The sequence below is a fragment of the Rhamphochromis longiceps genome, linkage group LG12 (genome assembly GCF_057381845.1).
Source record: "Rhamphochromis longiceps isolate RC_006_pf linkage group LG12, R_longiceps_female_GT1.1, whole genome shotgun sequence".
Lineage (NCBI taxonomy): Eukaryota > Metazoa > Chordata > Actinopteri > Cichliformes > Cichlidae > Rhamphochromis > Rhamphochromis longiceps.
This window is the reverse complement of record NC_140568.1, coordinates 6,628,359-7,205,074: the sequence shown is the minus strand read 5'-3', so window position 1 is coordinate 7,205,074 and position 576,716 is coordinate 6,628,359. Positions and strand designations below refer to the sequence as shown.

The 576,716-nt window shown below is 42.0% G+C and overlaps 19 protein-coding genes and 2 long non-coding RNA genes across 32 annotated transcripts; 8 read left to right on the top strand and 13 right to left on the bottom strand.

Annotated features, from left to right (window-relative positions):
- Positions 1-96,185: 96,185 nt before the first annotated feature.
- On the bottom strand, positions 96,186-112,812 carry LOC146656749 (transcriptional activator MN1-like). The gene is made up of 3 exons (XM_085424521.1): positions 111,949-112,812; positions 108,228-111,833; positions 96,186-97,683 (listed from the first exon to the last, which is right to left on the bottom strand). Exons 2-3 carry the CDS (start codon positions 111,763-111,765, stop codon positions 97,472-97,474), a joined length of 3,750 nt encoding a protein of 1,249 aa, XP_085280647.1. The 5' UTR covers positions 111,766-111,833; positions 111,949-112,812; the 3' UTR covers positions 96,186-97,471.
- A 5,713-nt stretch (positions 112,813-118,525) lies between these two features.
- On the bottom strand, positions 118,526-135,717 carry LOC146656748 (phosphatidylinositol transfer protein beta isoform). Its single transcript, XM_085424520.1, has 11 exons — positions 135,609-135,717; positions 133,438-133,468; positions 131,972-132,117; positions 131,646-131,737; positions 131,516-131,523; positions 131,335-131,409; positions 131,172-131,255; positions 127,248-127,325; positions 123,961-124,071; positions 123,439-123,561; positions 118,526-120,316 (listed from the first exon to the last, which is right to left on the bottom strand). Exons 1-11 carry the CDS (start codon positions 135,626-135,628, stop codon positions 120,269-120,271), a joined length of 816 nt encoding a protein of 271 aa, XP_085280646.1. The 5' UTR covers positions 135,629-135,717; the 3' UTR covers positions 118,526-120,268.
- A 1,578-nt stretch (positions 135,718-137,295) lies between these two features.
- On the bottom strand, positions 137,296-322,753 carry LOC146656747 (tetratricopeptide repeat protein 28-like). 2 transcript variants are annotated; one of them, XM_085424517.1, is made up of 25 exons: positions 322,481-322,753; positions 319,675-319,971; positions 211,216-211,363; positions 202,763-203,035; positions 200,874-201,004; positions 177,632-178,139; positions 165,741-166,537; positions 165,057-165,601; positions 163,275-163,798; positions 157,661-157,770; positions 154,435-154,564; positions 154,084-154,302; positions 152,289-152,448; positions 148,981-149,121; positions 145,537-145,681; positions 145,202-145,381; positions 144,537-145,081; positions 144,024-144,271; positions 143,789-143,913; positions 143,469-143,700; positions 141,610-141,686; positions 140,873-140,896; positions 140,020-140,149; positions 139,816-139,923; positions 137,296-139,635 (listed from the first exon to the last, which is right to left on the bottom strand). In XM_085424517.1, the coding sequence occupies exons 1-25, from the start codon at positions 322,508-322,510 to the stop codon at positions 138,023-138,025; spliced, it is 7,440 nt and encodes a 2,479-aa protein (XP_085280643.1). In that variant the 5' UTR covers positions 322,511-322,753; the 3' UTR covers positions 137,296-138,022. The 2 variants fall into 2 exon arrangements, with proteins under 2 accessions (XP_085280643.1, XP_085280645.1); XM_085424519.1 differs by lacking the exon at positions 140,873-140,896.
- A 2,245-nt stretch (positions 322,754-324,998) lies between these two features.
- Positions 324,999-327,445, bottom strand: LOC146656746 (L-serine dehydratase/L-threonine deaminase-like). The gene is made up of 8 exons (XM_085426837.1): positions 327,397-327,445; positions 327,122-327,278; positions 326,941-326,980; positions 326,711-326,850; positions 326,395-326,486; positions 325,779-326,006; positions 325,561-325,685; positions 324,999-325,477 (listed from the first exon to the last, which is right to left on the bottom strand). The coding sequence occupies exons 1-8, from the start codon at positions 327,408-327,410 to the stop codon at positions 325,284-325,286; spliced, it is 990 nt and encodes a 329-aa protein (XP_085282963.1). The 5' UTR covers positions 327,411-327,445; the 3' UTR covers positions 324,999-325,283.
- Positions 327,446-330,161: 2,716 nt separating this feature from the next.
- LOC146656745 (putative E3 ubiquitin-protein ligase HECTD4) lies at positions 330,162-371,510 on the bottom strand. Of its 2 annotated transcripts, none has more exons than XM_085424515.1 (76): positions 370,842-371,510; positions 367,227-367,780; positions 365,057-365,146; positions 364,843-364,970; positions 364,050-364,158; positions 362,818-362,956; positions 362,365-362,535; positions 362,067-362,265; positions 361,814-361,975; positions 361,324-361,437; positions 361,094-361,234; positions 360,775-361,010; positions 360,539-360,681; positions 360,348-360,418; positions 360,146-360,251; positions 359,937-360,057; positions 359,700-359,828; positions 359,226-359,350; positions 358,704-358,857; positions 358,502-358,605; positions 358,160-358,358; positions 357,913-358,032; positions 357,723-357,827; positions 357,453-357,616; positions 357,055-357,300; positions 356,629-356,821; positions 354,846-354,950; positions 354,597-354,689; positions 354,351-354,519; positions 353,510-353,645; positions 353,273-353,417; positions 352,991-353,157; positions 352,662-352,808; positions 352,386-352,570; positions 352,109-352,262; positions 350,868-351,148; positions 350,552-350,738; positions 350,372-350,453; positions 350,065-350,267; positions 349,772-349,907; positions 349,502-349,684; positions 349,206-349,370; positions 348,947-349,116; positions 348,601-348,716; positions 348,403-348,506; positions 348,149-348,310; positions 347,839-347,987; positions 347,620-347,699; positions 347,162-347,325; positions 346,809-347,046; positions 346,564-346,700; positions 346,351-346,477; positions 345,786-345,923; positions 345,197-345,333; positions 344,954-345,114; positions 344,690-344,871; positions 344,391-344,596; positions 344,163-344,293; positions 343,828-344,033; positions 343,541-343,720; positions 341,811-343,204; positions 341,510-341,717; positions 341,207-341,430; positions 340,639-340,784; positions 340,444-340,547; positions 339,573-339,696; positions 338,723-338,913; positions 338,471-338,617; positions 338,253-338,372; positions 336,465-336,620; positions 335,673-335,776; positions 335,260-335,481; positions 335,003-335,169; positions 334,650-334,845; positions 333,636-333,858; positions 330,162-331,766 (listed from the first exon to the last, which is right to left on the bottom strand). In XM_085424515.1, the coding sequence occupies exons 1-76, from the start codon at positions 370,986-370,988 to the stop codon at positions 331,630-331,632; spliced, it is 13,359 nt and encodes a 4,452-aa protein (XP_085280641.1). In that variant the 5' UTR covers positions 370,989-371,510; the 3' UTR covers positions 330,162-331,629. The 2 variants fall into 2 exon arrangements, with proteins under 2 accessions (XP_085280641.1, XP_085280642.1); XM_085424516.1 differs by having other exon boundaries at positions 362,073-362,265.
- Positions 371,511-372,672: 1,162 nt separating this feature from the next.
- LOC146656744 (uncharacterized) lies at positions 372,673-386,944 on the bottom strand. The gene is made up of 7 exons (XM_085426836.1): positions 386,359-386,944; positions 377,886-378,018; positions 377,113-377,247; positions 375,797-376,752; positions 375,056-375,185; positions 373,127-373,246; positions 372,673-372,974 (listed from the first exon to the last, which is right to left on the bottom strand). The coding sequence occupies exons 1-7, from the start codon at positions 386,849-386,851 to the stop codon at positions 372,794-372,796; spliced, it is 2,148 nt and encodes a 715-aa protein (XP_085282962.1). The 5' UTR covers positions 386,852-386,944; the 3' UTR covers positions 372,673-372,793.
- A 524-nt stretch (positions 386,945-387,468) lies between these two features.
- Positions 387,469-406,294, bottom strand: LOC146656743 (rabphilin-3A-like). 4 transcript variants are annotated; one of them, XM_085426832.1, is made up of 18 exons: positions 406,023-406,294; positions 395,754-395,843; positions 395,623-395,634; positions 395,336-395,461; positions 395,098-395,227; positions 394,882-394,965; positions 394,622-394,790; positions 393,527-393,709; positions 393,255-393,437; positions 391,777-391,856; positions 391,559-391,633; positions 391,227-391,336; positions 390,959-391,085; positions 390,812-390,868; positions 390,550-390,704; positions 390,389-390,470; positions 389,731-389,827; positions 387,469-389,637 (listed from the first exon to the last, which is right to left on the bottom strand). In XM_085426832.1, the coding sequence occupies exons 2-18, from the start codon at positions 395,825-395,827 to the stop codon at positions 389,507-389,509; spliced, it is 1,875 nt and encodes a 624-aa protein (XP_085282958.1). In that variant the 5' UTR covers positions 395,828-395,843; positions 406,023-406,294; the 3' UTR covers positions 387,469-389,506. The 4 variants fall into 4 exon arrangements, with proteins under 4 accessions (XP_085282958.1, XP_085282959.1, XP_085282960.1 ...); XM_085426833.1 differs by lacking the exon at positions 406,023-406,294 and adding an exon at positions 405,194-405,284; XM_085426834.1 differs by lacking the exon at positions 395,623-395,634.
- A 773-nt stretch (positions 406,295-407,067) lies between these two features.
- On the top strand, positions 407,068-408,820 carry LOC146656742 (uncharacterized). The gene is made up of 3 exons (XR_014913964.1): positions 407,068-407,205; positions 407,468-407,724; positions 408,492-408,820. It is a non-coding gene; the product is annotated as an uncharacterized LOC146656742 (long non-coding RNA).
- Positions 408,821-408,922: 102 nt separating this feature from the next.
- Positions 408,923-453,623, bottom strand: LOC146656739 (uncharacterized). 2 transcript variants are annotated; one of them, XR_014913962.1, is made up of 3 exons: positions 453,471-453,623; positions 437,249-437,443; positions 408,923-409,276 (listed from the first exon to the last, which is right to left on the bottom strand). It is a non-coding gene; the product is annotated as an uncharacterized LOC146656739 (long non-coding RNA). The 2 variants fall into 2 exon arrangements; XR_014913963.1 differs by lacking the exon at positions 453,471-453,623 and adding an exon at positions 440,733-440,862.
- LOC146656741 (vacuolar protein sorting-associated protein 33A) lies at positions 424,424-431,583 on the top strand. Its single transcript, XM_085424510.1, has 13 exons — positions 424,424-424,619; positions 424,916-424,981; positions 426,153-426,280; positions 426,398-426,584; positions 426,680-426,796; positions 426,906-427,080; positions 427,470-427,663; positions 427,957-428,083; positions 428,235-428,302; positions 429,583-429,720; positions 429,835-429,972; positions 430,064-430,232; positions 430,923-431,583. The coding sequence occupies exons 1-13, from the start codon at positions 424,464-424,466 to the stop codon at positions 431,114-431,116; spliced, it is 1,857 nt and encodes a 618-aa protein (XP_085280636.1). The 5' UTR covers positions 424,424-424,463; the 3' UTR covers positions 431,117-431,583.
- Positions 440,958-449,061, top strand: LOC146656740 (serine/threonine-protein phosphatase 2A 55 kDa regulatory subunit B alpha isoform-like). Of its 2 annotated transcripts, XM_085424513.1 has the most exons (10): positions 440,958-441,172; positions 441,552-441,629; positions 442,876-442,973; positions 443,170-443,335; positions 443,472-443,584; positions 444,331-444,508; positions 446,101-446,265; positions 447,083-447,252; positions 447,436-447,527; positions 447,861-449,061. In XM_085424513.1, exons 1-10 carry the CDS (start codon positions 441,166-441,168, stop codon positions 448,138-448,140), a joined length of 1,347 nt encoding a protein of 448 aa, XP_085280639.1. In that variant the 5' UTR covers positions 440,958-441,165; the 3' UTR covers positions 448,141-449,061. The 2 variants fall into 2 exon arrangements, with proteins under 2 accessions (XP_085280639.1, XP_085280638.1); XM_085424512.1 differs by lacking the exon at positions 440,958-441,172 and having other exon boundaries at positions 441,539-441,629.
- On the top strand, positions 453,309-457,538 carry LOC146656738 (BCL2/adenovirus E1B 19 kDa protein-interacting protein 3-like). The gene is made up of 6 exons (XM_085424514.1): positions 453,309-453,462; positions 454,539-454,809; positions 454,903-454,984; positions 455,070-455,176; positions 455,285-455,434; positions 455,733-457,538. The coding sequence occupies exons 1-6, from the start codon at positions 453,411-453,413 to the stop codon at positions 455,779-455,781; spliced, it is 711 nt and encodes a 236-aa protein (XP_085280640.1). The 5' UTR covers positions 453,309-453,410; the 3' UTR covers positions 455,782-457,538.
- A 960-nt stretch (positions 457,539-458,498) lies between these two features.
- LOC146656737 (dihydropyrimidinase-related protein 2-like) lies at positions 458,499-469,149 on the top strand. Its single transcript, XM_085424508.1, has 15 exons — positions 458,499-458,587; positions 458,686-458,850; positions 461,270-461,358; positions 461,446-461,630; positions 461,802-461,966; positions 462,260-462,321; positions 462,455-462,535; positions 462,617-462,685; positions 462,777-462,897; positions 462,992-463,148; positions 463,409-463,550; positions 463,678-463,848; positions 466,675-466,854; positions 466,941-467,127; positions 467,211-469,149. Exons 2-15 carry the CDS (start codon positions 458,809-458,811, stop codon positions 467,300-467,302), a joined length of 1,743 nt encoding a protein of 580 aa, XP_085280634.1. The 5' UTR covers positions 458,499-458,587; positions 458,686-458,808; the 3' UTR covers positions 467,303-469,149.
- Positions 469,150-475,679: 6,530 nt separating this feature from the next.
- Positions 475,680-487,155, bottom strand: LOC146656736 (alpha-1A adrenergic receptor-like). Its single transcript, XM_085424509.1, has 2 exons — positions 485,611-487,155; positions 475,680-476,221 (listed from the first exon to the last, which is right to left on the bottom strand). Exons 1-2 carry the CDS (start codon positions 486,506-486,508, stop codon positions 475,680-475,682), a joined length of 1,440 nt encoding a protein of 479 aa, XP_085280635.1. The 5' UTR covers positions 486,509-487,155.
- Positions 487,156-501,825: 14,670 nt separating this feature from the next.
- Positions 501,826-505,015, top strand: LOC146656735 (transmembrane protein 230-like). Its single transcript, XM_085424506.1, has 3 exons — positions 501,826-502,139; positions 504,082-504,204; positions 504,302-505,015. Exons 1-3 carry the CDS (start codon positions 502,044-502,046, stop codon positions 504,440-504,442), a joined length of 360 nt encoding a protein of 119 aa, XP_085280632.1. The 5' UTR covers positions 501,826-502,043; the 3' UTR covers positions 504,443-505,015.
- Positions 505,016-509,060: 4,045 nt separating this feature from the next.
- LOC146656734 (uncharacterized) lies at positions 509,061-535,403 on the top strand. 4 transcript variants are annotated; one of them, XM_085424502.1, is made up of 23 exons: positions 509,061-509,663; positions 514,720-514,774; positions 515,189-515,284; positions 517,589-517,795; positions 524,113-524,259; positions 525,140-525,291; positions 525,484-525,601; positions 525,880-526,021; positions 526,295-526,440; positions 526,549-526,691; positions 526,780-526,920; positions 527,016-527,132; positions 527,211-527,361; positions 527,461-527,572; positions 527,651-527,826; positions 527,925-528,163; positions 528,287-528,371; positions 528,462-528,632; positions 528,781-528,817; positions 529,052-532,468; positions 532,618-532,775; positions 533,536-533,747; positions 533,959-535,403. In XM_085424502.1, the coding sequence occupies exons 3-22, from the start codon at positions 515,224-515,226 to the stop codon at positions 533,733-533,735; spliced, it is 6,120 nt and encodes a 2,039-aa protein (XP_085280628.1). In that variant the 5' UTR covers positions 509,061-509,663; positions 514,720-514,774; positions 515,189-515,223; the 3' UTR covers positions 533,736-533,747; positions 533,959-535,403. The 4 variants fall into 4 exon arrangements, with proteins under 4 accessions (XP_085280628.1, XP_085280627.1, XP_085280629.1 ...); XM_085424501.1 differs by lacking the exon at positions 514,720-514,774; XM_085424503.1 differs by lacking the exons at positions 514,720-514,774; positions 533,536-533,747.
- A 1,868-nt stretch (positions 535,404-537,271) lies between these two features.
- Positions 537,272-541,748, bottom strand: LOC146656733 (ES1 protein, mitochondrial). Its single transcript, XM_085424505.1, has 7 exons — positions 541,464-541,748; positions 541,329-541,381; positions 541,131-541,244; positions 540,909-541,040; positions 540,687-540,779; positions 537,609-537,774; positions 537,272-537,504 (listed from the first exon to the last, which is right to left on the bottom strand). Exons 1-7 carry the CDS (start codon positions 541,578-541,580, stop codon positions 537,370-537,372), a joined length of 810 nt encoding a protein of 269 aa, XP_085280631.1. The 5' UTR covers positions 541,581-541,748; the 3' UTR covers positions 537,272-537,369.
- A 1,095-nt stretch (positions 541,749-542,843) lies between these two features.
- Positions 542,844-545,493, bottom strand: LOC146656732 (transmembrane protein 127). The gene is made up of 3 exons (XM_085424500.1): positions 544,750-545,493; positions 544,487-544,651; positions 542,844-544,393 (listed from the first exon to the last, which is right to left on the bottom strand). The coding sequence occupies exons 1-3, from the start codon at positions 544,985-544,987 to the stop codon at positions 544,083-544,085; spliced, it is 714 nt and encodes a 237-aa protein (XP_085280626.1). The 5' UTR covers positions 544,988-545,493; the 3' UTR covers positions 542,844-544,082.
- Positions 545,494-545,899: 406 nt separating this feature from the next.
- Positions 545,900-548,623, top strand: LOC146656731 (putative cytosolic iron-sulfur protein assembly protein ciao1-A). The gene is made up of 7 exons (XM_085424499.1): positions 545,900-546,314; positions 546,423-546,571; positions 546,664-546,775; positions 546,864-546,952; positions 547,047-547,248; positions 547,337-547,403; positions 548,178-548,623. The coding sequence occupies exons 1-7, from the start codon at positions 546,176-546,178 to the stop codon at positions 548,410-548,412; spliced, it is 993 nt and encodes a 330-aa protein (XP_085280625.1). The 5' UTR covers positions 545,900-546,175; the 3' UTR covers positions 548,413-548,623.
- On the bottom strand, positions 548,608-562,494 carry LOC146656730 (U5 small nuclear ribonucleoprotein 200 kDa helicase). The gene is made up of 44 exons (XM_085424497.1): positions 562,217-562,494; positions 561,835-561,998; positions 560,773-560,944; positions 560,491-560,683; positions 560,339-560,394; positions 560,159-560,257; positions 559,898-560,050; positions 559,708-559,807; positions 559,484-559,620; positions 559,326-559,403; positions 559,034-559,207; positions 558,764-558,901; positions 558,523-558,678; positions 558,261-558,431; positions 557,981-558,174; positions 557,755-557,878; positions 556,806-556,955; positions 556,463-556,705; positions 556,180-556,368; positions 555,888-556,085; positions 555,644-555,796; positions 555,480-555,560; positions 555,233-555,316; positions 554,979-555,085; positions 554,777-554,895; positions 554,534-554,688; positions 554,142-554,331; positions 553,878-554,051; positions 553,589-553,749; positions 553,247-553,474; positions 552,908-553,099; positions 552,606-552,784; positions 552,351-552,502; positions 552,121-552,229; positions 551,902-552,010; positions 551,634-551,823; positions 551,383-551,547; positions 551,157-551,278; positions 550,914-551,057; positions 550,008-550,184; positions 549,759-549,919; positions 549,562-549,643; positions 549,376-549,468; positions 548,608-549,294 (listed from the first exon to the last, which is right to left on the bottom strand). The coding sequence occupies exons 1-44, from the start codon at positions 562,259-562,261 to the stop codon at positions 549,145-549,147; spliced, it is 6,411 nt and encodes a 2,136-aa protein (XP_085280623.1). The 5' UTR covers positions 562,262-562,494; the 3' UTR covers positions 548,608-549,144.
- Positions 562,495-568,353: 5,859 nt separating this feature from the next.
- LOC146656729 (AN1-type zinc finger protein 5-like) lies at positions 568,354-575,455 on the bottom strand. 2 transcript variants are annotated; one of them, XM_085424495.1, is made up of 6 exons: positions 575,139-575,455; positions 571,819-571,980; positions 571,304-571,406; positions 571,107-571,192; positions 570,450-570,578; positions 568,354-570,353 (listed from the first exon to the last, which is right to left on the bottom strand). In XM_085424495.1, the coding sequence occupies exons 1-6, from the start codon at positions 575,167-575,169 to the stop codon at positions 570,205-570,207; spliced, it is 660 nt and encodes a 219-aa protein (XP_085280621.1). In that variant the 5' UTR covers positions 575,170-575,455; the 3' UTR covers positions 568,354-570,204. The 2 variants fall into 2 exon arrangements, with proteins under 2 accessions (XP_085280621.1, XP_085280622.1); XM_085424496.1 differs by having other exon boundaries at positions 575,217-575,455.
- Positions 575,456-576,716: the final 1,261 nt, after the last annotated feature.

Genomic DNA, 576,716 nt, shown 5'->3' with positions numbered 1-576,716 from the left:
TACCTGTCAGAGTAGACCCCTTCTCTGTGATTGATTAACAATTTATTCATGTTTCCTTTTTTGCCACAGGTTCAGGTGATACAGCATGACACCTAGCACAGACTGTAGCTGATGATTGGATTAAAAAGGTTACGATCTCATAATTGCTTTTAAATTACACTCCATGCGAGCGCGCGTCATTAATGTAATGATTATCCACATCGCACCAATCTTATCCCAGTGAATCTTTAACCATTTAATCTTGATAAGGTGACATGTCACACTCATCATCAAACACACACCTAATCTTCAAAAGGGAAAAAAGGATTTGGAATTTCAGAGAAACCAAACTACTGCAAAAAAGAGATCCAGAGGCATCCAGAGGGACAAAAAGTGCCATTTCTCCCACCTGCTGGTCATTCGCTGGACATTTTGGTGCAGCACTAAAGCCACTAACTTCTGCAACAGTGAGGTAAAAGTGCAAACCGTGTAATCAATTTGGCCAAAGCCACCATCAAGCTGACAGGCACTTACGGAATTAGCCCTTGGAATACAGATCGCTGTTAGCTAATTAACTAAATTGTTTTTAATGTGGGGCATGTACAAAGGCCACCACTCCCTAATGGCCAACCTGCTAGAAATGTTGCTGTTTTGCCCGCTACAAAGCAGTCATAACTAAGCCTGTTTAGTGAAACAAAAGTTGGATTAGTAAGAAGAGAAGGACGTGTATTCCTTTACAGCTCATTACAATGTTTATTGTTAATAAGAGGCATGAAAAAAGTGATATTTTCTGAATCTATTTTAAAACATTTGCAGATGCTTATTTTCCCTTTCACTGCTTTGTGCCTAAAAGACTTTTCTCCTCCAGAGTCCTTTTCACAGTTGCACTACTTTTCAAATGCAGTGTATTTCCCATTGCACGTTTTGCTGTTTTTTTCCCTCATCTCTCGCTCATTAGTTGCAGATCTGTGGCTTTGGCAGAAACAAATTGAGAACACATTTCCATCCTTATGTGAATGTAATATTATTTTGTAAACAACAGTAACAGTTTATGAACTCTCAGAAAACAAGCAGGAAATATAGAAATACAATTGATATGAGCTATTCTGCTGGCAACTTGTAGAAAAAACATTTTGCAGCCTTTTCCACTGCAGTAGAATATTTTCCAAAAATTTGTGTTTTGTTCATCTGATAAGTTCAAGGAAGAAGAAGTGCTTTGTGATCATGCTACTGCTATAAAGATGTCAGGAGAGTAGGTTTTTGGCTCAGTTATGGACAAAAACCCCAGGACTCTGACAGGTAGCAGAGTAGAAGGCATTCTACTCTATTAAAAGGTAACTGGTTCAAATCAGAAAGGACATCTTAACTGAGGACAGTCTGAGGAATGATTCAGTAATGAAGTCTCACAAAGAACAGGCTCACTCTGTATTTCTAAAACTATGATGCAGTTTTCTTTATATAATCATAAGGGTCAAAAGACCAAAACAGCAATAATAATAATAATAATAATAATAATAATAATAATAATAATAATAATAATAATGGATTGGATTTATATAGTGCTATAACCCCTTTCTTTCTCACTGATTACAGAACACTGCAAAGATTTTCTCATTGGTGGCTTTTCCACTGAATCTAACAGAGAATTGCACTGTTTACTCTATGTCCTCTGCAATGCCTGTTTTTCTTTGCGTTGTTGCTTTATTAAAGTGGATGGTTTCAGGTGCAAACACAAAATTTAACACGTTACACCCCATGTCAAACATCGATCACTAGAGGAAAATGTTTAAGATACAAACATCCTCTGTTTCGGGTTTTGGATTACACTCCAACAACTTCATTACAGACAATAGGCAGCTGTGGTAATGTATTAGTGACCAAACCGCTACTAAAGAGGTTTTCAGTGCAGCATTTAATGATTTTTTTTTAAACAACAGCCAGCATCCTCTTGCAACCACTTGGCAATTGGTTGGGGAATGCATATTTTTCCCTAGTAAGGTTCCCAAGGGTTGCCAACTGGTCTCTAGGCCTCTAGATGGTATGCTGTCTAGTTTGTTTTTTAGATATTATTGCTTTCTTCCTTTCTGCTTCCTCCCACACTCTAAAGACCTGCAGTTAATGGCATTAGGTTGATTGGTGATTCTAAACTGAATGGTTGTCTGTCTCTCTGTGTTAGCTCTGCATCAGATTAGCGACCTGTACGGGGGTGTTACCTCGTCTCATAGGCTCCAACCACCCCACAACCCTGATAAGCATAAGAGAATTCATAGGTAGACTGATAAATGAAAAATGTGGAACATTCAGAAGAAGAAGCAAAACTGTGTGGTGTGGTCACCACAGCAGGTAGCTCCACATGTTTGCTTGAAGTTTTATACTAGATTCCCTTCCTGACGCAGTCCCAAGGGGGATTTGTAAGCTGACCAACCTTTTGTTTGCTAAATGTGTTACCCACTACATCATTTGAGGCACTTCCAAAGTGAAATGATTATGAAAAAACAATATTTAAAATGTATGCCCCACCTTTTAAAATTCACAGCCAAAGGCAAATGAAGCACTCCTTGAATCAGCACTTGACCACGTGCCTGCACACAACAATCACAGCTGTTCCCTGCCCCGCAAAGCTTTAAGTTTGCTGGACTGGTAATAATATATTAAAAGACAGATAAACAATAAAAATCAAATGTCTTGGACAGATGAATGTGAAGACCTTGTCCCTCGAACAGGATCTTCATCCGCTGCTTTGAAATATTTCGGAATCACCATAAGTGACACTAACCAACTTTGTTGTGTCTGCACCGTGAAACAGCACAACTCAACTTCGTCAACCACCTGAAAACATACTACAAGTTTAGGCCAAGAAAAGCAGTGCAATGGCTGCTAATGTGAATTATCCAACATCAACCCAGCTCTCCGCAAAAGTGAGAATGTTCAGTGCGTCAGTGTATCCACCCAGCTCACAAAGACGCACTGAAATCGCCAACGGAATCACACAACGTAATTTGACCAAAGACATAATGAGTCATGAAGGCTTCAGGGAAAATAACCTGTGCTGCATGGAAAAGGTCGCGGAGGGAGGGGCGGGGGGGGGGGGCTCACAGTGGCTAATGCCTTAGCTACACGTTATTTAGCTCAGACTTTTTATTTATTTTATTTACTTATTTATTTTACTTTTCTTCCACTTCTACTCGTTACTCAGCAAAATAATCATGACAATCATTTCAGCCAATATCGTGCAGCCCTAGTAGGGACATTTACTGTGGCAACACATTAACTGGCCTGCATGGAAGCCAGGTAGATAGATCTGTGTCCAACTGGCTTACATGTGTGCTCAAACAATATATGTATGTTTATACCTCCATTTCTGAAGTGTATTTTTCAGTGTATGATCCTGAATATTATTAGCTTAGCCGTGTTTGTGCTTTGAGCTTGTGAATGTATGTGTGTATTTCTCATCCAGAGCAAGTAGTGAAACCTAATTGCTTGCAGATGGAGGATTTTCAAGTGTTTAGAATGAAGTTGGTTTCCAAAATGGGATAGGGGGTGCTGAGCAGTCTGCAGTTAGAGACAACCCGCCTGCATCCCTCCCTCTGCTGAAACCAATGCCTTTCTCTTTCTCTACTCACAGGAGTAAAGGTCAAGGGTCGCAGGAGAAGATCTCTGTGATTGGACACAGGCCTGCTGTATCAAAAGTGGAAGACATATTAAAGCTGCTGTGTGTAACGTGACACTCCCGTGTGTCTGATCAAAGTAGTATCATGAATGAAAAAATGCCATAGCTAAACATCTCCCTTTTAATCAACAAATGTATAAGCAAATACAAAACAAATGAGGGAAAAAAGAAGAAGAAGGGGGAAAAAAAGACAAGGATAAATGCTTGCATACCACCCAAACCTTGCCCTACCCCTCCTCTTATCCCCCAATCCTTCTTAGGGGGAGATAAAGTGTTCCAGAGACAGAGAAGCAAGCACAATTTCAAAGATATATCAGAGGGAAAAGATGGAAAAGTGCTTTTAATCTTGTGTAACCCTATAGGGCTCTAAATGTGACGGGCTCCGGAGAAAGGATCCTTTAAAGAGGACATATAATCCTAATTAAAACACAGAACAGAGGTACCACTTGATCTAAAGGGAGCATACAACCATCTTCTAGTTCAGGATCTTTTATTGCTTTGGAAGCCACACTAATGAAATAATGGTTGCAGTCTAAAGAAGCAAATCAAGCGATCACATTTGCTCTAATGAATACCTTCACATTATGCAAAGGTCTATATGTGCCATGTGTAAGCTGATGGTCCTTATAGCATTTAATGTGAGAAAGACAGAAATTGTCTGATTTATTTCTGCTAAATGCAGTTCTGTATTTTTAATCTATTTTGCAACCAAAAAACTTTCACATGTATGGTCAAAAAACGATAAAAGAAACCCTTTCCTATTTGAGCTGATAGTTTAGTTTAAGCTCTTTGGCCGAATATTTTAAGTCTGCCTTGCTGTGCAGTCCTGCCCCCTGAAACACACAAACATGCACACACGCACCATTCCCCTTTTTCCACTGATCAAGGTAATTGAGAACAGCCATGTCACCCAACTTCTCTGTTGTCCACTCCCAGTGCCCCTCCCCACGCTCATGAAAACCCAGACATCTGGTCCGCATACACCCCAAGTCTTCATCCCCCAGTCACCTCTGAGCCCCTGTCCTTCTCAGGAGCAACCAGACAGACTCCCAAGACATTTGAGTGTTTTTAGAACAAGAACATAGAAGAAAAAGAAAAAAAAAAACAAAGCCCAAAGAAAAAAATAAATACGGAGAATATCCTAAAGAAAAACCTACTGCAATGCATAAGTAAAGATGCTGTATTTATGGATGATGGGAAGTGAAAGTCTAATTCTAAGTTTTATGTATATGTGCATGAGGCTGTGTGTGTCTATGTGTTCATCCCACAGCAGCAGCGGCGGCGGCAGCAGCAGCGGAGGCAGTGTAAGTTACGTGTTACAGATAGAGATCAGGCTGGGACAGATTTAATTAACAGATATCTCTCCTTAATGTAGATTCTTTTGGCTCCCTCAGATACACCCCTTGCGCTTATCCAACCAGAAATAACTTATCTTAGCTCTGCACTAGTCTTAATGTATTTCTTACAGCGTTTAAGGAAATGGAACAGGGGATTCGGCAGAGAGACTACACCTTCATGTTTACTCACCGCTAACAGCAGTGGACAAGATTAGCACTCAGGGAATTGTCTCAAAAATCTGCACTTCTTATTACATTCACATACATCCTCTGTGTCAGCTTTTTACTCGCTGTCTTCGGAAAATGCGTGCATGCATGTCTGTATGTGTGTATGTTTTAATTTGCCCCCCATAAACTAAAGCTAATAGAGATTTGCCCTTTTAACTATCTCTCAAGGTGACCAGATTACTGACATCAATTAAAGCAGGTCCGGTTGGCTGGAAGCCCATAGCACACACTCACCCTGAGAGGAAAAGAGGGGATCATCATCCGATAAATCACCAAAGGATGGGAAAGAAGGGGAAGAAAATATAGGATAAAAGTGACTGAAACTTGAAAAAGCAATGGAGGGATAAGCACTCAGTATTCTCATAGAGCATATTTGCCCTACAGCAGGTTACACAAAGCCCATTTCACCGATTCCTATAAAGTAAATAAAGAAATTAATTTTAACGCTTATGGATTTCATATATATACATATTCAATGCTAAGTACAGTCCTTCTATGTTCCACAGTTCAGCGATCTGGAAAAGTCAATGGGATGGAAGAAGGAGAATATGAAGTAAAATTGAAGACTATTATTATATGTCAATTATGAGGTTCAAGATGAGAAAGGTCAGGGGCAGTCTGGAGAAACTGCACTGAAAATGTCCTGATGAAATGATCAACAAAGCATGTCTTTTGTTTGTTTGTTTGTTTTTGTGCACAATATCTTCACTGTTATTAACAATTAGCAGTGCGCTAGTTGTTGGCACATGGATAACCCATGTTGTGTGTCCATGTTTGTTGTCAAGTGTCTGACGAGGTTCCGCCTATAAGTGTAAGTAAATGTGGGTGACAAACTGACAACTGGGTTTAGATGTGCATGCGTGCGTTTCTCTGTTATTGTATGTGCGTGTGTGTCTGTGTGTGCGTACTGGAAATTGAGTGTGTGCATGTTAATCCTTGCACATGTGTCTCCAGACTTCATTTCTGATAATTGTAAGCTAAAGTTTCTATGGTGTGAGTCATACTCTTATTGCAAGCCAGGATTATAGTACCTTGCAGATGTGAGTGTGGATAGTTACTGTAGACACACAACCTGTGAGAACCTGTTTTTATTAAACTGCTTTCTAGTCCTTCTGGAGTACACTAGAGGATGAGTTTCACACAAGCACAGCGAATCAGCATCTGCACTCAGATGTGTTCTTCTCTTTTAAAGGTCTGGCTAGTTTCCTCTGCAAATTATCGTACCTTTGATTATCCTTAAATTCTTTTAAAGTCAAATTGTATAAATGTCTGTGACCTTTTATCAACACATGAGCACATGGAAAGTTGTTCCCTTTGTAGCCCGTGCACCAAAAGGTAAACCAAAGTCCACACAGAGCCTGGTGCACCCCTGGTTGTGACAAAATTTACATAACTAGGACCCTAACTGAGCATTATGAGTCAGACAAGAAGCAGCCTATTTCTCTCATACTTAAACTTGTGGATACAAAGTAGTTCACATCATAACAGAGGAATGTGAGAGCCTGTGGTTTGTTGGCTTGTTTAAGAGACATATCCACAGACTGAGCTTCCGTATTTACTCTCAGTCTCTTCTTTTCCACTAATTCCCATTTGACGCATTATACAGGTGATGTAGCATCATTGTCACTGCGTGGGTGAAATTTTTACTAACTCCCATGCAGACAAGGAAAATACTTCAAGCACAGATTCCATAAGGTGATCTGAATTTGGAAGATATTTTCAGTATCCAAACAGATATTCCCGCCTCACATGTGCAACCAGATGACAAAATTAAAAGCATAGCATGCCCATTCAGTCACACCCATGCGCACATGCACGATAAGTCCTTCATTAAATGGACTGAAATACAATCCAATGACACATAGCACTCTGTTTAAAAGCATACTTTGAGGGGAGATGAGGAATTTTAATTAACCTGTGTTGCAGATAGGAGGGAAAGAGCAGTTATCCTGTGGCCTCTGGCATAGCGCCTGTCCAGTGCTGAAAGGTGAAATATATTCATATGGATCTTAAACCACCACCACGAACACACATTAACCTTGCAGGTGTGAACACGGGCAAAAATTGGGAGCGAACGTAGACAGAAGGCATGCAAAGATTACAGTGGCCGATGAGGGAGCAGGAGTGAGATGGAGAGGAGAGAAATTTTCCGCCCGCTTCACAGTCAACAATCCAATCGATAGTGCAGGAAACATACAGTGAATTTTCATACATCTGCTCCAGACAATGTGGGGAGAATCAATTTAGGACATTGTCCGACGCTGCCCTTTCTCAAATGCGGCACGCAACAGGAAATAGTCCACTTCAGATGTATTCTTGAGACAGGAAATGCTCATTTTTGTTTTGAATGAGGGTGCTGTTTGGGTAGAGTGTGCAGAGAACGGGAAATAAGACATTCACTTATTTAGCGGTGGATTCAGTGGACAATTACCTGCTCTCATTCTTGGAGATTTGCTTTCTCACACATAGCTCAGCTGGGCAGTGTTGAGAAAAGGTAGGGTTGTAGTGCACGTGTGAAAGCAGTTTAAAAGAATTTAAACTTACCCCTTTGTTTTGTTTAGTGTTTTTGTATTTAAGACATTTTTATTTGATTAAATAAAACTGTACTCCTAATCTTGTCAGGTTGTGACGCACCTCGTGGCCCTGTGGCCTATTCCATCTCTGGTCCGCCCTCGTTTAAACTCTCCTTGTCTCTGTGACTCTTTAGACCTTTGGTCCAGCTTTCCCAGACGGTGATTTAAAATAACAATTGCGTGCATATCAGGTTTCAGGCCTCTGAAATAAATGTGAGATGAGGTAATAGGATCAGTCCAGAGCCCCATCTAAACTTGTCTCTCCCTTGTGTGCGTGCATGCATGTGTGCACCTGTGTCTTAAATATTTGTATGTATGTTTTATGTTAAAGTCAAGCAGCAGTGTGTTTGCAGTGTATGCAGGCATATGCATTTGCTTATAAAGCCTTTATTCGATTGTATTGTTTTGCATGTGAAATACAGTGTGTGAAACATAAGTAAGAGCTCAAACCTTTTACAAAAAACCTATCCACATCATATTGGGCAGTAAGCATGAGCCCTTAGTGCCTGTTTTCAATTAGATTGAGAGTTAAAACAGCATTAAACTCTTACATGGTTTCATTGAGTCAAAATTACTACTCAATTAATACCTCATAAAGTGGTCACAGAGTTAACGATTGAGCAAAGAGACAGAGTCATAACGTTACCCATAACATTAAAACAAGAAGTCAGGGTTGCCTCACTGCACAGGGAGAGACACAGGATGCTTGTTGACCCTGTAAGTGCCAGTGAGTAAACACTAATAATAGCTTCCATAAAACCACTCATATGGCACTGTGGGCCTGGCCTATGGGGAACATTAAAATGCAGTGGCTCAAGGCACCCCTTGAAAGATCTGGGCAGAAGTGTTATGGTTTGTGTGACAGTGGTGAATAGGCAGCATAGTGAGGTGATAAGAGCGACTCGTGGAAACAAAGAGCCAGAGGGACAAGCAATTACAGAGGAGAATAAAAGCTGCCATAATGCTGGAAAAGAAACTAGCGGTGGAAGCGCTGCAGTGATCAAGCAGGGCCCTGATTAATTGTAATAGCAGGAAAATGTTCTTCTGATTGGGAGGGAAAGCAGGTGAGCAAGGTGTTTCTATTCTCTGGGATGATTTGTGGACTTCTCAGCTACCTCTGGATAAAATGATACAAACTCAATCTAACTACTGGAAAAGACGACAAAGTTCAAAAAGTCGAGCAGCTGAGTTTCCTCTCATTCTTTACTCTGTTCAGAGCTTTAAGTTCTTCCACCGCCTAACCCCGGTCCAGCTTTCTCTCAAATTCCACCCGTTACCTCCCCCTCTGCATGGCTTTATTAAACACAAACCCCGGGTTTAATCTCACAATAACACGTTTGTCGCACTGCAGAGACAGGAGCGAAATCGCTCACTCCTATCCTCCCACACGTCCCTTCTATTCTTCCGGCCGCTTCACTCGAATGACAGGTACCTTTCAGTCTGGTAATCATTGGTTAAGTAGCCATTTTCCATTTCTGCCCCCTATTGAAGGCTGGCCATGTAGAAAAGGCAGGGCCTTGTAGGGATGGCTGCTAATGGGGCGACAGACAAGGCTCTCCCATTTTGTCAGAGGGAGCTGAGAAGGAGGGCCTCTTATCAGCAGGCCACAGCCACCAATTTTTCATCAAATTGGCTTCTCTTTAGCACCTCCCTCTTTCTCCCATTCCCTTAAGAGTACTTGCCACCATCCCCCTCATTCTTGTAGTTCCTTCCCAACATCCATAACTTTTAATCTAAACGAAGAACTGAGAGGTAGCCTTCTTTCCCCTTAAGGAGTGATGATAAGTTACTTTGCTTACTTCACAGGTTGTTCAAAAAAGGCAATCTGCTCTTCTGGAGAAGGCCATGAAGAAGACTTCTGTGTGACAACTCCAAATTTTAGCACTGACTCCAATTTTTAAGTGAAAACACTGAAACACCCTGTGCCATAATATGCAATCAACCATTATGCATCGCTCCCTTTTTTTTCTCAGCATTTTTCCAAATATTCCTACACATTCGCTTTTATCCAAGTATGTGTGCAATTAAAGTGTAATCTCCTCTCATGCTCCCCCCTCAGCCCCATATGTTGTTGAGTGGTGAAGCTGTTGAGAAAGAGAAGTGTTAACCTCCACTCCAAACCGCAGGCAGAAGGGCTGCATTCCTCCCTGAGTACTCAACGTGCTGTTTATCTGCATCCATGCACTCTGTCACCATGGCAACCCCAACCAAATACACTGGCCTGTTCAACTCTGTTTAATTTTTTCCTCCCTTTTTTGATTTCATCATTGGGCTCCCATGCTCACTCTCACTAAGATAAACAGAGATGGAGCCCATACTCAGCCAAGCCTACTTGAGTTTATTTTGAGTCTCCGCCCGGTTCGGTCCATGACGCTGTTTCGCCATCCCTCTCACTTTTCACAGCTTGAAAATTGGAAAACGCTCAGCATTTGTCAGGCAGAGGAGACTGGAGCTGTGGTTTAAGTTGGCTCGGCTCATCTGAGACATAACGCCCCAAATAGTTTCTGAGCAGCGTGTTCACTGCATGGCTTACGACATGTCAAATCCAGAAATGAGACTAGTCTAAAAAAGCGTGGCCTCTGGGAGCAGTGAAAAATTCATTATTTATCTGTTTACAGACTGTCACCACTACCCGAAATAAACATTTTTTTCCCCCATTTGTTACACAGAGTACACACGTGCAATCGCACACAACTGGTCATATTTAGGAATCAAGCGATGCCAATGAGATGAGCCCTAAAAGTCACATTAATGGAGGGAGCCTGTAAGACAACACTTTGTTCTCTTAATTAGCACTTCTTTTTTCCATTCAGCCGGTGTTCCAATGGTTGACTATTCCTTTATTAGGCAGGATTCCGTCTCCAGCTTTCCAATAGGCACTTAACTCCTGCCTAATAGAGGATTTTCCCACACTTCCTCTGACAAGCCATTCAACTGAGAAGAGTTAATTTGTTTCTAATGCTTGGCTAATGGAGGATTCTGATGGCAGGAATTGAGTGCTATTTTTGGGGGGGGAGGGGGTGGAAGGATTGACTTCCTTGCCACACACTCATCTTAAATTAAGTCTATAAGATGAAAATTTTTTCCCCATTTAAACCGCAGAGAGTCAGTTTACCTCAAGCTCTTGAGAATAGAAAAAGACGGCAAAATGGAAGTCAGTGTAGCACAGTTACACTCTACTAACCTGAACTGAGGGCTGAGAGCCCTTAAACTCTCATCAAGAGACACACAGTTTTTCACCCAGAAAGCATCTCTCCTGCAGTGGTGCATACATTGTTGCTTTTTTCCCTCCCCCCTCACTGTGGATGTCAAAGGAGGGAGTCTAAGGGACTATCTCAGCTCTGCAGTGGCCAGTCAGTTAGCGTCTGATTGACAGCCTGTGGCGCTATCAACTGTCCTGCTGCACAGCAGGAGTGTCAGGGAAAGAGAGTAGGGGGTGAGGGTGAGGACGAAAGCAGAGCCATGCCTGGCAAAAGGGATGAGGCTCACCAAGGGCTATCTGGAAATAGCCCAAATATGGCTCTTCTAATCAATCTAATTCCGTCTGCAAGCTTTGGCCTTCTCTCTCAGACGTTTCACAGCGTCAAGATAACCTTATCTTAACCTGCCACATCCTTTACAATTAGCGCTCTCTCTAAAGACACTCACAAACACTCACACAAACACACACGCACATAGATGCTCTTGTGTTTGCACGCACAAATCTTAAACTGGCCACATGCATGCTCTGCAAACTGCTACCTTCTATTAATTATATGTTGCTTTAAATTTAGCCTGTCTGCATTTAAATACAAAAACAATGTACTTATGCATAAACATAGCAAACCATTTGAAACCATCTTTTTTAATCCTCACTTTGGCTACATATCTTAGTTAGTTTGTATTAGCTGTCAAACATTTAGCATGGTTGGAGAAGTGGAGTGCATCCACTGGGATGATGCATGACAATAGCGTGAAAAGCCGTATCACAGGAAAGCTTCAGCTCTGCTCTGCTTATATTCACACCTGTGTTCTGGAAGAGCGAGCAAGCAGCGCGGCGCATCGTACACCTGTGACAGATGATTGGAGCATTTTGGTGCGGCTAGCGTGTTGTGGGGAGGGGTGTGTAGTGGGTGTCTAAAGTCTTGTGGATTATGTCGTGACATTTCAGATGGGCGGTAGTGAAAGGCAGAGGTGTGGACTCGAGTCACATGACTTGGACTCGAGTCAGACTCGAGTCATTAATTTTATGACTTTAGACTTGACTTGAAAAAATGTTGTAAGACTTGTGACTTGACTTGGACTTTTACACCAATGACTTGGGACTTGAATTGGACTTGAACCGGTTTACTTGAAAAGACTTGATATTTCACCCCAAATATAAAATTTAACATGCATATTATATAGAGATTGAAAATGTGACGTCATTCACGGGTAGAACCGCAAAGGATTCTGGGAACTCGTGGCAAGCGGTACTAGCGCACGCAGGCTTTCAATTAAAATCAGTCACACAGCGATAAAAAGAAACACAAAAATGTCAAGAAGCTGTTGTATTATTAACTGCAATAGCCGGTCGCATGACAGCCACGGGAAGCCGACGGGTAAAGAGATCGGTTGTTATCGGATTACGTCGTTGAAGAGAAATTGTTCGAGCCATGTTTCCGAAGTAACAAAGAGGCGACTGGATTGCAGCCATTCAAAGATCAAATATAACGTCCTAGAACACTCCAGCTCACAGGTTAGTCTGCTCCAAGCATTTACACAAAGGTCAGTCTGCTGTTGTAGTTAATGCGTCATTTTTCTTAACATAATTGGTGATATAGGTTACAAGCAAGTCTGGCGCTGAACAGAAATTGTCGCGCTATGCTCCTTTATTTATTGTGCATAAATAGTAAATTATCCTGACACAATATTGCGTTTCGCTTCTGTTATTATGGTACACTGACAAAAACATATACTTTTATTCACAGGATAAAACAGGTTTTTTGTATCACTAATTGCCCAGTACGATTACAGCATACAATATTATTGTCACTGCTACATTTCTGTGATGCTACCAGAAATTATTTCCACTACTAATTAATTACCGTTGAGCTCAAAGGTTATATTAATAAACGGTTAACGAATGTGTATTTATGACGACGATTTGTGAGACTGGTAAACTTATGATACGTACGATGGTCTTTCGTTCTACACGGTGCATTTCAAGGTCCTGCACCCATCCGTCGGTAAACTGTACCTGGGCTTGTTGCAGTGACCGGAAGTTACTAAACTTCATGAGTGTATGCACTCACTCCAAGAACCGTATAATTATAAATATGCATATAAATATGCTAAGATGAGATAGCTGACTTCATCTAACTAGCAAATGTTTTCCAGGCTACGTTGGTGATACAGTTTTTTTTAATGGGTATGATATTTTTGTCATGCGATTTTAAAGCTGGTCCTACAACCGCATCCAAGAATAACATGCAGCGTATCTCAGAACTGTCGGTGAAAATTATTCTTGGAGCTAAGTTTAATTGAGCTGCATTTTAAAGAGGTGCAATTTCACAATTTGTCACGGCTGGCGGAGGGAGCCGTGTGGTGTGGAGGAAAAGGAGGACCCAAGATGCAGCGAACTGATGACAGAGTGATGTTTATTTACAAGGTGGTGGTGGTGGCAAAAACAGGCAACTCAACATGAGCAATTACAAACCTAAACTGGGAGAAACTAAAGACAAACCTGAGACCATACAAAAGGGGTGCGGGGCAGAGAGACGCAGAGACAGGAACGAAACACCATAGAATGCAGAGCTACACGGAGGAACGCAGTGATACATGGATGAACGCAGACGAGCCGACGAGGAGCACAGGCACTATAAATACACACACCAGGTAATGAGGAAATGGCACACAGGAGGGGACACAGCTGGAACTTAATGGGCATAACGAGACACAGACCTACAAAGTAAAACAGGAAATCTAGAACCCGAACCGGACACAGAATAACTAGAACAGAGGGAAATAGTCACAAAACACAAAACGCTGGGTCAACGACCCAGGACCATGACACAATTTGTGTATATTTTCTAAGTTCACTATTTTGTATGTGTTGAGAAAAACACAGATTTTAAAATTACATGGTCTAATATTTACATTTAGCATAACTGCAACATTATTTTTTCGTTTGTTTTTTTTAAAGACTCGAAAGGACTTGAAATTCAAAGTTTCAGACTTGTGACTTGACTCGGACTTTTACACCAGTGACTTGAGACTCGACTCTGACTTGCCTGACATTACTTGAGACTTGACTTGAGACTTGAGGATAAAGACTTGAGACTTACTTGAGACTTGCAAAACAATGACTTGGTCCCACCTCTGGTGAAAGGCTATGAAGATGAGACTTTAATGAGGTAGCAGGCAACATGGCGACATGTACACCTGCTCAGCTCCTGATTGGCACAGTAATCGTCCACTCAACGGTCCTGTGGGAGGGAAAGCAGAGACAGCAAATCTTGATGGAAGTATGGGCAGATGAAAGAAAATCTGTCAGGAATTTATATGTTTATGTTAGCATAAAAGATAGGTACATGTCGCTTTCTTGTATTGGAGGAGCTGGGGGGGGGGGGGGGGGGGGGGGTCCTTTTACATGCTTGGTTTTATCCTGGCCAATCTTAAAATATCTCGGCAGAAGATAAATCTCAGCAAGGTCATACTAACAAAGACTTTACCTCCTCCCTGTTTTTTCTTGCCTCAGATAACTCTTTGGATTTCAAATACCTTTTCTGCTGCCTTCCATGAAGTCAGGGACACAAGCTGGCTATTGATCCACTGCTTCACCGTTTAATGTCTGTGCATTCAATGTATGTTTGTGTCTGTGCCAGGAATAAATGTGTTGGTGCTCGCACAGCTTTGTTTGTGTCTGCAAAATCAAGCACACACACAGAGACACACACATACAAGCTGGTGGTGACTTGTCAGGATAATTAGGACTAGTAATGAGATGTTGTGGGTGGAGTGCATTCACTTTACCAGTGCTGATGACCAGTGCCCTTGAAGTCTATCAGAGGGACGAGGCAGTAACAGAGAAAGCACAAATACCACAGTGTTTTAGAGAGCATTCAGCAGACGTTTAAACAATGCTTCCTGTCTGCATAAATAACAGAACGTTTAGGAGTTATATCCGATGTGGAATAGGTTGATTAAATAGACTCTACCAGCGACTACTAGCACCACCCAGAGCTGTCTGCCCCTCATTTGACACCGCATAGCAAAAAAAAGGGGGGAAAAAAAGATTAAAATAATTGATCAATTTACTCAGGGACCAAACTGATCAATGAGATACATTATTAAAAGAAGGCTATTGATCAGGATGGAGGCAAGCCGAGTAAAATGTTTACCGCAGCAGAGAGGCCGGGATCAATTGTGCGGCCAGTGCAGTTGAATAGAGCTCCATTTGGATCAATCTGTGATGGAGCAATAGGGCGTATGGATCTGCCCACTGTTCACTGTCCCTTTGTAGCAGATGAAGAATGAAAGACCTGAAATACAGTGAAGATCAAAGCTGGGTTAAGACAGACATTTTTGTTGCAACAAAAACAGACTTTCATCAGTGAGAATGTGAGAAAAGATCCCACTGGGAGCTGGCTTCCTTGCTCACTGTTTTTATACAGAGTATACAACGTGCATGTTTGCATTACAGACTTTTACGTCATCGTTTGCTTACCCTCATTCTTTCCAATAATTGATGTTTAAAAGTGAGGCATTTTAAATCATGTCCAATAATATGATGTATGGCCCGACCCCGCTCTTGGGCAACACCTAAAACGGGAAACTAACCCTACACAAACTGTTTCTGCGTGTTCCCATAAACGAACGCATGTCGCATGTGTGAGCCAGTTTAAGTATGCATGCACAGCTGTACGTGCACGTGAGCATACGCGTGCGCCGAGCGTGCGTGCGTGCGCACAGAGTGTATGTGTGACTTTAGCGGCTATTGATTGTGGGCAGGAGCATTTAAAAAAATGTCAACACACACCACTACTCCACCATCAGTTCAAGGAGCTATTTTCCACACAAAAGAAAGCTTTGAGGAGAGAAAAGAGAAGGGCAGAAAAAAGAAACAGATTTTAAAATGTGCTCTAAAGAACAGCAGACCAGCAGACTCAAGGCTCCTCTCTTCCCTCCCTTCTTTTCTGGCTGCTTTCTTTGCAGCTATAGAAAGGAACAGAATGATTGTGGGCTGCGATCGGAGGGAGACGGGGGTTACTGAATAGACCTCAACTCTTTTACAGATTTCCTCTCTCCCCACCATGGAGGACATCTGACCTTTGAGGGAGGGGGAGAATAAGAGAGACAGGGGGAGACAGAGATAAAGAAGGAGGGGTAGCTGGGAGAGAGGGGAGGGAAATCATAATGAAAAGTGGTAATTCCTTAGAGAGGGAGCGAGAAAGAAATGTCTAAGGGCCAGTAATGAGATCGTCTGACTAGCGGGTTGCTATAGCAACCACCACAGTATTACTATACACTACACTCTATGAATGAGAGAAAGACCATCCATTGTGGCCACAAGTGGATGGGTCAGAGAGAAAAAGAAAGACAATGGGAGTATGAAGCAAGGGAACCAACTCAGTGTTAAATGGGTGATACATTAAATGTCATATAGTTTAAAGGGCAAACAGGAATAGGGAAATGTAGGGATGCATAATGACAGATACATAAAGTAACTTTTTAACAAGCATAGACAACTATAATGTGCCATAATTTCTTTTTTAATTGGTCAGTTACATTTAGGGAGGCTGATTGCTGAAAGCTCCACCTCCTGAAAGGTCCAAGACAGTGACTGTGGGTCTTGCTTTTTAGCCCAGTGTTTGTAATGTCTAATTGGATAGCCAGGGATCCAGGTGGGGGGAAGTTAACCCTTTGCAATTGTTAGGTTGGTTGGTGGGTCTGGGCTGGGCTGGACTCCCCCAGCTCTGTTGAGTTGAGCTGCAGATCTGATTACTGTGGTCTCTTCACAAAGCCTGCTTCCACCACCTGCTCCCACTCCATTCCTCCAGCCTCTGATAAACTATCATCAGTGCAGATTGAGACAAATGATCTCCCTCTCTCTCGCAGTCCCACTGCCCAACTGTTTGTGCACGTACGAGTGAATATGTGCGCGTTCAAGAAAAATGTAGGGTTGGTGGTTGAGTGGGATGCATGGGCTGGGGCGATCAAGAGAGAAGTCGTTTTGTTTTTTTGATTAAAATATGTTTCTGAAGTGGATTGCGCTCACGAGTCATTATGTGATTTAACTTGGAATAATTTCAGTTCCTTGGCGGGAACACAACGTTATCTAGGGAGAGAGCAGAAAAGATCAGTTTACATGCACATTTTTTTCAGTCAAACTTGCCTTTTGGGTCTGTACAGCGTAATCGTGTGACACTGGCCCATGGGTAACGAACATTTCCTTCCTTGGAGGAAGTACTGGTTCATGTGAGCCCCGGAGACAGGAGGCAGTGTGGGTTCATGATAATCATACTGAATGGACAATGCCGTAGATAGGTTTGGGCGAGCTAACATGCACGCATGCCTGGTTTGACAGGCAGGGCCTGCAGGAACTGGCCATGAATACACACTCACGCTATGGGGCCAACAACAAAACAGGCAGATAAGAAGCCTAGACATCCCACCTCCATTTTTTTTTTCCATTGGTTTGTGAGTTATAATGAAAAAGGTACACAGGGATGCTATACACACCAACATGTGTCTGTTTGTGAATTAGGGAAAAGGACCAAAGATGACCCTTTATGTTGAACATTGCTGTTAACAGGCTAGCTAATATTATGGTTTGTCAAGATTAGATCAAATGTCTGGGTTTGTTTGTTCTTTTTGCAAACTTGTATTTCTAACATTTAGACAGACATTTTCCCCTTTTTTTGAACCAATGAAGACATTTATTAACATTAACACAACATTGACACAGAATGAGAATATTTTACTGAAAGAGCTCGATGGGCAAGGATCAGGGGAGGAGGAGGAAGGGTGGACCCGTCACTGATACTCTGTCAGATTTACAGCTAGACATGCTGACCTCATTGTGCTACTTTTTTATACTAGAAGCCAACTTACATAACAATTCAATGCCCCACAATGGCCTCTAAAACTATTGGGGCAAAATGTAATTCCATATCTTTTTATTTCCAAATCATATCAACCTTAGTTGGCATTTGGAAATATATAATAAGTGTATGTGTAAGTTCTTTTTTAACCTGTGTTGATTAGTAGTCCTCAGCTGGTGATGCTTACCTCTAACACTGCAGTTGCAAAAGTATGACAGCCATCATGTTGGATTTATTTCTTCTCACTCTTTATTGTATTGATTTCAAAAGATCATGGGAAAACAGCATCAACATTTAAATGCATACCTAAGTGCTGTAAATACATCATCAACTAAAAGAATAGAATTGGCCTTACTGCTCAAAGGGCAGGTGGTGCAACAAGGGAAGGATCGCATTCATAAGCTGCAAACATTAAACCTTTGTCAGAAGAAGACCAAGTCTGCAAATCCTTTAATGTAACCTATATTACTTTTCTATCCTGGTGAAAGTGTTAGTCTTTAATCTGTCAAAAACAAAGGTGCGAAACGGTATTTCAACTCCTCGGATGTGAGTCGTAACTTTGAGATGAATGTTTCACATTTGCTTCTTAATATTAAATGAAACAGTAACCATGGCAACATCAGGATGTTTTGCTTTCCCAAAACAGTAAGACAGACATAAATGCCATTTCTATCTATGTCCTTATCAGCACTAGACCAGAGGACACAGGCTGCCCTTCCTTGTCCCCGCAACTACAACCTCTTTTAGGAATCTGGGGCCACCACTTACCATTGTGCTGTCCTACAGGAAGCACAGCTCACTGCTCACTCCCAGCATTCACTGGGTTTCCTGTGTCAGGTTACCACATCCTGTGTTTATTTTCTTTGCTTTTTGTCTGTATCCACCCTATAGGATTTTTCTAATATCCACTATCTCAACAGTTGGAAAGAGGTGTTCCTCACTGACAACTTCTTTTTCGCGTCTTATCTCTTTAGAGATATATACTCTCCCTCTGTGAAGAATTTTGATTTGCTTTGATTAGACTTGGATCTTTGCATAGTTTTCCTTCTCAAGTTAGCAGAAAACAGCTAAACCAAAAAGAACCTCAATCAATTTCAAATGAAGCAGTTCATTCAATGGACATTGTCTTTGACAGATAAGCTTGTCACACCTTGAGAAAAAGGCTAAAGGAAAGACTTTAAAACAATCTCTTCAAAGTAATTATTGCTCAGCTTGTTTTTTTTCCCCTTTCTACTCTTCTAAAACAAACAGCTTTGGAAAACTTAGAAGGGTGTGATTGATAGAGAGCATGAATGATGTATAAAGTCTATTTTGCTGAGATCGATACTGAATTTCATTAGGACACAACTCGTGTGATTACACACACACCACTCTTACTGAGGGCATTGCAGGGTTTCCACCGTTGCAAACCTTCCACTGTATTTCCACTGATGAACATAAAGCTGAGTATGTGCCTGTTATCATCTTATATCAGCGCCTCGTAACAAGGTGCCCTGTCTTATGCTGACTTGCATTAGTTGCACTGATATGGTTAGGCTTTCCATGTCCTACCACAAAGTGTTCACTTGCATGCTAAACACTGACCTCTCAACCAAAGTAACACAGCTCTTCTTCATTTACCTCTTTGAGAATCCCCACGAGTATAGCTCACCTCTATTGTCCTTCCTCCTACTCTTGTATGCCCGGTGTGATGACTATGCTGTTACTGCATTCATATCCAACATCCATCTTAGTGTCCATCGTGCACCTTGATAAGCAAAGTGAAAAGAGAGGGCAGACATACAGTTTTGAAAAAAGTGAGTATATCCCATGGAAACTGACTATATTTTTTGTAATGTCTGTACAGGCAAATATGTGATGCTATTTGAAGACCGGCAACAGCTAAAAGCAAAAACGTCTTCTTTGGAAAATGCAAATATGGCCTTGGGTTTACGAGCCAGTATTGCTTCTGTTAAACAGAAATGACATCATGAAAGGATTTTGTGTACCTGTCCACTGGTCCTCAGGTTTTGGCTTTATGACATTTTTGACCACTTTTCTATGCAAAACGCCTTCAGTTGCAAAAAGTTCCAATGTGTAATTCTCCACATAACCTTTAAATTTGAATTAAATCTGAGCTTTATATTTGAATTAATTTTATTTCATTTAAGGCTTTCCTTGGTGTTATCTTTTGTGTGTGTGTGTGTGTGTGTGTGTGTGTGTGTGTGTGTGTGTGTGTGTGTGTGTGTGTGTGTGTGTGTGTGTGTGTGTAGCCCAGTTCGGCCTTAACTTCAACTACTGGACAGATGGTCTCACGCTATCTCCAACCCTTCCATATGATGTAGAACTTCTTGCAGAATCAGTGACTGCAAGCTGCCCACTCCCTGACGCAGCAAAGTGACTCCCAAACTGTAACATTTTCACAAGCCAGCTTCACAGTTTGTATGAGTTTCTTCTTCTGAAAAGCTGTTTTTTGTCTGTGCCAAGCATGTCAACTGTTACCCTCGGCAAACAATTCAACCTTTGGATTTATTTGCACATTATTCCAAAAGCACTGGTCTTTGCCCATATTGTTTAGCATATTCGTTGCAATCTCATACTGTTTGTGCATTCATGCACTTTGGCACCGATAGTTACCTGCAGCTTGCTGAATGAAATATTCTTTTAAACTCTTTATATCAAACATTCAGGTTTTGGGTTGTATTTGCCAGGTTTGTGATCTCGAGACATATTGGCTGTCATTGTAAGCTACACCATTTGTTGATGACTTCATTTATAACCGAATGATTTGCTTCATATTATTTGTAAAGTGTCTTACCAGACACGTGGGTATTCGCATTTTTCCTGAAGCTCTGCTGAGAGCCAGGCATCATAACAAAATGTATTTCTTCACTTCATCTTTACTCGCTCCTAATCGGGAATCCCTAATTTTATGGATTGGCCCTGCTCACTTTTTGTAACTAATCTTTTTTTTTTTTAAGGACAAAGGAAGACTGAGGCTACGTCTCGGTATTAGGGCCACATAAAGAAAAAAAATGATATTGCTCATTTCGACAATTAAGCAGAAATTTTGAGACTAAACTCAAATTACTGTGTTGAGTTTTAAAGTTGAATTGTGTTGATTAAGGTTGTCATTTCAAGTAAAACAACTGCGATGACTGCTATAACCTCTACACAATGTCTTGTGTAGATGAGTTAGTGAAACAACCTAATCTTGGTCCCACTTAAACACTTTATAAAGAAACTGCATTTGGACATCATATCCCAACACAGCATTTCCATGAAACATGGGATGAACACATGGATATTCATTTCAGATGCATGAGCTCAGCACAATCTGGTTTCATTGAAATATGAGACACAGTCACTTAAAACCACTTTATGTAGTTGTAGTAAGTAATGTGCTCAAAATACATGCTGGCACCACGAAACTTTGTTGTGGCTAACAAATTAATTTCTCTTAATCACATGAGGTAGCAGAATAAAGGACAGAGTTAGTTTTAGGCTGATGAAGACAAACCACAGAAGCAGCTCAAAACCACATTTTGCAGTAATGCAAAAGGTGAATGTAATAGCTCTCTCACACAAGAGCCCTATTCGCACAGGACTATTATTACCTAGGGGCATCTAATAAAAAAAATGAATTTGTAATAAAGGCGTCTTTGGTCTTAAACCCATGCAGATCAGCCACGTCTGTAATTTGTAAACTGAAGTGAAAATTCCAAAGCAAATTACCCTCCGCATTCTCCAAATGAGGCCCTGAGAGAATATAAGGCCTGTGGAAATTGGCATGCCTTTGATTTTGGACTTTATGTTTCCCGTTTTGAACATCTTCTATTCTTTTCAACTTTCTTCTGCCTTTCCTCTAAATCCTCTAAATCATAAATTGCCAAAAAAAAAAAAAAAAAAGAAGTAGTTTGGAGAGCATTTTTGTCCCAAATTCAAGAGGGCTCAGATCCATTCATAGAAAGAGCCGGTTCAAATCCATCAGAACAGCAAAATCTAGAAGGATGATGACACGGAAAACATGCATGGCAGCATTCAGTAAAGAACATTTAAGAGTTATTACGCCTGTAGCTGAAGACCACAGAGCCAATAAATTCCAGCGAAACACTGACTTTGCTTATCCTGTGCAAATGAGTCGTACGAAACACAGACGTAAAGGGATCATTCTAAATCACAAGAATACCCCTGGTAATACTAATCCTGTGCAAATAGGTCTGAGAAGACATTATAAAGAAACAGGTTTAATATACTTAAAACAGAGTTGTCAGTGTACTAGAATTTCAAACTCAATACAGATTCCCAGGAAAAAGCTTGATAACATTTTCAATACTGTGGAGAGAAACTGACAAAATTAAGGAGCATATTTTTGCTACAAGAAATTAGAACAATTCTAGATTGCACATATCCACCCTGTTTATTTTCTGTGTTTTTGGTAACTTGGCACCATATTTTTGTTGCTGGTCAATTAGAGTTGTTAAGGCAGGCTGCCAGAGTTTCTGTGTAGTTGCTGGTAGACTTTCTTCAGCTCCAATCAGGACTTCAAGAGAAACATATCTCTTTTCAGACATAAATAATTGTGTTAACTTGTCACAGTAACACTGTCTATTAATGCTACATAATGTTTTCATATTTAATATTAGCCACTACCTTAATAACAGCAAAATGATAAGGTGGCTACTGTGTGTGATGGTAGTTAAACAGCTGATGTTAACACGTGTAACACTGAGGGTAACATTGATGATGCTTTGCCAAATTTGTTGTGCTAGAGGTGGGCGGATCAATCCAGATATCGACAGTATCAAGAGCAATGATAGTCAATAGGATTAATATTTTGTTTCTCTCTTCTGAGATCAGAATGTTGCCCACTGAATTGTATATTACTTTTTTGCTTGTTTTTGTTTTTGGAAATAAAAAAATATACCTCAAACACACAGTGTCTGAAGCTTCTTTTGTTGACTGTCATGTCCATTTTATGTATAGCACATAGGAAATTTAAACAACAGAAGCTGACCCAGAGTGCTTTAGAGACAGTCACATTTACATTTCACGTGTTCAAAAAAACCTCAGTTCTTAAATACATGATGTGTTAGCTAATTGCTGTGGAAAATTAAAATCACAGTTATTTAGTGGTCATTAGAATGTGTGCAAAATTTGTCCTGTATTTAGTATCAGATCATTACTAATATTTGCAGGATCACAGACTGCGGTGTGTTGCTGTTCATGCATTTAATTGTCAGTGAGGGGACGGGCTGTGTACCTGGCTGGTGCTGTGTGAAATTTTGTGTCAGCCAGAAAAACCTTGTTGTTGGTATCAATAATGTTGCAAATGGGTGTGTAATCTGATTGTAATATTTAGTATCAATTGTATCTTCTTTTGTTTTTGACGTCCTACCCAGTACACATATTGCCTATGGTACCTATGATTCTTAAAAAAAAGAATTTGCTTTCAGGTACCCTAAGTGACATCACTACTTAATAACACATGTAAATAATCTAAAGTAACTAAATATGTGGAGAGAAAATGTTGTTATTTGGATCAATCCAATGAACAAAGAATATGAAATTAATCACAAACATAATGTACAATGTTGCGAATAGTTAAACAGTTCATACCATGTACCTGTCTGTAAATACTCAGCATCTCAGCATGTATCACTCTTGACACTGTAAACAGAGGTCAATCACAGTGACCTCTTTAGGCTTGTATTTCATGGCAGGACTCAAGTGCTGGTGGAAGAAGGATGTTGCAACTCGGGATCTAATCTCATACGCTGTAGGAGTCAGTAGAGAGCAGGAAAATGCATCATCTGCAGTTGAACAACGGTGCTGCTGCAATAGCATTACGCTACACTGTACTCTTCTTGCAATGCTCATCTGTTACTGCCCAGAGCTCAAGTGCTGGTCAGAAGTCTTTGTATGCCGCGAAGTAAATATGCACAAAGGCAACAATGCAAGCAAGGAAAGAGCATGGAGAGGCGTGGGTTTACACACGTAAACTCTAACATCATAACCCCCACCACCACCTCAGCCACCCACTAACCGTTTTCTGGGAGTTACATTCCACACGTGAAATATGCAACCTAACAGCCTCTGGGCCCCCTAAGAAAAAAAACGATGACTGTTACCGTGGCAACCTTAAACAACAGCGGCACACAACATCTCGCTGATGGACAGCACACTCCAGGAGGCCAGTGCACAGGTGCTATTTTCTTTCAAAACATAAACAAAGCAAAAAAAAATTAAAAGGGAAAGCATATATGTATGAAATATGAAATCATCTTGCCAGTAATCTCTTTTTTTAGGGTTTTAGAGCACAGCACATCATTTGTGCTTGATCAGTAAAAAGAAAAGAAATCGCCATTTCTCTTCACATATCAACATTAGAGAATTCTGAACACCATTTATGGTGTTCAGAATTCTCTAATGTTGATATGTGAAGCATGTTACCCCCTGTGCATATTTACAAATTATTTCAAAGCTGAAAAATTTTCTTGTCGTAATTCAAGATTTCCTGTAAAAATAAGCAAACTTAGTCTTTTGATTCTCCGATGCAGACAAAAACTCATGACTTTAACGCCATCGTTTGGCAAAATATGAGGGTAAGTGTAACAAGTGTCCCATGTGATGGAAGAAGTAGTTAAAGACCCCAAGTGGGAATGTGTGAAGGATAAAGGCATACGCAGAGGGAGTAGGAGTAATGCTTAAGGATGTGTTAGTGGCATGGAGCGTGGGTCCGGTTCCCACAAAACACTTGATCGGCCTAATTAAAAAGAACCTTGGCATGATACTTTTTGAACGGTGGGGAGTCAGGCCACGTGCCAGGTCTGTACTCACCTCCTCCCTCCCACACACATCCAGGCACTGCCATCAGCTACAACAACATGATGCAAAAAACACGAGAGAGAGAGAGAGAGAATGAAAGCAAATTCTGGGCAAATCCTCAACACACTGTTTAGTTATACTGCAAAAAAAAAAAAAAGAGGCAGGAAACCCAATTTGAAGCACGGCTGAAGCTTACTGTCAAAGATGCATCTACTGTCAGTGTCCACTGACTCTCCTGTTTGTCCTCATAGTCTGAAAAGCACATTCAAGCTTTCAGCAGCAGAGTGTCCTGAGTGCAAAAGTGAGTCATCTTCAGCAACTTCCAGAACAAAACCAGTCTTTTGGAGCAATACTGTACATATGAATCAAACTTATGCATGTGGAAAGACTGCCAGGACTTAATATGTAGCACATTTCTGTAGCATGCAATCACATATGCACTGTATCCCAGCACACACACTCACACACACACACACACACACACACACACACATATCCTAGGCATACTGCGCACACTCATACAAACAGCTATCCATGTTTGTTTAAGCATTTTTCTTCCTTTTCTCCAAAATAGACACACCAGGGTTGCTACAACGGTAGGAAAAAATTCTACAAAACAACTTCAACAAGTTCAGTACAAGAGTATCAACTTACACAGTAGAAAAAAATCTATATTTTTCTTGGGTAGGAAACTGGAAAATATTAGAGAGTACTTTGTGGACATCAGGTTCTTTCTAAATTGAAAGAGAAGACTTTATTGTTGTCAATAACTGTAAAAAAAATAAAATAAAATAAAATAAACAAAGGAATTATATTTCTATTATATTACATTGTCTGAAACAATCCTCTTGTAAACCATATTGTTAGTTCCAAGAGCATTTGTCCTACTGTAGGCATCAAGTTACAAGCATATGTTTTTTATATACTGAAAAAAAAGCTTGTTATTATTAAAGGCATTTTCAGTCATTTTGATTTTCTCATGCGCAATAAGCAGTGAGAATGCATTCTGGTGCTCTGCAAAAACCTGTGAATCGGTCAAAATACTTCTAGGACAAAGTGCATCAGTACTTTGTACTAGAAGTACAAAGTACTGATGCACCATGCTGCATGTACCGTATGACCTCTATAATCTAAACCCCGTACCTGAACTGTGAAACAAACTGCTGTAATTCCGATGGTAAGTGGATTCACCACAATGTATATTATGCCTCTGGATGTCACCTTGCCAACAGCACCACCCATCCGTTTAAAGTGCTGCTCTTCCACCGTGTTACAGTGAGGAGACAAGCAGGTAATGGGATTGCCACACCCTGTTTGGGTTCAAAGCCTCAGGAGCTCTCAGCTGTAGGACAGCGAGCCGGGATGTGTCTGGAGATCATCACCTGCGTGTTGGAATTGTTCAACCTGCACAAGCTCATTGTTCAGCACTGTCTTAATCTATGTAGGAAAGTGAAGAGAAAACTGTGTTGAGAGAAAAGAAAGGATAAAAGAAAAAAGGAAACCCCCGAACAACAGCGAGTCTGTGTGCCTGCAGTATGTAGCGGTGGTTTTTTTTACCCGTGTCAGCTCTCTGAACCTGAATCTTTGAGATAAAATAAAGGAGAGGAAGCGTTTTTCTGCCTGTTCTCTAATCCTTCACACACATAGTGCCCCTTCTCTCTTTAGTCTTCTCTGTCTCTTACGTTTTCAGTTCGACCATTAAAGACTACCTGTGCTGTAAAATAATGAGCCTCTAATTTATTTTGTTACGTCTATAATAAACATCGAGAGAGGATATTGAGGTAGGGGGTTGATTATTTATTAAATGTGTTCAGTATTTCACACAGCCATTGCGGTACCAGCAAAACTTAGACAAGCACCAGATGCACCAGGTTTAGTGCTTGAAGAAAAATATGAATTTACAATGATCTCTATAAATTCAACATTCAGGACACATGCCTAATAGTATTTGAGGTTGTTATGAGAGGCATAATGTAAAATAATGGCATTTGGAGAGGTAATTAGTGTAATTAGGAGGACCTTCTCTCTCAACAGTTAACAACAAGAATATAATATTGACATCAAACTGCATCAATGATAGTTTCCAAATTTCATCTTCACTTCTGTACCTCTGAGTGTGATGATACTAGGAAGCAGAGATTGAGCATAATGTTAGAAGAGAAATTATTACTTAAACTTTTTATCAAATAACTAGAAATAAATTTCATCTAGGCCTTTTTCAACATTTTCCTCCTCTTTTCATGCAGCCCTGAAGTACTTTTAAGTTAAGAACAATAGAGTTAAACTTGCTTTCTCTGCTCTGCTGGTGTAGACTTGAGTCTGAGCGCGTACGGTGATCCAATGTGCTGCTGCACTCCACTCGCCGTGGATAGCTGCATAGCCTTCCAGGATGTTTTGATTTGAGCTGATATTTGTGCTGACTGGACTTATTCTGGTCTTACAAGATCCAAAGAAGACAGCTAGTCTTTATGTCTCTTTCCGTTGGGTGACTGGCTGCAAGAGCGGTTCACACAGCCGCTGAAGATAATTGCCCAACATTTGAAATGAGTGGAACCCTGCCACAGGGAGAAGAACTCATAACACATATTCAATTTTACTTTTCATTAACTTCCATGGCTTTATTTTCCTTTCAGAATCAGAGGTTGAGGTGTAAAACGCCCACTATAAGTAGCAGATGGTACGCCATTCATCGGTGGGTTTACGGGCTGCTGGTGGCACATAATGCATTGCGCATAAAGTTCATTCACATCTAGAGTCTGCTGTGATCATTTATAAGGTATTTGGTGTTACTCCTTAATTTTTGCTGAGCGTGGAGAACGCAGAAACAAGTCTTCAGCAAGTATGAAATAGCATGACTCCATGGTTTGATTCTTGACTGCAACTGCTGCACTTAACCAATCACGGGTCAAAACAATGCTAAATTTGCCTTAATTATGGAGAGTCGTTTGACTTTTGGCTCTTACTGCTAAGCTGAGCCAAATAGGACCCTATTTGAATGATGAACATGTGCTCTGGGTGGGTTTTCAGCTCTTCAGTCATGCATCATTTTCTTGCTGATACTCTACCTTCTATTCTGTAATAAGTTCAACAGACCTATATTGCATGCAGCACCGTTCTGCTCTCTCTACCACCTAAAAAAATGTAAAAAAATACATCCATCTCGCATATACCTTCATCCTCAGCCTACAAGTTATTTCCGCCACTCTAGATGTAATCCTGGCCCCCGGCAGGAAGAGAGAGAAAGAAAGAAAGAGGGAAAGAAACAGACATGGAGACACAGGCAAGAAACACATTGGAGAAGGGCTAACATTCAGAGTGAAACAAGAGGTATGGAGACACACATCAATGCTGTTAAGTGGAGCAACAAGAAAATGTAAACACCTTCCCTTCTCCAATAGCCTTTGCTAGGAGGTTGTGTGTTTGGGGGGGTTGCAGACCTGTCAGCGATTGTTAACACATGTGTCCAGGCTTCCTTTAGGCCGTTTACTTGAAGAATGAAGGAGGCTCGGTACCAAAGATTTATGGCTCCTGGGGAAGAAGTGGAAGTGTGTTATTGATAAGTTGCTGAGAGAAGGTGAGGGGCGCTCACTGCAGTAATTAGAGGATGAACTTGCAGCCCATTGATTGAACAGAGTCCTGGACAGGAACGGACTCAGTTCATACAGTTCTACAGTCACGGTCTGACCTCGCTTTGGGCAGGTGACCTCACCTCTGGTGCTAAGAAAATTGCCTAAAGATGTGACTCATCATATCTAAGCACTCTGTGTTGAAGTGTTGGACTCGGTCAACAAATGAGCCTCTACAGCTGGTGTTGCATCAGAGCTCAGCAATATGGGAAGCAATGATGAGCAGCCAGGCCCATGTCGTAGCATCCGTGTGTGCATTTGCGTGTGTGCTTGCGTGGGCGCATATGCTCATAGCGCGTACATATGGGTGGAGGGGGTGAGAGTGGTGCTTCTGTTAAAGCCTAGTATTATCCCAGCATTCACCAGTGTTTCCAGTGACCGCAGGCTTGGAGACCCGCCCAGTCTTTCTAGACACTGCTTAGCAATGGGACCCACAATTGTTTGATTTGGCTGCATATTCCAGTGTTTTCAATGTTGCCTAAAAGAGGAGGGGTCAATGGAAGCGGTGAAGAAGTCTAAGCTGGAAGGAGGAGGAGGAGAAGACGCAAGGCTGCAGTCGGCCTTCCCTTCCATTCCCCCAGCTTTCCTAGAACTTAGGAAAAAACAGCAGATTCGGAATCTGAGTGCGAGTTCTGTTTTGTTCATTTTTTTCCTCTCCATTTAGTACCAACAGAAATTCTCAGCTTGTTTCAATCCACTGTTGAATCAGATAGGCTTACTTCATCACGAGGACTAGGATGTTGATATGTATCTTTAATCAAGGAAAACTGCATTCCCGTGATGCAGGCAATCTTTGGACCGTCCTATTTCTTTTAAGTTTCCATGTGCTTGACTTTAGCTTGTATGAGGGAACTGTCTTTCTGGCAATGAGGGCATAAATCAACCGTGTGAACAGGATTAAACTTCTGTTAATAAAGCAAATGAAATCACCAGTAATAATTTTTGGGGGACTTGACATTTGCATTTCATCCTATTATCGGTATTTCTAGTGATTATAAAAACAAAAGACAAGACAATTTGTTATTTGTCACTTTTTGAAAGACAGAGGCACAGATTTAAAATGTTTCATTACCTGGTTCATTGTAACTAACACTGAGGAACTTACAGGACATGAATCTACCCGGATCCTTTTGTCCCTCAGAGTCAACATTTTAGCAGTGCACAGCTCCCATGTGTAGGTAGGAGCTGATCTGGATATCTGAATCCCTCCATCTCATTAATAGTAGATGCCCTCCATCCAGGATTGAACATGCTTGAATAATCCCCTCCTGGGTTTTTATCATTCAAATATATTCCACCCAATGAGACACCTGTTCTGCATCTTGGGTCTCCATGACTTCGCCATGTACCTTCCAGCCTGCAGCGCTGTGGGGACTCTTTTTGCTCCTTACAGTAGACAAACTTTCCAAGGAAGGCGAACGGGATGATATGTTACTACTAGAGTGACTGCTTTTCCACATTCGGGAAGAAATCGCCATTTGGTACAACAAGACAAAAAAAGAAAAGAAAAGAAAAAGAAACAAATGGATCCACTCTGACTACAAAATAGATTTCACTAACAGAAGTAATTGAAGTATACTCCTCTTCCTTTTACCAAACATACCAACCCCCACCCTCTCTGCAACTCCCTCTCATGTCCGCCTTACCCTCCTCTGCTGCCCAGGTGAGTGTTGTTCAAGCTGCAGCAGCATTGGAATTACACAGGCAAGACGAAGAAAGCGGACAATTATCTTCAATATCTGTCAGACACATGACAGCAACCCCCACCCCCCCACCCCCATTCCCACCCACTAACACACACAAATGCACACACACACACACACAAGCCAAAGAGAAGTACAAAGAATGGGGGTGTGCTGCTCTTTTGATTGTTCAGAAGCATAGACATTTTCTCTCTCTCTTCGTCTCTCCCGCTCCCTTTCTTCTATCCCCCCTCCTCTCAGTGCCTTTTTCTGCTCATTACCCACCACATTTGCATGCAGGCTGCCAAAGAGCAGGCAACTATTGGGAGGGAAATAAAATAGAAGGATTAGAACAATGGTAATCACTGGTGCTATGTGTGTGTTTAAGTGTGTCTATATGCCAGTATTAATGCAAGTGTGACAGAAAGTACAGAAAAAGCACCCAGTATGAATACATCACGCACTGCGTTTTGAAGAACACCTGGGAGCCTTTTTGTGGCAAAGTAATGTATTAATTTATCTAACTCCAAAAAGATGAGCAAATTATTTCATTAGTTTCATAGTTTTGGTCTGAAAATTAAAAGAAAATGAGACCATATGTTGTGCAAGTGACTAAGATGCAACCTTTCAATCCATGGATTAGGTAAAGAACAAAAATAAGGTTTACAGTTTGTACCAAGTATAATTAGTGAAGAACTGCATCCAAGCTTCCCAGCACTATACTAAGAAAGAAAGTGTAATAACTTACAGTAATTTTTAACTTTTCAGTATGTCCTTTGGGTCTATACTTGCAACGCCTTCTGGGTATTCCATAAATGACACGAGTTCACACATGCAGGCAAGACCTAATAGAGCTGGGCCATATCAGCAGAGCTGGAGGTATCGCAAGGAATGGCCATATTGCAGCCCAGGGTAAGACCAGCAGGAAAGACTTTCAAAAAAGGGAAGGTCGATGAAAGACCCCCATGAGCCACAGAATGGATTATGTCTCCTTCCCTCTCAGCAAACTGATAACCACATCAGCTTCAAGGACCCCTCAGGGCCAGTGCAGGTGAGGCTGGCTAGCGCTCTCACTTACAATCATGAATCCTTGATGCATTAACTGTGTTTCAGATGCATGTGTACACAGAGGGGTCCGAGCTAAAAGGAACAGATGGGAATAAAGGATGGCATGTGTTAGTGTGGAGGAAGTAGAAACAGGAGACCAATCAGCAGAAGCACAACAAAGCAAGGGAATGCTAACCTTTAAAAGGACTAGCAGTTTGAAAGAGGCGGGTGAGTGGGGATCTGTGATAATAGCACACACTTGATCACGCCATTACCTCGAATTAGGGATAATTAGCCTCGGTAAACTGGGCACGAAACACGCCTATGATGTTGGGCCCAGAAGGCATGCTGTGGTACCTTTTACAGCCCGGTGGTTGATTTTGGGCACACACAACTGCTGCTCACAGCACGGCGAGGAAGCGATAAAGAGAGTGGGCCCGACTGGCTGGTAGCAAACTGGGAGTAATTATCAAAGAGAGCTTATAATCAAACATCTGAATCACAAACATGGACTATAAAACCCCTTTGGCATACATCCAGGAGTCGTTTTATCCAATTAGTTAAATGGCTGTAATGTGTGTGTGGGGGGCTGAGGTGGCAGTGAGGGGAGGGGGTCGGAGGCAATAAATGAATGGAAGTCCACAATCATACATAGCAGGGGATATTTGTCAATATTTTTTTTTGTCTTTCATTTATTATATCATTGTTTTCTGTTAAAATAACCCAAGAATCATGCAGTGGAAAACCTGTTTGTTTTGTGCAAATTGTAGTCACTTCAAATCTGGCTGCCGCACTGCTGGACTGAAACAATAGCTTTTGGCAGTGTTTTCTTATTCCAATTAGCATTTATTGTATGCATATTTAATTGCCAAATGCTAGAAGAGGGGAAAGGTAAATACAGTATGAGGTTAGGTTTAAAAGCTTGGCTTTGCGCAAACACCTGGTCGAGACATGCTAAGCAGTTAATTCCACATGATTCAGTCTCCCTCTGTGCACATAAAATGCGTGTATGTGGGCATGACTGGTTCGAAGTATGTGTCAAGTCTGCCTATTCTCACTACACATTCTTGCTTTTTAAATTCCAGTTTATGTGTGAGAAAATACATGTTCACTGTTTTACTGTGAACACATCGTTTGGTGGTTTAAATCTTTCCGAACGCTTATCACACCTTCAGAAGTCTCCATTTATACTTTTTGGGGCTTTTCCCTGTCCTGGAGTCTGTTATCTAGCTTTTGCATCCAAAAAGCTGGTAAAACTACAAAAAACATGTTCCAAATATACTACTAAATTACTACTGAAATTCCACAAACTCCTCCTACGTATTTCTATCAAATACTTGAATAAAATACAGTTTTATTTATATAGTGCCCAAATCACAACATCAGTTGCCTCAAAGCGCTTTAGACTGTAAGGTAAAGATGCTACAATAATAGAGGGAAAACCACAATAATAAGACAACCCCCTGTGAGGAAGGCAACAGTGGGAAGGAAAAACTTCCTTTTAACAGGAAGAAAGCTCTGTCAGAACCAGGCTCAGGGAGGGGCAGCCATCTGCCATGACTGGTTAAGATGAGGGGAGGAAGACAGCGTAAAGACACTTATCAATGTCACTAACAAGATCAGCTATGTCACTGGCTAAAGCTAGGAGTTATTTAATAACAATCACAAGCTCCTAAAGGGCTACTGTAGTTATAGGCAAACAACATTGCCTTGCTTTGGTGGTGCTAACTGACCAATCGGGGCAGACTGGGCCTCAAGACATGAGGTAAAAATCGGGGCATCTGCATTTTAAAGTATGAGAAAAGTAATGTGCCAAGTAAAATTGTGAGCCTTTAAATGAGGATAATGCGAGCCCTTTAAAGACCAGTATTTAAACTCGATTAACTCTCAGTTTAACGAGTTCTTGCCTCACTACCTCTCTATGGGAGTTAATTGGGAGCAGGATTGCTCGGTGATGATGAAATCCAGATACATCCCAGTGAGTATGTGCAACAACTCCTTACTTATACCACACTAGAGAGGAATGTACCAGGCAGCATAAAGGGAGGAAAGACGGAAAGACCTGTGTCCTTCAGAGCTTTTTTTTTTTTTTTTTTTATGATTAATATTTTATTGTACTTTTTAGAACACTACAGTCCACTGCGGAGACAGATTACATCGCATAAAAAAAACATCAGCATAGCAGCAGAACAGTAGAGAATGCTTTTTTTTTTTTTTTTAAACCTGAAAGTCACATTCCACATTGTCTTGACACTTCATAGGCTACTGAACAATCTAGAGTTCCCTTTTTGTGAGTGACAAGCTTTGCACTGTGGGCTGTTGCCATGCACTTGTTAACCCTGCTCCTCTTCCCTTCTGCCATTCATGGCATGGCTCACACTACACCAATACTATGTTAAGAGTCATGCAAATAGCAATTTCAGACACCACAAGCAAGAGCAGGATATTTATGGAGAAGCTTCAGAGTCGTGCAGAAAAACATGTGCAGTTAACTTGCGGACAGCATGAAACTAATCCGAATAGGCAGAACAAGTGTTGATGTGTTGTGTTACAGGCCTATTGTGACAACACAGAAGCCTAGTTATATACTAGGATATTAAAGGAATATTCCAGCAAATGAAAACAGGCTTTTATTTTTGCTATCTTATCTTCAGCTTGTTAAATAGATCAATAGCACATTGCATTCACCTCTGAGATGTGATTTGCCTTTAAGACACAGAATGTAAGCGATAGAGAATGTCAAAAGAACATATACTTAGTTATACTTAGTACATTATTTTTAGTGCTCCCTCTCACTTTGCTCCTATCTGTACAGATTTTATTTTTATGTTTTTGTCTGATCACAGCTTTGTTTGTTTGCTTTTCTGCACAGCGAAGCAATTCAGGTGTTGAGCCGTTTAAACGTTTTTTTCCTTTGTTTTTAGCATTAAGAAATGTCTTAAAATATCTGTTGTAGCTAAGCTGACTGATGAGAATGGAGTGAAAAGTATGCTGCAAAAAACAAGTGAGCATTAACATTATAGTACATTCTGTTGCATGCATTTCGTAAGCATGCATAGGCATGTTTGCATATGTATGCATGTGTAAAAATGCTATATGGTTATTTATGTACGCTTTTTTTTTTTTTTAAGAAAAATTAAGACACCAGAGCACCTATGCTGCCATCAGCCTCCAATTCCTCCATCAGTAAACTCCAATATTAGCTACAGCCACTAAACTCAGGAATGTGCCACTTTAACTCTTTCATGAACACTCCCAGTAAGCAGACTCAGTCAAGCATGAGATGCTGGCTGTGCATTCATGTATGGGGCATGTCCTACAAGAGCAGACACATACAGGGCTGAGTCAATTGTTAGGTGGCCTCTATCCCCTCAGGGCCAGTACAGGCAAACACAAGAGCAACAAGGATGGTGGGACGGTGTTTCCTGTAAACACCTTAGTGTTACATTGCAGGTGTCATTCAGGAGGATTGTGACTGTGTGCAGGTGCTGGTCAGTCATAGGATAGTGAATGCATTATTATTTTTTAGCTCAGAGAGATAGCACTGGCTTGTTTTCAGGGAAGGAAAAAAACCTTTAAAAAATTGTCTAAATAGTTTTTAAAATATGGCTTAAGTAGAAAAGTTCTCTCTTAATCAGCTGTTTTCTTGGCTCTACCATGCTTTAGGGTTTGTCTGGTCTTTTCCCCCGGTCTTAGTTTGTGGTCAACCAATCTCATCATTTTTCTCCACCCTACATCAGTTTGTCATTTGATGAAAATCAAAGACCCAAGTGATGACTGATGTGATTTACACAACCTCAGAATATGAAATCATTAAGCTCATTTCCTGCTGTACAGGAATCTAAATTATGTACACTAGATAGCAGCACTACTGTCTTACGCAATAACTGGTGGGTGCTTTGGCATAACTGTGGGTACAAATTATAGACTGGAGGGGAAAAAAACATGCATGTATCATCTGTGCTATCACTCATAGGTTTATGATCTGATATTTTCAAGCCTGGGTTTGGGTATAATGTCCCCACCACCACCACCATCATTTTTCTGGAGCCACACAGGAACCACAAAATCCAAACAAACTGCAGAGACCACAGCCAAATCCGTTAGAGATGCAACACCTGTGAGTCAAGCAGAAACAAACACAACACCATTTCTTTAACCCTATAATAAAGACACCTTCCAAAACCAAGACACCTTTAATGTGTAAAAATGCAGTCATTAAATCTACCACATAAGTATGGAGTGCTTAATCATGTTTATGTTCTCACACTAGACAATTACATACATGCTCTTATCAAAACACTAAGCATACGCATCTGCAATATATACATATATGCAAATATTTTCACTTGACTACTTCACATGACTTTAAAAAAAAAATTCTAACTGCGTGTGTCTGCATGCATAACACAATAAGAGGTGCAAGCCCACTTAATGAGGTCATTAATCCGCAGACCAGCCACGCAGGCAACAGATGCAGCTGCAGGCAACTTCTCTGAGAACTGCACAGATGGGAGGGGGAGACTGGATCAGAGACATTTTGAAATGTAAGAACAAATGAAAGAAATATTACATTCAAGATTTATCCTGTTGGTTTCTAGTGGGAAAAAAGGATAAACATAGAAGATGGACAGACAATAGCATTTGCGAAAGGTCAAACAGAAATTGCATGTCAATTTTTTAAACTTTTTTCTTTCTTGTTTACATGTGTGCATCTGTCTTTCTCAGAAGCAAACAAGCTTCTCTGCAAATTTGCAAAAGCATTAAACAAACAGAACATGCCTGAAAATTTTCGGGTTGACATTCTCCAAATCAACTAACTCCACCCTGAAGACAGGGAGAAGAAGGATGCTCCTCTTTATAGCAGAAAGAGTCACATTATGACTCAGCTATCACTTCCTCAGAGGTGCCAGCCAATCTGTGGGTTGGTAGCACTGTGAATCAGGACTGTTGCACCCCCCCCCCCCCCCCCCCCCCCAACTGACTCCCACACTTTGAGACTTAAAATGTGTCTTTTGGATGTCAGGTATGTGTGATTATCAAGGCTTGAGCTCTGAAGTTTATTTCACGTTTCTTCTAACATCAAAATACAAGCGCAACTTAGAAAGAAGAGAATAATATTCTACTTTCAAAACAGTGCTCAAGATTATATTTTCATTAATGCAGACTGAAAGAATGAATATTTTTAATAGTGTCTGAGACTTTTTCCTTCTGTAAGTTCTCTTTTTATTTACATTTTCAGAAGTTCTCAAAAATGTCCAAGGTATAGCAGTATTGAGAATTTCTGTACTGTAACCTAACTCACGCTTTACCCAGCACGTGAAGAAGCAATGCCCCTGTGCAGACATCAATAAGCCGTTCTTATTGTAATATTAGAACTAGGGTTTATGTAAACAGTCACATTTAGATTACACGAGCCTATTCATGCTCAACGGAGTGCAATGTGCATGTGCTTTGTAGTAGTATTTAGATGTCAGGTGAATTGAGTGCGTCCTTTAGAGCAGGCTCACAGTGTTAAACTGCAGGGCTGCAGCAGGGCAAAGGGCAAAAGCATGACTGACTGAGAGGAGCATCAGTGTGAATGCAGTTGTGCCTCCAATCAATATCGTCTCATTTGTTTGTGTGCACAGAAGTGTAAAATTGTGTGTTGTCTCTCTCTATCTCGACTTCAAGTTGTGTAAGTTAGAGTTTTGCATTTAGGGAGTGAAAGCGAAAGACTGAAAGGGGAGGAATGAAAATATAGTTGGCATTTCAATCCCACACTGAGGCAAGTGAGTAGGGTATTCATAGATTCAGCTTGGCTTCATTCACAAATACAAAAGCCGTTTGCTCGTTCCAGGGTGACAAAGAGGCCAACTCATTCTTTTCCATTTACCTGCTTAGCATCAGGATCATATTGCTTTGGTTTTATTCAGTCAGCACTATCAAGTGCCTTCTCCTGTGTCACTTCAAGACTGACGCTTTGAATGAGGATGAGCAGTCAGGGTGCAATAACTGATGCCAGGGGATCCTTCAGTTTTGTGTCTGGTGAGATGAGAACCTTATCCACTTCACAGGTTCCAACCCCAAACACTAGATGTGGCCAAGAGAGACAACTGGCAAGCTTAACTAAGGACTTTCTATCAAGCTCTCTTCAACCATAAATTGGATTAGTATGAACACTTATTGCACACATAAATTTATCCTACATTACACTATTTTCTCTCATTAACTGTAACACACACAGAGTTTGAATTAAGTCTTACCAAATGTCGTGATTTTCGAGGACTTAAATGAGTTCTTTGCTTTCTGCCTGAGGCCCATGTCTAACAAAGATTCCTTGTAAGCAACATGAATTCACTTGTTCAGATGAGGTAATTTAAAACAATGGTCTTTTCACAGTGGCAGTACGCTAACAGGAGGAACTGTGTTCCAAGGTAAGCCAAATTATTGATCACAGAAATAGTTTTTTGTTGTTGTTTTTTAATCTATTCGTCATTGCATGTGCAGTAGCATAAAAAATAACAGAGACACTTTTTTATATTACTCATGTTTTATAGAGCAATCTTTTTTCTGATTGTTCAGGTAAGATTTTATCGTCATTCGACTTTGTAATATGATACTTTTTTCTTCTTTTTTTTTTTGCTTTTCAATTAAATCTTAAACATTTACAGTATGGCAACGTGTTTGGTACACTGGAAAGGTTTAAGACATGGCTTAATTATAATTGTTTGTATCATAATTTTTTACTGCTAAAATGTGGATCCATGTTTCTAGCCCCTACAGATGTATCACACAAGATAGCTTCATTTGCTTATTTTAAATCAATGAAATGGTGAGCTCAGTGATAGTGAGCCGTCCAGATGTAGAGCCGGCAAAGCAGCCCTAAATCATGATGCTCTCGTCACTGCACTTTATTTCTGAGATCATGTTTTTATCCTACTGTATGTTCTTTTGACATCAACCCACAAAATATTTCCAGTGACATTGTGAAGTGTCAGTATGGCAAACTTCTTTGCCAGAAAAAATACTGTAAAATAACAGAAGTTTACCATCACATAAAATTACAAAGGTCTTCCATGATTGAAATACAGTTTTTTAGCTCTTTTGTGTATTTTTGCAGATCGCTTATGTTGAGGGTCTCTGTTTTTTTCTCAATGCATACCTGTAAATAACTGTTCATCAAACAAGTGAGCAAACACCTTTGAAAAAGTCCAAATCTTGCAAATATGATTTCAGATTAAGTCATGTGTATTTAATGGATATCAACCTTGAGGCATTTGCACTTATTAAAATATTAGCTTCATTACAGAAATACAAAAAGGCAATACAAATACACGGGTACACCCTGGACAAGTCACCAATCAAGTCCCCAAAAGGGCTCTTTATGCATTTTTAGCAATTAAATCTAGCAAATAAATCAAAGTAACTTAGAATCACACTGAACATGACAAGAGAATTTAAGACTTTAGCCATGTATAGCTCACTGCTCACTGATTTCACAGCACAGTCTTATGGTAGAGGTACCAGGAGACAATCCACTGAATGGATAACTCTACCTAAATTCAAAGACACATCTATTGTGCTATTGTGAGGTCTTTACCTGACTGTATAAAGCGCCTTGAAGCGGCTGCTGTTGTGATTTGGTGTTACACATTTTTTTAATGATTACAATAATCATTGTAACTATAATTACAGTCATTATAATTGTTTTAACTGTTACATTTTTATTTTGACAGTTCAATACTGCTCATAGAAGTATTACAGTTGTAGAGGAAAAAGAACCTGCTAACATGTTTGTAGTGAAAACAAACAGGTATATGTTAACAGAAACTACAGCTCTTTTCATTCTCATTGTGTCAGATTTTAGATATATATTTACAGTATTAAACTTGAACTTAACAGTTTTAAATATACAATTCACATTTGTGAAATTGTTACGTTTTTACTGTATTTGTACACTATTTTTATGTGAACAAAAAATCTTAAATTAGGCTTAAAACCATGAACCATCCTTTAGTCATGCTGCTGTTTGCTCAGGCTGTTGGGGGTCTTTCCATTGATGCACTGAGTTATTCTCCTGCCCTCTTTTCACTCCTGATGTTTTACATGCCACTTCTGCATACCATTAACTTTTGTCTTCACTCTTCCAGAGTTTGTTTTTTGTCCTTGTTTGGCTTTTTTCTCTTTTCTTTCTCTTTCCCCTCACCCACCACCTGGTTGCAGCAGATGGCTGTTAAAAAGGAGTTTTTCCTTCCCACCTTCACCAAGAGCTTTCTTATAATGGAATCACAGGATTGGTGGGTTTTCTCTATATATTGTAGGATCCATACCTTACAATATAAAGTACTTTGAGATGATTGCTGTTCATTGGTGCTATATAAATAAAGCTGAATTGAATTGAATTGACACAAGACTGAATTTTCTCCAACATCAAAATTATATAAGCAAAGTATTTACAATAATTTGGTAATGTTAACATATCGCTTACATCTAACAGCACTCATACCAAGGAGACCAGTACTGCAGTAGATATGCTACTGAGATGACAGCCCCATGATGTGAGAGGCTCAGTGTTGTAGAGCACAAGGTAGTCAATGGTAGCATCCTGTCAGTCAATAGGTGTTGCTGTGGGATGCCGTGGCTGGGAAATGACAGTTGGCGAACTCTAGAAAACTGAAACTTAAACCAGGCCCACGAGAGAGAGAGAAAAAAAAAACAGGTGTCCAGCATGAGGCGCTACTGATGGTGATTTGGGGGGGTGACTGTCAACCCTCATTATGCACTGTCACTGGGCTCATGAGCAAGTGTCCACTGAGGAATAGCCTTGAGCTGTTAGGACACAATGTTGCAATGAAATAGCACAGTCTTATCAATTATATGTACTCCAGTAAAAAGAGAGTCATAGTGACCCACCTTTTGATTTTTTAAAGTATTTGAAAGACATGATTTTTATGCACTTTCAGAAAAATGATGTGCTGCTACTGATCGATCTATTTTAACTACTCACATTCCAGCTGAAATCACAGAAAACAGTAGTACAACAGGTCAAAGTATCGCTCAGCAACGTGCTGTCAGCCCCTTGGCTGTTGTTTGGTCTCTGATGGAGAAGAAAGGGCAACTGTGGTCAGAATCTGCCTGACCTGTGCACACATGACTGCTCTCTCCCAATCCACATCACAGCAATACAAACAGCACAGAACATTTCTGTAACATTTAGGGGTTCAAAGACAAAGCACCTGTTATTGGCATAGTGGTATGACCTTGCACCTGTTCATTGTGGCATTAACGGAATGAAGGGGCAGCTGCTGCTGTGGGCGCCTGGTTTTCCACCCCTGTGTTTTTCTCTTTTATATATATTTTTGGGGGGAATATTTTATGTAATTGTATCCCAAAACTGTATTTTTGAGTGCACTCTTACAGATTTTTGTTATACATGTGCAGGATTTATGTGTCTCCCATCATTGGCACTTGCGTGTGTGGTCTTGTGAGTGAAATTTGTGCATGCGATGTATGTGTGTGGTGCTCCCCCATCGGTAAAGCTTCACCCCACCACCACCAACACCACAACCTCCCCCCCCCCCCCCCGCCTCCCCCCCACAGGGACAATGCAATCAAACGTCACCACAGGAACCTGATATAATGATCGCTGTGGAGTGTGCTAATTAACACTGAATAGAGCTCATAAGCACAGTCCCTTTGCCAACAAATCAGCCGACAGCACAGAACACAGGCGATTGTCAATGAGCCGAACAGGGACAGGGTCTCACACACTCTACCCAAAATTCAGTTCACGCCAAAGAAAGCATACTAGCACCTACATACACATGTGTGCCACGCTGAAAATACATACTCCTTTATTATGGGTGTAAACAGCATGACAAGGCACAAGACTTTGAGGGAATCATGTCCTTATTCAAGTGCCCTTAGGCTGTTTTCACTCCCTGCTGCAGTAAACAGTATCATTATTTATATCACCATTGCCCATGAGGTTGTGTGCACTGAGAAAGCACAATACTAGCTGTTAGCGGCACAAAAACTCAAATACACACTCATACACAACCGCCGGTCTCCTTTGAGATGTCAGCGATCTGCTCACGGTTTGTTGGAGCCATTGTTCAGAAGGGCTCATATTCTTTAACGGGGGGCCTTTTGTTGTTGTAAACAGCATGAATTTTTAATCCAGCCCAAGATTCTGGACTGGTAATGAATGTGTCTCGGCAGCCAGCCTCTCTGGGGAGGGAGGCCCCTGGCTCCTGTTGCTAAGTTTCAGCAATGCCTAAGTTCTGCAGGAATCAGCCTGTTACGCCCCACCAACCTAGCTCACACATATATACACTAACACACTCACTCACATAAGGCCAAGTGAGTACACATTAGTGCACAGAGTTTCTCTCAAGTACATAATGCCAAGAGTCATTTGGACACACAATCGCTGGCTTGTACAAATACACAATAGCCTTTAACATTACATACACAGAACTTAAATTAGCAATTTTAATAAAACTATGTATATCCTGTGCAGTAGAATTTAATGTGTGCTCTATGTACACACAAACGAGCTTGCAAAAATATACACTAATCTCATACAAAGTCATGCTCAGAAAAGATGGCAACGTTTTTGATGAGCTCAGTCTCTTTCCATTAAGTCTCTTTCACTGGTCAAACTGATTTAAGGAATGTGTCTCTGTTCTTCCCTCTTCCAGCTGCCTTTTTTTTTGCTCAGAAGATCCATATCTTCGATTCTGCACCAGAGGCTGTCACTCATTTTATTAGCGTAAGGGTTGCTAGTTCAATAGTGTCAATTCCGAGCCTGAGCCATTGACCTAAAAGAGTTCCTCCTCAACACCCAGCCCCGTAACCACCACTCCTTCCACAGAAATGCTTCCATCATCATCTTCAATAAAATCCTCATTTTACCTTCAGCAGCCTAAAAATCCCTTAAAACTTGTCCCAAACGATCAACCTCCAACCTCACAGTTCCAGCATAAGGAATATGGCATATGTTTAGGTGCATATTATACTGAAGTTGAAGAAACTTGTATATTACGCATATATCTGCGTGCAGGTTTTGACAAATGCATGAGCATAGAAGCTAAAGATCTACAGTGGAATTTCTCATATATGGCATACTCTATTTCTGAAACATTAACCAAGTCTTGTGTGAGACTGCAGATAGAAACAGTGGTTGTCTGATCTGATGTCTCAAAATAGATCTGCTCCCTCTAGAGCCTCTCTTGTCATAGAGAAAAGCATCAATAAAACTGGGAGATGTATAATATATGTCAAAGGGTTAAATCAAAGCACTGCTTTCTTAAGTAAAAAAAGCTGTGGAATTCTCTCCTGTCCGCTCTTTTTTTTCTGTCTTCCCCTCCCAAAGCGATTAAATTGCTGATTGATTTTTGTATCTCAGCTCAATTCCTTGCCCCTCGCTCTCCGTCTCTTGCCATTGATCCTCACAAGGCTGCTGACTCCAAAGTCAGAGGACCCATCCTCTCTGGCCTCCGGAAATGAACTTGTTAGATGGGCTGTGCGATTTATTGCTCATGAGGCTGGGGTGTCTCTGTGTGCGTGTGTGAGAGTCTATAGGGGCTGAATGTCAGTGTGTGTGTGTGTGCGTGTGTGTGTGAACCAACACTGCTTTCACAGGAGTTGGAATTTATTGCATGTCTGCATTTCTCTGCACAGGGGTGCATGGACGTGTCCGTGTGAGGGAGCAAAGTGTTGAATTTATACTGTTTCTCAGTGTGTGTACATGTATGTATTGATATTTTTCATGTTTGACGGTCGTACACATTATGCTAAGAGGTGTTTTCTTATTTTAATAAATCTTTGCAATAATAAATCTTGTCTTTCATGTAAACTTTGTTGACCCATGGTGTTCTGCTTAACTCTGGAATATTCTTGGTTGCAGACTAGGTAGCAATTTAACATCCAATATAAGGAGTCACTAAAGATTGGGGAGCTTTTTCTTTTTTGTTTTTTTAGTGCTATTATGCAGAGCTCTTCCTGGTATTCCTCGGTCTACTTCTCACTGCCCTGCTCCGTCTACCTGTATGTGACATCAGACACAGCCCTGTCCTCTGCTGCAGCCTCCACTGACATATTGATTGGGTTCCATTTAAAAGCCCTGTTCACCCACCGTTATTTACTCCAATAGTAAATCTTTACAATGCTGTAAAAGACTGTTTTACACACTTGGGTTATACAGTCTCCCTGCTGCAGGAGCCAGACAGGCGTGTGTCAGGTGGAGAGGAGAGATGAGAGGAGAGGGTTCTGCACGTCCTCTTTCCCTAGAAGCAAATGCAGTGCAATGGCACCAGAATGGGCATTGGCACTACTTTAAAGGACGCTCCAGGAGAATGAGCTGCCTGCTCTCCATTAACTTCTTTCTTCTCTTTCTGTTTTGGACCTCCTCCATTCTTTTGTCTTAAGCTACTAGATTTTTTTTTCTATTTGGTACAGTGGCATTAAATTTGTTTAACATAAGTGTGCAGTTTAGGTAAATGGTATAGAAAGCGCTTAAGCAACAATACGTGAAAGAAAGAGATTAATATAAGACCAGCTCCAGAGACGTTGTTTAAACTGAGAAAAAGAACAATTTTATGAAAAATATTAACCCTAATTTTGTTTTGTGTAGTTTACCCTCTTCTTTTAACAGCAGCCTGTAAACATCAGGGAACTGAGGAGACCAGTTGCTGGACTTTTGCGAGAGGAATGTCGTCCCGTTCTTGTCTCATATAGGACACTCGGCAGTCCCGGGCCATCTTTGTCCTATTTTTGGTTTCATGATGTGCCAACTGTTTTTAGCTGGTGAAAGGTCTGAACTGCATGCAGGACACTTCAGCACCCAGACTGTTCTACTATGAAGTCATGCTGCTGTAATAGATGTAGCATGTGGTTTAGCATTGTCTTGCTAAAATATACACTTCCTTGAAAAATCTCCTCTTTAGTCCAGAGGATACGGTGTCCATGTTTTCCAAAAACTTCAAAAAAATTTTTATTAATCTGACCACAGAACAATTTTCCACATTGCTTCAGTTCATTCTAAAAGAGCTTTGGCCCAGAAAAGACAGCGGTGTTTCTGGATCATGTTCACAAAGTCTTTGCATGACAGAGCCTTAGTGAATGGGGTTTTTTTCTTTTTTTTAGATTGGTGAATTTCTGCCCATATTTACTTCTGAAGAACTCTACCTCTGTCAGATGCTTTTTTGTACCAAATTATGTTAGTCCCACTTAACCTAATTAGTTGCAAAATGATCCTACACATGTTTCTTTTTAGTACCATTTACTTTTCCAGCCCTTTGTTGCCCGTTCTCTACTTTTTTTGAGATCTGTTGTGCCATCAAATTCAAAATAAATGGTAAATGGCCTGCATTTGTATAGCGCTTTTCTAGTCCCTAAGGACCCCAAAGCGTTTCACACTACATTCAGTCATTCACCCATTCACACACACATTCACACACTGGCAATGGCAAGCTACATTGTAGCCACAGCTGCCCTGGGGCGCACTGACAGAGGCGAGGCTGCCGGACACTGGCGCCACCGGGCCCTCTGACCACCACCAGTAGGCAAACATGGGGTTAGTATCTTGCCCAAGGATATTTGGCATGCAGCTAGGAGGCAGCCTGGGATCGAACCACCGACTTTCTGATTAGTGGCTGACCTGCTCTGCCACCTGAGCTACAGCCAAAATAAACTAATATTTTCCATTAAATTGTAAAATGTCTCAAACATCTTAAGCATCTGATGTGTTTTCTGTGTTCTGTTGTGAATAAAATAGGGATGTATGATATTTGTTTATCATAGCATTCTGTTTTTATGTGCATTTTACACAGAGTCCCGTCATTTTTAGCATTTGGTTTATATTTAGAAGACATATGCTTTGCTCATTCCCCGTGTCTGTCTTTACTGCCTACCCAAAGACTTCAGCCCTAACCAGGCGCAAGGTGGTCCACATGGTCAAGTCACACCAGTAGTAATAATTACTTAATTTAGGAGCAGGGAGGCGGGCCGTGCTTGGCGTTTATTGGTGTTGATGCCGAGCAGACTTCAAAAAGCCACTCAGCCCATAATTTATCTCTCTCTGCGGACCCACAGTGTTTCAGGAGCAGAGTGGCAAAGACATAGAAAGTAAATGAGTGTGAAAGAGAGGAAGACAGAGAGTATATGTCTTTCAGTGAGTGTTTAATACTGTTTGGCTGTTGACTTTGGTGTACTTATTCTTTGATGTCAGTAACACGATCATCAAGAATCATTTCCCCAACCCCCTGCAGTACTTTTGCACCAGCAAAGGCACATACCCCTTCACAAACTCATCCAAGATGAACTTAGCTATCCAAATCATCTGGTGCCGCAAGCGTTCACATGGGATACCCAAGCTGAAAGTGTACACTCCAAAAAAAAAAAGAAAAAAAAATCATTTGGAATAAACAATAAATAATTCATCAATGTGGTTAAATAAGTAATAGTGTGATATCTATTTCTTTGGTGGCGCTATTGCCTTGCTTTATTTATTAATGGGCTTAATAGACACCATGTCTTGCCATGAAGTGTAAAGTCTAAAAAGCCTATAGAGAGTCTTTTGAACTGAGTCCTTCAGGGAAAGAGAAAGTTATGACTTCGTTTGTCTTGTCCAACCCAACATATGCCTTTTTGGCCTTCCCTGTGAAGTGGTGAGGTGAAAAGTACAGTCTAGACTTTTATTTTGTGGGGAATATGTGGGGGAAAGGGTAAAGAGTGACATGAGCCAGCTGTGGAATCCTGATCACAGCGGCTCCCCGATTCTTTCCCTCCTTTACTTCACACACATACAACCGTACTCCCATCCCCAATTTCCCTGTAATATCCATGAGATGCTCCATAAATACCCTCCCCCACCATATCCAGAGGAGGATATCTGCCCTTCTCTGGAGAGATAGAATGTCTCTCTCCATATCTGGCAACCATGACCACATTTTAAGCCAGGGCTTCTGTGAAATATTCCCTTCGTGTGGCTCTGGGTTTAAAAGCACCCAGAGGGATACAGAAACTTCTGAGACTTGAAACAAGCACACTGAACTATTTTCAAATCATAATTAAGTAAAATAGAAAAAGAACCCTTCTTAAACCTTTGGTAACTACAGGGTTTATTGTCTCTGAGCTACCCAGCTTTTACTCACAAGGCTGCAATAGGAGCATTGGGATGAATCCAGTTATGTGGCTCATAACTTTCGCTGCACCATATTCAAGTTTCGAAACACCTAATTACTTTTGGCAAATTGACAATTCATCTTTTCCAAGTTAACACAAAACAGCAAAAAGTAACCTCATTACTCTGTTCCCTCTTATTTAAACGTGTTCCCCCTTCCTAGAACTTTTGGGTTAATAAAGGTGGAACTATGCACCTGGCACTGAAATAGGTTGGGTGGGCTTAATGGTGTGTTGTTCAAGTGTTGACACCTTCTAATATGTTGACAAATGTGCGCTTTAGTGGCCAGTCAACAACTTGCTAATATACGACCACTACACTTTCTGCTGCTGAGGATGATTGAGGCGGTAGAGGCAGTGTGGTGCAGTGCTATGGAGTGTAAGCGTTTTTGCAGATAGGTGGACAAGAATACGCTGTCATCCTGAAACATGGCTGGCTGCAGCCAGACGCTGTAAATCAAGCAGCGCCAAAATTTCAGCACAGGCTACAGTGTCACCATGCACCTGCACATACTCTGCAGTCTATGACTGCAGAGCAGTACTCTGTTGAAATATATACTACAAACTACATACAGATATATACAGATAATATTGTGTTGTAATATTACCAGCAATATTACCACCCCCACTTCTCCTTTCACTCCAAGTTGTTTCTGCAATTTCTGGTCATTACATAAAAACCTGCCTGTCAATGCATACAGGTAAGTGTATGCATGCAACACACACACACACTCTCTCATACACACACACACACACACCTCACTGTCTTAGATTGCCAAGGGTGGAGAGACAATAAAAAATTATAGCCAGGGCTGCCCCCTCTGGCCTGTGGCCATTGGAGAGGAGAATGCCTCTCACCTCCCATTTCCTTTGGTCCACAGGAGGCCCATCTCAACACAGTCACTGACCCATCTGTCCCGCATGGCTAACTGGGCTCCTGTGTATTCACCACAGCAGTGAAATAGTGAAGGGAAGGAGGGGTGAAGGGGGCCGACAACATCTGGGAACTATCAAGCCAAAAGAGCCTTAGATCCTGAGATTCCAGTCTCTGACCCCTCTCCTCTTCTCACCCCCCTCATGCCTCTTCTCATCCCCTCCACCACCACCTTTCCTTTCCATCTGTCTCCCTCCTCCTCACTTCTCCCCCACCTCTTCCTCTCCTCCTATCGTCCCGGCTGCCCATCATTTCCATGTCTCTTCGGCAGTGGGCCTAATCCAAACAGATTGTCTAACTGTTTTAAAAACATACTCCCTTTCTCAGCCCCCTCTTTGCCCCCTCTCTGTCCTGTGTTCATCCTGGGGAACAGACACTCTCTTTCATAGTGGAGGAGGTGCTGGTGTCAGTCTGGCCTAGGTTAGCAGGTTGCTGCTCTGCACAACCATTTCAGGAGCAAAGAAGCTAGCCAGGCCCCAAAGCACTTTGACAGATCCCCATTTAATACTCAATCCTGACACATTACATGCCATCCAACCCATCCTCTCCCTCCAACTCCCCACTAAGTCTCTATAGGAATGACTACAGCTGGCCACATAGTCACATCGTGTGTGTGTGTGTGTGTGTGTGTGTGTGTGTGTGTGTGTGTGTGTGTGTGTGTGTGTGTGTGTGTCTCTGTGTCTGTGTGGTGCAAATCCCATTGTTCCAGGTATATTGTCCAACCTTGCCATGCTATTCCACAGGCTAGGCCAGGAAAAGCCTTTGGGGGAGCATCCCAGTAGGGTGCTTGAGAGCAGAGAGGTATCCCAGGAGACCACCAGGCCTCCCACTGGGTAGCCTGCCTACATCAGAGCCACCCCCCCGCCACTGCCTGCTGAACTCCTGCATACTGTGTTTTGTTTAGAAGGAAGCTCTGTCCCTATTTACCATAATTCAATTAAAAGGATTAACATGGTTTCAATGTTGCTCACATCTGTGTTCTCTATGATTCCACCTCTTTGCTTCTGTCTTGAATTCTTGACAGAATTCAAGGGGACTGGGGATTTGCAAATGCTTAGAAAAAGGTTTCCCATGAAATAAATGCAAGCCTTTAGATCATTAAAGCCCACTTTACAATGTGTCAGATAGCTATTTATGGATTGTACTAATCTAAAATCTTCATATTAAAATTTGAAAAAAAAAAATCATGCTTTATAAATAGATGGAAGACACTGTAAAAATCTAGTGGACCGAAGTGCTGAGATTCTCTGTGTAGATTTTAACCCACTTGTGTAGTTGCTATCCCAATTGGGTTGTGACTGAGGGTCATAAGAGCAGTGGCCTACAGATGAGAGGCTGGATTAATTGTTGACACTCTCCTAGTCCAAACAGAACCTTCACTACCCCCATTACACACACGCACACACACGCACGCACACACACACACACACACACAACGCTCCAAACTACATCGAGGCCCTGACAGACACTTTGATTTATGTCTAGCCACCAACAAAAAAAGAGAGCAAAATCAATTGGCTATTACTGCACTTAGCACTGGGCTGTCACCACCTGGGAGTAGGGTGTTGAAAATAAAAGACGGAGTCCATACAACACTTCCATACCACTCCATATAGCCATTCCCACTGGGAAGACACAGATCAGTGCTCAATCTCCATATACACAGTCTACAAAATGACTGTCTGTAATACTTGTGCTTGGGGGCAGCAGCAGCCCAGAGGTCAGAGAAGCTGGTTTGAGAATGTCCATGGGTGAAATTGCCAGACGGACTAGAAAAACGTAGGTGGAGAAAGCTGCAGCCAGACCTGCTGAGAAAGTCTCCAACTTCCATCTGGTATATAGAAATGTACCTTGGTTGCATGTTGATGCTTGCAGGTCTGCCTGTTTATCTGTGCACTAATTTACAGTGTGAAAGCAGTGCCAATGAATTAATTTAACATAATACTTGATTTTTACTCATTATTGGTTGTGGACAAGCACTGGCCAAATTTAATGTGTCAGTAAACTTTGACCCAAGCTCACTTAATCTTTCTGAGCTTCTGATGTTTTTCTCTCTCCCTTTGTGGCTCTTTCTTAGTTGATTGTTTAAGAGCATTTAGTGTAAAGGGCTCAATGGAGCATACTGGATCACTATGTACTCTTTGGGCCTATTCCCTGGTATAGCACAACACAATTAACTGTGGTAAGGTTAGTGAAAACAGTCTCTCTTTACTGTCACTGTACCCCTATGTCCTACACTCGAAGTTTGTCCTGCTGTATTTAAGTCTTTTCTTTTTCCCCAGTGGAAGCTATCCCAAGTATGCATCATTCAAGCAATAGAGGGATATTTTTATGGTAAGGCTGTTGGGGGCGGCGCATAAGGAGGTAGGGGCTTGTGACACTGAAAAGGGCAGGGATTTAGGGACCTGTAATGTTGCAGGAGTGGAATGAAGTTTTCACTCCAGGACTGTAAGAAACAAAGATTAGACTAGAAAAAAAAATAAGAAAGAGTAAGGAGGTATAATTACAAACTACAAAACAACTTATCTGCTTTCCACTAATAGGGCTGTGTCGAGTAGAGAGCAGTTGTCAATGGTAAAACAGCCCCTCACCCCCCTACTCAGCTTGTCCCTTGCCAGCACAGGAACCATGTCTGACCCAACAACTGTGTGTCTGCCATATGGAATGTGGACCAGGGTCAGTGGCTGAGGCCTCACAGCCTCCAAGGGACTATTCTGAGAGCAGGAGCTCATCTCTGTTCTAACCCTATACTGGCGTCTTGTGACTGTGGTTATAAATGGCCCTATGCGCTCACTGATTCGAAAACACAATCACTCTCTCTCTCCCTCTCACGTATACACACACACTCACAGACATAGTGGAAAATAGTCGATATGAAACCACAAAAGAAGAATGGTCATTTGGAAAATTAATAATGTGATTATAAGGTGTTCTAGTAATCGAGCTCAGTCAGCATCTGTGGTGCGTAAGTGATGACAAGATAGTTTCACATTACACGCTCACACCACAAAGGCAAGCACACAAACATGTTGTAACAGACTTTAAAAAGAAAAATAGTGTTCACACATGTAGTGCTGTTGCAATGTGCAAATCATCTTTGTGTCCATCTAGAGCTCCAAGTTCCTGCCCACGGACCATGTGCTGTAATCACAGTGTATTTAGCTTTATCTTTAGAGACTTGGCATGCGTGAGTCCTCTTTACGACACTGTAAACTTTAACTGCGTAGGTCTTAGTGCTTTAACTCCAATCCAGCCACCCAAGGGAGCCAGAGAGCTTATGGGACAGAATAGGAGAAAGCCACTATTGTCCATTTGAGCTGGAGTAGTAACACCATGACAGCACAATGCCTGCTGTCCTTAAACTGCCCTGTAGACATTAGGGTACAGTGATTTTAATGGCATCCAGAACAATACGATAGGAATAATTACTTATTACTATAAATACAGTCCTGACGATGCCACCCGATTCATATCAAATGCATGTTATACACGCACACAATTTTTTAATTCAGTTCAGTTGGCATTGTTTGTGTATAAAACGTATGCAAAAAACTAATGTCCATTCCTTTAAAAGGACAGCCTCCTCCCTCTTCTGCTCCAGTTGGCATTTATCTCCACGACTGCGTGTGATTGTAGAGGCTTCTTGCTGTTAAATCATCTATTTCATGAGTCGCTGGCACCGTGAGGGGGGGAAAAAAAGTTAAGGAGGCTATTAGAGGCTGCCTGCATTAATGTAGTCACCCATTAAAACTCCCTATCAAACTGAGAAAGAAAGTGGACTCGTGCACCCTGCACTTTTGAACACAAAACACTGACAGATAAATATTCACTGACACACAAAAACATGCTATTAAGGGCACAGATTTGTACGTAGGTGTTTGTGTGCATTATAAACATGTGACATTACACATATCCTTGCATCCTGAATTACACTTCAAACAACATTTCCACAACATGGTTATTAGTCAATTAATTAACTAAATATTAGTCATTCGTAGATGCAGGAGCATTACAATCATAAAGTACATATCCACAGGAGTTGCACAACACATAGCCTTACAGACACCTGTTGTGACGATCACATTGCCATAGCCCCAAGATAGTTGGTCATCCTGGGTGCTCATTCACGTGAGCTCTTGGGGGCTGAGACAGAGCCGCCTTCTGGTGCAATACAAACAGGACTTTTATAGGCATGTTTACGAGCAGGTTGTCGTAGTCCCCCTTTTTTGGACAGGCTGGGCTGAGCTAGTCTGTCTCGAGCTGGGCCGGGGCGGAAGGCAAGGATTGATGGCAGGCGGGACAGCACAGCCCTGTCTGGGCGTCTGGGTCATATACCATGGCCTCTGCTCTCTCTGGTTTCAGCTCAGGTTGCTGTTTCATGTGGGCTCTCCTACAGGGGGACACTAACTGTCAACATAGCTCCTCTGAGAATGGCATAGGTCAGTGCACATATGTGGTTGTAGGGTGTCTAGTTGGTGCATACAATGGATCATGTGGAGAAAGCACCCCACTGTGAAAATGAACCCTATAAATAAGAGTTAAACATGCTGCTCCACAAAAATGTGATCCCACTCAAACACAGTGATGTTGCTTGGGTCAGTGCATTGATGTTACAATTGAGTCAAGGTTTAGACTTCAAGAAAGGATGAACTTTTGGTCAAGGTGTGTGCACTCTCTAAGCTTCTGTATTGTGTAGTATTACCACAGCTGTGCAAAAGGCCAGATGAGGCTTTGACCCCCATGGGCCAAGGAATCATTATGGGCTCATAAAGGGCCCGAGCCAAGCCTCCACTCAATAAGCCTAGATCCACGTGGAGCCAATGCAGCTGATTAATTAGTCAAGCAATCAATGAGCTGTGCCTTCTATCCACTGATTTTCTCCCGTATTTTGCCCAGGTACTGCAGCAATTACTACACATGTACAAACATTCACACATGCACCCGCAGGCAGATACACACAAATGCTGCACGGAAGATAACATTCGTACAAACCCACCAATACACATACAATCCATCACACACTTGACTACAAAATGATAATGAGATACAAAAACAAAGAAAAACACTTTGAATTGGGGATAAGAGGCGACGGAGGGAGAGAAAAAAAGCTGTGGGAATAAGTAAGGAAGTTCTCACCTTCAAAGCAGTGAGAGCAGACTGGCTGTCAGTCAGGAGAGGGAGGTGCCATATGAAGGATCAGTCATCCTTGACAGTTCTGTCATGGAGAGCCTTAATTAACCAGGATTACTTCCTCACTTAATGAAGCATGCGCTTCTTCGTCTCGGCCCGAATACCACTCTCCCCTCTCCCTATTTTCCTTCCCTCAGGTTTTCTCCTCTATCTCTCTCCCTCGCTCATTCTCCGTAGCGCTTCCTCTTCCCTGCGCCTCTCTCCAGGTAGGCTGCTCAAATCACTTTTTATATTGGAGACTTCTCACATCCCATATCATAGGTGCTCTGTCACTTCCACTAACTCAAGTGGGTGTGTGTTTATTCCACCCATCTACCCTCTCTCTTGCTTAATGCGCACACAACTTCTGCTCAGCTGCAGCTTGCACTTTGACTGTTTTACTCAGTCAGCACCATCTTTGAGCCAGACCTTCACACTACTAAAGCACAAATGCATTCAAATATTTTAAATTCATATGAACGTAAATATTATGAACCAGATGCGGGACTGCAGAAGAAAATGGAATACTTGGGCAAGAGAGTTAATGGGGAGGGCAGGGTGGGGGGGGGGGGGGGGGGGGGACTGGTGATAGAGAGGGCTAACTAATAAAGTAGTGAGAAGATGAGCAGAGTATGAAGAGAGGAGGAGGAGTGAAAGTGAGGTGCAGGCTTGAAGGAGCACGGAGAGCAATTTGCCGCCACAGCGCACACAATGTCCCCTCCATGCCTGTGGGCCATGTGAAGACTGCTCCTTCAATTACACTTCACACTGGTCAGGGAGAAAGAGACAGGGAGAGACGGACAAACAGAACTGAGATGAAGGCGGAGACTGAGACAAATAGAGGCATGGCAATCTCGGTGTAAATACGGACGCCGTGTTAGAGAGACGTCACAAAAAGGCGAGAAAGTATCATGCACTAAGTTTTAATGGGTCCAAAGAGTTAATGCTGTGCCTTCTTTGCTGGTTACCATCAGCAAAGCAAGGAAAAACAGAAGATTTATACAAGAAAAATCCACCAGTGAGTTTTTTATTGTACTTCCATCAAGTATGAGGAATAATCAAAATCACTACAGTAGAGGCTATAAATATATATATGTATGTATATATATATACATACATACATACATACACACACACACTGAAGAAAACATCTTCTATATATAATAAAATCTTTATGATAAGTAAAAGAGACAGCATTGAGCAGGACAAAAAACACAGAGTGATCTTCAGCAGGCTGCTTTCAGAGAGTCAGATGATGAGATAACGGGACCACAGGTTAGTGGCTAACACGGCTAAAATATGATGCCAAACGGGAGGCTGACTCAGAGTGACAATTGGGCATGTTCCAGTACAGCCAGGGTCAATATGTAGCCTTGTCCCCACTCTTCAATACGTCTCTTCTCAAACATGCCCACCAGGCATGGGCTGGCTGCTGAAGAGGAAGAGGAGGAGGAGAGCAATAAAGGGCTGGAAGGACTGAGGGATGGAGGTAGATGTTTGGGAGTGTTGGGGTGGAGGCAGAGGGGTGAGGGGTGCCTGTATCAATCCGTCAAAAGCTGACAGCTGACTCCTGTGCTCGCCATGGCCAAGGGCAACTGACCAGAACCAAGCTAGAGCTGGCCAGCTGTTTGTGTGCATACGACCGCGTGTGCGTGAAAGCGCATGTGCATTTCAACAGTGCAACACACCAACGCACAAACACACATGTGTATATGTCTCATCTTCCACCAAACAGTAGCCATATCTTTCTCGCCATCTCTCCGCTTCTCTCGCCCTCCCTGCCTCCCCAGCCTGTCCATGGCATCTTACAAGTCAATCAATCAGTTCCAGCGTGCTGGCATGAGAGCACTGCATTTATACAGAGCGCACCCTGCCTGTCATACTTGCTGAAGTATTTTTATTTAAACTGACCTTCAAACCAGTCCACTTTTCTTCCTCTGTAACGCCTCAGGTATGTGCAACAACACACGAGAGTCTTCAGAGAAAAAAGAATGGCAGAGAGCAACATCTGGTGTCTTTCAGTTCCACCCTCAGCAGCTTTTACCTGAACCCCTGGTATCAGTAAACCTCTGTCAGTGGTATGAGCGCAGAAATTAAAGCAATTGTTTCACCTGCATCCACTGGTATCTGTATCAGTACCGTGTCTCGTGCACACATGAAGATTCACTAATATATATAATATGTATATATAGCATAAACAATGGCATTTTAATTAATCCTGTTTTGTTGTCAGCTGCAAATTGTTGGAATTCTTCACCACACTCCCACTTCCACTGAGATTCATGAGTTCCGCATGTTTCACTGTTTGCTCCTGTTTATTCACATGTTTTTGTATTTCAAAGCTCTTTGCTCTAATTACTCTTACACAGACACACACACACGTGTGGAAAAACGCATTTTTTTCCTTTCCCTCTTCCCCTCAACTTCACCTCAAATTTAGGTAGACTCTGACTCCCTCAAGTCTGTTTTAATTCCCCTCAACCCCAACCATACAATTGAACAACCCCTCACCCTGAACATCCCTACCCCTGCTCTATCATCCCACAACCCGCCTCCCCCACCCCAGCTTCTGACAGTACCTCAGTGGGAGAGAGTGGCCCTGATGGATGCTGCAGATGGGCCCTTCCCTTGGAGCTTCCAGCCTCAGCAGGGTCAGAAACTAGGGCTCCACGTGAAATGCATGTTGTAACAGGAAACAAAAGAAGGGCCCCTGTCTACGCCAATAGGCCCTGCACCCCACTTAGCCACCTCACCCACCCCGGCAATGTAGGGGAAACTGAGGAGTTTGCAAGAGAAGGTGAGAGAGAGAGAGAGAGATATGCTTGGAGAGATGGTTGAAAATTAGCGGGGGTGATGGGCCTCGGAGAACAAGGAGCTGTACATTGAAAAGAAAACAAGGTGATCAGATGGAATGTTTTGAGTTGGGCTATAAGAAGGATGAGTTGCTGTCTTGCACACTGCATTGTCTTTTGCACTTGGCATTTTTTGTTTCTCATCTTAGCCACTATGACAGACAAGTAGACAGATACACAGACAGTACATAAATTGACCTCCAACCCTCTCTGTATCTCCCACTGAGTGAGTGAAAAATGTGTGCTTGTGCGTGTGTGTGCGCGTGTGTGTGTATTGAGTTGAGCTAAGTTGATCCTAGTTAAATTCCAGCCTGTTGGAGCTGAGAGTTGCACCAGGTAGCCAGCCTCTGGCTATCCACTAAATTAAAGGCCTAATGCACAATCCTTCGTGCAGGCTGACAAACTAATGAAATGGAGAGGTAGAGGCCCCCAGGAGGATTGGCCGGCAGATGAAGACGCTTCCAATGAGGGATTCAACCCAGGAGCAACCTCCCCACCTTGTCTTTTTCATCCACATCTCTCTACCCCTTCTCTCACTTTCTTGTTATTCTCCTGCTGTCTCTCACTTTCTTTTGCTCTGCACAAGACCCAGGATGTCAACAGCATGTCTAAGTGCGTGGGAAAGGTGCAACAGTTCAGCAGTATATAGCTATAGCTATATCTGCATTTGTGTGTGTGTGTGCACTGGATTTGGGATGTGCATATAAAGAGATGGGGAGGTGATGCAGGTTTTTTGGTAATGGTCTGTTTGTTCCCATCAAACATAGTTGTCCCCACAGAGGACTGAACAGACTTAACCCACTAACCCTGGAAGAGGTGCTTTGTCTATAAATAACTCCCACCAATTAAAGCTGTTTTTCTGAGTCCTCCCCACTGAGCCCGGCACCTCTGAGTCTCTGACGACTCGTCTCTCGAAGCAGCTCAGCGCAGGAGCCACCACCCTGTTAATTAGACTTGCAATCATTCACCTGCCCTTGTCTTGCTGCTTGGCCGTACTGTATCTCTCTCTCTCACACACACACACACACACACACACACACACAAATTATTCACCTGATGAATAAATGCAAAATAGCAACAAAAAAAAGTACTATATTACAATATCTTAAGCAAAGGATTAGCCCTGAGGTGATGACTCTGTAGTTTAGCTATTTGCCTTCTTGTTTGACATGGGTGTTTTATCAAAACTGCCAAAAACACGATAAATGAAAAAATGTAACATTTAAAGAACAATGTGTCATAACTCTCCTGTGCTTTTGGTACATGAAATACACAGGACATAGTTTGGGTTAATTGCTATTGCTATTAAAAAGATGTCATGGAAATCTATTTTGGCTTGGGCGCCCCCCACCCCTCACCCCCACTTTGTCATCCTTATGAAGCTAACATCTTAATTGCAGCCTGGTTAACTGGCAGTTACAGTGAGTTAAACACACCCGCCCTGACATCCAGCTTCTGGCTGACTAGCTGGTTCATGGAATGTTTTTAACTAATTCGTTAATGCAAACAACACATTATCCAGTCAGCAGGCTTGTTTGTGTAATGACCATCACTTACTGAAATGAATTTAACATTTAAGAAACAGTAAAAGGCTATCTATTAGCTGAAAAAAAAAAGGGAGCGCTAAAACGTTTCTTGGTCATCTCTCTCTTCGCGTGTTCGTCATTGTCACGGGTGTGAAATTGGTCAGTCAGAAATGTGATGAATTCTATCTAGCCTATAAGTGGTTGAGCCTAGGGTTGATCAAAGGTTAACAGCGCTTCACCTCTAAGACAGGTCCCATTAGCAGTTATATTGGGCTAATGCCAGAGTGTGTACATTGCCTTACAAATGTGTGTGTTGGTGTGTGGAGCACGCCAAAATGAAGCTGCGTCCACACAGGGAGCGATGTGCTCACTGTGCATCACTTTGAAAGTGAAGGTTGGTCACTAGCAGACATCACAGGCTCCGGTTGCCTAGGTAACCCTCTAATGTATTCACTACCCTGTCATGTGTCAATTACCGGTATAAGGCACTCTCACTGGTAGTTGCTTCAGTCGTTCGCATTGAAGTTGAGAAAAGTTTATCTCGGGGCCTAGACAGTGTGCTTTTTAACCAGAAAATCAGTTGAAGTCGCTAAATTTCATCAATATTCTGTGGTCTCTGGCAGGCGTGTTAAATTGCTTTCTGTGTCCTTGCAGCTTTAGAGGACAATTTAGACAAAAAAGTGACTGTCAATGCATTTTATAATTACTGCAGGATCTTTACCATACAATATTAAGTGATTGTTGTGATCACACCATAGTTTGAAATTGATATTGCTTAAAAAGATTACACATTTATTTATTAAAGCTAAAAGAACAAATTTAATCTTCTGCTACATGAAAACACAATCGTTATAAAGAATATTTTAATAAAAATCATGTGTTTACTTGTTTAAAATAAGAGGAGAAGAGCTGAATAAACTAGTTACAGTTGATTGTTGATGACATCAATGTAATGGTGGTAATCACTGCAAATGTTAGCTACAGTAACTATTGTATGCAACTCTTATGGTCAAGAACAAACATTAACTGGCCACTTTATTAGGTATACCTTGCTAGTACTACGTTGCAACCTCTATCTGGTCGTTAAGCTATGACGTGACGAATCCTACTTCCGGGCCTAAAGTAGTCTGCGTTTAATATGGCTTTTGTGTTGTTAACATGTTTAAAGTTATATATTTTCTTCTATTTAATCTCAAAAAGCTCCTAAAACAGTCAGTGATCCAGGTTGACCTCCCTCGGCTTTTATTACCGCTAATCATTTATTTAAGCTCAGTTTTTAAAACCTTAGGATGTAACTACAGCCCAGCCCATGCAGCAGTATATGAATGACTAACCTCGTATTGTGGATGGATTATCTCAGTTGTTCTCCTGAAGTTTGGTCCTTTTACAGCATCCCGCCATGCGATTACATTTGTTCCTGACCACCGAGAACACTCACGTTAACTTTTATCGAGTGGAAAAAAAGTTAGCTTGTTTATATTATGCTAACATAGCTGTGTCGCTAGCGGTCACGTAGCACATCCTTATATACCAGCTAGCCAAACTTCAGTAAGCCTACAAACGTCACTGCTGTTTAGTTTTCTGTCTTCATTTATGTTGTAAGTGATAACAGAGCTGTACGTTTGAATTTGTTTCCAAAACCCCGCAGTCAGGTAATGCTATATTGTATTTAGATAGAAGCTAGTGAGCTAACTTCCTGCTAACTTCTAACTTCGTTAAATGTCATAAATTCCATTTTCATGGATGCCTGGATGTTAAACTCAATTGTTACACCTGGTAGAGCAGAACGCTGATCATTTTATTAAAGATGAAAGACTTTAGACAGTTTTTCAACTCTCAGTAATGCCACAGTGATCGTTTGATATATGGACCTGCAGCGGAGTTTAGGCCCAAACACGGCTAGTGACGTCAGACTTAACGACCGGATTGTCTTCAGAGCTATCTTACTTGTACACAATAAACAAGGTGCTAGAAACATTTTTCTGAGGTTTTGGTCCACACTAACATGATAGCATGACACAGCTGCTGCACATTTGTTGGCTGCCCATTCATGATTCAAATCTCCCATATGACCACATCACAATGGTGTTCTTAGATTGAAATCTGGTGGAGACCATTTTAATACAGTGAGTGTGTGGTATCCTTCTGCAAGCAGCCATCAGAAGATGAGTACACTGTGGTCAGAAAGTGATGAACATGATCAACAGCAATACAGATAAAACAGTCAGGACATTTTTCCAATCTTCTGTAGTTCAATTTTGGTGAACCAGTGCAAACTGTAGCAACTGCGATGAAGCTGAAAACCAACCCAAAAACGCTTTGAAGCAATCCCCACAGCAATTCTACTGTAGCAACCTGTACAGGTATAAATGACGGCTGCAGTGCTCCAAGCCTGACTCCCCATCACTGCCTTTGTTACCTGTTAAAGATCAGGGTCTAGCTGCTGGGCTTAAGTCTGCATATACTCAATCTGGCCTCTTTGCTAGCTTTGTGTTAGCATGCCATCTCTGCAGATGCATGCAAAGAGCCAATGCCGTGTTAGCGGTGTAATCCAATTGTTTCTGTCTTAAACGAAGTTTACACTTCACACCACCATTGGCGGTTTGTTTTGTTTTTAAAGCCCATATCCCCACTCCTCAAAAGCTATAGACCACGCCACATTTTCATCATCCTTGTAAATGAACTGCAATCAGCTGACTGCAGGTGGAAAAATCCACGTTTGACTTTTTTTTTCCCTTTCCATCTGCCCATCATGGAGAAACTGAAGTACATTTGTAACACAAGTAATGTCATAACTGCAAATTTAATGTGATTACTAGATTTAATACAGTAATGAGTAACAAGTTATTTTGCAGTGTGTTACACTCAATACTGCACACCGCTCTTGGTGACAGCACAAATCTGCATCATCTAGACCAGGGATATGAACCATAAGGCCCGGGGAACAGAATCAGCCCGGCAAAGACTTCACTCTAGTTCACTGGATGACTTTGGAAAATATGAAGTAAGGCATAAATCTGAACTTATGTTTTTATGGTTTTTCCCACAGATAAAGACCTCCCCCCATGTCATTCATTCTACACCATAGTAAATGAGGAACAGATGAACAGAAGAGAAGATCCTGTTTTTTACTATCTACAATAGACATTTCTATTAAACAAAAAAAGACAAAATGCGCATTATGATAACAGAACTATTTCTGTAATTTGAGATTTATTTCTTGTAATTTATGCCCAAAGCGTCATGCTGGCAGATTTCTTCTATTTTCTGCAGCAGCATTTCTTTATCATGCAGAACAACTGGGATGAATTTTTGAAATTGCACTTCTTATTCTTATATTAAAATATATCAGGGTTTAAATGTGTAATAAACTTCTTTACACTGACAGAAAGGGGACTTTCACTGGTCCGGGCCACTTAAGTGGGCTCACCATGTAAAATGAGTTTGGCATCCCTGATCTACATATGGGGTGCAAAGTTCTGAGTAGGACCAGCGCACAATCATATCGGTCCCTGCAGCATGAAGACAGGCTTGTGTGTCGTTAACACCCACAGACAGGCCACAGCCAGGAACTGTCAGTCAAACCCTATCAGTCTATCACTGTCTACTAACCAGCCTGCAGTCAGAGTCGCTGTGCTAAATGGCATTTTTACACATTAATGCATTTGATTACACTGAGAGATGCAGAGACTGCTATGGCAGCTACAAAACATGATGTATCCTCCCAACAACATGCAACATACCCGAAACACGCACCGCGATAATAGCCCTGCCTTTGACATTTGAAGTAACATTATTATAGGGCTCATTTGGAGCACAGAAGCCCCAGGCATGAGGCTCTGTTCATCAGGTAGGCAAGGGCAGCTGGAAACTGGGGGGGGGGTCAGGTAGGGTGTTAGAGCCTCTGGGTTTTGACATTCACAGCACAACAGACAGCAGAGATGGATGCTGGGTAGTATTCCATCTATGCATGCATGACAGAGCCACTCCCTGAACACAGCCACATTCAATCCCACACATGACCTTTCAAGAAAACTGGGGTCAACTTCAGGCGTTTTATTTTATTTTATTTTATCACTGTGCTCCTTTGGCTCTACCCTGGATACGCTGGTCTTGACAGTAGGAGCAGTAGGCATGCTGTCTGGATTAATGCCAAGCTGAACACTATTACTAGGGGATCTAAAAACTGGCAACAAGCTGGGTTTTCAGATCGGGATCAAGTTAATCACCTGAATGCGGCTCCCCATGATCCATTCCCAGTCTTTAGCCTTTGGACAGAGGTGTGAATACATATGATACATTACTGTGTTGTATGGCTGCACAGGTTCTGAGAGTTCATGTGTATGCAAAAGTATGTCTTTTGTGTGTTTCCTCGTGCAGGTGCTTGTGTGTGCACGCAGGTTAGATGGGGCCCACAGGGTCAGGAGATGCTGCAGGGCTCTGCTGACGGCTGCAGGAAACCAATCAACCTTGTCTGTGTATTCCACGACCCGTCGTTTTCTTAATGACCAGCCCTGACAGGCCTGCTGCAGCCCCGGCCAAAACCTCCCCACACCGCTCAATGGATGACCGGCCCCCATCAGCAACATGCTAATGACCCAAGAAGAGGCAGAAAGGAGGCGGCAACGATGGAGGAAAGAGAGCAAAAGGAGGCATAGAGGTAGAGAAACAAAGATAAACAGAAAGATAATTAAAGGATGGGGTCACTAACAGAACAGATGTTTTCCTCTTTTATAAACAATTGAGACACAGCTGGAGGTCACAAAGGCAATGTCTACATGACCTATATAATATATGTGATAAGGAGAACTTCACTTATGAACCATTACATGTGTAACTTGGGTTTTAGCAACCCAGGAATGTTACGTTACAATAAAGATCTTTTTTTTGTTGTATTGTTTGAAACCAGTATCAGTATCAAGCTCCCTGAGGGATGCAAAACAGTAAAATCATAATGCAGCACAGCCTTCTGAACTACAAGATGGCAGTGTTGTGATTTACATCTTTGATAGCATTCTTTTTTTCAATCTTACAAAGGCTAACAATATGAATGGCAAAGTAAGGGGCTCATCCATTTTATTAAACGGCTCATCACAAGAACCTGAACAAAAACAGCATTTTCTCTTTAAAGGACACGTGCAGCAGTTCAGCTGTCTTCTTGGACCATTGTGAGCTTTCACGTACCTTCACATTAGGTTTAGGCATCCAAGCACCTTGGTAAGCGTCAGGAAAAGATTATGTTTTTAGCAAAAAAATAATAATAATTTTACATTATTAAATGCATGTTAGAAAGCCATGTTATGAAGGTGCCGAGGTTTACAGAGTTAATGATGTCACTGTATCTTATAGCCCACTTAAAAGCTTGCATGATCGACCTTTTTCAGTCGACTATAGCCCAGACAAGTTTAATGGTGGTGTTCGTTCTGCAAGCAAAACTTCATTTCTTCTAAGTTGTGTGAGCCTCACATTTACAATATGTTGCCCAGAAGACATGCAATAAATACTTCTTCCATTCTAATCATGCCCAAAATGAGAATGAGTTTCAGGTTTTGTTTCACATGTAATTTCAGAACAGTTAGGATTGGATAAAAAAGAAGGTCTGTGTTCCTATCACAACATCTTACTGAGAAAGAACCAAGGTTACAGAATCTTCATTAAGGCCTGCAATTACATTGATGTAGCTGTGCTGTCATTTACAGCCATAGTCAATGCTGTATATGTTTAAGGAGTTTTATATATTTTAATTAATGTCTTTCTCAAAGCTGCCTGAATGACCGTATCACCTATTAGGATCAAAATAGGGAGCAAATTTAGAAAAGCATCTTTAATCATTGTGATCAGCACATAGCAAAGAGAAAATACATCACGTAGATGAACCTTGTTGCACTCCAGCTGTAAATGTAATTATAGCAAAGCCCAAAGTACTCACTGACATTATGCATGAACATCAAGGTCTTCACCATAATGTAACCACAGCTCATACTTTTCAAACATGTTATATTTGCCCTCGATGCACGGCCGCCTTAAAAGCTCTCTTTGCTTTGTATATTTGAATTTGTTCTGAAACAATTAACTGAATGTCACGATATGTAGAGTGCAGCATCTCTCAGACTGATTTGTTCTCAGCAAGTTTTAATCTAACACAAAACTCTGTTGTTTAAAATGCAATGCCACAATATTTACTGCACTCTGTGAGAAAAAAGTCCTTCCTTAATGTTATTAATATAAACAGAATTATTGCGCATAAAGATTTAACTGTTATCTTTTCCATTTTAGCTTTTTTGTTGCTTATTTTTTTTAAAACAAGTATTTTACTTGCTTTTATTGAGACTACCGACATAATAACACGATGAATAGTGTCCTGATATACGCTACCTCTGAACCTTCGACAGCTCCGACCCTTAACTTGATAAGCAGTTAAGCAAATGGATGGATAACTATTATTAATAAAAGCACATTGAAAGTCAATTAACTTTTAATTATTGGTTTTGCACCAAAAATTGTAAAACTTCGTAAATAGTTAATAAATACTGTTTTTCAGCCTCCAGAAACACTGACTGGATGTCCTTTCTGAAATTGTAACTGATGTTTATTGTTTTGGGGTTTGTTTGTTTTTGTCAGAATAATAGTAATATGTTTTTAAACACACAACACACTGATACACAAGCTGACAGAAGGGGTGTGGTGGCGTGACTGTGGTGTGAATTACAGTGTAAAAGACACTCTTTAGTGTCACTCTGTTTTGCTTTCACTCTTCATTTACTTTTGCTTTTACTGGCTTTTTGTTTTGGTTCAGACCGAATGATTTGCATACAAGCAAAAAGTACTTTTTTGTGAAAAACTGTAAATAGTTTGTTTGCATGTGTCAGTTACAGTGATTCATTTCTATGTGCCCATAATTGTCATGACGTTTCCACATTCTGATGGCGTAAGGTTAGTCTCATTACTGATGATGACTTAGACATCAGAGAGTTAACAAACCGCCAAAGACATAAGACGAGATATAGTATGTATTATGTATTATTATAGTCCCTTATCTATGCTATAATACAATACATAATGTAATATATTTATAAAAGTATTTAATGACAAATTTCAATTGTTTCCAATGTTTTTTCACCCAGGATGACCTGACAATACCTATTTTTGCCAATTCTAATTTGACTAACAGAGTAATACCTAAACATATAGAGAGCATATATAAAGAAAAAACAACTTTTCTTCAATGCAAAATATTATTTTTTATTTACAATTTCCCCCAAACTGTAATAAGTTACAGGATCGTGTTTCACTTTAAGAACTGACAGATTCACTTCAATTAACTTCAATTTTATTTATACAGCACCAAATTACGACAGTCGTCTTTATATTGTAAGGCAGACCCTACAATAATACAACCAAGAAGACCCCAACAATCATGTGATCCCTATGATCAAGGACTTTGGTGACAGTGGGAAGGAAAAACTCCCTTTAATAGGAAGAAACCTCCAGCAAAACCAGGCTCAGGGAAGGGCAGCCATCTGCCACGACTGGTTGGGGTGAGACGAGGAGGACATGACATGCTGTGGAAGAGAGCATGTACAGGAACAGGAAAGAGGTACAAATTTAAACAAATGAGTTGCTGTACACCCACTTTTACCTGTATTTGACCTTTTCCAACAAAAGCAGGTGCAACCGATTTATAGGACAAAACATATCAGTAACATCATTTTCCAGTCTGTTTATAATCAAATAAGAGGATGTCAACCCTTGTCCCTTAATATCATTATTATAATGTACAAATTAAAAAAGAAAACACTTAAAATGCTTATTATTTATTTCAGAAGTATGTTTTATACAAACCAAGGCATTTTCCCCCTATATTGCAAAGCTATGACATCACAAGAATGTGACTAGTCAATCAGGATGTTGATCCTGGGCAAACATTATTATGATGATGTAGGAACGACACTGACACAGGGATATCAGATACATCAAGACATATTCTGATCGTACTTTTATGGATTGAAGTTGTGCTCCCTTATTATTCAACAATATTACAATAGCAAGAGGAACATAAGATTATGTCTACAAATTACTCATATTGTTAATCCAGTAATCTAACTGATGCTCTTTTAACAATCCTGCATACATTTTTTTGTTAAATGGTTTTTGCAATAGCGGTAAAACCCACCAATTATCTACCAGATAGTTCCCCCCGATCCCCAATACCAGGCATCTATTTAGCCAACCAGCATACCAACGACACTGGTGTTCATTTCTCCACTTTCCGTACCTGCTTTCTGCTGCTGTCTGGTCATTTAGGTCATTGACCTGAAATCTGATAGCAGTCAATGAGTTTACCAAATGAGCTACCCAATATCTGAATCCTGCTCCAAGCACAGACACTCTCAATAAGGCTGTGTGGATTAATAGCATTAACACAGAGAGGAGGAGTAAGGGCAGCAGGGGGGAAACGGGAGAGAAGCAGCAAACTGAGGATGAAAGAAAATAAGAAAGCCTTATCTACCACTGAACGCCGAGATGTTTTTTTCCTGTTGTATGAGACACAGCTGCACATGTGATTCATCATCTGTTATTTAGAGAATGTACGGAGGCCCATAAAGCCAGATGAATTATATCTCTTGAATAAATTGCGAATATTCTGTGTTTTCTGTCTATGATAGAACTGTATTTCAATCCCTGTCATTGTGATGCTGCCAGAATCCCCTGCCAGACACAGGGAGGTTTGGGACTTTTAAGCTGTTTGTTTCATCTCAGGTATATTAACCCCAATTTTATACTACGCAGTGAGATAATCATGGTTTCAAGCTGTTCGCGTTTTCTTCACTTACCAAATCTGCACACTTTTAATCCCTGGAAACTAATTAAGATTTATATAATTATCATTTTCGCCAGTTTAGTTAAGTCACTTTGTGTTCGCCTGGATTTTTGTGCCTGTGTGTGTGTGTGTGTGTGTGTGTGTGTGTGTGTGTGTGTGTGTGTGTGTGTGTGTGTGTGTGTGTGTGTGTGTGTGTGTGTCAAGCAAAAAAAAGAAGAAAATGGAGAAAAGGATGTGGAAAGCAAATGTATGTATGTAAGAGGAAAAAGAATGAAGTTAGAGTGTTAGACAAGGCTTTCTTTATGTGTGTTGGGAGGCATCATGCTGCTGCAGTGCTTTGACTGGGCACTGACTGACCACCCTCCTGAACCGTTCACCACACACACACACACACACACACACACACACACACACACACACACGAAAATATCTCACATTCCTTCCACTTCTCTGACTGCTTTACAGCCAAGCAGAGATAACAAAGGAATGGGCAGGCATTGAATACTAGCCTGCAGTGTGTGGATTTAGAAAGCACTTTTTTTTCCTTGCTGAAATTCATGGACACCAAACTTTATCTTGCCTATCCCATAAAGAGAGGTCTGACTGTTCTGCTAATGAGATGGGGTGCTCTGTTCATCTAAATAAGCAACCCGCTTGGCTCACCTGTTAATCCCACTGAAGTGAAACCTCATCCTACTGTCTCAGCAGCGTGCTGGCTCGTCCTTGTACCTGGGCCGTGTCTCATACCCTGGCCGACTCCAGCCCTACCACTCTCCCCTGGGATGCGGTTTTCTCTTTCTCTTGGGCTCAAGTTGCCAGCTCAGGTATCCTAAATTCCCTGGGTCTCTCGCTTCTTGTTTCACCTCCTGTAACAAGCCTCCTTTCCTTTTGCCATGCTCAGGTCATCTATACTATTCACCCCATGAGTGTTCATCGGAATGACAAAAAGAGATGGCTAACAGATGCACTGCTACTCATTGACTTGAATGTTTTGGTCCACTGATGCACAATCAAGATCAACGAGATGATATTGCTTGAACAAGAGACAGAAGATAGGTTTCCAGGGCCGGTTCATTACAGTGTAAGAGTAGAGCTTCACAGTCAGGTGATGTTCCAGCTGGTGTCTCTCAAACCTTCAGCTGTATGTTGGCCAGAAAATAGCATGCTTCCCTACTAGAGTGGCAGGTGGAAGTATAATGTGATTCAACCATCACTTCCAAGCTGAAACTTTCTCTCTCTCTTCACACTCTACCACTCCATGACAGCTGCCTAGCCGTACACTAGTGATAATAAACTGCCAAAAGGTGTTGCTATTATCCAGTTTATGTTAGTATAAGACCAAATTTAAGTTTATAAGGTTATTAGAAATCAAAATATTGTTTTCTACCATCAGAAAAACAATTTCATATATGTCCCTGTATGGAGAATCTAAGCTACTATGACATTAAAAAACCCACAAATATACAATCGAAAATACCCATATCGCTAACAGTTTATGAATACACTTTTAAAATGATCAGAAAAACCCTTCTTTCAGCAGACAACTCGCCATACATCCCCAAGGCTGTAATCTATATCTATACCTATAATTTCAACAATTGACTCAAAGCTAACCTTTCTAACAAACAGTCAATCACTGCCAGTTCGCAGGACCTATGTTTATGCTTCCTCAATCACATATAAATGTAGCATCTGACAGCTTTAAAAGACTTCACTAGGAGGGACAGCGACATCAGCAGAAGCCAGTCCAGTGCTGGAGAAGAAGAGCCAGTCAAGGTGCAGATAACAAACACAAACATGTGATCATGTTTAATAATCATGCTTTATATTGGACGTGAAAAAGAGTTAGTGTATTACAAAAAGGGAAACAACTATTAGTGTAATGGGTCAGTGCAATATCAGGACAGTCAGGGCATGTGCAATACTGGGGTTTGTGCAATATAATTGATGTGTTTCCGTTATTGTTATCTATATTGTCCTCTGTTGTCCACTCTTCTTGTCATTGTTTCTTCTAGTATAATGTGATCACTGTTTTTGTCCTTGTCACATGACCTGTAAATAGTGTCTCTGTGTGTTTTTACTAACTTGTGTTTAACACCAACCTGCCAGAGGGTCTGCAGATGGAAATTAGTCCAAGGCTATAATCTGGCATATTTACATTTGTTAAAATGTTCATTAATATGTATTGGCCCTCTTTCTAAATAAAATAAAATAAATAAAAATAAATAAATAAAGACGAGCCATGGAAAAAGAAACAGTCCCACATCTGCGCACTTTGGCTTCAGTGAATGCAATAATGGAAAACAAAAGTTAAACAGCCTTTTACTATAAAGGCGTCTGACTGCTACTGTCCTCTTAGAGACCTCCAAGTAGTTTTGGTGCCCATAAACTAGTCCAAAAAAGCAACTTCGGTGAAAACGAAATCTGCAAATGGACACAAATGAGACGCAAACTACAGTTTTCTGTCAAATGTCAGACATGACCATCCTACTAATGCTAGATTTGTGGAAGCGGAAACACTCTTGAGAAGGTAAGAACAACCAACCAACAGGATATGCAGTGCCTGTAATATGCTACATGGCTGTGCATGCAGCTTTTTCACCCCTAAATATCTGTAACGTTTTACACACGTGTGAACCAGTGAATAAGAAACAAAGTTAATAAAGGATTCAATGATTAGAATATTTACGACATTTTTATTTATTTTGCAGTTGAATACACTAGCTTAATCATGGATTATGTGCAAAATGGTTATAAATTAATCACCAGATTTCTCATTACCAACCTAAGTGGGAAAGTTAATTCCGAGAATGTTTTTAGGTTAAAAACGTCCTGTTAGGAACTATTGATAATAGTGTAACAGCCTCCATTCCTACCCGAGTCAACCAGCCTACCCAAATGTTTACATGTTAAGAATCCCACGATAAGGCTAACAAGAATACATATCTCATCCATTTAGTGCTCTTTCCCCATAGGGTATAGTTAATATAATTTTTGGTCTTGATTCTTAACTGTGTGTTTCAAAACAGATTTTACATTTTTGCTGTCTTCTTTTGATGCATTTAAATTGCATTACATCTTATAAGCTAGATTTACATTGCACTGTTGCCCTGTCCTTTTTTAAGGACATTACCCAGAGAAACTTTATTTTATAATGCAAAAGTCTGAAACAGTCGGGCCAGACATCAAACTGACTTTGCTGTTCCTATCTTGAACACAAAGTCTGTGTTATGTCCGAGTGAACCCATGTGTGAATACAGCAGGCAACTGTCCAGAGCATTCATAGCAAGCAAGTTTGGAACTGCTCATGATGTTTCGATTATGCCTTCTGAATGCTGTAGCCCCATAATACATGAATAAAAACAGAGGAACTTCACGTGTGAACTTTGGCCTTGATTCTCAAGAAATGGTCCGAAGTTTATGTGTGAAAGCAGTCTATGCTGACGTCATGCGACACTAAATGCGGCCTAATATCCTCAGGTAAAGGTGATCGGTAATTCCAAGACTTAAAACCTGAGAAGACTGAGCCTCTTTGTTCTTGAAATGACCTGCCAGAGAAGTCAATGCAGACTTCTTCTCTTTAATACTATTAAAAACACTATTTCAATGTCATTTTAGAGTACCATTATTTTTTTTAGAGATTATGCAAAAAAAAAAAAAAAAGCAACGGATGACGTGATCATTTTCTTTGCATATTAGAAACTCGTGATGAGAGGTAGACAATAATACGTTTAAAACATGGCATCCAAAGAAAATTATGTTGAGGAAATAAAGTACACACACTGTAAAATACGCAAGCATTTTCTTTGTGACCATGAAATTGACATTATTCATGACCTCGACCACGAAAGATTTGAGGAGACAGACAGAGAGGAGGAGACGCTCAGATTTGGGTGAATTTTGGTGGCATAAGAAGAAACTGGGAGGGGTTAGCATACTGGGTGGGGGCTGAGCTGTGAGACCAAGTCCACCCTTGGGAAAGGTTTCCAAGCATGGCACACCCCAGGGCAAGACAAGCAGACGGAGCCCCATAGGGTTAACGTGACAGTAACGTTGGTCGGCATCAGCCTTGCCTTCTCTCATCGCCATATCCTTGCAGAAATGCCAGACGCTTGGGTGGGGTGGGATTGTTTTTTGGGAGGCAGTGGGTGGGCAGTATGGCACTAACGTGGTCGAGTGGTAATCCCAAATGGCACATGAAAAGCCCCAGGTAGTGTCATAGAAGAGCAGTGGCGACTCTGCGCTATGAAAAGCCCGGGCTAATGTGTCAGCTGGGTGTTTCCCCAAATCAGCCTCGTACTCCACCAGGACAGCCCTCAAACGATATGGACTACTGAAGATGACATATGCTGAAGGCAGAGACTGACTATGTGTGCTTGTGTAATTTATGTCACTTCACACGCGCACAATCTTTTTCTCATAAACATCGACATGTATTCAAATGGGTGTGTGTGTGAATAAGCATCTGACTGCTTTTCTGTCAGAATACATCGTAGTGTATACAGTGCATATGTATAACCTGTGCGTACAGCGTGGATTCAAACTTGTGGTGGGTCCAGACATCTTTATTTAAACCTGATGTGGTTAAAGTAGCCCGTTAAGCCGCACTTTCCGGGGCTTCTGTGGTCTAAGCTAGTGTGAAGAGGTGTGCTAATCGCTCTGCCATTTCTGTGTGCGAGGTGAGCAGGAATGTTCCCTGTAGCCCAGCAATTTGATCACAGCTGATTAGAGAACGCGCCCACTGCCCACAAGGCGAACGGGTAGACGGGAGATTAGCACTGAAAAGTACCGTATATAGGAACAGAGATTTTGTTGTTAGCTCAGAAGCAGCAAAGTATCTTAAAAGATACCTTTAAGTGGAAACCTGAGCCACACATAGAGCTTGGGTTTTGGACTGTAGAGAGGAGAAACAGCAGCTCCTTCCCCTGCTCTCCTGCTTCTCCCCTGACAGAGCCGCTGCTGCTGATCGCGCTGCCTCAGGCCTGTTGTGGCTGGATGCTGCCGTCCAAGCCTACATGTCAGTGTGAGACAGGCTCTATCTGACCTCTCTAGCGCTGGGGGTCTTCCAGCCCCAAGGAGCGGCCCCCCGCTCCATCACATCCCTTCCAATTACTGACATCCTGCCGCTTTTGAACACACAGGAATCATAGTGAAGAATAGCAGAGGTCAGACTGCAGATGGAGAGGGGTGGAAACTGCAGGGCCTAAGTAAGAGGGAAAGAAAGAGAAAAAAGGGGGAGGAAGAAGAGTGAAAAGCTATTTGTGTCATTGATGCCTCTGTAGCCCCTCCACACTTTTTTCAAGTCTTATGACTCAACCATAATCAGGAGCAACTGTTTCAACACCAAAGATGGAGGGGCGGTGAGACTTAAAAATGCCCTCCCTTTTAGTAAAAACAGAGAAAACAAAGCACATCCCCCTGTGACTCCCAAAAGAGAGCAGTTTGAGTTTATACTGTTAACAAGTTTTTTATCCATGATTTAGTATTTAAATCTGGGAAAAACTTGAGGATTTGATTAACATGGAAAGAAAATTTACAGAGTAATAGGCAATCATGGGCTGAATGAGTGAGAGATTTAAGTAAATAAGCAGCATTGAGGGTGACAGGAGACTCACAAGCTAAGAATGATTTCAGTGCAGTGTATTTCACTGCTGAACGAACTGATGTTCTCAGGGAATGGTCCTTGGGTGGGGGCAGGGTTGAAGGCTGGTTGCATGCTTGTGCATGTGTGCATGTAGGCTGTGGCCATCATATAATAAATGGCATATGAGATTGGTTGGTGTGCCTGGCAAGGGCCCAGTGCCCTTAAACGCAAATTAGCCTTTCCAAACCCATATCCCCCTGGCACAATGAAAAATCACACACACACACACACACACACACACACGTATGAGCACACACACTCGCAAATACAAAACCACACTCATACATGCACACTCACACATTTATTTAAAAAAAAAAAAAAAACACACACACACACACACACACACACACACACCGGTGACCTCACTCTCCCAAACTATGCTGAACACTGCCAGGCCAGAAATCCCTCTAAGGCCTCCCTTTCAGACTCTAAGCACTGTGCTGCTGAGTAGCCATATCATGGGTCAAAATGGGGTCATCACAGGCCGCTATTAGACTCCAGCAATCCCTGCATTTCAAGCATGTAAAATGAGCATCACATTTGCAGGAATACTATTTCATCAAATTAGTTTTGACGTGTTTATTGTTGTGTGGAAAGTATAAAAATAGTTTCCCTTTATTAAATAAACTTACCTCGCGCTCTATGATTTTTGTTGGTATTTTAGCCCAAGCGAAGTAATTCTGCGAGCTCTCAGTGTGTGTGTGTGTGTGTGTGTGTGTGTGTGTGTGTGTGTGTGTGTGTGTGAGAGAGAGAGAAAGTAGAGTTTAAAGGGTGTTGAAAACTATTAGCCCGCTGCAGAGAGGCACTGTGCAGAGAATGAGTGATGAATTATTGAAGTGGCTCTTTAGTGTGAATGAAGTGTTGAAAATGTCCATTGCCACGGACCACTCCGACGTTCCTGCACAAGCCTTTCAGTTGCACTTGTTAAAATGCACGTGTTGGTTCAGATGGCTACTGTTCCACGCCTATTTCTCTGGAAACATTGAGAAAACAGCGGAAAATGGGCAGATATCGTTTTCTTGTTTCATGAATCTGAACATCCTGCTCTTCGCAAAAAATTTCACCTCTAACTGTCACTCCTCTTGCAACTTTTTCTTTTTTTTCCCCTCCTCCAACGAGCACTTCAGAATTTTCTCTTGTTATATCACATTCACTGATCAGTCTCTGTGATTCCTCTCTTTCAAGTCTTCCCCTTTTTCAAAAAGCAGTTTCCACTGGGGGTACAGCAAACAGGAATCTGAACCCAATGCGTTTTGACAGCGGGGCTGCTGCTGTATGTTACACCCCAGTAGCACCAGCGGAGGAGGCTGGCAGGGGGAGCTGCAAAAGAAGAGGAGGAGGGCTCTCAAACGCACATCACACATGAAAGTCACCTCACTCCAACCGGGAAAAAATCACGGGTCCTGACGGAAAGGTAACAGCCAGCCGCAGGCACTCGGTGAGTTGCTAGGAGACAGGGAAGCACTGTATGGTCGATGGGTTGAGTGAATGGCTGGTGTATTCGCTCAGATGGAGCTCACTGACACATACAGACGTACTGACAGCATACCGCTAAGCATAAATAAATTGAAGCTTCAAATATAAAACAAGCCATGATTACTGCGCATAATTACGATATGTCAGGAAACAACCAGAATTTCACAATCCACAGTTTGCACAAAATAAAAACAGTGTTGCATTTAATTCAGTGGCACCGGTGCAACCTGGTTGCCCATATTATCCCAAACCTCTTGAAGTTGAGCACAAAGCGTTGATCAGCACTGTCCCCAGAGCTGCATGGATGCACACATACAGTTGTCTTTCATATACTAAGGTGTTTTATGGTTGTGGGTAATAAGATGGCTGCCTTTGTCTCTCCTTGACCCATTGCTGAACCTGCCATAGTTGACACCACCACAACAGAAGAGACGGGAGATGACGAGAACCAAGCAGCTACACCTTACTGTGTTCAGTCAACAAGAAAAGCTTCATTCCCGGCTCATCCAACCTCTTAATTTCAGTCTCTTCCCTTCACCAGATTTTCCTCCCCATCACGCATACATTCCTACGAGGAGAACATCCAGGGCATCATGTATGCCATGAATGTGTTTCCAGTGATTTAGGTTTCTCACTACGCGGTGAGAGATGCTCTATGGAATGAGCCAGGCTGCCCACAGATAGCCTCCCCACTGCTCCGTCCAAAACCTCCTAACTCGCCTTATCTAAAGTATTTGAAGGGGAGGACACAGGCGCCCTCTCTCCCATTATATCATTATGTAAACACAGGACTTTGCCACAGGTTGACAGACAGTATTTCATAAATCAGCAGAGAACAAGTCCACGTTGATTATAGCTTGCTTACATCATTGTGAGAAATCAATCTGTTTAATTGGTCAGCTTTTGTCAAATATATTAGATTAAGACCTGCGCGAGACCATCATATTGAAGAGTGTAAATGAATAAGCTTTCAGCTGTTAGGAGTCAGGGCTTGTTGTTATGATTTAATGTGCTTACTAAACATGTTTTTCCTCACTTGACCACACTGGGGGCTGATGAAAGAAGAAAAGATAAGGCCAAAGAGATGTAGGACCAGTGCAACTCATCTTTAAAGTGGCTCATTTTATGATTGCAGTCACAATGATATTAATAATGAATTGACTCGAGTTTGGCAACACTAGCTGAAGCGCATATAAAATGATTGGGGGGGGGGAGGGGGGGAGGGGGGAGCCATTTGATAATGCCGAGGAAGACTATCACCTGTGTTTGACACATATACCTGGCCCATTTTGCATATGATTTTTTTTTTCCATCAAAGCAGGCTCGGTTTATCTTCCCCTTCACCGTTTCTTAGTCACGTCGACCACTTTAGCATTCATGGCAAGCCACAGCAAGGCACAAAAACAAGTGGTCTATTCAAATTAAATCAGTAATGGCATTGTCCATATTTCAGGCAGGTCATGCGTTTTTATTTATTCAAAGAATGAAGACAGGTCGGTTCCTCTCACAATTATCTCTTTTCATTTAAAGAATGAATGTGCATGTCAGGGCTTCTTTTACTCCCTTTCTTTCTATTCTAAAGTCCCCACATCCTCACTGCCCCCGCCATCACTGGGCGACAGTAGAGGTCGTTAGTGGAAGAGGGATGATGCCAAACTTGAGTGGAGTCGGGCCTTATCTCTATTCTTTACACTCTCGCTTTTGTTTCAAGGGCTTTGTTTACACACGCCCCATTAATCACCTTCTGCCTTCCCACAATCCCACAGCATTTAAAGTGGGTGCTCGTCATGGGGACAATGTGCAGCACAGGTGCCAGTGTAAATATTCTTCCTTCTCTTAAGGAAGGGAATGAAGTTCCCCAGAACTGGTCACCTTCTCCTCCCCGGTTTTGCCATTTTCTTCGCTTAACTCTGCCCTTGGCCTTGATAACTATCTCGACATCTCGCTCTCAGCTGGTGCAGGAGAGTCCCAATTGTCAAGACATTCAAGCTCTACCCAGCTGGGCACCAGTCTATTAGTGCCACCCTACACTACTTGATCCGGTCCCACCAGCTGACTGACGCTGCCCTCGTGTCTTGACAGGGAAATGTGAATGTATGCAGACTGGATGTTGTTGAGCAAACATTAATCACACCACAGGAAGCCATGGTGAGAAAGGAAGATGGACAGAGGGGAAACCACCCACCAATGGCTTCAAGGACTGCAGGGTCACCTTTGTTAAAACACTTCTCTGCACAGCGCCGTAAACCCAAATGGTATGCAGACAGCTCTTCATCTGCCTCACTGTAGGTAGGACGCCGCAACATTGTCATGTTGTGCAGCATCCTTGTCCTTTGAGGCATCTGGATGAGAAACACTGCCTCTGTCTCTGAAACGGCGTTGACGCTGATAATTTCAGTGAATGGTGAAAATAGGTGAAAACAAAAGGGGTTGTTCGCTTTCTTCTGCATGTGTTTCACTGCAAAGTATGGTTGCATTACAGCATTTAAACACTGGTCCAAGAGAGTATATGTGCGATGCATGTGTCGGAGCTTACTGAGAGTGCGCTAATGCATAGCCCTGTTTAATTGCATAGTCAATGCATTCATCATTCAGAATGCAGAGCCCGGCTAAAATGAATTATCTGGCGGGGGAGAACAAAAGAGATGTACATTGAGTTTGTGCGTAATTTATTGTTGCAGAGTGAGGCGAGCAGAGAGCAAGAGAGGCTGGGAGAATTAGAGGCAAACGGGTAAGACAGAGAGACACGGAGGAGGACAGGAGGAAAGAGGAGGGGAGGGGGGGAGTGGAAGGAGAAAGGCAGACACCGAAAGAAGGGGGAGGAAAGGGAAGATAGAGCAGTCTGGGGGAGGAGGAGAGAGAGGCATGGAGTGAAAGGGAGAGAGAAATGAGTAGGGGGGGAGAGGAGGTCAAAAAGAGTGGAAGAAAAAAGAAGGGAGGGCACAAGGGAGACGAGGAAGCAGAGAGATAACATAAAAACTTGAGATGGAAAAAGAGTGGAGAGATGGAGGGAAGCTTGTGTGTAGAGCAGAGATGGACCTGACACCTTCCTCCAGATTCCTAAGGGGATAAAACACAAGTGTGTGGATGTGTGTGTCCATTTCCATATGCCTGCACAAGTGTGGAATGTGACAACAGAGGGTCTAGGAAATCTGTCATGTTGTCATGCATGTAAATGTTAAATGAGATGACAACAATACCTGAATTACATCACCCGTCTTCCATGGTCACTCTAATTGTACACACAAACAGACAATTTAGTTTTGCAAGGCTCCATCGCTCTCTGGTGAGTGCCAAGTAAATTTAGTATTGAAAAGAAAGCTTGTGGAAGCCATTGTTGTTTGAGGGGCGGGGGGCGGGGGTGGGGGGGTTAAGGAAAATCTATTTCCCAATACTATCTAACTGCAGTTTTCCTCCAAAGGACTCGCATTCCTGGTACTGGCTGTTGTCCCATTGATTCCTTACCAACATCATCTGAAAATCTATGAGCATAAAGGGCAGCCCTGCAAAGTACAAAGCACATACGTGTCACGTCATGTCCTATAGGGTCACAGTGGAGGGAAACTCACTTTCATCTTCTCTTATTCTGTTGCACCGCTCTCGCTGTTCCCTTACTCTGTGTGTGAGAAAGGATAGATTCAGACAGAGGAGGAGGAGGAGAAGAAGGAAAGTAGCTGAAAAACAGAGTGAAGCTGAGGAGAGAGGTGGCGGGGGGCGGGGGGGGGGGGGCATATGGATTATTCTGCACAGGTTGTGACATCTCCTGATAGTGCATTATACAACAAGGAGCTAAGCAATGCATGTTCACATCCTGTTTCTGTGGGATAACTCACTCCTGGAAACCTAGCAGGGGGCTTAAAAAAAAGATTATTGGCTGAGATTTGCTGATTCTTCTGTTTTTTTTTTAAGTGTTCTATTGTATTTTATTGTGTCTATTTATGTCCAAACATTTCCTGACAAATGACACTAATTGTTTCTCTTACAGCAGATAAAGTGTATGAGTGCTTCTTTTTTTCCTTTTTTTAAATAGACCTAAGCCCTTAGAATGTGATCACGGCATCAGTACAGCCTTCCTTGGACTGATCCATGCTGTCCTACACAGATTCAAGCAGATGGAGGCTGTGCCAAACAGCTCAGTGCTTAGACTGGGAGTAGACAACCCAGTTCCTCCTACTCCAAACACTTGCCAAGGATTTAAAATTAGACTGTGGAGAGATACACACTGTACTGTATGGTTTAGAGCTACGGCTGAGCATAACACAACCTTTTGCTAACACAGTCTTGATATAAATTCAATATTAAGTTAGGAGGAGGGCAAGAGAAGAGGGTGCAATCGGAATTCTGGAAAACTCAGCTGCCAGAAAGAGTTTCGAGGGACTTTAAAAACATTAGCATGTCAGTCAGATGTACAGCTATTGATTACCCGTGCTGCCTAATGATGATTATTTCCTGACTGCAGGCTCACTCTAAGGCATTATAGGAAAAAATATAAAGACTTATATAATATTTATGAGTTAAGCTGGTAGCAGTTGAATACCTTAGCTTTGGTTAGCTGGTCGACACAGCAGTTTCCATCTCATCTGCTACTATTGTAATAAAGGGTCTGCTAAAATGTTTGTGTATCTAATATTTGCTTAAAATTTTCCTTCAAGTCTGCCAGTGTATTGTCTAAGATTGGCACTTAACATGGAATTAACATATTTAGAATTTCTTTTTTACTGCTTGGGGGGAACCACTGACTTGTTTTACCCTTTTAGTCACACTAAAAGAGATCTCACTCCCAGAAATACACTGTTCAAAAAACTTAAAGGATCACTTTTTTAATCGGAGTACAGCATCAAGTCAAGTAGCAGAGGGGGTTGCTAGTCAGGTTCACCTGCTTTGGTGTTAATGAAATTAAGAAGAGGTGCACTAGAGGGGCAACAATGAGACAATCCCCAAAACAGGATTTGTTTTACAGGTGGGAGTCACTGACAATTTTTTCCCTTCTCATATTTTCTGACAGTTGTTTTCACTAGTTTTGCATTTGGGGAGGATCAGTGTCACTACTGGTAGCATGAGGCGATACCTGGACCCTACAGAGGTTAGGTAGTCCAACTCCTAATGCATGGCACATCAATACATGTTATTGAAGAAGATTTTCTGTGTCTCCCAGCACATCTCAAGCGCATGGAGGAGATTCCAGGAGAGAGGCAGTTACTCCAGGAGGGCCTTCTACAGGGCTGTAAGGTCTGTAACCCATCAGCAGGATTGATATCTGCTCCTTTGTGCAAGTAAGATAAGGTTGAACACTACAGAGCTACAAAATCACCCCCAACAGGCCATTGGTGTGAATGTCTCTAACAAAACAACCAGAAACAGATTTCATGAGGGTTACCTGAGGGCCGACATCCTCTACTGGGCCCTTTGCTCACTGTTCAGCAACATGGGGCCCGATCGGAGTTTACCACGGAGTCCCAGAATTGGCAGCTCATATTCACAGATGTGACTAGTTTAACCCTGAGCATGTGACAGACTGCCTCTAACATTGTTCAGCACGATCGGTTTAGTAGTGGGTAAGTTACCGTTATCTCGCCTCTACAGGTAACAGCTCCTTGACTGCCGGTAGGAATCGAGATGAAATCCTTGGACCCTCTGTTAGACCCCATGCTGCTGCAGTGGTTTCATGGGTTTCTCTGGCCTCATGAAGTGAGTGTATGCAAGCAGTTCCTGAGGATCAAGGAATTGATAACATTCACTTTGATTTTCATGGGGTCTTTGAATTCAGCCCTTTGTGTGTTGATAATTTCCATCAAATGATGTGGCATCCTTTAACTCCTAACACATGACCCAGTGCATATCAGTATAGATACCCAGCATGAGAGCTGATGTGTTTTCAGAGTTCCTTTAATTTTTTTTTGAGCAGCATTTTAAATTGTATTTAAGAATAGTGTGTGTCTAAGTGTCTCAGTGTAAATTTGCCCACTGTCTGTAAATTTCTGCATCTATGGTATATAACGTATTATAAGATTAAGGAAAAGACTCACAAGTATATATAAGTGATTTTTTTCTACCATGAAAAAAAAAAAAAGAAACAGGTCTAACCAACATCCACAAATGCTAACTTCTTCTCTTGACTCATCACTGAAGATAGAAGGCATCCATGGTGGTATGGGATTGCAGTAATGCACATGAAATGCGTAGCTTACACACACCATCATCCAGAAGCTGTCTTTCTCAAGGATGCTCATTTCATTCTTCACATTCCAGGAAGACAAACAAATCCATTCTATATTCTGCATGTACTGGAACAGTATGGCTCTGCATTCTGCAAGAGCTGGCTCCTGGTAGGTTACAACTGCCACACTTTAAAACGTTTGGTACATTATGAAATGAAAAATACAATGAACGACGGTGTAAGCTGTTTAGTTACTATCCTAATCTAATAAAGAACAGGAAAACATTTCACAACAACAGCTACAATGCCTCTACTCAGCAGTGGTTTCTGGCTTCATACTTAAAATAAGCATCTGCTTTGTTAAAAATCAAAATATTGTGAGGACCAGTCTGTTTACACAGATGAATGGGACTCATCTTCTTACCAGGGACAAAAAAAACCCACAAGTCCCATCAATCATTCCGTTTTAAGGTGAAGGCACGTTTTTAAGAAGCTAATTTTAGGATGGAGTTCAGGTTTACAAAGTCGCAGTTGTGGTTAATGTCAGAGTAAATCTCCAGGAAATAATCCAACTCAGTCTAATGTTCTGTGAAGTCACGGAAACATGTGTGTCTGTGTGTGTGTGATTTATGTAAATTAACCCTTTAAGATCCTTTCTGTCTCTCACAGCAGATTGCAGCGTGAGAGAAACATGAAGGGTTTACTGTAGTTTGAGGGTTGTGTCGCTTCAAATTAGGGCGCCATGTTTATGTTTAATCGAAGTAAATGGAAATACAGGAAATGTTGTAGCTGTCTTTTAATATTCTATGTGTTATATACCTGTACTTGCTAACTATAACCTAACACCATTTGGACTTTACACAGAAGAACTTTTCACACAAAAGGTTTTTTTCAAATACCCATAGACCACCCTGTTCATCACTTGATGAACAGGGTGAGAACAGGAATCAACAGTTCAGTTAATGTTCAGAGTTCATAGTCCGTCAGCAACATGAGTCACTGGAGCTGGAAGCAGTGTTACAGGTGAGGCCACATTCCCCTTTACCACCACACGGCTTCCTGCGTCTTCACCCTGGTGACTCAACTCAACTCAACAAAACTGAAACTCAAAAAAACCCATGTAAGCGCCCGTTTTCAGAATCAAATGTATATATTTTGTCGGCATAAATGTGAGGATGCGAATTCAAATGGTTCAGTATTTATTGCCTCTTGTGTCTGCAGTACATCAACGGCACTTTACTATGCTCCACGTTGAAACAAGGGGTTTAACTTCAACCCAGTAAACGATTAAATGAAAGTCACTCCCACGAGTTACACGATTATAGCTAAAATGCCTCTGGATGTCTTCCAACCTTGTTAAATACTTGTTACCACCTCAAAAGTGTGAGTGATCCATTTTTACACCCCCACATAGAAGAACGTGTGATTAAATGAGTTTTGACACACCCAACATGCCTACAAAATAACTATCATACCTAATAGAATTGTTATGTTGCTCTGCCTAGCACATGGGCACAAATAAACAACGTGCAGCAAAACAAAACTGCCCCCCGGCTTAACAAAAAAAAAAAAAAAAAAAAAAAAAAAAAAAAAAGCAGGCATGGAGCCACAGCTGTGTCCCACGCGATCACATCGACCAGAGGCCTCAAAGACAACATGTCTGTGTCAAAAAAAAGACAAAGTAGTGTCATATGTGGCCGCAAACCGGAATAGGGAGATATGAGAATCGCGAGTGGCGTTAAAGCGAAGAAAAGCAAGATAGAGAACAAAAAGGAGAGAGGAGGTCAGCAGGGGACATAAATACCACTGGCCCTGTCACAAGATTTTAGCCACACAACCAAGATCACACGCTGCATTTGTGCTAGATGTGTTTAGTTCGCTGCTTGTGCAGCTTACAACAATCCTGCAGTTTTTACTTGAAGAAAACTGATGTTTTCACAGAAGCTTAGATGAGAAGATGAATGGGGAGGAGAGAAAGGGGCCGGAGAGGATTGTGGGCCCAGAGGAGGAATACACAGAAAGGATGAGTCCTTTCTGAGAAGATGGGGGACAGCCAGAGCCGGGGCGCAAAAAAAAGAAGATCCTGTTTGCTGTCCCTTGATACAGTATACACACTAAATAGTCTTTGCAGCAGATTTCAGAGACAGACCCTTGTCTTTGTTCAGCTAATAGGCAGACCACTCTAAATGGGCTGTTTTTCAACCCTCTGACACAAAGACACTTTTTCATGACTCCTCAGTGCCATCGTTTTCCTGCTCTTCTTCTTCAGATATCTGGAACAGAGCGCTCTCTGTGTCTTGATGTGTAGCTCCCACAGCACAGGAGCTCTGAGCAAACTCTCACACACACTGCTCCCCACTGCCAGGCTCACATCCTTCGTGAAAACTGCACTGCGCACACAGACACAAGCCAGGAGTGAGTAACCACAGGCGCCCTCACAGGGTCCCATAGATTGAATATGTGAGCCATTAAATGACCAAAATGGTCAGTCATAATATCCAATTGCTGAAATCAACATTTTACAGCAGCCCATAAAGTTTTTGCTCATGAAAAATAGAATCAATAGTACAAAATGATCTCCCTATGACAGCCTAATATGAATTTGTACCGTTTATAGAATGGTTCCACGACTGAATCATCACTCCGTATAATCATGATGTACATCTTAACGAAGTGTGTTGCCCTTTTCCAGGATGATCTGTACATGTTGTCAGTTGCACTGTATACCCAGGAGTTGTTGTTACTTGACTACTCTGAACCCTCAGGCTGTTTGGCACCTACTGGAGGAGAACTGAGGTCATTATCTAATAACAATTTCCACTGGTGCTTTTCAATCTGTATTCCTGCATGCAAACATTAAACAGCAGCTTCAAATAAACACAAAAAAGGGGAAAAAAAGACCAATTACATCTGTATTTTCAACCGCCACTACTACTCCTGTTAGTACTAGATCCCTATATGTCAAGTTTTGCATGTTTGTATATCTCAGTTTTAGTAGATTTTATGATCCCCAGAGTCATCAGCTATACTTACCATGTAAAAATCCAGAGTAGGTTTAATCCCTAAAGCTCGTCAGAAGTCAAAAGTTCTCCTCGTCATTCTCAAATTTCTTTACCTTTGCATTTACCCATTAAAGTTTAAAACCTTTGTCAAATTAAACAAGAGAAATACTTCTCTCTCTGTGGAAGAAAAACAACACTGTGACAAAATGACTGCTAAGATTTATTTACCATCTTTCTTTGCATCTCCTTTTTGTGAGGTAGGCATCAAATGTCACATAGGCTGTCTGTAGACTTTGATGGATCAATCTCTCTCCCACCAGCCATCCCCAGGGCTTTCATCTGCTTATCTCTGACCACTGTCTGTCTGCCTGACCGCCTCGCTGCTCATTCACACTCGGAGGCTTCCACACAGCCCTGCAGCTCTCACTCCGTACCCCCAAAATCGAGGGGGGGAAAAAAAACCTCTATACATAACATAGTCAGTGATCTCAACCATTAATGGAAGTGGGTTTTAAAGGGAAACATCTCTCACTTCTCATCTTTAACCACTTTATTCTAAAAATGTACGTCTGTGTTAAATACTGCGTATGAATCATGCCTTGGTGACTTAGCAGTCGCTATTGTTGGGCCTCCTTCAAGCCCATTAATCACATGTGTAAAAGCATATAGACACCATGCTTCCCAAGTTGCAGTTGTGAAAATACTGGTCATTGCTATGATGTCATCACAGATCCCTAACCAAAATGCGCTGAGAAAAATATCCTGGAATAGCAGTAGAAGAGGTAATGTATGAGATGAACATAAACACTAGGGTTTTTCTTCTTGTTATTGCATCAGTCACCCTCCATCTGGGAATCCAACAGAACTTAAGCTAAACTTCAAATCATTATTTGTGGCATTCCTGTGATTTTAATCTGTGTTTAACAAATACTTTTCAAGTTATATGTTTTTGGTTTGGGGTTTTTTGGGCTAATTTGTTGCCGTTTTCAGCTTTACCTGTTAGAATAGAATAGAATAATCCTTTAATTGTCCCACAGGGGGCAATTTGGGTGTAACAGCAGCAAGAAAGGCACATATACAAACAAACAGTAAACAAGACACAGAACAGAAACATACACAATTTTTACATATTTGTAAAAATATGTTGAATGCAACTAGTAGGAAGCTCGAGCTCGTGGTCTGTCTCTGTCTCACACGCTTATTCAGTTTTTCCACTCTTTTTATAGATCTTCACATACAAGCTTATTTACATTAACTACAGAAGCATATTTTAAATGTGACTGCTGCTTCTGGAGGCTTTCCCACCCTCTCCAGAGGGTCTTTTCAGCCACAGGGCTGCTGTAGTGATGGGATTAAGGGAGACCTGGAGCGTGTCCATGTCTGGAGCTGAGCCGGACCATGCTCCGACGACCCACCAACCTCAGCGTTATTGTTCTGCTTCCCAGCGACCCACTCCAGGTGCCAGGCAATAGAGAAGATGCTCCAAACTTTCCCAGGAATGAGGCCTACTGACTAAAATAGTTCATTTAGCACCTTTAGCAACCTTTGCTAACCCCCGCCTCCCCCCCCCCCCCCCAAACACAAACGCCTTCACTTCTAACACTAACTCACTGAGAATCTGAAAAGAAGACTATCATCCCAACAGAAGCAGAAGGGATGTCTTTCTTGCTCTTTCTCTCTCTTGTGTTGCTTGCTCCTTCACTCTTTTAAATCTAAATTCCTCTTTTTTCGGTCGGGTGTGGGGGGCCAATGGGAGGACAGTTGTTTTGTCTTCCTCCATTGGCTGATTTACATCTCCACAGCTTCTCTATCAAAGTGGCCATTGTCAGTTTTGACCTATGAAAATTACAGAGGACACTGGGGGCCTTTCTCCTTTGACAGGCTAGCTAGCACACAGACAAGCGTGAACACACACACACACACACACACACACACACACACACACACACACACACATATATAAACACATAAAGACACAGTTTAAATACACGCCCACAAGATGCACACTATCCCATTTTATTTATTTTGATTCAACACAGATGATCAGCCAATAGCTGTCCTCTCTACTGTTCTTCCCTTTCTAAACCTCCCGGGACCACAGAAACGAGGGATAGAGAGAAGGAGGAGGAGAAGAAGGGAGGGGAATCATCCAGGAATAAGGAGAGGAATCCATTTGCACACCAATTGTTTTTCCTTCTCTCTGAGCCAGGGAAAGGAGAAAGACCACCTCTTTCCCTCTGTGACCACGGTCCCTCCTTCTCCTCCTCCCTCCTTCCCTCCCTCCTCTGTGAAAGCAGCATGAATGGAGAGCCACATTCAGTGGGGATGAATGGGATGGGGTGGAAATGGGTAGGGGGTCATTCTGACCACCCCAGCCCTCCAATACCAGAGCCACATGTGCAGCATATTAGCATATGAAGCCCTGTCACTGCTGTGTCCACCTCCCAACTGACCCGATTCGTATTCGGGCGCACACAAACACACACATATGCATGCACACACAAACACGTAGATCTTTTGGGTCAGGTGGATGCTGTTTTATCACCAGAAATCTCTGAGCAGTTTAGAGGGATTGTGCATCAACAGGACAGTAAACTTATGGGCAACAGGAGCAGCAGATAGTTAGCAAGACCTGTGGCAGGCAAGCGGGCCTCACACTAAAAACATAGCTAAAAAACAAAAAATGTCAAATTAGCCTCACAATAGCTATAAGAGATGACTCTTCCACCTTTCCACCATCAAAATCAATGGGGAACCCGTACAGCAATCTGGAAATCCACAAACCATTGAACTGTAGTTAAGCAAATTGGAAAAACAAGTGCAAAAAAATGTGAGAAGAGGGCCAAAGAAAATGTACCTTGGGCCCTCGCTGCACAGGGACCTTTTTTAGACTGCCTTTCCTGTTAGACTTTCCCTCATCGAGACAGTGCGTCACACGCAGGGAGTCTGCAAGCCCAGCAGATGTTAACCCTTTGCAAGCTAAACAGCAGTCTTTCCTGAAGAGCGCTCCTCGGGGCCAGTTCACACACTGTCTGCTGGGTCCGGTATGTTTGGACGGAGCCTCTTGCTACTCCACTGTACTACCCTAAGGCTCTAATCTGTTTAACAGCACAGCGGATTTACATGATCATATTACAGCTTCTACCACTCCAGAGTGCTTGTCCACCATTAAAAAACAAACAAACCAAAAAACAGCTCTGGTTTGCGGCCAACTGGCACATGTTGCATGTTGAGTTGTCAGAGCCTTAAACAGTTGCATGGTAATATCATAATATGAAAAATGAAAAAAAAAAAAAAAAAGCACCCCTCACCTCTGTGTTTACGGCCTCTATGTGTGTATGTGTGTGCCTGTGCTGGTAGGGGGCTAGTTATTAATCACTGCTTGAGAGCTGACATCAGGCAGCCAGTAAACGTTAATTAGGACCACCCAATGGCCGGGCCAGTGTCATTAGCTAATTGAGTTTGTTTATGTGTTTGTGGGGACAGAAGAAAAAGCCAAACACAAAAAAAAAAAAAAAGAGTTAAAAGAAAAAGTCCATGGAGGGAGGAGGCAAGGGAGGGAATTTGGAAGGCTGAGAGGGGAGGAAGGAGTGAGGGAGAGATGTGGGCTTGTCTCATCCAGCGCACTGTTGTAGTGACATGTCCTTCAGCTCAATCCATAGGGAGAACTAGAAAGAAGGAGGAAGACAGGGATTATGGAGGAAGCGAAGACAGAAATACAGCCACCCCCTCCACCATCATCCCCACTCCATCCCGGGAACCTGAGGCCTCAGTCATGGCTGGAAACTTACTCCGCAGACAAGCTATGGAAAGAAAGACTTACAAAAAAAAGGCACAGCAACATGATTTTCCCCACTTTTTCTCAGAATCTTTTCACATTGTGTTCTAACCCTCCAAAACCGCTGATTTCAGCAGGCTCTTTTTTTTTTTTTTTTTTTTTTAAATCAAACACATGCACCCCACACACAAACATATCCGCATGTATACAGTTTGTGCACACGCACACATCAACAAGCATGAGCTCATGCACCCTCCAGCCTTTCCCCCCATGTGTACGTTTCACACGCCACTTCTGTTGCCTCCCTTGGGTGTTTAGAGTGATGCTGTGTGTAGAGAGCAGCCAACCAAACAGCCCTGCATGGTCTCAGATGGCTTGGTGTGGCTGGCTGTGGTTATGCCTGTTGAGTTCGCCTGACCGCCACATGATGAATCACATCCCAGCTCCATCCAAAACGGCACACAGAGGCCGATACACCGGTTCCCTCACCAACACAGCTCGTAGCAGTGCAAGGCGGGAAAAACAACTGTCCTCTACCCGCTTTCTGCATGGAGATTAATTTTAACAAGCCAAGTCAGAGCTCTCAACAGCAGCAGGCTACAGAGAGAAGAAAGAAAAAAAAATCAAAATCCACCAAGGAGCAAAGGGGGGAGGAGGGAGAAAGCTGAGCCACAGCCCTCTGCTGTCAGGGTCTCTCTTCTTCCCTCTCTGTGATTTGTGCCCTTGGCCAGGTCCGATTCATGTCCCACAGATAGCTCAGCTCATGCCCCAGTAGGCTTGTTAAAGCAGTTGAATGAATGCCTACATGTAATGATTGGGCCCAAAAGCTAGGACAAAAACAACAACAAGAGAGCAAATCTAGGTGGACAGACGACAAAGTGAGACATTGCCCAGTTTGTTTTGTAACTTTCTGGTGCAGGATTTATTTTTTTTAGGCAGCTTAGCGGTCATTGAGATCATAGTTGTCTGCTGGTGAAACAGTTCCGATTTCAATTACAGTCAGTCAGTGACACAAAGGGGGAGGGGGGGGGGGGGGGGGGGGAGAGAGAGAGAAATATGAAAGAAACAATTCAATTTAAGCAAAGTATTCACTCTTCCACTGTGCTTTGGGGCACATGGCCTTTCTGTGTTAGCTAAATTTAAAGAGAAACAAAAAAAAGTCACTGTTGCAAAAAAATAAAAAAATACAATTTTCACATTTTCTGTGAAGCCTTATTTTTCCCATCTGCGATTTTAAATAAATTCCAAAGTAAATTCAAAATTTATTTTTAAAAAAAAATGTGTTTTATGTAAAGTGATTGATTTACAGCTCTACAGTAGAGCTATCATTCATTTTGAAAGGGGAATTTTATTTATCGACAGCTGCACTTCTTGATTTTTTTTTTTTTAATACACTCCTGAATTCACAGTAAATTCAGGACTGTACACAGAGTGTTCAGAATCACATTGCACATGGTGCTGCAAGCCAATTTTACTCATGATCTGTGGAAAAACTGATTTCATTTAGAACATTAAAGGCAGACACTCCACGCATGAATCTAAACTGCACTTCTGGGGTGTGCACGTTCAGTTACATGTGTCTTATTTGAGTTTGTCTGACAGAAAGGTGCCTGTTAGTGTGTTCAGAACAGTATGTGTACTGTCTGGCTGCTAATACGTCACCAGGGATTCTGCTTAGCCAATCACCTGTGAGCTTGCACTCCTGAGTGGAGAACGGCACTCTTCCAGTGAATAGGGTGAACAGCAGAGAGGGGGGAACAAAACAAAAGAAAAGAATGAGAAAAATAACCCATTAACGAGGTAGATTGCTGTTACCATGGCATCTTGGCATGGTTAAAGAGCATGGAGCTGTAGCTTACCTGCCTCCACCCCCACTTTCCCCAGTGCTCAATCTCCCCTCCCCTCCAGCACACCTTCTACATGCCCCAAAGGAGCACTGAAGCACTCTGTGGAGCACATCCATGAGCAAAGCTTCTCAGCTAGGCAGGGGTGGAGAGACAACCACCTGCACTCTGGGATTCAGGGAAGAAACTCTAAAATTAGCCCCAGCATGGGGTGCAGGAACAGGCGAGAGGGTCGAGGAAGGGAGTGCGGAAGAAGAGGAGAGAGAATGAGGGTGGGAGGAAAAGGAGTACGATGCAGAGACATGGCAGAGAGGGTGGTGACAGCACACATCTACTGAGACGCCTCTCTGCACATTCACTAGGCTGTGGCAAATTAAATGTCTGATCTAGCACTTCATAAATATAAAGGCACACACACACACCTCTCCACACACAATTATGCATGCTCATAAAACCAGCTCTCACACATCCACACATTCCTGCTCACAGGTGCTAAACACATACAATATCCACACACACACACACACACACACACGCATCATCATTAAAGGAGTTGCTCATTGTGAGATCGGGCTGTGGCTACACTGAGGCTTAAGCTCCCCGAGTGGTCCAGTGTCAGTGGGCATCTGTGTCCCCATGTCCCACTTAGTCCCCTGCCGAGGAGCCCAACCTGCCGCTCAGTGTGGAAGAGGAGAGGGCAGATGGGTAGAGTCCGATTATAGAGTTGTCTGACCTCCCTCACAGGCAGCTCTGTGCTCTATGCCCAGGGCCAACACAGAAAGAGTGTTTGTTGTTGGTATTAGGAGCTAAACGGCTTAACGGTTAGCAGACGTGCTTCCAGAGGGTCGAGCACACAGTTTTGACTTGCTGCCAGACCCTGAGAGCCAAAAGCGATTCAGGCATGGTTCACAAAAAAAAAAAAAAAGTAAAGAAAAGGATATGCAGGGTTTTCTGGAGAAAGAAGAAGAACTTAACTGTAATTAAGAGACGTGAGTGTGCAGAAACTGAATCCTGTGCTTTTGCAAGAGCAACTTTCTGCATTTTGTTTTAAAGCTTACTTAGCCATTCTGTATCTTGCAGCCAACTTTGTGTAGCAACACAAGATTTTTTATTAATCATAGGCCACTGCAGCAACAAAACACAATAAAGACGGCTAAACAGTTATCCGTTATTTACTCCCACTTGCACATTCTGCTGAACTTTTGCACCTCTCTAGCTCAGAGGGGTAAAACTCCAGTGACTTCCTGCTGGACTCTCCAGTGTCTGTCTTCAGAGACACCCTCTAAAATTAACACAAAGCAACAAACACATGTTAGTGTTTCCGGCAGCTAAGCCGCTTAATTATATGTGTGCTGCATGTGTCTGTGTGTGTGTTTATTAATCTAAGTTTTGTAAATGAAAAGCACACACGGCCAGTTTTTTCTGTGGACTTCTTCTACAAGTCTATGTACAAACCATTTCTAACATAAATACACAAACTAAAAAGTAAACTGCACTCAGATTAAGTTGAAGTACTGCTAATAGATTGTGTCAACTGTGAGCACAGGCCGAGATGAAAAGGGCTACAGTAATCCCCTCTAGCCTGTTGATTTCCCTAATCTCCTGCTTTTGTTGTTGCTGGAGCACAGAGGAGGGTGTGACAGGGTCAGGGGTGAAAGTTAAGAGCCTATATGGCTAGAGGATGGGGACAGATGAGGTTTCGTGCCCCGAGACGACTCTGTGCCTTTGGCTGAAACCACTAACTTCCTTTTTAACCTCTTCACTTGTCCCACCAGAAAAGAGATAAGAGCAAACAGGGAGGCCCCGTTTAGAAACACAAACATGTTTCTGACTCCCACTGTTGGACAGCTAGCCCTGTTGCACGCCTCATCCACAAGCACACACATGCTCTCCGACTAAGCGCGCCTTCGGCTTTTTTTAAGTTTTGATCCACGCAGAAGAAAACATCTTTAAAATTCCTTCACATGGGAATTCCTCCCGCTGGATTTCTTTTTACTTGTCTTTGTTTTTTTTCCGGTCAAAACAATTACGAACTTGTTATGGAAACAGCAGAGATAACAAGTTAAAGGTCATAGCGCTAGAAAAACTGTGACCGGTTTGAACGGTTGTACTACACGACAGAAAAATCTCCTGAATGTAGACTAACTGGAAAAGTTTGGACAAATGCAGCTCAAAAAGAAAGACGCAGAGAATGACGTCTGAGTTTACACACCTGCCAACACTCTTTTTGCCCAACATTATTTTTTTCTTTCCTTTTTTTTTTTTTTTGTGGAGGTGTGAAGGTCCCTCCCTGAGGCCAAATACCTGTGGGATTATTACAGCACAGCCTGAAACACGCTCGGCCAAAAGACCTACCCACTATCTTGGTAAAAACAACATCCAAGCCGGGGCGCAGGAGAAATCCCCGGCCTTTATGTGAAAGGCGACTGGAGGAGATGAGGTTGCACTAGCATGTCTTCTCCTCTGTGACCCCAGGGGGTGATAGGTTGAGAACAGTGGCTTGCATTGTTTGCCTGTTCTACCCCACCCCAACTCCTCCACCCTGCCTTCTCTTCACCTCATACCCCACCCAGCTGAAGATCGAGTTAACTCTTGCCTGCGGTCACTCCACCTTGCAGAAACTGAATACTGTGCCGTTCTCCATTTCTCTCGCAGGCCAGCTTGTGAGAGGTTAAACTTTCAGCCCCTTTTTCCACATATGATTCATTACCACCAGAGCCTCACTGAGGAGAATAAAGGCGGTGGAAGAGACCTGTTGCACCGCAGCATGCAGATATCAATCAGCCAGCGTGCTGATACTGTGGGCTTTGAGCCCATGGGCTCCTCTGAGATCTCGTGTGCAAATGTATTCCTTAGGATCTGTGTAATTATCAGTTTGTGTGTGTCAGTGCTACAGAGTTTGCACTGGTGATAATGTACATGTGGAATTTATGAATGTGTTTGTAGAAAGGGAAGAGGTTCCTTTGTCTTGTTCCCAAAGCTAAGGGGCAGAGCAGGGAAGCAGGGCTGGCCAGTGACTCATAAATCACAAGAGAGGATAGAGAGTAACAGCTCAAATTAAGATAAAACCTCCTTAATTATCAGCTAAACAGCCTGGTGTCCCCTCTCTCCCTGGGCTATCTGTCACCCAGCAAGCAGGCCCAGTCACTGGGGGACAGGCTTTACTGCTCCTTACACACAGAGTGGAGCTGACACACACACACACACACACACACACATCTGTCGTTCTCTATTTTAAAAACACACAATCTTCCTGTTTTTCACAAACACATTTAAAAAAAAGTTGTGCACCCATATCGCCATCTAGCACGCAGCTGTCAATCACAGTTTCTTGCAACACCGCATCTGTTAACCCCCCCACCACCACACACACACACACTCAAATGCATATATATTGTCCTCCTCTTCTTGTCTCTTTGCTTATTCACTGCACCAATTATCATTACCCTAATGATTTCTCAATGGCCCTCAGTCCTCTCCCTCTTCAAAGGCTATCTCTACCTTGCCCTCCTCCCTCTCAATTTAGGGCCCAATGAGATGTCCTGACATCCTTGTGTGCTATCATTGGCACGCACACAAACACACACTCGCGCACACGAGCAAGCCCTGTTGCGTGCCCCAGAGGTGCGTAGCGAGACAGTAGGTGGGGAAGTTCGGCAGCACGGGTGTACTCAAAGCTGGAGAGAGTGGTTCAATTTGTGCGTGCATGTCTCGGCTCACATATTTGTGTCAGAGAGGGGAAAAAAACAGAATGAGAGAGAAAAAGAGGAGAAGAAAGAGAGAGCAGAGAGAAAAGGAGAGACCAAAGAACTATTTTGGCAAATTTGGTGTTTAAATGTTCTTTTTTTTCCCCACTAACTCTTCTTCTTTTTTTCTCCACCTTCAGTTCTCTTGGAGGCAGTGTATTGATTTTATATTAGGCCTGAGCTACCATCTGGCTGCTTTTCATTCCTCTGTTTTTACAAAGCACAGAGAGCACAGAGAAAGACAGAGAGAGAGAGTGATCGAAAGAAAGCCGGCAAAAAATTCATTATGCGTTAAATAAAGACAGTCAGAGCATGCAGAACAGTTTTTGTGTGTAAGTGCGGGACAAAGTGTGTCTGTGCTTCAACATATCAGTTTATGTCAGAGAATTATGTGTGTGATGTCTTATATACAAGCATGTGGGTAAAGAATGCAAAGCTTACTAAATGAACTGCATGGAATTTTCTGAGTTTTCTCAGGGGAAACTCTTCACACCCCCACCCATAAGTTCCTTTATCCTTTTCCTCATGGTTGTCCCTTATTGACAAAAAGAAAAAGACAAACAAATAGTACCCAAGAGAAAAATCTCAGCCCCCGAGAGCCACAAATCTTTGTCTCCCTCCATCGTTCCCATTCTTTTCCCTCCCCGTCTCTTAGGAGCTAGGTAAGCAAGCACACAGCTCTGTCTCATTGCCTCCTATCACCCATTGATTTGTTTCATCAATGTGTGATCGTCTGATGACAAATATTTAACATCCTGCCACAGTATTGATCTGAATACTCTGAGTGAAATGGGAATTGGGGATATACTTTCCCCTCAAGAGGTCAGGTTTGTGTTTGCTGTCTGTCTGCAGTTCGTTCCGCCAAAAGCACGTATTGTTTTTCATGACTTCACTGGTGTACATCGCACGGGCTGCAAAGTTCATGTGACACTGCAAAGTCGTCTGTGGGATTTCAGTTTTACATCCGTGCATATTTTACATGCTGAGAAGATCTCGTGTGGTGACAATGCTGAATAAAATACAAGATATAGCATCAGTTCAGTGAGTTCTTATACTGAAATGCAATGTTAGACTCTATGGGAGAAGGGGAAAAAAAACAGAATATGTTTGGTTTCACATAGCCTCGCTGCGTTTGAGGATGCTAGCATAAGGCTGCTGATGCTGAGTAAGTTGTCAGTAAGTGTGGCTGTAGGGTACTGAGATCCAGGACTGCTCTGTGATTAATGGTAGGGGACGCGCCCCACTAATTGTGGATCCTGACACAGGCACACGTCCCCAGACAAAGCAGGACAGGGTAGAGCAGGGTGCCATGCTCAATCACCTTCCAGTGGAAAGCTCGTGTGCTGCTCTGATGAGGGGGGGGAATCAGTGCTAGGAAGGTCACAGGATATCTAGTGATGACAGTGAAGGAGAGTTCAGAAGAGCTTTTGGTATCTAACCAACTATAGGAAGTATAGTAATTGGAAGTATAGTCAAGGGTCTGTGTACAGCCAGGATAGGGATTTACAGAGTCGCAGAAACTTCAAGTACTAGTAATCTGTCCTTACATGCAAGTGATTACTCATTAGGTCTTACTTCATCCGCATTACATTATCCTGATTGGATCTGAAATAAATCTGCATGAGGTCTGTGTAACTAAATGCACCTGTTGCAATATGGCATCACAACAACTTTATTGCTTAACTGCATTCGGTTCTGCAAGGACTTCATCACAATGTAAAGTGTGCTACTTCTCTTTGCTTCTCTCGGCTGCACCATACGCAGGTCCAAAGTCCTTGCATTTCCCAGGAGTTAGTGTTTTTAAACATACTTCAACTCCATAATTTTACAATACAGGCAAGCTTTTTACTGGACTGACCCATGGACTCTGAAGAATAAATGAAGAATAAATGGGCCCCAAAATGCAAATGCTCTGTGCTTTTCTTCCACCTGCCGGCATCTTTTGAGAGCGAGGACAGATGGATGTCATGAATTGGCTGAAGCGAGGGACTCCAGACATTCAGCTCTATTAAGAAATCCCTTAATAGGGGGAGGGAGCCGGGCGGTTTTCATATTGTTTCTATCAGCAAAGAAGTTACTACAATGGGACAGTTCTCAGAAAGACTCATACTGTTAACATTTTTTTGAATGTTAATAGAGTTTTGAGTGCATTGGGTTATTTTTTTCCAAGCATGTGTGGGGAGTTGTATTTCCATGTGTGTGTATGCATGCATTAACATTTCTTAATTGTACCTTGGTGCCTCCACAGCTCCATGTCCTGGGTCTAAGTCATTCAGGCAGCGCCCCCCTTGGTCCCTCCTTGGCCCCCTAGGCCCCCAGGCCCCTGTGAGCTTCCCACAAAAAGTCCACAATGCTATTCAAACAATAGGCCAAGGGACAAAGAGCACATTTACACAAGTAGAGGGGTTTTTTTGAAAGCAAAAAGGCACTGTTTGGAAGATTTCCAAACTTCTCTCCCCTCCCAAAAAAAAAAAAAAAAAAACGACCACCCCACACCCCACCTTCCAACTCCTTAGCTTTAAAAAAAAAAAAAAAAAAAAAAAAAAGTTCACCATTCCAGTGATGGAGACGTGGGAGCCAAATATACTACATCCAGCCCAATCCCACCCGCCAATGCACAAGCACCCCCAATTTAGCCAAACCCCCTCTTTACAGGACAAAAGCCCTTTAGAGCCTAAGTGTATGTGAGGGCTCTGGTGGATACCATAGTGGTTTAAAGACCGTGGAGGCCTCTAAGAGACACTTCTTTTACTCTCAGTCTCCCTCCATTTCTCTTTCCTTCTCTCCCTCACTCTCTCCGTCTTTCTGACTCTCTCTCTCCCAACCAGTGAAAGGTTCAGCAAGGGGTAGGAGTTTAGAGAGAGATGGGAGGGGGAGGTGAGAGTGTAGAGGGTGCTCTTATGTCAACATTGTGGTATTTTCCCAAAGATGCATATCGCCTCTATACAAATAGGAGATGTATTTATAGGAGTACATAGAAAGCTGCGTGAGTGTGGAGTGTTTGGCCGAGCTTTCTGGCCACGGACCCCACGGCTCCATGGATGGTCTTCATGGCTAGTGAAATTGTTATTCTTTAGATGCACGTTGGCTGGGAAACACACAAGTTCTCAGGCGACCACACAGTATTCTCCCTCCCAATATGGCTGCCATGCAGAGGCGCCCATTGATGGAAAATGCCCAGTATCAAAGATCTTGACTGGAGCCAATATCCCAAGGCTTCTTTGTCGCTGTGTCACACATGGCATGTGGCTGGGCAGCTATGGTATGTTTGAGAAAACAGAGCAAGCGAGCTGCATTTCTATGCTTCTATGACACACAAAACCCAATTAACCTGTTTAGAGCTGCAATAACTGCTGGATTTAGGTCTATTACAACAACAAATTGACACAGAGGAAGATCGTGAGACTGCATGTCAGACTGTGATACAGTTTTCTCTTTGGGATGGCAAAAATAGAGTTTCAGGTAGATACCAGTTGTTTGTTATTCACAAACTGTGAGCTCAGAAAAACCTGTGAGCACAAGCCCTTGTCCTGCTATTTAAGAGGTCAGCCAAACCAGACAGGTAGGCAGGTAGCGTGTCACCACAGGAGTCTCCTGGCATGCACAGACTGCAGTGACTCTCTAGGAAATTTAGCACCTTGGTATGAGCAAACACAATGCCTAAGCATAGCCTAGATTTAGCCGACAATAAAAAGCACTTGAACCTGTTTTGATCAGTAAGCAGACACCCAGTCTATCCCTAAAAAAAAGACATGCCTTTTGATTTAAGTGACTCACTCCTGTCAGCTCTATTGCATTTTACTAGTCTAACCAGTGTCATCCACGACTTTGAACCTGTTGTCCTTTTGTACAAAATGTTCTGTGAGAATAGACACGTGACACACAAAACTGCCTTATTATGAACAAATGCACTGCATGCTTGGAGAGATTAAATGCTTACAATGCGCACTCCGCGTCGCGCTAAGGCAAATAAACGTGTTGGAGTATTAAAACCAGACAATCTCCACCTTAAGTTTTATAGTGAACAGAACGATCAGCATTTATTCCCCATCTATCTCACACTCACAGTTATTCTCCCGCCCTAAACAGGCACTCCCGACTTATATGACAGTCCCTCACATAACCAGTCTCTGCTGTTTGCTAACGCTGCAGCTCTCTGTGCTTCACGCTCACAACAGGCTGTGCAATCCTACACAGCAGGCGCCAAGTACAGCAGCAAGCACAAACACACCTGAATGACACAGACAGGGTCCTGGAGGGAGCTCCACTTTGTGTGTGTGCGTATCCTAGACCGCAGTGATGAAGGTTGATCGCTGGTCCTGTTAGGTAGCATTGACGTCTCCACCTCAGAGCTGGCACACAGGGGAGTTATTGATTAGCATTAAGCATCCATGCAGATGGCCAATAAAGAGCAGGTGAGCCAAAGAGGGTCTGGGGAGTGGAAAAGGGTGTGTGTGCGTGCGTGCGCGCGCGCGCGCATGCTGAGGCTGCTGGAAGTAGTGAGACAGAAAATTGGAGAATAACTGATTTATTAATTTACATTTCTGTTTCAGTTATATGCCTTTTAACATTATTTGTATCAAGAACTAATTTTATTGTTTTTCTTTTTTTTTATTGTCATCACTGCTGATTTATTAGAGATGTATTAGAGGATGGGAGCAAAGATGTCAGGGAAGTTGAGGGAATAAAATGCAACACATGTCGTAAGCAAGTATACATGAAATGAATTGTCTCGGCTTCTAAATCCACCAGGAAGCCACATTTTCCAGCATTTCTCATGCGCCTGCTTCAGGCTTTAATATGACACCGGTTCCAGCACGCTTGTCAGGTGTTATGTATCAGTCCACAACTTTCCTGTCACATCTGTCGCTTGGAATATACTCTAGATTTCCCTGATCTTCAGAATACGCACACGGTATTTCACAGTATTTATTATTCATTAAATAGACAATCTGTGTTTAGCTTGTTCTTGTATTTAGTGTGTGTGTGTGTGGGGGGGGGGGGGGGGGGGGGGGTTACTCTTAGAAAAAACAAACAAAATGAAAACACCAAGGCCACCTTTAACGTCATATTTATTGTTATTCAGTTACTCAATAAAACATATACAGATATATACAATATGCAGGAAAACAGACGACTGCACTTTACATATTATTAAAAAAAGGAAACAAAAAAATCAGTTTTTAAATTGCCGTCACAGTCCTCCATCTATTGTTTGAGAAATTCAAATTCAACAGAAGCTTTATTTAAAGATTACAAGATTGCCTAACACACAGCAAATTTTCTCTTATTATACATGTGCAATACCAATAATCTTTTTTTCAATTCCCTTATTTATCAATCCCTTGACCTCCATTTTTTTCCCCTTTTTTTAGTTTTCATTGGCTGAGTTGTATACAAGTGGTTGAGCTCACAAGATCTACAGAAGAGAAAAGCAGAAAAAAGTATAGAATAGAATAGAATGAGGGAAAGACATTCTCAGAAATGCAAATAATAGAGAGCTACAACAAACCTTATGATTTAGAGCAGCAAACGATAAAGGTTAAATTTCGCGTTGACAAAGAGGAACAACTTTGTGTTCACAAGGAAAATTGCTGAGTTACATTCAAGCGTAATCCCGCCTTCCTCTCGTTCTCCTTTTTAGTATTTGGGGTGTTTCTGAACCACTGGGCCATATTTAATTGTAATACAGGAGTGAAAGGCCAGGATTTTATTTTATTATTTGGGGGGGGGGGGGGAGTTTTAACTGACATATGCCGAAGTTGCCATACACATTACAAAGGCAATCTTAGCTAAGTTTAAGAACAGGTAGTAATATAAGTCATAAGACTAAACACTGGTATACAATCAAAGCCAATGACAACTTCACCTCTCTCCTTATGCTTCTCGTTTTTGCGTTCTCCTCCTTTAACATTTCTTATTTTTCTTCAACCGAGAAAAGAAAAGAAAAATAAATGATTTGAGGTTTTCCAGATGTGGGCATCGTCGAGTAGAGCCCCGTGCTGTTATTGTCCAGCAGTTTTCTTAAGTGTGACTGCATGTATCAGAAAACAAAACATGGTGTTCGAGTGTCTGTGAGCATGTGTGTGTGCGTGTGTGTGCGTGTGTTTGTGTGCGTGCACGTGTGCGTGTGTGTAGCTGTATTTGTGTTCCATTTGTGAGTGTAAATGTCTTTCTCTCCCTGAACAGGCAAGAGCGGCACACAGTCGTTCCATCCACAAATTAACATAGTCGCATCCTTATCGTGGTTAAATGTCTCTGAATCTCTCTTTCTTGATATTTTCTGATCTTCTTTAATTCGTCCTGCTGGGTCATCGTCTTCTTCTCTTCTTTTCCCCCCCTCAAGTTAGTGCCGCCACAAACGTCCCAAATCGGTTTGAGATATCAGAGTGGAGAGAGCGCCACGACGAGACGGGCCCCCCTCGGCCTTTACTGTCCCCGAGCTCGTCTGTGCAGTGGACAGACAGGCACTGCAGGTGGGTTCCTCCACTGCTCCCACCTCCTACAGCCCCAGGGGCTCCAGCTCCAGGCTTACTCTGGGTGAGCTCAGATTCTGCAGACAGACAACAACAGAGAGGAAGCGGTTAATTAAGACAGCAGAAAAATGGAAAAAACAACTTCAAGCAGTTGGCATTCTCTGATTCAGACGAACCATTTAAAGTACACACTTTTAATTAAACAAGTGTCATCTTCACATCCCACTCTAAATCTGCACTGTGAAATTAATTCAACATTATTCCACCACCCATCAATAAGACCCGAATAGGAGGATACAAGCAAAAGCTCCCCTCTCCTCGCATCCGCCTCCTGTCGCCTGATATAAACACGTGAAAACACGGGCGTACGTTAAATGTAAGCGCATATATTTTGGCTGCGACCAGGCATGCAAATGTGGAACCCTCCTAATGACCTCTGGTCAGTGGGCCAGAGAGTACCGAGACACCTGTCCTTTAGCCCCGCTTGACCCAATTTACTGGTATAATGATCATGCCCCAGCATCGACCCTGTGTCACCAATGTGTGAAGCGTCATAATAAATGGTTGCAAAAAGCCTTGTGTTCTGTTCAGTGGAAAAATTAGCCAGGAGAAGATTTTTTTATTTATTTTTTTAAATGTGGCACATCACAATTCATCAAACATATCTGCCAAGATGCAGACTGTAGCAATCAGAGAGAAAAGAGGCCAGAAATAAGGAAAAGTTGGGAAGCAGGCACATAAAAAACTAAAATAAGAGAAACACTAGCAAAGAGTTAGTGCTAGGGCTAGGTGTTATGACACAAGTGTTGCATCCTGTGTTTTGGGCTCTGCCTCCAAGCGAGCCCAGAGCAAAGAGAAAATGCGTATAAAGATGTTAAGGATCCTTCACTTAAATCAGTCCGATTAATCTCCCATCTCCTCCCCACACAAAACATACTCTGTGCGGATGGTTGAAACGGATCGGTGTGCTGCACGAAGACGAAGACCTTTGAGGTGCAGGGACAACTAGATGTCTGAGTGTAGAGACAGGTGGAAAACAGCGCTGACAAGCTGAGTTACATGCGTCAGAGAAAGGAGAGGCTGTGATAGACGACAGTCTGGGCACAGAGGCTGCAGATCACAACGCACCAGTCAGGATAGCGCTCACCTAGGAGAAAAGAGAAGCATCGCGCCAGCCCCTTTCTCATCCCTTACCCTGTGTTCTCTTTTTGCTCATCCTCCTTTGCTTCTTAACCATGTTTTATTTTCGCTTTGCTTACCATTTCCATCTCCCTTCCTCTCTGCCCTCATAAAAGGCTTAGGCAGCAGCGATTTTATGCAGGCAGAGAGAAGGCCGAGCTAGACTAGATAAGACCATGCAGCTAGGACAACCAAGAAAGGCAGGAAGACATGCAGGCGCTCAGGCGGGCTTGCCCCCCAGCCCATCTGGGCTGCGACCACTGGAATGGAAAAGTGGGGGGATTTGGTGAAAGGTCAGGCAGCCAAGCCTCCCCGTTGTTCTCCATTTCATCTGCATCTCTGACTGCCGGTCTCTGTGAGCTCTTCTCTCTGTCTCTCTGTCTCCATCTCCCTCCCAAGGACTACAGACGTGGTGTAAGTGGAGGCTGAGGGTGCAGGGGGTAAGGGAGAAATGAGGATTTAGAGCGGTGTTGGTGGCAGTTGTGACAAGATCTCACATTTGCCAGAGGGTCCAGTCATACACCTCAGCACGGCTGATCCCCAACCCCCTGCCAGTATCGCCCCCCCTCTCCACCGTAACCACTCACACTCCCTCTTCCCAGCACTGTGCCCTCCAGCACCCGCCAGCAGCTCATGCTAGCTGGGCACAGCAGGGTCCGCACCGGCCTGAATAGGCAGCCAAGCGTTCCCGTGGCTCACTGCTGACACACAGCAAACTGACAACACACGCACCCAAAAAAAAAACCCAAAAAAAAAAAAAACCCCCACACACACACACAACACGCCAACCGCTGCTGCCACTGCCATACTCACACAAGCCCTCAGCTGCTGCTCCACGTGCACACACATACGCCTGACTACATACGGACGTGCACGCAGAAAGACACACACACGAACCCGGCTACACACATTACTCAGCTTCAACACAAGGAAAAAGGTGGAAAATACACTAACAAAAAAATGTATGCATAGTCTAATACAACAAAATGAATATTTCCCACAAACATAAATGCATCCTTTTCATATTCTCACAGTTTATTTTACACATATACAAGCATAAGAAATGCTTTAAAAATACTACTAAACACAGGAGGAAAAAAATGGGGTGATTGCCATTTAGCATTAAAAACATGTGCAAAATCCAACACACAAACACTTGACCACCACATGATCAAATATATTAGTCAGTATGAGTATTATGAGAGAGACTGTGATTTTATGGGTTGAGGGGGGTAAAAAAAAAAATCCTGACACTACATTTAAATCGCAAGCATTATCCATGCCGACGGATTTGTTCAAAAGGTGGAAACGACGGTGTGAAATTCTAAATCACACCAGACCAAATCCCAAATCACCATGACATTTTACAAGCAGGAGAATCTTTTTTTTTCTTCTACCCCCCCCCCCCCCCCTCAATAAGATCTATCTTGTTAGGGTTGTTCACTGACGAAGGTAGAATTCATATCCACGGTAATATCTCAATAATAGCCAATTCATCTGAAGAGAACAAGTGCTTAGCTTCAACAAGCACGCGGGGAAAATACCTAATAAAACGGAAACGGCACAAGCAGCTGCGCCGAGCCACAAATACACCTAAATATCCTTAACCACATTACAGCCACAAAAGATTACCAAAGTGATGTGTTAAGTAGGCACTGAATTTAACGTGATGCTCTTATATCACCATATCTCTTACCCCAAGTGCAGTACATTTTTATTTGGTACCTGGTGATGATGCTCCCACACACACACACAGACATGCAGGCACAGCAGCAGCAGGGTTGTGGAGCTGTCTCACAGACACAGCCAGAAACAATTTACAGAGATGAGTAGAGCTCGAATGCCATGAAGGCAGGGAGCACAGCGCACAGCTCTGGTTGTCTGGATGACACCAATGTGTCTGGGAGCTGACGGCCTGACACGGGTTTACATGTCATGCCGCACACACTCAACACACCCGAAGCAACGCAGGAAGATAAACAATGGCTGCTCCGAGTCTGTATCCTCCACCCATTAAATAATAAGTATTACAGCGGCAATTCATTTTTTTCACTTACTCTTAAAAATAATGACGACTGACGCACGTATTGCATGTTTTTTTTAAATTAACTGATAGAAGGAAAGAAAAATAAATAAAAATCAATGCATGCCACATATTTGAATCTACAAAAAGCCTCCATCACACACATTTCCCAGGACTCGGGATCTCATGCGGCACACGCATGTGCAACCCCCTCCCCCCCCTTTTTTGTTTTGTTTTTTTAAATCCCGAGCTCTAGACTTCCATGACGACACTTCACCTTTAACCTCACGCTCCTGAGGCTGTGACCCCATCCTCTCTGAACACAAACCAGACCAATCAGAATGCTCCACTCACTGCGAAAAGAAGAAAAAAAAAAAAAAAAAAAAAAAAACACCCAAAGGCCTCCGCTCCTATGACAGTGTTTGACATCAGGTCAGATTCCTTTAGCATAACAACTAACACTATGGTGTTGTGTGAGGAGTCTGTCTTTGTCAGCACAAAACACCCGTTACAATCCACAGAGAAAAAGCCACAGGAAAAGACGTGCAAGAGTAAAAGTTTTGCATCTCTTCAGGAGTCAGACATAACCAAAGATGAGCAGAACACTTTGCAATCTTCATTATATGGTTTCAGTGAAACCTCAGAACATGCCAAAAATGATCTGAAGCGTCTAAGCCAAATAATATCCCTAAAAACAAAGAAATATGTTGAGTCAAGCCTTAATAAAGATCAGTGGGGCTAACAAAGGTACTGTCCCAGGTATCCATGCACCGGGGGGGGGCGCCTGCAAACTCCCCCTCATCTCCACCCAACTGCCGAAGTGTGACCTTTCCCTCAGAGCAGAGAGGATATCTGCGGGGAGCAGGGGCACATTTCTCAGGCAAGGGCACAGAGGTTATTTTGGTTTGAATTTCCTCTCTGTTCTCTGGCCTGAAACATAAAGTGGGGGGAAAAAAAAGAGAGAGAGAAAAACTTGCCCAGGCAGGCTCTGCCCCCAGCATTTGTTACCTTCTCACCAACAACACACCCATTGCCATCTCCTCAAACTCATACCCACACAAACGCACGCACACACACACGCACACCTCTGCCTCTGGCCACAAGAAGCGCTTAGTAAACCAGACACAAATCAGAAGTGATTTAATGCCTCTTTCATAACTCACAACCATGTCCGGGACCTGTCCAACATGTCATCCAAGTCAGTGACATATTGATCTACTTCACTGTCTCTATTTTGTTTCACAGCACAGTACTGCGTGCTTCGGTCTTTTCGGAAGGGTTCGCGCACACATGAAAACAAAGGCTACTCGAAGATGTTTCTCATGCCTTTGGTTTTTGTTTCGAGCTAAAACAATAATGTGCCCAATTTCATTTTTCACCACAACCTGCCACACACACAAAAACAAAACAAAGAAAACCCAAATCAACATGTACAGTGTAAGGAGTAAAATATAGAATATTATACTGTTTATTTAGTATTTTTCTAATTGGTGTTAAGTAGGGACAGTTTTATGGACAGACATATTTGAAGAGCTATAGATACACAGCTACACTGGGAAAAAAAAAAAAAACTCCTACACACAGACTAGAATGAACAATGGTTGTGGTGCATGAAAGTGATGGAAAAATTGAATTATTTTCTCTTCCATAAATGCAAATGGTAGCTATTACCTCCTCACTCACCTCGTGAGCGAAACCACAGATGTTCTTTTAAGGGGAAAAAAATAAAAACACACACACACACACACAAAACTTCTCTCTATCTCTCTTAGTTTCTCTTGCCCGCCATCGGTTTCTACTTCTGTCTCCCAAGAGAAACAGCTCCAGTGTCATAACTCATTTGTCAGTTCCACAATACAAATTAAACACTGCCTGACGACTACCTGTATGGCACATAACATAACCGCTCCTGGCAGCATGACAACATCTACACCTCTGGAAAAAAGAAAGTAAAAACACACACACACACTTTTTAAAAAGCTGCACTTGACTAACAGTGAATACATGAACCCAGGACATCTTTCGGGACCTTTGTATCAAACTGATTTTTGGGGTTTGGTTTTTTTGAAATGCGTCTGTCTTCTTTGGACCCCTGTGTCGCTAAACAAGACACGTGGACATTTTTGGAGGCTTGCCACTTGCACCCACATTCAAATGCTTGGAACTCCTCCCTCTGTGCATCGCCTAGGTATAATCAGCTTTCCATTCCTTGCTGCTTCCAAGGAGAATATTTACCACATGCTGAGACAAGTTTCATTTTATTCTAACACTTTTCCCCAGGGAAAACAAAACACCGGATCCAGGTTCTATTTTGAAGAGTTGAAACTCCAGCAACGCAAAAAAAAGTCTTGACACTTTGGTTCGTCTTTTTCTCTCACTCTCTCATCATCAGTCACCAGCACGTGTCTTTAATAGGCTTCCTTTGACTGTCTTGCAAAGATCCCAAGGAACATGTCACACGCAAACAGAAACTGTCTTAAATCTAGATGCTTTAAATATAAAGACGGATGCATTTCGATACTGTATACTTTACACTCAGAGTAAATACTCTTAAATGTTTTGTTAGGAATCACTGTGCACGCGCTCCAACGGGAGAGACACCTGAGATCTGAGGCTGAAGCCGTGGGCATGACACTGAGTCTAAATAAATCAAACTTTATGTCCACAGCAGGCAAATGCATATGCAAGTTGCAGTGCCAGTGCACACACACACACACACACACACACACACACACACACACACACGCTAAAGGAGTAAAAGAAAATTTGACATTAAAATATTTTAATGCATATTGTTTGTTTGTTTTTTTATGTCCACACTACAGACACTTTTTCAAGTGTTGCCCTTTTCTTGCATTAATACATCTGTGCTGCTAAAAACTAACCGTCCTTTGCAGCTTGGATGAACCTGTCAATAACCAAGTCAGCTTGAAGTAGTCACTGGAAGATGAATTATGACTTTCGGAAAACAATATTAACAATGCTAATTGCTATGATTATCATAATGATGAAGTGCAGAAGTGTGCGGTGGATGTGTGTTGTTGGGAGAAAAAAAAAAGTCGATATAAAACACCTTGTAATGACAGGTAAAGAACACAGACTGCCCCAAGCTGTTTTTTCCCCTCCCCCCTCCATATTTCAAGCACGTGCCAATCACTTTCTTCTATTTTAGAAAAAGGAAGCACAAATTACTGGCGTGATTTGAGGAGCTGTTGTCGTACCGAAATGTCAAAGCCAGGTAGTCTCGCAGGATTGTTCTCCATGCTATCAATACAGCCTCCTTTTGTGTGCTTTAAGTACTTTCTCGTAGGTGTGATAAAGACGAAAGCTTCTTCTTTTCAAAGCTGTCAAAGTCAGAGTGACAGATTTGATCATTATTAAAGCTGTTTAAGGACTGATTACTGAGCGTGAAGAGTGAAAACTATTCTAGGAGGTCAACTGTGAAGTGTGAAAAAAAAAAACTGTGTACGGGGCAAAAAAACAAAAACAAAACAGTGAAAAGTAAAAATAAAAATAACTGAATCACTTCCTACGCCTGCTGCTCGCCTGTTATCTTGACTATGCACGACTTTCCAAATGAGCGGTCAGCTTCTGGCAAAGATATACAGAAGAGAAGGGAAGAGGAAGAGCGTAAAAAAAATGCTTTTAGAAAAAGGAGAAATAACATTAACTGACATGGGAAAGTTGATCGTGTACACCTAAAAACTTCTTCCTCCTTGCTAAACCTCCTTGAGAGTTCGGGTAAGCCGAGCAGCACACCAGACTCTGCAACTGGTATTGCTGTGCCTGGGCGAAAGACTTGCGCTGCACAACGTCACTTAGATAGGAGGCCAAGTATGGGGTCCAGTGGGGGACATTACTGCCACACGCATCACTTTAACAGGCACAAAGAGACCACAGAGATGCGAGCCGGGATGCACAGATATCAGCACTCAGAATAAAGTTCCTATAAGCACAGTTTAGCTTTTATCTGCATACTCAAGCATCCAGTAAGTTACACACTGCTTGTAAATATCAGCACTGGGGCTTATTTAAAGCATAGCAAGATATATAGCTCCTGAAATCCTCCTGAAAGACAAATACACACGACAACAGCAATTATTCTACACTTCCCTACTTTACATTTGAGTGAAATGGTGATCAAGATTGAAAAGCTTCAACTTCAAAGGAACTAAAGTGATCCTTGACCCCCAACGCTGGTCATTCTCACCTCATCAGATACAGATATCCAAAGTACACACAGCCTGCTGATTGCCCTGGTCCACTTCTCAAGGTAAATTTCTTGACGCAACTGAGTAAAAACACTTTGAGCACAAAGCCTCAAGTTTCTCTAGAAATAAGCCATTTTTCATATAGAGATACATTCTCTGAAAAGATGAGCGCCAGACAACTGAACTAAATTTCAAAGCATTTTTTTCACCTTTAAAACAAGGCTTTTATCTATTACTGTTCATCATTACTGAAGTTATTGATCTGACACAAGAATAAAAAGAATCTATGCATAATTCTAAACAAATACTAAGACATGTGCTGTGTGTACATGCTGTGGTGAGGAAAGAAGTGTGGTTTTTTGGAAGGGGTCAGAGAACTATTTGACCTGCAAGGAAAAAAAATGTAACATGGCTGCACTTCTTTTTAGCCAGCATGTACGACTCACATGACAGTTATAGTTCCACAGCATAGAAATATCTTAACAAGTCATGTCATCTTTGAACATTCGTTAAAATGTCCAGATACGTGAGGAAGAATCATTTTTACTGGAATTACACAAATTAAGTTCTTTGTAATTAAAATGGTCATTTTTCTATGACCCAGTTAAATTTCGTTAAGCCTAATGGACTAAAGAATCGCCTTGATTTATTTTACATTAGTGTCACTGGCATTATCTTGCCAGTGGCAGATTTTTGTTTACAAGGCTGAGGACTTATAACTCGACTCAGTGGTGGAGATGGATATTTTTTGCAGTGTGAAAAGCCTGTGGGATGTTATGGAACTACACTCTGGGCTATGATTTATCTTAAATTATTATGTTATTTTGCTCCCTTCTGTGTAGCCTAAGCATCAGATTCAATCTTAAAATCCCCCTCCCCCCTCTCAAATACACCTCCACCCTTTTTTCATCTTTGCTGTCTGAAGCACTCAAATGAGAAACTGTCAGGAGCCGTGATTTGTGCTAACTAGCTATCGATCGCTCCAGAGCTGCATGCCTTGTGTCCATGCAGGGAGGGCTGAAAGAGGAAAGGAGAGAAGAGGAGGAGAGGGAGGAGAGGAGAGGAGAGAGGAAGGAGAGGAGGACTATTCTGCCTTAAATTACTGATTTTTGCCTATTGAAATTTTTTTTAAATGTGCCATCAGCCCCAGAGGAATTAAAATAGTAAATGCAGCAGGATGAGTGTGGCTGACTGCTCATCATTGTTAGATTTGCTCAGTAATTATAATCAAAATGAGTTACCATGTATACATCTCTGACAACAGAAGCCTCTTTAATTATGAGGAAGCACAGGGATAGGTGAGCAGAAATGCACCAGTTTGGCTGATTGTGGATCACATTAATATGCAGCACACCGCTTGTTACAGTTACTTTATGACCGGGTGAACACAAAAAAACCTAAATGGTGAGTCAGAGTGCTTTTTAGATGTAATGCCACCACTGCTACAGCGAGACGTCCTGTGCTCAGTCTCATAAACAAGTGTGCCTGGACTCCAGAGTCCGCGCGATGCGCGTCCCCGCCCCTCTCTCTGCGCTCGCGCCGATCAGAACAAAGAGGCGTTCGAGACGCGCGAAGCCACTCGCGCAATTATATAACCTATCCATATTATTATTATATATCAAAAGACGCAGGGGCCTTTCAGCGCAAACCCGCCACTGTTCAACCATTTAAAAGCTTGTCCGTCTGCTAACACCGACAGACGCCTCCGTACAACGCTGTGGTTTGAAATGAGCGACTAAAGAACCCACGCGAAAAGGAAAAGGGAAATAAAATGAGAATGAAGAGACAAGTAAAAAGAAGCAATAAATATAACACCAATAATTAAAGTAGCATATTATAATACACAAAGCTTGTCTTAATGATGCAGTTACGCTCCAAAAACGATGTCATTATGACTAAAGCACGTAATGACAAATCATATTGAAGCATCATAAATTTAGGTTTTTAAAATAAATGTAATTTATTAATATTATTAATTTCATTATTATTATTATCATTATCATGGCTCTAACAGCTAAATAGTATATTGGTTTGTCTGCATTTTATTTATTTAGAGCCACTAAAAATACAAAAAAATAATAATAATAAAATATTAATATTAATAATAATAATAATAATAATAATAATAAAGAAGATAAATCGCATTGTATCCATAAACCACGTCTGCAGACTGCAGTTTAAAAAACTAATTCTGTGCCTTAGAGTCAGTTTCTTTTTCCAATTTCATTCAAAAACAAAACAACCAAAATAATGTTCTGTAAATAGTAAAAATATTTATACTTTGACTGTGTGAGACAATTATTTTACATTATTCAAAAGGGACAGGGAGCAAGACGAAACAAACATTTAACAATTAAAAAAAGCATTTAACTCTTTCATCTTTTTCGCCATTTCCATTTCTCACGTAAAACAAAACTGAAAATGAATGGCATTAATATCACCATGCTGTCTAATCTCATGTCCAACAAATGTTTAAAAAAAATCCTCTTTCAGCAGCTCAGTATTATCTCATGGTAATAACAAAAACAAACACGTAACAAGGCGAGGGGGAAACCCCGCTGCGAAAACGCATATCCTCAGAAAGCTATTAATCTTACAATGTAGTTGTTCACCCTGAAAACCGAGATAAAGAGCCACAGGAAATGTTTACTTTTCTTGAGCTGTTCTTTTGAAGTGCCTCTGGACTGAAGAACCCTATAAAATACTTTGCATGAATGCAAGTTTATTTTGCTTATTGTTATTTCGGTTTATATATAGATATATACTCGCGTGTGTGTGTGTGTGTGTGTTGTTTTTGTTTTTTACATTTCGTACTACAGACCCAATTCAAAAAAGAAAATATTTTTTCTTTGTCTTTCTCTCTTTTCAAGACTATGAATGGCTCTACTATTAAATGTAGTATCCTCCTATAAACGTTAGACCTCTAAAACCCAAAGGCCCCAGTAAACGGAGACGCTGCTTTCTGCCTGCGCAATGTGGACAAAATGTTTTCTCTTGTAAGTGTCACCTGATTATTTTACATATTTATACTGGTGCTGTTATCACTGCATTTCAGATTTTGAAAATAAATAAATGACATTTAAGAAAGAAAATCTGTTCATTTGCATGAGCATGAGCTGCTGATGTAATGTGAGTGGCGTATGAGAGAGACTGTGACGAGGGTGAGAGAGATTAATTAAAACTTAAAGAAAGAGACTGTTTCATTTACCTTCTTTACTGCTGTTCTGGCTCTTATTTTTTTCCCAGGGTCCCGTGGCCTTGTCATCCTCTGACCCGTCCATCATAACCTTGTCACTGGGCACGTACCAGGTGGCGTGCTGCTCTGCCATGAGGGTGTCAAGGTCAATAGTGCCCATTGAGCCCTTCCCAGCATCCGGGCTGCAGCTCGCCAGCTCATTGTCTCCGTTCTGTGAGGGACAGTCGCCATTCTTTTTGCCTGTCTTCATGGCCAAGGGCTGGTCTTCAGAGATACTGAATTGCTGCCGCTGTAGCTGGATTTGGGCCTGCAGAATCTCCAGAGGATGGATTTCTTCCTGGCCAGAGGTGCTGGATGGGGTGCGTACCTGTTCCACCCCAGGAGTGCCCGGGTGGCTGACCCCACTGGCCCCTGTGCCCACACCAGCATTCAGTCCATAGGTGTCTGGCGTCGAGGTAGTATGATTGTTAATGCCCATGCCAAGGGGCTTTTGTCCATTTATCAACCCGTGGTCACTCCTCTGCATTTTGGGTGAGCCGTTGATTATAGGGCTGCGATTAGGTTTGCTGGCTGAGGCCCCTCCTGCATCTGAGCTGGAGGACACCTCATCCTCATTGCCATAGTGGGTGCTGACATCTTCAGAAAAGTCCACTCTTGGTGAGCTGCTGTCAGACTTGGCAACACTTTGAATGCCACTGTCTAAAGAAGACATAAGGTCAGCCTGGTCCCCCAACATTAGGTCACCTCCTTTCCCCCAAGAGGGCGATTGGAGTTGTTTCTCATGGGGCGTGCCCCCACCCCTCTCCCCAACGCCAGCCGAGGGGGTCTGCTGGCCTGGACTTACAACAGGGTTACTATTATCAGAGGAAAAAAAAATTCCAGGGCTCACATGTCCACTGTCTCTTTTTCTCCTCCCTCTCCCTCTCCCACTCCCTGTTGTTGCCTTCCCCTCACTGCACGGGGTAGCGTCCATGTTGTAATTTGGGGAGAGGGCACTGGCTTCCCCCTGCACCGTCTGGCTTTGACTTGCAGGCTTAGGGTTGCTATTCCCAGTGCCAGGCATCTGGCTGTTCTGGGAAGTGCTGCTCTGAAAATATTCAGGACCAGCACTGCCAGTCCCATTAGATGTGCTGCTATTAATGTCCTGCTCAGTCTGACTCAGTTTTCGCTTGCCCTCGTTTTGGTTCTTCTTGTTGAATGTTACGTTAAGATTGGGGGCCCCTAGGCTAGCGATCATGTTCTGGCAGGCTGTGGAAAGGGCCGCTAGGCAGCTCTGGCCGAAAACACTGTCTTTAGAGCTGGTTTTGCTGAAGTTCCCGAGGGACAGATTTCCAAGCTTACTAACAGACGACCGCTGGCCCGAGGGGAACTCAGACTGAGGAGGGTAGTTGCCAGGTGAGGTGCTCACCCCCTGGGGAGCACTGTGAGCCGGCCCCTGACGGTTAGCCCCCCCATAGGGAAAAGCTGGCTGTGCACCCATTGAAGGTGCAGGGAAGTCAGCTGGCCGTCTCTCTGCTGGTGCATTTGGATGTCCTGCTCCTGCTCCCGGAGACTGCATTTGTGTGAGGTTGCCCATGTTGCCACTGAACTGTGAGTGCATGCCTGGGGAATGAAGGTTCTGCACATGTCCATCTCCTGGTATTCTCATGGGCTCCTGCATGCCGATGCCCGGCCTAAACATTATCCCAGCGCCGTTCTGTTGGAGCCCCATGTCATGAGGCCCTGACTCATTACCCGCTCCACCCATACGCCGTGACATCATTTCTCCTGGTGGGTGGGACCCCTGAAACCAGGAGTTCTCCTGAGTTACATGAGGATTTTGCCCATCAATGTTGGGCATCCTGCCACTATTCTCCCTGTCAAAGCCAGGATGAGGCATGCTCCCGACTGGGCCTCCGTGAACCATTGGGCCTGGAGGTACATCGCCATGGTGACCCAACTGCTGTAGACTCGGCTGCCTCATTCTTTGCTGTTGGTTGCGAGAGGCCATCTGCTTTATCATCATAGCTGCATTCTGGCGCTGCTGCAGAGACTGCTGCTCGGGCCCTGGATGCTGCAGCGGACCTGGTCCAAAACCTTCATTCACGGGTGGGGTGAACTCTCCAGGAAGGCCAGGGTAGGCAGATGGAGAGAGGTGGTTGTCCATACCGCCACACCAGCCCTCGCCGCCATGTGCATTAGGAAAGTCAAATCTAGGCCTTTTCGCCATGTTCATATAAGGAGAGTCAAAGTGTTGGAGCCTCTGATTTGCAGGCTGTTGGGAGGGAGGAGGAGCTGGCTGTTGCATATTAAACATGGGGTCCCCATAGGGGTGCAGGCCCCTGTTTTCCAGTCTGTGAATGGGATATTCAAACTGGTTGTGTTGGCCAGGCATCATGACCCCTCCATCCAGAATGTTAGGGTTAGTAGTGCCGGGCTCAGCCTGAGGGGGTCGAGGGAGGCCAGGGGGGCATGAGTTCTGTCTGGCTATCAAGCCAGCCTGTTGTTGTTGCTGGATGAGAGGATGTCTTGGATTGACCCCAGGCTCCATTCCCACGGGCACTTTCCGGCCATTTCCAAAACGTTCAAAAAACACTCCGTGCTGAGGCTGCTGGGGCTGGGGTGGTGGCTGGTGTCCCTTAGAGATGCCCGGCATACCTGGTGTCCGTGGCATGCCAGCGTTCCCTGGGAAATTCCCACCGGGAACTGGTCTTCCTGGCCCAAAATGTGGTAACTGAGATTCTGATTCTGAAGGAGAGAATACAGGTACATCAAAATGTCCAGATGGAGGTTCACTTGGAAAGTTATATTCTAATCCCTCTACGGCTCCTTGGTTTGGCAGCCGCCGAGGTTCCAAACCATGAGACTCAGATGAAGAGGATGAGGAAGAAGGAAGACCATGAAAGGATGCTGCTCTATTAGGTGACTGGTCCAGGGGGAGACAGGGAGCAGGGACAGCGTGGTTCCCACTTGGAGGGCCATGATGCTGAAAGTCAGGCATGTTACCAGGCCGCTGCTGCGGTTGCTGTTGCTGCTGCTGGGGAAAGCCATCACCCGTCTGTCCCTCAGCAAGAGGATCAAATCCTTCTCCAAAGCCCTGCTGTGGTCCCATGCCGTTATTGTTGTTGTAGCCCATCAGCCTGCCGCCATGCAGGCATGATGACCCTGGCTCTGGCCCTCCAAAATTCCCACCGAAATGGGGGTGATGTTGGTGGGGGTGGGGTTGATGGCCGTGAGGATGTCCTTGATGAGGTTGCTGGTTGTTAAAAAATCCATGCATTGGTCCTTGCCCCTGCTGCTGCTGAAGTCCACTGCCTGCATGCATGTCTGAGTGTCCCCGCGGGTGAAAGCTACCGTACTGCTCACCATTCATGTTCATATTGAGCCCGAGCATTTGCGGCTCGCTCAGAGGGCCCATGCCGGGTTCCACGGCTCCCGGCGGGCCTCCAGCATGAAAACCGGGGCCTTTATAATGGGAGCCCATGTTCAGTCTCTGTTGGTTTATGTTTCTCTCTGACTGGCCAGGGTTTCTGCTATTAATTTGAGAACCAAACTGCTCCAGCCCAAACATACTCCCCTGCAATCAATCCCACATGACGGCCAGTTTGCCAGACATCGGCACACTGTCTATTTTTCCGTCTGTCCCCAAAAGGAAAAAAAAAGTAAAAGAAAAAAAGATACAGAAGAACTATTCAGATATTTTTTTGAATCTACTGATTATGACAATTTATCTCATTTAAATGTCAAAACTCACCAAATAGGTTCTCATTGCTGTGAATATTTATCCAACTTCTCCAAGGACGCAGAGAAGGGACAGACTGTGTCCAAATACGCACGTAAACTGTGTCCCTGTTCCCGTGTGAATGCGTGCAGCACACTAGTCTTTTTGATTAAACAAACGAATAGAAAATCCGTCTAGTAAACTTGCTACACGAGCGACCTATGACATTCCGAAGTTTTCTGCGCGCATTTCTTCGGGGCGAACATGGCACAAATACAGCTCGCTTACAAACTAAAGGGTGAGCGCAGAGGACTCGAAGCAATCAAACGGGCAATAACTGCTTCTCTCAGCTAATTCATTATTCCAATCTGATGTCAAATGTCCCAGAATGACTTTCTGAATAAGGTCCCATGCTGGAAATAAAGGTGGGGGAGAGAAAAAAGTCCAGGCTTTGAGTGAAGAAAATCTTTCTTTAAATAAATACTGCCCACCGACGTCCTTCAAAACATCAAAAACGACCAAGCAGGCATGTAGCCAAAAGTCCAGTGTGATGGACAGTCCACAAACACGACTCTCCAGCCCAGCCGCGGGTGAACCGGGGCGTCTGTTTATGCGACCTAAAGCCGGAGGAGCAGCACGGCGCGCGCTACCCGCACTCCACAACTACGGAGTGGCTTGACAGCATCCTTCACCCACTGTCGGTCATGCGCTTTGCAGCGAGGCGCAGGTCCCAAAGTCCTTTCCGTGCGTCTCGATCCTGATGCGTGCGTCCCCTCCGTTTACCGAGTTTTGTCTGGTGTGGTCTGAGTGCACTTGGGAGCGATTCACAGATACACTCGCTGTCCGCTCTACCGCTTGGCGCTGTGTGAGATCAACGAGTCCAGAGGAACCAGCAACAAGTTTTGCATTTCTACAGCCACTGCCATCCACGAGATTTCAGCCAATCACAGAGAACACGGAAAGCTTGAGGGCGGGACAAACGCTGTTAAGGTGGTCCGCAGAGTAAAAGCGATTGTAAACTCGTGCGTGTGCGTAAATTCGACTTTAAAAGTAATGTTTTGCCCCAAAAGAAAGCACAAGTGGGGATTTGCACTAGATGGGATATTGCGGCTGAAAACACAACATTAATAAAAAATAACAGAGACTTTCTGCCACACTGGCGTATACCATAAAATTATATTCTGATAAGGAATGGGAAAATGAACTGAATGAGACTGCGTGAAGTTAAATTCTACCCAATGCTGTTCTCTTTGCTCCTTTAGACCTTTCCACTCACGGTCAAATACATTTTTTTATGAATTAAACAGAGTGATCCACGCAGTATCCAGTGTGCTTTTAACAGTTTACGCTAGAGTGCAATGACAGAAAGCCCGACTGTAAAAGGATCTAGTTACACCAACTAAGGGGTTAGACGAGTAAGCAGGAGTTCACAGATTTTCTAGCCCTACATTAAAATAATAGTAATGACGACGATGATTTGAGAAGAACTGGTATGCATCCTTAGTGCGGAGCTAATAATCCGAAGGTTGGATTTGCTCTCACGTGTAATCAACTGCGTAAACATTCAAAATCTCAATCTGAAATCTATCAGGGATAATGAAACTTCCCAGTATTGAGCTCCGTAGATTGATTTATGACGCCTAGTCGGAAATACAGACAGAAATTCGATGCAAGGATAAAAAGTCAGTCAGACTAATATTATAAAGTGTCGATCCACACCTCGACGGCCAATCACACTGTCCTCATTCCACATGTTAAAAAAAATCCCCCTTAAAAGACTATCTGAACTAAATTATATGGACGGTATTGGGCCGCGGTTCCGATAATCAATACTGTTCTCTTAGTATTATAGTCTTTAAAAGGCAACATTTTTGTAAGAACAGATAAGCCTGATTTGTTTTTAAAGGTTAATTAGAGGCCTGCAACAGCCTAGGCTATCTGTGTAAGGTTAAGTAGCGCCATATCCAAAGATAAGACATAAAACTGCCAGAACAGCCCATACTCGTGTTTTGAGACAATAGTCACAGCATAACAAACAGAATATGAGCGGTTATCACCCTCATCTAATGTCCGAATAATACATTTGTAAGAAGTAGAGCATATCTGAGTATATTTCACACAGTGTTTTTGAGGCTTTTCTCAAATTTATTTCGTGTTATGTGTTATGTAATTCTGAATGTGTGTTCACGCGTGCAGCTCACATATTTGCTTATAAATGTATTTGGTTTGGGATATTTTACACCTCTTGGACACGGTACTTCTCGTGGATTTTATTTATCCAGTGCATTTGTCTTTTCTTACCAACTTACAAAAAGAACAATAAATGTTTAAAAAAGCACACACATATATATATATTCCACACGACCTTCCTCCTGCATTTAATCCCGGTGTGAATAGACAAGGAAGTTTTTCTTGTCTGTAGATTCTTAAGTAACCCACAGTGAGGTTACTATAACAAAGGCAAGCGGGTATTTAGAACAAAGGGAGCGTGCTGGTAACAAAACGCACTTTTAATTCACCAAATGTGGAGAGTTTTTTTGGTCAGAGGAGAAAACCATATCATCTTTTCTCGACACTGTGGGAAGTGGGAGAATTTGGTGTTAATACAGCTCTATACCTTTGGGGTATCCATGAGAACTTTTACCAAACAGACACAGTGCCACCTAGCGGATGGTGTCAAAGACGGAGGAGAAGACTTGGTCAGAGTGAAGCTTTTAGATATTAGTTTTTACAAACTTGAGTGTGTAATGCTCTAAACTGCTATACCGACGTAGATTTATGCACTAATTTATTTGTCAACAGCAAATATAGTATTTTCAAATGAATTATTTCAATACTCAGAGGTATACTTTAACTGGGAAGATGGAAAGAAAATGTGCAGCTACTGTAATGTCACATGGTCATTCAGTGGAAAGTGCTGTTTTAAAAAAAAAAAGTGATATTTTTAATTCTTTGTTCAGCGAGGTCAGTGTGTTGCCTCTCTTCAACAACCACAACACACAACAAATACATGATGGGATGTATATAATGTTCAAGCCTATTACAATAATGCACATGCTACATTTCTCCTCAGTGTTGTGGATCATGAAGAGGACAAGCTCTGTGTTCTGAAAAGAAATAACCAGCTCTGTATGGCGCAAACTTTGATTTAACAGAAGCAGACAGAGTGCTCAGCTTTGCACCTAGAGAAAAAAAAAAGGCTGAACCTGGAAGCAGGTCAGAACAAGGCACTCAAATATACGTGTGCAAATGCACTTCTTGAAGCTGGGAGAACGGAAGCTCGTGTTGCAGAGGCAGTGATGGGTAGTGGCTGTGTTCTGAGGGAGGCTTGGAGTGAGAGGGGGACGGGGAGGGATGCTAAGTTGTTCAGATGTGCTGAATGCTGTTGTGTTATTGCTGCTAATTCACGCTCGTGTTAATCGGCTGCCTCCGTATTCCAAAAGCCATCTGGATCTATCATGACAAGAATTTTAGTCATGGAACCTGAAAGTGTGAGCATCACCCTGTGCTTTAGACATTAGGATTCATGGGTTTGTTTGTTTTTTAAATGTGTAAAGACTAGACTGTATCCCAAAACCCAATTAAGAGCATTAGAAGCAAATATTCTGCAGCTCAACAGCAACAACATCAAGATATTGTTCTGTCTGACAGTAATACTAATAACTCTGTGATACAGAGCCTGCTAGTTCTGTCTACACTGTCTTCTCAAATGGAGACAGACAAGTTAAGTATGACAAACTGATGGCACGGTCTCTTTCCTCCTGAGTCCCCAGTAATGATAAATGCAGCCCAGAGCTACTGCTGCTGCTGCTGAGGCGACTTCATGACAATGGAGAGTCTACAGGCTTTCAAGCACTGTCACAATACCACTCTTTTCTACAGTGATTTAGTACTCAATTTGTCTCAATATTTTACTCAATAGGACAAGATAGCATAAGTGGGTGCCCTTTTCTACCCTTAATTCAGAGTGTTAAGCTTTCCTCAGCTAGACATATATTACTGTGGGGGGTTGCCCAAAGAGACAGTTACTTCCCTTGTTGGGGGTACAGTGTCCTGTGCAGCTCAGGCAGTGAGCAGCAGAGCATCAGTATGTCCTCTGTGGGCCTGTCATTCAGATGAGGCATCGCAGCTCCCTGGGTCAGGATGGGTTAAGCAGCATCTGTCATCCAAAAGAACCACCATTGTATTAAGGGGAGGGTGGCAACAGCCTCCTCCTCTCCCCATCCCACCCCACACGCATCGCTCGACTCCGCACCTCTCTCAGAACAACAGGAAAGACTCAGGAGAATCTCTGGGGCTAAACTTGACCCGAGCCCGGAGGATGAGGAAGCGCTCGTGACATCACTGCTAACCCGTGTAGACCAGAAATAACTTTCCTCTCCAAGAAAACCTGCAGCCACTGAGCAAATGTGGGCCCCCCCTGGGGAGGGCCACATACACAAACACGGTAGGCGTGGACCAAACTGTGAGTTTAAATCTTCACTTGTGCCACTTCCTATAAAAACAGAAGTTCTACCAGAGTGTGTTGTCTTGCGGCAGGAAACGCAGCCATGTGGTGCACAAACACTAGAGCAACTTTTTTTTCCTAGGTGTCGCAGGCCTACACGACTCATTTTGACAGATTTCAGGATACTGTGTGCTTATGCAATCAAGCGACAAGCCGCTATAACAAAGTGTTTGGAGCTGTAAACACCGAGGCTTTCTTTGGTAACGCGCCTGGATGTCCTGCTGTGTCAAGTCTCGAGCCTCTCTTCGAGATCCATTTCTTTCCTTCATCTGTTGCAGTATCTATTTAAACGACAGGGGCTCACTCATGACATGTCCCTTCATCTTCCTCGGGAGGGAGACACATGGACGGATGGATGCATGCCTACAGTAGACTACTGTGAGCTGCCACTTAACAGGAGGTGTGTGGGCGAGTCTGCCCATCTCCCCTTTTAGAAACAGCATTATTTGCTTGTTCTGTAGCAGATATAGCTGGTTTCCTTGCAGCAGGCACATGTGACTATTCCTCCACAAACAATAAAAAAAAAAAAAAGAAAAAAAAAAGGGCAGCTATCTCAGGCAGCAGACTGGTGGCTTTTCCTGCTCTTTAGCACAGATTCCGCTGTTTATTGTGCGACTCTCCTGACCTGCAGGTCGTAGAGAGCGCGGTCCACGCTGGAGTCACCAAAATCTGTAGGAAATTTTTGTCTTATCGGTAATCTACAGTACAGAACTGTCATTCAAAGAGCCAAAATGAAAGAAAGAGTAACATATAGCACAAATAAATAAATAAATAATAAATCTTTTATAGTATTTTAGCAAAGATTGTGACCATTTAAAGCTTTACAAATAAATGACAGCTCTCTCCTTTGCCCTGAGGACTGATCAAATCCCCCTCAGGCAAAACCTTTATTTTCTAGGAATCAGACAAAAACAGCACAAACTGAACTGCAAGAAACTTTGTCAAAAAAAGAAGAAAAAAAAAAGAAAATGTATTTATATTTAGATACAATATATAGACTTAGTAGCACAAAAAAGATGTGCAAAAAGAAAAAGGCACAATACATCATACATTCGTTACCACAACCCCTGATTTTTAAAAGCTGATCAGAACCTTTAAACACTTTTGTTAACATCATTGTTTTGAAGAATAGCAAACGACTGATTTAAGATTTTTCCTTTCCCCTCTCTCCACTGGGTTCTTGTTTTTTGTTTTTTTAAATTCATACACACATGAGGAATCATTCAAATGAACTTTGAAACACTAATTACACTGTTTGCTCAGAGACCTATGCATTCATGACCGTAACAAAGACAAAGGTGGCTCTAACACATAAAGACGATAAAAGCGAACAAGCTACATTATCTTTGCAGCCTCAAATCTTTGTCTTATTGTTAGCCTGAGAAGATTCTGTTATTGAAAACCGATGCTTCTGACAACAGTTTTCCAAATTTTCCTATATTAAATCAATATTTGCTGAACACATAAACACCATTTATTCTCTTTGGAAAAGCCAATTACCGTGGACATGGTCAGATTTGCCCTCACAGGATTGTCATTAACCAAACACACTAGAATACTTTCCTGAAAGTATTTAATCATATAATCTGCCTTGAGAAATAACGGGAAACCGATTACTAAACACAAATCCCAAATTTATGTTGGGCAATTTAAAACAGTGACACGCAACCAAAACAAACAAATATTCAAGAACATTACAAGGGAACACATGAGCAAACCACACATACTGTATACATGTAACACAAGCATAATTAATATTCAAGGCTGATGTGACACAATTCTGAAGCCTGAAGAAAAAAGAAAAGAGAGAGAGAGCTGGATGCAGAGCTGAAAAGCCAGAAAACATTAATATGGCAGCTCTTTCCAATGGCTGGTCTGAGGTAAAGATTTACATGACAAACGGTGCACGCTGGCTGTTATAGTAACAAAGTTCTGCTTGCGGGAATGGAAAGGAATTGCACTTCCACATATCAGGAAACAAAAGAATAACATACAAGTCTGCGCCCTGATAAAGCTCTTTTGTCAAGACTAGAATCAAGAATCCTAAGAAGTACCAGCTAACAGCTAATGCTAACCCTTACGAGGTGTGTGTCCACCAAAGTGTTTTTCCTGAGCACGAGTGTGTCGTGTATTTACGCTACGCAAAAAATAAAACGACAGCAGCTTGAAGTGGCACTGAGCTTCTTTTCTGTGCTCAACTTTATATAAGTTGTTTAGAGCTGTAAGAGCATATCTACAGATGACAACCAGACAACCACAGTATTGATATAAAAACAGTGCTTGGAGGAACATTTTATTTGTAAACCGGCTACCAGGCACAGTCGTGTATTTGAACCGCTTTGACATAAAATATTGTGTGGCATACTAATAGATCCTCTCACATGGGAAAAACAGAACAAAACAAAAAAGAACCCAAACCTATGTGCCTCTTAAGGGTTCAACTGGGTGCCTGACATTTTCCAAAACATTTGGTGGACACACTTTAGGGCATCAGGAAAAATGGCCAGTCAGAAATGAGAGAGGTAGCTAAAACAATGGCTGGCAGCAGAGGTTCATTAAGTGTAGTAGCTCTGATAGGTGTAAAGGCCTGGACACATAAGCAACTCTACATGGTACTGGTATCCACTAGGCACTGATAAGGCAATTGCAAATCTGTAAACACAGCTAGAATGATGCAGAGGAGGGGAGGCCTTCTGGAAACTGTCTACCTCAGAGAGCCGGAGGAGCGAGAAAGGCCTCTGGTGGTGGGTTGGGTGAGTGCAGCACAGTTTGGCTTGTGACAGAGGCTGGAGGGGTGTAGCACCATCTGTGGCTGTTTTTCAGTGCAGTTTGTTTTCCTCTAGGGACATCTTTTAGAGAGGTGAATGCTGCAATGTATGTTATGTGCGACTGTTTTCAGTATAGGGTGGGGGAGAGAGTTGTAAACATATTCAAAGTAACATCCTTTAGCTAAAAGAGCTCGCGAGGATCTGCCCCTGCTTGAGTTTCTCAAAGATCAGTCAGCACAAAGGTATCCACACCTGTGAGTGAGTGTGTGTGTGAGTGTGTATGGGTAAGAATGAATTCACATGTTTATGCTCTCTGCACACTGCATGTGTCATATGACTGAGTGCGTGTGTGGGCTTCCTGTTACCTTTGCATGTGGGAGTGAGAGTGAATACCTGTACAGACATGATTGTCAGTGTTAATAAGATGCAGTGCTTCGATAAGGTGAGGGGGGTGATGGAAGAAGGATTACAACGGGCCAAGGCTGTTAGTAATCACTTAATGGAGGTTATGGCAGGAAGGAACAAGAGCATGACAAACAGTCTCCTGCCAGGGAATGCAAACCACACACTGAGCCACAGTGTGTACAGTGAAGACTGGGGAAGAGACAAAGAGAGGTCACAGAGGGCATCATTCTGTGAGGAATGGGGGGTTTTTTGGTAGGGAAAAAACAGGAGGTTGGGGGAGCTGGAAATATTTGGTCCAACACCTGCCACTGTGGAATCAAGCTGATGAATTTGCTTTTGTTTTTTTCTTTAAAAAGTAAATAGCTTTTCTTTGCATCTCTGCAGAAGACTAGGTCTCAATATCCTGATGGCCATAGCCGGCCTTTCTCTGTCCAAGATCAAAATTAACCTGAGTCTCATCAGCCAGCATCGTATCGGTGGCTATAAATCAATTCCTCACTGGATAGAATGACTATGATTGGGTTAAAGCCGGGGATCTGCTCTATTGATTGCAGGTAGCAGCGCTCCCTCCTCCACAGCGTGATTCAGTTAGGGTAAAAAAGTGGCACCAAAGGAGCCCGCTTAGCAGTCTTCACAACTGCTGTCATTGTGGGTGTGGTGTTTAAAATCCTTTTCATTCATCCGCAGCGCTGGTTCCTCGCACATCACCCTTTTTGCGAAGCTGTGGGGAAAGGGAGAGAAATAACACGCGTTAGATTTATGCAAGCTAAACACGTAAGGGAGAGTTCAGATGACGGCTTCAGGAGTCGCTGGTTACTGGGAGGGGTCGGACTTCTTTCTATTCATTAAATCTTACTTTTGGCTTTGCAAACCAGTAAAAATACATTACATTTCTTTTTGTAAACTGGAAAAAGGGCAGCTCCAAAAGTCCTTATCAAGCCTCCTGTTTGTCTTCTAGGTAGATAAAAGCATCACTTTCAAATTCTCCCACCCTGAGGCTGATGGCTTTGGAAAGTCAATTAGTGTTAGAATCTGATAGCCGAACACCTTAATGGAACAGTTCAAACCAACACTGGCTCTAAACAGAGGAATAGACAGATCTGATGAAATGGCACGAGGATTCACCCTCCCACTTCTCCATCTTTTCACCCCCCAATCCTCCCTCCCTTTCTCCTCAATCACAGCACAGACTCCTTCTCAACTGCAGAATTCCATTTGTATGTTAATGAGGAAAAAGGAGCCATCTTGAAACCCCCTCGTACACACCCCGTCCTCGCATACCTCCTCCTTCCACACCATCAGCACCCAACCACTATACTTAAAGAGTTCAGATATGACTATTAGTATACAGCTTCCTTAATGCTGGGTTTTTCCATTCACCCAGTGCTGTCTTTGTCTAGAACGTGAAGGGCAGTGACTTGTGTGTAGGCTGTTCTCACCACCACCCAAATGTGACCCTGGTAACCCCTTGAGCTTTGAGGTTCAGGCTTGTTGCCCTGCTTGCCGCAGCCGTCTTTGATTGTACCAACCTGTTTACTTACTCCGAGGGAAAACTGGAAACACATGCTCAGCTGGGCGAGATGTGCGAAGGCAAATCGCAAAAATTCTGCATGCTGGTAGCGAGCCAGGAATGTTTGAGACTGGCCCACTTTGGCCGGTCCAGCCCAGATCCCTCCCTTGTTCTCCTTGTACGGCCAAAAGCTCCCAGACTGATATTTGGAGAAGTTTCAAGAGCAAGGCAGTGGAGAGGTTTAGAGTGAATGCAAGATGCAGAAACTGAAGCCTGTGATTTAGAAGTAGACTATTTTTCTATGGGGATTAACTGGACTGCAGGAACTTCTGTGTACATATATAACTACTTGTGTTAAACTTGTATGCTAGCCTTTCATAGGAGCTCTCAATTTGCAATAAAAGTAGGTTTTATTGCACATGAGCTATCAAATCGAACATTATAGCTCCTTCTTAAAACGAACAAAAGCAGTGGCAGCTCAGTAACCCTAAACGGCCTGGAATACCACAGAAGACAACTAAGAATGGAGGAATTTTTAAAGAAAAGGCCTGTTCACAACATCTAGCTACCTGAGGAGCACTCTTGAGGAGGTTGGCACACCACTGTCGAAGCCTATAATCAAAAAATGCCTTTATTAACATGAATATAGACAGTATGTAGTACAAAGAAGGAATAAGACTAAGATTAGCAAATCATTTGTCAGACATGGTGGAGGCAATGTTATGGCATGGGCTTCTGTGGTTGCCAGCAGAACTGGGTCACTGGGTATTTACTGATGATGTGATTACTGACAGAAGTAGCAGGATGAACACTTGAAAAACACATCTGTACTGCTGAGATTCAGTCAAACACTGTTATCCTGTGTTCAAATTGCACAAAGAGAAACATTACAAAAATGCAACCGAAGATGTTTTTGTGGTGAAGAAATGGATGCTTTTCACCAGTGTTTCCTCTTAGATGACTGCTTTTGGACCTCGAATGTGAAATGGCATGTGCACACACAAGCACAAACACAGTGGAGTAAAGCCCTTTCTCAACACCGAAGAGCGCAGAGTGAAGTCGCACCATGCCATGAACAGCTGCAATCAGCCAAGCCGTGCTGGCTCGTTCCACTGCACCGCACAGAAAAACTAAAGTCGTCTAAAGTGAGCATCTAACGAAGCTCTGTCAACTTAAAACATGAGACAATATATTAAGACTTTTCACACATAAAAGGTTCCTGCAAGCAGACACTGTTTACTGTGAAGGTCAACCCTGAACTGGATGAGCCATTAAAATGGACAGACGGATGGAATAATAATACGAATGGTTAGGTTATATAAACTACTCCAACTTAGTGATTGGTTGTTAGAAAAATAAAGAAAATGATGCTGAAGTGTGCAAACATGGACACAGAACGTAAACTAATCCCCCAACTATAGAGACTCATGCAGAGTTACGGTTGGGGGATAAAAATACCCTGCACTTGGCAGACATTGTTACACATCACAAGCTGAGGCGAGACCATCATGCACTAGCCATGGGATACACTGGAACACAGGCGGCCTACAGATGACGGTGGAAATGTTTCGAATCATAATTAGCTATATGGCACGATGCGGCACAGCCTTGCCAGGCTAACAGAAACCCCATTAAGATGCTGCCCTACCAGTAACAACAAACAGCAGTACAAAGACCTACACTTGGCCTTGCTACTCCTCTGTAGCCTTTGTACAGAACCATTCTTACGCCTCTGGATAAAAATACAATAAAGGCAATCATAGAAATGGGATTATGAGGAAGAACAAACACTGTTCTCACAGTCATCCGTTTTGTGCTGATTACCAAACAGTTTAAGGAAGTTTAGTAACAAACAAAATGCATACATGAAAAGGAAAAAATATGACGATTGATCTTAAATGTAATATTATTGATATTGAAAATATTGATTTTAAAAAAACAAAACACTAAAAACTATGAGGTTTTGAATTCACATATATTAATAAAGGGCCTTTTACTTGTGCACTCGGTAAATAACACCAGGATCCACTCAAAGAAAGTCAGCTAGATCGCACCACTAGGGGTCAAAGACTCCACAGGGAGCCCTTAAGCCACTACATTTACTCCAGCAGTCCTCCGGCTTTATCACATTAGCACACTCTACTTCTAGTGAATGGAAGACAACAGCTGGATAACTAAAATTGGTGTTACACGGATTTTGCACAGCGAATAAGAGAAATTTAACCAAAGAAAGTGCTTAGGGTTGGGAAAGTTTTATTTTCTCTTGCACCAAATCCATCACTTACCAGACTTAAAGTTAAATTTTAACTGTGATTTTCTACTTATACACTCACCTCATCCAGTTCTCTCTGCGTTTCTGCCTCCATACGCCGTATATCATCCATATTTAGCTCCACCCACTTATCAATCCAACAGAAGAGCTGGCGATGGAAGTTAGTGAAGATCCTCTTCTCTTGCTGTGGTAGATAGCAGCAGTCTTGGTTAGGACTGGGTGATGTTTAGCATCAGTCAAGTGTTTATAAGTACATTTGAAACTTGAGAAACTCTAAATACAAATTACTCTACTGTATCCTACTGGCTTAAGTTCCATTTGACTATAGAGCCCCCAAACATTACCTCATCATGTTTGCAGTTACAGCTTGCTTATAATAATTAAGCACTAATTAAGCACTGCCCACCCAGACAGAAGAGGCACAGTATTGCATGCGCAAACTTGCAATACTCTCAATCTAAATATAACTCATGAGCCAACTGTGTAAATGAGTTTTTACGTCTTCTACTATATTTCGTTATCCTGTATTTATACATGTGTAATGCCAATAAAGTTGAATCCTAATCCCAAATATGTCACTAACCTCGTGGATGAAGTTCTCCACTTTGGTCTGCAGGCCCCACCACTTGAACTTGACTGTGACTAATTTGTAGGCACACATCCTTGGGTATTCAGGATTACTATTCAGCTCTTTCTGTTGAGAGGAACAGGGAAAAGAATCCGACTTACAACCCGTCACTATATCAGAATAACGCGCTGCAAAAACTTGACAGAAACTTTCCAATGAGAGAACAGTTGTAAAAGCAGCAGAAGGCATTATTTTTGACAAATCTAAGATTCGTTCATTAATGCATAATGCTTTGGGCATGAAGGTTGCTGAAATAATTATCAACATGAAGATGTGCTGTGCACAGATAAAAGTGCCCTAATCTACAGCACACTTTCTAAATCTATCCGCTGCTTGCACTCTGCCGCGCGCTCTGAAGAAGAGAAGAAGAAAAGAGGCTGGGTGTTGGGAGGGGGGACCACAGCAAAGTGGATAAACTCCAGATGAAGGGACCATTTCTCTGCCTCCACCCTGACAGCGACACCGTTCCCGACAGGCATGTCTTTGTGGCCACAGAAGGCAGATAAAACGGTGCTCACGAAGCGATAAGGGCGCCGCAGTGCAAATCCGGTTACATTATTAACACCTAGGACCTGCTCGCCCCCAGAACACACACACTCTCCCTCTGAGAACACCTGTTTAATTAATCACTTCATTCTGGCTCGGCATTCCAAAAAGAAAATGCCACAGACCCGCCTCAATCGCCCTCATCCCACTGCCGTTTGATGCTACGATCATGGAGAAGCGTGAGAGAAGGGAAATGAGAAACATTTCTAAATTTGCAGTGGGTTTAGAAAAGTTGTCATCGCTAAAGGAGAACTTCACATGAAACGGATTCTACATCAAAACACTTACGGTGACATTTCTTCTCTCCCTCTCTGTGCCCCACTCAAAGGAGCAGAAGTTTTCAGAAATACAAAGGGTACCGATATGCAAGCATGTGTGCATGCAGAGATAGACAAGAGTTTTATTGCTCTGAGAAGCTGGCAGAAATTGTGCCTCTGTTGTCACATAACTACTTTCTCCCCCCACCTTTTCAAAAACAGTCTTTTTCCATGTCCACAGCGGACGGGAAAGTGATCTAATTAAAAACACAAAATAAAAGTTGTGCTTCTTTATTCATACTTTTTAAAGCTGTTTGGCTGCCTTTGTTCTGCAAAAATTCTTGAAGCAGAGGAAAGTTTCCCATGGTGAACTTTGAGGGCTCCACTGCAGAATAGAAATCCTCTGTGCTCCAACAGCGAACAGGACCCGGTCGTGTGGCTCCGGGGTACGGCGGGGTTTACAGGCGAAAGTTTCTCTGTGGATGAGCTACTTTTTGACTTTTTACCCCTTATCAAAATATGTCCCTCTTTATACAGAACTGCTGTTTGCCAATTTAGACTCTGAGTCCACAAACGGACACTTTACTTCCATCTGTGGACGAAGCCTGAGTGTTCTTGCAGCTCTGTAAGTTACCTGTAAAAGACTTTTAATGCCTAGATCTCATCACATAAACCTGCTATATAAACCTGCTGCAGGCACATCCACACAAAACACAATCTTTGGCTGACCCAATATGTCCAAGCTGCACTTAGACTTTGGAGATCAAAACATTGCAGCAACTACATACAATGCACATGACTGTACAAAGTCATGAAATATAGAAGCAAAATCCATGAGAGCAAGACTACTAATCCAGGTCTTGATTAGGGATGGGTATCGTTTAGGTTTTATCCGATACCGGTGCCAAATCGGTACCTTTGAAACGGTGCCGGTGCTCAAACGGTGCTCAAACCGGTGCTTAAAGAACGGAGAACACAAAATTGGTCCAAAAACCTCTCATGTTCAGCTGGTTTTTTGTAAAAAGATAACAATGTGTGCCTTTTCTGCAGCTATGGGGCATATATGGTATCACTCTTGGCTGGAAGCAGTGCTTAAACAATGGAAAAAACACAAACTTTGTCCAAAACCTCTCATGTTTAACTGTTTTCCACTTTTTCTTTGGTCATTTTAGCCTTTTTGGCCAGGGTGAAGGGAGTATCTGCCATCAAACAAGAAGACAGCCGCATGTAGCTATGATGAGGTTTGCTAGTTCACTTTACATGCATTAATGTAATAACGTGGTTAGCCTACTCAACGTAAATTACACACTAACAACATTAAGCTACTCACGCAGAGAAGAACGGCTGCTGCTGCATCATCATCCGTCATCATTTCTGCTACACTGGCAGGGCTAGGGGCCAGGACTCTCCTCTTCGGGTTTTTTGAGGGATATTGCTAACTCCGGGTCAGATAACAGGCAACCCACGCACAGTAGATGCGCTCGGTGTGAGGTCTCGCAGCAAGCTATCATACGGCGCATTTCTGGGCTTTTTAAAAAAACGCTATGCGTCGCCAGGTGTTTCATCGGATTTGAGGTGTTACCTCCTTTGACAGTATCACAGTATCAGCTTAAAGCACTTGTTGCAGGCTGCTGAGTTTGCATCTTTTGCTGTGAAGTACAGCCAGACTTTTGACCGCTTCGCCTTGGGCATTTTTAATCCGTAGCTCTGCATAAAAGAACGCACGTACCTGGACCTGCCTACTATCCTCGGAAACGTAAAATTATTGGCTAGAAGTGAATCACAGCTCAGGAAAAAAAGCACCGAAATGTTCGCTGCTTTTCGGTCTGGTTACTACCGTTTATGTCAGATGGCACCGGACACCGGTACCCATCCCTAGTCTTGATGGCCAGATATATACCCATTTTCCTATAACTTGGCAAATGGGTCAAATGTTTGCCTCCGTTGTTGTTGTTGTTTTTTTTGTTTTTTTTTTAAAAGCACCCTGTGGCCTAAGGCCGTGTTCAAAACTCTTAGATGCATCGCATTTCATTTAAAAAAACGAAAGCGAGAAAGAAAGAAAAATCCACTTCTGCTGTATTTACATTGAGCATCCACACTAATTTGCCTTTTTAGGGCTCCCAGAGAGGAAACTTTTGTCAAAACTGCCAACCCCAAGAGGGCTGAAATAGTTGACACAGATATTAGCATTCATCGCCTAATTGAGTTTGATTGGTAACTACATGCTACCTTGGATTTATACCACCCAAACATGTGATCCTTTGTCAGAAGAAAGTCAAAGAAATAAGAAAGAAAAAGCCCTTATTGTCTATGTAAGCAGCCACTGTGCAGTTGAAGTCTGTATTTTATCAAATGATTATTTCTGAACTGGTGCTGAAACAGTCACATGGATGTAGACCATTTTCAGTTAAAAATATATGTAGTTTACAACAGCATTACCTTCCAGTTGGGACCAAGAGGTCCTCTCCCAGTCTTGACAGACTTGAAAATGGCAGGATCCTCATCTTCCTTGTAGTCCTACAATGAAACTTTCAGTTACTTTCATTAGTAGAATATATAGCACAGAATATTTAACAAAGCTGAGGCAAGCTTATTTATGAATACTGGTATTTGTTTCATCTTGCAACAAGAGCCAAGAAATCAGCAGGATTTTACCCCAATTTAAAAAAAAAACAAAAACATAGACACCGTTTTTAAATGAAAAGATGGAAATGTGGGACAACTATTCAACGACGAGAGTAAGGGAACAAAGAGCAGAAACAGCTTAGCTACAAGAAAAGTCAGAAGAGGGCTCCTCCCTTTTCACAAATCCTTCCATCTCTGCAGATAATGTCACAAAGCAGGACTAGAACACAGCTGTGCTCACAAGTGGCTTGAAGATAAGACCGATCTGTGTATGGGGGCTCTGACACTTGTTTAATTAGGGTGAGGATGCCAGTTAACATAAGTGAATGTACTTGCATCTACCTGTTGTGTGCTGATGAGGATTTGTGCTGCTTATTTAAGTTTGTATGTCTGCAGCTCCAACTGCAAAATAACCTTTTACCCCATATACAGTATCCAATTCAAAAGGTCATGTCCTGCCAACATATTCTGGTGAACTAAGCACTTTTGCCCTTTAATTTTTTCCCCCAATGCACCAAGATCTTTTTGTATTAAAGGGTATAGTAAAATGTAGAGGGATACTGAGCACACGTGACGAGCACGAAAAACTTAACAGACCTGACTTTCTCATAAAAAAATAAAATTAAAAAAAAAAGACAAGAGAAATAATAATACAAATAAATGAAATGGCTTTAAAATTATCAACAGCTCAAGGGCCCAGCAATTTTAAATAAATCATGATGCGCCTGAAGCTAAAAGCTACTTTTTCAGGGCTACTATCCAACAGGAGGGTGCCAAACGTGTGGAAAGAAATAAAAATGCACCACTAAAAAACACACACACACACACACACACACACACACACACGCACGCACTCTCTAATTTGGGTGTTTTAATGCTGAGAGCTCCATCACTATAACAATACACTGTGCTGCACTAATGAGGTCTGTGAATCGATGTGCCGTGGTACGCGAAAAGAAGCCATTTCTAAAAGAGTGTGTATTAGACTGCAAGTGTGTTTACGTCGAGTGTGTGTTTGTCTAGTTCCGGCACACGCAGCACTGTGAACCTTAATTACACTAACAAACTCATCTGTGCTGGCAGTACGCCCCAGAGCCTGCAGTCATGCCCGAGGCTGAGGGCTGATAGGGCCCTCAGACACAACACACTCCTCCAGCAAGGCAAACACGTCCGCCTCGTTAACTACCCACCGCAAACAAACATGTACACACACAGAAACTAGGGCTTCTCGGCCAAATAGCCACATGTATGCTTGCACGCATACCGGCAGTCACATTGAAATGAGGCAATGTGATGTCAAATAAGAGCAATAACCTGCAACATCTTCAAATATGATTTCAGAGATTCCAAGCAGTATTCAAATCTTTAATTTATCCTCAACTGGTATGTGTACGTTTTTAAATACAAAGATCTCTCCAGTCAGCTGGCTGTATTGGGACACACTCCTGAAATCAACTATTTTTAATGCACTGTGTTATTACAGCACAGCAAACACATTTTCAAACGGTGCAAAGAAACAGACCACAAAAAACACAAGTAAACAAAACAAAACTAAGAAGTAACATAGCCCAATAAAGCAGAACAGTCAGCCAAGTACACGATAGCCCAGAGAGCAATTAATGTTCTGTGTCTTTATAAAGAAATACAAAGAGAGACTGGGGAAAAACTCACAGACAAACCAAACCAAAATAAAAAAATACCAAGGAGATGGGCTGGACCTGATGCCAACTTCAGTAAAATATTTATAAAATGGGTCAGGATTGACTAAAGGTTTATGAAGATTGCCAAAGATTCTCTTCACTTGCAATGCTCTACTTATCGTCGATGCCACGAGCACAGGCAGCTTTTTCAGCTCCATGAATGCATAATCATACCTGAAAAATCAAGTATGTTGCTGTAAGAACAACATACACAACTGTTTTGAAGCTCATGACAGCCTGTAAATAAAATCCAAATGTTGAGTTAAGTACTAAAAAATGTGCTCCAGTCTCTCTCGTGCTTTTTAAAGTGGTGCCTGGCTGACATATGACTTGGTGAGTTACAAATCTGAGATATCTGCGAATAGTTTTTTCCTCACAGACACACAAAACATCAACATACACATTAAGTAAAGTGACTCTAAACTAGTCGTAGGTCTAAATGTAAATGATTGTCTGTGGCTCTGTGTTAGCACCATGGCCCTGAAGCAATTTTTAGGAGGGAAGAAGAAGGGGAAAAAAAAGGATGGATAAGCACTGTTTGTGAACCTGGAAAACTAAAAAATATATAGACACAATATCCTTATTTTTATTATCTAAAACTGAGGATATTGTATGACTACAATAGGCTTTGATAGACGCGTTTATTGTGATTCTGGATGTCTACAAGACTAAGTCAAGTACTTTCAACAAGTTTTTTGTTTTTTTGGGGGGTTTTTTAACTGTAAAATCTGTAATGATTTTGCCAAACCTATTCCTGACATATGCCTGCCAAACAATAATAATTTTAAAAAACCCTAAAACTAAAAGTGAAATTAATATAAACTACACACATTTTCAAACAATAAAAACAAAATTGAAACGAGAAACACACTTTGGAAACTAAAGCTAAAGCCCAGCAAAAAAGTAGAAGAAAAAAAAAAAATCATTGTGAATAAACAGCTTAGCAGGAGCTAGAAGATACTGAATTCTAATCTGTCTAACAGTCATTATAATTTTCAAAATATTTTATTAGCCTCCCTGAAACTGTAGTAATAGTCAGTGAATATGCACAGACACATTAAGTGCTACTTCTTCTTTAACTAGGACATCCGGTTGATTACCAGTTTATATTAACTGAAAAAAAACAAAACAAAACAGAAAAACAGATGCACACAGCTCTGCTTGTGTTAAAGCCTTGATCACATCTTGTGAGTCCAATAGGTTCCACTCAGGTCCTAGTGATCAGTTGTTTATGAGACAGAGCACAGTGTCTGCATATCTGCCAGTTTTTCCTGTCCGCTGTGGATTTACACTACAATGCACCAACTACAAGTACACCCCAAGTGGCGGACTTCAAAGAATGACTACTTGGCTGTCAGGACTTTGGCTGTCTGTGTCCGTAGCTGAGAATAATCAATGCTTAAGAGCAAGACAAAGTTGAGCAGAGAAACCACATGCTGTGACATGTGATTTATATGGACGGCGTGATTTCTGACCAAACCAAGAGCAAATCTTTACTACATAAACTAAACCGATTTAGCCAAAAGATTGTTCCCTGAAACTCCACAGATGAAACGACCATGTGTCAGTTAGCTCGTCTGTATTGTTTTCATGAATTAAACTCTGACTCTAACAGTTTGAGAGTGCTATATAGGCAAGAGAAAGGATCGCACAAACACCGTTTATTCTGGATTTTAAATTGGACTGCAGTAATATCACACCAGAGAAACATGCAGTAAGTCATAAGTCACACAGACTGCTCAGTAGTAACAAAATGCTCTTTCAGCTACTTTCAGATATGTATGCAATTCAATAAATTGGTTAGACGAGAATAGAAAGAAAGTGCTGTTTCATTTCATCAGTGTTATTCATCTGCATCCCTATTACATAGGAAAGGCTAGATGTCGTTTTTCTCTCTCCCTGGAAAACGCATATATATTCAAATTAAATCATAAACAGAGCCATAAAACACCTGCTTACGAAACATTCTCATGACAAAGAACTGTAATAATCAAAGTTGTCCACATGAAGGCGCCATACTGTGTATGAAGCTACTTACAGCATGGGCCACTTGACTTCTGTCTGCAATGTCAATGGGCACCACCGTTACATTCTTCCACGTGGAACTGTCTAGTTTGTGCACCTGAGCAAATACAAAAAGATATGTTAGAAAATAAAACTCATGATTCATACTAGACATCCGTTTGCTTTGATGTCCTCACATTTTCTTGCGTTCCAAGGTCTGGTTTGTGCCATGTCTCAATTTTAATGAAGAAATTATCTTTCATATATTCATTCTAGAATAAAGAGAAAGAAGAAACATAATGAAGAAAAAAAAAATTATGTAATTCTTTTCTTATTAACTTTAATCTTAGCTAATAAAACCCATTTAGGGTTACATACCGTCACAACTGTTCCAGGTTAAGCATGAAGGAAAAAAGGGGGGGAAGAAAGACAAGACATGTTAATTTAAAAGTGAGAAGAAGAGTTTCAAGGCAAACCTAAACTAAGTGGTGCTGGGAAGGGGACTCACTGGTTCTGCAGTAGGGGTAGGCATTCCAAGCCTTTTCATGGAAAATCAGGGCACCTTCAGGAGCTAGGAGTCTCACAAATCCTGGGACTTTACTGTAGGGTGTGGTGGAGGGTAGGAGGTACAGGTAAGAGAAAGGAAGGAGGAAGACTTATCACCTATTTTTTCTATAGCAAAGATTGCACAGTTAGCAACTGAACTGAAAATGCTTCACAGATAAGACAACACTGACACTGCCTGGTAGCACTGCACTATTACACTATAAGAAAGAATCAATGAAGCCAACAGTGGAGTTCTAAAAAACAAGAAATACAAAGGAAAGCACATACCTCTTTAGGTGGTAAATTTTGTGTGTGTACTGTCCTTTTTCTCCATCTTTTTCATATGGCTCATTCTTGAGTACCTCAATGCCCTCACCACCACCCGTCTCATTTTTACTCGCTTCAGCCACAGAAAACAGCTGCCCCACTTGATACTGCAAGACAAACATCATAATATAAAAACATGATGCTAGACAGTAGATTTAAGTACTTTTTACTGTGATATACATCTAAATCATAAACCAATTCTTTCTCTTCCTAACATTTTGAAAGTTTCCATCTAATAAAATGATATAGGCTTATTGTGAACACAGCAACGCTTTTTAACCAAACAGTAATCAATGTACATTACTCCTGAGAGCTCAAGGGCAACACAGGAAATCTAAAACTGTCAGAAAAGTAAATCAAATATTTTATATGGATGACATTTTTTTTAATTCATTCATTTCTCTCTGTCTTTCCCATACAGTGAAATTGTAGGAACAGAACCCAACCCATGACCTGTTTTGTAAAACTGTGCAAAAAAAAAGTAACCATAAAATTCTTAAGCTCTATTATTGTCCTGCTGCCACTCTAGTGTAGGTTAGATTTCTATAACGTGCAGAGAAAACTTGCTGAAGAGCTAAATGTTTAAGCCAGCTTTTTCAGTTCTGCTGCTGTGTTCCCCAATTCCACCATCTTAAAGCTAAATTAACTTACTTATGATGTTTGAACATCAAACAGCAGAAGAAGAGAATGACTAATAATCAGCTACCATAAGTCTTGTTAACATTTCTTCCACAAAGACAAGAATTACTTTTCAAATATTTTGAATTTGGATATGCAGCACTAATTGCCAAGAGATTGTATCCCAGCAGCTGGCTGAAAGTCTGGGATTTATTACAGAAATGTCTCTAAACACAGAGAACGATTGCTGGCTCAAACAAACAACATCTGCAAAATTAAGCTTTTTCTTGGTTTTAGCAGCCAGCAGCCAAAACAACAGAAATGATACAACATTGCCATGTCTTTATTATCAGCGAGTGGAAAAGAACTGTCTTAAACAAAAGGCACATGTCAGAGACTTGCAACATTTCCTTTTGGCCACGCCACAGTGACACATTAAAGCCCAAAAAAGGAACTGAGGGTTGACTCAGTTTAAACAGTCAGACTAACTGAGGATGGACTTTTTTTCAAGCATCAATATGGGCTCGTTTACAACCACACAAACAGTACAGGCACTATAGAAAAGAAACTACATATTTGTAAGTATGAAGAAGTGCATTTCATATCCTTTAACATTATTATGACTTTTTCCTTATTTAGTTATTATTAATTTATTGTAACTTTTTATGGCTGTTAATGTCATTATTTTGTTATTGTCAACATGATTATGTGTCAACGGCATCAACAAAGAAAATATAAGCAGACTTGACAAAAAGTTAATCATTTACAACATCTTAATAGCATAACAAGCTATTAAGCCACTTACTCACCTCTTCGACACTACAGGGTAAAACCACACGGCTGCAAAAGAGAGAAACATATGATGAGTAACTTTCATGAAGCACGCATTTCTCAAATCCGCTGTTTCATATTAGACAATTTCATGAGATAAACTATCATTCCACATCAATCTAAAGCAGCGACCCATATATGAGAAGGAGTATTCTTCTAGACGTATGCCGACATTTGTATTTTTAAGAGTGAGTTAGAGCACATACTAATAGGACAAAAAAAAGAAAACACTGCAGATGCATGTGGCATAAATAATACAGTAATAATACATCCTAAAACAATAAAACTGACTCTGGAGCCTGAAATGTCTCTACATCTTGGCAGTAAAGCCTGTATAGCCTTTGTTATTGAGATTATTTATAAAAAGGTTCAGTCTCTAAATATTACTCATTACCATGCCAAATCAGCATGCACATTTACTCACGCCTTATATTATTGTCTGTATTCACAATGAATGCAACATGACAATTGCCTGTCAGGTCACACAGTATGCAGAAAAGTCCAGAAGAAGCAATGAGAACATAACTACAGGGACTCCGGATTACAAAACCAGAAGAACCACGATGACACACAGAGACCTGCTCACTGCCAGGAACAGGAAGACACTCAAAGTTACTCTTCCTGAGGGAAAAATACTTCTAGAACCACCCATAGTGACATACTGCTGACATCAGCAAGATGAGAGGAACCTATTACTAGACCTGGTTGAAAAAGTTAGAGCTGAATTAAGACAAAACTTTATGGGACTACAGAAAGTTTATTTTGTTGTTGTTGTTTGTTTGTTTTTTAATAATGTGAGTTAGGTGGGGCCAGAAATACAGTGAGCTTAGCCAAAGCAGTTTAATTAAGAAGACAAAACAGATCTGAATCTATTATTCAAGATTTCTAACCATTAAAGACCATCCCTGGTCAAACAAGGCTGAACTAAATGTCATCCACCATCAGATGTTTTGTTTCAATGCTGCTAGGACTTGTAATTAGTGACGTTTAAGTTTGAAGCAAACACAATGTGCAGGCAACATCAGAAGATGTCAAATTTATCAAACCATGTGAGCCTGAGTGCAGTGAGTGATTGTGGGGTGTTAGGGATGCGGGAACAGTCTTCCTTCACTCCTGTAGGCCAGTAAGTGGCCACATGCAATAGTGCAGGTAGTGCCAATTCAGACTTCCAGTGCTTCTTTTTGCTTACCACACAGGGACTTTCATGGAATTAGGGCGCCACAGTGCTGAGGTGCATGCTGGCAGCAATACTGTGTTATATTTAAGGAATAAGACAATGTTGTAACAAGGTTTTTACATAAGTCAAATCTAAGTCAATCCTTATTTTCAGAATTCCCGTGCGATGCAAAACATGACCCATTCACATCCTCCATCTACCCATTTATATTCACTTTCTTTATCTCTAAAAACGTTTAAGTGTTCAGTCTTCCTGCCTTGAACCCAATTCATTTGGTAAGATGTGAAGTAAGAAGCCTGCTTACATATTCAGCCTAACCCAAGGATAGCGGTTTTACAAATGGAAACTGAAATCTTTTATGCAATTTCAAAACCCAGAAGGCTAAGGCTAACAGCTGCTAGCTTCGTCTTTACTACATGCAAAATGATTGATGCTTGAAACAGACAGGAGTGAACAAACTACCAATTCGTTAAGTAATCAAAATGTGTTATGCTGGGGTGATTAGCTGGCGCCGACAGTTTCTGAGTCAATACTGCAAAGACAGCGAGAACTTACAGCTTCCAGTTAACTTCCCCTCAGGTTAGGCAGTTAGCTAAATTAGCGTTAGCAACTCGGGTGCCAATTCGAGGCTTTGAAAAAGAAAATGTCTGCGCTTTAAAACCACATAACAAAAACCGCAGATTGAAGCGTTTAGAAGCCATCAGCTTGGCGATAACATATGAGAAACTACAGGAAACCAGCAGCTGTCAGAGAATGACAATCTGCTGTCAAAGCCGGTAGGCCAGAGACGCTCTTGGCCAATCCCATCCTCCCCTCGTGTGCCTGACGCTGACCCCGAGACAAGATGAAAAGTTTGCATCAGCGCACAGGGACTGAAAAAAACTGCCGTGAGTGCACGGATCTATACTAACCTATAGAGTGCTTTCAGAAATAATAAGAAAAGTACAGTTTAAACAGAAACCCCGCACTTACTACTCCTTGATGAGAACCATCTTAACTTCTTCCTCTCAGTAGTGCCCAGCTACCACTAACTGACGTCATGGGCTACTAAGTGAGGCGGCAGGTCCCTCCTTCTGCAGCGGTGATTTGCGGAATGACGGAGAGGTGGGCCTAACGATTGGCATCATCCAATGAAATCTCTCTTTGGTGACTTTAAACCCACCCACTGTATTTGAGGATGGATTACTTAGAATCCGTTATTCCACACTTGAACGCGTAAAAAATATATAAATATACTAAATATACTAAATATATAATATATTAATAATTTAAAAAGTTGAGCATGTGGTTCCATTAATCTATAAATCTGTAAATAATAATTACTCCATATTTAATTAAAGACGGTACAAAGACACAAACACTGAAACCGAAATGTAATTTTCTTTTGTTGTTACTGAAATAAGCAAGGTATTCCCTGAAAAAGATGACTGGATAGTAGCTTATGTTATCCCAAAACCTATATATACTGTGTAGGATTAGGTGTGCAAGTTACCCATGTCTTGTGCATCAGTCCATATTTTTCCATATTTGTTGCACCATATTTGTTTCAGGTCATCAAACAAATTGTAATATTTAACAGAGAAGTAAATATAAACTGCAGTATTTAAATGATAATTTCATTTAAAAGCTACTATACCTATCAGGCCCTGTTAATAACCAGACCTGGGTGTGACTAGTTTAACTGGACTAGCTTTCCAAAAACATAAACACAACCCAAAAAAAAAACCCCATAGAAGTTTGACAAACATACAAAAAGAAACCCCCGTAAAGGGCAAAAAGTGTCAGGGCACTGTCTGTGACCCAGTGTTTTCTAGTTCTGGACATCATGCTATTTGCTTTTGAATATTCATTGCGATTCTTAGGTTCATGGTTATTCTTTCATCATGTTTTAAGTTTGTTTCTGTTAGCCTTCAGTTCTTAGCAATCTTAGTTCTCTCTCAGTGTCTAATCTTCTTCTGTGTTTAGTCAGTCTTTGTCGCCGTGTTTACTCGTGTCTCCCCAGTCACTGTGTCAAGCTTGCGTCTGTTGTTTCCTGTCCTATTTTGATAGTCTCCTGTCCTGTATCCAATGTGTTCACTTTGTTCAATCTGATTTGTTCCTCCTGTGTTGTCCAGCTGCCTCTACTTCCCTGATCATCCTTTTGTGTATTTATTGTGTGAGTTTCCTTTTGTCCCTCGTTATATCATCTGTTCATCTAAGCTCATGTTTCTGATCTCGGTTTCCATGTTTCAGGTTTTCACATTCCAGGTATCTAGTGTTTAGTATATACCTTCCTCCAGTTTAGCATTGTTAGTTTAAGCTTAGTCCCCGTCCATCTTTCTTTTTAATTTTTTTGTACAGCCAAAAATAAACTGTTTGCTTTTCGTTAAGTCCAGTTCTGTCTCCTTAGTCTGTATTTGCGTCTGCTCTCTCTACTCCAGAGGATCTGACGTGACAAAAAGAGGGCAAATATTTTTCTCATTATATTGTTCATATTACTTTCAGCTTTAGCCATGTTATATTTGTACTATATTCAAGTAAATATAAGATTTAAATGATATGCTAATCATTTCTCTTTTTGCGACAGCCGTCCCAACTTGAACTGGAATAAGGTCTCTATAGATGTATGAAGCCACACAAAAGAATAATGTCAAGAATACAAGAAAGCAAACATGATGCTTTATTGAAACAGTTTACTGATAAATGACAGATGGTTGTCATGAAACTTTCATGTTTAATCTAAAAAAATCATGGGCTAAAAAGTCATACATGGTACTTAACACTGAATAGCAAGAGAATCCATGCTTCAGAGCAGACACTCAATTCACAAAGAAATCAGGCAAAATGCCCTTTTGATTTCAATAAAAAATATTAAATCTTTTTCTCCACTCTATCCATCTTTACATGGTACAGGTTTGTTCACTTTTTAATCATATAAAAACGCTTAATACTGATTGTGAAACACTGGAATTAATTTACAAAACATAATAATAATTATTATATTAATAACAATAACAAACAATAACAATAACCATTAAATTTAAAAACAAAAAAAAAGAAGGAAGAAATCAGTCATAGCTGTTGCATCTTGGCCCACACGAACAGCAACGTTTTTTGGGGGAAAAAATACCAAATGGCATTTACATCTACCTGACACACAGTTACACACAAACACAGTATCAGGTCGTTGAGTTTTTTTCATTGCCATTTACAGTGTTATGGGCACAAAGACTAGACGCTCTCTAAAGCACTCATGTGCCTCTGCAGAATCAAACTCACAACCAAAGAAATCCTTCTCGCTGTCAGTCAACCTTGATGGACCAATGGCGGTCCCCAAAAAGTGCCCTACCCCTCCAGCACCCAGGATAGTAAATGATAGATAAAAGTATTGGACCGTTTTAAATGTCTCAGCATTTAGAGGAAGGGAAAAATCTTCCAGGTGACAGGAACTTGTATCCATTGCCAGCAGGTAGTCGGATAGAACGAGCACCAGGGCTACTGCTAGTGGAAATAGTAGGTGATGGGGCCACTTTTCTGGGGTTGGAACAGTGATGTCCATTGGAAGAGTTCTTGCTACCCCTATCCAGTGACTGCAGCCCCAGCTCCCGCAGCTCCAGGCTGTCTTGGGTGTCGTTAGGGGAGCAGTGGCGCGGGGAGAGGTTCAGAAGACTTAGTACATCTCTGCTGGCAGAGGCGAGAGGACCGGGTGTGCTGTGGACAGCTTTGACAGGACCTAGATGTTGCTGTTGTTGGGCCGCAGCATTAGCCCAAAAGGTCTTCAGATTGTGGATAGCTTGTACTTTTTCATCAATGACCCCTCTTCTTAGTCGATCCAAATCCGCCGTGTCAGCTGATGTAGAGCAGGCAGAGCCTGTAGAGGAGTAGGAAAGAGCAGGAGATGGAGCACTACCAGCAGGGGACTGGTGACCAGAACTGGGAGACACGTTGCTCGGGGAACGAGAGATGTGGCCACTGTACGGGGAGCTCGGGTACTTTAATTTGAACTGTGCGTGAGTGTCTGAAGTGGGTGAAGGATGGCTGCCCTCCTTTTGGGAAGACTCAGAGACCGCAGGGCTATTGTAGCCAGAGCTTATCTTCTGCAGTGAAGAAGATCGGGAGGGAGGTTTGGGTCTTGGGGAAGACTGAGCTCGACCACTAGCGCCGCTGTTAGGACGGCTGAACGCACTAGTTTCAGAAGAGCGGAATGCGCTACTCCGTGCTGAGGTTCCTCCAGCTGTCCCGGCCTCTGCACCAGCCCTCTGAAGACTACCCACAGCACGCAAATGGCTGTGAGTCTCTTCCAGAATCTTCTGGGCCAGTTCCTGAGGATCTAGAGGGACAGTTTTTTCTTCCTGAGACTTGACAGTGCTGTCCGTCTCAGTACTGGACTGGTCAGATTCTCCTGTATCTGAGCTGCTCACCTTACCGACTTTCTGAAACGGTGAGTTTGGGCTGGGCACCAGGTTTGTTTTGACGGGAGATGTTGGGGTGCTGACACTGCCCCTCGATGATACAGAAACAGTGTACCCTCTCCCCGTTCCTGTGCTGGAGCCACCGACGACACCCCTGCCTCCCCGGTGGTGGCGCTGGCTGTGGCCTGGTGGCAAAGGCAGAGAGTCACAATGACTTCCCAGGGGCTCACTGCTGATAATGGAAAAGCCCTCATATTCCTCCTCATCTCCGCGGGCTCCCGCCACTGCAGCAGCTGCTCCATGGGGAGACGAGCGGCTGCGAGGAACATGAGGGTGTTTGTGGACCGAGTAGTGTGCTGTGACCCCACCGCGCTGCCGATGAGCAAGGAAATCACAGTCTGACTTGGAAGCAAAGCTCATAGAGGAGGCTACAGAGCTAAGGCTATAAACAGAAATGGCATCAGATACTTGATTGTCCAGGCAAGGAGGAGAGAAGGGAAGGCTTGAGTATCCCATGGGCAGGGGGTTTGACACAGACTGGGCTGAAGCTAGGGACTCAAGGGAGGATGAGCTGTCCAGGCTCAAGCGTTTGGGCAGTTCTGTGGAGTCTGAACATAAAAGAAAAGAGATGATGAAAAATGTGACATGAGATAAACACAGGATAAAAACGGGCTGTTAAAAAGTGCCAATGCACAGTTCAGATTCCAGTGTACAGGGAATCAAGTTAGGAGCTCAACAACAATCAGCAAAGAATGAAAGTGCATAAGCAAAAAAATACATTTACTTACCAAAGAGTGCCAGCAGAGACTGGAGAGCAAAGTGCAAGGTGCGGCGGTTGGCTAGCTTGCCTGTCTTCAGTACTACTTCTTCTTGGCCTACCTCACATAAGTCAAACCCTGCACATGCAAAACAGGACAACAGCTGTAACTTAAATAGACATATGGTAGACAATAGGATAGGGACTTTTTTTTTTTACATAATAGATGACTAACCAAGAGCAGCCAGAAATTCATGGCATCCTGGGAGTCTCCATAGCTGCACACTAATGGACACCTGAATGGGCAGCAGGGAGAAATCCTGTTCTTTCTCTCCTGTCTGTAGTTGGACTAGCACCTGGTGGAGCTGAAAGAGACAGGGGACAACATTACAATAAAGTAGTGGAGATGTAATTAACGGCTTAAAAGTGAACTGGGTGATCAAAGCGTTGCATCAGTAACTTAAATAACCCAAGTGAAAAAATTATACAGCTTCTTCCTTTTAATAATGATTTCATTTTCTTCTCTTTAAGTCGTCCAATTAAAACATATTCATGTATCTTGTATAAGCCTGTGTCCTAAAAAAATATGTCTGAGCCCAGTGCACGAGCAATCTTGGCAATAAAATAACTGTAGGTAAGCTGAGCTGGAAGGGTTTGGGCTTTGTAGGGTTTAACACGCGGCCCGAGAGCACACTTACGTGTTTTGTTTGGGGATTACTTTGCTTTGAACAGAGACATCTTTGTCAACTTGACGCAACTGTGCAGAAACCCCTTCTTCTCGTTTCACCCGACACGATTGAGAAAGGGTTTTTTACATCACAGATTTACCCCTGCTTCCACCCTGAAACATTCCTTTGACCTGAACCAAACCCAAGTTTTAAATCTTATATACCCCCAAATCCCTTAGATTTGACTGAAAACTAGCAAAGGAAAAACTATGAACAACACAAGACAGTAAACTTTGCATGTGGAGAGGAAAAACAACATGCATTTTCGCCAATACAAAGAGAGTTTAGCAGAACAGACAGTAAAGAGTGATTTAACAAGATAGCTATGGGATGGAGTGCTGGTAGTGAATGCACACTTACCATCGCCACCATATTTTTAACAGCCTTCAGACCACACGTTAGGAGCAGGGGAGAGAAAACAGGTGTTTAATGGCATGCACACAGGCCATTCGCAAAAAAAAAAAAGAAAAGGAAGAAAAAGAAAAAGAGTAAAGTACAAGGATTTATGGCAACAAGAGGGTACAGCAACAAGTAACATTAGTGGTTTAACAGATTAAAGTTTATTGCTTGCAGCATATATAGATTAGATCAAGTGTTTCCACTGACACACACACACTTACATTTTGAGGCTATGAAAATTGCCAATCACAAACTAACTTGATGACTTTAAGCATGTGACAGCCACATGTTACACGTAAACAGGGATAAACTACGTCAGTCCCAGATTAATTCTCAGGTGTCATAAGCTTGGGGAGGAAGAGAACAGAACTCAGACTGTAGTTAAGACTTTGGGCAACTAGTTAGAATTCAGTGCTGCATTTCAATGCAGATTAAGCTCCAGCTTGAGTTGCCAGTTCATTAGAGCGTATCCAGTCCTGACATTACCAAATTACACAGTGATAAAATCACTGATATGCTTCTTCTAGCAACGCACTTATAATACAAAGGTGTGGCAAAGTTTCAAAGAAAGTGAAAGGGGACTGCTACAATGCTTTTTAACTCTAAGTAACAGGAATGGTATTTGTCATTTGAACCAAAGACCAGTGGGTACTGGGTGCAAAACTCAACAGCATTTGTTCAGAGCTGCAGGGACCTACCCGGTTGATGAGCTGCTCTCCTGCCTCTGAAGCTGTAATGAGTTTGCACAAAGCTTGCAGAGCTGGTGGTGGCAGACCTAAGGGATTGGATCAAAGGAAGTTCTTCATCATTCATTAACAAGGCACACTGGTTTAAATGGTAGTGGTAAAAAAAAGTGCTAAACATGGGGCGATACATAGATCAATGAAATGGCGCAAACATAAATTGTGTTAAAATGTTCTGAGATTCTATCAGAGTGATGCCAGGAAGGTGTCCTGGGCCCGTATCCCTAAAGAATCTTTGTGCAAAAAGTGGCTCCTAGCGGCCAAATTCTAAGAAAATTCTCAGAGTCATGACGTTTTCTTAGAATTTCCCCTAAAAGTGACACGACAATCCCAGTTAATATAAAAGCTATTCCTCAAGATTCCTAGCGCTTAAAAGGGCTCCTAAGGCGAGATCTGCTAAGAGCAGGGAAGAGGACTTTTAGTGGCTTAGGAGTTCCCCTAAGCAGCTGCACAAAATGGCCAACAGAAGAGGCAGGAGAGATGTCCTGCAAACACTGGATGACAGGGAATTATTGAGACGCTACAGATTGGATCGTGCAGGAATCATGTTTGTGGTGGATCTCCTTAGAGATGCAATTACTTCACCAACTCGACGCCACAACGCTATTACACCGGAGACGAAAGTAATCACAACCCTGAGGTATTTGGCAACCGGGAAAATGCAACAATGCAGCAGTGATGACTTGGGTCTTCAATCACAGACATTGCTAAAAGCTGAGCCGTGTTACCCTCGTTAAGACCACACTGGACTTGTAACGTTGTGATTTCTACTTCATTAAGGACAGCCTCTTGAGATAGGCCATCTTGTTTTCAACGGGGTCCATATGGGAGTGAAAGTACAAAATATGCCAGCTAGGATATTAATATGAGCAAATAAGACACGAATCATTATTTGAACAGGGTGTAATGAGTTTAAGTTTTCACATATTTTAGATTCTAATGGCTATAACCCCTACAGCTTACTATTCATTTTCCAGATATTTTCTTGAATGTGAAATATTATTTACAATTACAGTCAGCATAAGATTAGAGTATATAATATGTTTATTGATTTGAGGGTACATCCTTTGCTCATTATCACCAAAAGCTCATTTCCATCAAACTTGTAGGATCAACCAATCACGGCTTTTGAAATGATGACTCATACCTAGCAACGGGGTCAACCACACCTCCTCACTAAGATAGGATTTTCCATCCATTCCTTGCTCAGAGTTCACTGAAAATGTTCTGGAATCACTTCTAAGCTAAAACTCCTGGCAAGGAATTTTTAGGTTAAGTTAGGAGCTCTCTGAGAGGATTCTCAGAATCTTTAGGGATACGGGCCCTGGTCTCAAACTCATCCTGCAGCACGACAACGACCTTGCAACTCCTGTTGGGGCTATAATAAGCTATGTTTAGTGACAAGCATAACACTAAATGCTCCCAGGATTTAGAGTAATCTTCATGTGCATTTTTTAGTAAATAAATTGTGTTTTCTCATTTAATTGGATTATTTGACATCAAAATGTTATGGCAATGTTTTGGTTGTTGTTGTCATTTAAAAAACAAAATGTTGAATCAGGTAGGAATCAGTGCTGCTGTGTAACAGAAGCTTAGCATCATAATGATGGCAGCATTATAGCAAAGACAAACAATATCAAATACAAACAGTATTTAAACCTTTAACTTTATTCAATGAGAAATGTTCAATTTCCCAACATTATAAGCCAGATAAGTTGTCGTAGCACAGGGATTTGCTAGTATTTATAAATCCATAACCTTGGGCACATTGTAAACAACTTGGTTTGTTTTAAATAGCTACATTGTCTACATACCCAGCAGTGACTGTAAGGTGGTGCTGCACTGCTGAAGCCTGTCTCCTGGGTCAGCAGTGGGAAAGAAGACAGCAGCGGGGATACCGGTGCCTGCAGAGTCAAGACGGAAGCCCACAGCTGTCAGCAGAGCCTGCCAACCAGGGACACCCCCTACTTTGTTCTCCACACTCTGCTGGGATGTATACATGGAATTACGCTGGCCATTCTGTATCCTCTGAAGAGACTTTTCCACCTGCAGTGAGCACAGCAATGCACCATCAGTGTTTTTGAGCAGTGCTGACTGTGACATCTTGTAAAATAAGTAACGGTGTGTGTCTCACCAAGTGAAGTAAAACCCTCAGAGCATCGCGAGCCCGATCTGGATACTGTAGAATCTCAGCTAAAGCTTGGCCAATTAGGGAAGATGGGCTGTTAAGCTTCACATCATTGCCAATCAGCATGTATCCTGAAAAAAAGAAATAAAGTAAGAAGAGCTCAGTTTCACAGCGATCTTCTTTTAACTACTTTGTTTATTACTAATGTTGAAATAATGCATAAAGGAATTTCATCCCTGACCTGCCCAGTTGGAAGGGTGTGAGTACTGCTTGCTGCTCTGGACAGTCTTCATGGCATCTGCCAGTGCCGCACTAGCTTTGGTCCCGTTGAGAAGGGCGGAATAGAAGGCATGGACAAAAACCTTGGAGGCAGCAACTGGGACAGGCCACAAGGACACAAGTACACACTGAGCCCCAGCAGCCAGGAAAGCTCTAGTCAGTCCCACAACACCATCTGCTGTGACCTTGCTGCTGGACTCTTGGTATGACCTGCAGCCACGAAAAGACAAGGCTCAAATGTGAAAACTGTAAAACTAAAATGTCAAGCTTGAAATTTGGTATTCTACCCTGTGCTTATCAAATAAATCATGATGTACATTTTAAGTACATTTGTGTGTTTAATGAATTTCATGTCAGTCAATCAATTTTGAATTCAGATCTTCAATATGGTTAATCTCATGGTTTTTTTAATGACTTTAAATCTACATTAAAAAAAAATCACTATTTAGTTGTATCGCTTTGCCAGTCTACCTACCCCAGCACAACCAGCTTGACGGGCAACCTCAGATCCAAAATATCTGCAGCTGTAAGCAGGAACTCCTGAAGGGGCGGGCTGTCACAGATGCTCTCCACATCACTGCTGTCATCCTGCATGTGGAGAGACTCTGGGATGGTGTAGCCACTTCCAGTGGAGCCCTTTCTGCCTCGGCCACTGCTGCCTGCTCTCCCCCCTGCACCTCTTCCCACTGTTCCCACTCCCACATTGGCGCTTGCTCCCCCAGGCACAGCTTCAGGGTTTGGGGTGAGCACCAGAGCAGCTAATTTCCAAGAAATGTGGGTGGCGAAGTGGGCGCATTCAGCCTGTGTTAGAGCACTCATGACCCTCTCCTTTGTGGCAGAAGAGCCAGCAAGGGGTTGGCATCCCAGCAGCTCAGCCACCATTAGTGCTTCCTCCTCTGCAGACGGCATAGGTCCCCACAGCCAGCGATCCATCACAGGTGAGGGAAGTCTCGGGTTACCCACCACTGCTGCCATTGAGACGCCGCCGCATGGGGCTGGTCCAGGACGCCGAGAATGAGCCTTAGAGGACATCAACAAATTTTACCTTGTAGCACAGCAAAGCTTAGGACGGATGGTGAATAGTTTGTTATAGCATTACAGATTGTAAAAACGTGACAAAGTTTAAATAAGAAGCTGTACCTTTGCACTGGTTCCAAGGCCATGAATGGAGGGCACAGCAATGAGGCTGAAACGCTCATATAAGTATTCATTAGAAGAGCTTCCTTTTAGCAGAGCAAACGGGATGAGGTACAGTTCTCCCTCAAGCACCATCACTAGTTGCCTGTGTCTGCCAACAGGCCCACTGGAGTGCATCAAGCCCTGTGAGGCAAGGATATGAAAACACTTAATCATATAAAGGAAATTCATTTTTTTCTGCTTTTCTGTTCCTCTCGAAAGCACCCTATTGTGTTTTCTTCTCTCTGTCACACAACTGCCTCAACAGACAGGCAATACCCCGCCGAAGTAGTACTTACCCCCTCCATAGGTGCGATGAGCAAATCATAAAGTGCCCGCAGTGGAGGTTTTCCAAGGTTGCTGGAGCGACGGGGCAGGGAAGAGTTGCCATCTTTGGCAGGAGACATTGTGTTGCTGAACAGGCTTGTCATACTCTGGCAACTCCTGCAGAGACACAAAACAAAGTACTGTAGTTTTCATTTTAATCCTGAAAACCTCAAGAAAGTTTCAGACACTTAAGATTCTTCATGATTTTTGAGTTAGGAGTCTTTGCTGAGACTAAACCAACTTTAAACTGTTCAAATATTTCTTTGGGCCTTTCTGGCCTTCTTGTTAATTCCAAAACGCAGTTTTGCCTGTGTGTTGAGAAAGTGGATGACAAAGTCCATTTTTAATTTAATAGATAATGTGTCGCAGAGGATCATCACATTCATATATCTGCTCAAACGTAGAACAAATTTATTCCAAGAGGAGGTAGATGAGGGTAGGATATATTAATTTGTTGTTACCCCTTGGGAAGGCAAGTATAATACAAAGGCTGTTTCAATTCACTCAGTTTACCATGTCAATATGTACACCTTCACTAGATGGCAGTATTGCACTGCTTATCTAGCACTTATTGGCCTAAATAGGGGCCAGACTGGCAGAATCACCACAGAAGGAGAGCACCATTCATGCATTTTCTTCAACATTTTAAATTCAGAACATCCCATCATCTGTTAGTTTTGTTGTCTTCAATCTTTATCAACAAACCAACTCAAGATAACAGCACAATGCGTTTTGGATGCCTGTCTGCTGTGTGAAGGGAATGACAGCCCTCAGCTCACATAGAGAAAGTCAGCATACTGAGAACTGTGCTAATGGTGGCTGAGGGGCTAGAAGCCTTTTCCTTTTTCCTAGCAGGGCCAAGCTTTATAGTCACACTTGTCACTACTCCTCCATCTGTTCCACCAGCCAGAATTTCTTCCGGACCCAGCCAACAGACATCTATCCTGCCCTTCTGGTAGCCCCAGGCCACTGGCTTTCCTCCAGCCTCCCGACTCTCTGTCTCTCTCCCAGGCCTTGGCATAAGGCTCCATGGGAAAGCAAAACAATCGTTTGTTAGCCTGACAAGAAGAATGAGTGAGGAGACAAGGGATAAGCCAAAAGAAGGTGAGTGTCAAGTGTAAAGGGAGACAATGAAAAGAAAAGACTGGGAGCTGTAGAGAGGCTGAACGTGAAGATTGCATTCAGTGGTTGTAAGTGAAAAACGGGTCTTTAAGTGTCATCTGCGTGGTAATCAGAGATAAATAAATCATCCTCTAGTATACATTTAAAGGTGCAGTGTGTGAAATCTTACCACTAGATGTCAGTGGATTGCAGCTTGCTCTGTTTTGTTATCCATCCAAATTCAGGTGTGTAACCCTGGCTACGGTGGCTAATGTAGGATAAAGAACTCTGGATGTCGTTCATCTGTGAGTGTAGGCTGTCAATCTGCTGTTTACCTCAGCTATCAATATGCATGTCTATGTATTCTGGAAGAGGCTGTCAGACTTTGTGAATGAAGGCTGGGTCTCACTCCTGTCTCATGTCAGTGATACTGAGACGAATTGTTGATGATATCCTGAACTTAAGAGCTGATCTTTTGCCACAGTTAGCTGCTGCTAGCCAGCGTTAGGGGAACTTCATTTGAAGCGGATCCAACACTGCTGGGCTCGGACGCCTTGCAAATGAACTCAGGAAATGTGTGAGACGATATTTTTAAAGGTTTATTTTTAGGACATTCAAGCCTAACATTGGCATCTAATTACCCGGTGACAATGTTTAACTGCATGAATAAATACACACGTTTATTCAAATTTTTGTGTGTTACAGCCCTAGCTGCTGTTCAGGAGATGAAGCTTGAGATAAGGAGGAAGAGGATGAGATGAAAAGGAGGAGGAGAAAGACACTATGAGAAAGAGATGATGAAAATATACATGTACAAATGTTAAATGGTCGAATATAGTTGGAAAGAGCTATTGGTGATCTTTAAATTCAAAGTTACGTATAAGGTGTGCTGCGTATGAGGCTGGTGAAATGGCCATGGCATGACAACGTGACAGGGCAACACGGCGGCTTCAACAAACTGGCACTCGCTCCAGTTTGTGTATCTGTAACAATTAATTCGAAGTTTACGAGAACGCATGATTTTGTTAGAGCATGTAATTACACACGAATTCATGTATAACTATGAATACAATATTCTTTTTTTCTATTTAATAACCTAAAAAATAACTACTGTACCTCTAAGCTTATTATATTGGCTGTCTTTGTACTGCTGATAAAATAAACCTTGCATCATCCTTTTGGCAGAATTTTACAGAGAACTGCAAGATCATTAAACAATCTCATCAAGTTACACAACGAAGACACAAAGAGACTTTCATTATCACTTTCCCACAGTAATCCTTCCAAGCTCCGTACTGAAGACGAGATCTCAGTGCCCTGTACCTATTTGAATTTAAATGTTATTCAATTAAGGTTTCTTTTTGAAATAAACGTATCCTTTCTCTTTGTAATACATAAATATCAAAATCCTGAAGTATTCATATAAATTCATTCCATTAAATGGTAATAGCCTAAACATGTAAGGAAAAATAGCAGGAGAAAGTGAATTCAAAAAGAGCTCTTGAATAACACACAGATTATCTGACACCAAACCTCAAGATGTATGGAGGACAAAGAGGTTTTCTCAATTTTCTCTTGCTTTTGGTATTGTGACAGACGACAGGCTCCTAAGCATGATGAGCTTTATAATTCAGATTTTTTTTTTAAAGGCCCAAAAGAATGAGGGGATTATTACCGGCAGCCCATTAAAGGGGCTTAATGAGCACCAAGACTCAATTAAAGCTGGAATTACCCTCTCATCAAAGAACAGCTCAACTGTGGATGAGGACAGGGAAATATGACCCAGACACACAAGTATGCACACACATGCACGCACATTGTCGGTATACCTTACCAATCAGCCCAATGTAAATGAATACTCTGCATAGTGTCAATAAATAACGCTGTGAACAAGCCAGTGGCGCTCTCACTAAAATCTCATAAATCTGCATAACAAACACAGACATGGCAAACATTTTAAAACCACATTCATCTCCATGTCTGCGCCTGGCAAACAGTCACACGCACATGTGACCACATTCACGCACACACAGGGCTTCCATCAGAGTAGACAGTTGATAAGGGCTTTAGCAGCTTTGGCTTTACTCAGTCTATTTAATAAGGAGGATTCACATGCTGCCTCTGCGCTGGCTAAACAATGGAGAAAAGAGTCCTTTCACAGATGAGCCACAATACCCACGAATCTCCTTACTCGAGCAGAGACTTTTAATCGTCTTCTTTGTGCAAAAGTGGGTCTAAGTAGCATTTGGTGATTAACACTGCCACTCATTAACAGCCAAGGAACACTGAGGTGATGTGCATCAAAACCCCCCTACCTGTTGAACAGGTTGTTTCTGGACACCATGCGCAGGAAGCCCGTTGGATCAGTGACGGAGTTAAGCTTGTTGTTGAGCTCCTCAAATTGTTGATCCAACAAATCTCCCGCCTCACTCTCAGTCTCACTGCTCGAGCACCCTCTGAAAGAGAGAAAGAGATGGAGTGAGAGGCATCCAAGGCCACAGAAATGTTGCCAAGAGAAAAAAAAGCATGTGAGCACAGCAGACAATACACTCTTATATTGTTTCGCTGCGGATAAATCAAGTACTCACAGAAACACACACACACAGACACTTCTGACCTGCCAAAAAACACACACCGTTCAACCCTCACACACTTGGCCTCTTTTTTTCAGCCTGGATCCAACAGCCTGATTGTAATCCTTTCAATATAATGCCAGTAATGCTGATCCAGTCGCGGGGGTGTCATCCCCCCCCAATCACTAGCTCGCAACCACTCTCTCATCTCGCCCTTCATGCGTGAACCTCTCCTTTGATATCATGCAACTCTTAGAGTATCTCACAGCAGCTGTATGAACTTCTTGGAACCACCATGGGATCTCTGATTGCCTTGCGCACCTACCACTGCAATTCTTAAAGCCACAGTACGTGGCTCACACTGAGATTCGCTCTCCGGGAATGTACATGGTAACAGACCTATTCAGACTGGATTTTCAAAAAGATGGAGAGATTCCACATGTTAATACGCAGATTTCGACTATCACAAAAGCCGTGTCTTCCGCTCTCTTTATTATCCTGTCTTTCACACACATATGCTCCTCTCCATTTTTCTCCATCCCATTCATTCTGTAGACACTCATTTCAGAGTGCTGCCTCCCTTTCTCTGCACTCTGGAGACTGAATGGGCTGGTAAGTGGGGCCATATGGTGCCCATCCAGGCGCAGTGGTGTGTATGCAACTTCCCATTGGAGAAGTAAATGAGCTGGTAATGGGGCAGGAGGGCCAGACTGCTAGGGGTGGAAGAGACTGGCACTGGGTGGAGCAGCTGGTCACTATGGATCAAACTCCAACTAGAGAAACATGGCACACGTCAAGTGCAGTGTAGCTCCAAGGATGTCAATGGGTGATTTGAACTTTTGATACATCTCAGAACACTTTACATGCCCTACACATATGACTACATCCCCTGTGTGTGTTAGATCTCTATTCACTACCAGCCTCTTCTTTGACTTTTGGCTCACTGATTTTAGCGTCTCCTCTGAACCTTCCTCCCCATTCTTCCTTAAGGTTACAGTAACCGCCTTCTCTTTTCCTTGGGTTGTCAGACTGGCTGTGTGTTAGGTGGATTCAACACCTCGAGTTATATCAAGAGCCATTATTCCATCTCATTTATTCCCACTGGGGGGGAGAGCAAAGCCCTTTAAGGAGGTAGTGGATGTCTGTCATCACAGGAAGCATCACACTCTTTTACACACACACTCACAATAAAACAACCCTTCTTCTGCTAAGGCCTGATTTAGACTGCTGAGGGGAATCTTTATAACCTACTTATGCTTGTTCTGGTGCATTACATGTTAATTGCCATGTGGTCATGACCCAGTGTTTTATATGTGGTAAAATGCTGGGATTTTTTTTTTTTTTACCTTGTGTATCCCTGCACTTTGTTGTGGAGAGTATTTTTTGGGTGCAAAGATGTTTGTCCCTGTAGTTTTACCACTTTTTGGAACATTCCCTGAGATCAATTACAATCGTTTCAGCAATCTTACTTTATCGCTTTAGTGTAGAAAATTATATTAATAGCATCAATATAAGGAGTCACAAATGTCAGCAAATTCCTGGAGGGAGTTTGCTGAAACTATCATAACTGACTTGATGGAAAACTAGAGGGAAGCTTCTTTGCACATTCCCGTCACGTCCCTCTAGGAATTTGCTGACATTTGAGATTGCTTATATTGAGCCTGTGAGTATTATTCCTTATAACTGAGGTGATGACTGGTACTCTGTTACTGATAGATTAAAAAACTAAAAGTAGCCAGAAATGCACAGGATGAATTGATGGTGTTGAACAGGCCTCACAAGAGCTGCGGAGAGAGATTTGCAGGTGATCTTCTAACAGTGTGCTGATTTAAAAACAAAGATCGCACCAGTTCATTTCAGTAACGACCAAGCTTAAAAAAACGAACACACCAGCTGAGGGTGGGTGAAGACGCAAGTAACGTACTAACAAAAACTAACAATAATAACATAAAAAGCAGGTTTTATGCGTGTTTCTCTCTGAAAACAGCGTGGCAATTCAGATAACTGAGAGGCGGAAGAAGAATGAAAATGTTTTGATATAAGGCTGAACTCTTGTGACAGACATTGCTGGCGGCTGCGTGTGGTCCTGAGGACTGAAGTGGAGGATTTATTACAAACTCATCCACCGTATAAATCTGAAATATGTGTTTAACAACTCACCTGTCCCACGCGTAAAAGAGCAGAAGAAATTATTTAGCACCAGTTCCCGAGCCGTCTGTGTGTTAATAACGTTAATAATACTGCGCCGTGTGCGTAAATGCACACATTGCTCTTGACTTTTTTTCTGCAGGCTGTCAGGCTTTAGGTATTTAATAAAGTCATTATTAGATATAGTAACATTCATACATTAATCTAATATGTCAACACAGTTCCGTAAATAGCTTTGTTTTCACAGACATTTCAATAAGGCATGTAAAAGCTGTGAAAGCACACAGCGATTAAAAGCCTGAAACACTGCAAACCCCATCAGCTCAGTGCAGAAATTACCGTGGCTGTTCATAAAAGAAGACACACCCTTGCATGAATCTAGTACCTGAATTCTCCTTCTCCATCTAACACTCTACATTAAGCTCAGTTTAGTTTAATACCAGTATTATTGAGGACAACATGCAGGACGAGGACTGAATGTAGAGCTACGGGACAGAGCCAAAGTTTTGGCACTGGACTCACAGCTTTGAGCCATCCACCCGTGCCAATTATGCACTTGTTCTGATAACTTCTCCCCCTCTCATTACAAATAAATGAAGACTGCTAGCGGCAACTATCTCAACAACATCGGGTGCAAAATAAGACATGCTTTTTTTTCCAGCATGACATGCAACACAATTTGCACAATTTGCAGTATGTCGACTTGGTAAATCAGCTTTGTGCAATTCATTTACTTGATCTACCTAAAATGTGGCTCTGTTTAAGGGAAACTAAAACAAATGCATGTGCGACGAGTGTACGCTAAGCCATAATCAACAAAGTGAGTTATTAAAGAGGGAAAAGGAAGTGACACAGATTATGAGCTAACTAAATAGAGTTTTCATTTCATTGTTACACCTCACCTGCTATAATAAGACTCTACCCCCAGAGCCTCACGGGCACTGGCGATGTGCTGCTCCAACGAGGAGCCACTGACCACTCCGCCGACACCTCCCTCTTGGAATTCCGACCCCCCTTCGGCTACGCCCTCGCCCAGGTACACCTCATGAAACTTCAGGATGCCTGTGGAGAGAGTGAGAGAGAGAAAGGAGGGGAGTGTAAATATGACTGGCTGCTTTCAGGTGGTTATGAAGTGTAATGACAAAACAAATGAAAGTGGCTATTTTCCACCCTCTCTCTTTCCTTTTTTTTTTTTTTTTAATATGTTCCTATTACTCGCTCTCGACGGTGGCAATATTGGATTATTTCAACTGAGAGCTGTGGGTGAGGGCACGTGCAGCAGTGCATCTGCGGAGCAAAATGAATAAAACAAATATTGTTCAATAAAAGATAAGAGTAGGCTGCCCGTGCCATCTGGTGCCTGCCGCGAGAGCTCGGCTAAGTTTCAAGCAGGTGGGGAAGAGCACATCGGGCGAATACGGCTGTTTGTGTGTGTCTGGTTTGTGGGTGTGTCAGTGTGTTTCACCATTTCGTATTAAATGTGTTTAAATAGACGGGTAAAGTGATTCCGGTGAATATGCACGTGCATGCTAATTCAGGCCAGAATGTACACTAGTGGAGTAATTACAGCATGACATTAGGAGCCCCATTCATTGACTGCAGACTCTTTAGAGCTGGACATGTTTGTGTACCAGCTGGATGCCAGGGAATGCCAGGAAGTGACAGACAGGCGATTAGTGAGCAAGTGGCTCCCTCTTAGCCTGGGGCAATATTCGATGCTTTGAAGATGTACTCCGGTCCCTGTAGTGTTCCTCCCCTCCTTATGACTAGTGCTTGGAGGTCAAGTTCATCTGGTTGCCTGGGAGCTGGATTTGATCAAATGTTCAGGCTCTTGTGCCTTGGAACATGGGTCACGGCTCTCATTTCCTTTCTTCACACGAGAGTCAAAGCAAAGCCAGCAGTAGGGCAGCCACAGCAGTCGGGCGACATGCACCGTAGCTTATTCTTTGTACAACTGGAATTTTACAAGGCAAACAAAAGGGGCTGCGCTAGCATCAGCACTACTCAGAGTGTAAACAAAAGAGAGAAAGATTTAGGAGTGTATAAAGAAGTGCCAGGACAAAGCAATATCAAGAAAACGGATGAAAACAAAAGCAAACATGAAACATAAAAGCAGGGAAGACTTTTGCTGTTGACACGTGTGAAGATGACGCCACTGGTGTTTTGGCTGTGTCGTTATCGGTGACACAATCAATTAGCATAGTTCACAGGCAGATGCCTTCTGGGGGTGAAAAGCGAGGCAGGGGGGCAAATCCTAGCAGTGGAGTGGCAGGTGGCACTGTCGCTCAGTGTTAAAGCTGGCCTTCCTACCCCTGCAGTGCAAAACAAGCCTCTAGCCTCTGGGCCTTTTATGTGCTTTAATTTGAACAAGCAAGCGTGAGCATGGGGCTGCTTTTGCTTTAAACCAAGTAGCTTCTGTACAGACAGAATAATTTCATATTATTGATCGCCTTTGCACAAATCGTGCCACTTCAACATTTCTAAGCCATTTTTTAATAGTCATTTTCTGTGCTTTTGCCACATTTCAGGTTATTAAAGTAAAAAAAAACCAAAATGTTGCATTGGAAGTACACACACTTAAATGTTTTGAATAAAAGAACAAAGTAAAACAAAGAGATTCAGGAGAGCAGTAGTCAGACAGACATGATGGGATTTCAGCAACTCATTAAAAAGTTTTCAGCTAGAGTCCAAACCTACCTGCTCCTGGAGCCAGCAGCCAGCTGTACAGGTAACCAGCAGCCATAGAAAAATAAAGCACCAAAGCCCTCTGGCTGTTCACGGTATCCAAGATGTGCTCCACTGTTACCGGCGTGTATGGATCCGACTCCTGCTGGCCCGTCTGCCTCTCCACCAAGAGATCAGCAAAGGCTCTTGTACGACCCCTCTCTGCCACTGCCAGGGCCTCATCGTGGTGGCCTGCGGAGTTCAGAGGTCAGCTTTGATTAGCGGATGAAGTCTAAAATCGTTCAGGTGCACACAGAGGCAAAAGCAAAAACAAGTCATAACAGCGTGCAGTACTGAGAGTGTGAGTAAAGTGTGTTGACGTACCGAGGCTGACAAGGACCCTTTGGAGAGCCTGGTAGCAGGAGGTTTGCAGGTCAAACAGAGAAAGCTTGTAATCTGTGCTGTGTTGGGCTTCGTGGCGGATGGTCTCAAACAGCGCTGATGCTCGGTAAAGCTGAGGATAAATAACGGCAAAAATGCACTCAGACATTCCTGGATTGCTCATTTACCAGACAAGAATAGTGTACAAAAACATAACAAGAAATAGTCATCGGCACCGTCAACGATGACCCCGAAACAGCAAGGCGTTGCATCAAAATACCTTTTCTGGAAAATAAGTTAAAATGAATAAACTGTGTTTAAAAAAAGGAAGGCAGTTGGGATTCTATGAGAAAGACAAGTTGGTTAAATATGTCTGCATCTTACTAAATTGGGCATGATTAGGCCTTAGAGGATAGAAAATGAACATGGCCACTAGATGGTAGCATTCCACCTCACAGGTTATCACTGATCAGCCTCCTTTCTTCTTTTCTCTCTCACAGCAGAATAAAGTACTGTAATGTAGCTTGATGAATAACCATTAAACACAGGTAAACCTCTCCTCAGCTCTCATTTGCCCAGAAAGGGCTGCGAGCAGCTAAACCATTACCCTGAGCATCTTAGACAAACACGGTTCAGGAAAATAAATGCTTTGTGAATTCAATAGGCCCGTTTGTGTTGTTGGATCTTTCAATTCAGGGCCAGACACCGGATTGAAAGAAGAAGGCGAGACAATGAAAAGGTGGGGCGGCAAGGACTGTTGCACACTGGCCAAGCAGAACCGGCCAAGAGTGCTGATTCATGGGAGCCTTTTATTGATTTCCTATTTCTGCACCTATATAGCAGCCCTGTAGAATAACTGGGACTGCTATAGAGTGACTCTCCAGGAGTCTGGGGCCAGCAGAGAGGGTAAAACACTCTTGCTGCTCGACCATAGTACACGCAAGACAAAGAGCTCTGCAGTGGAAAAAGGGTTGTTGGTATGGATTAAATGGATTTTATCAACCCTGTGGCTTTGACAAGAGGAAGGAAAGGGAGAAAGTGTGTGTGGATTCCTGGTGAGTACATAGGCATAGAATCTAGCTCGTCAGGCATATCCCAAGGTCAAAGAGGAAAGTGTGTCAGAGGGAGTGTAGGGGGGAGAGTAGAGAATCTGTGAGTTCTGCTGCATTAGTCCTAGTAGAAGGAGCTGCTAGTCTCAGGCTGATTTTGCTGATAGGGCTGTGGGCTGATTGCTGCAGTGCTAGTTTCATCTGTTAGGCCTGCAGATATCCCTTTAAGAGTGTAACTAATTTCTCACAGCGCCTTTCCTCTGTCTTCACCCCTACTGGCACAGATGAAGGGGGGGGGGGGGGCACTGCATCTATAGTGTCTTTTTTGCCGCGACACAGGTGCAGTAAAATCTGCGGCATTCTCAGGCCGCTACCTATTCAGATAGCGCTCACTTGTTTTACTGACACACTAACATGGCTTTTATCTGACATGTTAAGTGAATGTCAGTGTCACACTGTATCAGTAAACGTGAGCAGACTTGAATGCACACATACCTCGAATGATTTTTCTAAAATAAAATCCCCGGGGAGCTCTCATCCCCCTGCGGAAGATGATATCAGAGGTAAAGGCTTAATCGACTGTAGACCGCTGATTTTTTTATTATTTTTTTTAAGCAGGTACAAATGTATCGATTCACGTTTGCCGAGATATGAATGCTTCTTAGCGAGAGCAAGCACTGTTCAAATACCTGATTAGAATCAGGACACGTCAATCTGTGTGCCAGTACGAGCACCGGGATCACAGCTAGGGTGCTAAAATACAATTCGGTGCGCAGATAGAGAGAAATGAGGAACATGAGGTCAAGTACTCTTAATCTACACCTATGAACGCTTTATAAATTTAAATACAAGCCTTTAAAATAGCAGTATAAAGTGGGTCAGAGTGTTTACCAAGGTCAGCTGTAGCGACAGGCCAGCTCATGAATAATCATTTCATCTATACTCTGAGGACAACAGCGTCCTTTCCAACCACCAAGTCACTGCAGGAGCTACAAGCTGACAGGCAGAAAAACATTCAACATAGCTGTGGTGTACTGTATGTATGCAAACGACTGGATTGCAGTTAATTGCAACAAGGACAACACAATGTTAGCATGGACTATTAGGGTCTTGAAGGTGAAGCATTAAGCTGGAAAGCAAACATGCAGTGGAAAATATGTTGCATTGGCTTGTTAGAATAATATTTTGCTTTAATTGAACACAAATTCCTCAATATGAGTCACAAGCACTCAGCCCCTGCTCTAGCCATCACCTTGGTTCAGTCTTTCATTCTCAGCTCTTGTTACAGATAATTGCAAACAGACAAAAATAGTTTTTTGAAAAAGTATGATGCAGGGCCGACGGAAAAACAAAAGCTATCTGGGTCGAATAAATGCAAGTTGTGCGCGTGTGTCATAACAAAAAAAAAAAAGGGAAAGAAAAAAAAGAGTCTTGGACTAGATTTTAAAAATGAAAGCAGCTAAAAAACATCCCCACAGACGCACGTGACAGCCACCGCTGCTGACTGACTGTTCACAAACTTGCATGTGGATACACAAGCCAAAGAAAGGGGGAAGAAAAGTATATATATATGTATATATATACTTTTTTATATATGTATATATCAACTAGTGAGCTGTGGTGTGTGGACAGACTGCAAAGAGAGATGTTAAGGGGATATTCCATGCTTGCTAGGTGGGCAGTGGGCTGAAGAGGAGTGAATGTGTGTGTGATGCAGAGGCTTGGGGGATCCTGAGACCATGCACGCAGATACAAAAAAATATTCACTCATCTGTCGCCTGTCTGCTGAGATGACAGCATTTACCAGCTCAACAGACTCCATAGCATACTGCCAGCACCAATGCTCTAACTCTACAGCCACCTCGCCTTCTTTTCTTTCCTCCTGTTGTTCTCTCTCTCCTCATGGCTCTTTTTTTTTTTTTTTTACCTCGAAGGCATTGCTGAAAACGTATATTTCCCCATGTGTTTAAGACAAGTACTTCCACCTCTCATTTCTAATCCTTGCCAACCTCAAAGCCGACAGATGTGGGCTTACTGGCGGTCAGCCTTAACTACCAGAGGTCGAAGGAGCCCAGATGGAAGGGAGAGGAGAGAGGAGGTGAGGTGAGGAGAGAAGGAAATGAGAGGTCTGAGTCAAGGTGATCCATAACCAGAAGAGGAGCGAGCAGGAGATGCTTTACCTGATGTTGGGCCTCCTCCAGATTCCCACTGGCCCACAGAGAAAGCCCAAGACGATGGCGGATCTTCGCCTCGTCCTCACGTCGAGCAAGCTGCTCCGCAAGCCGCAGGCCTGTCAGAAGGCAAGGAGAAGGGAGCAGATGAGAGGGAGAGGAGGGTAAAAATTATTCAGAGCAGACAGACTCTTAGGTATCTTTCAGAGGAACAGATGTAAGCATAGCGTGGTACTGATGTTCTGACAGCGAACAGGTTTGGATATTTGGCCTCAGTTGTAAGATGCTGCTTGCACTGGGGCTAAAACACACACACATGTTTTGGCCATAGCGGGAGATTCTTAGAGCACTAATGGGTCTGCATAGTAATCAATGCTCAGGATTGATTGGCTGAGCAAACACAAACACGCCGCATCACTAGGACATCTCCAAATATTTGCAAACACACTGATGAGCTAATAACAGACAACGTGCAAACACACAGAGTTTACTTTGTGATATTTGTTTGAGAGACCTTCAGAGTTGTTCGGGAGCCAGCAGAGGTATGAATGTGCACGTGCACGTGTGCTCGTTCGCTAAATGTGCCCGTGTCAGATCATCTGGTTTGTTTTTCACTTCCAATTTCTCAGGCACTCGTCACATCTTAGCATGTGTCCTCAGCCTGCCTGCCGAGCACTTGGTTCAGCCCAATTACTGAGTTGAAAATGCCACTCCTCAGAGGACAATAATGAAAAAAAAAACCACACACACAGTCGCTGGGTCACACATCATCCACAAGGTACAAAATACACAGCAAGCATTCTGCTGTTTGCAACAGGCCACCGCACATGCACAGTCTCACTTTACACGAGCTCCGTATTTGCAAGTCTACTCTCTCCACCCCGCTCGTGTGATACAGGGGTCTAGACGTGCTTTTGGTCAGGGGGGAGGAGAAAATGGGCCAAGCCACCCTTGTCTGCTTTTTTTCTTCATTCCTGGAAAACGGTCTGTGGCTGAACCAGATAAGCCAAGAACAGAGAGCGTGACCTGAAAAAGCCAGCCTATTCCGCAAGACCAGCACACCACAGAACCATAGACTTCATGGCTCCTCCATGGCCACGCTAGCCGGCAGCCTTTGAAGCCTGCAACAGTCTCCCCTCTCTCTCTGTATCCTTATCTTTCTACACACCCTCCCTCTGTCTGACTGCCTGCCCTCTCCCCCCAATGCATCTGCTGTGCTACTCTCTCCCTCTACCTCCTATTCATTTTCTCATCTCTGTGCCTCTGTCTCGGAGCGCCCCCCCTCCAAACTCTCTACCTGTTTCATCTTCACTGTGGTGGCAGGGACTCTGCACTGCTTAGGGCTCATTAGGCGCTGAAGTAAGAGAGAGGAAACAGATCTAAATTATCCTTTTCATTCTCTGACAGCCTCACCCCTCACTCATCTCAACTCCAGCTCTGAGTCTTTCATGTCCCCCCCACTCAAACACGCACAAATGTGCACACACACACATACCTTTCTTTCTCTGAGCTGCTCTGTGATAGTTTTTTTTTTATGATCAAACCTGAATGTCAACCAACCTATGTTTTCTTTATTCTCTAGCTGACAGTGAAATAATACATGTGAATTATGACTCATGCCGATCTCTGTCTTTTCCCTCCACTCCGCTGCCATCCTCTTTCTTCCTCTCTGCTCCTCCTTCCCTCCCTAACTCTCTCATTCCCTCTGTTCTCCCGCTCTGTATCATTCAGTGTCTGTCACTGTCACCGTGCGTGCCTTTGGTGCACCCCGCAGGCACAGGCACGTAGCAGCGGCTGACATGAGGATGTGGCCGTGGCTGGCTGCACCCTGAAGAGCAACTAGAGAACACTTTAAAGGCTGCTTGACAGCTGGGTGAGAGATCCTCTGCAGCCCCTGAGGCCCACGCACCTCTGCCTTCAAACAAGCTTTACATGCAGACTCCACATTCACATCTCACGCACTGCATAGCCGCAAGTGCACTGTGCTGCAAATAAACATCCCGACACGCATGCACGTGACACACACACACAAAAAAAGGCCCTTTGATCATGGCCGCATGTGGAACGGTGGACAGTATGTTTGATATTATTAAAAAATTTGAGATTAAGCACACTTTTTCAGGCAATCTCCCCCAGGGACACTGCTCTGATAGTGTTGCACTATATTGTACAAATAAAAACTGCAAAGAGTAGTTTAGTACTGGATGAAAAAGGAGAAGTAGAAAGAGAGGGTCCAGAGCCTCACTTCTCTCTCATCTCAGCGCAGCTGGCCAGTGCCATGGAGTTATTTGTGAATATCAGGAACAGAAATCGCCAAAGAGATGCTGCAAAGATTAGCAGGGAGGGATCGCTGAAGTTATATCCAACGCACCGATATGCTGCTAGGACGGGGCATAAATCACACAAGCACATTTTGGGGAGAAGAAAGACAATAGTTACAATACTGACAGCACATATACTCTGTATGTATTCCGTAGAAATAAATAATTAATCAGACTATTGCTATATATGTCTGTTTGCACCATATCTCCTCATTAAGGGGTGGGCCAATCTGAGTGAAATGTTGCACCAACATCATCCCACATGCAGCGATCATCGCCTGTTAGTGGGTGGGATATTTAAGGAAGCAAGTAAGAATTAAGTAAGGATCACAACATCTCCAAAACTGCAGCTCTTATGGGGTGTTCCCAGCATGCATTGGTCAGCATCTATCAAAACTGGGCAAAGGAAGGAACAGCAGTGAACCAGCGACGGGGTCACGGCGACCAAGGCTCAGTTATGAAAATCAGGACCCAATGCTGCCCCGTGTGATGGGATCCAACAGATGAGATATTGTAGTTCAAATGCTAAAAAATTTAATGCTGGTTCTGATAGAAAGGTGTCAGAATACACAGAACATCGTAGTTTGTTACATCTGAGGCATAGCGGTCTACAGGAGTCAATGCCTTGATAGGTCAGGGCTGTCTGGGCAGCAAAAGGGGGGCCAACACAATATTAGGCAGGTGCTTATAATGTTACGCCTGATCGGTGTAAATATATAGGCATTTATATATAAAAAATATAAAGCAATTACTATGAAGATACCAGTTTGAGATTAAATAATAAGACTACGAGGAAATTTAGAACAACAGCCAAGACACAAAGTGTATTACAAATGGGATCTTAAATTACTGACCAAAAGAAATCAGTACATGTACTCTGCTCATCAAAATATAAATATAACAGTGCACATGTTTTGGTGAATATCACCTGCCATAACAAAATGAAAGTGTTTTATATAAACATCAAACCCAAGGTTAACAGGTTAGGTTTTCTTTGTCTTTAAAACTGAACAGGTTTCTATGTAGCTTGCAAAGAAAACCAGTAATTATATATTAGATTTTTACATTTATATATTATTCTGTAGTTAGGTGTTTATAAACAACCAACATTTTCTCATATAACGTGTAACAAAGATGCATAAGAAATGCTAATGATGAAAAGAGTCTTTGTGTAATTTATCATAATTTATGATTTATAGAAAACAAAGCTGGGCTTTATTGTGACGTTTACACAGACATTTGTAGTTAATGTCAAAGATTTTAAGCCAAAGTAGAATAATATGGAGATTAAAACTAAAATAAAGAATATCTGTAGCTCCTTAAGCCACCAGCTCAGCACTCAGCACAACTAACTGCAACCAACATTTAATATTAATGGCATAAAATATTAGCACCAAAAATATGAGACACATGATGATAACTGGTCGAGAGTTGTGCAGAGATCCATATCATCCAGCTCTATTTAGTTTTAAATGCTTCTTGACAAGCCCTCAACAGCCTAACAGCATGAACACGCTTTAAGGGAATTTCTAAGTTGGTCCTGTCCTAGAAAAAATTCACGTGTCACAAAACTCGTTTTCCACGGTGAAGGCCGAAACGAAAATGCTTATCTGATGTTTAGTTGTGTATCTGACCTATGATCAAGACCCCATCTTGATCAAAGATGAGTTTTTCATATGATTTTGTCTTCCTATAAATGTTTTGCGTCCAACATTCGCCACAAATATTATTAATTAGAGTGTAGCTTATGAAATGTTTTGTGCAGAATACATATAAATACACTTGCAAATTAAATGATGTAAACACAAGAGGCTTCCAGTACATTTCCAACAAATAACTGCCCTTGAAGGTTAATATTGTTATCCCTTTAGTTTGCTTAATAAGCGATTCTATAAGTCAGGCATGGAATATCTCCATTAGTCGCTACAATGACTGCATTGATTTAATGACACTATTGATTGCATCAATCGTTGGAAAGTGCATCTCGGTGTGTAATGATTCTTTGTTTAACATTTAGAAAGTCCTGCACAATGCTCTGTAATATTACAGTGCAAGACGAAGAAAAAAAACCCCAAAGCTTGTTATCGGGCAGCCTTATCTTTGCATAATGTACTGCACAACAAAGTATAATCATCTGACACGCAGACACATACAGATACACGAGCAGTGGTTTGGAGGTCACATGCTGTCGACGATATCTGCTAGTTTGGAGCTGCTTTTCCTTTTCCCTCTTACTAATTAATCTTTTTTGGAAACAGAAACAAAACATAAGCAGTGCAGCATGAAGATAAAAAAAACTAGAAGTGGAAGCAGAAAAAACTGAAAAACTAAATGGGGAAAAAAAACCATGCCAACTTTTTGGTCTGGGCAGGTTGGCCAGAAATAATTGGCTGTCAAGGCAGCACTGTTCTTTTTCACAGCCAGACCAAGGAGCAATACAAGGACAGTGCGCGGGACAGTAAGAGGACGGTGTGGAGACAGAATGGCCTGTCGCCTTTGTTTCCATTAAAGCTCAACGAGCAGGCCTGCAGAGGGTGTATGGGTCACCGCAGGAAAAGTGAACTCGAATACAGCCGGCAAAGGAGAGATAGAGGAGATTTATTCTTGCTCCCCTGCATTCCGCTCACTCCAGAGCAGAATATACAAATGTCCTCTTACACAAACTCCAGCTTCATTGATTCAAACAGGGTCTGGGTTGTGACACGGTGGGTGGTGCCTGTCAGTGGGCACGGGCAAGTCTGGCGCTTTCCCATCCATGAAAGATGCAACTTATCACATCCTCAGGAGCGAACACTTTGAGCGGTGCCACTGACATAATGAATTTCTGAGAGGCCAAGCTGCAGTTTTTTATTTCGCCATAATCTGCGGGGCACAATGAAGCGTTAAGAGGCAGGAGTATGACAGCTACGGTGTGAAAAGATTCTTTTGCAGCTTGCTGCAAAGAACCCTCTGAGAAGGTAGATACAGAGGTGTGAAAAACAGCTAGGGGTGCACGGGAAAAATGCCTTGGCATGCATTCTGATAGGTTTGCATAGACATACACACAAATGCTGGTATACATATACAGCTCAGAAGACAACACAGACGCATAATACACACACAAAATTCCCTAGTGCACTTATAACACATAAGCACACACACACACTCACACACATATACATGCACACAGCCTAATAAAAATGTGGCAAAGGCTTAGCAACAAATAGGCTCTGCATTTCCTATTCATGAATTCACAAACTCTAAGCCTATCAGCTCAGACAACAAAGGCAATCCTCTCTCCTGTTCCCCCCTGACTCACTCACCTTCCTGCAGGTACATGACAGCTTGTGAGTAGTTTTGCAGTGCGTGGTGTGTTCTCCCCAAGCTGCCATAGGCCAGTGTCTTGGCAGCCAAGTCATTAGTCTGAGCAGCCACACTTAGGTGCTGTTCTTGGAACACGACCGCCCGCTCGTAGTTTCCTAGCGACTCATAGGTAAGGCCCAGGTTGCCATAGGCGCGGGCCTGGCGTGTGGTGCTGCCCGCTTCCTCTGCGATCTCCAGGTCACTTTGGTGGCACCGCAGGGCCGTTTCGTACTCTCCCATGGCTTGATATACAGTCCCCAAACCACAACTGGCGTCACCCTCCAGTAGTCTGTCCTGGGTGTCACGGGCGATGGCCAGCTGACGCTCCAGACAGGAGATGGCCTGCTCGTAATTGCCCAGCTGGCTGTGGAGCGCGCCCAGTTCACCGTAGGCCTGAGCCTTGCCTCCACACTCGCCCAACTCATGAGCCACCACTAGCCGTTTCTCAAAACACACAAGTGCCTGTTGTAAATTTCCCATAGCCCTGCAGATCAAGACAAAAAACAGCGATTGTTAGTGTGAAGCAGATTAGAAGTGAGATACGTGATGTAACCTAGCAAGAAAATTTGGAAGAATATGTCACTGACAGATTCAGTTAAAGCTGAAACAATCCCAAAATGCCTTTCAAGTTCACAACACTCAAAATCAAAAATCTATTTATAGCACTTTGTTTTATCTCATATCATTCTCTTACCAGAGAACTATTAGAACGCATCGTGCAGCACACATTGCAGGAAGACTTTCATTTGCAAAGTGCCAGATAATTTCAGTATTGGAGTCAATGAAATATAGATTTTTGCCTTTCATTTCAGTGCTGAAAGCTGCTGATGTCGACAGACTAAAGAGCGTGTGAAAGTATTCCTATATGAGGAATATTTGAGGCATGATATGATATTTCAAGTGCAGACTATTTTGCAGTAGAACACGGTTAACCGTGTAAGATAGGCCACCTGCTCCCATCCTCTTGAGTACGTATTGACAGAGTGGAAATCATCCCATGTGAACATTTTATTCGCCTTCGCAGCCTTCAAACAGACTTTTATCACATTCTCAGGAACAGCAACAATTGCTGGCTGCTGGTTCAAATGGTGCATTAAAAGAATAAAAGCCTTTGGCTTAATTAATCTTGTGTGATAATGTATTTGCCTGACTAAGAGCCGCTGGAAGATGAGAAGGGTTTATGTGTGATGTCTATTATTCCCTTCTGAACTCATGCATGGCTAATACTGCTGTGTGTGATTGCTGCCGTGCCATGCTGATGACGCACAATAAGAAGAAAATCATCTCTGAAATGAGGATTTCGGCGAGCCTTCTCGTGTTTTATTTTGCAGTGTAGTCTCCCAGGTTGCTATCAGCTCTTTGAGGCATGAGGAGAAATAGAACGGCGAAGAGACACAAGATGTAAGAGGTTGTCTTGAAATAACTGTGCATCCCTCCGTTTCAGACATCTGTGTGCCAAAGCCACTTTGCATACAGATAAGGCCAGGGCCGCTAGGCTGCTGCTACTGAGACGGCTAGCACCACATCCAAGTGCTGTTCACTACAGCGAGGCGTCTCTAAACTATGGTGGTCCATAATTGTGAGAGCAAGGAGACAAATTATATGCAAAGTACTGTCATTAGTACTTAAAACTGAGCCGATACAAGTATCTGTTGCCGTAACAGCAAGAGGATATTAATGCTGAAAAACAGTGTTTCTGATAATATCAAAAAAGTACATTTGAAACAAATTCCTAGATTCACCTGTGTCCATTGCCTAAGCCTCTATAGGCTTTCTCCTGGTCCTGCATGCGGTTGAGGCTCTGAGCCACTGACAGATACTGGTCATAGTATTTGATGGCTTCCTCGAAGTCTCCAAGAGCCTCGTAACAGTCTCCCAGATTACCATAGGCCCTGCCCCGGTCCATTACTGCTTCGTTTCCACTCAGCTGCTGTAAAGTGGCCAGCTGTTGTTCAAGGTAGCCAATAGCCTCCTCCATCACCCCTACATTCATTTTCGTGATGCCCATGTTTCCATACACCTGAGCCTCCACAACAGGATCCTTCAGCCTCCGACCGAGTTCTAACTGCTCTTCGTAGCTCTTGAAAGCCATCGCGTACTTCCCGAGGGCCATGTAGACAGCAGCCAGATGACCATGGGCTTTGCACTCTCCTGACACATCACCGAGCTCTTGGTACACTTCCAGCTCCTGGGTATGGTAGCCCAAGGCTTTGTCATATTTCTGTACAAGTCTATAGGTGGCCCCGAGGGCAGCATACGCACAGGCCTCCATCCTACGCTCCTTAACCTGAAACAAGAAAGAATTTCACTATATTGGCATAAAGGACATAACAGAATAATTATAAATGAATAAATAAACAAAATAAACATTTTCATTTTAATAAGAAGAATTGTTCTAGAACAATATGTGTTATGTGGGGCCACACCTGGTGAGCTAATGCCAGTTGCTGCTCATAAAACTGAATGGCCCCGGCCACATCCTTTTTACAAACAAATATGTCCCCCAGGTTCCCCAGAGCTCTGAAGCGAGCCTGTGCATTGTTCAGGGACTGGGCCAGAGACAGCAGGTACTTCTGACACTCCTCTGCCTTAGTGAAGTCTCCTAGAGCCTTGAAAGCCAAACCAAGGTTACAGTATGCCTTGGCCTGGCTCAGTTTGTCATGTAGATCCTTGGCCAGAGCTAGGTCCTGCTCATAGTATTTGACAGCATCCTGGTAGTTGCCCAAGCAGTAGTGGGCATAACCCAGATTGTGACAAACTTTCCCTTCGCTCTCCATATCTTGGAGGTCAGGAGACAACCGGAGGTACTGCTCATAGTATGGTACAGCCTGAGGAAACTCTCCTCGAGAGCAATGGAAGTTGCCGAGGTTTCCCAGAGCCCGCGCCTCACTCTGGACATCTCTGAGCTCACGAGCTATGTTGAGATGGTTCTGATAATGCTGCAGAGCACGGTCGTGAGCACCCAGAGCTTGGTAAGCCACAGCCAGGTTGCCATGGGTGGAGGCCTGTGAGGCTCGGTCGTTGACCTCCATGGAGATCTGCAGCTCCTGACGGTGGTAGCGAACAGCCTGGTCAAAGGCTCCCAGGGCGTTGTAGGCATTACCCATGTTGCCATAAGCCCGGCCCTGAGCAGCATAGTCATTTAGCTCCTGAGCAATGGCCAGGTGTGTTTTGTGGAGTTTCAGTGCGGTCTCATAGTCTCCCTTCATCTGGTGGATGATGCCTGTGGAGAGAGGGGGAGAAAGCAAAAGGATGAAGTTAAAGACCCATTTAGGGGAAAATTGTAATTGAGTAAAATTCGAGTGCCTCGTCAGCTCTTCGTGTACAAAACAAGTCATTTGGTTGTTAAAATAGGCTCTCCGAGCCATCTGTTCTCTGCTTACACAACACACTCTCCCACAGAATTATGGTCATTAAAATGTAGTGCAATCAAATAAGAGTTATTATAACACTAAAATAGAATCTTTTGAATGTTTAAGCTGTCTTTGATGATCGTGTCTTACAGGGATTTTACCAAAATCAACAACTTTTCCACAGGGTTGAAAATAGCTACGAGTGAACGAGAAAGAAAGACAGGGGAAGTAAAAGTGCGGGGGAGTGTGAATAGCAGATGGAAAGCTCAGCAAACAACTTTAGAAAAAAAATTTGATAAGTGTGGAGAAACAATAAATAATGGAGAACCCAATCTATTGAGCATATTATCACAGATAAAATACCATCCTCTGAAAAATAATAGCTTTACCCCACAGCCAGGCAGCTATCTGGCACACAGACACACACACGCACACACACAGACACAGGCACACACACATCCAAACAAATGCACACCCACACCTTTGTACTCATACAAAATGACAAATACACAGCAGAGAGTAAAGAGCCGTAGTGGCAAATCGACCATTCGTCTCCTCCTTTCCTTTGAGCTTTTAAGACTCACTGCTAATCTGTATGGTTCCTCGTTTGCTTTGTCACCTAGCCTTCAATGATAATAATGGCAATGATAGAATTAAAGTAAACTGAAATTGTAGACAGGGTGGCTGCGGGATGGAGACGAAGAAAACAGCTGCAAGGCAAATAATTCAGTCTTTCATCTACCATACCGCCTGACCATCACGGCTCTGCTGCATCAGCACAGAGACTAATGGGCCAGTAGGAAGGGGGTTCAGCCGCTGATGGGACACAAGGGATGGAAACAGTTCTGGAGCCAGAGTGGGTGGGAACTGGGGATGGAGAGGGGCTCTGTGGCTTGTGGTGAGTGTGTGATGGTGCCGCTGGGATTAGTTACCACCATGTGTGTTTTCCCATTCATTTCATCCGAAACCTGCCACATTATGAGCCCGAACATAGGCTACGTAAACAGTGGGATTGAAACTAAACAGAAGGCTCAAACGACTGCAGAAGTTACACAGTAGATGTGGAAACGCATTCTGATGCTGGCTGAGTTAAAAAGCAGCACATCTGGCTGATGCCAATGGAAAAAAGCTTTGGTGTCGTTGCAGTGTGAGTCATTGGACTGCACACCGGTTTGACACATCGCAAGTTTTGTCTATGTATACATACGCATACCCACAGTGCATGCATACTTCAGAAAATGTTGCAAGACATTTACATGGTCCAATACACACCAATATTTCAGTCTCAATTAAGTGTAAAATAGGAGACAAATTAAAATACTAAACCTGCCTGAATTGGATGTTTTAAAATTAGACAGAAAATAAATCCACCAGCCTTTCCTGCAAATAATTTAGATTTATTTGGGGAAAACATAATTAAAGATCCCCTGCCTGCTTAATTCAGACCGTGATTCAGCATGCGGCACACACCCAGCGACAAATCAAACCTGATATGTTGTTCTTTGCCTGCTTGTGTTCTCGGGTGTAAGTGATACAACCTGAACTGACCTTCTAATCATCAGGTCACGGCCCTGAGGAATTGGTATGCTAGGCATGCCACACAGCAGAACCCAAACAGAAACAGCGCTGCCAAATGGGAAAGGAAGGATTCAGAATCCAAATGATGACTTTCATAATGAGTCAAATGCATGTTGCTGTATATACTGCGCGAATAAGAATAAATATGGGGCTTTTAAGTTTGACAAACTTCCAAGTGCTCCCATTCCTTAGAGTCTTTTCTCAGAGTGAAAGCATGTTAAGATTCACAGCAGGCTAGTTGGAAGAGTACGGATAGTTGTAACCACAAAGTCACTCCCAAGGTTATGCTTTCCCCAGTGGAGGCTGATCTTATAATGCCTACTGATGTATTACCAGCAAACATGTTCCATGCTGCAGGCTAAAAATGGATCCAGGGCTCGCTGACGGATGCAGGGGTAAAGGAGGCAGGAGACTGGACAGAGGCTGGGGGAGTATGGCTAGGTTTATGGCTGGACTTGGAAGATGCAGCCAAAATTGCCATAAGCCTCAGGCTATGCCTGGAACCACACTTGAAGCAAGAAAATATATTCTCTGCCCCCCCATATGGTAAGAGGATTATGAGGCCCTCTGGGAATAGTATCCAGCATAGCAGTAAATAAAACCATACCAGATATGATGGTAAATACTGCTGCAACACAAAATTTGGGACTTAGTACAACGAGGTTTAGCGGATGAGGCCATCGTTGCATACTGTCCAAATCAAAACATCATTCTTACCCCTCAATTTAACGTCTGATTTTACTGCAAGTCTGTGAAGCACACTAAATGCACTTTAGTAAAATGTATTAAAAATATGGTTCAATTATTGTTCTTTTACACAGCTTTAGAAAAAAAATACAGTGGAAAAAAACCCAGGATAAAGCAGACACTATGCAATCCAAATACTTTTATACAGAGCCCTATCCATCCCCCCATGACCAAAGACATTAAAAGCATGACAATGTGTTGTCACTTTTCATTACACAGCTGGCTGTACATAGAGGGATATGCTGCAGTGATGACTTTGAGGGATGGTGTCATGTTCTGAGTAAGTCACTGTGTCATTCTTCGAGGAGCTAGGAAGGTCCGGAGCGCTGCTGCCTGCAGTCAGCTAAGAGGATTTTACAAACAATGCTGCTGCTGCCACTGGGCTGATACCAGGAAAAGAGGTGACCAGTCTGTGTCCAAAAAACAGAAATAACTGGGGTTCTATATTTTTATTTCAGAATGAGGTCAATATTTTAGGTTACATGATGGAGAAAACCAGGACACAATCGTAGAATAGTGTCTCTCTTTAATATTTCGGTCTTTGGTTTCCGCTTCAACCAAGAACTATTTGAGAGATACGATAATGAGTTTGGACAGTATTTACAACACATTCTACAGTACCACAGCTGCCATAAATAGCTGAATAAAAAGCTGAATATATTTTAGTTTCTAGGGAACCAATTGTGAAATTCTGGACCAATAAAAGCTTAGTTTGGCTGTTCCCTTATTCACCAGGGGTCACCATAGCAGACAGAGGTGCATATTTTTCAACCAGATACCCTTCCTGACCCACAACTCCTGGGATTTGCATCTCACCCCAGTCTTGAATCGGGGATCTTTTGCATATTAGGTGAATGTGTTAACCACTATCCTATGGACCAATACAGATACCTATTCAATACCATGAATTAATTAATCATTTAAATAAGAATAACAATAATAATTAAACAAATTCAACTTTACTTTCTTCTTGCTCTTCATCACAGTATTCTTTAGCACTGATGTGGCACCACAGTCAACAAGGCCAATATACTTTTGGACGTGCTAAGTGCACAACACTGCTACTTTCTGACAGCCGTCCTTGTCAGCTGGATGTGTGCTACGTCTTTAACTTTATCTGCACTCATGTACTCAAGAGTTATTGACTTTAGTTTCTAAGCTGAGCAGCCTTGATTGCCATCTGGCTGCCTGCTTGGTATCTGTATTACTACTGCATTGTTTTGTGGGAAATTAGCACAGCACAGAGCCTTGTGCATACTGTAAATGCAGTATAAAAAAACAAGCAAATAAAAGATGCACTACTATTTTAAACTACTTGATGCTGTTAGTATAGAATTTCCAAAAACAACCAGCCATTTAAGAAGGCAAAAGAGGATAAAACATCAGTAATCATTCTTTTCTTAAAGAGGCCCTAGTTCTAATTTCATTCATATTTTAAGCCATTCTTTAAATGATAAGTCAGTTCTTCCCCACACAGGATACAGTGTAATTATAGATGGCTAATGAGAGTCTCTCTGCTAACACATTTTTCAACTTTAGGGATCTCTTATGAAGTTAAAAGAAATATTGCACTGAAACAGCATTATTTATAGCCGCCGTCTGAGTATGACACTCATACAGAGGATGTGAAACTTCCAAAGATGATACAGATGACTGTATGATAATAGCAACGGTGCAGGCAGCCCACATATCAAGTGTATGGAAATTAAAGGGTGGATGAAGGATGAAATGCTACATTATATGAAGCATTTTAAAAGAGTTGCACAATACACAATAGCATTGTAATGATCTGTTGGGGGAAGCAGTGAGCTGAAGCAGACATCAGATCCTCCTGGGATCTACAGGAAGGGGTGGAGCTTGGGGGGGGTTGGACTTAAGGTATTTAATCCTCACCCGCAGACACAGACATCTCCTACAGTCTGACTGACAGAGGCCAAGGAATGACACGATGTGGATAGATGGCTGCGTGCTTAGAGGGCGGGTGGCCTGCCAACAACAACATGCAGACAGAGCGCTGTGCTGTGCTGCGCAGCTCAGCCACTTGCCTGTGGCTGAGCTGCGCTCCTTTGTGCTCCAATTGACCCCAACCCCTATTTCAGCTCACTAAACCAAGTACTCTGTACTCTCTGTACTATACACGACTGACACCTGACTCATCCTGCCTCTTAACCAACAATGTTCAGTCTCAATCATCTGATCTTTTTCGGTTGCACTGCAAAATCTCCCGTCTGTTTAGGAATAGGTCACATTTCATGCTGAATTTGCACATGTGCTGCAAAAAGGGCACAGTCGTTCGAGGCAGAGCAATGCTACAGCTCTTTTGTTTCATTTATTGGCTCCACGGTGAGTCAAGTACTAATTCTGCATGGTGAGCTATACTTCAGTGTAAGAACAAGGATCATGAAAGTGTTTCACGAGGCCTTTCGTCCGGTTTCTGGCTCGGTATTTGGTCATGAGATTAATGGGGCCATGCTAAGGGGAGACAGAGAGCATCTGCTGCTTTTTGGAACAAAACAGAAAAGTGGGGCCAGGCTAGAAAGACACTCTCTTTCAAAAACCTCTCCAAGAGAGTAACGTAAGCCTGACATCATAATAGGCCCATCACCACTTGACCTCTTCTCCAACCACTGTTCCTTTTACTCCTTTTTCTCCTCACTTACTTGCAGGCCTGCTAACATTTACTTAAGGCATTTACCTGGCCATTAGTGGAGAGTTTAAAAGTGTCACAGGACTTAGATAAATTCACTTTTAAACATTTGCTTGGCTCCTTCACAGCCCTATTCTTGCAATGTGCATTCATTCATCCTGTTTGGCCAATTAGGCCCACTAAATTCCTCTGTAAATTCAGTCCTCTCTTGCTCCCGCCGCTTCCTGGTCAGACTTCTAATATATCCACAGTTACCACTTTTTCCAAAGGCTTAGGTACAAAAGTGAATAATCCGCATGTATCGGTGCTCCAGGCAAGTCTGGTCCCTGTCTGTGCTTTGCTCCAGTTATGGTCAGCACTCGAAAAGTACTGGATTCATGTCCACACAACCACAATATTATGATGCTGACGAGGAAGATGAGAGAGCATTCGGTAAAATCATTTCACAACGAGCAACATCTTTTTCTCTTCTCTTTTTAAATAAAATCTGCTAATTAGTTGTTTATTCTTCCTGTTTATGGCACTTACTCAAAAGGTTACATCAATTTAACTCCTTCCATAATTGGGTGCCAATGAGCTCCTAATCTCAGGGTCAGCATCAATTTATTTCAACCAACAACTACGAGCGCTTAAAATACCAAGTCCGCTGCCGGTGCTACTGACACATGCAATCCATTCTCAAATGACTTGCAAAAGGGAAAAAGCTAAAAAGCACTAAAAGTGCAGACAGTCTTTATTACAGCAACTTCAGAAACTCTTTCGTTATACAAGTTATGTTTTGTTTTTCTGAAGCAAGTGACAAGATCTAAATACAGAGCACAGCAGTACACACTGTCTGATTCCGTGTTGTTTTGCGAACTCCTCTCTCTGTTGTTTTCCTCTTTCTGTTTTTGCGAACATCAGCAGAAAGCTCTCCCTGAGGATGCACAATAAAAGGAAAGAAGGGGGAAAAAAATGCTTAATTAGGAGTTTCACGTCCAGCCTTTCCAGCTTGAAGGAGCCAACGTTTCCAGTGACTCCAGTGCGTCATAATGGTCAAAGGAGCAGGGTGACTAAAGAAAAGCAAGCAGCAAAAGGCCGAGCTAAGAAAGCACAAACACTTCCAAACAAACTTATTTGAAGTCTCTTTGAAGTGAAATGCACAGGAGTGGGTGGGTGGGCAGGGGGAATAATACAATTTACATTCTGTTTCATGAATACCACAAATGTGAAGTACATGGGGTCCCCCTCCGCCTCATTCCTCTCTGAGATATTAAATATTGCTGACTAGGGGGTAAGTTGGCCAATTAATGAATAATAAATGGGGCAGGAATGCAACATTTTCATATCCTTTATAGGTCAGAGTGTGCTGAGCCAGGGCTGCTGGTACCGCCGGGCATCGCGGTTAGATATTAAAGCACAGCAATCTCTATACAACTGTACCTCAGAGCCATGTCAACTGCTGCCGCTCCACCCACACTACACGCAACATTAACGACGAGCTGAGAGGGCATAATAAAAGTTTGCGCGTTCCTCTTTCTGCAACTTCTGCCCATCCCTCTCACGATGTTTTTTTCCGCTTTTATCACTGCTCGTTAATCTTCACTCGATCATCCACTCCCTCTTTGTGCACAGCGTAAAGGCAGTATTTCTTTTTTCTTTCTTTTTTTGAAGTCTGAGACAGCATCCTGTTAGTTTTAGTCCATATCTTCTTGTGCTACATAAGCAGGCTCGCGGGCACCGATGACGGGGAAAAACAATGCACGGCGCAGTGGCGCAAACAAAAACAACAACAATGGGGCAATTACGGACTGATGCTTCACAACCTCCACTTCATTCTCTGTTATCTTCATTATTCAGCTCCTCTTGAATCAGCTATTAAAGGTAATTAAGCGATTCATCAAGTCAGTTTCAATTACTGGGAGCTTGACAGCTGCAGATTACAATCAGTAGGGGTGAGCGGAGAGATGGGGAGACCGAGAGAGGGAGGCATCAAAAAGTGAAGAGAGAGAGAGAAAACAGACAACAAGTGCTAACCAATCAGGCACCACGGAGATGGGCAACAAGCTCTCCTGGGTGTCGAGTGCTAATGTATCCACATGCCGGTCCAGGCATGTCCAGGCACCTGTCCACAAAGCAACAGGCTTCATAGTTACCACGCACTCACTTAGCTTTTGCTCCGTCACCAGCTGGCGGTCTTTGATACCACATCAGCTACACTATCATTACTCTGTCATGGACTGGAAGAACTGTAATGTTAATAATGAATAAAACTGCTCTTGCCATCATAACAGCAATCACACTACAGACAGGAATAAATCTGCTGCCTAACATACAGTGCCCACTCGTAATAAAGCTCACATGTAGCATCATAAAACGTCCTCACAGGCACCCCTAATTTATGGGAACCGGTTACCAGCTTGCTTTTTTTTTTTTTTTTTAAGTCAGGTGTGTGTTGGAGCTAAGAGCAAGACAGAACGTGCAGCCATTAGGCTGGTCAAAGGACAGCTTCAATTTATGTTTGGCTGATTAACCCTGCACTCTGCTTGCACAATTTTGCGCATTAGGTTCAGGAATAATTTATCTGGAAGGAACTATTATGCCTCTTAGTTGTCCATTAGAGTCGGGTTTACTACGGTCTTGATGGCTATCATAAGTCATCCGGCACAGGTTGTAATTGCTGGACTAAATACAGAAGAATTGCCCCTATCATAGACTGCTCATCGGGTGTTGAAAATCCAAAAGGGCACCTTTATCCCCAAGCTTCCCTTCATCATTATATCAGCACACTCCGCAAGGTTACTTTCTAATAATTTTAGCAGGATTTAAATGTGAAACACTGGATTGTAATTACATTTTTAAGATCCGGCTCAATCAAATATTACATTTTCTCCCACCTAACTTCTATATCTATCTCACATTCACATTTCAATGGAAGATGTGATTAAGTCTGAACCATTCTGAAGGTGAGAGCAGAGCAAATTTATGTCAGGGAATTTCCCATTAAGAATTACATACTTGCATGGGGGTCTATTTACTTTCTGACAGTCTCCAAGTAGAAATGACAGCTGATTTTAACATGCACCATCCTCCTTGCTCTCAGTGTAGACTTCTTGCACTTCACTTGCCTTATATCACATTATCTGCTGTGCACTGTCCACTTGAGACATTCATTTATGAATTAAATATATATTTCTGCAAGCAACGTTCCACAAAATAGTAATGATAAAGTAACACCACAGCATATTTTCAGTGTATAATATACTGCTTGGCTTTATGAGTCGTAAATATTCAGTAAAACAATAATAAATAAGCAGCGCATTTAAAGAAGACAAAGGAATGCAGCCTGCAACATAGCCAAAAGCCTAAGACGAGGCTCTCAAACTCATAATCAGCCTAAAACAATGCAAAGAGCAGTCATTAAACACTCATATTCCATCTCTTTAGTCTCCTCCATTGTTCTGTATTAATTCAAAAAACGCCTTAAACCAAGAAAGCTTGGTTTACAGCAGCTACGTGTAAATATAGAGTAACTGAAATGTTATCTACTTCCAGTCTACAAGATTTCTTGCTATCAAACTACCAGATGCTTCCTCATTTTGGAGGATGTGCTTTGAAATAGATCTGTCATTGAGCTCCTGAACAGGATGGCATTTGAAGTGAGGGATCGCACCATATGGTGACTGACGGTTTTTAGAGAAGAAGTAAAAACATTCAAACAAAAACCAACAACAACATAAAAGTTTACCTCAACTTCTGACAATGCAAAGCAATATGTCCAATAAAGTGCAAGTATTCGAAGTCTTGGTAGAAAATTTGAAATCAAATTTGAAAATTTGATCTATTTTTGAACCTGAGCCCCAGTTTTACATCTTTCTAGATTGAAATTAATTGTAGGGACAAACACGTATGTGGAATAGTTCTAGTGCTGAACAAGAACACTAACCAGCAACTGCAAAAGAGCTGCAATGCCATTCCACATGGCAATTATCCACGTAAAAGTGATTGTTTTTGCCACTAACTACTTTCAAGTGTGTGACAACACATAGAACAGATGCATGTAACTGAAGTCTCAAAAAGTCTTACAGGAGGTGACTTGATGGAGGATGTGTGTGAAATAGTTGTGTTAAGTGACAAATGCGTGAAAACACTGGGCATCGCAAACTGTCGTGTTAGCAGTGACCATTTTGACACGTGATCACAACTTCCACTCAGACAAGAGAATTCATCCTTAAATAAGGTGCATTTTCCTGAAGGGAAAGGGTTTTATAAGAACAGAGAAACTTACAGATGTAAGTTATTTTGTTGATCAAACTTCCACCGAGCAAGTGAGTATTAAGGGTTTAATGGATTAAATGGTTTGTCTGCAAAATGTCAGTAAATATTGGAAGCTGTCAACTAGGGCTGCCACGATTTGTCGACTAGTCACGATTACGTCGACTATCAAAATCGTCGACGACTGATTTAATAGTCGACGCGTCGTTTGAAGCTTTGTAAGATCACAAAAGACGCAGGAATAAGTGGCAGGATTTAAGAGTGTAATAACGGACTGAAACAGAAGATGGCAGCATTGCATGTACAAGGATGTCAGCTACCGTTAAACCCCGAAGAAGAAGAAGAAGCAGCTGTGTCCCAGAATTCATAGCGCGGCCCAGCGCAGTTTCCAACAATGGCGGCAGCTGGTTAGTTTTAATGTTACTCTTATTATTCTTTCTGGGTCACAAAATAAACGTTTAACATATTTTCAGGCGAGAATGTAGCTGTGTAAACCTCAAATATCTGCTCAGTTTATCAGGACACCACATATTTTCAAAAGCGCTCCGACGTTTTCGGAGACATCTGTTACCCACTAGCTCGTTAGCGAGCCGGGGGCTAGGCTCACTAGCGCCGTGAGAACACCGGACTCCCCGCAAATCGTTTTCAAACCCACCGCCGTCTTTCGCTACTCAGGTTAAATATATATGAGTCACTTAGATAACTTAAAATGTTATTGTTTGGCTTTTTTTTTTTAGTGTTTTATTTGTTCCTGAGTAAATCAGTTTGTCTGAGATTAAAGTTTTTACACAGCTGAATAAACGTCAAGCAGACAACTGATTATCAGAAGTGTGAGATGCTCCAGAATATACTCCAGTGTCCTGTTATATTTTAGATAGCAAGGAGTTTATTAAACTTCACCGAAACAATCCGCAAATTTCATTAAAATTTAATAAACTATCATCTTGTCTTTATTTTTAGTTAGCACAGACCTTAAACACTTAAAGCTGTAAGCTAATGATAGTTATATAAGAGCAGATGCTGCTGGTGCAATAAGCTGTAGTTTTGCGTCCAATGGATGATGATCTGATTAGTCGACTAATCGCAAAAATAATCGGTGACTAGTCGACTATCAAAATAATCGTTTGTGGCAGCCCTACTGTCAACTGTAATTGCTCAAAGTCGAACATAAATTAATCCGATTTTTTGTTTTTTATTCTCCAAAACACAACAAGACACAATCTATAATCAGACAAAGAAAAGCTTGTTTATCTCCTGTTGATTAACTAATCAATTTATTAACTAATCCTTAGAGCTCTAAAGGAGCAGCATGATTATACAGTTTACCTCGTGGTTGTCAACACAGAGGATAACATGATTGCTGCTGCTGTAAGAGCATAAAAACACATAAACCACCGAGGGCTGTCTGTATGTCTTATGGATGAACTGCTTAAACAGTGCGATCAGTTAACAACCAGCTGACCCAGTACATCAGTTCAAACGCAGCCTCCTGATTGTGAATGCAACACAGCTTTTGGTCTCCAAGCATAAGACGTCACCTCTTATAGTTACAGTATTATCTTTCTTTCTTCTTGTTAGACTCTACTATGGATTCAGATTTAGATTAATTAGAGATAAATGTATAGATATAGGAATATGTATTTGTTCATCATTCTGTGTGTTACAATTGTGAGAAATTGCCTAACAGTATTGAAGACCACAGTGTACATTACACAACATCCAACCTAAACTTACATACCTAAATTGGAAGAGGCCCTTCCTTCTGCAGCCCTGTCCTTCAAGCCCTCGGCTATAGCCAGCTGCTGCTCGTGGTACTGCTTGGCCCTCTCCAGATCCTGCATACAGCGGGCAGCATGACCCAGTCCTGCGTAGGCTCTCATCTCGATGGACTTCTCCTCCAGCTCTTGCGCGAGCTCCAGAACGTGAGTATGGTAGGACATGGCCTTGTCAAAGTTGCGGTGATAGTGGTAAGCACTGCCCAGGTTACTATAGGCCCGGGCCTCCTCACGTTTATTTTCCAGGGCCTTGGCGATGCTCAGGTGCTGCTCGTGACACTGGACAGCATTATCAAAGTCTCCCATGGCAATGTAGACGGCTCCCATGTTTCCCAGCTCGCGAGCCTCAGACAGTTGATCTTTGGACTGCTTGGCCAGAAGGACACACTGCTTGTGGCTGGCTAGGGCATTCGGGTAGTCCCCTATGGCTGTATATACATGGCCCAAGCTGCTCAGTGCCATTGAGGCCGCCTAGAGAAAAAGAGAAAGGCAGATACTGAAATAAACAGCAAGATACTAAAATCTATGCAAATGTAAAGAAAACACAAAAACAATTAATTACACCCACATTTGAGCAACAGTGAGTTTTTGTTTTTTGCTTCTACTTCAGACATTCCCCACCCACACCAATATGTCCCTTTACCCAGATGTACTGTAGATCAAATGAGAAAAAGAAAGGAAAGAAGGAAAATCTAAACTCCCCAAATCTCATAGGAGGCTTAGTGCTCAGAGACTGAACAACAAACAAAACCTGATTTGATTTTGTCTTTGGCTGAGCGAGGAGGGGGGTAAAGTGTGATGCAGATCAGCGCAGCAGCAGGCTTGTTTTAAAGCCGCCAGTTTGCCCACTGCAATCACGCTTCGTGGCGCGCCACCACCAACGGAACAAAGACACTGCTAATCAGGAGGGAGAGAATGGGTGTTTTAGCTTCACACCAGAGCTGCGGGCGGCCAACTGACTGACTGCTTTCAAGCTCTCACGCGCTAAAAACACGGAGAACAGAAATAGACTCCAGGCGTTGCCATTTAGTCAGTCTTTCCATTTTTATAACCAACGTCCATCTGTGAAAATGAAATTACAGAAAACACTGGTTATACCTGCAAAATAGGAGGCATTTCAGTATATAAATATAGAGATTTCTAAAAGTAGATTTTTGACCCCCTATATGGCACATTCACTGCAAGCTTATTAGCTGTTTATATGGAGGATAAACAGCTGGGAATTAGGGTCAGTTGTCTTTGTGTGAACAGATGTTCAATTACTCATGCAGGGGCATCTAATAAAGCATCTCCTTCCTGAGGTCCCACTCTGCATCCACCAGCCAGGAAGAGGGTTGGAGGGAGGCCAGAGGAAAGGACAGACATCCTGACAGTTAAGGCCACATTAGAGCCCATCCTGGCCTGCGTGCAGCCTCAGCAACAGAAATGACCTGGATCATAACATACCCAGAAAGTCAAAACTGGAAAATTAAAAGTTACAGTTATAGCAAAGGCTGAACTACCCAATGTAGTCGTGAGAAAAGGCAAGGGACCTCCGTGAATTCAATTCGCTTTAACCATTTCCATATTGCTTAACAAATACAAATACGGATGCGATTTAAAGAACTGGAGAGCAGGAGATGGGGTTTTTTGTTTTCTTTTTTTTGCATCGTTCCAGCACCACTTAATGAAAATATTGAGCGCTCTGAATAAATATAAAAGCGAAGAAGATTGCTGAGAAAAAAAAATCAATACAATCGGACACTCTTGAAAATGCTTATAAAGACAAACATTTTTCTCTGAATCTTTCACACATTCTTTTTTTAATGCACCAATCCAGCGCTATTGTTCCGTCATTTCACATAGCTGCTGATGCCTGGAATCAATTACCTGCTGACATAAGGACTTCCAGCAGTTTGCTCAAGTTTAAAGACTCGACAAGGCATTATACAAGCTCAGGGAGGCAATTATCCCTCCGTCACAACTGTTGCTGTTTCATGTTCCCAGATAGCCTATCTAGAGCTGCTCAATTACATGTGCCTTTTGAAGCTTCCCTCCATCTCTCCGATTCAAACTTCAACTCTTCTGAGCAGAAAAACAGAGAGGATTCCTCATTTCTGTCTGTCTTCAACCGGGCGCAGTGGGAGACGGGGGAGAGAAAACGGGGAGTGGGAGGGGGGCACAATCATTCTCCAGTTGAGATGAGTTGCTCTTGTGATCAGTGTCCCTCTAAAGTGAGACTGCAACGCTGCATTTTCTCCTCAGATGGAAGCCAAGATAGGCAGATAATGAGGAGCCAGCCTTCCCAGTTACAGAGGATACACAGCGTTTGGCTCGGTGTTTTTGGACAGTGCTTGGGACCATATGAATCTTTCTCACTTCTGACTGCAGTCCTCCCCAACACTGCTCATTCTGACTCCCCGCTAGTTACAAAAAATAACACTCAGTCGGGGAAGAGGAATAATGCTGCGTAATTTCTGCCAAATTGACTTCATTCTAATTTGAGTCCATTTCTTTTCTGCACTTATCTTTCCTCCCTCCACATTCTTACGCTCGTCTCCCCCGCTCCGCTCAATTCGTCTGGAGAGTCAGATCTGATTGTGTTTACAGAGTCCAGCCCTTCTCCGGATGTGTGCTGATTTGATTAATCCCAACGCCGTCCATTATAAACTGTTGATAAACCACTGGCTCTTATCAGCAAACACATTTTGCACCAAAGGTCTGCTAATGAAAGGTAAACTAGTTCTGCCGGGGAGAGAGGAGGGAACGAGAGGGATATAGAGGACGGGCTGAGATGACATGTTAATCAGAAATGCTTGGCTCCGTTTTTTCCCCTAACAGGGACAGTAGTTTAGGATTTCTTGCTGGTTTTTCTCTCTTTGACTCCACAACTAAGTATGTTTATATTTTGTAGCACATAAGAGAAATGGCTGCTTTCATAGAACATGCTAGAAGTAATGCATTATACTTTACATAATTAGCCCCTTATGTCATGCAGCGAGGCTGCTTTTGATCACTGGCCTTGGTGGTATGCACGTTGTGTGACTCTGAGCCCCTGGTGTGTGTTTTATTTCTTACACTGGAACAGACGAGTGCTGCCCACCACTTCACTGCAGCACTGAGCTGTGTGGTTATGCCTCGCCTTGCAGCTGTGGGACTATGGCTCTTTGAACATCCTCCTTTTTTTCACTTTGGACCTATGAGGTCTGATATACTTTAAACAACCAAGGCTATCATCACACACTGGCAGAGCTTATAGGACAAGCCTGGTTGCCATGGAGATCTAAATAGTTGGATTATGGCTGGCCTTGTAGAGAGACTCCCACTACTATTCGTATAAACATAGGTGTGGGACCTCCTTCTGTGCGAACAAAAATAGGCAAACAAATACAAGGGCGAGTGTACAAACAAGCATCCACTGCTCTGCCCTTTGCTTCTTCAGCTGAACCTGGTGGCTGTATCTGTGTCTGGTCAGAGACACGCTTCTTCACAGGTTTGAGCTAAAGAAGAAATCACAAAGGTCTGAAGGCTAAACTTGCTATATTGGCTTAAACATAAGTGCACATAGCATAAAAGTGATAGAATTAGAGGTCAGTAAGGTGTAAGATGTTAAAGTTTACCCTCTGTCCAAAAGGCATGTGCTGCAGCAGGGCAGAGTAGCTCCTATTTTAGTAAAGTCTTATTAATGGTATTATACGGAAGAGGCGAGGAGTAATCAGAAGAAGAAAAGTAGTCCAATATGCCCATTTAAAAAGCCCAATGTTACGTATTTAAATGACACATTTGAGTGCTTGCCATTCATTATATGTGTAAAACACAAGTCAACTTTATTTATATAGCACCAAACAACGACTTGTTAGAGAGGGAACCCCAACAATCAGACAACGGCAGCGACAGCGGGAAGGAAAAACTCCCTTTTAACAGGAAAGAATGTCCAGCCATCTGCAGTGACCGGTTGGGTGTGAGGGAAGGGAGACAGAACAAGAGATACACAAGCTAAATAAACAAATATTCATTTTAAAGAAGCTCAAACCAGCAAAAATCTGTGTCAGCTGTGTTTGATAAAAGCTACCATGTATCGAGTATACGCCATCATTAACTTCCTGGGTTAACCCAGGCATGAAACAAGCATCTGAAGTGATACCAGTCACTTCAAAAAGGTGACTAGTGTGACTGAGAACATTTGCAACACCACACGCTCGCACCTCAATGTATCCTCCTGCAAAACGCATGCACACAGGAACAGCTGTCTAATTAAAAGGCAGTGCAGAGGGAAGGTGAGGAGGACCATGCACCAGTGTTTCCCTTAACGAGCTGGGCTCAGGCAGCAACAGGAGCCTGGCTGGCAGGGAACAGAACCACACACTGGAGGGAGCGGGGGGGTGCAGGGAAGAGTAGAGTGGGAGGAGGAGGAGGAGGAATGGGGCCTGATAAAAGGCTATGGAAGAGATTGTGTTTGAAGGATGAGAGAAGAGAATGCTGGAGACGCCCCCAGGGCGAGGATGTCTTTAGATCTGAATTCACCTGCAGAGATGCATTTTGACAAAAAAGAAAACATCTCAACAGTAATAAACGGAACAGACCAGTCACAGATGCTCTCAAAGGAACTTGAACGAGGCTTTTTAAAGGTGAGCGTTCTTGTCTATGCATGCAAAAAAATAAACGAAACAAAACAACAACGAAAACCAAAAACACATATATGCATGTATGAAAAAACAAGAGAGAAAAAGGGGGGAACATAAAGGAGGCACGCTGGCGACGTCACTCTGGAGGACTGGGGGTGGGGATTTGTATGATAAAATATTCATCTGGTTTTATGGGTGTATATTCCATTCTCTTTCCTCGCTCGGTGTTTGCACACAGATATGGATCCTATGGGAGCCACCATTAGATCAGCCAAATGACTGCCTCTCTGCCATAGCAGAACCTTCTGTTTTTTTAAGCAGGCAAATGCTCTGCTTTGCCAAGCGAGGGCAGGTACAGCTGTGCCTGATTGCTCGCTTTCACACACGCATTTGTGAGCTTACACAAACAGACACACACACACATATCGAACGCACACAAGTCCACGGTGGCTGATAAACTCGCTGCATTCCAAGCTCAATTCAACGTTGCATCTTCGGAGGCAAATTTCAGCCCCGTTTCTATTTTCCTTTCCAACTTTGAAAATAACATTCATAAAAGTCATAACTCTGTTGCTTCCAGAATTGCAAATCAATGAAAGACGGGCCGTATCATCAACTGCGCCTTTGTGGGAATGTTATTTGTTTTTGTCTGAGAAGAAAAGAAATACAGATATAATTTTGGTGGCTGCCAATTACGTTAATCAATCACCAGAGCTGATTTGATCTATTCAGACTGAAGAGATACCAGCGGAGCCACTTGTTTTTCTCTGACCTGTGTAACCTCCAGCGTGCAGATGAATGACGCCAGAGGTAGGAAGGTTAATAATTCCTTTAGCCTTCAATGGACATGTGCACAAAGGATTGATTGTCACTAAAGGTCAAGCAGTGGGCACTCATTACAGCTACTGTGCTGCCTGTCAGACTGACTACTGCAGTCACACAGAGCTGCACACTCACTGCAAACATATAGACACAAAATAACGTGTATCATTAGCTAACGATAACGACATGGCAAGCCACATTTTTACTATCTCACTATCTCACAACCTAACGCACAAATATTCTGCATGTATCCCTGAGCTCTGTGTCTTCTGTCATGTTTGCGCATCTGTGCGTGTGTGTGTGTGTGTACTTCTGTGCTTAGCCACATTTTTGCAACGGTGTTCTGGAACATGCTTCTACTCATATCCACTCGTTTGTTTGAGGCTATAGCCTGTGAGTTGGTGGCAAACAGGCAGCTGAGAGGGAGGAACACTAGAGGCACAGAGTAAAATTGAACCTGACAGTCTCCATTGGTGTTGGTGGAAAATTTGACTGTTCCCTTTAAGTGGTGTGGGGGTTTGATATTTCAAGCTCCCTCTCTCTGACAATATGCTAGACAAAACAAGGCTTACAGAAATGGCCAAATGTTAAGTGAGGAAAAGAAAGAGAGGGCAGCACGGTAACTGAGCTTCCCAGCCCCCCACCCTCAGCAGTCCCCTACCTCAGAGTGCCCGTCCCCTGTGACAGGATGTCAGCATTGTTCAAATGCAAAAACAGCCCTCCTGCCTGCTGATATAAACACATGAATCTAAAGTCTGGTTGAGGAGGAAATTGAAGAGGTGGCACACAGGGGAAGTGGGGCACTGTGAATGAATCTTAATGTACTCTAAATCAGAGCAAAGCCTTGAAGGGTTGCACGACACTGCTGTTTATTTCTGTGCTAAAGTCAAATCTCCACAGGCATAGCTGTGTGTGATGCCTGCTGCTGTAGGGAATCAATTCTTGAGAGACCTTGTGGTGACAGAAGGGGAAATCACAGTGGTGTTTCAAAGTCATCTGAGAGCAGGGGGGGCTTGAGGTAAACATCAAGGTTTGCAAAGCCTCAAGCAAAAGGACACAGAACAGAGAAATGCACGGTGCTTTGAAGAGCGGAAAACACCTTCTTTAAACTCTAATAATACTGAAGGTAATTGAAAATGACTACTCTAAGTTAATCCAAAGGTACTGCAGGTGGGATAAGCTACTGGGGTGGCTGCTGACATGATTTTATCGATCCACGTGTCATTATCAATTCTGTTTATAGGTCCCTCTCTTTATCCGTTTGCTATCGATTGATTCCTGATCAATTTTATGCGCAAGAAAAAGACAGACCCACAATAGTTTTCAGCATCACGGCAACTTGTCTTTATTATCTCCGGAAGGTGAAAACAATGTCAAAAAAGGCTTGCATGTGTGCAAAACCTCCAGTGCCCTGAGTTTCATGTCATTCAAACACTGATAAAAGAAACTGCAAAAGCAACACAACAGTCTAAAGTTAGATTAAAAGGGGTGTGCCATGTCATCATATAACACTGGTTTCAAAGTCTATCCATTAAAAGCTAATTAGCTGCCGTTACGGTTTCCTGCTGCGGCTGAGGACATGGTGCCAAATATAGCGTAGCTTGTAGGCCTCCACTTCGCATCTGTTAGCATTCAGCAGGATACCAGGCAGTCAATCCAAGGACGCACAAGTCATGGGTTATTCAAGGGCATTTCAGAAGCCTAAAGATGGGAAGTGGTGTGTCTCTGTTAGTCTGCACAGCTGGACAAATCAGGCCTGGCATTTCGAACTACACAGCTCAATCTTTTTAATGGTGCACAAGAAAATTTGGTGTGCTTGTGAGGAGAGGAGAGAAGGACCCGGATCAATATGAGCTGGCCAGAGTTGGTGCTTGGAGCACCCTGACACAAAGAATGAAATGAAGAGTGACAACCAAACGTCCAGACTATCACCACCTCACAGTTCTCTTTTAGAGGGGAGATAGGCGCTCCTGCACTGCTCTCCTCTAATCCACTAACACTAACACCTAATGGGTTTAGACCACATCGGATTTCTGTGAAACAGAACTTGACTTCTATCAAGTTTTTTTTTTGTTTTTAAAGTAGCATTCTCACAATCTAGATCAATGCTGAAAATAGTAAAGAGAAGAAAGGGGTATTAAAAAGTAAAGATGCACTGGCTTAATTAGTCATGACAGGCAGTGCACATCTTTAAGTTTCCTTCCTCTGTCTTCTCAGTAAATCAGCAGCAATGAAACAGAGTTTGCTGCTTTCTGCTTAACAGAAAGTGATCCCAGATCAGAAGGATCACATTTCCTGGGTTATTATTTTTGTTATGATTATTATTAGTAGTAGTAATCGTATTATGAGCGGACTAGTTAAATGACTGCTTAGAGGTACACTTGACAGACAGAACACAATATCAAATTTCTATTAAAATATTTAAATCTACACAAATAAGTCTTTTTTCATTAACAGTGGGGCAAATGAATGTTTGAAAGACCAAACAAAACATTGCTTTTTGGCCCCTTTTATCTCACTAATCATACTGTCATCAACCCTGTTTCCACAAGAAACAACAAAATACTGCTGTCAACAAAAAAAGCTCTGATAAACCCACCGCACAATATCTGCACAGCAGATAGAGTAAAATTGGCATGAGCTGATGAAATACCTGCTGGTGAAAATCTAGCAGCTAATGAGCCACATATTTTTAAGGAACTGGTGGTGACCATGAAAGAGAGAATGAATAATGATTTTTCAGGTAGCCATAAATGCCAACGTTGGTCTGTGTCCGCTGGTCCTATAAATACTCTATGCAGTCCTGTGAAAAAAACAGTACAGCTTTACTACTTCCATAGCAATTAAAAGGAACGGGGGTAAGGAACAGTTAGGTGCTGCAAGTGATTACATGATCATCTGCAAGTGTAAGCAACTCTATAAAAGCAGAGGTTCTGAAAGGTTGCTAATTGGAGCATTCAGGTGTGTGTTAAAATAATCCCACAATCTTCCCAGGAGTGGATGTCCCATCAAATTCCCCCAAAGTTCCACAAACAATGTTCAAAGAAACTGCAAAAAACCCAAGAGCTACATCTCAGACTCTACAGGCCTCAGTCGTCCTGTTAAATAACAGACAAGACAATATAATGACAAGTGGAAACCACACACAGCGCATTAGCACAAACACCTCATACCAACTGTCGAGCATGGTGGTGGAGGGGTGCTCATTTGACATTTCTTTGCAGCCACAGGACCTGGTAGTCACTGAGTCAAATATGAACTCTGTATACCAAAATATAAATCTGAAAATATAAATCTGAAAAATGGCTGAAAAAGAAAAGAATCAAGGTTTTGCAATGGCCCAGGCAAAGTCCAGACCTCAAACTGGCAGAAATGCTGCAGTTGGACTGTAAGAGAGCTGTACATAAATGAATGGCCACAAAACTCAATGAGCTGAAGCAACACTGTAAAGAAGTGTGAGCCAAAATTCCTCCACAATGATGTGAGAGGCTGATAAGGTCATACAGAAAAGGATCACTTCAACTTTTTGCTGCTAAAGGTGGTTCGAGAAGCTATTAAATCATGTGGTGTACTTTCACAGGACTGTAGAGAGTCTTGTTATGTTTTTCACATAACTATATAAACATTTGGGGTATTTCTGGGTATTTTTTTAGGTATTGGACGTATTATTTTCATGAAAAAAAAAAAGATCTGACTTTTGTTTTCTTGCTTGTTATGCCCTGGAGAAGGTGAACTCAAATGTAAATTTTAAGCTGATTAGATTACATCACTAATGCATCACTAATGAACATTGGAGTCCGTCTTGGGGAACAATGTGCAGTGGTACATGATGCCAGCTGCTCCTCTCCAAAAGCAGCTAAACATGCAGTTTCAGTCCTCTGTACAAACAAGGAATGCCACATAATAATAAAATCAAATGCTCCCATCAAGAAAATCTCTCACCTCTCGTGTGCAAGTTAAATTGCTAGCTAAATCATGCTTAATGCTGACTCTTGTCATCATGCTTTGCAGTATTAGGAAAATAAATCAGCAAAGACATGCAGCTGAGTGAGTGAAAAGGCCTTGTTCTACCTCCAGCCAGGCACACAAACCATTTAAATCTCTTCCTCCCTCTGTGCTTTTATTCCCCAAATGTAATTACAAGCCTGGTGGTGGTGGCTACTGTGGCCTAGGCAGTCTGCAGAACACGGCATCAACACCAGCACTTTGCGGCTATCCCTCCAAAGCACTTTCGCACCTCACTGCTCCATAGAAAGTGGCTCCTCCGAGCGACACCAGACTAACCCCATGCTTTCAGCACCACTGGGTGCTTTGCTTCAGCCGCAGGTGGACAGAACTGGTCTTCCTGATAAAGACTAAAAGGAGGATTTCAGCACTGGGCTGTATTACACATTCATAAAAAACATTACCCACATATGCACACAAATACACGTAGACTCAAAACCACGCATGTGCACACTACCTCCCACTGTGACAGAGATTTAAGACAATGAGGATGGTAAGCTCCCTTAGTGCAACATGATGGAAACCAAATCCCAGAAACATTCCATTCTCCGTCCCATTTGAGATGTGTGCACCTCCTGGGGTGACGCTGTTCCTGTTTTAAATGTGTGCGACTCCGCGAGTGAAGGCAGAACAATCAAAACCAAATTGCCTAATTAGTTTTCTTGAGTTGGAAAATTCCCCAAGATGAGCATTACTGACGGCATTCATTTGCAGGTAATGCGGACAACTAAGAACAAGGCTGACTACAAAAAAACAAAAAAAAACACAATGGCAGATGAGAGATCAGCGGCATTCCAGGTTTAGCACTGGGATGTGGTGCAGAGGACACAGGAAGGGACATTCCAGAAATAATCGCCGCTTTTAAAGGCATGTTTTGTTGGTGACGCTGGGCTACCTGCCAGTGGTGCCTTCAGCTGTGAGCACGTGCCATGGGACTCTGATTGACAGAGAGGGTAAATAGTTGCTAGCGGGGGCCCTGATTGTATCTTTCGCCTGTGGCAGAACAGGAGCCAGAGTAGAAGGGTGATTGGCTTTTGTTACAGCCCTTCAGCCACGAATTAGGCTGGCATCTCAGCCAAGCATCGCACACACACACACAAGTAACCCCCCCCCTCTTGTAAATAAATAAACAAAATAATAGAAAAAAGCACATCTATTTCTTCTTCTTTAGCACAGGCGTTCCTAGAAAAATAAAAGAAATCACATCACATTTTGGTGAAAAACACACTGAAGGAATTTAAGGGAAAAGCGGGCGCTCGGGGAATAAGGAGGCAGAGCTAGAAAGAGAGAGAGCAGAGAGGCGAATATGTTTACCAAACACTCTGCAGGGACTGGGTTGGAATTTGAAGGCCTGATTTTTTTCTGGAATGCCTCTTGTGTTCAGGTCACGCAATGTAAGAAGGGGGATTCGCCAACGTAGGAGGAAGACTCCACTAAACTCCCTAAGCACGAGTCGATTTCTACTTCCATCAGTCATGGGCAGGAATGATTGGGGGGGGCACACGCCAGTGTGGCTTGAAACAAAGTGGATTTTTGTCCACGTTCGATTGCCCACTTCACACTGGAGTGACGGAGCAATCACAGGCCACTTCTGCACTGCCATTTAGCAACAGGATGGAGGCTTCACAGCCATAACATATGCCTTACTGCTGCTTAATAAAGGCAAGTTCCCTGCTTTAGAAGACGAGAAGAAGAGAGCCACAAGGGGACGGAAATGAAAAAGGAGGGGTGGAAAGGAGGATGGAGTTAGAGCTACAGCTGAGCCAACACCAACAACTATTACATGACTCATCTCACATCTGCAGCAACAAATGGCCAAATGAAGGTGGACTGTACTCAGTCTTACACCAGCCTACTGAGCAATATATCCAATAGACACACAGGAGAATAAATAAGACTAGATTCTTTAAGTAACACTTCCTGTGTGTTGTATTGCTGTGTAACCTTTGAATTTTCTTACTGTATAAGATCTTGGCATAATGACACACCAGCCGGCACATACATTTTTTTTGTGCAGTGTCCACAGTTCTGACACTACATCAGCACACACAGTCTATATACAGTATATGGCATCCAATAAACAAGTGAAGTACACACTAGAGACAAGCCCATAGAAAGCTTATCATCTCTGGGAACATGGGATTCCTGCACAGTCCGGGTTACAACCATAAAGTGATTTCTCTTGTGCATCTCATCTGAGCTCCAGGCATACATGTGCAAACACACAAACTGCACACACATACAAAGACAACACTGAAAAAGGTCCCTTTTGTCTGCTCAACACTGATGAAAAGCTACCCACTGCGAACTTCAATCACATTCGAAAATGAGTTGGAGACATGCTGTAACCCCGACAGCGTCATTAAGCCTGTCAGTCAGTCCCGCAGAGTGAAGGGAGGGTGGGGAAAACAGCCAACGGCCTTCTTCAGTGTGGTGTGTAGCCCCGAACGAGACCCGGAGGTACCAAGAGCCCCTCCTGTGCTGGATCTATGTCTGGCACTGGCATAATGAAGCTATATGATTATGGATTCTTCATTGTATGTCCATAAACCCCCAAATGCCAAACACCCAGACAAAGAAATCATGCATATTTTTAATGGTGTTCATGGTAAATGATAATACACACTATCATGAGAAATGATAGCTAAACCCCATCAAATACATGTTCCCACGCATTAGAGCCCATGTGGTGCACACACACAAACACACACACAAACACGCAGTCAGAGAAACACACACTGCATAGAGCAAGATAAGCCTCCGTGTGCTGTCAGAGGCTAGTGTGTGATTGGCCTCCGCGGAGCTACTGCTTCTCTCATCATTAACTCTTCAGAGGATCACGCAACTCTAATCACGCTAAGCCTCTCCGAATGGCGATGAAGTCAAAAACGTGCCCGTGCACATATTCACAAACACCCAGCTCACACATATGCATGCGGGCAAATGCTTTCACCGCAATCACAAAACATAGCGCACACAAACAGCTGTGTGCAGTCTGTAAAAGCAAGTCTGGTATCAAAAACAATATGAACCAATTATGGCCAATTTGCAGGAGAAATATCAAAAACTAAAATTCCCTTTTCCAGTCAAGGATGTAATTTCCTCCGAGTATGGGAACAATATGTGCACCTCACTGTTCAACGGCCTGTTTTTGTTACTCAGTTTTTACATTTTGCATTTAATTAAATAGGTAAATTACTACTACTTTAAGTTGTGTTAGCTCATTAATAATGCAGGACGGTTAAACAGTACTTTATTTACTATGAAATCAAAACTTACTGCTCTGTCCACCGTAATTAAATCTCAGGATAAATGGTCCATCAGTGTACTTGTGTGCGTCTGCATGTCTGATGAGAGCCAATCCAACCTGAGATGGACACACCTGGTCAGAAGCAAAAGCCAACTAACTCTACCGACAGCACCAGCAATAGCAACTTAGTTCTGAGTAAGGAAGCAATAAAATGAACCAGACGACTGTTTACCTCTGAGACTTCTACTGAATATGCTACACTTAAGGCTGCACATTCAAGAGATTTTTCCAAAACTGATGTGTAGCCAGCTAATTCCTGACTTGACTGTTATTTAGAGACCAAACCACGTGTGCTGCAAGGTCAAGTATAAGCAGAACCCAGAGGGCTTCATCCCCTCCTAAGATGGAGTACTTTCATTTCACGCACTTGGGGCATCGTATTTTCTCTCCATTTTATTGCTCTCTCTGATGGCTTTCCACAAAGACACAATCCACCTCCTCATACAGAAACCGGGGCTCCCGTCCAAGAAAGCCTCTGGAAGGTCTGGATACCGTGCCACAAGGACAAGAACGCTGACACTGCTGTAAGTCGGGACAAAAGCTAAAGATAAGAGTGGTGAGAGACAAAGCGACAAAGAGAACAAATCTCAGCGTATAGGAGTTGTGCGGAAGCTTGCGCCAAACCAAACTGAGGAGCTATAATCCCCCGTCTTTGGCGTGATGTCAGGGAGTCATGCAAAAAGACCATTTCCTCACTGTGCAAATATGCCGCCTCCTACATCCCTGTGTGTGCAGCAGCTATATATAATGTAAACATCAAATGCTTGTAGCTGCACTGACCTCTCTGACTCCCACGGGAGACCTCTTGTTCACGTGTAGCACAGAAACCATTTGGAAAACACACATGGACTTGTCCAAAACTCTGAATTTCACCTTATCTCTAAGGACAAACTCATCCTTTTTACAGATGGCTGAATAGCGACGTCCTATTTTTGGCTTTACTCTTTAAATACAGGAGAAAAGGAAAACACAGAGGGGAGGGAGCATTTCTTTCCAACGCAACCTGTTTCAGTGAAAGAAGAAAGGGAAACTTTTTACAGCCACAGGATTAAAACATGGATAATATTGTAAAGTTCCTCCTTGTGCTACCAAAACAGGTCTGACCCATAACGGTGCTGACACAGGACCTCTTGCTGTATCCTATAGTGTCACCAGTGGATCCTTTGAGTTGTGGGGTGGGGCTTCAGAGGTTCTGGTGTGTTTCAGCACAGCCAGAGGATGATGCTCATTCACATTGTTGTCTTGGCAGTTTGGAGGCTGGGTCAGTGTGTCAGGGTCTTTGTGTTGTTCATCAAACCATTCCAGAGCAGCTTGAGCATCATAGTCTCACTGGGAGAGGCCACTGCCTTCAGGAACTGCCATAGAGGAGTGGTGGTGGTGGTGGTGGTGGTGGTGGTGGGGGGGGTTGTAGAGTGTTTAGGTGATTGATACATGTCAAAGTATTGTTCGGATGAGTTTCCAAGCAGAATATTGCCTTTTAACAAAATCCCCTGTTCAACTTACTTGTCAGTGGCCTTATAGATTATTAGAGATTTATAACAGTAAAATGAAATATAGAAACTCGTGTATTTATTTCATGCCATGAGGGTTCTGTCAACTTTTTGGCTGATGACAGCAGGCACTTGGTTATATTTATAAATGGCCAATCATTTTCACAGTCGCACTGACTAATCAAGGGCTAGTAATCACTCCAGTGGGTTTAGCTGGGCCACTGCCCAGAAGAGATTGTTGGTCTACACCACTGACTGTGCCTAACCTCGAGCCTCTACCGCTAATGACCAATTAGCATGTATCCTTTTCTGCATATTGACGCAAGGCAAATGGTATCAGCTCAGAATGCCTGTTAAAGGGGCTGAAAACAAGCACCGCCAACAGAATCGTATGCATCAAATGTCCGCTCCAGAGGACATCTTCTAAATGCAAACGTGCACAGATCTGTTGATCTGCCAGTGTGTAGGTAGAGGGTGGCTGTGGAGGGAGTTTCCTTGGATTTGTAGCTCTCCCTTGTCACAACAATGTCTTTTTACCCCAGGGCTGCTGACATGATTCATGAGCCAGACTTGATGTGGTGTTGGTGTGCAGGCCAGATAAAACTAATATAGGTTTCTGTGCTGGAGTGTGCTTTACAAGTTACTGTAGCTAAGCAGCCATTTCACACTGCTGAGCTAGAAATAGGTCTTACTGTAGCTAAATCAACCCAGCCCACCCATCACCAACCTTCAATGCAGAAGGTATTACACAGCGCACACATAATTTTACACACACGTTCAATAAAGACACACACACACACACATATTCCTGCTCTGCTTCTCTCCTTTTCCCCCTTTCCTCACTCTCTGTGTTTCTTTATTCCTTTCATAGCTACTTTCAGTGGACCTCCACCTGTCCTTTTGCCCCCACCCTTTTCCAAGTACCTCTCTTTCCTTTGCTCCTTCTCCTTCATTAAAATGGACTTCCTAAAGCCTCCATTCGTCTTGCTGACAGCTCCACTATCGATTGGGCCGGAGAAAGGGATGCAGTTCCAGAGCTTTAAATGGCTCTCTGGCCAGCCTGGATGAGGGCTGGGCTGGACTAGGGCCGGAGGGAAGGAGGAGGAGGGAGTGCCAGGTTTAAGTGGGAGGTCTGTCCAGAATCTAGAGCGTGACACATTTCTGGTCACCGGTGAAGAACACTAAGATTGACCCGATGGCATTTATCCGAATTTACATGAGAATGACTCACCGAATGTGTAATAAGGATTACACCGATGTGACGAGATAATGAATTAATCCCTGACTAAAAGACAACACATTATCCAGGCTGCCTGGACCACTTGAAATCTCCCCAGAAAGCAAGCACTACAGTGGGAGTATTCAAAATATTGGTAAGGAGAGCTAGGAGTTTTTCTGTTGGGTACTCCAGCATCCAATTTATTTCAATCAAAGCCATGTAGATTAATGGTGCACTGGCTGGCACCTTTAATCAGGCTTCATCCCTTATTGTTACACATTTTCTAAGGGAAGATGAGTTGGCACCTTCCATCTTCATCCCTCTTGCCGTGCGACATCAAATCTCTCTGCACAGATTAATGAGCGGACATTTGATTTTCCCAATGATTAAAATTTCTACGGCGTACTCAGTGTCCTGAGGCGCAGCGGAAACTGCAAGGAGCACGATGGATTGTCTCCGGAGTGTCTGACGATCGCTATCTGCGTATGTCAGTGATGATCATAAAGTGCATCACAACAGCATGTCAGGAAACACTGCTTATTTGTTATTTAATCACTCGCCACTGATTGGAGCAGCAAGGGATGAAAAGATAGACAAGGTTTGTTGTTTAAGACAAATTGCTCAACTTCCCAATTCTGCGAAGTTCAATCCACACAAGGAACTATAGAGTTTAAGTCTTGTTAGAGTAGCATTAGAGACAGGGATTGTGATGCTTCTGCATTGATTCTTTAACCAGTAAATCAAAGAGACCATGCAACATCCAGATTTGCTGTCAATTTAAAAAAGCCAAGCCCATGATAGCAAATAATCCTGCAACACTGCACTGTCTCTGCTCTTTCTAAAGGCAATGCTCACAGAGAATATAGTGATATGGTGTGTGATTCTATAAAAGCAGACATAGAGAAGGAAAGAAAATTACACGAAGATGGGGGGAAATGGAAGAGAAGAAACGAAAAGAAGTGGAGGTGATGTGGAAGGGTAGAGGAAAGGAGAAATGGAGCACGGGGCACTGAGGAAGGAAAGAGGGAGGAGGCGGCAGGGAGCACTAGTCGATATAACGGCAGTCATTCATCTCTCTGACAGCCTTCCAAATGCTCCACTGGGGGAGACACAACACTGCGTCACCTCGAATGCAACAAATGCACAGTACAAATACACACGCCTGCATACGTGTGCATACATACACATGGTGATGATGCCTGGACTCTGGTGTGCATGAAAGTCCATGTTCTGGGTCAGTAGTGTGTTAGGGGACAAATCAGTACACACACCATAATACTGGAACAGTATAAAGGTGGAAACCATCATTCCCCCCCCCCCCCCCCCCCAATCTTATATTGTGCTTCATGTTTGTTTGCACACTGAAAAGCTCCAAGACAAACATGCACATGAACAGGACATGACACACTTACATCACACTAGAATATGGGAGCACAGATGTGTGCTGAAAATAAAGCACACACACACGCAATCCTTGTACCTCGGCTCTGGTCACGGCCCATTGGCTGATGCCTGCCGTCCATCTCTCATGATTCATGGCTAAGCGAGCGGCTGCAGAGCAGTTCTAAACCAGTGGGCCGAGGAGAGCCTGTGTGTCATTAAGGCAAAGCGAGCTGGACATGCTGCACTACAGCCAGCTCTGTGCCTCAGCACAGCACAGCAGGAGGTGAGGAAGCAAATACTTCTGTGCAAGGTAGTATTGCTCATAGTGGTTTTAATATCAACAGTTGAGTGCCCTCACAAAGCCACCTTTCCCTGTGAAGCGTGCACTGTAAGAAACAGGTGTGTTGTCTTTTATTTAGTTAGACAGCAATCTCTTCCTGCCCCCACCCAGCATTTCTGCTAAATTAACCCCTCTAATCATCCCCAAATCCTTTTTAATCAACAAAGCAGTGAAGGTTACAGAAAAAAGACAAGGGTGCCAAGCTGCCCCCCTCCCCTTCCATCCTCTATTAGCGTGGGCCCCAAGACGAGTGGTGGAGGCACACGTCCATACACTAATGACTCCTTAATGATCCCCTCCTCTGCTGGAGTGCTGACAAACACTGACAAACCCAGACCCTGACAAGAGGAACACCCACACTTAGTCCTCTGCCTCACCCCTTATTTAGAGGCTCATCTCTCAGCCCTCAGCCTCATTATACCAGCTAGGGTCCAGCAGGATCCATACAGCCCCAAACAAGCAGCAAGATAAACACCCATGACGAAACAGTCCGTGTCACTTTCAGCGTGAGGGGCAAATTCCTTGCAGCAGATGGCGTGAAAGGGAAGGAGAGCTTAGATGAACAAAGCCAGAATTAAAAGGAGAATGGTGGTGGAAGATGAAGTAGTAGTGTGGGGGCCTATGGAAAAAAAGGACAAAAAAAAACATTGTTTATATCCTTCTCTGATTGTGATTTCCATTTCAGTTTGGGGTTGGGGGAGTCAGCAGTGGAGACTCTTTTTAACATCACACAAAACATAATTATCGAGTGCACCACTGCCAGCCCGCCTCAGTTTCTCCTAAATACTCACAGCCCAAATTAGGGGTTACCTCCTTCTAGTTAAACCTACTATTTAAGATGAAAACGTCACAGACAAACAGAAGAGGCGGCAAACAGGAGTATTGAGAGGAAAGACCTAGTTTAACAGCTTTGTTTCACAATGACAGAGAGAGCCTTTGTTAAATATGGTTACTGGCAGGCCTTGGAAAAAGCCAGGTGTGGAAACTGGGACAAAACAAAAGTTGGAAACGACACAGACACAGCTACAAAGACTAGCAAGTTAGCTTATGTTTTATCTGTTCTGCATATATCTGACAGCTTAAATTCTGCTTAAGGTTATTTCCAAAAAGCAGTGAGCTAAAGAAAAACACTAACTTCACGCTAGCCAATGACCTCACTGGTTTGGACTGCAGCTCCTGTTCCCATTCGTGGATGACAGAGCATTTATTCTTTGAGCCTTTACCCCGCCTCTGCTGTCTTTTCTGTTTTGTTTGCTCTTTTCCAGTTCTTCATCATTTCAGATTCATAACGATGAGCTATTATTGCCACACTGGTCAGCCGAAAGCAGGGATCTAACAGGATGCCTGACTTTTCTGCTGAACTGTGCCATAAAGAGCCACAACAGAGATTTTCCACTGTTATTAGAAGATGAAAAGACATCCTAGGCCTGGCGTCTTTACTGACATTACAGAATCCAGGTACTGTACTGCCTCTTGAGTTATAGACAAGCCTCATATGGGATCCCTGTTTTCTGTCTGTCGCTGCTCCTTCATCACAGACAGGAAACTGTGCACCATGTTGCAGAGAACAGTAGCTACTGTGGCACAGCTTTGATTTATGTCTACTACTGTCAGTTGTGTTATTAGTACCACTATTAGCACACATACGCGATGAGGTATATGTTACCTTGTCACAAACGTTAAGCCATATAACCTCTTTACGTGATTACGAGTTTACCCATGTTCATAACAACTTATTGAATTTTTGCATGCGGTAGCTATAACTTCTGTTTGTTAGACTACTCATCAGAGTTATAGAACCATGGTAACAATGCTACTGCAGCATTCTCCAAAAAAGATATTTTATTTCAAGGCAAAAATAAAAGTGAACAAGTATAACTGTAATGAAAATGATGAGTTATTAATTCCTCATTGTACAAAGAACCAATAAGGCTAAGAATAGTAACCATTAAAGTCCACTTTTAGCTCCCCCCCTGTACCATATCTGGCTACATTTGATTTTTTGAGTTGTTTGACTTCTCCTAATGATATCACCACATGCTCAGATGTCAGTAATTAACTTAATGAGTGCAATCTTACTATAATCTGTATCCATAACGACTTAAGAATGCAATGTTTTGGATATAACCCTTGTACTCTGATTAGCTTGGGCGAGCATCCCACTATGGGAACCTTTCTGTGAGCCCTAATTAGCAGCTCAAATACACCAGCCATGACTGACTGGCACTTGTGACACCAATGCAGGAAAAGTCGGGATTCCCCTACTATATATTAAGCTGACTAACAGTCAGTTCCTTGTTTCTATAGCAAAGACACTGGCTATTAGATTTTCACTACCTAACTATCCATAAGTTTTAATTATATAGCATTCATTTGAAATCTTTCTACGGGGAAAATACTGATTCCTGGATTATCTCCAGTTACACTTGATAGAGGAGGGTCCTCATCCTAAAAAGAGCCTGCATTAAGGCTTGGGTGCACTGGGGTCAGTGACCCAATCCTTAAGTGGACATCTTACTTAAAAACACTAGAGGACAGGCCCAGCATGCAGCTATGCATGTTGTTTGAGAGAAACTCCCTTTAAGTGTGTGGACAAGGTTGTCAGGTCCCTGGTGGAATGTTCACACAGGCCATCAGGACACTAAAGACTTCCTCTACAATACACTATTTTTTATTTAGTAGAAATAATTCTGTATAGACACAAGTTATCCCATGTGTGGTTTTGACAAAAGAAACAAAACAAAATCCACAGTGCACAGACTGGACACTGACGACTATGTGAACAACAGTGAGAAAGAGGAAAGGGCAGCGAGCTGCATGTGTAAACACAAGCTTATGCTTTCTGTGAAAAATGCAGGATTAGGCTGCATGCTGACCTTGATTTTCCTGAGGGTAACTGCGTGTATGTTTGATACACAGAAAGTACATGAATCTCCGCTATGTGCTGAGCTGTTGCCTTAGCCTTCTCAAAAAAGGTCCTGCAAAAATGACAGCAAACGTCCCACAGAGCACTGAAAAGGACAGGTTTTGATTCTTAGCACCAGCCCAAAAACACATACCAATTACTTTTATAAAGCATCCTAGTTAATGACGCTCTGTTATTGATACTTAGAGGTAGAGTAAGTAGTTGTTACAGGGTATTTAACAGGAAAAAATAATATTCTATTCATAAATAAGCATTGAAAAGTGTGTAATTATATCTGCCAACAAATTGATGCTTTCTCAAAAATTTAGAACTAATACATTAAAAATACATAGCAGTGGTGGAACCGCAGTGTTGCCCAGCAAACTTGTATTCGTGGACTGAGATGGAAATTGCTGTTTTACCTAATCGGGTTTTATGTATGTAGCTATAGACCAGCCATACAGAGAGAACACCTTATGAGTTACTTTGAATTTAAAAATCACAAAAAGCACTGTCAGACATTTGTACTTGTATATTTTCATGATCGTTTCTCGTGATGTCGTTCTCTTGCACTTCTTCATCTGCCTCCTCCACCACTGCTCTCTCTCATCCCTAATTACCACCTCATCTTCCTCATCTTCACCTCAGCCTCATCTCCTGAATTGAAGTTTATTTATTTCCAATATTGCCGCAATTACTTATTGTCAGCAGACTAGACCAGTGACCCTCCCATCTCCAAACAGCTGACAACTCGCTGGCTAAACAACAACAATAACTGGTTATAAGCAAACAGCATACCAGCTAACATCAGGTCTGAGTGTCCTAAAAATCACACATTTTCACATCATATGAGAGTTTATACACTAAACTCATGATTTAGTCATAACTAACTAATGGCTTATGGACACTATCAGGCCTTGCTAGAAAGCTTATGCAGCTTGTGAAAGTCACTATTTTCCCAGGCCAGCAGCACTGATACCTGCTGAAAGGCTTCCCTAATACCTTTAGCACAGATGCTGATAGGTTTCCGTGATGAAGAAGAAGAGGTTTCTGAGTAGAGTTGTGTTAGTCTAATATATAGGAGGAGTCATTCCTGACATAGCTATCACTAATGCCAACTAATCAGGGCCGGTATAATCGGATTTGGGCTTCTGATGTCACCCAGGACCAGTTCCCATGGTGAGACAGAAAACAAATACTATGGAAAAGAAAAACCTCCAGGAGCTGCAATGACCTGAATTTGATTTTGAATATAAGAGTGCTATCAAACGTAGGAAAAAGAAGATATAAACACATGCATGTCCATATTAGATCCAAGCATTTTAGCTTCATGATTAAAACCTTAGGCTTAACGCAATCAAAACCCACATCCAACATTAACTCAGTTCCATTGTCCGCAACATTTTTTTTCCTAAATGAACCATTTCACCAGATGATTTCATTATTGTCTCCAGGAAATTTACTAAACAATTCAAGTTGTTACAAGTCACCAATGGCACAAATTCCCAATGTTCCCTGAGAATCTATGCATCATCTCCTGCTTGAGGGCCTTCATAACACCCTTAGACTGCAGGCCAGACACTGGAAATCCAGGCAGCAACAACATCCTTCCTCGGGCCTCTAGGAAGTGACCTCAGCTTCAGAAAGGCCAGATAAAAAAATCCACATCAGGAACAAAAACACCAGGCTGACTGTAATGAGCTCTCCACTCGGCTCCAGTGTGTTCTGAGGGAGACCAGGTGGTGTGACACACATATGACTCTGATTAAGGGGCCTTTAGATGAACAAGAGGACAAGGGGGGCAAGTAGGGCTGGCTGTGCAGGGGGCAATCGAGACCTTGCGCATATGAGGCAACGATTAATGCTGTTCAATGACCTCCAATAGACCCAAAGATGTTCCTGCAGACATGAGTGGTCAGTTTCCCACTTGTGTTTCACATATAGAAGCACTGTTTCTGCACTGTTTTCTTTTAAGAAGCGACAGTGAAGTGACAGCACAGGCCTTAGTGGCAGATAGTCTGATATACTTCTCTGCAGTCTTTAGATGTCACTACAAACTCTGGCCAGAAGAACTATCTCATGTCTATATCTCATATAATCAAAACATTTCTTTTTAGCAGAACAGTCAAATAGCTGAGAGCAGTCAACGCCTTACATGTGTTGCCTGTATCCCTCACTAACATCAAATAACAGAGAGGTTTCACTCTGGCGTCTGTAGGCTTATAATCTGACTTGTGCTCTGCACATGTCCTCAGAATGTGAGAGTGAAAGATGTCAAGGGCACCTCTGGCCTCATTTTCAACAGTTAGTTTCATCCTGGCGCATTGTGCCACGTCTGGCTGGACCGTTTAAATGTCTCCCGATATCAGGCAGCATAAACAAGCAGGCCTGCCTGTTGGGAAGGATAAGGAATGAAGGGGAAACAGAGGCCATTCTTCTGCATGTGCGACAGGAATTGTGTTGGAACAAGCACCTGTCAACCCCCACCAATGACCGCAGAGAGAGGGAGAGAGAAGCAGATGACAGAGCAAGGAGAGAAAGAGGGCACCAATTGAAAGAAAAGTGGACCAGTCTGTCCAACTTTTTTCCTCCCTCTCCTTCATGTTCTTCTCTCCTTCCAACTCCTCCTTTCTCTCGCTGCCTCAAACAACTTAATCTCTCTAAATTACATTCCAAAGCAGGCATATGCTCCAAAGTCCCAGACTTACTGCTTCACAAACCAGATACACATCTACATAATATCTGCATAAATACTTTGCATTGATAATAAGGAGAAACAGCTGCCAAGGCTATCCTACTGCCCTTTATTACAACTTCCTCATTCTTCGTCCTCCGCCATCACCTTCACTTGTTCTCTACATTAACTTGACGCCAGTTTTTTCTTTTTTTTAAATAGACAAAGCGGAGCAGCATCTCTGTGACCTTCAGCCTCCACCTTCAAGTACCCTCTAAAAGACAGAGCTGAAGAATGCTTGGCACAGCACAATTTCACACCTACAACATGATAAGAGACTCAGGGAGAGAGAAAAAGGGAAAGAATGGTAGTAACATCAATTTATCGCCCTCTGAGATGACAGCTATTCCGCTCTATCCGTTTCAAGACTGCTGCAATTTGTGCGTTTCTTACCTCTCTGTCCTTTAACTTCATGGCCAGAACCAGCTGGTTGCGATGGTTGGTCAGCGCTTCACGGTAGTTCCCCTTGGAGAAGAATGCCGAGCCCAGATTCCCGTGAGCACGGCATTCCCCTGTTTGGTCACCTGAAGAGGGAAAACCACAAGGGATGAGAATGAAATTTCAAGAGTTAACAAATAAAATTTACAGTATAGCTCAGAGGATTGCAAACCAGTCGGTGATTATTTCACATCATTCCACTGTCACTGTCAAACAGGGACGTGATGAACCACATCTATGCCACTGACATGCCATTACACCCTTAAAAGGGAAAGTGCCGTTATAACCCGTTATAAGTTCTCCACAGTAGAGTGCCTTTTCTGACAGCTGGTAGTGTTGATCTCAATGCTCCAGAGGGTGAAAGGGGAAAGCCTTATTATTTCTTCCTGACAGAGAGGCCCCACAGACAGGGCCAAAGTAAAGCACAAGTCTCTGTGCTCTACCTGAGAACCACAGCTCCTTATCTGCAGCTGTGCTGCCCAGTCATGTGTCAAACTGTGTGGGGGTAAAAAGAGTGGAGCCAGTCTGTGCTACTCCCTGTTTTCATTTTTTCCTATCTTCCCTTCAGAAGTTTTTTCCCTTTCCTTTCCTGTCTTTCTCACCTTTTCATATGTTAATCCCAAACGGGCAAATCCATACTTACTGCAGGCATTATTTATTTTTGAGCAAACAAAATAGAAAATTCCCAGCAGCGACTGGAATTTGACCATTTTAGTGGAATATATTCAGATGGAAAGATACACAAAAGAGACAAAAAAGAAATAAACTTCACTGGAAGGTCACACTAACAACTTTTATACTAGAACTCATCACGATACACAAGAATTAGTCTAAAATATTTGCTACATTGAACATGTACAGACTACTTTGTAGAGTGCACGTGCCTGTTATGCGTTACCGGGCAAAACAAGCTCTTCAGTTTTTTGTTTTGTTCTGAACCTCGAATTTTTGAACTGTGTTTGTGTGACATGGGTAAGTTAAATGGACTGGTACTTATACAGCGCCTTCCTTCTCAGCTGAGTACTTAAAGTGCTTTCTACTGCAAGTCTTATTCACCCAATCACACACACATTCATACGACGCTTTTATCTTTGCCTGAGCACTTTCTAACATTCGCACGCACGCGCACGCACGCGCACACACGCGCACACACGCTCCGATGGATGCATCAAGAGCAACTCAGGTATGAAAGTAAGCAGAGACGCAGTACATGAGTTATGTAAGGCTGGAGTTGAGGACAAGAATGCGTTTTGATTAGGGCTAGCATTAGCATGCTGTAATGCTTACAGTGATAATCTATGTGGCTAAACATACTGACAAGGTGATCGCTAACAGCCAAAGCTTAATGCTCAAACACTGTTCAGACTGTCCTCGTGCTTGCATCTACTTTAAGCACAAAATATACTGCGGCTAATGGGATCATTTTATTTGGTCACAAACTAAAGAAACAAACAAATTAGATCAAATCTTTCGTAATTTCACAATGGCACAAATAACAAAGTTAGAAGATTACATAAAACCACAGTGTTCATTCTCATTAATAACCACCCAACAGCTGCTGACTGATTGACAGACACTGTCATCACCAGTCCAAAATACTGTATGATGACTGATCACAAAGATTTCACTCATTTATTAGCTGTTTACATAATTTAACAAGAAAAAATGACAAAGGGCTTATGAGGATCTGAGCATTTTCTCTCTATTATTTATAGTTCAAGATTGTTTCATTTTAAACAATAGGGCACAATAATGAAATGCCACACTCTGGGAACTTTTGTGTCTAAGCAATCTATATTAACCTATATTATCTGCATCCAGTCACCCCGAGTCAGGGGTCTTACCTAAGGTTTTGGCCACTTCCAAGTCCTGCTGCATGTAGCTCGTGCTCTTCTCTGTGTTGCCCAGGGACCAGTGAGCGCTGCTGAGGGCAGAGAAGACGGAGCCGCGTAGCTTGAGGCTGCATGTGCCGATCTTCAGTGCGGCTTCTAGCACCACAACAGAGGCCGTGTGGTGGCATGCTGTCAGCAGCTCCTGGCCGATCACAGAAACCACCACAAATGGACTTTTGTCCAGCTTCATCTTTTGCAGCTGCTGATAGGTGGGCTCGAGAGACTCTGTGCAGGAGAGACACAAGCAAGCCAAGATTAGAAACAGACTACAGATTATTCCAATGGAGAAACTTGTTCTGACACTCTGATGGGCACCGATATCTGACACTGACTGCAATAACTGTTACGTGTTTAACGTCTCCGACAAAGGTGACTGTTGTCTGAATTTAGATTCTACTTTTCCTCCAGTAACAGTTGTGTTTTGTCTGCCTCAGTAAGCATAGCCTGCAGCCTGACTGACTGCTTTCACTGACAATTTAACAATAACTCAATATACGAGCCATTTTTCTGTTCTTCCACTCTGACTGGAGTGATCAGAGGCAATTTCCAACAGTTCTGTGTAGAAATAGCAACAGTTTAGACCACTGGGGGCAACTGTCTTTACAAACCACAGAGCAAAACCAAATTTGTGCCTTTTCCTTCAGCTAGTACGGATATTTGAGGGAATTTAAGGGAATGGCGCACGATGAGTAGGTTTTGAGACAGTTTTAAAAGTGATGGGGAAACGACTGCAGCTGAAGCACAGCAACAGCATCGGTGGAGAAATGCAGAGCAAAGGAGATGCAGAAAGGTGACCTCCGAGGCTGAAAATACACACAATGACATAAATCAATGGTGGGCCACGTGGGATTCGGGATTCAAAGGCCCCTCCAGACTTGCCAAGTCCTCCGGCAGATATGAGCATCAAACCACATGAAGGGTGAGTAAGGGAGGCTTACCCAGTTATCTATTTTTTCTGCCGTCTACTGATGCATTAGCGTTCTTCTGTTAAGTACGCATTTGAATTCATCAGAGTAAATTCACACGGCCCTGTATTTGCAAATGTCCCGAGGAGAATTGCTACTAATCAGGGCAAAGCGCTTCACAGAAGTCCGTGCCTGTACAAACGGGTACACGTGACCAGATGTGTAGTCTACAATTCGTCGTAACTCAGTCTGAGAAACATCCACAGATGCTAATTCACCTAGACACACACACACGCACAATATGAGATGCATCCTCACACAAGCACTCAAAAGCATAACTGATGATGCTCTTTCAAGAGCGTCGCTTCTGTTCCAGGACTTGGCAGAGTGTCGTGCTTATGGAGACAGTGCGTGCATATAATATCCATTCATAGCTTGTAATTGCTGTCGGAGTGACATCAAGAGCTGACTCATAAATCAAACACTGAGAGAATGCTTTTTTAAAAAGGTGTCATGGTTGCTGCATTCATTCGTTAAACAGGTAGTTATGACAACATCTGACTGGATTGTTTCACACACATACACGGGCTTACAAACAAACGCTTAAGAGAATAGAGTCGTGGGCCAATAGAGTGCTGTGAAAAAAGGGCTGAGAAAGACCCCGTTCTGATTTCTGATTTTTTTGCATATTTGTCACAAGTAATTGTTTCAGATGATGACATTAGTTTTATTATTGTACAGATAACAATTGTAATTTTTTTTTAAAAATGCAGTTTTTAGATGATTATTTCATTGGTTAGGTAAAACGCCTATCTAATAACGGGTTGTGCCACCCCTGGCAGCAAGAACGGAGGTCAAGTGTTTGCAATAACTGGTGATTCTTTAAGTGTGGATTTTGAATAGACCACTCCAAAACCTGCATTTTGTTCATTTTGAGCCATTCAGAGGTGGACTTGCTGGTGTGTTTTGGATCATTGTCCTGTCACAGAACCAAGGTCTGCTGGAGTTTCAGGGCACAAATCGATGACATTTTCCTTCAGGATTTTCTGGGAGAGAGCAGAATTCACTGTTAGAGCAAGTCGTCCAGGTCCTGAAGCAGCAAAGCAGCCCCAGACCATCACACTACCACCACCATGTTTGTTGGTGTGATGCTCTTTTTATGAAATGCTATTTTAGTGGGCTCGCCACTCACGAGAAGGTTCACCGCTGCTCCTCGTCTCACTGTCTCAAAGCCTTAGAAATAGCTTGTGTAACCTTATCCAGACTGTTTCTTTAGATCTGGGCATGATGTGTGTCATTTTGAGATCATTTAGTCTACTTCACTTTGTCAGACAGATTCTATTAAACAGATTTCTTAATCGAACAGGTCTGGCAGGTCTGGTGTGACAAGTCGAATTAAACTCAGCTTTCCAAAAAATGAAAAGAATGAAACCATAATTTAAGAACTGTATTTTTTATTTACCCAGGTGATCTTTACCCGATATTAAAATTTGTTTGATGATCTGAAACATGTACATGTGACATATGCATATGCAATAAAATAAGAAGTCAGGAAGAGGGTGAATATTTTTTCCACAATACTGTATATGAAGCAAGAATAACAGCCCTCGTGTCGCAGAAAACATCTAACAGAACATCATAACGTTGTACCTCTTTCTCGCCTTTTGCCTTTTAATATTGCTTTTGCAGCCAGAGCCATACGTTCCTTTAGTGACTGGATATGTGCAGAGCATGACTGCATACAGTATCACTAATGCACCATAGTCTGCCTTCCATTTCATGTGAATAAAGATATAAGGCATGCACTCTCCCTCCTGCATTAGGCACACGTGTCATCAGCGGGACTGGTGAAGCTATAAAATACTCTTTTTAATTTTTAATCCCTCGATTTCATGGAAATTGCCTCTGCGATACAATATCACTCGATAAGATTATCTTTACCATCCTCTCCCTTTGAAATTAATGTAAATGTTTGCTGCCAGCTGGATTTCATTTGTGATTATGACGAGTTAAATACAAGTCGTGGAAGAAATCTCATTAAAAGACTAAAAGTAAAATATTTTACCTGCACTGTCAATGCCACCCAGCGCTTTGTTCGTTAGGCAAAAACGCCCCCTGTGAAGAGTTGTGTTTCTTTTTTTCCAGCAGTGTATTCGGTTTGGAATCAAATATTTTGGCTGCTTTACTTTCTTTGAAATTAACACAGCAATGTGTTAACTCGCTGTGGTTTATCGGTCAACAATGCAGTTTTTACCCCTAAAAAATAAACTATATTAACAACTTCTGGTAGGAACAGTTCATTGTCTGACTTGATCATTCACTGAATCTGTTGAGAAAAAGAAAAATGCAGAATAAAACTAACTAATCCTCTCAGCAACAAAAAAAATTATTATAAATACATAAAAATCCTCCTTCCTTGCTCTCTCCAGGGAGGTCAGCTTGCTAGGCTGCAGTGGTTTCCAACCTTTTCCCTCTTAGTACCCACACAGCCTTGTCAGATAAACTGAAAGAATAGCATTCCCTTTTAATACCTTTCATGTTCAGAAGAGTAATTTCAAAACTGTATTTGGACAGCTTTCAGCTTACCATTTCTAATTTATTGCTTCATAGTTTTTTTTCAACAGACCATCACTACTGGCACACTACTTTACCCATAAGTCACTACTTTTGGATACTATTTTGTTTAACATCTCTTCATTTCTTTATGCGCCGAGATCAATTTCACCCACATACCTTTCACTTATTTCCTGTTTCTTTAAGAGGAATGTCATTATAAAAAATATAAGAAATGTATACATAAAAAAGGGCGACTTTTAAAGATTAGAGACCAAAGTAAGACCAAGATATTCAAACTACTTTATAATGTTAAGCTCCTCCCCTTGTAGGAAGACGTTAAAATGCACCACATGACCACGCGTCAGTGCCTATGTAAGAATTAAAGATGCTTCTTGGAATTAATGATACTGAATTAATCATACTGCCCACTTCATGTTGTGGTCTTCTTCTGTTAATACTTTAGTAATGTTAGTCGTGTCAAACAATGTGATTTTTGTACTTATGAAGGTTGTTTTTTTCCAGAAAATATTAAAAAATATTAGTTTCTAGGTACAAATTTGCAATTTATTCTGTTCATTTTGTCAGATTTCTTTTAACTTCCATTTCTCAAACAACCTTAAGTTATCTAAGCAAATTTGCTCTAGCCTTTTGTATGGTCCGTATTACTTTGTTCATTATAAAGACTATTTTTGGTCACTCTGTAAGACCAAATTTCAGTGATTTTCTAAGCAGCCTGTCCGTATTTTTCATTAGTTTCCCATATTAACTATGCAGCCAGAGCAGGGTATTCACTTTCCTTTTGAGTCCTCGCACTACTGAACGATGCAATCACATTATTTTTTTAAGCGTTCATATATCACATCCACTATCTGTGTCTTCATCTGTGGAGATTTCACTCCAATCAGTCCCTTTTATTTTGCTGCTGGCTCTTTGGGACTGCTTCATAATTAAATGTGGCTCTGAGCGATTTTTTGGTTTAAATGAATTTTTAAAAAGTTGTTTTGGAAACTTTCATGAGAAAAAGATAGCATTACTGTCTGACACCTCAGTCAAACGACAGCTGTCTTAACATGCTTTTATCTTCCTCATTCAATGGTTAGGTCATTCATTTAACTAATACTTAAACTGCTAGCTGTACTTGAACCAAAAATATTTACAACTTTTTCTATCTATTATTATTTTTAAGATGATGCCCATGGTATAAAATCAAGTGTACTTTGCATTAGCAGGTATTCTGCTTAGTTGCCTTAAGACACACAGTGCCCAGAAACTCTAGTTAAATGAAAATCTTTTAATAGCAGCCTGGGTCAATAGCTGCCACACCATGTCCTTCATGGTTCAACTGGACTGAGCTTCAAGTGAAAAACCTTTTTTAGTTAGCATGTGTGTAAAATAACCCAATGATTAACAATTAAGAACTAATGGATCCTTAAGATTCTCTCTGGCCCTCGAAGAAAACAAACAAGACACAGAATGAGAACAGGAAGAACAGCAGGAATATTCTCCACGGGACCGAAACACAATAATAAATTTCCCACGTGTGGGACTAATAAAGGTTATCTTATCTTATCTTAATAACACACTATTTCCCCTCAGTTTAATAAAGTATTCTGATTCTGATGACATTAGCGAAAACATAAGAGGCTGCGTTGTCACTGCTCATGCCACTCAGTGCAGGGCTCGCAAAATTGCTAGCCCGACGTCCCGGGGCTAGCGATTTTTCCAGTCGGGTTACCAAAATCCATCTCAGCTCTGCCCGTCGGGCTATCATAGGAAGGAAAGATATGTCAATGCTTTTGCATTCTTTCGCAAATGTAGCTGAGTAATTATGTCATCGGTGAGCCACTGTCAATATGTGACACATTGAAATCGCGTTTGAGTTTGCGCTTGTTTTTTGCTTTCACTTTCACTTTGCGATCGCGCGAACTGTGTGTAGAGAGCGGCAGCACTGATTGGTGAGTCACAGATTAATTGCGCACCAATTCCTCTGGCATCGTCTTATCAATCGTTAGCTTACTATCAAACATGACAAGTGAAATCTCCTGCAGCAAACTTAAACATGTGATAGATGTTGATTGCGCAGAGAATTGCTGATCGTTATGTAAGTATGTGTAAAAGCAGATGGAGTTACGCAGGTATTTTAGTTCTGCAGAGCCAAACAAGACAGGTCAGGGTGAAGAAGGGGCAGCCAAAGAAAAGCCTACCACAAATCGGAGAAGTTATGACAAATCAGACTATGAGGCAAAAGGAAAGCGCAGCTTTTTTGGTTTCATGGACAAAAGAATTTATGTGGCTGGAGTATGACGAGCTAAATAACATAATGTTCTGCCCGGTGTGTTGTGAGTTTCCCTTGATTTCTGAGTCGACAAGCGCCTTTGTTACTGGGACCAGTCATTTTAAGAAAGACCCCATCAGAACCCATGAGAAATGTAAGAAATGCATCATTGCTCAGTCTGCAGTATCTTTCCCAGAACAAACACCAATTGCAAAAAACATACTAAAAACAGACCAAGCATAACAAGAAGTCCTGAAAAAGCTGTTTAGAACAGCGTACTATGTTGCAAAGAGTCAACTACCATTGGCAAGATTTAGCAGTCTTTGCAAACTTCAAAAAGCAAATGTACTAGATCTTGGTTCCACTTGCTTCTTACTGAACACTGATTCATGTTTTACACAGTTCTTGCAAGTTCATAGAAATTTCTGTTCAATTAGAACCAAATATTTGAGTTGATGATTGTAATTTGTTGTTGTAATTTGTGTTTTAAATATTTTTAGATTGATGTTTTGTTTCCTTTACAATATTATACTTAAATGTATAAAATTGTCCTCTTTTTTTATTCGGGCTACTTAAATTTATTTTGGGCTACCAAAAACTGAAGAGTGCCTGCCCGAAGGGCTACCAGGGATTTTGAAATTTTGCGAGCCCTGCAGTGATATAGGTGGACAATGTTGATGTTATAGGAAAAAACGACAGGAGATTCTAAACTGCACGTGTGCAGCAAGCCTTTGTTGGGTTGAACTGTACATAAAACAGTATCGTTTATCAAAAGACAAACGCCTTTATTCAGTTCTCTTTGGTCCCTTCTTCTTGTCTCATTCAGGGATTTGTTTATTTTGAATAAATGTTATCGGCTGGATCTCTTCACCCAGTGGCAAACCATAAACCTAACAGTGATCTGAGCAGTCTGAAAATAAGTTTGTTGAGACGACAGCGGTAAGATAAATGACCGAGCTAAGTGAGCGCTGCAGTCACAGCTAGATATAATCAACTGTTTCTTGTCATCAGCTGCATGGTTTATATGCTGATGAGGAAAAAAATGTATCCAGTTTTCACCAAAGACATTTGTACTACGATAAATTTGAGCCAACCTAAAGACTTTTCATAGTTATAACAACGTTGTTACCACCAAAGGCAAGCCAGCAAGAAACCTATTACAATGATTATATAATTAGGCTTTTACACAACTAACAAGCAATATTTTGATAAGTACTTTGATAAATGCTTCTTTAAAGTGTTTAAAGTGGTTTTGATAAATATAATTTGGCGTTAATTAGTTCCAATTAAAATGGCAGCAGAGGTAACGAACTCTGGATCCTGAATTACTGCACGGCTATTAAACGTGGCAGACAGAAACATGGCACTTTCTGCTTGAAGGAGAGAAAGCAATGCTCGCCTACCTTTCTTTCACTTATCAGGGGACTTTGGCTGAGTAACACTGATTATCCTCCCTGTTTGCTGGCGTAACATTGATTATCGTCCCCTTGTGCCAGGAGTCCCTCTGAGAGGATCATTGCTCTTAATCCTTTGACCTAACTACCTCTCCTCAACACACCTTGGATTAGGTCCTCTGGTGGTTGCCTGGCACTCTGGGAAATAGGGTAAACAATTAAGAGATTAAGTGGCTTGGGCTAAATGTTGGTCTACCCCTACTAAGAGGACCCATTCTGGTCCATAATGCTGAGGTCTGGGCTCACACCCAAAGCCTTTTTTTGTTTTGGTTCCAATGGCAGGCTTATATGCTCACTGTCGTTAAGATGGGCTTTCCATTCTTTTCTCTCTTTGCAATATTTTTTGTCGCATTTGCACAAGAATATTCAGAGGAGCACGGTATTCAATCACGGAAATGCTGATTCCTCACTGAACAAAGGCCTTCTGAGCTACTGATCCACTGCACAGTGCAGTAATTTTTGGATTATAAAAACAAGGCCACATTTATTCAGAGGCACGGCATCAGAGGAGTTTGGCAAGGAGGTGATGACAAAGCGAGACTGCAGGATGACTCACAGTCTACGCTGGCAATCTGTGCCATCTAGATCTGAAGCATATTAAATTCTCCGCAGTGGTCATCTAAAGTAAAACTGGTGCCAGGTTTGTTTGAGGCTCATTAGGCTGGCCCATACGGATTACTCATGGACAATCAGGTCGCTGCAGTTGTTTGATACAACAGATAACAGTGCGCAACAAAAAAAGACCACATTTTAGTGACAATCTTGGCCTGAATACGCTACTTATAAATCCACTCAGCTTTAAGAAGAAAAAGGCTTACACAGGGGCAGACACAGACAATGGCATTAGTGCTGGATGCTCATTAAGATAACAGGCTATCAATGTGTGTCAGCCTGACTGACAGTAAGATATGCTGAAGCTGCAGGCGTCATTCCTTAGAGTCCGAAGGTAAGTGCTTGACACCACCAGTCGCTCACAAAGACAGGAAGATGGGCAGATAGAGAGATGGCCTGCCCACAAAACAGGTACAAAACTGACAGGTAAAGTCACCTCAACGCATTTATTGACTGAGCGAGGATTATCTCCGAGACAGGCTTTTAGGCTGCTGTAGGACAGAAACGTGAATAAGGTGAAGCAGAAAAAGAGTGACACACACACACGAAGACCTGCTGACACGCGCGCACAGAGTGCACGTGTTCACCTGCCACATTTCTCACCTCGTAAGGGCGACTTCATGGCGGCTTCTACCATGCCCACCAGTAGCTGTAGGCTCTTGGGGTCTTGGGCCAGCCCCGAGGCGAAGGCGGCCAGCGCGTCGGCATGGCGTCCAAGGTACTGAAGGGCAACACCCTGTCGGAAGTATGCCTGCAGAGAGAAGGAGGTAAAAGAGCTATCAGTGCTCAAGTCTTCTGCCACAGCATGGGGCTTTATTCAAACACATTACCAGACACACTCATTTCACGCCATTAGCATTTTTTCCACATGAGCAGTTTTCTGAACATGGCACCTCTCTCCTTTGTATTCCCATAATAGAGTGATCACTGGCTTTTTTTGTACTTGTTAATTGGATTATAAGTTTTACATAAATGCACATGTTACACTCTGGCTGGCTGCCTTCTCAGGAGCAACGATTGTTTTTCTATTCAATTTTTTTTTTTGCTCTCTGTCTCCTTGCTGTGGGAGTAAACTGCACAAGTCGAGCGCTGGGATTTCTCTGGCTGTTAGAAAAAAAAAGTGATGGGAAAGAGAGAGGGGAATGAGACAGAACTACTTACTCAAGTCTGCCTGTAGTTTAGAAAATAACACCCATAAATACTTCAGATTACTTATTCTCTTTGACAGTACACACTTGTAAAAGAGTAACCCAACTGCCCAGTCTGTTTTTGCTATACTTTTTTTTTTTTAAACTTCAGATATGTATTTGCGTAATGTTTTGGACACATGGAAGAGCCTTCAAAGAGACAGAACTCAAACAGATTTGTCATCCAGTCATTTATTCACAGAGCTGGGAAAGTCACATTGTTGGAAGCATAATAAATCAGTACCATGAGGCAGATACTGCATGCAACTTGTAACATATTGTATCTTTCTGTTAGAGACTAATTCTTTTTTTTTTTTTTTGGAACATTGTGCACACTGAAACCTAAAACAGACGCTGTCTCTGCGATCCAAAGCCCCAACAATAAGTGTGCTTTCCCCCCCGCATGTCTGTTTGGAATCACTAGCTGCAGAGAGATCTTTCATCCAGGCAAGTAACTCAGTATGTTTGTGTCTAAGGCCCGATCAGACAGAAATCCTACTGAGTTGTTAAACCTGACTCTGGTCCAGTCTTACAACACCAGCAAAGAGAGATGAAACTACGTTGCGCTCATTATTCACAATCCAAACCGATAAATCCCCTTCAGGAGAAAGCAAAGTGTCTCCCAGAATAGTCATATATGGGCTCGTGTCGCACATTTACAGCTACAAAGCAATAAGAGATAAGAGTCCCAAAGTCTCCCTTACGCTGGTGTGTTTTTTGTGCGCTGGTTCGTGTGTGAGGGGTAGCAGCAGCGGTCCAGGCTACCATCTGGCTAACTTCTCGCGCGGTAGGCAGCAACTCCACTCATAGCTTCCAAAAGTGACACACGGGCTAATTTGCCATTAGCATCTAAGAGGCCTTTTCATTAGCCTTCCCAAGCTTCTCTGTTAGCACGACTAGCAAGTGAGAAAAGCAGAGAGGATTAGGGAAAATGAGACATGACATCGAATTTACAGAGACCAGTAATTAATTTCGCTTCCGGCCGAGACCCCCCACTGACTACCAATCTCTCTCCAGACCTGCTGCCCCCCACTTCAACATTTCCGCCGCCCCTCACTTGCATCACATCTCCAATGAAAATGACGACGACAGAGATTAAATTCAAAGCATTAACCTTTGTTCTAACACTGTTATTATATGAGTGGAGCACGGTTCAGGGAATCCGCTCAATATTAATTGCATCTAGCAGCAGTGGAGTTTGGGCAGGATGCACTGGCTAGAATTGAGAGACCCCACAAACGTTTTGCCCAAGGGAACAAAAGACATTTAAAACCACTTCTCCCTTTGATTAGATTTAGCCTACAATATGACTGCTCTCCCTTTCATTCTCTTAAGCGCCGTACCCTGACCGAGACGACCGGGGAAAGAAGATGAAGGGAAAAAGATGTATTTAAAAGGAAGGTTTGAGTCAAACCAAAAAAAAAAACGTCCTCTTCTTTAATCACTTCATTGTAGCTTCTCTCGTCCTACATAAGGTTGAAAGACTAGACCGGCTAGAAAATACATTGAAATACTGGAAAACAGAAGCACAACACTGAATGCATCACTGCAAAAGTGACAGAATCGATGTGCCATACAGCCTTATAAGATTTCTTCTTCCATTAGTCTCCCATGGGCTTCAAAATACACCATATGGCTGCACAAAGACATAAATGTCACATAACCTCAGCCTCGGCATAATCCAACAAGTCAATTCAACCAAGTACCGCTGTTAAAACAGAGGGCTCCACTGAATTTACATTGCAGTGGCTGAATACTAATTAGGGACAATGGTGATCGTGATACTGATGAGAGCTCAAGATAAACCGAAACTGACGTACAAGTAAAAGACTGAATAGCACGCAGCAAAATCAAATAGTGCTGCAGAGATAATGTCGTCAGGTTAGCGATGCTGTTAGCACGGATTGAAGCATTTTGGGTGAAGTAAAAACAAGATGTTTACCCCTACACATTTTTATTTGAATCCACGCTTAAAAGGATCTTTTCTAAAAACACAGCAGCATCTGCTCAGAGCTGTTGCTACAGTGATTAGCACAGCCTCTGTAGCTCTTAGCCAGACAAGAGAAATAAACAGAGGTACGGTACAGGGAGCATTACAAAGAAGGAGGCAGCATCGCAGATTTGCTGTGACCTGTCAATGTACAACATTGTATGCACAACTGAGTGTCAGCGTCTCATCTTTCAGCCAAGAAACAGCTCCCTAAACAGGAAAGAAAGAGAGTCACTCCTGCCAAGTTCCCATGCAGCACATGCCCTCCTGAAACGTGACACATCTGTTTGGCATCTTTTTACAACATGACATCGACAAACCAAGACTTCGAATAATGTGTTTTGCCAGAAATTCAATCCGGGGTGAATTATTGAACCTTCTTGCATGTTCGGGTCTTGTACTTAATGCAGCAATGTGCTGATACCACAGAAGAGTGGATAGAGAGGGGAAGGTTTGTCGTTCGTACCCGTGGGTGAATTCTGAGAGGGCTTATGTGCATGTGTGCAAATGCGTGATTACGTGTGAGTGTGTGTGTGAGAGCAAAAGAGAGAGCCTACAAAACACATATGAATAAGAGACAGGGTAAAAGATTTTCTTCTTTCTCGAATATTTTAATATTTCATGAATCCTTGTTTGATGTAGTTTTAAATATTCATGCTTTTATGCTTAGGAGGAAGAGGGAAATGATGCAAAAAATCACCGCAATACACTGTGCTAGACACTGTGGGGAACCAACATTCCCTGTGCATATACACAAATAAGCTCACGCACACCGCTGAATACGCTCTTTCGCTCTAACAAGCCACTTACAATGAAACATGGACAATATTCTTCAAGTGACAGCTCTGTTGTTCACAATAAGGCTCACAGTCAGAGCAAGTGAACAGAAAGTTGACAAGATTAAGACTGTGAATTCGGCGCAACACCAGCTGTTGGAGGCTCTTTTTCTATTAGGAGATTAATGTCTCAGCATATGTCCTTGCCCCCTTCTTAGGCTGTACACTCTAACCCCAGAGGTGTCCTCAGTCCCTGGGAACATGTCTGTGTTTCCACTTGTCGAGCTTTCCTCAAGATCTCGGGGTTAAAGAAAAAAATCTAGTGAAAACATATATACGACTACCAAATGGATCAGAACACCGAGCAACAATTCAATTCAATTCAATTCAATTATATTTATATAGCGCCAAATCACAACAAAAGTTGCCTCAAGGCGCTTCATGGATACAGAGAAAAAAAAACAACAATCATATGACCCCCTATGAGCAAGCACTTTGGCGACAGTGGGAAGGAAAAACTCCCTTTTAACAGGAAGAAACCTCCAGCAGAACCAGGCTCAGGGAGGGGCGGCCATCTGCTGCGACCGGTTGGGGTGAGAGAAGGAAGACAAGATAAAAGACATGTTGTGGAAGAGAGACAGAGGTTAATAACAGATATGATTCAATGCAGAGAGGTCTATTAACACATAGGTGACTGGAAAGGAAAAACTCAATGCATCATGGGAGACGTAGGCTGCCCTACGTCTAGCCTACGTCTATTGCAGCATAACTAAGGGAGGATTCAGGGTCACCTGGTCCAGCCCTAACTATATGCTTTAGCAAAAAGGAAAGTTTTAAGCCTAATCTTAAAAGTAGAGATAGTGTCTGTCTCCCGAATCCAAACTGGAAGCTGGTCCCACAGAAGAGGGGCCTGAAAACTGAAGGCTCTGCCTCCCATTCTACTTTTAAATACTCTAGGAACAACAAGTAGGCCTGCAGAGCGAGAGCGAAGTGCTCTAATAGGGTGATATGGTACTACAAGGTCATTAAGATAAGATGGGGCCTGATTATTTAAGACCTTGTATGTGAGGAGCAGGATTTTGAATTCAATTCTGGATTTAACAGGAAGCCAATGAAGGGAAGCCAAAACAGGAGAAATATGCTCTCTCTTTCTAGTCCCTGTCAGGACTCTTGCTGCAGCATTTTGGATTAGCTGAAGGCTTTTCAGTGAGTTTTTTGGACATCCTGATAATAATGAATTACAGTAGTCCAGCCTGGAAGTAATAAATGCATGAACTAGTTTTTCAGCGTCACTCTGAGACAGGATATTTCTAATTTTAGAGATGTTGCACAAATGGAAGAAAGCATTCTTACATAATTGTCTAATATGTGCGTTGAAGGACATATCCTGGTCAAAAATGACTCCAAGGTTCCTCACAGTGTTACTGGAGGCCAAGGTAATGCCATCCAGAGTAAGAATCTGGTTAGATACCATATTTCTAAGATTTTCAGGGCCGAGTACAATAACCTCAGTTTTATCTGAATTAAGAAGCAGAAAGTTAGCAGCCATCCAGGTCTTTATGTCTTCAAGACATTCCTGCAGTTTAACAACTTGGTGTGTGTTACCTGGCTTCATGGATAGATAGAGCTGCGTGTCATCTGCATAGCAGTGAAAATTTATGCTATGTCTTTTAATGATGCTGCCGAGGGGAAGCATGTATAATGTAAACAGAATTGGTCCTAGCACTGAACCCTGTGGAACTCCATAATTAACCTCAGTGTGTGAAGAGGACTCTCCATTTACATGTACAAATTGGAGTCTATTAGATAGATATGATTCAAACCACTGCAGCACAGTACCTGTAATACCTACAGCATGTTCTAATCGCTCTAATAGGATATTATGGTCAACAGTATCGAATGCTGCACTGAGGTCTAGCAGGACAAGCACAGAGATGAGTCCACTGTCAGAGGCCATAAGAAGCCATAAGAAGATCATTTGTAACCTACAGTTACAACAGTAATATGATTTGGTAAACGAAGTTTCACTCTGTGTGTATGCAGTCAGCGCTGTTCCTGATATAAGCACTTGTACAGAATTTCTTATAGCGCCGTTTGAAAACCAAATAACCAGACTTTGTATAATTTTCTGAAGAGCTCTTGAGTAATAGTTCTCCAAGATTTTTGAAGGTCTTTCAAAGTTTTGGACATTTGGCTGCTTTTTCGCTTATTTTCAGTCCAGACTTTGTATCTGACCATTTTTGGAGGAATGTTTTTTTTTGTTTTGTTTGTTTCTTAAGCCACTCAACACTGACCTATGAATCATTCAAGTTTAAAAAAAAGCACCTAACTCAAAGGAGGAACCACTGTTGTGTGCACACCAACAGACATTTTTTACTAGCAGCTAGTCAAAAGACACAATTTATTCCCATTTTTTTAGTCGAATCTATGAAAAATGACAAAGATAATACAATTTGGCAGGCATAAAATAGTGTTTTTGCACCAACAAGGTGATTCCCAAAGAGTTATTGGCTGAAAACCTTGCACATCTTTGGATGCTGTGCTGTATGTCCTTAAAAAATTGAGAAAACTGGACGTGAAGTGAAGGACAAAAGAGAAAGTGGTAGTCCAAAAAACAATCCACAGCAGATGAATAGCATCTGAAAGTCGTGTCCTTAAGAAATAGGGGGGAAAATTCAGCAAAAACCTCACAAAGGACCTGAGAGATGCATTTGGCACTTAAGCAAAGTGTGTGACTGGCAACCGTTTCATTTTTCAGCATGACAGCGATCCCAAACACACTGATGATGTTGTAAAAGCATACCTGGATAGAAAACCAGTCTGTAGCACTCGGACCTCAACATTATTAAAGCAGTGTGGGATCATCCTGACAGAGAACAGAACAAAAGGCAGCAAACATCAAAGTGCTTGTGAATGTCCTTCAAGAAGCCCGGAGAACTATTCCTGAAGACTACTTCAAGAAATGACAAGAAATCTGTGTTGAAGAATAAAGGTGGCCACAAGAAATGCTGACTTCCAAGCTAATTAGAATTGCACAAACTCTGTTTTTGTCTTATAATTTCATTAAATATAAAGCTGTAACCATTTTGCAGTATTTGTGTATCTGCACGTGTGTCCACGTACAGTTTCTTTTCTCAAATTGCAGTGTGAGATGCATGTAGTAGTTCTAAGACAAAATGCACCCAGACAACAGGCCTGATCCCAAATCTGTCATTTTCAGAATGGAATCAAATAGCATAGGTAATTTGCACCAAGGGCACTGGAGCTGGAAACACGCCCATGTGTTCAGGTTTTTTTTAACTAACAGCTGAAGCAGTTCTCTCCCTCACATTCAGAGGCATAAAATCTCACACACACTGATGTCTCTCTAAACAAGTAGCCTAGCTCCTCACACACAATGCAGACGGCCTGTCACCGAACAGATGGCTACAGCTGTGCTCCGGTAGCCCAAGGCCTTGTGTAGCTTGCTGTCCTGATCGGTGATCAGCAATAATAGAGATGCACTCAAATGTGGAAATCAATAGAAGCCGCATAAGCTCCGTTTAGATCGTGCCACACCCTTCAGTGCTGTACTGTGTTTGGGATACGCCTGCTGCAGATGGATTCTGATCACCCACAGGGCGAGTGGTGCCGAAGCTACGACTCTGAACTGAACCCCCGCTGGTGACATAATGGAACCCAAATCAGTCCATCAAACAGGGACAGCAGGCTGCAAACACACTGCAGGCACACACGCATATACACAAACACAAACTGAGAAAAAATACATCAATATCTCGAGAAGAAAATCGCCCATCTGTCTCCAATAAACGTGTATTACTTGAAATCAGCTTTCCACACCGGCCAGGACGCTGGGATTAGATTAACACTAATAGCGTGACAGGAACAAAGGCATTGCTGCTTTTCTTTCCTCTCTGTCTTTGCTCTTTAACTATAGGTGTTGTTGCCTGGTTGCCAGTGTGGCCCAGAAATGTCATGTGTCGACCAGGGTTTAAGACATGTGCCTTGCACATCTCCGCCACTACGCTTTCAAGGTGACACAGTCGACTCGGCGGGTACACAAAATGTCAGCTGCTTAATTTAATATCCAGGGATAACTGTCGGCTATGACAAATTAGCTGGGAGAACAGTTGAAAAAGTGAAATGGAATGATTGCAGCTTTGGGCCCACTGCCCTTCAAGCTGACAAGCTGAAAGCCACAGAAGAAGCACAATGGAGCCTCTGCTTAATTAAATCTATTTCTGAAGCCAAAACTGCGAGCTTCTATCCATCTGCCGTGACTCCTCGCAGGTAGACACCCCCCAGTCCCCCATGGTTGAAGAGGTCCGATGATCCCCAGGAGGACCAGTGGGGGCGTTACACCCATTGCCCTGGGTCAAACATAAACCTTTGGCCCCGGGGTCACAGGGATGGAATCATGACGCAGCTGCCTGTCTATTACTGTCTCCCCAATCTAATAAAGCCAAACCCTAAAACGGCAAAACATCCCTGACCTGCATTGATCGATCTGTGTTTATCTGTCCGTTTGCGTTCTGTTTGCGAGGAGAAAAAAAAGCAGTGACAGACTCATTTTTCCCCTCACACTGGATGAAAGATGTCTTCAATAATCCAGCCAATCAATGAAAAAATGTTGCTTTTACAGGATTTTGTTTTGCCTTACGTGCTGACTTTGAGGGCTTTTGTAGAATACTCCCGGTTAACTGTACAGTGACATTTTTGTTAACAAGCTAAGCCACATCAAAGGTGCATGTTAAGCACCTATGCAAGTCAAATTGAGACACCTCGCAATCTGCATGTAGGTAGACACAGTAAAATATTTATGATCCATTGATGCATTCCTCCCTAAAGGCGTTGTACACTCTGGTGATTGCTGTACTATCCAAAGCCCCTAATTAGCCCATTAGATTAGATGGCTTTAATGAGAGCAAATTAAACAGATCATTCTATGTAGAGCTGGCAATTAAAGGGTAAATGTTTCATTATTCAGTGAGTGGCGACAATGAAACTCAGGTATACTCCAGGTTGCCTGGCAGGGATTTCAGTGTGAGAGACAATGTAGGAGTCTCTCATGGCTGCAAGGAATCGATTAGCCGGCTCACATCAAACTGGCAGGCAGCGTAGGACTCCAGATTGGAAAAGGTCATAGTCAGGTATGCGGAATCAATGCTGAGTATTCTGTATTCACTGAGTCTTGCATTATCTGGTTAGGGGGATGGTTTAACGCTTTCTAAAAACAATTATCAAAAGACAAAGAGAACCTTCAATAAAAAAGGTCAGGCCTTGTAACCGGTGGAGTGTCATATGGCGTACATCTATTGTGACAGTCGGAGTGAAACAGAAGGGAAAGACTGATATTGCTCATTTATCACAAACAGATGAAACAGCACAATAGTGGCAAGCTGTGGGGTCGGGCAGTGACACGTTGTCACAATGCACTGTTTGGCAGAGGAAATTCAATTTTCTCTCTGCTACGTGCACGTCCACCATAACTGACGGCCTCACAGAGGAAACAAACCGATGGAAAGTGTTAAAACATCAGATAAAAATATAAAAAATCACTCTCTCCCCGTAGCTCATTCCAAGCATGTTAATTCCAATGTTAGAAAAGCCACGTCACACTCTGCCGCCGTGATTTATAGCCCGGTTTGTCACATGGATGCAGCTAGCATAGTTGCATTCCTATTAGCATCTTAAGAGTGTTTAGATGTAAGGCTGCAAGGGTCAGGGTGTTAAACAGATTTCCGTGCCCCTCTCAACTAGATCCTTGGCTCGGCTCTGCCTGAGCACTGCACACGATCCCAACAGCCACAGGGGCTGACTAGCAATTAAAGTGGGCATTAATTACTTAAAGGAGCTTTAATCAATCAAGGCCAGATGGTGAACCTGAAAAAAAGAGAGCAAACTCAAGGCTGCATAAGTGCCCTCTGTGCCGACTAGGCTAAAGGTGGTCATAAAAGACTATATTAGAAAGGCCTGCTTTTTATAGACCTCACATTTTTCAAGTGAAACAGTCCATCGAGCAACGAGCGGCAATCTCCACTGGACATTTTAAGTGTTTACCGCCATTATTAAGTCTTTTTCAGTCTTTTTTTAAAGTGTAACAGATCATCCCAATTATTCAATACAAATTTGTGTGTTTGATAATTTCTTTACAATGCAAATTTAATAAGAGTCCTAATCGCCTGTGCCCCTGATGTGCTTTACCCCACAGTCATAATAGAAGAGGCTACTTGGCCCCGGCTCTGTGCTCTTCTGGCCTGAGGCACCGTGTCCCCCATCTTAATTTGTACTCCTTTAATTGGCTCTGACACTAACCTCAAGCATGGCTGAAAAATACCCTCTTCTAAGTAAACACAAAAGAAGGGACAAGTGTTCCCAACATGAGAAATCAAGCGTCTTCATTACTCGCTGGAAGCTGCGCTCAACTGAGCCTCTTGCGAGAACTCTCTAAAGCATGACAGTATAAGCTGTTTTAATATCTCACATGTTGCTTCCATCTCCCCCGATTTATTGAATTTATAGCAGGACTCGAGATGTACTGTGGCAAAAATGAAGGGAAAAAAACTATTCGGAAAATATTTAGTCTGTGCGAAATGAAAACTTGAAAGTGGCATTTGCAGAGTGCGAAAAATAAGCTGCCAAGTCAAAATAGTTTTTTGGAGCCCGAGGTGCTTTTTTTTCTTGGTTATCGCTGAAGATCCCAGAGAGAGGAAGAGTCCACCAAGTCATTACCCTCTTACACTGTCACACACTAGGCACAGCTCCTTGCCAGTGTCGGCACTTGGGTTGGGTTCATTAAGTTGCTCTGGCCTTAGTGGGAAGTTGCTTCATCAAACAAGAGTCAGCAGCCCAGGCTGCCATCTGACAGTGTGCTTCTCCAGAGCTGCCCTACAATACTTCAAAAGACTCACAGTCAGCCTTTATGGAGAGCTCTAATGAAAAGCATGGCATGAGCCCCACTGCTTTTGATTCTGCTAGTGAGAAGTCATACATGATTGAGTAAAGGCAAGCTGAATCACAGATAAATCACTGAGGGGTTGATAAGACAAAGAAGAGGGAAGCGTTTGAAAAGACAATGAGAATGGAGCACAAAACAGTTTTATATACACGACAGTGGACGAGGGCTCGAAAAGGAGGTAAAGGTCTGCACATCAAGGAGACACACTGATGCCCCCTTGTTATTCTTCCCTCGTCTACTGTACATGACTGCTGCCATCCAGGCTATCAGAGCTGTTTATTGTGAATGACCTATTTCTCCTTCCCGTCTCCCAGTGCAGCAGCAGCATCACTATACTGGGGTATTGTGGATACAGCGCCACTGCTTCACCATACCCATGCACAAAGGGAAGTCCCCAGCGATTATCAGATAAATGCACTTTAATTCACAACACATGCAGAGGTTTATATATAGACGGGCTAATTCCCCCTCGGCCACACTGCAATATGAACTCCACGGAGCGCCAATTTAAGTGTGTGATGAGTCCCACGCGGACAAGGTCCTCTACTTATCATATATATGACATGCTCCGGCACATTGCTGGGCCAGAGAAAATATGAAAAGCTGGAGAGAAAAAAAAAATCTGGATTATGAGTGGACCAGTGTGGACTTTTTCATTATTAATGAGGAGACAATGAAGTAGGTTTCAGGGCGGCTTTTTTGTGACAAGATATTTGTCACTCCTAAATGTAGCTGAGCTCCACAGTAGCATAATTTTCACAGGATATTTGTCACACTAAGAGAAGCAAAAAAGTCCAAAAGATGCAGAGAGCCGCACATCGCAGCTAATGCACATTATAGCAGCAAGTGCTTCCAATTTTACTCTGAAATCCTGACAGTCGACTCCCAATAGAGGGCTAATTGGCAGACTCCTACTGAAAGGAGGTATCAGCCTCTGATAACGCTGAGTAGTCCTGTAGCACATCTGCGCAATCTTTGTGTTAGCTCATTAAACAGGTTCCCTCAGCGTTCTTTGGCCATCACCATGCATCATTAATTGTGCCCGCCTGCTAATAACGTTTGCTGCGTTTCCCTCACTTTGATAGCTTTCGCTATGCGTGCTGTGACACTCTGCGGCCTGTCCGGCAAAACAAAGATGAAGTGAACAGGTTGCATTACAACCTGTTGACTGTGTATATGCTAAAAAAAAAACAGACAGTGTATATGTTCACTGGAAGTCCTTTGGCAGCTCCTCTGAACATCAAATTAATCCGCTTCCAGAAACAAGAAAACACGCATGCATGCTCACGCAAACACACCCCTGCAAAGAAGGCCAAATAAAAGCACTTGCTCAGAACTCTGAGTCATACTGTGGGTGCCAACAATCAACATGGCTCACCGCACACAGCTGGCTGCAGCAAGGGAATGTATTAATTTTCTCATTTAGAAACAAATATATACTACAAATAGATTAATGGTGTTTGATCAGCTTGGCGGAGCAATGCCAATTAGCATGCATAGATGGAAAGAAGCACTGTGCTTTATTATTACTTTATCATTATTATTATAAGTGCTGACCTAAAAGCAGGGTAGCTACTAAAAATATGACTTAAACAAATGTCACAGCTTTATACAAAAGCATTATAGCTCCCAAGAAGGTGTTACAAGGAAAAACAGTTCAGAAACAAAGGAAATTTTAAAAGAAGGAAAAGAAACACGGGGGGAGAGGATCGTTAGCACCATGGGAGCTAGGAGAGTAGGCCCACGAGTGTGGAAAATTGAGGCTATGGTTAGCTTAGGACCAGCGAGAGTTGAAAAGTGGACCTCTTTTCATACTACACGGAGTTTGGCAATTACTGGTGACAGCAGTTCGCACCAAGATGGGGAAAAAAATTGATCCAGACAAGCAAGACTTAGTTTGCTTTGTTAAAAGTAATTAATCACTGCGGCCACAGAGGAGGGTTAGGTGCCTTGAGTGCTGCACAGTTCTGCTCAGCGTGTCTGACTGCGCAGCCATATGTGAATTTAACTACACATTCTGCACACATGTCCGAAAGTGAGTGAAAAAGGACAGGGAAGGGTTTTAAGGAGAACTTTCAAGAGAAAGAAGGGAAAAAAACAGACCGATGGAGGAACGAGGCTGGGAAAGAAGAAACATGCGCACGCTGCACCCATTTATTCACATGCATGCACTCGAGGGGACCTATAGTGCAATCCATCATAAAAGTCTTATCCACACCCACTGAGAAAACCCCCCAAAAACCTACAGTAACAGGGAGCTGCGGGATAAGCAGGTTATATCTGGAAAAATACATATAATCCTTTCACCTTCAATTCACTGTAAGTGAAATGAATGCTCATCTTCTGCCGCAGGTAAGTTGACATGAAATAAACATCATTTGCTGGGTTTCTCCCTCGAAAAGAAAACAACATTTGATCCACGTCTTTAGAACCACTTTAGCATCCGTAATTTTGTTTTTTATTGCTTATGCTCACAGTTTTTAATTGAAAGACAAATCCAGCAGCGGTCTTGTTTTTATCGCATTAGACACCCTCCTCCTACTTTGTGATTACAGTGATCCTAGAGATGAATCACTGCAGACGCTCTTATTGCCTCTTGTAATTTCCTGTTACCTTTCTCCTGCTGGACTACTGTCAGTCCAAATACACCATAATTATAATTAGTTCAATTGCGCGCATTTTTGAGCTCGTCGCAAACACAAAAGCAAAGAGAGAGAGAGGGGGAAAAAAGCTAAAACTGAACACATGCCGGGCATACTGTAAATCCCATTAGATAACACACGCTGCCCTCAAGCTCTCAGTGCTGTGAACCACACTCACTCCTCCCCACCCTCCACTCTGCAGTGATAACAGCAGCAGGAGCCCAGAGCCACAAAGACACAACCCTGATCAATAACAGAGCACATACACACACTCACAGAGGAGTCCAGTGATCTCATAGTAGCTGGGGGTCTTAGGGGAATGGGCGTCACTGGGCAATGGGAAAATTGGATGTGAAATCGTGAGTGGAGCTGGGAAGAAAAAAGACAGATGGGTAGGGCACAAGAATGCCATGGGTGCTCTCCAGTGTCATATTTCTATCCAAAAGCTAGAGAGTTAGAAGGAGCAGCAGCTGCAGCAGCAGCAGGGAAATGGCCATGTGTTAAGAAAGGGCTCACCGAAGTGTTGGCTGTGCAGCCGCGGGCCTGGACTCTAATAGAAACAGAAGCCAGAGACCCTTCCATGTCAGCGCCTCGGCTGAGCTGAATACTAAATCCTCCTCTTGTGGTAATGATCACCCCAAGCAAGAAGCAGGTCTGAAGCAGCCGTTTGCAAATGAACATCAGGAAACCTGTAAATTCAAATTAGCAAATGGTCTGTACCAGCAGCTCTGTTGTGTAACACCTAGAGGACACAGTTTGACCAACAAGGGCAATCATCCTCTGGTTTTGTGGTTTCCCCACATTGCACTTCTAGCCTCACTGTATTAATGCAACAGTTTGCCTCATCAGCAGCCCATGGGGTCAGGTTGGGGGTCTTAAGAAATAGATGCAGCGTGATAAATGGCAAAAAGAAGCCGAATCCCCTCCCATATAGTAGGGGTGTATGAATTACCTATCAGGCTGGCCAGGGAGCGATGACCCCAGTGGACGTAGCCAACCCTGCCACCATAAATTACTAAGCCACTAGTCCCTGCTCGAGACCTTGCTATAACTCACACACACACACACGCACACACAAACACCCACACACCCTCTGGACCTCCTCCTTAAATGGACCTCTACTCTCATAACTTATTATTAGATGGCACAATGTGAGAGTAGTGCTCTATTACTTAATGACAATACTAACATTGGAGCCTATTATATCATGCTTACTGAGGTAATTACAAGAGATGCACCAATGTGAATTTTTCAGTCCCAGTATTGTTACAGATAATTTGGCTTTGGGTAACAGCCGATAGCGAGTACTGTGCGGACTGAAAGTCATTATTTTATGTGTAAGGCGACAATAGTAGCCCCTTGCACACATACACAAAATGATATAATGATTTATATCATATTACTTACCTCGTTTATAAACTGCTTTTTGAATTTCTGCTCTGTTTTGCTGTCATTTATTTACACTCGCTCTAATTGGGCTCCTCTCATTTGCTCTCTGTTTCACCGTGTGCGCTCTTCCCCACCCACACAGAGAGGAGCAGAGGAGATGGGAAGGTGAAGTCACTGTGATTTTGTTCAAATTCACCCGACGACTGTTCAACTTAAAACCAAATGGGGTGAAAAAAGAAAGAGGAGGAAAGAGAGAGACACACAAGCTAAAAGGCAGTGCACCATGAAGCTTCCTTTCCCCCTCATATCTTTTATCTCGACACTGAAATCGCAGCTATTTTATACAATTACTCACTGACTTCAGAAACATCATCTTTTTAACTGGGGATTTCCTTGAACTCTAAATATAATAAAACTGAAATGAGAAATTCAAAGATACATTTTGTAAAGGAAAGACGGCCTGTATTTATATCACAAGACATAATAAAGGCATCATTGCGGAGAGATACCGGATCCAGCTATTAGTGTCAGTATCAAGTGCAACACTAGCTATTGCAACAGATAGCTTCCAAGCTATCAGGTCAGACAGCACTTTTGAAACCTATACTGGTCTTCATATACCAGCACACCACCCAAACACACAGTTTCATGTGCTGTATGTATCCTCTTTTCTGTAAACTATGCTCCTGCTCTACGTGCTGGGAAAATGTAACTACTGCAGTTTTCTAACACTATCCTCCCTGAATCATTTATCATGTTGTGGCATTAAGATAACATCCTGCACTAACTCATCTTCTAGTGCTATTCTATGAATAAACTTCCTAATATCAGTCAGCGATGGCTCATTATGCTGGCTTATCATGTTGGGCCTCTTTTAAAGTGTTTTCTCTCTTGGGTTAGAAAAAAAAGTGTGCTAGTGTGCTTTTTTTTTGGTGCTGCTGGATTAAGCATCCTGTTTTAAACATTTTTCTGCCGCTTTTTTCCCCAGAGCCAGCAGAGATGAAGAGAGCTTTGGAGTGTTCAGAGAGAATTTCATTCAACCTGTAGTGCTTCATGTTCCCTTAAGGGAGTTCCCTTTTCTCTATGAGGGGTCTGAAGCTAAACAACCCCGAGGAGAGGTCCAGGGAGCCACTCATCTACTGTACAAACATGGGAAGCACAGACATGGTGGAGCAGAAGGCTGTTTACAAGACTAACCAAGCAGATAAATAACCCGTGATCACTGTGAGAGATTCTCTAAGATAAATAGCGCACGACACCAGGTTAAAACTGTGACACACAGATGATTAGTGGAACATTACTTTTAGGTTTTATGTTACTTTTACTCAAGAATGAAGAAAACAAAAAGTTCAAGTGTATGAAAAACAATTTTAAAAAACTAGAACCAATTCTCTGATCAAAATCATAACCGCTGCATGCGTGCCGACATGCTTCAGCATTTGAAAGTACATCAAACACAGAAAAATGTTTATTAAAGATCTTATTAGAGAATTCGGAGTTTTGCAAAAGGCCCTGTTAATAATATTTTCCTGCTATGTCACTGGAAATCGACCATCGTGAGGCTTTTCAAAGGCCCAAGGTCCTTATTAGTTAGTCTGCATTCTTTTGCAGTAGCTGCTGAGGGAAAAGAATAATTTCCTGGATCTAATACTTTATAGTGCTCTGTACAAAAATTTCATTTGGTCCTGCTGATGGACAAACAAATGACAATTAAAACACAAGTTCTTTGGAAGGGACAGCAAATGTAGGATTGTACTGATCCTGACAGTGATTAGAAGCTGCTGCTTTTTCACTGGTCAGCCCAGTGTTTCCCACAAAAACATTCATTTGGCAGACCTTTACTTTACTTTGCAAGAAATATTAACACCCAAATATAGTTGGTAAAGCTTTTATTTTTGTTATCTGTTTGAAAGGAACACTACTTCTAATGGTTTTATTGCTGGACTCTTGAGGCTGCTAACCAGACAAGTCTAGCCCTTCACCTGTTTTTTCCAACCTACGTCACTATTAGCTCGGTCACTATTAAAGCAGTTTTCTTGACCTCATTTACTTTAGACCAACTCCAACTCCACAACTGGAAGGGCTGGCAACAACACCCCTCATTCTGCTCTGGAAATCTGCTCGAGGGCCAGTCTTAATCAGAGCCTACAGCAAGTGCAGAGCTGGTTCTGCTGCTACATCCAGCTCATCGAGGCTGCAGAGCAGAACAAGGACTACAAGCCACAGTCAAAGACGGTGGAGTTGCAGTGCTTCAACATGTGACACACCTGCAATAACATTTGCGCACTGGAGAACCTTATGAACAGTATTAGCTAACTAATTTAAATAAGCTTATATGCATGCAATGTTTTGAAAACATATGCACTGACCCATAAGGCCACTAAAAGAGCCTAAATCTGTGGGAAAAACTGCAGCCATTCACCAATCATGGCTAAAATGTAGCGTGCTGTGCAGAAGCTTGATGCACACCTTTCTAAAGATCTCCCTGATATAGACCACAATAACTGTGATTCTTATCAACATGCCTGGTAGCAATATGCTGGGTAATCAACAGAAACACAACATATTGACTTGTGCAAGAAATGTCTCCTGTGAAACAAACATGAAGGGCCATAATTGTGAGTGGGCTAACTCATATCACTGCTCCGTATAGCTAGATAGTGCCAGTTATCTGCCAGTGTAGCATCTGTTATTTCCTTTTGCTCTACCAATCTGTGTGTAACTCAATCAGTTCTGAAGTCTTTGCTCTTTTTTTGGATGCAGTAATGTCAGATAAACTGAAACATTCGTTGCACATTCATTAGCTCCAACTCTGACAACAGCTCAGCTGACATTGTTTCAAAGAAAAAAAAAAAGATGCTGCAGCAATCCCAGACAAGTTGGATAAAATGGGTTATACAGCAATTAATTTCAGTTGGATTTTATTTGCACAAAAAAGCTTCACACTAACCTGTGGTACGATTTTGAGATTTGTTTGAGTGAAAGTAATGAAAAGGTCCACTAATTGGGTGCAGATTTGGGGAAGAAAGGTAAAAAGAATGAACACATCTGGCATTTTTATGAAAGAAATTACTGTTCGTAGAAAAAGAAAATGAAGACCGGCTGAAATCAAATAAGACAAACTAAAAAAAAAAAGAATAATAACAAATCAGACATGAGAATATTTTAAGAAAATTGCAACTGATGCATCTCTAAAATGATTTAAATGTTTTACATCTGTTAAACAGAAAGTATAAAGAAAAAATGTAGGAATGGTATAAAAGTTTAAACTATACAGCTGCTGAAAAGACACTAAGATATAAAAAGTCTTTGTGTGTGTGCGTGAGTGTGTTAGTGTGCATGTCTGCAATACCCTTCCATGACTGAGTCATCTTATTAAACCCGTTGCCTGGAGAGACCAGAGTAATTACTCAGTCCTTCACAACACCTTTTGGACTTTGGGCCAGATTCAATGTGCTGCTCCAAATGTCACACACCTTAGTTGGCAATTAAGCAGCTCTCTCCCACAGTGGCAGTTTTAATGGGCTTCTTCCACTAAAAATAAAAGCTGTGAGATATACTCATATCACATTACAAGAAAAGGAGGGTTGTGATGATCCATAACATGTATTTTCTATATAATTTGCAGGTGAGTTAACAGGTCATATTGAGCTTGGAAATGGTGATAATGAAAACATTTAGTAGGAGATGCAGGCCACCATTTGCGTTTTTCAGTTTGTGTTTTCTGCTTTCTAGAGCAACAAATTCGCTTTTAATTGGTGTCCTACATTTCATCCAAATCATTTCCTGCAACATAGCCTGCAATTTGCCAAAAAATATTAGGTTTAATTTGGATTTAAATCAGGCTTTTAATTTAGATTGTTAGTATTTCACAGGTCTTATAAAGCCTTAATCCCATGTCTTCAATTGAAGATGTTTCGCAGCTTGTATGCTTATAAATGGCGTTTATACTAGTTAAGGCACTGCTTAAAATTCACACCCCTGCTCTGCATATCTGTCACCAGTACAGAAACATTAGGTGATAATTGCCTACAACGAATGAAAACACAAGGTCAGAGAGCAGCTGCACTTAATGCAAACACCAGACAGAGCAAAGTTTGACACCACATTCCTGTCAAGGCTCATTCAGTAACACCGAGCCACATCCACTTTCTCTATCAAGACTCTTCACCCCAGTGTCACTCGGCAACGTGCAACTCCAATTAATAGACCAGTGTCTATGCAAGCGTGTCACAATGGCAGCTGCCTTACCCCCTCCTTCTTTCTGGGCACGGCTACAACGGGTGCTCAGTGTTTATGTCACCTCTTAATTGCATTTTTCCCCACGGTAGAGGTATGGCTTTGTGCAGACGCCCCGAGGAAGAAAAAGAAGGTCAGGCTGCCAATTTGGAGCTGGCAGGTCGAGAGTAGCGGCAGCACTTAGTTTCGCTTGAGAAGAGAACGGAGGGCTGCTGCTCATCTATGGAAACCAGGACAAACAAAAGAGATAAGTGAAGGGGAAAGGAAGACAAATTCCCCTCCTGTCTTTGCTGTCTTGGGGTTCTGGCAGAGTGACATTGGGCTTACGGAGAAGCCCCACACAGCTCAGCTACCTGTGATTGAACAGGGACAACGTGGAACAGAAGGGAGGGATTTTTAGGAGGGTATTTTAATGTCCTGAACCACTGAGAATATGCAAAGCAAACACACCAGAACATCTCTAATATACATATAATTGCACCAAGGGTTTCACAGAGGGATGCCCAACTTTCTCCAAGTATGAAAACAATTTAGTAATTAAACTGAGTAACCACCTGTAAATGCTTCTATAAAGTACCAAAATCATAAATTCTTACACTGACTTTACCATGAGTCTATAAAATATAAAATACACAAAGACTTTAAGCCACTTAAACATCAAATAGCTCAGCGTTTAATCATATAAGCACTTTCTAACATGATGTTGTAGCGCCCTAAGACATTTTGATCTATTGCTGGTAAATAAGGTTAAACTGTTTATTTGCAGAGGAAAGGAATGACCCAAAAAAGCAAAAAAGTACTTCTGCCGTACCCACCGTGAGTGAAACCAATATGTGCTGAGTTGAAGCCGCAGAACCCTGGACTTTCCATTTCTTTCCATTTTTAGATAATTTCCATAAGCCATCTCAATGTGGCAAGGGGATGAGGGGAGAGGTCAGGAGTGAGAATGAAAGGATAATGGACAAATGTAGTTAAGAGGTAGCTGGTTTGGGAGATTAAGGCCAACAGTTTATCTTTCTAACTGCCAGTGCAGCCAGTTTAAGCCATACAAAAAGTATCACTCAGAACAATCACACAAAATAAAGAAAAATTGTTTGCCTGCGATGACAAATTAGATTAAGTGAAAGCAAAGCTTGCGGAATGAAAAGGAAAAAACAGGGACCGGGCCTTTGTGGAAGAGAGGGATTCAGACATTCAAAGGCAGAGTCTATTTTGAAAAAGCGGGCAGTATAATCTCTATAGATCCCCCTCTTTGCATTCCAGTGTGTCTGGGTCAGCGTGTCAGTTTGTCTGCTGCTGTCTGTCTGTCCCAATCCAGAGTGTCACTGAACCAAGTCAGGAGGACATGGCAGCTCTGGTCAGGAGTTCATCATGGGTCACCAATTGGGGCCAACCCAAGGGACACCAGGAATGTTTACAGAGAGGGATCTTTTTTTGTCAACAGTCAGTCACCAGGGTTTGCTCTTTGAAAGTGCAAATTCATGTGCACCATGAGGAGGCTGCAGACCAACTGCCAGTTGATGTAATTAAACCATCAAATGTTTTCAATGTTTGCCAAACCTAATGTTTCATTGAGTCTTAGTCAGCAAAGATTTGATTGGTCATTTGACTGTAGGAAAAAAAAACTCCAGAGGAAGTGGAAATGTCATGTTAGAAGGCAAAGCAATGATCAGGACCTAGTTTTACTTTTGACTGTTCTTTCAAACAAACAAAAAAATGTAATGATTCCTATAACCTTGAAGAGATTCATACATAAACATAAGCAGTGTCTACATAGCCAAAGAGATCTAGTTTTGGCTCATCTGATCAAACGATGCACTTTCAGTCTCACAAATCTTTCCCTAGGTTGTCCTTAGCATACCTGGCATCTTTTCTGCAGAAGTGGAGTGTTTCCTGGTCTGCATCCTTGCAGTCCGTTCCTCTGCAGGTTTTTCATGATTGTCTTCTTTGAGACTACAATTCCCAACTTTGCTAATTCATTCACTGGAGTCTTGGCAGTTGTTCTGAAGTCTTTGGACACGTCTATCGCTAGTTTTATTTCCAGAGTCTTTGAAATCTTTTGCTTCCTACCACTGCTAGGCATATTCTGTATTGTGGGGCTCTCTTTGAATTTCTTAATGATACTTCTCAATCCAGCTCTTGATTCTTTGAAACCCTGTGATAACTGTGTACAACCATCTCCTGCTTTGTGAGCGTGCATTTCTTACATGAATGCACAACACCTTTGCTGAAGTTTTAGTACTGTGTGTAAATTGGAAGATAACCCTGAGTTTTAAATTGATTTTACAGGCTGTGAGCTATAGCTTAATAAAAGGTCAATTTTTCAAGGGACTAATAACATAGAAAATTCTGCTCTTGTATGTAAATAGAAATAATTTATGTTTTGTGTTTAGAAATGGGCAGCACGGTGGTTCGCACTGTTGCCGCACAGCAAGAAGGTCCTGAGTTCAATTCCACCATCAGGCCGGGGTCTTTCTGTGTGGAGTTTGCATGTTCTCCCCGTGTTTGCGTGGGTTCCCTCCGGGTACTCCGGCTTCCTCCCACCGTCCAAAGACATACAGCTTGTGGGGATAGGTTAATTGGATAATCCAAATTGTCACTAGGTGTGAATGTGCGAATGAATGTGAGTGTGAATGGTTGTCTGTCCCTGTGTGTTGGCCCTGCGACAGACTGGCAACCTGTCCAGGGTGTACCCCGCCTCTCGCCCTATGACAGCTGGGATAGGCTCCAGCGCCCCCCCGCGACCCTGAAAAGGATAAGCGGAAGCGAATGGATGGATGGATGTTTAGAAATGTTATGCTGAAAATCCTTTACTCCACTAAGAAAGCACAGAAAATTTTGGCTTGAAATCGGGGACAAATCATTTTGTCCTCGTCTATAGAAAAATCATTGGTCAAAGGCAACAGTAGTGGGTATATTGCAGTATATCATGCTCTCTAGTGCATAAGAGTGAAGGGTGGAGGAAAGAGGAAAAGGGTGAGAAGGTTAGGTCACCCATGAAGAACACACCCATCACTCTAGTGGTGACCCATTTGACCTAGATAATACACCTCCTCAACCACCACACATACAGGCGTAGTTATACAACAGCAGGTGTTGCCACAGCTTCTGCAGCTGTGTCTGCCTGTCAGTCATAAAAAAGCATTTGCGGACTGCAGACACTGAAGAGTGAGTAGTTTCTGACACCCTGGTCAATTACAGAGGTATATTTATCACAGCCTCCAGACAAACCTCACGCATAAAGACTCAATCCAAGTGCTACACCATGTCTATTATCTCCTAGCAGCAGATGTGAAAATAGCTATTGCAGGCTATTTAGCCTCATGGTCCAAAATCCTTCATATGCCCATGACCCAATACCGCTCTCATGACCGCAGCCATTACTGTGAATCACCCTAAACACCCGGCTTTCAACTGGGCTGAAAACTGAAGGAGCTTTTGAACATCATACTGCATGCTGAAAGAGAGCCTCTGTGCTGGCCCTAGGGGGCCCAGAGGCTTGGCCTCGCTCTCATGTTTTTCAATACACAACCGCTGACACAAATGAAAATAGATTGCATTTCTGGAAAGAAAAAAAAATTGCTGAAAAGAAAAGGCCAAGACAGTAAAAGGGTAAAAGATTTCAATGTCCCAGAGGACCCAAGAAAGACATCTGAGGTAATTTCTCCACAAATATACAAGTTATTAACACAAAATGAATAAATGTCTTTTCCTGTCTCGCTCTCTTAGGCGCTCCCTCCTCTCATGTATTTCATTCTGGATTGCAGTGAATCCCTTTAAGAAGTGCCCATTTTGATGATGCTGACTCTTCCTGGTCTCTGGGGAGCAATTACAGCTGCCCTGTCAAACACTACACCGCTCCAAAGGACCAGTTCATCGCTTGAGGGCCCTTTTCATACCCTTTGAAAACTCCAATTTCAACCCCTGTGAAAGTTGGTACACACCAACCCTTGAACTCTAATGAATACAGTCCAAGACAAGACCAGGACAATAATGAAAATAGCATCCTAGTCGACGGTGAGATCCACCTCTATACATCAAACTATCAACTCCTAGCACAACCCCAAACCCCTCAATATCCCTTCAGGCACATCTTTCCAAGACAAGCTCCATCGTTTTTTTTATACTCCCTGGTGATAAAATCCTTATTAATGGAGGGAATCCAATTCTCTTTTCAAGGCAGACCTTCAGGTCCCCAGTAGGCCATCCACATCTGAGAAGATGTTAGCCATCAATGATGACTCTATTAATTCAACTTCTTGGCCAGGGGGTGAAGCAGCACAGCGGGGTGGTAGACGACAATCCAAGTGCTCCTCATCATCGACTCTTTTTTTGTAGTTTGATATTAATTAATCACCTCCAGAGGTCAAGTTGGCACAACAGCAAAAGGGTCCATACTGAGCCTTTCTAACACCACAGCTTCCTGAAGGAGGTGAGAGATGACAAATGTAAAGCAACACAGCCTCCATGCTAATGACAGTGTAAGCAGGTGGCAGCCTCTGAGACCTGAACCCTTGGCCAATTAGGTACACCCACAGATGGGACCGCAATTTCTAACTGGTTGCATGAATATCGCATCAGCCTTACCTGTCTGCTGCATGTCGTTAGGCGAGATTGGCGTGTGGGCCTTCGCCTGTGCAGTTCAGGAGTTTGTGTGACAGCCTGCGTGATAACACACAGCTTTTCCCACCATCCTTCCAGAGTCTATCACACTACTTTTTTTTGCAGCGCTGTTGTGATGGAGCTAATTATCAGGGCTGAAGATAGACCAGGGTGGATAATGTAAATGTCAGTAGCATGAGGGAGAGGCTAGGAGCTCTGCTTTGAATCTTGCTTCACTGATCAAAGGCATGCAGAGAAAGGAGCAGAGAGCCATGGCCAGTTATAATAATCTAAATAATTTGCAACTATTTCATGATATGTGAAAGCTAAAAAAAACCAACCAAAAAACAAGACACTGATCTTCATGATACTTTCCATTTGAAGTCGGAATTTTCAACGGGAACGCCCCCTCAAGTCAGACTCTGAGCTGGGAATGTCAGAGAAGCCCCACCAACCCAGACTTAACAATGGCAAAGTGCACGTAAACAGTAGTAAAACGTTAAAACGTGTAATCTGTACAGACACTGCTCTGCATCTATGACACGCTAAATGAGCCACACACGGAGCCCTCACCAGGCTCTATCCATGAACGTGCTGCAGTGTTTTTAAGTGCAAAAAAAGTCCTGCATTGCACAGAACTGCTAGTGGATGCGCATTGCTAAGGAGCAAAACCAGGCAAAACAATACCTAATTTTCCTTGCTTTTTCCGACTTTACTACTGTAACTTGCTCACCTCGAGAGTGACATCACTCCCAGCTCTGACATCTGACTCCCGAGGCAACTGGAAAGCATCATCTACCTTAATTAGTTTCAGTTTAGCTTTGAAGACACCCTGCTGCTAATATGGCGCCCTTATAGTCACGTGTCAAGCTGCAAATATTAAATGAAAAAAACAAACAAAATAATGACATAGAGATAATGTGAATAGGCATGTCACGTAATATCAGCACAATCTATGTTTGTCTTGTTAATATTCCCCCTTTTCTCCAGCTTTGTAAATGAAACAATCAATTTCTATATCAACAGACGTCTCGTACAAAGCCAAAGCCGTTTTTAATGACAACCTAATGCTTTTTTAAGTGCACGCACTGCAATTTACTAACCATGTTACAGCAGCTTTACAGCAACACGAAACCAGCTGGCACACATCACAGTAGACCCTCGCCTCAGCATGATGGAGAACTTGTGTCTCTTTTTTGTTCCTGTTTTTCTTTTTGGGGGGGGGGGGGGGGGGGGGGGGTGTCTTAGAGAATATGAACAGGCTAAGAGCAGATTTATAAAGTGTGAATGTGGGGGGTGAGTAAATGTAGCCCGCTCTGCTGTGTGTTTCAATCAGATTGAGCGGGTGCAAGTGCAGCACATTATTCTCCCCTGCTCTGCATAGCGCTGTGCTAGGCTATGTCCTCCTGCTGTATTACGGTGATGTATGACCCAAACGCTGCGCTGCGCCACACCACACCGCACACACTCCTAACACACTGTTTCAAACACCCTCTGCGGCTTTTTCATTCCACCTGTCAAACAGTTATTCATCTCTGCCTTTCTCCTCTCTCTCGGTCCCTCCCTCCCTCACACTTGCTTATCTTTTCACCCACCCCTACATCTCTCTGCCTTACTGTATCCATCACTTTGCTTGGACTTTATGAGCATTCTTATGGCTTTGTTTTCCTCAAAAAGAACACAATATTGCAGATAACTTATTGTGAATGATGCACATACTGTGCATTATTACACCACATTCTGGCTGCACGCACGCCAGACGAGGCTTTACTGTTAGGAGCAGAGTGAGTGACATAAATGCGCAATTTAAATAGGATCAAAGCGCTGAGGGTGTTCATCACATTTGTTCACTTTGCGTGGGGTTCTCTGGCAGCGAAGTGACGACTCGTTCCATCAGCGCAATTTGATTGTATGACAACCAGTGGAAGATAAAGAGGGAATAAAAGAGCTTATTAAGGGCCACAAAGTAAATGTGCACAACAACTTGTCAGCTCAGTCCAGCGTAGTAAGAGATCTGAGGCTTGCTAAGAGTCGGTGGGAAAGAGGTGCAAAGGTTAGGAAATGTAATCTGAGAAAGACAATTAAGGTTTTTATCAGTGAGGCTAATTTATCTCAACGGTATTTAGAGAGGACTGAAAGGAGGGAGGCTGCTTGAGGGAGAAGCAGAAAGAAAAAGGCTGTCAAACCTATTCCCACCAACTGCAGCTGCTTTCATTATCTATGGCTGTTAGCTACAGAGACACTTAATTAGGCGGTAGGTTGTGTGCTATTGCTCTGTCAGCATCTATTATTCTTTATTTATGCTATCACTGAAACGCAAAAAAGATAAGAGGTCATGGTTGCTTTTGTGCTAAAGACATTTCTGACTTCTGCTTACATCTATGTGGAAAAACATACATCCCAAGTAAATGATTTCAATCCTGTTACAAAGCATGAATATGGGTGTAAATACATTGTAGTTTGAGAGGTGGAATCCCGTGTTCAAAAATGCTTCCCATACATATATAAAAAAAAGAATTTAGAAAAGGTTTTCCCCCTAAAATTCCACTAAACCTGCCACAGTGAGAGTCTCCTGCTGAGAACCTTTGATCATGTCTGTTTGAGTGCAGGCAGGTGCTTCGGGCATCCGGTGTACGTGAGCTAAGACCTCTCCCCTGGACTCAACTAAACACAGAGCTCAGCCAAACCTAGAGCTCGGGTGCAGCCTTACGTACAACACCCAGGTCACAAGTTCCAGATTTTTAATCACAAAGTGGAACTGATTCAATTCATTTGGTCTGCGAGCAGATACGGAGCCATTATGTCCTATTAACAGCGTGCGGAGGTGGAGCCACACCTGAGTGCACTGGAAATGGGCAGAGTGCTCAGCTGTGGAGGAGCAAGGGGAGGGAGCGGGGAGCTCCTATTTAAAAACGTGGGGGCTAAACTTGATTAATCCATAAACTGATTTACTACGTCTGATAATGTGCTGGTAACACATCCACACGGGGACTTCTATGATTATATCAGTTATGGTTCATGGCCATCTAAGATAAGGTTAAGCTTGGGGCTCAGAGGAGGGAAAGCCCGTAATTGATTTAGCATTAAGGTAATACCATGCTATGATTTCTACCAAGGTAGCCTATACAAAGTGTGACATGTAGTTTGAGGACACCTGGCACTGGACAGCTAGCTAATGGCCTGATTTCCTTTAACAAGTTAGAAGTCCATTTTCCACTGACTGAACAAAATCATGACTGTGTCTCGTGCTCTTCTAAAATTTCCAATTTAAGTGGATTTTTCATTCTTGCTTCCAATCATTATGTGTCTTGTACTGGGCTTTGGTGCAGGCCTTCATTCATTCTCTCTCTGAAACAAGACAGACCTCCTTGAAAGCCTACTAGGAGTAACCTTTGAAGCTCTTGTCTTGGTTTCTCTCATATCAGGCCTGCTTATAGAACAAATGGAAGACACCAAACTGAAGAAGAGTAGAGACTGATCACCTTTGGAGTCAAAGTTGTGTTTTGCCACTGAAACAACACACAGCAGAAGGCACAAAATTCGCTTTGAAGGCAAACATTTCTGGTTTGCATCACACTTTCCACACTTTCAGTACTGCTTAGTGAGTATCAGATGAGTGATTGCAGGCAACTGTAGCAAGGACTGCTTGACTTGGACTGGGACAGCCAGGATTAATTGAAATCAGTAGGACATGCAATACTTTTCCTTAGGTGGCTTCCTGGTTGGCAGGCAGTGACTCACTGGTCTCCAAGCCTGTGTGATTGGGGCTTAAATCTCTTAATCTTTGTTGCAACGTAACTTCTAGAAGACAGTACATCTTTCTTTTGGTGTTAGACTTATTTAAAAAGGCACACATTTCTGGATTTTATATTTGAGTCACTGAATACAGTGAACTAAAAACAGCTATTAAGAAAATTAAGTATAAAATCTAATACAAAGCTGCTAGCACATTACAGGTACTCCCATGGAAAAAGAAGCAACGACTGGATATACTACGTGACAGCGTGCCTAATGTCAGACAGAACTGTCTATTTATTCCGTTTCTTTCCCATCTTTCGTCTGGTATTACCTCCACACGGATTCCCTCTTCCTCAAGCAACAGCACACAGCTTGACAACCCCGTTAGTCTCACCAATGCAAGCGATTGGTTAATCGTTAGTCTTCAAGCAGCGACCATTCGACAACCTTTTTTTTTCATGAATCTGAAAAACTGGTCTTTCATATCTCGATACAAAACAAATCAGTCAACTTGGGGAAGTGGACAGATTCAAAGGTCTGGAACCGGGCGGGAGTGACGGATATAACTGAGAAGAAAGAAGAAAAAGTGTGAGCAGATAGATGGAGCAGTATGTGCTGGCTGATCTGAGAGCTCCATACAGAAGTATATGGACACCATTAGACCTTGAGTGGAGATGGTACAGGAATCCACGCTTTAGCTTTGCGGCCATGGACAGATCGTCACGATGGAATTTCTGGAATGTCTAACCAAAGCTTTGGAAAGCTCGAGGGATAGTGAAATTATACACCCCCCCTACGAGCTCCGAAAGCCTGCAAGTTGTTACTGACAGCTCATAAGAATGCAACTTATGCATCTGTTTACTAACACAAGTACTTTGTTCTAAACTCCAACAGGGTCACACACTTGATTTGTAGGGCTTCATGGTTCACAGCGCCCCACATGCTGACGTCAGAGAAGATCAACACATGGAGCAGGGGACTTGTAAAAACAACACAGGCATTACGTCAACGGCTACAGAGCAGAAGCACACCCTATAAAACCCTCGCATATTTACCTGCAAAACCAGGGGATTCTGTTGCATTGCAAGTGAGGCACTGGGATGGACTCAAAGGTGTTCCCGTCAACTTTTAATTTTCAGGACTCTTGGAATTCGATTGTTTCAAAAACAAAGAAGAAAACGAAAAGAAAAACAGGGGGTCTGCGTGAACAACTAATAATTACAAGTTGTGAGATGAGAAGAGAGAACAAAGAAAACAAAAACACATCTTTGAGCGTGAAAGGCTGTTTACCCACCATCACCATCGCCACCTACCACCCCTTTGGGCCTCCCTCTCAGACACGTGTCATTAATCATTCTTTCTCTCTGGCTTGATTGATGCTCCCTCTCCCAACACAGCCATGCGTCACTAATCATTTCATATGAGACTACACGCAAAAGTGGGAAAATTGACTAACCATTAAGAAACCATTTATTGCCAAAGGACGACATTAACTGCCTAACATTGACTGGTGCTTACATTTAAAGTTCAGCCTCGTCAATGGCCAACGCAATAAGAGTATTGACTTGAAGTCTGCTCATTTAGCAGAGGCATACAGAAATATCTCAATCTATTTAATTTAGGAACTTTCTGTCAGCTACAGTTGCTGTTGTGCTGCTGTGAAGGAGGTAGATCCATATGAGCCGTCCACTGCTGATGAATGTATTTTTTCCACTTTGTTTTGTTGCTCGCACTATTCCGCGCTTGGTCAAAACTGGCAGCCATAATGTGCACCCTCTAACACTAAGACAGCATGCTGGCTTTCCAGTAGAGTTGCTGAATGTGTGTGTGTGTAAGAACGATAAGCTCAGACTGGGGGAATCCTGGGAAGGCTACGAGGCATTTTGTGAGTAATCTGACCCAAAGGGCAGGCTTAGGCCAAGCAATGAAGTAAAGGACAATGAGCCAGAGCAGTCGAGAAACTCATACACAGCGGCTGCCCCCAAATGACTTTAGACACGCTTCTATCCGCAGAAACAGATTATTGCTGTTTATCCTCTTTTCATTCGCAATTTTTACATGTGTGCATCGGCGTCGTCGGTTTGATAATGGCAGTTCTCCACACCTCCTTCTCAGCTATCGGCAGTCCAGGCGCTCCGATGTGTGCTTAAAAAAAAAATCAATTGCTAAAGCTGTGAGATGAGAATGTAATACTGAATACATTTTGTGTTTCTCCCTCTAATCTTCTCCCTCAACATGTCAGGCAAATTTTGCTGCCTCTGCCAAATCTAATATAACTCCCCCTTCTCCCTACAATGCGTGCATACGCGCACACACACACACACACACACACACACACACCGACACACACAAACAACTCCAACACACAAACAGGAGGGCAGACTGGAAGTAGGGAGAGATGGTGGTAATCACAGCCAAGAGAAAATGAAATATGTATGAAAATACCACGTCAAAGGAAGAAGCGCATTCTTCCCCTCCAGAGGATAGACCATGCATGTCATCTGGATGCTGCCTGTCTCGGGGCCTCTGTGTTTCCGCTCTTCAAACTCATTCACCGAGATCTGAATTACTTGCACTGAAAGATAACACTTGCACACAATGCGTTCAGGGTTCAACCGCACGCCGCCCTACTCCCCCGCACCGTGTGCATCGTAGGTAAGTCCTCTCCGCCTCTTCCCATCACATTTCCCAATCCTGTGGCTTATCACTTCTCCCCTTGAAACACCTACACTTTCCAGTTTTAACAAAATCTGCAGTTCGACTGCGGTTGGTAATTTATGCAGTGATTTATCCCACCACATCTTGTGACCACCTGTGAGGACGAGATAGCATTCTTGGTACTATTAAGCCAGTGCAATTACCAGCCAGGTGGTCTCCAGTTCAGTCAGCATCTTAACAGACAGCAGACCTTCACCATGTGATAACTGTGGAGGTTGATATTATAAGGAGGTCTGTTGGAGTCCTAACCAATGGTATAAGAGCTGTGCGTCAGAGAAATGCAAACGCAGCCATGTAGCTTGAGTGTTTTAGACAGGATAAGGGAGAATAGGGGAACAACACTGAGGAAAATCATCAAAGCATGAAGTCTGCCCATGTTGCAGATGGCTCAGGAGAGGCAGGAGTGTGTCGTCGTCTTTCTAATGACAGCCAGTTTAATTGAAAATCCACTTCTTTGTCTGACAGTAAACAATCCAGTGCAGAGAAGCCGATGCACTATTCCCTGGCTCAGTAGTTAGCAGTGAAAAACTGAGACAAGAAACTGAAAGGCTAAGAGACTGGAGAAAAGAGAAATGGAGCGGGAGGAATAAAGAGAAAGCAAAGAGAAGGAGAGTATTAAAGGAAGGCACAGATATGGATGGTGTAAGAGTGAATTAAAGATCGGACTGAGATAAAGAGGCAAAACGATGTGAGGGAGGGAGAAAGACGGGGGGAGAAATTGAAAGAATGGCTGAAGAAAAAGGGGAGGGGATGGAAAGCAGAGTGAAATCCAAGCTCAGCAGTCTTCCTCGGGCTCAATTTCCAGGACATGATTAGTTTGGAATGATGACACGTAATGGGTGGAGTGCAAAAAAAAAAAAAAAAAAAAAAAAGCTCTGCTTCCTTTACTGTCCAATCTCTTTTTCTCCCAAAGAAGCATTTGCCTGGTACAGAAGGTTGCTCTGATACTTAAAAGCTCTGGAGACGAATAGTTTTCAGTCTTCTTTTGTTCCACAACTGTCATGCTCTAAAACTGCTACAAAAACAACCCACTAAGCATCTGACAGCATCTTGTACTGCAAAGCACATCTTGGAGTCATAGCAAAGTTGTTCTAACTTCCTAATTATTAACTTAAAAGCTGGTCTTAAAAAAGTGCCAACCATCTGCTTATATGGAGCCCACACAGGCATTCAGCTTCTCAAGCATCCTATTTGTTAGCTGAAATTGATTTGTATGGACCTCGAAGAGCAATAATCACGCCTTTCTGGCTTTTAACCTCTCGAAGACTCATTTGTTAGCATTGTACACAATAACAATGGAGCTTGTTACTGTAAAGGACAGACGTTAGTTCTTGCATACATATACTGCCTTCACCGGGAAAAGGGATTGCATACTGTATTTGCTTAATGGGCTTTTTAACGAGGCAGCTGAAGCTCGGGTATCCAATAACTGCAGAGGGTCATAACTCAATCCCCAGACCCTCTGCATGCAGAAGTGCCATTGGGCAAGGCGTTCACAGTTAGTTCACAAGTCAGTTCAGTGCCTTGCATAAGCAGCATGGCTGCCATTAGTCTGTTATATAAAACCACCAAGGTTACAAAGTGCTATTAAAGTGCAGACCATTTACTATTTAATGGGAAAAAAATGAAAGGGAAAAAATGTTGTCATAACTTTTGGATGAGTTGTGCATTCTTCTGGTTCAGAATGTTGCCTTAAATGCACGCTGTATCAATTTTCAAAGGAAGAATGTTGAGAGGAATAGATATACGAGAAACAATGAAGAGAGAAAAAGAAGGATTGGGCCATTTCTGCAGGGAATGTGATGACTGGCTGACACAAACACAAGCAGTGCCTAGCAAAACACTGTAACCAGCCCCTTGCAGAGAGCTTAGGACTATGAAAAACCACAAGAGGCCAGAGAAGAAAGGGGAAACAAAAAGCATGAATATATCAGGAAGAATGCTAATTGACCCCAAAACACTTGCAATAGGTTTTAGATTCCTGAGCTCCCCTCATATCCCCGCTCCTCCTCTCACTGTACTTGCCTTCCTCAACTTATAATCTCCTGCTTTTCCTTTCCTTTTATGTTCAAGTCATATCCCTTTCATCACTCTAGCAGTGCGGCACAAATCTATGTCCAAAGTTTTTTTTCCGCTGCCTTTCACAGTATCCTAGTATCAGTGAGCAACTGAATAACAGTTTCTAAATTTCCACCTTTGCTTTATATCTCCTTAACCTCATATAGACTGCTCCCTCCCCAACTCCCTGCTGCTAATGCAGAGTCCCAGACAGGGTGTCCTGGCCTGGCTCTACCCTAGTGGGCAACAACCTGGTCTCAGCCCTGAATAACAGATTGACTCCGTCTGTGCTAGCACCCTGGTGGCTAATGCAAATACAAGTCCATCTGGTAATTCTAATCCATCCAAACTCAACCGATGCACAGGCACAGACACACATATACGTGGGCATATGTGTTAGTCCCGAAGGATGGGATCACATCCTATCTGACGGAGCACTATACCGTAAATGTGATTAATTGATACCATCATCATTGTTATAAAGCCTTTGTGCACCCTATCACCTGATGATCAATGAAGATAAATTGCCGGTTGCTCTAGCAGAATCTCTAAACATATTCTTGCTTCCCCCCCCCCCCCCGCCCCCCCAGGGTAGGTACACGCACTGCAATATCCTCTGAGAGAACAGCATCCACAGAATTTAAACTGCATCATGGATGAGGAACCAAGCGCACATGTACAGGTAGATAGACAACCACGCACGTATCAGCCACCGCTGTAATGAATGTGAAAAAGAAAAGCATCCACACATGCACGCACACAGAGCCCGAGGTAAAACATGAAAAGAGACTGAGTTTAAATGTAAACATGGGGGGGAGGATCACTAGAACTCAGTGGTTTGGGGGTGCAAGGAGATTAGCTGCTGTTAAACAGAACAGATACATGTACTAAATATGCTGCAGAGTTGTTAGGCTAATCGCACTCATCCAAGGGATTAGCCCGTATACTTATGTTAGGGGAACCCTAAGCAAGCCAGCACTGTAAACACATTAGTGAGCAAATTACAGAGTCACAGACAGGAGAAGCAGTGTCACCAAAATAAGAATAAAATCACCATCTCTGCAAATAAGAACGCAGAAAAGCAGGAGGGAATGAGTCCCACTGCAGCCTGGCATATGAATGTAGGCCAAGTGTGTATGTGTGGACGAGCATTTGCATGTCTAAGCGTTGTTATTTGCATCTTTCTGTGTTGGTGCTTAGGTATATGCAAAGCAGCACACCCTGCATGAGCACAAGTGCAGCAAGTGTGAGCGTGAGCGGCAGAGAGTAGTCAGTGTGCCGAGCCCCTGACTTTGCACATCTCACGCATGCCGGATGAGTTCTTTCTGCATAATCTCATTTAAACCCCCTTCACACACCATAATTCAATTCTCTCTTCTAGACAATGACCATGTCATCTTAATCTGGCAGGTAGATTATACAGCATCCCACACAAGACTGCTAATGCCGAGGAAACGGCTCGGGCTATTGTACGTTCCTTCAAGGTTGGACGAGCTGCTATAGATTGCTTTAGAGGATTGCTTCTGCCACTCATGTTTTCCACCACTGGTTTTCTTGCTTTTAATCTCAAGAAGTTTTTCCCCCTCTTTCACCATCTGGGATTCCTGATTGTGTTTTCCATGGGTTTGATTGGTTAAACTTCAATAGCCCCAATGGCACGCTACTCATACCCTGCTCATCTGTTTACATATTCCTCTGAATACTCATCAGTTATCTCGAACAAGAACCACCAATGTGTGGCCCTGTCATCACAGGAAGGCGCCTTGTTCTAACCCTTCAACATTACACAATAACACTGACCAAAAGGCAGACCTGTCGTAAACATCTGCAGGTGCTAAGGCACAGATTCGCGAGAGGCACCGAGCTCGCATGGCTCATTTCTAGCTTTCGAGCTACAGCTCTTATGAGACACAAGTGGGTAATTGAGCCAAAACAAAACCAGCTAATAATCTGAAATTCTACAAATCCTGTGGGATAGTGAATCAGATATAATTAGAAATTTTAATTACTGTCAGTAATCAGCTACAACATTTAGACGGCATGGAGTGGCAGGTGTGAGCACACTGGTTGTCCTGCGGTGAGGACCTGATGCCGCCCAATCAAGTCCCCCCAACCTGCTAAATCGGATTAGGACTAAACCATTCAGCCATAACAGGGCCTTTAAGACCTTCCTTGATACCTTAACCACTTATCCTACCTTGATTCACCCAACAAGGTTTCCTAAAGACTAAGCAGAGCATCACTGCTTGTCTTGAGGGGAAATTCTAAGAAAATAAAGCCAACTTAGTGGTGACTAATAAATAGAGAAATTAAATGATGATCATCCAGAGTGTAAACCAAACAGACCTGCAGGCACAGTGTAAACGCTGGAGCCGAAGCCTCAGGATCACAGAATCACTAATGAACTGTGATTTGGGGCAGTGTTATTAGAAATGCACAACAGCACTACAATAGCCTGTGATTTTACCCTCCAGGCCTCCTCCAGCTAATGAAAAGCAGAGACACAACAACATTCCTCAGATGATGGGTACAATAAGCAGATACCAACACAAACACAAGAGCCACACAATGAAAACAGCATTACAGTCCGACCGCAAACCCCTGGAATATTGTAAAGAATAGACAGCGTGCAAAGACAGTCATGAAATTTTGCTTACTCTGAGCACGACCACAACAAGTCTCACTGTAAATTATTAGGTTAGAGTTCCCTTTTAACTCTGCGTATTTAAGTCACATCTGCCCGGTGGCTGTTACATTGCAAGCCCAGTTTGACTGGTATTATGCTGCATTGAGTCTCTCCAAAGCCAGGCCACCACCGCTGAAGAAGAGACTGCAAGAGCACATGCTAAACTGTGATCCAAGCATCTACGTTCATCATGTGGCATTGCTGAGCTCAGGCAGCAATCACATCAGTACAGTTTCCTTTTATCCTCTGAGCATTTGTCCCTTCTGAAGAGATCTGACTGTAAAGTAGAAGGTTTCTCCTGCCTCCGGGCTGTTCCTGTGGAGGTCCTCTCCTCCTCTGATCAATCCCCTGTGTCCCTTTGTGGCTCATCCAACACACCAGCCAAGCAGACAGGCTCAGTCAGACCTGCTTTTAGCTTACTTTTGTCTTTTTCTGTTGACCAGAGGGAATGCTCTCCAGCTGGACTAAGTTTGCCTCTCTGCTCTTTATCTCCCTAGTTGCAGACTGCAGTTGTTTTTGGGTGACACATTACTGGATTGTCCTTGCCTTGTGAATATGGATGTGTATGCTGGGGAGAACGCCAGGGTGCTCGGTACACTGTAACCTCTGAAGAATGCATCATCTCCTCTCCACAGAATACATCTCTGTGTTCATTTCTCTATTGTGAGCATCTCAGAACAATGCAGCCAGTGTGAGCCAGCAGTGTAAAGTGGTCTGTGGTGCGAGCAGGTGTCTCCTGACTTGATCCCAGGGGTCCCTTGTCGAGATACTCTTCTGATACCCTAGCACATCTTACTGCTTTGAGGATGTGGTGAGCAGAAGCCAAGCTGGACAAACTGAAAGGGCTCTAAAGATCACGTTTTAAACACAGTAAGCGATCTGGTTTTCCAGATGCTGTGGGGTGATGGAGGGTAGGTTTGCACAGCGTAGTTCATAGACAGATATTGGGACATCTCTTCATTTGGTTACATTTGCTACTTAAAATCTATTCATTACACGTAGCAGTAATTTTTACTCCTTAATTGCGCTGAGATTGTAAACCAAACTAATAACTGTCACTTTACAAGTCACAATAAAAGCTAATCTGTGTATTGCTATATAGCAAGATAGTGTAAGACTACTGTTATCTTCACCGAAAAAGCATAAAGGCACTTGATAAACCAAGGAAAGCCATAAAACTATAAATGGATTTTAATAAATTCAGAATTGATTTGTTCATAGACTGATCCGTTTCCGTCAGCTACTGGGAAAAAAAATAAGGCTGCTTTGCCAATCTTTTCCGCTTTAACTGTGGACAAAGATGTCAGATAAATGGATCGAGCCATTTTGTGTGTGAGCGGCTGCTTTTAAGATATTCATCCAAGTTTGTCTTTGTACTTGTACCCTGCTGGGTTTTCCAGTTGGAAACTGAAACCTTAATTTCTATCCTTTGGAAGACTTACTGCAGTCAGAAACACTTTTGTTTTTTGTTAACGTGTGCTCTGTTTCAGTGTTTTAAAATCACATTTTCTGTGATCCATCAAGTTAAACTGAAAAGAAAATCATGGCTCACACTTACATGGATACATCCAAATAAGGTTTGTATGCCATCCAGGTTTTAACCTTGTCAGGTGTCCCGTATTCAAAAGGACAAAGCAGGCTTTTCAAAAAGAAGCAGGGTTGTGCTATTGAAAGGAAAAGCTTCTCTATATGAGAGGAAGGTCATGGATAAATATAACCTCACCTCTCACTGCCCATTCTGTGTCTACCACCTAGTGATGGGATTTCCGGCTCTTTTTAGAGAGCCGGCTCTTTCGGCTCCGAACCGGCTCTTCAGGTTGTTTTGTTGCTTGAATTAATTTATTATTAACAATAATATAAAATTATGCACAAAAGGAATTACTAATGTAAAAAAAGTGGTTTTATTTATATATGTTTATATATAAATATATGCGGTGGCCCCTTGAGACAAAGCACATGCAAACTCCAAAACACATTTCTAGCGTTAACTGAACTTCTAAAGCAGAGCTACCTAGATCACTTAAATTACACAATTGAAAGCATATGTGTATTGTTTGTATATTTATACACAAGCACTCATATATATTCAAATAATTTTAAAAAAAAGTTCATTTACCTGTTACTACCACACACCAAATCTGGTCGTTGGTACTTGCTGGCTTGTGTAGCCACTAGGTAACAAAAGCTCAACACTGCGCCTAGCATCCTGGAGCACTTCTGTTGTCTTTTCTACGTGTTTTGGAGTTTTTACGTGTTTTGGAGTTTGTACATGCTTCGGAGTTCGTACGTGATTTGAAGTTTGTATGTGCTTTGTCTGTAGGGGCACCATAAATAGACATTTATTTATTCACTCCACATAAAATGTAATAAAATAAAAAAAAATCACAGTTCAACTTTTAACGATTTAAATTTTCAGCTTTTTCCTTTTACAAATTTAAAGTGAAACAACACAAAACACTGCAAACCACAACACAATTAAATATAAACTAAAATATGAAAACAAAAAGAAGATGCACATTCTCTGTCATATGGGCCTGCATGAATAAACTTTCTGAATCCTTTATCATCCGCAACTGAAAATAGTTGTGGATGACTACTATACCTTTCTAATGTGACGTTGTTGTCCCTGGCTCTTTCTCTGTCTCTCCCTCCCGCTCTGTTCCTGTGCTACTGAGTGTAACTACTCCCTCCCCCCTCATCCCAGTGTAAAGCACAAGGCTCGCATGCGGAGTGAAGCGGAAAAAAAGTGCGAGAGAGAGGGTGAGAGAAAGAAAAAAAAACCATGGATCCAGCTCTAAGAGCCGTTTCGTTCGCGACCGACACATCACTACTGGCACCACAGTTGAGGTCCCAGCTGCACCGTATCCACAACCAAATAGAAAACTGGCACTCAGTTATGTTCCCACACTTCACACTGTGAACAAGGTCCCTTACCACCTAGCAATGTCAAAGGCACCATTCAGACACCCCTAAATATTTAATCAGGACAAGTAGAAGGCAATATTCTACATCCACAAGCATTAAACATTTAATACCCGGCTGACATGATATCTAGTCAGCCGAGACTAGACAAGAGAAGCGAGCAACGGAGAGCTGCAGGCACTTATTCCTTCCTAGTTAAAATACACAAAGAAAAAAAGAAGAAAAAAGAGAGAGAGAGAGAAAATGACACTGTGCCAAACACTGGTCAAAGTTAAGGAACAGACACACCCACGGAGAGGCGTAATAAACCACACACAAACCGGTGAAGTTGAATTTCTGCACAAACATATATCATGCGTGAGAGGTGAAGCAGGGAGGAGGCTCGCGAATCCCATCAGTCATGGCTTTAGACTGAGGTTAAAAGCAGAGGCGGCCAGCTACTGCCAGCACACACAAACCAACCAAGGACAGCGGGAAGGGGGAAGTCTGAGGGCAATACACGGAGCACAGCAATATATGACATCACAAATCTGCACTGGGCTTGATTTGTCTTGATTTGTTGATACGACGCGCAGCCCATCCTTCCAAGTAAACAACATCCTGTGGGATATTACACATCCGTTTTCTGGTCTTCCTTTTTATGCTGCTGCGTACGTGAACAAAGCTGTATGTGTAACACTTTTGTGGCTCTGGAGAGAGAGGCGCAAAATCTGACTCAACATCCTCTGTGAATTTTCTCGGGCTTCACATTGTTGCTGATGCTTGTTTTGCCAAAGACTCCTTAAAATTAGATTTGGAATCTAAAGGCGGCGCGCGCCTGCTTAAAGAAAGAAAACTGAAATTGAAATTGCTGGCATAACATATCGGAAACGCAAATCTAATGGATGGCAGTCAAGGTGTACGCTTTTTGTTTTTTCAAAGAAAAAGAAAAAATATATGTATGTCTCTTACTGCCGCTTTCATTTCTTAAATCCTTTTTTCATTCTGGCATTTGGAGCTCCAGAAGGTCAAACGTGTCCACACATCTGACCTTCTGTACACAACTGTCTGCATAAGACAAAATACATCAGACACTTAGACTGAGATGAGCAGAGACCCTGAATCTTTGCAGTGAATGCAAAGTTGTCCTGTATATATAACCAAGTGACTGAATTATTAGGTCCCTAATTCTATAAACGAATATAGAGTCTTCAGTGTCTGGAGAAAGGTGACGTGTGTGGTCCAAGCCAATAGTATCAAGTGGAGAGCATACAGTGTACACCATGCATTCAGACAAACACACACACAGGATACAGATGCAGATACTGGAGGTGACCCAGCGCAGTGACAGGGTGGGACGTGACTTGATTAAGAATGGGGAGGTAAGAGTGATAAAGTAGCACCTAAATCCACCCACATCCTGTGACCCTGCAATAAGTCAAACACCAACGACAGGCACACACAACATAAATAACCCTGTCTGAAGTCAGCTTGGAGTGGCCCTCCCTCTCCTCAGGTTCAGAGTCATTGTTTGACTAAACCTGAGACAGAAAGAAAAAGTTTTCTTTAGGGAGAACAAACACCAAGTGGACGTAACCCCCCCTCATAACAACTAACAAGTCGCTTAAAGGTGGCTAAATCCAACTTTCAGCTCTCCCGAGTCACATGCACACAGGCTGAGGAAAACATAAATAGCTCGCACACCAAATTCTCCAACGCCTACTTGTGTTAATTCATGCAATCACACCCAAACACATCATGCGGGGTTAATAGAGCAGGTGTCCACTGCAGAGCGCTCTCCGCATCCTTGGCTCCCGAGCCAATATTCTGGGGCTAATTTGAATAAAAAAAATCTGCAAACATTTGCTGGACGATTCAGGCTAATGTTCAATCTGCTGCTTTTTGACACAGTGCCACCACGCATCTCATTTCCATTCCTGAAGCCTTACCACCAACCTGCCAGCGCTGCAGAGTCATGTGGTGGAAACGGAGCGGGAGGGAGGGGAAACTGAGGGATGGGGAAAAGGGGATGACATGTTTTTATTTATGTAGACAACAACTCTTCGGCATTCAGCTAGAAAAATAATGGGAACGGCACACGTAAATGTGTCTAGCGGAATATCATCAAGGTTAAGGAAGAAAACAGAATTCTGATACTAACACAAAAAGCACACATATTTGAGGAAACTGCATGAAACTGCAGGGAGTGTCTTAAAGTTTGGGGTTAATACTACTCATAGGTGCTGGTATTCTAAGGATGCTCTACAAGGAATGCACACATATACTATGGATCCATCTAGGTTAATATATATTTGCCTTACACACACACACACACACACACACACGCTCAAAATTCCTAACCACCATAAAACAATAAAAAGTGAACGATAGAGAGGAAAACCGACAACAGCGAGACAGTCTCGTTTAGAAAAGTAAAAAAATGAGGGGAGAGGATGGGGGCAGGAAAACATGCTCATGTGATGATATACTGATTTTCTTTTATGCATAGCAAAAGTTTCCACTCAATTTCCTCCTCTTATTTTGGCACCATCCCGAAGATAATATCTCTCTGTGTCTCTTTTCAGTTTCAAAGGGATGATGAGGGTTGCATAAAATTAGCTACTCGATAGGGAGACCGTGACCAGGGGCAACGTGGAGGACCTTGTTTCCAAAGAGTCTCGACACACTCGGCTCAACCCCCCATATCCCCGAGTAACAACTCGAGATCAGATAGAAAAGGGAGAAGCCTGTTTAAAATAGCACCCCACAGACACTCTTCTACATTTTTGAACAGCAGTGAAAAAAGAAAAGAAAATATATAGGGCATAAAATCACAAGCTTAAATTTTCTACATGCTGCGTCTGTTTTATAAGCTCCTAACACCCAAACCTAACAAAGCACTGAGAGTGTATATTATGGATGTATATTGTTTGTTTTTGCCAAAAGGAAGCAGAAGCTCTTGTCAAAAAAACCAAAGAGGTGAATCTGTCATCTCACACGCTTCATGCACTGAAAAATAGACAGGTCCGAGCCTTAAATGCTTCATCTACTTTCTGGTATCCCAGTCCAATTACACTCGTCCCACCAAGCCCTTTCTTTCCACAGCCTCACGGGCTGTCAGATTCTGATATGGAGGGCGTTGCAATATTGAAGGTCGGTCAGTTCGCACACTTAACCTCATTTCCCCACCACTCTGCTCTGCCTCTCCCAGAAGAGCTTTTTTGATTGGTGTCCATTTGAAAAGCGGGCTTTGGGTTTGACGGCTGCGGTGCGGAGGGTGGTGGTGGTGGTGGTGGTAGGGGGCGAGATCAGAGCAGCCTCAGCACAGCCTGAGAAAGGAGCTTTTTCGGAGCGCGACTCCTGACTGTAGCCTGCTATAATGGTTTTCAATTAACCAAGGGAAAAGACTGAGTACTAATCTGGGCTAGCACAGGAGAACCATTCATGCAATATTCATGTACACAAACTAATGAAAGCCCAGATTAGCCTACATATTTACATGGGGTCGGGAGCTACGACGTCCACACATTAAAGGAGTGCGATGCCAAGAGGAGAGAAAGAAAAAGATGAGAACTGTACACTGGGAAACAGACTCGGAAAAAGAGGAGATAATGAAGTGAAGAGAGGAGATCAAGAAAGAAAGGAATCAAGAGGGGAAAAAATGGGCGGGGGTCAACGGGACATGAGGAAGACCTTGAAAGAAAGGGAAATAGAATCACGAGATAAAGGGGTGAAGAAAAGCTAGAGGAGGTACGACTCCTCTAAAGGAGATTAAGGATCATCTGCATTTTGTCCTTTCATCTGCTTTTGCCGTAATCATCCCTCTCTAAAAGGCAGGCACCAGCCCCCACCCCACCCTAGCCCCACACACACATACACAGACACACACACACACACAGAATGACACCAATCTGAATGAGTGATCTTGACAAATTGGGCTGCTTGAGTAAAAGAGGGTGCTCTTTTGACTGAGGAGAGGGCTGCAGACAGACAGCGGGGCAGGACAAAGATATAACTGTAATTGGCTGCTACGCTCTCCTTCCCCTAATCTACCGCCATGGAAAGTAGGTGGACTGGAGAGCCGACATCCAAAAAAACCCTCCAAACCAATCATTTCAATAACGTTTCAAATGCATTATTGAAACGTGCATCAGAACAATATGAGAAATTCATTTGCGAGCCTTAGTAGGTCACAAAAGACTTAAAAGACTTCAAAGCTGGATTAATGTGTGACTGGACATAGCAATTCCACACTGGCTAACTTCTTACCAAGCATTAACGCTGTATGTCAAACAAGGAGCTAATCGTGGGTTTAGTTTGAAAATATCCTTTGACCTTTTGTAGAGGTCCCAGAATTAATTTTATGCTCCACAGATATCTAATTTTATGCTCTTACGGACTTATACATTTGCAGAATAATGGAAATGTCCTGATATTTTTCTTCACTTAGGGAGCCAGTGAGCCCAGTCCACTGAGGAAAGGGGGGAAAAAGTTTGGCATTAAAGCGCCTGCTTCTGGTTTATACTGCAGCCAGTGTATAAGATGCTTGTGTACAAAAGCTGATGACTCTACAATGAAACGAAACACAGTAAGAGCCAAATTTCTGGCTGATTGGAGAAAATCTCAGATTCTTTTGTTTCCAGAACCCGGGGAGACTAATGAATTCACACTTTTATCAATGTGCTGGGCTAGCAGGTTCTCCCAAACCCACCCCCCTTCACTTTCTTCTACCTGCCTCAACTTTCAGTAATGAAATGTGAGAAATGGGCCAATTTACAGCTGAGGGCTGTTTCTTCCTAAGAGACAGAGACATAAAGATAGAGTACAGAGGATATGCAGAGGTAGATGAGGGGGTTTGGATTTAGACAGAGAGAGAAAAGGCAGGGAAAAAAGAAGAAGTTGCGAGACAGGAAAGCAAGATGTTGGCGCTAATATGAGTGTCATCTCTGAGGGAAGACAGAAGTGCTTGAATTGCATTTTTGGCCTTTAACTTCTCTTATACAAAAAGAGACTGGAGCTGAGGAGCGGCTCTTGATCTTTCCAATCAGCTACCACGAGAAGAGCTGCTCAGATATTCAACAAGCAGAAACAAAAGAGCACGTCAGCGCGGAGAAGTTCGCTATGCTCAAAAAGTTTGACAGTAAGATGCAAAGAAGCTGGAGAGGAGTCGGCAGAACAAAGGCAGCGGAAAGAGGGACGAGGTCCTCCACCATCTGTTCGTAATTACGTTTGAAGTCCACGCTGCAGCCGAAATGCTTTTAAAGTCCAACATTTTCCTATAGAGCAACGCAACAGCGCCTAATCACGATGCTTCTCCTTTAAAAACAAAGAGCGTGACGCCATCCGTGTTGAGCTGGTCACATGTGTTGTTGCTTACAGACAACAGGACAACGCACACAAGTGTTAGTTGTCTGAAGCCACATGTAGAAGCTATGTAGTACAAACTTCATTTCGAATTCACCGAGTGCCGACACACCCACAGCACGTTTGACAGACGTGATGGCAGTTTGGGGGCAGAGCTAAGCAGAGCACAATCCACAAACAAAGCTTTCTGATTGCTGTGACATCACATCTGTTAACTCCTCAAATACCGCTTTGAGACGATGAGCCCAGGATGAGATGGGTGGGTGTGTGGCTAGATGAATGGGAGGAGCCCCCCCCCACACACACACACACACACACACACAACACACACCCTCCCTTTGGGACCAGTTACATTTTCATTTGATAGAAACTGGAAAACCACCATCTGTAATTAGATTACACATAGATAGACGGAATCAGGAATAAAAATCCTTGGTTAATTAACTCAAACCATATTCTAATCAGGTTTTATACCCCACCCCCAACAACCCTCCAATCTGAATCTTTTCACAAATCCCCCGGGGACTCACCATCACACATGCCAAGAAGAGAGAGGCACTCAAACAAGATCATCATTTGACACTAATTTCCCAAACAGGAAAGCACTTAAAGATGCAGCCTGATTGTGATAACTAAGCATGTGCATCAAGAGCTAATGAGGAAAAAAAAAAAAGAAGTAGTTACAGAATGTGCACAGTCCTATAAAAAGTATAAAGAGATCTCTCTGCCTCGTGTTGTTGTGTGCAAGTTTTCCGACGTGAGCGTTTCCTGCGCCGGGGCGACAGTTTCTGTCATTGCAGGAAACGAGGGCGGAAAATTAAATGAGCCTCTCTTTATGGGAACGAGGACAAGTGGCTGTGATAACAGTCAAAGAGGTGCCTCAGAAGGAGTGTTGCCCGCCACATTCACATCTCCATTATCTGTCAACCTGCCAGTCCATCTGTCGGTTTGCCACACAGTGCTCCGAGGACTGACAAACTCCATTCACGCGAAAACACGTGTCGGGTGCGATGCGAGGTGAGGAAAAGCGGCACCTTAAATGCCGCACAGAAGTCTTGCAGTTTTACTATTGTTTAACTTTCCAATTATGACTTGTGTGCTAGAAATAAAGAACTGAAGTATTTTATCAAAGCTGTCACGTAGAGAGTCGGCAGACTGACAGCTCATTCACGCAGCCATTACATTTGTCTCTCACTTTGATTAGAAATACATTTTAAATGTCAAGTCAGTTTTTCTTCCAGAACAAAGCACAGCATGAACAACAAAAAACAAAAAAACAGAGAGGACACCACCGAAACAAGACGAGTAGGAAATTAGAGATGTCGCGCTTCAATACCGAGATATCCAGCGCATTCTTCAGAAAACAGCTATAAATCCATATTTACTGTTTTCGAAAATGTGCTTTCTTGATTAACTGGGCCATGTTTTGCCCAAAGACATCTACACACCATGAGATTCGGTCCTTCTGTGCTGATTAAGGCCGTGAAAGCTGTAATTTAATCAGCAACAGGGACAATCCAACTTATTAAATTAGATTTTTACCACAGTGCTAAAAGGCGCGCTTCGCAACACCAACTGGCTGAAAAACACTCGACACTGTCAACAGATTTGCAGCGAACAGGATTTGACCAAATCTAAATTGTTCCTCTGGGACCGAGACCGCGTTGACACATGGAGGGCTGCTTTAATTTCTAAACACCTGCTCACTCTCTACTTAGACTGCAAAATAAATCCAGCACAGAGCATTTTCTCTACTCCAACAAACAACCATGCTCTGCCATTTCGCTGAGAGTGGTACACAGCCAACCAATCTCCCCTGAGTGTGCCATGAATGTGTGTGTGTGTGTGCATCAGAAGAGCCACCATCACAGCAGCCTGCACCTGCTCTGCCTGAGGCCCGACTCTGTTAGCTATAGGAGTAGCAGCACGATGCAGATATGGAGGAAGGAGAGGATGGAGTGGCAGAAAGCTTGGGGAAATAGATCTGTCGGTGTAAATGTCAACAGCTCAGCTCAAACCAAGTATAGTTAAGCTGTATTGCAGTTGAGAACCTAATATGAATTATTATGAGTTTGGAGCTGTTGAACTAGCTGCGGTGCTATAAATAATACAATGTCTTAGTTATGTGGAAGAAAACACTTCACGGTAGGAAGTTTGTGTGCAGGTTCTGCTGTATCCTTCCACAGATCTGCTTAGAGCAGGCAGCCTGTTGAGGCCTGCTGCTGCTGCTGGTCAGAGCCTGATGGACACATGCAGTCATATTCACTGACAAGACTCAGGCATGGATAATTTCACATGTCCAAATGCCAGCCAGCATAGCTATGTTACAATGATGTCCCTAGGGCACACACGGTTGTAAAACGTGCACAGCCCAGCGGCAACAAACGAGAAGTATTCAGCGTCTGTAAAATCGAAAACAGCACGCACATTCATTACACCGCTCAACATTTTGACTCAGCAACTTACAAGCTGAGCTCCATACAGCTGAACTTTTCTGTGCTGCTAAAGACAGTATTTTAGCCTCATTCCTGAAGAGGACTGCCGTCTACTTTGTGTAACTGACGATTTTTCATAGGAAGACACAGAGTGAGTGGGAGGGAGGGTCTCTCCCGATATGTAAATTGGGAGGGTAATTTCACACATGAACCATTACACCAACTGTTGTGTGCCAAGTTACATTCTTTTGTTCCGGTGACTGATCATGTATGTTTTCTGAAGCACTCAGTGAAGCAGCTGGAATGAGTGTGCATACCATTTTTGGTATTTTTTATTGCAGAACACAGAGCAGCGCTACTATACGTGTTCCCGTTCTGCATCATTTCATCATGGAGGACACCCAAACAGGTGGCAAGAAAAGGCAGAAAACACACTTCACTCAGCTATAAATTAAAACACTGCTTAAAATAATGTAACATCACACTGCAGACATTGTGTCTAGTCAGCCCCTGTAGCAGTGGTCAGCCTTGTACAATATATTTAAACAGCTAAGAAGCTGCTGATGCTTGAGATTTCACAGCGGTAACTGGAGCACTCTCCAGACTGCTGAACAATGCCGCTCTATTGTGGCCTCTGACCTCAGCCGCAGGAATATAGATCAGCGGAGAGAAGTGGAGGAGGGGAATAACAGGGTGCAGGAGGAAACGGCGAATGCAAAACGATTCGCTATCTGATGGATTATAATATCGCATGGTTTGCATCAATCATGTCCTATCTGACACGAGGATATCGCTCACTTGTCAAGACGACATTTTTCCAAGAGACATCAAGACAAATACCAAAAAAAAGGAGACGCAAACGCATCGGGATTCACGAGTTGACACGCACATATTCATTTACAGATGTATCATTTTTAAGCGGTGATATATTACAGCTGGAAGTGCTAAGGTCACTGAAATGTAAGCTACATTTTTTTATTACGCAGAAAAAAGTATCATACACTTTTTTTGTTTCTGGATCACAGGTGTGGACAGAGAGAGGCCAAGGTGAGACGATGGGACATGCGAACGCTGCCTTGTGCTGTAAGCGGCTGCATCTCTATTAGACTGCAACAGAAACCCAACTTAAATATATAAAATCTATGAGGTATGAGATCATTTGAGAAGAAGAAGCATCGGGGTTTGTTCTGTAGTCCTCATTACTGACTCCATCTCATCGGGCCTGTCAGTCACCACCTGTCTGTCTGCCTTGTTAAAGAAACTGGAATCATGAATCTCCCTTAGGAGACAAGCCCGCTGAGGATATGGCAGTGCTCTTGGCCCACATATCTTAGCAGCTCCAAACATATGGCTGACATAAATATCCCAGTATAAGCCTCATATAAATATATCCAAACTTACAAGAGGGAGTAGCAACTAAAGCGAGCCTTGGGAAGCGGAGACAGAAAAGGCTCAATGGGTCGTGCTCAGTGCCATTTCTCGTTCCTTTCTGTGGGATTTTACAGCCAGCAATAAAAGCCTTTCTTTGCTACCCTCGCCATATCCTATGTGGCAAGAAAAGCAAGGAGAGGCAGGGCCAGCTAGACCAGATTGATGGTGAGGGGAACTAAAACAATCTGCTCTGGGTTTGGTTGTTTCTGTGACCCCTGGAGAAACACTCTGCTGAGGCTGTTGGTGTGTGTGTCTGCTACACAGTCTGACTACAAAAACAGTGCACAGCACCTATTTCTTTCTGACTTTAGAGGCGAGAGGGGCTCAGGCTAATCTCGTTTGCTTCTCTCTTACACTATGTGCCATCTGTCCAAGTGGGCAGTGATCATGAAGATGCGGGGGTTAATTAAGTTATGCTCTTTTTTTCACACTCAATAATCATCAATAATCTCCACAAGGACAAGACGCTGACCACTCAGGAGGCTGTCAATCCATGGAATGGAACGGCAAGTCCAGGCTTAAGGGCAACAGCTAAGCCACGGACACACTCCTGGAAAATTGAGCCTTCAAAGAAGGGCTTATGAATTCCATCTCTGACAATAGAAGAGATGGAATTAGCGAGAGTTAGGGGCATCAGTATGAGACAGGGTGGTATTAGTGGTGCTCTTCACACGTCTCCATGCAGGCTGGATCACAGGCCCCCTTTGGAACACACTAGATGCGATTGTGTGTCACAACACACAGACTGCATTGGTTGGAGACAGCTGCAGGGCCTGGAGACAGGACCCACTGGAAAGCGTCCAGTGTGGAGTTATAAAGGAATGTAGAGACTGTGGTTTTGGCAGCTGCGCTCTGATAAATGTTGTGAAACAGAGAAAAGTATTCATGTTTTAAGGCCATATGCTGAAGCGATGTGGCTCCAGTGCCATTGACAGCCCTTATTCAAAACATGTTTCACCCAGATTATGTCTAAAGTGCTGGCTCTCATCAACATGCACGACTGAGCACATAATACAGAAGCTTAACTGATGAAAAGACTGAAAAGAAAAGAGCTTAAGTCCTACACATGACTGTTCCACCTCACAGAAAAAGAAAATGTGTTCCATCAAGTTAGGGCCGCCTTATTCCCCGCGGAGGCACCCAGAGACAGGCACCTGAGCCCCAAGAGCAGCTGACCACACCTCTGGAACAATGACCTCAATAAACTCAAACATGGGTCCATTTGCTCAAACACAATCACTGGAGGGAGAAGGAATGGTGTAGCAAATCAGAAATGAGTGCTCTGAGGCTCAGAGGAAAACATTACAAATGGACTGTTCTACACATAAATCAATTCTTGTATTTACCACTTGCTATCCAAAAATCCATCTCAACACTCACAGTGGAATGTGCAGGTCCCAGGAATGAGGATTAATGAGAGCAGGATGGCCCAGTCACCATTGTCTCTCCTGCTGTATTTTGACAGCACACTCCCAGGAGTGCCTTACCAGCAAATGCCTGCAGACCACTGCGTCACAGTACGAGAAAGAGGATGCCTAGCATTCCAGGAAGCTTTTCTTTCTGTCCTCCATCTCTGTCCAGCCCTCCCAGCGGGAGGCAGAGGAATGGGATTAACGGAGCAAGTGCGGCACATAAATGTCACCGGCATTGCTGAGTCGTTGTTCCCCACGCTGCAGCCCTCCTAACTTGACCCAATACCCCGACCCCATCCTATCTTTCCGCTCCCCAGGGGGGGACGGGGCAGCAGGCTGGCCACGTAGCCACATCCAGTTCCGCTTGGTGAGCTGGGCCTTAAATACAGCGCAACATCAGGAACAGCAGGTGCTATCACTCCCTATCATTAATTATACCTGCTGCATCACTCTAGGGCCTCTCACTCCTCAACTCCACATCTCCAAATCACCATCTCTTACACCCTCTTATTCTTAGCCTGTCCCCATTTTCTCTCCTTCAAATCCAAACCACCTAAAAATGCCATCAAGCGCTACAGCAATCCCATTTCTTCTCTGCAATATCCACCCAGCGCTCTGCTTATTTCCTACAGAGCCTACAATCTAGACCCCCATTCATTTGTTCCCTGATGTATTTCAATCTTTGTCCAGCAATCCCGCGTCCTCCCAAGTGAGTCCTCCCTCCAGTGACAGCTACGCTGGCTTTCTTCGCTCATCAGATATCTGTCTTCCAACGGTGTTTTCACATTTTCATGGGTGTTTCCTGCTTTTAATGTATTCCAAAACTGCTGTGCTGCTGCCAGCCATGAGACGCCACATGGACTGATGGAGAACTGGGAGGAGGAGATAGCCCTTTCCCCTCCACCAGTGAGCTCATAAATAATACCAAATCAAAGAGGAAAAGCAGCATGAGAAAATCCTGGAGGTAAAAAGTCAATGAACATGGCCAGAGATGTACGAGCACGCCTGCTGATGGTAAAAGTCAGATTTGAAGTGAGTCTTGCCACAGAAATATGAGCATCCTGTCCATCTCAGGTGAGAAGGCCTTATGTCAACTGTGTAGAACCCACAGAAACATCTGGCACCTCCACAAAAACAACCAGTAACTTCCTTTGGACTTGGTCACACTGCCACAAGATATTATGTGAACTTTAAATGCAGGGGCTGGCTTTTTAAGACCACCAACAGGTTGTGAGCCATTCTGCCCAAGAAAACACGGAGTGACCGTGACTTGAAAACACATTTGGCAGCAAAGAAAGGAGAGTGCAGTGTTTTTCAGCAAAAGAAAATCATGGGTAAGGAAAAGAACTTAGTTTTCCTGCCAAGTCCATAATTAATGTCCAAAGCTCTTTGGAGTTGTGTGCACAAACATATGGAGACACCGAAAAACAGCTTTTTTTGATATCCACTGTCTTAAAAGCAACACTCCCACAGGCTCTTCATTGTCTGGGTGTGACTTGGTGCCTTAAAAGTGCCAGTGCAGGCACATTGCCATCTCTTAGCTGACTTCCTGAGTTACCTTTCCCTACAGGACAGGCACAGACGACATTCCTTAATGCTTACTTCCCTGTATGAAACCCACCCTGTACAGCTACTGCTGTAAAGCCACAAAAATCCACACAGCATTTTTTACACTTGCAAACACAAAACACAAGTAGTTCTTCAAAGACCAACAAAAAATAAGCCATCTCTGTGGAAAATAATGATTATCACTACATACACCTTTACTGAACCAGTCTTGGAAATAAAAGTCTAAAGCAGCCTTTAGTCATATGCCTTCCCATCCACGTTTTAAGCTTGTATAACATGGACTTTCTTAATCAACTCAGTTGTTCAAACCAAGTCTGTCAAATCAAAAGTTAATCTCACAATCCCCCTGAATGAAAGCATTTTCACGCTCCTTTCTTTCCACAACAGACAACCCGCTCTGACGGCAACATTTCCTCTCTCTGCTCAACATTCCAGATTAAGAATTTTGACTCATTACTATTAGGAGGAGGTGGATGGGACTCTCAACCTGAATCAATATGACTCTCCCACACTTACATTGATTGCTCACGCTCTACAAGTGTAGCAAAGAGACAGAAAGAGAAGCTGATAAACACAAGAGGAGGGGACCTCAAGGACTGTTTGTGAAATTAGTTTGTGTGCACTTTCTCAAGTGAGCATTGGATTCAAAAGAAATTGCTTTCTCCACAATATGGAGCACAATGGCTGCTTTCTATTCCAGTAAACTGCATTTTTTTTTTTTTTTGCACTACCTAGGTTGGAGGACATCTTTGGCAGCCTACCAGAGTTCAGGGTGAACAGACAATGTCAGACACACAAAAACACACACGCTATTTGCATGGCAATTCAAAATATTGAACACTGCTCTTTGGGTCTGCGTTTTCTGCTCTAAGTGCTTTGTGCTCATCCATATGCATCTTGCATCCTATACAACCAACAGGTTAATTAATCAACATCAGGCAAAACCGAGTAACCATTTTGCTCTTTGAAATGAATCCCCAAAATGAGCGCTCTGGTGCAACTCACCTCACTGAAATCCACGAAAAATAATCTACATATGACAGAGAGTGTATCTTTATGGTGTTTTCAAGTTGAGTACACATGACTGAAGGGCTGGGGGTAGGAATCAGTTCCTGCAACGTGGAAAGGCTTTTAGTCCTCAAAGGGGGGGAACCTAACGGATGATTCTGGCAGACACACTGCACAGCTGTAGAAATCATTAGGACGTGCTCGCAATTTATTTTCTGTGTTGATAATTCAACATTAAGGAGCTTGGGTTTTATAATTTGCTTTCATCTCATCTTTCAGGAAGAGATTAGCCACATTAATGACACTTGATGGAGAACAAACAACACAGAGATCTAATTTAGGAAACAGCACTGAAGACCTACAACCAGTGCTAGTGGTAGTGGTTACACTGTTAATTTACCAGTGCCCCGAATAGCCACAAAGACAGATCATCATCAAGTTGCAGCTGAGCAGGGGAAAAAAGATCTGGGCCAGGAGGAAAAATCCTGCAAGTGTTTATGCTGCTGTCGAACAAAGTCTTCTGAATGATCCAAAACAGCTGACAAATGAAGGAAAGGACCTACTCATCCTTTCATTTTTTCTCTCTCCTTTGAATCCAGACCAGAGTAAAGCTGCTTCTGTAAAGGGAAAAACTGTTTCTTGTCAGACAAGTGCCCCCTGCTGGTAAAAATCCTAATCTTAGGCATTTTTGTGCTACTATTTTTTTTTCCTTTTTTTCTCCCTTTTTTTCTTTACAGACCCCAGATGATTTTCAGATATTTTCCATGCTGTAATACCCCACGGCTATGAAAACTGAGCAGTGATAGAAAGCAATAACAATACAACCTTGAGAGTAAATGTATATCTGATCATGGAAACAAGAAACCTGGACACATGTTTTAGTAATCCTAAAGAGAAAATAAAATGCTAAAAGAGGCATTAAAGAAGTGGTGCTGGTTTATTCTGAAACTTTTTCCACCCACTTTTAAACCTGACGAGATTATTTTTCATTTTGACACTTGATTGGGCGATTTATATTCCCACAACTCCCGAGGTTCACTGCCCAACGCATTAATCACTGATGTCTTGATTAGTCCAGATCAGGAACGCAGGGCTGTCGGATGTTGTAAAGAGGTACGGGGCATACACGACAGCAGTATGTGGGTTAACATGTTCTTCGTCAGTGCATAACACATTTTATTCCCTGGCATGTGCACTAGTAATGTGAAATTAAATTACATGTTATAATTAACATGTGATTACTGTACTCGGAATCATTAAAACGGATTTTCTGTGGCAGAAAATATCCATAAAGATCGAAGTGTAACGGAACAGAAACTTGCTCGTCCTTATAAACTCTGCTTTGGCTACAGTTTAATATACTTTAGTGCACAACGTTAATGTGATTACTACTATAGGTGTAGCCGATCATTTGTAGTAAGCGAACAGGCAGAGCGGCAGTCTGTGGCCGAGCCCCTCTGCCCAACTTGTGATCTACTAGAGAAACGTTATCATCAAAATATCTCAGAAACACTCACCTTCTTCCGGGGCTGCCATTTCATCATATTTGTAAATCAAAATGGAACAGCATTAAGATATTATATGAGAAAGGAATGTAGATTCAAAGAAATCCAGAGCGCAAGTCATGTTGCCTCTCGACTTCCCTCGATTTTGCAGCAGATTTTCTCCAAGGAGCTATGCATGATGGTGTGCGAGTCTCAGCTTTGCGGCAATTTCGGGGTAGACAGCACAGTCAACAGAAATCACACAACGGTTAAATCCACAACTGAAGCTCGGAGGATAAATCAGAGACACACTGTGTCAACTGACACTGTTTGCGTGAAAGGTTCCTGTGCGTAAATCCAAAGTAGGAGTACGTAATGAACCCGGTCCCTCTTCACTCGGCACGCAAGATCAGCGCCACCGGGACCAATCGGGATCTTGGTTCAGGAAGATTTATTCTTAAAGTTTTTTCTTTAAAAGAAGAAGAAGAAGAAGGAGAAGTCTTCCCTATAATTAGGTTACAAATTTTAGTCCAGCGCGGTGCGAATAAACTGTGTCCAATCTGTCCTAGTCGATGCGGAGCAGACCACAGGGAAGCGAAATGACTACCAAAATGCAGAAACACTCATCACAAGTGGTCAAATCCCATTTTCCAGCGGCTGAAACACACTTTTTGGAAGTATTCGTAGAGAAATAGTCACACAGAGGTCGGTGGAGACGGCGCGACAGGCAAGGATTACTTTTATGAGAAGGGGGGTTCAAGCACCAAAAAAAATCCCTGGAATTTCTGCAGCTGGAAGGATATCCTGGTTCACGCAACAGCAAAAAAAGAAAAAAAGAAAAGAAAAACTGGACTACAGCTTTCTGATGACTTCCTTCCCTGCGCTCCTCCAGCCTCACAGTTTAGAGACTTGTAGCAGTGGAGCTGAGCGGTCGTAAGGTAGCAGGGTCATAGCGCCGCCGTTCAAAGACTTGCCAAAAAGTACGCTTTACATTTACGCATTTAGATGGTGCTGCCACCCAGACAGGAGGCGGGCTGTGGATTGGTGCGTCGCTCAAGGACACATCCCTAGATCCTAAATCCTCGAGCAGTCTCTCTAACCACGTGCCAATTGCTGTGGCAGCCCAACAAGACAGGGTTTTGTGATTTTCAGGAAATGTCCTTGTGTCCGTTTAAGTTGTTGGTATAGACCTCACACTCCAACAAACAATAGTCACAGAGAAGATGATTAAAGCTGTTCAGTTCAGTATGAATCTAAAGAATATGTGATTATTTTTCTCCGAAAATCTCCTATAGCGTGACCACGTCCCTACAAAATAAATGAATCTGGGATACTTTACCAAAGCCAAGAGGTGTGTGTATCTGACATCAAAAACAAACTTAAATGTTTGGCATCAGCCACTACTTTTTATATGAATCCAATTTTACAAATTCTTAGATACATAAATAGAAGCTAAAGTTTGTTTTGTAGTCTTTTGCGATAGCCTTTGCACATTGGTGTATTCCCTTTACTGTGGACCGTTTTTTTTCAGCTGCTCATCTGTCTGGTAATCATCTTTGCTCGCAGCAGCGATGCATCCATCGCTTTCTCTCTCACATTTTCTGTGACGCTGCGTTCACTTTTGTAAACAACAGACATTCAAAATGTTGGATAGTGTTTAAATATGTGGGATAATTGGACTGGTAATGCTGTGCACCCCCACATAAAGAGGGATGGCTGTTGACCTTAGGCCGCTAAAAAATTTAAGTGTCCAACCTCACACAAAGAAGTGAATCTGTTAGCAGGTCATCACAGTATAAACGGGTGTGAATAAGCTCAAAAAATTCAAATAACACTGCACAGTGCTGCTGCATGAGCTTGCTACCTTGATCATTCTCAATAGAAGCTACTGTCCTTGATTATTTTGAATATTTTCATGGCAAGAAGAGACTGAATTCACACATAAAGGGTACAGTTTACAAAGGACAGAGAGCCTTGGACACTGGCGACAGCTAGAGCCCTGTTTCTATACACTTTACGTGTTTCTTCCTGCTGAGAGGAACTGTCACATGCAATAAACTGTGCAATATGTTACCGCACATCAGGGATCTGACATTGCAAAATATTATTGGTGAGCACGGTTTAAAAATACCTGCTTCTTTTAAATTAAGAACAGAGGAAATGATAACAAACAACACACTGGAATCACCGTCAGAGACACACTGAAGAAGAATGACTATCAGCAGGCGATGAGTTGAATTATCAGTGTCTCGTTCTGCCACTGGCCTTTTACCCGTTTCTAATCTTCTAATCTGTGATTCAGTTTTATAAAATTCTATGATTAAAAGTGCTCTTTCAACAATAGTGTCATGAGGGGCTCAAAACCTTTACAACAGTTCCGGTATTCATTTATAATGAATATTGCTTTTGTTGCCTGATAATAAAAGAGGAACAACAAAAAAACCTTAAAAATAAACATCAGAAATACCCAGAATTTTTCAATCAGTGCACCACCGCTGTCATCAGAAAAACATAACTAATGATGCTGAACCCAGCTCCTGCAGCAAAAACATAGACTACTCATCACCAGATACATGATTGAGCACTAAGAGAGTAACAATAAAAGCCCCTCTCTCTATTTTCAGAAATGAGCTCAAATAAGGGGAAAGCTGGATTAAAGAAATGGTCAATATTGAAGTGCAGGTGAAACCAGTTTAACCAGTAGGCTTGTGATTTAAATTGGTTTAGGTAATTGACTCTATGGAGCTGTGAGTTTGTCAATAAACTAGTGAGTCTTCAGGGTCAGCTGGGTCCGCAGTGCACCTAGGGGTCACCAAGATAACAAAAGGCAGCAGGAGGAGGGGTGAAGCTGACATATGGCCCGATGGACAAACTCCTGCTGCGCAAAATGAGTCCGTGAAACACTCGGATGAACATAAACACTGTCACTGCATCCGCATCCGCAGCTGGCACTGTGATCAAAGCACACATTTGTAGTCAAGAGAGGTGGGAGTTATGTGTGCCTGTATTATACAGCGTCTATATTTTTCCCTAGCTTGTATTCCCATGGCCACAAATGACTCCTGTTGGGTCTGTGCAGCACACCACACGAATAAGATACTATTTACACTTGTGCTCTCTTTCATCCACACACGCACGCTCACACATTAAAGCCCCACTTTCTAAAGCAGGTTTACACAGGAGATTGTTTCATAAAAGGCGTTTTTGATGACCAATCAAAGGCCAGCTCAGCGCGCTGTTCAGCAACAGCCTGTCATCTGGCATCTCCATACAGAAGCAGGCTCCCTGTGCGTGCCTCTGCTTTCCCAATCACAGCCGCACAGGAAATCAGACTCCAGCCTTCAGAGGGAAACAACCAACCCCCGCCACCCAACTCTCCCCCCTCTTTCATTTTCCACAACTTGGAGCTGTTTAAAAGTTTGCGCTTCCTTTTCTTGTTCTTGCCAATAACGCCCTCAAAAATGTCTCCGCTGTATGTTTTGTTCAGAGGGTTGGTGAGTTAGGCTCGTCTGCTGGCGTTGGACAACTGCATTACAATAAAACTAATTCAAGTAAGGCGCAAAGGTCTGTCGCTCTACTACTACAGACGTTTGCACTGCTGTGATACAACGCTGTGGGCCAATGTCGTCACTGAGGATTGCGAAGGCAAAATGTTTAGAGAGGCGCCACTTCAGGGATGTCATTGCATCACTTAATCATAAAATGTTTCTAGTAAAATGCCTCATAGCTGCTAAACCTTTCCACAAGCCACACATTTTATTTGGTCAAACTCTTGGTTCAGATCTGACATAGCCTGATCGGGTGCAATCAACACCCAGGCAGCCTTGTTCAGACGCTTTATGTCCCAAACTGACCTCAGCTTGCACAGGTGCATTTAAAACTATTTCTTAAAAGTGAAATGTGACTATTAACTGTACATGTAAGTCATTCTACTGAGCTGAGCTCACAGCATTCCCCGTCTTATTTGCTAGATGCCTTATACTTCATAGCTGGAAGAACGCTCTTCCGCAACTTCATAACTGGGTGGAGGAAGAATCATCCCATCATAAATCTGAACTGCTTAAACACACTCTCTGAGGCTCCACCCAAAAGTATTATTAGAGCTGGCAACCTGTCTGTCGCACTTTGCGACTGAATAGAAGGAGAACTGAAAAGGTATTTAACACACGACTGAAGAATAGTCATCCAAAAGCTCTTCCAAATGTCTGAGTGTAATTTATCCCAGCACTCACTCTGAAGTCCCAACATCAGAGTGTCGCTGAGCACCGTCCGTCCCCTCTCTGAAAAAACAGCATCCTTTTAATTTTAGGGGCTGAGGTTTTAAACCAGTAAAGTACACACACTAACACACACACAAACACAAGGATGTGTAATGTCTAACATCCCCTGTACAGATTATATTTACAGGTTAACGTAACAGTACAAACATGGCAGTCACCGCACTGTTCGGTAGCTATAAAGTGTCAACGCTTCATGTTGGAAAACGGCAGAACAGACATTTGGTAAACCTCGCAGGCATTCGAGATTCATAAAGCAAAAAGTCTTGAAAGCTCATTTGTTCCAGCATCGAAATTTAAAACATAAGAATATAATTTACGCTATTTGACGGATTGCTTCCACTGCGCGACATGGCAGACGGATGAATCTGTTTTGAAATGCTTAACAACATTAGAACAATAAAAGTGTTAAACAGCAATGACACCCACCACTCTGCTGTGCCATACATCACTGAAAACAAATAACCCTCATCAGCATTTACTCATTCACCTCTTTTACACAGCTGTATTCTTAGATGATGTTGTGTCAGAATGGAGCCTGCTGTGGACTCTGTGAGATGGCTGTTCATGTGTGTGTGTGAGAGTGCGTGCATGCATGTGTCTTAGTTTGAGCTTGGTGTTGATTAAGTGTCTGGAGCCTGAGGGGGGATAATGAGAGCTTCTAATTAATGAGCCTGTGCATATCTCAGAGTCACAGGGTCCTATCTGCAGAGAGCAACTCATACACACAACCACACACACACACACACACACACACACACACACGTATAGATATATACATGCACGCATACACAGAAACACACCTCAGTGCACTGTGGGGATTTATCCCTGCGCTTCACAGTATTTTCTCCAGGGAAGCCCAGCTGGGAGTGTGTCACTCTGGCTGCTGTCCCTGATAAGTGTCCTCTAATAGGGATGGATGGGGGTTATGGAGCCCCCGCTATGAGAAGGTCACATGCATTGACCACCCAATGTGCCCCCAAGCTAAGGCTGATGTCGCAGACCCTGAAAACCATCCCAAATCTTATTTGTTTGCTGGGTCTTCGTGTCACATCCCGACCAACACCACTGAGTCTTTGTAGAAGAACCAATTTACATGAAGTCAGACTACAGTGAGGAACAGGGAAAATATTTGCTCACCAGTGCGAGAAAACTAGGCTGAATCCTTGTGTTGGCAGCTGCATCATTATAGCAAATGCAATTACCAGTTTGTCTGAGTGGGAACGTGCTTCACCTTCTTAGACTTAAAGATATTTTCCAGTATAAGAAGAGAGCATATATGTATCACAGAGACACATATAACTGTCTTCCTACAAAAACATATAAGAACATCACTTGTTCCAGTTCAGTGACAAAGACACAGAGCAAAATAAAACACAACAAAGAGACACTGTTATCTTTATTTAACTAACCCCGGCACATTAACACTACAGTTTTTATCATTATGTGTGCTAACCAAGCAGGTTATATGTTCAGATTATGATCCCATTTATCAAACAACATGTTTTTTGTCTAACTGATACATTATTTGTAACACTGATACAGATACCAATGATTGGTGATGCAAAAATCCGATATTCTGATACACAAGCTGCACATAAAACATAAAGAGAAGATGTGTTAATTGACATTAGATTACTTGTTCACACTGTGCTCCAATCACCTGATTGTTGTGTTTCTACAGTTTGATTTCTTTGCATGTTTGAATTGGATGGGATGTTATCGACATCTGGTGAGAATTTCATGTCAATAGCACCTTTAGAAATATATTTAGAAATTGGTTAGATGTTCAGTACTTATTTTACCCGCTATAGCTAATATCAGCCAATAATCCCAAAAGGTTGATTCTGTTCATCTGGACGTAGAAATTTCAGTGGGAGAAACATTTCGTCATTCACCCAAAGTGACTTCTTCAGTCTCAGCTGATTGCAGGTTTCCCCAGCCCTATAAACAGTACATTTGCACAATAACTGAAGTTATACCACTGAATGAAAAATGGGCTGTGAGGTTGGGGAAACCTGCAATCAGCTGAGACTGAAGAAGTCACTTTGGGTGAATGACGAAATGTTTCTCCTACTGAAATCTCTACATCCAGATGAACAGAATCAACCTTTTGGGATTTACTTATCTGGATGATTGAGCGTGCATCGAGACATCAGCTACCAATGTAATTTAGGTTTTACCGCTAACATGATGGCAAAACCCATTTCTTCTACCATAAGCTTAGCAACACTTTGCATTTTTTTGAAAGTTCAGGTCCACAAATCTCATTCCATTTTTGGCTCATGTGCTTGAAACTGTGACATGTCTTGATAAACCTGCCAATGAGTAAGAAGTAAAAACGAGTATCAGTGCTAAACAATAAAACGGTGAAAGAAAAAGAGAAAGAAATCTGTGGTTTGAGTTATAATCACGAGTCAAATGTGTCAGCCAGTGTGCGTATTGCAGTTAATTTGCAACTTGTGAGTTGAAGCCATAAAACATCTCTCCAACGTAGAACATCCATGCATCTATTCATAAATAATTTAACAGAGGCCTCTGGGGTGTTTTAACCATGTCCTGATGTACCCAAAAGCCCATGTTATTTCCACAAAGGAAACATAAACACTCTTATCTGTAGTCTACACAGCATGTGATTATACAATTAAAAGCTCTTTTTCTTTTTGAAACATTCTAGAGTTTAATCAGCGATTCCTCACAGTCTTAATGTGTGATAAAGACACACGATTATAATCTTTTTATTCTCCTTAAGTCCCATCCACTAATTTTCTCATCTTCCTTTTCCGTCTTCCAATCACACTAATGAAGAAGGGCTTGTTTATCCCCCGAAGTCCCTCGGCAGTGCATTTCTGTTCCGACTTTATGCAAAGAGAGAGACCTTTGCTTTGGAGATGTGTTTAATAATTCAGTGGTCTTGGACACGGATGAAACGGGCTCCAGCATATTGTTTCAATCAGACCGGCAGTTAAATAAGCACTGGGGTTTGACGTCTGTGGCGGGATCAATAATAACAGTGTTGCCACACACTCCAACGCATGAGACCGAGATCCTGTGTGGTCCCCCTCAGTCTATACACTAAACTTAGAGATGGAACAGGACAATGCATTCGAATGTGTTTGTGTCTATCTGCTTCCACGAATACAGATATACACACACATAAAAACACACGAAACCATGCTGTGGCCGGACCCACCCATCTCTACTCCCTCATTTAGAAAAGCCCCAAAACCAAAAGTATGCCTCTCTTTTTCAATTACCTTTCTTCCCACCATCACTACCACACCAAATCCATCTAAAATTTCCCAGTCTCTTTTTCCTTTCTCTCTCATATCGAATGTATCCATGTGTTACCGTCACACTCCTACACATGCACACACACACAAAGTCATACCACAGTCTGGTAATCATACCATGCACATTAAAGCATTAAAGCTACAATTTATGACTGATGATCTCTTGAGCAGACTACAATTAATTGAAACTAACTGTGCAAATATTTGACTACTTATAAAATCCTGGGTTTGGTTACTCAAAGTTGTTAAAGGCAAATTCATGAAAGCCAGACAAGAGACTGTGATTTGTTTTAACAAAGTATTTTTCCCTCAATAATTATACCATAATACCTTCATACTTAAGGCCTATTATGCCAATGACAGCTCTTCCTGCCCTCACTAATCTAATCCTGCGAGAGCACATCAGTTGAGAATGAACTCTTTTGAAGCGAGGAGATTTAAAAATAATACAGTGGACTCAGTAAAAAGTCCTTACGTATGCAGAGTGGCAATCGGTAGAAACACAGTTGGGGTGTTGAGTACAGTAGATGCTTTAGCGTGACGCTTCCTGTCCCATCGAGCGCACGTAGCTCGTGATCACTGCTGTGAAGAGATTAGGCCAGTCTACTCCTTAATCACTCTGACTTGAGATGAAAGGGGTTAAAGTCGGATTAGGATTAATGTGTCTTGGTAGAACAGGTGATAATCCTTTAAATTAGCCATGTAGCACAGGCGGGCCTCTTTTTCATCTCAACACCTGACTTACGGGTTGAAATATAGAGAGCTCAGATACAGGAAAGTAGCGCTGTTGTTGCCCTGATTAGTTGTCTTCCTTCACCCTGACCACTCAGATAGCAGGCAGTGCTCTAATGCATCAGCAAGATGACTTCATTTGCATGCAGGCGATGTTTTTCGAGTGTGGCTGAGTCAAACAGCTGTGCTCTCTGCTTCCTTTGAGACGAGGGTTATGTAAAGCGCACTTTTATGATTCGACATCCTTTATTAACAGGTGGCTAACAGGATATCCTCGGGCAAGGTACGGCAAACGCTTTGAGAGAATTACGGCAACCTGGTGCTATTGATACGCATCATGTAGCGGCTCGGTAACTGATCTAGCGGAATAGGGAAGTCGCAGGGGGGGTTTGACTCCACTCCAAGGACAGAAATGCTCCAGTCCATTCCTATCAGACTCTTCACACATGCTGCCTCTCACCCCCATCAGCTTCCTCCCCTGCTGTCAATCCTCCTTGTCTTCTGTTTGACTTTTCTACTCCAATCATCTTCATCCCACTCCAGCTCAAGCTCCTGTCAGCTAAGAGTCTGCAAGAAAAGAGTCCCGGGAAAAATACACCTGGGACAAAATGACTCTAAGTCAACTCTAAGGCTGTAACACAAAACCCAGGACTTGTCCATACACCTGTCAAAAGATGGCTAATTAGCATTTTTGGGCCAGGAGTAGCAGTGGTGCTGAAACTGCTCCCCACAGAGCTGCTGTCTGCTACCACAGCTACCAGTTTGGCCAGTGGGTCTGCTCCAGTCCCAGCCATCTGGCTAGCCTGCTAACATCCGATCCCTCTCCCCGACTGGTCAGCCGAAGAAACAAACACAACCTTAAATAAGGTCAGGACGCGCTAAAGTAGCCCAGAAGAGCGAGAGCAGTGGATTAAAACTGAGGAGGGACGGGATGTGACAGATAAACTAATTGTTGAGAGCTAAAGTAAGAGAGGAACCGTAAGACAGAGAGGACACTCCTTCCTTTAAGCGACCACCCTCTGTGAGGCTCAGTGACTGATGAATCCGCCTGTCTGTGTTTCCACACTGTATGTGTGTGTGTGTGTGTGTGTGTGTGTGTGTGTGTGTGTGTGTGGGCGCGCGTGTGTGTAGGAGAGAGAGTACAGCATGTAAGCATGCGTGCACGCATGAATACAATCTCGCGTTTCTCAAACAGATCATGACAGCTCACAGCCGGAAGGAAAGCTACATTTCACCCACAATTCAGCAGTGATTCGTAGATCCACAGCGGGACGTCCGGGATAGATGGTTATTTGGAAGGTCATTAGAACTGCGGTTGATAACGCACAGAAGAAAGGTTTCCACTCAAGTATGAAACCTGTGAAATATTTACATTCATATTACCGTGACGCTGTAAAGAATATGATTGCACTTTATTTCTTGATGTAAGATGCGGGGGAAAAAATGGTGAATCACACGCCCCGCTGAGCTTTTCCATCCCAGCACGATATCAGACTCTTTATTTTGAATCCCAGCTCTGCAGTTCACCTGCTTAGTGTCGGAAAGCCTTAGGCAGACAAAAATATTTCAATTTGGGGCAGGTTGATAAGTTAAACATGTTTCTTAGCCTGATGACGGTGATGTAAATAAATAGGCTTGATGTGCAGGATGTCCTCTGGTGTAATCTGTGCAACAAATAACAGGCTTTAAAAAAAAAGAATGGTTTTAAATCCACTGGAGGTTCAACAATGCAAACAAATCTGTATCTGAATGCATAAAAGTGCCATCTGCTTTAATACTCTCGCTAATCTAATTGGGCAGATTTTAAAAAGTTAAAAGTTTTAAAGGTAAAGGCTTTGCCTTTGCAAAGAACACACCGCTGATACACTCACCTGATACAGTGTAAGTGAATGCAAATTTAAGTGAGAATCCACCGTGCAGCAGAGAGCAAGCAGTGCAAACATCAGCAGTTTTGAGAGTAGGTTACTCTCTTTCTCTGACCCTCATTCTTTCTTGACTCTCAGTCTCTCCATCTCTGTCTCGCACTCTTCTTCCCCCTCCGTGGCCCGGCCAGGACTTCTCTGTCCTTCATCCTCATTCTATTTCATGCCTCGTCCTTCCCTTGCTCAGTCCTCATCCATCACCACTCGCACCCTGCACTTCGCACTACCTCCCCACCCCCACCCTTTCAGTACACAGCTTGGCCAGATACAGATGCAGCCTTCAGTTAGCCTCAGCGCTGACACACTCCTCTGTGACTCATCACTTCATCTGACTCGATTTAGCATTCATCACATCACAACATCTCTATCACCGTCCAGCTACCGGCTGAAACGCACTGGAAAAACAGAGGCCTGTTTTTGCCAGATCAAAATCTGTGTTGTAATAATCCAATATTACGATGCTGTTATGATGATGCTTCTAGTGAAAAAGGCTCATTTTCTGGATTTATTCTTAGTTGAATTCAATCATTTCATGAGCCTGGACATGACTCATGATAAAGAGCTACTCAGAGTGGTAGAGTTAAATGGTGGTTATAAACCAGCCCTTTGTCACTCTCAGTGCATCAACCATTTTATCAAAGCTGCTGGCGTCTCCAAATTAAACACAAGGTGACCTTTGGCCTGTCATTTCCAGCTTGTTGCTAATGGATGTTTGTAAAGAACCCCTTACATCACACTTAGATCATGTTTAACTCACCGGATTGTAAAAGGCAAAATGTTATTAAGAGGTTTACCTTTTCAACGCTAAGTCTAATCCTAAGCAAACGCAAATTTAAATAATATTTCAAAATTTGCACTTATGGATGATTGCAAAGGAGTGATGCATGACATTTACACAACTCTAAGTAAACATCATTTTCAGGTTCAATGTTCTATTTCAAACCACAGTCAATCCTAACTGTAAGCAAATAGTCTTTAGTGACCAAAACTGAAACACAAAATCATCTAAAAGGCGACTTTACCACACCCACTGAACCTAACCATGAAAGTAAAACAAAAGAGGGGTATGAGAGAAAAATACACAAATCAGCAAATGTAAACACAGCAAAACAAAGTTCAGAATGTTTTGAACAGTTTCCAAACCACAGTTCCCTGGCTGACACTCTCCTGACTCACTCCACCACCTCCTCTCCGCCCGCCTGATGGTGGCTAGTTATCTCTTGGCATATAACAATGTGTCAAGGCCCAGCTGCCAAAGGACACCTTGTACAGAATTTGGAGATGGCAGCAGTGCTGACAGAACAGTAGTACTTCACACTCTGGGATAAACTTGATGGAAAATGGGAGGATGAATGGACACAAGAGAGGTAAACCATTGGTTCAGTGTGCTTGGAACAAGCTAGTGTGTAAGCTGTGTTGCCCAGTCGTAACACTAGAGCCACAATCTCTGACCAGGAAACAGATATAATGGATCAGTACTGACCTGTACAGATATATCAATATCAGCATGTAAGTCTTGTGAAAAAGGAGTTTTATCAGGACTCTGTGCAGTGCTGCAAAAACTAAGCACACAATTACTGTTTTCATACTGATTAACAGGATAAGTAGCTGCCAGGTGCTGCTAGTCACATGCATTTTATTAACTGATCGTCAGTGAGTGTGATCACCTCTATAAAAGCAGAAGTTTTGATGTTTTCTGGAGCATTTTAGCATGTTAAATGTTGAATTTCACAACAGTACGATTAGAAACAACCATAAGTTGTTTGGAAGGAGAAAACCTTTTCTCTCCAAAAAGAACACAGTGATATTTTGGGAGGCAATATTGTATCGACACAGAGACACTAAATAATTTATTAAAGAAATAAAAATACTCTGGAAATACTGTAAACAAGAGGGCCCCTCTAGCTGAGCCAACACACTTAGCTTGTCAAAACTATCTCTTAATTCAGAGGAAGCTAATTGCGCAGTCACACAAATACAAACAGGGCAACGACCTCTTTGCATCTACACAAAAAAAAAAAGCTTGAGTGTGTTTTAGCTTTTGATTGCAAGGAGTCTGCGCAGGTCAACCTTTCAGATCCCAAACACAGGAGCAAATCGACAACAGACTAAAACACAAAAGCCCAGTTAAAGTTCAGATCTCAACCTGATTGAAATGCTGTGTTGAGACCTTAAGAGAGCTGTGGATAAACAAATGCTTGCAAAACCGAAGCAATGTTGCAAAGAGTGCGCCAAAATTCCTCAACAATGACGTGAGACACTGATAAAGTCAAATGTGAAGTTATTGAAGCTATAGCTGGTGCTACAAACTACATGGTAAAGCCCTGTGAGAAGTTATTTCACAGGGCTGTGCGTGTTAGCCGATGTGCACTGATACCAAATTTTTTTCTTATAGAGCATAATTTAGAAACGATGTCACTACATTGTGCGTCCAGCAGAGCAGATTTCACTCCACTGTTTCTATCAAGCAGACTATTTATAACAGCTGGCCACGGTTTTGTAGAGTCAAGTAGAGTCTTTAGAGTCAAATGCTAAAACTTTTCTTTTCAACGTATCTAACACACTGTACAGTATGTTTTTGCATATATACATACAGATATGTATGTATAGAATCAATAATCACACTATTATTCACTAAATCACAAATGCATTGGCCCCAAAGACACAATATCACTGTACCTGAGGCAGCCTGAACTGATCTTTAAGAAATGTGGCTTCTGGATTCCTTCAAACCAAACAATATAAGCCTCTTCTTTAAAGCACAGGGGCTTTAAAGGGGCTGAGATTTTGGATCCTGTTAAACCATCCAACAGAGTGGTTCAAACACAGTGAAGACCTGCTGCTTTGTCCTGTCCCCCTCACCACCAACCAGTCGTGCCAGATGGCTGCCCCTCCCTGAGTTTGGTTCTACCAGAGGGTTTTTCCTGTTAAAAGGGAGTTTTTCCTTCCCACTGTCGTTTGATTGTTGTGGTTTACCACAATTACCTTATAATACAAAGACCCTTGAGGCAACTGTTGTTGTGATTTGGTGCTATATAAATAAAATTGAATTGAGAAGAATTTTGTGATCCCTTTTTACAGCCACAATGTTTAATTCTAACATCCATGCTGTGAAGTAATAGCATTGTTTCTGTACAATTTTTTAAATTGAAATCAAAAGGCCTTTATGCCTGTATATTCCTGTTTAAACATCTGGAGCAGCACTTCTGTCCAGCAAACAGCTTTAAATAACTGCAGTGTTTGAAATATAACAACGACTTCCATTTTGGGTCAGTCTTAGGGTTTACAGGTGCCAGAAAACATGAATACTAGAAGACCGTGTTTCAGGCCTGCCAAAAGCCCAGTAGACTTCTGCCCTTCCCAGCTAAGTAGGCCTAGCATGAGAACCGTTGGATGTGGTTGAAGAAAAAGACCAGGAGATGATGTAATGTTGGGAAAAGCTGTGTTTTGAGAGTCCCAACTGCATCTTCCCACACTCCAGCACCTCTCAAATGGGCTGGGCATCCCTCAAAACTCCCCCCGAAGAGCACAACAGATGTGTGGATGCTCTGTGTGCATCAATCACCCATTGTCTTTCATCACACTCACTCCACACGGTGTGTGGTCCATGTGGAGATAAGCAAAATGACATCACGCAACAGAGCAAACAAGTACAATCTCATACTTTGTAAATTACATGTGTGCCAAATATAGTAAGAACAATTGCACAATAACAGGCACAATTATAAAACAACTAAGATTTTTCAAGTTGTAAAAAGGTTTTAGGACCTTTCTGGACATCACTTAGATCTACTAATCGATTTAAGTATTATCAACCACACTGCCTTGATAAAGCTACCAACTGCACAACAGTGTATAAATCTCTGTCTGGGCTTCATTACACACTCAAAATACACACTAAATTAGTCTGTATTATCAGTGGATTATGTGCTCATTAAAGTTGACACGAAATTTATTAACACTCAGGTAGAGCTGGGCGATAGAATGATAACGATATGTATCGCGATATAACTTTTACTCGATAGAGAAATTAAGCTATCGCGATAGACCTCGCCGCTCTTGTCCTCAAAGAAAGAAAAAAAAAAAGGTCAGCCAATCCAAATTAAGTAGCGCAGAGCCGAACCAATCACAGCCGCAGCGTCACGTCGCGTGGCTTGTTACGTACAGCACAAGTGCCAAGCCGCACGTGTGTTTGTTTGGGAAGCAGCCAGCGGGTAATGGAGGAAATGAGTGTGCCGACTAGAAAAATCAACCGAGCGTGACCAAAGAGAAAACAGATGATGGTTCCAATGCCGGAGAGATTGTCAAACGGAAGAGCCATAGAAGTTCCGTAGTGTGAAGGTATTTCGGCTATTTCAAGTCTGACAAAAATAGAGTAGCGTGCACTGTAAATTGTGCCGAAAGCAAGTCTGGAAATACAATAAACTGGTGCATGCGTCACACTGTGCGCCACGTTATTGTTTCGGTGAAATGAATTTCTACAATACTGTTAATTCTACTCTCTGCAGTGTTTAAATGCTTACATATACACACAGTTACTGTCCCTCCACACATACGACTCGGTTCTGCTTCTATGCCCCAGCTTTGTTTACTTTTTCCCACCGAGGCTTCTAGACTTCTGATTGGCCAACATTTCTGCACGGTTAGGAATCTAGCGCCACCTGCTGCTTTGGCATGTTCATAGCAGCGTTTTCCTTCATTTCTGCCTTTATGTGTGGACGGGATTATTTTTTAAAACGAAAACGGAAAATCTCAGTTTTCAAAAATACCCGTGTACGTGTGGACGTAGCCTCAGTCTCTGACTGGAAGCGCTAATTCGTCATTCGGCTTTTGTCAGACTAAAGTAACTGTTAAAACTGTTTGAAAAGCTCAGCTATACAACAAGGAGAGATTGAGAATTTCCTTTTAGTTCTCAGTTTATTTGATATTGACAAAAGTTAGTCAGTTTTGTCTGTTCTTCTGTAAAACAAACTAAGATTTATTTTTAGAATTAATATTTTGTTTCTAAGTGGAATTGACAATTTAGTCTGTTTCGTTTGTTCTATTTTGAAACTTAAACGCTTTAGCGGCTGCCTTTTGTGTAGTTTGCAATATTTGCCTTTATTTATCTGAAAAAGTCTCATGTTCCTTAAGTACATCTACCCTGTTGAACTTATTATGGGAAATAAATATTTAAATAAAAACAAGCTGCTGATTATTTCACATTTTACTTGTGAGCAACGGCACATTTAAATCTTACAAATATAGTTATTTGGCTTATATCGTGATAGATATCGTTATCGCCTGAAATGAAAAAAACATATCGTGATATGAAAAAATCTCATATCGCCCAGCTCTACACTCAGGGATAAAAATCAAAGGTATGATAACTGGTGCTACAGAAATGTTCATTTTCACCTCCCACTTAGGAAGAGTGCTCCACAACAGGCTGTGAAGAAGTGGTGCTTGAGGCACGATTACTACAGTAAACGGCGCTCCACAAGAAGTGGATTTAGGAATAAAGAAAAGGGGATTTTCTCATCAGCCGCATTCGCCATTCAGGCATTTCTGTTAAGTTGGCTCTATCAGAAACCCTCTGAACCGGAGAGAAATGCGAGCTGAATAGAGGCAGAAAGGTGGGGAAGCCGATGCTTTCACACCGACATTCAAGCTGTCTGTCACACGCGCGCACACACTGATATCTGAGAATGCAAACTCGCACCTTACACCTCTCAAATCTGACAAGTGAATCCTGGCTGTAAAAGCTTTCAGTGTTAAGTGTTCGGTCTTCATCTCGCTGTAGCGATTAGCTGCTACTGAGGCATAAAGGGCTGCTTCTGAGCATGAAAGTTGTGACTGCCTGAACGACTTTGTGGAAATCGTCTTGACATCCCGGACATGACAGCACTGACACAGGGGGCTGAAGGCAGTAAGAATGTTCAGAGCTGTTTAAAGGAGAAAAAAAATACTTTCTGGTGCTCAGAGCGGATGATTAACACATTCACAGAGTCGTGACTGTTGGACACCTGGGAGCCGTTATGCCAGGTTATACTCCCGCGCAAAGGTGGATACACTGTATGTACCATTATGTGTGAAGTTTGGTTTGGATACACCAGAGGTAGAGTTGCACTGGAGGCATCTTTTTATGCAGATCCTCCTCAAAAGAGGATCACTGGCTTTGCAGCACTATCAAGCCATCCAGATGGTATACAGGGCAGCTCTGACAGTCCAGAACAAGCTCTCCAGTCGCTCTGCCAACCCCAAATCTCACTGACCTAAATCTGCTTGTCTCAAGCAGAGAAGTGAGCTGAAGAGTGGACACCTCCAAATTTCACATTTTTAAACAACGTATAATTAACTCTTGCAGCCTGAAACGAGTCTGCATGAAAACACAGACAGGCAGACAGACAGATCCAGATATTGCGTGAACAATACCATTTCATGACTAGTGTTATTGCATTGGTAGTATTTTTAACTGATTCCTCAAAGACACAGGCAAATATTTATCTTTAATATTTTTTAGGATGTTGAGTTTCAAACTATTTCCCGCAGCACATTCATTCCTTACATCATCACCCTTCTCCATGCTGTGTGAGAGGAGCAACGTGCATGCAAAATATTAAAAGAGGCTGCCTTTTAATGTTTTATTGGCACATACTGAGTCCTGGAATCAGTGAAACTAACATAAATAAGTTAAAGTATGTGCAAAACCCTAGAGGTGAAATGGAATAAACAAAAAGCATTTTTGCGCACAAATTACTTTGTCAGAAGTTTTTTATCCCATGCAGACTTTGGATTTTATGTAAAGCAGGACCCTGCCAACAGTTGACCGACTGTGCTGTAACAAAACTAGAAAATGCAAAAGATGATGTCAAGTTGCTACTTTATAACAAAGACTTAACATTTCTTTGTCCTGGAAAGAGTGTCTCAAAGTCAGCCAATAAAGCCATCACTGTCTATTTTCTGCAAGGTAAATTAAGATTTCTTAGATTGATTTGCTGGCTAAACCTAAATCAGCCATAAACTTCAGGTCCATTATGTGTAGGACGTTAATTCAGTTTTTAAACAGACTTGCTTCCTTCTGTAAGACTAATAAATGAACAGCATGTTGATTTGACAAATGTAGATACAAATTATAATGTGCCAAGGTCTGAAAATACTACAAATGGCCCAGTCAAGGAGAGTGCAGCGCGAACCTGTCAAGATATATTAGAAGCCTCCATCTTACCAGCACTGCCATCTGACAAACGCATGCCTGGCATGGCGCCCAGAGGAGAAGGAAAGACAACAGATGCCATCCAAAGCACACCATCCCTCCTCTACGAGCCTATCGAGGATACATTTTTAAAGAAAATGCACCCTAAGAGGAGACACCCAAACATGACTTCCCAAGTTTTGGCTTAGTCCTAGCTCTACATACACTTAATTTACACAACGAATGTTTAGGATCTTTTCACCAATATCAGAAGATGTGATTTAGTATTTTTTTTGTCACCTACCTCCTCCTCCTCATCATCAGAGCCAAAAGAAGGTTTCTAAGAGCATTATTAGGAGCTACTACAAGGCAACTTCAAAGGAGTATTTCAGCACAGTTTGGTGGGTGGAGACTGTGTAAATTAAACCTCATGGCGTGGTTGTTAGGCTGCCCCACAAAGTTCAAAAGGTAAAAACATACTTGTGCATGCTCCTGTGACTTTGTGAGTTTGGTCTAATGTTTGACAAACTGAAGAGGCAAACGGTCAATCAGAGAATGCGCGAGAACTTAAAGAAATCTCTCGATTGTTATGTTGCACACCAAATTAAATGGCTCTTTATGATGCTCTCATTGTCCATCCAAAATGTTCTGTCTTGCAACAAAAACAATCATGATGGTATGCCAGCTCTAGCACCTCCACCACAAAATAGGCAGATTTCGAGTACAAAACACAGACGTCATCCTGGCTGCCGAAAATCATTTAACACCCCCCCACCCACTGAAATATAGAGTACTCTCAAATTGGAAATAGTGAGGAACTGAACATCTTCATTCAGCTGTAGCAATCCTGTGCAAATTAAGAGAGCCAATGTGCAATTACTACCCCAATAGCCAGTTCAATAGTCACAGTCGCACAGCCCTGGCTGTCACTTCTCAACAGAAGCCGTGTACGGACATCTGCAAAGACAGGGCAGATGAAGCAGGAGGGTCATTTTTTAAAAGCCCTGCGGGCTAACATGAGGCAGTTAATACATACTGAGAGATGAAAACCACCACTGGAGAAACCTTATCGATGTGTTTGACAGTAGCATCTGGGCTGATATTGACTGATTATTGATCGAAGCCCCTTTCCCACAGACATTCAAAGCATTGCTTCAAAACGCACACAAAGGAGGAAAAACATAAGGTGTAATTGCACCTCAAAAGGACACAGTCTCCAAAGCCAACACAATGCAAATAGAGGAATTGATTATCAAGGAGGCATACTGTGCAAATGAATGTAGTGCAGCTACAGCCGTGGTGGTTTTAACACAAGATCACCGCGATCAGTGCTGCCCGTCAGCTAACCCAGCAACAAAACCCTTGCAAGACAGATGGAGATACTGTGTAGTAGGCACTGTAGTACAAATAAAGTGCTTTTTCAGCGGATGGTGGAAAGCACACACACACACAGTGCCTCCTGCTGGGTAGCAGCTGAAACCCCCTCCCTGATGTACCAGCCTCACAGAGCACAGAGAGAGAGAGGCTGAGCTACCCTGGGACAAACATGCCTTTCGCTGTGTAATTGATATCACTATTCACGTTTGCATCTTTTCTGCAGGTTAATGCAGAGGAGAAAATGTAGTGCAGCTACTGCAGGCGTTACCCTATATATCTCCTTTGCTGTGCATCACTCAATCTTGTCCCCTTCCTCAACGTCGGGACCCCCGACACGCGTACACTGCCACGTTCACGCCGTGCTGTCAGTACGCTCACTGCTCACCTCTGAGCCACGAGGTTTTTTCTCCAAACAGGAGACCGAAGCTCACCAAATGGCGCGTGAAATAAAATAGTGACACACGCCCCAATGAAAGCTAATAAGACATCACATTACAGAGATGAGAAACTATATCATTACCATGGCAACTGTGAGGCGCGCACAGCCAGAGGGCTGGCTGGGTGACAAGAAAAGAAAGGGTGGAGGAGAAAAGGATGGAGCAAGGCAAACGGGGGGGGAAAAGAGATTTGTTAAAAATAAAAAAAAAGTATGAATGAGGCAGAGGAATATTGACAGAGTCTGCTTCTCCTCAGTGTTTAAAAGACGGCATTAGCAGACTCTGTCACATGATATTGCTCCAGTTCACCATTTCTCCTTGACGCTGTCAGTGCTAACCCTCTAATTAGTGCAGAGCATAATTCCACTATAAACCACTGCTATTTTCAAGCAACTTCCTGATGAGTGGCAGGATTAATTGTTGTGCTGGGCTCATATGACTCCCTCAGTGAAGCTCTCACTGGACCAGAAGCAAGGACTACATGTGCGAGCAAATGTCACAGTGAGGGAGAAAAGCGACACATCCTTTACATCTCATCTTTTTAGTAATTGGACCGCGTTCATGAGCCGATGACACATTAAAAAACCCCATCTGTGTTCCAACATTTGCTTCATTCATTATCTTATTCAAATGTGTCAAGAATAGTCTTTTAAAGAGCGCGCTGAGCAAGATTCTGGGGTGCTGAAACTGCAGTAATGTAGCGTAATTTCGTGCATGGTGCCCGTGAAGAAACGCCGACTGAGCGTCTGTGAAATCCCAGCCTTTCAGTGGCAGCTGCAAGCAGCCTGAGCGAGCGAAGGGGCTGCAGTGTGGACTGCGTAATTTTGAGCATCTGGAGCAGCAGGCAGTGCAACGCTACCTACAACACACTAGAACAGAGCACCACTGCCAAACCGCCACCATGTTTATTTTTAAACCAGCTGGTAAAGGAACAGGGGGGTGGATAAGGTAGCCAAGTCATTCACCGGCTTAACAATAAGTGGAAAAGGGGAGGAAGGTGAGAATCAGTGTGAAATGAACAAGTGAAAGAGGGTGGGGGGAAAAAGGCTGAGGGTGAGGCTGGCTGCAAACACCCCAACATCCTTGCATCCAGTTCCAGGAAGCCAAAAACAATTGGGAGACTTTGAGATAGAGGAGGAAATAAAAGAAAGCCACAGATGAGGTGCACAGAGCGGATGCAGAGTACAGCACAGTGAAACTGAAAGAGTAAAAGGGAAATGTGAATAATTCATCAGCGTAATACAGTTTAATGACTTATCAAATTGCTGTAGCAAAAGACTCAGGGGCAAAGAGGCCGATATATTACATCACTGACCACTCAAAATCACAGCGTTGGATAGTAAAAAAAAAAGAAAAGAAAATCCAAAGCACAGTTATTATTTAATTCACTGATATCATAAATAATTAAGCAGACTTTCTGGTGCCACATCGCTCTAGGGCGGCAGCACCACAGGGGCACCGCATGACACTTTACCCTCTGTGAGAGAGATGCAAAGCGCCGGCATTTAAAGTCGTTAACATGACAGACGGATGGATACGGAGGGGCCGGCAGGCGTGCGAGACGTCTGTCTCCGTGCGCTGCATTACCCCACGTCAACAGTCTCTCAGGCTAAAACAAATATGAGGCAGATGCAAATGAAGAAAAATGCTAAAAGGACTTGAGATAGGCAGCGCACCGTTTGATGCAAAGGAGTGTAATATATATGCAAAAATAAATAAATAACTAAAAATGTTTACGGTGCAGATAATGAATTTCAGATGAGGTCAGATTGTGTTAGTGTGAAGTGCTTTATTGGCAGAGTAATGAAATTCAATTAAGAATATGAATGGCACCAATGCAGAGAAATGTCATTCTGTATTGTGACAAACATCAGCGTGAATGTTCAGTCATTAGTTTTATTCTGCAGATAACGCTTGATTAATTCGCCTGTAATAACTGGGACGTTTCCTCGGAGATTCCATATGACTGAACACAAAGTCTGAATTTCTAAAAGTTCAAGCTGCACAAAAGGAATTTTAAAGAATAATAAATGTATAAATGTTTGCAGGATTACTTAAAAATAATAATATTCCTGTATCGTTGTACGGTCACAACTTAAGGAAAGAGGTTAATCCAAGCATCAAGTGGTGTGTAACTGTAAGAAAAAGGTCCTCGTGATCTTCTCGCCACATACGCTGGAGTGTAAAGCTATTGCTGAAACGATTTTCACATTGCATCATCAAGTGAGCAAAATTGCCCATGCTGATATGAGCCGCAGAGAATAGCTGTACTGTACACTTCTCTCAGTGGCTCTAAATTAAATTCCTTGTTTGCATCAGCTTTTTGATCATCCTGCTCAGCATGTTGCCATCTACTCCTGCGTGCATGTGCTTCCAGGAAAACAAGACATAGGTTTAGGATACAATACAAGATACCATGGAAGAAATCTTTAGGAGCATTCTGCTACAAGATATCAGCTATTATTGTACAGTCACATTAGAGAGAAAAACCTCCTTGCAACGAGGGAAAAATTAGTGGTTGCTTTGTGATTTATTTATTTTTTCTCCAAAAGTAATTTAGAAACCCAGACCGATTGCCAACACGTTGCTATCCCTCTGACTTTGTGTCAGTGACTGCACCGGGTTTACTTGCAATAGGGGACTCAACTCAACTGTTTACCAACTGGTTGGATTCTGCTTATATTCCTGAATGAACGGTGGGGAACTACGGCATTTTGTAGTTACATTATTCACCGTTGAGGAATTTCTGAATGGGTGGGATGCTGACTGTAAGTCATTAATGTGAATTTATTTGTGCATGCAGACAACAACAGATTTTTTGATTGCACATTTATCACAGTTATTCATATATTATCATGAAAAGATTGTGTGTAATTGAAAACTTGACCTCCTTCAATTATAAAGTGATAGTAGACAGACTCCATCTTTTTGCCATATTATCGCTGTTACTTGGCAGCTGATTGCGAGTGGTCGCAGACTTGGTCTCCGTCTTTGAGGCAACCACTTCGAGCTCACTACATATGATTGCAGTAATTTTGGTTGTGCCACAGTCTCCAACCAGTTTTCCCTCGTGTTACTTTAGGATAAATATCTTCACAGCAAATCCTCAACTTACAGGAAAGCTGCCTCTTCTTGGGGAGAAGCTTGGGTTTGGGAGGATGACAACTACTTTTAAGAATAGACTTAAAGCTTTCCCTTCCCACGATGCACTTGTTTCTCCTTCACTCACCTCCAGTATTAATTTCAATTTCAATTTTTATCACCATTTTGACAACAACAAAAACAAGATGATAACTACATAAAAACTAACGCACAAGGAAAAAATAACTCTGACAAAATGTAATGATACTTTTGTCAATTAATAAAAACAAGATGAGAATAGTCTGAGGAAATGAAACCCAATCAGAGTTAATTAGGTGGTTTGGAAAGGTGGGACCAAGTGATGAGCCAGTAAGAAGTAGTTTCCTTTTACAGTAAGTTTACACATTCGATCTGCACAGCACAGCTTTTATTTGGGAAACAGTACAACTGGCTTCCATGCTCCAAGAGAAGACGAGACATATGGAGACATCTCGCATTTGATGTCAAGGAAATAAGATGTTTTGTTAACAGCGTGGAGAAACTCTTTACCGGTAAAAGCATGACAAACGTTTACACTTTATCTTTTAGTCAACTCAATCAACTTTAGATTTAGTCTACAATTATCTTTTGATATTTAATAAGCTGACACTACACAAAATCTAAAAGAATTTAGATGCTTAAATTGTGACTAAAACTGAATCTAAATTTGCTGTCAAAATTAGCACTGCTCACCTCTTTCAGCTCCCCATGTGTTTAAACACCAATCAGCAGTTATTATCACTGCCTCTCGTCCACATCATATTTTTTGTCCGTCCCGTTATTCCTGCTCACAGCACAGGGCTGCCCCTCCCTAAGCTTGGTTCTGCCGGTGGTTTCTTCCAGTTAAAAGGAGTTTTTCCTTCCCACTATCGCTAAGTGCTTGCTTGTAGGGGGTCACCTGAGTGTTGGGGTTTTCTCTGTATTATTGTAGGGACTTTTCCTTACAATATAAAGCGCCCTGAGGTGACTGTTGTTGTGATTTGTCACTATATAAATTAAATTGAATTGAAAATTGCCAGCCATTCAAAAAATCAGTTTTTAAACATTTGCAACCTTCTAAAACAGCCAAACAAATCACACAAAATGATGTGGTCTCAGTATGACTTCCATACAGTATATATACTGTGTGAAAGCAAAGAAAAGCGTCTGGACTTCTTTAAGTTGCTTGAAGACGTTTCACCTCTCATCCGAGAAGCTTCTTCAGTTCTAAGGTCAAATGGTGGGGAGTCCCAGATTTAAACCTAGTGGGAGTGACCCCCCACAGAGGGACAAAAGGACCCCCTGACCCCCTTTGTCCCTCAGCGGGGGGACTACAATGACCTGGATGACTGAGAACCTTCACAGACATAATACTGTGTCAAAGTACACAGTCCTCTGTCATAGACGCATTCACTATGGCATAACACAAAAGAAGCAATCATAGTAACAGAAAACTTCAAACATGATTTATAAGAGTGTGCAAATGAATTTTACTGTGCTGCTTTCCAGCTTCCAGCTGCAGCGCATCACTACGGCATCTGAGCACTTTACTTTAAAATATTTTAATGCTAATGCCCTTTAAAAGAACCTTAATGAAATATATTGTGCTACAAGATTTATTCTCTAAAAAACTGTGTGAATGTTGTTGCTTAAAGGGAAGTCAGATCATCAGGTCCTCATTTTAGTTCTCAGGTCAGGTGCGCTTTAGAGTTTGTTGTAAATAAACAAAGTGCCTGTTTACATTCAGAGTTACTCACCAAAATGCTTTTTGTATATCCTCGAGACCCTGAATTTGCGTTCTTCCGCTTACAATGAATCATTTACACAGACAATTTCTTTGAAACCCACATGTTTACTTGTAAGCGGTCTTCACTAGCTCACTGCTGAATGGTCACCACCTGTAGATCAATGGGAAAATGTCAAATGACTATCAGGAAGCTATTCCACTGTGTTTGTGTACATGCACATATTAGAGCAAACACCGTGTGGGCTCTCACAGAAAATGCCGCCCATTGTGCTACCAGTGGGCAAAAACACAGCAGAGTTTAAGTCGAAGTGTGTGAAACTGGCCCGTGTGACCTAAACTCAAGAGCAGATTCGAATTAGACGGAGCCAAATCCCAGAAATCTGCATCATTTTGAATAGTAAAAACCATGCACACGTGCAGGTTTATATGCATACAGATAGGAATCCTGCAACTGAGAGCTTTAAGTTAAAAACTTCAAGATGGGCTTCCAGGAAAAAAAAGGTCCCGCACTTCATCAATAATTCATGCGCTCGGTTATTTACTTTAGCCGGGTTGCAAGCTCCAGTTCATTTTTCCTACAGAAATGTATTAGGCTGTGTGTAAGAGGCGGGAAAAGGAGGTAAAAGCGTAGGGGAAAGTGCAAGGGGAATAAGAATAAGATACTGACCATTTCTAAGACAAAATACTGCATTTTATCATTCGGGGGGTTCAGTGAAGCACCGATTCTGCTAAGCAGACTCCAGCTGTGTATGTGCTCCTACCCTGGATCCAAGCAAGGCTTTACAATAACACGCTATTTTCTGATGTATGTACCATAAAATTATGAGGTCCTTACATCATAATACGATGAGTGATGTTACTGCCCAGAAGTCACATTACGTGTCTTTTGTGGCGAGAGAAAGATGTGACACGGAGAGAAGCATCGACGGTATATTTATGAGGCGGGTAAGAGAGTGAGCAGCGTGTAGGTGAGCCAGCAGCCTGAGATCGAGGAGAAAAAGCTTTTTTAAACACTTGACTGGAGCCGAGAGTATTCTGCCATGTTTAAGGGTCATCTCAACCAGACCCCTGTTTTGTACTGGTGTCATCACTCTCCATTTCACACAGCCTGTCATCCCTTGGCATGCTGTGACTCTGTGTTTGAACAACGTGCGGCCCCGTGATCCGAGCGGCTGAGCGTGATGTTCTCGTGCATGGCCGAATATACAGAAAGTCAGAGAATTAAATGTATGAGTAGTCACTGGGCTCCCTTTTAGTGCTGGCATAAGGCAAGATGATTCACGCCAGTAGTGTCAGGAACAAAGCAATTTTCTTCTTGGCCTGCACTCTGGATAAAGTGACACAGCTTGGGAAGTATTTATTCTGTGTCATTTTGGCTCCGAATACAGCATCGGATTTTACCTATGCTTTCAATAACAAAGACCACATCTCATCAAGTCATGGGACAGAGCATCTATTCAGAAGGACTTTCTATGTTAATGAAAGACAAAGCAAAAGGCCAAGACTGCTGAATCCATGGCATTTAGGCTAACGTGGATCATATATGCCTACTTTATGTGAACAGAAATTTTAAAAAGGGCAATGTCACTATCATTTTATTCAAATTTAGAGAGTTTTCTAGTCTTTTTTTTTTTTTAAAAACCCAGCTCATTTCTCTTCAAGTGGATCAGCAGAAAATGGACCAAGCTGATGTTACTTTTATGTGATGAATGCATTTGGAAGAAGACTCAGTTCTTAATTGGGACTCAAACAAGTTGGAAATCAGAGAAAAGCTTTCAGGTTCTGCAGTTCGCTGTATTTTTCATTCCATATCAAAGACAGCACACATGTGGAGAAGTGTTGCAGTTTCTTTCCCAGACCAAAACTACTCCCAATGCAGCATTTGTGCTCTTCTTACTAGTGGCCACACAGTTCTGTCTATTTTTGAGCCAATAGCATGTTATCTGTCACACGAAAGTTTTCAGATCTAGAATTCAATGGCAAAAGGTGAAGCAAACTCAGAGCCCGTTGTGCTCACAATTCACAGGGTAAGTGGACCATGACGCAGGCTGGAACTGGAATCACCTCTGTGGCAGTAAAGCTCTTAATTTACCAACTTCATGCTCAAACACTCACTGGTGCATTTTAGCATCAGCACTGAAAAAAAGCAGACTGTAATGAAAAGCTACATAAAATTTTAGATGGGTGTTAGTTGAACATTTGATAACAGAATTATCTCATGACTGTGGTTCAGGAGATAGAGTGGGTTGTCCACCTACCAGAAGGCCAGTGGCTCAATCCCCAGCTCCTCCAGTCCGCGTAGCATCCTGAATTTCCTCCAAGGCATCCATCAAAGGGTGAGTGCATCCATGATAGAAAAGCCTTTAAAGGCATAGAATAAAGCGTGCGCGCGTGTGTGTGTGTAAGCTATGAAAGTGCCAGTCTCTTTACCAATTCACATTAAGGCGCAATGATTTGGAAGAACCCTTTTCAATGAGATAAGTCAGTTGAGGAAATGCAGGCACGTGAAACTGGAATCACAAACCAGCTCCATTTGGAACCAAACTGTCCATTTCAGTGGAGGTAAACGCCTCCAGGCTTATTAATTCCTTTCATCAATGCTGGCATTGTTTTTCTGACAGTTCCACATTGCAAAACAATTACACCAAAAAAGAAAATGAAACAGCTGAGCAGATCCTAACAATCTCTGGAGGGCCTACGTTTTTCCTCCTTCTTGATCCGGAATCAATAAAGAAGAAGATCTATAAGCAGAATCAATAATGGCACTCATATAAAAAAAATCTTATCAATATCCATCACATGCAGGGACCAAGAAATACCACCTCTTGGCCTCCTTTTCTTGAAGATGTGCCCAGCTTAATTTACTGGGAAGAAACACCAGCTTAGATCTGAGGGTACACTGGGTGAACGCCAAGAGGAACTGGAGGGCGGTGATGGCAGAAAAGAATATCTGGTTGCTCTTATGCTCCCGCTGATCCATGTGAACCAAATCCAGGATAAGTGATGTGAAAATGAATGGATGGATGTTGTGCCATTCATGAAATGTGTACTGTTTGTAGACAGAGGAGAGCCACCCAGAGCAACAAACAGCCAGGACTGACTTTAAGAGAACAAGAATGAAGAGAAAGGGACTTCTGTCACGCCGAGCTGCTGTGATCTAATCCTTGACGGCGAGGACCTGTGCTCCACAGATAACCTGCACTGACACTACATACCTCACTGCTGGCCGTAGACTGATTTCTGTCCGCCCTCCAAATAAATACGTAAGTGAAGAGCAAAACGAATCGGCTCTGGGCTTTCTAAGCGAAAGCATGCTGAGTAAATTAATACACGATTAGAAGGTGAATGGCTGTGACCAAACAGCAGGTATGTTGCATTAAAAGTTCTGCGCAGTCCGTGTCTATGACCTAATGCTCCTTAACTACCATTCCTCCACTGTGAGGAACTTCATTATGACTGGAAACAATTAGTGGGAGCAACGTATGTAATGGGCTCTCAGCTTCCAACGGCACAGTCAATAGCCTGGAAATGGAAACTCTGCTCTAATCACTAATGAGAAAATTGTGGAGGGGCAAGAGGGAGGGAGAGCATCACTGGGGAGTGGGGATAAGATGAAAAAGCAGCAAGACACTAGCGCTGGGCGCACGATAAAGGTAGTCTAATGTTAGACTATGAAATAAGAGCTCAATCTCGCTTTCATCGTCATCAACATGGATCCTAAATCATAAGCAGATTTACAGTTTATCAGAAAGATAATCAGTTGACTTATTGCTCTGTAGCTGATACATTTACTGCCTGTTTTGTAATTGACCCAAGCCTGGGAAAGGGTGTCACAGAAATCACACTGGCAATCAGCACAGTAATGGATTAGGCCAACTGCATATCAATAACAGGGACCGGCTCCTAGCAGCCAGAAGGAGCAGCCAAAAAGAAACAAGAGGGAACGCTTCATAAAGCCCAGTCAGCACCTGTGGTAGGGGCTACAAAAAGCTAGAGCTAATGTGTGCAGTTCACAGGAATTCCTCCGTGTTTCTGTTTTAATGATAGTCTAAACTCTATTTCCCTCCCTCTCATCTCGACAGAAATCAATGTTAAGGAAACGCTCAAGTTTCCACACAGCAATAGCAATTTCTGCCCAGACGGCTACATAGCAAAGAGGTGTTTTATGGTGGTAATGCCATTGCACCACAGGCCATGATTGGAAATTTAATAAGCAGGCCTGGGAAATAGCCCTGTGCTCTTTCGGGCTCCCTGTACCTTTCGCGTCGTCTCTCAGCTACAAGGTTTATAAAAACCAGAAGCCTCTACACCAGTAAATTAAACTCTCTGCTTGTGGGACACAAGCTGAAGAAGAAAAAAAAAAACAGCTCCTTTGAAATCAATGCAATCATTGAGGTTTTTTATGAGCTCAATACATTTATACCGCTGTGAAATGCTATGAAAATAAATGGCGGGTCTTCGATTTGGTTCATTTGCACGGTGCTTGCAGAGATGTTATTCGCATTGGTCTTGACTCCCATATACCTTCACATCCTGTTTCACTAGCAATACGATAGTGAATTATTGATGTTAGCACCATGCCTTCCTTCCTCCCCTCCCAAGTCCCTTCCATGCCAGCCCTCTGCAAGGATCTCCGAGCTTGACTGAGTCTCCCAGGAGCACTCACTGCACACAATTCCAGTGACAATATCCAATAAAGCGAGACAGGGGGAGGGGTGAGATGCACCCTGACATTTAAATCAATTGCTTTCTTTCAACAACTCTATGATTTTTAATCCATCTTTATTACTATCCTCACTGCAATATCTAAAGCAACATACAGGTTTCTATCATGACTGGGAGAAACACCAACAAATGAATGAATTTCTCAATATCTGTCCTGGTATTTGAGCACATCTGGCAGAAATTGGCACCCTGACATTAATAGAGCTTAATGCGGTAATGCTCCTTGTGTTGAAATTCAAACAGAGCTCCAGCTCGGAGTGCCAGTTGTTTGTAAATGTCTCACACCGAGATCTCTATCTGCATACACCGTGTTTAACAGTGTGTGCAAAGAAAAGGCACAGATGTGTGTGAATTCCCAAGGTCTCTGAATGCATGTTTTATCACTCGCAAGCCTCAGAGAGGTTGTGGAGGTGGGGGGGCTGCCACCTTGAGCAGAAAGAAGCCGTATCGGCTGCATTGTGTGGAAAATCTACAATATAATATAATATGCATCAGCAGGGATGATGAGACAGAGTACCGGGCTGTGGTTGACTCCTTTGTCACGTGGTGTGAGCAGAATCATCTGCAGCTCAACGTGGCAAAGACCAAGGAACTGATCGTGGACTTCAGGAAGACCAGGAAACACTTGACCCCTGTTTCAATCCAGGGGGTCAGTGTTGACATTGTGGAGGACTATAAATACCTTGGAGTACACATTGACAATAAACTGGACTGGGCTAAAAACACCACAGCACTTTACAGGAAGGGCCAGAGTCGTCTCTATTTTTTGAGGCGACTGAGGTCCTTCAACATCTGCCAGAAAATGCTGAGGATTTTCTATGAGTCTGTTGTGGCCAGTGCGATCCTCTATGCTGTTGCATGCTGGGGGAGCAGGCTGAGGGTCGCAGATGCCAACAGACTTAATAAACTGATCCGTAAGGCCAGCAATGTTGTGGGGATGGAGCTGGACTCCCTCAAGGTGGTGTCGGAGAGGCGGATGCTGTCCAAGATAAAGACAATGTTGGATAACACCTCCCACCCACTCCATGACATGTTGGTCAGTCACAGGAGCTCGTTCAGTGAGAGACTGAGATTACCGAAAAGCACCACTGAACGACACAGGAAATCATTCCTGCCTGTGGCCATCTCCCTGTACAACGCATCCACTTAACACACTGTTTGCTGCTACAACTACACATGTTTCTTTTCCAACTATTTATTTATAAGTGACTTATGTATGTATGTATGTATATATATGTATATATTGTACTATTCTTAGTTAGCGTATTGTCTGTCTTGTCTTAATGTTGGTTTAAAATGGAGCACTGTAACAAAAAATAATTTCCCCCAGGGATCAATAAAGTATTCTGATTCTGATTCTGATTCTGATATAACCTGTGTGATTTATGCCAAGTATTCAACAAATGTTCGCATTTCTTCAGTTAGTTAAAAAGAGATATTACTGGACACCACTGCAGGCCGGAAATCTATCCACTGGAGTTTAGTGTCTGTATTTAACTCCAGCAGTTTTACTGTGGATTACTGACAGATCCACTAATCCCACCACATCACTCAACATAATACAGGTCTGATCTTTCACGTTAAAAAAAGGATCACTCAACACTGAGAGGCGATAGACTGTATATCCTACTCATAGCCTAGCTTGGGGCTAATCAATGCACATAACGCATATCAGTGTTAGGAATATGTTTATTTTGTGAGGCATTTCCCGCTTGTGTTTTTGTCTGGTCCCTGTTATAAATACACAACAGGCCTAGGCTTAATCTATCTATTGTGCTGATTGGCAATGTAATATCTATCTCGGCTCAGGCCACTTATAATGCAGGCGGTAAATGTACGTTATTCATAAGGAGAGAGCGAGACGTGTAAAAAGTCAGACAGCTCTTGATTTGAGGGCTCTTACTAAAATGTCTGACTTGCTCTCGTTTTAGCAACTCAGCAATATCCTATTCTGTGGTCTACTCAAGCCATCTCAAACCCTCAATGATAGGTATCAAAAGCCTGTGCAAGCAGCTTAATCTGATTTCCAGTGTTACTGAAATACGACCAAGAGTCAGGCTACACGATGTATGTAAATCATGTCAGTGAGTAACAAAGAGTCCAAACCAAAATCCCTATCTATAGCTGGTTTAATTTATTATTCATACGTCTCTTTTTATGACATTGTTAGCCGAGGCCAGCAAACAAAAGATAGCCAGCACGAGCACAGAAATAACTCATGTCTGTGCTTTAATATTTAAACAAGTGGAGACAAATAGGTCTCCAGTGTGAAAACCAGTACGCAAGATTAAGTAGTCTGCCTAAACAAAAAAAAGGTTTAAAGTGGATGTGTTTCATTAATGGTTAAGTATCGGCTGATTTATGCTGACATGTATTGACATCTATTCCCAGATTGTCTTCTTCCTGTATAGCCTCACAGGCAACCAAGCACTTAGTGTAAATTACTTAGGTAAATAATATATTGATCCTAAATATAAAAAAAATGCACCAAATTAAGTAACACAAGACTACACTTTTTTAAAAAAAAGGAGGGGGAGAAACGGCAAAGTTGGTAAAATCTCAGATGAAAATTACCTTCATGAAAAACCTTGCTCAGCAGAGCACAAAATTTAATCCTGTGCTTGAATCTCTGCAGCAAAACACGGCATGCTATGTTTTCTGAAGTATGGGGAAACGCCTAGAGCACATCACAGGCAAGGCACAGAAGCTACTTATCATTAAAACAGGTAAGAAAAAAGAACAAATGTAAAGGCTTTATGTGCGCAAACCCCTCGGCTGTCAAGGAAACACAATACCAGCCTCAGCTGGGGGAGCCAAAATTAATAAATGGCTCATAGCTACAGCGGGAGGGCTTAGCGCCGCAGTGACAGTCCCCAAAAGTGAGACAAAGAGAGGCGGAAGGTAAGATAAAGGAAGAGCAGAAAGGCGCTAAAATGTCTGCAGTACATTAATTGTTCATGAGAAGGTGCATACAGGCAAACAAAGCAGTGATGAATGGTCTCATTTGTACAATGAGAGAGGCTCCGCCCAGCTTGTATGCTATCAAGCTCCAGCCCCCTCTTTACTCACTTCGGGCTTATGCAAATACAGACCTCCATTAGCTGAGTTAACAGGTAACTGCTTGAAAGCGACCCCCATTGACCAGCGCGCGACACCCAGGTGATGGATAGCTCACTGAGTCGGTGTCACTCGGGGCAGAGGGAGGTGACTTTATCCCTCTGAAATATATGATAAACAATCAAGATCTTAAATTGTGCAAACACTTCGATTTATCTCTGACTTCTCCGGTCTCACCTTCTCACGCAGAATTACACAAATGTGAGCAAGAGCACAAACATAACCGATATCCTCTTATAGGCACACAGGCAGGAAGTATGATTAGATCATGAAACATTGATGATCGTGCCCTTGTCTCAACCCCCGCCCCAAACAAGTGCTCAAAAAAACCCAATGACTATTTAGGGAAAATTAGAGCCTCATAATAGTCCAGACATAGTGGTTCTGCACCTGACATGACAACCTTAATAAGAAGAAATAAGACAAATACAGAGAGCTATTCAGTGGGAAAAGCATTCCCTGTGAGAGCTCTGACTGAAGTGACTCACTGGTTAAATAATGAGAACAGGAGGTGTTGGAGACTAAACATGTGAAAAAGCATTGAAAAATGATGCAAAGTTAAAAGAGCCACAACTATGGTATTTTTTAAATTCTGTTAGTCATTTCTACAGTGTAAAAAAAAAAGAAAAGGTAAGTGAGCGTCCAGCTGCGGCAGTGATGACCACACCTCTCAGCGGGTGTCTTCTAAAAAGGCTGCTGCCACAGTGAAAACTGAGTGATCAGCCATGTCCTTGTCCTACTTCTGCCTCTAGATCTCCTGCCAGATCTACTGATTAAAGTGCTTTAACAGATAAATATGTTTAATTATGTACTAGAATGCACTCTCACTTGAATAAACAGAAAATAGTTTAATCCAGACAGGATAGAAATGAGGTTCAAACAACAGCCAAAAATATGAGAAAGCTTATGATCCCCAAGCATCTGTTTGCACGGTCATCTTTCATTACATGCCGCTTCACTGCCATGACTGGGTGCTGGTTGGTTTTGCGATGGAGCTTGCATCTTTGTGAGCTGATGTCACCAAGGGTCAGACTGACACCTGTGTTGTGAATAATGCATTGCAATTTAAAAAAAAAAGGCCTTCTTTAAAAATAAATAAAAAGGCCACCGAGGGATATGCCAGAATGAAAATGCCACAGAGGTCCTAATTAGTGAGACCCCTCTATGCCTGTAGCCCCCCCAAACCAACAACAGCGCCCACACCGCGGGGATCAGACATGGAACATGTATCACTGTTCCCACTAAGGACTGAGTTGTGCAATCTCTGTCATTAAAAATGTGAGTAACATCACCGTGACTCTAATAGGCCTTATGCACCCCAGCTCCATATAGTTAAATATGCAAACAGACTCACAAGGTTCATAAAAGCCCAAAGAAAATGTGGTTTACTGCGAATTATGGCAGCACCAAGATTCATTTACCTGTTTATTTGTTATGGGGGAAATTACCTCAGTGGTCATCTGCACCTCCAGCTGTTCCCCAGAATACTTTCGAATGCCCCGAGACTGAACGGGTTTACTGTGAGCACGATGACAGCTTGTTATCCTGCCATAAACAAATCTCAGGTGCACACTGCATAGGCAAAGAGTAAACATTAATACAAAAGTCAGTCGTAAAACAAGCACAACTCTACAGGGGTGTCATGCCAGCCTGCAATTTGGAAGTCAGCAAATACTGCACACACTTAAACAAGATGTCTAGTAAACTCGATTTCTCTTAAAATATTGTTTTCTGTGCTGCCACGCTCCCTCTAAATGTGATATAGTGGATATTATGTGTGCATAAACCAGAACAAGGAACGGTCTAATTTGGCTCACATTTCAGCGGTGTCGTGGAAGAGTGATATCTCTATATTTAAACTTTGATGGTTAGTTCCATCTTTGTAATAATGTGTCGTCTGAAAAAATGTGTACCATCACCCTGTCCCACCTGTACGTGTCACATCCAATCCTTCTCAATCTCCTGCAACACGGGATGTGGGGCGATGTTTCTCTGTGAGTGACAGCAACACAGCATTGAGACGCTGTAATCCCAGTCCAGTTCTCACCTTAGTCCCTTGAGGATTTCTGGACTCTAAGCCTGGTTCTAAAAGGCACACATCCACCCTTTCACACATATGGACACACAAAAAAAATTACATCCCTCCTCATCTACGCCTTTATCACCAGCCTTGACCCTTCACCTTAACTCCAAAGTGAGACTCGTTATTAGTCTGTCACATCCAATAAAGCCTACCTTATATAAGACAATGAAACCCACCTTTCCTTCTTCCTGTGGAAGAATCAGAGCAGAGGTCGAGACAGCTGTATTAGACACTTTTTGCCATATCATAGCCCCATCAAGGTGCTATTAGCCAGCCAGTAACTACAGAAGGTCTAACTATACTGGGTCGTAAATTCCCCAAATACAGGAAATATCAAATACAGTTTTTTGTTTGTTTGTTTCTAGTCTTGCAACCTATGATAAGAAAGAGAAATTATAGAAATTAAGAGGTGCAAAGACACCCAAATAACCCCATGAAATTCCAAAATGCCCCTAGATACTGTGATAATTGGAAAAATGTTCTAATAATCACTTCTCCAACTTTTGTCTTCATTCACTTGATTTCATTTCAGTGTCCATGTCAAACACACACACTTGCAGTGTTTTTCACATTGTGTTTTTAACTGTGCATGTGTTCTACTATGTAAATATGACACCTGGCAGGAGAGCTGCTAGTAGAGCAAGATCAAATAAACTGATCTTCTTTGGCAGAAATAACCACAACCGGTAACAGATCTGAAGATCTCACAGTGAAAACATAGCACAAACAAATTGTTTGAGAGCAGCTTTAAGCCAGTTGGGGCACCGTTCTGTTGACACAGAGGCCCACGGTCGGTGCAGTTGAAGGACTGCAGCATCTGAATGAGAAATCCGAGGCTACCTTTGCAGGGTTTTAATATTGTGTGACCCGCTGACTTTCTGCAAGCTCATGTCTAACCAGCCGACATTAAGCCAGTGCTTCATAATGCAGCATTAAGTTGATTACATTATCCCCTCAACCAGAACCAGTCCCAAATATTGAGGATCACACATTGACAGGTGGTGATTATTTAATCAGGGCTCATTTCAACATTTTAAATGTGTTTTTGTCTTATGCTTTTTTGGGTTTTTTGACATTTCCCACATTGCTCTAAAGAACATCACAAATACAATTTGTGACTTAGTCAGAAATTTGGCCCAAAGCAGTAACATCACAGTGACATAAATATTAAAAAAGGATGAGCAGATCTCAAATATCTAAAATGCCCATGTCACATAAAGGTGTTGCTTTGATGAGGCTTTGAAATATACGACACAGAATACAAGTGTAAAGTCCGTCCACGTATGAACCAATGCGGTCGTCACCCATCACTTTGTAGCTGGTGGCTTGTTGCTAGTGAACGTTCCAGGCTGTGATTGCATAGAAAACCCCTCTAATGTGTTTTCCACCCCCATAAAGTGACAGTTGAGCAGCAGCATCCTCAGAGCTCACCTCAAAGTTGAGAAAAGTTAAACTCGGAACAATTCCCATTCATGTCAATAACAGTTATTGTGCTTGTCATCGCTACAAATCACTGATTTCATGGTCATTTCATGGTCTCCTGTCGCTCTATTGCTGATATTCACTTCCTATGCGGATGCCCTTCAAGAATCTGTGAGGCTAAACTAAGCATACACTTATACTCAGCGATGCTTTGAGCTACAACACTAGCAATGAAATGTGCTCAAAAAAGTTTATAATGTTTGTCATGTTCACCGCGTTTGTTAACAGAAATTAACAAGGTTTCCTCACCTCCCCAACTGGTCTCTGCGGATAGTCACCTTGCCTGAGGTATCTTCCTTTTAAAAAAGGAGATTTTTCTCACCGCAGTTGCCAGATGGCTGCTCCTAGGGGATTGTTAGGTTTGTCTTTGTTATAGGGTCTTTACCTTTCAATATAAAGTGCCTTTAAATGACTATTGTGATTATAAAAATAAAAGTTGAATCGAATTCTCCGTCCATCCCCCACCCTTCTTCCACCACCACAAAACAAATAAAAAATTTATTGGATTGAACTTGAAACTCAGTTTGTTACTGCCATGTCTGCTCAGCATTCGTACACACACACACACACACACACACACACACACACACACCCACAGATTACATTTCGCCTGTCATGCTGGAACCATCTCTGTGAAATGGCACCAAATGGTCCAGGGTATTGACCATAACCGAGCAGAAGAGATAAAGATGAGAAACGGCAGAGCAATCAAACGATGAGTTACAATTCATCAAGGGAGTAGATAAACAATGATTGGAATGAGAGGAATGCAACGGCAGCCTTTATCCCTGTTACTGAAAGAATTGGCAGCAAACTGGGCATCTTTAGCTGCAGCAAAGCACTAAAATGCAATTACAGCATCAATTTTCTATCAAACTATCACAAAGACATTCACAATGCTCTATCCTGACAAGCAGCCCTGAAAATACTGTTGGTTAAATATGCCAAAAAAAACTCCACAGAATCCTGAGATGGAGAAACATCCAAACAGATTCAATGTTTCAAATCCAGAATACGGTCGTTCTTGTAATGTAGACGTTCACAGTTGTAGGAAGCCCAGGGAATTCTCCCAGTACATTAACACTTCCTGTCAGAGTTCTTTGTGGAGTGAATGGCAGTCAAATGAAAGGGGACACACTCTCAACATGACCTCTAGGGAATTATTGTGTGTGTGTGTGTGTGTAAGTGTTTAAGCCTTGAAATGCTCTGTCTTGTCTACAGGATGGAGGGCACATAGGCAAAACCTTTTTTGATACATATTAATACTCTATGAGTCCAACCATTATAAGACATAATTCAATCAAAATCATAGTGTTATAAAAATCCCAAGGATAAATATTTTGGAATATATAAATCCATAATATCCAGTGAACAGTAGTTCCCTACGTTTATGACTTGTAGAGTCCAGCTGTCAGGGTTGTGTTGACCTCTGCAAAGCCATCAGCCTTTAATTAGCGAAACGTGCCTATTTATTAATTAAACATGTCAGGCAAAAGAGAATTTAATTCCCCTGAAACGCAGCACCATCACATACTGTACATATTGTTTTTAATTATGCTTTGCTTTAAAATCAACAGAGCCAAGGACTCACGGAAGAATTACTTTATTTTCCACTACCCTGACAGCCCACAGCGCGCGCACACAGCACACACACACACACACACACACACACACACACACACACACACACACACACACAGTTTAATGTAGAAAAAAAGAAGCTACAATGAAAATGCATAAGAGGACATGGTGTACATACAGGGTTAGCTTTAACTCAAGAAGTTTAACAAACATATGGACATTTTTATACACAGTACCCAATTTTTTAAAGACTTGAAATAAACTGAACAGACTAACATCATTTTAAATATAAGGACTGGTTTTAATACTTGAATGAAAATCCTTTGGGATCAATAAGTGCCTTTAGCCCAGAACCCACTGACATCACCGCATGCTGTGTTTGTCATGTTTAGGCTGTGTGCAGGCAGGAATCGGACCAAACTCACGGGAAACAGGACTCAACTCAAAATACAGCTTTATTGCTGACGGAAAACAAAGGCGATACAAATTAACATGAAACTACACTGGGAAGTTGTAAAGGCACTGACTCATGAGGAAACACACGGAGGGGCACATAGTCATGAGGGAGAACGCGACACAGAGCTGAGGGAGACGCAGACATAAATACACAGAAGGTTAACGAGGAAAGTGGGAGCACACGGGGAACACAGCTGACATGGATAATCATAACGAGACAGGGCAGGAGTGAACACAACATGACGCATACTGACGACAGACTGTCAAAGTAAAACAGGAAGTACAGACAGGAGGAGAGAGAGCACAGACAACGGGCTGGGGAAAACATGGAATAAAACACGAGGGGAAAGGAGGGCTCACAGATACACAGAGGGGCACACAGGGGTAATCAAATAAGGAACATCTTAACAGAACAACCGAGGAACCAAGGCATAAATAAAGAACAAAATACAAAACACACGAATACTAAGAATGCTGGGCCAACCTGGCCCAGGACCATGACACTGTTCCCTCAGTTGAAAAGCTCTGATTGGTCCTTTACTGCAGCTGCCTTCAGTTACTGCTTGTGTGGGTGCTTCTGTATTCAGTTTTCTATTTAATATCTAAAAAGTATGCTCTATTGGTTTGATAGCAACTGACTGACTTTTGAAGAACATCTTATTTCACTGCCTTGAGAAACCCTTGAGTTACTTTTCTGCAGTATTCTTTGGCTGATCTGTTTTACAGCTTTGGGCTGAATCTGAGCAGATTAGCTGAAGCTCAATCTGTTCTGAAGAAGACTAATCTGGCCTTCCATGTCTCAAGTGTAAGCGGTGGTTCGTACCTTGTTGTAAACCCTCTGTGTTTCCATTCATGAAGGCATCTCTTGATTGTACTGTATACCCTGATAATGACTCACCTTCCTCTTTACCTATGATGTTGTTTTTCTGAAGTAACAGTTAAGATGCACTGACATCTGTTTGGACCTCATATTTCAAATTACAGTAAAATGCTTTAAAATACAAATTGAGCACTTTGAATATACTTTATATGCCATTTGTTAAACGAACTATAAAACTGGCTATAATTCTTAAACGGTTAATACATTTTTTGCACTCCAATTGCATATTGACTTTCCATGGTGGTGTACAGAGGCAACAAATTATGGACCTAATTCATAAAATATATTTTCTTACACTTAAACACCACCATTGTTGTAATATAGCAGCATATGCTTCACGGTTTCTAGTTTCAGGCTTGTTATTTAGTGTTTCAATAACGACATGCTACCTAGTACAGAAATATTCAGAGGAACAGCCAGCAACAATTTCTGCTTTTCAACTGATGAAAAGGATTTTTACAGAGTGCAGCTTGATCAGCAAAGAAAGGCAGCAAATATTATGTTGGAAATAGCTCAAAGAGTGCATGTTGTCATGGTCTCCGTGCCTGCCCGGTCGGCCCCACAAGGCTACAATTGCTGTTGCTGTTTTCTCCCTCTCTGCCTGGGCGGAGCTCACTGTGGGCTCCCGCCCTTGGCCCACACACACACCTGACAACACTCACCCATCATCACCGGGAGCACTATTTGAGGCTGGAACACAGATCCTCTCGTCGCTGGATGATTGTACCCCTAACGTTAGTGTTCTCACAGCTCTTGTGCTTCATATCCGTGACTTGTGATTAGTTGGTGACCTGCCTTCTCGTCTGCTTCAGATCCCCCCCCCCCCCCCCCCCCCCCGGACCTGCGACCTCCCTGCTGCGGGAAAGTGTGTGAGTGTGAGAGAAGAAGACGTGAGCGAGTTACCCTGTGATTTCCCCCCCCCCCCCCCCCGGAGTTTTGGATCCCTTCACTGTACATATATTGCACTGCACTGTAAATAAACCACACCTTGGAGATACCTTACCGCTCTGCGCTTGAATCCCTGTACCAGATCGTGACACATGTAGAGTGGAAAATGCACTTAAAGAGAAACAGGAACTCTAGACCAGTATAGTTTCTCATGAAAAATTGGAAAGTTGGGACAAAGTGTCTTGTAAGAATAAAAATAAATAAATGCGAAACCACTTGTAGGAAAATGGCAAAATCGGTTGAGACACTTTAAAGGATAGAGGAAAAGGGGGACTATTTGAAAAATCAATCTCAGAGGAGTAATGTGATTATTGATGGTGTCCCTGAGGAAAAGGTGGAAATTGGGATGTCACACGTAAAAGTACATGAAATAATAAGAAATAAATTGGGACTGGCAAGAAGGATAAAGGAGGCTTTGATGAAAGCAGTCTCAGACAGATTAGTCATAAAACTACTCTGCAACACAGACGATAAAAAACAAAGACAGAAAATACTCAAAGGGAAGTGCAGGCACATTAATACAGAGCAATTTGACCTCATCATGAAGAAAAGGATGGACACTGAGGTATGGCAAACTGATCAAACCATCAAACAGTTCCTAAACTATGCATGTCTGACTTTATGACAGGAGCTTTTTTAAATAATAGCATTTTGCACATTTTGCACTCCTGAACACAGGCTCGGTAATTGCACACGTCGACATCTCTAAGATAAGGAGCAATGTACATGACTTGATTAATTTGGGGATTGCCAATATCATTTATATTTGGGTTGTATCTGAGAATAATTTATAGTACTGCGAAAAGGTCCTCAGTCACCCTTCATTTCTTTGTATTTTGCTTCTGCTTTTTACTATTAGTAAGCTACAAAACACAGATTGGTTCCCATTTTTATAGTTGAATGTTTGAAAAAAGCCAAAGATAGCACAGTTTGACAGGCATAATATAGCATTTTGGCACCAACGAGAGGATTCCCTAAAAGCTATTACCCAAAACCTTTTCTTATCTCAGCACGTGTGCACTGTGTCCTTAAAAAAATTGAGGAAACTGGAAATTAGAAAGTGGCAGTAGGGCTAAAAAAACAAAAAAGATGTACAGCTGATTAACAGTATCTGAATGTGTACAGAGGAGAGGGGTACAACAGTGAGTGTCTGCAGCCATCTGTACATCACTATGGAGGCTCTGTCATGGTTTGGGACTGCATTTCACTGCATGCATTAAAGATCTTGTCAAAAATTGATATAATTATGAACGCAGAAAAGTACAGTCAGATTTTGATCCACTATGCATTATCACCTGGAAAGCACCTCCATGTTTCAGTATGACTGTCTTCCCAAACACACTGCTAATGTACTAAATCATAGCTGGGTAGAAAAACTCACAATAAAACATTACGATTCATGGATTGGCTTCCCCAGAGCTGCAGGCAAAAACAACCACCATCTAAAGAAGAAGTTTTGAATGTCCTTCAAGAAACCTGGGAAACTACTTCTGAAGATTACTTAAAATTATGACTCTTTACTGAAAGAGTTCGAGCTGTGCTGAAGAATAAAAGTGGTCATAACAAATATTGACTTTTAAGCATGTTAGAATTATGCAAATTATCCTCCTATTGCCCATTTTCCAAGCAAAATGTAAAAGAATGAGGGGTGGCTTAGGACTTTTGGACATTACTGTAGATTAATACTTTCCAGAACTAGGATTTGTTAATTGATGGTTTTTCCTTCTTTGGAATGAGCAATTTCCACAAAAGCCATGTCAAAAAAACGAAAACAAAAGCACTGTTTAACACTGAATGATGTAGAAGCCCTGTGGGTTTAAATGCATTTAGCCCTCCACGAACTAGGAGTGCTGCTTATGTCGCTGTTGGAAATCTCCTGATGCTGATGTTGCTCAGCTATGTGAAATGAATATCACTCTGATGTTAGTGGTGACTACTAACTGCATAGTGAGTAACTGTGTGTATAAACAGCTAGCTGGATAGACAGATATGAAGTGAACACACTCGTATACTTCCTATATTAATGCAGGTAACCCAATTTAAACTAATGTAACTAATGTTAACCATGTAACCTGTAATCCACTAAACATCAGGTGTGGACTCCAGAGACATTAGATGACTGCTGTGACGTTAGCTAACGGAGTCTTTGAAAAAAATAAGACACCAAGTTATGAAGGCATGATAAATGAACACATCCCAACCATTTGTTGACCCAGTTTGCCTGAAATTAAAAATGAAATGTTTCCACAAACAAACCCAAATGGTGTAATAGTGTTTAATGACAGACTTTGAAATGGTGAAATCCCACGTGGCACTGAATGGATGTGCTGTGCTATAAGTGTTGCTCGGGGAAAGCGAGCCGTGGTGGTGCAAATATGCAATTACACGAAGCACGCAGATGAAATCGAAAGGAGACTGCATCATAAATAAAACATCCCGATGCCGAGTCTAAATGAGTAATTTATTCTATTTATGATGAATGAAAACTGTGGAAGTAATTAGAAATATCCTTATCGTCTTTACATGTATATTTAATTATGTGCATGTGTATCTGTAAGCAAATTCTGGAAAGGCTGGGCACAGGCCACGATAACATGGGATAAATATAGTACATTTACATTGTGGTGCGCTCACTGAACATAAGCGTTGCTTATTATGAGTCTTCATAATGGCTCATGCATCACCGCTGGCAGACACGACTAACAGATGTGAGCGCTGTAACGCTCTCTTCTTGGTCTCTCGTGTGATGTTAAATTCTGGTACTTGAAGCATTATATTCTGTGTTTACATTTCTCCACGTTATCGAGTAAAAAGTAAAAACTTCCTCTGAGTGTTTTGACTTTTGCAGCTACAAATGCGACCATGACACAGAGAAAAGAGGTCATTTCCGAGCTTTGTTGACAAACTTCCCCATCAGTTTCCTGTTTTCAGCTCATTGTTAGACACGAGTTTCCCAAGGACCGTGTGCACTCTGAAGGTTCTGACCTCATTTCCAATGGGTCGCTTCACACACACACACACACACACTTTGACACAACAGAAGAGAGAATTTCATGGCTGATTCAACAGCCTCCGCACTGTATTTTATCAAAGAGAAGTTCACAATGTTTAGCACAATGAGAGCGGTGACGTTGCTGCGTGGCAGAAAAATGCAAAAGCTGACGAAACAGTCACATGTAAAATTCCTGTTTTCACATTCGCAAAGCTATTTTGGTCAAAAGACGAATGGAGGACAGAAGAGAACTAAAAACGCGTCACAATTAAAGTGACTGATTGGCCCCTCGTCTGGCGTAAAATGGAGAAAACACTATGTTGCAAAGACCTCATTGGCTGCACCTATTTCCAGTGAGCTTCATTAACTGGAGGACACCAACAGCCAGCGTTCAAAGCATCTGATTGATCATACCATTTAAGTAACTACAGAGAAATGTACCGCTCTAATTATATCTGTGCGGAGGTCTTTGCAGCTACAAAGTCTCGAACAAGCGAATCATGTTTCTTTAATAATATTGTTTTTACAGCTTTCAGATTGGCTTTCACAAACTTACATCATTTAACCAACATAGCTAGGTGCCAAGCGCTAATTAGGTAGCATTAATCAATAATAAACAGACATGCTGGAGCTGTGCAGACCAGAATTATCATGGTAGCAATTCTCCAAGGTTAACCTGACACATTCTTTCCTGCAGTCTTTCATGTAAGACAGTAAACTTGCGAATAATAGGAGTTTTGGAGAGGATGGCACAGGACTGAAGTACTCACATGCTTACAGCCTCAATAAACCAATAATAATAATCATAATAATAAAGTTTGGGAAAGACTGGGTGCAATTTTGATTAAATTTAGGGTGGAGGGTCACATGAATGATGCGCTGCTGCTTTGGGTGGACATGATCGTCCTCCGCTTTTCTTTGGAAAATGGTTTCTTTGAAACTACATGTTTTTTAAGTACAGTAACATCAGTTTAACATCACATTTACTGACTGACAATCTATTGTTTGTTGCTGAATCACCACCTGCTCCAACGGTTCCCAGCGGGGGTAGCATAATAGCTGCTAGATGAATGCAGGTAATTCAGTGGTACTCCCTTGGTAGTGATGCTTAACCTTTCATTACATTCATAACATAAGCTTTCTGTGTGATGAGTTTGACAGGAGAAGCTTTAACACAATCTGTTATTATGTCTTTGCACACACGCAGGTGCAACTTTTTAACTCCAAAAAGTGAGTTTAAACTAAATGGTTAAGAAAATGAACAGCTGGATAAATGAATGGATACAAATGATTCATCTAGCTTTAAATACCATCATATAAAGTGATATACAAATATCTTTATGTGAACTCATACTTACCTTATTTTTACAAGGTAATTTTCAGTGTTAATCATAACCGGCTCTTTATTTACCTCTAACAGAGCCATTTTTTTCCCCCTATCTGAACACCCAGGGAATGGGCAGGATGAGCAGGAGAATGCTTCAGAGCTGCCCTCCTGTTTAATGGGAATATGGATTTTGCCATTAAGGGTTGCCTTTTAGCATTTTACTTAACACACCAACATCTGAGGCAGAGGATTTTTTTGAAACAAAGAAAAAAAAACTGCCAACAGAGCCAACCAGACCAAATGAAATGGCTGACAGAAGTCTATATTTGGTTGCGCATGGCGACTAACCAGTCATTAGTGATGAGGCTTGGATGCATTCATTATGGTTAAGGAAGTGTTGTGACTCAGTAGTCTAACCATCCAATAAACTCCAATAAAAAGCTCAAATGAGAGCTTGCTTTAGCTGTTTCTGCATCTTTCTTGACGCCGGCTACACATAAAACAAATGTTCTCCAAAGCTAGCATCTGGATTTGTTGAACTTGCTTGTTTAACTAGCAGAAAATGGCAAAGCCATCATTTATTTCAGTTCCTGCAACAAGAGAAGTGTTGTAACATGACTGACTGATAAACAGATCGATAAATAAACAAACCAGAAATCAATTTTGACTTGCAGTTAACTGATACATTAATTAACAAATCAACTCTAACTCACTGTGTGTGTATTGTCTAATCTAGACAAGTCTCATTCCTTTTGCGTTGCCTCTGTGACAGACTTTGTTTCATGCAAATACATATCTCTACGCTCAAATGATCAACAAAAGCTTGTTTCTGCAGCGTAAGTGGTACTTCCCATTTGCATATGTATCACTACGTAAACAGGTGCATACAACAGCAACTCCAATTCAGCGCTTGTTTTTGCATTTGAATGGGTTAACAAAAAAGGGCTTCAAACATGATCTTACAGACTATGCAAAAGGCATGATTGTGGATCTGAGGAGGGCAGGGTTTGAGGACTGCAAAGATTGTAGAGCTTGGTGCTCTGCTGAAAGCAGCAATCTCAAAGATGTACAATGAAAAGAGCAGAATATGAGACCCTGCAAAACATTTTCTTTGTGGGAAAAAGACTCGTGGCAGATGAATGCAGCAGACATCATGTGGTTCTGGCAGCAAGTATTGTCAGAATCATAACATCAGGTTGGGTTATTGCAACCAAGTACACAATGCATCGCACTGTTGGTATTCAGTGGATGCTGTAAGCTGCAGACAGGATTCAGTGCGGACTTAGAAACATCAGGTGTTTGGTCATTCCACAGGATCAAATATCTCCATCCATGCCCTTCACTCTTCTAGAATTGTCACTGGTTCATATACAGTATGAGTGGTCTAAAGTACACTCAGGTGAAATGTTGGCGATCCAACCACCACAATGCTCGGATATCAACCTCCATGATTAGAGAAGAGAGAAAAGCCATGACTGCTACAAGTTTATCCCCCACAGTGTGTGACATCCTTGAAACATGGGACATTATAAGCTGTGAGTGTGTATGACAGCTCCCCGGTCTGAAGTGAATAACACAGTATTGTCTGCTCTTAGATCCCGATCAATGCTGTCGCCATGTCAGGGATCATTTATCAAAGTGGCATGTGTTAATGCATGTGTTATCCTGCAGATATAACGCACCTTAAACTAAGAGGAAAAGGTTCTGGAAAAACCTGTAAACAAGCTAATGAGGGAAGAATAAACAACAATTCCCTTAAAGACTCCCGTACTGTGTCTCTTGTCCCTTCTGAGATCAAAGATCAGCATTGTTTTTAAAATATCACATTAACATTTTGTCTTGTATACAGAAAAAACTCGAACATATGACTGATAAAAGGAACAGCTTTGAGACGTCTGTGAGATTCGTCAGAGACCTCAGACAAACACTAAAAAATGAGTTGGAAACACTTTTTATTACCATTCATTAACCAGAACAATACGCGTTAAAGTACAGCAGGCTGACCAACTCAAGCTGCAGACGAGACATGCGCAGCCCATTTTTAAGCATGCTTATCCATTAATGTGATGGCTGACTTGTGCCATTTTGAAAATACTACGGAAATGTTATAGGTCTGACCTGGTAAGATTACACTAGGATATGAAGTCGGCACAAGCAGATGCCGTCAGATTGAAAGAAAAACAGTGCAGCATCAGCATCAGCGCCAAAGACGTTTCACTTCTGAACAAAGACTGATATTTTTCCAGACAGCGAAACAGCAACACGTGTGCCTTTTTCTTTAAACAAAGCCTCTGGTTGAATACTAAAATTATGGCTTTTACACAGGAGTCACTTGTCAGATTTGTACACAGAAATACACCAACTGCACTCCATGTTTCCTCTTTTTAGCTAATACTTCTCCCCAGACGTTTCCATTTTTTCGCCGCTGCTGTTGTTGTTTCCCTGTCAAACTCATTATGAGTAGAATGAATTAGAGGGTATCTAGATAAGACACAACAGTGCACACACTCAAACGGCTAATTGCAATAACCTGGCACAAATGAGTAATTTAGCTGCCTAAAAGCAAGCCCTGAGATCTAGAAGGAGCACTTTAGATGAACGAATTAGGCTGAAGGCCATTACACGCCAAGATATTTGGACAGAAAAAGAAGCTTCATCTTTCATTGGGCTGGATTTGAATATTAAACAGTCGCGCCTACCGTCTCGTGGCAAAATCTGCGATCACCGCGGAAGCAGGTTAACATAATCTTGTGCCTGCTGAACTCTTTGTTCCAAACTTTCATTGTTTATTAGAAATTATCTGTCATTAATCATAAACAACATGCCAGTTAAGTCAGTAATTGCAGAAAAATTGTGACCACGCAACTCTTAATGGGCAACATTAGGTCATACTTAAACTGAAGGCTGATTAGATTTCATGTCGCAGTTCCAGATGAGCAATGCAAACAAATAGGACTTTGTTTTTTAGCGATACATTAAGTGATTGCTTCTTAATGAAACGGTGACAGATGTGAAGAGACATATTGCTTTTGTATTAGCTGGCATTTTACAGCGCTGTATTGTGCAGAGTAATGCTGCCTGTTCCTATTTGCAATAACGAGGAGGGATGCCTTTTTTTATTTTTAACTCTCCCACTTAATATAAAGATGCCTTTTGCAGTTGTGACCGATAGAAACGCCGAGGAGAGACGCTCATCTCGTAAAAGCATCGCCTCCCCGGCTGCTGTTCGCCAGTCGCTGTTATCCATCAGTGAGAAAACTGGGAACTATTTACAGACATCTTTTAAGCCCGCAGGGGTGAGTGGGAGATACAATTTGAGTGGAGCATTTCTCAAATAATATTCAGAATGCATTTGGGTGCCTTATTTCAGCAAGTGTAAACAATAATGCAATTCCCTATGGTTTTTGTAATTACAGGTATATAAAAAAAGAAACATTATATTACATTAAAGTGTTCCTAAAGTTTTCCGTTTCTTATTAGAATAAGAAACAGCAAGCTAACTGGATAATGGCAAAGTTTCTGCAATAAACTGAACAGAGAAGTCTTTCAGGACAAGTCTGACACACACCTAAATGTACACATGATTCATTACTTTCATGTAAGCACTATTTTGGTGCTGACTTTCTCACACCACTGCAGTACGTCTTTCCAAAAAGGCCAGTCTGCCACCTGAGAACAACATTAGTGGCACCTTTATCCCTGCCCATTTATTTCACTGGGAGGAAACAGGGCGTATGACTCATGGAAGGACGTTACATCACGAAAAGGTGCTCCATGAAACAGACCGCAGGCTAGACGAGGATTAGTTTCCACTAGGATGTAAGTACAACCCAAACCCAGGCAGTGTACTATAACACAATGCTTTAGTGATGTTATGCATGAGCAGAAAGACGGTTTTTTTTCTTCTTTTTTCTGCTGGATCTGACACAAGAGAAAAAAAACGAGTGTTTCAGTCACCTAAAGTTCAGAAGTGAAGGCAAGAGGACCAGGAAGCCTCTCAGCTCTGCTATTCATCTTGCCATGCTTATGCGGTGTAATGGGCTGCTTGCAGGTTGCTCTCTGCTCTACCCCATTTCCCCAATGGGAGCGCTTCCTCCCTGCAGCAGAGACAGGCTGAGCTAATTCTGGAGACATCCAGGTCTTGAGGCCTGAGCCTTGCTTAGCTTCCAAGTAGGAGGGGCCAGCGTACTACAATATGCAGCTGCTTATGAGACGAATCCCTGCGAGAAAAAAAAAAAGAGCATCCGTGCAACCCTAGGGGTTGTGCGCCAGGAGCAGGGTGCAATTGTTTTTCTCATTTCCTCAGTGTTGTAAAGCTGATCCACTATCAGGTGCAGACTGGTATGCCACGAGCATGGCAACGAGCTGGTTTTCTCTGGCTCTTTTGACATTTCTTCCCATGTAATAGCAGGCGAAAAGCTATTAAGCTGGTAATCAATTTGTGCATTCGGAGGTGAAAAAGCATTCTGAGGGCGCAGAAAATCTTTAACATGATTGAAAGTTTCTTATTTGAGGAGCTTACCTAGGCTGACATGCTGTATTTCCTTTGGGACAAAGAAACCGCTGCTTTTAATTTTCAAATAGCTTATCTGCAAAATGGTTAACGACAAAGAAAGATTTTTGTTAAACTAAAACACACACTGTGGCCAGCAAAGAGAAGACCAGCTACATGAATTCTACTCCCACAGAGGTCGATTATTTTCTTCATAGTGTTACATCCTCACTGCGTACGACTCTGTGGCCTTCTAAAGAAACAAGACAAATCAGCCGTGCTTGACTCAATAGTATAAATGAGCATCTTAAAGAAGATAACACGTAGGCTGAAGAGGAAATGGCATTGCACTCATTTAGAAGAGCTTCCTTTGGCCTGGAAAAAATGTTCATTACTCTATAAAAATGAAGTCCTGTATAAAGCTGTGTATCAAAGGTGGCTGGAATTAAACCATTACTTTAAACGGTCTTACTTGATCCAGCTGTATTAACTAATCATTGAATAATTTCTAACCTTCCTTTTATCTCAAGAATTCTTGAAAGAGTAGCAGTAAAGCAGCTAACTGATCATCTGAGGAGGCATCGTTTATTTGAAGATTTCAGAGCTCATCGCAGTACAAAAACAGTGTAAAGAAAGGTTACAAATGATCTGCTTAAGGCCTCAAACGGTGGACTCATCCTTCTTCTTGTGTTGCTAGACCTCAGTGCAGCATTAAATACTGTCGACCGCAGTATTTTATTACAGAGGTTAGAGGATGCTGTTGTTCATATTGTTCATGTAAATGGGGAGTCTTCTTCACACACTAAAGTTAGTTATGGCGTTCCACAGGGTTCTGTGCTGGGACATTATACATTATACATTATACAAGCTTCCCTTAGGAATTATTATTAGAAAACACTGCATACATTTCCATTACTATGCAGATGACACCCAGCTTTATTTATTTATTAAGCAAGATGAGTTAATTAAAACTGCAGGCATGTGTTGTAAAGACCTGGATTACCTATAATTTACCTCTAAATCCAGTCAAAACTGAGGTTACAGTCCTAGAAATGTATTTAAATGGCACTACCTAGGTCTCCAGTAAAACTGTGAGGAATCTTTGACTCATTCTTGATTAGGATATGTCCTTCAGCATGCACATGATATGTAGGACTCCTTTCATTCATTTACCCAATAGCTCTAAAATTAGGAACATCCTGTCTCAGAGTGATGCTGAAAATGAAAAAGGAGGTCATGCATTTATTGGGGTGTTTTTCCTGACATTGTAGGGTCTTTACTTTACAATATAAACCATACTGAGGCAACTATTGTTGTGAATTTCTGTTATATAAATAAAACTGAGTTGAATTAAAAGCTCTGAGCAAATCCAAAAGAATAAAACCCACAGAGAGTACACTCGAAATTTGTGAAAATGACATTTCTGTAAAGCAGTTAGTAGGTGCTGATGGTGTGTCGATAGGGCCCGGCAGATTATCATCAGAGTGAAATCAGCTCCCAGCTCTGACTCATCTCTGCCCCCTGGACAGTGTGGAGACAGGCAGCTGTGGGGTGAGAGGGAGGTCATCATCACCCACATATCAAACTAAATTACATCACCCTGAAAAGCTCCACTGAAAACTGAAAGCCTGCCTTTGTGAACTTTGCAAGTTCCAGCGATAATGATATATAGTGTACAGATCCTGTGGTTAGTATAAAGAACACACACGAGATATGCTAAATTTCCTCCTTTTTTTTTTTTTTAAACAGCTGGTGTTTCTTTAAAGCAGATTAAATTTTACTAAACACTACAATTTGGTGTGGAGCCTGGGTGGCAGAGAGGAAAACCACTTGGCCACCATCACAGCAACCCAGCTAAGCAGGATTTGGAAAGACTCTGACAAACTGTAAATTTAAAAAAAAAAAAAGGGGGGGGGGGGGGGGGGGAGGAAAAAGCTGCTAAACAGAACATCAACTATCAAATAAGCATATGAGCAAGCCTGGATATATCTTCTATCACTCATATTACAGATCTAATTTACGTGTCGTGACAAAGCTGCAGATGGAGGATGTGAGCTGGTTCTAACAGGATGTGCTCGATGTTTATGCGTTCAATTTTGAGCGAGTTGTCAGCCTGAAAGAGGAGAATGAGATTTGGGATGCAAGTAGCATCCATCAGATTCATAACAATGTCATAGCTCAAGCAAATTTTGTTGCATACTTACTAAATAGTAGCTCATGGGAAAGAAGATGGGCTGACTTGAGAAAGAAGCATCTTTTTGTAAAATGAGTAGCAATGAAGCAACAGTGTTGTGGATACCACGTAAGAGGGAGCAACACAGTCGCGTAAGTAAGTACAAGTTCCAGCTCATCTGCGTAAAGAATGACACAGCTGCCAAGGACGTGCTGCTGAAATTAAAACAGCCGACATGTGTGTGTGTGTTTGTGTGTGTGGTCACTTTCCCTCCATCACGGTGCATATGTGCTGTACTGCTTAGCCGCAGCGGCCTTCTAAAGGAAAAAGTCAGAATTTAACTGCTCCCGCTTATTTCACAGATTTTCCAGACAAATAATTTCAGGTTTGTGCCCACTAGCGCCAACCCTCTGTCCGTCCCGGCCTCCCTGGCCTATAATTATATGCCATTCATTTGATTTGTTCATTAGGTCAACCCTCGGCTGGGTAGAAGCGAAACGGAACCCTCTTATTAGTGGTTCATAGCGCTACTCTCTCCATGGTAAGTGGAAAATAAGAGTGGGAGAGAGGAAGCTGGCTGGAAGATTTCTCTTTTTCCCTTTTTTGTAACCTGATTGCACCTCCTGATGATGAGAGGCAGCGGGGAAATTGCGCATACTGTGATACAATTGAAGATTACCAACGCCTATTCCAAAAAAAAAAAAAAAAAAAAAAAAACAACACAACAGTGGCATGAAGTCATAAAACCTCTAACACGCTCATTCGAACTTTTTCTAACATTTTTGGACATTTTTCCTGACTTTTCAGTAGATATGAAATTCCTCCTTCATTCTTACCCCGTATTCAATTATAAATGTCGGAGCTCTTTCTGCAACCTCTGAAAATTCGCACTAATTAAATCAAACAGTTACAATCATGAAGTGTGCCTCGTCACTGCAGCGGGATCTTCTAACAGATATGCTGCTTTAGATGAGATCATCTGCCCCATGTTTCTCTATAACTCAATAATCTGACAACATGGTGCACAGTATAATGAGTCTCTGCTGTCTATTGGTATTCTCAGGACTAACTAGAGGCATTCATATTGTATAATTATTTATTCATAACTTTGGGAAGGTATGCAGGTTGATGTCCTCTGTTTCTTCAAATCAAACCAGCTCACGCTAACCATAAATATGCATCAAAGGATATTATTAATATTAATTCACACACAGCGTGGCATCCGAGTGAAGATCAGAATTTAGCATTTATTTTTACATTTCATTCTTCTACTTACATTTTGCAGGCAGTTTGTGGGGTGATCCAGTACAGTATATGAGCAAACTCACCTGTGCAATACACTTATATTAATTATCTTAAAATAACGGCATATCCTAATTGCATTTTTAGGTTTTTGATATTTTAAAGTATTGATCAAAGGTCTTGAGTGAACCCTCATTTCTTTATATTTTGATTCCAAGGAGCCCGACTTTTCTATGATTTTATTCTTCGGGCTTTCTAAAGATCTTTCATCTTTTCTCGGGACGTTGGCTTCTTTACATATTGACTCATTTTCGGTTCAGTCCCTGTAGCCGACCCTTATCAGAGGCATGTTTTTGTCGTTGTTTATGAATCATTTAAGCATTAAAAATGCATCTAACTCAGGGGGTGAAAAGTGTTGTGTTTACACATAACAACAACAACAACAGCAACTTAGCAAAGGATCAATTTTAATTTGAATCTTTGGGCATTTTGTTACTAGCAGCATGTTGCAAAAAAACATCGTTTGTTCATATTTTTATTTGTTGAATCTTTGAAAAAAGCCAAAGATAACACAGTTTGACAGGAATAAATACTATTTTGCACCAAGATGGTTCTCAAAGAGCCCAAAACTTACATTCAGTGTCCTTCAAGAAGCCTGGAGATGACTACAAGACAAATAACACAAAAGTTTGCCTAAGAGACTTCAGGCTGTGTTGAAGAATAAAGGTGGTCATAGCAAATACAGATTTTCAAGGTCTTTATAATTGCACCAAGTCTGTTTTTCTCTTATATACTGCATTTCCATGCTTGTTTGTCCATGTTTTAATAACTAAGAATCCATACAGATACACGCAGCCAAAGATGCCAGTTTTGTTTATGATGTTCTTGTTGTTTATTTCCCTGTTTGCACCAGAGAAGCTCCATCATAGAAAATAATTGAACAGCTTTAACGACTTTCAGCTCTTCTTCACACAGTCTTTGAACATTTAACAAGTCCAAAATTGATGTGGCACAACAGATAAACACCGGCCACTGGCATGAGCGAATCTCATCTTATCAGTCAAAACAAGGCGGGTTCCGATGCCTGGCCAATAAATCGGCAACTGATCCTGAGCTGATGGTGTATCATTAACTTTTTTTTAAGGCATGTATCCATGAACCTAAATGCTTTAACCAAATAAGCATTTACAGCTAAGGAAAAAGTCACCGAAAATATTATATTCCATCCTACAGAGGGCAGTGCCAAATCTCATGCAGAGCCATTCGACAGCAGAGAAATGTCACTCAAAGCCACAATCACCAACATTATGATAGTGCTGACAAACCAGTCATTTCCACTGAAACCAGAAGGCCATCCAAAAACTCCTTGTTGACATAATTCAGTGTGGATAACACGCAAACTGACTGATTGAGTCATCCAGCCAGTGAGACCCCAAAAAGGCTACTGAGCAGAACGGCATTCAAATGTAGACAAACTGAGTTTCTTTAATGAATCCACGCATACCATATTGTAATCTTCCTGCACTATGACAAAAACCTTCTCTGCTCTTCAAACATAGACTCACACATTATTTCAAAAGACTTTTGCCAGCTTACAGAAGCTTTAGTCCATTAATCAGCATGAAAATAACAGCACCAGTAACCAAGATGCAATTAAATCCACATTACAGGTGGTGTGAATGAAAGCACAAAGAAAAGCACGAGAGCTGTGACAACTCTCCCCGTGATATCAAAAGCTAGTTTCTTTATTCTGTACACACACCGAGATTAGATGAGAGCTGCTTTAACGGACAGTCATACCAACAGGGAAGCATTACACCCCAGTGGTTTTCATCCACATGAAAAGTAGAGCACCGCTGAGAGTGGCAAAAGATGAGGTCTTCAAATCATACGCACACACACAATGCCTTTCTTCCTGTGACAGCAAACTCCCGTGTCATCACCCAACGCCGCAGGAAACAGAAGCTTTATGCTCCATCAGGGTGTCAGCATCCACTCCTTACGCATTTACTGGATATGGTGCTGCTGTAATTAAAGTCCCCTTTCAGCACTCCACACACCATGACCTTTTCCATTGCAAACACTCATTGTCTCAGTTAAACCCAAGGCCTCTCTATTGGGACATAAATGGACATTTTAAGCTGCTGAAGAAGAAAAATGGATTGAAATAAATGTGTTTAAAAAAAAAAAAAGAAGAAGTGTGGCAGCCTTGTGTGAAAAATGAGGCTTGATGGTTTTTCACCACCATTATGAGTGGGTGTAATCTGCAACTTTGGCAATAAAGATTTGAAGAGACGGAATACCCATGACAAGTGCCATCATAACCTGTAATCAGAAGATATGCAAATGATAGAGATGTTTCCCCTGATACTTCGGTGCCAGTTGTCTTCTGGGTCCCCAGGAACTCTCCTGTCAGCGCTCAAGTAGGAGAATAGGAGTGATGACAGAAAGGCCTGTTTGTTTAACATGTCACTGGAACAGCAGTGCTGAGAGGGGGAGAGCAGATGGAGGAGAAGAGCAGCAACGGATTTCCATCTAGAAAAGAGCATTGTCCTCTCAGTCGCGAAAAGACACTTGAGGCGCAGAAAAGGATGACAAAACGCTCACTGCGAGCAGATGCCGAAAGGTTTGCCATCTTACGGTGATGCCACACACTCGGCGTGTCGATCAAAAAGTTTGCAAGACTATCATTCCCTTTGTTCTTCCATATCAATAATGCACAGCAAAAGACACGCCATTGTACGCCGCAGTTTCCCTCCATCACTGGCTGCAGATTAAAAATGTGCGCAGACACAACGCGTGAGCCCCGTGTCTACGAAATGGCACCCTATTTTGTTCTCATTTAAGCTTTTTATATTCAGTAAGAGGGAGAGGTACAAAGAGCCTAAAGCTGTCTTGGGTCATTAAACCCCACATTTTCTTTCTTCTTTCAGAATGTGTTACAGCAAGGAAAGCTGACAGATTAGACAGGGAGCTCCTTCACAGGCTGGCTGTGGGCTTCAGGAGGGTGGGCTGCAGCGCGGGGCTCGGGGCAGCAAAACCACGCCTGTCACCGTTTGATGGGCCAGTGCAGAAGTGCAGTCATAGGGAGGTATGATTGATGATATTATGTACTCACACAGGATCTGAATGCCAGCACACTCCTGTGATTTAATCCCTGTTCTTTCATCAAACATCGAGCCACAGCAGATAGACTGCACTCCACCAAGCCCTTCTTTCCCAGAGGCCAACACCATGAGTGTCAAGGCAGATATTACGAATCTTTTCTTTGAATCATGAGTTGTAATTTGTACAACTATTCATTCATAATCAGCAGAGTGGATTAAAAAAACGTGAGTAAAAGAGGCTAAATTCTTTTTTAATGTATCAAAACATCAACCTATACATTTTTCATGCAGGAAAGTTTGCTTTCACAAATGCTCTACCTTAATCTTTTATTAAACACACTAATTCAGAGGACAGAAAAAAAGCATCAAGGAAATTAAAGTGGCTGCTGTTTTGTTCTGCACATAAAAAAAAACCCTTGAAAATCTATTCCGGTTTGACGAGACTGCCCCCTAGTGGTGAGTCGAGAGATTTAATTTCTGCAAAGCAATATTGTGTAATTTTTAATACATTGACATAAATCCCTTTGTTTCCTGTTGCAAACTAAGACACAGGGGTCAAATTATACATCAACATCACGATGAACAAAAGCCCGGGCACGAGAGTGAAAACTGTCAAATGGCAGTAAATCCAGGCTGAGCAGAGCTACACAGATTAAGCGAACCATCCCCCAAGTCAGACCACAAAGAGTTCATTGTACTTGGATAGCGTGTAAAAAGGAGGCGAACGATTTTGGCAGTGATTTTCAATTATAGTTTGGTCTCAAAGGCCTCAGAGGTTCTGTGAAATTTCTCCCACTGTACGAGATGCAAGAGAGAAAAGTGACACCATAAAGTCAAGACTACTGTTACAGAAATTTATAATATCAAGTGAAATATATCGGACTAGCCGGAGCACACGATCACAACAACAGAAGTATAAAAAGCTACAGTAAACAATAGGTGTGTTTAAGGCTGTACTCAAAGTCCACAGACAATGGGACAGGACGCACACGTTACCGACATAATAAGAAGTGACAGTGTCAGCTCTCACTGCAATGACACACTTTCACAGAGGAGGAAACCTACCTGAGCAAACGAAGACGCACAACCTCAGATCAAAGAAGAGGTGGCCGCTGATGCATCATTGGTAGCGACAAATTATCATCAATACCACTCTACCACATTATCATCAATCTCTCGCTGGAGAGACAAAAGTTTCTCTGTGTGCTAAATCACGAAATCGATGCATTTCTATCACTGAGAGGAATTGGTCTGCTAGTGATCTCTGTGGCTGAGTAATGTGAAATCTATCGCAGGTTAGTCCACGTGGCTTGGACAAGATCAAAGACAAGACCCCAGAAAAGTTTGTATTGATCAGAAGCCACAAGGTTGAAACTGAAGGAGTGGAAACGTGATGGGGATTTGATACACTTTAAACTAAAGATAAATGATCTCATTTATGTGAGCAAAGACAGCAATGCAATGAAAATATAACTATGTGGCTACTTCATTACCAGCTGCGCTGAAAAAGCTGCCTCTGCTGCCAGCAGTTTTTATAAAAAGATGTTTTTTAAGAAGCACATTTGGCACGTGACACATTTCAATCTGTGCCGCTTAGATAACCCAGTTTAGATTTAACCTTTGACATTCGTGGCGATGACACTCTATTTGTGCGCTAGTCAATGATTTCTATTAAAAAACATCAAATGGGAGATGTAGCGTGAACAGTTGTTTAGTTCACTTCTTATGTTGTTTTATTTTGCAATAAATAAAATTAAAAAAGCCCCTCGTTCTGAGAATCCACAGCTTTTTAGGCTGTTGAGGTGCACTTACCTTTGGCCACTTGGGATTAAGCTCACAAGCTTTCTCAGCATCTTCCAGAGCTGCTTGGTGTTGGCCCAATTTGAGAAAAGCCGCTGAACGGTTACTGTACAGGATGCAGTTCTGTGAGTCGACCTGCAGTGCATCACTGTACAAATGAACGGCTGCCTGAAAGTCACCTCGCTGACACGCCTCATTGCTCTGCTGCACTTTCTCCATGAACTCAGCTTTGCTCAGACCGTACCTGGCCCCGTCGTTTCCAACGCACCGGATAGGTCTGCCCGCTGTCCGAGAACCGAAGATTGAAAACTGGAGAAAAGGACAGGGAGCAGCCGGAGAGCTTTGATCAGTCTGACTGAAAAAAAAACCCCACAACACTTAACCAAGAGGAATTCCATTAAGCAGAGACCTCGGTGAGTGTTTTTCCAAGGCCGATATTTTAAGCTGTCATAGTCGGAAAAACACAAGTGAAGCAAATTTCATTAATGATGGCTCAGTTCCATTAAGTGTCCTGCAAGGCCACGACAGTGAGCCAACACGCACACTAAAAGGACCTTGGAAGTGGCTCATTTAAATGGAACACAGTCATTTTTATTGTGATCAATTACACCTGTGCTTTTGCTTCTGCAACATGCCAAAAATGTCTGCTGCCCACTGCTACCACTGCAGCACTGAGAACATGCACCTGAAGCACAAGGGACCGTTAATGAATGAAATGAATATGAAGCAGGGTGTTTTTGAAAGAGTGCATGACCCAGAGTCTATGCCAAACTCCTGTGTGCCAAAATAAAATGCATGTGCTTTGGTATTTGAGCTCAATAAGCCCTTTTCACGGCAGATATTTTGACGTGTCACATCAGGACACGGGTGCAATTTAGAACATTACTGCCAGCTGAATTGCAAGTGAGGCTCGGAGCCTCATTTTTGTGCATGCTAGCTTAGCGATATGGCCTCTGGAGAAACTGCTGTCTGTGATTCTTCCTGCTGTGTCATGTGTTGCGAGGTTGTGATCCTCGTAGTATGTAAATAGTGCAGCTTCAACTCTTGCAGATGTGTTGCTGCAATATGACTCAAGTCAAAAGTTGACACAGCATGAGGGCCAAAGTAAAACACTTTATAAGGCATCTGTTGTTTTTACAGTTTAAATAAAGGTTGTATAAAACAATCAGAGCTGTGCAAAACCATTGCAGACAACATTTTCTGTCTTTAGCTGCAAACTTTAATTATTTCTGCACATGTGTTAACTTTAAATGAAAGCACAGTTTGTCATGATGTCACTCATTACCAAGTAACCTTTTATCTTCAACTTCCCAGAGTCCACAGCTGTTCTTCTTTCACACTTTTTTATTACAGCGTTACACATAGCGGTTTAAAGAACAACATCACTGTGACGTTCAGCCTAATAAAGACGTCTTCACTGCACTGCAAAATTTCCTACCACAGCAAATATAATATATGTGTTAGTGCAAGGCTTTCTCCCTGTCCCTCTTTATTTTCCACTCTTGCACTAAAACAGCAGGAAGACCAACTGTACTGACTCAGATCTTACTAACTGCAACAAACCGGTAAGCATCTGATTGATTACAGTAAGTAGGAGAGCGTCGTGTCCGTTTAACAGGGACGGCTGGCTGAGTATTACTGAATCATGAAATTCATCTCGGGCTGCCTGGCTTTTGGGCTTGCTTCCATTATACCTCTTTCTCACCACACCTCCTCGGACTGAATTCTGGGATAGGGCTGGCTTGGTAATTACTTCCAGAGGCCCAGGGAGTAGAAGCAGCAGAAAAAAAAGAGTGCTTCTATGACAACCGTTAAATAATCTTTTGTATCACATGACAACAGAGAAAAGATCATGGTTTTATATGTGTGTGTGTGTGGGGGGGGGGCATCTCGTTTTTCTATTGCACCTCTAAGAGCAAATTCAGCACCTGAGGTTTGATAAATCCGTGTACGGTAAACCTCTGGAGGTTTTTAAAGATTTTTTCTTCTTCTTTGTCTTTCTTTTTGTGTGTGTGTATATAAATACATATAAACCATAGCTCACCTTTCAGAAACACACAAACAGGCTGAGTTTGTGACATCTGCAACACAACCAACACTATCGCCAAGCCTGACATTCAAAGGTTTGCTCCCAAAGGAGAGGCAGGAGAGGCATCTATTATGGATTAGTGCTTCCAAGGCCCAAGAGAATGCAGGTTTTGACAGAAAAGTCCGCTCTCTGCTGTCTAATCTGCTACAACATACAGAGGGGGGGCTGCCCACTGCATGTGGGCAGCACTGGGCAGGAAGGGTGGAGAGTGAGAGATAATGAAAGCCTACATCAATACAGAGGACACCCTAACAACGTAATCATAAGGAGACAGAGATAGGGAAAGCAACTTATCTCTCCTACTGTAATGTAGTCCAGACTGCAGGATGGTCACAGTTCTCCTGGAGGAACTGTGTGGATTTGCTCTCGTTAATACACAGAAACTCTCTACCACTGTAAAGTCTTCTGTTCGTGCAAAAACTAAATAAATGTGCTCCAAGTTAATGTTGGAATCGAGCGATATTCAAATCAGATTTACGCTGGTTATTATGTGCACTGGGACAGCCCACACATCCAGTGTGCAGAACAGTGCTGTATGCATGACTGGAAAATCGATAGAGGTCTTTTACGAGGTTTTCACAGAATGGTCATTTGGTATTTCCTGTCCAGGACGCGGAGTAAAAAAGTAATCCGGGGGCAATAAAATACCAACAAGTTGGAAAATGACAGCTGGCATGACAGCCTACGAAAGAGTCGTTTTAGGTTTTTTTTTTAATACATATAATTTACCTTTTCTTTCAGAGTCGCTTGCTTCTCCATCCCGTTTGCCTGCGACGGGTTATCGCTCTCATCCCATCACACTCTTTGTTGACTTTGTGACTGTTTACGCAACGAGAACTCTTCCAAGCGTCGCCAAAAAAGTCCACGTTGCAGCGAAAGAGTTGACAAAGTGCGAGGAAAGGCTGAAAAACGGAGCTGTGTGGCTGTTCAGGAGAAACTTTTTTTCTCAAGGAAAGTGCGCCATGTTGTCAAATCTTTTCCTTTTTTCTTTTTTTTTCTTGTCTTTTTTCCCCCTGTTGCCATAGCGGATTTTCTGAGCGCTGCCGCGCACAGAGAGGCAGGGAGATCTGCAGGAGACGGGGGAAGAAAAATCCAGATAATAATGTGTTACTTGGGACATTTTTAGGGGGGCATTTACATAGTAGAACTAAAATCAAATGTGTCGGGTTTTTTTTTTTTTTCTTTTTTTTTTGGTGAGGCCGGTAAAGTTCTGCTGTAGACCGGGGAGGGTAAATATGCATTCACCTTGTGCAGTCACCAGAGGCACTCCCTTCAGGTCATATTGTTGGGACTTCCGTGTAGGGCCACGTGGATTGGGAAATCGGTTTGAACTGTTTATTTGCCATTTGACTGTTGAGGTTATGCTGACATGTAAATAATGTAATAATAGACAGTGAGGCGCTGATCAGATAATGCCATTAAAAAGCCAACAAAAATATAACCATTACTGCATGCGAGGCCTACCTAGGTTAACCCCTATAACCCTGTATCTGAACCCACTCAGTCACAACTCAATAAACTATAACCACAAATAAAAATGTTTCTTAACACTCAATAATACAGCTGTAGCTAGTCATTTTAAAAGCAACACCCCTATATCAGGTCAGACACAATCAGGTGGCGAAGCTGGGTTTACCTGTGTAACAATATTATTCCCTGTTTTCCAGAGATGGCGTTGATGATGAAGTTCACACAGTTTTTGTTTGCAATCATCAAATATCGATTTTTGTTTATTGGATGCATGAATCCAAAAGCCTTGCAGATGAAGTTGTAACACATTTTTCTAATACTTGTTTTAGTATCAGTGCAGTGTAGCATTGAGATATTATGTTACATTTTTAAATCTAGGGCTTGAAATTATTATATGAACATATGGGTAAATTTTCACTTATTAGTGTGGACTATGAGGAAATAAATATAAAGCTTTGACGTTGCACTCTTCACATGAGCAAATTAACTTAACAATCGCATCACGAAGGCTACTTTTTAGATTCTTTTTTTTCCAATCAGATCTGTGGCTTAGATATATTCTCATAAAGACTGAAAATAAAATAGGACTTTTAAGTAATTAATTCATTATGTGCAATTCCTCACCAACAGATGGTGTAACAATCCTTCACGGAGAAGCTTTAGGCCTTTAAAAAGTTTTTAATCCTTTTCACTCAAAAAGAAATATTCGTGTTAGCTGTTGTAAAAACTGCCATTGCTGTGTTGTCCTAACTAAACATTTTTGCATTCTTGATTTCTTAAAAGCTTGGAGTTTGAATCTTGCTCAGTTTTGAGTATAAATTAAAAGTTGCAGTAAGGTGAAAAAGTGTTGAGCTACCCATTTCTTTATCGTTTGCTAAGAAAATAGGAAATAAATGGAGCGATTTATTGAAACATTGAAAAAAAGACATGGAGATGCAGTATATAAGGTATAAAGAGACTTTTTACAATTGTAGCGCACTTGGTAATCAATATTTGGTATGCCCACATTTATTCTCTAACATAACTCTCTTAGACAAGCTTGAGTAATCTAAAATAGTTCTTCATGCTGTTTTTACTACACTGGCAGTGTGTTTGGCATCAGTCATGTTGAAAAATGAAGCCACTGTCATTCAAAATCCTTTTCAGATGGTATTACATGTTTGATCAAATTCTGAATGTACTTTTCTGTGTTCATAATTCCATCAGTTTCAACAAAAATCCCAAACATCACTGGCTGAAATTTAGCCTCAAACTATCCCCTACATATGAATGACAAGACCTGTTGACACTGATTTTCAGCCCAGTTCTTCTTTTTTAATCCTCTACTTGTTCAGCTTGCTTAAAATTTTTAAGGAAATGCTGCACACCATGCTGTGATGTTCCAGATTTTGGGCTAATAGCTCTTTGGGAATCAGCTTGTTGGTGCAAGAAAATATATATTTTATGCCAATCAAACTGTTGATTAACTCTCGAGAGCTATTGCTCAAGACAGTTTTTTAAATTACAATAAATAAATAAATAAATACAGTGGCTTTTTGCAAGTAAAATACAAAGAAATCAAAGGTGGCTCAAGACTTTTGGCCAATACGGTAAATTGAAGAACTTGTTAGTTTTAAGACAAAGAACAGAACTATAGTTTAAAATAAAGAATAGTCTGAAATTTGGTTATTTTTAAGGCCAATAACTAATAAATAATTAGACCTGGGTTTTTTTTTCACATATTTTATGGTGAACAGTTACACACTGAGTGAACTGTTTTACGTCAAATGGAGTTTTGTGCATCTTTACTAAATTTTCATGTTGGTGCCTAACATACAGTCAGTATACACCACATATATACCATATGTAACGGCCCTACAAACAAAACATACTAAATACAAATCAAATGCAGCTTAAATGTGGGTTAAATTATTGTTTTTCAGACAGACCTTATAAACAGAAACACAATTAATAAACATATCCCATACAAGTACTTATAATATATTACAGAGAGTAAAATAGGGTTTAGGGTTTGTGAGCAGGTGGGGAAAAGGAAGAAAGGTCAGGAAAACTCAGGGTGAAGTTAAATAATGCCAAGCTGCTTTTTCAACTTGTTCAGTTGCTCCAAGCTGATGTTGTTGCCGCCACACACCACAATGATCACAGGGCCCAGGTGCTGCGGCAGCTTGCGCTCATCCCTCAGCCTTTTGATAATGCCACTGTACACCGCTGCCAGAGCAGCACCACAGGCAGGCTCCACCAGGATCTTCTCATCATCTGCAGAGGCAGAATATCAGGAGAGATCTGTGATCAGATCGGTCATTTCAAATCTGTTGTTTGTCTCTTCAGGTTGTACTCACCCACAAAGCGTTCAACAGCTTTCACAGCCTCCTGGTCTGTGACTACTTCTGACAGAATCGGGTGTTCTTGTGACAGTTTCATTGTCTGCGCTGAGACCTTTGCCACGCCCAGTGTGGTTGCAACACTGTAGAGTATAATACAAGGCCGCTGTTCACCACCAGTCCAAACATTTGTTGACACCCTTATTTTTTTTAGTTAATTAGCTAATCAGCAGTACCTTGTAATCGCAGGTAAAGTCACATGCTCTCCAGCCTCCATGGCTGCATGGAGGCTATGTGCACCCATAGTTTCCATGGCTACAACAGGGACGTCAGCCCAGTTGGCGCGACGCAGTCCCTCCACCACCCCATTCAGCAGGCCCCCGCCTCCCACTGACAGCACTATCGCTCCTGGCTTCTCCTTCAGGTCGTGCTCCAGCTCCTTCACCAGAGATGTGTGGCCTTCCCTTTGTACACAAACGCAAGCTGTCAGTTTCTAGAAACTCAGCACTGATTTTGCTTTAATGCACAGCAATATAGGAAATCTCTGCATGGTGCAGCCTGGTTTATAAAGCTTGGTTGTGGCATATGATTATCAAATGCCAATAATATACCAAGTAACCCATAATTTCAATAATTTATGGTTAAGCTTAACACTTTGAATGTGACATCTCAAACAAATTAGTTATCTGACAACCTCCCCCAGAATAGCTGTGATAACATACATCTTGCCACATCATCTCATTTACTCCTTGCAACTGCTCTGTTCATGCATGATAAGACAGGTGTCACAGTTACAGAAGGCTAATGTAAACACAGTCACAGCTCCGAGGATGCCAACTGAAGCCATCTTACCAGATGAGGGGATCATCAAAGGGAGGGATGTATATCCAGCCAGCGTTGTTTGCCACAAGCTCCTGTCCGTATGCAATGCCTTCATCTACATTCTGTGGAAAAGAAAACATACAAATGATCTGGTATATCTCCCCCCCCCCACCCCCCCCCCACCAAGTTCCCTTCAATCAATGAAAACCATTTAATAGTCATCTTGTATTCTAAATGTAACCTGTGGGTTAATAAAATGAAGCATATTCATTCAGAATCTACCACCCTCGTACATTCATTTGTTCTGGGAAAAAGTAAAAAAGTGACTGAGGAACATTTAACTAACCTTGCCATGAATGATCACAGTGGCTCCCTCATCCCTCATTTTCTCCACTGTTATGTTCGGTGTGACGTTTGGGACAATGATAGTTGCAGGAACCCCGAGCTTGCGGGCAGAATAAGCTGCTGCCATGCCGGCATTTCCTCCTATTGAAACAAACAAACAAACAAACAAACAATTAAATTAGACACACTGAATGCATCAATATGGTAAAGTAGAGACTGTTGTATTCTCACCTGAACAGCAGACAAATCGCTCATATCCTCGCTCTGCCAGCTACAAGGAAACCCATAACAAACATGTCAACACAGAATTCATGAGCCAGTAAACTGACCCTTGCCGGTTCCTTTCACTCCCGACAAGATCCTCTTTCAAATGCAGGGGAAATCAAATCATTGCCAGATAGGAATTACTCACCGTTTTGCACAGGTGACCGAGGCCCCTGATCTTGAAGGATCCTGTCGGTTGCGACGAATCCAGCTTGAGGTAAATAGAGGTCCCGGCCAGTTTGGTCAGGGCAAGGCTCTCCCTCACTGGAGTGGCCACGTGAAGATCCTGCTGGGTCTTCATTTCACTTTGGACCAAAGGGCAAGCAAAAAGATCAAAAATTTAAAACATCAACCTAAAAAAATTACAAAATATCAATTCACAATGCGGTCATTTATACGAGAAGAACACAGGTTTCAGCTCACCTAGTTGTAGACATGTTTCCCTGAATATTACAGATCCTGTGGATCCTTATTCTTGTGTCTCTTTATCACTAAAATTTGTCAAATTTATGTAGCACTTGTCTGTGGACTTGACAAACCAAACCCATTTCTCAACCAATCAGCATTGCTCATTCAGACCAGACTCCTCCCAGTCATGATGAGGATGAGACAACCCAAAAGTGAATGACTTTCTGATTGCAAGCACAATTTTTGTGAAATGTGCTTATTATTATGTAATTATTATAACAATCTGAGAACCAAATCATAGAAAAAACACAACCTCCTGCTTAGTACTGATACAGTTGGGAAAGAATATTAAAAAAAAAAAATGTCCACAAAGTAGATGTTATTAAAAACAGTTCCCCGTTATTAGATGCCTAGTTTCATCTTGTTCTTGTTTTATTTGAATCTACCCATGATGGATTTACTTTCTCTCTCCCATCTAAAGGAGTTGGACACAGTGCTGGCATCCCCAATCACCAACAAACAAAGGCAGGCACTGAGTGTGAGTCATTGTGTCACAACTGAATTTCCAAAAAACTGTCTGAAGACATGGTTACAAAACACAGTCATCATCACCCATTTTTCTTGACAGCCATCGTTCCATTGAAACAGTTTCCTAATCATTAGACACCCGCCTTTTCACCTCTTATTAGCACAAATCTCAGCTGTTTTCAGAAAAAACTATTTTCAGCAGAAATTCTGCTGATTCACCTCTTTTCTGCAGAAATCTTCAGCGTTAAGGCATCCACACAGCATTTTCGCAGGAAATGCAAATTTTTCTAGTTAAGCAACTTAACACTCACCTACGAATCATTCAAGCACCTAACCAGTGTTGTGTGTTTACATAACAGACAGCTTAGCAAAAAAACTATTTTGAATTGTATGGTTAGGCACTTTGTTACTAGCAGCTGATTTTCCCCATTTGTAAGGAAAATGCCAAAGACAACACAGTTCGGCATAAAATAGCATTTTAAGGTTTAAGCTAATAACTTGGGATATCTGGGCATGGAGTGCAGTGTGCACACCATGCTACTGCACGTGTATACAGTGCATATTATATATGTATTATATTTGGTTTGTAAATTGCTTTGGTATAATATTTCAAAAACAGCATTTAAGCTAAGTTAATTTGGAGTTTAGCTACTTATTATGTTTCCATTACACCGCATTTACACTCTGGTCTCCTTAAGTGAGTAATAATTGAGTTCCTGGTGGTGTCAGAGAGCCCCTTTGACCGCATGTTGTCCATTCACAGCAAAATCTTCCAAATACAAGCACCACACTTCAAATCAACTCCAGGCCTTTGATCTGCTTAACTGATAACAACATGATAAAGGGATTGCCCACACCTGTCCAATAAAGAGCCTTTTAGTCGATTGTCCAGTTACTTCTGGTCCCCTTTAAAAAGGGTGGCACATGTTAAGGAGCTAAAACTCCTAAACCCTTTATCCAGTTTTACTGTAAATACTCTTAAATGACAGCTTAAAGTTTACATTTACACATTATGTCCATGTCCATTATATAACTATTACTGGAATATGTTTCAGTAAACATAAGTAAACAAGTAAAAAAATAAAAATAAACATGTGTCAGTGTTCAAATATATATAGACCTAACTGTATGTCTTAAATTTGACCTAGAAATTTCAGCAAAGCAGTATAAAAGCTCAGTAAGCACTGACAGCACACAAAGTCTTTTGGTCTCTTCCTCAATTACACACATTGCTCAAGACAGTTTTCTTTGAATAGAACACACAATGAAACAGAATCCAACTATTGAGTCAGTTTTACTGTTTTACTGGCAGTTACTTAACTGCCAGTAAAACATACAAAGCATGTTTTAAAATAGACAAACCATGACGTCATGATGAGAACTAATTGTCAAAAGAGACTGGTAACAGTCACATTCACCAAGTCACATCACCAGCACTGGCTGGTCAAGTATGAAAATGTGAGGGTTCCTGTGACCAATAACTTAAAGACCAATTAGTTAAAATGATAATTAGATCAAGAGCAAAAAAACAAAACAAAACAAAAACACAACAACAAAGAGTATTTGTACATGAAGACATTTCTTTATTGTGACACAAATCTCAAATGCCATCTGATTCTTTACATCTGTATAATCCATTTTTAGATATGTTAAGCTTCCGATGTGCAGAGGTAAGACAGTAAAAGTTAAGTTAATGCAACCATAAATAATTGTAATAAATATCAAGTAAATGTACAGCACACATTTTATCGTAACACCTCCTTGTATGGATATGTCCGTTTTATAACCTTTCCTACCCCTCCCAAGAAGGAGTAGTAGAAGAGAGAGCGTCCCTGTTAGCAGCGGTGTATCACCCTTCAAAAGGAACTGAACCAAAAACCAAAAAATTTGCAAGCAATCAACAACCCAATTAGTCAAATAGCAATTTTCGCTGTGTTTTTCAGTACTATCCAAGTAAAATGGCGATTTTACTCACACAAGAAAAACATGTTTCACCATGAGTAGAAGAAATTGAATCCATCTGAGTACAAGACAAAGGTGATAATAATATTATTGGTATTTCCAAAAAATTCATAAAAAATAACAACACAACAAACTGGATATCCAACAGACATCAGCTAGTTTGCTCATTTTAGAATCTTTTCTTGGAAGAGTAGTGCAAACCGAAAACCAAAAGTTATAAGGTGAAGTGAATTAGCAATTAATAAAAATTGCCAAACATAACTTTAGTCTATTTACATTTTTTTCCCCATCCTATTTATTTATTTTATTTTATTGTTTTTTTAAACACAGCTAAACATTTGGTTATGGGTAATTTGACCAAAAGAAAAAGAAAAGAAAAAAGCAGAATGCTGTTCATTTCTCATTAAAGAAAACTATGAAAAGGCAGAACTCAATTTAACCCGCTGCCCCTTCCTCGGTGTACGTGTGAAGATCACGTATATTGGGAATAGGAAACAAGGACATTCACATTCAGTAGAAGTTATTACACAAACAATGTGGAAGAGCAGCAGCTCATGGGTTCCCTTCCTGCTTTCACAATGCAACATAGGTTTCACAATTTGTAATGCAACTTTATAAAAAAACCCCAAAAAAACCAAAAAAAACAGAGCAGGCTTCGATTACCATCGTCCAATCTACCTGACCCCTCGTTCTGCCACAGCTACTAAGGTATTAAAAAAAACAAAAAAAAAAACAAAAGAGAAAAAATAAAATAAAAGTATCTATCTATTCATAAACTAATAGATTAATATGACTTTTTACATGACTTAAATACCCTCCCTTCAGAGACTTGGATAAAATGTAATCAGTTTATATAGGCATAAGTTAGTTTGTCCATTAGGAGTTCATTTTTATTTAAAACAGGCAGTAAACTACATAATATCCTGTACAGCACTTGTTCAAACCTTCTGCCTGCTTATACTTGACAGGTTCCAAGACTAGACAGCAATACAAATTTCTTTTCTTTTTTGGGGGGGGGAGAGTCATTGTACCTTAAACTCAAAAGCCATGATCATCATCTGATTTTCACACACAGCATTACCCTCTTGAGAGAGGCTCCTACAGCAAAGGCATGTTTCTGAACATCACCCCCACAGAGGGGTGGCAGAGGGAGGCAGCTAGGTTAAGCGTTAGGAGAGTAAATGTTTGTTTTGTGCCATAATGGCAATGCCAAATCCAGCGAGTCAGACCGAGATTACAGTGCTAAAATGTTAAGCAATCGTGAATTCAATTAAATTCAAAGTGCTGATCTCAAAGTTAGCCCGTAACGCTGCTAAATTCACAGAATTTGACTGAACCTTGTTAATCCTTCTGTTAAAGGAAAGGGGAGGAAAAGGTGAACAAAAAGTCTCACAGTTGGTTCACTTCAGCGTCGTCCTCAAACTCCGTGTCAGTGCCAATTCAGAATATCTTCCCTGAATTCCCTTGAAAAAAAAAAAAAATAAAAAATAAAATACAATAACAAGAAGAAAAAAAAAAGCAAAACAAATCAAAATAATGAAACGTACAATTTGTGTAAACTGCAATATAAAGCAGGGATAAACAAAGCATTGCCACTGAAAATGTAATAAAATTAACTTTGTGACTTGTCAATGCAGCAGAGCATAAGGTCTGTCTCAGAGGAAAGTCCAGGAACTTGGGGATGAAGGGAGAAAAGGGGTCACGGGTGAGGGCGAGGTTTGGGGCACATGGGGGGGAATATTCGGTTGTCAAGTCTTCTCAGCCGCTGAGTGGGTCCTCGCGGTAGTGGATGGCGTAGCGCAGTTTCTCCAGCATCACGTCCAAAGAAGTATACTGGGGCAGTTTCACCATGAACATACAGGTCTCCACCCGGATGTAGCGAGAGTCTGGCTGACCTAAAGGAGAAACAGGAGTTCATAACCCAGCACTTCTCTCCCAGTTATGCATGTTTGCCAGTTGTTAATGAACCAGAAGCCCAATGACGTGCTACGTAGCAGGTGCTATAATAAGCTGCCAGCTACAGTGGGGCAAAAAAGTATTTAGTCAGCCACCGATTGTGCAAGTTCCCCCACTTAAAATGATGACAGAGGTCAGTAATTTGCACCAGAGGTACACTTCAACTGTGAGAGACAGAATGTGAAAAAAAAATCCATGAATTCACATGGTAGGATTTGTAAAGAATTTATTCGTAAATTAGGGTGGAAAATAAGTATTTGGTCACCTCAAACAAGGAAAATCTCTGGCTCTCACAGACCTGTAACGTCTTCTGTAAGAAGCTTTTCTGTCCCCCACTCGTTACCTGTATGAATGGCACCTGTTTGAACTCATCATCTGTATAAAAGACACCTGTCCACAGCCTCAAACAGTCAGACTCCAAACTCCGCCATGGCCAAGACCAAAGAGCTTTCGAAGGACACCAGGAAAAGTATTGTAGACCTGCACCAGACTGGGAAGAGTGAATCTACAATAGGCAAGCAGCTTGGTGTGAAAAAAATCAACTGTGGGAGCAATCATCAGAAAATGGAAGACATACAAGACCACTGATAATCTCCCTCGATCTGGGGCTCCACGCAAGATCTCATCCCGTGGGGTCAAAATGATCATGAGAACGGTGAGCAAAGATCCCAGAACCACACGGGGGGACCTGGTGAATGACCTGCAGAGAGCTGGGACCAAAGTAACAAAGGTCACCATCAGTAACACACTACAACGGCAGGGAATCAAATCCCGCAGTGCCAGACGTGTTCCGCTGCTGAAGCCAGTGCATGTCCAGGCCCGTCTGAAGTTTGCCAGAGAGCACATGGATGATACAGCAGAGGATTGGGAGAATGTCATGTGGTCAGATGAAACCAAAGTAGAACTTTTTGGTATAAACTCAACTCGTCGTGTTTGGAGGAAGAAGAATACTGAGTTGCATCCCAAGAACACCATACCTACTGTGAAGCATGGGGGTGGAAACATCATGCTATAGGGCTGTTTTTCTGCCAAGGGGACAGGACGACTGATCCATGTTAAGGACAGAATGAATGGGGCCATGTATCGTGAGATTTTGAGCCAAAACCTCCTTCCATCAGTGAGAACTTTGAAGATGAAACGAGGCTGGGTCTTCCAACATGACAATTATCCAAAACACACCGCCCGGGCAACAAAGGAGTGGCTCCGTAAGAAGCATTTGAAAGTCCTGGAGTGGCCTAGCCAGTCTCCAGACCTCAACCCCATAGAAAATCTGTGGCGGGAGTTGAAAGTCCGTGTTGCTCGGCGACAGCCCCAAAACATCACTGCTCTCGAGAAGATCTGCATGGAGGAATGGGCCAAAATACCAGCTACTGTGTGTGCAAACCTGGTAAAGACCTATAGTAAACGTTTGACCTCTGTTATTGCCAACAAAGGTTATGTTACAAAGTATTGAGTTGTATTTTTGTTATTGACCAAATACTTATTTTCCACCCTGATTTACGAATAAATTCTTTACAAATCCTACCATGTGGATTCATGGATTTTTTTTTCACATTCTGTCTCTCACAGTTGAAGTGTACCTCTGGTGCAAATTACTGACCTCTGTCATCATTTTAAGTGGGGGAACTTGCACAATCGGTGGCTGACTAAATACTTTTTTGCCCCACTGTATGCAGGTGTACAGTAAATGACATGACAGCAAGCCTGAGATTTTGAATGTGTGTCTGTAATTTAACATTTTAGAGTTTGCTCAAGTTTGCAAGAGAAGCTGAGATGATTCGGGGCCTTGCTTAACCCTCAGATCTTACCTGCTGCTCCATCAGGAGGGGCGATCTTCATGGGGTATGGGGGAACATGAGCGGTGTCAGGCCCCCCATCCTTGCAGGGGCACGTGAATGGGATGCGCTCCTGATTGCATGCAAACTTGATGAACTTGCAGAGCTCCTCCTGAGTGAACATCTCCAGGGCGGTCCAGAAGAACTCGATGTGCTGGTCAGTCTCCATCAGGCCCACCTGATACATTGTATGAGCCTACGAGGGAACCGAGCACATGCTGAAATTAAATACTAACCCGTGACAACACGAGGTGAGTGAAATCTCTCTGTATTTCATATATTTAGCATGAATCAATAGCAGAATAAAATAAATAAATAAACTGCCTAGCCCGACAAAGAAACTTTAATGACAAGTGACACAGACATATCACTTTCACACAAATATGTTTCACCTCAGTGTTAATTTTAATAGCAAGCTTTGATTTAGTTTTAGGCATGTTTTAATGTTTTAATAATTTAGGCATCTAAATTCTTCTCATTTTAGTTGACTATGTATCAAAAGGTTCTTGTAGACTAAATTTGAGGTTGATTTATTTGACTAAAATATAAAGTGTATTTACCAGCTAGAGTTGCTCACACAGTTTACGGCGTAGTTTCATGTGTGCCAAATGTGTCCATGCGTCTACTCCTCCCTGTCTTCCAAGTGTTGACATTTTGCTCCTTGTTTCACATTTTTATGAGAAACAAGGAGCCGAACTCTCCTGCTTTCTTCAAGGCAGCAGATCAAATGTGCACCTCTAACCTTACTGCACAACTAGATTACTTCTGACTGGATCACTTCCAAACTGGCCCGCCTTTATACACAACTTTTTTAGTTCTGATTGGATCTTATTTCTCCAGAATTTTCTCATCTTGCTTTCATTTGTTAAGAAAATGTCAGTACATTTTATTTTAGTTATCATCTTCTTTGTGTGTCAGACAAGAAAAAAAAACGTTGACGTGAACTATGATGACAATTATTGGTCAACAAAATTAACACTGCTTTACCTTCAGGAACTCCAAGTTGATGTAAGGCAGGCCGCAGGTGCGCAGCTCAATCTCTATAGGGCTGAGCATGGTAAGCAGCTGCAGGGGAATGATGGATCCGAGCCCTGCACGCACCGCTGTCATGCACTCCACATTCTGCAGCTCCCTCAGACGAAGGCTCCGCACCGCCCGTGCATACACATCCTTGTTCTGCCAGCTTTGCAGACAGATACAAGTACACAGGATATCCAGAATGAAATCACACCCTAATGTTCTGTGGCATTTGGCTATAAAGACAACTTACGCCGAATTAAGATAACTGCAAACGGGAACGGGAACAACAACAAAAATGCGATCAGTGGGATGATTTGTACCTGACAATGAGGCTCCGCCCTCCCTGACAAAGCTCCACTTCTTCACCAGTCATAGTGACATAGGTAAAGGTGCAGCAGGGACGGCTGGGGGAGTCTGGGCTTTCTCCTGAGTGGTGCTGGGAGGAAATTTCAGCACACAGGGCCTCTAGCTCTGTCTCGTCAGTCACCTTCAGCATAGGAGGGAAAAGGTAAATTTGAGGTCACTAGAGTCATGTTGGTAGCATCTAAAGGTGCTACAAACACTAATATACACTTACATTTTCAAATTTCTTGACATAGTTGTAGGTAAGCACATCAGCTTCTTGCAGGTCCTGCTCTGAGTCGAGAGGCTCACCAACTAGGCCCTTCCAAAATGAGCCCAGTAAGTCCAAAGGAAGTGGCACATCTGCACGTATGGCTATGCCTAGTAGTTGGCCAAAAAAGTGCAGCAACTGTTCCTCTGCATAGCTGATAGGGCATGGAGTGAGGATATATTTCCCCTGAGAACAGCACAAATACAGATACGAATTATATTACTCCTAACACAGCAGTTTGCATCATGTGTGATAAAACACATTTCAGTTAGTATCTAGCACACAGTCGGATATGAATGAATTTTTGGGGAAAACAAATAGAGCAAAAAAGACAAAAAAAGCAGAAAACATGGTAGGTAATAGAAAATAAATATTACCTTATTACGATTGGCTGCAGCACTGGGACAGGGGAGCAGCAGGGAAAGTGCAGAACTCTGCAACTCCTTACACACCTGCCACAGGAAGTGTCTAAAAGAGCCACCTGCACACATTGATCACAGCCAGTTAGAACAGGAAGGGGGCAAATACTATTCACAGGGCTGTACATTGATTCAAAGTGCACATACAAACAAACTTTGAAAGAATTTTAGTTCAATACAAATAGACCCGGAATCTGTGCTGCAGGCTTCTGCTTATGTGATTAACTATTGCAGTATGAGAACTCCTTTTACACATGGTGCTTATTTACCCCTTCTTAAAGCAAGTTTTGTTGTTTTATTTTGGTAGAAATGTCCTTCCTTTTTTTAGGTTCCGGTATTATTTTTTTTATAACAAAAAATATTGTGAAATATAGTGAAACATGGAAACTTCTATCAAAACGAAACAGAAAACCTACATTGGCCTGTAATGTCTTGAAAGTGGTCAATTTATTTTATGGCCTGACAGTGTAATTAAGTAACTGCAAATGCCACATTTACATGATGTTAGTCTCTTTACTTCTTCCTGTATTACAGAAAAACAAAATGAGCAGAGCAGAATAAATCTAAGTATATCCAGTGCTTAGATTCTCAACCGATTAAAAGTTCATATATTTTGCCATTGATTTTGTATTTTGCTTTTAATACTGGTTAGTTAGTTGTACCAGTTATTTGGAAGTTTATGAATTAAAATAAATCTCAAGCGCAAGAATCAAAGGCAGTACAGAAGTATTGTGAGGGAGAAATTCTTACTCGTGCCATGAACTTCCTCTCCAGTGAAGCGGATGTTAAAGGCGTAGGTTGGGTCTCCTCCACTGGCGAGTTTCACACAAAGCTGGGATGACGGCACACACGACAGCTGGCGTGCTGCCTGGCAGAAGTACGTGTTCTCTGATGACCTGATCTCACCTGAGGCAGACGCACCCAATCAGAAAAAAAAGCACGTTTGACAAGATACCTTGAAAGTATGAAGAGTATTAGGGCCACATTAAGAAAAAAAATAATTATTGATCATTTTGAGAAAAAAAACCCCCAAAATGTGCAGATTACAAACTGATGCAGCCTCTGCAAGATGCTTTGTATAGATGAGTTACTGAAACAAATTGATTAGCTGCTACATCCCACTAAACATTGGATGTTAGATAGATGCTCAGACCATGTCTATATTGGGTCTGTTGTTTTTGCAAGCAATCGACATCTATACGACGTCCAAACAAGGTCCACAATTTGGACGCCAAACCATGACCCACCTTGGAGGTTAATATAATGCTCAATATATGAACTTTGGACAGGATAATTACTTTGGGCGTCACGTGGACATCTGTGACAGGTGCCGGAAATTTACATGATTAAGAAATGTAGTATTTTTAATTACAAATATAAACATTATTGTTATCAACATAAACAATATGTTTAAATAAAGATTATTTAAAAACATCCCTCATTACTTATGTGTTATTCTATTGATTTATTCAGTACATGTTGGTATTTTTTTTTAATGTTAAAATGCAAAATAATTATGGTTAAAGTATTTTTGAAAACTTTTGAAATTCCTTTTAAAAAGAGCACAATTGTATTTAAAAAGTTTAAAAGAGCATTTTCTTTATATATGCTCCATATTTACAAGTAATCCCGTTTTATTTGTGAAGAGGTTTGTAAGAGGAAGTGAGTGTGTTTGTATTCAGTAGCAAGACAAGAAGTTGCAACAGAAAGTATGAGAAGTTTATGCAATTGTGTATAAACTGGACTACTCTGCTCAACAGTATTTGTTTATTCGCACATTTTGCAAACTGTCTGTGAGAAGCTCGGGACATTTCTGCTCCAAATCCACCGTGCAGCTGCTCACTTTTGTTTTAGCTCAGGAGCCCACGCCATCTGAAGATGTCCACTAATCGCTCTGTATTCCTTCACACATAACTGTTTCTGTACAGAAAACATGCCCTCCACCATCTGGAAACATGGGACTATAGAGCCCATAGAAGCAGCCTAAAAACAGTCTAAAATGAGTCGAAGATGTCTTCAACAACCACATTTTAGACGTTCAGTAGACGTTGAAAAAACAAAAACAACATTGCCTGGCGTTACAAAACAACCCCTTCAGTGGATCAAACATATAAACATATGACATATAAAAGACAACAGTCCGATGTCACTTGCGCAGTGGGACTGTATCTTGTGATACAATATACACGCTCTTCAAAGTTTGTGGGTTTTTTTCCTTCTGACCAGATGTTGCTTTCTGCACCATCGTTTCAAGATCCTTATTACCACACTCTGTTTATGTGCTAAAAGAGAAATCGTTTTCTTGTAACTAAAACCGATTTTGAAATATAATGTCACTAACTTAGCTACACAAGCCATTATATGGAGGATATAGCAGCTGTGGCAATTTGCCTTGAAAATATTTTAATCTCCACATTTCTACATTTTTTTCTCAAAATGATCAATAATAATTTTTTCTTAATGTGGCCCTAATGCTCCGTTAAGTGATATAGAACTTTGAAAAACTAAAAAACGTGAACCAGTGAAAGGAATACCCACCTCCCACAATCTCTAGAGGGTCCAGTGTAATCTCTGGAGCGGCATGGTCAGCTGTCCGCTGCACTGTGGCATTCAGTACTCTGTTCATCACAGTGACCTTAGTGTCATAAAAGATTAGGCCTGCAAATAGAACAAGCGGTGAGTCATTTCAACAAAGCAAGCTTTCCAGATAGGTTACACAAACTACAACGCGAGATGTGTGCTCAGATCCCGCTCACCTTTGGCCTCACTCAACAGAGCTGCAATGCTGTTTTGATACGTATGTGTTTGTCTCAGTTCCACCAACGGCAGGAAGAAACTCTCCAGGCTGTTGTTGAGCGATTGCAGCAAAGCAAAGCGTAGGCGTAAACTCTCCACAGGCACATCTGAAAACATTGAAATTTATACAAAAAGTTATGTATAGCTGACAAAACCCCCCCGAGGTTTCAAACTTTTCAGTGAAACTCCAAAAGTGCTGGCAGTTTACATACTGAGCAAGCAGGCCACACGAGGATCAGCAGCATCACTGGGGTCCAGGTAGACTTCATGGGGGTGCAACCGGGATGGTGTGATAGCCAGGTGACGGCACAGTCTGTTGATGTACTGTACCAATGCCACATCCATTTCTAAGCTCCACTTTCTACAAGCCTTCTGTGCATGGCGAGTGTCTATACAGGTGCACCTGGCAGAGGAGCACGGGAGTTCTTAAATAAAGAGCTCTGAGCTCATTAAAAACATTAAAGAGCAGAAACATTATCAGATAGAGACAAGACACTCAAAGAATCCTTAATACAAACTGATCCCTAAGAGCCAATCAACTGCCAAACCAGGGGAAAAAAAAAGAAAAAAAAAAAGACATGAAACAACTCACACACTCGCCTTCTTAAAGGCAAGCAGAAACTCAGCAGCCATATAGAAATATCTGTGGGCAGTTATTTTTGATAGAAAGAAAAAAACAAAACAACCAAAAAACCTTCAGTTTAAATAATCACCAAAATGTTTACTACATCTGTAGAATCAGTCGACTCTGATAAAAATGGGACTTTGCCCCAAAATAAGGCTTATGAAGCTTTTTTCCCCCACTAGAAATTCTACATATATCATCATCTTTGCAGTTAGTAATAAGACATAATATATGCATTTATTATTGTTTTTATAAAGGTTAAAAACTTCTAATTAGGGTAGAATTACTTAAAACAAAAGAAAACTGACAACATGTTAAGTGTGTGTGTGTGTGTGTGTGTGTGTGTGTGTGTGTGTGTGTGTGTGTGTGTGTGTGTGTGTGTGTGTGTGTGTGTGTGTGTGTGTGTTTGTTTTCAAACAAGGCTGTTCAAATCTCACCTCTCAAAGTGAAGATCATAACCACAAGCCAAAATTGCCCTCCAGACACTGCGGATGTCCTGCTTGGCTCGGTCAACAGCAAATTTATGGAAGCCTTCTAGTGTCAAGTACTTCTCCTCTGGGACTAAAGAAACCATTCACAGCAGGTTGCATTTCATTTACAAATACATGGATCAGCTACTGATATGGAAAATTCTCACTTTTATGATAATGGACTGGCGGTGTGTCAACAGACAAAAGTGCCTTTAAATGCAATTGTGTGGATGTCTTAAATTCTCTGGTAACCTACTTACATTAATTTCAATGTTGTGCTGCTTCATCCTACTTTCCTACAATTCAGATACAAATATTATACTTTTTCTTCTCTACAGTTTCAGCTGTTAATTAGTTTTCAGATGAAACTTAATGAAAAGGTTTATTAAGATACTAACAAAACAAAACACCCGCGCAAAACATTGCTTTTAATGATTTTGACATATGACAAAGTGTCTCGTGTCTGGTTTTGGGTGCCCTCATGAAATGACGCAACTATGGAAAAAAAAAAAAAAAAAAGCAAAAATGAAACTGCTATCATTTTGATGTTCAATTTCCATCAGGTTCCCTAAAATTTATCTCATGACACAGCACAAATGTTTTCACTTTTTCGTGTCCTTTGTTTTTATTTCACTTTTACTTGCGAAGGAACATTTGAAACTCATGGATAAGCCTGGATAAGTTCACAGCTTAGGAATGTGAATATTTCTTCACCACACATTTAGTTCTGTGGTAGTTAGGTAGTTAATTCAAAGGTTGTTTTAATCCTTTGCAAATCTTTGTGTTAGCTAAAAATTCATAGATGTGTGGAGTCAAAGTGGGAGTGTTTATTACAAACCTTCGGTTTTCTTCGCAGGAGATTTTTCCACATCTTTTTCTTCAGGTCTGGATTTCTCAGGAGATTTCGGCTTTAGCACTGTTTTCTTCTCACTCAGTGCGGTTCTGAGAGATGAGCACATTTTAATTCAGTTATCATGGCAGTGTGTTTATGCCTCTATACATGTAGTTACCGTTCAAAAAGTGAGTGACGTACCTGACACTGTTAAGCACAGACTTTTCCTTAGTGGGAGGTTTGGTGATGGGCCTCTTGGTGCTTACTACCTTGCCTTGATGCTGCTCTTTTCCTGCCTTGCTGTACTTGTTCTTATTTGGCTTAGGAGTGCCATACTTTCTTAGAATCTAAAAAAATAAAACATTTTGTAAGTTGTTGTGTACAAAAGTTGAAAAGTTGTTTTAAAACAAAAAGGTCAATTAAATTAAATTACAGTTAAATTATTATTATTATTTTTTTTGAATTATAGTAATCCATCTATCCATTTTCTTCAATTTTTCGAATTCAGGTTAGGGGCATTTAACCTGGCCCCACTAATTCAGTGTCTTTGAACTGTGGGAGGAATCAGAGAACCTGAAGAGAACCACGCTGACACGGGGAGAACATACAAACTCCACACAGAAAAGGTCCTGATTTAATTCAAACTCAGGGCCTTCTCTCTGTGAGGTGACAGTCCAAACTAAAACCGAGCCAGCCATTTGACTAACAAATTTTTGATTTAACTATATCAAAGAATTCACAAGTTTACTGTTGAGCACTTGTTTAATACCTGAGTAAGTTGGTCCTCAAGTACTTTCTTGGGAGGTCGAACATTGGTGAAGAAAGTATGCAGTAGGTTGCCTGGTGTCTGAGAGTTGATCTGCTCCTTGCTGAGGTAAATGTCAGACACTTTAACGGGCTTGGCTGGCGTGAGGCTGAGCATCTGCTCCGAGTGGACACAGCTCTTAAAAATATCTGTGAGGACATCTCGGGCTCCAGGTACAAGCTTGTCACCTTCAAACAGAAGAATTTTAATTTAGACAAAGTAAGAAAACTAAAAGCAGCAAATATGTGATTGTAGTTAAGTGACAACCTTTGATTGTTTTCTCCAAGAAGTAGTCTTCAAGGGCAGAGCTTCCCTGTGTGTCAAACAGGCTTTGGTTAACACTGGAAGCCGTGAGGATCTCCTCATTGGTCAGCTCCATTAGTTCTTCTTCACCTTCCAGGCTGGACAAGCCAATCAGGTCACTGCTGTTGAAAAGACTGGCACGAATTTTTTCCACTTTGGCTCGAGAACGCACCTATAGTCACCAAAAGAGAAATTTTCCTTACATTTTCAACATCTTAAGCACAAAATCAATCAGATGGAATAATAACGATTTGAATCAGCTCACCTCAATGACAGCGTAACCCTTGATGGGTCTGGCCATGACTGCATTGCTCTCTAATGAGGTGACTGTGTGCATAGAGCCCCCATCTGACGCGGATGGCGTTTCTGCACTGTCGACAGGTTCCCCTAAGCTGCCGAGACTCCCAAGACTCCCTGTGCTACACAGGGAGGTATCTAGACTCTCCTGACTAGAAACTGTCTGTGACTCTTGGAGTCCCTGCTGGGGGTATGTAATGGCAGAAGCTGCAGCCGCAGGAGTGAGAGGTGGGACAGCTAAAAGCTCCTGATCGACGGAAAGTTCACTGGCAGTGCGGGAGACCCCCTGAGAGGAGCTGCAGATAGAGGTCTGGCTGGTAGAAGCTGAAGCACTCACACTCATAGCTGGAGTTACACTACTGGAGCTGTCGGGACTCTCGGGACCTCCGTTGTTTGCAAAGGGGCGCTCAGGTTCAGGACACACTTTACCATCCTGAAGGCTTGCAACACCAGTCCCAGGTTTTTTCTTGGGGTCCTCCTCCTGGAGAGGAATGAAGACTTCATCTTTAAAGAGCCCCCCATGTGCGTTGCAAGCCCTTCGGATAGCATTACGGACAACAGCCTCCTCCAGGTGCGTGGGAATACCTGAGAGCACCAGCAGGCGACTGTGAGCAGTGGGTCCAACCAGAGCCTGGCAGGCGTCCGTTACTGCATCGCTGGTTACGCTTAAGCCCTGTGGGTCCTTGTTGGCAAGGTGTCGTAAGATCATCAGCAGAGTAAGGCAGCGGTGGAACCACAGCATGTCCTCAGGTTTACTACCTGCCATGTTCAGCAGGGCACTGTCACTCTCTGACAGCCTTGCACCTCCACTTCCCCGTTTACCAGACACTGCTGCCACTGCAGCTGCTGCTCTCTCACGCTTCATCTTCACCTTCTTACGCTTTGATAGCAAACTGGGGCTCTGCGGTGTCTGGCCTGGGGATGATGATGAGGATGAAGAAGAATCACTAAGGTTAGGGGCACTGGTGGAGGACAGCGCTCCCACTGAAGAGCCGCCAACATTGAGAGGAAGTGTCACCTCTGCAACAGCCAGACACACTTCCATCAGGGCATGAAAGTATGTGGAGAATCGACTCTGCTCCGCACCCAGGGCCAATGCAATGCCTCCGGATGAGGACCCCCCTGCTCCAGCCCCTCCAGCAGTCCATCCCTGAGTTTCCCGGTCATAGAGCTTTCGGAGTTCTGTCTGCAGGGCCATGAGCACTGCGAGGCAGGGGTTAAGCAAAAGAGCAATTGAACTTGATAGACCAGTAGGGCTCTTGCGCTGCTCCAATTGGTGGATCTTCCGCAAAAGTTCCGCTAACAAGTGAAAGATGAGTTCTTTGATGGAGGGAGCCAGATCAGTTGTCCAAACCAAACCACCTAAGAACAACGACCAAGAAAATAATCAAAATTGGGATCTTGGGAAATCTTTATGCACCTAAATGTCTCGTGACTTATAGCTTAGGTTCGTAAGCTTTGAGTTGTTACTTCTAACTAAAAGGACATTAAAATGAATAATAAAAATTTAAAACTAAATATCACAATTTAGGATTTTGAAATCTTTTTTTGAAATCTCACAATTTAGGATTTAATGGGTGAAATCTACATTTGTGTGTTTAATGTAATACTACAACTGCTATATGACAGGGATACAGAAATATGGCAATGAAATACAACATGCACATTAAATGGTGTCACAATGGATATTCCTCCTACCAAGTAGTTCTACCACTTGTAGCAGCACAGATGAGGGAACTGTGTCCAGCTCATCCTCTGATCGTTCACTGCTCTCTCCCAGCTTCCATGTTAGCAGCTGTTCAGCAAATGCCATGGCTAATGGAAACTCCAGTGGCAAGGAGTGCAACACCAGCACAGCACCAGGAGGGGGGGACACCCCTACAATTAAGACAAAGGGATACTTCATTACATTTAATGGGTACAGAGTTTATTCACAAAACAGCTAAAGCAGCGTATATAAATTCCCTTTGGAATTAGATACTAACCAAGCTTGATGTGCACTTTATCAGTAGGGATCATAACAGAAGGATATTGATTGGTGGTAGGTGGGGGAATAAGGCCTGTGTTGGTAGGTGAAGCATCCAGAGGATAACACACAGCCTCCATCAGATTCAGCTGGCCATTTCTCCGCACCTTGTGACCCAGGCCATACACCATGACTCGAGCCCAAGGGGCCTTGTACAGACTTGAGCTAATGGAGTAGAAAAGATTAAGATGTCATTTTTGCTATCAATTTGATTTTGTTTTTAAGTTTTCTCTCCTATGTTTTTTATTTATTTATTTTATTAAAGCTGTTATTTAATAAACCACTATAACTCACTCTTTACGACAGCCTAGCTGGCTTTCTTTGCAGGACACGATCACAAATGCAGCTCCTGGAAAGCTGACATCCATGCTTACTTTGGATTCTGACACTGGGAACTCCTCAGATGTAAACTGCTCTGGTGCATTCTGTCAAGAATCACCCCAATTGTAAGAGTTGTAACAGCTTGTAAACATGCACCCTGAGATACATGTATTAAATTAATAACAGATTGGCAGAACATACCTGTAGAAAGCAGCATATCTGCTTTGTAAGCTCAAGTAAGCTTTCTTCTCCTTGATGCAAGGCACGGGTGATGGCCACTGTCAACCACTCCCGGATTGGCTGAGCGTTGCCCTGGTAAAACAGGTCTGTGGGGGAGCAACTTTGGCCCTCAAGGTTGTGCAATACTGACTGAGCCAGCAGAACAGAACTTGAACTGATCGTGCCATCTGCAGGAAGAAAAAAATTGTCACATTTACCACTAATAGAATATGCACATGGTATTAAGGTGTTTCATTATAATATCGTATAGCCACACTCACCAGGGAGGGGTGGAGCCAGCAGCTGGTTAGATAGAAGCTGCAAGTGTTCCAAGGTGATGTCACGGATAGCAGGTATGTGGAAGAGACGAGTGAAGGTGTGCGGATTCTTGGGGGCAAAGATGTTGAGCAAGGCCATGCGACAGTATAATCTGGCCAGTGCACTCTCACAGCGAAGAAGTTCCCTAAAATAAAGCAGAGCTGCATGAATGATTCTGTGCAGCATGTAGACGTGTCATATTTATCCTCATTGGATTCACATGTTACCTGTGAATCTGAATGTTGCTACTGTCTAATGAGACCAAGCCATTAGCCGCAGTACGGCGAGATCCAGCAGGTGGGCGTTCCAGCATTTCAATTGGATACCAGTACCTGACAAGCACACCCTCACTACGCAGGTATGTCTCCACCTGTACCAGTTCATTCACCTTAACAAAGCAAACAGTTTGTTCATCAGCATCTTTGTTGTTAAGATAGAAAACGCTTATAATGGTAAATGAGTATACTTACAGAGTCCACATCCAGCACAACACCATGCAAACCAAAAGTTTTTAACATGCCCCTGATGGCAAATTTCGGCAGTGCTGTTCCCCCTGTTGTGCTGTTGGTATTGTTGCTGTCAGGACATCGGATGACCACAGTCAAGCCTGTGTTGAAACAGTACATCACCACGAGGATCATTTAAATGACATCACATCATATTACAGTGGTCCCTCACTATAATGCAGTTCACCTTTCCTGGCCTCGCTGTTTTGTGGATTTTTTTTGTGCAATTTTGCATGTTTTTTTTGTTTGTTTTTTTTAACAGCACATTGTGTTTGTGTCCTGATTGGCTGTAGACCACTGTCAATCAATCTCATGCCGTGTCTCCTGGGTACTTTGCAGACTTCACCTATCACGGGTTATTTTTAGAACGCAACTCCTGTGATAAACGAGGGACCACTGTATATACATTTGATTTTTTTCCCCACTGGAAATTACAATAAGGTCATTCAAGCCTAGTGGCAGCAAGTGAAAAGTAACTATGTGCAATATTAGTACAGATGTCTAAAGACTTTGTTTTGTGTGCTTCATGAAATAATGTTATTTCCTTTCATACCTTTGCGGACTTTGTCGATAGTGAACTTGTTGGCCTCATCCTTGATATCCTCAATAGTTGGGAGGTAGAGATCTCGAGGAATGCCACCATTCTCTTCATACAGAAATTCCACTGTCTGCCTCGCAATGTCAACCATGCCTGAAACCAGAAACAGCGTCTCAGCTCTACGTACAGGTAGACAGTCTGGTAAGTGATTAATTTTATAACTTCAGACATCTATTTAATGAGGGTTGATGACAAGAATCCCATCATCAAATCATGAAGCACATTAAAGCATGTAGTATTAAAACTGAGGTCTGATTTGATTTGATACTTAATTCCTTGGTCTATGAGTGAACCTAAATTATCAGCAATAAACCTTAAGGCGGTTAAATAAACATGTACAAAACGTTCTTCCTATTATGACATTATTTTGACTTTTAGACGCAATTAACGCTCCATTTAGTTTTCAAAAACATCTTAAGGGTCATAAAGTTAAAACAGCACAGGTTAAGTGTTTATTGTCATGGAAAGCTGCAGTGGCACGCAAGATTTTTTTGGCCATGTTGTAATATAAGTTATTTACCCAGCTGCAGAGCTCCTTTGATTTGGTCCAGGCCCGATTTCCTCTCAGCCTCGTTACGGAACCGTCTACGAATTGTGGGGAACACTTTTGTCTCCCATGCCTTCACCAGAAGGGCATAGTGGTCCTCCTGAAGTCAAATCAAAATTCAGTCATGAAATACTTAAGCTTAAAACTTTTTCCAACACAATTTTGAGCATTGCAGACTTTTCTTACTCTTGGAACATCATCATCATCCTCATCATCACTCTCATCATCAGCAATAGGGGGAGGATGTGGGTCGGGTCCAGAGGTGACCAGATTCTCATAGCTCAGCTCCACCTTATAAAGGCAGGACTGGTCACTGTTGTACTCTGCAAAAGCCAAATATTCAAAGGTTACTAGGCTATGAGGCAAAAATACAAATCGACAAGGAAGAAAAAAAATTATTGAAAAGGAATGCGAGATGACAAGAGACATACGCTGCTGAGCAACTGCAACAGCTGCAATCCGACAAGGGGGTCCATGAGAACCAGAGTCCGAAGTAACACTAGCGCCTGCATCATTATCGCTGTCTGAGGCCATAGCAAAGGGCAGTGCTTCAAAATTTGCACTGATTTCTTCTGCAAGGTCTACACACAAGTCAGCAGCATTTCTGTGTGCTTGGCCTTCAGCAAATGCAAAAGGCCGGCTTCCAAAGTTGGCACGTATCTTTGAGTTCTGCAAAGGAATATAGAGAAAGTCAATATATAAATATATACATGCATATAAATAATCCAGTACATTTTCCTAGAGCAGTTCAAATATAAATGAGCCCTTTTTAGCAGAAACCCACCTTCTTTTGAATGTGTACCAGGGGCCACATTCCACCAGCTACATCGTCAAGAATGGGACTAAGCCGCTGACCACAATAGGTAAAATACACCCTGCCTTTAGGGGCCTGACCAGGTGGAGGTGGAGTGCCCTCAGAACGCTCCCATCCAATTCCAGCTACATCACCTGTGTTCATGCAGATGGAACATCCACATCTCAGTAATGGCTTGATGTGAACAGGTCATGACACATTTTAAAACATGCTAACATAGGAAACAGCTCAAGTTAGATTAAGTTAAGAAAGCAAGATATGCTTTTCAATCAGCTTTTTGAAAGAGCAGCCTGGTAAGCAACATTGCATGTAAAACGTTTATTTCAAATCCATAACAGACTGCCGTATGGATTTCCAAGCTGTGTAAATCAAACAAAAGAAATGATCGATTGAATATGGAAAGAAAGATATTTTGGCTACTGTCTCACCAGGAAGTAGAGCCACATCCAGCCTGACACTCTTCCATTGCAGCAGACTGGAGCCATTATAATGCACTGCCCTACCATTACTGACACACACAGACAGAGAGGAGACAAGCACACAGAGACAGCATGACAAAAAAAAAGAGTAAAGCAGTCAGCAATCAAGTAAGAGAAACAGAGCAGAGGAAATCCAAAGGGAGTATCTTCGCTTTAATAGCTACATACTTATGGAACAAACATGTGCCAACAGGGTTGGTCCATGCTCCATCCCTTTTCTCTGCTTCAGGTGCAAAACCAAAAGACACAATTGGCCCACTGTCCTCCTCTGAGTCTCCATAGGAGACAATTTCTATCTCCCAGTAAAACGATGGTGCCTGCAAGGACAAAGATAGAAAAGTTTAAACTATGGACAGGCTCCAAGTAAATAATTATAAATAAATAAATTATAAGTGAATAATTATATTTCATACTAATCGTTGATATTTGTTCAAACAAACTAAAATACTGCAGGAGTGGATTCCTCTGATGTGCCCACCTGAACTGGTACGGGAGAGGTTGCGTAGATGAAAGTGCCTCTGGGAAGCCCTCCTCCAGCACTTGGATCAGCCAAGAAGGTGACAGAGGTCAGACGGGATGAAAACATGCAGGCACGGACTGGAGGGAAAACTCTGGATGGACACCAAGTAATCTCCTTTGGCTGTTAAGACAAGCAGATCAAAGGTGAAAAGACAGAAGGAGCCCAAAATAACCTCTATGTATTTATTTGTCTATGTATTTAGGAGCCCCTACCTGACGTCTGTCCGTCTGCAGTGGTGGAGGTGGTGGACGAGCACAGTCCCGATATAGCATTCTTACTCTCTCACATTGAGCTTCAACCATGCCAAGGCGCTCTCCTGCACAAGATGACAGAAATGTGTCAGACACACAGTTGCTAAACTGGTATGGTGCTGAGAAGTACCAGCTGATGACATATCTGTATATGCTCACCAGGGCTGCACTCCTGGGCAACCAGGTTGAGAACCTCAACAGCAGCCGGACACTGCTGAATGAACTCTTCACAGAAGGAGCTGTCCTCTAGAAGTTGGGCCATCACCAGACACGCCCTGACAAAAAACAAACAAAAACAACAACATCACATCATATCACATAATGATGCTCCAGTCTGAAGGGGTTTACATTTTAAATATAAGATAGTTTCCCCTTATAATGCAAGTATGAGACTCAGACTAAAAAGTTCAAAAGTTGATTCCAAATTCAAACCCCAAGATATTTTGACACAGACCTGACCAATCAGACAAAATGCACAAGGTTACCTGCATTACTATTTACTCACCTAGTTCTGATTTCAGCCAGCAAGCGCACTGCAGCCATTACCGGGCTGGAGCCATCTCCGGTAGCTGGTAAAGAAGTGTGAATAGAGAGACTGCCCTCCTGTGGCAGAAGCATAGACTGCACAGCTTGTACCACCTTCTCTGTGATTGATAGCTTATAGAGAGGAAGAGCCTGTTGTGGGGAGAGCCAAAAGTGACAATCAGATTGCCACTTTTGGCCTATAATAAGAACTGTACATAACCTATTGTTGGAATTCTTACCTCAGATCTGGGAGTGCAGAGGCGTGATATTGGTACTGTCAGGATATCTGAAGCTTTGCAAGCTTTCCTATACTCGCAAGACGGAAACTTCACAGTAGCGATGCCCTCCTGCTCATTTATAGACATAACTATACCCACACTCCCCAGCACTCCTTTACCTACCACCTGCAGAGCAAAGGAAGCACGATAAAAAATGACAGTAGTTCATTTTTTCAGTGGTTTCAATGGATTGGATCACACCATCTTGATAAATATATGCAATAATAATGTGTGGTATCTTTGATATATGAACTAACCTGAACCTCAGAACCAATCTTGATAGTTTCTTTAAAGCCTCCAAGAGCACAGAGTGCAGCAACAGCCTGTCTGCCAATGGCCTGCAGTTTAGCCAGTTTTCTGCCACTGCTGCTGCCGTTCTCCAGAATACTCTCAGCATACTTGCCCAGCTGAGGGATAAACATTAGCGCCCGGGAGAGAACCTGCAAAACAGCCATGAGAAACACTATCAGCAAACAATATCAAGTATAATCATTGATATGGAGGTAAGAAACAGGATAATGCTTTACTTTCTCAGCAGTGCTTGTCCAGATCTGAGCAGTGTTGGACTCAGGAGCAGTGAGCAGACTATGAAGCAGGGCTATGACCTCTGCAGCCATGCTGTTGGCAACATGGCCACTGATAAATGGGCGTACCGGGTCTGACCTAATTAAGGCAGATTTTAAGAAGAAATGTTACAACCAAAGATCAGAATATGTATCTGCAACATACACCTACAACCTGGCAGTATCCACTTGCAAATATGACTGCAAATATTAAATGATTCATTTTGTATAAAATGTCTAAATCACAGAAACAGCACCTGGCCAACTCGGCATTCCTGTCTCTGCAAACAGCAGTCTGAGCAGTTTTCTTCTTGTCGCCAGCAGTAATGCCCCCAGCAGTCTCTTGGGCTAAAGTCTCCACAGGTGGACCAACGCTCACTATCAGACCAGACTGGGCCCACTTGTTGGCTTTCCTCAGGGCAGCAGATGCTTCTTCTGTAATCACCTCACAGCATCCACTCTAAATAACATTTAAAATAGGACAGAGATAAAGATGGCAGTTACAAAAAACAAAACAAAAAAAACAGGCACTTTATGGTTCTGGTTTAGTTATTTTTAAGTTACCTTTGTCATGTCTCTGTCCATCTTTACAACTTTTTCCATGTTTGCTCCAGTGCCCAGTCGAAAGGGACGCCCCTCAGAGCTGCTACATTTTGGAAAGAGTGGAAAAACAGTAAAGTCAGAAACACCCAGAGTAAGCTTGCAAATGTAAACCCAAAACAAAAATATGAGGTGAAATCATACCTAAGGAGTGGTTGTAAAACCTCATGAGATGACTGGTCCTCTCTCTTGTGGATAAAAATCGAAAGCTTGCCATCAACTGCCTCTCCCTCCTCCCCAACATCATCAGACTTGAGAGCTCCTTTGGAACTGGCACGAGAGAGACTTGTGTCTGGCTCAGAGGAGCTGGGTGAGAGAAGAGTCTGACAGCCTGGCAAATAGAATATAGGAATAAGAAGGAGAAGACAATTTTATAACCATCCAGTATAGTTGCTTTACCATTTTTGCCTTTATTCAGATGGTGGACAGCATTTAGAGGTTCTAGGTAAGAGAGACAAACCTGGTACTACATAGTCTGCCAGCTTGGCTAGCAGCAAGGCAGCAATGCGCGAGGCTGGATCATTGGCATCTTGTTGCTCAGCATCTAGCGTGTTAATGGAGTAGCTCCATGAGGGCAGAGCCACATTACCGCAGTCCTCCACACTCATGAGCGGCAGGGCAGCACGACACAGCTGCAGGATGATAAGTACTAGCTTTGGTGAGGGCCTCTGGTCGAGCAGAAGAGACAAGAGCTTGGAGACACAAGCTGGCTGGCTCAGGATGGCTTTCCCTATGTGGCTCCTAAAACATAAACATACACTGTATGAATTGTCGGTGTTGCGATATACAAAAACAGGTGATAATTAATAACCAAAAAAAAGTGTTAGAAAAACAAAAACATGATAATACATGGCGCACAATCCAAGGCCAATATAGCTATAGAGTCAGTCTCAATACCAGTTTTTTATGCCTCTCCTCTCTTTCAGTAACTACTACATTTCAGCCTCAGATCATCTAAGGTAAGGTGACCATTATTACCAGCATTCATTTTTCTACTGTTGTAGCTACTTCTCTCACACACTTGGAGACTCACTTCGATAAACAAAACCACAAAGTGAACTGGAGTTTTTTTTCTCTCTGTCTCTCACATGCTCTTGTTTGGCTGTTATTACAGTATGCTGTAGAACTGCAAGAACTGCAGGGAGGCTGACTGTTGAGGACTTAATTCTTGGTATAGTTGCTGATTTGTTATTAACTCTTTCTGTGGCTTCTCAGCTTCTCTCTGCACCATGAGTTACCGCTAGCTGTTCCATTAGAGTGCACTACTCAATCATTGGCTTCGAGTCCCAGGTGTGTCTGGTATTGCAGCTGGCTTAATAAGTCACTGCAGATTGGTGCCCTAATATAGCAATGTGATATTTAGAGTTCTGTGTATATCAGTAATATTTATTCACTTTGCTTTTGTCCCTAAGAAAAAATAAATTACATTTTAATATCCTCAATATATATTATGAATTTTATTATATTTTATTAGATTTATTACAGTCTTTATCTCATTTTATATCCCAGTTATAATCACCATGATCCAGCAGATGTCCATGCTAAAAATCTTGATCCACCAAAAGCTAAGATAAATAAACTTAAGTTTTTCAGTGTTTCTACACATCATGGTTTCTCATCATTTCTTTTAGCTACTACATTATGACAGTGCTACCATGAACACCCAAAACACACAGAAAAATTACATGAGATAAACTTTACCTGGAAAGATCATTGAGCAGACTGAGCACATCCTGTAACGCATCATTGCCGGCTGCCTGATTCCCACAGCATTCTGTGGCTCTTGCCAGGTGATTGGTCAGCAGGCTGGATACCTGTCTTGCCAGACCTGAATGAACTGCATCTGTAGATCCACCTTTGAAGAGTAAAAGCAAAGACTGTTAATCCATCATCACAATAATCATAATATTTCATCTTACAGCATGAAAAAAAAAAGCCTTTTAGGAATTTGATCAAAGTATCTACAAACTTTTCATACCTTCCACCTTCTCCCACTCAATACATCGGTTGGCCAGCACCTGAAAGGCTGCCCAAGCCATGGTGGCCACCTTCTGTTTTTTGGTCTGCTTTTCATTTGAACTGCATTCCCTCTGCCCACTTAAGCTGCACAGGCTATCCATAAGCTGAACCAGCCCACTGCGAACGAGGCACTGCTCCTCACTCCTATGATAACACAAGTAAAAAATTAGGGTAAGCAATCAAGGCCTTGGTTGCAGGAATATTAAACGAGATAAGTTAAAATAGGTTTGCTTGCCTGGTGTAAGGGATTGTGCAAAGTAAGCCAATACTGTTGGCACAAGCAATTGGGTAGCGTGCACATAGTGACACTACAGACGTCATGGTCTCCCCAAAGGCCTCCTGCACCTGCTCTACCATTCCCCCACAGGTCAGCTCCTCAATCCTGCACAGATGGCACACAAACAAAAAGTTTAAAAAAAAAAACACAATTCCAAATGTTTGTTTATAGTTTAACCTGACAGCTCAAAATCATAACTACAAGAATATATATATTCTTATATTTCATCAGTGTGCATAATCAGAGTACACTCAAATTTACATTTGCTGTTCCTCCTCTAGTCTTACCTTGGTCCACCTTGCAGTACCATAGTGACAGGTCCTACTAGGTGGGTGACTCCACCAACTCTAACAGCAGCAGTGAGCAACTCCCTCATATGAACAAGCGCCTGCTTTCGTGTGCTGCCTCGCCGCCAACGTGTCTGCGCAGCAGACAGGAAACTACTGCTTGAGACCTACAGACAAAAGAGCTACAAATTACCTTAATGCAAATCAGAATTCCATCCATTTATTTGAATGCATCTATGCCAAACAATAAATTTAAAGCACTGGCAAGAGTGAAAAACCTACAGCCTGATCAGGTGTAGTTCCAATAAAGGCAAAGAGTTGTCCCAGCAGCACACTGTATGTTGGCTTGTCTCGGCTGTCCTCTATGGCCAAAGACTGCAGCAGGGTAAATGAGCTGCTGCGATGACTAGTAGGGTGGTGTCGCCTTCTGAAGATAAAAAGGTTTGCAAATACAGTCAAACACTCTTTATTCCTATAAGTTACTTGCATTCCTTTTATCTAATACAGACAGAAGAATACCTTTGTGGCGCATGTGTAAACTCCAAGTCTTGGTTAGCAATCATCTCCAAGTCAGAAGGTGCAGACATGCTACGCAAGAAGACTGGCTGCTTCACCATGGGGATCACCGTCTTGGCATCAGACACAGACTGAGAGGCTGAGAAAAAACAGAAGAAGAACTGGGTGAAAATCAAACTTTAACAGTTACTGACATCTAATTACACAGAAACACAGATACCTATAAAAACTTTGCTTTTTTTTTCTCCAATGGAGAAACATCCCAAGTCTGAGTTACATAACAGTAGCCATATGCTTAAATCTTAATATTTCAGGAGCGTAGATGATTTTAATCACAGGTCTAAAACATCTATTTAAAGCCGTGGTTTCCAAATAGTGGTCAGTGAGTTGCATAACCATATGTTATTACTGCATTATACTTCACAAACACTTCTGGGTGACTTATTAAATTTCAGGTGCAGTACTTTGAATGTACTTGTTTTCAAAGGATAATAAAAAGCCATCACACACTGGGTATGAACCAGCGGCAGCAAGACAGTTGGTTAGATTGTATGAAAAGCTTTGAAAAGGTAATACATGTAAGGCATATGCTAGTGCAGTCAACACTCATGCAAAAAAAAAATAAAATCTGATAAGATGCTTGACTCAAATAGCCTGAACGTGTCTTTGTCTGACAGTATAATCAAAAGTTATACTCTCGTTGATGTGCCTTGGGCACAACAAAAATTTGAAAACCACGAGTTCAAAGAAAGAAATCTTTAATTTCAGTCCTGCTAACCAGCAAAGCATCACTTGGAAACAACACCTGTAACAAAAGATGGCAGACAAACAGATACGCATTTACCTGGGCCTGGTGTGCCAGCAGGTGTGCTGGTTAGACTTCTGCAATGTGGAGCGATGGTGACATGGAGCAGTAGCTCAGTGCGGTTCATTAGACTTTTCACCAGAGTTTTAGTTTTAGCAAGAGGGCTGCTACTTCTGATGTGTTTACTGTTCACCTCCTGAAAGAACTTCTCCCTGTTATTGCAAATAAATACTGTTAGAAAACGAACTGACCTGTAAAAGTGTAAATGAGCTACATAATTAATACTTGCCTCAAAGCAAGGACAACATTTTCCAAATCACTAAAATCAAGTGGGACCTCCTTCAGTGAGCAGAGTAATTCCAATTCCTTCATTTTGTTCTGGTGATGTTAAAAAACAAACAAACAAAAAAAACAAACAAAAAAAGAAAAAAAACGAGAGACATAAAACCAAAAAGACACAAAAAGAACAGACTTAAATAACTGAGATCTTATCATTGGTTGATTACAGAAATTAGTGTATCTGTGGCAGTCTACCTCAAAGAAGTGGTAGTCGTGAAAAAATGGCGTGTTGTTCTCCAGTTTTCCTTGTTGGGCCTCCTCTACCTCATTCTGCCATTTCTGTTCCAATTCTGCTACACTCTGAAAGCAACACAGGAAATGATTAGACACAGTATTAGTCTTCCACTCTTTTTTGTCTTAAGGTCTGTCTGTTTATTTATTTATAGGTACTCTTTCTTTTTAGAAAGATTAGATATTCTTATTTCTTTTTTGTAGGTACTCTTTAACATTAACTTTATTTGAACTTAAACAATTGATTGATTGATTGATTGATTGACTGATTGATAATACTTTATTCTAGTGATGGGTCGTTCGCGAACGAAATGGCTCTTAGAGCCGGCTCTTTGACGTGAACGACGCGAGCCGGCTCCTTATCGCGAGCCGTCACGTGGGTTTTCTTTTTTTTTTTTTTCTTTCTCTCAGCCTCTCTCTCGCACTTTTTTTCCGCTTCACTCTGCACGCGAGCCTTGTGCTTTATGCTGGGCAGAGGGGGGAGGGGCGGTAGTTACACTCAGTAGCACAGGAACAGAGCCAGAGAGAGAGAAAGAGAGGCAGGGACAACAACATTAGAAAGGTATAGTAATCATCCACAACTATTTTCAGTTGCAGATGATAAAGGATTGAGAAAGTTTATTCATGCAGGTCCATATGACAGAGAATATGCATGTTCTTTTAGTTTTCATATTATAATTTATATTTAATTGTGTTGTGGTTTGCAGTGTTTTGTGTTCTTTTCACTTTAAATTTGTGAAAGGAAAAAGCTGAAAATTTAAATAGTTAAAACTTGAAATGTGAATAGTTGATTTTTGTATTATATGATTTATTTATTACATTTTATGTGGAGTGAATAAATAAAAGTATATTTACGGTGGCCCCTAGAGACAAAGCACATACAAACTTCAAATCACGTACGAACTCTGAAGCATGTACAAACTCCAAAACACGTAAAAACACGTACAAACTCCAAAACACGTAAAAACTCCAAAACACGTAAAAACACGTACAAACTCCGAAGCACGTAAAAACTCAGAAGCACATAAAAACTCAAAACACGTACAAAAGACAACAGAAGTGCTCCAGGATGCTGGGCGCAGTGTTGAGCCTTTGTTATCTTGTGGCTACACAAGCCAGCAAGTACCAACAACCGGATTTGGTGTGTGGTAATAACAGGTAAATGAACTTTTTTTTAAATTATTTGAATATATATATGAGTGCCTGTGTATAAATACACAAACAATACACACATGCTTTCAATTGTGTAATTTAAGTGATCTAGTAGCTCGGCTTTGGAAGTTCAGTTCATGCTAGAAATGTGTTTTGGAGTTTGTACGTGTTTTGTCTCTAGGGGCCACCGCATATATTTATATATAAACATATATAAATAAAACCACTTGTTAGTAATTCCTTTTGTGCATAATTTTATATTATTGTTAATAATAAATTAATTAAAGCAACAAAACAACCTGAAGAGCCGGTTCGGAGCCGAAAGAGCCGGCTCTTTTTAGTGAGCCGAACCGAAAGAGCCGGATCTCTAAAAAGAGCCGGAAATCCCATCACTACTTTATTCATCCCGAGGAAAATTGGCTTAATAAATTAACCCAATAAATTAAACTGCTCAAATAAAGAATTCTAATCTTAACCTCTTATTTAATAGCATGAACAAAAACTGAAAATACAACAATATCTTTCACTTGTTGCAAGCATAATTAATCGATAAAATACTGTTTTCAAAAAACCTTGATGGTCAGCATAAACTTACCTGCAGCTGCCGCTCCATAGCATTAATCTTCTTAAAGGTCTCAGCCATGATCTTACAGAGCAGGTCATATTCCTCTGTGTGATCCTCGCGGTATTGGTAGTTGACGAGTGACTGAAGCGCATCCACCAGGCTCAAATGTTTGATCACGCAAGATACTATTACCTCTTCCATAACATCTGGTCTTATCACCTCCCTTACAAAAAACAAAGAACAAGCTAAAAATTATTGTGAAGTGAATTAACATGAACAAAAACCTTGATATTAATATCAACTCTGTTGTGACTCTTGACTTTCCTTCAGAATATATAAAAACCAGAAGCCCTAAATTAGTGGGGTGTTTGTCTCAACCATTTAGGGAGAGTGACAAATCCATGTACAGTATATAGATGCCATACTCTGTCAAGACTGAAAGAATTAATTTCTTACTTTATGCTTGGGCGGAATTGTGGTCGAGCCCTTCCGGACACTTCTCGAAGCCTAGACATGATGCCCGGAGGAAGGCGAATTCGGGGCAAGTCAAAGTAGGTCCCTGGCATAAGGCCTGGAGGTGGGATGAGCACGTCAGCTGGGTAAGTGAACTCCCGATCCTCCTCAATAGTGAGTGGCAGAGGTGAAGGACTGGGCGTGAGGGCTGGAGAGATGGCACCATTTGCTTCCACCTGCCACTGACACCTAGAGGGAAATTTCTTTTTACTCATTTTAGGCTGCTAGCAGCTCAGCTTTGACTCAACTAGATACCGAAGAAGAATATGTCCTACATGTAAGGATTACTACATCACATTTAGTTACTATTAATGGGACACATTTTATTTTAGCTCCGTTACCTTTGCAGCAGCTTTGAGCAGAGCAAATCATGGCAGGCCTCCTCCTCTTTTGTCACCTCTGGCCCATTATACAGAATGCGGAGCATTGAGCAGGCCAGCACTGACAGCCCCAGCGCAAGGTCTGCCAGAAAGGGGAGACCTCCAGAGACATCTTCTGATGACTCCTGTAAAAACAAAAAAAGATATACAGGATCTTCAGACTACTTCAAAAAGTAAAAATAAATAAATAAATTATATAGAGAGAGATGTTGACGACATTTGAATTGTTACCTGAGCTCTGACAGTGCAGGAGAACCCCCACATGGCTTTATCAGGGGTATTATGTTCACGTCCACTTCTCATCTCAAAAGAAAATGTCACTGTGTCTCCTTCAACCTAAAGCAGAACACAGAGCAAAATGTAGCTCTTCAAACTATCTATGAACATCTATCAATGAATAATTCATACTTGCTTTTATTACCTTCACAAGGTCTTTGGGCCATCCTGTTCCCAGGACACTGCGACTGCCATAACCCAGAGTGTTTCCTCCATACTCTGCTACTTTACGACTATTGGTGTTGGGACCGGCATAGATAACCAACTATAATAATAGAGAATGTATTTGTTTAAAAAAAATCCACAATACCATTCTTCAGAAACTGAACAAAAAGATGTCTAAAGGTGAAGTATGATTGTGTCTCCAGCTCGTACACAGGAAGAGTCATTACCTTGTCATAATCATACTGTGATGAGCAGCGAGAATCAAAGCGAAGGTACAGGCACCGGGCTCCTGGGATGTGTACGGTCTCCTTGAATTTGTAATTGTCCCTTACAGGATGCACAGTCTCTACTGTTTTCCCAGCAGCCCATGGAGCAGGGATCTTCAGTCCTGTCAGGAAGCCAGGCTCTTCACGTTCATCAAGAAGTCTATGATACAAATAAGTTAGTCATTTTAAAATTTGAGCTTAAGACACAGCCGGTGCCATGAAGAAAATCACCTCTTCAAAATATTTATTATGCAGAATAACACTCCCTGGCTTAATTCTTATGGTGAAATCTAGAAAACTCACTTGTCATCAGCAGTGCATGTCTTTGCTCCCTGGCCCAGAGAGCCACCAGCAGGCAGAGACTCTTCAGTAAAAAGCGGAGACTGAGTCTTTAGTAACAAGGCAGTCTGAAAAACAGAGTGGAAAAAAGCAACTTAATAACAGCTGCTTTTTCTACTCAAGGAAATATACAAGAACCATCTCCTCCTTGACTGACAAAACTGACCTGGCTGGTATAGAGCACCAACTGCACCAACTGAGGCATGAGGGCATCAGCGAGGGTGAGGGTTTGCAGGTTTGGGTGCATCAGAGAGGTGAGCAACACCGGCAGCAGGTGCCCAAGCATAGTGGCCTTGGTAATCTGTTCCAAGCCTTTCAACCTTAACAAAATGAAGATAAAAAACAAGTGAAAATTTTAGTTTTGCTGTTAGCAGAAAAAAAAAAACAAGATGAGAAGAGGAAAGTCTGGCACAGTGATTCTAAGAACCTGCTTTAATAAATACCACCTCCCTCACTGTTCCATTTTGTTTTAACAAGATCAGCATTAATCAGGTTCAGTTAAATCTTCTTTCATGGTGATATAGTACACAAGACCCAACAAAGCGAATTTCATGTCTAGTTTAATTTCTGACAGGTACATTCTGGTCTTACAGTGATACAAACTGGCTTCAAATGTCTTCGTGCAATGTTCCAACATAAGTGGTAAAAAGATTTTAAAGGAATCAAGCAAACGTATTTAAAAGTTCACCTGGTTTCTCTGTCAGCTATGTCGCTGTTAATCAGAGCAGTGGTGACCTGCTGTAGGGTTTCCAATACTTCATCACATCCCACCAGGATTTTGGTTGCTAAGGACAGGATGCTGCTTTGCAGCTCCTGAGGATGACACAGAGTAGGCCCACACTTACGTAACACTGCTTCCAAGATTTTCAGTAATTACATTCACTCAATATGTAACTATTAATACATACTCCATGCCAACAGATTAAAAACAAACTCTAGATTGTTCTGTTTCATTGCTGTCATCAGTAACCTTGAGTATGAACACACCGTTTTTCAACAAATAATAAATGACATCACAAAAAACTGCACTGCGCACAAACTCTTCAGCATTACCCTTAAAGAACTTCAAAAGCCATTGCTTCATTTGGTGTGTTGGTCTCTCATTGACACACACACAGACTCCACTTTCAAAAAGGTAGGGGTATTTAAAGGGGATGTTTACCTGTACCTTCATTGTTTCCCCTTGTAGGGAATTGTCACTGTCATCACTATCATCCGGACGGATAAGAATGGTATTACTGAGGAGGTGGTTCTGAACAGCCATGAGGTAGCGCAGACTAGGTGAGACCACCTAGAGAGAAGGGAAACCATCTTAAATTGTATGAATGCAATCTTCCAAGCCATAATGATCTTAGTCTGGATTGATAGCATTTAAGTGCTGCTGAATTGATATTCATACTGGCACAGTGGAGAGCAGTTTCTGGAAGTCATCTCGGGCGACAGTCTGACATTTGGTGATGAGGAGGCAGGATTCTCGGACTACAGTCTTGAGGATACAATGCAGCAGCTCATCATTCAATCTGTAAAAGAAGACAGATTTCCACAACTTTAAACAAACACAGATCTAAAGAGAAAAGATAGTATTGTTGCCACAAGGCTGCCACTTGCCTGTAGTGGTCATCCTCTTCACTTCCAAATCTATTCTTCTGCAACTGTTCTGCCAAATTTGTAAGGATGACATCCCGAAGTTGAGACAATCCACTGTTTCTTTCACCTGAATATTAAAGGTAAAAAACATACACCATGTGAGAAATAATGAGAATAAAATACAGGAGGTGTCACTTAAATTAAAGCCTGAGCTGCCAATCACCTTCGGTTAGAACCAGTTTCAGTAGTTTGTTGAGTTCAGCCTCCCCCTGATACAAAATATTGAGGCCTGAGCTACAGAGAAGAGGTAAAAAAAAAAAAACAACAACAACAACAAAAAAAAAAGGTTCATTAAAATGAAATCATGATCACAAATCCAACCATTACTTCTGTCTTTGAGTAATTGTAACTTACCTAATAGCCAAGCAGACTTCTCTCTGAATTTCTGCTCCTATCTGGTCCACTGGAGCCATGAGCAGCTGCCACAGTAGGAGTCCTGCACGGCGCACACTCTCCCTATTCTGCTCTGACTGAGGATTGAAAAACCTAAACACTACCTGTAAATGGTAGAAAATATACACAACAACGTTAGAATCACACAGAAAATGCTAAAGGTTTTTTTGGCAAAATTCAGCTGCACCCAAAATCACCTGAAACACAACTAAGATACAGTGGATGATGCAGGTGTCACCATTGACCATGGCCTTTTCCATAATGTCACAGATGCTGCTGAAGTGACGGGCCTCAATGGGGTGTTGTTTTCCCAGTAAGGCCCCCAAGGGCAAACTGTTGCTGCTGGCTGCCAGCAAGTTGAGCTGGTGGATACACATAGCACCTACATGATGAAGCAGCTGGTTGATCACCTCGCCAGTGGCCACAGTCTCCTCTGTTAAAGGACAAATTATGCAGATCTGTCACTTTTATGATTTAATCTTATAAAACAAGCCACTTGTTGTTTACATCACCTACCTTTGGGTTCTTTGATGACGTGGCTGACACCGAGTCTATGGCACACATGATGAAAGGCTTGGTTCCCGGGGTTGCACCACTGATCTATGTAATCACTGGAGCAGGTCCAGATCAAGTTGTTCAGTGCATCATAACACGCTCCTTCAAAGAATGCAGAAGTAAAAGTTATGTAGTGCGTGACTATTTGCCGCACGTAAGTAGAAGTAAAATGTGACAAGTTTTCAGCTCACCTAGCCCTGCCACCTGGGCTCCCCTGCCTAAAGAACTGCCAGGAGCATCAATGAGGTCTGCGCGACTGCTGAACTGACCATCAGCCAGGTTAAAGACCAGACTGGAGGCCAAAACTGAACGAAAAACATAAGAGCAATAGTTAATAAACTCATGACTTAAATTATGATACAAAGCAGTGGGGGGTGGGGCATTCCCAAAATTCTCATTGACCATTAACATTAACTCATTAACCCATCAAGATGTTACTATTTTAAATGCTGTGTATTCACCAGCAATTAGCCACTGTCATAAATGATGCTTAATACTTATTTGGAACATCAGATTTAATCAGATTTATACAGAATATCTACAGGCAGCTAGTAAGCTTAGTGTCAGACTTTCTAAAATTAAAAATAAAATAAATAAAAAGTAACCAAAAAACAAGTGACAAAAAACTCAACATAATCAGGATTTAGCAGTGAGCCTGTGCATGTGTTTGCATGCGCTTACTTTTAAGTGAGGAGAGGCTGCTGGTACCTCCAAACAAGGAGCGTGTGGCAGAGCTCCCAGATACACCAGGAGGTGAAACCAGCATTACCAGATAGGTGCCACAAACATACATCGGGGTCCTTCTCAGAGTCTTTAGAGGGAGTCCACAGCTAGTATTGACCGCTACAAAAGGATTCAACAAAATATTTTAAAAACCACATCATCCAAATGAATCACAGCATGTATGAACTTTGGATATTTATAGTTTCTCTACCATTACCAGACTGCTCCTCTTTGACAGTGTTGGTGATTGCAGAGCCTGTGAGAGCAGCCAATGTGGCAGAATGGGAGGCCCGGAAGCGTGACATTCGACTTAAGAGAAGTTCATTCAAGCACTTGGAGGACTCGCCTTCTTTGCGAGTAAGGATAACCCTCTCCTGCAAGATGTCTGCAACACACAACCCTGTCTGTGTCTGCACCATGTATAGGAGAGAGAAGACATCAAAGATTTAATGAAGACACAGACAAAATAAATACTGCTGAGACTATATTGCAGGACACGAGATACTCACCGACAAGTGAAAGACATCCATGAAGACAGAGTGGCCTTTCTGTGTTTTCTCATTGAGGCTGGCTGGGGACCACACCCAGTACAGATAGGTTCCGTCTGAGCAGAGGTGCAGTGTGGTCATGCTGCTGCCCACGGGGAAGTGATGGGCTGGCATGGGCACAATCTGGCACACCTGAAGAGAAAAGAGTGAAAATTAGCCTTAGGTATTAGTTATACTTGAATTTTGAGATACCAAATTAAACAGTACCCCTCTGTGTCCTTTGTACCTGCGATGAATAAAGAAAAACATTCTCCCACTAAGAACTTCATGATCTGTTGAGATTATACATCCCATCTACAGAATTTACAGAATAAGTCCACATACATCTTAAAATAATTTCCCCCAGGGATCAATAAAGTATTCTGATTCTGATTCTGATTCTGATTAAAATAGAGTAATGAAAGTAGACAGTACCTGGAGGGTGAATGGATCAATGACCTGGCACAGCTGATGTGGCTTGGCATCAAAGGATGAGGGACGGTGGAGGAGGCGGCCGCTGCTGAACACCACCCAGCCGGGCTCCAACTCTTCATTTCGACAATACACAAATCCCCTATACAAACACATAGCACTGATTCCTTTGGTCTGCATTTGGAGTTTATTCCAAGTCATACTAAAGATGCTCAGGCAGCTCACTAAAACATTTTGTTGGTTTATTGTTTAATTTGTCACTCAACTGTGAGTTTTTGGTCAAATCCTGTAGCTACCACAAATTAAATCAAACCTTACAATCAATAAGAATCCAGAAATGTACGGTATGTGTTGATCGTATAAAAACTGACAGTGTGCCTTCCTTCTTTTTACGCAGTCACTTTGCTTTGTTGACCTTAATGAGAGTAGACTTTGACAAGTTATTGACAGCATATTGTCTAACTGTTGGGAAGCTACTTGTCATACTGAGTGTTGCTGTGAATAGCCACAGTAAGAAGAGAAAATGTGAGACGAGCAGCATGGGTTGATCAGCGTCAGTACAAATTCCCATCAGGACACAAGCAGCTTACTGCAACTCTGTCTCTTTTTGCAAGGCGGCACTCAAAGCATCTGTCTTTAACTCTAATTTAAATCAAATTCTCAAATGGGAATTTTAGCTTTTTAAGGTAATATTTCTGAGACCGATTAAAAAACCCCCAAAAACAAATAACAAAACCCCCCAAAGATACTTAAAGCATGCAGTTAGCAATACCCTGGCCTGATGCGTGCTACTTCTTTCATACAAGCTGCTTTGCAAACAATAGCTAGAATTACAACCATTTACGTTGCAGTTGAAATCCAAATATCTGTTTTGTAAGGTCACAGTGTGCTTTGCCCTTCAGAAGCTGGCTGACCAATAATGCATGTATACCCTCATAATGTCTCTGGACAAATTCTGGGCTCAATCAGCTCTAAAAAACATTATTTGAGGATCTAGTTTTCAGCAAAGTATGCAATTCGTTACAATATCATTAAATTAAATAAACCAAATAAATCAGTAACATGAGAGAATATAACTATATACAATAGGAAATGTTTTTTAAATGTCTAGGAAATAATGCCTTTCAGTGCACAAGTATTTTTTGTGATTTTTTTTTTTTGCTTCATTCTTTCTTCCCTCTGTTCTCTGAATGCTGAAGAGAGAGGAATGGAGGCTAGAGGTAGTGTCACATTACCTCAATGTCCCATGTAAACCAGAGCCAAGCTTGCTGAGTCCTCTCCCAGAGGAGTTAGTGGTATATAGATATAGCCCATCTGTGGCTAGACAGCGTCCCAGGTCAGTATCTGCAAAACACAGGCACCAATGGAATTCAGTAGGAGGTAAATGAAAGAAACATCAAAGACAGCTGAATAACCTGTAGGGGCAGGGATCAACAAAAGAGTGGACAAAACCAGGCAAGAGAATTAGGATGCAAAAAAAGTGGACCAAGTCTTTGTTTTGCAGACTTTTGCAAATTCAGAAATAGTGATGTCTTCAGAGATCTGATAAAAAAAAAGAAAAAAAGACTTAAAATGAACAGATCCATTTAGCTTGAAAAATAAATGCTCAGATTTACTTTATGGCTCAATAAAAATAGATGTACAGTATGCCCTGTTCAGCTTCCATCACACGTCAGATAGTCATCTGTGAGACAGAGAGACATCACTCCACTTCCTCTCTTTTATCCACTTAAGATCTTTAGTTTCAACTCAAGACAAAATGTTTTCTCTATATGTGACATCGAATGAAACCCAAAGAGGAACAATGGTCTTTCCACCCTTGATAATTGCTTGGATTTAAGATGCATTTCAAACAAGTTCAGTGAATAAATAAAACAGGAAGGAAGTATTATGATGGCAAGTGAGACAAGGAGCATCTTTTCCACAACTTACATTCCAGAGAACTAAAAACTTTCAACCATGGCTGCATATTATTTATATCTTTTCATTTTAAGTATCACAAAAACTTTTTCTGAAATTGTTTTCTACCTTTACTCTCTGCTCCTCCAGCAGAATTATCTGGTGTGGGCAGCATGTCCTCAAAACCCCAGGAAACACAGTGTTTTCCCCCCAAGAGGCAGGATGGAGACCCCGGGCCTCCTTCCAGGAGCAAAAGTCTTGAACAGGAGAAATATAATGTAGTTACATGTTGGGGAAGTTATTAGGCATTGTCTTTCAGTTAAATCAAAACAGTTTCCCTCACCTGTACAGTACGTCTGACACAGGGAGGTGGCCCAGATCAGTTTGTTTCTGCAGCAGGTGAACTGTGTGGATGAAGGTCTTCAGGGATCCCCTAGAAATGAGTTTGGCAGATTATTCAAGAGAGCTCAACGTGAAACACAAGTGAAAACTCATTGTTAATCTTTCCTGGAGCCGCAAGAGGAATAATAACTTGGCATGAATTATGGGCAGGATCTGATGTAAATTTAAAAAATTTAAAAGAGATTATGCCACATTGAGCAATCTTCTTAACTTTTACAGATTTTACTCAGTCAAGAATTAATTAACTTATGGACCACGTTCAGGTGTGTGTATTTTAATTCTAAAAACAGTCTACGAAATCAACTAAAACCCAATGCTTGTACCAGAGAAAGGGTTAAGCTATGAAATTATCACTCGTATGTTTATAATAACATTTAATAGTGCTACTGGGAGTATTAAAATCAACAACTAAGACCGAGAGACACCATCAATGCAAGCCTCATGAAAGTGAACCCCGCAATGCCATACTATGTAAACAGCTAAACAGCTGATATCAACGTCCTGTGCAGTCCATTTGCTTACATAGCCCTCCTATACAGAGAATTTACTAACCAACTCCAGATGAGGTGGAGGGGGGGAGAGAGGGTGGTTAAAGCTGATAGCCCTTTAATTAGCTTCCACTGCTGGGTGAAAAAGCATCAGGGCTAGATAGTTCCCCACAACAAAGAGCTCTCTGCCTCAACAGAAGGTGAACAAAGAGTGGAGAGTTCTGGTTTTGACAAGTCAAGATCAGCTGTCACCAACAGAAGCTTGAGCTCAGGCACAAATACAAAAACTAAACAAACAAGGATATTCTGCTCATCTGTGCAGAAAAACTAAAAAACAAACAAACCAGATTAAAGATTAGCTTCTTCAGATATATTTTTGTGTGCTTGCTTCTGTTCTTTGCACGCAAGAATACATGAATATGTCTGACAAGTTGAAAGGGTAAGGGTAACGGCGCAATTTACAAGCATTGTTTGGGTCCACCTGTCCCCTGAAAGGAAAAGGTCACTTTAAATCATAATAAAGGTGCTCTGAGTTATCACATTTAGCCTATAATATAATATTTCTGTGTTTATGTGTGTTGAGGTGAGCAGTCTTTTCTAGGATAACAATGCCTCCACATCAATAGGGTACAAAGGAACACTGAATGAAAGTATGTAACTTATATGAGTCAGAAGTTTCACCAGATCTCAAATCAAATGAACACCTGTGGGAGATTATGAACCAGAATGTAAGACAGAGCTCCCCACTATCCAATCAAAACACCAAACAAGGTAAAGTCTTGATATATTTTCGAAGAGTTCTAGAGAATGAACAAGGCACAATGAAGAGCAAAACAGCTTCATTAAAGCTGTTTTCCTGAATGTTTCTAGACAATACCTGATGTGAGTACATGTAGAACTATCCATTTAAATGTCTTTTACATTTTATCTCCCTTGTACAAACTCTGTGTGAAGTTTACTGAAACCGATGTGGACATATGTGAAAATAGTGCAGGTAAAAACCTGGTAAATTTAAAGTCAATCGCCCTGTCCTGCTTTCTGCATGCTATTCTCAGGCAGAGCCCTCATCTAAACCAAACATCAGTATTTAGAAAGCAGCTGCCACGAATTATCTCCTACACACAAGGCCCCCCTGTGCTGCCTAATGAAGTTAATAACAATGACTGAAACTAAGAAGAAAAAAAGAAGTATTGTTTTCCAACAGCACTACTATCTTACTTCAACAGAGTGTAGTTCTGACTACAAGTTCATGGAGCCAAAAAGTCTGTTCATATCCATAAGCTTAAAATCATACCAAAATCTCAACTACTTCTTTATCTTACATTACAAATATCAAAGCAAGATTACCACAGTGCGTTGTGTGGTTCTTAAGAAAAAAAGTTAATAATTTAATGTTATTGCCTGATAACAAAAATTGCCACTTAAGAAGAGTATTGTTTTGTCTTGATAGCTTATTTTCACAGGTTTTGCACTTCAATGAGATCTTGTATGTAATCATTCAGTGAATACCATTAGTACAGCACACTGTCTACAAGACAAATGGTAAATGACAAGACAAGACAAAAACAGAATGATCCTAAGAAGGATGCAGGTAGAACAGCAAGGAGGAACGGATGGTCTCACCTGGCACAGGCAAGTGCCACGAGTGCAGCAGCAGCGTTTTCCCTCTGTCTGTGCGTTTGTAGGATCTGCGGCTGAGTGTGTCCATGCACTGGGCCTGACTCCTGGGCACCATCTTCTAGCCAGGAGCATAGCAGTCCCTCCAGGCCATTGAGGCAGTCAGCGGGCTCTTTGCTAAGGCTCAGCGGCTGGCAGTCCCGGAGGCAAGCTAGCAGTACCTCTGCTGTGACACCGCAGAGTGCTGGGTCACTGCGAGTTTGGGACTGTAAAAGGGGAAAGACCAGCAACAGGCCGACACGGGAAGTGAAGGGCGCCTGCTCGGGTTGCTGGAGCAGACCTTGTCTTTTGAGCAAGGCCAAGGTCTCCTCATCAGCCCCTCCAGTCCCTTCTCGCTCCTGCTGCTCCTCCAGGGCCAGCTGCCGCTGCGCCCCCCACAGGCCACGCAGGGCATTGAGACGATACTCCAGCAGACGGGCATATGCATTGCTCTGATTCCCACAGACAGCACGCAGACGCTCGGCAAGCTCTACCGGATTCTTGGTCTCAAATGTTAGAATCTATAGGGCAAAGGTAGTGGGAGAGAGGAAAAAAATCAGGTATTAAACTGTTCACTTTTTTCTTGACCATTTTAGAAAACAATAAACAGTGTATTATTTAGAGATGGGAGACAGTCTTTTGTTTCCTGGCAATGCTGGCTACAAACAAATGAAATCTTCCTTATCAGCAGAAACTTTTAATCAGAATACAGAAAAGACACTATGGAAGAAAAGAGGAGAGCAGTGAGGAATTTTATTCTTACTGACGTAAATTTAAATAACACAGCTGTGTTACACACAAGTGACATCCAAATTTTACTGGCGGAAAAACTAAGAATTATTTGCAAAAACAGCAAGATGTTAAAATCTTTTTCAATTTGGCAATTTTTAAAAAAAACAATACGAAAAATCTTGTTCTTATGTAAAACGCCGCCATTCAAAAGTTGGGTATATACATGACTTATGAAATACATTTGGTTTATGAAGATCTGGTCATAAAGCATTTCCCTAGTTAGCTACGAATCATTTCCACAGAAGGAGCTCTTGTTTTTCCAAGTCTTTGGACTACGCAGTAATGGTCAGAGATAGCAAAGCACATATCCTATCACAAGTGAAACAATGTGCCTCATGTGCACTTAGGCAGCATTTCAGATATTGATTACACATGAATCATGGACTAGAAAAAAAAAATCCATTATAGCATTTAGCAGGCACAATTTGTATTGATTCAATTTCAGAAACGCTGCTTATGTTACAGTAACACCCCATAGCTGGATGCTGGGCCTTCACCTTGCTCTGCAAAAACTGCTGCAAGCGGATAAAAATAGTCAGCATCACAACACCTACGATAACGGCACTGAATGACCGAGCCAGTCTTAAAACTGGACACATGCCTTAAATGTGGAGGATCTGAATGTTACCAAGAATAAATAAACAAACAAACTGAGAGCCTAACAGTGACGCAAGAATGTCTTCTTATTTTATGTTTTAGTACCATTTAGTGGGACTACCCACTATAAATACAAAGTTCGCATTACTACACATAGCTCATCTATTTTGGCTTTGCTTGATAAAACACACGTTTTAGCATTTTATGTTAAGGATGAATCACGCTATACATTATGTAACCATACTCTTTTTTTCAATATCAGTGCTAATTCATAATTAATATGGAAGTTGAAGAATTTATTACCATAAAATGTCCATCATAAGAAACCCTGCTGTAGGTCATTATGAATGGTTATTTTACAGTAAAGTAAAGTTTTGCTTTGAAGCTTTACCGAGTCCTCAGTTTAAGCATTCTACTCTTACAAACATTTTCCAAACTGGAATCCTGAGAACTCAGTAGTAAAGAAAGGCTCTGGAAATGTTGTGTTTCTAACACAGGCACCTCTAGTGTTAAGAACATGGTGTGTGGAATTGTGCTAATAAACTGCTTCTTCCACTATGCAGAGACTATTCTGTATTTGAAAAGTTTTGGTGCCTACCAAGGCCTACCCCAAAACCAGGTGATCAAGGATAAACTGGTAATGCAGCTATTTGGGACATAGTTTGAACTAACAGAAAACATAAAAGCTGCATGTACAGATTCATGAGTTTGATTTGGTGGCCTTTCTTCATATAAGCCTAGCCCATTGTGACTGTAATTAAACATTCACAAAAACAAACCTGTTTTGTGGCTATTAGTACAAGAGTAAAGATAACATCATATAAACAAATATCCAGTTTATTGATCTTTTTTTTTCAGATCCAAAAGATCTAAGCAAGGAATTTGGAAACATACATTTTAATTAAAATGTTATAGATAGATAGATAGATAGATAGATAGATAGATAGATAGATAGATAGATAGATAGATAGATAGATAGATGTAAAACTGATATTTTGTAAGAATAGTGCAGATTGCAATAATAAATATGTACACTATAAAGCTAAGAAAAACAGCTGCATTAAGGTGTAACACAGAAATATGCTTTAAAGCATCTGTAAGTGAAAGCCTTGAAATGCAAGTATGAACTCTTGTAAAGGTTAAGTTCAGCACACAATTCATAACTATTCCCACTTTATCATGAAGTTTGCTTGTTTAAAGCCAGTAACCATCACTGTCTGTTAGTCTACTACTCATCAACAAGCAACTCCGAGGACAAATTAGACCCCAGCTCATGAACATGTGACATGAAGACTGCCGCAAATATTCTCCACGGTCTGGTGGATCCTGCTAGATTCAAAACAAGGCACAGTAGGGAAATATCGAGTATGTAAATATGCGGTGTTAGCTCGTTGTTTCCATCAGAATCACTGTAAAGTTTCTGGTCATCTAACAACATTGATTCTTCCGGTTATGGGATGAGACTTTCAAAATAAAAGTCGTTTTAAAAGCTTAAACATTTGGTAAACAATAGAGTCTGCAAAACATAGCTTGTTTTGTGCTTCGAGAACAAGATTCAGAGCAGGAGAGATGAGAACTGTTTTTCCCCTGCGTTTGACAATGACCATAAAAACACTTCTCAAGGAAAGAGCAGCTATGTCACCTTTACAAAGACTAAATCTGTTTACTATGCACTAAATAAGCCAAGATCTAGTCAGGAAAAATAAAGGCATACATGCATGTGTTTAAGTGAAAAAAAGTAGGAGCTGTGTAGCTTGATACCTGAAGTACACCTCTAATTGACATATTAGCTCAACACTGAGTACAATATTAAGTACCAAATCAATATGACTTCCACATTAATATACTAGAAGAAAGACACTACGTAACATTAGAGATTTTAGAAATGAAATTTACCATGTTTGTAATAGGTTATATTTTGAAGGAAGGGGCAGGAATTGAGTTGACACGGCTCTCGGTTACCTTGATGGTAAATTTAGCAGGACAGGAAACTTGCAAACGTCTGCACTACCGTTATTACGGAGGGTGTGTTTCAGGTGACAGTCAAAACTAATTCTTACATTAAATAAACAAAAAGACACACTGATCTCATATATACACAAATGTTCCTGTATACAGCTCTTTATGTTTGTTTGCATGTGTGTGTGTGAGAGAGAAACTGAGCTGGAAAAAAGAGCGATGGCTTTTACCCACCTCTTGTTCGGTGTCCCCCTGCTCCGATACTCCAATTTCACTGGGCAGTTCGGCCAGATCTGTGACCCGAATGAGACCGTCGTGGAGAAAAATGGTCTCCTCCTTCACCGAAAGCCACTGGGACGAATCCACAGCCCCGGAGCCCATCGCTCTCCCCTCCGACAGCGTAGCCAAAGGGGTCGAACATTAAAAATTCAGTGACAGATGACAGAAACGCCCTAGCTAGCCTGATAGCGACTCACAATAACATAACGGCCGTCAGCGCCGAGGTCTTATCTAATGGTAGTGTTTGACAAGGGAGACAAGCTAACTTGACGAGTGCCAGTCAGCGGGCGAGTTGTAGTGGCAGGTGTTCTTTACATTACATGGGTGCTCTGGTCATGCTAACAGCGGCTGCTAGCTGTCTGGCTCAGTTAGCTGAAGCGGAGCTAACTTACCGTACGGTATCGTTATAGCGTTACCGAGCAGAGTGGGCGTGACAGCCGTGCTAAATCCGTTATTGCGTCGCACCGTCTAAACGACAGTCTTTTCAAGACGCAAAGTGAACCTGTAGTACTCTCATTTCACGGCTACAACCCGACTGCAAGCAGCTCTACTAATGGCCCGGTATCTGTCAGTGCCTGGAGAAGATAATGAGAGTCACCAAGCTGTCAGTGCGACGCCATGTTTCCAAGGCCAACTAACCGCTCCCAGAATGCACCGCGTGCTAAAATAAAAGCTGTCTAAAGTCATTTATTTTGGTATCTAAAACCACATCTTATCACAGCTGTGAAATGACAAAGGCACATTTATTATTTAATTTAAAGATCTTTAAAAAAAATCAATTTATTATTATTATTATTATTATTATTATTATTATTATTATTATTATTATTATTATTAGTGCCATCTGCCTCTATCACACCCTAACCCTAACATCCTCCTCTGTCACAACAACCTTTTGAATGTGCTCTTTCACTACATCCATGAACTTTCTCTGTGGTCTTCCTGTTTTCCTCCTGCCTGGCTGGAGACAACAAATTTTGTCCAGTATAGCTGCTAGCCCTCCTCTACACATGTCCAAACCATGTCAGATTTGCCTCTTTGTCTCCAGACCTCCCAATCTAAGCTGTCCCTCTAAGACAGTCTTAACATTTCAGCTCAGCCTTCTTTCTTTTTGTCAGTGCCACTGTTTCCAAACCATACCTCATAGCAGGTCTCACTGCCATCTTGTAAACCTTCCCCTTTACTCTTGCTGCTATCCTTCTGTCACAAACCACCCCTGAACCAGCCTGAACCAGCTCCACTCTCTTCTTGACCCTAGGTATTTAAACTTGTCCACCTTCACTGGCTCCTCGTAGCTTCACTGTTATACCTGACTCCATCTCATTCATAGACATGCATTCTGTCTTGCTTCTACTGACTTTTATTCCTCTAAAGAAAGAGCCAGTGGCTGAATATTCAAGCACTTAAATTTTTTGATTTACAGCTGCTGCATGCGGGAAGGCAAATCAGCTGTTGTTCTTTCTAAGGAAGTTGTGAAGTTTTAATGTAGACATGACAATAATTAAAATGTTGAATTCTTCCTTTACTGACTCAATGCTTTTCCATGATTTGGTGGGTTTGTAGCTTTAATCTTTATCTCTTTATTCTAGTTTTTTCCCTCACTGAGTCATACAATATACAGTGCAGATGACAGAGTGAATTTAAAATCAATTCAAAATCAAACAGAAACAATAAAATGATTTAATTATGTTTTCATTCCACAATCCAATCATTTGCAAGTCCACATGCAAACGCTAACTTACATTTATAAGAATGTAATTACATTTATAAGACCATACTTTGCTAGTCGAGGGCCTTACTTCTTAAAATGCTGCAATTTTCCACCATCAGGGAGAAAGAGCAAAGCCTGCGTGAAATCTAAAGCTTATAACATTTATTGTTACTGCACATAGCAGCTTATTCTACAGTCATCTGAACCGTGCCATAATATCAGCTCCGCTTTCTAGCCTCAGGCATCGCTTATAAAGGCGAACAGGAATCCCTCTTTTTCTGTCAGTGCCTGAAATTCGCACCCCAGCAGAGTCTTTTTCCTCTATCTTCTTAAGCACTTGATGTAGGTCAGAGGCTTTAGTGAAGCCTCTAGAACAGCTAGGGAAAAAGACATAAAAATATCAGCAAGAGAACTCAGCACAGTAATCTGTTACAGGCAAACTGAGTGAACATATTAGACAAGGGGCTGGTACTGCTTTAACCGAAAAGTGTTAGAGATTAATGCGAATAAGCATATTGGAGCTTAAAACCTTTTTTTGCCGTGGCATTTTTCCTTGTTTGGCAGTGTAAAGCAATGCTGAGAGACGAAATGCAGCATGAGAGAATGCAGAATGCTTGGTCGCTTGAGGCTTTCAATCTGAACAGCCAAGCTGTAAAATTGACAAAAAGGACAAGTGACAAGTTAATTCGTGTATGTAAGGCAATAAGATCACTTGTAGGAAACCAGTTAGACATACAGTAGAGCAAGAAAAATTTCAGAAAGGGAATAATATCATTTATATCTCTCCACGTGTGATCTCAGAGATATAGGTTAAAAAAAAAAACATTACATTTTTATAAATAGTTATGAAGAAAAATACTGTATTCCTACCATGTAGTAGGCAGCAAAGTCCATAATCCAATATAAACATATCAAATATCATATTAAAACCATGAATGTATGCACACTGTGCCTTATTCTAACAAGAAATGACATACCTCGATCCAGGCATGCTTTTATTGTATTGGCAATGTGTTTGGGATTATCGTCATGATGACAAATGAAACCATTACCAATCAGAGGGTACTGCATGGCGGATCAAATTCTGTCCATACATTTTGGTGTTTGTGATTTCATGAATTAACCTCCATGTGGAAATATGTTGAGATTTGGCGAAAAGTGCTTTGGTAATCACCTTGTTGGTGCGAAAATGCTTTTTTTAGTCCTGCTAAACTGGGTTATCTTTGAAGATTTTCATTAATAGAAATGGGAAAAATGTTACTCACAAGTGGTCTAAAGATACCACTTAAAATTGATTCTTTCTAAGTGTTCTGTTATATGTAGTCACAACACCTGCTCAAAAGTATTCTTCAAGACCATTTAAAAAAAATTAAAGTTTGATTCCTTGGCACAAAACAAAAAGAAATAAGTGGTGGCTCAAGACTGTTCCACGGTAAGTATTTTTTGGCTGCTCCCTTTCCACATGTCACCCACATTGGGTAGGATTCCCTTTCTGGTGTAAACCCAAAGGGAATCTTGCCTGCAACTGAAGTTAAACCATAATCTTTTAGTTTATAAATAAACAAATACTTGGTATTGGAAAATATGCATCTTACAGTGTGCCGTCCCTCCTGCCATCACAGAAAATGTGGACTCTGATGGAGACAGAGTTACAGCTATTTCCAGTATTGCAACAGCAACGCAGTACTTATTTTGGATGGTTTCCTATTTTAACCAATATTATAGTTCCACTGGTCTTTAATGATACCGCTGCTACAGTCATTAGATTATCGGGGTGATTTCGGTTGAATTAATTCACAGCTGTGTAAGGCTCGTATTTCCGTAACCTCATTTGACGGTGTCATAACGCTAATTCCAGGGATAAGATTACTGGTGTATTAAATAAAACAATCGTGAATGAAGTAATTCCCAAGCTGTGAAGCTAGGATTACTTTTTAATGTGTTGACATCGTAAATTTTTTTCATGATTATTTATCTGTTCTACAGCCATAAACAGCAGCAGAACAGGGGGCAATCTTATTAAGGGGCAATTTGGTTAAACTCAGTACCTCCTTACATTTCATGCCTTTATCACCTCCTGCTCCCGCCTGGACCACTGAAATGCTGTCCTAGCTCGTCTGCCTATTTGAGCCATGTTCAGAACTCCCACATCACCCCCACCCTCATGTGCCTCCACTGGCTCCCAGTCAAGTCCTACAGCTTGCAGAAGAAATACTGCTCCTCACCTACGTCCTGGTTTTTAGTAGAAATCAGATTTATAATTATTATTATTTAATCATTAATAAACCTTTATTAAAAAACACATTGTCCAGTCTTTGATCGGGGCAGCTAACTTCCTTTGTAAAATAGGCCGCCTGAATACGCCTGAATGCTGCATAGGTGTATAACATACAATTATGTGAACATAGAACATGCAAAACATAATGCAACACTTATGTCATATAAATAAAATTGTTACCGGCTGGTGCAGTCACAGTGATAGGCGGTCTTCGACTCCATGTTCTGGAGGCCATATCTTTTTTTCAAAGGAGGGATTTTGAATTTACAGTAGTCCAGATGTTTGAGGCTTTCACACAGGAGCTGGCTATCTACAGGAGCAAAAATATGTGCATATATATTTATGAGTGTACTCAGATTTCTTTACAGAACTGGGTATATTTGCTGGTTACTGATGCTGCTATTTTCTAGTAAAGATTAGCCCTCTTTTTTTGGCATTTGTAATTTGTAGTCAGCAACAATGATGATTAGCATTCTGTCCCATCGGTAACGACAGCTAATAACACAGCTGAGCAGCCTGGTAATTATTAATAGAATAATATCCTGAACTTCTTCTTTAAACACATACATTTCTCTGTTGAGCTACAATCAAACTGCTCATGTGGAAAACTAACTGATATACTAACAAATAAAAATAGCCTTGACAGTCATTCAACTCACTACCTTGCATACTTTCTAACCTCCCCTCTTGAGTATATTTTGTAATTAATAACTCAATCCCATTAATATTACAATTAAAATTAAATATAATAATTTGGATTGATCCAGAAGAACATGAATGTTTCCAACCAAAGTGAAAAATGACTAATTTTAAAAGCAACTAAAATATTAAATTGCATTTCAGATGCTCAAAATTAAAGAAAGAGGAAAATCAATGGCTTAACTTGCAGCTATAGCCCTGTCAGCAGCTGTACGCACTCACCTGTTATCTTATGCAACATTTTACTTTGTTTAAGGCTTCTCTCTGTATGGGTGCTTTGGGCTGTGGTGCTACCTGTGAGCCCCTGGTTTGAGTTATTCATTAGCAGATAGGAGTGCACCTGCTTTTGTGGCTCATCATCCTTATTAAGCGGGGCTGCTGTTTTTAGTTTTGCTGCAATGGGTGTTGCAAAAGTAGCCGTTATCAAAGTGTTTGATGTGAGTGTATTTGTTGTCTTTTCAACACCCAGTGTAGTCACTTTGATTGGTAATCTGTCCGTAGTCGTTTTCATATGAGATTTTGTTTCTCGTTCCAAACAGCTTTCACAGCCTGACTGAAAAGCATCACCCCTCACACGCTTCCTGTGTCCACAGCAGCCGTTTCTCTTGATAACGTCCTTGTGACTTTTGTTGGTTTTGGTCACTGCGGCTGTTGTTTGGTGCGGCTGAAGTTCTGGCATCTGTGTTAAAGGTGATGGTGCTGTAGATGAACTCTGCAGATCAGAATTTGAGCTGAGCTGTGGTGAATCTCGGCGTCTCAGTGTGGAGTAATCTGACAGGCCCACTTTGATATGCTGGCTTTTCTCGCTTTCTTTACTCTGTAAGCTACTTTTAGAAATCTTTAAAAGACCTGTTTCCACTGACGAAGCAGTGGCGTGTGCCTTTGATGTTGGAGGCAACTGTGAAGGTGCTGCTCCATGAGGTTTATGGCGTCTTCTGCATCCTCTTGCTTTTGTCCGTCTGCGGTGGAAAGTGTCTCCTCTGGGTGGGTCTCTGAATCTACACTGATGCTGAGTTTTAGATGACTTTCTGCGAGGGGGGCTTTGAGTTACATGCTGCTCCTTGTTACTTGGTAACTTGTTGGTGTCAGTGTCCGCATATTTTTGCTCAGCATCAGAGGTGTTGTAGGGGAGGGGGCTTTTGAAGACAGCATATGGAGCTTCTTTGGCTACTTTGCACCTATAGAGAGAGTACAAAGACTTGTTACAACAAAAGAACGTAAAGGAGAACCATTTTCAAAACGTTAAAAAAACATTCTGCTCAGCACATTTCTTATCATTTCTTATTTTCTTACTTTACTTAAATAGATCCTAGCTTTTGAGGAAGATAACGATAGTGACACAGTGGAAATTAAAGACCTACTGGCAGAGTTTAAGGCATGTTAATACAAGCTGCAGAAGTGCATCTGCCACTCAGGCTTCCAAAGCAACCATACCAACACTGTTCACAGAACAACCCCTTTTCTATGGTACTGAGCAACTGTTGTGTCTAATAATATGCAGTCAAAGTATCAAGCAACAGTGTCTGTGCCTCTCTTACATCCCCCACCAGTACATCTCAGTGCACCGCCTCTGCTGCTTGAGCTCAAAGCAGGGAATCCGGAGGATGTTGAAGAAGCTGTAGCCTACCATATTAGAAATGCTATCATTCACGTCCAGAAGGCACTGTCGAAACCTAGTTAGAGGCAGAAAAAAGAACGAGGTGAGTCAAAGTTCAAAAAGCAGTCCAGTCAATAAACACACGAATGGCAAGTGTTTCGTCATGTTTGACTATTCCCAAACATTTTATAACCACATCCGTGTGCTTCTTTGGGATGAACACCAAAAAGTACACACAGACTTGTCAAGACTGGATGATTTTACAAAATAAAATCACAGCACATACATAATATGTATAAGGAATGGAATGCCCTCCAAATACTGCAGAGCAGCGTGTTCACTCTTGAAATCAGTTTATCTGGAGGGGTGAGCGCAGTGATGCATTTATTACCCCTTTATAAACAGTTATGTCACATGGCCCCGGGCTCGTCTACTTAAATCGGTTTGCGTTTACTGGCACCCTGCCAACATGACACGATAGGAACTTTCCTCCGAGTTTATTAGTCGGAAGTTTAAGAAGGCATTAATACTGATAAATTCAGCCTTTGAGCAAATCTGCCTTTACCTGACTTTCCATGCCAGCCAGGGCAGTATGTGGAGATGTCAGGGGGTGGAAAGTGAATTAGTGGTTGCAGGAGTTTCCCTTGAGGCGATGAATACTTGGAATCCTGCCTCTGTGTTAAAGATGCCCGGTGGGTGTGTTCTGACGCTCACCTTTGGTCACACTCACAGTGTGAGACGGTGAAGAGGTTGCGGTTGAACACTCCATAATTCACCGTAAAGGCCGGGATGATCTGCAGGCAGTGGTCGTGCTCACGGCAGCATCTGTCTGTACCCTCAAACATCCCTGTGTGCAGGATTTAATCACACATCAAAGGGCACTTTGCTTGGAAGCAAAGCTTTTTTTCAAGCAAAAGATCACATACCTGATTTGAAAGAAAAAGCTGCAGACTTCAAAGGCAGTTATTTGAAAATTAAAAATGTATGGGTCACAAGATTTTCAATTAAATTAAAAACAAAACAAAACCCTGAGCCACATCTTTTTGATGTGACTATCATATAAAAATATCAAGCACCTCTTAATTAGATGTTTGGAATCTAAGTATATGAGTGATTATTTTGGGGAGAGGGTAAAACAGCTATATCACATTTTATAGTTAAAAAACAAAAAGAAATCCATTATTCTTATATTGGCATCTAAGGGTGATAAACATGATAAACAAAGGGCACAATCTGGCCTGAGATTTGACTCAGTATAGGTTTACATAGCAAAGGTTATCGACTATGAGGCCATCTGATGTACTCCTATGTGGGAGTCATACCTGCATACGTGCTGATAAGAGTGTTTGATAAAAATAATGTCTATTTTGTTCTGTCCTATACCATCTCAGTTTACAGTTTTTCTCAGTTGCTTTGGTGCATTTCTCACAACAGAATTAAACTTTGCACAATAGTTAGTTCAACCTCCACAACATGTAGTCGTTTTGGCACAACCTTGTGGCGGTTTCATGCTCATTTCGTCCAAAGGCAAATGCCTTTGGACATGAAGCAGTTGAGTAAGTACAAATATCTAAAGAATGGTCACTTTTGACTTGCTATTCATCACTATCTCCTTGCTTTTATCATGAATGTCACAATTATTTATACTTGTACCGGCTGAATAGTCATTGTCCTTACAACTAATAGTCTTCATTTCATTGCTTGTGTCAGTGCACTCAAAATTGTTGAACATCTTGTCAAACAATTTGTACACCCATTTTGAAAACCCTACTTTTAAGGAGTTTCCATGAAAATCTCCATAAATTACTTTTCTCAGGTGAACCTTATCTCACACTAATGAAAATTGGTGTGTGTTACTCTTACTTGCAACCAATGAAAAGCCTCTTCTACCCAGTCACAGGTGAATCGCGTTACAGTATCCCCTACTCTACAAGTATATATATATAATGTAAACCAACAGACAGGATTGGCATGAGGTGCATACAGAAGCTACAAAACTGCAGAACATGGAACGTCAGCCTTGTGGAAGAGGGGTGAGGCTCAGTGGAGGACAAAACCGCGTAAGAAGAGGCCAACCACATAGACACGTTCCTGACGAAATCAGGGCAACACTTGTGGATCATGTGATAAACCATGGCCTCACAATGGCCGAGGCTGGTCGAAGGGTGCAGCCAAATGTTGGGAGAACTACTGTAAGTTCTATTATTCAGACATTTTGTTGGGAAAACAGGTGAGCATACTGTAATGTAGTTATTCAGCACAAACTAATTTGCTCTGCACTTTCATAGTCATACAGGAGACTTGCATTAGGACATGACCTTATAGATCTTTACATATATACGTACTGTAACTGAAGCGCAGACTTGGCCCAGGTGTGGCATAGTGTGCTGTGGTACAATACAGTAATGCTGTAAAGAAAGGAGTTTTGAATAATAGTCCTGTAACAATTACTGTAAGCATGTTTGCGCTTACAGTTTTTCTCAGTCGATTTGGTGCGTTTCTCAGATCAGAATTGAAATTCTCATAACTATTAGTTCAACCTCCACAACACTCAGTCATTTGTGCACATCATAGTAGCAATTTCTCCTCCCTCTGAACAAACTGCAAATGATTTTGGACATGAATCAGTTGCTTCCATACATTTCCCTGCTGCTTTCTGACATTTCCATTTGCTTATGTCATGTCAGTCAAAAGTAATCATACCTATGGATGCTGAATAGTCGTTCCCAATAAAACTAATAGTCATACATCCATTGCTTGAGTCATCACACACAAAATTGTTGAACTAGTTATCACATGCCAAATATTGGCCATCTGTCAAGCAAATCCTATACCTTTCTGTATCATTTTTCCTGGAAATGTCTCCGAAATTGAACAATTGATCTCAGGTGAATTACAGCTGTCACTCATGAGGAGGCGTGTGAAAGTTTAGGTATGCAGGTATGCAAACAGTAATGTACTGTACTGTGCCATCTCAGACACATCACATGTTACTGTACTGTATTTGCAATTTCACAAAAAGTTCACTCTGCACCACATAGGATTGTAAGACAACCTCGCGGAGGCGGAAGAGGGCCCCTTTTTACCCCACAGCAAGAAGAAGCCATTTGTGCAATGGTCATTGCAAACAATGCAATAAAGCTGAGAGAAATACAAAGCGCTGTCATAGAGAATTACACGGTATTTGGCAATATTGAATCTGTTTCAATTTCAACAATTGACAGCGTACTCAAGAAAAATGAAATCCACATGAAGCAATTGTATAAAGTGCCATTTGAACGAAACAGTGACAGGGTGAAGGAGATCCGTCACCAGTATGTGCAGGTAAAGCTGGTCTTCTATGTTCTGCACTGCAAACTGTTTTACAGTACTTCGTAGTTTCATGCAGTACACTTGCAATTCCACAGCACATACTCTACAATGTGTTTTACCAAATGCATGCATACTGTTTGTTACTGTACACAGGCATATTGTGACATTGCATTTCTGTCTCTCTCTAAAGCGTGTACTGGAGCTGGAAGCCAGGGAAACACTGCACACATTCATATATGTTGATGAGGCAGGTTTCAATCTGGCCAAAGGCAGAAGGCGTGGAAGGAATCGCATTGGACAGAGGGCAACCACTGAAGTCCCTGGTCAGCGCGGAGGGAATATTACCATGTGTGCAGCCATCTCAGACAACGGCGTCCTCACCCATATCCCCCTTCTTGGTCCATACAATACCCAACATCTCCTGACATTTTTAGACACTCTTTACAGGGACCTAGTCCCTCAGAATGAGAGAGGTGGAGGCCAACTCAGCAAGTATGTTGTTGTCTGGGATAATGTCCGTTTTCACCACTCCCATCAGGTCAGAGAGTGGTTTGCAGCACATGACAGAATTCTGGTTGAATATCTCCCTCCATATTCCCCATTCCTTAATCCAATTGAGGAGTTTTTCTCTGCCTGGAGGTGGAAAGTTTATGACCGGCATCCACATGAGCAAATGGCCCTGCTAGCAGCCATGGATGCAGCATGTGACGACATCACAGCAGGGTCCTGCAGAGGATGGATTCGCCACTCTAGGAGATACTTTCCTCGCTGCATTGCGAGGGATAACATCTGTTGTGATGTAGATGAAAATATGTGGCCAGACAGACAGGAACGTCTGGATGTGCCAGAATGATTTACTGTACTGTTACATGTGCTGTTTATTGTTCACATTAGTGCACAGCTCTACCAAATGGGTGATTTTATGTTTACATGTATTCTACAGTGAACAAGTGACTGTAGCATATTTTTCTTTTGCACAATTCTGTAGGATTACAGTTTTTTACAGCCGCTAGGACACATTTTACAATACTTAGGTCACTTTTGCAAAACTCTTCACACAATTCTCCTAACTGACCTTCAGCTTGGCAAAGCAGTTCATTTCACATTCAAAATGCACTACAACTACCAAAACACTTTATTCAGGTCTCAAATAAACTCATTCTTCCAGAACACTAGCAAAGGTTGACAGCCGACAAACACGCTTTGTCACCCACAAAACAATGACCTAAAAAACACTAACAACATGTAGCATTACACAGTGTTTTCTTGTGTAAAACAAGGACACATCTCTGTTTAGAATTTCAATATATGTTACTGGAATGAATCAGACATCATGCAGAATTCGTTAATATTTGTTTATGTATTTTTATTTTTTTGCACTAAGTAATCCCAAAATACAAGAATTTGTATACACACCATCCACTGATACACATACAATAGTAATGCTATTCTACTCGGTCTTCTCCATTTGGCCACAGGTTCTCATCCACATCACATCTTATGCCATCTAGGGCAATACACCTAGGAAAGAATCTTCTGGCATGCCAGAATTGAAGGAGTTGAAAAATTGAAGGAGTAACACCTGTGTAGATGTTCATTTACAATGAGAATAAGCTGTGGCTGGTTAAACTGCATTTTTAGATTTAAAATATGTTTCAATAAAATATTGCTGTTGCATTTTGCTGTCTTTTTAAGTTTTGCATTGTGTTATTGTTTTGGCCATAAGTTTAACAGTTTTGAAAACAGTATGTAAGTATATGCAAAATGTCCTGTACGTACAAAGATTTTTGGCAGTTGTTGTGTCTGAGTGAGAAAATAATTCATGAAATTTGAGAGATGTAGTCATTGAATGCATTTTGTGCCAAAACAATGATAACTGATCCTCAGTTTGGCCCACATAGACTTCTGTTGTGCTCACTGTGTGAGGAGTTTTGCAAAAGTGACCTAAGTATTGAGAAATGTGTCCTAGCGTCTGTAAAAAAACTGTAATCAATCAATCAATCAATCAATCAATCAATCAATCTTTATTTATAAAGCACTTTTCATACAGAAAAAATGTAGCACAAAGTGCTTTACATAGTTAAAAGCAGCCCACCCCACCCTCCAACTCACTCCCCACACTCTCAATACACATATATCCCCCCACCCCCACCCACACACACATACACACACGCGCACACTTAAAGAGTAAAAATTGGGCTTGGCTCGCATGAGCCAAGTGAGGAAACATTATAACAGAGAGCAGTCTGCACCGGGAGCCGGTCACAGACCGCAGCCTCCGGGCTGGGCACACAGCAGGAGGGAGGCCAAGGAGCCCCCCAACCAGGCTGAGAGGACCCCAGAGACCCAGCAGCCACGGTCAATAACAGCCCCGGTGCAGAGAGCGCCCTCCGAGGAAACACTGGAGATATGACGCAATACGATATATACAGGGTAAAATGATAAAATAAATAAGAACAGGATACAATATAAATATAAATATAAATAGAGTAAGAAGATTAAAAAATGAATAAGAATAAAATCAAAAAATATTAGGTAAATCCTAAATTAATAATAGAATAACAGGATAGAATAAATAAGCATAAAAAATAAATAAACGCTAAGTAAAAGCTAAATTAAAAAGGTGGGTCTTGAGCCTGTTCTTAAAAACATGTACGTTCTCTGCGGCCCTGAGCTCCTCCGGCAGGCTGTTCCACAGACGAGGACCATACCACTGAAAAGCTGCCTCTCCGTGAGTATGTGTCCTGACTTTAGGGACAATCAAAAGGCCAGTACCAGAGGACCTCAGGGTCCGCGAGGGTTCATATGGTAAAAGCAGATCTGAGAGATAAGAAGGCCCAAGACCATTAAGACATTTAAAAACCAATAAAAGAACTTTAAAATCGATCCTGAAACACACGGGGAGCCAGTGCAGCGATTCTAAAACCGGTGTAATGTGGGCCTGCCCTCTGGTCTTCGTCAGCACACGAGCTGCCGAGTTTTGCAAGAGTTGTAAAGTTGAAATATTCTTCTTAGGAAGACCAGAGAGCAGGGCATTACAGTAATCAATGCGACTGGTAATAAAAGCATGCATCAGCATCTCCGTGTTGGCCCGAGAGAGAATAGGGCGGACTCTGGCTATATTTTTTAGATGATAAAATCCAATTTTGGTTACATGTTTAACATGTGGGATAAAACCAAGCTCAGAGTCAAAAATAACACCCAGGTTTTTCACTTGTAGCGAAGGACATAGTGAAAATGCCTCTAATTTAGACAAGAGTTTCTCTCTCTGAGCCTCAGGACCGACAATTACAGTTTTTCTCAAATGCTAAAACACATTTCACAAACGTTACCACCAGGTCCCCCAATGTCCAAACACAACACCCTTCTCTAAAGCTACATAAACACAACCACACCTTCCCACTGCAAAACTCAAACTCCCACACCAAGAGAGCAGCTCGAAGCTGTCAAAACTGTAAACACTATACACAGCATTACACACTACAGCAAAACAATTGAAAACACAATGCTCAATTTGTGAGAAGGTTCTTTGTTCCATAACTGCCAATGCATATTTTAGAAACTATACAGTAACGGATCGTCGTAGATCTCTGCAGAGGATTAGGCATTTAGATTTGTGAGTTTCATATGAGTAGTATAAATCTATAGAAAATCCTGCATGTACGTACACTACTGTAACACAACTCAATGCAAAAACAGAATCTATTGCACACAACAGTAATCTTGAAAACATGAACAGGGTGTGAAGTTTTTTTATTTACGTTATTCACACCACACACACACCACAATCACTGTGCGGCATCATGTCGCTGAGCTGTTGCTCGCATCTCGTCCGTAATGATGGTGCGAGGTTGTCTTGCTCTCCCTCCTGGACCTTCTCCTCTCCCATGTTGGCCTTCTCCTCTTCCTCGTTGGTCGCTCCTCTTCCTCCTCTCATTTGAACTCCTCTTCCTCATTGGCCTGCTCCTCTTCTTCCAGGGCCAGCTCTTCTCCCTCCTCTGCATCAGATTCCTCTTCCCCTGACTCTGCCTTCATCCATTGTGTTTGTTTGGAACCTTCAGCATACTGTGCACTCTGAACTTGCTTTTACATGTGGGTACAGCATTAGCAACAAGTGTCTTCAATTTTGAGTCATTGTGTGTAGTGAATGACGCCAGGTGTGTTCCCTGTGTTCAAAGATTGGTGACTGTGGCAAGCATTTTGCATCACATGGGCTTTCATTTGAGAATATGAGCAGAGTTGTTTTGCAACATGTGTTTTAGCAAGGAAAAATGTGTTTAGATTTATGAGTACAGAGGGTTGTGTTTTGTGAATTGTGTCTTCATGTGACATGTGTTTATGGTACTGGAATATGGTGGCTACATTTAGTAAATGTGTTTAGACTACTGGTCATTTGGGTTACAGGATTGGCTTTTGTGTTTTAACATTTGAGAAAAACTGTAAAACTTCAGTCTTGTCCTGGTTAAGCTGTAAAAGTAATTACAAACACTTCTACACAATGGAAATGTGAAACGTACGTATTCAGTGTCTCAGTTACTCCCAAGACTCCCATAACATCTACAGTGACTTTACTGCACATTTCAGATGGCTGTACAGGTAGGCCATAGTGCTGTCGTCAGCATTTTCAGATGTCACCAATTGTTTTTGCAATGGGAAACACTGAAATTATAAACTGTCATAGTGGAAACATGACAATGCCATTTGACTATCTTGTTCATAAAGATGGTGTCAAGACTTTTCATTTTGATGGCACTGACAGTTTCATTGACATGGATACTTGCTTTTGAGGTATGGATAATCAATTCTGTGCATGTGACGTGCTTTTGCAGGCTATCCACTAGGTTTTGCAGTTTGCACTAATTGTTTTGGGAAATGCACTAACTGCTGTGCAAATGTTAATGGTGTTCTGAGGAACGCACCAAAGCGACTGAGAAAAACTGTAATTTTCCTTTACAATTTATGGTTTTCAACATGCCATGCATGCTGTCCAGACTTGACATGTCATTGGGAAGCACCTACAAAGAAATCCGTCACAATGAGAACATGTTCAAACCATTTGATTTTGTGACCAAAGGTGCTGGTGTAATGACTTGTAATTGTGACAGCCCTGACACTTTGATATAAGTACTTGCTTTTGATGAATATATTATCTGTTTTGATTAAGGGACTTGCTTTTGAAGCATTGACTACTTATTTTGAGCTACTGACTTGCTTTTGAACAACTGACTTTTCTTTTTGATGAAGTGACTCACTTTTGCAAGTTATCCACCATGTTTTGCGGTTTGCACTAATTGTTTTGAGAAGAGCCTTAGTAGTGGTGCAGAGATCAATTCTGTTGTGAGAAATGCACCAAAGCAACTGAGAAAAACTGTAATGATCTCAGCCTAGCTAAAAGTTGCCAGGGTCCAGCACTGTGGAGCTGCCCTGCTGGACAAACTAGGAAATGGCATTATTTCTGAATTACTACAAGCATTTTTGACTGTATTGTGTTCTGCAAAAGAAATAGGTTTCCCCTTTTGAATAAGGGAGAAGCCAGAAGTAGCTTTAATTGGGACATAGTGGTCAGTAATATAAGCCGAAGTGAGTTTCATTTTATTCTCATTTCAATTTAAATCCTTATTGCTATCAGTGAGAACACTTTCTGGTATGTCTAGAAAATGACAGGGATATTAGTTCTTTTAATTGAGGTGATTTTAGCGACAAGCAGCTTGAGAGGTTTGGATTTTAAATGTTCTTTCACGAGGCTTTCTGTAAGCACTGCTGGAGATTACAAACACCAGGGAACTACAACTCACTTGTCTCCTCTTATCGCCAAAGTCCTCGAAAACCTCAAACAGGCCAAATATGTCAGAAAACCAGAATTCAGCAGTCTCACCTAATTCTTCATATCCGTCCGCCGTACTTCCACTGCCGCACCACAACGTGCCCGGGAAGATCCAGGCGCGTTTTCTCCGAGCTTTTCTCTCTGTCTCATCTGTTCTTGTGCGTATGGTGAGCTGTGACGCACTGGAAGCTTCGAGGTGAGCGCAGTCGGCTTTCTGCAGCGCCAATAATATGCTGCTGATATTAAACCCATAGCTTACCTCTTGACCACGTGTGTTGCTTGTCTTGCAGAGACTGTGATATCTTTCTGTCATCTGTGGACTGAGGTTTACTGTGCATGTTACCAGTCTCATATCTTGGGACCAGATGGTGAGGTACAAGGAGCGCACGCCGACTGTGTCTTCGTGCAGAAAGGAAATACGCGTCTGTACGTTACCACGAATCGATGTAAAACAGTAGAGACCCGGTCCGACCATATCTTGTGCTTTTGATAAAATGATTGCTGATAAGAAGTAAAAAAACTGAAGTACACATCTGCTTTTCATCTCAAAGTATTGGGTCTATAGTCGGTCCGGTTTAAGATACTGAAGTTAAAAATGATGACAGTGTATTTGTAGTCCAGTCAGCTTAAAGGCATCTGTCCCTGAAGAAACATTCGAGAAGTAAGGTTGAAGTTCATAGGGTCTTTATAATGCCCCTCCGATGCTGAGAAACTTGATACTCAATTTCGTGCTTGCGTTTGAGGGTGTGTACTTGTACACCTATCCTAGTGAAGACCAGATGAGGACACGTTGGTAAAATGATCCCTTCAAAGAGAAAGCGCTTAGAAGCAAGTTTATCATAGTTAAATAAAACTAGACGTGAAAAACCCCCCAAACATTTTAGTTAATTCAAATAAAAATTAAGATTTTTATGTGTTGACTCACAGTTTTCAGATTGATGCAAATGTAGTCACCAATGAACCCAAATGGATATCTCCAACAATACTTTTCCATCAATAAAGCACAGTTGAAGTGGTTATAAACTGTCCAATCGTCCACCTCAGTTTTTATCCTTTCAAATTTCATGTTTGTTCCATTTATTACCACCATATGATGAGAGCATCTTTCCTCCTAATATCAGAAAGGCTTTTCCACATCAAGAAGCTTGTTGTTTTTTTCCTTAGACTTTATTGATCTGTGTAAACTCTCTGCAAAATCTTTACATGCAAAGTTATTTGCAAACATACATCTTTCCGTTGCATGCACTATCTATGTACAAATACAGAGATTAAAGAAGAAACATTCCACTGAACTGGCTGAAACAAGAAGAAGACAGGTGTGGGTGTAGCTCAGGAGAAAGCCTGCTTTTGTTTTCTGCTCGTTTTGCTTTTTGAAACAGCAAAATGCCGATCATCATTTGACGATCACTGTGGCTGAAATAGCACAAATGCGGGACTGGAGGGCGTCTGAATAACTGCCACGAGGGGGCAGAGTGGTTTTACAGAGAAAACAAGACGCTGGAAAGATTTTATGTACAGGACCTCTCGTTCAAAGTATAAGATTAATGTCATAGTCTGCTACCGATAGAGTTGGACATGGTCATATTATGGTGTGCTCAGCTGATTATTAGTCTATCCTGTGGATGCTAACAAACCAGTTTATTCAGATTACACCATAGTCGTTATAGTCATGCAGAATATGCCCTGTTGTATATAAAGTATTAACAGGAATGTTGTGGGGGAGAAGTGTAAACATTGATGGAATTACAATAGCATTGATTTCTTACAAAGTACATATATATATGTATCTGTATCTTGAACAACAAGACATTTCATGCATAGAATCTTTTTGTTTTCGTCTTTGTTATGACATTGGAATAACTTGCAGACAGCTGTATAAATTGAGGTCGATCCACTTTGTAAGGTGTGTTTTCCTTGGTTTTTTGTAATCATTGAACAAACGCACACTAAAGCCTTGAATGATTGGGGTGTGGCAGACCGAGGAGGGTGGGGGAGGCTGTTTTGTGCAAAGGGTACATCGGGGTAAAAGCGGGCCATGACTGCCCCAGGCACACAAGAGTCACAAGCACAGTGCATGCAGGTAAAGCTGCACATACTAATGACATAACCTGTCCAGCCTTCTCTGCTTGTTAAGCGGAGCAGCCAAATTTGTTAGGGAAAGCTGTAAGAAACCTGACTCTGTGCATTCCATGTAAACACTGCAGTAGAAAACCTCTGAGGTGTCAGGGTGAACCGCTAGCTTCAGAGGAGTAGAGGTAGCAGGATGAAGTTCTTTTTGTTTGTTTGTTTGTTTCCTGCCAGTTCTCACCGCGACAAAGAAATCAACTGGAAAGTAAACATCACGGTTCATTTTTCAGTTTCTCTAAACACATAGTTAATACTTTCCACAAACTCAGAGTTCACAGTTTAAATTACCATACAGAAAAAAACCTCCTGGTTTAAACTAAGTGCTCTAATTTTAAATCACAAATTAACAGCAACTGATTGAAGATTGATCTAGCTCATGGTCCACTGACTTATGAATCATCTGTTGTAATCAGATGTCTATACTAACCTGAGCAATGTATCATTATGTAAACATTTCTTCATGGTAATATACAATATGCTGAGAAAGTTGAAGTATCTGAAGGTGCAGCTGCATGTAGTGTTGTGTGTGGCGTGACATGCTTATACAGGTCAAGTGTTACACTATAGCGTGATGTCATCACGTGAGAAAACAAAGATAATACCTTTACAGTCTAATAAATTTTAAGCGTGAGCTCCGTCGAGCCTTTTTTTAAGCTTGAGCAAAGGTTGTGACAGATGCCGTAGCATATTGCTTTTCTTGTTCTGTGCAAGTCAAACATCATTTTCCTTTGCGAAGAACGTGTCAAGTTCGGCACAACGTGTAACATCGCTGACAGGCGTGATGGCCTTGCTGATAGATGTCTCAGCTACATTAACAAAAATTTCTAATTCATTTGCGCCATGATTTGTACCAGAGGCAGATTAAGTATCAGTGTAGGCAGAGGAATCGTTTATAAGGAAACGGGACAGAACAGTATACTAACTCGGGGAAGAGGGCAAACGGGAGCAGTGAATACAGAAGATTAAGTAATAAACAAGAACATGGTTAAAAAAAAGTTGATCAGGAGATAAATGCAAGCCAGCTAGGAAGGATAGTATGAGCACATGCTGTATGGTGCGATGGGGCAAGTGGTTAATCACTAGCAACGTGATTCTCATTTAACAAGGTGTGCCAGCGCTCAATCTTCTTGTCTTTGTTCTTCAAACACTCATACCAGTGCTTCAGCCTCTCTCCCTTGGCAGTGATACCCAACTGACATCCACCTGTGAGAAGAGAAGTGGGAGGAGGTGTGAAAGGCAGGTGGAGAACCTGTGAGAATATCACGTTTATTGCATCAAAACAGATCAAATGTTTACCTATGTAGTCATTGGACTTCCCAATATCGTAATCCCACACTGATATATCTAGCGTCTTCTTGGCCAGTTCACTGTGTTTGATGTCGAAACTGAATTCCTGAAGTTTGATAGGGACAATGAGACAGCCTTTAGCCTTTTTCATTTCTGATAGACCTGATATAAAAGATGGATGTAGCCTCCAGGTTTGCCAGTGCAAAAGAGCTTTGAGCCTGGAGTCTTTCTAATGGCCAGCAGGCTTTCCACAGTTAGAAGGTGGTGTAAAAAGAAGAAAAGCTGAGAAAATGACCCTACTTTGTACCTATTACCAACCTCAGGTAAATTATGATCGTAATTAGAGTACAATGATTAAATGAGGCATAAAGCAGGATATGATGGAGGACGTAGTAACTTTGAGATTGACATGTTGCTATAGTTCAAATGAGCATTGTCCTTGGTTTCTGAGCCAGATGTATGCCTGGTAGCATGTGATGCTCAGAAACAAACCTGGATTTAGTTCTATCCGACTTCACAAACCAACGAGTGAAGTCATAGTGTCTACATCAATCTTTTATATACAGTCTATGGTTGCTCAGAGTAAGACCACAGTAATGTGTTGGTAACTTGTGGAGGAGCTCATTTATATTAACTGCAGAGTTTCCCTTTGAGCTCTCTTACAAACCTCGTTAAACTCTGGGTTCAGAGTCCTCTTCTTGATTTGTGTTTTGCACTTTCCCTTCTTCCCCATGTCAGGCTTCAGACATCTGTAAATTGCACATGTGCAAAATTGAATCTAACGGCATGCATTAGCAGTGAAGTGTACTTATTGTTTGCTCTACCTACATTTTGACATATGGGTCCGAGTAACCATTCGCATCCATGGCCGCCAGATGGACGCAGCGCACAACGCCTATAATGAGGCGGTTCTGCTGGGTGCTGTACATCAGGGATATCAGAATCCGACCACGCTCTTCTACCTCTGTGCCGTCTTTCCCCGGCTATGACAGAGAGAGGAGGTAAATAGTTCAGTAGGATTCATGATAAAAATTTGCATAAACTTGTGGGGGAATCCATCATGTTTAGACATGTGTGGAAATAGCATTGCCTCATCCTCGTAGAGAGCGATCCCTCTGGCTGTGCCGGCTGTTGCGGTTTTCTTTGTCTGCGAGGGGGAGCGAGATTAGAGCAGGTCAAAAAGAGTCTGTGACAAATGGAACAAAGGCCTCTTTGACTATGTGTGAGTTTCACTCACAGGCACAACTCTCTCTAGACACACGTTGAAGTTTTTCTTCTGATTCATCTTCAGTTTCTTCAGTGCCACTCGGGTTTCCCCGATAAACTCATTATGCCCAAACTTGTCTTCGTCACAGACAGAGACCCTGAGAAAATTTTAAGTAACTCTTAATTATACAGACCGGTATGTCTTTAAATGCAAGGACAGATTCAGTTTGACATGTGACCACATGGCTGTTGATGCAAAGTAAAGCTTTAAGTGAAACAGTCTGAAATTTAGTGTTCACCTGAGGGTCTTACGCTGCATGTCCTCATCTGTCAGGCCATGGTAGGTGAGCGCCTCATTCCACACAGGGTTGCGGGTGTTTCTCAGTGTCTTTGTGCGCAGCTTGTTCGACTGTTGGATTCAAGGTGGATCAGGAAAGGAAATATAATTTTCTAGATACAGTTAAACCTCCAAGTCATACTTGTAAGACTAAACCACAAGATGTCAGGCTTGAGCTAGGAGAAAGGTTTCTCATCAAATCAAACGGCCTGAAATTGCCATCCTTCCTTTATTGCATAGCAGGAGATCTTTTAAAATAAGTGAAAGTTTAATGTAGGAAAGTACGCATTTTACCTTACTAGCCCCTGGCAGCAGATGAAGCTTGACATAAGGATCTGCCAGTCCATTTGAGTCCATGGGTTTCAGTCCCTGAGGAGAAACAGGGCAGGGTGTTCACCACATCACAAACGACAGACAGCAATTAAGCTATAGTGCCATTCAGGGCCTTTTTAACATGACCCACTTGATTGAAATTGCCTCTTTGTGTGGGAGAATGAGCTGAATAGTGGTACCTTTGCTTTGAGGATGGTACAGTGGAGGCTGTTGCTTTCCTGTTCATAGTGAAGACTGAACTCTAGAGAGCCCAGAGTGGCTGAAAGAGATCCCGGACCAATCATTACACGAAGGTACAGGGAGACAGCAAGTCTGCTCTTGAACAATTAAGAGTGTAAATATAGAAAGATTGTCTTGTAATTAAACAACGCTCATCTTGTAAATTAAAATGAGAATTGGAAACCAGCCCAGAATGGACTGAAGGGATGGACAAAAGGACTTGACCTTCATCATGAAACATTCTCAGGCTTCTATTTACCTTATGTAAACAGCAGGACAATCTTATTAAAAACAGGGAAATATAATATAAAAGAAATCAAGTCTCAAAGGATAAGGGAGGGAAAAAATAAAGACCAGCATGCTGCCCACTCAGACTTTCTTTACATGAGTTTTATTGCCAAGCATAAGCAAAAGCATATGAATGTCTGGATGTAATTTTCAGTCCTTAAATGGTGCTAGTATGGTATTTTAGTCTGGACCAAGGTCAATATTCCTATATGATCGTATCACTTTTATAGATGAAAATAAGCACTACTGGATTATAATTTATTAAAAGATTAAATATGCATATTATTTATACTGGTAACAAATCACTAAAAATCAAAACATGCAGATATTAAGTTAAGATATGCCGAAATTGCTGTTACTTGTTAAGTAAAGAAGTCGTATCCAACTGGGCTACATCACATCCCCATAGAGAACAGACACATAAAATCACTGCTATTTCTGACATGTTCCCTGCTTACACTGGGGACTAAATCCCACACAAGGGATCTATAACATGTTCCGCCTCCTGTATCTTAAATTTTTTTTTGCACAGCTTAATTGTCCTGGACCTCAATAAAATAAATTAAAACCCAATTCCCCTGAGACAGAATGAGGGCTGTTTGACGCCGGAGGCCAAAATCATGACTGGCGGGTTATCATCCTCATCATTAAAATGGGATACATGAAAACAGTGACTAGATGCATCGCTACTTATGTAGCTCTACATGTTTCTCTGCTTTACTTCCTCTGATAACGATTTTTTTATATTCTGGTCACATACGGTGTTTATTTGTCATTTTTAACTCAGCTCGACAGGCACTGCCAGAATGATATTTACCGTTTGCTTGGACTACTGGGCAATTTATTAAATGAAGTGCACATGAATTATTTTAGTAGGAGCGAACTAAATTGCAGAAATGAAGCCAAAGATGTGATTCAGTATGCCCGAGGGAAACAGATTTTGCCAAATTAAGGGAATCAACCCCCAATACTGTACGCCTTACAGAAATAAGTTCTTCCTGATTTAAAGAAAACCCCAAAACCAAACCCTTATCTTTTGTTATTTTCTTGAAATCAGTGGAGAGAAATCAAACTGTACAGAAAGGGAATTTAAAACAATACACATCAGTCATGTCACTCCATGAGAAGGGTGAGCAGATGGTGTACTCACTGGCTTCATCCGAGTCATAGTCATTGACTTCCTCCTCCTCGTCAGCTGGGGGAGGTTGCTGTCGGGCAGGAGGGGCACCGTAGGCAGTCGGCTGCCTCCTGTCCTCTCTCACTGCAGGAGGCGCTCTCTGCTCTGGAGGAACTGCACCAGAAGAGTAAGCACCTCCATCTCCGACCATTGAACCTACAACCACATTCAGTTGTCTCAGACAGCAAGAAATGACACAACTGAGGATTTCTCTCTCTCTCTAAACACAAAGAGCTGTTTCTCACCCTGCTGCGTCACGTTGGTGGATGCACAAGGCTGTGGTCTGGTGCTCTGGACAGGCACCATCTTCTTCATCACCACTGGGCTGCCCTGCCCGGCCTCTTCTGGGCCAGCCCCGCCTGAGGCCATGCGCATAACTGGTTTAGGGGCCACAGGTGGGTAACCAGGACGGCCCTGTGGCTCGGGCCCTAAAAATAAGCATGAATCACATTATTCAGAACTTGCGTACTGCGCATAGGGGAAAAGTGCATAATAAGACCACTTCAGGCTGCTACTGCAGTGGATTCTGTAATACTCCGCGGTCTCTCCAGATACTTTTGATGTTGTAGCTTTTTTGTAGCACAGGCATTGACCTACATACGCTACAACAAGCTGTGGCAGCCAGCAACCATACATGCAGCAGCTATGCAGACTGCTTCTCTTGTACGGGGAACTCACACTGCACAGGTAATCACGCTGAAAGTGTGAAATGATGCTGTGCGACCCATCATGCCAGCACCACCTGGAGGCTCATTCCACGCCACAGCATGGGACTTCCGACAGTTTAATTGAGCTCTTCATGCCCCCCTCCTCTGTGACAGTGGGCGGCACAGCCAAATTTGGGTAGGAGATAAAAGGTTTGATGGCAGGGAAAAGAGCAATGAGAGGTGGGACTGCATTATCAGAAAGGCTGATCTGAAGAGACTGAAGAGGTGGTGTTTGAAAAAGTCACACTGAAAATTAGAAATATTAATTTTCCAAAAAGTGCAACTTTTCACTTTCTGAGCGGAAGCTAGTTAGCCTGCTTTGGTAGCTTCACACCTGGCCACCATAAAATAGCCAGGGTGGTGACGAAGGGGAGGAAATGAACCACTAGCACATCATAAAAACAGAATACTTAACAGAACACTGTCAGATGTCAGGAAGCAAGAGGAAAGCGCATTCATATAGCAGATCTATCTTAAAAGGGTTATAGATATTGAACTTGCCTGAAACCTGTTGTTCAGAGGCAAGAGCCTCATTTTGATTCTGACCTAAGACATAACATAGACATAGACCAACTGTTATAGATAGATAGATAGATAGATAGATAGATTAAAGTTGAAGCTAGCTGTGTCTACCTGGTGCTTGTTGTTGGGTTACTGTCTCCCTCGGCCCAGAGGCTTTTGGCCTCTGGGGCTCTGCTGCCTCCTGGGCACCTGTCTCTTTTGCTTTAGATAATGGCATCGGTGATGGCAGGAAATGCTTCGGGAAACCTTTGAAAAACCAGGCACCAGATCTCTTCCACACCTGAGAAAAGAGGAAAAGCATATGTTTTATCGTCTTTTTCAATGGATTATTGTTTTAATTGTAATTTTATCTCTCGTTTTAAAGCGCTCACCTCTCGCTGCTCTCTGCAGATCTTGCACAGCCACACAGCGCGTGGCCGACTGCCACACTGTGTGCCACACTTGGTACACATGTTCTACACAACAGATTAGAATAAAGATTACCAGTTGCTTGCCATTTTCAATGTTATTACAAATATACGGCTGACCTATTGGATTTTCTTAACCTTTAGCCTGAATCGTAGCAGAAGAGCTGACTTATTACCAACCTTTTTGCAGTCCTCGCACACCACTGAGCTGACCCCAGGTGAGCCCAGCTGCTCTCCACACAGCAAACAGCGGGACACTCCATCCCCACACACAGTCTTTTTCATGTCGTCCAGGCGGTTTATCAAACGCCTGCAGCAGCACAGAGTGAAATCTCACTTAAAATGTCAACAATTATTATCCCAAGTCAAAATATATGTGTGCAATCAGTCTCAGAAGAGAAACTACTGCAGGTCTTACCCAATTCTCTCCTGCTCCATGGCCTCCATTTTCTCAGCACGGGCGATCACGCTGTTTATAATCTCCTTCTCTTCATCGGTGAGGTCTGGACCGGGACCGGGGCCTGGCTGCATGGTCCAGTTGCCCCTGTAAGCCAAGCATACTCTGCAGTTGAAGGTGCACTATATGATTTAACTATACCAATCACACATTTACATGCAGGCATTGAGCAATGAATGAATGAGCATGCATTTACTGCATCAGCACATTGCTGCCTAATGCAATAAGATAGGAGTTTATCTACTTACTGTTCTTTATCACTATGTCACAAATCACATATCAGACAGATGCAGGTGAAAAGAGGAAGGCACAGTTAGGTGTTGATGTGGCCATATGAAAGGTTTACTAGAAGAAAAATTGTTCTGAGCATCAGGCTTACCTAGCGTGCATGTTCCTCTGCCTGTCATTGGACACCCAGCGATCTGAGCTGCTGCTCATCACTGTGTCTGTCATGCTGCTCTGTTGCAGTCTGTGGGATAGACAGAGAGACAGAAGGCATGGATAAATTCAGCATGAGGTAGTCAAACAAGCTTTAACTGATGTCATAAAAACTCTCTAGCTATATCTCAGAGCCACACTTTTACCTTTCCTGCACCCTTATCTCGTGCTTATGCAGCACCAACTTAATTGCCACCGGATTGCTCTCTCATCAAAAAAGTCATTTCCTACAAATGTGTGAGCCAGGACAGAGCCAACATCAAATTGAAAAGTCACCAGCTACACTTCCTTTTAATGTCACAGCGCAGGGTTAATTAAAATGTCCATCAGAAGCCAAAAAAAAAAGTAGAATCTACAAAAATCAAATATCATTCCCAGAAAAGTAACTTTTAGCTTCTTCATCCACTTTGCTTCCAATGAATTTGCATAAGCATGAGAAATACACCAACTTTCAAAGAGGCTTGCATTGCCAGATTTACCGCCTAATCAGTATCGTGTCCTCTTGCCAAGCCTGTTTCAATATATAGTTCCAGGAAAATATTCAAGCAGTGAATGGATGCAAGAAAACATTTCAGAAACACCACAAACTGATCTGTAAAATACACGACAGAGCTACAGCGACATAAGCGTTTCCTGTAGGGGGAGAGACGCTTACTGGGCATACAACAATGGGAACGACGCTCATGACAAAACGAGCCTTCTTGTTCATGATGGTGCAGAGTGAAATGATGCAATATGAAGTGAAGTGAGTGGTCTAGTTTGTTTGAATTTAGATGCGCCTTCACTGTCAGGCCTGTGGATATAAAGTTGTGCAAATTGGGGGTGGCAAGGTCAGTTATTTGAGCAGCTGTTAGTGAAGCCATAAGAATCGCTTCCCGTTTGTGAATCTGCACAAATCAAAGAAACAGATGGTTACGTGCAGCAGGAGTCGCTCAATTATGCAATGACACCACAGCTATGACTAAGAGTCTTTTTACAGCATTTCTGATTGGTCATAGTGTGTTAACGCCTTTTTTTTTTAAATGCCATCAAGTTATCAACTCGTTTGGCCCCAGGGATGTTGGTGAAGCTGGGTATGGAGGTGGGTGCTATGGGGGCAGGGGAGACTAATGTTTATAAGACTATTTATAAGACTTCACTTGGAACTTATTGACGCTCCATGAAGAATCTGAACTGGACTGTTTACAGACAAGGAGAGAGTCACTGTTGCCGAGGAGGATGCTAAGGATGGCTGTGTCATCAGAGTATTTAAAGTAAATGTCAGCTTTTGCGGTCACTGCAGTACATGATGCAAAATAAACCCCATAACAAAACAAAACAAAAAAAATAGACAGAGAACAGAGTGAGTACTAATAATGACAGTGAGAAAGAGTGAGTGGTTCATCCATCCATATGATACACTAGCAATGTAATTTAATCTCAGACTGACATGGTAAAGATAATACGACACCGTCGACAGAATTCACTGAGGCAATTGCCTACGAGTACGACTGCTTTCTGAGTGTGTGTGTATGTGTGTGTGTGTGTGTGTGTGTGTGTGTGTGTGTGTGTGTGTGTGTGTGTGTGTGTGTGTGTGTGTGTCTGTAGGCACTCCTGCGACTGACAGAGGGTTGTATCAATCCTCTGCCAGACAGTACATGGAGCGATTGGATCCACAGTGTATGTCATGAAGGAAAGTACCTGCATTCAGAGAAGACTGGCAGGTTCGAAACTGAAGCAACCACACAAACTAAGAACCTTTCTTGTGCTTTAGATACCAGGAATTGTTATGGTGATCTGCTCTCTTCCACTGTGTGTCTTTTGTCTTGTCTTGCTTCACCCCCAACTAGTCAAGCAGATGGCTACCCATTTCTGAGCCTGGTTCTGCCAGAGGTTTCTTCCGGTAAAAGGACGTTTTTCGTTTTGCTCATAGGGAGTCGTTTGATTATTGAGGGTTTTTTGCCTGTATTATTTTAGGGTTTTGTCTTTACAATGTAAAGCCTTGAAGCTTTTGGGCTATTTAAATACATTTTCATTTAATTTTTCAAAACTGAGGTGGTGTATAACATAAAACCACCTGGTGGAAATCTGGCAACTAATTAGGTAAAATAAGAAGCATTATTGTTTAAGAAAGAGCGAGCAGGTCAAATGTTTCAGAATGAAAGATGTGGAGACATTTGTAGGGGCTACATCTGTGATGGGAAAGGGGCGAATCGGTGGGCACAGCATGGGTAATTAGCCCATCTGGGAGTAGTCAGAGAAAAGCTTGCTCATTTAAGCAAAAGAATACCAAACCAAAGTGTGCATGCTTTCTAACAACATGTCATCTTAATAAGAGTGTAAGTGCTACACTGGCCTGCCTGCAGTCCTGCCCATTGAAAACAGTTGGTGCTTTATGAGATGTAAAACTTTCAAGCACCTAAGATCTATATCAGGGAAGACCTGAAAAGTACTCTGCTCTTAAAATTACAACGATCATTCATCATGGTTCCCAAGTTGTTGAGTGTTTTAAAGCATGAGGTGATGCAAAACAGTGTTGATGTTGCCTCTCTTTTTTTGCAGTGTTTTGCTGGTATATCAAAATCAAAATGTCCATATATTATTACAAAAATCATCATTTTTGTCACTTTGAAGCTTTGGTATGTTGTCTTTTAACTATAAAAACTTAAATAAAGCCTATTAAATGATTTGTAAATTGTTGCATTCTGTTTTTATCTATACTTTATGCATCATTGCCGCTCTTTGGATTATGAGGTTTAATATGTTGGGGGCGGGATTTAGCCAAAAATGCACAATGTTAATGACAAAAAAGGAAAAGTGAGAAGTTACTGTGGTACTTGTCTTCAGCATTTCAAAGCAGGAAAATCCAGCATTGTAGAAACTTGGAGAGAGTAAAAGCAGTAGCAAAAGGGAGGGGTGCACCACTCATTCAGCTGCTCATATTATACTCCGTAACGTCGGGCTCCATACCTTTTGAGGTCTAATCTGTTGTACGTCTGCCTGCAGGATTCAAGAAATTCGCTGTGCTATCAATAGGCACTCTGGGTGTGGGCTTTTCCTTCTGATGCAGCGCCTGCATCTAGCCAACACTAGCAGCACAGTCCTCAGGGAGCCTGGTCTTTTTCCACTTTTTCAGCAGCAGACTGACAGATCAGACATAACTCTGACCACACCGTGTATTTTATGCACTGACACTCTGAAGTGCGGCCCTCCTTCACTTGCCAAAATAAATTACGGCACTTTTGTCGAACATTATTGTCCTGCAGAGGTGGATGGAGAGAGACAGATGGGAGGCTACGTTAAGACTTGGGCAAGGTAACGACTGACTCAGACTAGCCCGAGCTCCCTGCTCGGGATAGATATTAATGCATCACAGTAGTGGGTTCTTTGCTGAAGTGACAAACCAATTAATATTCAGGAGATAGTCTGAAGGATCACATACACATAAAGAGCTGTCACTATAGGATGTTATGCTTTAGCTTTTGGAAAGTAGTGCTGGTTTCATTGGTTGTAGTTTAAATTCTCTCAAAAGGTTTTAAATGTACTGTAACTTTGAAAATTGTATCCAAGACCAATTATAATGAACTGTCTTGCCCAAAATGTCATACTGGGCCTTGTTTCTGACATCATTTTAACCCTCAGACTCCATCCTCTATACTTCTCAGCTTAACTGGTAAAAATGACTCAGTCAGGTGGTGGATTCCTCTCTGAGGAGAAGCACATATTCTCTGTTATTTATTAATTTGTTGTTTATTCTTCTGCAAAAATGTTATGAAACCTTTACAATGGGAACTGTGCAAATGGCCACACCATACCGCCAGGAGTAGCTAGTAACAGATCATGTGTGAGATGACAGCAGGAAAGACCAGAGGGAGAGCATCGACTCAAGACTGATCACCATAAGTCATGGATGCAGCGGGATCTCTCTATAGAGAGAATTTCATATGGGGGTGGAGAGGACCGATTTAGAAACCTGTGTCTCCTCCTCAGGGCCTGAGAGACTAGTCAATACAAATCTGCATCTGTGCATCTTCAGGGGTCTACGTACACACAACTCCCTGAGCACAGCCTGGATGTTTTGCATCAGCTTTTAGCAAACACAGCTATCCATTCTTCAGTTCAAGAAAATCATCAGCAAGAGTAACCCATTTCGAGTCCAGTCAGGCACTTTCACAGATTAATGTTGTTGTATATCTTTCAATAGTAGGAGTATGACTCATTACTGCAGAATATATGACTGGAAAACCAACAGACTGGGAAAAAGCACCTTTTTACAGTAATGTCTTGAGTTTTCAGTACTTGCGGAAGGGAGAGCTGAGGAAAGCAGGCAGTGACAACAAGTCAGTGGGGCTTCTTTGGAATGATTCACCATGGGCCACTGTAAGTGGGATGTAAGGATAGAGCGAAGCTACCTCCTGTACTGAAATCTGCAAACAAAAGCAAGGATTTACTCAAATAATATACAAGCACTTTGTGCTCTAACAATACTGCAATTTTTAAATTGGCATTGATCATTATTTATGAAAGAAACATGAACGGTTCGCAAATCTATTTTGATGAAGCAGACAAACTAAATAATCAAAATTACTGCCAAATGCTAAACGTATTATCTTATTCCGAATTTGATAGAGGACAACTGTCTGCAGCGTAACCAAGGGCTTTATCAATCGCCTGACACCCCGCTACATGTCCTACTTATAAATGTATTAAATATAATGACACTGAAACACTACAAGGTACTACACTTGAATTCCAGGGCAACAATTCCCTCGCCATCCTCCACAAAGGATATTTGTAAAATGGGTTAATGAGAATCAGAGATCAATGCAGATTTACACAATTGGTTTCCCTTTGATTTATATTTCATGTGTTCAAAAACTTTTGAATGCATAATGGAGGTTCTATTAACAATCTAACATACTCAACACGCAAAACCATCAAACAAAGAAACAAAGATTATTGTGAAAGGTGAACGGCAACGTCATCGCTAAAAAACATGGTGCAATGCAAAATACAACAAATCACTTTCAAGTTTTATGATAAAATCATAAAGAAAAAAGAAGGACTTAAAGGAGGGTTTAAGAAGTGACGAAACATATTTTACTTCATCCTGATTTTTCCTCCTCTACCATCTGGTCTGGCAGTAAGTCAGATTGTGTTATGTATTATGAAAGAGAACACAAACAGGTCTTGGTTGGCCTAAAGTTTTAGCTCAAGTCCTGTGGTGATCTGGAACATCATGCCTTCTTTTTTAATTCACTTCCTCACACACTGACTTTTTTGCCAAATGCTAATTAAATACAGCAAAGTAAAACATTCTGGGCAGACGGAAGGCGCAAGCGAGCAGCATTGCCGGCATATGGATGAACTACTATCACATCCTGAGAATTAACCACTACTCGATGAATTTGAGTACGAGATTAGAATGATGGAGAAAACAATTTAATGTTGAAAACGATCTACTTTTGGAAAATGATGGATGGTCTGTAAAAACAAGCCTATATGTGAGCTGTCTATAGACCACTCAAGTTCTCTTCAAAACACGAACTACTCAACAGCATTTTGACTCACTTGTAAGCTACATGTGATCAGAAAAGTACAACCAGCTGCTCCTTCGCAGTCAGCGGTGACGTGTGAGGTAGAAACTGAAGGTCTTTTTTTATAGGCTGTAAAATGTTCTGTGTTATATTTTTGATTAGGCTATAAACACAAGATTGGAGTACACTGTGCAGTAAGGGTCATGAATGGTAATTGACTTGCCACCTTTAGCAGTAAAAAAAGAAAAAAAAACTGAAACAGGAACGCCTGCAACCACAAAGTAAAAAGGAAGAGTCAAATGTGCTCCAGTCATTCGCATCATAAAATCACATCTCTGCATGTTGTAGTTTGGAAGACAGGATAACCACTTTAGCCCATATTTGTTCTCAACAACTATTAAATGTGTGGGGATAAACAAAAGCTCCTGATGTCAACAGGATGAGTCCAGTAATTTGATAACCAACTCATTTTTATTTATTATTATTATTATTATTATTATTATTATTATTTTTATCTGCAGTTTAAGGAGCTGACTTATCACGGGAAATTTCCCAACATCTGTTCAATGGATTGCAAAGCTGACACATTATTTTGATTGCACGGTATTGCATGATTATATTGTGTAAGTGTATACTCTTTTACTTCAAAGCAAGCATCCCATTCATCTGTAATGTATATTTGGCAGTTCTTAACGCAATTAAAACATCTGATTTCTCAGATTTTATCAAAGGAAACATATCATGACTTAACATTAAATAAACAGCGACGCCAAATTTAAATAAATTAAATCTAAATCGCAGAATTTAATTTATGATCATTTGGATTTATAAACTAAGTAGCTTAACAGATCTTGATGTCAAATTCTCACAATGTCTCAGAGTGAGTGGGGAGAGGGTAGGAGCCACCAAAAGGTAGCCACCCACTCCCAGTAGCATGACAAAACTCCATCCATCCTCCATAGAGGACTGTGAGACGGCAGCATAGCAACACACTGAAAGTTGGACCTGGGCAACACTATAAAGCACTGCACCGTGAAATGTTCTGCTGCAAGAGGAACACATCACTCAGCATTTCTTAATTATTTACAGCTCCCACCCTCGTTGCCATTCACTCTGTGTAAACCCTCTCCTTAAGGCATTAGTGTACGCTTTATGCTCTGACCAATATCAAACAAGGATTTGGGGAGGAACAGATCACATCGGGTGGAACAGATTGAGAAACTCTGTTTAGGGCAACAGTGTGGATGTTAGTCTTTTAGGTCTGTCGCATTGACAAATTATCCATGCTTTCACTCAGACAATGGCGCTGACAGGGACCATCTGCAGAACCATCTGCGAGGACTCTTCACCTCTCAAATGTGAGAGCGTTGTACCATTTTAAATACACACAACTACATCCTCTCGGCAGGCATGGATCCAGGTCCCGCATCGTTGGAGAACAAACAGGAAAAACCATCCAGTGACCAAACAAGCTATCATGCTGATACCCTGCTATAATTGTTGGCTCCATCCAGTCAACCTAAATCTGGCTGGTGCAGATTTTTTTTTCTTTTATTCAGAAATCACAACAAGGCTGAATTTGCAGTCGACATCCAACAGATCCTAGCAATCCTCAGATTTAGCTGAAAACGCCATCTGACCAGCATATTGATTTACATATAATTCAGATTCAACTTTTAGACTCAAAGGGAGCTGAAGAGAAAGTCTGAAACCTTAACCATAAAAAAACAGAAAAAGAACAGTTGCTTAATCAACAACAAAACTCCACATGGCATAACATCTGCCATCAGTTAAAGTGCAATACTGCCACCCACTATGCTTAAGTGTCAACGTGATAGTTACTGGTGCTGCACTATTTTTTTGTGTGCATTATTAATATTCTTTAAATATTTCATATTTTAAATATCACAGTTATCACCAACTCTGTTACATCACAAGTCTCCTAATATAGCAGAGAATGCTTTTATCCGAGCCTCCTTTTAAAGCTAAGTCAGTCAACAGCTACAGGACGAGGGAACACTCGATTACCGGCACTCTAGCAAGAGCCTGCAGTGAGTTTCAGATTTGCTTGGCTGATGGTGATTCATCCTTGTATGCCCCAGAAGCAAGAGGTGGGACTGGCTGCTGATGCACCGGCTGATTACGTTCCCTCGGTTTCTTCAAATCTTATGTCAGAGGTAACAGATAGGGGTATTAAATGTCTGTTTGTAGTCTTATGAGACAAAACTACATGGTTCATAAGATGAAAGAAAACACGTCAGGTCTCTCTTAGTCTTACTGCCGTTACTCTCTCCCCTGTGAAGATGTGGTTCAGCTGTGGGATATCTGACTCTCCCTCTTGTCCCACTAGCAAACTAGCAGGTACAATGCCCCTGGGTGTTTTTAACAAATCTGTGTTGGCAAACTGTTCTGGCCTGGAAGCTGCATCACTAACAGCAAGCTTCTTTGCAACTTTTGAGAGAAAAACCTCTGTCGGGAGGCTTCCTGTAGGCGTTACTCTGAAGACCATCATTGCAGCTGCAACATATGTAAAGCGCTGATTAGAATGAGTGTAAAATAAGGGTCAGGGATTGGAAAGGGTAGTGGAAAGGTGGAAAAGGGGTTTTCGAGATAAACTAGTGTTAATTCTATTTTGGATGTTTAACTCCTCACTCTGCTGGGGGAACTTTGTTAAAAGGCCACATTCATTACTTCTGCTTTCTCCAATATGCCACACCATTTAGGCAGCTCGAATCACCACATTTGGATAAGTAAGTGAATCAATGCTTATCCACCGCTGATGAGAATAAGAAGATGAAGCCACTCCCCTCTGGAGCTTGGACACAAATGGCAGAATAAAATCTCCTCTAACAGAATTTAAACACAGAACACAAAATCTGCGTAGATTTACAGTAAAAACTGTGTGATTTAGGCCCGAAGCTGCATGCATAGATGGTGACGAGCACAAAAAAACATGGAGTCATGCACCTTTACCAACTGTGGCCATGGTAACAGCAAGATCAGAAGATGAGAATGAGAGTGATTAAACTCCATGTGTGTGTGTGTGTGTGTGTGTGTGCGCGTGTGTGTGTGTGTGTGTGTGTGTGTGTGTGTGTGTGTGTGTGTGTGTGTGTGTGTGTGTGTGTGTGTGTGTGTGTGCGCTAAATTTTCAGACCCATGCAGACCAGGTCATTGTTACAAATGTTGTAAAGTAACGTGGTTAAAGAAGAAGGGTATGGCTGCCTTGTATGCTTGTGTGTTAAATAATGCATGCAGCATGCAAAGCACTTCATTCCTCCATCTTTCACCCCCCCCCCCCCCCCCCCACCTTTTCTATAAATACCCATCATTCTTGCTCTTTTACTCTTGTTTTATGTGACCAGATGTGAAAACAACTGATCTCCTCCTATATCTTTTCTTAATTTCATTCCTTCTTTCGAAAACAACAATAGGCTAGCAGGCAGGGAGAAAAATACAAAGACAGGGGACATCAGGATGAAGGTGTCGTTCAATCACTACTGGGGCTGCTTATGTGCAAGGATGCAACTGCAGATATCGCTCAGACCATTCATTCAGTCTTTTCTCCCTTCCCCCATTTAATCCACATGCTTTCAGGTCTGTAGGAGGAGTTGGGAGATGGTGGAACTGGAAGGCAGAGCCCAGCTTCCTTTCTCTGTCCTCTTTCCATATTAATGTCAGAATAAGAATGAACTAGTCCAACCCATTACAGCGCGCGTGCGCGCGCGCACACACACGCACACACACACACGCACGCACACACACACACACACACACACACACTGCTTGGACATTCCAGGTTTAATAATAATAAGAGCCCTAGGGTGCAGTAAAAGATAACATCACAATAAGTAGTCAACTGATTCACCTGCTCTGTGTCACAGCTGGAGTTGAGAAGCAGCCCTCCCCACATCAGTGATCAGCTTGATGTTTTTCCTCTATAGTCTGCAAGCCTCCAGCGTGCGCTCCTAAAAAACCCTGCAGCAACGCCCAGGGACTGCAACCACACAGTCTCCCACATGACTTACCAGGTCTGCTTTCTTACATCAGATCTACAACAACAAAGCACTTCATTTGCAGGAGGAGCCGGGCTCTAGTCTTGTTTTATTAAATCTTTTTTATAAAGGGAGATGGGGGGGCTGAACCTACTGAGGTACACCTAGAGTGTAGCCATTCATGAATAAACTTAGTCCATAATCATAACACCAAAGTAGGTAGTAGTAAATCAGTGCAACACCAGCTCTGCATGAATGACAGCAAAAAATAAAATAAAATAAATAAATAAAATTCTGCAGCAGGATCACGTCTTCAGAATGATGTACCCCCAAAAACACAAAGGATTCACTGAAATGTTCATTGTTATAATTGAAAGCTATAGGTTAATTATCAGCACGCATACTGAGTGCACTGCACACTCCCTCACAATCCTCCCCTTCATTCAAACGACTCAGTAAATAACAGGCTAATAAAAACCCATGATATGTGTTCCAGCAAATTAATAAAAACAGGCAATAAAACGAGCTCCCTAGTAAGCGATTTCTATTCCCCGTGTCTTCTGAATGAAATGCTGCATCCATTCAACTTGCACAGGCTAAAGAGAAATTACAATGGGCTGTCCAAACGCAATAATCTCACAGAAATGTTTCGGGTGAGGATGTAATGTTTGAAAATCCTTCGAAGGAGATCGCACAGCCTACCTGTGAATCCAGCCCTGCCTCTCTCAGGGAGCTGTCAGGGAATGATGCGGACTAAATTTCTGTGCAGCGCTCGGATCCGACCACGGAGTTAGTCATTGCGCATGGTGCTCGTCACAAAAGCCTGTGGTTTTATTTATTTATTTTGCCTGGAAGAGTAATCTGTTGCTGAAATGCACAGTGGATCACCCCAGTGCGTGGGAACTGGTCTTCTATCCTGTGCGGAGGATGGAAAGCCCTTGGTACCCTGGGCAGGAAACCCCTGGATGTGAAGTGATAACACTGATGCTCAAGTAGGCAGTCATCACCTGATCCAATTGTCTCCATAACACATTGTCTAAATTTGTCTCGTCATCCAGCAGTCTGTCTTTATGGCGCGTAAACGTGGATTATAGCTTTAAAGGTTGTTTTTTTTAAGCCGTTTTTTATTTGAGTCACTTTTTAAAAATTATATTAAACAACCATGGGGTTTGTTTTTATTCTTCATATGTATGTGCCTACAAGAACCTTTGTTTTCTGTAAGATAAAATTAGCAGAAACTTTTATTTCCCCTGACGCATCTTCTTCTTTTTCTCCTTTTTAAAAGATAGTTTTAACTATGTAATTTTCAAGAAAAAAAACAGTAAAGTTCCAACATCAGTGACTCAATTACCGGAGTTTGCCGGCGATTGAATCCTACTGTGAAGATACTGCGCCATCTAATGGATCGAAAAATAATTGCGCGAGGAAAAGGATGAATGCATTTCTTTAGTTGAAGGTTTTGAATTAATCTAAAAGGATTCTTTTTTTTTAAATTATTCTAATAAGTTATTTGTAACGTGAATGAAATCAACAATCGTCACGGTCATAAATAACCGTTGGCACAGTGGTTATGGCCTGCACTTTATGGTTGTTACAGTGTAGAGTTGCCGCCAATGACTGTAGAAAACATGGACGACGCGACAGCGCCTCCTCCCATTGTGCAAAAATGAAGCCAAAATACCCCGCATATGGAGGCTGCCATCTTGCATTTTTGGAGCCAGAGTCTGCGCAGTAGTGACTTGAGGTGGAGCGACTGTGTCACGCTCCCGCCCACACACCCGCTGGACCTGACCTCAACCACGCCCCCCTACACTTTTTACGTAGCCGGTCTGCTCCAGTTTATTTGCTGATGGGTTTACTGCGACTGACTACTCGTTCGATTAAGGTAAATACAACCATGTCACTGTTATGAAAAAGACACACAGCTTAACATCTTATAGTTCTACAACATCTAAAATCACTCTGTTGTTAATTCGTTTGCTAGATTAGCCGCTAGCATACTCTAATACTCTGTATTATTGAAGGATTCAGCACTCCTTACGTTTTGTTATCCATTTTTAGAAAGCGATAAGATCAGCTATATACTCCACAGAGGCCCAGAGTTACTGTTAATATTAAAAATGTAATGCTGTCCTTTGTCTGTGAAGGTTCTCAGTCATCCAGGTCATCGTAGTCAAAGGAGCTTGCAAAGAAAAGCGTCTGGACTTCTTTAAGTTACTTGAAGACGTTTCACCTCTCATCCGAGAAGCTTCTTCAGTTCTAAGGTCAAATGGTGGAGAGTCCCAGATATAAACCTAGTGGGAGTTTCCCCCCACAGAGGGACAAAAGGATCCCCTGATGATCCTCTAATCGCCTGAGCCAAGGTGTGAAACTGGGTGTGGGTCCCAATCAGCCAGAGTTTCGGGTGAGTTCATTGTGAAACCTGGCCCCACCTTATCATGCGAATTCCTGAGATCAGATGGCCCAGGATGTGAGTGGGCGTTAAGGCGTCTGGGAAGGGATCTCAAAACTGGATTATAGATGGCAGAGAGTTGGTGTCGTAAACCACCGCCTCTGTTCAAAGAAGGTCGCTCACAGTGGACATAGATGGCTTCTTTCACTCCTCTTTCAAACCATCTGTCCTCTCTGTCCAAAATGTGAACATTGGCATCCTCGAAAGAGTGTCCTTTATCCTTAAGATGCAGATGGACTGCTGAGTCTTGTCCTGTGGAGGTGGCTCTTCTATGTTGTGCCATGCGCTTGGAGGACACTCTTTCGAGGATGCCAATGTTCACATTTTGGACAGAGAGGAGCCCCAGCTTGGACAGTCTCGGTCGTTGTGTCCTTGGGCAAAACCCTTCACCCATTGCCTACTGGTGGTGGTCAGAGGGCCCGGTGGCGCTAGTGTCCGGCAGCCTCGCCTTTGTCAGTGCGCCCCAGGGTGGCTGTGGCTACAATGTAGCTTGCCATCACCAGTGTGTGAATGGGTGGATGACTGGTTGTGTAAAGTGTTTTGGGGTCTTTAGGGACTAGTAAAGCGCTATACAAATACAGGCGATTTACAGAGAGTCCATATTATATCAACAGCTACATTCACCCTGGGGAGAAACTAGTGAGGGAGACCATGAGGACTAAGCTGGGTTTCTGGGGTCCAGAGGTTTGGAGAAACTTCTTCCCTTTCTTTCATCACAGCTGTCCTGTGCCAGAAGTTCTGTTGACCCACTGAGAGAGGCTTCATTTGAGAAACACCAGGAAGACTGACGCTCATCGCATTGATCAAGCAGGACTCATGATCTTCACAAGCAGCTCACTCACAGGGAAATCTTCAGCACTCCTCCGTAGGCCTGCCCCAGGACATGGATACACCCAGCATTTCATGAACACTGTGATGGAGACCTTTGGTTTGTGTAATGTTATAAATACTCAGTTACTCCCCAGAGGCTCCGGACTTTTACATAAAGATATTATATTCAGTCCTGTAGAAAGTTATATATTTAAAAATATATGATCCTCTCTGGTTACTATAGTATGAATAACTCTGAATTACTTTATAGTAAATAACACACTATCTTCAAAAAACTGTGAAAAATTCCAGATCACAAGTTTGATCACAAGTGACGACCTTTGACCTTCATCAGGTTTTATTTAATTGTGTCAGAGAAAATCAAATGTGCTCATCATGCAGCTGAGTACATCGAGTGTTTAAAACGGAAGATGTGCAGGTCTGAGATGAGCAGCTCTCTGAAACACCAAACTGAGGTCCTGTTAATGCTGATATATAGTGACACAGTTATAGGGGTGATTAATCCTTTTGACTTTTTGTCTTTAACTTTATCAATAAAAGAGCTGCAGCTTTCACTGACAGCACATGTGGTACTTTAACCTTTGTACTGTTTTCATCAGTTAATTTTGCAGTTAACATGTGAAGATGTTGGATGATCTGTCTGCTTCAGATCCTGGGTATGTGAGGACAGCTCCTGTAATCACAAAGAGAACACAATCATCACAAACTGAAATACAAAGTTTATACACACACACACACACACACACACACATACACATACATACATATATATATATATATATATATATATATATATATATATATATATATATATATATATATATATACACACACATATACATATTAGGGGTGCAACGATACTCGTATCGATATTGAACCGTTCGATACAGTGCTTTCGGTTCGGTACGCATATGTATGAACAATACAAAATTTGTAATTTATTTTATCAACTTTCCTTCTGACGATGCTGTCTGTGTTGAGCGCTCAGTGAATCTGCGTTCGACTACTCTGCCTAGGCTGCACTGTCCAGCGCAGATCCACTGAGCGCTCAACACAGACAGCATTGTCAGAAGGAAGAGCGCAGGGCAAGCTAGCGAGACAGAAGTTAAGCTCTCCTTGCAACATGGCAAATTGAACCTCCCCCACCCTCATTCAGATCTGGCGTTTGGAATTATTTTGGTTTTCATGTGAGGTATGACCCTGAAGGTAAGCGCGTCATGGACTAAAGTAAAACAGTATGTTGGATGTGCCACGCAATGCTCAATTACATGGGTGGGAACTAGTGTGTTAGCACAGTTAGCTCGTTAACGTGTTGGCCGTCTAGCCCCACGCAGGGGTAGCTCGTTAACGGAGATTTGCCGTGTTGTGGCGTTAACGTCATTTCAACGAGATTAACGCTGACAGCACTAGTGGGAACACAACGAATATGACTGCACATTTACGCCGACATCATCCTAGTGCAAAGACAAGTGGAAGCACAAAAAACAACAAGCATGCATGCTACAAACTTTACCCGAGTCATTTAGACAGCCGTTAGCACATGATTCTCCTTATGGGGACCTGATATGTTTAATATTGTGGCGAGCTCAGACAAGGAGGAGACGGAGGTATCGTTTGGTCTTGCTTCCCGTGAGCTAGCCAGGGAGCACAGCCGTTTATTGACATCTGCAGAAGAACACTGCCGCTAGCTAACTGCTCAGCGCAGCAACCGCACAGCAACAACAACACACAGGGCGCCCTCTGACCCCGGAAGGACACACCGTCGCAGCGAGAAGGCGTCACCCGTTACTATGGCAACATAAACAAAACATAACTGTACAAACAGAACCCCGAACAGCCCTGACCCGCTACACAGCCCCCACCTAAGGGGTCAGTCGTCCCCGACGACCCCATTGCCCCACACAAAGTCCTGCAAATGTCCAGGTGCCTTCTTTTGGCGCACCGGCCGGTCACGACCGGCGGGGGAAAAGTCACTCGGGTCAGAACATGGGGTGCCACCATCATCCCACTTCTGACACCAATGTGGCGAGCTCAGACAACGAGGAGACGGAGGTGTCGTTTGGTCTTGCTTCCCGTGAGCTAGCCAGGGAGCACAGCCGTTTATTGATATCTGCAGAAGAACACTGCCGCTAGCTAACTGCTCAGCGCGGCAACCGCACAGCAACAACAACAACAACACACAAGGCGCCCTCTGACCCCAGAAGGACACACCGTCGCAGCGAGAGGGCGTCACCCGTCACTATGGCAACATAAACAAAACATAACTGTACAAACAGAACCCCGAACAGCCCTGACCCGCTACAATATGCTGCTGAGAATATAGCCCAGAAGAAGCGTATAGTATAGCTTTTATTTTGGAAAGAGACATTTCTCTGTAATAAACTCTCTTTTCCAAAGATGAGTGATTCCTCAATCAGATACAGGGCTTGCAAAATCGCTAGCCCGATGTCCCGGGGCTAGCGATTTTTCCAGTCGGGCTACCAAAATCTATCTCTGCCCTGCCCGTCGGGCTATTGTAGGAAGGAAAAATATATGTCAATGCTTTTGCATTCTTTCGGAAATGTAGCTGGGTAATTATGTCATTGGCATCGGTGAGCCACTGTCAATATGTGACATATTGAAATCGCATTTGAATTTGCGCTTGTTTTTTGCTTTCACTTTGCAATCGCGCGAACTGTGTATAGAGAGCGACAGCACTGATTGGTGAGTGATGATAATTTGCGCACCAATTCCTCTGACATCGTCTTATCAATCGTTAGCTTACTATGCAAACATGACAAGTGAAATCTCCCGCAGCAAGCTTAAACATATGAGAGGTTGATCGCGCAGAGAATCGCTGACCGTTATGTGTGTGTGTGTAAAAGCAGCAGGATATATATTTTAGTTCTGCTGAGCCAAATAAGACAAGTCAGGGTGAAGAAGTGACAGCCAAAGAAAAGCTTACCACAAAACGGAAAAGTTATGACAAATCAGACTATAAGGCAAAAAGAAAGTGCAGCTTTATGGTTTCATGGACAAAAGAATTTCTGTGGCTGCAATATGACGAGCTATATAACTGGGGCTGCACATAAGTGGTCTGCAGGTGCGCATTCGCTGTCAAAAAAAACCCCAAAAACGCGCACAAGATATGAAGTTGCAACGCGTGTTTGCATACATAAGATTTTCTGGAGGAGGACAGACATTTGTTTAAAACTCTTAAAGATGTCGAAGAAGCTCCTTTAAGCAATTACTTTGGTGTTCCTCCACCTCCAAAGAAATGTCAGAAGGAGTCCGAACCACAAAAGAAGCGCGTATTCTCGGAAAAGTGGTTGCAGGAGGTGAGCTGGCTTCAAACAAATGATGAACGCACAGAGATGTGGTGCAGAATGTGCCGTGAAAATCCCACTCTAGCGGACAAAAACAGTGCTTTTTATATGGACGCAAACGCGCGTTGCAACTTCTTATCTGGTGCGCGTCTTTTATTTTGACAGCGAATGCGCACATGCGGACCACTTATGTGCACCCGTGTAAATAACATAATGTTCTGCCGGGTGTGTTGTTGGTTTTCTCTCGATTTCTGAGTCGACAAGCGCCTTTGTTACTGGGACCAGTCATTTTAAGAAAGGCCCCCATTAGAAGCCATGAGAAATGCAAGAAATGCATTATTGCTCAGTCTGCAATATCTTTCCCACCAATTGCAAATAACATACTAAAAATAAACCTGAAAAATCTGTTTATAACAGCGTACTATGTTGCAAAGAGTGAACTACCACTGGCAAAATTTAGCAGTCTTTGCAAACTTCAAAAAGCAAATGGCCTAGATCTTGGTTCCACTTGTTTCTTACCCGTGACTTCAGTGGAAATTTCAAATTCAGGATCTGACACAGACTGATTCATGTCCTACACAGTTCTTACAAGTTCATAGAAATTTCTGTTCAATTAGAACCAAGTATTTGAGTTGATGATTGTAATTTTTATACAATGTTGTAATTTGTTTTTCAACAATTTTTTGATTAATGTTTTGTTTCCTTTACAATATTATACATTAAAGTATAATATTGTAAAGGAAACAAAACATCAATCAAAAAATTGCTCTCTTTTTTATTCGGGCTACTTACATTTATTTTGGGCTACCAAAAACTGAAGAGTCCCTGCCCGAAGGGCTACCAGGGATTTTGAAATTTTGAGAGCCCTGAGATATATTAATTTTTTTTAATTACTTTTGTTTCAGCAATATTAAATTTAAAAACTGTACTTTTGAGTTAAAATATATATTTATAATTTTAATAAATGACAAATTAAAAAGGCATGAACATTTTTTTTGTATCGAAAAAATATCGAACCGTGACACCAAAGTATCGAACCGAACCGAACCGTGAATGTGGACATCTTTGCCGCCAGTGACAAAGACTGTACAGGGAGTGCAGAATTATTAGGCAAGTTCTATTTTTGAGGAATAATGTTATTATTGAACAACAACCATGTTCTCAGTGAACCCAAAAAACTCAGTAATATCAAAGCTGAATGGTTTTGGAAGTAGTTTTTAGTTTGTTTTTAGTTTTAGCTATTTTAGGGGGATATCTGTGTGTGCAGGTGACTATTACTGTGCATAATTATTAGGCAACTTAACAAAAAACAAATATATACCCATTTCAATTATTTATTTTTACCAGTGAAACCAATATAACATCTCCACATTCACAAATATACATTTCTGACATTCAAAAACAAAACAAAAACAAATCAGCGACCAATATAGCCACCTTTCTTTGCAAGGACACTCAAAAGCCTGCCATCCATGGATTCTGTCAGTGTTTTGATCTGTTCACCATCAACATTGCGTGCAGCAGCAACCACAGCCTCCCAGACACTGTTCAGAGAGGTGTACTGTTTTCCCTCCTTGTAAATCTCACATTTGATGATGGACCACAGGTTCTCAATGGGGTTCAGATCCGCTGAACAAGGTGGCCATGTCATTAGTTTTTCTTCTTTTATACCCTTTCTTGCTAGCCACGCTGTGGAGTACTTGGACGCGTGTGATGGAGCATTGTCCTGCATGAAAATCATGTTTTTCTTAAAGGATGCAGACTTCTTCCTGTACCACTGCTTGAAGAAGGTGTCTTCCAGAAACTGGCAGTAGGACTGGGAGTTGAGCTTGACTCCATCCTCAACCCGAAAAGGCCCCACAAGCTCATCTTTGATGATACCAGCCCAAACCAGTACTCCACCTCCACCTTGCTGGCGTCTGAGTCGGACTGGGGCTCTCTGCCCTTTACCAATCCAGCCACGGGCCCATCCATCTGGCCCATCAAGACTCACACTCATCAGTCCATAAAACCTTAGAAAAATTAGTCTTGAGATATTTCTTTGCCCAGTCTTGACGTTTCAGCTTGTGTGTCTTGTTCAGTGGTGGTCGTCTTTCAGCCTTTCTTACCTTGGCCATGTCTCTGAGTATTGCACACCTTGTGCTTTTGGGCACTCCAGTGATGTTGCAGCTCTGAAATATAGCCAAACTGGTGGCAAGTGGCATCTTGGCAGCTGCACGCTTTACTTTTCTCAGTTCATGGGCAGTTATTTTGCTCCTTGGTTTTTCCACACGCTTCTTGCGACCCTGTTGACTATTTTGAATGAAACGCTTGATTGTTCGATGATCACGCTTCAGAAGCTTTGCAATTTTGAGACTGCTGCATCCCTCTGCACGATATCGCACTATTTCTGACTTTTCTGAGCCTGTCAAGTCCTTCTTTTGACCCATTTTGCCAAAGGAAAGGACGTTGCCTAATAATTATACACACCTGATATAGGGTGTTGATGTCATTAGACCACACCCCTTCTCATTACAGAGATGCACATCACCTAATATGCTTAATTGGTAGTAGGCTTTCCAGCCTATACAGCTTGGAGTAAGACAACATGCATGAAGAGGATGATATGGACAAAATACTCATTTGCCTAATAATTCTGCACTCCCTGTAGGCAGACGAGTCTGGTCCAGCACACCATCGACACCGGCTCTGCTCAGCCCATCCGTCTGCGCCCACACCGGCTGCCCCTCTCAAAACGGCAGGTAGCGGAAGAGAAGATCCGTGAGATGGCTGCGGCTGGGGTGATCGAGCCGTCCAATAGCCCATGGGCGGCACCCGTGGTTCTGGTGGGGAAGAAGGATGGCAGCCCGAGGTTCTGCGTGGACTTTCGCCGTCTCAATGCAGTCACCAAGAAGGACTCGTACCCGCTGCCGCAGATCGACGACGCCCTAGATTACGTTACCGGCTCTAGTTGGTTCAGCTCCCTCGACCTACGCAGCGGTTACTGGCAGGTGGAGCTAGCCCCTGACGCAAGACCTAAGACTGCATTCACCATTGGACAGGGGCTGTGGCAGTTCAGGGTCATGCCATTTGGGCTCTGCAATGCACCAGCGACGTTTGAGAGGCTGATGGAGAGGGTGCTCGTGGATATCCCTCGTAGCCGCTGCGTTGTGTACCTGGATGACCTGTTGGTGCACGGTGGCGACTTCGACAGTGCACTGTCTCATCTGAGCGAGGTCTTGAGTGCCATCCGACGAGCTGGGCTGCGGCTCAACCCCGCAAAATGCCGGCTGTTGGCGAGAGAGACCACGTTCTTGGGCCATGTGATCAGCGCTCGAGGTGTCGCCACTGACCCCGCAAAAGTGGCTGCGGTCCGGGACTGGCCGACTCCCTCGAACGTCCAAGAACTGCGGAGCTTCCTGGGCCTAGCCTCCTACTACCGTTGGTTCATCAAGGGGTTCGTGACGATGGCCAGCCCCCTCCACCGCCTGACTGACAAGGGACAGCTGTTTGGCTGGGGGGAGGCCTGTGCTGCTGCTTTTGCACAGCTGAAGGAGGCCCTCACCAGAGCCCCAGTCCTGGCCTACCCCGATGCCCGGCAACCTTTCATTGTAGACACTGATGCTAGCAATGTAGGAGTCAGGGCGGTCCTTTCCCAGCAGGACGAGGCTGGAGAACGGGTGGTGGCGTACTTCAGTCGTGCCTTGGGGCGAGCCGAGAGGAACTACTGCGTGACGCGGCGGGAGCTGCTGGCCGTAGTGCTAGCGGTGCGGCACTTCCAGCCATATCTGCACGGCTGCCGGTTCCTCCTGCGCACTGACCATGCATCTCTGACTTGGCTCCTGAACTTCAAACACCCAGAAGGGCAGGTGGCCCACTGGCTGGAGTCCTATGACTTCGAGATCCAGCATCGGGCAGGTCGACAGCATGGCAATGCTGATGCCCTCTCCAGACGGCCCTGCGTAGTCGTTGAGTGCCGCTACTGCCTGCAACAGGAGGAGCGGGCCCATGGTGGTGTTGCACCGGGACAGGCTCTCACCATACCGATCGCTCGCTCCGGCAGACGCCGGGGCAGGGGATGGTGGTGGCACCCCATGTTCTGACCCGAGTGACTTTTCCCCCGCCGGTCGTGACCGGCCGGTGCGCCAACAGAAGGCACCTGGACATTTGCAGGACTTTGTGTGGGGTAATGGGGTCGTCGGGGACGACTAACCCCTTAGGTGGGGGCTATGTAGCGGGTCAGGGCTGTTTGGGGTTCTGTTTGTACAGTTATGTTTTGTTTATGTTGCTATAGTGACGGGTGACGCCCTCTCACTGCGACAGTGTGTCCTTCCGGGGTCAGAGGGCGCCCTGTGTGTTGTTGTTGTTGTTGCTGTGCTGTTGCCGCGCTGAGCAGTTAGCTAGCGGCAGTGTTCTTCTGCAGATGTCAATAAACGGCTGTGCTCCCTGGCTAGCTCACGGGAAGCAAGACCAAACGATACCTCCGTCTCCTCCTTGTCTGAGCTCGCCACAATATATATATATATATATATATATATATATATATATATATATATATATATATATATATATATAAAAACACCCAGCACGCCCCTGCGGGCGGTTTATCCTTCAAGCTCGGGTTCTCTACCAGAGGCCTGGGAGCTTGAGGGTCCTGCGCAGTATCTTAGCTGTTCCCAGGACTGCGCTCTTCTGGACAGAGATCTCCGATGTTATTCCCGGGATCTGCTGGAGCCACTCGCCTAGCTTGGGAGTCACCGCACCTAGTGCTCCGATTACCACGGGGACCACCGTTACCTTCACCCTCCACATCCTCTCGAGCTCTTCTCTGAGCCCTTGGTATTTCTCCAGCTTCTCGTGTTCCTTCTTCCTGATATTGCTGTCATTCGGAACGGCTACATCGATCACTACGGCCGTCTTCTTCTGTTTGTCTACCACCACTATGTCCGGTTGGTTAGCCACCACCATTTTGTCCGTCTGTATCTGGAAGTCCCACAGGATCTTAGCTCGGTCATTCTCCACCACCCTTGGGGGCATCTCCCATTTTGACCTCGGGACTTCCAGGTTATACTCGGCACAGATGTTCCTGTACACTATGCCGGCCACTTGGTTATGGCGTTCCATGTATGCCTTGCCTGCTAGCATCTTGCACCCTGCTGTTATGTGCTGGATTGTCTCTGGGGCATCTTTACACAGCCTGCACCTGGGGTCTTGCCTGGTGTGATAGACCCCAGCCTCTATGGATCTTGTACTCAGAGCTTGTTCTTGTGCTGCCATGATTAGTGCCTCTGTGCTGTCTTTCAGTCCAGCTTTGTCCAGCCACTGGTAGGATTTCTGGATATCAGCCACCTCCTCTATCTGCCGGTGGTACATACCGTGCAGGGGCCTGTCCTTCCATGATGGTTCCTCGTCTCCCTCCTCTTTCTTGGGTTTCTGCTGCCTGAGGTATTCACTGAGCACTCGGTCAGTTGGGGCCATCTTCCCAATGTATTCTTGGATGTACCTTGTCTCATCCTGGACTGTGGTGCTGACACTCACCAGTCCCCGGCCCCCTTCCTTCCGCTTAGCGTACAGCCTCAGGGTGCTGGACTTGGGGTGAAACCCTCCATGCATGGTAAGGAGCTTTCTTGTCTTTATGTCAGTGGCTTCTATCTCCTCCTTTGGCCAGCCTATTACCCCAGCAGGGTACCTGATCACGGGCAGGGCGTACGTGTTGATGGCCCGGATCTTGTTCTTACCATTCAGCTGACTCCTCAGGACTTGCCTGACCCTCTGCAGGTACTTGGTGGTTGCAGCCTTTCTAGCGGCCTCTTCATGGTTCCCATTTGCCTGCGGGATCCCCAGGTACTTGTAACTGTCCTCTATGTCTGCAATGTTGCCTTCTGGTAGTTCAATCCCCTCAGTTCTGACTACCTTCCCTCTCTTTGATACCATCCGACTACACTTCTCCAGTCCGAACGACATTCCAATGTCATTGCTGTATAGCCTGGTAGTGTGGATCAGTGAATCGATGTCTCGTTCACTCTTGGCATACAGCTTGATGTCATCCATGTACAGGAGGTGGCTGACAACTGCTCCGTTCCATAGTCGGTATCCGTAGCCAGTCTTGTTAATGATCTCACTGAGGGGGTTCAGGCCTATGCAGAACAGCAGTGGGGACAGAGCATCTCCTTGGTAGATCCCGCACTTGATGGTGACTTGTGCTATGGGCTTGGAGTTGGCCTCTAGTGTTGTACGCCACATCCCCATTGAGTTCCTGATGAAGGCTCTTAGGGTCCCATTGATCTTGTACAATTCTAGGCATTCCAGTATCCAGCTGTGGGGCATTGAGTCATAGGCCTTCTTGTAATCAATCCAGGCAGTGCACAGGTTTGTCAGTCTGGTCTTGCAGTCTCGGCTGATTGTTCTGTCTACCAGTAGCTGGTGTTTTGCGCCTCTGGTATTCTTGCCAATTCCTTTCTGTGTCCCGCTCATGTATTGGGTGTTTTTATGGGTGTTTTTATATATATATATATATATATATATATATATATATATATATATATATATATATAAGTATGATTTGTAGCAATCTTCCTTCCAACACAGTGTGTTTGTTGTGATTCATGGCCTGCTAAAATGGTGCTGCTCTCCCATAATGCATTGCGGCGTGACGTCAACTCTAATGCCCTAAAGGTTGTCATGTGACATTTGTGGTATCCCACATGTGGTCTCTTATTGGAATTTCTTTGTCAGTGACATTAACTGGAAAAGAGTATGGACAATTCCTAACAAGTATCTGGTAACGAATAAAGTGAAGGAAGTTTCATTTAAAATACTGCATAAATGGTATCCTGCTAATCATTACATGACAAAGTTCAAAAGGGACATAAATGTGAACTGTGGATTTTGTGGAAGCCATCCTGAGACTGTGCAACACCTCTTCTGGATCTGTTCATATGCTAGAACATTTTGGAAAGACTTCAGTAGATTCATTGCTGGACATCTATATAAAGACTTTACTGTGAAATGGGAAAATGTATTTTGTTTCTTTCGAAGGCAAAAAAAAAAGAAGATGTTTACTTTATAATAAACTTGTTAGTTATCTTAGCTAAATTTTATTTTCACAAATGCAAATACAGTAACAAAAAACCTAATTTTAAACATTACTATAATGATGTTTTATGTTACATAAAATTGATTAGTGGATCACTTAACAAAAAGGCTATGAAAACTATTACTATTTGTAGTAATTACAAATTATTTGAATGTTTGTTATTCTTTGTATCACACCCCCTGGCATATGTTAATTTTGTACTAATTGTATACATGTTCTGTATACTGTTTCTTAATAAAGTTTAATATTTAAAAAAAAAAGGTGACATTTGTGGACGCTGGTATTTTTTTCCAGGGTGTACCCTGCCTCTCGCCCTATGACAGCTGGGATAGGCTCCAGCGCCCCCCGCGACCCTGAAAAGGATAAGCGGAAGCGAATGGATGGATGGATGGTATTTTTTTACTTGGAGAATTTATCAGTAAAGTTTCAATCTCTGTCACCCCCTCCTCCCCCCAAAAATAAAAGTACGTGTTATTGCCAATGACAGTAGAAAACTGTCATTGGTTGTCACACCTACTCGCAAAAAGAGTACAGGAGGACTAAAATAGTACCTTCTCTGCGCTTCCTTCATCGTATTAAAAAGCATACTTGAACGGAAAACTATGGGCTCAAAATGCGGTCATAAATATTTTGTACTTGTAAATCGGTTTTGTACTTGTAAAAAAGATTTGTGTGTGTAAAAAAGATTTGTGTGTGCATAAAAAAGATTTGTGTGTGGACTTAGCCAAAAAAACCCTGCAAGTTACAACTACGAATTTTGACCCCATTTTTCTTCCTTTCATCTGATTGGTGAATGTCGTCAATCACAAATGTAACAATCCAATCAGAGAACAGATGGGTTTGGCTGTCGGAGGGGCGCTTTTTTTGAACTGCAGGTCTTTGAAGGGAATAAATGCCCTTTTACATGCCAACCCAGCGCACGAAGGAAAACAGTCTGTGGTCGTCCGAGTTTGGTGATTTTTGTGTCACAGGACTACGTGTTTAATACAGGGACTTCCGCAGCCTTTTCAACAGTGCTGCGGAGGCAGGGGGGGGGGGGCAGTGTTTTGGAAATGACAGTCTTCATTACAAAGCTTTCTTCGTTATGAATTAGCATACATGTTTTTATTGAACATTTGAAGAACTAGCAAAAAAAACAGAAACTCTTGTAGTTCACATAAAGTCAGCGATAAAAACAACAAGGAGCAGGTGCATCTAGTACAGGTAGAGCTGCTGCAAAAACCCACAGAGCTCAGCAGCCAGCAACAAATTCTGGATCCTTTGCTTTTAGTTAGCAATTAGCATTAGCAGCACATCCTGCATCCGATGTGAAGGGACTTTTATGCTGCGCGCTGTGACTCACAGCAATGGTCCCGGGTCAGCCCTGACGTTGTGTTAAACTAATCCTAAAGTAATAATGGTATTTCTAACCACTGACATACCACAACTTTATCCTTTCAACAGCTGCTGAAAGTAAGGGGACCTAACTGCTATCGGATATTTATATAGGGCTTTGGAGCGTGATGTCACGGGGGTGGGCGTGGAAAGGATTTTGGCCCAATCCGCCATTTTGGGGGTCTAGCGCAAGTGAAAAGGGAGCGAAGGCACACACAACAGCCATGGTTCGTATTTGCTGTGTGGTCGGCTGCAATGTTCGATTGCACAACACCGGCAAGAGAATAAGCTTGAAAAGGGTTTATCTTTTCATTCTTTCCCAACCTGGAAGCAACATGAGGCAGCTCGTGTATCGATGTTACCAAACCAAGGCGTCTAGCCTGGATAGCAGCTGTGAGACGAGCTGACGTGCAGTTCTCTTCCATCTCCAAATATCTGTTGGTGCTCCAGACATTTTCATTCCGGTAAGTTCTAAATATGTTCATATCACTCTTTATAGCCTATTAGTTTCATTTTCAATGCACTCTGAGGTCATAGCAAATTAGAACAAACATCCTACTGAGTGATTTTGCAGAACTACCTTCTATTTATAGAGTTGCTAATTATTTGGCATTATTGCAGCAAACCAGCCGATGAAATGGATGAAACATCATGACTGGGTCCCAGCGCTACACAAGGGACCTGCTTCAAACATCACCATGCCAATCAGATTACTTCTTCCATGTGAGGGTGAAGAGTTGACCCTCCTGGATAAGATGGTGAAGGTTTGCTGCATTTGGTGAACAGTGTGATAATAAAACCAGGGAAGAATGAAACCTGCTTCTGATAAATGTTCTTAAGTCTTGTGCTGTTATTTTTTCAAAAGATACAGTAAATAAAGTAATGTTAGTAGTGGGTGATATCATGTAAACACTCATGGTTTTGTGTAAACATTTTGTCATTTGTAAACTATAAATGACATGGATTTTACACTGTTACTGATGTGATGTTCTATAAAGTGGTTTTAATAAAATAAAAAAAGAGGCAAAAATTAGTTTGTTTCTTTATTCAACATTTGAACAGTGGGACTCAGTCAGTACATATTCAGTAAATGCAAATTATTTACACGGCAGTGCACTTCAGGCATAAATCTAGACCCCTAGATAAAACATTATGGCATTATAGCAGTGACAACTCCTCCACAGTAGCAGGTGGGAGTTTTCTTTTTTGAGGACGGCTCCTTTTACCTGTCACTACAGATGGTCTGTTTATGTTTTGATCAAGAGCCTTTTTTTAGGCAGCTGAAGAGGAGAAGTCCATCTTATGGCCAACCTCTGGCTGTATCTTGGTCACATTACCCAGCAAAACCCAGTATGCAGGTTCATCTGTAACAGTCCTTGTGCCACAGATCAACACTGCTGCTTCTACATTAAACAGAAGAGCAGCGACATGGCTGCAGGTCTCTGCGACTCCGGCCATACAGATGCAGTGGGCGGCTTCAACCTTCCCTGTGATGCTCACAGTGACCCATGGCTGCAATGCTGGTTCATTCAGTCTTTGAGAGTGCAGGACCTGAAACACACACAAAGTTCATTTAAAGACAAGAACTATGAGCCAAGGCCGACGTAAATGTGTTTAATCTACTTTATCATAAATGTAACAAAGTGTTTAGAAAGTTAGCACATACATGTCATTTTTCATTTCTTTATGTGTCCATCTATAGAACGCTGCATGTTATAGTGTAAATCTGCCTGTTCTCTTTCAGAAACCTGCCTGCAGAAAATGAACCTAAAGTATGTAATGCAAGGATGTCATCACTTTAGAGATGGAGAAAGCATAAAGTGACAATTATGAATCACTTAATATGATAAGGATATTCTGCAGGTCATTAATCAATGTATAAAACTAAAATAAAATGTATTTTTAGTGACACAGGATACAAACATGGAAGCAAGATGTGTAATTAGGATTATTTATAATAAATATGAATAAATTAGTGCAATTTCTTTAACCATAAAGAATAACTAAATCCTTCAGGACAATGTCACATCAATGCACTGAACTCACTATGTTATCCACCTAACAGCCTCCACATGTTCTCACTGTAATTTCCCCTCATGAATGAATTTATGCTGCACTAATCTGAATGTTTGGAGGGAAATCAAACGCATTTCACTCACTGTACTCGAGCTGACTTACCTTTGTTTGAATGACGACTTGTACGGCGCTGACTCCACAGACAAGGTACGAAAATATGTCAGGCTACGTCAATAGCGCTAGGTGTTCGGGGTTTCTACTCCACGGCCATATGTCATACGGGTCCACATTTCCAATGCACGCTATTTTCTGCAAGTACCGCTGCTTCGCCTCTTTACGCAATCGGTCTCTATACAGTTCATTCTCTTTTGAGCTGCTTTTAAGCATCTTTCTTGTAGTCGTCGTTCCAACACAGTGTGTTTGTTTTGATTCATAGACCCCGAAAATGGCGCAGCGCTCCCACAATGCATTGCGGCGTGACGTCAACTCCAAAGCCCTATCCGGTTGTTCAGTCTGACGTCACTAGCCGCGTCTGGGTCTAAACTCCGCTGCAGCTCCATATATCAAACGATCACTATGGCATTACTGAGAGTTGAAAAACTGTCTAAAGTCTTTCATCTTTAATAAAATGATCAGCGTTCTGCTCTACCAGGTGTAACAATTGAGTTTAACATCCAGGCATCCATGAAAACGGAATTTATGACATTTAACGGAGTTAGAAGTTAGCAGGGAGTTAGCTCGCTAGCTTCTATCTAAATACAATATAGCATGTCCTGACTGCGGGGTTTTGGAAACAAATTAAAACGTACAGCTCTGTTATCACTTCCAGCATAAATGAAGACAGAAAACTAAACAGCAGTGACGTTTGTAAGGTTACTGAAGTTGGGCTAGCTGGTATATAATGATGTGCTACGTGACCGCTAGCGACACAGCTATGTTAGCATAATATAAACAAGCTAACTTTTTTTCCACTCGATAAAAGTTAACGTGAGTGTTCTCGGTGGTCAGAAACAAATGTAATCGCATGGCAGGATGCTGTAAAAGGACCAAACTTCAGCCAGGAGAACAACTGAGATAATCCATCCACAATACGAGGTTAGTCATTCATATACTGCTGCATGGGCTGGGCTGTAGTTACATCCTAAGGTTTTAAAAACTGAGCTTAAATAAATGATTAGCGGTAATAAAAGCCGAGGGAGGTCAACCTGGATCACTGACTGTTTTAGGAGCTTTTTGAGATCAAATAGAAGAAAATACATAACATTAAACATGTTAACAACACAAAAGCCATATTAAACGCAGACTACTTTAGGCCCGGAAGTAGGATTCGTCGCGTCATCACTGAACAACCGGATAGAGATTACCCTTCAAGGACCTGCAGTTCAAAAAAGTGCCCCTCCGATAGCCAAACCCATCTGTTCTCTGATTGGATTGTTTAATTTGTGATTGACATGACATTGACCAATCAGTTTAAAGGAAGAAAAATAGGGTCAAAATTCGTATTTGTAACTTGCAGGGGTTTTTTGGGCTAAGTCCACACTCAAATCTTTTTTACACACGCACAAATCTTTTTTACACATACAAATCTTTTTTACGCACGCACAAATCTTTTTTACACATACAAATCTTTTTTACGCACGCACAAATCTTTTTTACACATACAAATCTTTTTTACGCACGCACAAATCTTTTTTACACATACAAATCTTTTTTACAAGTACAAAACCGATTTACAAGTACAAAATATTTATGACCACATTTTGAGCCCATAGAAAACGTTTCCGATGTTATTCTGTGGATGTCTGCGCTTAATAAGTATAATTTAAACGACGCTGAGACTCGGTATGAGACATGAGTATTTCTCTTAAGCTGTTTTTCATACTGAGCAACATCTACGCATGCGTGAAACCCGTATTGCACGTTATGCTATTTTAGGTTTTGCATTTAACTTTTATTTATTATTACCGTAGACTGCAAACAGATAGTGTCGACCTGGATTTGTCGGTGCATTAGTGAAGTGGAAGTGTTTGGTACAATTGTGGTGTTTTCTACAATCACTGGCATGAACTAGCTTGACTTTCTTTGGTCACATGATGCGACTCCGCAGAAGTCACCTGATTTGTTGTGCTGCTAGTAAGGAAAAAATGGCTGCTCACTTGTCGTACGGTAGAGTGAATTTAAACATATTGAGAGAAGCAGCACGAAAAGAGCTTCGAGAGTTTTTGGACAAATGCGCAGGAAGCAAGGTGACAAACCCGCATACGCCTGTGAAATGTGGTCCAAACACTGGTAGTGGTACTCAATGTGGTCTCTGAGCCTCAGCGTTACCATGAGACTGTCAGTTAACATTATAGTCATAGTTTTATTTTGAATGTGTAAAACAGTACAGATAACGCAGACATATATCTGTATAGGTGCGTCGTATTATAAAGTATTCGAGCTAATAGCTAAGTAAAAGTTAGCAAGTATCGCCTGACAGAACATCTTCAGTTCTGCTTACTCACGATTCAAAGCTTTGTTTGTTCTTACTCTCTTACTTTAGGCCATTGTTTGGGACGAATATCTGACGGGACCGTTTGGACTAATAGCTCAGTACTCTCTGTTGAAGGTAAGTGCTTTCTGTTTACAAACCCATTTCTAAAAATGTTAAGAAGCTGTGCTTTGTGGGAATGCAATAATTTGCAAATCTCCTAAACCAATACATAAATAGAAAACGTCAGAGCTTTATATTGTTTAATGAAAAAATATTAGGCCCTTTTGAATGTGATGGCAACAAGACAACTGAAAACGTTGGTACACGAAGAACAGTCTGGAAAAGTAATTGGTACTAAAATGAAATAGCTTGAGGAACATTTGGTAACAGGTCAGTAACATGATTTGTACATATCAGCCATAGTTGAACGTGATCCAGAAATGCTACTGTCTGCTAATGTAAAATGCAAAGTGGAAAACTATTCTGTGGTCAGATGAATTAAGACTTTAAATTATTTTTGCAAAACGTGGATGTTGTGTCCTCAGGACTAAACAGGAAAGGCAGCATCTGACTTATTATCAGCACTTTCAAAAACCTGCACCTTTGATGGAGCTGCATTCATGCCTGTGGAATTGGTAGTCTACATATCTAGCAATGCTGAAAACAGGTTTGACATATGCTCCTATCCAGACTGGATAGGACAGCAGTCTTTTTGCACATTTCAGCAAAAGACTGCTAAACCGCATTAAGCATCTATTACAACAGCATGCATTCATAGTTGAAGAGTCTACTGAACTATCCTGCCTACATTCTAGACTTTTCACCAGCTGAAAGCATTTGGCACATCGTGAAATCAAAAATACAACAAATTAGACTCGAAACTGTAGAGCAGCTAGAATTGTATATCAGACAAGAAAGGTACAGTGTTCCTCTCCTAAAAGTCCAGCCGCTAGTCTCCTCAGTTTGTGGTAAAGATACCCATGCCCTTTTTTGAGATGTACTGGTGTCGCCAAATTAAAAATAATCAAATATTTTTCTTGGTCCATTTTCTTATTTTAAATCTTTTATGTTTTCTGTTATTTTTTTAGTGTAAAAGAAATATGTGTTCATGGGATTTTCAAATCTTGGAATTCTGTATTTATTTGCACATTATTTTTTGGAAGTGTTTGCACAATTTATGTCTAAATTAACTCAGACAACAGACAAGGCCCACGTCTTATTATCTAGTTTCTTTTAACACTAATGTCATGTGTCTAATGTTGCTGAGGGTGTTGTTTTAACTTGTCGTTTATTATGGTGTGTTCAGGAACATGAAGTGGAAAAGATGTTCACCCTCAAGAATGGGAGGCTTCCCCCTGCTGATGTCAAAAATATCATCTTTTTTGTCCGGCCCAGACTGGAACTTATGGACATCATTGCAGACAATATAACTAGGTGAGTGTATGTGTCTCAACTTCAATCTGCGATAAAGACAAGGTTTTGTTTTCTTGTCCTTTCTCTCACTTTGCATAGCTATCCACACTTTGCAACATGAATTGTGCTACTCTTTAGTGAGGATAGACACCATTCATCCCGAGACTTTCATATTTTGTTCGTGCCTCGGCGGAGCATGCTGTGCGAACAGCGGCTGAAGGAGCAGGGCGTGCTGGCCTCTTTCATCAACATCGATGAGTATATCCTGGACCTGATTCCCTACGATGGGGACCTGCTGTCCATGGAGTATGAAAGTGCTTTCAGGGTGTGTTCAGGTTGCAGAGTACAAATATATATCATATACTTGCTTTGGTGGAATCTCTCATATACACATAAATTACTCCCCTTTGTCTCACTCAGGAGTGCTACCTGGAAAATGACCAAACAAGTCTGTACCACACAGCCAAAGGCCTCATGACCTTGCAGGCTCTGTATGGCACCATTCCACAGATATATGGGAAAGGAGAATGTGCACGGGTGAGCATGGTGTAACCTGCAATAATTTCTGTTTTATATGAAAGCAGAGGCTCTGCAGCAGCGAGGTGAATACAGTTTTCTGATAAACAAATGCTCTGCTTGTTATCAGCTCGTTGCCAACATGATGTTGAGGATGAAGAGGGAGTTTGCTGGCAGTCAGAATCAGATTCTGCCCGTGTTCGATACCCTTCTTCTCCTTGATCGTAACGTTGACCTGCTCACCCCTCTGGCCACACAGCTCACCTATGAGGGTCTCATTGACGAGATTTACGGAATCAGTAATGGTATGAATAAATCAATTAGAGTTCTTATTCTTATGTTTGCATGTTGAGCCTCAGTAATATTTATTGTATCTGACATCTGCATATCCCGCTGTTTCTTTTGCAACTTTATTTTTAATCAAAAAGCAAAGCAGGATTACGCTTGAACATTAAAATTAATCTTCTTTTTTTCTCCAATATTTGACATATTGTAGTGTTGAGGTGGAGGTTAGTTTCTCCAGCAGTTTGATGATGTCTGCAGTCTAGTGATCCTTGTTTGGATGCTTGCCTGCAGACATTTCTGTGTGGTAGCTTTTCATGCAAGTAGTGTTACTATCCTGAGCCATAAGTTTTTCAGGGATTATTTTATTTTTAGTATTTTTTTTTTTTTTAATTCTATGCTTTCACTCCAGGTTATGTCAAGCTGCCTCCTGAGAAGTTTGCACAGAAGAAGCAAGGTGAAGGGAGTAAAGATTTGCCGACCGAGCCCAAGAAGTTACAGCTCAACTCAGCAGAGGAGCTGTATGCGGAAATCCGGGACAAAAATTTCAATGCTGTTGGAGCAGCACTAAGCAAAAAAGCTAAAATAATATCTGCCGCCTTTGAGGTTAGCCTTGTTTTGGATACATTTTTGCTTTTTTTTCCTTCTTTGCTTACATGTGGTGATCATAGTGTGAAATTTCCTTCATTCCAATCCGGGTACTTTCGGGGAGCAACATGAGATCAGTTTCAGATATTCTTGCTAGGCCAAACAACAAGTAAAGGAGTGCTATGGTCCAGTGCATTATAACTGTAGCATGTCAAAGCCTTGAATTTTATTACTGAGGTGTTTTGTGTGATAGTGGTTAAAGATTATTTGGATGCTGCATCATGCTTGTTTCATCTCTTCTTGTCTCTCAGGAGCGCCATAATGCCAAAACGGTGGGAGAAATTAAGCAGTTTGTCTCCCAGCTGCCTCACATGCAGGCAGCCCGAAGCTCACTGGCTAACCACACTTCTATTGCCGAGCTGATCAAAGACATCACAAGTGCGTATATAATCCAATGCTTTCCCATCAAATCACATTATGTTTTTTAGCATACATCTCGCTCAGTTTTTGGCTTTAAAGTCTTTAAAGACAACTATTTCCATCAATATCCATTACTATGTAGTAAATCATCTATCATCTCATGTTTCAGCATCCGAGGCCTTCTTTGATAATCTAACAGTGGAGCAGGAATTTATGACTGGTGTTGACACAGACAAGGTATTTTTCATCTAGTTACCTATTTTCCTCCCTAAGATAAGTTGTTACACGTTATCAAAAACACGTATATATTAGATAAACCTGTTCAACCATTCTCACACGGCCTGCAGCTCCATGTATTTAGGCTACGTTCACACTGCAGGCGAAAGCGCATCAAATCCGATTGTATTTGACCCTATGCGACCCATATCTGATCATGGCATGACAGTGTGAACAGCACAAATCCGATATTTTCAAATCTGATCTGGGTCACTTTCGTATGTGGTACTGAATCCGATAGATATCTGATGTTTTAGAAAGTGACTGCTGTTTGAACGGTCAGGTTGCATTTAATCCGTCTTTTACGTCACTGACACAAGACAGATGCCAATTATCAGCTCCGGAGAAGACATCGCGAACGCCTCCTGGCCATCACATGTAGATGTTAGTGAAACTGCTGGGAAGACAACGTTGGAGAAATGTGAACATGTTATTTGTACTGTATAATCTGCAGATTCTGACAGAAATCTGCAACTATCCTTTAAAGCACCGCTTCTCTCTAAAACAGCAATAAGGATAATTATTAGGTTATTTACATTATTATGTAAATAACAAAATAACTTAAAGCAAAAATCGGGAGAGGTAAAGTCCAAAACAAGTCTTTATATTAAGGGCCATCAGTCAAACAATACTGTTTGCTCTGGGTCTAAACAGAGCACGTTGTGAGTGACGTCTTCTTTTGCAGATGCGGGCCACTTTGAGGGTTCACACTAGAGAGCGTTTGCTGTCACATTTTATTTGTAGTGTGAACAAGCAGACAAAAAAAATTGGATTTGATCAAAAAATTGGAATTGAGCATTAAGACCTGCAGTGTGAACGTAGCCTTAGATACTAAACAAACTGAGCATCTGAATGGGAGGAAAGGTGATGTAAGTGGCTTTGAACATGACATGGTTGTTGATGCCAGATGAGCTGGTATGAGAATTTCACAACTGCTGATCTCCTGGGAGTTTCCCTACACAACCCTATTTGCATCCTTGATGTACACCCAGCAAATCTGCAGCAAGTTTGTGATGCTTTCATTTAAATACAAACTAAAATCTTTGAGGAATGTTTCTTCATGGTATAGATCCAACAGGGTTTCCAGCACCTTGTTGAATCTATACCATGAAGAATTAAGGCAGTTCTGTAGGCAAAAGGGAGTCCAATCCAGTAGTTGCAAGGTGTGTTTTTATAGGTGCTGTTTCACAGGATTTTTAGTAAAAGTTCACTAAACACCCTAAAATTATGTGACTATGCAGGTGAACACGTATATAGAAGACTGCATTGCCCAGAAGGATCCCCTGATCAAGATCCTGCGTCTGGTGTGTATGCAGTCAGTCTGCAACAATGGCCTCAAACACAAGGTGATGGACTACTACAAGAGGGAGATTCTCCAGGTAAAGACATAAAGAAGCTTTCTCTGCACCCTTGGCTGAATCAAAAAATGATTATTTGCTGTGTCATAATTAAAACTGGATGGTTTTGAACTTTTTTCCTCCCCCTGTGTGAAGACCTATGGTTATGAACACATACTCACGCTGAACAACCTAGAGAAGGCTGGTCTTTTAAAGCCACAGACAGGCTCACGGAATAACTACCCCACTATTAGAAAAACTCTTAAACTGTGGATGGAGGACGCCAATGAGCAGGTACTCAATATACAAAAAAAGGAAAGCAGTTAATGGATTAAACTCATGAAAAAGCAAGGGCTGACGTTTGTGAGTTTTTCTGTTCTTTCAGAATCCCAACGACATCTCATATGTGTACAGTGGCTATTCTCCTCTTAGCATCCGACTGACTCAGATCTTGGCACGGCCTGGGTGGCGCAGCATTGAAGAGGTGCTGAAAATGCTTCCCGGCCCACACTTTGAGGAGAGACAACAGCTTCCCTCTGGGCTCCATAAGAAACGTAAGGACTAAGAGAAGCTAGGACTGCTCTTTGCCCTGCTGCTCACAACAGAACAAAAACAGCCGCCCTCCTGCTCTGTGTAGATAAGACACAGGATTTGTTTATGTCAGATGCTGAATAGCGGCAGATTTATGGCATGTAGCCAATGGTGCCACATAGCCACTGTTAGCTTGTCGTTTTTTTGTGTGCCTTTCTTGATAGAAAGGCTGAAAAACCACTCTGTGCTTGATTTGTGAGTGACAGCCAGTGTTTTCCTTTTGTTTTCCTCCATCTTTTCATTTTGGCAGTAGTAGGTGTTGCACTGATGTGAATAATGAATTTAATTATACACTCTGTTTGAAATGTGCTAATTAGAACTGTGTTTGGGCATTAGACAGTTGACTTGTTGCTACATGCCTGCCTTGCATTAGTTTTTAAAGGTGATAATAGAGGACTCTAATCTGGGGGGAGTGTATGGCTAAATAAGGGTTTTCACATTTTTTTTAAAAATTGTGCTTTAACAGAGGGTGGATTGCTATTTGCTTTACATTGAGCTGTGTTTTATTAACATTTATATTTGGTAGTATTTAAAGGATTTACCAGGTCAGAGTGGAATTAAGGAAAAACAATAAAATATCCTTTGCTATTGTTAATATATTTAGTTTTTATGTTGCATTTTAGTGACTTGCATCTCCTCTCAATGTCCAACAGGCCAGCAGGGAGAGAATCGGACAACGCTGGTGTTCTTCCTCGGTGGTGTGACGTATGCAGAAATAGCTGCTCTCCGTTTCCTCTCTCAAGTGGAAGACAGCGGGATGGAGTATGTTATAGCCACCACAAAACTCATAAATGGCACAACTTGGATCAAATCCCTCATGGACCGCCCTGAATCCCCAACACAATGAGTCACCTGCACGTACACCTGGCCACATCAAAAAGCCCATCTACCAGAAAAGCTCAGCTACTGTTTTTTTTATGTCCACATCACTGTCCTGCAGGTGTTTCATTGATGTCTCTTCCGGTTTAAAGAGAGACCGGCTCTTTCAAAGTTGCCCTGTGAAAATATCTTTATGTCAAAGTAACTGTTACCTACTATGGCACTGCAGCCTTAGGCATTTCCACTTTCTAATCGCCTGAGTGATGCCACCCTTTGTTTTGCAAAGTCCTGTTTGCAAAGTCGGATGTTTGTGTCGGCCGTTTTCTTTTCTTGATGTGTTTACCGTGGGTTGGTCTGACTGAGAAATGCTCATAGTACAGCAAAACGTAGCTCTGAAGCATAGCTTGCTTTATCATCTGTTTTGCCCTAATCAAGAGTTTAATTAGAATTTACAAAATTACACATTTTTCCTTTTCTAAAAGAAAAAAAAAAGGCTGAACAAGCAATGGAGACAATCTGGTGATTTTTATTTTATTTAATTTTTTTGCAGAGGACTCTTCCCCCTGCTGGACATTAGAGAAAAAGCAGGTTTAGGGCAGCCGGAGGCTACATCTGTCTTTTATATACATTCCATAATCTTTACTGTCCTCCCTTTGAGTTGCGCCCGTATCGTGCAATTTAAAGGTTTATTGATGTCTAATGAACTTTGTCCTTTGGTTGTGTTTCTGTCATTGCAGCTATTGCTTTTCTGCTACTGTATATATACTGTATATAGAATTAAAACATATTTGTGATGCCATAGAAGAGTAATGATGCATTTGATTTGCATTTTTGAAAGCTTTTGTAGTTGTCTTTTGTTTGTTTTCCTTTGCTTGGATTAAAAATGACTAAATAAAGTCTTAAACTATAATTAGTGTCACATTACTTGGTCATGTGATACGCCATTTTGATTATTGTAAATTGGGCAATTTTTTGGTAAGGAAAGCTGATTGCAAGCGGATGAAAAGCAGGGATGAGAGTGTATTCCTCAGCAGTGCTCCAGTTCTCTGAAGGAGCAATTAGCGCAGTAACAGGCCTCCTGATCATCCGATAATGGCCCTGTGCTGTCTGGAGAGCTCAGCCCACGGCAGCCCATGATTTGACAGCACAGGACACTGATTGAATTAGGAGGCCATTTGCTCCATGTTCCGGTAGAGGATAACTCTGCGGCAGGAGGGTGTTTGATCTCTGTATCAGTCAATACCTTCTCCGTGCCTGACGCTATATATATAGGGAGACCTGCTGACAGCACTCAGATATTTTGGTGACCTCTGTTTGGCTAATCTTTGTAGTTTTTCCTTCATGCTGCTTGTGTAAAAGTCTTGGAAACTACTTTGGTAAATTATTCAGAGAATACTTAAATCTGTAAATTTTGGCCTGCTGTTTCCTTGAGGAGCAGGTGCAACAACACTTTTATTGCCATTAAATAAATCCCAGGGGATTCAGATCCTTGTGATCAGTTTTTCCTTTTGGCTCCTCCTCTCCCACAAGGGCTTGAAACGCTCAAGACGGCACACATCAACTTGGACTTCAGGGCTAGAAGCACAGGAGCCCTTCTGATCAGCTCCTGTCCTGCTCCATCAATACAAAGGTGTAAGTGTTTCCTTTTTTATAAAAAAAGAAATTATGCCTTTACCTCATGTGGACTTATCTGGCATTCATGCATGTTTACATTTGTCACTTTATGCACAGTTTGTCTGTTTTTGATAGCAAGATAAAAATTTTAAGAAGATAACAGACACTCAACTTTCTTTATTTTAACGAGGAGACATAATAAAAGTATACATTTTTATAAGCAAAATTTATTGTGACTAACGCGGTTCTTGTATGGGTGTGGCTGTTGTTTAATAGTGTGGAAAAAAATGACCTTAAAAAACAGATTCACCATGCAGGAATTGTTCTTTTTTTCTTATCCAAAAGCAGTAAAGGCGAATGATGTTCAGTATATTATTTGCAACTGTACGCAAACAAAGCAGATCGATACTGAACCCATTTGTGCAACTTGGGGGATAAATTATTAACGCCAGTCTTTCCTCGGCTTTTACATTGCCAGGAATAAATAACTTTGTGCTTATAATACAAGTTAATATGAAGATGCATCCTGGTGTTTTTGTCTAAATTTCCATACGTTAAATTTAAATCATTCATACTGCCGGTGTTGCTTGCAGTACATATATGTTTAATGAACTTTCAGCCACCTGTCTTGATTCTAATTCTTTTCTTTTGTACTGAAATCTAACAAATGTGTTTGTTTGAAGAATGGGGCGAGGCCAAAACATGGGACACCTAACCCAGCTTGGTCGGAGGCAAATGACACAGCAGGAGCCCCAGGATGTGGACCCCTTGTTTATCCGCTTCCTCCGGACATTCAAGGAAATCCTCAAATTTGTTCTCTTCAGTTACACTGTGCTGTTTGGCGCTTTGCTCCTTGCCAGGTGGACCACTTATTTTATGATAGGAAAATAAAGTGAAAACACCTGTTGGAGAATAAGCCAGATCTAGGACTTATTAGTGGTGTTTATCAGGCAGACCTTGGGATTTGCGGCCTATGAAGTTTCCATAAAACGATAATAAGAGCTGGATTTATCATGTTTTCTTATGTGATTCACATAGTGGAGCTTGTGGCTTCTTGACACGACATTTCTCAGTGAACAAAACAAAGTGTTTAGAGAAACCCGTCGGTGAAACTTATTTTAACGCTGTTGGAATCCAGTGTGTTTGTTTTTAAATGTATATTAATAATGTACGTGTTACAAATGAGCACAGAGAAGCTATAAAACATGTTTGTATGGTGGTGTAGTATACACTGAACTATTTTATGTATTGTAAAAATGTTTATGTAAATACTACTTATCATCGGTATTGATAATGTTCATGTGTATTGATTTTTGTGTTCCAGTGCTAATATCTACTGAGTGAAGGGAAGCAAAGCTTTCCCCTCTGATGGGTTTTCATATGTCTAAGAAAGCTGAACCAGTAGGCAGACACAGCAAGTAACTGCTCCGAAAGGGATTAAAGCCTCAAGGTTTATATGACAATAAATTTGTGGTAATTTGATGAAGACCAAATTTGGTTGGCAAGACTGTATTCACCACCAAAACACAATATAATCAGAAATGGTTTAAGTCTCAGAGATAGACAGGTAAGGACAGAGCAGTAGCCCTGCTGGTGGTTTTCCAGTATTAAAGCTGTTGTAGATGATTTGTTGGCCAATAATCTGTCAAAAAGTATCTCAAATATATCTCTCATGAGTGATACAGAGTCATTCTGAAGCAGAAAGGATATTCCTGTCACAATATAGAAGCTGTGGTCAGTTTTTGGCGAAAGGGACTTTTACATATTATTTATTTACAGCAGGTGAGAAGTCTCACTGATATTAAAAAAATCTTTTTAAAGAAAGATCTGGCTAATAGGGGAGTAAAATTTGTAATACCGTAAATATAACATCACAGTTCCATAAAGATACTTGAAGAAGCCAGAACGGACTGGATTAGTTATAATGTAGAACACAGAGCAGAAACAATAAGCCAGAGTGATAAACTTGCAAAACACATCATTTCCCCTTCATAAATTCTGTTGACTACAGCCCATTTATATTATAACCAAAAATATTAGGGTACATATAAAAACACACATAGAAAAATAACTATTTGGCACAACGTCGGAAGCAGAGCCACAGCAGAGCGATCGTTTTATAGTTATTTAAAACTATAATCTCACATTTTCATCAATTTTACAAATAACCGTGAGAGTCGTTTTAAATGTCCCAGAAAGACATGGAAGTGTGACAGTGGTGCCAACAGAGGTGAAGTCAGCTATTTAGTAATAGTCTGCAGTGACGTAAAACTGTTAGCAACAAAAAGCTGCTGTCACGTTTTAGCCAAGAGGCGCATTATGAGTTTTGTGACTGAAAGTTGCAAGGCAACATTAACAAAAGTAAAACAGTGTGAATGCAGTTTTCACAGGTGTTTCCCTTTGAAAACAGTGTGGCATTCAAAATAAGTAAGACGGGGTTAAAGAAGAATCAGTATGGTTTTCTATAAAGGTGAACTCGTCTGCTTGAAGGTCCTGAGGACTGAGACAGGTGGTGTGAAGGTTTGATCCAGAGGAGAGCCACATTTTTACAAACTATTCCACCATATGAACCTGAAATCTGTGTGTAACATCTGACCTGAGAATGTGCAGAAGAACACCAAACATTATTTATCATGGTGCAAACCTTTATGTTTGACAGTAATTTCTATCTCCTCTCTATGTGCACATTGCAAAAGGCTTTGCTGACTGGGAATTGATGTTTGAAGTTAACGGCTTCAGTTGACTGTAATCACAGAGCTAAATGCTTGTCCATTTACAATAGAAATTGGTAATTCTATTAAACATTTTATTTTCTTAAAAAAAAAAAAAATGCTGCTTAGCATTCATATTTGAACAGAGCATGGTTTCCACCAGTGTATTGCAACTCTGATAGCCCATTGGGCCTAAGATGACCCTCTGTTGGGCCTCAACATCAAGAAGTGTTTTTAATGTTTCTTTTCTTAGACGCTGTTAGACATCCTACTTGATTTATGTTAGCTAATGTGTGCTTTTAGCTATTTTTACACGCATATAAACTGCTTATAAGATTTTGCAAAGCTATAAAGAAGCTAAAAAATAACCCCAAGAATATTATGACCTTATATTGTTTTACCTGTTTAGCTGAGTTTTAATAATTTAGAATATGCAAAATCTTGTGTTGGTGTAAGAATAGGATTATTCTGGAATTCTCATGCCAGAAGTGACTTTCTTTCTCATATCAAACCAGCAGCAGTGTGTCTGTAGAAGGCCTCACAATCACAACCCCTCTGTATGGTTTATGTCATGCAGTATGTTTATTTTTTTATTCATCAAGCTAAAAGCTCAGGGAGATTGAAAATCGCTTTCAAGAGTTATGAGGCCAAAATGGTAGCAGAGATTGTAAAAATTTAAAAATAAGCCAGCGCACAAACACAAATCTCAAACAGTTGCAGTACAATTATGAGTTAACAGGTTCAAATCATACAAAAATAACAACACAACAAAACAATGAAGTTTCAGATGAATTTCAAACTAATTTCAAGAGCGACCTCAATGACCAGCTATTTGATCCTCTAAATGGACTTCAACTCCTCCATATTAACCAGTTCTGATCCTTTCAGGTCTCGGTCTGTTTTTCATTCTGGAAACAAATAGTTTGTCTGATAACTGATGGATAGCACTAATTTTGACTAAGTGCAACTTGCAACTTCTTTTTTGTTATTTGCAAACGCATGTTGGCATCAATGTTGGCATCAACAATGAAATTAATTTCATTGTTGATGCCAACATTGAAATTAGATCGTAATCTATTGTTTATATTCACATTCACATTCACATAATGTGAATGTTTGATTAAATGGTTTTATGCAGTCTGATTTCACTGCGAATAAATATACAGATGAAACAAAATCAAACTGTAATTTTTTACAGTAGAGTGTGTATGTGTATCATTACTGCATAAAATTTTTCTTTTAAAATTGCATCTTAAATAAAAAATACATTTGTAATTAGTAAAATTTGTAACATTTTGTGATTATTAAAAGTCTTAAAAGGGAAAACTGCCTATAAGAGTAAATAACGTGCAAAATTGGAACCAAACTTTATGACTCTACTGACTGATCATAAACAATATCTACCAAGTCATCTATCCATTTTCTGGACAGCTTAGCTAATTCAAGGTCATGGGCGGGCTGGAGCCCATCCCAGCTGTCAGAGGTGTGGTACACCGTGGACAAGCTGTCAGGCCGTCACACTGATAACACAGAGAGGCAGACAACCATTCACAAATTGGCAGTTAACCTAACACACATGTCTTTGGGACAAGTGGGAGGAAGCTGGATTATTTGGTGAGAATCCAAGCCCCCAGCTGCTGATTTAAACCCAAGACCCCTTTGCGTTAGGGTAACAGTGCTAACCACAGCACCACCATGCTGCATAGAAAATACTGAATATAACTTCTTTTTTTTTTTTTACCGTGATTGAAGCCACAAAAAGTCAGAACAAAAACTAACAAAATGAAACCAAAATGAATTCAGAAATTAAAAAACAAACAAAAAACATGTCTTACCAAGTTTCAGTTCATCACAATGGTTTTCCGTTATGTTTTTGTTCTCCTTCATAGGTTTCCTGGTGATCACTGTGAGAATGTAGTTTGTATGATTTCCATAAGTCATTTGACAGTTTCCCTTTGTTTCAGTATTGTTGAAGGGGATGTCAACCCAACCTCCTGTGCAGTTCTTTCCATCTGACATCATCTCACAACCTGAAGACAAAAATTCAAATTATGTAGGTCATTTAACAAAACAAATAAGCAAATTAATCGATCAATTGGGAGCACAGTTCTTCATCCAACAGCCTTCAGATACTTTATTAGCAGAGCATGCTGTAAAACATTGCTGTTTTTATTTTTACTATATAGGTTTGATGCTGTGACCAGTTAGTATTTTTGTTATGATTCAAAGTGTCACTACTGCAAAAGCGAACTTCTGCTTCAATACATAATGTTACAATTAATTATTATCATTATTATAGTTGTTTTTCACAGTTGCTAACAAAATATGCAGTACATGTGAAAAAACATTTGGATGTTTCCAGATTTCTAAGGTTTTGTTTTGTTTGTTTGTTTTTGCATGGATTGGTTTAGTCATGTGCATACGGGCAGAAGGAAGTCCCACTGTTGTAGTTGTGCAAAATCAAACACGTAGGCATGCAGACTACAAAGGTTTGTAAAAGAATGTGTCACTGAATTCAAATGAGGCACTGTAATAGGATGCTACTGTAAGTTTATGAAATTTCATAGTTAATGAAACTTTTTCCTTCTTAGATATTCACAACAACTATAAATGGTATGATTGCTCATAAGGTTTTGAAGCAGAGTCACTACGTCGCTACGTCAATGAAAGTTTCCAACACTGTACTAACTCAATAAGTGAGGACTTCCAGACATCTTCTGGCATTAACATCTGCACAAAAACTGTGCACTGGGAGCTTCGTGGCATGGGTTTCCATAGCCGAGCAGCTCCTGTGGGTGTAATGTGAGGGTGGCTTTTTTTTTAATCCATATAGCTTAGGTCTTATACGCTGTCAGTCCTTATCTCTTCTAAATGACATTATTAATCCCTGTGTCACTTTTTAGACCCGTTTCATGGTCACTGATGTCATGGTGGAAAATATGACATGGCATTTGATTTAATTCTACCATAAACACATTAGTGAAACTTTAAAGTAATGTGAATAATCATGATCATCTGTCATAATGTAATGTTCTTAAAAAAGAAAGAAAAGTCATGGGTAACATTGTAGTAACATTCAACATTAGAAGAGTGAAAATGGCTCTTGGCTTTTAAAATCTGGGAGAATTCAGTAACAGCAAAGATGTGGCAGAGGTACAATTTTAAGAAGAAAGAAGCAAAATACATAGTGCAATACCTATTTTAATCATATTCAACATTAATTACAGTATAATGATTAGTGAATAATATCAATTAGGAGTTGGTCATAGTCTTATTACCTGTCATCATTGAGAAGATGAGTAGTAGCAGTGATGTCATCATGTTGGTTTTAGTCGCTTCTTTAAGATCTTTAAGTCTAAATTATTAACCTGCAGTTAGTTTGCTTTTGTTAGCCTGTCTTGCCTATCTGTGGGGCTCTGGTGATTCTTGATTTTTTTTCCATCCCATCTTATGTTACTAAAAATGTACTTGCCCCGCCTTTCTGACCACAAATTCCCCCTCCCCATTTCTTTAAGGTTATTTTCTTTATCATACTTACATCATCTTATTAGTAGAGAGGAAGCAAGTGGTTTGTGTGAGTGTGAGAATGACAATAACACTGAATAGGAAGTCAGCGTCTAACAGATATATTTATTTGATAATATAATAGAAAAATACTTATAAAGAGAAGAGTCTCTTTAATCTGCACACTTCCTAAACTGCAAATTGAAACTGAACAGCTCAGCGCAAATGTTGAAATCCAAGAAAATGATCTGAATTCTTCTATGCTTGTTTTGTACATTTGATGCATTTTGGATAGAGATGGTTATATATTTAAAAAGTTTGCTTTGGCTCACTGACTGTTGAGTGGAGATTCTTCTCTGTTTGTCCGGGTGGTTGATTGACAGTTGGTTTGGTTGGACATTCATCTGACCGCTTTTTAACTGAGGAAATAAGTCCCTAACATGGTTGCTGGGGAAGTATAAATCAGTATGCCTTATTACAGGCAGTGTATACATAAAAAATTTCACACTGGCTTCTTTGATGTGCTTTGCTGCAGTGTCAGCTCCTGTGTTGTTTGAACATGAAAATTCTGACAAAAGGGAGAGAGCTAACAAGCATGTTAGCATTCAGTAGCATTTGTGTGATTGGTAGTTTGGTTTTATTTGATTTCATTTAATAGATATTTACCAGATATGACACAGATTTAACAAATGTGACCGGGAAATCTGAAAAACATTTATATTCATATGCATCATGCACTATATCTGTGACACTTTAGATATCAGTAAGACTGAAGAATGATACTTTGGTACAACAGTATCAGACAATCTTTGACACTGAGTGGGCATGTGTTCTTACTGCATTTATTCCTTTTGGATTACTCAAATGTACTAAGGTGTCACTGTGGCTTAAGGTTTGTGATTTCGACCATAAGCTATGACCTAAATCTTTGCCTTAGATCTATATACATTCAAAAGAGTGTTGAGAGAATATCATACAAGTTGCAGCAGGCCTCTTTTTAGGAAGTATTCTTCGATATGTCATACACACACACAGAAAAGAGCACAGGTGTAACTGGTAATTTAGATGGCTGCCTTCCATCTGGGTGAACTGGTTTGAATAAAAGTCATTGCAGTAAACACGCTGAATCACCTTCATTGCATAGCCAGTTGATAGAGCTGAGTCATTGTTAATGAAAATCTTTTTTAACTTTGTTTTTCTGGATATGACAAATCACTTTTTTTCTGGTATAAACACTCTCAACTGTTCATGTGCCTTAAAGTACCAGGAAACGAAGGGAGGCAGTGATAACATCATACACCTGAGCTTTTCCTTTGACAATAATTGTAAAACTAACTTTCTCACAGGGCCCTAGTAGATGTGATTAATTTTACTTGGAAGAAACGTTTTTTCCAGTTACGCTTACATTGACGAATAAGGTTCTGAACTGTCAGAGACATCCTGCTGAACAAATGTCTGTCAGATGCATCTATTGCAATTATTACTCAGTTTATTTCCCATTCAGTTGTAGTTTAACTCAGTGGAATCAGTGGGTCATCATGCAATGACTACATTTAATAGGCAGTAAACAAGATAGTAACTCATAAAATGCACCCAATGTGGAATAACTTTTGTAGACGTTAAAACAAATAAAAAAAAAACCTCTAAAATTTATTAAGAAATCTGAATTTCTGTTTGAAACTTGGAGCTTTCGGACTCCACTTTCTAAATTCAGCATGCGAACGAGGTTAGTTCGATTTTTCTCACTGAAACAATGCACATGGGCGGGGTCTAATAGTTATACTTGGTTTTATATTTTAAAAACCTGGTTATTACCCTTTTTATGAATTTAAAGCGCAGTAAATCAAGTGACCTCGCGGTCTCCGCAGATAGGAAGATGACCAACGTCGCTGAGGGGTAGGTTTAAAATTTCGCGGCGCACCCTCTCGCCGCTCTCTGGTGACTGCTGAACGCCGCCCGCGTTTCGCCATTTTGAAAGTGCTGTAAGGAGGCAGAGGCGAGGGAACTCTCAAAGTAGAGTGCAAAGTCTACAAGCCAATAGTGGGCATTATTAATTACTTTGTGGAAAACAGTTCCGTGCTGTATAGCAGGGCCGAAGACTTTTGCTTACGTTCTTCAGAGTACCAAACAGCACTCCCGGCTTCATTCCTGCACTGCTCCTCGCTAGAACCTCCCAGCCGACCCGGGTCAGCACTGTTCCAGTCCAGGGCCCGAGCCCGCTTAGATACCCCTCTCCGAGTCGCTCACCATGGCAGGTAAAGCCACAGGGGAAAAGACTACCACAGTGCCTGGGGTTATTAATTAACAGGTGCTGACCTGTTTGACAACGATGATCTGTTTCTCTGTAATGTCATGTTTAACCAGCGCAAGCTAGCTAGCGAGCTAGGGTAATTCAAAGATGCCAGTGTAAGTCAGTGTTAGTGTTAAAGTGAGCGAGATTCTCCACAAACACACGTCAAGTAGTTATCTGTGCCTATGAGTTTATAGCAGCAGTTGCAACGCAGTTACTGTGAATTTCCTTAAGGCCTCGTTGTCATATTGATGTTTTTAGCTAAGTTAGCTGCAGGCTAACGCGTGTAAAGTTGTCTCTCTTTAATGGTGGTGTGTCCAATCTTGGGGTCATGTTGTGTGCAGGGCCCGGTGGTGGGAGCAATGATGTGCAGTGGTGCTTCTCCCAAGTCAAAGGAGCAATAGATGACGACGTCGCTGAAGGTAAGTCCATGTGATAGTCACTGAACACTTGCTAGCCTGAGCTGCCAGGATCACCATCCTGTGCACGCTTGTTTTAGGCTTTGCTTCAAAGCGCTGCTGCCACACTTTATATTTGTGGTATTTCTAAATATGCAATGAAAAGTAATGCCTTCTTTTTTTTTCTTTTCTTTTCTTTTTTTTTTACAGTAATAATGGGTATAAGGGATCAGTGGTGTGGTATTGTAGTCCATTTGGTTTCTCACAGACTGACAACAATCTTCTATTTTTGGCATAATTGCTGCAAAATGTCAGCATTCACTATTTTCTCAGTTCACCCTGGGTATTAGTGGGGCATTACACAATGTTTACATAATTGGGAGAGAACTGCATGTTAGAATTGAAAAAGATTTTACCTCTGCCAGAGAAGAATCTTTAATAGGTGTTTCATATTTGTTAAAGAAGTAGCACTTAGGTTTGACTAATTACAGAGCTGTTTGAGTGGCCAAGTTAAAAGAAAACCTTTACCAGCTAATTATTTCCGAACTAAAGGAAAACTCAAAGCACCAAAAGTGTGTTTACAGTACATGGTGGCCGTATTTATGCATTAAGGGCTACACATTTGTTTACAGTAAGCTTTGTCTGGGAACATGTATAAATGAGAGCCTCTCCTTGTGTCAATACATAGGAGTACATGGGCTCAAAACACAACACTCCAGTAACGTTTTTATTAGTTTCCTGTAAAAAAGGATTCGCCTTCAGTCTGTCTGCTATTGTTTTATGGGGTTGCATGGAGTCGGGTCGTATCAGGCGCACACTGTCGATGTTAACGACTGCACTAACTCAGAATAGTGCCAGTGTGTAAGCGGGGATTGATTGTTGTATTGTAGGACTTTGTGAGAATGGTTCTCTTTGAAAAGTGCTAAATAGCTGAAGATGGAAACTTTTTTTTCTGTTCTTTTTTTCCTTTGTGTCCTAAGATTGTTGAGTGTGTGTGTATAAATATGTGTGCGTCATTGCTGTGTTGTGTTTTCACCATGGTTGACATGATTTTCACCCCTCACAGGTGGGCTGCTGAGGCATTTTGTAAATCACTTCCCATTGAAAGGCAATGAATCGTTTAGACAGCAAAAGCCTCGTAAAACACTCAGTGTTATTGCAGTAAACCTGTCTCAGATTGACAATAGCGTTCATCAGAAACTCTGGCAGAAAATGTGTGGTTATTTATATTTGACGCTAGTCTCATTTTTGCAATTTTTATTATTGACAGCCGATGTCATATCCACTGTTGAATTTAACCAATCTGGAGAGCTACTTGCAACTGGGGACAAGGGGGGTCGTGTTGTCATCTTTCAGCAGGAGCAAGAGGTATGTTTTAGTGACACATAGGAACAGTAATTATTTTTAACATTTGATTCATAATACTCCAAAGCAGGTAGGTCATCAAACTCAGTTTATATAACACAAAGGTGTACAGGTACAATGTTTCTAGTGATCTTGACCCGAGACATTGAATCTTGGTTTCATAACACTTGAACTTTTGTTTGATCTGTTTTGTATTTAGAGTAAGAATAAGCTTCAGTGCCGAGGAGAGTACAATGTTTACAGCACCTTCCAGAGCCACGAGCCTGAGTTTGACTACCTGAAAAGTCTTGAGATTGAGGAGAAGATCAACAAGATTCGATGGTTGCCTCAGAAGAATGCAGCACATTTTCTTTTGTCAACAAATGGTTTGTAAATTACTTTCTTTTTGAGTAAATTCTTTTGCTGTAGTAAATGTGAACTTTTGTTACGCCATCTACTGCCTTATATGGGAGTAAATATAACTCAATGACTCTCATGATCTTTGCTCTTTCTCATTGTTAGACAAAACCATAAAGCTGTGGAAAATTAGTGAGCGTGACAAAAGACCAGAGGGCTACAATTTGAAGGAAGAAGATGGGCAATACAGAGATCCCAACACTGTCACTACACTACGGGTGTGTATAACTGGCTTTATTACAGCCCAGATCTTTTCTTTTTGTTACATTGTTAGCCAAAACTGAGATCCTTTGCTTACTTTCCATTCATTTATAATAAGTAGATCAAGAAAATTAACAACAAATTAAATATGTTGAGTCTGGTTAGTAATTTACATCTGAATTAATTGGAATAAATGTTAATCATTTCTTTTCCGTGTTTCCTTCCACTCATTACAAAACTGTCCGTTCTATTTTGATTGAGACGTTGACTTATCTTATGAGCAAGTAAACAGATGGAACTAATAAAATTACCAATCTGTTCCTGCAATTACTGCAGTGCTGCAGTTGATGTAATGTCTGCTTTATTCACCTTTAATTTTCACAGACACCCCCCCCCCCCTTTTTTTTTTTCTTCTCCTTGTCCTTACTGAATGGTTTCCAAATATAGACTCAGTTCAACAGGTTTGTCTTTATACTGAGGCAAGGCCTTTTATTTGTTTGTTTAAAGAGCAGGTAACTGTCCCCATCTTAAAAATGGGAAAATCTATGTACATTTTCACCTACATCTTTGTGCCTCTTTACCAGGGTAAGAAAAATAATTTGGACACTTTTTAATGTTTTTTTTTTTTTTCTTTTTCTTTTTCTAGTGTGAAATTTGTTTTGTAACATGCCTGTGTGGATATATTAGAGGTAAAACAGAGGTCATAAAATCTACTGCATCTCCCATTAAAGAAATATAAAAACAGCCCCACTTTTGTTTTCAGGTACCAGTATTCAGGCCCATGGACTTGATGGTGGAAGCCAGTCCTAGACGAGTGTTCGCCAACGCGCACACATACCACATCAACTCCATCTCAGTCAACAGCGATTGTGAGACCTACTTGTCTGCTGATGACCTGCGCGTTAACCTCTGGCATCTGGAGATCACTGATCGCAGCTTTAGTATCCTTTCATTCTTTAATTCCATAAAGTACTGCAATAATATAAAATTATTTTGTCAGTGTTTTGTCTTATTTATTCCCAGTTTTATCATTTTTCAAAGGAGCGTAAGCCAGGGAGAGAACTTAAAAAAAAATGTATGTGAATGGTATGTGAAATAATGAATGATATGTTGTGGTTAGTTTTAAGCCTTTGTTTGAAGAGATGCCTGATTTATTAATCCTGTTCACCTGCTCACCCCGTGTCAGTCAAATTAGACAAAGACTATGTCTTACTTAGCAACAAATAAAACATGATTCATGTATTTTTATAGGGCATATAAACAATTCTTTGCCTGATATTTAAAAATGTACATACTGTGTTTACAGGCAGACTGGACAAGAGCAAAAAATGATATTCACTGGTGTCTATTTAATCTGTAGCACAGTGTCATTATTTATACTACCACCAGATGTCCCCAAAGCGTGGGATGTTTAACTGGGTGCCTCTAACATGGTCTAAAAAATCACCTCCTACATCCTATGTTAATAATTTCACCCCATGAGTTCTTACTGCGTTGTTCTATGTAGGACAGCGGTCCCCAACCTTTTTTGCGCCACGGACCGGTTTATGCCTGACAATATTTTCATGGACCGGCCTTTAAGGTGTCGCGGATAAATACAACAAAATAAAAGTAGTACCGGTACCGAAAAAAAGATTTATTCATAACACATGTGAAAAGACCCAGGAAAACCAAGTTAACGGTAAAAACGATAACAAAATAATGCTGAAAACCGATAAAAACCCTGAAAACCATACATTTTACACCTGAGCCTCTACTCTCGTGGCCCGGTACCAAACGACTCACGTACCGGTCCGAGGCCCGGGGGTTGGGGACCGCTGATGAAGGCTGTATAAACAAAGACGAACCAGAGTTAGATACAAAGTGGAATCATGTTTTTCTTGAATTGAGATTAGTTGCTCGTTTGGGCCGCTCATATCTTCTCTTCATGCTGGAAGATTGATGCAGTGCAACCCCTGCCTTTTATTAAGGATTGCGTCAACTGATGTAAAACACTTGAACCGGAGAAAGAATTAATGCAAACTAAATTATGTTAAATGGTTTTATCACTGTTGGCTCATGAGGTCAGAGGTCATCTGTAAGATTAATGTAGCTGTTAAAAGTTGAAAACACATGAGCATGAAATGGAAAGTATTCACAAGTGAATAACATCTACATGATTTGGGGCACTTTTGTGCTAGTGAGCAGATATCTGTGGCAAAACCTTTTCCATGTGCCAGTCACTGTTTTAAAAAAAAAAAAAAAAAAAAAATCATAGTGAATTTGATGATCTGTGATTTCAGTGTCTCATAGTGGCAATAGCAGTTTTTATTTTCCTCTGCGCACAGACTGTTTACCTGCAAGCAGTAAAGCCTGCTTAGATGGGTTCTTCAAACTGAGAACATGACTCTGTGAATAATAATAATACTACTACCAATTAATTTTATTTCTGAAAGATTTTTAAGTTGCTGAAATGTCTGTTCAGGTTTTTTTATTTGCTTGTTGGGGTTTTTGGGTTGGTTTGTTTGTTTTTACCTTAACCTCACCTCTTCAGATATTGTTGACATTAAGCCGGCCAATATGGAGGATTTAACAGAGGTGATCACAGCGGCCGAGTTCCATCCCAACCAATGCAACACTTTTGTCTACAGCAGCAGCAAGGGCACGATCCGCCTGTGTGACATGAGGGCAGCAGCGCTATGCGACAGCCACGCCAAACGTAAGGCGGTCTCTTTTTGTGTTTCTGTAGCTCTTTGACTGTGTGTCTCCTCAAAGATTGATGGGAGGCTCTTATTGAGCCTATCAGTGTAACACTCGATTAATCAGCTGCAGTTATAAAGTTACTCTTGCTATGGACGGTGGCTGACTGGACTAGTGCAGTGTGCTTGAACAAAGCTGACGGTTTGTTGAGAAGAAGACTTGACAAGTGAAAAGTTGCACTGTTGTGAGAGCCTTTTCTTAAAATGAAACAAAGCTGACGTCTTACATGTTGTTTTCTGAAAATATTTTCTTTGATTTTATAACAAAAAAGAAATTGAACAACAAATTGCTTCTCCAATTCTATACAATTCACATGGTAACATAAAATTCACAAATTCACCTAAGAAATAGAAGATCCTTAGAAGATCCTACTTAGTTTCCCATCTACCACATTATGAAGTATCCAGGCCATGTGGGTCTTAGTGCATGACGCTATAAAAGAAGATTTACACACTCTGCTTCCTGCTCACAGCATAGAAAACATAGCGCACGTACGTATAGATTGGTACCTGCTAAGCCAAATTGTTCAGAACAGTCAGAATGGTGACCCTTATTCATAACGCATATCAAAAGATAAGCGGAAAGGCTTTGTTACTTTTATGCTTTATTTCTGTGTTTATATAACCAGATTTGAAATTCAGTATCTTTTACAAAGTTGTTGTTATGTAAAGAAAGTTTCAGGGCTTACTTTAAAACAACTCGACCACTGTAAAAATTATTGTTGTTCTTCCAGTCATTGACGCTGAAATGCATGTGTTTGTTCTTCATTTTTTAAGTGTTTGAAGAGCCTGAAGATCCAAACAATCGTTCCTTCTTTTCTGAAATCATCTCATCCATCTCTGATGTAAAGTTCAGCCATAGTGGACGCTACATGATGACCCGGGACTACCTGTCTGTCAAAATTTGGGATCTCAATATGGAGTCGCGACCAGTAGAGACATATCAGGTCTGTAAATTATGCCAACACAAAAATACTGTTCCAGTTTCTGTATTACTTTTCTTCCTGTAAGGCTAGATTGATTCTAGCAGGTTCCGTCCATCCACGTGATTAAAGTGTAAATGTTGTTTTTGCTTTTGCACAGTTGTTGATGGAAACTCTGTATATTTCCTCATTGCTTTCTTTAAATAGGTGCATGAATATCTCAGGAGCAAGTTGTGTTCACTCTATGAGAATGATTGCATCTTCGATAAGTTTGAATGCTGTTGGAATGGGAACGACAGGTAAGCACTCATTCCGTGGCTTCCTTTTTTTTTTCTTTTTTTTTTCTGCAGCTGTCCTGGACAAACAAAATACATGCGTGCATGACGCACGCAGAGCGTTAGGGAATACTCCTTTTCTGACGTCACTGAACCCAGAAACGCAGGCCTTATCACTTACTGCAGTTATCTGCTCGGTGCAGACCATAATGTGGCTCATAATTTGGTTTGGGTGGGTGGTGAAGTGGTATAATTGGCTCATGACAGACGACAGGATTTAATGTCCATACTTGAAAAGGATTGTGTTTGCCAGTAACGTTAAGGCTACTCGCTGACTCACACCTTGTTTACCTACAGTGTTGTGATGACGGGTTCCTACAACAACTTCTTCAGGATGTTTGATCGAGGATACCAGCAGGACATGACCCTAGAGGCGTCGCGGGAAAACAGCAAGCCGCGATCGGTCTTGAAACCTCGCAAAGTAAGCACAGGTGGGAAGCGCAAAAAGGATGAGATCAGTGTAGACAGTCTGGACTTTAACAAGAAGATCCTCCACACTGCCTGGCATCCTCTGGACAACATCATTGCTGTGGCCACAACCAACAATCTGTACATATTCCAGGACAAGCTGAACTAGCATTTGTTGAAGCACTGAGGTCCCAGTTTCTGCTTGAGCGCCGCTGCTCTGATATACAAATATGAACAATAGCTGTCTGTTTTTGGCTAAATCCCTCTTGATGAGCTGCCCTTGGCATATGCCAAGAACTGCTATGTCAACAGTGGCATGAACACAGTACACCCAAGTAGGCCATCACAAGCCCATTTTCTATTTGTATTGCAAATATGAACATGTAGGGGTTTTTTTGTTTGGTTTTTTTTGTTTGGTTTTTTAAGATCTGAGTCATACAGTGGGATTTAGTGTCATGGGTTTTCTCTGGTTGGAGCACTCCAGTCATCAAGCTACAAATTGCAACTCCACTACATCCCAAACCAAAGGGAAATCTGTTCATACACATGTTTGGTTAGTTTGTTTGATTCTTCTTTTGTGCCATGGTTCATCTGTGTCTCATAGCCACTAGTTATTAGATTATTGTAGCTATTGTGTCTCATTAGTTTTCTGTTGCTCTCATATCATTCAGTCACCACTGGCCTGAAACACTGGTAATGCAAACTGTCGACACTCCATATTTTCACAGTATTTGTCCATTTGCCAAGTTCACTCACCACTTTCTTGCCAATATACAGTATGATTATGCAGTTAAAGGACTCGTTTAGTGTTTTAACCTTTTTTTATGGTTCTATGATTATAGCGTACAGCCTGCATTACTGCAAACATCTGTCCACAGTGTGCAAGATTTAATATTGGATCAGATTTTGACCTTTTAAGACAGCCACTAGTTTACAGTCATTAATATTAACAAAGTCTGCTTCATTTATACCTTTATAGTGAACTTGTTGCTGTTGATTAAATCAGGAAAACTGTTTTCATACTGTAACATTTACCATTTAACAATGGAGACTAAATTCTGTCTCTTTTTTTTTTTTTTTTTTTTTTTTTTTCAAGTACAAGAAATAACAAAGAACCTGGTTTTTCAAGCTGCACTGAAACCTGAATATATATCCTGTTCCAATCTCGAGCCACTCTCTAAACAACAAGCTGACTTTCATGTTGTATTGATGTGGACAATGGTTTATAGTAATAAAAAATATAATTCCAGTTAATAGCCCACGGCTTTAGAAATGCTGGCGCAGTCGTGCAAAATGCACACACACATTTTTCAGGTATTGTGGTTTTATTATGGCTAATTATGCCAAAGTAACCAGTCCTATACTCACTCTGAAGCTACACTCAATTGAAGCCGTTTTGCAGAGAGTAAGCCCCCTTGTCTGACCTCGTCACCCTTGCAAACAATAGCTCAGGACAAAAGGACATATATAACTGTAACACACACACACACACACACACTCACACTAGGAAGGGTGTGTGTATAATGGCATTATGTGGCCTGTGGCAACAAAACTAAGTTCTGCTGCAAGCTCTCCCGCTATTTTGTTTGCAGGTTGACCCATGGCTTTACCCTCTGTATCTACTTTCTGTTTGTACACTTTTTTTTTAATATAATGACATTTTGTACTGTACCTGTTTAAAAATAGATTAATCACTATAGTTGATTTATTTTTGTATAAATTAAGGCAATAGGATTACAGTCTGATCACTGTAGTTTCTTTAGCTGTCTGTCTCAGATTGATTGTAGATGGAAGGTTCCTTGACAGTTGGGTAGCTGTTTTTTTTGTTTTTGGACATACGACTTGGGGACATTTTTTCTCATCCTGGAAGTTTGAAAACTTAAAGAAGCTTTTTCAGGTCTCAGTATCTTTTGAAGTTGTAAGCATTATAATTCTAACTTTTGGGGGGGGGGGGGGGGCACACTGTGCATGTAGAGCTTATTTGGATGCCTCAGAGTTGGTTTCTAAAATAATTTGGATCTTAATATTCCACTTACGTGCCATAGTTTTTGATTTATTTTATTTTATTTGGCTGTGAAAGAATAGGCCCTTCTGGGTCTCTATTTGAAAGGCATTTTAATCAATGTTTATTGCTTAAAACTGTTTAGTCAACTTCTCTAAAGTTACTGATTTAGATTTATGAAAATGTCTCCTCTCTCCTGTGAAGCATGTGTTGCTTTGCTATACAGGCTTGTTTATTTATCAAGGAGAAATTGTGAAGCACTCAGTTTGCCGATGATTGTTATATGGCAGGGTAGTTAATGAGACATCAGGTGTAAGTGTTGTTAATATTAGCTGCACTGGGAAACCTAATGAAAGCTGAGCTGTCACTAAGTTGTTTGTCCTGTTGTTTTTCTTCTATTGAAAGTCAAATGTCATATCAGGAAGAAGATTTAATCTGTTGATGTGCAAACAACTTGATTATAGCACAATTTGTCCGCTTCATGATTTAAGCCATTAAATCAGGGAATGAAGCTTCTTGGTCCACTGGATGGTATTTGTTTCAGTTCGTGTGTTACTTTTATTTTAGAGAACGGATATCCAATCGCTAGAATGACAACAAAATAACCACCCATGTCCATACGGTGGTGTTAAACTACTGTTTTGTGTGTGTGTGTGTGTGTGTGTGTGTGTGTGTGTGTGTGTGTGTGTGTGTGTGTGTGTGTCTCTCACTCAGGGCTCTGGGTAATGTCTACTAGTGCTGAGGTATTTCACTAATCTTTCTTTTTCCCCTCACACTGTGTGAGGGTCATTTGTGTCATACAGCTCCAGTCACTTGAATAAACCTTCATAATGTGCCCATTCCCAAGTCAAGGATCCCATAAATTAACACATAATTACAGTAGCTATTTTTCATAACTGTGGTTTAAATCATGATGATATTCAAAGGAACCCTATTGCCTTTCTTAGAGCATTAAGAATAAATGAGATAATCAAGTCATGTTTCTTGAAATTTATGATGTGCCAGACAGGTGACTGCTCAGGGGAATTTACCGCTGCTCTTGATCAAAACGTACCTTCAAGAAAGCAGCTTTTCAGGACTCAAGACAAAAACTGCCTTATTTAAAGGTAGCTCATAACTTTTTCTTTTTTAAAAAAATAAAATCAAACATATGTAATGGCTTTTGAACAACACCCTGGGAAACCAAACCTTCCCTACTTGTTGTCTGGAGTTGTAAGGTTTTCTCAGTTGCAGCAGTGTATTATACATGTCTGATATATTACAGGAGTTAAAACAAATTGCACTTTTACCTTTGTGAATTTCATTAATTTGTATGTTCTGTTTCTTTAAAATGGCCTCTTGAATAAAGATTGTAAGAGTTTGGTGATCTATGGGGTGGGGGGGCTACAAAGGGTTCAGTGTACAGCTATGTCCTTGTCACATGGAATAAAGTACAATTTAGATGAAAAATAATAAAGAATTTTCAACCTGAATTCTGAATGTAATGACTGTTGTTTTTTGTTGTCGTTTTTTTTTTTATTTTGGATTAGACACTGAGGGCATTTCAGGATTCTGTAAGGCTTTTAAATGCTAAACTAAGCTTTGCATGTTGTCTTAAAAAAGACTACACCTTTCCTCTTATTTTAAATAAATTATCTTTTTAATAATAATTTTTTTAAAAAGCTTTTAAGAACAAAGCTGTTACTTCAAAAAACATTTTTCAATTGGAAAGATGTGAGATGAATGTCTGCATACCTGATCTAAGGATTACACACCTCTGATGAGTTGCTATCGTATTATATATTATTTTCTCTATTGGTGTGAAGTTTAATGAAAACAGCATGAAACTGCTTTCTCTACCTCAGCGATGTCAAACTCCTTTTACATCATGGGCAACGTATACTCCACTTTACACTGACACAAAGGGAAGTTTCAAAGAACTCTAGCTACACATTTAATCCCCCAAATATCTTAATATAAGAAAAAGGCAGGTAATTTCAGCACATCCCACTTTTTCTGCAAGGTAGTATATAATAGAATTACTGTCCCGTAATTATAAACCAAAGAAAAAGGACTGAAAATGCATTTTTTTAAAAAAACAAACCCAAACATCTATATTAGTAATTACCTTTGTGTGTTATGAATGGCCATGGGTCTTTACAAATAGAAAAAGCTGTAAAACTTAAATGTGAATACAGTTAATATTTGTTCTCCTTGTTCCAAGGCCGCCCAGCGGGCGAATTAGTCTTTACCGGGCCTTATGTTTGAAAAGTATATAAAAACACACCAATCCCAATCCTCAATGTGTCCTATAGATTCATCCCTTTCTAATTAATACCAGACCTATTTTCTGCCCACGTTAATATTCCAGACATGTAACCCAGCAGTTATTTGAAGGTTTACCAGTGGTCAGGGGCAGATCTACTGTGGTGGCATGTGCCACCCTAAAATAAACTCTTGCCACCCCTACTGCCACCCTAATTTTGCATATGGCAGTGATGTTTATTAAAATAAGCTAGCATTAAGACTTTAAGCCTAGCCGCATTTAACCTTGAATATAAATTCTAAACCTAAATATACTGCATAATATTACATCAAAACATGTAATAGCATCAATAGCTTTGTTTCTTGTTTTCAGTAGGAACAGACAGTGCAGATTTCTGACATTTTGTGTAAATTTAGTCATGTAAAATGTTATTATTTCTAATGAAAAGAGTGAATCTTAAGTTAGACTTGTATTTCAAATTCATGTTGTGTAGCTTTCTGGATTTTATATTTATTGGGCTACATGCTTATTTGTCATATATGCCACACAGTGCATAAAATGTAACTGAAATGTTTAATTATTTGACCAATAAGAAAGTTAGAGACTTTAATTACTGGATTTGATGTATTTTAACGATATTTTGTACATATTATAGAGGCACCCAAACCCGCATATGCCATATGTGCATATGTGTAAAGAAATTGCTATTTCCATGCCACCCTGTAATTGGAGGCGACAGGACCAGCCTTATCAATGTTGTTAGTCTCATCTCAAACCTTCTAATGACTCAAGTGGCCAACACAGAACAAAACAAAACAAAAACGAAAAAACACCCCAAAAACCAACACAGTGCTTTATGATTTTACATCGGTTATAAATACACCGGATGCTATCAGAGAACTGATTTCTGTGTATACAGTGGGACTTCATTTTAGTAGAAATATTTTTTTACTTTCCCTCACGCCCAAAAAAGGAAAAAAGAAACATCTCTATTTTCTTAAATCTTGCAATTGTGTACATTATTCAAATCAGCTTTTAAATAACGTAACCAAAAGGTGGGGGAAAAAGTAAAACGCCATCTCTGATCTAGAGCCAGCCTTTGTTGTCTGTTTGGACTCTGGACAGATCTAGCGCCTGCGCACTTGGAAGTTTGTCTGCGTGTCATGTTGAATGCTAAAACAGGATAGTCAACATGTCCACCGCGACGGCTCAACAAAACAATAACGAAGAGCCCGGGCTTCAGGGTACGTACCGTCCTCGGGTTTTCCCGGCTCCACGTCGTAGTCGTTACTTTACATGTTCGTAATGGACGCTTGTGTGTGTGAAAAATACCGCTACTGCGAAGGTTTTATTGTAAAAGTTATATCGAGGGTGGAATTTCCTCGTCGACTGGGAGGGGCGGGGGTATGTTGTTTGACGTCACCTCAAATGAGCCAATAGCGTCTTAGAAAAGCTTTGATGGACGCGTTACTGGCCAATCATGTACAAAGATTGAAGCTAGGTGGGCTTCAATAGCAACGAAAACAACTTTGAGGCAAAACACTGAATATTTTGGGGGATTTTTGTGACTTCCTTTTTGTTAAATTATTATTTTCCTATAATGGGCCGTATATTTTTGTGTGGGCAAGCTACTTCTTTACTCAAAAGCCCTTTGCACTTTTGATTATACATCAAATCTAACCGAAGGCAGTGGTCGCAATTTTTACCCAACTGCATGCAGGCAAACAGCTAAAAACATTTAAAACAACACTTAAGGTGTGCTCGCACTTCAAGCGACTAAAGCGCCATCATATTAGCTCTCGGGATGTTCTTCGTCATGCGTGGCAGCACCACAGCTGGAACAGCGACATGTCTGGGCAAACTGTCTCACCGTGCGCTCTGTAGTTATGCAAGACCTCGCATGGGAGCAACACTGATGGCAAATGCTTCTGTAAATGTGCAATCTATTATTTTTATGTCCATCCGCGAACCAAACAAATACACCATGCTTTGTTTTCGGGAAAGGGCGTCTCACGCTGTCACGTTGTGCGCTCACACAAACCCGCAGGCTCCGAGAGATTACGCAACACCCTTCCGTCTGCTGATTAAAAAAAAGAGTGCAGGCTGTTTATGGGGCAGTGGTACAAAGAAATGCGTGCCATCATGGATGCGGTGCACAGGCGGTTCATTTGAATTCGCAGAATCAGCGGTGCAGAAAATGTAGGTCAGCTGTTTCCATTTGAGGGTGTGTCTCTATGTGCTGTGTAATCAGCTGCGAGGTTTGTGCCTTATCACAGCAAGCTTACCTTCCTTGTGTCCTCTTGATCTTTATTTTACAAAGGGTCCTGGGTGGAGCTGGAGCTAAATGGGAATACAGGGGCCCAGGGGAGGCAGACCAACCTGCTAACACCACCTGCTGCAGACCAAATAAACGCAAATACTGGTATGAGTCAAACTCTGCAGACCTTGGAAGTGGTGCCTGAAAGTGATGAGACCCTAATTGGAGGACTAGAGCATGTGCCATCGTCCTCCTCTATCCACAACGGGGACATGGAAAAGATCCTCCTGGATGCACAACACGAATCCAGCCCAAGTAACTCCTCCTGCGATAGGTAGGAAGAAAAGTCATTTTTTGGTCTTCAAGGCCTTATATGTGTGTTTGTTATTGAGAAGTTTTTTTTCTTACTCCAAACATGTTGATTAAGCCCTCACAGGCCACCAAGTCCAGAGCAGGATGAGGGTCAGATTACATTTGATGTGGAAATGTCCAGCCCAAGAGGTAGTCAGGTAAAGCTATGTATTCAGCTCTAAAGTTTAAGACCCTTTAAAGTCTTTTTCATTGATCTAATCGCTTCATCTTTTATATTTGCAGTCAGAGGAAGATTGTGCAGAGAAGGACAGAGAGGAAGACATTTTGATGAACAAAGAAGTAGACTGGGTTGCTGACTGGTCGAGCAGACCTGAAAACATTCCACCAAAGTAACCAGGCTTTCAGAGCTACTTACTGATATGTCAGGAGACTGTCTTTAGCTGTGTTTTTCTTCTTTTCTTTTTTTTAATAACCTGTCATTTAATTTTTCCTATCAGAGAGTTCCACTTTAGGCACCCCCGACGTTCCGTTTCTCTAAGTATGAGAAAGAGTGGAGTCATGAAGAAAGGCGGCATCTTCTCTGCCGAGTTTCTCAAAGTCTTTATCCCTTCCTTACTCATCTCACACATCCTGGCTCTTGGGCTTGGGTAAGTCAAAAGTCACGCATCTCTACCATTGCTGAGCTTTTTGTTACACCAGCTGGAGTTTTCTCAAGTTGCCCTAATTATATGTTTGTCTGCAACAATCATATCTAGAAGTTATAGCCGTTCAAAGAGACAGCTTCCATGTTATGTTTATAAAGTGTATACCTTAATTTTAATCTATCACTTGTTATAAATGAGCATCATCATTTATCTAGTACTGTTGCAAAATATTATTGTTCTTTTCCTTTTTTCCAAACTGACTCAGTTTTGTTCCTTTTTTTTCCTTTTTCCTCTTTCCCAGAGTGTACATTGGGAAGAGAATTGCAACAGCCGCCACCAGCTCCTACTGAGTAGAAAATGAAGCAGTGCCTAGATGTTCTCCCTTCTCCAAGTCACTCAGCCATCCTCGTGTGGTCAAGCTCTCTCTCTGCATCTGTTGTACACCCGCACTTCCCTTCCGATCACCATTAAAAATTATATTGCATCGTAGATGTAGTCGTACACATGATGTAACCGTGGTTGCGCTCCATCAGATTTTGACCGAGGACAACACTGTACACACAGTTGTCACAAATTTGCATATATGCAGTAGGTAACAAAGTCTGTTCCACCTGAAAAGTATTCGTCGTCTGTTCGACTAAAAAATACGAGACAAGAGGATTTCAGATGAAGTTGCTTCAGGGTTTTAGTTTCTTTACTTGCCTTGTTGTTAAGTTACAAGAAATTGGACTGCGTCTGTCCTCTGTTGCCTTCGTAATTAATATCTGCAAGAAACGAATTAATCGGCTCTGGGAACAAAAGGGACTTGAATCGCCTTAACTTATTGAGCTTAACATTAGAGGTGCAGTGAAAGCGTGGTGGTAGTAGGGGGACGGGGTACTGCACTGTGGGATCAGTTTTTAAATTCCACACATTTTTAATAATAGAAGTTATATCTTTTTGACCGCAGAGGGTTTAAAAGCTTTTTTGTTCTGAAGGTTGGAAAGCGTAAACATTTATCTTGTATGTAGCTCCAGAATTTTACAGAAATAGTTGGAATATGCTATAATAGTGGCAACCTAAAGGCTGGAACGCAGTATACCAGGCCATATGCTATTTTTATTTGTTTTGTTGCCTACATATCTTCTTCTTTAACACATAATATAGCATCAGTGGCAAAGTGCCAAATTTGTATGCTTCACCACTGCACATCGGTGATTTATCTTGAGACTTTTTTTTTTTTTTTTTTACATTTTCTTATATGTTTAGGTATTTAAAGATGTAGATGTGAAAAATTAATTTAAGCTGTGATCTGCCCCTTGTAATAGATACTTTCCGACATTGTATAATCTGTTTATACAGTGATACTAATGCGTATTATATCTCATGCATCGTGGCAGTGTAAGTAATGTGTTTTTGCTGTCGTTTAATTGAAGCTTCAGTGGCAGAAAGGATCGCCACGGAGGAGGAAGAAGGGGTTTCTAGGGGTTCTCGTTTAAAAGTGTTATCAGATTTTAATCTGGATTTCACTGTACAGTAATTTCATCTAGCGTACAGTGTCTGTGTACCTTTTAAAGAAATTATTTTCTGGAGAAAATGCATGCATTTCTGTATATTGATGCTGATATGCTGACTGGATTATTCTGTCAGTGTCTGTAAATGGATCAGACCATAACAATATGGAAAAATTGGCTATAACTTACAGTATTGGCTGTTGGCTGTGTTGGTTTGGAAGCACTCGTACTAATTCCTAAACTGTGCATGTGAAAACAGATTTATGTACAGTTGATAAGTGTGCAATACTTGGAATTTTTGGAATATAAAGTTTGTACTGTATACAGTGGCTGATGTGAAAAAAAAATACAAAGGACGTAAATAGAGATCCATAGAATTGAATTCATTTTTCAAGTATAAAAGGCACATATCATCATAATGGGCTTTCTGCACAGCTGAATAGTGAGCAGTGTGTTAAAACTTGAATGGACTTTGTACTGAATACAGAGGCTGAAACAAATGCAGCTGCTGTCTTTGGAAGTCATTTACATTTCATCACCATTAAACAAAGCACTCAGCGTAATAAGGATGAAAGTGAATGTGTGTGAATCCAAAATAAAATGTCTGTTGCTTCCTCATTTGTTGTTAGTAGTTCATTTAAAGAGGTTTCAGATGATCTTCATGAATGTGGACGTTTTAATTTTTATAAAAGATAGGGTTATAGTTGTGCTTTTTATTAGCATTTCTACTCTTTAGTGCACTGTTAATAACAGCGGTGAAGAAACACACTGTCAGATAGTTTGGAAGATGTCATACAGTATAAGGTCTGTAGATTTACTGTAAAGATGATAATTATTTTAATCCTTCCTGAATTTGTAAGTTTGCTCACTTACATAGAAATGGAAGGAACAAGGTAGTCATCCAAGACGGTATGGTACATGGCCCCAGTGGCCCGTCAATGAGATGAAGTAATCCTGTACTGTCAGCAGAAACACAGCCCCAAACCATAATGTTCCCACCCCTGTACTTGACTGTGGGGTTGGTGTTCATTGGATCATACTCTGCTTCCTCAACCATGCCAAAATGCTGAATTTTGGTTTCATCTGACCACAGCGCTTTCTCCCAAATTTTCGCTGACAAACTGGAGAACTTCAGACGAGTCTGTACATGAGCCATGGGACATAAGGAGGGGGACATAAAAATGAGATACTCTTCATATTTGTTGCAAGTAAACAAACTTACAAACATAGCAAGGGATCAAATAATTATTTCCCCCACTGTAGCTCTACTGGTTATAGTTATCAAAAGTTTATCCATACAACAATCAATGCATGGTATGTCACAAACTGTAAATCCAGTGCCAAAATGCTGTTGTGAGAAGAGTAGCCTTTCATATGAGCAGTTGTATAAACTGTTCAACTTCTAGATCAGGAGATTAATCTTTTTGTTAAAGTACTCCTTTTATCCCCTGACGTGTCCGTCTGATCTAACAGGTTGTGCAAAACATATTTCGCCTCCAAACTGCATGTATCACATCAGGACAGAAACATGGAGCTAAAGCAGAGCAGGGCGGGGCAGTGCGCATGCGCCGTTCCTCATTGTGGCCCTCCTCTCCTTCGAGCTCGTCTGGGTTTCAGGGACCCGTTATAGGAGTGAATCAAGGTCTACGAGTGCGAGACAGAGGTACAACTTGTCGTTTTAGGCTGCTGTTTTTAGGCCGCACGCTGCGAACTTGACTTCATATATAGAGACATTTTCAGACAGAGGCATTGTTCTCTCAGGGCGTCGACTGGCCAACAAGCGGAGCATCCATTCATCCTTTCATTGGCAGCTGAGGTTTTCCAGTCTCGCTAGCTAGCGTTAGCCAAGAGGCAGGGGGCACCCGTGTCGGAGAGAGCTTCAAAATGTCGGGGTACCAAGGAAAGAAGAACATCCCACGAATTACAGTGAGTTTTGTTTTATTTTATCATATCTGTCCTGCAGTGGAGGTGTATAAAGGGTGTATAAAGGGTACGGTGAGCTTCACAGTTTAGACCAAAAGCTAGCCAGCGCTTATCCAACCACTGACGCTGTCAACAGCAGCAGCAGCAGCAGCCCAGCTCCACATACCGACAGCCTGGGATGGTAACCAGCTAGTGTGCAAGCCTTTTAACAATTCCTCATTTGAAATCTGGGTCTTACAATTTTTTCTCTGTAATGAATACTCAGATCAGGTCATTTAGCTGCCATTATTAGCCCTTATTCTCTCAGAGCATCCTCAGCCTGAAGGGTGTAGTTAACAGGTTTAGACACAGATTCCCTCACTGTGTCGTTTTTCATCTTCCACCTTCTATCCTCCAGCATCCACCATGCCTGCCCTCTTCAGTGGACTATGTGTTTTTTTGTTGTCTTTCTTTCTTGTTTATGGATTAAAAAAAATCCTGATTCATATTCAGTCAAATATTGCTACAGATCCTGATTTGCTAATATACATTAATTTTGCTTTGATTTATGGTGCAGCTCTTCACCCAGACCACACATAATCATTAGGGGGAATGCAGCAGGCTTGCTGTGATAGTTAAAAGAAGTAAAACCTCACTCGCAAAGTAGGTCATTGCACAGCTCCCATCCAAACCCTATGCTTTCATCATGCAGCAAGAGGGCTGATTCTGCAGCATATAGACTCAGCAGCTTTATGTTTGATCACTTAATCACATCAAAATCTTTTATGTACTGGCTGTGTTTCATACAGATGGTTGTCAGGTCCTTCGCAGGTCGATCCAGGGTCATAAACACACGAGTCTGACATCCCAGACACGCCATGCAGACAGCAGCAACTCTACAGCCAGCCTTTCCCAGGCTTTCACACTCAGTACAACACCACCTATTAGTCTGGAGTGAATGAACTAGATAGTTTCACTCTGCAAAGCTTTAAACAAAATGCCAAGGTTAGTCTGAAAAGCACTAGCTGAATTTGTTCAAAGCACACTAAAGCAGGAATAATAGCAGTCCTTTGAAGAATGTGCCTTAAGAGTTTCACAGCAACTTAACCTCTGCTAGCACCATATTGAGGTGCAGTTGTTTGTCGCACAGCTTGATTTTGATTGAGGCTGTGTGTTCTTTTATAGAGTTTGGCTCTTGTATAGGTCTTTTTTAATTTTTCTTTGTAATCTCTAACTGTGTCATATCCATCAATATCCAGAATTTGTCTGTTAATAGTTGATTCATGGTTATTACACAGTAATATTAAAAGAGACATGCCAACGGCTTTTGTCTTTAATTAAAAAACAAAACACAAAACTAAGATTAGGGTCAAACAAATGCTTTTTATTTAAAACAATGACTTAAAGTTATGGTATATCCTCTGATATAGTTTTCCTTTCAGACACACCAAGGTGAAACAGAGTACCCTTTTTGTGCATTTTAAGGATGCGTTGCCAGGAGGGAAGTTCCTTAGCGCCATCTGTTGGACAAACTATGCAAACAAATAATTGAAGGGTGTTTCTTTCATCTTCTCTTTGCTTTTTAACTTTAACATATCCGTGATTCTAAATGCTGAAACGATGGATCAGCAAATAGCTAATATTTCCGATAGTTTCGATTCTGGCTACCCAATATATTTGTGTGGTAATTGTCTGATAATTGATGCATAAAAGATGAAGATGTTGCTTTTTCTTATTTTGGAGTTTATGGTAATGATCAGCATCTGATATATGATTTAGATGTTGGCACATTCATTTTGGAAGTTGAGGACTACATTTGATATTGTATGTGTATACCGCAAGCTCAGTACACTAGCTGCTGACCACTCGGGCACAGAAAGGACACAGGTTAAATGACCCACTTATGTCAGCGCAGTGGTTTGTGAGATCATGTCAGCCATGCCCTGTACACTTAATGCTTCCTGCAGTCTGTAAAGCTGGACACACTGAGTGTTTCCTGCTGTGAGTTTTGCTGCAAAACGTTTTTTTATATCTTCGGAGACCCCAGAAAGCCTTTAGGAGAAGTAGGCCAGCCTGTTATGCTTTCCTTTTATCTCATTCAGGTGGAGGTAATTGTGTCACTCAAGAGCCTGCGCTAAGAATCTTTCCCTCTCTTCAAATGATGTGTCTGTTATGCATGAATAAGTCTACTAAATTAATCCTAGTCATCATGTAGACAGGTTGAGGATTGGTATGGATCAAGCCATGTTTTGCATGAGACTTTGAGCAATCTGGGAAATATTCACAGCTTTAGCTTCGGTCACTCTTCTTTTCTAAAACTGTGTTTGTGGGTAAAAGATTTTCTGTTGAGTCATGGATCAAACTGCTGGCTGCTGGAAGTTAAAATAAAATATTTATTGCTTGGTTTAGCTAATGCTGAGAAAATGCTGTCTCATCCTTTCAGAGTGACCGCCTTCTGATCAAAGGGGCGAAGATAGTGAACGATGATCAGTCGTTTTTGGCTGATATCTACATGGAAGATGGAGTCATCAAGTAAGTCCTTCTTTTTCTGCTTTTGCTTTTTGTAACTTCATTCACTTCTTTATGCCTGATTTTTTTCTTTTTGTTTGTCTCATTGAGGCAAATTGGAGACAACCTTATTGTTCCTGGTGGAGTTAAAATCATTGAGGCTCATGGAAGAATGGTGATGCCCGGGGGTATTGACGTGCACACCCGATTCCAGATGCCTGACCGAGGCATGGTGGCTGCGGATGATTTCTACCAGGGTACCAGGGCGGCCCTGGCTGGGGGGACAACCATGATCAGTATGTGACACATCAGACAGACTTGCTCGTGTATTTTCAGCCAGTTTACACATACAGCGATGTTGTTTTGGGGATTATGACATTGCAGATGTGAATGCCATCAAGCGTATGATTTAATTTAACAGTTTGCTTGTGCACATGAAATCAGACCTGCTTGTTTGTATTCTATAGTTGACCATGTGGTGCCGGAGCCTGGCGTCAGCCTGGTTGCTGCCTTCACACAGTGGAGAGAGTGGGCTGACAGCAAGTCTTGCTGTGACTATTCTCTGCATGTGGACATCACAGAGTGGAACAAAGGCAACCAGGAAGAGATGGAGACTTTAGTGAAGGACCATGGTATGTAGTCGGAGTTGTACTCAGCTCATGTCTCCCACGTACGGCTCAAAATCTTAGACTTATCTGACTTTTTACTGGGGTGGTGAAATGTTGCCATTTCCCTGTTGTAAAAAGTGGTTCTCTGACTGCGTAGGAAAGAAAATCAACCTGCAATAACCTAAAATTTTTGCTGTGCAATTTTTTTTTTATCCTTTTGGTTTTTTTACTTCCTCCCTTCGCTTTGGGTTTTTCCCTCTTTTGCTCTCTTTATTCCACCTTTTGGCTGTTTTCTCTCATAAGTTTTCTTCCTTCAGGTGTCAACTCTTTCCTGGTCTATTTGGCTTATAAGGATGTTTTCCAACTTTCTGACTCTCAGGTATGCTTGGCTGCTGGGATCTCTGCTGAGTCGTCTGTCACAGCACATGTTTTGTAGGCTTTTAGATGTCTTTGGTATAAATGACCCCCACCCCCCCCAATGAGCTCGACCACTTTTCTCCATGTTCTTGTAGATCTACGAGGTGTTCAGTGTCATCAGAGATCTCGGAGCCATCGCCCAGGTTCATGCTGAGAATGGAGACATCATTGCAGAGGTAACGTAGCCCCTTATAAAGTCAGTGATGTCAAACCAGATACTTCAGTATTTGATAATAATGTTTTTGTGGATGTTTTAGGAGCAGAGACGTATTCTAGAGCTGGGGATCACAGGACCTGAAGGTCACGTGCTCAGCCGCCCCGAGGAGGTAAGACTGATGATGTCTAAGAGTGACAAGCGACAGCCTGGATATAGTGTGGAACAGAAGAATCACCTGTGTCTCACCTCATTATCCGCAGGTAGAGGCCGAGGCGGTCAATCGTGCTGTCACCATCGCCAATCAGACCAACTGTCCCCTCTACATCACCAAGGTGATGAGCAAGAGTGCTGCTGATGTCATTGCTCTGGCTAGAAAAAGGGGTAAGAAGAGAAACTTATAAAAATACTTTCTCTTTTTTTACTCTGCTTGTATTCCTGACACGTAGCGTTGACATCATCCTGTCTGCTCCTGCAGGTGCTGTGGTTTACGGAGAGCCCATCTCTGCCAGCTTGGGCACAGATGGTACTCATTACTGGAGTAAGAACTGGGCCAAGGCAGCAGCCTTTGTCACTTCTCCACCACTTAGTCCTGATCCAACCACCCCCGACTACCTCAACTCCCTGCTGTCATGGTAGGTGCTTTAAGCTAGGACATAAACAGCTGTAACGCAGTGATTTGACAGATGTTACAGCTGTGTGCTGCATTTGAATTTTCAGCTGTATCTGTAATCACATTTATTATCGAACACCTGATGACAGCAGATAATCATAACATTTCCATGAGCAGCCTTAATAAAAATGTTACATTTCAAACATTTTCGGATGAATTAATCTAAAATGGCACATTACACATCACACACATGAAGGATATCTCGCTTTGTTTCTTATGTAGCGGGGACTTGCAGGTGACCGGAAGTGCTCACTGTACTTTCCAAACTTCTCAGCGTGCGGTAGGCAAAGATAACTTCTCCCTCATCCCAGAGGGAACCAACGGCACCGAGGAGAGGATGTCCCTAATCTGGGACAAATGTGTGGTGAGCTTAATGTGACCCACTTTTCACGCATTCCAGAAAATTTGGAACATAAAGCAAAATCCCCGGCAAACCTCGCCGCATGTTTACACTCACTGAAATTAAGCGATCTGTTGTCGTGTCACTAAAGGTGACCGGAAAGATGGATGAAAACCAGTTTGTGGCAGTGACCAGCACTAACGCGGCCAAGATCTTCAACCTGTACCCCCGCAAAGGCCGCATCGCCGTGGGGTCCGATGCCGACCTTGTGTTGTGGGACCCAGACGTCACTAAGATCATCTCAGCTAAGAGCCACAACCTGGTCAGATATTTACATAGCTTGTTACGACTCTTGATTCCCAATATATTTAGTCATTTGTGTGTCTTATACATAATGTGACCTAATTCTTAAGCTCAAATGCTCTTTGCATGCTGAGCCTGGTCTGCGTTAGCAAGTGAGGTACTAATATGGTATTAACAGGCAGGAGTGACAAAAGATAGAGAATAACAAGGAATCTGAGTGAAAAATAAGCTTCAAATATATCCTCTGTTTTATTATGCAAATTTTAAATTTAAAAAATGACTTGTTGCACTGTTCACTATACTAAATGGCATCTTGTTAACTGTTTACCCCTTGAAGCCAACTTGACTTAAAGCTCTCAGCTGAGGGGTTTCTGTCATATTTCAGTTGTGCTTATAGACTGGGTGTACATCAGAAGTAACTCTTGGAAAAACCCGGAAACCACATTTTTATTGATATATACTAAAACTGTGGCAAGGACTCCAGACCATTACAGACTACAGGACCACCAAACCCTCCCCCGCATCCTCTGATGTCTCCTTCCTCAACGAGCTCAACAACTTTTATGCTCGTTTTGAGCGAGGGAACCCCACAACCACAACCAAAGCAGACGTGACGCCAGACCACCAACCTCTGACTCTCTCCCCCACCGATGTAGGAGCGGTGCTGAGCAGGATCAATGTCCACAAGGCTGCAGGTCCCGATGGCATCCCCGGGCGTGTTCTCAGAGCGTGTTCTGAGGAGCTTGCAGGAGTGCTGACAGACATATTCAACCTGTCCTTGGCCCACGCTGTGGTACCGGCCTGCTTCAAATCCACCTCCATCGTCCCGATACCCAAAAACTCCAACCCATCTTGCCTCAATGACTACCGCCCAGTAGCACTCACCCCCATCATCACTAAGTGCTTAGAGCGACTGGTCCTAGCACACTTCAAATCCTGTCTCCCCCCCACCCTGGACCCCCACCAATTCGCATACCGCCAGAACAGGAGCACAGAGGATGCAGTCTCCATCGCACTGCACTCTGTCCTCTCACACCTGGACAACAACAATACCTACGCCAGAATGCTGTTTATAGACTTCAGTTCAGCATTCAATACAATCCACCCCTCACAACTCATCAGGAAACTGACAGACCTGGGTATCAGTTCCCTCATCTGCAAATGGTTACTGGACTTCCTGACCAACCGCCCCCAACATGTCCGGCTGGATAACCGCTGCTCATCTACCATCACAATGAACACCGGTGTACCACAAGGCTGTGTGATGAGCCCTTTCCTCTACTCCCTCTTCACCCACGACTGCAGACCTGCTGATGGTTCCAACACCATCATTAAGTTTGCAGATGACACCACGGTGATTGGCCTCATCAGTGACAACGATGAGGCCGCCTACAGGGAGGAGGTGGATCGTCTGGCTGAGTGGTGCGACACAAACAACCTGCTGCTTAACACCGAGAAGACCAAGGAGCTCATCGTGGACTACAGGAGGAATGCTGACCCACATCCACCCATCCACATTAAGGGGACGGCTGTGGAGCGTGTGAGCAGCTTCAAGTTCCTGGGAGTCCACATCTCCGAGGATCTCACCTGGACGACCAACTGCTCCAAGCTGGTCAAGAAGGCTCACCAGCGCCTCTTCTTCTTGAGGACTCTGAGGAAGAACCACCTGTCCTCAGACATCCTGGTGAACTTCTATCGCTGCACCATCAAGAGCATCCTGACCAACTGTATAACAGTCTGGTACGGGAACTGCTCTGCCTCGGACCGGAAGGCGTTGCAGAGGGTCGTGAAAACTGCCCAGCGCATCGCCGGAGCACCACTTCCTGCCATAAAAGACATCTACAGGAAGCGGTGTCTGAAAAGGGCTGGGAAAATCATCAGAGACCCCAGTCACCCATCACATGGACTCTTCACCCTCCTGCCCTCTGGGAGGCGCCACAGGAGCCTCCGGACTAAGACCACCAGGTACCGGAACAGCTTCTTCCCCACAGCTGTCAGACTCCTGAACTCTGCCTCCTGACATCTGACCCACGTTAACTCATGGACTGAACATACACACACACACACAATGGACAACTGTACCCTCAAACACACAATAATAACATGGAGTGAACCACCACTCACAACCACTAGCACTTTATATAGCCTCTGTAGAAATTATCCACACCCTCACTTACCTTAACTGCACTACTGTATAGCTCTGTGTAAACAATCATTCTGTACATTCGATAATCTTTAATCCTACAACTGTTTACAACTTGCATAGTTCCCATTTCTGTATAGCTGTATATCTCAGATTCCTGTAAAGTTATTTATTTCATATTCTGTATAGTTTTTCATATTTATATCCTGTCCATAGCCTGTACATAGCTTGTACTCACTACAGCCTGTACATACTTATAGTTATAGAATATTCACAACATACTTCATACCGTGTACATTATAACATAATAGACCCATTTCTGTAATATACTTACATATCTATATTATTGCTAATATATATTGTAATATATCTATATCACTAAGCACTTCTGGATGGATGCAAACTGCATTTCGTTGCCCTGTACCTGTGCATGTGCAATGACAATAAAGTTGAATTCTATTCTATTCTATTCTATTCTATTCTATTCTATTCTAACTCATCATTAAGGTACAGAGGAGGTCGTCAAATGGTCGCCTTTTTGAGGGAAAGGATTAAAGCAGGCAAAAAAAAAAAAAAATCGATATGATGCAATATAAGATATCAGGGAAATTTACTTTTGCTTCTGTACCTCAGATATTTATTTAGGACTTTTAAGAGATTTCTGCTAATCTTGTAAAACCATAAAACTTCTTCGTGTTCCAGGCTGTGGAGTACAACATCTTCGAGGGGACAGAAGTGCGTGGAGGTCCTCTGGTGGTGATCAGCCAGGGCAAGATTGTGTTGGAGGAGGGCAGCCTTCACACCACGGAGGGCTGTGGGCGCTACATCAGCCGTAAACCCTTCCCGGACCACGTTTACAAGAGGATAAAAGCTCGCAGCAGGGTGAGTCCTGTGCGTGTATCTAAGGAGCAGCCACAGCTGCGGAGACCTCATTCTTATAATACGAATGACCGTGTTATTATGTTTAGCTCACAGAGCTGCGAGGAGTCCCGAGGGGTCTGTACGACGGGCCAGTTTGTGAGGTGACTGTGACTCCCAAGGTGATGTCCACAGTTTCCTCGGTGAAGACTTCCCCTGCCAAGCAGCAGCAGCAACAACAGCAGTTTACTCACCAGCCTGTGCGCAACCTTCACCAGTCTGGCTTCAGTCTGTCTGGTGAGTCAGAACACCTGCCAGTTTGCCTTTTTTCACAGCTGGCCATTTAGATTGTCTAATATTTTATTCAAAAATATTTTTAGGCGCCCAAATTGATGACAACGTTCCTCGTCGCACCACTCAACGCATCGTGGCTCCTCCCGGTGGAAAAGCTAACATCACCAGCCTCGGCTAAGCACTTTTTCTCCACATAGCCAGGGAGGGGGGTCGCAGGGCCACACGGGACCAGAGGCTGCTCTTACAAATGTCACATCACGTCCCTTTGCTGATCACCTCCGACTCCCCTATGCAGCCCACACCATTTATTAATATTCACACATACCACCACGTCACCTCATGCAAAGAAAAAAGAAAGCACTATTCCATTTCGCTTCACCGTCTCGAGATAGTTAAATACCGAGGAAGGATCAAGTGAATTGAAGCAGCTCTTTTTTTAATGCTGTTTTCACGGCCAGTTTGATTATTGATGAAATTAATTTGTTTACATTTTTTTGTTATTTTCAGCTGCATGTGATTGTTTATTTGCCCTCTTGGCTCAATAAGCTGACCCAAAAGTCACCCCAAGGAATATTTTAGCAACAGGAACCTTTGGTGGTTGTTCTTCTTGCGCTGTTCGTTTTCCACGTATTAGAATGTTTTGGTGGTTCTCAGACATCAGCCATCTTTAGCTGAAAGCAGAGCCTCTGTTGCCACCGTTAACAATGCTGTTTCTACTGTTATGAGACTGTTTGTTCAGAAATGAGAAATTAGATAGTAGAATATTGTTTTTCAATAACACCTCAAGTCTGCAGTATTTGAATTTATGCTTGGTTTTAAGTTTAAGCCATGTATTGAGCTGAGCAATTCACCTATGTCTTCCTTTAGTGATATAGTTGCACTCTGTTTCCATTTTTTTTTAAAATATTGTCTTTTTGATGTTTTATGTTTTAACATTTTTAAGTCATTTTGGAAAACGCTGACTGCACTGAAAGGAAAAGAAAAGGGTATTTTTAGGGTTAAACCACTCATTTAGCTTCACCCCGGGGGAGAAATTGCTAGTGTTCTGCCTGAGAAACACACTCTTCCCTCATTTCTTCCTCGCGTTTTTTCCCCTCATGTTGGTTGATAGGTTGTCTGGGCGAAAAGCTTCCAATAATAGCAACACTGGATGTGGTTAAGGATATAGTCAGTCGAAGAAGCTCGATTGGAAGGTTTGCCCACAACCTCTCTGCACCTGGTGCTATAAATATATATATAAAAATATATATGACCATTGCTGTATATGTGCAGATGATGTCACAGCAGTCGTGTAAGCTTTGTAATAACAGCAGCCGGGGTCGAGTCACCAGTTACCCAGTTTTAACAGAACACGTTTTGCACCTGTAACAATCCAAATGGTTGAAACTGTATGTGAGCTTGCAACTTTTTATTTGTAACAGATTTGTCTGTATGTTTTAGGATATGTGTTGAAATACTTGCCTGCCTGTTCTGTAAAGATATTGATAGCACACTGTATCTATGAAGGCTCTTTAAAGATGTGAAACGATGAGTTGTTTTTTGAGACCTGATGAAAAAAAGAAATGCTTCTGTATGTACATGAAACCCCCCACACAGTGTGCTGATGATGTGTCCACTGTTCTCGGTGTTAGTGTTGTGAATGAATTACCGGGTATATCGTTTTCCTTCCTCTCTATCTATCTGCCTGACGTCAACACCAGATTCACTCAAGCTAGTAACCGTATCGGTCACACAGCGTTGTGCAGCCATACTGTAAACACTGGATTTTTCCCCCCTCCTCATTGCCTTGTCAAAGTGTAGGTTTTGTATGCCAAGCTATAATGTGAAGTGATTTACATTTGGGAAACTTTCTTGATAATGGTCATTGGGTTGTAATGTTGAGCACTGTTGTTTGCCCTTCTCCACCTAGTGTGATACTACTGCTCATGTATGTTTTGTAGGATACCAGAGTTTGGGAGGAAATCATCGATCCTGTCAGCATTTGGTTGTGTTGACTTCAGTGGATTAAAATAATAAAAATAAAACCTGTGGTACTGACTTCTTTCTTTTTTCTAATAAATAAAAGATGTTTTGACACCAGGAAAATACAAAACACACTGTTGTGTAGACCAAGTCCTTGGGACCCTCATGGTTCAAAAAGTGTTTTGATCATAGTTACAGTCTTGGATAATTATCCAAGAATTATTTGAGATTCTTGAGTTCAGACATTTAATTCCACTCTCCCAGTGATTTAAAGAATATGAGCTTTCAATATTCATTCAGATGTTTTCTAGAATGGGGTTAATTTTCTTCTGTCATTAGACAGTTTTTCTTATGTACATTTTCAACATGTTCAGCTAGTTTGTTCTTCTGTGTGAATTTCAGTTCTGCACTTTGGCTGTCAGGTGAATGACTCGGTGTATTTCACATCATTAAACATTGTTTTCCAAAGATTCAGCAATTATAAAAATTCAGCTCAAACCATTCAGCTATTAGCATTTACACTGCATTTTCTACAGGAAATGCATTCTCTAGTGTTATTTACCAGTTTCACTTACTGTTGTTGACATGTTAAGAGTTAAGTTGAAATTCTATTATAAATATTAACATCAGTATGTTATGTTAACAACACTTGTGAAGGTATTTAGAGAACCGTAAGAGACTCTTATAAACATCTGAAAGAAAATCATCTTTAATCATAGATGGAGACTTGTGCAAAAAATATTATTTTTAATTAATTATATTTTTTAATTTGATTTCAGTTTCTCTGTCAGTCAGTTTCTTTCGGTCTGACACAGCAACTGCACAGAATTTTTAATTTTTGGAAGAAGCCTTTTTTTGTCTTCTGTTTGATTTTAAGGTCTTCAGACTCCTCTGTCTCAGCTGTCTCAGACATGGATGCAGTTTCAGCAGAAAGTTCCTCACAGGGAACATTAGGCACTGGCAAACTTTCAGAAAGGAGTTCCTCACTGGGAAGAACATTCAACACTGGCACATTTTCAGAGGGAAGTTCATCAACTGGTGGAACATCGGGCGTTGAAGGACTGTCTGAAGGAGGTTCTTCGTTTGGAAGAACATCAAACATTGGAAGACTTGAAGGGGGCTTAAAGATATTGGATACGTGATTCTTTGCTACACCAGCAATCGTCTTGAGCAGCACTGGTGCAAAGTTTGCAATGTTGTTAAGTAGAACTTCCTGGTTCTTGTCTTTAAGAATTTAAACGGAATCGTTCATCATGCTGAGGAGTTTAAGTGTTCTGTAGAATAAGGCTATTTAAATATCTTTTAAACATATTTAAAGCACCACAGAAATATTTCAAGACTGTAGCTGGACTGTTAATTGTATGTCAGATGTGACCCACTGAAATTAAGGAGGTATAGCCTCTGGAAATTTAAGGAGCATCCGGGCTATGTCCCTTATTTTATTAATATTGTTCACTGCCCATACCTGAAACAGAAAACACATTTACAGTGCAGTTTTGTTCAGAGGTTATGTAAAAAAAGAAATCTCCAAATTACTTGTGAGTGTTCTAGACTTACCAGTTTCAGAAGAGGTTTGGCGTCGTCTCCTTCAAAGTCTTTTAATTCAAACTCCCAAAGCCTTCAAAAGAAAACAAAAAAGAGGTTTTCTGTCAGCATTTACGCTTCATCGCAAACAGACTTTCAGGTTTCACAGTAACTTAATCTCCTGTTTTAATTTTTATGTTTTTTCCCGACTATAAAATTACACCATGTGTTTAAAAAAAAAGCATAAATAAAACCTGGCTGCTCGTTTGATCACCGAGGACTCCAGCTGTGTGGCTCAAGTAGTGTTTATCTTTTGGGAAAATCAGGCCGGTGTAATTTAGGTGAATTTCACAACGTCTCACACACTCATCTGTGTTTTCCAGCCATCTTTGTCATAGTTTAACAGCATAATCAGATATGATGTTATATAGTAATAAAATAGCTCATGCAGTGAATAAGGGGTAACACCCTGATAAGCAATGCTTCACTTACTCTTAGTTAGGGTGTCGTTGATTCGAAAGCTGCACAGCACTTTGTCAACATTTCGGGCGGGAAGGAATCCACTTCCTCTCACCACCACTTGGAAGGACTCTGACAAGGCGAAGAGAAACACATTATGTCACCTCATCTATAAAATATTATTGAAAATAAATGAAGTTATTTCATCTTCTTTGGTCCAAAGTAATCCCAAGCAGCAGTTTACATACACTCGTGTTGAGCATGAATGTCGTGGCAATTTGGAGCTTTTAATAATTTCTTTCAACAGTTCTTTTTCCAGGGGAAATTAGTTTAAAACAAGAACTGGGTGTGCAAGTTGGATTTTCTCTAATCCACACAGGGTCAAGTGTGGATTCCCCTCAGATGAGAGGAAAATGGCGTTCAGGAAAATCCAACAGTTCCATGAACTAGAAACCACACGACAAAAATTCCCTTCACTGTCCCAGTAAAGGGAATTTCACATCGCTTATTATTATTTAAGATGTAATGAAAACATTGCGTCACTTACCCATTTTCCCTGGGTGATGACATCATAAAAAATGATGTCATCCCCCATTTGTCCAATGCTATTCGGCCTCTCTGCATGTCCAGACTTCTCAACCTGAGTTGTCCCTCTGAGATATTCTGTCTAATCTCGACCATCCTGGTTGCTCTGACTTTGCCTCATGTCTTTTTGTCAGTGTTACCATCTCCAATCCATACATCACTACCATCTTGTAAACCTTTCCTTTCACTCTTTCTGCTATCCTTCTGTCACAAATCTTCTGTAGTGCTCTTTCTCAGCGTGAAGCCATGCTGCTGCTCGCTAATTGTCACATTTTTCCCATATCTCCACAGTACGGCTCATCAGCTTTATCCCTCTGTAGTTACTACAGCTCTGTGGAATCCAATCCACCCACCACAATAATACTAAACACCCCAACAGTTTATCCATGCCTCAAGTATCCTGTGTTGATCTTGAAATTGTTAATTAATGACTTGCTACACTAAGAATTCTGTACATGTGTTATAATTCATCCAACTACAGCAGCCTGTATTATAACAAAATGTATTTTCATTGTTTTCATTGTCTTACATATTTGTATATATTATACAAATTATATAATATTATATTTTCCTTAAGCCTAGTAAAGACCATTTAATTTAAATACTAATGATTATAGAGCACACTATAGTTATGGGAAAACATTTGCACTGTTGCAAACAAATAGTTGCTTTGCAATTTGACGGAAAAACTGATTAAATAATAAACTCTGATTAGACTTAGCACTCAAGCTGAGGCCAAAAAACAGTGCGTGCAACGGTTCACCTGTCTCTGCTGCAGGAAATTAGATTATGAGTCACCGCTGGGTTCTGACTGACGCTATTTCGTTGTGTGGGGAATAATCGATTGAGTATTTCACATGCAAAGATGGCTGCAACTGCCTTCCTTTGCAGACGAACAGCAGGGGTCCCAACTGTGTGAGTGTTAATAAAGACTTCTAATAAAGTCAAACAGCTGGATGCAACAAAAACACCTCAGGGTAACATTTTGTCAAACTAGGATTAGGCTACAGTCACTGGTGAGTCTCATTAAACAGCCTTTCGCAGGCAGGGCTGTGCCAGCACTGGCAAATCAGGCGTCTTTAATTTAATTAATTACATTTAATTAAAAATAATTTTTTAGTTTAGTTGAGTTTTTTTTTATTATCTGGTGTCTATTGTGTCTGATGCTAAGACTAAAATATGCCTTTTGACCCAAACATTAATTCATTATGGACTGGCTTTAATCATTTATTAATATTATTTTTATTTATTTATTTATTTAACTCAGTGTGAGATTTATTTCAGCAGTGTAAGAAGACAAAAGATTGTGACACGGAGAGAGTTGGCAAACCTGCCTTACATTTGGTGTGAAAATAAACACTATCCATCTTCTGTTCATATGAATATTATTAGAATGTGACTTTGAGGGCTCTTTAATAACAGGGGTGAAATTTTCTAGATAATTAATTAATATTAATAACAATGATTTGTAATTAACGTGAATATTTCTCACTCTATTATAATTAAAAATGGTTTTTCCTTCAGCTTGTTTTTATCTTGTATACTTTTACTTAAGTAAATCTCCTGATTAAAATATCCTGAAATAAATTAACTGTAATTGATTCACTGGGACTAGTGCTTTTATATATTGTACCATCGTTTCCGGGGACTTTTTTAAGGATGTGCAACTCTGTAACAATCCTTTGCAAAAGGATCTATGTGGACGTGCATGCAGAGAGGCAGTGAGACACTAGGTGGAGCCACAGGGTTGTGGTTCTCACTCTCCTTTTATGTTCCAGCTCCTCAGTCGCTTCTTCCCACAGGGATGCTTCCAGCAAAAATGAACCGAACATGACATCTCCGTCACACTGAATGCTCACATCAGTTAAAAACTTCTGTGATTATGTAGAGTGAAGCCCCTGGCTGTTTGACAGTTGTCCAATATATGGACAACTGTCAAATCAGTGCGCATGATGAGCGCACTGATTAAACCGGAGAGGGGAATCCTTTTATGTCAACATCTTCACCCACTGATGAAAGCTTTAGAAAGGAAGAAGAAGAAGAAAAAAACACATCAGGGAGTTTACAAAGCTAAACCCTCTTGGGGAAGTGCAACCATGAGTCATCAGCAGCACTTGCTTTGCTGTCAATCCAGTGAAACAGACAGTGCTATTATAAGACCACAATCCCTCCCAGAATTGATTTGCCATGACCACAACATCATCCACAAGTAAGTGAAGGCAGTAAGCCTTACATTTATTCCCTCTTCAGGTTCAGTGATTGTAGTGATTGTCTGCACTTTTTTTCAGTTTATCAGAGCAAACGCACAATAAAGAATAGCGAAGATGGCATACCCTGGAATTTAACCCTAAATACACGGTGTTAGGCTGCTGGATAAAAACAGTGGGTGTTTCTGGTGAAACAGAGGAGAATCGCTCTTGATCTGCTCCACTCTGCGTCTGACTCCCACAACCCCTAAGTTCTAATTATAGTATTCATTGCAGCTATTGCATTTGGAAGATGGTATAACTTTATAAAGCGCTGCACACAGGTATTTTGCTGGTTGAGATTTTTCTTTATAATCCCAGGGCTCTATGGAGAGATAACAGAGGGAGATGTGAATTAGGTCGTCTGTACCATCTGTACGTTATTGCTGGAGCTGGCAGCTCTACTCCTAATGGCATCTGCGCAGGGACGTGTGATTTACAGGTTCACAGTCAATGACAGCTCGGACACAGATGAGCACTCCGGCTGCACTGCCGGGTCCCTCCCCTGGGGTTGAAAGCTGTCGACTCCCCTTTTACGACTGAACTCCAGCGTACAGAGAGGAAGACTGGCTTAAAGATGCCGAGCGCATCTCTTCCTCCTCGCACCCACAAAGAGAGTACACCATGGTGCTACAGAGTGAGCAGCAGGAGAAAACAAATCGATAGCGCTGGCAGAGGTTGTCCTTTGCCCTTTGATGCCTCTGCGTAAACAAAGACACTTTGCAGTCTGGAACTCCCACTGAACACTCACATAAGAAGAAGTACACTAGACAGCGCACACCGAAGACCTGACGAAGGCCAAAGCAAAGATCTTCTTTCTGTGTGAAATGTGGCTAAAAAAACCCCCAACAAAAACCAAAAAAAAGGACAGAAACACAAAGAGTAGAGACTGAGAGAAGAAAGCCTGAGACTGTGTGTGACTTATCATGACATCGCTAAATCTGGTAAATTTTTCTAAGAGGCTTGGAGTCGGTCAGGATTGAGGCCAGCAACCACAAGGTCAGTTAAAATTCCACTCAAGTATATTAAGACATCCATCTGGCACAGCTCAGAGGTACATGTAATTGTGGGAATGTGAATAGATGAACTAGAAATGCTGAGGGGCTATATATTAGGCAAATAAAACCCAGTTTGACAGAAAAAAGAACATTTTAAAAAGAAAAAGAAAACAAAGAGAATAAATAACACAAAGGTCCAAAAATGTCCTCATGAATCCCTTGCTAGGAGTATGTCTTACAAATTTATTGTATGTGACACAGAAGTATGTGAGGTCTCTTGGTTTCCACTGTGTACAGAGCAGTACACAAGCAACAATTTCACCACAGGAGCAGGAAGCAAAATCTGGAGACAACAGGAGCACCACTGATCAGCATTTCAGAAATTATTGTCGAACTCATGCAATATATAAGAGCCCCCCTCGTCACAGCTTTAGACATTTCAACTGCTTTTCTTGAATATAAAATGTGTAAACATATAGAAAATCTTTTGCTCTTTTTGGTTTTTCTTCATACGAGCACTTCCCAGATTTGATCGTTTCCCTTATTAGCTGTATCTTGCAGTGCAAAGCTAAAAATCTGCTTTCTTGTGATAACATCAAGATTAAAAAAAAATCACAGAAAGCTTTCAAAGCTGAGATGAAATTTGAAATTGAAATGTAAAAGCAGCCATTATTTCACCACCAGCTCATTCCATTGTGATGTTAACGGAGGAAAAGGGCATTTATTCTCATGTGCGACCTTGAAAGGCTACTCATAACAAATGGATGAAGCGATACAGTGGCTATACTGGCTCTCCTTTTTCCGATAGGGACAGCTGATGGATTTTAATGGTGGGAAGGTTTCTGGTGGAGGTGGGGTGGGCGCAGCCGGACTCCCGCGGGGGAGTCCTGGCCCTGAGGATGCAGCAGCAGGTCCGATGTAAGCTTTTATTGCAGAGTTTGGCCACTTTCGCTCTGCTCGTTTCAGCTGGTCCAGAATCGCCCGCGGGGGCTCCGGAAAAGACCTTCCATTCCCGGCTGTCCCTGGAGGAAGGAGTTCTCGAGAGGGCCATGGAGGAGGAGGGGCTGAGCCGAGAAGGAGGCCCCCTGCTGTCGAGGCCCAGGGTGAGGGGCTGGCTGTGACCCTGCATCTGACTCTGATGATGGTGGTGTGGTCTGGGAGTCGTCCTCAAACAGTGAACTCCAAGTAAACTCTGGAAAGCTTTTTTAAACTCCTGGTTGGAGCATGGGTAGATGATGGGGTTGATGCAGCTGTTGAAGTAACCGAGCCAGAAGGTGATCTTGAAGACGGTGTCTGAAGGTCTGTATGCAGGGAAGATTGAACCTGCAGGGACATCAGACACACATCAGAGACATAATAAAAGATAGAGATGACTGGGAGCTCTCGGGGATGATGTGGCCCTCAGGTATATAAATCTGTGGGAGCATTCTGTCGCACAATGTTTGTTTCGCACACCTAAACAGAATCTGCCATTCAAGACATTTTACTAGTCACCTTTCTCGGGACAAATCACTAGCGCTCATCCTCCGGATATGCAATTCATAACAGTTCATCCAGTAGTTATTGAGCTGCTTCAGTCTGGATTGAAGTGGTTAACTGACCAACGCTGCCTCGAGCTGTGCTGTTACTGTGGCTAAACCAAATTTGAGCCAGTTTTCAGAGCTCCAATTACATGCTGTGCTCTATTTGTGTTTTTTTTTAAAGAACACATGATCCCTGAGCAAAAATCTGTTCCAGATCTTCCCTTACACACTTCTCTATATTCTTCAGACACTAAGACATTAAAAAAAATACAAGGAACCCTTTCTTGAAAAATACAATTATAATTTGGCATGCAGCTCATAAATATGTGGGCGATCCTCCATCGCTTTCGCAATTTACCCCTATTTGGGGAAATGAAAAGTTCACGCCTGGTAAAAGTGATGGAGGATTTAAAATATGGAAAAATAAAGGCATTAAAAAAAATTAAAGACCTATATGCAGATGGCATGCTGCTCACATTTGATCAGTTGTGTAAAAAAAATTTAATACCCCCAAAGCACTTTTTTAAATATTTACAATTGAAAAACTATTTGTCATCAAAACTGCAAAGGATTGCTGAACTTCCACCACTGACAAAAATAGAGGAGGTATGCATTAAGAATACAAAAGGGAAAGGTTTTCTCTCTATATATTATAATTTACTGATGCTTTCCTCCAAAGACTCAGCAGCAGATAAACTGGATGCTTGGAGAAGGGAGATCCAAGAGGACATAGATGAAAATGACTGGAACCAGGCTTGCTTAAAAGCACAAAAACAAACAATAAACACACGCTTTAAACTACTGCAATATAAATGGCTCATGAGAACCTATATAACACCTGTCAAGCTTCATCATATGTCCAATGATATTCCGGCCATCTGTACTAAATGTTTAGTTGAAAAAGGAACTCTTCTTCATTGTCTATGGGAGTGTCCTAAAATCCAGGACTTTTGGAAAGATGTTATCAAATATCTGTCCGAAGTGTTTAAGGTAAAAATCCCTTTAAAAGGAAAACTCTGTGTACTTGGAATATATCCAAGGGAATTTAAGCAATCGGGGAAAAAAACTAAATTACTGGACTATGGACTACTTCAAGCCAGAAGAGCCATTGCGCTATGTTGGAGGAGTATGGATGCTCCCTCCATGGGACTCTGGAAGAAGGAAATTGCAGTTTCTCTAGGCCTGGAAAGACTGACATATATTGCCAAGGGCAAACAATGGGACTTTGTGAATATGTGGAAGCCATATATGGAAATTTTAGGGAGTGGAGGTGAAGGACATTTATGAAAAAGAAGGAAAAGAAGAAGGGAAGGAAGGGAAAATCTTGTCTATCCTAACCCATTGTATTTTTGTATTACTGTGAGAACTATGCTCATTTCTACATTTGAATGTGATGTAGGCAGGTCTGATGTATGGATGGATGTGTGAATGTGAGGTTGTTCAACATTTGTTTGTATTGTACTATAAAAAATTTCAATAAAAATATATGGAAAAAAAAAAAGAACACATGATCCCAAGCTGTTGGAAATCACACCACTTCACCCGTCTACGTGTCACACTTTATTTCTAATTGTTTTATCCAAGTTCCACTTGATAGAAGCTTCCTCTTTGCCGCCAAGGTTAAGGATTTTATTAAAATTGATCCCGGATACTGTGCTGCTTTTGATTAGAGCGAGCGGGGAATGTGAGTGGGATCTTTAATGAAGTGGCAAAGGTAATGGCTTAATGGACGCATTACATGCAGGCCTAGTCCTCATTGTATTCAGTGGCTGGCAGTGAAACATTAAACATTCAGAGGCAGGAGAGAAGCTGCCTTGTGAAATGTTTTATTGGCCAAGCTCCTGAGAGGGTTAAGCCTCGGGAGAAAAAAAAATGTGATTGTGATATAGAGATGGATAGAAAGAAGAGGCGGAGAGAGTTGGAGAGCAAATTATTTTGTGCCTGGCTATGCAGCTAATGCATTTTATCCCCAGCTGTGCCAAAACCCCCAATTCTATTATTGCCCGTACCCCTTGATAGATTCATTGTTGGAATAAAAATAGAAGAGGAGTGCAACTGTTGGGTGAATGTGTTGACGCACTCAATGATGCAGCGGTGTCTGCTGCTGAATGCACACATTTTTGTTTTTTGTTTTTCTGCTGATTGAATTCATTCAGATTGAAAATTTCCAGCCAGCTGCTTGCATGGGATGTGATATTAATCCGGTTTAGCGTCTGCATCCACTGACACTTTTAATCTGAACAGTGCGACATATGTAAGAGTGATGAATATGATCACATGATCAGCGCTCCCTGAATGTGGATATACAGCACGCTGTGTGTTCAGAGCTCTAGATGTCGTGTTTTTGTTGTTCTTAATTTCTCAAAGAGTTTTAAGACTGCATTAAAGTATATCAAGAACTATAGAGAAGACGGGACCAGCATGGAAGCTGCCATCATTGGAAAGAAAATAAGCAAATGTCCCCATATATTTACATCAAGGGCCAAAAAAATAAAAATAAAATCTTCCATAAATCTCTGAAACTGTAACATTTCCAAATTTTTAATCTAATTTAGGTGCTTATGTATTATGTTTATTGTTATTTTGTTTAACCCATTTGTTTCCTGTTTTTCAAACTGATTTTAATCATATTTAAGCTCAATTTAAATATAATCAGTGCCTGTATAACTCTTATTCGTGCTATGTTGCCTTCAGCTGCAATAAGGAAACAAAGGTTGTCTATTTGTTGCTCATTTTGACAGTACTATCTGTATTAAGACTATTACTTCCATACACTCGTGGCCACTTCATTAGATACACCTGTTCAACTGCTTGTTAATGCAAAAAAAAAAAAAAAAAAAAAAGTCAACCAATCACATGGCAGCAACACAATGAATTTAGATATATATGCATGGTCGAGATGACAGGCTGAAGTTGACTTTTTCAGATTTTCTCTGAAAAAGGGAAAATAGAGAAGACAAGAAGAATCCTGTGCTGTAACAATCAGACAGTAGGGTTAGATTTTGACATAAACAACATGAAAGCACTGATCAGTGCTTTCATGTATCAACGTTTCAGGCTGTTTCTGCTGGTGGTGTAATGATGTAGGGGATATTGGGGCCCCTTATTACCAAATGAGCATCGTTTAAACACCACTGCATATCTGAGTATTGTCACTGACTGAGTAATGTGGTCATATAGGGATGGACATCATCCCTTTATGACCATAGTGTGCCAATGTTCTGGTGACTACTTCCAGCAGGATAACGCACCATGTCACAAAGCGCACATCATCTCAAACTGGTTTCTTGAACATGACAATGAGTTCACTGGACTCTAATGGGCTCCACAGTCATAAGATCTCAATCCAATAGAGCACCTCTGGGATGTGGCCGAACAGGAGATTCACATCTCATCTCCAGCACCTCGTTGAATCTTTGCAATGAAGAATTAAAGCAGTTGTAAAGAAAAAAGGGGACCAAGGCAATGCTAGCAAGGTGTACTGAAGAAAGTGGCCAGTGAGTCTATATTATGGAATGCTTTCAGTCTTAAAATATGCTAGAAAATTGTTTAGTAAAATTCATTTAAAGGTAGTAAGGCTTGATTGCTTGGTCACTTGGTCAAGTACCAGTCTGAGATATTATAGTTTTATTTAAATCCTTTTCATTCATTTTCTTATCATCTTCAGTTTTAGTATCATTTTTGGAATTATTGTATTCACTACAATGGTTATATTTACTTGTATAGTATTTCAGTTTTATATTCTTTTTATTATTAATATTATGTAGCACTCTGTGTGCCCTTAACTTGAAAAACTGGAAAAAAAAAAAATGAATGCTGCAGATGACCTTTAAATGAAATATGAATGGATTGCCATGGTATATAATTAAACAGATTTTCTATCAGTCTTTGTGCTAGCTATTTTTCTTTTGCTTTTCCCTTTTATTTATGTTGTTTTCTCAGCAGTGAGGTTTTTAAGGTTTGAGTTTAACTTGAAGCAAACCAAACTGAGCACAGAGTTCTGACACTAGGCCTCTAGCAAGGTTGGGTGAAGTGTAGGCAGGTGACTGGCTTCGGTCTCACAAGAAATTTCAGGCATTTTCCTCGTTGCTGTCTGGTTGCTGAGTGTGTTGCTCCTGGCAAGCATGTCTTATTTCTCCTAGCGGGCTAGGCTAGCAAGCCAGATGGGCTCTGCATACCCAATCACCTAACGCTGCCTATTACGCAACCTTGATAAGTCTGTACCCCTTCCTGCTGTTAATTGTCTGCAGAGGCTAAATTCATAAACAGCTTCTCTCACACAGGTTTGAAGATTTCTTTGTCCCCTGCAGCCGTTACCTTACTCTCACTCTTTTAGCTCGTACCCCGCAGCCAATCACATTACAGCCAAAACCACTTCACGTGTGATTAAAAAGCTCCATGACATCTCCCCTGCAGGGTCATCTCCATTTGTAACTCTGGACTGGTTCCTGTGCAAATGTTATTTTTTTCCATCTCTCCCTAGAAGTCCAGTTCAAACCACCTTAACTTAACCATCCGTGATACATGCTGGAGCTGAGCAGGCTGTAGGGAAAGATTGTGCTTGTGTTGCCACAACTCCTGTGTTTTAAATGTACTGTGTGCACACTGAGAGTAGACTTTTAACTTTCTGTGACTTTGTGAACAATGTGTTGGCTATTTTGCAGATTACATCATCTCCATTTTAAATTTGAGTACATATTTGAGTATGATGTATGGACAAAAAGGCCATAGCTCTTAAACTTTGAATTCATGTGTTTTCAGTCCTGTTGCCACAGATTTATCCATGCAGTCTACCTGTAAAACTACTGAAAGAATTAATGTTTTAAAGAGCATGGTGCTGTAACAGATGGTAGTATTGTAACGAGTCAGTCTGTGAAATTTCTTTCATCCTAGATATATCACAGCCACTTTCATGTGATTTTGTGCAAAGTGGAAACATTTAGGAGGCACAGCAACTCGGTCACGAAGTGGCAGACCACGTGAAGTTACGTAGCGGGGTCACCAAGTGCGTAAAAGTATCTGACGCTCTTCTGACTTCATGACTGCAGAGCTCCAAACCTCCTCTGGCATCAACATTAGCATAAAAACTGTGCGCCGTGAGCGTTGTGGCATGGTCTTCCATGGTCGAGCAGCTCCTGTAGGTGTAATGTGTAGGTGGGCCAGTACTTTTGTCCATATGCTTCAGTAATATTTTAGTGTTCAGAGTGGGCGTGTTGGTAAAAGTTCCATATTTGCAGTAAATTACAGACATTTGCTAAAATACTATCCTTGCTCTGTCACAGTTAAATTGTGCAGCTTCTGTTTTATTTACCTTCATGTTAGAAAAGCAAATCTGCGACACCACAAGTTGGTAGCTGGGTTATTAACTATCGCGCTGGTGGTCATAATCTGCTTATCTGCTTTAATCTGCTAAAAAGGGAAAGTTAATTTCAGGCTGTTTGGCTGATGTTTTTTGTACATGTTTCATTTAAGATGAGAGTAATGAATGATGACTGTATTCAACTAACATTTTTTTTCAGTTTTTAATTTGAGAATTTAAAGTTAAATTACATGTGCTTGTCCAAAGTAAAAGAGCCCCAACAATAAACTTCTCTTTTTATAACTAAAATAATAAAAAAAATAAAGACCCAACACTAAGTTAATTAAGCTGAGAATATTTTGGCTGGATTAATAGGTGTGTTTATTTCACTGCAATCAAATGGAACATGTAGAATATAATCAAAATATTTTAATTAGGGAAATATTTTAACTTCAAACTGCAGGATGCATGTTTTTCCTAAAGCCTCATTTTTATCATTCTTTCACTTTTATCAGACTTCAGTCCACTGAAGTCTTTTTCTGATTTAAGTTAAGTATAGAACATGAATGGGTTGTCTACTAACCGGAAAATTTAATCAGCAGCTCCTCCAGGCTGCATGCTGAAGTGTCCCCGGGGGAAGTTACCGAACCCCAAATAGCCTCCAGTGCAACCATCAGTGTATGTGTGATAGATGAATAAAATAAGAACCACCTAACACATAGATATTTGACCCATTGTTCATTTAAAAATGTTTATCAGCATGTGTCTACAGGGCTGTGTGTAATTCCCTGCTCTTTCTCCCAAAGTTCCTGTCTTTCTTCTCAATACATCCAAAAATAACTCTTAGGGGGGAAAAAAAGGTTCATCATCTCTAGTTTAAAAAGACACTCGACACCCACTGACACTCTGAGTCAGAGGTTTTTAAGAATAAAGACTCCTGGCTGGGGCTGGAGACAGGAAACATTTCAGTTCATCTTCAGTTTCTTAACATATCACGATAACACGAGGACACCCTGTGAAGCTGTTCTTTATGTCAGCGAGGGCATGCTTCACGCTACGGTGACACTGTCGCCTCTCAGCCACCTGTTTCCTTCCAAAGAGATTGTTGTTAGCTTAACTGTTGATGCCAAATTGGCCTTGGGTGTGGTAGTGAGTGAGTGATTGTCTGTCTCTCTGTGTTATCCCCATGATGGACTGGGTACCTGTTTAGCGTGTCCTCTGCCTCTCATCCATTGTCAGCTGAGATTGGCTCTAGCCCCCACCACCTGACCCTGAACTGGCTAAATGGTAAAGAAAATAAACTGATTGATGCTTTGCACGTGTTGTAGTTCCAAAGAAGGACTCGGTACATATCAAGGACAATCCACAGATAGATACAGAGCCTTTTAACACCCATTTAAATTACTTCCATAATTAAAGTCTTGTAATTATTACATTGGATCTGCTTCCACTTCCCCCTAACCCTAGCATCCTCTTCTGTCACACTGACCCTCTGCATGCCTGGCTTCACTTCACATCTTCTCTTTGGTCTTCCTCTTTTCCTCCTGCCTGTCAGCTCCATCCTCAACATTCTTTATCCAGTGTATCCACTATCACTCCTCTGCACATGTCCAGACTATCTCAGTCTTGCCTCTCAGCCCACAGTTATTATGGATATTAATTTAAATAATATCTACTCCATAATCGAAATGATGCAATCAAGACTTATCCAGCTGTACACGTCAGAACTACACCAGTGCTTTGTGATTCATTGCTGAATCTATCATTGTCCACAGACTTATGTGGCAGCGGTATGCACTGTGACGCCAGTATTAGTAAGGGAGCATTCGTGAGCCAAGGCTTTGCCTCATTTCCCAGTCAGGAGCTACTCAGCCAAATGGTGGCAGCTATATTTACAAGCATGAGAGCATGGAATAAATACAAACCCTGCAGGATTTGTTAGGATTTTGCCGTATCTCATATCTACTTGGTTCAGATTTCCTTTTTGCATGATTGACAACAGCACTTGCAGCGCACAGGTCTACAAGTCGTTTGATTATTTCCCTTTGAGCTCATCTTCATTGAACCCGGCGCACTTGAAGACTTAAAGACCATCATATGAAGTCTGGCCTCAGTCCGAAAGGCTTTATCTGTCACTAAAGATCTGCCCCCATGATGAAGGGAGTCACAAACACGAGGGAGAAAAATGGCTCGACATGCCATTCAAGGGTCTGGTTTGAAATATATCTTGGTCTCAATTTTAGTCCTTTTGTTTACAGACGGGGAGCAGTGGAGGATGACAGTGATCTGAAAGATTTATAGAGCCTATTTATAGAACGACTACCTGGCCGAGTCCAAAGCATTTACTACAGCGCTCCAGAGGCCACAAGCTCATCTGAATGCGAGTAACCTCAATGTCATCCCACAAAGGAGGCATTCACTTAACATCATCTAACTATGAAATTAGCCAGCACTTAAAAACATGACCGTAGAATAAATTGATCAATGAGTATGTAATGGGAATAAATTCAGATGTTGAATTGCTTCCTGAAAGTGGTCTGACTCATGCGTAGGAGTAGGTAATCACATATATGGACCTATTTTTAATTTGTGAAACGTTATTGATTAAATGGTTGCAGAGGGTATCATTGACTGTCTGTGCTCCAGTGACATTTCTAAGAAATATGCTTTTTTTCCCCCATTGATACTGAGAGTTAGATGAAATGAGAGTATTTGTCCATTCAATGGGAAACCAGAGGCAGGAGTTAAGGCAGGTGACAACACCAGATCCAATGAAACCGTAATTTCCCATTTTTACACCCGGGTTCTCAAATCCATTAAACAAAAACGTTTAAAGAGTCAGTTCATAAGCTTGGAAGAGCGCTTGGCTAGCTGTCCACTTTTTTCAGTCTGTCTATATTATTCATTCATATTTGCCCCCGAGTGGTGTCAGGATTCAAATTTCACTCCTTGAAAAGACTTCATTTGATCCAAAATGCTGCAGAGAGAGAACTGACAGGGACTAGAAAGTGAGAGCACATTTTTCCCTAACTGGCTTTTCCCCCCTGGCTTCCTGTTAAATCCAGAATCAATCCTTCTCCTCACATACAAGGTTTTTTAATAATCAGGCCCCATCTTATCTTAAAGACCTCATAGTGCCGTATCACCCCAATGGAGCTCTTCACTCTCTGACTGCGGGCTTACTTGTTGTCCTAGAGTATTTAAAAGTAGAACGGTAGGCAGCGCCTTCAGCTTTTACGCCTCTCTTCTGTGAAACCAGCTCCCAGTTTGGATTGAGACAGACACCCTCTCTACTTTTAGCATTAGACTTAAAACTTTCCTTTTTGATAGAGCTGGATCAGGTGACCCTGAACCCTGACCTTAGTTACGCTGCAATAGACCTCAGCTGCTGCTGAGTGTTTCTTCTTCACTCTCTTCTTTGCAATACCTGTGTGCTTATATAGCACTCTGCATTTAATCATTAGTTATTAATTATCTCTGTCTCTCTTCCAAAGTGTGTCTTTTGCTTGGCCTTCCTCCCATCTCCCCCCAACCATTTGCAGCAGTAGTTGTCCCTCCCTGAGCCTGGTTTTGCTAGTTTTTCCTTCCCACTGTCGCCAAAGTGCTTGCTCATAGGAATTGTCTGATTGTTGGGGTTTTTTCTGTACTACTGTAGGGTCATTACCTTGTTCTATAAAGTGCCTTGAGGTGACTGTCATTGTGATTTGGTGCTATATAAATAAAATAAAATTGCACTGAAGTAAAGTAACCTTCCTTTCCAAACTGTTGAGGTATTCCCTTTCAGTCTTGTAAGTAATATATTTTCTGCTCTGGTTAAAATTTGATTTGCCCTGAGAAATCTGGCTCTTGACATTAGGAATTACATGCAAGATGAACATGATAATACTCACCAATGGGTAGCACCAGGAAGAAGGGGAGCCAGCACAACACGAAGCAGCCAACCACAATGCCCAAGGTCTTGGCAGCCTTCTTCTCACGAGAGAATTTCAGCAGCTTCAGAGCAAAATGTGTGCGATTGCGAAGGGCCTCGTCATCTGAGACAGTTGCATTGCCTCGGTGTATCCTGAGAATCACCTGCTCTGAATCGGACTTCTCTGTCTTGTGGCCCTCTTTCAGGCCCTGGCTCTCTCTGTGAGCTACCACATAGACCCGACAGTACATTACCAGTATGATGGTCAGAGGAAGGTAGAAGGAGCCCACTGCAGAGAAGATCGCGTAGCCCGGCTCCTCTGTGATCTTACAAATGGACTCGTCCTCGGGCGGCGCCTCTTTCCAGCCAAACAAAGGTCCAATAGATATGATGACAGACAGCACCCAGAGCAGCATCAGTGCCAAGAAAGCCCTGCGTTTTGTAACGATTGATGGGTAACGCAGGGGGTAGCTTACTCCAATGTAGCGGTCCACAGATATTACACAGAGGCTCATGATAGAAGCCGTGCAGCAGAGCACATCCACAGCTGCCCAAACATTACAAAAAACCCGTCCAAATACCCATCGATCCAGGATTTCCAAAATGGCAGAGAACGGCAGTACGGTGGAGCTCAGCAGCAAATCTGCCACTGCCAGATTAACTATGAAATAATGCGTGACTGTCCGCAAGTTTCGATGGCAAACCACCGAGAGGATCACCAGAATGTTTCCCACGACTCCAAACCCAATGAAGAGACCAAGCACCAGACCCAAAACCACAGCCTTGACCACATTGAGCTCTGGGACTAAAACGTGGCTGCAGTTGGAACAGTTCTGTGTCAGGGGAGCTGGGGTCATATTGTCCAGCACAGGAATCATTAGTTCCAGTACAATGCTGGTACTCAACAACTGGCCTGTGCAGAAGTGGTAGACTGAAGCGCACACCTATTTAAGTTCACTACTAGAGAGAGTAGACATCAGGCCATTCTCATAAAAGCCATTAGAGTAATGATCACATTAAGTCTGTCTTGTCAAAACATAATTTGAATGATGATGCCTCGAGCAAATGAGCCATTACGTTGGCAATGCATCAAGGAAAATAAAAGGACAAGTTGCATGCAGAACCACTGAAAGAGAAATATAATATATGCAAACGAAAACTACTGAGCTAAAATCGAGTAATCCATCTTGAAAATGTTAATGATGTTAAAACTGACTGTTTTTATGCAGCTGGTACAAACCACTGTTAAAAATGCATTACAAATACAAGAGACAGATTGGAGGTGAGCGATTTAGGAAGTCTTTGAATGTTCTCTGAACCAAAAAAATACATGAAAAAAATCACTGTTTGGACTGAAAATTAAAGTCTGTTGAAACCAGTTTTCCTGGGAGCAGCAGGTGAGAAATCAACATCCAGGCTTGTGTGTTGAACGCAGCTTCAGCTTCAGTAACGTCCAGCGCCTTTGAAAAGAGAAACAGAAGAAGACACGTCCGTCACATACAGTGAAACATGAAAGCATTCATCCTTGTTCAGCTCATTGTTTTTTTTGTATACCGCTGCTCAGCTCTATCAAGAAGGTGGGCGGGAGACAATGTCTGAGCCACAGCTGTTGTCAAATCAATGTCACCACTGTCTCGTCTTGATAATGGGATCAACCCAAAGTGAGGCTAACAAACTGAGAAACTAACAGTTCTGTGAAAACTTTTCACAGGACTATACAGGCTGGTGAAAAACACCCCATTCATTAGCTTGTGGAGCTGCTTTTAGCAGCAGTAACTAGAATAAAGTTTTTTTCTGTTCAACTTCATCCGTTTCTCACATTTTTATCAAAGACCTTTGGCCCACTCTGTTTGCGTGCATTCATTTATGTGTGCAGACAGCTCTCTTTAAGGTTCCCCCACAGCACCAGATTGGAGGAGTCTGGACTTTGACTGAATTATTGCAACAGCTTTTGCCACCATTGTGCTGTTTGGGTCACACATTTGACTCTAAAATACTTTTGCATACAGTAGTGTTCATTGCTCAATGATTACAAGGTGCCTAAGTCCTGTGTCTGCAGAACAAGCCCCAATCATCAGCCCTCCACACCGTGCTGACAGTTCTATGAGGTGTTGATAAGCTGTGTTTGGTTTTCATCAAATGTGGTCCTGTGGATTCTGGCCAAGCAGCTGCACTTTGGTCTCTTCTATCCAAAGCACATTGTTCAAGTGGTTTGTTCATATGCTACTTTGCAAACCTGAGCTATTTTCTCCTGGTAACACTTCACAACAAGCCATTCTTGTTCATTCTTTGTCTAATTGTACTGTCATGAACTTAAGTGTTGAACATGCTAACTTAGGGCCTGTAAAGGCTGAGTTGTAGCTCTTGTTTTTGTTTTTTGTTTTTCAATTTCTCCGAGCATCTGATCATCTGAGAACTTGTGGAGAATTTTTCTTGGATTGTGGCATTTTGTTAGTACACACCTGACTGCTCTTGGCCAGGAAACTGCCAAAAATATTTACTTTTATAGAGTTTCTCGTGCTTCCTGATCATGTAGTGCAGGGGTGTCCAATTCCAGGCCTCAAGGGCCAGTGTCCTGCATATTTTAGATGTCACCCTTCAAGACATGTTGAAGAGGTAATTTAGCCATTTAAATCAGCTGTGTTGGATCAAGGACACATCTAAAACCTGCAGGACACCAGCCCGTAAGGCCTGGAATTGGACACCCCTGATGTAGTGCATTGATTACCATAACCAAGATGCTACTTACCCTCACAATTAGGATAGAAGCAGTAAGGGTGTACTTAGTTTTTCACAGGACTGCACAGATACCTGTGAAAACTTTCTTTTTCCCAGTATGTGGAATACCACTTCATCATTACAATACACAGTGAGCCAAAACCACAATAGCTGAAGTTTCAACAATGCAGCAATCAGAAGGCTCGGTGTGTATTATATGTTCTTCAAGTGACCTATAATACATCAGGATATGCTTGACTTTGCTCTTGATCCCTCCTTTAAATCAATATCATACCACGACCTTTATACAGACACAGGTCAAAACAACCCACGTTATTACAGCTCCACCATTTGTTAAGGGTTGTCACAGTCTGTGCTCCTTATGTTTGTAAAGAACACATTAGTTTGACATCTTGGGAAAATATGCCAAGCTAGATCAAAATATTGATACCACTGTCATAACATGGCAGAGTCCCAAGAAAAATAAATCTGCCTACCAGGAAGTTATCAGTCCAGCACAGCTTCATCATATAATCTTATATAGCACTTTTCTACTATAGCTGAGCACTCAAAAGAGCTTTACATAACATGCCTAATTCACCCATTTATACAAGCACCTTTTACCACACCTGGTAAATATCATATCAAACAAACATGGAGTTTCAGACTCAAACATCCTAAATGTTGAGCATTGTCTGTTAGCACTAGCTCCACATGCAAGAAAAATATAACAGATGTATTTAACAAAATGAAGCACAATTTCCCGAATCGACCCCTCTGCTTTATGGGAGCTCATAACATTTGCAGTTATTTTTGGTGATTTTATCTCGCGATAAGGGCATAACTTATCCCATTATTCTGAGATAAAACAGTGCTTGTTTTGTCATGATAGGAAGTTCATTTTCTTTAGAAATCACACAAAAACAAAAGCTTGTTTTCTTGTCATTTATCGGGGATTACGAGTGCAGTTCCAGCCCGGTCAAACTACAGGGGAGCTAGGGGGAATGTTAGTAGGGCAGGGGAGCCCCCCGAAAAGAAAAAAAAAAGCTTTTCAAAATTTATGAGGGAAGCCGAGGTCCCAAAAATATTGACAATATGCTATTTTCCCTATGCATTTCTATTTCTTTTTCATTTCATAATCACCCGTCATGCATAAAATTAGTATATTCCTAATGCGTGATTCATGCATGAGGGTGATTCATCACTAACTTTAATAACGACACTAGCGTAGGTTCTATTCTTGTCGAGCTTGGCTTCCCTTCCCACCTTTGTAAAGCAGAAAATAAATTGAACCGTAACACTCAGGAAAGCCAAGGCGCACTTAATTTCACACAGGAAGGTAGATTGGTAAACGCTCCCCCTCTCTCTTTATCAGCAATAAAGTAAACTTATTACTGAAATGAACGGCTTCTTTTTCCTCGCCGCTCTCCACGCGGCGGCTATTTTTAGATGCTTTGGTCAGTCGTTATTATTCTTATTCACAGAATGATAAATAAAGCTAAGCAAAGTGGTTTATAAATTGTTTAAGGCTATGAAGAAAAAACAAAGTTAACTCTCCTGAAGCTAATATCTCCTCAACATGGTGGATCAACACTATTAAAAACACATCACACTGTACTTCAATCAGCGTCTAACATGGCAGTAGATTCAAATAACGTTCAAATGGGTCCTTATTTAAGGAGAAGACTAGACCATCTATAACTCCACAGTTGAGCACACTTCCTCCTCAGTAATCAGATGAGGGGATCGGTCATCTCCAAGGCTGCCAAGTTACTTTGTGATTGAGAAAACAAAGTCAGGTTTGTATGATATATATTGAGAGTATAAAAGAAGCAATCTGTTATCAGAAGAGAGCAAGTTTATATAAATAATTCATAATCTTGAGATAACGGCTTAAACAAAGTAATTCCCAGAAGAGCCATTTTTTGGCTTCTGCATATTTTTGGTCAGGAAAGGTAATTACAATCTCTTTTCCCCCCCATTGTGGCAATGTGTTTGTATAAGATAAGAAAAAAGAGGAATTTAGTTGCAAAGTTAAATTTACACGGATTGTTATTTGGAATTTATCCTCACACAGTTCAAATTTAAACTGCTCCCTCTGACTTTGATGCACTGGATTAATTAGGATTTGTGGGCTTTAGCACTGCAGTGTGAAAGCCCACTTGAATCTTGATAGATCATTCATCTTCTTTTTCTTCTCTTTGTTTCAAATTCATCTCATTTTTAAGGGGGGTAGTTCTCAAAAAACTTGTGAATATTGTAAAACATATGCATCAGAACTGGGGAAGCAGTCTCTGCTGAACACAGTCTGGGCGTTTCTCAGTCAAGGAGGCCTTTTCTTCACTGTTAGACCACAGTCTCTGTTGTTTCTGATCCTGCAGTAGTTGAGACCAAGCAGCAACATCCTGGGCTGAAGATGAAGGCAACACTGAAGTGCCAAAAAATACACTTCCTGATGTGTCCACTTGAAGCTAACTCCCTGAGAAAACTCAGTTCCTATAGACTTGCATGTAAAAATGAGCAGCTTTTTAGTAGAAATAAGCCTTTTTAGAGAAATCTTCACACAGACACACTGATCAGTAAGCATTTTGAACCAGTTTTACTTCCTGACTCCAAATCTGAAACTGTTTTTGTCTCGCAGATGTGTTTATTTATTTATTTGTCTTAGTTATGATGTTCCAAGTATTTTACAACTAGGATGACCGAACAGAAATCTGAAGCGTTTCAGGATTTAAGACCTAATTTGGATCTCAAGAAAAGGAAAATCTAAATTAAGGAAGGTGTTTTTGTCCTGAAGTCCGTGAACTGATGCTTGACGATGAGTGCAAAAGGAAACTGAAGCCAGCTCAATCAGCAAAATGGGAATCACTGGTACGGGTTATCAAGAAATTTCTTGGAAATCACGGAGCAGAGAATTATGCTGAGGTTGTGGAAACATGCTGAAAGCATATCAGCTCCTGAGTGCTAGAATATCACTGAAGATGCACTTTTTACATTCTCATGTCAACTGTTTTCCCACCAAACCTGCACAATGTCAGTGAGAAGTATGGGGAGAGATTTCACTGAGATATAGAAGTGACGGAAAACCAATATCAGGGAAAATTTCTCCAGAGCATTATGGGGGACTACTGTTGGTTCGTGCAAAGAGAGATGTGCACATTTTGACCTGCTTTAATTTGAGCTAAATTGACAGAAATACACTTTCATGCATCTCTGGCATTGTTTTCTGGTTTGGTTTCAGATTAAATACATTATTGTTGGGAAATAGCTAGAATTCCAGACGTTGCATCATTACATCAGTGACGTCACTGATGTAATGATGCAACCTTAAATCAAATTTTATGTCTGAGAACAGAGTAAAAAATAGATACAGAGCTGGTTGTAAGTTCCCAGTTCAAACTAAAAATATTTTGTGATCTGGTATCTCTATCTGTCTCATGCACAAATAATCTGTGGAAACATTTTGCTAATAACTTAGCACCTGGACCTCTTATCTACATATAGTCATTTGATAGCAGTGGATATAAAGCTAAACCTAAGGCTTCAGGTCAGGACTACACAATGCTGTACTACTGCCACTGGTCCTGAACACAGCTTATAGTGGTGAAGAATATTTTTCTTTAAGTTTCATCCGAATGTATAGAATCCATGTGGATATGATACATGTGGATGAAAACTTTTACAATCCATTCCCTAAACCCAACAGGAAGTTGGATATTTTGAATTTATTGTCAAATTGTTTATTTATTACTCAACTACTTTGGTATAGTATGAATGGGTATGGACTATGTCTTTATCAGCAGGAAAAGTGGTAAAACTTATAGTGGTAAAAATACAGTTAAGTCCAAAAATGTATGCCCTCCTTGAATCTGGGCCATCCAGAGACTGAGATAGGAGTCTTTGCTGGGCCGATTCTGACCCCCGAGCCTTATGTTTGACACTGCTGGAATAAAGGAAGCCAGCCACATGAGACAATAAAGTTCAATGACTCCACTACAGCATGCCCAACGTGCATGGAGGTACGAGGGCCTGATTGATGCGTGCACAACTTAATTTGGAATGTTTGAATGTCTTCTGACTTTTAAACAATGTCTTAGTGCCGCATGAACTCCTCCACTTTGACAGATGTGAAATTAATCTCGTCAGTGCAGATTATATAAATGTAGATTAGATAAGACTAGTAAAAGTAGAGTGGCCATGTTGACGAATTTTGGATTTTGTTAAGCTGCTTTATTTCAAACCAAATTAAAAGTTCATCTGAGTTGTCCTCTTTTCCACTGACATTGTCTCTATCTATCTATCTATCTATCTATCTATCTATCTATCTATCTATCTATCTATCTATCTATCTATCTATCTATCTATCTATCTATCTATCTATCTATCTATCTATCTATCTATCTATCTATCTATCTGTGCCCCACAGGTTTCAAAACAATGCGAACAGTCAGTCAGTGGCTGGCCTTGTCCTCTGGGCCCCACAACCAACTGATCCACACTGCATGTTCAAATGTTTATTATGTTTGTCTTAAAGTTTTATATCTCAGCTGAGCTCTGATGCTGGCATGATGCAGTACGCCATTACAGCGTCATGCGGCAGCACCTGAGAGCTTCTCCCTCCCATGTGGGAAATAATGCTAATACAGTAATTATGAATAAAAGGCCTACATGTGTATTCATAGGAGAGATGCGGGAGTTCATTACACCATCATCATTTCGCACTGTAGAAAAGATTAAGTTACCTCGGCTTAAAATATTAACCGCTGCATTAATACTGTCACTGTATTATAAATATGCTGTGTTACAATTGAGAGAACAAGTTGAATGATTTACTGTGTCACACCTTCAGCTATATATATCCACTCTGTCAGGATCTGCTCCTTCTATCCGTTTATGTTCTCAACATTGACTCCCAGTTTAATCCAGTATCAAATTCTAAATTCTCTGCCTCACACACAAAGTCTTGAATAATCAGAACCATTTAAAAGAACTTAAAGTACCATATAACCTCAATAGATCACTTTGCTCTCAGAGTTGTTGTTCCTTGAGTATTTAAATAAAGAATGGGAGGCAGAGCCTTCAGACCCCTCTTCTGTGGAACCAGCTCCCAGTTTGGATTCAGGGGACAGTGTGTTTTTTAACACTTCTCTGCATTTAGTTAATTCATTATCATTAATCGCTGCCTGTCTTATAGAGTGTGTCTTTTGTCCTATCTCACTCCTCTCACCGCCAACTGATCGTGGCAGATAGTTGCCCCTCCCTGCGCCTGGTTCTGCTGGAAGTTTCTTTCTGTCAGAAGGTAGTTTTTCCTTCCCACAGTCGCCAAATGCTTACTCTATACTATATAAATAAAACAGATGTATCGGTATCTGCTCAGTGTGTCTCACATTAAGGATTTAGAGGCTACCAATCACTGTGCATTTATATCAAAGAAAATCTGTTCCAACGAGAAGAAAAACCTTTTTCTTGACAGCTGACCAAATTGCATGGAAAGGATTGCCAAACTCCCTAACAAACCTAATTTGATTAATCCACCCGGCTCGTACATTACAATCACAAGACTTAAACTCATGATTAAAACTCCTTCTAAGATAAATTAAAAGTGACATGCTTACTTCTAGATTCTGTTAAAAAAAACCTGTTGATTTCACTACGCCATGGGATTTCGTTTGGCTCTGTAGACCCAGCAGAGAGGTTTTCTTCCAGCACTGATTGGTTTAATATTCATTATAATGCCTCTGTACGGAGGGAGTTGCAAAGTGAAAGAGGACATATGCTGCAGGGTGGCTGAAAACAGTGTGCAGCTCCATACTGAAGTAGCTGGAAGTTACCTGTCTTGCTCGGTTACATTTTGTTAGCTGCCTTTTTCAGAAGGTCCCTCCTGATACAAGCATCTTTCTCCTCTGCAGAATAGGCTCCAAATATAGGCTTTGTCTTCTTGGCGTCCATAGAACAATGGCTGATGTGCAGCTGCTTCTGAGGTATCCGCAATATTGTTGAGGAAAGCTTGAGCAACCCTGGCTTCTCTGTGTCTGCTGTTACTTTAATTGGCCAGGAGTAAACAGCGATTGTGACTCAGATGCAATCTCAACCTCTTCACCGGTGTGCGGAGTAATTCCCAGCTCTATAAGATGAGGCCACTGTGCAGGACTACACCTGACATAAAGTCACATCCACCTCAGTAAACTGACAGAGACATGCCTGAGACGCATGGGAGCTGGCTGGCTTTTTCTTCCGAAACCTTATAGCTACATTTAAAACAGTTCTTCATATTCAAATGATCTGTTCGCAGTTTTCCTTCAGATTTGAGGTTTTAAAAAACGGGAGGGTGTAAAAACAACAAAAAACAGCATTACATAAATCAAGCATAACAGCGCGATCGTGCCTTATGGCTGTTCGGAGGGATACAGTTGTCTTAAATCATGTGTATTTTAACCACTTCACCAGTTTGCTCCAGACATTTAGCCCCATTAAACACAAAGAATAAATCAACGCTATTTGGCTACTTATGCACACTTATGCATCAGCGCTTTCAGCAAATTCAATTAAGAAAAAATAGTTTTTTATCAATAAAATAAACTATCAATTCAAAAATGCTTCTGTTAAATACTTCAAATGAATTGTTCTGGGACTCACCCAACTTTGATTTTTCACATCCCGATGCTTGGACAGAGCCACATTTGGGCACGGCAGTGATTGCCGAGACGCGCTAGGAGGCGGCGAAGGGAGAGCCAAGTGCGCTCGCCGTGGAGAGCCCTCATATCTGCCGGAGCAGACACCCGAAGCTTCAGGTGCTCCAAGTCTCTTCAGATGATGACGAGTAGCCAACCAAATCTCTCACTGCTTTCTTTTCGAAACCACTGTCGCCCGTATCTACCCCCCCCCCCCCCCCCCCCCCCTCAACCCAACCCTCCCAGCCCCACCCCCTCCTTACCACCACCCAGCCATCCATCCTCACATCACCTCACTATGGCTCAGCATCACTCTTTGTGCGTCATCACAACCGGTCTGTGTCATTCAGAAATCTTTCATTAACCGGTGTCACCCACCTTTCCAGCTGTTAAACTGTACGAGAATACAGTGTGTGTGGAAATGCTCAAAGACTTTTACTATTTACTATTTTTGTAAGGTTATGTAAGTGTACTTTCAGTCTTCAGGAGTCCGTACCAAACTTTTACTCCCCCCCCCAGTGAAGGAATGTTCGTGTGTTGCAGATGTTTAAAGTGTTTTTGATCCCAGAGATAAAAGTAAAGGTGATGTCTAGTTTTATTTAAAAATCTGTGTAACACTTTTGATTACAGCCAAGAAATAACTCTATAGCCTAAAATACACATGTTCATGTTTCTGACCAGAAACAGTTGTGTTCTTAATGAAAAGGCGTCTTCTTTTACACATCTCCACATCTCCAAGACTTGCACCATCATAAATGAGTTTTTTTTTACACACATTTTAAACACACTTGTATCAAGCTCCTTCTTAAACTCACATTTGTTATTATCACATCTGGAATGACACTCTCTTTTTAAGTCCAACTTCCTTTTATATTTATTTGTAATTTGATATAACCAAACATACATTCTCTTATGACTCCATCCATCCATACATTCGCTTCTGCTTATCCAGTTTAGGGTTGCGGGGAACCTCGGGCTATTATAGGGCACAAGGGTACACCCTGGACAGGTCACCAGTCTCTTGCAGAGCATGATTTAAAATATAAATTACATTTTATGGGTGGTAAACAAGGTACACAATTATTCACGGGCTTTGCCTGATAACACTTTGTTCCCCATCAGCAAAATGAAAGCAGCTGCCTTCTATATTTAAAAACTTTGGTGCAGGAATCACACCCTAACATCCAGTAACAGTACATCTGCAGCAATAACACAGTAGCCTGTAGTTACTAAGTAAGTACTTTATTTACACTGTGAGTTATTTCTAAATATCTGCTATTACCCACCCTGCTCCAGCTTTCTTTTTTCTTCTTCTTTGCTGCTCATTAACTACACACTAATTTTACGGATACCCCCTAAAAAATAATTAGACTGTAATTGCTCCAAGCTGTGGCTTCAAATATTAACACCATTACCACTAACAGGACTAATCCTCCTGCGCGTTTAAACACAACACACTGCATTATGAAAGCGTGATGAGCAACAAACGCACCTATAGCTGACATTTGCGGCATACAGTATAGTCTATAAGACCCTCGGTCCATCTGTTGCACACTCAGTCGATACTCATTTGTTAATGTCTGAGCAGCGAGAGATGATTGTAATTTATAAAGCATTGCCATTTCAGCAGGGATTGTGATTATTCAGTGGCTGTGCATTTTTCCCTTTTTTCAATTAAGCTATGAGGAAGAGATGAGACAGAAACAAGCACACACATACACACATTTAGCTACACATGGATAAACACGGTACATTGATTTTTTTGTTGGGGTGGGGGATTGATTCTTTTCTTCCCACTGTGGACAAATCCAGGTTTAGCCAGTTGGAGTATTTGTTGTTTTTCAAACTGGTTTCAGATATGAAGGCTTTACCCGAGGCTGCTGCCTGTTTTAAGTGAGAGATTTTAAGCCGAAGTAAACATTTGGGCAGTTAAAGTCAGCTTGTGTGTTCAATCAATGATGAGACTTTCAGCTCACAATGCCTCATCTTTTCTTTTTCCTTTTTTTTTTTACCTGCCGGTATATCCGGCGAGCACGTCTACTTCATCTTGCCAAAAGCAAAAATCGCAACCAGACCTCTGAACTCCCCAAGAGTGCATTCAAATCAGCGAAAGGTACGGCGTGACATAAATAGGCATATCTATTTTGCTTGCACAATAAATTGAAAAGCAAAGGTCACAGATGGATTTTCTTTAAAATTGAAAAACAATTTTCACCGCAATTTTAGCAAAAATCACGACATTTAGGCAGATTATGTGTCATTACTGCGTATGCATGACTGTCTGGCGCTGACAAACCACTTTGTAATAAGCATTTAACGCAACAATAGCTTTGTAATTATGTTATGCATTAAAAACTAGCCTGCAAGACACCCGTGCTGTTGATTTGTGTGTATTTGCATCCTGTTAGGCCCTATCGTGCTATCTGCTGGAAAAGTAATTACCTGTCTGTGCCGCCCATGCAGTGAGGTGGGCTGCTGAGTTTGAAAGAAACTGAAATCAATATCTCTGCACTGGAAGACACATTTCCTGTCATGGAGGCAAGAAACCTGACTCTAGCATTCATACTAATGTTGGCATTTACAGTGACATTCGCCTTAATTGCATATCAAGAGATTTTCTCTCCTGTGCTTATGACTTTGACAAAACCAGCTCCAGGATTTCAATCATCGAAGCTGTTAAATGCACACTGCTGACATTACTCTGTGACTAATGTGAAATGCTTGGCATGCAAAGCAGGCAAATTTGAAGATCGAAGCTGCTACTTTGCGTGTCGTGTGTCATGTTCTCGAGGCAACTGTTCTTTTTTTTGTTATAAGCTGAAGGGGGGAAAAAGGGGAGATGGCAATGTGAAATAAAGGTGATAGATTCTGTCATCAGGCTGATGAAGCTCCTTATACCAAGTGTGCTGCAGTAGTCTGCTGTCCTCCCACGCACACAACTAACCTCAGGCTCACACCTGAAATGCAGATTGAAGAGCAAAAAAGGAGGAAAAAAACCCATCAGTGGCTGTGGTCAGAAATACAAGAGTCATCACTGCGTCCTCCTGCAACCATCCTGTGTGACATACAGCACCTGCGATGATGTGAGCAAGGAAGCATCCATCACTTCATTACCGCTTGGCATAAATTTTACATAAGCTCCTAGTGTTCAGCGCCAAGTGACAATTCTGTGATTCACTCAAAGCTGACAGATCCTTTTGTATTTAATTGTGCCCAATCAGTTCCATGAAACCGATACAGTAATGCATTCACAGCCGTCAGAATAAGGCAGTATCTTTCCTCGGTGACGCACAAAAGAAAGTAATTAAAAAGTGATTTTTTAGTGTTATTCTAATTAGGACGATGAAGTGTGGCTGCAGGAATTTTAAATGACTTCGGGGTGTCTGTTTAAAGAAGGCTTTTACTCAATCCACACAAGGAGCATTAAAAAAAGACAGGTTTAAAGCCATGCCTGCTGTTCACTATACTTTGATTGAAATGCTGAAGCTGTCTAGCAGAAGCAAGCCGCTATAGGCACTGCAATGTTAAGTTCAATATTTAACATAGTCACCACCTTCATGACTTGCTTTGTTGTTGTGACAGGTCTTAGAAGTTAACCACATCATTGGGCAAACTCTTAAAAAGGTCAGGAGTTACTAAAGTTTGTACAGTTTATGGCTTTTCAGTAACGTCGTGGTGGCACTGAAGGAAAAGTCAAGGGCTCACAAGAGGCGTTCCTCTTCTCGAGAGATTCCTCCAGATAAGTGAAGACTGCAACCTGGTGGAGGGAAAAAAGGAGAATCAGGGCAAAAACAGCTGGATTAAAGAGATGGGGGTGGGGGTGGGGGGCAATGAATGTTTCTATGGTAATCCAGCTCCTATTTGCTCAAATATTTCAGCCTGGACCAAAAACGGCCCAGACAGTATCATCCTTTAGCCGTACTTTAATGTGATACATATTTCTTTTCATCCAATGTTCAATATTTGAGCAGGCACACACACACACACACACACACACACACACACACACACACACACACACACACACACACACACACACACACACACACTCACTCTCACTCTCACACAAAAGAACAAACCCACAGATCAAAAACATGGAAAGTATATTACATGTCGCAGAACTTATTTTAAATTTTGAAAAGCTTGTTGCTCAGCAGCACCTGTGCACCACCTACATGGCGCATTTGATCATTTCTGAAACCCGGTGGGTTTAAAAGTAATAAGGCAAAGCCACAGGCAGATTGCATGATGCTCAAGTGGTATAATGGTCGAGGCTTTTATTGGGCTCCATTCGTGGTTCTATCTGCAATTGCTGTAATGAAGACAGACCTAATTATCTCAGCAGACAGAACTCCACTATGAACAGGACTCTAATTATGGCCTAAATGCTGTTCTCTTATACTGTTCAGAGTCGTACTCGGGGGGTTATAAGAGAGTTGGCTGTGGCCGTCTTCACACACACACACACACACACACACACACACACACACACCTTGGGGGCTCAGTGTGCTCAGCTGTTCTGATGTGCTTCTGTGCAGGCATCATGGTGTAGTGGCAGGGATTATCTAACATGACAACGCACTCTCTTCCCGTCTTTGACTGGTGACAGCTTACCCAGTCATCTGATTAATTAATTACAACTCCACGTGTCATTAGACCAGAATTCTTATTTATGGTCTCAAACACTTTGGTAAATGGTAAATGGCCTGTATTTATATAGCGCTTTACTAGTCCCTAAGGACCCCAAAGCGCTTTACATATCCAGTCATCCACCCATTCACGCACACATTCACACACTGGTGATGGCAAGCTACATTGTAGCCACAGCCACCAATAGTTTACAAGAAGATCCTATTGAAATTCTAAACCCCCATGGGATGAAAAAAAAAGACAATAGATGAAGTAATGTCTGAACACAAATGTTAGGGGCAGCAGAGTTACTTACAGATAGATTATTCCATCAGTGGTACCATTTGGAGCCCATTTATTTTGAATTTATGAATGTAAAATAACTGCAGATTTATCTGGTCTTGTAGATTGTCTCAAGGCTGCAGAGCAGATAAATTGAATGCCGTGTTTCTAAATTCACACTGAGGGGGAGGCTAAGCGGCTTGTGCAGTGACCTTGATTGTAGCTATTGAACCTCCAAATAAGGAGACCGAACAGATAAGAGCGGCGTTATTTGGCACACAAAGGAAGACAATCCAGTGACGCAGCCGTGGCGTCAGCTGATGAGCAGAGTCAACATGCAATCACAGAGCCCAGTGAGGTATGAGTTAGGAAACTGGAATGAGTGATAAAGCAAAGGGCAAAGTTTGCCCTCAGTAACAGGTATAGTAAAGAACGTCTGCACAATCTGTTATTTCCGAAGGCCGCTTATATGACTCTGCATTCGCCCACTGCAATTTGGAATAGTAATGCAATTTTAAAGTGGTTTCCAGAGGACAGAATACATTTTGCTAAATCCCACTAAAACGAAGATGAAATGCAGGCGGGGTGGATTTGAAAAGATCATTTCTCGCTGAAACTCTGAGAAATCTGTAAATATCAATGACAAACTTAAGACAAGAGAACGCACTGTGCTCTGTGATGTAGAAGAATTTGTGTTGTGTGCAATGGAAAGAAAAGGAAAAAATCCAAATGATTTTAGGGCTTCAATCACCCCCAGAGATCAACATTATGGCCTTAACGATGAGACAGTCAAGGTCACTCAGCATACTAATGATCACCAGAAACTCATCCTCTGCCAAAGTGTAGGCTTACTTTAAAGAGTATTACTGATGCTGCGAGCGATAAGAATATGCATTTGATTTACTGCTCATGATAAAAGAGCTTTATTTATTTATTTATTTATTTGTCATCCTGCAGACATTTAATAACTGACTGTAGAGCCCATGACTCTAGCAAGACCTCCGATGAGTCAGGTAGCATCTCAGTTCCGCCTAAATCTGCATGGCACTTCCGTCTCATACAAGGAGCTAGTATGAAAAACACAAATTAAAATAAAAATACAGTACACAACCACAGAAGCTTTAATTAGTCATTTCAGATGGATTGAGGGTTTTTGCTTATTACATGGTCAGTCACTCACAGACTGGATTATTGATGTGCGTAACCAGGGAGGTGGCAATAAACTGGCAGAGGTGACTTTGTATACAAACACCTGGAGTTCATCCACATCTGAAGCAGACAAAAATGTGCCAATTATCACTTCAGGATTAAGAGACTCGTTAATGTGTCCTTTTTGAAGAGAAGCTGTTGATCTGGTTAATTGTTTTTAGACATCATGTAACTGTCAATTTATTTCCTGTTTTAATGTACATTTATGAAAATAAATACAGGAGATTGTATTTCAGTGATTAAAACGGCCTTCAGAGGGAGTGGGTTAGTCTTAGCTTCTTCTGTTACGTGAAATGGTATCAAAATCTGCAGTCTCGCCAGAAACGTTATCTTCTATAAGCACAGTGTGATTACAAAGACAGAACAGAACATCCCAGGAAATGAACATCCGCACAAAGAGATGAATCTCGACACCGCAGGGTCATGTCTGTGACTCGCAGTGACCCGGTCATTTTAATAAGACTCAACAGCGCCCTCTGGTGGCAGACATGGCGTGGTGCAAATCTTCCTTTTTATTGTAAAACAGTTAATTGCGCTAAAGCACATCTGAAAACTTTTCTTTTTTGTGATTTAGCTTAACGTTATTTTTTCATCTCGCACAGCACATGCAACGTTTAAGTTAAAATTACGCGTTAAATCGAAGTTTCTGGAAGTTAATAATGACGCTTCAGATTGCGCAGGCGCAGAGTGTATACGTACTGAAAACACGGAAGGTCCAACACCATATTCCCAAACAGAGGCTTCTACGCTGTAAACTCTTTATAAAACGTCGTCGGAGCGGCCCTAGAATAAGCCAAGTGCGGTATTGTTTTATTTTGGCAGTTGCGGTTTAAGAGTGATGCCTGTCGAGTAGTTGGGCCTTTTCTGCTTTTCTGCTTCATCTGAAAGCAAACCGCTGAAGAAGATGCCCGCTCGTAATGTTGTGTCCAACGGGATCCCTAACAGCAAAGTTAGGTATTCCAGGTTAGCCACTGACGACGACGGCTACATTGATTTACAGGTAAAACAGAAGGTGTAACGCTAGGATACGTTACCATTGCTTTTATTTTTAGATAATAGACTAAAGTTGGTGCACTGGTTTCGACCACTACAGTATGAATATAAAGGGGTACTGCAGCAATAGATGGCCGCTGTCATTTCCGAGCTAAGGTAGCCCTGTTGACGTCATCGGGGTTGTTGGGGGGGGGGGGTCCTGTGATATTAATTCTTATAACCTCTTGATGTTCTCATCAAAGTTTGGTGAATGTTCACAAGAAGTACTGCATAACCAACACTTTTAAAGGACTGTGCAAATGTCTTGAGCCACCCTACTTTGAAGGAGTCAGACTTGGCATTTTTTAAGTGGTCCTAAGCAATACATAGACTGAAACAAAAAGACTGCTGGCTTATTTGCTTTTGCTGTTTAAAAGTAGAATGGGAGGCAGAGCCTTGCAGTTTCAGGCCCCTCTTCTATGGAACAAGCTCCCAGTTTGGAAGTATTTCTTGTTCTCTCACCTGTGTTACGACCCCCTCTTTTCACTCAGTATGTGTTTAGTACACCACTCTATTCAATCGTGAATTATTATTAATGTCCGGATCTCTTCCACAGTTTATTGTATCTTTTGTCCTGGCTTCCTCCCCTCAATCCCAACCAGTCATAGGAGATGGCTACCCCTCCCTGACCCTGATTCTTTCAACGTTTCTTCCTGTTAATAGGGAGATTTTCCTTCCCATTTTTGCCAAGTGCTTGCTCATAGGGGGTCGTTTAATTGTTGGGGTATTCTCTGTATTATTCTAGGGTCTTTACCTTAAAATATAAAGCCCCTTGAGGCGTCTGTTGCTTTAATTTGACACTATAAGAATTTCACTCTCAGAAAGTTGAGTTGAATCAAACAGTAGTTCTCCAGGCTTTCTGAAGGTCTTTCAAAACCATTCTTTGGAAACTGGCTGCGTTTTTACTCATTTAAGGTCCAGTCCTTGTACCGGAACATTTTGTGAGAAATGTCTTTTTGTTTTTTCAGCTACTTTCAGCTGTGAATAAAGGAAGCATTAAAAATGGCACCTAACTCAGTGTTGTGTCTACACATAACAGGCAACTTAGCATATTTTAAATCTTGTATTTGGGTACTTTGTTATGAGCAGGCTGTCACAAAAAGCACCTAACTTTATGTGTCTTTAGTTGGATCTGTGAAAATGCCAAAGATAACACAGTTTGACAGACACTAAATAGTTTTTTAGGGCCTGCATTTCAGCCAATGGTGTTTGGAATCTTGTCACAATTAAATCATGAACACAGAAAAATATGATCAGATTTTGATCCACCGTGCGATGCCCTCTAGTAGGGGTAGGTGACAGCTTCAAAATTACCAGCACAATATTGCAAGAACATTTACTGTAATGTAAATGCATGCTTTTGCTACACTAGTGATATTGCATTTTGACATTTTTATATCATGTAAAAAATTATAGACGTATTATTGCAGACAACACGATATGGTACAGCCCTACCTTCTGGAAATCGTTGGCAACAGCTTCATTTTTCAGTCGGGCAGAGATCCCAAACACACTGCCAGTGCAGTCAAAGCATACCTGGATAAAAAACACACACAATAGAACACTGTCAGTCATGGATTGGCCTCCTCAGAGAAGGAAAATAAACATTATTGAAGCAGTGTGGGATATACTGTATTTCCATGTGTTTTTGAATCTGTCAATAAATTGCTGCACCTATTTGCCATTTTCCTAGCAAAATACTAAAAGAAAAATTAGGGTTAGCTTGAGATGTTTGCACAGTACTATACATCCATGTTTTTATGAGAATAGGGCAATTTATTTAAAGCTGATTCGATGGAAAACATCTCTCTAGTCTGATGATTTTGACACAGAAGAGGAAAAACGGACACTTCCAAGAAACCTTGTGTTTCACAGAAATGTTTTTGAAATGAAATATTTCCCCTCTACAGTTCAAGAAGAGCCCACCCAAGGTCCCATATAAAGCCATCGCACTAGCCACGATCCTTTTCCTAATCGGCTCGCTGTTGATCATCATCGGTGCTCTTCTCTTGGCTGGCTACTTTGGCGTCACTGTAAGTAATTTTCTAGGTCACACTTTTTCTTGTTACATCCTTTTACTGGCCATACAATGTCATCATGTTAAGAGAATAAATGTTTTCTTTCTTTTAGCACACAGACCGGACCGTGCCTGTCCTCATCATCGGGATCCTTGTCTTCCTGCCTGGATTTTACCACCTACGGATAGCTTACTATGCATCAAAGGGCTACCCGGGGTACTCTTATGATGACATCCCAGACTTTGATGACTGACAATTGCTAAAGCCCCAGTCCTGCTGTGCTTACATGTAGTGAATTTAAGGTCGTGATATATTTAAAGAAAATGAGATCCCTTTTTTTGTTTTTCATAATTGTTTTTAAATTACAATATTGTTCCTATAGATTTTTCTACCTAGGTTCTTAATGCCAGGTTGCTAATAGCAACTGTTTTTTTTAATCTTTGTATTTGTTTTATAGCTTGATAAATGAATAAAAAAGATTTGTATTATTTCTTTTGATTTATATAAAACCATTTCAGTTTGTTTATAGAATATTTTACCTTATGTAGTACAACCAATGTGGCCACATATAGTGAGTCTTTTAACTGCTTCACTACAACCAGTTTTTATTTTGTGTATTCTTTAGGTAGATCCATCAGGTCAGTGGCAGAGAGAATAAATAATTTAAAACTAAAGTAGCTGCAACCAACATAACAAATACCTGGTATACCTATTATATACACAATATCACCTCTGTGGCATAATAATGATATTTAATAAAAGGCTAGCGTTGTGTCTTCACATCCCGTGTAGTGAAGATTGCCTCGCCCTAGTTAATGCTTCCTCACTGCTCTGAGTTGTTCTTTCCCCGAGGATTTTGTGTGATTAATTCCAATCCTTCGATCTCCATATGGTGCACCTGGCCTGTGAGAGTAAACACTGTCAAACAGTACACAAGCAATTAAGGCCTGACATTCTGCTGACATTTGCCCCTCTAATCTGCGCCATCAACTCATCACTCTCAGCATAATTTGAAAGTGTGCTGGTGAAAGCCAAGACTGCCACCTCGAGTCCTCCACCCCCCCCCCCTCCCCCCAGATAATGTCATATGTAAAACACATTGCTAGTAAAGGTTGGACGTCTATATAATCCTTTCAGAAGCCTAGTAACCCGCTGTTTGCCAAAGGGATAATTCGAGGGTAGCTGCTTGTGTTCTCGTTGTTTCTCTTTCCTTGCTATCGAATGAGCCCACCCAACTGTACACTGATCACAAACTGCCGGGCCTTAGATCAGATTATGCACTTTAAATCAGCTCAGATTCTTTGTTTTTTAAGTGCTTCCTGTGGTTCCAGGAGGCATTCGCACACAAAACGTCTTACAGAGGACTGAGATTTACTGTGTTTGTCCCGGAAACAAACATTTTTTATACTCTCAATGCTTTCTATCATATTGTTTTTTATGCTCTCTGAGGTGAGTCTTTTAAAATTACTGCTTTTACGTGAAACCCGTCAAACCTAGTATGGTGATATCATAAGTTGAGCGTTACGAGACAATAGAGTTGTTGAGCAGACACATAATAACAGACACAAAGTAAGTGTACAGTAATATTGCAGGGATATTCAGTAATTTTAACTGTTTATATGGACAGATGAGTCCGTGTTACTCTTGAGTCTTGTCAAAGCAACATCACTGCAAAATAGTAATAAAAAGCTAAGTTTTCTCAACTATATTGGCTTGTTGATTTTTACTCAGAATCATTACACAAGTGTTTAACTGGGTCAGGTGTACTGTCTGGCCCAGCTGATCCACTGTTGCATCACCCAAAAACAAGGACCTGGCATTAACCTTTATTACTGAAAGGTGATTTCAGTGACTTTAAGTTTAACATGGTTGTTAATGCCAGACAGCCTTGTCTGAGTATTTCAGAAGCTGCTGATCGGCTAGGAATTTTCCCACACAGCCATCTCTAAGGTTTATAGAGGATAATCATAAAAAGATCAATTATTTAGTGAGCAGCAGTTCTCTGTGTGAAAATCCCTTGTTGATGCCAGGAGGCAGAGATGAATGGCCAGACACTAGCTCAATCAACTGCTCTTTACAAGCATGTGATACAGAAGAGCACATCTGAATACTTTACACAGTGAACCTAGAAGCAATTGGGCTGTAGAAAAGACCACAACAGGAGTCACTCCTGTCAGGGTAGAACAGGAAGCTGGGCTACAATTCCTGGCACACTTTGGGGCCCTTAGTACAAACTCAGCATTATTTAAATGCCACAGCCTAACTTAGTATTGCTGCTGATCATGTCTATCCCTTTTTGAGCGCAGTGTATTGTCTGATGGCTGCTTGCAGCAGAATAACGTACCACGTCATAAAGCTCAGATCATCCCAAACTGGTTTCTTGGACATGACAATGAGTTCATTGTACACAAATGACCTCCACAGTCAGCAGTTCTCAATCCATTAGGGCTCCTTTGGGATATGGTAGAACAGGACTTTCGCATCATGAGTGCAGTCGTCTGCAGGAATTGTGTGACGTTATCATGTTAATGTGGACCAAAATCTCTGAGGAACCGTTTTGAATGTTGAATCTATTCCTTCAAGAATTAAGACAGTACTGAAAGTAGCCAAAAGTGATTTCCAATGTTCCTATGTGTTTTTTAATGTCTAAAACGTTTACTTATATTATTTAAAAATGTAGTGAACAGAATTTATGAAGGGGTTTTATATAAAATAAGGAAATGACCTGTTTTGCAGGCATCTTTTGCTTTTTTTTCCTGCTTTACATCTCTGCCTTCTGGCATCATTTATTGCAATTTCTTCTCTCCTTTTAGTCTGATCTCTTATAAAAATAATATTAATGACAATCAGAGTTTTTCATTCATAAAAATGACATATAACGATTATAATCCAACAAGTCATTTTTAGCAGTTTAAATTCCTGCAATCATATTTTGGCAGACAATGGTACTAAAATGGTGTGCCTAATAAAGTGACTGGTGAGTGGATGAACCCAGGAACAGTACAGAAGTGATTTTGGTAAATTAGATAAGCTCGTCCGTCTGACCAAACTGATCCACTGTAGCATTACTATTAACCAAGGACACACTAAATACTATACTATAAACTATACATATATAATACATGAACGTACATGCAGTAGATTCTATATTTGGACACAATCATAAACCTTAGACGGTTAATACAGCCATCCGGTGACACCACGTGATCTGGCACTGGATTGGCTATTTTAAAAAGTAATATAAAGCATACCCAATAATCTTTAACCAGCTGCAGTCACTGTCAGTCACACAGCAGGTTTGAGTATTCGGCTCATTTTAGGAGGCAGGATCACAGGAAGCGTTTTTGAGGTAAGATAATTTGGCAGGAAACTTACTCAAAGCCTTCACTCGAAACTTAAAAGAAGTAACAGTCGTCTCATACTTAAATAGAAACGTTTTAGCCTTTTCTTTTAGCAAGAAAAATCAAAATAAATAGTTTTAAGAACACTAAATGACTTTGTGGTTCATTAGCCGGACTAAAGCGCAGCAAACTGTTTAGCTAATGCTAAGTTGGTTTAACTGTAGATACAGATCTTGTTCCCTGCTAATACACTTTTTATTTTATTTTACACACTGTAGTTTTGAGGTTTTTTTTTTAGTGTGTTGCCTTTTAGGAAAATTAATGTGAGATTTATGGTGAAAATAATAACTGGTTCTTGCTACTATGACGTTTAGCGGAAAGCTAATTCGTGTTCTTTATTGGAGGTTAAATTAGCATTTTTAAAAAAGAAATGTATGTTTATCGATTTCTAAAACATAGTTTTTACTGGCATTCAGATTATCAAACGATTGCAGCTTTTTTTTTAAATCCCACTGTTAAGAAATTTCTTTCTGGTAAAAAAAAAAAAAAGTCAGCAGGCTTGTAACAAGCTATTATAAGATGGCTATAAATTATGTGTAACACTGATAAATTTTAGGTGATCTTACTGAAAAGGTTAGTGTGCTTGTATTATAAAGAAATCACAGCTAATCCCGAACATGAAATGGTGAATATTGTTACAAACATGTCCGTTTAGGTTAGTTTTGCAGATAGTTGGAGCTACTTCCTCGCAGCATGTTTTTTTTAATGTTAAGTGATTTAACAGCCGACTAAAATGTGTCTTTAAGGTTTGCGTTTGCCTTTTGTTAAGACCATCACCCGTTTTTCCCACGGAAAGGCGCTTTTGTCTGGGGCGCTAAAGGACCAATTTCATAAACTAACACAGACACAGGCAGTAAAGTGACGGAAGTGTATTATTTCACCTTCAAAATTAAAGATACGTTAAGCGATAGCCTCCTAAACTGGAGTTAAACACTTCTATTATTACTTGATCCGGTATGCCTTTGTAGGAACTGTTTAGTGCTGGCATTATTGTTGTTGTTGTTATTTATAGATTTGTAATTGATTGTAGCTGTGAATAGTAGGTCAAAACTGCTAATACCTTATGAATCATGTTCAATGTTTTTCACGCATTCATTGAGCTGGCTTGTTAAATGCTAGATTTGTTATAAGTGTAAACATAAACAGTATAAAATACTGTTTTACAGACGCTGAGTGTGACAGGGAAACACATGCACAGTAGTGCTTGGATGCTGAAAAGAAAGAAACTCAATGGACTTAAGCATTTTGGCATTTACACAGTGACATTAGCAAGTTGACATCTTTTATCTTTAAATTCCTGTTCTGATTGTTTTTTTTCGTTATCAATTAAAAAAAAATTAAAACGTAAAAGATTTAATTTGAAAGTTCTACCAGGAAGCTTCATCGTTGTGCTCTGTGTGAGTTGACAGCCGTTCAAACGTCGCTGTGGTGGGAGGAGGAGGGAACGATAATAACGGGAGGAAGGCCACCGCGGGGAGAGTATCAACAGCAGGGCTCAAACTAAACGTGTAGTATGCTCTCTTTCTGATGGATCTTGCACCTGTTTGAGGATCAATGTGCTCCAAATCGACCGAGAGCCTTTCAACTTCTTTCTGAACTCTGTTATAAACTCTCCCGCACGATTAAAGGCACTTTGAGGGAGTTTGGACTGAGAAGATTGCGCACATTTAAAAAGAAAAAGAAAGCCAGTGCTTGGAGTGTTTAAATGGACTTTAAATGGACTGATGTCGGAGTCATGAGGGTGGCATGGGTTAATGGATTTTATTGAAGCTGCGAAGAGTTTTTTTTTAGAAAGTCTGAGCACCATGGATGTCGAGGAATAACAAGACTTTCTTTTGATCCACGCTCGGACTGAAAGAGGGAAAAAAAATGTGACCACCTGCCTTCTTCTCCCAGCACCTTCTTATTTTTCTTTTAAGTCGTGTATGTGTGTGTGCGTTTGTGGTGTTTGATCTCTCTGAAGAGAAAGGAATAGACTGATAAACTGGGTCTGTAGTAGGAGTCTAAAAGAAGAGCATCAATGGACTGAAACACTGCACTTTCTGCTTCAAGTGAAAAGTGCCTCAAGCAAAGGTAAGGAGCTGGGCGGGCAGAGCTAAAACATCCTCCGCAGGCTAGTCAACACCAAACATCCTGTAGAAGTTTCTTTGTACTAAATCAGCACAGCTTGAATAAGAATATCTGTGAGATTTCTGTCGTCTTAAGGCCATATAACAGGAGCCTTTTGGTTGGTGTTTAAAGTACTCCATTTGGTTCCTTTTGTTATGATTATTGTAAAAAAATTTTAAACTAGTAATTTTGCCATGGTTAATGCCTAGTTTCCAGTTAAAAAATACTTTTGCGATAACACTGTGCACAGAGTCATCTTTGTGCAGGATTTGTTTATGTTTTGGGTAGCACATGCAGCACTTGTAATCTCCGAATGAGTGTTTCCTTCATGTTAAAGCATTATGAATAGGTTTCACACGTTGTAATGACCCTTAAATCAGCACTGTTCCAGTCAAAATACGTTTTTTTGGTTTGTTCTTTATTTAGGCCCCCTCGTCTTAGGTGGCATCGGCTCTTCTGAATCAAACAAAAGGTGTACCTGTTTTGTTTCATATAGCAAGATGGGTGTTGACATAAAGGGCTGTGCATCAAAATTTACTGTAGGGTGCAGCAGTACAGTGGCTTATGGCTTGGTGTTTGCCGTTTTATTTTTGGACTAGTTTATCAGGGTGATGCATGTTATGGGACAGAACCTAGTAGTTCTGTCTAAAGAACCTCGTCGTTTTGTGCTAAAGAGTGCAGCAGCCCTGTGCTTTATACATAATATACAGTGTGTGCTTTGTTGTTTCCCTTCCTTTGTTTTTGTTGTGCTTGCTGATTGGTAAAAAGGGAGGTGCATAGGGGTACAGATCACTACTGATGCCTTGTAGTCCCCTCTGTTAGAAAATCACTTTAAAGATTATGCTTGCTTTCAAATTGGAAAGAAATATATGTGCTATTTCCCCCCAAAAAGCACACTACTCTACACTACTCTGCTATTTTCACATGCACTAGTGTTTGCAACAGCGAGGTTTTTTTTGTTTTGTTTTTAAATTGCTTTTGCATTATTTACACTGAGGGAGCACTAAAAGCAGTTTTGCATTTTACTGCTAGAATCCTTAAAGTCTATGTTCAGCAGTCTCAGCTTAACAAAGTCTGTGTGTGTCAGATCCCAGCCCGGGTGTCATTTTACACACGGATATCCCCCCATAATTCAGCAAGCCTTGACATTTTACTGGAATATTGCATTGTTCAAAACACTATGTGGCAAACTGTCCCCTGTAGGCAGATTGTCAGGCTGCAGGAAATTGATTGCACCGAGGAGCAAATTATTCATGAGTCGAAAGTGGTTACTGAAAATGATTCTGTTATTGTGTGTAAGATGGAGCGTCTGCTCCTCCATGGTGAATTTAAGCCTGTGACAGTACTGAGGGATATACAGGAAAGTACATGTAGTAAAGCATAAAGATTAAAGAGAGGGTCTAATAAACTATTTCAAGCTTTGCAGTGTTTCATATTTGGATGCTGTTGCATGTAATAGATCTCAATTTTGACAGCTTTTCCTCTAAGCAGAGAAATGAGCAGCATGCCATTAACATACTGAAAAAGGCCAGTTCTGTGGACGTCCTTTGAGTCTCATTGATCTCCAAGTTAGGCGTGTGCTTCATGGCTGGACCCCAGAGTTTGTGACCTTTGCTTTTAGACCATTGATTTCTTTCACTGTCTTGTTTTGAAAGAAACTTTATGGGACTGACCTGGTCATGAAAGTTTGTTGGGGGGCAGGGAGACTTACAAGAGTGATGTTAGATGCCTTGCTTTACTCAGCACTTACCGTTCCCCTGGAATGTCTGAGTGAGTATTATCCTAGGATAAAACAAAACATGAAATTAAACCACTCATGCATGAAGCAGTAATCTGCAGCAGTATTTGGCTGCTGAAAAAGTGCAGAGTAAAGGTAATACTGTTTTGATGTGCGACTGAAAACGTTCAACCACGGCAAGCAAAGTTTTTCCTGGCTCGGAACGGACCTTTGGGAGAAGAGTAAGCATGTAAGCACGAACGAGCTTGTGTTACCTTATTTGACAGAAATCTAAGAATTTTCTTGGTATTTTCCAGCGTTTGATAAACACAGATGTCCTGTTTAGCAAAGGAAACCCTTATTTAAACAAAGTAGTGAAAAAAAATATTACAGTGTTGGGAGTGGGGGTTTCCTTTGGATTTGGATAAAACTTGTGGATAAAAACAACAAAAAGCTCCCTGTGCAGGAAAAACCCTGGTTCAGTTATCAGTGTTTTTGTGCTAGGTGTTAGGTTACTAACGATTACTATGTTAATCCATATAAACTAGGCTTTCCCCGAGAGCACAGGACTCTACTCTCGTGCCCAATGTGTGCTAAGCTCATTTCCTTTAGTTAAAGTTAATGTCAATACCATTTCTGAGCTTGGTTACAGTGCCAGGGACAAAATCCATGAATCGATCGCTACGCCGTGCGTGCTTGTCCAACCAGTCTGCTTTGGATTACTGATTTTTCAAACCCATTCCTGCGTTAATGATGGTTCACATCTTTGTTCTGGATGGCTGCGTGTTATTTTTACATCTGTATCAGAGTCTTGTGCGTACCTGTTAAAGTTTCTCCTTGAGCAACACTTGTAGTTCCTGCTACAGGCTGGTTTGTGCTGATGCCACGACCTGTCAGGATTAACAAGGATTACTAAGAGAGTAATGCTGCTGCTTATCAGGCCTGTATCTGTCACTGGCATCACTGATGGATCTGCTTAGGTACCGGTGGATAACGCTCTCACACCCATTAGGTCAGGAGTTCACTTTTTGTGACAAGTTTTAACACGAGCGTCACAGAAAACATCAGAGAATATGATAATTTACTCGTCATTTATAGGCCGAAAAAAGACAGCTGAAAAGATCACTTCATTACTCATGGTTACTCCTGCGTGTTTAAAAGTGCACCTTTCTTTTTGTGCATTATTCAGCTCATGTCTGAATAACATAATAGTGTGACACAGATGACAGCCATTGGAAGAGCTCACGCCCACCAGCTGTTACAGTTGACAGGTTGACATCAGCTTGCATTTACTGTTGATGTCATGTCAGATTTCAGACATGTTCGTTCATCCGTGAGAAATGGCACCCTTTTAATGCTTCTTATATTATTAAATATGAATTTGGAGGGTGTGAGGGTCTTTGATTTTACTTTTTGAGTCAAGTACCGGCGCTGTAGTTGTTACTACAGGTTTTGCAAAATTTTGAAAGTTAGTGGAGATCAGAAAGACCTTGAGCAAAACCCCTTGAATAAACCCCAGGTTACCTGGGTTTGTCAAAGCATCACGCGCCTACTTTTTCTCCACCAGAAGAAATTATAGAATCCCAGACGGCAGACTTGTGTGACTTGGCTTACCAGTGATTGATCACTGAACAGCTAGATGACAGACTGTCCTTGATTTGCCTCACGAATTTGATCTCTAATTCAATTACACTATTAACACTCAAAGCAGCAGGGCGGGATTAGACTGGGTGTTACAAATGGCCTGTCCAGAAGGCTAAGTCATGACTAGATCCAAAGCAATCTGTGTCAGTGAAATCCAGCATACACGCATACACGTTACAGAGCCGACAGTCTTATGCTGAAGCTTGGTTTTTTTATTTTTATTCTTGTTTTGTCTTCTCTGTTTTCTTTTTCTAAACACACAAAGGTTGTATTTTTCTTTAGTCAAGCTGGCTTTTCATCCCCCGAGAGGTCACTACTCTCATGATGAGTTAGCGTGTAAGACGTTTTACATGCAAGTATACTAATGTCTGTGCTTTTACTGTAGAACAGGAGCTGTTTTCTTCACACGTTAGTTATATACGTGAATCATGGTTGCTTAAAGGTAGTAATTGGCTTAGTCCAATGAGATAAATAGAAAAAGTTCCTGTGGTTAAATGTTTAGTGGCTTGTTTCAGTTTAAGTGTACTCATTTTAACATCTGGGCTCCCTTTGAAGCCCTCTCTGTTCACATGCCAATTAAATGGCCTTCCTCTGCTCCACTGCCTGAGGAAATAATCTGGTGTCCTCCTGCACCTGCAGACAAAGCCCCCACCCATCTGCCCCACAGGCTTCCCCTGTATGTGGTTGTTTCCACATGAAAGTCCTATATCCCGGTCTAGGAGCACATGCAAGTTAGGACGTATTTATTAGTTTTTTATTTTGTCAAAGTAACTGTGGAGCTGGTAGATAAGACAGTCGAGTGGTGCACAAACACTTCCCACATTTGTTGGCTGTCAGAAGTGACACAAAAAGAACAAAATCAGTGTCTTTATTTCTTTAATCCATTGTAAGAGTGCTGTTTATCCGTCACCCCTACTGACCAGCATTATTCCCACAGTCAGAGTAATCCGCCCTTATTTTTAGTGCACTGAAATTATTTTGTCATCCAAAAACTAATGACTATTTCCCAGACTTGCCCCTGACCACCCTCCTCTTCTTTGCTTGTGCAACCACATTCTTGCCTCTCTGTTTGCTTTAGAAAGGTGCAGCATAAAAGTTATTACTACTACCGCATCTCTCCCCCGGCTCAGCAGAAACGTTGTTGGTGTTGGTCAAGTGCGAGGAGATAAAAGCATCTTTGTGCTGTTCTATTCTGGGCTGTTTGTTTGCTCATGTGCCGCCAAGAGACTAAAGGTCTCAGTCAAATGAGTCAGACGCCCTGTGTTTCTGCAGTGAATCTCTGGTTGTAGCAGCGGCCAATATCCAACACCTCGCTGCTTTCTAAAAATACTCTCCGCCTTATATTACCTAAATGAACTTAAAGTAATAAGCTGGTATTAGGAGTACTGAATGACTTAAGGGAAGTGTGCGAAGGCTTCCGTTATGTTTGAAGGTCAGCAACTTAAACTTGTGCCTGCAATCCAATTTGAAGTAGAGGGCCTTGTGGTTCGCTCCAGCTGTTCTCTTTGTTCACTGGGAAGGAGGTCGGCAAGTCGTGAAAAAGTCCGGTCTGTGAGGCTTGTGAAAATGAAACAGTGTTAACAATATAACATCTGGAGCTGGGCGGTGCACCTTTCAATATTGCTCGTCTAACCTGTCAATTGCTGTTGGCCTATTTAGCATTTGACGAGACCTTCTGGATGAGCTGGACCAATCACAAGGACCAGGTTAATCTGTACGTACACCTAGAGTCTTGTAAAGTCCTTCTCTGTGGCCACACATAAACACACACATACACACACTTTGGCCTGTGCAATAAAACATCTACAAGATTCAGACTCCAAGCAATTGCCCTGTCTATTTGTAGCACTTGTTGAAGTAGCTTATTTACCTTAATCCAACCACAGCGCACACGTACAATTTTCCCCAGGACGATGTGTTTTGAAAGAATATGGTTATTTATAAACCAAGAAGCATCTGGAATGCAGTGCAGTTGTTGGCTAATGAGTTGATGTTAACTCGAGGGGTGGGGGGATTACATTTATCTGAGGGGGGATGTGAGGGATGTACTTGTGCAGCGGGGGGATCTGTGAACAGTACAGCAGTATTCTGATGAGGAGTAATCGGTATGTGTGGTCTTCCTTTTCAGGTTGGGAGATGTGTGAAGGAGTGTGACGGACGGCCATGGGACTGGAGAGACAGTGGCTTCAGGCTGTCACCACTGCTGTAGCCATTTGTCTGCTAAGTAAGTATGCCAATGCAAATACTGAGCCATTGCATATATTAACAGTGCATTTGTGTATTTTATTTCTCCTTGTTGAGCTTTCAGAGATTTTTTGCCTTTGGATTTCTTAGAATAACCCCCCAATACACCTGAACTGTCGTGTCATGAATTGAGCAATTTTTTAGCACACACACAGGAAAAGCAAACAATTGTAGATCTTTTTTCTGCTAACGTGATAAAACTGATTCCAAAATATGAGGCCCGATTATGCAACAATGACATTGAAACATTATTTAACATGTCCACATAGGGCTTATGTAGTATTACTGTACAGATTAACAGTGATAACAGTCTTCTTTATTGGATCACGCTTCTTCATCGTGCTTCACCGTTTTGCTCCTTATCGCCAATCTTTAGCGACTGAAATCTCTTTCACGACACTCTTAATAACACTTTTACCTTCAACTTTAAATTTCAGCTTCAATTTTAATTTGTTGAAAGTGGTAAAATGTTTGAATATTTACTCTGTGGCAGGGCAATGGAAATAACAGCTGGTTGTCAGAGAAAATGAGATTGGAGAGGTGATCATAAGATGTTTAAATATGCATATGCTGCACATTGCTTTGGACAGTTGTGTCCTGTCTTGGAACAAATGTAACTTTTCCTAACATTTGCTAATGTGAAGCTTAGTTTGATAATACATTTTCAGTCAATACTGCCTCCTTTGTTAAAAAATAGGCCACTTTATGTTAACTTCTTCATTCAGACCCACCCACAACACTGATGGATTGAGTCTTGGCATGTGCACGTACAGGGCTTGTTGCACACGAGGTACTGAAGTGAAGTGTTGCCACACTTTTGTCTTGTAGTAAGAGGAGTGCATGTCTGTGTGTGGTTCACAATACTACAGCAAGTAGTAGCTATCACTGCCCTTTGCTCTCAGGCTCAGAGAGAGAGCTTGTATGTATTTATTGAATGTATTTATTGAAGTGTAGACCATTTACCAAACACTTTTTTTGCGAGCTGAGTAATGGACAGAAGCGATATGCAAAGGCATAATCTTGATGCTGAAAGTGATACTTAAATGTTACTCAGTCTGATCTTGTGAGATTGCTGCTGTGGCTTATATGGGAAGCGACCAGGGTGCACACTCAAACATAAAGCTGATACATTCATATGCCAGCAGATTAATGGAAAGGAGTGCTTGTCTGAAAGGGGATTAAGCCAACCAGTTGTTTTGCTCCATTTTGCAGTTTGTTTACATATTTTCACCAAAGTTGTTGCCAAATCTTTTACCTGCACTAACAAAGCTCGGATGCTTTGCAAAGCAGCTGGCATATGCTCCTGTTTTGTTTCTGCACGCAGTTTGAATGACACCATGATGACTATGGCACTGATCCAATTCCCTTGTGCTAGAGAGAGTGAAGAGGAGGGGTTACAGCTCAGACATGAGTGGACGAGAGAGAATGGGGACAAAATCCAACTTAAATAATATCTCTGGGTGTGGATTTAGATCAATCCTGGATTTATGCTACCCCCCAACCCTCAGCACGCTTCTGTGTGTGCGTGCTTGTGTTTGCAAGGGGGAGTGATGGTGGTGGGATTGATTGTGCTGGCCCATAGACCATGTGTGGACCCCAGGGGGTAGTGGGAGGTCGACTGGAGCGGCCACAGAGCGTCCTGCTGCCCTGCATCAGAGTATCGCCACCAACCCCCACCCTCTGAGATTAAAGTAATCACCAGGCCAGATGAGTAGCAGAGCAAACACTGGCACCCAGTCGCTCACACACCCACATGAGCACATGGCAGCAAAGGGAGATGGGATAGAGACAGGAGAGACTGCTCCAGGTGTCACTAATGGGATTGCTTTGTGTTTGCAGGCTTTGCAGCAATACGATCTTGTCACCAAATGGCACATGGATGTTTTACATGCCCTCAGATGGCCCGGCTTTTAACAGTCTGGGAAAGTCATATGCAATGTCCACTTCAGAAGAGCATTCATGACACTGTTATGACTCTTTCCACCAGGTTTTCTCTGTCAGGGCCTCTCGCTGCCTGTGTGGTCACAAGCTCTTGTCTTCTCGTCCCTCAAGTTCCCCTCAACTTCTTATCATAGCAAACAATTTTCACAGAAACCAATGACCAGAAGATTTCAAGGAATGTTAATTTAGCTACTTTGGTAGCCATTACTCACTTCAACAGGCCTTGAGCTGCATGATTTATGTGTTTACTCAGATGTGCGCTGTTTTATGGACTTTGCACTGTCAGAAAATGTCTGCAGGGAAACGAGTGCTTTATCCCGCTGATATGCTGTTGTCTTTACAGGTGTGTCTCAAGGTGCAGCATCGTTGGTTCGTGCCCGAGAGGGGAGCTCCGCAGAGTTAAGCTGTAGCCTTGCTCCTACATCCAGTGAAGCCACCACCCCAAGCCTCTTTCCACTACATGTGGTGGAGTGGGTGCGCCTTGGTTACAGCGTTCCTGTCCTCATCAAATTTGGAGTGTATGCTCCTCGTGTTCATCCCAACTACAAGGGTAAGCTTTATTCGGATCTGCTCAGTCATGCACTCCTTTCAGGAAACTGATGAAAGACTTATTACTTGGTTGACAGCGCAACCCCCTGAAGTAGAGGTAGATTCCCTTGAAGACCTCACGTCGTGTAAATCTTTCTTCGCCTGCTTTTTGTGGTTCCACTCCCATAAGTGAGCTTTAAAAGCAAGTAGGAAATAGAGAAAAAGCCAACAACGTAAAAGTCTCTGATCAGCGGACAGATTGCTCAGGTCGTGTTTCAGAAGACTTTTTTTGTGAGGGGAGGGGGTAAAACTTCCTTAGCTCATTTGTCTTGTGTGGGCAAAGATAGACATAAGGAGGTTACAGTGGTATTTTTGAACTACTGGGGAGGGGAAGTTTGGATCAAACAATACCCTAAAAAGATAATCCGTCCAGAGCACGGTCCCTGTAATTACAGCTGGTGTTCAGTCTGTGTGTTTCCAGAGTGCAGTTATACTGCAGAGGAAAGGGGAAGGATGAGAATGGATGTGTTTTAGTGGAGGCAGTAAAGGGTGGGGGGGTGGGGCAGCTGAGCAATAACAAGGGGGGTACCAGTAACGCTGCTCACAAGGGGATTAGGAGTGTAGGTGGGGGCTTGGTGGTCTGATGACAGTGTTTTATTAGTATGCTGAGAGGTGACCCAGTAAGGGGAGATTGTTGTGCTGGAAGGAGGATGGATGAAGCAATCGGAATAATGGGAGTTTTCTTGCTGGAGCCCTATAATCCTGTCATTGTCTACCAGGGGACAAAAGACAAAAAAGGGGTATCACAACCTCCCATTGCTTTGCCAAAGCCAACAGGACTAGTAGGACACCCCAAATCCCATGCAGTCCCAACTAGGTCACAGAAATGTACAGAGAACCTCGCTGGATTTGTTATGTGAGGACATACAGGAGGTGCTCAGAGAATCAAGCTGCTGATTTAGAAACATGTTTTCAGCTTTGGACGACTCTAGAACCCCACTGAACATTTACAGCGGTCGAAGCACAAATCATGCTCCCACCCCCCAACCCCCAAAACATGCAATTGGACTAAATATGTTTAGCGGTCTTGTAGGCCGTTAACCATATTATTGTTTAGGAGCAGCCATCTGATACACATGCAGCCATAATGAAGTAAAGAATGCAGCAGAGACGTAGCTCAGAGTTCAAGAATGTTTAGGGGGTGTCTCCGTGTTTCTGGCAAATTCACCCGTTGCGTGTACTTGTCTGGTGCGGGCTTTTCCCCAGTCTGCATTAGATCCTCATACCTCCCCTCCCACTGAAGGCAGATGGCAGCATGTGAAGCGTGTCAGTGTTGTGGGTCTAATGTATTCTACTCTCAAATTAAAAATGTTGTGGGATTTCAGCTTTAACCACAAGACGGTGAAGTCGGCCACCATTTCCTGGTCTTTGTCTTGGCTTGTTTGAGGACAGGAACAGGAGAATGAGGATGATTTAATTTTAAGGCTTAAGATCAAGAAACGGTTAAGAGATCAAGATAATGAATTATGGGGAAAGAATTACATTGTTGTTCAGTATTTGCAGCATAATGGCCACTTCCATTAGAGCTAAGTAAGGTATCAGACTTGAATTTGTAATACTAAATAAGTATTTAGTGAAGAAAAAGCACTACCAATGGGCTGTCTGCCCTTTGTCTGCTGCTTTGTGTCAAGCTCACTGAGGCTATTAACAATTTTAATCTGGGCAAGTTGTATCTCCATTTCCTTTTTCATCTCATTAAACCACCATCTTTTTGATAATGATATCAGGTGTCTCTAAGATTGCACTCTGCATTTGAGGAGTGTCCCAACTAGACACCAGCCTGTCCAGGTCTCAGAGACCATCTCTCGTGTCCTCTCGAGAGAATATCCAGTTCGTGCCGCTCACTCCTCTGCCTCTCTGTTTCACACACAGCATGCCATGGAGATCTGAACATTAGTCAGCTCAGAACAAAGAGCAAACAGCCAAATAAACTCTGACTGACACGCTGCTGTTATATTTGTTGAGACAATATGTTGGAGTCTTGCGGTGTCAGGATGGTTTACCGTTGCAAGTCTAGATCAAATACGTCCTGTGTGCTGAAGTAAATGAGTGGCGATTGTGAGCGTGGGGGGGGACTCTGACCTGAGGTTAGAAGGATAATAGGCAAACCCCGAGATCTCAGCAGGCCTCCATCACACTCTCAGTGTGACCTCGAACAGTGGAGAAGTTAAAGCCTGCATTTGTCACACACACACACGAGACAAGTTTTTATACCCGAGTATGTACAGACAGTCTTTCCCCTGATAAACTTATATGGAATTTCATATTAACTCACTGAGCTTTAGCAAACAACGCTCTGTTTGAGAACTCCAAAAGCAGAAAATAGATCACTGAAATGTGAAACTGAGGGCTCCATGATCTTCAACCAGTTTTTCTGCTATAACTAGACCAGCGTGATGAACAGCAAACAATGGCACAATAGAAGAAGAATACATAGCTGCAACTTGGGGATTTCATGTTCACGAGCTTAGAGCAGCAGGCCACCACAGAGGCCCTGTTACCTCATACCTTAGGTTAGGCAGCTAGGCACATATTAAATCTGTGAGATACAGTCCAAGGGCTTCAAACAGCTTCCATAAAGACTTGTAGGGGAATAGCTCAAGTAACCAATGCTCACTATAAGGAAAAACTTCAGCAAAATCTGGTTTTCTACCTGCAACTTTGCCTACAACAAGTTTGATATTCACAAATTATGGCATGTCTAACTGAACAACTTTAAAATTTAACAACTGGCAATTATTAACATCAGCGTTATCTCTTCCTGAACCGAAAACAGCTCAAGATCAACTTCTGCACTGGAAAACAGCCCAAATACATCTCACAGCACCGACCTACGGATTTTAATTTCAGAGATTTTAATATTAAAACTAATACTTTTTCTTTGCGATCATGTGTAAGAGCTAATGCCTGTGATAAGTTGAGTTCCCATTGTAGTGAAATTCAGCACGTGAGCCGTGTGTGCTCGCTCGGCCAGAGTTGGGCAGAACAAGAGGGACAGAGTTAACTGTAATCTATCTCACGACAAAGAGCTATTCATAAGAGGGTTTAACTGATTAGGGGGACAGGAGGATTGAAGAGAGAAATTTGGGGGAACGGGAGGGGTGAGCTGTCAGAGGCAGGGGGTCGGTCTCAGACTTATGATTGTATTCAAATCAAAACACGTCCCACAATGCACTTCTGCCCGGCTCTCTTATGCACATACGAGTAGACAAAGAAAAGCAGCGCTGGTGCTTCTCCAAACAGAATAATCTTTCTTCCTCACTCGCTATTGTCTGGCATAAAATTCACAGTACTCCATGCATTACTTTGTCAGTAACTTCCAGTGGGAACTCAAAAGGCTAAAAATCACATGTTGGTTCATTCTGCCGGAACAATTAAAACCTTGTGCCGAGGCTACGGTAGTCACAACAATAGGCAAAGAAAGTGCTGTGCATCATAAATGTAAGTGTGAAATATGATGTGTTGCACTGCAGAGGTTTCACTTGCAGAAAAAGATGCATTAATCTAAACAGGAGATCAGATCAGTGAGGTGAAGCCAGCTACCGGCCAGTGGCATGGCTATAAAAGAACAGTTGCGCCTAACCTGCCACCCACTAGGCGAGAACCTGACAGGCTAATATGAGCAGGGTGCGTTTCGGAGCTTCAAACAGCGCTGCTGGATTAGCGTTTCCATTTTCTTCCCATTGGCTGCACTGCAGAGCAGCTCAACCTGTTGGAAACAAGTGCTCATTTTAAGATAGACTGTAGCTGTCATGCGATTGCTGCTGGAGCAAAAACAGTGAGGAGGAAGAGGAAGAGGAGGAGGAGGGTTGAGATGAGATGGAGGAGCAGTTATGGTTTCAGCAATCCTCTCCCTGAGTGCCATAGAGCCTAATCATGTTTGTCTCTCGAGGACTCGCGGACTTTGCGCTGATGTAGGACCAGGGAGAGTGATGAATGGCGTCTGTTGGAGCACAGAGGTCAGGAAGGTCAACCTCTCATTGGTTGCCTGTGGATTATTGATGAACCAAATTCGACTAACCTCTCTGTAACCTCTTGCTCAGTTCCTCTGGATTTAATAACAGGAAGTGTTTTTCACTGGTGTGGTTTATAATTTTCCCAGGTTTTGTATTCAGCTGTTGCAGAATATGTGCATTGTGTCTGAGAGAGAAAATCAGCCTTTCAGTGAACATCCTTAGGGTAGAGCACCTGCCGAGTGCCATCTGAGATTTCAGTTCACGTCCGAAGATGCAACATTCATATTTAAATAAAGCAACATTTGTCACGCAGCCTCCGTGTGTGCTCGGCCTCTTTTTGTGCTTCTCATTCATTTCTCTCACTCTTCCTTCTGCTCTTGGATGTGACACAAGATCCCCCGCCCCCTTCCAATTGTAATTTCTCAAATCTGTGACAGTACAATCCCCCCTCCCTCCGCTCGCATGATCGACCCGTGTTTGGCCGTGGCGTGTTTCTGCAGCAACTGAATTCAAATCTAAACCTACAGCCCATGCTTTTCTTGGTCTAGTCTCTATGGTAACCTGAGAGAATGGGGGGGGCTTCCATGTCTTTGTGGTGACGGATAAGAGGGAGGCTACGGGAAAGGGTTAAGTGTTCAGCAGTGAAACCCAAATTTCCCTGTGTAGACTCAGGGGGCAGGGCACTCAGATTTTGAAAATCAACATGTGTACACACCCACGTGTTTCTGCAAGATCAGTGCCCGGGGCAGACGGACACGTTATAGCACCAAATCAGATGGATTTTTTTAAGTATCCCATAAGGTGGAAGTCAAAAAGAGGATGATGCTGCGCCTTCTCTTGTCCTGCAGTTGCTGATTAATTGCAGGTCTAATTAGAAAAAGTGGAAAAGGAAACAAGAAGCTCGGGAGAGGATCCTAAGGATCAGGATAGGAGAAAAAATACCCAAAGTTATCCTGTAGCTGTTATCATCTAGCCCTGCCCAGTTGTTTGAAAGATGCTGAGCTGAAATCAGAGGTATTCATTTTATGGAGCCTCTAAGTAACACTTGCCTGTCTTCTGGGAGGTCAGTCAATCATTAAACCTAGCTATTTAGCACAGCAACTGCCCCAGTCAGGAATGCAGGGTTAATTGTTAGCCATTGTTGCCTGTCTTTACTCTCAGTGTGTGTTTCACCTAGTCTTTAGGCCATATACAGAGTTAAATGACTTTCATAGCTGCCAGGCTCTCTCCAGACGCTGCTGTCTGGAGAGAGCTGGTGTGAATAGTGACGATATTGTATTTCTTGCGATATTGTTGCTTCAGGGTTGCAGGGCATTCAACGATTCTGTCCTGTTGAGCTGGAGAAGATGATATCTATGCTGGCTGCTACTTTTCTTTTTTTTTTTGCAATGCTTTACTATTATTACTTTGCAGAGATGATTGATTATGACACTTTATCTAAGCAACGTGTTAGGAGCAAGCAAGAATTACAGGACGCTGGACACTGATGGGTCACTGTTTACTTTCAAACTGCTTTGGCAGGGCCTGGTATGAGCAACGTGTGTGTTTCCTTCCTGCACGCATCCTCCTGTCTTTTAAAACTCTGTGATTGAAGGGCAAGAAAAGAGTTCATTGAGAGACTGAATAAAAGGAGGGGGTGTACCCTGAAACCAGGCTGCAGTCACCAGGCAACCAGCAGATCAAGTTTCAAAGCTTGACAAGGAGTTGTAAGAAGTACAGAGAAGAGGAGAGGGAGCAGAGCAGGGGCTGTGTGTGACAGGAAAATGTGTGTGCGTGCTTGTGCGTGGATCCATCTGCCTTTTAATGGCGTTCACACACGAGTTCAGAGCGTGCATCTGCCAGGCCCTTACATTGTTTACTACTGTCCATTGCCCCCGCCTAACAAAAAACGGCTTATTTTTATCACACACTGCGGTGGGTTTCTCCTTTAAGCTTAAACTGCATTCAAGTATTCCTGGCATACTCATCTTAGCTCTCCACTTCACCAACCAAACCCTAAATGACAGGACAAAATCTGTCATCTTGCACATCGTTATAATCATCACTGTAGTGATTAGTGTCTTTCAACTCTGTCTCAGGGCCACTGACTTCTCATCACTTGAGCTGCAAATTTTCTTAATTATTGGTTTTGTTACTCGCTGCAAACATTCGAGCTACAGTTGCTCTTCGCACTGTTCGTGGGTGTGTCTGTGACTTTGATCGTGCCCATTGTGACACTGGGTCCTGAGCATGATAAGCCCTTTCCTGCATATGCTGACTCTGCCTGTCTGCTTGCGTGTATGTGCTGACTCTTTCTCTGTCCCCCTCACCCCTCCTCTCACAGGCCGTGTGTCTCTGACCCGGGGCGCCTCTCTGCTGATAGAACGGCTGACCCTGGAGGACGAAGGCTGGTTCGAATGCCGCATCCTGCTCCTGGAGAGCAAAACCGACGACTTTCGAAATGGCACATGGACCTTCCTCTCCATCACAGGTGCAGCACCGCAGGGTTTTGGGGACTCGAGAGCTGCTCCTTTCGTTGCTCATCACTGGCACTGTCCTTATTTAGAACAGCTACAGCATGGGGCCTGGCTTAGACTCTGAAGGCCCTGGCAAGCTGAATAGTGTTATTCCAGTGTATGAAGAGGTTCTAAGTGACATACCTTGCACCCAGTAATCACATCATGTCTGTCTGTGCCTAGCCTGCTGTGCAGTAAGGCTGGCTTTTAGAATGGCACTGTATCCTTGGTTTGTGTTTTACATGCAAAAAGCTTTTAACCCACGTACATCTCCGGCTCTCTCACCTGCACTGGTTATGTTGTGGAACACTTAGAAGTTAAAATGAAAGTGTGACGTGAGTATTAGATATGATTGTAAGCCTACATCAGGATCGACGTCAAGGCTTATTTTTGGAACACAACAGTGTTGCATTGTGCATAAATTGGAATCTGTTTAGAGTATTAGACACTGACAGTGATGATATTTTTAATGCAGAGATTGCATATATTTTTCAGCATGGCAGTGTTGTGTAGACATATGTGCCTCTGTCTGCCAGTTGGGCGCTTACTAGTTATTGTGCTACAATTACAACGTGTCTAGCTAAATATATTCACAGTAACTTATGAAAATCTCTCCTTGTCGCCACTTCATATCCATGCCTGTCTCCACACACTTGTCAGAGCCTGAAATGACTTACCACTGAGTTCTAATGTAGTTTTAGAGGAGCCACAGGTGGTACTTCTAAACCACAGCAAATCATATCTGTTCCTTTGGATTAGCTGTTGGAGTAGTTCTCCATTTTAAAGTTCCTTTATGTGTCCTTTATGAGTATGTGGATGAAAATAAGTGGTCTATTTGATCTGTCTTTGTTTCAGCTCCACCCGTGTTTATTAAGACACCGCCAACTTTTGTGGAGGTTCTGCTCGGTGACTCGCTGACTCTCAGCTGTGGAGCCCATGGCAACCCTCGACCAACTGTCGTCTGGCATAAAGACGAGAGCCTAATTGAGAAACATGAGAAAATAAAAGTGAGGGGGATTAACAGATGGCATTTTCAGTATTCTAATTAAATACTTAATAATTAGCATTTTCTGCAGGAGTTGCAGCTTTGATTTTTCTTTGAAGCAACCTGCTTTGTTGTTCTCTTCATCTCTGCCTCATAGTCTTCCTCTCCCGTTCCATCTTTGTCTTTGATCGTCTTTACCTTGGCCTCTTTTCAGGTGCTCAATGGTAGCTTGTCTTTGGCCTCTGTCACACGAAATATTTCTGGAGTTTATAAATGTCACGTGTCCAACTCAGAGGGGAACCTCACCCACTACACGCAGCTGCAGGTCAAAGGTCAGTGTTTAACTATAAGTCATTGTAGACAGGTGTAATCTCTGCCTACCTCACGATAAGCAACAGCACAAATCATGTTTAGTGAAATTGTCAATGTATATTTTTTTACAACACTTAAACATGCTGCTTAAACCATGGATAAATATAATAGTGTATAGTGCCACCTACAGTCTTTTCCTTGCATTGCAGCAATTTAACAATTAAAAAAAAAAGTTCTCCCGCCATCATCAGTTGTCCATTAATTCTGGTCATTCTCGTCTGTCTTGTGCTTTGTACAGGCCCTCCAATCATCCTCATTTCCCCAGAGGACACCACTCTCAACATGTCCCAGGATGCAGTTCTGCAGTGTCAGGCTGATGCCTACCCATCAAACCTGACATATGAATGGTTGAAGCAAGGACAGAATGTTTACCATATTGAGTGAGTCCATCATTTCAAAATATCCATTAATATTTTTAAAACAGCCCTCGGACAGATTGGCGACCTGTCTACGGTGTTCCCCGCCTCTCGCCCTATGGCAGCTGGATAGGCGCCATCCCCCTGTGACCCTAAATTGGTTAAGCAGAAGAAAACGGATGGATGGGTCTCAATGCAGAACCTTTTAAAATTAATAATATTTTAGTTGCTTCAGCAAAGTGTTTTTGTGTCAGTTATTTTGAACGCCTCTTCAAATGTTTATCTTTTTGGTTTCAGATCACTTAAGTCTCGAGTGAAGGTTTTGGTGGATGGAACACTTCTTATCCCTAATCTCATCCCGGAAGATGCTGGAAACTACACCTGTATCCCAACAAATGGGATACTGAGCCCACCCTCAGCCTCTGCCCATCTGAAAGTTAAACGTTAGTCTCTTATCCTGCTGGCATTTTTGTGGTTGCACTTACCAGCGTTCCCTGTGAAATGAGCACTGTAGTAATTTTTTGTGAGTGATTTTTCTTCTGTCATTTTAGATCCTGCGCGTGTAGGCCGAATGCTGCGGGAAACATATTTGCCCGTAGGCATGGAGGGGGTCATTGTCTGTCCTGTCCAAGCCGATCCCCCTGTGCTGTACGTCAACTGGACCAAAGACGGGAACGTTTTAAATCCTGATAATGTAAGTCATGCGCCATGAAATTGAAATGTTTCACTGAGTAGAGATTTTCACCAAAGGGAGTTTGGAATCAATCTTTGTACCTATCCAGTACCCAGGTTGGATGGTGAACTCAGAGGGCTCAGTATTTATAGCGACAGCCAATGACAATGCTGTGGGTATGTACACCTGTACGCCTTATAACAGCTATGGCACCATGGGGCAGTCTGAACCCACCCGTGTCATCTTAAAGGTAAGGCTGTTGTTCTCAACTCAAGTCTTTAGTATCAGGAAGATGATGCACACTAATTAACGGGCAAAAGTAAAAAGGCTCTTTCCGTCCTCCAGGACCCACCATCGTTCCGCGTGCCTCCTCGACCTGAGTATTTCCAGGAGGTGGGCCGGGAGTTGATCATCCCCTGTGAAGCCAGTGGAGACCCTGCTCCAAACGTGACATGGAGCAAGGTACGGGAAATTCTCACGGATGCAGCAACGCGTACGTATTAATTCCTTATTTTAACTAATCTGTGTCCTCCCTCACAGATTGGCCCTACGCCTCGCTCCCCATACACTGTGTTGGCTAACGGCTCCCTCCTGCTGCAGCCAGTTAGTAAAGATCACCACGGGGGTTGGGAGTGCCTGGCCACTAATCGTGTAGCCACTGTCAGTGCAGGCACAGTGGTCATGGTGCTGGGTGAGTGATCAACCGCATCTCTGCAATAAATATGTGAGTCCTGCATTCACTGAATTCAAGTGTACTGCCAGCAGTTCAAAGTGACGTTCTCCTCCTCAGGCACCAGCCCTCACGCTGTGTCCTCAGTGTTTGTCACCACAGAGGTGAACCAGGCAAACGTGTCCTGGGTGCCAGGCTTTGATGGTGGATTCACCCAGAAATTCACTGTCTGGTCAGTGACATAAAATACATAAAATATCACACAATAGTTAGATCCATTTTTTTTTTGACTGTTTTGTTTTTCTTCCAGGGTCAAGCAGGCATCCAGGGGGAAACATGAATGGGCGTCTTTGCCAGTGCCAACATCTAAAAACTACCTGCTGGTGACTGGGCTACTTGCCGCCACTGGCTATCAGTTCAGCGTCCTACCTCAGAATAAGCTCGGCTCTGGACCTTTCAGCGAAATTATAACTGTGCGAACTCAAGGTTTGTACAACTGAACTTATGCTTTGGGTTTGATTACCTCTTACACTTTTTACTACGAGTATTTATAAGTATTAACTTATACTTTGCTTTCTTACCAGCTGTGCCAACAGAAGCTCCTACAGCTGTCACCACTCTCCCAATTCTGGATCCTCCCATATTCCTGTCAGCCAACCGGACCGAGCAAGGCGTTCTGCTGCGATGGTTTCCTCCCGAAGCTCCATTTTCTCCACTGACAGGTTATGTACTGCAGGCCCGCAGGGATCAGGGGCAGTGGGTCATCCTCACCAGCAACATCAGCGCCAATCAGAGTGACCTGCTTGTTCAGGGACTGCTGAGGGTAAGTTCTTATACTTAATTGTTTTATATGAAATTAAAGTTATACTGATTTTTTATGAAAAGCCACTCTTTAAATGAGTGCTAGTTTATGTCTATAATAAAAATCCTGATCCGTCTCTCTCAGGACTCGAATTATGATCTGAGGCTTATGTCTCGCTGCAATAAAGTGCTCAGTGAGCCCAGCGAGTCTGTCAATGTATCCACCATCGGTATGTGGCTTTGTACAAATTACTAAAAGCATTACACCCCTCAAGTTGATAACTGCTGGAATTAGTGGCCTCTGACTGGTCTGATTACAGGGATGGAGGTTTACCCCCTGCGCCCAAGTCTCTTGGAGGTTATCCCTGAGCCGCTGTTGGCTGGTGTGTTAGCTGGAGTGTGCTTCCTGTTTGTGGCCATCGTTCTGTCTTTGGTGACAGCATGCTACATGAGTCAGAGGAGACAGCGCCGGCGCAGGAAGAGAAGACAAGGTAAAGTGTGATTTAATCATACAAACACAAGTTTTAAATTTGAAAGTTTGAGCACGTATACTTTTCCCAAGTTTAAGTTAATTATATGATTTGAGAGTTTCATCCGTGCTGGTGTCTGATATTTTTTCCTTTCCTTACATTTTGGCAGATCTGCCATCTGCACTTCAGAAGAGCACATCTCAAGAGTAAGTGTAGGAATCCCCCTATTTATATTGTATTTGAAATAGACCACATGCAGTAATATTTATTTATGGTGCTGTTGTAAAGCTTATTTTCTAATTGATATATGATTATTATGTGCATGTGATAAAACGGTAAAGGCAGCTATTTTTATTCTCTGTTACCACGGAAGAAGCTGAGCACAATCTTCAGCTTTAATCAACTTTAACAGCAATTTATTTCCTGTCTGACTTTCTCAGAGTTCGCTCACCCCCTCGCAGTCCAGACAGTGTCCTGAAGCTGAAGCTGTGTCCACCACTTCCTTTCTTTCCCAACTCGTCCTGCTCACAGTCCGATCGATCCTCGTTTGACAGGGGAAGTCACGGCGAATACCACGACCAACGGAAGCAACTCTTGTCCAATTCTTCTCCGCCACCTCATTACACACTCTTTGAGAGTCACCTGGGGTCTCAGGCGCCCTCACCAAGTGCTCTGGAGTCCATTTCCAGAGGTCCGGATGGACGCTTCATTGTCCAGCCACTGCCAGAGGGTTCTAGTCCCTCGAATAGAAAACATTTAAAGAAGACTGTCCTACAAAGTAATGGTGGAGCTGGTGGGGCAAGTGGCTCAGGAAGCAGCAGGACATCCTTTAGGGACTCTGCAAAGTCGAGCATTTTAAGCTCAGAGAAAGATGAGAGGAAGGATTCTCCTCTCACGGTGGATGTCCCGGAGCTGAGCAGGCCTCCTTCCTCCCCTGGAAGAGTACGGGCCATGGCCAGAAACTTCTCCCGTCATGGCTGCTTTTATTCTGATGACGAGCAAAGCTCAGAGGCTCTTTTAGAAAGAGCCAGCTTTTATTCAGACAACAGTGAGAAGAAATCCAGTGATCCTCTGAGGAGGTATCGCATGACAGGACACACAGAAGACCTGCTGCCCTCCTTTGGAAGGAGGACAAAGCTTCTGGATAGAGACACAGACAGGCCGCAGCCTTCAAGCTATGAGCCTATGGAGAGTCAGTTGACTAATAACAGCACCTTAGTCTCACAACTTGACAGTGAGCTGGAGAGGGATAACATTAACAAGTGTGTCCAGCTGGCAAAAGAGAGGGAAGAAATGGAGAGAGAGCTAAAGAGCTATACAGCTGAGCAAAGAAGTCGAAATCGTGGGAGAGATGAACATCAGACTAATAAAACAGAAAGTCCTCAGAGGGATGAGCCTGAGTCAGAAGAAGAACCTGTATGGAAACCACAAGATGTTAGTATCAGACAGAAACATAGGCCTTTGGGTCAAACAAGTCGCGTGTCTGACTATAGGAGAGCGTGCTACTTTGGCAACACAAGCAGTCCCATGGACCGGCTCCCCATGTCTCGCATTCAGTGGGACATTAGCCCTGTAACATCTGTGACCAGCCTTATTCCTGTACAGACTCCTCAGGAGACCGCATCGCCCAGGCCACGGCGTCCTCGCCTCTGTAGAGAAACCACCGAGGACTCGCTTGCTGTTGATTCATCACGGTCTCCGGTCACCCAGAACACCTCTCTCCCCACAATCTCCCCTGATGTTACCAGTGAACCCCCTTCTATGTGTGTCGACGAACCAGATCGAGCGCGGTCACTGAGTCCTCAGGGAAATCCTGATATATACATGAAGTCCATCAATGAGCAGGACATAATGGAAAAGACACAGCATGAAGATATTGCAGGACGGAGGTCAAGGCATTCGTATGCTTATGGAGGCACTCATCTCTGGGAGACAGCTGCCAAAAGTCCTTCATTAATGAGTGAGAGGCCTGAAAGTTCAGCTTCTTCACCTTGTAATCAGCCTGAGAGACCTGCAGACACAGACTACACATCCACAAGGGATCCCAGTACCTCCAGTTACTCTACTTTGCCTTATGAGCATCACAAAGTGGGGCCAAAGGCTAAAGGGAGAGAGACTCCAGTCCAGGATGACCGACGAAGTCCAGGATTTTACTCTGACTTAGAGAAAGAAGGAATCCGAGCACGCTCCCGGAGGAGCGACAGATGCCTTTTCTCTGACAGCCCTAGCCCCATATCATCCTTAACTCTCGTGGAAGAAGCCGAGAGCGACCAGTCTCAATTTTCTGTCCCCAGAATGTCAGACTCCTTCAAGGCCAAGCCCACAGCTCAATCTCCCAAAATGTCCCCACTCCAGACAAGTGCAATTCTCGAGTATCTGAGCCTTCCTGGTTTTATTGAAATGAGTGTGGATGAGCCTGTGGAAGAAGTCACAGACAGCAAAGGGGAAAACTCAGAACTAAAGCCAGAAAAATCAGTGGTGGCTAAACCTGATGTAGTTCCTAAAAACTGGGAGGTTCATGTTCAGGAAAACCGTGAAACTGGCTCAAACCAAGAAGCGGTTTGCTTTAAACAAACTCATTCTGCAGGCGCTGCTGAGGCCAGCTTTGACACTAGTAAAAAACAAGATTATGGACGTTCCCGCCATGGGGAAGCTAGAGTAAGATTTCCTGATGACCCAAAACCATTCTCACCCGGCCCAGAAAAAACTAGCAAGCAGCTCTATGATGAGAAAACAAAGATTCATGTTGGAAATAAGAGCACATACAGGCCCGAATCCAGACTTGGGTCCAGGTCAGCTCACACCTTGTACAGTGCAGCTAAAGGCATGGCGGATATAGTGTCAAAACACTCGCAGAGTTTTGTAGACAGTAGTGAGTCTTTATCAGAGCAATCCCAAAGACAAGCTTCTCAGGGCAGCAGGACTAATAACATTGTATCGCGTATAAATCAAGCCCCTGTGCCATTTCTAAAGAAATCCTTAAGCATAGGTCCCTGCAGGACTCTTTCAGGTATGGGACAGCCTCGTCCTTTTCTAAAGAAATCTATCAGCCTGGGCCCACAGAGGTGGGAGCACTTTGAGAGCCCAAGGACTTATATTTCTGAGAGATGCTACTGGGATGAATTCCCAAACCCAGACGTCAGGGTGAAGTCCTATAGTTTGGGTCGCACACCGCCTTCCCTCCCCAGGCCAGGCCCCTCCTGGAGGGAGTATGTCCCGTTCAGGCGCCCCAGCATGGGCAGCTTAGAGAGGCCTCATCACGCACAAAGATCTTTAGCTAGTCCTTCCTACCTCACGCCTGCTGCGTATCTACCCAGACAAACCTCAGTCTCCCCACTGATGGAACCCTCCGATCCACGACGGCAAGCTACCGTTTTCCCAGAATCCTCCAGATGGTCCCCCACTTATCCTGAAGCTCTGAGGTCTGTCCAACATAAATATGTCCCCATGCCCTCCTCTATCCCCATCCCCCACTACCAGCACCAGCACTGGGCAGGATCCAGAGGGGATGGCCTGAAACCCATGGACTCAAGGAGAGGTCCTCCGAGGTCCTACCTGCCCAGGGGCATTAGCTGGCCCTCACCTTACTACGCCCCTTTCCCACCACGAGAGGGAGAGATCTACAGGCATCCTGACAGGATGATGGGGAGGGGAGGGGAGACCGAGATCCGGGAAGGCAGAGAAATCAGGGAGGGGGGCAGGGCCAGTTATGCCAGTCAGAGCAGTGGTAGAGGGAGTGCTGGACTCTTCCGGCAGTCCCTGTCCATCACTCCCACGCTGCTCAGCTCCCCAGAAACCACAGAGGAAAATGAGCGTCACAGAGCTGACATGGATTTGCCTGAGAGGAGAGCGAAAAGGTGAAACACCGTCACACCTGAAAAAGCAAAACAAACTGGAGCGTCCTCACGGCTGAAGGACTTCTTTCTGTTGCCAAAATAACATTAATATTGTCATTTTACTTGTTGGTAATTGCTTTTATTCTTACCACCTTGTTTTGTGTGTCTAGAAGGAACACATCAGTAGATGAGAGTTATGAGTGGGACTCTGCTGATGCCTGTGTGGACTCTGAGGTCCTGGAGGCCACAAAGTTTGATCAGTCACAAACAGGTTTACAGAGAGGCAGTCGGGATCAAGCCGGTGGCCTCCAGGATCAGCGGTTCAAAGGTGACTATTTCTGTTACTTTTCTTCTTTATGTTGCATGTTTCCTTATGAGTGAAATGCTTAGGCAGGATTCACACGGATGTGTTTCATGCTTCGGTGCTCTCACTTTTCATGCACTTTGATATTACCCCGACTAATTTGCTAGTTAAATTAAATCTGGTGACATCACATGTTGCCAAACTAATTATGGATCCATTGCTTTGCTTTTGAAATGCCAGTGCAGGCGTCACATCACATTTATTCCGATTTTCCAGAAATCGTGTTAGGAAAATATCCTGAGAGAGCGATGTGCCCGTTTGTGCAGTTCATCGTCAACAAAAAGAAGAAGTCCATCATTGTATTGAATAATTAACCTCACCTGCAACCACTTGTGGCAGATGACTCAGCCAGGTGGAGGTTTCTTCCTGTTAAAAGGGAGTTTTTCTTTCCCACTGTCACCAAGTAGTTTTTCACAGGGGTCATGAGATTTTTGGGGTTTCTCTCTATTATTATAGTGTTTTTATCTTACAATATAAAACGTCTTAAGGCGATTATTGTTGTGAATTGGCACTATCTAAATAAAAGTGAATAGAACAAAGTTTATAAGAGCCAGCTGGGAAACAACCACCGTCAAGCACTGAAGCAGCATATCCATGTGAATCCTGCCTTACAGTGATGGCTGCATGTGTTCATCCTGTGCCCTCGTGCTGTGATTATTGTGAGCTTGTCCCATGACATGCCCATCCATGCATTTCCTGTGCCTCACCTCACCCACCCCCCCAGGCCCGTCTCCCTCAGTCAGCCCGCCAGTTTTCAATCCACCTCGATGCCAGTTCAGCCGCTCTCTAAGTGAAGCACGTTTCAACGCTCTCCGCCTGGAGTACGAAGAGTACAGGCGTGCTCAGGAATCCATCTGTTCCCGTGAGCCCTGCGTCACCCCTGGCCACGATTCAGACTCTGACTCCAGCTCAGCACTGCTCTAGCAGCTTAACTCGGTCCGTTATTCTGCCTGCCCTCTCGCCTTCTTCCTCCTTTCTCCACCTCTCACTGGTCGCCTTGCTTGCACCATCTTCTTGCCTGCTTTCATATCATTGATGTGCAGTGAAGTTGTGCTTGATTAAAACGTTCTGATTATATTTAAATTCCTTTAACCTGGCCCTTCAAGGTTCGTGTAATGCTAAACTCCTGTGTTTTTGTCTTTCACAGGTACCTCTAAGGGAGATATCAAATAGCAGTTTTAATGAATTAACGACAGCGCTGTGGTCACCACACAGTCACACCTCACTGGAGCTTTGTTATGTGAATCCTCTTTTAAAATGGACATTGCTCATCAAATGTAAGACAGCAACTCTTCGGTTGTTTTTGGATTGCGTATTCTTTTTCTTGTCTTGTTGTTCCATTGTGCTTTGCATAATGAAGCTGAAAAGGAATTATTTATTTTTCTTACAAAGTGCGTGCAGCTGTGTTTGAGGTTTTATTTTGTAATCTTGACAATCAGGCCCAAAGGAATGAAAAGTTTAGGGAGGCTTAAAATTTTTTTTACAGTCCACAGCTCAGAAAGACCTGCTTTATAAAAGCAACAGCCTGCTACGTATTTGGACTGTTTAAGACGCTCCTTTAGTAAAAAAAAAAAAAAAGGGGGAAGTTTGAGCAGTGTCTGTGTCTCTAATGTCGCCTGTGATACCAATCAAACAGCACTAAAAACAGTTTCTTCCCACTCCCACTTAATGAGACTAAGTACTTAAACAATAATAATAGTACTTGCAGTTTAAATAATGCTAAGGCTTCCTGCAATTTGTGTTACTGATCCTTTACAAGAATTTGCTCACTTCCTGCTATGACTCGCCCTTTGGTTGCCTAAAATTATGTGTCCCACATATTATCTGTCCCAGTAACATCCTCCCATTGAGCTCTTATTAATCAGTTCACCTAAAATCTTGCCCCTGTATTTGTTAAAAATGTATAAATGTTTATATATAGTTTATTGTGAATGATTGAATGTTGTATTGTGTACAGTCCTCTTCAAAGAAAAACGCTTCTTTACTCCACCTGAGTCAGTCAGACTTTACCTCTGCGATTTATGAATAACAGATACTGTAAGACTTGATAAGATACACAGGGAAATTTATTTTTGCCTTATTTTATTCACATCACCCTGAATGACAGTGGAGAGGTTTCGAGTGGCGGGATGTATTCAAACAAAAACCGGAGGATTCACACTGATCGAACACCTTCTCCTCACACAATGAGTATTTGTGTATATTTATTGAAGCGACTTACGATATGCAACGATGTTTACAATTCACATCCTCGATGTGAAGGCAGCACTGTGAATATTTCATCGACTTCTGATTCTGTATTTGAAGTCTGTTATGAATTTTGTGCCCGTTTTTTTGTTTGTTTTGGGGTTTTTTTTTTACCGAACAGAAGACGCTTTTGTACATCACCTGACAAACAGAGATCTAAAGAATATCTTTGTAGCTATAGTTTGGGATTTGTACTATATTTACTTTCCTAACCCAGATGAAAATGCATTTCTGACGATGGCTTTGGAAGCTCTGTATAAACTGGAAATTTTTATATCTTACCACCTGGCTGTTTTTTGTCATTTTTATATGTTTGTAATGAATAAATTGTTTTATTCAGAATGCATCAGACTGAAAGAGTGTTGACTGATTTTCTTTTCTAAACACTTAACACCTATCACTGTTAACACAATAGTCCCTCTCATTAAAGCTTGGGTAACCCTCTAAAATAAGGCTTCTAAAGAGTCTAATTCCCCTGTAATTAAATTGAATTTCTTTATTATTATTATTATTTTGTAATTATATTTATCTACAAGTAGTTGAAGGTAGGTACACTACGAGTTCTTTTTTTTTTTTACAGAAAAATTAGAAATAATTATAATCTAAGTAGATTTTAGATTTATATAGCAATAACAATTTTATTGATATAGCACATTACATGTGTAAAATCAATGTGCTTAATAAGACAACAGCATTAAAACCCTGTGTAGGTTTACAATGCCTTAAAGACAGTGAAAACAGCAAAAACAAAACAAATCAACAGGACCTATTCAGTGTAAACCCGGGTTAATAAAAAGGTTTGGAGTCTGTTTTTGAATATGTGCAGAGTTGTAGATCAGCAGGAAGTTGTTGTAAAAAACAGACTACAATAACGGAAAACACCTTCAGCAAAGAGAAAATGATTATATTGTAAGTGAATTTAAATAGTGCACAAGTGATCTAAAAGGTGTATCTAAAATTTTGGATATTTGACAGGAAAAGAGGCACAAGTTGTATTGTAAGTCATTTTAAGTACTGTGTACAAGTTTTTGGCAATTTTGCAGAAAAACTATATTTCCTCATCTATATTATAAGTACACTAGTAAAATAAGTACACAAGTAAAATAAATTCATATTCTGTTTAAATGCGGAGGAATTACACCTTTAGTCATGGGCCATGTTATAAAGTGTTACCAAAGCTTGTTTATAGCAAACCTGTAGGTATGAGGCTGCCATTGCTTTCAAAATGACACAAAGTCAAGTCAGCTTTATCTTTCATATTAAAAGTATTTCAGAGGCTCTGTTAGATTCTACTTACTTGCAGCTTGCAGAACCATCTTAAGCAGCAATGGCATGAAGTAATTGTTTTCTGCATGACTTTGTGGGGGTCTTACAGAAAGTGCCCAGGTCCTGTGGCCAAATCATTATCGCTTCCCCACCGTGCCTGACAGACGGTGTGAGGTGTTTGTGCTGATGTTTGTTTTTTTCTTTAACAAACATGGCCAGGCATCTCCACTACTTGTTCAGTTTTTTTCTAATTATACTGTTATAAGCTTTAACATTAACGACTGACTAAGATCAGCTAACTGAGGTCTCTAGAGTCTGATGTAGCTGTTGGGTTTTTCCCAGTTTTTCTCAGCATTGCGTGGTCTGACCTTGGGGTGAATTTGCTGGGATGTCACTCCTGGGAACACTGTGGGATTATTTTAACACACACCCGAATACTCCAAACCAGCAAACTGACAAAATGTCTGCATTTACAGAGAAGCTCACACTTGCTGATCAGTTAACTAAGTGCTTTGATTGACAGACACTAACTGCCACTTACCTTTGTTCCCAGTTTTTCCCAAGATTACTTTTCTTTACATGACTAACTATTGTGAGTGCAGGCAGTGTTCTGCAGAAAGCTGAATCACAGTTTGATTTAAGGACTTAAAATGTCGGGGTATTTGTGCAATATTAGACTTTGTCTACACTTTTTGGGATTAAAACCATTAAATATTTTCTCCATGTGATGTTTATCTGTTAAGTTGGTGGAAGTAGCTGTGATGGTGCTTTCTCATGCTCCCAAATCAGCAGTTAAGAGCACAAATGTACCAAAAGAGGACACTTGCTATTAAAACTCTGACTTGTTATTTTGAGGAAGCACAGTGGATTTCTCAGTCGCTGTCTTTAACCCCATCCTTAGCTCTCATATTGACCAAACAAGATTACACAACACACAGCATTTGCCGTTTTACTAAACTATTTTTTTTATTGTTTCAGGTAAGAATTCATCACAGTACACAGGTGTATATTTTGCAGTAGCACTATTTCTTCTCCAGATGTCACCTCACTTGGTTGACATGCGCATGACATGCTTTACCATATTTCCAATACCATCAAATATATAGTGATAGTGATAATCAGTCTCCCACATGAAGGATGGAGTGCTAACCACTTTGTTCTTCTCATCCACATAGGCTTCGTAAAGGAAAGGGTTAAGGTCAAATCAGAGGTTATTTCAGGATAATGACAAAGAGAATATTTTTCACTGCTATTAATACTGAACAGAAACCTTGGAAAGGATATATATGGCTCACGGACGTTGTGGCGAGCACCCATGCCCTTCACAGCCTGCACCATGTTTGTGTTTGGCCAGTTTCCCCAGCGGGTGTTGTCGTCTCGCTCGTAACCCATGGTTACCTCAATGCTCGGCAGCACACGGCAGGCCAGCACAGGAGCCATGCTGGCGAGTCTGAAACAGGAGCAGGAGAGGACAGTTGTCTGAGGTCGGAGACTTACCGGTGTAAGCCAGACAGGTGGGACTGAGTCCTGAGAAAAGAAAGTCTCTCCCAGAGCAGCACTGATTTGGTGTGACACCACAAAACTGGTGGCTAGATTAGGATTAATATGATCATTTAACAGCAAATTAAATCCCCCCAAAAACAAAGTTTTAATTTGGAAAATGATTTATGAGATAAAACATCATCAGTTTGCAAATTCTAAACACAGTCACAGTCATTTTTACTTTCTACAATTATTAGTCAAGACAAAAAAACTCATGTATTTTGAAACTGGGTTTGTTTCAGAGCTGGGATGTAAATGTGCCTGTCTTCGGATCAGCTTCAGTTGTTTAAATGTGCTAAAGGCTATAAATAAAATAACCATGACAACCAAAAGTTTTTTATTTTGTGTAGATTTTTTATAAACCTTTCTTTAATTTAATATATGTTTTCATTAATAATGCATCAATCCAATTCATTGGGCTACATACTAAACTTAGAGGGCAGAAATAAAGTATCGTTCCTATTACCAGACTCAATCTGATTCCAATACCAGCATTGGTATCAATACTATCGATACTTCGATTGATCCACCCACCTCTAACAGACAGGATACGTCATTCTCTATTCTACCCACATTTTTAAATACTGTTAACAAAGCTAAATACAGACATGCATGAAGCACTGTTCAGTTATTTCTCAGGAGAAATGAGAGCAGTTTCTAATGCACTGCGCAGGTATTTGAGTTTTAAGAGTGCTGCCTGCGAGCCGCAGTCTTCACAGACATTGAACATTTCCTCGCCCCTCTTTGCACCTTTTGATCTGCCTGTCAGACATCGTGGCACTGAAAAGCTAAGGTTTTTTTTTTTCTGCATGAAGCTGCAGCTGGAGGGTTTGTGCCATGGATGGAGATGCGCATTGCAGAGTACTCATTATGCCCCCCAGGCACTAAATTCTCGGTTTAAGAAAGGTGGCGTGATTCTAAATATAGGTTTGCTTGTTTTGTTGGCAGATCGTTTTCAGATTTAAAGACTCAATTACAGCTCTGACAAAACAGAACAATGGAGGGGGTGTTATATGGAGGCAGCAGGGCTCCCGTCTGCAATAGAAACATGTCATCACTTTGACAGTGATACTCACTCCCAAATTACACAGCTTGCAAAACATTTGAAGGCCTTTGCTCTTGATGGTAGAATGGCTACAAATGATGGCTGTTTTAGTCTTTAAATAATCTGTAATGGCTCCGACTCCTCTGTACGCATTAATGGCAGTAGGAAAGGATTAGTCCTCTTTGGGTTGCGGTCAAGAGCACTTTTTAACCCTACTCAGCCTCCAACTCCACTCTTTAATTCCTGTAATCCCGCATCTCCTTTGACCTTTGACCAGGCCTTCTGCACCCTGTTCCCTGTCTGCGCAGCCACTGCTCATCACCTCATCAGTGCCCTTGTGCCAACGCAGTCACCAAGGCCAAACCGGTCAGAAGCAGTCTGAACGGATGTTTTCAAAAGACAAAAAGGCATTCTGTAATCAGATTACATTACGTAATCTAGCCTCGTTCAAAACTTTTTAGTGCGATTGGGTTACTGATCCAAAAAAGAAAAAAAAAAAAAATCTGGATTATCCTAATCCCAACAGAAGAGTGAATTTAGGGGGATTTTGTGAAGAAAATGTAATAAAAGTTTAAAATTGATCAAATAAACCAACAGTTGGAGAGATCATGTAGATGAGGTAAACATTAGGCTATGTATAGACGTTTTACTGCAGTAAAGTGGGAAAAAAGGTTTCTCTAACCAGAAAATCAGCCCTGTCATACATCAGGACTGCCTGCAATGACACAATCATCTGAGGTGCTGCAGTCAAAAAAAGTGTAAGTACACATTCATGTAGGAAAGCCAGCTTTAAAAATCTGTTCTCTCCATAAATGAGGCTCATTATGATCTTATGATTTAAAACGTGGGTTCAGAATACCCAGAAGCCACAGCCAGCACCCTGCACTGTCATAATGTATGTAGTCCCATTTAGAACAGGCGCAATCGGGATTTGGTCGTCTCATACAGTTTGAATCCGGATCAGGATGAAGTTAATCCAATGCTAATTTAAAAAATTAGCATTGGATTAAGTGAAAAAAAGCACTAAAGTAAGAGGGGTTACATGAACCTGGAGATTTTCATAGATTATTGTGATCCTGATTTTTTTTTCTTTCTTTTTCCTTTTTTAAAAAAAAAACAAACAAACTATTTTTGAACAACACCGGAGTGTCAGTACCAAGACTGTCCTGTCTGCTTTGAACTCTAGGATTTGTGTGGTCTGCCTGCCCTCGTGTTCCTCGATGTCAGCTTAGGACTCTGCTTGTCCTGCTGTCTGCTCTGATCAGTGAGAGCTAATAAGGAAACTTTTAGCACACGATTTGTAAATCTTCTCAATCACTTATTTAATTATATGCAGCTTTTCTTCTCGACTGGGTTTGTTATTTTAACACACTGACTATTCTCAGTAGTTTCACTGTTCCACAGTAGAAGTCAGATTTCCATGTGCAAATCTTTACTCGCAGGAAATGAAATGACTAACAAATTTTAAGGATGCGATGTGATCATTTTTACCTAATAACATCATATTAGTAACTACTAACAGAATCACACTATAAATATGAAGTCTCTCAGTCAGCAGCTCAGCATTCACTGCCTGACTGTTTTCCTTTTTACAGCCTCTCCATTGTCCCAATTCCATTACGGGGATTGTTTAAATCTTTAAATAGTTTAAAGTAATCTAACATAATCTGATTTAAAGCGTGCCAGAACTCACTGGCGGTCTTTAAAGTGGCCTCGTGATTTATCAAATTCTCCATCAGTACTGCAGTAGTGAATATTGCTCGGATCATACGCACCCGATAGGCTTGCGTGAACGATGGAAATCCTTAAGCACCCTTTCCACGTCGCCGTGCAGCTTGCAGTCTTTGCCGTCCTTCATAAAAGATGATCTGAAGAGTAAAAACTAATAATTAGTGGTTCATTTTTAATGTAATACAAACTTGTGTTGTATCTAATCCTAACTCTGTTTTACAGCAGCCGGTCTCAGAGTGATTTCTTCACATGTCAGCACTCCTCACAGATTCTTGATGATTCCATGGCCTCCTGGAAAGATGACGGCATCGAAGCTGTTGACGTCCAGCTTGGACAGGTCCTGCATTTGTGTCATTCCCTGTCCGTGACTGAAGCGGGCTGCCTCCATCATCATGTTCCTGCGGGGATGGACAGAATTCATCACAAAGTGCACCCACGTAACCATAGACAAAGTCAAAACGCCCACTGCGCCCATCTTCGAGGCCCACCGGTTCTCTCCAGAGGCAGGTTGCTTTCTCATGTGGTCAATCACGTGCATCTGCTGTTGATTTGGAGCAAACATCTGGAAGCGGGCGCCGTTACGGCTCAGGTGGTACATGGTGCTGAAGACGAGAGGGGTGCATTACCATCTGCCTGTGTTAATTCAGTCATGTGCATTTCCTGACCTCAGCAGGAGTGATACTCACTAAACCCCTTCATGGACATCAGTACCGTCCCACCATCCACATCCTGAGAAAACCTGAAACACATGGACTCACCAAATCACAACTACACCCACACTGGATCTGCTCCTTTCTCCCAGACTGATCTGCATCACTTACCACTGCAACGTTAGTATTTCCCCAGTTGCCGTAGTCACCCTGGTGCACAAAGCAGGCAGGCTGGCGAGAAAGAACAGCCAGCGTTTGTTTTGACAGCAAAGCCCTGGTTGCCAGCATGATTTAGCTTCAATCTCACTGTTGTAGAAGAAAAATAAAAAAGACTTCACAGTTTTACCACCGAGCCACGTAGAGACTTTTAATGGTCGTGGTGTTGATGTCAACGAGGTTGTCCGTATATATACCTGTAGAGTGGGGCTAAGTGACGTTGCCACGTAAGCTCTGTCTTCTGAGAAGAGTCGTCTCTTGTTCGCCTTGACTGACTTACTCTCCTCCTCATGAACACTCTTTCCTATTAATACCTTGTTTATTTATCTGATTAAGTCATTTGGCCACAGAGTGACACTTCAGCTTTGAAGAGCAATGTAAACATGTAGTGCTTCAACCCAAACGGTATCTTGACCTTTTAATAGTTTAACTCTTGGTGACAGATGCAGACGAGCGAACTTGCAGAACAGACGCTAAAAATGTTAGAGTAGCTAACATATACTTTGGCAGAACAGTCACAGTGTCTTTTATATAAGGCAACAATCGAAGTGATGCCTGAGTGAGCCCTTTTTTCCTGCTTTCTATAGTTACTCCTTTGTCCCAATTCAATTACAGGGATTGTTTAAATCTTTTGCGTTTAGCTAGTTCAAAGTAATCTAAGGTAATCTGATTTATGAAGTGTGGCAGAACTTGACAGTCTGTAATTTAACCTCATGACATACGTTATTCTACAGTAGCTCATTATTAAAAGACTGTTTATTGATCACATTGTGCATCCAGGAAAAGCCTTGCAGTCTTTGCCAGTAAGACTTTTTTTCTTTTTGCAGCAAAAAGATCCTGGGTTCAAGTCCCCCGGTCGGATTGGGCTTTTCTATGGGGTTTCTCTGTTCTTGGTAGGGTGAATGGTGATTCAGAATCACTCATTTGTGTGAATGTGATTGGCTTTCTGTCTTTTTGTGTTAGCCCTACAACAGACTTGCGACACGTCTTAGACGTACCCTGCCTCTCTCTGCTAGGCTCCAGTCTCACTGCGACCCTCAAATGGATAAGTGGTTAAGAAAACGGATGGATCAAGCTTTTAAACTGCTTCATACTTCTGAACTCTTCACAGTAAAAGGCGTACCATACGCCCTCTAAAGTCCATTAGACCTTAAGACTCTTACTCTCTTTAATGCCATGTTGTGTCTACAGTCTCTAGACTACGAGACCAGAAATACCCCAGGCAGACGTGAACGTTAAAGTCACAACACTGTTAGATCAATGCAGATCCTTCAGACTGCATTTGCTGAAATCCCATTAAAACAATGTTAATTCACAGATGACGAGCGAGAGGCAAAAGTATGAGGTTTCCTTTATTATGATCACTTCTTTTTTAAATGTATAAATGATCATTATTTACAAATTGAGGAAGGGAGGGGGGTTATAGTGACAGTTTGAGGGACAAATGCAGAAAATTATGGAATCAACAGAACAATACACAACCAACAAGAATCACAACATCAGTCACAAGTCCAAGCCTCTGTCTGTGGGAGATGTTCTTGTTGAGATTGTGACTCAAAGTTTAAAGTCTTCACACAAATGAACTCATGCACTGGAAATGCATACTGAAACGGTCACATGTGGGAATCACAAAGTGCAAATAATTTTTTTTTTTTTTTTTTTCAAAAGCAAACACAAGAAATATAATGAACAACTTCTGATGCTGTGAGGTGTTTTTTAAACTAAATGTCACCCTTACTGTGAAATAATACAAACATGTTTCTCACTTTCTCTCAATTGCCACACACACTCACTCACTCTCTCTTACACGCGGCGCGAAGACACACACACACACACACACACACACACACACACACACACACACACACACACACCATGATTCGTTTTAAAACACCAAAGACCTGGCTCACAATTTCTGACAGTTTTCTTATGTCAAGTACAGAAGGGAACAACGAAGACTTAACTAGTGAAAAGAAGAACAAAGCAAAAACTACAAAAAGACAGCACAGACAATAAATGAGGTCCAATTTGATATCTTATATAAAATAAAGATGTTCAAAGAATCTCGTCAGTGTATTTCTGCATCTGTAAGGTGTCGGTAAAATGAAATTCACACAAATGGCAAGCACGTCAAACTAAAACCATAACGCAAACAAAGCTCCACTCACATCCGGTCAAAAGCAAAACAACTGCCGACAGCGCTCATTCAACTAAATCCTACAAAAACAATCCAGCTCTGGTTGTTCCATCAATTAATTGTCATGAGCCGTGTTGAGCACTTCCAGCAAGTTTAGTTTTCTTTACATGTAAGAACCAAATCCCTAAAAGCCATTTACATGCAATTCACCAACAACTCCAGTGGTGAAAGTAAGAATTAGCTTCTACATTTCTGTCACCACTAAAGAAAGCTTTCATGCACCCAAGCACCGTCATTCAAGGAACCTGCGCACTGACACGCTGTGTTCACTCAGTATTTTTGCAAAGATATCCATTTGATAAAGAGCGGGGCTTTGCCCATCAAGCTAAGTAGCTGTGCTGAGAGAGAAAGGTGTTAGCAAGGCGAGTCTGGTGGCATTAGGGTGTGTATGCGGGTGGCGGTTGAAATTGATTGGCAATGTCATAATCGGCAGGAAATGTTTCACTGCTGTCCTCCATCTCCGAGAGCAGCTCTAAAGCCTGCTCTTCCTCCTCAGTGGGGTAGTGACGAAGGAGATTTGCAGCTGTGGCGAGGATGGATGCTCCGCCCGCGCCCGCCACCAGGTAGAAGCTGATAGCAAAAGTGACGTATATGAGAGAGCCGTGGTACTTTTTGTGCTGCTGCTGTAGGGACAAGATCAGCTCTGAGGCCCAGTAGCAAAAACCTATGACTGTGGCACACTGCAGCACTGGTGGGAGACAGAAAGAAACGGTTACAAACCATTGAATTTACACATTGTCTGTCTTTTTCTAGACAGCATGAGGGGAAAAAAGATTATTACCTGTGAGAATATGTGCAAAAGCATATCTGCGGGTTATTTTCAGGGCAGGGTGCTTGGGACCAAACACATCCAAGAGAAAAGCAGTCAGACTGCAGAGGATTCCCAGGAAACAAAAGCCAGCGATTACTCTCAGCAGCAAGATGGTCTGCGGGTTCACGCAGTAATCTGATGGGAACAGACGGCCACATCACAGAACATTACACGTGAGCTCTGGGATTAATTGCTACTGTGGGTTTTTAACGGAGCTTGTGTGTGGGCCTCACCATCCAGAAGCTTGGGGTCGATGTATCCCAGGACATCTGACACCCCCAGCTCTTGTCTCGGACAGGTTCCTCCGTGGACGCGGAGCCAAGCCGGCTCAGCCAGAGCTGTACAAAGCGCTGTAATGGACAGAGCTCCGGGAAGAGCCGACACAAGGCTCCGCTCCGGCTGCTTGGGCAACGAGGTGCCCCCTCTCCTCCTTCGGCCTCCAGGGACAGTAGAACCCGGCGGGGCATACATCCTAATCCGATTTCCTCGTCCTCTGTTGTATAGTGTTGCTTTCCCTTTATTGTCAGTGTACCTGACAGCACTGCGCTAGTAACGAGCAAGTAAGCCACAAAACCGACAACCGGTAAAGCTAATTCTGGACTGATGACAGCGGCTCGGCTCCTTTGTTCACTCAGTTTCCAAATTAAAATAGACCATAAAACTAGCTGTTTAATCAAAAGCAGTGCAGGTGTCTGACTGACGGCAACACAATGGACAGATGGCGTTCAGGCCTGCTAGCTCTGTTGTTAGCCTGAAAAGCTAACTTCTCGTAAACGTAAAATTTCGTCAAGTTTTTCTTTGTTACAAAAAATAACTTTAACAGCGACCGACACGACAGTCATACGTCTATAAAGTAATATAGCTAACAACACTAATAAATTAACGATCGATTTGGTACACAAAAAACAAAGACAAAACAAAAGGAAACGTCCGCTGGCTTCCTCGAAAACACTTGACTTCCTTGTTCATACCATTCTTCTTCTTCGCGGTCTCGATAGCTGTGAAAGTCAGTACTCCCACCTACTGGCGACTCCTTCTATGGGAGTGAAAGTCATCATACAATAACAAAATTCTCGTCTTTATTTTATTAAACTCACTCATTGTACATTAACAAAATAAACGTGCTCGCGTGAATAGTTCATAGGAAAGCATAAAAAGAGATGACAAAAAATGTATAGCACAATTAAAAGAAACAAGTCTGACCAAAGTGCTTTGCAAGCTAGGTAAGAACAAACAAGATAAAACCTCAGATCAATAGAATACATACAATAAAATACAACATAAAATAAAGCACCGTAAATTTCACGTAATTGTTTTTTACGTGAAATTTGCCGACGGTAAAAAAAAAAAAAAAAAAAAAGACCACGAAACTGCAACCCACAATGCAGCGCGGGGACTATATAAGCAAAGATGGCGGCATTTTGGTCACCGCTGATGTTGTGAACTTATGCACTTTGTTGTTTGGTGCTAGTTACAGGCTGTGTTTAGCGCAGATACGGCAATTCTTTGTATCCGTGCCCTGGGTGTTGACTGTGGTTTAGGGTTTACGTAGTGCTGCTGCTGCTCTCTGTCTGCTTTTGGTGTTTCGGGCCATTTCCTGTCTCGTTTCTCGGCTAAGTGTCAGTGACAACGACTCGGAAGTATTTCCCCAATTCGACCATGAAGGAGGCTCTGTCCCTGGTTCAGAGGTTGAGCGCACACCCGGACTCCCGCTGCTGGTTCGTCAGCTGGAGCCCCAACGGGACGCTTCTGGCCTCATGTGGGGGCGACAAGACCATCCGGATATGGGGGAAAGAAGGTGAGCTCTCCGTGAACTGAACCACAGACACCCCCAGCCTCAGTCGCATAAGCATTATAGTACAGTAGTTGACATCCTTCACCCCTCTACCTGGCTCTCATTTTTCAGGTGACTCCTGGATATGTAAGAACGTGTTGCAGGATGGACACCAGCGTACTGTGAGGAAAGTGGCTTGGTCTCCATGTGGGAATTATCTGGCCTCTGCCAGCTTTGATGCTACCACTTGCATCTGGAAAAAGAAGAACGATGACTTTGAGGTCAGATGACAGGTCTCCTGTTCAGTGTGTTAAATGGCATGCCTTAGAAATGCTGCATCTCTGCAGATTGTTACCCACGCTTTGTCTCCTAGAGTTTGACTGTGCTGGAAGGACACGAAAACGAGGTCAAGTGCGTGGCGTGGGCCCCTTCAGGGAATCTTCTAGCCACATGTAGCCGAGACAAGAGCGTCTGGGTTTGGGAAGGTTTGTGTTAAAGAGCGCCTAAATTGCACATACTGATCTGCACCATTGCCTGTTTCTAAACTTGACCATGTCTCTTCCTGCTCTGCAGTGGATGAAGAAGACGAGTATGAATGTGTTACAGTTGTGAACTCTCACACGCAAGATGTCAAGCACGTTGTCTGGCACCCGACCCAGGAGGTAGGTCTCATTCGGATCTGTCCACATGAATGTTTTTTTTTCCATCTCCTGTTGTAACACCACGTGACCCTGCACTCACCGTGTGATTGTACAGCTCCTGGCCTCAGCCAGCTATGACAACAACATTTGCCTTTACAAAGAAGAGGATGATGACTGGGAGTGCCGGGCCACCTTACAGGGACACACGTCCACAGTGTGGAGTTTGTGTTTTGATGCAGATGGTCAGAGGCTGGCTTCGTGCAGCGATGACCGCACTGTGAAGATCTGGAGAGAGTATCCAGCTGAAAGTGGACAGGGTGAGTCAGCATTAGTTTTATCATAAATCAATGTGGTAATAAAAATATCGACAGTAATGTGTATGTTTTTTCTGGTCTCCTGTTTAAGATTTGTCGTGGAAGTGTGTTTGCACTCTGTCTGGGTACCATGGACGAGCGGTGTATGATGTCTCCTGGTAAGACAAATTTGTAATAGACTCTTGTAGGAATGCTTCAGTCAATCATTAAAGGTGCAATCAGTCATTGTTTGAAGTCATTTAATGGAAAAAAAATCCCCATTGTGCTGATAAATATACATTTATTAGTGTGTAATTACATCTTCCAACGAATTGATGCATTCTCATAAACTTCTAAACTAGATATATAGTATGCTAAAGGACGGGGCATTCATGTGGTGTGGAGGCAATTTGTGTTTTCACCTTCAGACTAAAGATATAAAGGATCATACATGTTTTATAACCTTTCACAAACGCGGGCTACCAGCAGATGGGTGCAATAAGACAAAAATTAGCACACATCTCACCTGACAATCAGCAGCATACCCAGATAAGAAAAAGACTTGGATGGATCCAACTTTTGCTATCTGTGTACAGTAGCTACAGATTAATGGCAGTTTTTGAGGCAAAAACTGTAGTTAGGATTATGCACTTGAATTGGTGGGTGTAAGAAAACAGAATTCAGCTGAATGTGTTCTTGAATTTACTGACCTTTAGTCTGGTCGTCACATTTAAGATCAACTTGCGATAGCAACGGGGTAATTGTTCCACAACTTGTAATTTCTCCATAACAATGCAGTATGGTTACATTTGAGGAATATATGTTGCTCTGTGTCCAGAAATTATGCGCAAACATAAAGTGGAGGTTAATTGATCACCAGAAATCCCAAAGATGTGGTCTCCATGTGCATTTGTCATTGTTAGACGTCACAGTGAACCCAAATCTTTCTGCAGGTGTCGGCTGACTGGCGCTTTAGCAACTGCCTCTGGTGATGACGCAGTGCGAGTTTTCAAGGAGGATGAGACGGCCAATCCCGAGGAGCCGGTATTCTCACTGGCTGCTCAGGTGGCCAGAGCTCACAACCAAGATGTTAACTGTGTGTCCTGGAACCCAAAGGAGGCGGGATTCCTGGCTTCGTGCAGCGATAACGGAGAAATCGCCATTTGGAAGTTCCAAGAAGAGGAATGAACATCCCTGGAGTGCATAGTTGTGTGTTAAATTGGGAACTTTCTGCGGCATTCACCACAGATCATTATTTTATAGCTCATCAGGATTCTGCTTGACATCAGCGCTCATCTGTGTCCATGCTGAGAATACTGCTTCATGTGCTTTGAGTAGCAGCGCCACTGAGAATTAATAGAAATAACATGTTTAACTATAAAATAAAGTGAAAAATGTTTCCTCTCCTTTTTATTGCAAAAGCATTTCAGACAGCACATCATAGTAAAACACTTCAACCAGTCCAAGGATTAAATTTCATAATAAAATGATTTCAATCCAAAATATAACCGGACAGTTGTTTTTAAACACCCTACCTGGTTTAAGGATGCACCATCCCCAGGATTTATGTGTTTCTTTAATCCACAATGGCCAATTACATTTTTGTCAGATCCCAAAACTGACACAAAAGTACAAAGTGTTAAACTTCTTATACTGAAAACAGACTGGGGCTTGGGTAGCCATGTATCTGTACTACATGTGGACAAACAGATCCTGTACACTATATTCTTGGACTGGCATCATTTAGAGGACTTAACTAAGAAGCAACTGAAAACAAACATTATTTTCACAAGAGCAGAGATGGTAATGGCAGAGTCAAAGTAAAGAAATGTCAATCAGGTTGGATATCTACAGCAAAAAAAGAAAACTACTGATCCCAATCTATCAGAGAACCGCTGAAGAAAATAATCAAGTCTCTGATTAGTCCGAGTCGCTGTCTCCATCACTGTCAGCCTCCTTTACATCTATGCTGAACTTGTACTCCTGGTCACAGCCCATATATGCGTCACTCATGAAGTACAAGGTGTAGTTGTGGATGCCCATCGCTGGGGCAACAAAGTCCAGCTTGACCTGCGGTGGAGGGACATAAACTAAGTGAGGCCTCTGGTGGTTAAAACATAATTTCTGGCTATTACAAGATGACTCACTGACCTTTGCTTTCTGCTGAAGAGTCAGCCTCTTGATAGAGATCAGGCTGTTAGACTTGGGGTCTCCGATCACCACCCACCAGCCCTCCTCACGTTTCTATAACAATGACAAGTATTTCCACAAGAGTTGGTCATTAAGGTGAAAATTAAAGAAATATATACGTCATGAAGATGTTTGAAAAGTACTAACCTGGGGAAAGAGCGGTGCAATGACTGGACCCGTTACCTCCTCCTCTCTCTCCAGCTGAACCTGAACCAGAACTGGACTGCCACTGTGAATAAATATGGAAAGAGATCAATTTCCCACCCATCTGTGCAATTTTGTAATGTAATTTTTCATTTCCAGGAAACGCAGCGAAAAGTGCTGCTGCCAGACTGTACACGTACCTCTTGACACTGTCCTTCTCTGCCACTTCGTACGACAGCTCGATGTTGGGGTAGCGGTTACAGAAGCGAGCCACGTCGGCCATCTGGGCATCCGAGAGCTGCAGCAACGCGCTTCTGTCTTCATCCTCCATTTCCATTATGTCAAAGATGCTCTCCACTCCCTTATGAGCAAAGGAAACGGAAGCACGTTCAATCAGCATGAGATTCATCTACACTAAAGTGAGTCAGACTTTCCTAGGATCATTTTACCTTTTCTGTGCAGCGCTTGATGTGCTCTGAGGTGAAGAATGGCAGCTGTTTGAGGTACGAGTCCTTGGACCACATGGCCTGAGTGACCATCTGAGCCAGCTCCATAGCAGCCAGTGCAGGACTCAGCCAACCGTTGCTGGACAGCACATCAACGCACGCCTGAATCAGTCGGACAGCCTACAAAAAAGACAACACACACACACATATTCTTTAAGTGTACAAATATACCTTCCAATATAAAGCATCTTGAGGCGACTGCTGTTGTGATTTGGCGTTTATGTAAGTAAAATTGAAATGAATTAAAACTGAATTTCACTCACGGCACTCACTTTGGGAATCACTGATTTACAGTGATCTCATGATCTAACCCACTCCCTATGGGATCATTCTAAAGTCTTTTTGGGCCTTTGTCATATATTTCAGTCAAATCCAAAATTAACAAATTTACCTGTCTAATTTTTAAATGCTTTCTAAAATCTATTACAGCAATGTTTTGGTGTAAGCCCTTGAAATGTGAATCTGAACAGGGTACAAGCCGTCTTTTGTTCATGTGATAAGAAGGCTCATCCTACAGTAAGAGGACTCCTCACCTCCATCACATGTACAGTGGATTTAGGACATCATGTATGTTTTACAACTGTTTTACTAAAACATCAGCCTAACTGTTTTTTGAAACCTGGCAGCAATTTCTTTCCTATGTATCAAATATGGAAGCTTGCTCATTTCCTTGTTTGTTTGTTGTCTTTTTGGATGTGTGTAACTGGTCTGGCGATTTTGTTCATTCTTTTTAAGACACATTTTGTTTATATGTGTGCTTTTTGTGCAAGTAATAGCTTGTTCAAAAACATATAGATGGATAAAAATCCAGAAACATAACTGTTAGGCTTTACAGAGAAAAAACTGGACCTTGCTGAGGATCTCCTCGGTGTCTGACTGGAGCTCAGCGCTCAGCTGCATCCTGGAGAGATGGGCTTGCAGCAGCAGGTTAGTCTTCACGTGGGGGTCATTGAACTTCGGGTTGTTCAGCTTGTGGGGCACTTTCTGTGCAAGCTGAAATGCAAAGAGCACATAAAAGTGTGTTATTTCATCTTGGTGTCTTTTTGCAGATGTGTTAATGCTGCTCTCTTTGAGTCTCGTCACTTTCTTTACCTGTCGGAGAAGTGCATCCTCGTGGTGTCTGATGGGAATGTTCTTATACTCGGCAGCATTGGAGATGATCTCAATTAAGCCGCGGATCTTTGTCTTGGCGTTCAGTGACATGCTGAAGAGCTCTGTACGACACAAGAGCAAAGCACCACAGTTAGGCTTGAGTTGAACACATACGTGAAGGAATGATGACACAAATACAAAAAATCCAGGAAGTGCAAGCACAAACCGATGGTGGTGTAGTTGATGTAATAGTAGGCAGCAATCATGCCCAAATTGAGTGGTGCTACATCCAGCTCATCCTCGATGCTGATGCACTTGGACTGCTCCAGGTCGTGTAATGTGTTCTCCACCAGCTCAGACAGGTGGTCAGACAGGTGGCGATGTGACATGCCTGTCAGGAGGACAGAAGCCACAGCTCAACATGGTCCCAACATCCGAAGTATAAGTCGGTTATTCCCTTTGAAGGACGGGACTCACCTTGCAGGTTGTAGTAGTTGGGGTTCTGGGTCATACGGCGGTAAAGGAATGTCCATGTCAGGTAGTCGACAGCATCCTGCTTGTTCTCTATTGTCTTGGTGACGATCTCAGCATTGAAATGGTCGTGGAGACAATGATCCAAGTGAGACTCCACCGGCAGCGGCTCGTACAGGAACTTCTTGAAGAAATCCTATCAAGAAAAAACAAAGTGGTTTGTTCTGTTGTACAGTCATTGTTTCAAAGCCAGAAGTGACTGAGGTCTGTCTACCTTCTTAGAGCCTTGACACATGATTACACAGCGCCCCTCATCATCCAGCATTGGCCTGTTTGCCTTGCCCACCATCTGGAGGACATCATATATGGGATAATCCACATATCTGATAGAAGAAAGCAAAAAGTCAATATCACCAGCAGAGTACATACTAACCTTCATTAAATATGTTTCATATAACAAAAAAAAAGCCAGTATAAACAGAAGATGCCTTACGCGTGAATTTTGCCATTGTAGTACTGGGTGTCCATGACGATGACAAGGTGTGCTGAGATGTTGATGCCCCAGCACAGTGAACGAGAGGACACGACGACCTGAACAGCACCTGTCAAAGCAGAAGAAGAGAAGGAAAAAATGAATAAAAAATTAGTCTCAATTTTGTTTTTTCCCCTTTTCTAAAAACCACCTACCTGTCCAGCACAAAGTGCAGCAGAAGTGAGTCATACCTGAGTTGAAGAGCTGCTCCACTATTCTGCGTTCAGTTGCAGAGAGGCCCTCGTGCAAGTATCCCACGCCGTTGGCCAGAGTCTCTTTCAGAGTAGAATCATTTATTTTCTCCAGGAATGGAGCCAGGTCTTTCTCAGCACAATGCAGGAACCTGCAGAGACAGACATTTACTCTTTGACCACAGTGTGAAGATGTGATGCTGGCATCATTTCCATGAATTTGTCTAAGGTGAAAATCTCGACGTGCTGACTGACCTCTGAGGAACCACATCAGCAGCACAGAAAGTGAGAATGTCAATCGCTGTGAGGCGAGTCTGCCTGCGGGATGGGACGAAAACCACGGCTGGCTTCGAGGGAGAGTGCTTCATGATGGCGTGATAGACCGGCTTCGCCATGGACAGCAGGCGAGTCTGAGTATGACTCACATTGAAACCCTAGAAAAACAGTAAAAGATTGACAGCCAATCAGAAACCTGACAGGTACTTTCTTGGCTGTGAGCACTGATCAATTTAAGAAATACATTTCTCTTTTTGTTGACTAACATGCTGTTTACAGACCTGGATGTGCAGCTCCAGAGGCACGGGTCTGACATTGGGATGGAAGTTGAATGTGGCTGTGGTGCTGCAGCCCAGCCAGTGGGCCACATCTTTGGCGTTGGACAAAGATGAGCTGAGGGCCACGATACGGATGGGACGCTCAATCTGGGAAGAGATGTATCTCATCCTGGAGCAGATGACCTCCAACACAGGCTGATGACAAGAAACAAAATCCATTAACACAACACACACACACACACACACACACACACACACACACACACACACACACACACACACACACACACACACACACACACACACACACACACGCAGCAGCAAGTAGTATTCTGTTCTTACTCCATTTTCGCCTCCGATAAGGTGCGTCTCATCCACAATGAAAAGGCTGACGTTCTGGACGTTCTTCCTCTGCTTCCAACGACGAGACAGGATGTCCCATTTATCAGGGGTACTGATAATAATGTCACCTTTTCCCAGGAGCTTCAGATCAGTACTAGTCTCTCCTGTCAGCAACACAACTTTCTTGTCCAGGATGTCCTGGAACTTCTGGTGCCAGTCAATAAACACCTGAGACAAGGATAACCACACTCATGTCAGTTTTAGATCTAACAGAATCAAGCTGGAAGAAAAACAGTTTGCCAGTTTTCATAGGTGCGCTCCAAAATCTAATTTAATTCAGACCTGTTCAGCCAGTGCTTCCATTGGGGTGATGTAGACACAGCGACCTTCTGCATTGTGCAGCAGCATTCTCAGAATGGCAAACTCTGCACAGATGGTCTTTCCACTGCCGGTGGGAGCTCCCACAAACACGTTATCATCACTGTTGTACACAGCATTGAAGACTGCGGGAGTAAAAGTAAAAAAAAATGAGTGAAGAAAATTTTGTGAAAACAGACCACTGTTCCTAACGGGGAAGCAACTTTTAAATGACGATGAAATTGGATTAAGGAGAACAGCATGTAGTCTCTACCTTGTGTCTGAATGGGGTTGAAGAAGGGGAACTTGTTCTGGTAGAGCGCCTCAAAGGCAGAGTTCCTGAGGGCAGTGACAGGAAGAGGCTGCAGGTCCAGCAGTTCAGTGGGTGGGGGGTACTTCTCTGGTAGGATAAGGTGACGGAAAGATACTGGGAGTTGAGTCTCGCAGGCTTGGGGAAAAACAAAAGAAACAAACATGAATTAAAATGCTGACATGATTGTGATGTGAAGCTATGACACTTTTTAATCAAAGCACTTACACAGCCAGCGGTCTGAGACCACACGGATGAAGTACTGCGGTGGAAGAGGCTCGAACACCGGGACAAAGAAAGTCACAAGATGCTCGTCCTGGGCGTACTTGGCTTTGAGGAGGAAATACTCATGGTGGAGGATGACCTCACTGTCCACGTCCTCAACAAGGATCCAGAAAGCCTCAGACGACCCGTGAATCTAAACAGGAAAACGAAAGTAAGTCAGGAGTATAGAAAAAAGAGAGTTCAGTGTGTTCTCTGGGCTGATCATTTTTTTCAGGGATTAAGGGTGCAGTCAACATACTGGGACCAATACCCTGATTTTGCCCCCCCCCCCTCGGAGTACAACAGTATTGGAAAAACTGTCTGATTAGCATCCCATTATAGATCTAAGTCCTGACCTTGTCATCCCACTGGAAGTCGGGTGTGACTGTAAGCTCCACTTTGAGTGTGGAGCGAGTGATGGGCTGCACATGAACGGCCAAGTCCAGCTTGGGGAACTGGTGGACATATTTGTGAATAGTCTTCCCCATCTTTGGCATTCGGATCAGTTCACCTAGAAACCAAACATCCAGGAGGTTTTTAATTACTCTCCAGGCTGAGGAAAAAATTCAGAAACCGTAACACAGAGGAAGGAAACTCACCAATCTCGTTGTGGTTCAGGTCGTAGAGTCGCTCAAATGGGAAGTTTTTCTTCTCAATCTTCTTGATCACTTCCTCTGGCAGCTTCTTGAACTGACGCAGAGGAGACATGGACTGCCACCTGCACAGAGGACAGAGTATCAGATGCCTGTAGCTTTGACCAAGCAAAGGCAGTGTTAATCTAGGAGTGAAGAAAGAGCTTACATTCTCTTATCGATCATCTTGCAGAGATTCAAGGTCTTGTCTGTGAGCTGAGCCCAGCCTCTGCTTAGCACAATCTCAAATATGGCCCGCATCAATCGCCCAGCACTCTGCAGGAAGAATATACAAGGAAATTTCTATGAATTATATCAAGCCTGGGACTTTTCCTTCAAGCTAAAATGAAATAAAAATTTTAAATAAGCATATAGGGAAACATGGAAAAGTAAATCAATAACGGAAGTACGCCGGTTCTGTACCTGTGTTACATACACCATATCAGCCATGAGAGCAAAGCCTTCGAGCTTCAGCTGAGAGATGTATGCCTGGAGCAGCACGTTGATCTGAAATGAGAACACAAAGCACACGAAATATTATTTACTGCAATTTGCAAACCACTCCAAATGTTAAGTAATGTTTCTCTTTATAAAAGCACAGTGTGCATTTTCTGGAAACCAAGCAGATCATATTTTGCGTTTCATAAACACCATCACTGGTTGTCTTTACCTTCGCACTGGGCTCCTCAATGCTTTCCTTCACAGGGATAGGAACTCTTTCCAGTAACTTTTGAAGCTCCAGTTTTTCTTCCTACAAGATAAAGCTGTATGTTGCTTTTCTTCATTTTAGATCTAATATTTAAACCATCGTTGCTGTGTGGGGGGTCAGCATACCTCTCTCACTGTGATGTTCCTGAACTCTGAGGACAGTGAGAACACTCGGAAGAGTTCGATTTCGCTGAGCGTCGGTTTCAGCAGCTGGTTGTAGGTTTGGATTGAGTCGTGGGTGATGTAGAAGTGACTGGCAATGCGGCCCAGGTCTGTAACCTTTGGGTGAAGAGACAAAAAAGTGAAGCTTCTAATCAGTATATCTACAACCAAGAATAAAACGACCAACACTCAGCTGAGATGTGCATACCTGGAAGCTGCCGGTCCTCTTGTCATATTTGATGAGACTGTTCTTGTCCAGGATGTTGGCTGCTGTGTGCACCAAGTCCATCCTGCGCCTCTCCAGCAGGGGGTCTGTACTCCGGTCGTCGTGAGAAACACCATACAGGGTGGGGTTGCGAAGCATGCGCACATAGAGATACGTGTAGCCAAGCCAGTTCACAGCATCCTAATAACAAATTTGAGAAATTGAAACTTAAAGCAATGAGGAAAATTAGATCCTTCTGTCTTAAATAGCTACATGTAAATTTCAGGACACTCACCTTTACATTCTGCACATTTCCCAGTACTATCTCTGCATTGAGCATGTCAGCCAGCTTGCCCACCATCTGACTCTCAATGGGCAGCTGCTGGTTCAGCAGGGACAGATAATACTGCAGCTCTCCGTGAGACGTGATCAGGATTCCCTCTCCTTTGGTGTCATACTGAGGACGGCCAGCTCGACCAAGCATCTGGAATCAAACACATTTTCGATAAATAGAGTTAGTGAAGCTGCAAACTAAAGCAGCCGTTACTATGTTTGATAACAAGAAAGGATGGGCTGACCTGTAAAATGTCCAGGGCACCCAGTTCAGTCCATCTGCCTTTCTCTGGGCTGTACACTTGGGTCCCTTTGATGATGACAGTATGTGCAGGCAGATTGACACCCCAAGCCAAAGTAGCTGTAGACACCAGAACCTGGATATGTCGATCGGCAAACAAATCCTCCACCAGCGTACGGTCAACTCTGGTCATACCAGCGTGGTGGATTGCAAAGCCGTATGGGAGCAAATCCTTCAGCTCTAGGTTCTGCATAAGAAGGTTAAATTTAGCACTCAGTTCTGGTATTAAAAGCATTTACCACACAAGAGTTTTAAAAAAACGTTTCCAGTTAATGACATTTGCTCACCTTGCACTGCTCCGCCTCAGTTCTCAACACTTCAGTAGATGCAGAACCCTCTCGGAGGAAAAGACCCAGAGTGTCCTTCTCCAGGCACATGTCCCTTATGGCCCTGGCAGTTTTCCCTGTCTCCTTCCTGGAATGGACAAACACTAGAACCTGATGGGAGGAAAAAAGTAAGGCTTTCAGATTTGGTAACGCAGTGCTGTAGATTTTTTAGAGAAACAACACTGAAGTAAGAAGTTGCATTCAAAACCTGTGAGTTCCCTGTGTGTAAACACACAAGAGCACCTACACACTGGAAAGGTCTGTGTGGACACAGGGCTGAAAGGAGGCCCGGGTTTAGAGGGACCTCGACCCTCCACCTCTGGGAGCCAGAGAGGAGAGTTACAGAGAGTAGTAACCTGCAGGTTTATCTATGGAAATCTACTTCCTCTTGATATTTTGTTGGGCTTCACCTCTTTCCTTTATCTTGATATACTGATCACTTAACAGTGAGTGAACTGTCGCTTTTTAGGGCAGACGTAAAATGCATGTATATGGAAACATGAGTGTGGGATCAATTTATAACATAAGCCACATAGTAACAACAATGAAAGCAGCACAATGTCAAATGTCTTGTTTTTCACTGGAGGGCAAAAATGATAAAAAACAAAAACAGGAGTTGTGGTTTTCTTGCAGAAGAGGTTTATACGATAGAGGCGAAGTGCAGACTGTGACTGAGAAGACAGTGTTAGGAGTCCCCGGTTTCAAAAATCTAAGTTTGTGCTTATCCAGCAAAAATAAATAAATGAATAGGAAAAAAATAAAGAGGTGTCTAATTAAAATGAGGTCAGTAGCATTTACAAAGCTCAGTTGGCAGTAAAACATATTTTAACAGACACATCTGAGATGACGCTTGGCTAATTCAGGTCACCGAATTATATCACTTTGGAAGAACAAGTCAAACAGGACTCACTTGGTTCTTTCCAGCATGCTCCATTATCTTTTCATAGACAATCTCATTCATGATCTGGAAACGCTTGATGGCCTTCTTCTCGGTGATACCAACATAAGTCTGCTCCAGGGGCACGGGACGGAAACTACAGAGAAAAGCGGTACAGTAATAAGCAATAAGGAAGAGAAAACAAACAGCTGTTCATAGAAATCATCATAAAAACTTTTTTTTTGCTTAAGCACCACACCTGTTGTCAAAGTAGAAGAGCCCTTTGGCAGGATCGACACGCAGGCAGGTAGCCACGTCTTCATAGTTTGGCAGTGTGGCGCTGAGGCCCAGCAGACGCACATCCTCCTGGGTCAGCTCCACGTTGCGGATGGTCCTCGCCACCAAAGATTCCAGCACAGGTCCACGGTCATCGTGCAGCAGATGGATTTCATCCTGAACACCCACATTAAATTGTTCATCATTAAAAGTCAAGTCAACTAGCACATTTGCTCTTTTTAGTGACAAAACTGTTCACTTACTATGATAATGAGGCGCACTAGCTGGGTGTAGGTACGTTCACCACCTTTACGAGTGATGATGTCCCATTTCTCTGGAGTGCAGACAATGATCTGAGTGGCATTAATCTCCTCTTTACAGAGCTGGTGGTCTCCCGTCAGCTCGGACACTATGATGCCATAACTTGCCAAACGCTGGGAAAAGGATGGAAAAGGTTTTCAGATTTGTGCTCCCTGATGATGGTCAAGTATGCAAAGAAAGCCGCACAGGACAGACAAGGCTCACCTTACTAAAACTTCCCACCATCTCCTGTACTAGAGAGCGCATGGGGGCTATGTAGATGATTTTGAAGTCGTCCACATTAATTGTTCCATCAATGTTGATGTGCTTTCCAATTTCTCTCAGCATTGCCATCAGGGCGACATTGGTCTTACCGGCTCCCTGTGTGCACAACACAAACTCATTAGACAAAATCCAGCTGGGGCAAAGTACTGACACACTTTTGGCTTTAACAAAGCGTGCTCACCGTTGGAGCACAGACTAGCAGGTTCTCATCTGTCTCCATGGTGGTCTTGAACAGCTTGCTCTGAATGCGATTCAGGGTTTTAAAGCCTTCAAATCCAGCCTGGGCATACTTGGGCAACTTCTCAATGGGAACAAGTACCTGATGACACAAAAACAGTGCTGACTGTAGGATCCTAACACAGTTATATGCTACTTATTACTATTATTTTTCCTCAGCTGCTGCTCAGTTGGACAATTAAAATGCTCCCATGAAGAAACATAACTGACAAACCTCATCTTCAGCAAAGGGTTTAGGTTTGAGGGCAGGTACGTGGACTTCTTCATAGCCCTTGCGCTGTTTACGAAAAGAGCCATCTGGCAGCTGGCAACGCTTGTTGGCCATGAAATGGCTCCCCTGACTGAAAGTCAGGTCGTCAAGGTCTAGCAGCTGTCGAGGGGCCACTGACTGTAGGACAGAAAGGACAATTTTCCTATGCCGTTTAGAAATGTCTAAAAGAAAACTGACAACAAGTAATGTTCCTGACAGGATGATTTGTACTTAATATACTGAAAGTGTTATATACCTCTCCATGGTCTATGTCCATTGCTTCCAAGTCATCAACACGGGACTTCCTCACTCTCTCTCTGCGAGACCGCTCTTCCTAAAGGACACAAAAATAAATAATGTGACAAACTGAGACTCACAAAGAGTTCACATAATCTCACAATCAAGCCTCCTTACTCGAATAATATCCTCCTTCTCCGTCTCTTGCAGCTGGTAGAGAATCTTTGACAGCTCCTGATCAGACTCCATCTTTCCTATGATGCGCTCCTTTTCTGCCTCACTCTGAGCACTTGCCAGCATGGTACAGTACTGGACTGTGTGTCAAGGGGGAAGAGAAAGAAATCAGTACATTTTCAAAGACATTAGCTCTGTAACAGTTTCACTCAACAAAGCAGACTTACTCATGCGACGATGCTGACGCAGGATTTTAATGAAATCAAAGGTGTTGAAGCCGAGCAGCAACACCAGCTGGTTTTCACATTCTCTGTCATCACTGGCGGTCTGTAAAATAAGAGACGAAAGAATGATGTTGACAAATACAAACTTACCTGCTCTAAACAAACAAAAGCACAGGGAACGTCACAAACCTACCTTGAGGATTTCTAAGACCTCATCTGCCTTTTTTTGTGAGACAATGGCGTCATCGTAGAACCGGCTGAGCTGACGCTGGAGCCAAAAGGCGTCGATGTCTCGAGGATGTAAATCTTTCTTCTTCACTGTCATCACGTCACCCGCACCACCGAGCTAAGTGAAAGGTAATTTATTAGTTACTGTGCAGCATAGTTGCAATATCTCACAAAGACTAAATACAAACATGGGCTTAATACAGTAATGCCATTAATGGAAACTTACATTAGCTGAGAGAGTGGAATCCACAGCTGCCTCCACTCCTTCACTGTCTTCATCTGAGTGTTCATCTCGTACCTCGCCATACTGGTCTTCATCAACTTCCTGTATGTTAAGACAGGAAAAGTCAGTGACACAAACTCATCAATGTGCTCAGCTGTAAATCTTAAGAGCCGCAAGCCTCACCTCCTCATCAGATTCAAACTGAACATTGACACCATATGTCTCGTCAATGTTGTCATCTGTGGATAGAAAATACCGCACATAATGAATATTTTTAGGGAAAACTGATGGATCTTGTACAGTTTTCATTTCACAGTTACTTTGAACGTGCTTACCCATATTCTGCAAGTCTTTGTCCCCCCCGTAGTCTGTGATCTTTTTGCCCAGATTGACTAAGACGTGGTAGCGCGTGTCATCAGCAGGTCCGAGAAGCTGCTCTACTTCCCGTCGCCTCTCTTTGTCCCTCATTTTGTCATTCTTGAGCACAGCCAGAACTTCATCAGCTGCTCCACAGAGAATATCACGCGGCTGTAAAAATGTAATGAGATAGTGAGTAAAACACGCAAGATGTAACAGAAACAGAATATTTCAAGAAAGCAGTTGTGGCGTTCGCTGACCTGATCTCCCAAAGCAGCATGGATGAAGCTCAGTAACACTTCATATGTTTCTCTGGTCTCTTTGGTTTTTGGTTTGTACACAATGCCCACCATCTCATCAATGCCTTCAGATAGAAGGGTAAAGCCCTTCATTTTGTTAATGTCGTGTCTGTCTTCATCTCTTTTTCTTCTCCTGGATAAAAATAATAATAATTTTAAAAAAAGATTAACAAAAAAAAAAAAAAGATCATATGTTAACAGCAGAGCCATGTTTGGCCATTTGAGTGGCAAACATCTTCCAAGGCATGTCACATATGTTCACTTTTTCTCTTTTTTCTTGAGAATGGCCTTGAAGACACATCAAACTTGACAGCTATTCTTCCCCATGCTTTTATTTTCAGTTTTTCAAAATTAAGTTGTCACGTGGAACTAATGAAGTGATTTTTAATACCGGATTGTTTTGTTTTGTTTTAAATCAACCAGTTTTGCCTTCAAACTATAGATTCAACAAGTTAAAGCCAATATTTCTCAGAGAGTTGGGGCCACACTGACATGACAGCATCGCACAGTAGCTGCAGATTGGACAACTATACATCATCCATAATGCAAATCTCCTGTTCCTCCACATCCCAGAGGTGCTCTATTGGACTGACATGTTTAAGAAACCAGTTTAAGACTATTTGAGCTTTGTGACATAGTGCGTTATCCTGCTATAAACAGCTGTCAGATTAAGGTACACTGCAATTATAATGGGATACTTAAACAAAAAGATTCCCTACACTATTAGACCATCAGCAGTCTTGCTTTCATGTTGTTTATCCCAAATAATACCATCCATATATGTTGCGCATTCAGAGATGCTTTTCTGCATACTCAGACATGTTCAAAGTCACCCCACCTTTCTTCTTCATTCTGATATGCAGGTTGACTATGCCTTATTGCTTAAATGCTGGCATGTAATTAGCTATTGCACATTTGCATTAATGACAATGGGAAAAGGAACTTCAAAGTGGCCGGTAGTGTATATAAATTATGTATTGCTTTAACTTCACATGAACAATATATGTAGCTGTATGCACTGACTTTTCTCGTCTCTCCTCCAGCCTCTGAGGTTTGGTCCTCTGGGCCTTGTCACCCATCTTGGTCCCCTCCAGCTTCCCGACCAAGGACAGCACCTCACCGGTGGGCTCATCTCTCCGGGTGCGGTCGATCAGAGAGCGATCGGCTTGAAGCACCAAGTTAGAGTTCTAAGAGTTCGGCATAAAAACAGTGTGATTATGAGACACATCAGTCTGCGCTGCAACAGGCTAAAGTAAGTGCTAGTTAGCACTACGGCTAGCTAAACAAGGAGAAATATCAATTAAAAACAGTACAATCCAAACACCTTTCCTGATAACTTTACAGAATATCGACCGCTGCCTGTGATTTTGTTTTTATTTTTTTGTCTCACTCTAAATACACTCACCGCTTTGTACTCGTACTGCAAGCTTCGAGCAGTAACATCCGCCATGGTGCTGGTTTTCCCTCAGGTTTTAGCGCACTTTGTGAAACGGCTAACTGACTGTTATTATCCACAGAGTCGACCTCACTCTGCCTGCTTAAAGAGACGCTGTGAACATGAGTGCACTGATTAAACTTGTAGCATTAGCCAGTTTTTGAAAAGTCCGAGTTTCATACAACAAAATGCGTTTCCCATACGTCACAATAGCACCGCTAACACGAGCGCACAACAAGCCGCGCTCTTCCTCTTCCGCTGTCAAAGGTCAGCGCAGGATCAGCGAGGCAAAGGAGCAGCGCCCCCTGCAGGCTAAGTTTATTTCGTTTCGATGTCCTATTGTTTGGTGTATTCATAGGTATATAAACTTATGTAAACTTGCCAAATCTCCTCTGCTAACAGCTTTCTTTCTTTCTTTCTTTCTTTCTTTCTTTCTTTAGCTTTTTTAGCTTTAGCATCTGGTACCCCAGAATCAGGTGTTGACAGTCAGACGCTGATTAGCACCACCTGTGAGCATGGACCCTGTTACAGCAGTCAGTTTCAGTTGGTGTCTGCTCCAAGCATGGCACATTTGACTGATCTGGATAGGGCCTGTGCCATAGGGCAACTTTAAGCTGGTGTCCTAGTTGTAGCATTATCTGGAGTGAGTTCTTGTACCATCTCCAAATTGAAGGCCAAGTTCCATATAATGGAGGATGTCAGAAACAGGCAAAGAAGTGGGCATCTGAAGAAGACGACGGCACAAGACAATTTTGTTGTAGCACTTAGGAACTGTTGGCGCTATTCTTTAGATTTGCCGTCATGGTTTGCAGGAGAATATGGCCGACAGCACTTTACTCAGAAAATCAGAAGACAGGCAATCTCTGGTCTCATAGTGCTGCCGGGAGGATCCCATGACTGCCCTTCACCATTAGGCCTGTTTGCGCTGATGTCAGCGACACGTGCAGGAATGTTCTGTTCAGCGATGAGTCCAGATTCTGCCAGTGCCACTTCATAGATTTAAAGTCACTGCTATGCTCATTTCTGCAGGATAGCGTAACAGACCTATCATCATAAAGGCAATCATCATAGAGATATTAAGATGAGATTCCGTAACCAGTATATCTCCACAGTCTGGGATCAAACTCCAAGATGACAACCCTTGCCATTATCAGAGATTGCCTCGAGAATTTGGGAGTGGAAAGGATGGAATGGCCTGCCTGCAGTCCTGAGATCAGCCCCATTGAACACTTGTGGGATCAGCTTTGGGTGCTCTCTTCATGCCAAAATGACCAACACAACCACAAATGCCTAACTTGCAACAAATGCTGGTTGAAGAATGAGACACCATCCCACAACAGAGTACATTGTTTGGCACTGGCGGAGATGATTTGGCAAGTTTTTCATGGGTGGAACCCACATGCTCAACTCTGATCCTCAACCCACAAATACATTTTCCTTGCAAATGTGACACCATTTAAGGAGAAATAAACAGGCCTTCTATTGATATAAGACTTATTGCTAAGACTCATTTTAACAACAAAGAGACAAACACACTTTTTGCGCTAACTTCATTATATTGTCTATCATGCTTACATCCTGTAAAACTGGAATCATTTCATAAGAGTCATGTAGTGTTAATACTACTAAAATAATGTCCTTCTCACTATCACTACTAAAACTACTAGTAATTATTATTATTATTACTGCTATTGTGTATCAGATACTGATTTACTATAGTAGACATCTGTACCACCACTTGCACAGTATAGTACTACTTAATGTGATAGCCCATTGATAAATACCATACTACTGTACAGGGAGTGCAGAATTATTAGGCAAATGAGTATTTTGTCTACATCATCCTCTTCATGCATGTTGTCTTACTCCAAGCTGTATTGGCTCGAAAGCCTACTACCAATTAAGCATATTAGGTGATGTGCATCTCTGTAATGAGAAGGGGTGTGGTCTAATGACATCAACACCCTATATCAGGTGTGCATAATTATTAGGCAACGTCCTTTCCTTTGGCAAAATGGGTCAAAAGAAGGACTTGACAGGCTCAGAAAAGTCAAAAATAGTGAGATATCTTGCAGAGGGATGCAGCAGTCTCAAAATTGCAAAGCTTCTGAAGCGTGATCATCGAACAATCAAGCGTTTCATTCAAAATAGTCAACAGGGTCGCAAGAAACGTGTGGAAAAACCAAGGCGCAAAATAACTGCCCATGAACTGAGAAAAGTCAAGCGTGCAGCTGCCAAGATGCCACTTGCCACCAGTTTGGCTATATTTCAGAGCTGCAACATCACTGGAGTGCCCAAAAGCACAAGGTGTGCAATACTCAGAGACATGGCCAAGGTAAGAAAGGCTGAAAGACGACCACCACTGAACAAGACACACAAGCTGAAACGTCAAGACTGTGCCAAGAAATATCTCAAGACTGGTTTTTCTAAGGTTTTATGGACTGATGAAATGAGAGTGAGTCTTGATGGGCCAGATGGATGGGCCCATGGCTGGATTGGTAAAGGGCAGAGAGCTCCAGTCCGACTCAGACGCCAGCAAGGTGGAGGTGGAGTACTGGTTTGGGCTGGTATCATCAAAGATGAGCTTGTGGGGCCTTTTCGGGTTGAGGATGGAGTCAAGCTCAACTCCCAGTCCTACTGCCAGTTTCTGGAAGACACCTTCTTCAAGCAGTGGTACAGGAAGAAGTCTGCATCCTTCAAGAAAAACATGATTTTCATGCAGGACAATGCTCCATCACACGCGTCCAAGTACTCCACAGCGTGGCTGGCAAGAAAGGGTATAAAAGAAGAAAAACTAATGACATGGCCACCTTGTTCACCTGATCTGGACCCCATTGAGAACCTGTGGTCCATCATCAAATGTGAGATTTACAAGGAGGGAAAACAGTACACCTCTCTGAACAGTGTCTGGGAGGCTGTGGTTGCTGCTGCACGCAATGTTGATGGTGAACAGATCCAAACACTGACAGAATCCATGGATGGCAGGCTTTTGAGTGTCCTTGCAAAGAAAGGTGGCTATATTGGTCGCTGATTTGTTTTTGTTTTGTTTTTGAATGTCAGAAATGTATATTTGTGAATGTGGAGATCTTATATTGGTTTCACTGGTAAAAATAAATAATTGAAATGGGTATATGTTTGTTTTTTGTTGAGTTGCCTAATAATTATGCACAGTAATAGTCACCTGCACACACAGATATCCCCCTAAAATAGCTAAAACTAAAAACTATTTCCAAAAACATTCAGCTTTGATATTACTAAGTTTTTTGGGTTCATTGAGAACATGGTTGTTGTTCAATAATAACATTATTCCTCAAAAATACAACTTGCCTAATAATTCTGCACTCCCTTTTCATGCTGAATCTCTGCATAAAGTTATCTGTGGAATCACTATACCAGCCAAACTTAGCTGTAGACCAATCTGCAGATGAGACACTTTCCTGTGGCACTGGCTGATGTTTATTTGTTTGGTCACATCAGTTTGGCAGTGGCTAAGTGTTCAGTGACAGCGTGACAAGGAACCGACAGACTTTTAAATAGACCAGGCAGTTTTATTAAATGAAAACTTCTTTGTATCCCTGGCACAAAATAGGGAAAAAGAAATTATTAAAAAATGTGATTCATATCAGTCTTTGCTTTCACTAAAATGTTTCTTTAAACATTATAGATTACATACATTATAGATCCAGGATTGGGACATCTCTAGTCCTGTGTGTTAGCGGGTAGCTCCACAAATAGGGGGCAGGTGAGGGTGGCTGTGGTTCAGGAATTAGAGCAGGTCAACTGCAGGATCGATTCCCTGGCTCCTCCAGTCTGCATGTCAAAGCATCCTTGGGCAAGATACTGAACCCTGACTTGCCCCTTATGCATCCATCAGAGAGCAAGTTTGTGAACAATTTCACAATGGATAAGTCCATGTTTGATTTGGGATTTGTGTCTATACTTCTCATCTAAAAAAATTGAAAACGGAGCTACAATAAAAATTAGAGACTGTTCATATGAGCAAACTTACAATTTCAAGTGAGGATCAAATAATTATTTCCCCCATGTACATTATCTTCTAAGCTGCATGACGAGCTGATGCAAGATAAAGCTTTGAGCCCCACACAGGAGAGTCCACTGTAAAGAGTGGAGTTAAAGTGTGGATGTCCTTTCGGTTCACTCCACTCTAAAGAGTAATTGTTCAGCACCTTCAACAGTGTGAGGTCAAGATCCAAAACGTTTTCTTGGTGTAAATAAACGTCAGATTTATGAAGTGCAAAAAGAAGCATGTACAAGAACTGATCTTCAGGAACTCATCTGTTAGTCTTTGACTGTCATTTTGATCTAAATTAAAATTGCTAAATGAGAAAGATGAGCCTCATTGTGGACAATATAATTACAAGTACAGCTGCACTGTGAACTCTATGATTAGCGGCGTGGGCCACAGTCTGTGAGCTACAACATCCAAAATGTAATATTTCAAAATATAAAAAAAATTACAATTCTGTGTAGGTATGACAATGATTAATGAAGAGCTGTCCAGGTTGGATTTTCAGGTACCTCTGAGGTTGTTATCATCCCACATAACATTTCTTTCCATCAACCACCAATATTCTTCTAAAATGACATACATACATTTTAACTGTACAGCCACATATTTGTAAAGCTTTTAGTGCCCTAATACAATTTTTTTAAACACACTGTTGAGTTTTTGATGAAAAGATATGCTGGTTTTCAAAAGATTCCCTCTCTCTCTTTTTTTGCTTATTTCACTACTTTTCCCTGAAGCACTTGACTCATTTGCCGATAAAGGCATTTATTCAACTGTTATGTACATGTTAGTCATAAACATGTGTTTTGGTATGATGTAATGATGCTGTGTGATTCATATTGGATACACAAGTGCTTTGAAAATGTGTGGTAGGTGGGTTGCACTTATACAGCTCTCACATCCAGGTGGCAGCACTGAGAGCAGTTGTCTTTCTCCGGGACACTGACTTGTCAGACAACTCTATCATAGTCCCCTCAAACTCCTAAGTTCCCAATATATGTATATCATTTTGCTGTGGATGGATGTAAAACGGATAGTGAGTGCATGTTTAATGTAGGTTATCTTGACCCAACTATGAGCTGCAAGAATCAGTCAGGATTTAATGTAGAAAGTGTGTGAAAAGAAAAGGAATAAGATGAACTTAACCTAAGTTTCACTGTTGTTTTTTTCCCCGGAAAGTACTTTGGTCAACCATGTTGTTTTTAAAGTGCTCTATAAGGTTGGATTGTTGTCTTTAAAGAGGAGAGTACTGTATGTTCCTGTTTGTGGCCCCATATAACTTCCATCGCCTTTGCACATCTGGCTACAGCATCTGTCACTTTCCACTAGTCGGAGTCTCTGAGGCCACCGAGGCCTCGGTCACACCCAATGACAGACAAATAGGGAGAGGATGACACAGATAAGGTTCTGCATCCATCAGTGAAACAAATTATAGGTTAAGTCTGTGTGATAGTGGAAAGAGACCGTTAGCAATGTAGTGTGATTCCACTGCATCAGTTACATGGTGTACTCACTCTTCTGTCATATCGGGTTCAGAAGATGTGGTCAGTGATTAATAATGCTTTGTCACTGGCATAAGATTCAGGTTGGAAATCCATCGCATTTTAGCTGTGTGTCCAGACAATGTGATCTTTGTGGTCCTCTGTCACAGCAACACCACATGAGGACACCTCAGCTGTCTGAGCAGCTGCTCCCGTTAACGCCATCTGCGAACTGCCTTCGCCCTGGGGCTCCAAACAGGAGTGTGAGAAGTGTCCCTGAAACACGCTCATAAGCATCCTACCTACACGGTGTTCCGCAATCTGGGGATTAATACTTCCTGTGTGACCCAGACCTCGGCCTGAGGTCAGGTTAGCCTGGTTTAGGAATTAATGACGGGGGAAATGGTGCTCCTACTCTAGTCTTGTCCTGACTGAAAATAATCCAGCCACGTTCAGTCAAGTTGTCCTGTGCACAGTCATCCAAAACCTGCTTGTTTTGGCCACATTTTCTATCTTAACGTTTAATCAAACCGGCAATAAAAAAAACCCCAAAAACAATAAGCAAAATGGGACACTGAATCAGCACACACTCAGCCTTTTGTAATGTCTCTCTGTACAGTTTTATTTACATGATACTATTCTGTTGTAATGCTGGATAGCAAGATTATATGTAATACATAAATATCAACACAGTTTTGTTTTTTCTTTTTTGTACAAATTTGCATATAACTAAGAATCAGAAAGGAAAAACTCAAACGGATACATACAGTTAACTTTAAATGAAAAAACAAAACAAAAAACACATCCATACGGGGGAGAAACAAGTCACAAACATACATCGGTTTCAATGTGTCAGGCAGCCATGAAAACACACTGTCGCACAGGTATGTGCACGTGCACTCACACAAAAACACACGCACACTTTTTTCCCCTCCCTTTTTTCCCCCCTTACAGTGCTCTATAGCAGAGACACAGAGACCAATAGCTGTTAGACAGATGAGAAGTTACATCTAATCTTGGTATCTATTATTTTTCATAAATCTAGCTCTGGCATGCTCCTGTAGTTCTGTAAACATGTGCTGATAAACTGGGTAGCTCTACAGTCAAAAGGGATAAGGAAGAGGTGAGGACAGAACACATGCACACAGCCCAACACACACACACACACACACACACTGTGCTCACACGAATGTTTTGTTAGCGCATTTAAAAAAAAGAAATCATGGTTCACATACCCTAACTCCATCAATGCACTGAATACATGTGCTAACATCAGTACAATGGAAGAGAAAAATAAGCTAATAAAACATAACAGATAATTGTCTTTCAGCAAATAAAACATCTGAAACCCTAAGTTGAATGATATTTGTGAAACACTAAACACAGATGAAGAGTGACTCATGCATTTATCCCATTCATTCATGCCCCTACAATATTGATGCCTACATTGACCCTACCAGACCCATGGGGGAAGGGTGCCATCCTTCCCCTCAGGCCACACGTCGGCTCACACACACACACACACACACACACACACACACACACACACACACACACACACACACACAGAGTCCGGCAACAGTTGGTGGAACTCCTTCAGCGAGTAATTTGTGTGTCCCCGTCTAGCATGATACCTCCAAACAGCCTCAATCAAAACCCATCAAAGTGAAAGCAAGGTGTGCCGATTGGAGGGGTTAGGGGAATTCACCGACGCCGACTGTCACGATGATCAACTGCTCTGATGGGGTCGAAGCTGACGAAAAAAGTAAAAGGGAAGACAACGTAGCTTAACGCGGCAGCCGTGAGGTAGGTAAAGCTAGGAAAAGACATCGCAACAAATCCCCCCCTCCTCGTGCGAGGCAGGAGACGCTGACCGACTCCAGCGCCGACGGAGCACAGAGCGAGAAGTTCAAAGGTTGAGGGACACAACTTGTATGGACTGTTTCTGTGTAGTCTGAATGCTTTTGAGAGACCAGCCAGTGTCTTGACACGTGGCGGCGCGTGTTAAATGGCCGTCTACGGTTTGGCACAATAATGGCGCCTGGTATGGGTGAGAGGAGCACAGCTTATCCTGGACATGTAGCCTGGTCTGCTCTTAGTAAGACAATACATATTCTTAGAAAAAACAAAACAAAACGTCGGACTGAACGGCGGCAAAAAACGAGAAAAACAAAACAAAAAACCACACCACAGAAAACAGGATAAAAACTAATGAGTTAATCAAAAAAAAAAAAAAGAGGGAGAAAAGTGATCATTCATGCATCTTCCTCAGACAGGATCTTTTATGTTTTTCTTTTTTTCCTCTCCATGATCTTCTTGAGGTTGTAATTTTGTAAATCAAGTCTGTTCCATTCTCATTTATGCTCATTTCAAAGGTTCGCACTCATACTCCAGTCTTTTGTCAATGGTGTTTCATTGTTGCTGCCACTGCTGCTCTGTCTCATCTATTATATTCTCTGGATCTTGTCAGCCACCACCACGGGGTTCTCTTTGCGGATCTTGGCGGCAGCCTCGGCCTTGTAATCATAGGGACAGTTGTGCTTGTCAGAGTACCGGTGGATGCCGCAGAACAGGTTGCCACAGCGACAGTCGAAACCTGGAGGCGCAAAAATCAAGGGTTAAAAGCTGGAATGGGAGCGTTTCACAAGTGCACTGACAGAAATTCATGCTGAACTGCGACCTGCTCACTCACCTGTGAGGCCCACTCTCTTGCGGCACATGAAGCACCTGTTCTTCTTAGGTTTGGGGGTGTCACTCTTACTTTCCTCACTGCTAGAAGAGGCTACAGGAGTAGGGCTAGAAGCAGCAGGCTGGCTTACAACTACGCAGAAAGAAAGACAATGGGAGGGAAAAAAAAAAAAAGTCATAAGTCACGGAAGCCTTTAATGTGTCATTATCCCTTTAATTCCCAGAGCAGCAAACAAGGCTGTTTGTCATACTTTTACAAGACAATGAAAGCCAGTGGCCTCTAAAATGTTGCATTGTTGTCCAAGATAATAGTAATTAGTATTTTCCTTATCTCTAAATTGCCCCTCTTGTTGTTGGCAGCAAAGAATACACTATTCTGAGCAAGCCTCTGGCAGGCAACGTTAAATCTGAGTGTCCTGAGAGTGGAGGTATTTTTAAACAGGTTTATTTTTAGACAGCCTCTCTTTCTTGGAGGCTGTAAGTGAAAACCAACAGCGGAGCTTAAGGTATGCAGCGAAGCATCAAAAATAAAACTGAGGCTACAGAAAGAACTATGTAGCAGTGTTTGCCTCGAGAAGTGTGTTTTTAAGCTGTCAACTAGGTATGTGTAAAATGCCTGCAATGTTGCCAGCAACCAATAGGAATGAAAGCATGTTTTTACCAGGCTCTAGGGGTTCAGGTTTGTCCTCTCTGGAGATGCTCATCTCGGTCATTTGCTGAGTCACAGGAAGAGATCCTTGAATGGTTCTGCAGGTTTAACCAGCGGGGAGCGAGGTGAGTCAGTCATCACATTGCTCATTCAATTTCAAGAAAAGTAACCAGCAAACATCACGAGAGCTAATGGCAGCGGATACTGACCTAGACATGTCTGGTGAAGGGGCAGGGGAGGCATCAACCTTTGCTAGACTGGCTTCTAGTCTCTGGATGGCAGAAGCCTCTGAGGTAGGACTAGCAGTTGAGCCTGTATGATGACAATGATAATAAATTTAAAAATCCAAATAAATATAATCCAAGTGATGTGGGTTTGCATGCCAACAAGTGAGCTGAATAATAGAAACTGTTTTCAGCAGTTTCAGGCCTATCTAAAAATGTATTCAACGTCACTTCTCTTTTGGGACATATTCTCCCTTGTTCCTTGTTTCAAAGTACTGATAGTGTTTTGCATCAAGAAAAACTTTAATGTTGGATCACAGAAGTGCTTAAAGGAGCACCCCATCACCCTGACCCTGTCTGTTATTATCCACAGTGGAGTAAAAGCTTTAAATATACTGATTAAAGTTCATGTATTTGTTTACATAGAAACTGATGTAATCAGTCTGAGCTGCAGTAACTCTGAAGGAGAAGACAAATCAAATCTGTGTGTGCGGTCTTACCCATTGGGCCGAGGGGGCTCATGCGGTCGCTGCTCTGCTGCCGTGTCAGGTGTTCCTTGTAGCATACGGAGCACATACCATTGGTTCTTGGGTTGCCATAGAAACCGCAACCTGTGGCACAAAGCATGGGCACTGGACTCTGGTTCGTCTCTTGAGCCATTGCTGAAAGAACGAGGGAGACAGAGTGAGAATGCTTCTTAGACCGACGTGCAGTTTGCAACACCAACACCTCGATCTGACACGTGCATGGAAGAAAGAAAAAAAAAAAAAAAAGAACTGAAATGTTTTCCTGGACGCATTTCCACCCCTACCGCTCTTCCTGTTAGTCTGGTTCCAGAGAAACTGGTTGCAGTATCAACATAGCTGACTGATAACACGGCTGTCATTTTATGTAAATTCAGCTTTCTGCTTTGACTTGCCCTTTAGCCTGAATACAGTAATGAATGTGTCTCCGCAGGAATCCCACAGAACAAACAACACTCACTGTTCTCTGTTCAACACCTTTGGCAAAGGCTCGTATGTGCTCTGTTCTACAGCTTTGTTCACTGCAGTGTCACCTCTTCCCTCCTGCCGGCTCTTTTGGTGGTTCTGAGAAAAACTGAGAGGTATTCCCATTATCCCCCCCATCCTCTGCTTTTTGTAGGCTTTAGTGTCAGCTGTTCTTCTTCCTCATACCAAATTCAGGCCCTTACTTCCTCCATCTAATTAAAAACAAAAGCTCTGACTCACTCGCGGTATCATGATCGCAAAAGAACACACGAAACACTTCAGATTAAATAAGATTCTGTTTTTGCTAAATGGCACAAGGCTATAAGCGATAAACAAAGTAGGTCAGCTGTTTCACAAAGTGTTCCCCTCCCTACCCTTGGCTCTTGCCTTACAAGGCATTTCAAAACCTCCCTAGTCATTTCTCACCACGCATACGCCCAGAAAATGAGCGTGCATGTGCGTAACTTGGCAAAACAAGTAGTCCTGTGACGTTTGCTACCCGTCTTTGTGCAACAGCGCAGGAAGTTGTGTAATGGGAGACGGTGACTTTGAGGTGATTGATCAAAAACAGCCACATGAAAGGACAGATACACATGGAAGGCCTGGATTAGATAGGAAAGAAGAGCTGTGCCTGCCAGCCCTGTCCGGGCCATTTTACAACTCAGCCGATCACCTATGATTCTTCTCCCCGCCCCCCACACACAGAAAATAAATAAAAATAAAATATAAAATCCACACACAGCAACGGGCTCATATTTCCTCTGTGGACAACCTTTGCCCTGTTCTGGTGCAACACAGCAGCTGCTTGCGTTGGTGTGAAGCTCGTCTATATTCTGGTCACGGACACAAACAGGGCAGGCGAGCTCAATGTTCTGGCAGTTGGTTTAGAACGTCCTGTCAGTCCACCCGAGGTGTCCTAAATAACAAGCACCATTAGCTATCAGACCCCCACCCAAACCTGTCTTCCTACCACTTCCTCGTTTCTCTTCACCTGGATGTTTTCACCAGTATGTCAATAAAGGGTCTCCTTGGAAAAGCCCACAAAGACCTTTTTTTCCCTTTCATTTGTGTCACGTGTCCAACTGCTGACTGCTGAAAAATACCAGACAGGGGGACTCAGCTAAAAGCTAGTAACTAATGCGTAGCTCAAAATGCTTTTCATTTCAACCCCCTTTATATGGATCATCAGTAATTTCCTTTTAAAGCTGACTGACTTATCAGTTTATCGTGTTGACTAGATGTAGACTGGACGATTTTAGCTCCACGTTACGCAGAAACACTTCAATAAAAGAAAAGGTATTGATTTAAATTGCGACTAAATCACATCTGACGATGCAAAAACATATTACAAAAGAGGCCCATAGCAGTTAACACATTAACTTTATGACACAAAGGAACAATGGGTCCAGGTGTTTGATAAACAGCAGGCATGGTAACCTAATATTTACCAAGACCTTATAAGCACAGCGATAAGGTAAAAAAGACATGGCCACGCTGAATACTTCAAAAGACTTGCATGTTTTTCGAAACAAAGGGGGATCTTCCAGAGATACATAAAGCATACTGAGGGTCATTACACATTCACCTCAATCAGTCCCTACCTATAACAAAACATGCACTTGTGAATTATTCCAGACAATCCTATGAAACACTACAGATGTGAAATTGTAAAATACCCCAAACAAAAGGAAGTCGGGGGCTTTCCAGCACAGAGCAGATCATCAGTCACGACCAATAAACCCAACTTCCTTTCACAAAGGATCCAAACCCTTCACTATAACCAAATGTGAAAACTGGTCTGACTAGAAACTATGCCATTTGATTTCTGCGGACAACAAAAACTACTGCGGAAACAAAAAAAACGTACGTGTGATAATCTCCAGCAAACAAAAGGGGGAAACTGTGCTTCTTTATCAGGCGCAAGCCAAGCTCATATTTCAGGCCCTGCTGGGCTTAAAAAGTCCTGAGTCACACTGAAGGGCAGGGGAGAGAAGAAAAAAAACAAAACATTTGGGCTTGTCACATGCTGTAAAATTTGCTCTTTAAAAATGGACAGTGTTGAAAACAAACCACGAGAAGCCTACGGGAAGATAACGGCACTAATGTTTTCTGAAAACCCACTGTCTAGACAGTGAGGTATCGGCTCCCTTTGTTTCTTCTTTCTTCCTTTGTCTGCAATCTCCCTGCTTCCTGTTTAGACATCGTTTTGTAGTTCGCTTTAATCACTTTATTTGTACTGAAATGCGGTGTTCTGCGTGATTTAAGCGAAGCTATGCGGACAACCACGGTTATATAATCACACTAAGGCACTTAGAAAGAGACTTGGTGATGCCACATAGTTCTACACATCGAGCAAAGCTCGTCTGAGCCAAAGCTGAAACTACTTCCTCCATCGGCCGAAGCCGTGCGAGAACTTATATTCAAGAAAATGTTCTGTAGCAATTTCGAAAGCAACTCTCTCGCCCTGCTTGCCTATTCAGCTTATGAATTTTCTATTTCTAGACAGGAATTAGCTGGCTTTGGTGCCCCATCCCCCAGCTCTCGGGACAAACAGAAAAATAGGCACAGCAACCAACTAGCTCGCTCCCTCCCTTGTTATTTTCACCTCCTTGAAAGAGACGGAATCACGTTCGAGGGCTTTTGACATTTCTACTCAGGAGGAGGAGATGGTGGTGATGGCAACTTTAACAAGCTAAAGAAATGGGGGGTGGAAAAAGCTTGTTTATCACACTCAGCCATCACGCAACGCACCGCCTGACCTTTCAATCCACCGTTAAAGGTCGCCATCACCGACCGCCACCTCTGCAAACACCCATCGTTTGGCTGATTACCTCGATAAGCCGAGCTCACTTCCAAAATCATCCATATTCAGAAAAAAATCCCAAAAAACAATAATCCAAGATCATCACCTGCTAAAAATCGATGAAGTTTCTCGCGAGACGACGGGGAAAAGTGGCCGTTAGTGTGGGCAGCTGGAAAATGTCGATTGATTTCAGGTCCCGGTGAGGTCCTTTTCTCTTTCTTGCTTCGGTTATGTGCCGTCGTCCTCGGTGCCAGACAGGTTTAGAGGGGTTTTAAGTCTCCCTTCCTCGGCCTCCTACCTTCCTTCCTCTCTCTCTTCCTCTCCCGTTCCTTCTGTATGGATGTTTGTTTCCCTCTTTAGTCAGAGGAGTGGCGGTGATGTCACGGGTAAAACAACGTGTCCCCATTGGCTACCCGCGGAGCCCTCGAGCTCTGTGTACAGCTCTGCCAGAAAGGGAGGGCGCTGAAACTCAGTCTGCGCTTGCGCCACTTCGTGATTGCGTTATTACACATCTATTCGTCATCCTCCTACAAGGACGACCATATTGAGTAATCCACCTAAATGATAGGATGAATGAATAATGGTGCTGACAATGAGTGAATTAAAACAAGAAGAATGCAGGTCCGTGATCCGTGATGCCTCTTTGTAGAAGATTCTACACACTTATCTGTGAGATGGCACTATTAATGTGACAGCCTCGCCCCTCCTGCTACTCACATGGCTTATGATTATTTCTGTCAGAAGAACAAAGCAAGTACAGGTTGTAAACATGTTTTCCAGGAGATAAGCCAAGCGGACTCATTTCACAACATTTGGCTACAAACTGCTAATGTCCCAGTTACTGATACTAAATAGTGACCTTGACATTATCAATACTGTTAGGCCCAGTGAGGGCCCAGTCAGTCGTTAGGCCCTGATTTTAACCCTATTTCAAATCAAAACTGCTAACATCAAACAGCTCTTACAAATTGTGGATGAAGTTAAAAATGTTCAGACATTGTAACTATTTTGTCGAGTCAAACTAGTCTTCACAAAGATAGCTGTATAAGAGAAAAACACCTGAGCACCTGTGTTGATGTTGGGGAAGTTTTCAAGAAAAACACGTGAGCAGCACCATAAGATTGGAATTTTTTTAAAGGTGTACATCTGTTAGAATAATGCCTTGAGGAAATAATAAAGGCTGGCGCTAGTTACTGGACTGTGACCACTGAAAGAGCTTAGTGGGATTTCTGGGAATTTATAAAAGAAACTGAAAAGAGATTTTAGTCACAAAACATTACTCAAAGTGAGCTTTTAGAACAGCAAAATATCTTATTCTGCACAAATACAAGTAGTAGTCCAAATTGTGCCATTATGGGTAAGGCTATATTACCAAAGTAGCTGTGTTAAATATTCCAGTTAAATTAATTTACTAAAAGTAGAAAACATCTTATAAATTATTTTTGGTGGCTTGTCAAATGTCAAATTGGCAGCAAAGGCACTTTGGCCCTCAGTATTTCTAAAATAAAGTCTTTCCTTGTGGTAAAAAATGTTTATAGTGAAACAAAATAGTTGACACAAAGTTTGAGGGGTCGCTTTAATTGTCTTAACCCATTGTTTTTACATC

What these genes read in the sequence shown, in the direction of transcription:
- LOC146656749 (XM_085424521.1), bottom strand. Translation starts at nt 111,765, where the DNA reads ATGTTTGGGCTGGAGCAGTTTGGTTCTCAAATTAATAGCAGAAACCCT. An exon ending in CCAGAACAGCAGTAAAGAAG is followed by an intron (nt 97,684 to 108,227) that starts GTAAATGAAACA and finishes GTCTGTCTGCAG; the next exon opens with AATCTGAGCTCACCCAGAGT.
- LOC146656748 (XM_085424520.1), bottom strand. Translation starts at nt 135,628, where the DNA reads ATGGTTCTCATCAAGGAGTA. An exon ending in ACCTTGGAACGCAAGAAAAT is followed by an intron (nt 131,256 to 131,334) that starts GTGAGGACATCA and finishes GTATTTGCTCAG; the next exon opens with GTGCACAAACTAGACAGTTC. An exon ending in CGCAGAGAGAACTGGATGAG is followed by an intron (nt 120,317 to 123,438) that starts GTGAGTGTATAA and finishes CTTTCCCCACAG; the next exon opens with CTTCGCAAAAAGGGTGATGT.
- LOC146656747 (XM_085424517.1), bottom strand. Translation starts at nt 322,510, where the DNA reads ATGGAGAAGCAAGCGACTCTGAAAGAAAAG. An exon ending in GTAGAGTCTTATTATAGCAG is followed by an intron (nt 149,122 to 152,288) that starts GTGAGGTGTAAC and finishes TCTCTCTTTCAG; the next exon opens with AGGGTGCTCGAGCAGTGAGA. An exon ending in GAGAGCAGCTCATCAACCGG is followed by an intron (nt 140,897 to 141,609) that starts GTAGGTCCCTGC and finishes TGTGGTCTGAAG; the next exon opens with GCTGTTAAAAATATGGTGGC.
- LOC146656746 (XM_085426837.1), bottom strand. An exon ending in CTGTGATCATTCATGGCAAG is followed by an intron (nt 326,487 to 326,710) that starts GTTAGTTAAATG and finishes TCTTTTCCACAG; the next exon opens with AATGTAGATGAAGGCATTGC. An exon ending in AGCTGTTGAACGCTTTGTGG is followed by an intron (nt 325,478 to 325,560) that starts GTGAGTACAACC and finishes CTGCCTCTGCAG; the next exon opens with ATGATGAGAAGATCCTGGTG.
- LOC146656745 (XM_085424515.1), bottom strand. Translation starts at nt 370,988, where the DNA reads ATGGGCTCCGGGGCTGTGGATTCGTCCCAGTGGCTTTCGGTGAAGGAG. An exon ending in CTGCTCAATGATCTTTCCAG is followed by an intron (nt 351,149 to 352,108) that starts GTAAAGTTTATC and finishes TTTATGTTTTAG; the next exon opens with GAGCCACATAGGGAAAGCCA. An exon ending in CCCTCTAGAGATTGTGGGAG is followed by an intron (nt 336,621 to 338,252) that starts GTGGGTATTCCT and finishes CGTCTGCCTCAG; the next exon opens with GTGAGATCAGGTCATCAGAG.
- LOC146656744 (XM_085426836.1), bottom strand. Translation starts at nt 386,851, where the DNA reads ATGAAAAGCAGATGTGTACTTCAGTTTTTTTACTTCTTATCAGCAATC. An exon ending in GAGATGTACTGGTGGGGGAT is followed by an intron (nt 376,753 to 377,112) that starts GTAAGAGAGGCA and finishes CTCTCTCTATAG; the next exon opens with GTGCAAAGTAGCCAAAGAAG. An exon ending in CACTGTGACTGCACCAGCCG is followed by an intron (nt 373,247 to 375,055) that starts GTAACAATTTTA and finishes TCAATTTTACAG; the next exon opens with CTTGGCTGTTCAGATTGAAA.
- LOC146656743 (XM_085426832.1), bottom strand. Translation starts at nt 395,827, where the DNA reads ATGACAGACACAGTGATGAGCAGCAGCTCAGATCGCTGGGTGTCCAAT. An exon ending in TGTGCGAGGACTGCAAAAAG is followed by an intron (nt 394,966 to 395,097) that starts GTTGGTAATAAG and finishes TCTGTTGTGTAG; the next exon opens with AACATGTGTACCAAGTGTGG. An exon ending in TGCTGCCAGGGGCTAGTAAG is followed by an intron (nt 391,337 to 391,558) that starts GTAAAATGCGTA and finishes TGAATCCAACAG; the next exon opens with TCGAACAAGCTGCGCACAAA.
- LOC146656741 (XM_085424510.1), top strand. Translation starts at nt 424,464, where the DNA reads ATGATGCGACTCCGCAGAAGTCACCTGATTTGTTGTGCTGCTAGTAAG. An exon ending in CTCAGTACTCTCTGTTGAAG is followed by an intron (nt 424,982 to 426,152) that starts GTAAGTGCTTTC and finishes TGGTGTGTTCAG; the next exon opens with GAACATGAAGTGGAAAAGAT. An exon ending in GCTGATCAAAGACATCACAA is followed by an intron (nt 428,084 to 428,234) that starts GTGCGTATATAA and finishes CTCATGTTTCAG; the next exon opens with CATCCGAGGCCTTCTTTGAT.
- LOC146656740 (XM_085424512.1), top strand. Translation starts at nt 441,539, where the DNA reads ATGTTGTGTGCAGGGCCCGGTGGTGGGAGCAATGATGTGCAGTGGTGC. An exon ending in TCTTTCAGCAGGAGCAAGAG is followed by an intron (nt 442,974 to 443,169) that starts GTATGTTTTAGT and finishes TTTTGTATTTAG; the next exon opens with AGTAAGAATAAGCTTCAGTG. An exon ending in ATGCGACAGCCACGCCAAAC is followed by an intron (nt 446,266 to 447,082) that starts GTAAGGCGGTCT and finishes TCATTTTTTAAG; the next exon opens with TGTTTGAAGAGCCTGAAGAT.
- LOC146656738 (XM_085424514.1), top strand. Translation starts at nt 453,411, where the DNA reads ATGTCCACCGCGACGGCTCAACAAAACAATAACGAAGAGCCCGGGCTT. An exon ending in AGTAACTCCTCCTGCGATAG is followed by an intron (nt 454,810 to 454,902) that starts GTAGGAAGAAAA and finishes ATGTTGATTAAG; the next exon opens with CCCTCACAGGCCACCAAGTC. An exon ending in ATCCTGGCTCTTGGGCTTGG is followed by an intron (nt 455,435 to 455,732) that starts GTAAGTCAAAAG and finishes CCTCTTTCCCAG; the next exon opens with AGTGTACATTGGGAAGAGAA.
- LOC146656737 (XM_085424508.1), top strand. Translation starts at nt 458,809, where the DNA reads ATGTCGGGGTACCAAGGAAAGAAGAACATCCCACGAATTACA. An exon ending in AGAACATCCCACGAATTACA is followed by an intron (nt 458,851 to 461,269) that starts GTGAGTTTTGTT and finishes TCATCCTTTCAG; the next exon opens with AGTGACCGCCTTCTGATCAA. An exon ending in TGGGGGGACAACCATGATCA is followed by an intron (nt 461,631 to 461,801) that starts GTATGTGACACA and finishes TGTATTCTATAG; the next exon opens with TTGACCATGTGGTGCCGGAG.
- LOC146656736 (XM_085424509.1), bottom strand. Translation starts at nt 486,508, where the DNA reads ATGATTCCTGTGCTGGACAATATGACCCCAGCTCCCCTGACACAGAAC. An exon ending in CTTCCTGGTGCTACCCATTG is followed by an intron (nt 476,222 to 485,610) that starts GTGAGTATTATC and finishes ATGTCCCTGCAG; the next exon opens with GTTCAATCTTCCCTGCATAC.
- LOC146656735 (XM_085424506.1), top strand. Translation starts at nt 502,044, where the DNA reads ATGCCCGCTCGTAATGTTGTGTCCAACGGGATCCCTAACAGCAAAGTT. An exon ending in ACGGCTACATTGATTTACAG is followed by an intron (nt 502,140 to 504,081) that starts GTAAAACAGAAG and finishes TCCCCTCTACAG; the next exon opens with TTCAAGAAGAGCCCACCCAA. An exon ending in CTGGCTACTTTGGCGTCACT is followed by an intron (nt 504,205 to 504,301) that starts GTAAGTAATTTT and finishes TCTTTCTTTTAG; the next exon opens with CACACAGACCGGACCGTGCC.
- LOC146656734 (XM_085424501.1), top strand. Translation starts at nt 515,224, where the DNA reads ATGGGACTGGAGAGACAGTGGCTTCAGGCTGTCACCACTGCTGTAGCC. An exon ending in TGTCAATGTATCCACCATCG is followed by an intron (nt 528,372 to 528,461) that starts GTATGTGGCTTT and finishes GTCTGATTACAG; the next exon opens with GGATGGAGGTTTACCCCCTG. An exon ending in GCGCAGGAAGAGAAGACAAG is followed by an intron (nt 528,633 to 528,780) that starts GTAAAGTGTGAT and finishes ACATTTTGGCAG; the next exon opens with ATCTGCCATCTGCACTTCAG.
- LOC146656733 (XM_085424505.1), bottom strand. Translation starts at nt 541,580, where the DNA reads ATGCTGGCAACCAGGGCTTTGCTGTCAAAACAAACGCTGGCTGTTCTT. An exon ending in GATGTCCATGAAGGGGTTTA is followed by an intron (nt 541,245 to 541,328) that starts GTGAGTATCACT and finishes TCTCGTCTTCAG; the next exon opens with CACCATGTACCACCTGAGCC. An exon ending in ACAACGTCCGTGAGCCATAT is followed by an intron (nt 537,505 to 537,608) that starts ATATCCTTTCCA and finishes CCTTTCCTTTAC; the next exon opens with GAAGCCTATGTGGATGAGAA.
- LOC146656732 (XM_085424500.1), bottom strand. Translation starts at nt 544,987, where the DNA reads ATGTATGCCCCGCCGGGTTCTACTGTCCCTGGAGGCCGAAGGAGGAGA. An exon ending in CGACCCCAAGCTTCTGGATG is followed by an intron (nt 544,652 to 544,749) that starts GTGAGGCCCACA and finishes TGTTCCCATCAG; the next exon opens with ATTACTGCGTGAACCCGCAG. An exon ending in TTTTGCACATATTCTCACAG is followed by an intron (nt 544,394 to 544,486) that starts GTAATAATCTTT and finishes GTCTCCCACCAG; the next exon opens with TGCTGCAGTGTGCCACAGTC.
- LOC146656731 (XM_085424499.1), top strand. Translation starts at nt 546,176, where the DNA reads ATGAAGGAGGCTCTGTCCCTGGTTCAGAGGTTGAGCGCACACCCGGAC. An exon ending in GAGCGTCTGGGTTTGGGAAG is followed by an intron (nt 546,776 to 546,863) that starts GTTTGTGTTAAA and finishes CCTGCTCTGCAG; the next exon opens with TGGATGAAGAAGACGAGTAT. An exon ending in TCTGGCACCCGACCCAGGAG is followed by an intron (nt 546,953 to 547,046) that starts GTAGGTCTCATT and finishes GTGATTGTACAG; the next exon opens with CTCCTGGCCTCAGCCAGCTA.
- LOC146656730 (XM_085424497.1), bottom strand. Translation starts at nt 562,261, where the DNA reads ATGGCGGATGTTACTGCTCGAAGCTTGCAGTACGAGTACAAAGCG. An exon ending in GGAACATCACAGTGAGAGAG is followed by an intron (nt 555,561 to 555,643) that starts GTATGCTGACCC and finishes TTTATCTTGTAG; the next exon opens with GAAGAAAAACTGGAGCTTCA. An exon ending in CATCAACTACACCACCATCG is followed by an intron (nt 551,279 to 551,382) that starts GTTTGTGCTTGC and finishes TGTGTCGTACAG; the next exon opens with AGCTCTTCAGCATGTCACTG.
- LOC146656729 (XM_085424495.1), bottom strand. Translation starts at nt 575,169, where the DNA reads ATGATTTTGGAAGTGAGCTCGGCTTATCGAG. An exon ending in AGTGAGCTCGGCTTATCGAG is followed by an intron (nt 571,981 to 575,138) that starts GTAATCAGCCAA and finishes TCGTTCTTTCAG; the next exon opens with CAATGGCTCAAGAGACGAAC. An exon ending in CCTTCACCAGACATGTCTAG is followed by an intron (nt 571,193 to 571,303) that starts GTCAGTATCCGC and finishes TTAAACCTGCAG; the next exon opens with AACCATTCAAGGATCTCTTC.